Source organism: Podarcis muralis, chromosome 10, assembly GCF_964188315.1.
Source record: "Podarcis muralis chromosome 10, rPodMur119.hap1.1, whole genome shotgun sequence".
NCBI classification, from domain to species: Eukaryota; Metazoa; Chordata; class Lepidosauria; order Squamata; family Lacertidae; genus Podarcis; species Podarcis muralis.
Window position 1 is genome coordinate 38,723,515 of NC_135664.1, and position 576,716 is coordinate 39,300,230.

Sequence of the window (576,716 nt, forward strand, 5' to 3'; positions counted from 1 at the left end):
TGTATGGTTACTTGATTTGGCTCATAAGGTGAGGAATGGGTGCAAGGTAAAAGAGAAGGTTCTTTCTGAAACTTTGGGCAAGATTTCCTGAAAGGGCAAACTGCATCTTTCCAGTCTGTCCATAGCTGAAACTCATCAATGACATGGTTGATTTCACATGAATTTAAAGGATCAGAAATAACTTTTCTCAATGAAAATGCGGGTTTAAATAAATGTAGCAGCAGATCACCATAAAGAAATAAAGAAAACATAGGGATATTTAATGCAAATATACTGCTTTAAATCAACTCTCCTCACCTCCCAAGAATTATCTTTTAGTAACATGTACTTTGGAATATCATTTCCCATAATGAAAAAAGCTGCAGTGTGCATAATGCAAAATAGTCTGATATTCCTATGATACACAGAGAGATATAAACTAGGGTAAACCAAGTTCAAATCAAATGTACATGTGTTTCATGACTATTCATGAAATATTTCATGGAGTAAAGAGGTATTTTGTATTCAGCTGCTTCATGTAGAGTTCAAAACTCTATGATACATGGTTCAAGACTAGAGGAAAAGTATTCCCAATCTCATTTAAAATGCTTATGCCTTAAACCTTTGTATCTTTATGTGGATGTAGTGAAGTAGCAACCCAGAATCCAGTGCAGTTACAATGAAGGAATTCTTTTTTTAAATCAGTGAGGTTTAAAGTTAAACAACACTTCAATTTTTGTGTCAAGCTGAACCCAATGTACCTTACTTTCAAAAACAGTGTTTAGGGGAGCACCTAACAGCTCTCTCCCTTTTTAAAATCAGTTTTTACCTCCCTTTTTATCAGTATACAGTATTGCATTTTCCTACCAGAAGAAATGTCAAAAGTACATAAACCATTGTTTAAGGGCTTTACAGATATTGGGTACTATAATAGCCTAGTTGATAACATGGATACTTTGATATAAACTGTTCTCATCCCAGTGTCAGAAACAGAGCTTTCTCAACTTTTTAATTTTTTAAAATAAATTCTCTGTTACCAATTGTGCTGTTAAGTGTTAAGAAAGTTGTTTTAAGAAAAGTGGCATTTAGATCTACTTAAAACAGCAGGAGCTGTTTTCTTCAATGGCACAGCACTTCTCTTTTGCAAATGTTCTATTGCAATCCGCTGTTATTATAAAGCCAAGGGAACACTTGTGCAAATATTCCATATTTCAATTTGAGAACATTGCTTTCCTTGTACTTGATCATCTCAAGCACAATCTAGTGATAAGTACTTTTAAATCCCACTGGATTCCAATGGGAAGTGCAAGCACTTGCCAGAAAGCTTTCATTAAAACCAGTGCAGTGCCTTAAGTTTGACAGAATCATACCAGTGATATCCATAGACAGTCCATAGAACATTGAATGATTGCCATAGAACTCACTGAGCTTTTAATCTGAATACTCAGATTTACATATTTATAGTTAGAACTAGACAACAAATGAAGTGGAACACAGCAGGGTAGCAAATACTACTACCATTCATTCAAGTATGACATGAGGTTGAAGGTGACTCTAAGTTTCAAAATCTGATTGTGATTTCATGGAATTAAAACAGGATGCTTTTCATACAGATTATAGTAGCAGTTCTCAAGTGTAACTATCATTTTCAGTTGTCATTAGCATCATTATTCTAATGTGCACATCTCTGAGTTGTTTTCACTTATTCTGGAGATATACAGTGGTACCTCAGGTTACATACGCTTCAGGTTACAGACTCTGCTAGCCTAGAAATATTACCTTGGGTTAAGAACTTTGCTTCAGGATGAGAACAGAAATCGTGTGGCCGTGGCACGGCAGCAGCGGGAGGCCCCATTCGCTAAAGTGGTGCTTCAGGTTAAGAACAGTTTCAGGTCAAGAACGGACCTCCAGAATGGATTAAGTACGTAACCAGAGGTACCACTGTATGCACATAGTATTACTTTTGCCTAGATAGATATTTTCCCAGATCTTCCACAGTTCACCCATAATTTTTTTTGAAGGATTGTTTTTCCTTACAGGAAGATGCACACTAATACGATTTCTTAAATTCACTCACATGCCTATATACCCACATGTGAGAGCCAGTGGGGTGTAGTGGTTAAGAGTGGTAGACTTGTAATCTGGTGAACTGGGTTCACTTCCCCGCTCCTCCACATGCAGCTGCTGTGTGACCTTGGGCTAGTCACATTTCTCTGAAGTCTCTCAGCCTCACTCACCTCACAGAGTGTTTGTTGTGGGGGAGGAAGGGAAAGGAGATTGTTAGCCGCTTTTAGACTCGTTAGGTTACTGATAAAGCAGGATATCAAATCCAAACTCCTCCTCCTCCTCCTCCTCCTCCTCCTCCTCCTCCTCCTCCTCCTCCCTACCCCAATGTTCTTTGTTATTATACACCAAGTTGTCCAGATTCCTTCACTACAATATAACTGCCTACTTTGGGCAGCATTCTTTCAGCAATATCGTTTCTCATATGATTTGTATTGCAATCTAGCTCCATTAGAGATGATGAAAAAAATGTTGATTTTAAGCAGATGTGGCTTGCACCTATAAGTTGGCATCTGTCTGCCACTTATAATTTATACCACAGACCTATTAATAACACTATGCCGAAGATACTGTGTTCATTGTGTGAACTTAATACTGTAATAGATATGATCAACAGATTATTCTGTTTAAATTTTACTAGGTTAAATCGCTATAAGTATTATTGGGTGGTTCCAACCAAGTCATTAGTTTTAATAAGTCCATTTCATTGTTGTTGTCAGCTACTTGTGCCCTTGGAAAAACCCTGTGGCAACATAATACCCCTTAAGTATCTTCATGCATGTTTGTATATCTTGGCCCCCAATCCTAGTTATGACTTAAAACAGTTAATGATTAAATTCTATTGCCATCAATGGCACAGTGATCTTGATCTTATTCATATTTATTTAGAGAGAAGCCCCAGTACTTTCAATGAAACTCAATCTCAATAATTGTGCATAGGGTTGCAGCCTTAGCCACAGCAAACCATAGCTGCACTGGGGCCAAATGAACTTAGTTGCTCTTCTCCTTCCTCTCTTGGAATGCAATAAATTCCCCCCTGCAATTCAGTGTTGAAATAAATTACTTCTTATTCATGGATCTGTCCTCCAGACTTATCCTTCCCTTGGGGAAAAAGGGGGGAAAGAACTTCAAGACTTGCTAGCGTGCTAGTATAGCGGTCACCTATGTTAGCAGAAAACTCTAAACCCCATTGGAACCATAAATCTCTTACTGTTCTAGTCACGTGGAGCCATACATACAAACTCACTGAATATGGAATGTTTATTGTGAAAAGTGTCCTTTCTGCCAAAAAAAGGTTCAACGCTATTTGACCTCTTGGATTTAAATATTTTCAGGATGTGCCTCTGGGTAAATGTAGTAGGAACTTAAAATAATTAAGTCATTAAACCTACCCCCCCATCCCAAAGAATCAATGGGTTCTGAGCCCTAAAATGGTGGTGGAGCCCTAAAAAGTTGCAGTGGACCAATAATAAGCTGCTTTCATGACTGAGCTGCACTTTTCCAGAGAGAGAGAGACTGCATAAATCAGGGAATGTGTATTAAAGAACAAACCACTTGCCAAGCATTTATTTTAGCCAGTGCTTAACCCTAAAATCCCTTTAAAGGATATTCCTAAATCCTATGTGTTGAAACCAAAATGCTAGTGATTTATAATGAAATAGCAAACATGTGTTTCTGATTAACTCGCAGATTCAGAAGAGGAAATGAAAGCCTTAGAAGCTGATTTATTGACCAATATGTATACATCAAAGGTAATGTTTTTCCCCTTTTTGCCACAGAATGCATGAATTCTCAAACATATTTGTTTTAGCATACAATCATAAAACCACAGTTTTACAATATTCTATACAAGGTATTGTGCAAAAATTCTCTTCAATTTCAAAGACAGTAGAAAACCAAAATGTATGGGTGAAGGGATAGTGAAAAATTGATGTTTTCTCAGCTGAACTGTTGATACACGTACTGAACAGCCAGCATGGAATTATGGCCTGAGGTACATTTATTTGAGGAAGATATATTCTTGGGCAGAATATACCTGATGAAAGTTAAGGTAACATAAAATCAAATAATGATTTTGAAAAGGTGTGCAATTAGCATATCAAGCCAGTGAAAATCCATCCCAAGAACTGCTAGTTTTATCCATTTTTAGTGAACCACAAATTGACAGAAAAATTACTTCCATGGCATGAAATCAGTGAATGATGGTTCCTTCATTTTGAGGATATTGCATCCTTCATGTTTGGTCTCAAATGGATGGCCTCAGGATCCCACAGGTGACATATCAAAATGTGGAACATATGGTTTGACAGGCAGGTAGCCAAAGAAAGGGTACCCAAGTAATATCTCCTTAATGTAAGTGAATAGTTAATGCTTTGCCATCGAAAGATTTATTGCACGGGTTAAAAGCAGGATCTTTGAGACACAAATGGTTATCCCCCCACTCCAAAAGAAAACTCAATCTAAATTTTGGCAAGCTATAGTCAGTATTACCATTTTCCAAGTCTTTCACCTGAAATCCATATGATCAGGACCTTTGTCTTTGCTGGATCAGATGATTGCAGTCTTGTGGCCTTGGTAGAAATAGCATTTGTGCTGCTATTACTAATTGCTCTAAAAGAGTTCTCTAATATAATTGGGGGGAGGGGAGATTCTCTCACTCTCTCTCTCTCTCTCTCTCTCTCTCTCTCTCTCACACACACACACACACACACGAGCCACAGGGTTGTGTTTTGTTAGGATGATGCCTCAACAAAATACTTTTTCTTGGTTAAACTGGGTGATACCTTGGAGGAAAATTTAGACTACTCCTTACTGGAAGACATGATCAAAGGCATCAAAAGGCAATATACACTCTCACCTATGGCTAAAAGAGTCTTCACACTGAAGTGAAGCATAGAAGATGGGAGCCTGTGGTCCTCCAAATGTTTTTAGACTAGAACTCCCATCATGTCTTATTATTGGTGATGTTGGTTGTGATTGACATTAGTTGGAGGCCACAGGCTCCCCAGCTCAGTTATACATGGTTGCTGAGGCATTAGCAGCTGCCCTGAATTGCCAGGAAAAAAGTATAAAACAGAAAGAAAACATGAATATTTATATATGGGGAAGGGGAGACAACCAAAGAACCTTTCTGACACAAAAATGAGCAAATTGGTTTCAACAAAAAGAGATGCAAATGCAAACTGAAGTTGTGTGGACCCATAAAGACAAACAGATTTATTGTGGCATAAACTTCCATGGGCGGCTCTAGTCATTAAGCCTAGTCTTCAAGGTGACTCATGACTTTTTGTCTGCGTTTGCTACAGCAGACTAACTCAGCTAACCCCCTTTCGGATTTATAACAAAGGGAATTGCTGGCACTTTTTAATTTAGATATTTGAAAGTGGAACGACAAATACATCATTACTTCTGATGTACATGCTTTTTCCTTCCCTGGGCCACCACCGCCTACTGTCACCTCAAACAGGTTTTTGAAGGCCAAACTCTCCAAAGCCTGTTGAACATAAATGATGGTGGGCTGAACTCTGGCACTCTGGCGACTATGGATCTAACAATCTACCAACAGCTATCTGAAATAGCAATCATCTAATTCCCCACCCTCTTTTACTCTGATAAAATACGTGGATAGCACATCGGTAAAGCATACCAGAGGATGGCATTAATGAGGCAAACCTTTTCTTCTGGTTTGTGTGATATCCTTTGGGATGAATTATCATGGCTAGGTTCACAACCCATCCAATGGCCTCAAACTGAACAGCATAAAGGGATGAAGAGAAATAAACATGAAATAAAACTGAGTGCTACAAACCTCAGGACTGAGCAACAAAGTATCCAACTGCCATGCTGCCTCAATTTTGAACATTTAAAAAAAATAATTCAGAAATCTTAAATTTATTTCTGGCAGGGTGCATGCACTTTCGTGAATGCTTTATTTCTTTTTCTTTTTTTCTCTTTTTAAATTAGTGTTCTCCTGTGAGGAAACGATTCCCTGGAAAACCAAGGGTTTTTCTTTTGTTTTGAAAGCCAGATCTCTTGCATGCATCGTTCAGCAAATTGCTCCACAACTCTTGAAAACTTCACACCCTGATTCTCTTTAGGGCTTCTTCAGATGATGTGTTTATTGAGCATTCATCCCAGTTTGCTAGTGCAAAGCATATGCAGAGGTTAAATTATGGTCTCCCATTCAGAGCTTTCATCCTGCTTTGTGTGTGGGGTGTTCATATGTCATTTCATTACTCATTAATTCATCACACACTGTCCAGGGCAATTCATTTTTGTTCTCCTAACTTCAAAAAGTGGTTTGGTTATTATTAATATTTTTAAAAAAGGTTTTGTTGAGCAACATAGCCCATTCAATCCACTTCAATTGAGCAAGCCTAAATCTCTGAATCCTTCCCACAAAATAGTTACTTTCTGGAGGTACCATTATTTTTCATTCATTCATTTTCAAGGGGAGCCTGCTTGTCCCTCCAGATGTTGTTGGGCTCCAACTCCTATCAGCCATAGAAAGAAGGTCCAAGGATCAAGGACAATAGGAGTTCTAGACCAGTAATCTGGAGGGCAGTAAACCCATAAGAATAGCCTGCTGGAGCAAGACAATGATCCTGCAAGGCCTCTCCTCTTCCCAGAGGGGAGGGGTTGTGAGTGGGAGCAGCTTCCTGCAGCAGCAGGGAGGCGTATTTGGCTCCCTGTTTCTGATTTGCCCCGCTGCCGCAACGAAGCCCTTCAGCCGGCCAATAGGGCTGGCTGGTGGGTGGGGTTAGCTGCATTTAAGCAGCCGTGGCAGCGCTCTGTCCCCAATCTATTCCTGCTTGCATCTCCCGCCCTCCTTCCCTTTAGGTCAGTTTCCTCTGTGTATTGACCTTGCTATGGACTTCGGTTCGTTGCCTTGGTTGCCCAAAGGACCTGGTAGGACTTTTTTATCCATTTAGCAAATTGGCACCAGCCTCTTGGTTTTTCCGCCTACCTCATAGCAACTTGTCACAACTTTCTGGTATTTGTGGTTAGGCATTGGAATATGTGTACTGTGTTGGAGGATCTACCCCTCCTCTTTTGGGTATTCCATTAAAGGAATCCGGCGGTCGTGGATCCTGTCAGATGCCCTGCTGGTGGCTAGGGCCATGGCACAACCCCTGGTGACATCATGGGGAAGCTTCCAGTTGTATTTGCGTCAACAAGCTCCTCCCACTGGTTGTTAACCCTGAAATGACTCCCTGCTGAGTGGGGTGGAGTCATGTATTGCTGTTTTATCCAATGCCTAAGCCAATACTGCTCACATGATGTAACCAATAAAGATGTGGCCTTATTTTGCCCATTAACCAAAAAATAATGTGTCTTTGTTTCTTATTATAATCCTATGCGGGTGGCAGGTCTTCGACTCACAACCTGTCCTCACAGTGGCCAACCAGCTGCCTGTGGGAAACCAGTGAGCAAAATAAGACCACGGAAGCATGCTCCTGCCCCGTGGTTTCCAGCAACTGGTATCTGGAAGCATTGTTGCTGCCAGCTGTGGAGGTAGAGCAAGCAAGCATGGCTAGTAGCCACTGATAGTCCACGAATTTGTCTCGTTCTCTTTTAATGCCATCAAAGTTGGTGGCCATTGCTGCCTTCTGGGGAAGTGAGTTCAATACAGTGGTGCCTCGCAAGACGAAATTAATTCGTTCCTCAAGTTTTTTCTTCTTGCGAGTTTTTCGTCTTGCGAAGCACGGTTTCCCATAGGAATGCATTGAAAATCAATCAATGTGTTCCTATGGAAACCGACTTCAGACCAGGTCCGGGGACAGTCTGTCCCCCGACCTCTTCTGAAGGCTGGGGGGGGAGACAAAGGCTTTTCTTCCCACCCCCAGCATTTTAAAAAACCCCGGGACAGCGGAGGACTTCTCCGCTGTCCGGGCGATCTTAAAATGCTGGCGGGCGGCAGCGAAGCCTCCGCTGCCGCCCGCCAGCGTTTTAAAAAAACCCCGAACAGCGGAGGACTTCTCCGCTGTCCCGGGGCGATTTAAAAGCCCCCGGGAAGGCAGGCAGGGGGGAGCAAAGACTTTTGCCCCCCGCCGGCCTTCAGAAGAGGTCCTGGACCTCTTTTGAAGGCCGGCGGGGGGCGAAAGTCTTTGCTCCCCCCCCGCCTGCCTTCAAAAGCCGTCCGGGAAAGCAGAGAAATGAAGGCTGGCGGTGGGAGGAGGTCTCTCCGCCCCGCCACCAGCCTTCGGAGGAGGTCCGAGGACAGTGGGGAAGACGCGCTGCGCTTCCCCGCTGTCCCGGAGATTTCCCTATGGGCTTTCGTCTTGCGAAGGAAGCCCATAGGGAAATTCGTTTTGCGAAGCGCCTCCAAAACGGAAAACCCTTTCGTCTAGCGGGTTTTCCATCTTGCGAGGCGTTCGTCTTGCGGGGCACCACTGTAGTTTGACTAGATGCTGCATGAAGATGTAGTTGCTTTTATTTCTCCTGAATTTTCTAACATTCAAGTTCGTTGGATTTCCACACATTCTAGTGTTATGGAAGAGGGACAAAAGCTTTCCTCTAGTCACTTTCTCCATACCAAGCATAATTTTATAAACTTCGTTCATGTTGCCTCTTGCTTGCTTTTTTCTCTGAACTAAAAAGTCACAAATGCTGCACTCTTTCTTGACAGGGGATTCATTCATCCCCTTTGGTTACCATTTTGGTTACCCATCCTTGCTTTGGATCATCAAACTCAGCAGCTGTTGCCTTAAGAGTGCTTACCTGAGCATTCAGGGTTGTATCCAGCTAAGCAGATAGAGCAAGCCCACTGAAAGTAATGAATCCATTATCATCATATCCAAAAACTTCAATCTGTCAGTTCTGCATGGAACAAGCACCGGATACAAACCCCCTGCAAATCAGAGATGTATATGAGTACCTTAATAATTGTTCATGTTCATGCTCAATAAAAAAAATCATTTAGATGAAATCCTAAACAATCTTTCAGAAGACCGGGCTTTGCCACTTTTTTGTTTTGCTTCCTGGACCCATCTGTTATTGCATCCCGGTAATTAAGTTGTCAAACGATCCTGCAAGGCTTGGACAGGTTCAGTTCCAAAGTAACCTTGCTTCAAAATGTCTTTCTTAATTAATTAAAATTGTCACTTCATGGGTAAAAGAAATTCAGGGAGGTCTTGACTGCAATTTCAAAACAAAACTTTGATAAATTTAATATTGGTGGGATGAAAAGGCTCAGTTTGTAGGATGTGTAGATCACAGAGTGGGTGCAGTCAGGCTGTCAGAAGCCATGGATCATTTTAGAGGGGATCATTGTCTTAAAAGAGGCACTACTGGATCTTAGAAAGAATCCTGAATATGTGGATTTAATCACATGATGTATTTCAGTTTTCCATTGTGGATATTGTGATGACAAAAATAATAGATGAAATAAACACAAGCTTTTTGTGATACTATATAGAAAACACACTCATTTATGTCTGCTAAAGGTAAAGGTAAAGGTACCCCTGCCCGTACAGGCCAGTCTTGACAGACTCTAGGGTTGTGCGCCCATCTCACTCTATAGGCTGGGAGCCAGCGCTGTCCGCAGACACTTCCGGGTCACGTGGCCAGCGTGACGAAGCTACTCTGGTGAGCCAGACTCGCACACAGAAATGCCGTTTACCTTCCCGCTAGTAAGCGGTCCCTATTTATCTACTTGCACCCGGGGGTGCTTTCGAACTGCTAGGTTGGCAGGCGCTGGGACCGAACTACGGGAGCGCACCCCGCCACGGGGATTCGAACCGCCGACCATGCGATCGGCAAGTCCTAGGCGCTGAGGTTTTACCCACAGCGCCACCCGCGTCCCTTTTATGTCTGCTAGCAAGTTTCAATCCTTCATCCTACAAATGAAGGGACAAAGGAAGATGTGGGAAACCTGTGGTCCTCTAGAAGTTGTTGGATTCCAACTCCCGTCAGTCCTGGCCACCATGGCCCAAGGTCAGGGATAATGAGAGCTTAGCAGGATCCAGAGGGCCACATATACACCATCCCTAATTTATATGTACAAAGAAAAGAAATTCTGAATGTTAGAAGTAAGCTTTCCACTTTGAAAAATCTCTTAAGGCTCTCTTGAATTGTCACTTATCCAACAGCACAGATGTAACAAGGTTTATTTTAACTGGCAAAATAGCAGAAGTCTGGGGAAATGTTTTGCATTTGGAGCCAACAATTCAGTGTCTGTACATCCATGGTGGAAAATTGCTCGATAGAATGAAAGTAGAGAGAGAATTGTAACTTTTCCCCCAAACTAATTAACAAAATTAGTTACAAAGTGTTAATGAGCTGACAAAAAAAAACCTTCCCAGTGTAGTAAAAGTGAAGTGTTTTGATGTTAACACACTTTCCTCATTTGCATTCTTCAATGCAAGGAACATTGTTTAGGTAAGCAGTGAAGGTGAGACTGACTAAAACAGAAAAACTGGTGATCCGTAATCGAAATGTCATGCTCAAAGCGGGAGAGGTGGCTCATCTGTAAGTGATGGAACTTAGAAGTTCTCCAGATAAAATGCATCCAGTATTAAAACAGCCAAAGTTTACTTGAGTTACTTAAGGGATTCATCTCTATTTACAAAGCACAAAGACTTTGTAAATAATGTCCAAACCAACCTTAGAGCTATCAGGATCCGGGTAACATTTTTAAGAAGCATCAGCAGAAATGTAGATATTCAAGATATGATTAAAAGTTAAGGACACTGGATTGTAACCATTTCATTTCTACTCAAATTACACCTATGAAAATCTATATCCATTCACTTCAATAGGTTGACTCTGAGTATGACTGGCATTGAATACAACCATAAGCTCATATCACTCAAAGACTGAGCAATGACAGTTGGGAGTGGACAGCCCTAGGAGGTAGATATTTGATTAATTGCCCATGACTGGGTTGGGAAGATGAACCCTATAATTTTTTTTAATGTATGCTATCACTAGCATGCCATCATTTTGGCCCAGATGGTGAGCTTAACAAGCTGCCAGGATCTAGAGCTTTGTGAGTATCACTGTGACTCTCAGAATCAAGGGAAATGAAATTCTGATATGCTGAGAAGCATCTCTAACCTTGTGTCAGCTTGCAGCCTGGATGACAGCTGCTGAATCTGCGCTATATAGGCAGGGTGGATGGCAGAACAGAATAGCAGGCCAAACCTAATCCTCACAGTTAAACCTGCAGCCTCCTGTGACATATGAAGCACTTCTTAGCATACAGGAACAACAGCTAAATGGAAGCCTGAGAGCACATTCAAAAACCTTATTCTGTTATTCAAGTGGCACTATCTACTGATAACAGGCAAGAACATTTGACATGCTGTGCCTGTTGATCTTTCAGATAAACAAGGCAAAGCCTCCTCAGTGGAAAATGACCCTTCTAAATATCTGTGACCTCATCAGCAACATAAACAACCAGGAAGAGGATGTGGGTGATGTTGAAGAAGAAGACCTCCTGTCAAGAAGACAGTTTCCCTCTACTCTTGATGGCTCTAGTTTGGAAGCATTGTTGACGTTGTACCAGCTTCAGAAAGTTTGCCACAGCAGAACCTTTCAGCACTGGGAGGTAAGTCAAATCATGCTGGGAACCCAAGTTTTGCTTTACTTTGATCATATTACTATGAAAAAACATTTTTATTCATACAGTGCACAGATGAAATTATTTGTGTGTTTTTTAATGATAAACAACAACTGATGAACTCCTTTTACCGGTCCACAATAGAAAGTGTCCTTTCATATTGTATCACAGTGTGGTATGCTGGCCTGACAGCCACAGACAGAAAGTCTCTACAGAGGGTGGTGAATAAAGCACATGGTATCATGGGCTGTCCCCTGAGTCTGCTAGATGACATCGCAAGGGATTGTTGCCTTAGGAGAGTGAGAAAAATTCTCAGGGATGACTCACACCCCAGCCATCACCTCTTTAATCTTCTACCCTTGGGCAGGAGATATAGAAGTATAATCAGCCGTACCAACAGGCTAAAAAATAGCTTCTATCTGTGGACTGTTAGGCTGTTGAACGAAAAATAACATAGTGAAATTGACTTGTGAGGTGGTGTGTTGTTTGATAAGAGATTGAGTGCTTGGGGGTGGGGAGGGAGGCCCATTTAATTTCATTGTACACAGGCTGTACAATGACAATAAAGGTATTATTATTCTTTTCCAGTTAGCAAGGTATTGAATGAAGACCGCCCATAGTTTAACAGGTCTTCAGGCTGGTATTTTTATTCCTTGATTAGGAATGTCATAGATTTATTCCTAAATGATGAAGGAAATTGTATTGGACCCAGTCTTGCCCTTAAACCTCAGAGTCTGACTTCTGAAGCACAGTATGCTAAGTAATACTTTAAAAGACAAGGCATTAAAAAAGTATGAAGTCCCATCTCCTTGACTACTGCAAATCCCCAACTAGTTCCTATACATCTAGAAATAGATGGGAAGAGTTCAAAAGGAGAGGGAGTGCAGGTGACATCCAGTCGGCATACAATACTTTTCTGATCCTTAGGACACGAAGGGTATTATTTTATTATTATTCATTTCACTTCTATACAGCTTTCTATTTTTAAGGGGGGAGGGAATCTCAAAGCAGTTTACAAGACATTAAAACATCAAATAAAACAATCCAGAATAAAACATTCAAATATTGGAAGTAAGTCAGATATAAATTATACATTCGAAACAACACAATTAACAGGAAACTAAAATATTTTCTTAAATATTTCAAATGATTTCTCCAGTTGGAGTTGGGGGGGGGATCCCTAGTGGGTAATGGGAGTTGTTGGGGAAAGCTGGTGTAATTGTTCACTCATGTTGAAAATTCTATAGTAATTGATTAGCTCATATTACACGGTATTAACTTTAGGCAGCATAGATGATAGATAGATAGATGATAGATAGATAGATATGATTCAGATGTGCTCCTCTCACCAAAAATCCATAGGAAAACAATGATTCCATATTATCTTGTTATTGCCAACAGTTACTTCAGCAAGATGTTTATGACCCTGAAAATGCAAGCCAAGATAAAGATCTGATGAAGAGGAAAACTCCTTACATTCTGAAACGGCAACTGCACGTCAACAAAGCCCGACGACCATACATACTGAAGAGGAGTTCATATTACTGACTCAGCAGTTAAAGTAGTGTTTATTTAGTTTCTAAGTAACTGTGCTTTATGGTTACCTTATTTCAACCTTAAATCTTATTTGTGTGGAAAATAGATTATGGAAAGTGACTGTGTCTTTCTTGCCACTGTTGTTTCTTGGTTGTGATTTTTTCCTACTTAAAATTCATTGGAATAATACATTTGAAAATAAATCTAGTTTCTAAGCATTATGCATTGTACACCACTGAGAATTTTGAAGAGTTGGCAACATTGTTTACTCTGTGATACACAATCCTTTCAGCAAGTAGAAGAGCATAGTTGTATAAAGCCTTTCAAGGATATTTCATAATTCAAGCCATGTTGAATTATCCATAGTTATTACACAAGTAAATTGCAATATAAAACATTTTGACATTCATGATGATGAGTTATTCCATCAGTTACTATAGAATGCTTATTAATAAATTCATAACACCCAAATGCATTTTTATCGTCCATTCTAGCTCAAACTGATTCAGAAAATGAAGGGCAAAGCCCATAGAAATTATATACACCTTAAACCCCAGACAAATCAGGGGGATTGACAGCACAATCCTATGTTCAGAAGTAAATCCCATTCTATCCATTGGGGCTGGATGCAAAGGATTGGAGTCTTTATGACACAATTAAAGCTCCAATCCTTTACTCATTTTCTTGGGGGCAGAGACAGAAATAGCTGTCAATTTCAGTTCTATCCATTTCTCATTTTTTCCCCAATCTAAAATTCAGTTCTCCACATTTCTGCACCAATTTCCATTTTCTGTCTCTAAAAAAATCCTCATGAAATTTTATCAGCATTTTTTTGTATGAATGTCTCCTAACACAGAAATGTATGAATGCAGTTCTAACTAACGTACACAGTGTTGTAAGTAATTTATCCTAATATAATGCATTTTGTACGATATTTTCACAAATAGCCTCATCTTTAGGCACACTTTCCCCTAATATATACCTTAGAGAAATATTATTTGGTCAGAGAACTGCATCGCATAATTCAGATACATGCACATTTCAAAGGATAGCTGTGCTTTTGTTCTCATATTGTTTCAGAAAGTGTGGACTCTGATAGATTTGGCTTTCAATTAGAACTGAATTGAATTTTCTTCCCCAGCCCCACTTTGGAGTAAGTGCCATTGAACTCAGTGTGACTTACTTCTGCAATGACATGCCTTGGATTGTACTGTGAATTTATAAGGAGCACTTAACTGTCTTAGGATCACTATCTCCTATGCACTAGAACCCAATGGACACAGTTTGGAAATGAAATATTGTCAACTGGTTTGGAGAGCAAAAAGTATAGGGCTGGGCTTGATTTCTTAACTGGAAGCTACACTGATTGCTTTGATATGGAAATTGATAGGATAGGTTATAAAGTGCTTCAGGTGCTCCATTTTACTGAACTCGTATGGCTAGGATATGATAGGATATGATTTTAAGTTATAGAGAACTCTTCATCAGGCATGAAGTGAATATTCACTTCATGAAGTGAAAGAAGAGTGAAACTGGATGTGAAACTTCCTGCAAAGTGGGAAGAGTATAAAGGTTCACTAATGTGGGGGAACTCAAGGGCAAATCCTTACTCGGTCTTTAGGTATCGTGCAACCAGTTGCTATCATTCAGCTTAACCTACCCTCACAGAGGGTATAGAATACAAATTTCATACTGATAATGTATTTTTTTTAAATATAAAAACACATTTTAAGCAAATGAAAGGTGCTAAAATGTTTTCAAAAAGCTAATGAGACTCATACATTCACTAAAATTGGAATATACTTAGAATTCCTGAAAGCAGAACTATCACCAGACCATATGCCAAGATAAAGGAAGCACTTTTAATACCACACTGATCAATCAAAGCATCAGTATCGGACTGATAACAGCTCTGCATGTTCTCAGGCTGTGGTTCCTCTCACCATCTGCTGCCTTTCAAGTGGAGATACCAGCACTGGAACCTGGGAATTTCTTCATGAAAAACACATTATTTTCACCAAGCTATGAATGAGAGATGGGGAATCAATGGTCCTGCTAGACTACCACTCCCATCTTAACTGGCCATGTTGACTGGGGCTGATGAGAGCTGGAGCCCACCACCATCTGGAAGGTCACAGGTTCTCACTCCTTCCATGAGCCCTTCCCAGCTCAAAATACGATAAGACTTTTTGAACTGCAGGTCTTTGTATTTTGAATACCCTCCCTACAAATTTACCCCATCACTAGCCCTTATTAGTGCAGGTTCTGAAGGTTCCAAAAAGGTTGGAAAGCCAGTGAAACAATCTAGGCAGAAAACAAATGGCAGATAACGTAAAGGAAATCCCAGTGGCACAGGGAAGCAGCAAGTAGAAATGATGATGGATACAAGAGTGAATGGATGCTTGTGTTACATACATGCCCACTGAAAGTGAGAGATAAAATGAAGTCCATTGGGAATTGGACTGGAAAGAAGGAAGATGTAATATCACAATGCTACCAAAGCCTTCACAATTGGTCTGTGAGTTCCTTTCTTATTTCATGCTGGTAGGATATCATAAGCATAGGAGCTTTAACATTAGGATTGTCAAGAGACACTGCAATATTTATTTTATTTACAAAAAAGCATATGCCATTATTTCATAAATAAATATCAAATAATCAAAAATAATACATAAAACCATACAATACAACAATATAAAAGGTTAAGATAAGAAAGCAATTTACTATCGTGGAAATATGTATTTTTAGTTACCTGCTGAGGCATGGGAGAATAGAAGAGTTTTGAGCAGGCATGTAAAATACGAAATAGAAGGTACATGACATCTTAATGACTTACACCAATAAAACCAAGATTTTAGTTTGATATTGCGTGACCAGGCCATGACAGCCCCAGCCCCCAGGGATCATAAGAAAGGAATAAACACTCTGACGTGTTATGGAATTAAAATTAGGCCACAACTTTATTAAACTTCCGAATGTAGGAAGACCTTGGCTTAGGCTGTGGGCATGTATCCCTCCCAGTCCCCCAGCTGGGGGAACTGGGGCACATCAGGGTAAATTTAACAGAACCACCTTTACCATTGGGGCATTGTAAAGATCCCAAGATCTCCTGCAACAATTTTGCAATATTTTTTTTTTTGCAGATAAAGTCACTCAGATTTAGAAGGAGGTAGACACCACCATGGGAGCAGGCCCAGGATGGGAGAGTGCTAGAGCCCTGTCTGGTCGAGTTGCATGGAATCAATTTCAATCCGTTACCCCCGAGGATGTGGACAGGCTGCTTGGATGCATGAAACCAACTGTCTCCTTGATCCTTGCCCATCCTGGCTAATAAAAGCAAGCCAGGAAGAGCTGGGCGATGGGCCCTGCGGTTTGGTGAATGCTTCCCACTGTGAGGGAGTGTTCCCAGACCTGCTGAAAGAGGCGGTCATTAAACCGCTTCTTAAAAAAAAAAACTTTAGACCCAGCCAGTATTGCCCAGTCTCAAATCTTCCATTCTTGGGCAAGGTGATTGAGTGGGTGGTTGCTGAACAACTCCAGGCATGCCTGGAGGATGTGGACCATTTGGATCCCTTCCAATTCAGGCCTCATCATGGGACTGATGATCTCCGGCTGGCTAGGCACAAAAGTGAGAGCTATTTCCTAGTTTTGCTGGATCTCTCAGCGGCTTTTGATACAATCGACCATAACATCCTTCTGCACCGTCTAGAGGAGCTGGGAGCTGGGGGCACTGTTATACAGTGGTTCCGCTCCTTCCTCCTGGGCCATGTCCAGAAAGTGGTGGTGGAGGATGAGTGTTCAGACCCCTGGGCCCTCACTTGTGTGGTGCCTCAGGGTTCCGTCCTCTCCCTCATGATTTTTAACATCTACATGAAGCCACTGGGAGACATCATCAGGGAGTTTGGACTGAGTGTCCACCAATATGCGGATGATACCCAGCTCTACCTATCTTTTAAATCGGAACCAGTGAAGGCAGTAAAGTCCTGTGTGAGTGCCTAGAGGCAGTTGAAGGGTGGATGACGGCTAATGGATTGAGGTTGAATCCTGACAACACAAAAGTACTGTTCTATGCAGCCTACAGTATGTTTAAAACACCTTATCCCCCCATGACTCTTGCAAACTTCACAGAGCTACAATTCCTAGGACACTTAAGAAATTAATGTTCCTGGAATTCTTTTTTTTTGGGGGGGGGGGAGGTTGTGTGCTTTAAATAGTTTTAAATGTATGGTGTTGTATGCAGCCAGAATCAAAACAACTCCCTGGCTTGCCTCTGAGCTGCTTGCTTAGAATAAATTTACATCTCAGCAGGCAACAATTTAACACTGCACTTTCACTCTTCAGATTTTCATAGGGAAATTTACTCCCTCTGGTCAGAGTTCTACTATGCCTCAGTATCTTTTGCTGTAGTTCTATTCGTTTTCCCCCTCAGTAAATGATAGAGGACTTTACAGTTCTGTGAGCACATGTTGAAGCTCAAACCAAACCCTTACACTGAACAGAAAGCAGTGAGTAACCTCCCAGACCCATCCTCTATGGATCTCTAATCCTCTTAAAAGCTATCCAAGTTGGTGAATATCATCACATCTTGTACTAATGAATTTTGTAAGTTAATAATAGTGTGTGAATGTCACTTACTTTTGCCTGTCCTGAACCTACTATCCACCATTCTCTCTGAATTATAATAGAATGAGAGAGGGAGGTGAAAATGTTACCAAGTCAACTTTCACCATGAGATGCATCATTTGCAGAACAGAGCTGAGAGGAAGACAGACTGAAGATGCAATGCTATGGAATTTAAATCAACCACAACTTTACGTATTACAAAGCCCTAAAAAGCTATTATAAACAGTGTGTTACAGGGTAGGTGAGCTTATTTCATTTCCTTTGTGAATCGGCGTCTGTCACTTGATAACAGAAGACCCAAATTCTATCATTTAAATGTCACTCAGTTTTAAATGTTCTGTGACTACTTTAGAGGAATTTTCTACTTTCGACCAGAGTAATGTGGGGTGTGTGAATTGTTCTTACTTCTTCTGTCAGTCTAACTCTAAATAAAAACTCGACACTTAAGAGTGTTTATGTCAAAGCTGGCATGCATTCTGAAAACCTGGGTTGCCTATACGTACAGTGGTACCTCGGTTCAGGTTAAGAACAGTTTCAGGTTAAGAACGGACCTCCGGAACAAATTAAGTACTTAACCTGAGGTACCACTGTATATGTTTGGCTAGCCACTAGATTTTCAGTCCTTTCCCTTATGGGCTAAAGATTCCTTCCTGATTGGACTCCAGGTCTGATTGGATATACTTTCAATCAGAACTGGGGTCCAATCAGGAAGGACTGGTTAGCTGGGAGATCATAAAAGCCCACCTCAAGGAAAAGTGAATTTCACAAGCTCTAAAATTCTTCTTCAGCTATAATTAAAATTAAAACTGGAGATGAATTCCAGGTTTCCACCCACAAGTCCCCACTAGCTGGAATTACCTGGAAAAGCTTTCTTCTGCCCCCCTCCCCACATGCTTTCCTCTTCCATTGGCTTATTTTGCAAGTAGAAGGAGCCACAATAGAAGATGGAGAACAGAGAGGTGAGAAGGATTTCCTCTTTCCATCCCATTTGCTCCCTTATTGTGATGGGTTAGGCAAAGTGCATCAGGGTACAAAGCCCAGGAACTATGGAAGATGCTGTTCTCCTAAGGATTGCTGCAGTGTGGGACTCCCACTGCATGATAAAATAAATTATGACCCCTTGAGGTAAGATAAAATAAGCTAAGTGCAGAGCAAGGTCTCATGAGAATGAATTTCTTACCTAACTTCTGAAGATCCCAAGACTTTGGGTCAGAACTGAGTTAGACCATCTATCTCCATCATTGACAACACTGATTGACAACGGTTCTCCAGCGATCTGAACAGGGATATTCCCAGCTCTACCAGGAAATGCCAAGGGTGGGAACTTAGGAAACTTCCATATGCTTGGTTCATCTAGCTCAATATTGTCTACACTGACTGGCAGAGGCATTTCAGGGTTTCAGGCAGGGTTTTCGCACAGCCCTATCTGGAGGTGCCAGGGATTGATCTTTGGCAAGCAAAGTGAATACTCTACCACTGAGTTATGGCCCTTTCTCAAACTTTGAAGAACATATCTCCATTTCTAAATGAGCAGAGATGGGAAATGCAACTGATTTGTTTTAGCCGTGACAAAGACTCTCCTCCCTGGAAGAGAGGGGAGTGGTTGTGGGCGGGAGCCCGAGCTCCGCCCCTGGTCGGGGGCCTTAGCCCCCGCCCCTCCTCACCTGGGTGGCGCCCACGCCCACCGGAGGCAGCCAACCAGGTGTCTCCGGGGGGCGTGTTTAGCAGCTTAATGCTGCGGCTCCAGCTCCGCCTCCTCCTCAGTCGTCGTCGTCCTGCAGCGAGTCACCCACCCTCCACTCCCATTTAGCTCAGGGTCTAGGTTTTTTGGCCTTGCTATGGACCTTAGGTTGGTCGCCCCGGTTGTCTGGGGGGCCTGGTAGGAATTTTTCCATTTGGCATTAGGCTTTTTGGTTTTTTCGCCTACCTCGTAGCAATCGTCACAACTTTTGTGGTATTGGTGGGTAGGTTAGGCATTGGATTCATGTGTGTCAAGGGCTAGGTGTGGCCATCGCCTATGCTATCTACCGTGGGTTATTCCGTTAAAGGAATCTGGCGGTCGTGTATTCCGTCCGATGCCTGCTTGGCGGGAGGTCATGGCACGACCCTCGGTGACATCAGGGGTGAGCCTATAGTTGGATTGGCATCAACAGGCTCCACCTACTGTTGAATAAACCCACCTCCTATAGTCATCCAATGCCTAAGCCAATACCTTTTCACTGCTGTAATCAATAAAGTTGTGGCCTTTTCTTGCCCATCAACCTTATATCACGTGTCCTTGTGTGTTTATTTCACATAGCGGGGGTCGGGCCCTTGATCCACAAATCATTTTGCAGACAACGGGATTTAATCAACATCTTCTGTGGGCCATTCTGAGGACCAGTATAAGTGACGACACACCAGGCAGTAAAGCTCATCTGAACTATTTCCCTACAGAAAGCTATGCTTACTGTGCCCAGGAAAGTCCAATTTGTTCTCTTTTGTCCAGACGTGGTTCAGCTATGCTTGAGTGAGTCCTGTGAGTCAATGACTAAATTTCACCTTGTCATAAATATTCGTACCCATCAAAACCGTGGGACAGAATGAAAGATGAGCAAAAGAAAACAGCAAAATGTATCTAAATAGAGTTTTGTGCACTTCAAAGGCACGGCATAGCATCACTGCACATAACTATGAGAACTTTACCCCTCACAGAACTACTTTTCTGAGCACGCTACAGGTCCCATGATTCTTTGGAAAATCTGCTTTAAATGTGTTTTAAAGGTATGGCGTGTACACAGCAGTTACGTTCTTATGACATTGTACCTCATATTTTAGGGAACTTTAATCACTCAGGGCAGCAGTTCTTTGTAGAAATGAATATACTCAGTTTCATAGTGACGTAAATTGAATAACTAAGCATTAAAAAAAAAGCTTCCCCATTGATTACCAATAAAATTAAGTGAATATTCCATTTTGAGATGAAATTTTAGAGGCCAAAACAAAATGATTTATTTGTATTCATGTCTTTTTTATGTTATAGCATCATCTGGTGGATATTTCTAGGAACAACTATTTAACAAAATAAAACTGTTGTGGCTCCGAGGGGGAGAAGTGGTTGCATAAAAACGTAATAGGACTCCTGCTGGATGAGACCACAAGGCATATCAAGTTCAGCAGTCTGTTTTCATAGAGGCCAACCAGATGACAACCCAATCCTTGCAAGCAGCACCTGAACTGGAAACAGAAAGCACCATTTTGGAGGACTGACTGGTATGACTGGCAGTTCCTGGTATGACAAAAAGACTACCAAAAAACCTCTCTGCCTAAGTTAATGCAGATATGTTTATTTATTGCTGTACATGTGCAGTTGATGGTCATCCCCACATTTCCTTTTTGTGCAGTTGTCAGCCTGCCAGGTCTCTTGGGACAGTTTTTTTCAGTTATGGTGCATCTCACAAATGAATAGGGCATGTAAAGAAGGAAACTACAGTTGACCATAAACTACAGTTCAGTTTGTTTTAGTTTTATTTACTACAGTAAGGTAAATAAGATGGGCATTACTTAAGTCCACTAATTTTGGTAGGATATCATCAAATAAAATGCCATCTGCTGAACTTCCGGTGTTAACAATTTCTGTCAGTACCAATTAAAAACAAAGTAAGTACTCTTTGCGGGTGGCGCTGTGGGTAAAAGCCTCAGCGCCTAGGGCTTGCTGATCGAAAGGTCGGCGGTTCGAATCCCCGCGGCGGGGTGCGCTCCTGTTGTTCGGTCCCAGCGCCTGCCAACCTAGCAGTTCGAAAGCACCCCCGGGTGCAAGTAGATAAATAGGGACCGCTTACCAGCGGGAAGGTAAACAGCGTTCCGTGTGCTGCGCTGGCTCGCCAGATGCAGCTTCGTCACGCTGGCCACGTGACCCGGAAGTGTCTGCGGACAGCGCTGGCTCCCGGCCTATAGAGTGAGATGAGCGCACAACCCCAGAGTCTGGCAAGACTGGCCCGTACGGGCAGGGGTACCTTTACCTTTACCTTAAGTACTCCATTTTGATTGTTTAAATATTGTTTTCTAAATTAATTTATTAGATTTCTTCACCATAAGCTCCCAGGGCAGATTGCAACAATATAATATACAATTGTAAAAACAGAACAGTTACAATTAGGAAAAAAATCCAGTAAAACTATCCAGCTAGAACAGCACAGCACAGCTTCAAGAAAAGGGGTGCTTCCACAAAACAAGGGTCAGGGCAAAGAGGTGTAACTTCAGCATATGGTGAAAGCTATACAAAAAAGATGCTAGTCTAACCCCCATGGGGATGGAACTCCACAGGTTAGGAGCTGCCACAAGGAAAGCTTTGAACAGGCCACCATTCCCCACACTTTGAGAATGGTGGAGCTACAATGAGAGCTCCCTCTGCAGATCATAACCCACCAGATGGTCTGTAGACATCTAAGCAGCTTTGCAGTTATTTGGGAGACCTAAGTTGTTCAGGGCTTTAATCACTAATGTGAGAACTCTGAATTGGGTCTCCTAATGAACTAGCAATGGGTGCAGCTGTTTTAAAATGTGTGTGTGTGTGTGTGTGTGTGTGTGTGAGAGAGAGAGAGAGAGAGAGAGAGAGAGAGAGAGAGAGAGAGAGAGGGTGAGAGAGAGATGAGCTCTAAATGGAATTCTGGCCAGTAGTCTGGCTGCGGTATTTTGGACTAGTTGAATATTCTGAATCATCCTCAACAGCGGCCCCATACAGTTTTCAAGTTAGCAGAGCAGGAAGTAGAGTGGTCATTCATATCACAGATGGCATATATTTCGATCAATCCACACTATGGAAGCAAGCTAAGCAACCCTGGATGCTTGTGTTATGTACTCAGGGTTAACCTTTGTGCATTTTGCATTCAAGAACTGAAAAGCATAAAAAGAGCTTCAAAGCAGGAATTTGTGCTATGTCAATTCGGGGAATTCATGGCATTTGAAGTGTGTTGTGTAACTTAAGGCAGCCACATCAAAACATTAGGAAAGATCAGCAAGTAAAGTAAAAGAAAGGTCTGAACTATTTCTGCAGCAAGCAAGAATCCAAGTGGCCACTAGGTGCTACTCCTACTCCAAATATCCAGTGGAAAATACAAATACAAATCAAGAAGCAGCACTCTGTGAATATGAATTATATGTTCATTTGCAAACAAGCTATTTATTCATTTTGTTTTATACTGGCAATCACTACACCTTTCAGCAAATTCCCCATAATGGAAACAATTAAGTATAAAGAATAGTGTGATTTCTTAGGGTCACTTCTTGCTATCTTTGGGCAAATATCTGACGGCTTATTTACCTTTCTAGGCCTATATTTTTCTATTTACCTTTCTAGGCCTATATTTTTGTGAGCCTCCATTTCTGTAGACTTGTGGCAAATTAAAAATATAAGAGCCACGCTGCATCAGACCAAAGGGCCATCTATTTCAGCATCTTGTTCTCTCAGTGGCCAACCAAATGCATACCCATCAACTGCCCTGATTTGACCAGGACACCTCAGAATTATAGAAGCCATTCCAACTTCTGATTGGTTCCCAAGTGTGCTCAGTATACTGACAAAACTTTGGGAGTGGGGCCCTGAAAGATGTGCAACCTGATTTTCTTCTGCAGCATGTTGGAGGGTATGCAAATGTCAATGGGAAGCCTGCAAGCAGATTTTGAATGTAATAGCATCCTCCCCACTTGTGAATCTTAGCAACTGGTGTTCAGAGGAATATGTGCCATGTGAAGGTTTACTTTCCTTTTTTTGTCCTGTATCTTCCAACATTCAGCTTCAGTGGATGTCCTCAAGTTCTAGTGCTATGAGAGAGGAAGAAAACTTTCTGCTGGGAGATAATTGATACTGGCTGGTTCTTCATGCCAGAATAATGTGAAGACTGGTACTAACTGGTACAGTCACAGAAAGCTTAAGTCAAGGATGGGGAACGTGTAGCCCACCGGATATTGTCAGACTCCAACACTCAACTCGCTAAGCCAATATGATAATTGATAAGGGTTTATGTAAATTGTAGTTCAGGAAATCTAGAGGACCATAGGTTCCTTATCTATGGGATGATGGCTAATTATCCATGTTGGGGTGTGTGTGTAATTTCAGTCATTTCTCTCGACATGGTGTTTCTTACATACCCTTGGGTAGTTCCATCACACACACAAGAGTTATTTTTATTTGATCTTTAAAAATGGCATAGATTACTTTTCAAACAAAATGCTTCCCAACGTGATTTTACAAAATAGAACCATAATACAACTTTGAAATCAAGTTAGAAACAGACATTTCTTTATAGTGCAAAACTTTACAAAAACCAGCATGAACGAACATAACCATGCAAACAAACGAAACTAAAACAAAACCCAGATATAGCACAAAGTAGCCATTAAAAGCAGCAACTAAAATATAGATTTTGAAGGCCTGCTTAAAGGTGTTAATGGGTAGAGCATCCCCAGCTCCATGTAGAATTGAGTTCTTTTACTATGGAGTTACTGCCAGAACCACTAGAACTGAATAGCAATGAGCCTTGGGTCAAATTAGGGCATATATTTTCTTCCAGTGAAAGCTTAGCTTTTTAATACATTTGCATAAGGATTCTGTCTAAGGATTAGGATTAAGGATCTTAATTCCACATTTCCTAGATTCTCAGAAATGGAACTGATGTGTCATCATCATCATCATTATCATCATCCTAAGGCTGGTTCAAGCATCTTCCATTGCTCAGCACCGGATTTAGGGTGGTATGGCCACAGGGTGCCAAACTAAAGCGGTGCAAAATTGAGTAGATCCATAATTGAGAACATCCATTTGGAGGCACCAAAATTTGGACTTGGTCAGGGCACCATATTAGGAAAGATTGCCGAAGTCTGCCCCTCCATTGCTTAGGTTGTGACCCCATACATTGTGGGTTGGGAACCTCAGGTCCTAGAGCCAAGTCCAGGCTTCTCTATTTTACCCCCAGAATTCTCCCTAGACTACAGTCCTCACCAGCCCTGTTTACTGCCTCATCAAGTGCTTTTTGTCAGACAGGGGATTGGTATTTGAGCTGTCATGATGACTCCTGCTTTGATGTGAGTGAGGGTTGCAGAACCCTCTGACTTTTGTGTGCTAAAGGATAGCCTACTGAATGAAGGTGAGAGTTGCATCCATTGATCTGCCCATTTGTTGTTGCCTCTTTGACCTCACACACCTTTGCCTCTTGTCCTGCCCACCAACAGCATGAAGGTTTGCTGATGAGGGAATGTGGTCTTCAGATGAAAACATTTCCTCCACTCCTTCCATGCACTTAACTGTCAAGCACAGCAATGCATTCCTGTAGATACAATATTGGGGAAAGTGCCTTGATGTGATGATACGCATGATCACATCCAGATTATATTTTAGTGGTGTGTGTGTGCATATGTTCCCTTTAGATATTTTCAATCACTGGCATATATTGGAGTAGGCAATGGGAATACATGTTCGTATCCATGTGTACCGTGTGTCATGTTAATAGAGCCAGTGCTTTGCATTATTTCACAGACACCCAAAGAATCCGACCCTGTCTTTGTAATCTTTGAGATAAATGCTGATTTGTCTATGGCTCTCTGAACCTTTTTTTAAAAAATAACAGTCATGATCAAGAACAAAGAGGAAGAGGGGAAGACAATGACACCCCAAATCTATATGGAAACTGAAGACATAAATGAAGATGTAAATATTTTTCTTGCTCTTATCTGGTCTAAAGGAGAAATGGAACTGTGTTGGACTCTGATATCATGAAATGATAGTTTTAAAAAGGAGAGGTTGTGTGTGTGTGTGTGTGTGTGTGTAGACACTTTATCACCATGGAAGCTGCAGAATCACACGTTTCAAGACAGATCTCTGTGCCATATGGAAGGACGGCTCTGTTTCACAACAAACAGAAAACAAATAAACAGTTACTTAAGATGTCAAACAATTTTACTAATTGTTTTAGCTGTCCCTGCTGTTCCTTGTTTCACAGTTACAGTAAAGAATGGAAGATTAGCACATAGGTTAGGGAGGAGCAGCCATAGTTGTAGATATGTACTTTGCATGTAGATTCAGTCCCTATTACTTCTTCATTTACTGACAGACATATATCATCCATATTTTTTCAGCCCCTTTTCCTAAGACCTGGTCTAGATTTGCCATGCAATGAAGAAAATGTAAAAAGAACATAGAAGAGCTGCTGGATCAGGCCAAAGGCCCACCTTGTTCAGCATCCTGCTCTCACAATGAAAACGCAGATGCCTAAGGGAAGCTTCTGAACAGGATCTGAGTGCATCAGCACTCTTCCTCACTCATGCTCCTCAGAAACCAGTAATTCCGTGGCCTACACCTTCTTCTGTTGGAGGCAGCAAACAGCCATTGTGACTAGCAGCCATTGATAACTTAATTCCCCATGTATTTGTCTAATCCCCCCTCAGTAAAATACTGAGGTTCTAGAGTGAATTCTACAACAAGTTGGGATGCTGTTAAAAAGTTTCCCTGACCACCATTTTACTGCCACCACAATGTTCAATACCTTGCATCATTCCAAGGTACAGTAGTGGGTAGTGGGGCACTGGCCACCACCAAAAGAAGGAAACAAGCAGAGAATAATTGGCGAGAATTCTGCAAACTTTGTATTCTTCCAAGTCTTTAATTCTGGACATATTTTTATGTGCATTTTAGATCTTGACATTAATTCCCCGCCCCCATTCCTGGTTCTCAAGCTATTATCTACACTAATTTCATGCTGCTTGTTTGTTTTGGTGTTTTGTTTTGTTTTTTTAAAAAAAGCTGTGTTGTTTTACTTTATGCTGGGCTCTGAGTCTTTAAGGAATTTATGTTGTGATTGTTTTATTTAATTGCATTTGTGTGTTTCACTGCTAATTTGTAAACTGCCCAGGGTACCTTGGTTGTCTGGTCTAGAGATTTAAATCAATCAATGAGTGATTTATTTTTTTAAATTGCCTTGGCCAAGTCTTTGCCCATTAAGTCAAGACATGTGCCTTGGCATGTGGATGGATGCCAGAAAGAAAATAACAATGCTGGCGAAATTCAGCTATGTTCTGCAAGTGGTTTTACAAACTGAGATTCTATTTTTGTGAGATGTTGCTTTCGGACAACAAATAATACACCATTGATTATGCCCCACCATCTACATTGCATTTTCTTTGCACTGAAATGAGTGGGATGGGATAATGTAATGATAACATACTTTACACAATTTACATAATTATTTATGTAAATTATATAATTTCACCACAGCAGGCAGTGAGATGAATGGCAGAGATGAAGATGAACTGCAGAGTGGCAGAAACAGTATTGCATGTGTCGAATACAGGCAAACAGAAGAGTATGGTTTCTTAAGGCCCTACACACAAGTTGTACTCTCATTTTGTAGTAGAGCAAGGGTGCATACACATTGTATGCACAACTACTTCCTCAACTGAGCTGCCTTTTCTCCCCACTGGCTTGATGAGGAAAGCAACATTCACAGCTCTGAGTGACTCTTCACTTTCTGAACATAGCAGCTCTACTTGCCCAGGGCATGGCTTTGTAAAACTGAACACATTATGGTAATTGATAGAGGAAGCAAAGGTGAAGGCAAGTGCTGTCTGAGCAGCCATCTTTTTCTTAGAGGGGTTAATAGAATAATGGTGCTTCTGGCAGAAAGGAGCATTGCTCAGGCTTGCAATAGGTCAAAATAAAGGGTTCAGTTCTTCAAAGAATATATAGCTACCTGATCTAGTAGCCTGGCAACCATTTATTTTTAAGCCCCTGTCTACATGTGCATACATAGCTCTTTCTCATTCACGTTTCCTTACCTGATAATTTCCACATTTTATGTGATCATTCACACAATGTAAAAGTTACTTTGGAAAAGCTAGAAAAATTAGTGCTCATTTCAGTCTTATGTGCTTCTCCAAATTGCAAGCCCACGAACACAGCTTGCAAGTCCACGGACACAAAAAATCACAATAGGTTTTTTTCTGTTGTATTTTCATGCGACGAAATTGCTGATGAATATTTCAGCCAGTCTTCTGGCATAAATTGCTCTTTTGGTTTGTTGTTTTTATTTGGTGTATTAATTTGTATGCATTGCAACAACCAATAGTTTGAAAAAGCTGCCTTTGAATCGAGATTCAGTCATTTATGGAATATTAACAGAACAAATTTAAGAAGTAGTTCCATTGTTTCTAGAGTCTGCATCTTTGGAATTCTATCACATTTTATCTTATTGTACACCACTTTGAAGGGTTCTGGCTTTGATGTGGTTTATAAATCTTTAAAACAACAACAACCTGTACTTCCCCCAGCTGATAATTCTGTTAGCTGTCCTTTTAGTTGAAGGTGTAAATTAGAAATCATGTAAATGAATAAGTAAAATCTATTTGATGTCATTGTTAACCCTTCAAAACAGTGTATAAGATATTTTTGAAACTCTATCCAACAATAACCAATGTGGGCATTTTATGATCCAAAGGAAATATCTGTCTAGTAATAATAACAGTATTGCACTCAAGCATAGAATGGACAATGCTCTGATTTGTTTCGTACCATTTGCAAGCAGAACTTGTCCAGCTGGCAGCACCCTCCTTAATGCAAAATGTCATGCATATTTAACCCTATTTCCCCCCCATATTGGATCAATACTGCACCAGAATTTTTGACAACTGATATGAATTAATTTCAATAGACACAATAGTTGTCATACCCCTGTTTGTACTCAGAAGAAATGGACACTGCTTCAGCATTTGACGGGAAGCAGCAAATATAGAAAATTATAGCCAGCTTCCCAAATAACACAGTATATGATTTCCCACACAAGCTAATAAATAACTGCCATTTATGGTTTAAATGCATTGACAAAATTGTTTCAAGCATGGGACATTTAGTTCACTGTGTAACTGTAAACTCACTCAATTACACATGACTTTGATTAAATGGACATATTACATCTTGGTATGTTGTGTACTGCTTGTGCCAATGTGGGATGTGTTTGGAATATGTGGTGTGTACACACAGAGAGACTCATGTTGCATTTCTAAGACTATTTTCCTTTATTTTCCACACAAGCTTATAATATTTAGTCTTCTCTGATCAGGTTCCTTCATCACCAATACGGGCAATGAGACAAAAAAGAATGGCAGTATGTTTAAGAATTATGTCTAGCCATAAAATTAGCCAGTTACTATAGAAGGTAATTTTAAAAATAGGTAGCCTTTTATGTATATTTAGATGTGTGTTGATTTAAACTTAGTGGCTATTTTTTAATTTAGAGAAATTGCAGGGGCATTTGAACTTGAGCCTCTAGAAGGTATTTAAAATGCCTTGTTTGACCAGAGATTAGAGAGGTGGATGGTTGTGAAGGAATTTGAGAAATCAAACAGAGATTCTTCTCTTTGGGAAAGAGAAGCTTTCTGGAGTGCTGCAGTGCTACTCACTAGACCATTTATTTAGTGGGACATTGTGCTTTTAAAAGGCCTTTGCCAAACCACCCACAAAAGTTAGCAGGATTTATGAGAAGAAAGCTATGAGGTTCCTACCTCTTGGAGCCACGTGAATAATCTACCCTTGTGAAACAGCCTTACAGGTACATACAGTGCTGTGTTTGATTTCTTTTCCTGTTGGCATGTTTGCTCAGGACAGGCATTTTTCCCACTAAATGTTGTTGGGTTTTTTTACCAACTTTATGCAAATGACACCAACACATTTGCAAGCACAGATGACCACAACATTCCTGGGAGTATTGGTACAAGCATCTATTGTGCTTGCTTTAATGGGCTGAGGGTTGGGAAGCGAATCGAACTCAAAAAAGGAAATTTTCATCCAGAGAGGAACAAGCCAACCAGAAAATATATCTCCAGATTTGAAAATTGTTTATGCCATAAAGTTTACGGAGAATAATCTTTGCAGGGTGAATAGGTCTATTCAGATGTTACTTATTGAACAGAAATTGGTGAAGGGGTTGACATACTCACAGCAGTTATATTGTCTGGTCATCTCATGTAAAATAGCTAAACTGTGTGGTGTGCCCAGATTCTGATGGCATCCTGCAGCCCTGCTTTCTGCAGTTGAGCTATGGGTCATGTACATAGGTTGCAGTCAATAGCACAATGAAATGCAATGGGTCATAGCACAGAGGGAGAGCATGTGATTTGTATGCAGAAGGGTCCAGGATCAATCCCTGCCATCATTTCCCAGCCTTAGCCTTTGATCTCAAATCCCTGAGAGCCATTGCTAGGCATTGTGGACAATATAGAGCAAAGGGACCAGTGTCCTGACTTAATATATTGCAGCTCCAATGCTATCCTAAATTAGATAAAATATAGCTAGCTGCCTTTGTCTCCTGGGTTTTAAAATAAATGTTAAAATAAATCATTTTACTGCAGTTTCAGATAACCGGTCCTCAACCCACCACCCCAATAACTGCTGGTGTTTCAGTCAATAGGCAGTGATAATACGGGGGAACTGGTGTGTCTGAGAAGGCCAACAGGCAGTGGTCTCCTACACAACCTCTATTTATTGCACCAGTTAGATTTTTTTGCTTCCTTCCCCATGAGTAGCAGCCGATTGCAGAACCATTATTCGTTAGATCCCTTTTGACATGAGCTGCATCCTTTAGAACCAATACACAGAACATATATAAATGACATGAGTTGCTGGTTTTCTGTGTGATTGGGGCACAGATGCAAGTGAAGAAATAAGGTTTATGCCCGAGTTAGGTGCCCAAAAGATAAAAGGGATAATATACCAGGAATGTCTGGCTAATAATTAAATGGTTGTAGTCTTCAAACATCCAGACCCTTTCTGGTGCATCTTATTGAAGATTGGATTTTGTAAACTGGTGGTGTCCTTATGCTCAGTTCAGAGACTGTCCAGGACTAGCAAAGTGTAGCTGTAATAGTTTCTTCTCCCTGGTTCTGGGAAGCAGAATCACTATATTGTCATTTGTTCAGGTAGGACTACGCACATTTTGAGACGTATACCTGGATTTTACTCTAGCACATATTTTTCTAATCTGGCCTCATTGATATTTTGCCTTTTTGTTGTCTACTAGGGGTTTACTAGGGGTCTTAGTAGACGACAAGCTTAACATGAGTCAACAGTGGGATGCAGCAGCAAAAGAAATTAGTGCTCTTGGGGTCTCTTCCAACTCTTCAATTCTATGATTCTATGGACACATGGGCATATTGCAGAAATGTGTTAGAATGTGTGTAGGGCAGGGGTCAGAGCCTGCCACTGAGATGATGCCCTCAACCTTAAGTTCTATGAACACATGACACCCCAGTCCCCACCTTTAAGAGGGATTCATTCTTTTTTAATTCCTTCTGCCAGGGAAGGACCATTCGCACCCTCCCTTGGCAGTGTTCCAGGCACAGCCTGTGCACCTGCACTCACAGCTCAACTTGTGGAAATCCTGTACACGTTCTAGTTTCACCATAATAGAAACAAGGAAGACTTAACTTTCAAGTAATGAAGACAGTCTTCCATTCTGTCAGTTAAATCAATATTAGAATGGAAGTTATTTACTGTTGCTTCCATAGAGATTTATCACTGCTGCTGTCACAATTGACATCACTTGTCATGATGAAGACCACCTCCAGCACCGGGCTCAGAAATGCCAATTTCACAGTTCATGCACAGTGACAACTGCTTCAAGCTCAATAAAATGAAATATTGCTGCAGTTTGGTGTTTTGTTTTTTTTAAAAAAAATGTCGGATGTACTTATCTTTGAAAGATAACTCAAAAACAGTCGGGGAGAGGAATATGGACTAATTTTTAAAGTGTCTGCCATCCATACTATCCCAACGGCCGATTAACTTGAGCCAAATTTTCTCACACAGAACTTCTGTAAATGCAGGGTTTCTTTGGGGATGTCTTCATCTGTGCACTGGGAATGCATATGCAGAGCGGCTCAGCAAGCCAGGAGAAAGAGTTGAATGCCATCGCTAGATCAAGGGGGGGGGGGGAGAGAATGTTAAGGGCATCAGAAGAGGTGTTGTTAAAGGGATGCCCAGAGAGCCTGACCTCTCTGAGTCTTTTATGCACCAGCCTCAGATCTCTTCCCTCTTCTCTGCTTTTTTGGGAATTGAAAAATAATGTTTTACTTTGCTTTCAGGTCAGCTGGGCATGCTGCAGAAGTGCAGTGCCAGTGAGACTGCAGCCTCCACCCGCACCTTAATTTCCACAGAGGCACTCTACACATTTATGCAGATTTGTCCTATGAGCTGGTGCCTTTAATATCTAGCAATGCCCCTGAGCATGAAACAGAATGATGGAATGGGGAGAAATTCAATTCACTTTCCATTTAAAAGTGAACCTACCTAACTTACACTTTCTCTAACAATACACAATATACTTCTCCCAGTTTTGCAATGCAATATCCAGCAAAGTCATATGTACAATGATGCATATTTTTAAAAATGCTTTAAAATGCATATATTAGAGAAAGCAACATACATAACTCATCATACTGTATTAGGAAAAAAATGTTTTGTGAAAATGTGTATTAGGCAAAATAGCATACAAAAACTATATATTAGGAGAAATTTGTTGATGAATTTTCATGAGGTTATCATCACTATCATCATTGTCAAAGGTGAATATGTGGAGATCTGAATTTACGATTGGGAAAATGAGAATATGAAACCAAAATTGGCAGATTCACACATCCCTAGAGGAGAACACCAGCAAACAGTGAAGGGATTCAAATTCAAGGATGCAAGGCAGAGCTAGGCAAAGTCAAGATATGAGAGAGCAAGCAGGTTTGAGCCACATTCTGAAAGACTGTAGCTTATTAGAAGTTTCTTTTAATAGGGTTGCTGTGAGGCTGGAGCCAGGAATGGGAAACTCAAGAGGTCTCAGGTGAGCTTTCCAAATCTGTTAAAAGTAAATACACAAGATTGTAGCCAGAGATGTAGCAACAACATTTCATTTTTAGTACCAAAATACTAGATATTATGTCTCCTTGTTGTATGCCCTAGATCGTCCATGGAAAAGCACATGAATTTATATTGGGAGGAGGGTAAGAAACTACAAATGACATTTTTATGAAGGTAGTGTTGGAAAGTATAAATATGCTTCTTGTTTCTCATTTTCAATGAACCTTCTACAATTATCAAGATAAAAGCATTCCTAGTGGAATATAGAACCATCATAATTTGACAGCAACTGTACATTTTTTACACTATCAGCCTAGAACACTTATTCATTTCTTCAAATATAAATGAAAAATGAAGATGATGTTTAGTTGCAGTTTCTGTTATCTCTTGCTCCTGTTTATATTATTAATTTATTATCTGTGTATTATTGGCAGTATTAATGTACTGCTATGATAAGAAATAAAAAAAATCAAAAATCTGTAAAACAAAACAAAAACAAAACAAGGTACACTTTACATGCATTAAAAGTACAAGCGGTCAGGGGGGAGGGGACCCTCATGAGGGGAACCGCAATGAGGACCGAAGATTTAAAAGTAGTGTTTTAAAAGTGTGACTGTATTTTTCAACTGTATCTCCAAAGCAAAACTGTTATAGTGTGCAAGAGTTTTCTATCATGCTTTGCACCAGCATGTCCCACCCTGATGCACTCCATATATTTTTGAACTACAACTCCCACCATCCCCAGGCTCCATGGCCAATGGTCAGATATCTGTTTATTACTTAGAAAAGTATTGATGTACTGCCATCTCATGTAAAAAAACAAGGCAGTGTACAACAAAATGTACAAATACAATAAAACATAACGTACCATCAAAACAATACAAAAGAATCATTAACAAAATTTAACCTGACTTTTGGCATAAAATAGAGAATGTGCCTGCAAAAATCTCCCCTGGAAGAGCATTCCATAGCATGAGACAGGCAACACTAATTGCATGACCTGGTTGAGGACACTTGGGCCTCTGTAACAACTAAGAGTTCTCCTCCGGGTGTTCTCAGTGATCAAGCTGGAATATAAGGGCTGGACCTAAACTGTTAATATGAGAACCTTGAACCTGGATTGGTAGCCTGCTGGCAGCCAGTACAGGTGATTTAGAAAGGGGTTGTATGCTGTCTGCCATTTCTTCCTATCAGAAGTCTAACTGCTGCATTCTACCCTAGCTGGAGCTTCTGGAGGAGGTCCAAAGGTAGCCCCACACAGAGCACATTGCAGTAATCCAGTCTTGAGGTCAGCAGTGCACTGACTACCATGGCTAGGTTATCTCCATCCAGAGGACCCTGTAGCTGGCATGCCACGTGAAGCTGATAAGAAGGACGATGCACATTTTAGTCCAAGTCACCTGGAAGGCACCAGGTTGGGGACACCTGCTTTATTGGGCAGGGGTGTGCAAAGTTGACTTATTCATAATGATTAAATCAACCACAAAAATAACAAAAAGCTCACACCGGGGAAACAGCAGCGAATGACAGATTTCTAATTAAAAAAAAAACTGCAAAGGAAAAGCTGATCTGGATGGCTGGGGAAATGATTGGAAATATCTCACATGGTAACACAGCAAAGATATTGTATGAAAAAGAGCTCCTTGTCATAAACCCACCTACTGATAGGTCTTCCATTGACAAGAAGAGCAAAGGGGAAAAGACTCACTGAACTGAAATGGAGCTGTGCAATAGTAGTCTCTTTTGTTGTTCTTACTGGCTACAATGCATAGCACTACAGGGATCCTCTGTGTTCACAGAACTCAGTAGATCACTTTAGTAGTTCACTTTAGTAGCACACTTTACCATGACCCGGCCCCAAGGCTGGGATGGCCTTCTTTCCTACAGCTGTCCTTGGCTCCTCTTATATTGCAGCCCCCAATAACTTTGACTTAGTAGCTCTTAAGGTTGGAGCTCCATATGCACATCAAATCCTATAGGGAACCTATGGCCCTCCATCTGCATTGGCCATGCATGCTGGGGCTAATAGGAGTTGGAGTTCAGCAACATCTGGAGGGCAAAGGTTCTCCACATCTTCCTTGTAGGTTACAGAATTGTCTGCGTTTCTGCAGCTGTCACATATCTAAGCCTCCTCTGTGCTGAATATGAAGACCAAAAAGAACCCTAAAGTATAATACGATGGATAATGCAAAACAGAAAGGCTACTCCCGTAATTCAAACTAAATACTGGGGAATGAACCTAAAGGCAGATAAAATTGAATTGGTGCATCATTTCAATGTAATGAATCATGGTAGGACCATACATGGTGACTGAGATCAAGACTAGTTTACAGAACTTGAGGTGAACAGAATGAGCGTTACAGATTTATAGCAGAACATGTATTTTCATTTTAAATAAGTTGCAAAGGGTATCAACACTACTTTCATACAGTAGAGATTACCACCTTCATTAACAGGAGTTCTGTCACCAAAACTTTCTTCAAAACAAAACAAACCACCAACCACTGTACAAACACAAACCACCATTACATTTTTAATTTATATGTGGATACGATGGAGTCAAATTCTTTTGACAATATACTGGCACAGGCCTACAAAACCTTTAAATAATGAAACAGCACTTGCTTTGTTTAGTACATCAGATTTCCCCCCAGAGGGGAGATGAAAACAACAGAGAAGAGGATTTGGAGCTTGAGAGATGAACAAGAACTTGTTTGCACTTCCTAAAAAAATTCAAACATTCCATCAAACTAGTAGTTGTATATTGCCTGACTGAACTAGTAAAAACTAGATTGCTTTTGTTTGTTTTATGATTTCCCAGATTGACAATGTCTTTAGTAAAAATCAGGTTGGGTGGAGTCATTTAGGGAGTGGCACCATTTTTGGGATTCAAGCGATGGGGCCAGCTTCCCTTACAAGGAAGGGGGAAACCTACTGTGGTACATTTGCCTTATTGACTTGGGCTCTGTGAAGTCCATATGCTAATGCTCCGAATGATCAACCATTCCTTTTGGCTTTTGGTAACAAGTATTCTCATACAGTTAATATCAAAAAGAACTTTGTGCTCCACATTTGTAATTTCAAAGTTTCCGTTTTTAAACTCCCCTAGCCGCAAGAAAGTAGTACATTGCCTCCCTTTTTTGCCACCAACAATTTTCTCCCCAACTTCCAGAGCCCCATGATGCAAGATATCATTTTGCCGGTCTTCTGTCCCAGTGACAACTTTAATTCTGCTAATTTTAATAGGTTTTTCAAAGACGATCATATAGAAATCTCCAGTCGAGGGAGCTTTGCCCCAGAAGTACTCGTCGACACTACTATATGCCTTGCTTGCCTCGTAGTTTTCAAATACATTCATGTTAGTGTGCAGGTTGGCAGGTGGGTTATCAGGAAGGTCAAATGAATCCTCTTCAAAGTCGTCATCTTTCAATTTATTCTCAGCACCCTTGTAGGATGAATAATATCCCATATGCTGGAAGAGAGATGGTTTGAAACGTATCACATCCTTTTGAGCCAACAGCCCACGGAAATGTATCAGCAGCCAGTCACAAGGCATTTCCTGGTAGAACATCAGCAAGAAATGAGCCAGGCGAGGGAGATCATGGGAATGGTACAACTTCCCAATGTAGCCCAACTTTGAAAATTCTAACGTCACCCAGTATGTTCCTTCTCGTGAGGTTATGACTTTCTTAACAACAGTCAAGAAGTTTTTTGCACACCGAACATCATCTTCTAGCATCACATAATAATCAGAAAGGTTAGCACAAAAGTTAAGCAAGAAAGCATAATCTACATTTTGCTTGGAACGAAATTTCACTCGGTCCTCTGGGTCATTATAATTTCTCTTAAGGCCATCCAATACAGGATAGTATTCTTCAGGCGTATGGATCACCATTAATCTCCCAGCAATCACATGATGGGCAAATTTCTGTGATATATCCTGAACCATCCCATCACACCAGGATGAATCAAACTCTGCCAGGTGGACCACTACTGCAATTTCCTTCAGCTCTTCATAACTTGACTGCTCAAAGATGGACTTGATTGTCTCCAGCAAATAATTCCCCTTTTTCCTTTTGACAGAGGACAGTCCAATAGTAAGATATCCTGAAAAGGAGAAGCAAAGTAATAATAATAAATAGAGACTACAAATATTGTCAGAACATGGGAACATAAAGAAGAGCTTATTGGATCAGGCTGATAGCCCTTCTAGTCCAGCATTCTGTTTTCAAAGTGTCCCACCAGCTGCCTGTGGGAAACCTACAAGCAGGCCCCAAGCACAACAGCACCCTCTCCTCTTATGGTTTCCAACAGCTGGTATTCAGAATCATTACTTCCTCCAGCTGTGGAGACAGAGCATAGCTCTCATGACTGGTCTCACCTTTTATCTCTACAAGATAAAAGCAGAGTTGCTGTTTTATTCAAAATAAGTTACCTGAATCACAAAGGCCATGGGAAATATATGGCCAGCAGGCCTTTTGCCTTCCCCCCTTTTAGATAGCAGATCCCACCCCAATATCACATCATAAATGGCTTTTGAAACTACCTAGTTTTGTGTGTCTGGTGGGTGGGTGGGAGAGATTTTTTTTTACAAAGTAAAAGCTCTCCTGAATGCATATAATTGTGAAGATTTTTGATTGCTTTAAGGATAATATATATTGGCTAATCTTGATACCTTTTCTCCAGAAAGATGTATTGGGAGCACATAGAGGCTATTGCATTAAACATCAGTTGTTAACTGCAGGAAGTAGTGTGAGATGTGAACTAAAAAGCCAGGAGGCATGTGTACAAAGATGCTGGCAGGAAAACAATATATTTACAATATTAATGCTATACACTCTGTTTGGGGAATGGGAATTTTAAAGTTATGGCTCACAAACTGTTTACAATTCCATCCATTAGGGAATAAATGGCAAATTAATGTCTCCCCTCCCCCTTTTGTACTTAAAAAGGAAATAAAGCAAGGACTCTGATCCAGTCATACTCATGCATTTTAAATTGTATTGGTGTCAGTGGGAGAATTAAGCTCTGCTGAAGTCTTCACTGTTTAACTCAATGCTCCTGAAATATCTTGAACCATAGCTAGATAAATAGATTTAAAAAATAGCTTAAAAATAGATTTTGGGTTGGTCGGAGAAAATTGATCCATATTCATTTTGTATGGGTATTCAAAGACTAAAAAAACAGGCATTTTCTGAAACAACGTGTGAACCAGAACACAGCTATCCTTTGAAATTGTGCTGCTCTGAATTTTGCAATGCAGTTCTCACACCATGTAGTGTGTACAAAAATATAAATACAATGGTAAAGTGTGCATATAGATACATATATTAGTGAAAATAATGTACAAAAACACATCACATTAGGGAAAAAGCACTTTGCAAAAATGTGTATATTATGGAAACATGCATATAAAATGTGCATAGTAAGAGAAATTCACATCAAACAAATGTTGAATTAATTTCTCATGAGGTGTTTAAAAATAAATAAATCACAAACTGGTGTAGACATGTGGAGAACTGACCTAAAGGAAAAATGAGAAACTGAAATTGACATATTTGCTCATCACTAACGCCACCTAAGTATCAATTCTATGCCCTTCCTAAAACTGTGCCACAACTTAGGGGGTTATGAAGGCCTCTTCCTTTTCGTGTTCATGCACTCTGCACATATGACATACAAATTCTGTGGGAAAGTAAAGTTTATCAATTGAATACTGAGTTAAAGCTTCTTTCTCCCAACTCTACTAAGCAGCAACATCCAACTTGCAGTTTTTTCTCTGCTTGTTGCAATTAGGTCAGATAAAAATCTTGCTTTACTTAATGAAATCGAAATGTTCAGATACTTACTTTTTCTTAGCAAAGGTGTGCCAGCCAGATAGCGGTAGGAAACATTTATTGATCCTGAGAAATTGGACAGATCTTTAAATGTGTGAACGTATCGCTCAGAGTTTAATTGATGTGTGGCTGTTTCTCTGATTAACTGTTTGTCTCCATCCTAGCAGTTGGTAGAGAAACAGAAAAAAGCAAGACATTCACAATTCAGAAGCTAGTGTGAGGAATGGGGAGGGGTTTAGGGACGAAAACACATCCTTACACTGCAAATATATGTAGATTAGTCCCTATTAGCCTGGTTATAAGCATGTGCAGGTGGTTTCAGGTAGAATCAAGCATTATCATTTGCATCAAAAACAGTATACATCCAACTTGATAGGGGATAGAGAAATGTATTCAGATATGTGATTCTGAATCTGCACTGTCAATATGTGCATATATTACTTGCTAAACTGGAGGATTAATGTACAGGATGTGGATCAGGAACACAATGTATGTGTTTGGATAATCATATATTGGTTTATTAAACTGAAATATCAATACATTTTTTGTTATTTCAGACACTTTATTATTTTTTGGCAAACAATTTGGGAAGGCTTCCAATTAAGTACATTTCCCAATTTCTTCCAAATTCAGAAGCAATGATTAATAGCTTCAGAGCAAGTTGGGATGTTCAGTCAACCTCATAGCAGAGTTTAACATCCTGGCTTGTTGAAAAGTTGTTAACTATACTGTCCTCATGTGGATGAAATAGGAAACATTGGTTAATTAAAGGTTGGCTAAAACCAAGGAAGAATAAAGGGGCTGTGCTGAATACACAGTCAGAAGGTTAATTTGTATCTCTGCTTATCAAGCTGAGATATAAGATCATCCAAAAGTTAAGAAAAGATAACAATATTTTTTGGGGGGGAGGGGGGAGCAGAATTAAATTCCATTGACAGTCAGATAGATAGACAGCTTGTTAAACATTGATGTTGTTTAAGATGTCCGGGGAGATTAATAACTTTCCTATTTTTATTTGAATATAATGATATTATATATTAGAATTATTTTCCCATGGAACATGAGTTCTGCCCATGAAGTACAGATCCAAAACACACCTTTGAAACAAGAACACAATGTGTTTCCAGACTGTAGGAAAGCTACTGCTGTACGTTTCAGAACTACCTCCCATGCAAGTTGTCTTCTTCAATACACCTCAAAGCCATGCTTCATGTATGTATATTGTAGCCATCTCTCTCAAGAGATGTGAAAACCGCTTGGCTGTAGCATCTCAAAGGAGGTTCTGCATTGAAATGTTGATTTTCCTTCTTTTTTCCATGGCAACCTCAATGCACATTTTAGGCAGTGTTGGTTAAGGCAGACTACTAGACACATGGAATGCATTCTGAATAAGGCATGGAAACCCAAAAAGCTCTGTGTCTCTATTTGTTGTATAATACTTTTGAAAAAGCTTCAAAAGTCCTCTCTTTTTTTGGAGGGAACAGTGCTGGTTTCAGATTTTACATTGACTTTGGCAGCAGTGTTGCCTCTGCCCATTGAGAACCAGCCCTGCCATTAGGAAGACAGAAGTGACTGCATTAGCCAGCAGATTTTGGCTGTCATGAAATGGTAGCCAACATTGTTGTTGTTGCTACAGAGAGGGATATTCTGCCTCAGGTGCCAAAATAACCTAGCTGGCTTTGAATACTATGCTCCATGACTTGGGCACTATATGTTGTTATGTCTCAGGCAGGAACATGCCAACACTGTGCCCATTGGCTTTTCTCTCCCCCTAGGAATGAATCCATGCCACCTCCCAGAGGGAGAGGGCAAGGCATACAGAAAATACTTCTCCTTCACCTCAAACTTTTTATTTACTTAGAGAGGGTAGGTGAAAAGGTAGCAACACCAAGGAGGTGGAGCAACAGAAGACTCTAGGTTGAGGGGTCATTCCTGGACAATGTGCCTTGGCAATGACCCAACCGTGCCAACCCCTGACACCATCCCACATATAATCTTCCCTGGAATTCTTATCTTACCACTTCCCCCTTGGATAACTGAGCATCGTTATCATTGCTCCCACCACCTTGACATGAGTATTCAGAGGGCTAAGGATTTAACTGATCCATGGAATCTGTATAATTCTTTTTCTCATGAATTTGAATTTATGAGAAAGGAAGTTCTCAAAAATGTATGTAGCTTTCTCATTAGTCTTTCTTATTATGAGGGACACATAAAATATATCAGATAGTCCAGGAAGAAGAACAACAACAAAAGTGACAAGTTCCAACACCCTAATATATAGGATAAACTCAGATGTAACATGAAACCATGGTCTGTTTAGCTAAACTGTGGTTTGTTTTAACATTTGAGCTTCAGTCTACTCACAAGCTGTGGTTTGTTTGGCACTGACAATACAGGATCTGCAACCATGGTCTTAAGTTGTACCATATATATATTAAGAAAAACCACAAAGTGTCTCTAGATCATAGCTTGTCTGAAAGTTCAGACCATGATGTGTGAACTTAACTATGGTGAGTACAAAACATTACTTCTCATTATGTCTAATCTCAGACACTGAATGAACCATAAGATCTCGAAAGAACTAGACAAACAGAGCAGAGGCTCAGCAATGAGATGTGCCAAATTTGTTTTGAAAGATACAATGGAGGGAAAACACATTTTATTATAAAGAAGTCAAATAAAGCACAATACATCATGCCATCTGGGAAGTTCACAAAAAGATCTAAAGACAAGCAAAACAGAAACGCATAAACCACAATAAATAAAAAATCCCAGATATGCAACTGTGGGATTTTGAAGCAATTAGCAAACCAAAGGAGGCACCAGCCAGATTGACAGAAAATATGGTATAAGCCACATCACATCTAATCACAAGTTAGGGGTTGTTAATAAATAAAATCCCGCCTACAATCTTAATGCAGATGGTGCCACAAAAAGAAGCCATATATCAAAAGCTGAGCAGAATACAAATAATAAAAAGGACCAAATGTTGGGTTCTCTTACTTGGAAATGCCTTGCTGGCTGAAGCCTGAACAGCCATATACAAAAGTGAATCCTTTCTGTGGTGTTTTAATAGCAAGGAATTTTGTAATCAATTGGAAAAACAATTTATTTACTTTGCCCAGTTCTTCTAAGTTGGGAGAATCCTCCCTTCAAAGTCATCTTGGGTGGGCAAATGTGGAGGACAAACCACAGCCCATCCATTTCATACTGTCTCTTTTTTGTGGGTTTCCAGAAGCAGCTGGCTGGTTGCCATTGGAAAGAGAATAGATGGACCTTTGGTCAGAGCCAACATGGCCGTTTGTTCTCCCCCCAATAAAAACACACACACTTAGGAAGTGGCTGAAGGATTCTAAATGACTCCAGCTGAAGACAAACCAGAACTGTATGTTTGCAGCTTCAGCATCCAGTATCCTGAAACCTTCTACCCCTTTCCCATGGCCAACATTGCTAGGGCTTTGGGCAGATTCCATCTTTTTCTGAACTCAAGATGTGCAGCATGGCTGATGTTTCAGGGCTTCACATTTGCTCAATAAATCATGCAGAAATGAAGAGAAGGCTCCAACAGGCAATGCTATCATTGCTTTCAGACCCATCTCTTCAGCAAATAAGTAATTGTTCACTCTGTCTCACAGTCCACAGACAATTCAAGCTATCACACTTGTCCCTTTGGACAAGCTATCACACATTTTATGACTCATAGGAGAGGACAATGCCCACCCTCACATCCCTGTATTTATTTTTGTTATCCAATAGTTTTAAAGGGTAGTTTGTTCCATACACCAAACTTACCAAGACATAGCTATCTTCAATGTATAAGTTCATGAACAACAAGCAGATGACAAGGACTCCTAGGAAGGAAACTGCAGATCGCTTTCTCAAGCATCTCATTTTGTCCAGGTAATTCAGTGTGAATCTCATATGGAGAAAGGCATAGGGCATCTCCTAAGGGAGAAAAACATAGGGAAATTAGGTTTTCTGTAAACTCTTGTGGGAAACAATTGGTAAGGTGAAATTTTAAAAACACTACAAAACTTTTTGCTCCTCAGAATTTCTTACATCTCTTCGTGTCTTTATCAGCTGCTTCATGTCATTTAAGAAATCATAAACTGAATTTTATAGCTTAATTTTTACAAACATGGAAAAGCTTGACATATGAAGAAGTAATAATAATAATAATAATAATAATAATAATAATAATATCCAGTGTAAAGACATCACACCAATTTCTTACTGATCTCTCTCAAATATAGCTTGTGTCTAAAACACTATGCCATCGTTTTAAAAAAATGGCTGACACCTTACACATTACACAAGGTGGTTTTCAAGAAACGTGCACAATTCACTAGGTGTTCAGAGCTTTTGGCCACCCAAATGTTGTTGAAGTACCATTTGCATCACCACTGACTATTGCTTGTTAGGGCTGATAGGAATTGAATGATATTGCTAAATATCATAAAAGAATGAATGGATTGGACAAGGCTTGGCCAAAAACACTTCAAAATGCCATAAACCATAGCAGCAGAACATGCAATGAAAAGCCTGCAAAAATAGATAGGTTTGTAAAACTTTCTTTAAAATCAGAAGCTAGCTGCATATTTTTTGGAAGGGAATACCACAGGATAGAAGCCACCACTGCGAAGGTCTTACCAGTGGTAACAAAAATGCACAAACTTTCTTTTCTTGCTCCATCTGTGAAAGGAAGAACACGCAGGGCACAGACATTCCATGTTTGCCCCAGAGTAATAATAGCAAAATACTGCCAACATTTATGTTTCTCCAATCTGAAATTGTTTACTCATCTCTACAAAATTTAGTCAAATTGTATGGGCCTGAACCTAGACTGTGGCGTTGGGAATTGATCAGTGAATGTTTGAAAGCAGTTAGTAAAGAAAACAGTAAGAATGCAAACAAGGCATGACAAGTACAAATGGCAAGCAACTGAAGCAGAAGTTTTGCCTTAAGAATGTTTATGTTGTTGTTGTTGTTGTTTAGTCGTTTAGTCGTGTCCAACTCTTTGTGACCCCATGGACCAGAGCACGCCAGGCACTTCTGTCTTCCACTGCCTCCCACAGTTTGGTCAAACTCATGCTGGTAGCTTCGAGAACACTGTCCAACCATCTCGTCCTCTGTCGTCCCCTTCTCCTTGTGCCCTCCATCTTTCCCAACATCAGGGTCTTTTCCAGGGAGTCTTCTCTTCTCATGAGGTGACCAAAGTATTGGGAGCCTCAGCTTCACGATCTGTCCTTCCAGTGAGCACTCAGGGCTGATTTCCTTAAGAATGGATAGGTTTGATCTTCTTGCAGTCCATGGGACTCTCAAGAGTCTCCTCCAGCACCATAATTCAAAAGCATCAATTCTTCGGCGATCAGCCTTCTTTATGGTCCAGCTCTCACTTCCATACATCACTACTGGGAAAACCATAGCTTTTACTATACGGATCTTTGTTGGCAAAGAATGTTTATAGCTGGTGACAAAAATGCTAGTTGTTTTCTGCTTTTAAAATCCAGCTTTCATTGAACCCTCTCACATGGTTCTACCTGAAATAGGTCACTTTACCCTGCAGCGTAGCAGGGTGAGTCCCATAACAAGTTTGAAATTCCATGCGAGAGACCTGAATCTGTTCAGGGTGCTTCCAGATGAGAGATGCAATTGCTTCACCGAGATATCACAGGTGAGTCTTAAAACTGTATTTGGATTTCCCCTGGAAAGGGTAAATCTGAATAAAATTGGGGGCGGGAATAGGAAACGGCATTCTGATGACAACAATGTTGTGTGGACACTGCAAAAAAGAACCTTGTACACATGAAGAAGAAGACCGACCCAGAATTATCACCCACCTGGAGGCCTCATTTATATGTTCATATACAAAGCAGCCTTCAGAAATCTACAGATATTTATCGGGAGGTGGGAATGCAGCAAAAGATTTGTTTGGAAGAGCTACATCTGAAAAGAAAATTATCAGATACAACTGGAAAGTTCAGTGCTTAAATAAATAGATAAAATGCTGGAGCCATATCAAGGATGTGCTATACCAGCTGCACTGGCTCCCGGTGGAGTACAGGATCAGGTTTAAGGTGCTGGTTTTAACCTTTAAAGCCCTATATGGCCTAGGACCCTCGTACCTAAGGGGTCACCTCTCCTGGTATGTCCCACGGAGGACCTTATGGTCTTCAAAGAAAAACATCTTGGAGGTCCCAGGCCACAGAGAGGTTTGGCTGGCCTCAACTAGAGCCAGGGCTTTTTCGGCTGTGGCTCCGATCTGGTGGAATGCTCTGTCACAAGAGACTAGGGCCCTGCGGGACTTGACATCTTTCTGCAGGGCCTGTAAGACAGAGCTGTTTCACCAGGCCTTTGGCCAAGGCACAGCCTGACTCCCTCCTTTGGCAATCTTCACAGAACTCTAGCCCAATGGTTGCCATCAATTTGATTTGAATTAATTTTATAATGAAATGATTTTAGAATGTTGTATTATTTTATTGTTGTTAGCTGCCCTGAGCCCAGCTTCAGCTGGGGAGGGCGGGATATAAATAAATATTATTATTATTATTATTATTATTATTATTATTATTAGAAACAGCAATGTCATAGGTATGGCGCAGCATAATATTGCATGTGTCAAAAAACTTATTCGTACTTTTATAATCACTAGATGGCAGCATGGATGCATATTATCTTCTTTCCTAGCTCTGTTTGCCCTACTGCTTCTTTCAGTAGGCTATCTAAATGCATCACCTGTTTTTCTTTTTAGCACACTTAGAGCCAAATCTGACTTAACACTTTCCCTACATGGAGGAATCCATAGGAAAAGTTCATATCAGAATCCCAAACCCACATGGGTTTCTTTTTCTTTTTTCTTTTTATTTGCTGTTGCTGAGGAGGAAAACCTGAAATAATAAGATGAAAACTGTCTGTTTCTGCTCCTAAAGGCATGAGTCCCATATCAAGTAATGAGATGACTATGTATTAAACTGAAAAGTGAAACATGGGATAATTAACATTCCCTTTGAATTTTCTATTTTTTTAATTAAAAAAATTCACAAATTGCAACAAGGCAAAGAAAAGAAAAAGCCTCAGAGTAGAGGAAGGGTGTGTGGGTTGAGAAAAAATGGAAATGTTAATTTGCTCCTGCACTTGGGAATAATGGGACAAAGACAATGAGAATGAGTTAAACTAAGGAACACAAGTTAATTAATTAATTTGGACTGCAATGCTAAAGCTGTCCAAAGATGAAGAACAGTTTGATGTGGCCTAAGTGCATGTCTGGAAACATAATTTTGCTGTTAAGTTCATGCCAAAAGACAAATAAGCACAAGGCAACCCAGCCAGTTTCAAAATAACATGCACAATTAGAATGTCTCCTGGTGTTCTTGGCTTGGCCTTCTATTTTAAAAAGACTTGGCTAGTAAAGAGTTAGAGCTGGAAAACATAAACTCTACATGGCACTGACATGCACTATTCCCCCCGCCTCTATATGTGTTGCTCTGGATTGTATATCTTTACAATTTATGGCTCAATTGTTGCTCTGCCTCGCTGACACACTGGTGGTATTTAGGGGTTGACCATGTCAAAGCCCCATCCTCATCACTCAAGTAAGAGAGCAACTTTTCTGCTGGTTCTTCAGTACTTCACCAGTACTCAGCCACACTAGCACATCAGCAGTCTGGATTCCTTCAAAGCTCCTACATTAACAGTCCCTTTTCGTCACATATTTAGGACCATTAGTGTAGCTCTCTGTCATTTTATCCAGAATTAAAGGAAATGTGGCTATTCAAGGGAAATGTAGAGGGGTTTTTTTGGGGGGGGAGGTTCCCCAATGGAAACAGGGCCCGAGTTTTCAATCTCTTCCTACTTGTTCACCACATTAAACACAGTGGCATTCAAAGATGGGTCTGCCCATGATGTTGTCATGGAAACATTGCTTTCTTGTGGTGCCATGTGTGAGGTGTGTTTGTTTTTATCCCTGGGGAGCAGACCTGAATGGAGTCCTTGTTGGACCCAGTCAGACCCACCCGTTAGGAGGGAGCCCACCACAGGCCTGCCCACCCTTGACCCAATTGTGCAGGCAGGCTAAATTCAAGATATCCAACTGCAGCAAATGGGCTGTGGCGTCTTCCTATGGCAGGGATTCCTGTCTCTTCTGGCTGCTGTGGCTGTGGGCTGGCCTGGTCCCTCAAAGCCGCTCTTAGTGGTAATTTGCCATGCGCCACATGCATCTGGTGGTGGGGCTGAATCCAACAGTGGTCAGGGTGAAAGCAGGGATGCAGTGTGGGGGCTTCCATAGAGGCCATGGTCCTGAATTTTTGAAGGGGTGTGAAGCAGGCAGCCCCACACAGGTGCCCCCAACATTGTCCAGCATTCCTTTCCCAGGCATTGGAGGAACGAACGCTCACAAAGAGGGACACCAGGATGGGCCATGCTGGGAGTGCAGGCATGGGGGGGGGGTGCGGATCACACCCGCCAAGTACGGCGTCAGCTGGCCGGTCTCCCGCCTGCACCACAAGAGCAGCAACAGTGCCAGTAGCAGCAAGATCCAAGACAGTGGCTCTGTGGACAGCAGCAGTGCTGCTGCTATAGAGCCAGTCACACAGCCCCATCATGCTTGTCCTACAGTGCTTCACACATCTCTTACAGCAGGGGTCAGCAACCTTTTTCAACCGTGGGCTGGTCCACCATCCCTCAGACCATGTGGTGGGCCGGACTATATTTTTTTTGGGGGGGATGAACAAATTCCTATGCCCCACAAATAACTCAGAGATGCATTTTAAATAAAAGCACACATTCTACTCATGTAAAAACACGAGGCAGACCCCACAAATAACCCAGAGATGCATTTTTTTTAAAAAGGACACATTCTACTCATGTAAAAACACGCTGATTCCCAGACCGTCCACGGCTGGATTGAGAATGCGATTGGGCCGCATCCAGCCCATGGGCCTTAGGTTGCCTACCCCTGTCTTAGAGGCACTACCAGGAGGCAGCCCAACGCAGCCCAGTTCAGTGCCCACATCCACTGATTTGCCTCCTCTCTTCTCAGTGGCCTTGTGCTTCTGGATTCTAGTTGGAGGAGAGCATCGCTCTTGATTTTGTGAGGGGGTGCCAGAATGGGGGTGCCTGCAGTCAGCAGTGAGGGCTGGAATGCTGTGGCTGCCTCCTTCACTCTCTGCCCCCTGCTCCCCAGTGTGTGTGCACCCTCTGTTCAGAGGAAACAGGTACTTGGGCGGTGGGGGGGGGGGGAATCAAAGACATTGCTTTCCCTATCCCTTGCTGCTTCTGTCATTTCCCCCGCATCCACCGCATTCTAATTCCTATGTTAATCACATGGGCTACCCGAGCCAACCAATGATCAAATAGCGAATGAGATGGTGTTACAATGCTACACATCCATTCATCTTGGCCATGTGGTGATGTCAGTGAAGGCAAACAAAGTCCATTGAGGGTAAGAGCACTAGAAGCTGAAGACATCAATCTCATCCATGATTTCAGTCAAGTGGGTATCACACCGTAACTGAAGGCCATCACAAAGCTATGTGGTCAATTGTATTTGCCTGCATAACAACGCCCCTGAAGACAAACAACGCCAACTGAGAAAGAAACTGAGAAGAAGCTGGAACAATGCTGCAAACACTGTCACAGACACTGTGGGCTTTTGATGCAGCTCAATGTTTGTACAAAATAAAATAATTAATTTTGTCTTAGCCCTGCTTAATTGCCAGCATCAAAAATCCTAGCACTGCAGTCCTAATCATACTAATTTGGAAGTAACATTTTGCATTGATGGAAATTGCTCTGAGGTAAACATGGTTAGGATTGGGCTGTAAAACAAATATCGAGCATCATTTAGCTTTAATAAATGCTTATCAAAAGCAAGTGACATGTTCCACCTACGAAATCATTCAGAGACTGTTGCAAGACTTGTGAACTTGCTTACAGTACTTTGCAAATGCTTCTTCCTGAAATAGTATCAACCTATTGCACTTGTCAGCAGCTATGGTTGCCTTCCTTTGTGCTTGGCCAATTTATGTTTCTTCTTTTGCTCTTAAAAGACTGCACACGATGCCCTCAGGGTTATGTACTATCTCACCTTCACCAACTGACAACTCCAGACAGTGGGAGGATGCTTAAAAATACCCACCTGAGCAACACAATCCTTTACAAGGATAATAGGAAATGTATGTGAAGGTGTTCAATATTGTGCCATAGTTTTTCCATAATGCATGCATTTACAAATATAGGACCTAATTTTTCAGCTATTGTTGGCATTGAACTGGAAATTAAGATGAATTAAACTGTGGTCCATGGTCACATGTAGACTTCCAGTAAAATTACTCTTTGTCCTATGGAGAAAGCTTGATAATATTTATCAGCAAGGAGCAGAACATTTTTTACCAATATACAACAGACTGGAAAATGTCATCAAGTGGCTAAGAAGAAATGTATTGTGGGAATAATGCCAGAAAATGTAGGGATGAGTGGATTATTTCTGCCCCCAAATAGAAGCAGCACCAGGAGTTTCTTCTGTTAATGGAAGAAGAATTAAAAAGTGGACTCAGGGCAGACACCTTCCTAAAGTCCACATTCTCATTTACTTCAAAGTTCTCTACCCATTTTGAAATGTAATCTTTATTTGCAGACACCACTACACTTTGTCACTCTTTTAATTGCCTTTGCGCACATCTTTCATCTGACATTTTAATTGATTTGCCTTTCATTGATTGTCATGTGCATATGTCATCTTCTATTCCATCCTTATTTTAAGGGCACGGAGCATTTATAAAATCACCCCTAAGGAATGAGTCATGCCAAAAATGAATGATCACAACACCTGTCAACACTTCCCATAAATTAGCTTTAAAATTGCTCTACAACCTTTTCAAGAGCTAGCACTCAAATCCTGTGCTGGATGGGACTGCCACTTAACCCAGTTTTCCCATAACTGCAGACTATAGTTCCAGGCATGGAACTCTCCTTCAAAGAAAGAACAAAAATGTAGGATCCCAAACTCTGAGTGCATGCCACAAGGTGAGGTAACTGCCGTCAGTGGCAGGATCCACATGGGCAGCAGATCAAGCCTCCAGTAAATGTTTCACCTGCTGCTTCTGCAGCTGTCAGATGAGCCTACTTACTCCTTGGCATGCCCCTCATGCCACTTCTACAGCAGACTTGTGGAGGTAACGCTCCGCTTTGCAAAGGCAAACCTCGCACCAGACATGCAACAGTGTGTCAAGGAGCGTAACGCCTGCTTTCCCTGACCTTTTGCCTTCTTGGCTAGAAAACAGGGGTTTCCCCCTGACCTTTTGTCCTCTCACAATTTGTTTGTTAGACATATCGCTTGGCTGGAGCATGACGGGGGACGCAGAAGTAATTAAGTATCGGGGGGAACATTTGAGGGAAGCACCTGCTGACTCGTGTATTTGCTAATGCTGGAAATGTGCGTAGATGGAAATACATTAAGCTCAGGGCGTTTTCACTACTGTTTCCAATTGTTGACTTCTGCTAATAAAAGGAGCCTCTGCAGAGCTAGCCGGCAGCTTGCTTGGAGCACACTTGCCAGCATGCTCCTGCACAGCTCACCTGCATTCAACCTCCTGTCCTCTCCGTTATTCCTACACAGCCTCTTGGTGAATAGGAGGCGCTACTGGTCTTTTCCCAATCTTGTTCCTGATGTAGATCTTCACTCACACCTTCTTCCCAGGGGAGGGCAGGGTGGAGAACACCTTTCTTTTTTGTTCACCACATGTGCTGTAGTATTGGGCCGGCCCTGATCATTGTAGCTGTAGTGATTCATTCTAGCAGCTTCACATATTTATTTCTCTATAGTAAAGCTAAATTAAGCTGACATTTGGGGCAATGAAATCCATTTTACAATTATGCACTCCCTGCCCTTGCAGAAACCAAGCCAATCCTATTGTACTCCATCTGATTGCACAAGAGATGATCCAGTGTCATCTGTTCAACCAATATACTTAATAGTTATCAGTTTAATGAGTCCAGGGTAGAACCTATTATTTTTAAACAGACACCACCAAGATAAATTTGGTATGCATTACATCCATACAGAATTGAATATATTCCACATTAAACAAGTGTGCAAGAGAGTCAGCACTTTGAAAGCGATTTATATTCTATTATGTTGCTTTGAGTCCATGGAAACTCACTGCCAATTGGTTTTTCTTTGGAGAATAAACTAATTTTTAAATCTATGTATTAACCTAGAGCCAATTCCATGGACATCATTTTCTATCCACCCCTCCCTATTTCTTTTTGGAATGAATTCCTTTATTGATTAGGAAGCTTCTGTCGGGGTGTTCAATAAAAGGTCTTAATGAAAAACTTATTTTAGAAAAAGATTAATAATATAGCCAGTGGAAACCAATTTCTTCATGTTTAATCCCCTAATCTATTTTACATTATTTCCCAAGAGAGCCCTGTACTTCATGGATGCATGGTGCAAAGAATCAATTGTGCTGGAAAAAGAACATGGGACATAGTTAGATTTTTCAAAACCCACCAAGTTTCTACAAAAAAATATTTATAAAATACTTTCACAAACTTTGAACCAAGGGCCATTTGGGTGCTACATAACTGTGGTGCTTTTTCATGTTGTTGCATGAAGGACATTTCCTCCCACAGTCTCCCAGTGTGCTTTCTGGGGACTTCTCTGCATAGAAGGGAGTTGGAAAACCCTGGAGGATTCATGTGTATTTAGATGGATCAAGGGCTACAAAAACAAGCTGGCCCGAGACAGCTCTTACACCTGTGTCTTCAGAGTGTTCTGGAGCTGCCATCAGTTGCACAATTGGACAATGTGTGATTAGCAGCAGCCCATTTTGGCAGCACAGCATTCCCACAAATCTCAGCTTTAACATGGAGGTGCCAGTCAAGTTCTCACCAGATCTGAGACATGATTTCCAATGCATATGTCAAAATTTGCTTCCAAAAACCAAAAGTCATTCTCCACTTTTCATCCCTTTAGATGCTAATCACAGCAGAGTAGCACAACAATCTCCACTGCCCGATTTGTAAGTAGGCAGGGAACTGTGCACTCCCTGTACTGGCCTACAGAAAAGCTCTAAAAGGCAATCAATTTCAAAGGTTTGCATTGGTTTTTGGTTTTTTTTTGGTGTGTTTTTTGACAACAGGAGGCTGTTATACTGGAGAATACTTGCTTTAGTTTTATGGGTGAAGGGCCAAAGACAGAAGGGGTGTGGCAGGAGGGGAACAGCAGGGCTGGAAAGGGGAGGGGCAGAAAAGGGAAGCTGTGGTGGGTAGAGGGAGGGGGGTGCTCAATGTGTGACACAAAAGGCAACTTACTGACACTCTATTTCCCACTACCACCTGACACTCTGATCTACGATCTCATCTATTGGATTCTACTCTCCCAGACTACTGCAAAGCCATGGCAGCCAGAGGATTCAGGAAGTAAAAAATGAAATAAAAAGAATTAATAAGTCTCCAAATATAAAATGTTGCTTTCATTAGCAGGCTGCAGTCTTGGTTCACTGACCTGCGTTCAATAATGATTTTATTTTATTTTGCAGATTATGAAAGCAAAGGACTCTAAATGCATTCCATAGCTTGCCAAATGTAAACTCAACTAATTTATCACCACTGTCATCAAAGACAACAAGTCTCAGAATAATATGAAAAGTATAGGAGAAGCTGATCCCTGTTTACAGGTTTCCCATTGTAATTTCATATGATACAAAAAAATGGAAAGGGGGGAGGAAAGACAAGTATCATTAGGTCTATTTTAACAAGACTACATTACTATGTCCCATTACAGTGAGATGTTTTACATTCACACAGTGACGTTACTTGCTATACTTTAAGGTTTCAACCTGTTGTAGTGGATGTTCCATTTGTGTCATGGGTGATGTTATGTGCTTGCATTCATATCTATTCTCAAACTTGAGCTAACTTGAAATGAATCCTTAACATATCCTTTGGGAAAGAAAACCAGAGATTTTTGTATCATGCACTAGATTATCAGCTTTCTCCAAGCTGCTACCCTCCAGATGTTTTAGGATGGAACTCATTTTATCTTTGACCACCTCATCTAGAAATGATGAGAATTGTAGTCCTAAACAACTTTTTAAAAAAGGAATCTACAATGTGTGTATGTGATTAATTTAGTACTCTGCTGTGCTGAAATCTGTCCACCAATTTCTATCATGTTGTCATCTTCTGTGAAAGAAGTTTCCATGTTTCTGTCTCGTCCATAGAATACTTTATAATTTCTCAAGAATTTCAGTGAGTGCAGGGTTTTGTTTTTTGTTTTGCTTACCTTGTTATTGTGAGGTGGTTAAGTGTGGTGTATGTGTTTTTGTCCCAGTAAACATTTCTCTAGCACTCTGCAGCTTTCCTGGCTAACTAAGCTTCCTGATCTGAAAAAGCCCCATAGGAGGAGTTAGGTCATGATATTTTCCCCTGAGGTTTGACTGAAATGCAAGCACTCAGGAAGGTTTCAAAGAGTAGACCATTGGTGAGTCAATCTGAAAATTTAAAGGACACTCACAGACACCCCTCAAGCACCTCAGAGTTGAGGCAAGCACAACAAGACCCTGCTCTCCACCTATGCGAATTTTACCAAAGTTTTCTCCTCTCTTTGATAATTTTCAAATGCAATTATTTTTCCTCACAAATTGATAGAGAATGGTCAAAATAAATGCTGGATAATCTTTTAGCAGAGCAGCTTCAGTTTAATAATTATATTAAGCAGCGTTATTTTTCTAGAAAAAGAGATGTCAGAACTCACCACGAATACCTCCCTTGTTCTCTTATAATGGAAATAGTGTCCTCCTGAGAGGTGCTGGAACCGAGTTCTGGCTGAAAAGCAGCCCTGGTATTAAGTGCCTTGATAACTAAGAGAGAAAGGCAGTGTGTGTGTTTTTTTTTAAACAATAAACAGAAAAATAAATAAACCCAACCACATACCTATGAATCTTCCTGTGAGCCTGCCACGCCCAACACAAGGACTGAATGGTAATTGTCCTCTAGTGAAATGGTATCCTTGTGCATATAACTGGAAATACTGCACTCTCATACACAAACACCAAATCTGATTTGTCTCACATTATACCCAAGCCCGACAATATATTTCAGTGTCAGAGTACCATTAGAAAGATCCATAATTTTTCCATGAAAAACTTTTGTTTTTGCTTTAAACAGATTAATTATACATTGAGATAAAGTCTTTCATGTATAACTAAGAAATCTCACTCTTATCTAATGCTGTTTTAAAATCCAAAGTATCATTTCTTAGACACCCTTCACTGCACAGGGTTTTCCATATATATATCATCAGTTCTTAAGCTCTATGGGGATCAATGAAAACCATGTTCGAGATGTTTTAATTTGTACATAGCAGAACAGATTGGGATTTCATTTGCGGGAGTGTAATTGAGCTAATACCCATTTCCAATAAGGTGGAATATTAGATTTTCATCAGCGTGCCTCCATTTGGAAGGTGGCAAAAGAACCGTTTTCAAATAGGCATAGTTGCTGAGGAACATCCTTGTCCCTGAGCCTATTCACCCAGTGCATAAACCTCAAGGAGAAGGTATGCCAGCAGTTGTCAGCACATTGCAAATAATGGGACTAAACTGGAATTGTGCCCATATCCTAGGCAAATGTTCTACTGTTAGAGGAGGGAGATGAGGCAAGCATCTATACAAAACTGAATATATTGGAACAGCAGCTGCTGTCTTTCAGATGGCAGCAAGGATGAATGGGTTAAGAACATGAATTGAGCCATGTTTCTAATTCACATATGTTTCATTAGGTTTCATGCCTATTCATTTTTAATAGGCATAGTCACACAGCAAGCTGTTCTGTATTGTGATCAGACCATTGGTCCTTCTAATTCAGCACTGTTGACACCCACTGGTAGCAGTTCTCCAGAGTTTGGGCTTGGGACGTCCTAGGTGCAAAATATTTGCTCTAGCCCTGAGCTATGAACCTTTCAAAGTGAAAAGGTGGATGATTGTTTACATACACCCATGGTTGTTTTTCTGAGGAAAGATATTACAAGAGATTATTCTTTCGGGGCTTTTTCTTGCTGAAATCTTACACTGTAGCTTCACATAAAATCCATAGTAATAAATTATATTCCATTCCATACATATCAAAGAAGATGTGATACACATAAATATTTGTTCTTATCCACTGGAATGATAAGGTGCTATCTAACCCTTGGGCAAGTTTGCACTAAAGTCTTGAAATTCTACCTCCATTTTCAATCAAACTGTATAAATCATAAATCAAAGCTTATACATGAAGGTTAATTCGCGCTCTTTCAGATGGAGTTTTTCTGAGTCTGAACAAACACCACTGTCAGCAGCAATGCAAAAAAGAATGGCAAAGACTATTCAGAAAAAAAGATGTCCAAAATTAGCAGACAAATCCTGTAGTCTACAAAGTAAATGAAGGACTTGGCATTAAAAATATATATGAATCTATTGCAGATGGATCATAGATAATTTTTGTCTTCATATGCCTAGCGTCATTTTGTTACACATTTCATCCAAATAATTACTTACTAATGAATTAAAATGCACCATCTGCCTATTTTGCTATGGGATCCATCTTTGCAGCTAGCCTTGAAGGCAACAACATAAATGGCTCTATTAAGAGAGTCAATGTGATATAAGTTTGTGAAGGCAGCAAATGCAAGTGATCCAATTAGAACAAGTTGCAAACTTTAGGGACTACAATTTCTTTCCTTGCATGATGTAAGGAAAATGAGATGATGCTGATGCTGATGCTATCCCACCTTTCCTTAAAGGAGCTCAAGGTGACATCCCATGGCAATCCTCCTCCTCTTTGCAATGAGGTATGTGAAGCTGAGAGACTGTGACTGACCCAAGGAGGTCTAAACAAAAAAAATTCCTTCCAGTAGCACCTTAAAGACCAACTAAGTTAGTTCTTGGTATGAGCTTGGTATGAGCTTTCGTGTGCATGCACACTTCTTCAGATACACTGAAACAGAAGTTGCCAGATCCTTCTATATAGTGAGAAGGTTCTCACTATATAGAAGGATCTGGCAACTTCTGTTTCAGTGTATCTGAAGAAGTGTGCATGCACACGAAAGCTCATACCAAGAACTAACTTAGTTGGTCTTTAAGGTGCTACTGGAAGGAATTTTTTTTTTTTGTTTTGACTATGGCAGACCAACACGGCTACCTATCTGTACCAAGGAGGTCTAGTAAGCTTCATGGCTGTGTGGGGATTTGAACCCCAGTCTCCCAAGTGCTAGTCCAACCACTGCACCTGACTTACAATTGTTCTGATGCTGGGTAACTTGCAAGAACAAAAATCAAACATATTGCCATAGCCATGGAAATCAGGACCATCAACAGTAAATGTGTGACATTTGTTTGAGCAATAAATTCAAGACAGACTGTCATGCAAGTATACACCAGGATAGAACGGCACCTCCAAATTCAAAAAGAAAGGAGGGGAGAACTCAAGTAACATACAGCCTGAAAGTAGAGAATGGTGATGTAGGGACCAGAGCACCAGCTTTGATTTTATAACTACTTGTTCAAGGCAACAACTGGAATGAATATACCCAATAACATTTTCCATTTGCGATTTGTCTCTTGTTCTCAAATGTTTGAGCTGGAGCAGGTGCAATGCAGTTTCTATAGCTTTGGTGTGTTCATTGGGTAAGCATGCTTCTTTTGATTTCTTTTTTTTCCCCATTCTGGTTTTTCATCTGATTCTTCTGCTGTGGGGTTTTTAGATAGAAAGAGCATCTTGACTTTCAGTGCCTAAGTGCTGATCAAAAGGATGAAGAAAAAAGCCAAACCCATGCACTCCGCAGGTGTTCCTTCTTGCTCTCGCTTACCGATCAGTTTTAGTGACTTGGATGTGCAGAGCTGCCAATATTAAATGTAAAAGATATCACACCATGAGTACCATTAGCTTCCCAAGTTATATAGGATGCAATTATTGATTTCTAAGACTTATTTTAAGTCTTTTATCATGGGGCAAGGCACCTGCAGGAAAAGCTTGTCATTTTTATGAAGCTGCTCAGTGATTAGGTACTCCCTATTTACTGATGATTCTTTAGTACAACAGCATCTACAATGGCAGACAAGGTGTACCAAAATATTTCCATTGCAGTAAGAAATCCACCCCAAGGGCCTTTGTATCTGCTAGCATTTCCAGTTGCATAACCTGTTAATACTCGTGTGCATTATCCACATGTGCCCAGATTTATTTTAATCATGTTAATACATCACTGTGAACTGCTACTTTACAAACTAGGTAATTTGTTGCCTGAAGGCATTAGACTATATGCTGAAAACTTCATGTTTCAATAAGCAACACAGTTATTTCTCATTTGGAGTGTCTAGAGGAGAGTGAGAGAGATAGTTAGAAGGATGTGTTACCTGCAATGAGCCTCCCATGAATATTTCAAGTGATGTGATATTCATACTCATCTAGTGAATCAACCTCGTTATGGTCTTTGCAAATTCACAGAAAGGCACATAATTGGTCTGTAGTCCACTGCATAGCTTAACCCAATTATTTCACAAGGCGGGGGAATCTACCTTCAGTTATTCACAAAACTGTGACTTTCCCTTTGCTGGTGATAAACTGGATTATGAATTCTTTTAAATTTTAATTGTGGGGACAGTGAACAGTGAGTGAATGGATAAATGGGGTATGGATGGGATGAATAGGCTATCTTCTCTACCATTGACTACGCAGATTGCAGAGGATGAGTAAAGGAGTGGCTCCCTTTGTCTTCAGACAATTGGAATACGGCCCATATATGACCCCTAAATGATTATAGATTCCAACACCTCTGAATTCAATGAACTGAATTAGAAGGAATCCCAAACACTCTTCTTGAGTAATTTTGACTGGGCAAACACCATACATTTAAATCACATCTCCTCCCACAACCTATAAGCCTGGGAACTATGATTTACCCTTCACAGGGCTATAATTCTCAGCACCCTTAACAAACTACTTTTACTAGGATTCTTTGGCGCAGGAAATGTGCATTTAAATTTATTGTGCATATGAAGCCTACCACTCAAATACAATGCTAATAAGAAATGGTATTGGAATTGGCACAACATTTTCTTATAATGTGGTGGGGGGACAACACAAGATGAATTTAAAGATTCTCCCTTGGTAAAAGCATCCAGTACCTTTTGAGGAAAGCAAAACTAACTTCAGTAAGACTGGTGATAATTCTCAGGACATTTCTCATTCATATATTACAAGATAAGCAGAATTTGGGCTCAGCAATCTTTATATTCTTCTTATGTATGTTTTTTCTTAGAAAAAACACACCCAGTGAGTTCCCCTCCTTCTTTTTAATTCCCCTAAGCAATGCCATTCTGACATACAGTCTGCAAAGTGTTTTCCTTTGCCGGTATTCTTCTGTGGACCAAGAACATTACCTCAGAACTGGCCTTTAAAGGAAATGCTGCTCTTGGTTGCCCTGAACAGACAGACTATGTCAGTGCACATTAAAAGAGAACTAGTATTATATATTATGCCAGAGCTATGCAAACCAGCCATTATTCTTCCACTGAAAGCAGCCCTTGTGACCTCTGCTTCTGTGGAAGACACCTGCAACAGATAAATGCCTGCCCAGCAGAACTATCTGATTGGGAAGTTCATTGCGAATTCTCTTTTCCCTGCCAAGTTTTGGGGTGATAAAATGGTGTCAGTCTAATCACCAAGAGTAATATTATCATTCAGGGAAGGGTACAAATTAGTGAATGATCACCACCACCCCTGGCTTGTTTCAGAATTAAGCTCAGCAAATGGAGGTGTTTTGCCTGCCAATCATAAAACACTTCACTATCTTCAATGGCTGATTACAAAATTCAGACTCTTTGGTGCCCAGTTATAATCAACAGAGTGTGATTTCTGAATGAGTCCCTCACCCGTCAGTAAACTGTTGTCCCACATCGTGAAAATACGTGGCTAGATGGACACATAGTCGGACATTGGGTAAGGCAGCTCTCGTGGTTCCTGCCTTTGTTTTTGTTTAAAAAAATCATTTTAATAATTAGGGTAAAAACCAAACAGTTCTTAGGAAAGAAAGTGACACAGAGAAAACAAGTGGTTGTTGCCAGTATAATAAAGGAAAGGAAAAGAGTCATAATCTGGCTAAAACACTTGGGTAAGCCTGAAATAGAGGCTGGGGCAGATTGGTGTCTGGAATTAAGCCAAGGTGCATCAAAGGATTTTAATATGAATCTCTCCTAATTTGCTTGTATGCAATTTCCCCTAAATCCTGCGTTTTTACAAAACCATGTACCCACATTTAATGCATTTTTATCTTGTTTTTATGCACACTTTCCCCTAGTTTGTGCACTTTGAGGCACATGACTTTGCTGGAGAACTGAGTTATAACATTCAGAGCAGTGCGAATTTCAAAAGATGATTGTGCTTTGATTCAGGTATTGATTCAGAAGGTGTGAAGGAGGTAGATTTGCTTTTAAAAGTGAACTTAATACAAACTGGATGCCTTGAGCAATGGTTTGGATCAACATCCTTCACCAGAATTCTTTCCCCTCCCCTGGAATTTAGTGCCCCCTGTCAGTGGCAGACTTTGGGTTCTCAAATTTGAGCGGCACCCTGTGCGATGCTAAAATTCAGCGCCCGCCCCCCCCATGCCTCTTGCATTCCATTCTACATCATTGTTTTGGCACCCCCTGCAGCATGGTGCCCAGTCAAACTATACCAGTTGTGCCACCCTAAAGCTGCCTCTGCCTCTCCCTTTCTTTGAGATTGTGATACGCTCATTTCAAATAAACACCACTTTGCAAAGAAAAGCCCCTTCCGTGCTGTAGTCAAAGTTCTCTTTTGATTTGGTTTCAATAGCAGTTCTGTGACCAATCATATGTGAAAAATAGGTTACGACGAAGAAGCTCCAGGTCTGATGAAAGAAAGGTAAAGCCAGGGATACATGTAATTCTCAAAGCTTTCATTGTTAATATTTTATGGACCTCGCTGGTGTGCCCTGAAGTAGAAGTGCACACACACAGAGAGATCTTCCACTTAAGCATGCAAGGCAAAGTAATAGGTTTCATCTCTAGATGGGGGGAGGTGAAATTCAAAGTGCAACCAAGATGTCAGGTGTAAGAAACAAAACCATTTTCCTCCATCTTATTCGTGACAGGCCTTTCTTGTGAGGCTTGGCCTTCTCTGCACAACAGAGACATCGCTGGAATACAAAGCTTTACATAAAATGACCAATGGACTGAAATCTGATCCATACAATATCTGAGGTTTATTCACTCCCCATTTATAATTCCTCCTCATATTCCAGAAGTCTCCAATAATCAATGCTCATCTCTTAACCAAATACTGAAGAAGACAGTGATTAGCCCAAGCAATCTGTCCGCATTCTGGATGTATTTGCATGGTGGGAGGGTGGGAAGAATATCAAAGAAAAATCATTCTTTTCATCCATTCGCTGACCCATCTCAGTGATGCATAAGAAACATTTATTAGCCAAAAGTGAAAGATCTGTATCAGCTAAACAGCTTTAAATTAGTTATCTGAAATAGTAAGCGCTGAAATTAAAGAGGCTTTCCTCCCCATTACATGCTTCCATTAATGCATTTTTCTAAGAACACAGCTATGTTAAGTGTTTGGGTGGTCCCATTAAATGGAGACAAGTGTTAACTAAGCTTAAACAAAACACCACACACACACAGCCTTCATTCAGTGACCGATATCACTGAGACAGACAAACATAGTTTGGGCAAGAACTGGGTAAATAAGGTTTATGCCAAAAAGCCTTCTGCGTTGTAACTGGAGAATGAAATTAAGGACTCCAACAGTTATGTTCTTCTTTTTAAGTAAGATGGAAAATTTGCCATTAACTTTCACAAATATTTATGGTTCTGATGTAGACTTCCCATCATATTTTCATGATTCTTTTTGACATCTGCAGGTGCTGACTTATGACCATCTACTTATTGAGGGTGGTTTCAGTGTTATCCTAGATCCAGGGTTGGATTGAAACTGCCCTCTTTTCAGCAACATCACAAGCTCGGGAATCTTTGTTTGCTTATGTAACAGAACTACGGGTCATGGATATCTGGTGCCTTTCACACCTCTCCTTGTGATACTACACATTTGTCTCTTCTTACATCAAAACTGTTTTAGTTTGGATTATTATTATTTATATATTTATATATTCAGGTCTGTGCCCAGGGGATCCAGGGCACAGTCGCTCAATGGCTGCACTCGTTTCTCTCTGGACGGGGACAGAGGGTGGCACTTGGGGGGGGGGGGAACTGTCGTCATGCCACTCCTTGGTGTGTGGAGTGCCGCAGGGTGCGATATTCTCCCCGATGCTTTTCAACATCTTTATGCACCCCCTCGTCCAGCTTGTCCAGAGTTTTGGGTTGGGCTGCCATCAGTATGCGGATGACACCCAACTCTATCTGTTGGTGGATGGCCATCCTGACTCGGTCCGGGACACGCTGATCAGATATTTGGAAGCTGTGGCTGGATGGTTACGTGGGAGCTGGATGGTTACGTGGCTGGATGGTTAGGTGGCATTTTTTCATCTCCACCAAGCTAAGCAGTTGGCTCCTTACCTCTCTCGCCCTGACCTAGCCACTGTGATCCACACAATGGTCACCTCCAGACTGGATTATTGTAACTCGCTCTACGTGGGGCTGCCCTTGAGACTAACCCAGAAACTCCAGCGGGTGCAGAATGCTGCGGCGAGACTCCTTACGGGGTCCTCGCTGCGGGAGCACATTCACCCAGTGCTATACCAGCTGCACTGGCTCCCGGTGGAGTACAGGATCAGGTTTAAGGTGCTGGTTTTAACCTTTAAAGCCCTATACGGCTTAGGACCCTCGTACCTACGGGACTGCCTCTCCTGGTATGTCCCACGGAGGACCTTACGGTCTTCAAACAAAAACATCTTGGAGGTCCCGGGCCACAGAGAGGTTAGGCTGGCCTCAACCAGAGCCAGGGCTTTTTCGGCTGTGGCTCCGATCTGGTAGAACGCTCTGTCACAAGAGACTAGGGCCCAGTGGGACTTGACATCTTTCCGCAGGGCCTGCAAGACAGAGCTATTCCACCAGGCCTTTGGCCAGGGCAATCCTCACAGAACTCTAGCAAAATGGTTGCCATTAGTTTGAGTTGAACTGATTTTAGAATGTTGTATCATTTTACTGTTGTTAGCCGCTCTGAGCCCGGCTTTGGCTAGAGAGGGCGGGATATAAATAAAATTTTATTATTATTATTATTATTTTATTATTCCTCTGAGTGAATGCGGAAGGCCTTGCTTAGGCAAAATGTCTGTAGATTTCCCAGGGGAAGCTAAAATTATTTTGTTAAGATTCACATATTCCAAGAGGCTTTCCACATGTCTATGGTACAGGGATTGCAAGTGAAGTGAACAAATTTCTAGATTAGTGTATGTGTCCCATAAATATCATAACGCTTTATTGTTCCTTCCTTCCTTCCTTCCTTCCTTCCTTCCTTCCTTCCTTCCTTCCTTCCTTCCTGTAAAGCCCCCACCTTAGGTCACACCCCTCACTCACCTAGCTCCATGCTTTTGCCTGCTTGGAATGTGTATTTGAACTATAATAATAAGACTTGATTGCCTGAATAGATGGATGTGTGTAGAAACCTCTGGCTTCCCATGACTGGAATGCAGCCTAATATACAAAGGTAAAATTCGCATCTGTTGCTCTGTCCACTTTTCTTCCTGGCTCACCACTGGTCTAATGTCCCTGGAGGTTCACTCTGGTAAGCAGCAGTGATTTTGCTGCTAGGAGATCATGTATGGAGCTCTGCAGCACACCGCCATCCACTACCGGTGCCATGTAATTAGCTTGATTACCACGCAACAGACAATTTCCATGCAACAACGAACGTGAAATGGATGAATAATGGAATCAAGAACCTTCTGAGGGATTCTGTTCCACTGTTGAACAGCTCTTACTGTCAGAAAGTTCTTCCTGATGTTCACTTGGAATCTTCAGTGTGGTGTAGAGGTTAAGAGCGGTGGACTCGTAACCTGGTGAACTGGGTTCGCGTCTCTGCTCCTCCACATGCAGCTGCTGGGTGACGTTGGGCTAGTCACACTTCTTTGAAGTCTCTCAGCCCCACTCACCTCACAGAGTGTTTGTTGTGGGGGAGGAAGGGAAAGGAGATTGTTAGCCGCTTTGAGACTCCTTAGGGTAGTGATAAAGCAGGATATCAAATCCAAACTCTTCTTCTTTCTTGTAACTTGAATCCATTGGTTTAGGTGAGAAGTGATCAGCACGCAATGGATGAGAAGACAGGAGTTCTTTGTTCTTAAATAAGTTCTTCCATACTTAGGGTTTTGAAGGCCATCCAGCAAAAAAAAAAAAAAAAGTTTTCCGAAACAGATTTTTTAGCAGTGGAGGATCAGTCTGGTGTTGGCTAAGCAACCATTATTACTGGACAACCAGATCTATTTCAATAATTACAACACTAGGCAACAGAACAATAATCCCCCTAATAAAGATCAGCAAGCAGAAGTCCCTCTGTGATTTATCCATAAACACAGGCACTATTTGGTTTACAAGAAAATGAATTAAAATTGAATTAGAAGCAACTGATATAAAAATGCTTCTGTAGAATCTGAAAGCTATGGTCACTCATACATACTCAGACCCTGGGGATATTAACAAGGATATAAAAGGAGAGCCAGCAACTGGCACTTTAAATAATAAATGATGATAATAAAGAGAGAGAGCAGTGCCAAACTGCTAGGAAATGGGAGAAAGCATAATTGTATAATTTGAAGATGAATTAATGTTCACTAGACTGTTAGCATTCTAAGGCTGCTAGTCAGGGAGGTAAAGAGAAAAGATTCTGCAGATGTGCATTTTTGAGAGTTATATATTTGCCCAAATTTTGTGTCTGGTTTTGAGAGTGCTAAAAAAAAGCTATTTCCAGCATTTTCTTTTTTCTTTGTTAATAAAATTATTTCAAATGCTGCTCTTATATAGCACCACTTTCCTTCTCCTTCCATACCTTAAGTGCCTTTGGTTCTCACTGCTGTTTAGTCCAGCTGGCTCTGGCAAGCTCTGTGAAAGGCTGTGATTCTGGCTTTGCAGGGGTTTGGACTAGACAACCTTTTCGGTTTCTTCCAACTCTACAATTTTATGATTCTATTACTTTGTCCATGACATCACACTGCTGTCTCTGATGTGATGATGAAAGAGATTATTATCCCCCCTCACAAAAAAAAAAAAAAAAATCACAGGGATTACCTGGTTGGATGTAGAAACTGCTGCAATTTTGTCCATGATACCACACACTGTTGTCTCTGAGATGATGATGAAAAAGATTATCATCACCCAAATCACAGAGCTTGTCACAGGCAATCAGATAGGGATGCAGAAAAATATCAAGGGCAGCGAGGGCAAAGAAAAAGGCACATTCCTACCCTCACTTCCATAGCAGTGCCAGATTTCCACTGGAAGGGAGAAATACCATATTTTTTGCTCTATAACTCACTTTTTCCCTCCTAAAAAGTAAGGGGAAATGTGTGTGCGTCTTAAGGAGCGAATGCAGGCTGCACAGCTATTCCAGAAGCCAGAAAAAGCAAGAGGCATTGCTGCTTTCACTGCGCAGCGATCCCTCTTGCTGTTCTGGCTTTTGAGATTCAGAATATTATTTTTTTTTGTTTTCCTCCTCCAAAAACTAGGTGCGTCTTGTGGTCTGGTGCGTCTTATAGAGCGAAAAATACAGTATATATTCTGTTTCTTGCCTTGACGTTTATCCTGCAACTCTTGCAGCGAGCTTCATCAGCTTCACAAAAGAAGGAAATGAAATGGGCAAAAGAATAACCAGTGTTGAAAGGAGGAGAGAATACAGGTTTCAAAGGGGGGGGGGGAGAGTAACAAAAAAGAAATAGATTGTATCTGATGCTGCCCTTCAACTCATGACACAAAGTTTGATTCCAGCATGGACTCCGTAAATGGACAAGGGGGAAAGCATCTTTTGCCGATTCCTCCTTCCTTCTGAAGTTTCCTGCACAGGTAACACCCCAGATTTGCTCCAGAGAGTTGGCAGAGCAACCCTGCAGCAAAGACTTTCCAACAGATTTCTTTTACTCGTTTTAGAAATAGCTAGGATGATATCTAAAAGAGTGAGAAATTGCTATTGATGATTTGTTGGTTTAGGATACAGGCTATTTAAACCTTTCATTGCAGACTTTCTGATGGGGATCTCTAGTCCCTGTATCAGTTTTGCAAAGGATTCTGTGGGAGGCTGAGGAACCCTATTCTGGAATTTCATGATCTGCCCACCCCATTTCAGGAGCAAAATCTCCTGAGTTGTATTTCAGGGAGGAAGGGAATGGGAAAACATACCCACGCTAGAAAACGGGTTTGTGATTGGTCTTTTCAGAAACGTCTTCTGAAACAATCAGTTCCTTAATTGCTCTAAACTGGGAGAAAATCTATGTGAGTTTTATCCATAGAAAAATCTAACAACAAAGAAGACTAAAAGATCCTATTTTAATATCTATCTCCTCCAAAGTTCTTTAGCAATTATTCAGTTTATGACATTTATTATTAGGTGTTAGAATACTGTATAATTGATCTATAATTTAAATGAAGGAACATAATACAGAAAAAATGCATGTACTTATGAAATATGGGTAGTGTTCAAAAGAGAGGTTAACTTATTGCGTTTATGTGTAATTAAAATGAATTTTAATAAACTTCTGAAACAAGAGATTATAAATGGAATGAATGAAAGAAATTGTGAATAACTATGATAACAATATACCATTATTCTATTTGATAACTCATTTTGATTTAGTGCTGTGCCAACCCCCCACCCAACCTCTTCACATTTCTTCCAACAACTCCCCATCAATTAATGAGAAAAGAAATTGGATTCTAAAATTATCAAATAAGTGAGGAAAATTTCAGTGAAATTCATAATGGTGGGGTTCAGGGTCTTTGTCACATCTACCTTACTTTTGGTGACTGTGTTGTGGTTGGGATTTTTGTTTTGCTTTGCTGCTTTCATTTCTACAAATAATTTCTCCAGCGGTCTGCACTCTGCAGCCTTCTGGGGTGTATGTGCTTTTATTAAAGTCCCATTGAAAACATCCTTCTGTGGAATATAATCCTAGTGAGCAAGGATGAAACTAGCTATCTTTCTTTGTTTCCTGTCTTAAAGTTATCTTAACTAAAGATTTTCAGTCAAGCCTAACAATGCTACTTTAGTATGTGAAGCAGTTTAGGACCATGGAGTTCTGAATTTCTAGAGTAGGCTCAGTGATGACATTCCATCTTCTCCAGAGAGGGAGGAAGTAAAACTTTCTTTTCTTGTTTTTTCTTGTTTCTTTGTGCCATGTGAGCAAATGGACATGCCTGCTCTCCACTCCAAGCCCAGCTTCCATATTTAGAAACAAACTTTGTACTCAATAAGTTTTTACCTGTGTTAACTTTGCTGTAGCATTGGCTGACACATGAATGAGATTGCAGATTATGTAAGTAAAGCATTTTAACTTACTAAAGTGTGGGGTCTATTCACTGAGAAAGGGGTAGAGACATGGGAGCAATGGAGGAGCATATTGTAACTGTCTGAAATGGGATATTTTAAAGTCTAATAACCTATATTCCCCACACTTCACAAACAGTGCATATACTTGTGTATTTAAACTCTGCTGGGGGCTGTTTTGTTAGAGTGAGTCAAGTTCCTCACTTTTTAAACTCATACAGCCCACTGGTTCTTTTTTAGTTTCCTACACACAGGACTTCAGGATTAAATATACTTTCCCTATTTATTCCTAAAAAACTATTTGTCTGTGTGGCAACCATCCTTTAACTGGAGGTGCTCTTTAGCATTTTGCTGGTAACCAGATTATATTTGCTATCTTTACACAAAGTATTAGGTGCTCAGGATGTCTCCTTGATGCCTTCTAGGACACAACTGAGATAAGACTGGTACCAGGGTCAAAAAAATTCATAATGTGTTTCATGTTACATTATGCCAAAATCTATAGTAATAAACCAAAGGAAAACTCATCTATTCACACATCTATCCATGACATCCTGTTTTCATAGAAACCAACCTGATGGGGAGTTACATGTCCTTGCAGCAGAAAAAAATTACAGGCCTCAGGAGTTGTAGCTCAGTGGTAGCTCACATAGCACATGCTATCCATGAAGAATGTCCCAGGTTCAGTCTAACAGTATCTGGAGCATATCACATAGGCTACCCCAGTATGGACAGTGTTGAGCTAGATGCAACATGAAGGAGAATGGTAGGTATTGACACAAACAAAGTGAAAAGTCTGCATCAAAGCAAACAAAAAAATAGCAGAGATGAAGTTTCCCAGTATGTATTTTTATGTAGTTACCTATTCTGAAGGTACAGTCTTCTTACATTTACCTAAAACTGATGGTCCAAAATGACAGGCCATAAAAAAGTACATAGCTACAGGAACTGCTGATATTGTGAGGAGATTGTTTGCTATATCAGTGGCAAATCAGTGAGTGATGTGGTTCATCATTTTCCTCTAATACAGGGCTTAAGATGTTCTCACTTGCAAGATATGTGTATGGTGTCATGTTTTATGGAGTTTATCTAGCTGAAAAAGAGGGATGTGCCTACCTTAGATGACAAAGCAATATGGAGAAAGGCAAGGTTTTAAACATTTGTATTTTAGAAGTCTGAGATACACACAGGTTAAATTCTCTGGTATTTGGTGCAAGCTCAAGCTATATTATCATATCCTCCAGACATGGTTTTAAGGCATTGAAGAGGAGATGAGTTCAAAGTTGAGGTCACTTTTGAAAGCATTTTGAGTTCTACCAAACTGACTTCTCTTTTGACATCCTGGATGTCATCTTTTCCTGACCCACCTATTCCATCTGGCCTGGAAAAGGGGTAGAGCACCCAGATGCAAGTGTCCTGACATATGCTATATCTGCATGGGCAGAACTTAAGCCAAGTTTTAAAGTCCATTGTCCATCAGCATGCTTGGAAATACTTGGAGCCTGCCCGTCTGCTCTTAGGATGCAATGAACCAAATTGACAAAGGGATACATTTTATTCTGTCTTGTTTGCCTCCTCTTTCCTGCTTACCCTGGAGGATTTGTAATGACCATAGGATAATGTGCAGGTCTCCTTTTCATTAACTTCCACCCATCCCCTGCCCACCATGTGTCTCTATACCTTCAACTCAGGAGTTACTTCAGACATCTGATGAAGCACACTGTAGTTCATGAAAGTTATACCACTGTAAATGTATTAGACTTTAAAGGTGTTGCATGAGTCTTTCTTGTATGTAGGGAATATAGGTTTTGAGGAGACATTTGAAGGAAGATAAATTATGTTTAGATCGCCCCTTAACTGTAAGCCTATTAACAGCAGCCTGTGTGATTAGATTTCAATGGTGAGAACACTCAATATGTACAATTTGCACTCCAGCTGTGAAACATAAATATTATATATACATTTCATGTGGTGTTCTCTTGGCAAAATAATACAACAACTTTAGAAAGTGCTTCACATACTAGCAAGTGGCCTACAACAGCGTCTTGAGAACCCTGAACAGAACATAAGATCTGTTAGAAATTACCACTTATGTTGACTTGAAGTGGTTTGTGTGATTATGAAATGGCATTCAGAAATACAGCACATACAAATGGAGTGTGTGGGGGAGCATTTTGAAATGCCCTAGGCATGGCTTATGGGGAAAACTAAACTCAGGCCAAAGAGTTCACAGTAAGAGAAAGTGAAATGAACTACCAATGATGGTACAATTGGCTTGTATTTGGGGCGAGGGTGAGGGAGAAAAAAGTGATATTTGCTTTAGGAATGCTATGCGGCCTACTTGTGGGGCTATACGGTCATTTAAAAAGAAAACGCTTGCGTGATAATTCCACTGTAGGGGTTGCCCATTAATAAGCATTTGTTCTGATTTGTTGATGAGGCATTTTTATAAGAACGAGCATTCATCCTGCGTACATCCTGATTTGCTTGCAGGGTGACATCTTCCTATTATAGTCACTTGTTCATCCCACAACTTTCAACACATTTCCAAATCACAAAAGTCAGCTTCTTCTTTTTCAAGTGGGTGTGGTGTACTAGGAAAACTGAATGCTTCAATCCACTTCAGTTGTGCAAATTTCCCAGTATGCAATGGAATCTCTTGCACAAAATATGAACCATATGCATGCACATGATGTCTCCTTCCCCCAGAGGAATTTGGTGAACTGGTGTCCCCCTCCCAATTTCTCTGCCAGCAAATAGGATGGAGAATTTCAAAAGGCCATTTGCACACACTTGCCGCTAATTCTCATAGCTGTGTGAAACTTCTCATAGAAATAGAGAAGAATGGGGCTTTTCACATATAATTCCTTTTTTAAACATTCCTCTCCCCCCCCCCATTTGTTAAGGGTAAAAAACCCACAACCATATGCAACTTATTAAAAAAATTAAAGGAATAAAGACTTGCTTTAAAAGCATTTGATCTGGGAATCATTTGAAATCTCACTTTTTTCAGTGGTAATACTTTAGAAGAAAAATGCTATACGAAATGCATCTCAAAGAGATTTTTTTTTTTTTTTTGGTCCATGAAAACCAGCCTGTTGTAACGAACTACATAAGAAGAGGATAATAAATGGGCCAGAACATGAAGTCTGAATGCATAATTGTCTACACTTCATCTCAAGAACACTGTGATGGATTCTTTAACTATTTTTCTTCACTGTCACTTTGGGTATCAGTATTGCCATAAGAATCCTCGGGATACCTTGTGTCTCGTCTAAACATGAATGCAATCAAAGCAAAGCTGCTTCATTTAGGGAGGAAAAGATTGTTGTGAAAAATTGTCTAGCAGGCAGAAACGGTCTGCATTATTATGCCATCGGCTTTTAGAGTTATAGTTAAATAGTTTCAAATCATCTGTTTTTGCAAAAGTAGCAGTGTGTGTCCAGCTAAATATCCTTGTTACACAAGTGGCTACCCATGAAAACCCACAGATTGTTCAGTTTCTGTTAATTGGTTCTCGTGGGAAACTTGCAGATTCTAGCTTCGCACAATTAACTCAGGCTGGTGTCAATTTACTCTTGGCAGAAAGCCCAGGTCTGCTTGACCTAGAAACTACTCTGATTGGTTAACGACCAGCACTCTGCTCTGTTATCAAGGGACTGCTAGCTCAGTTTGATGTGAGGTGTTGTTAGGAGTAGAAGTGCTGTGTATGGTTTTGAGAGAGAGAGAAAGAGAGGGTTTATTTTACTTTTACTTGTATGCAGAAACTCTGCTGTTTTATTTTTCCTTTTAATAAATCCTGTAAATAATTATTCTGAGTCTAGCTGACTTGTCATTACTGCCGCAACTAGCTTCTTCGCTGTGCAGGAAAACTCTGCTACGTTTGGGCTAAAGCCAGTAGGGCTATGCCTGACACTTTAAAGTTCCATGAGGTTATGGGCATTGTGCTGCCAGCCTGAGTTGCGGTGGTGTCAGCATCAACGGCGTTGGTTCCAGTAGTTCCAGAGGTTGTTGTTTCTGGCTGGTTCCTGACCGTGGTGAGCTGGTGACGCAGCGGACACAAGGACAACAGCTGCAGCGTGTGAGTGCTGGGTGCTGTGGTTCCTGTTTTCTCTCTCGGTGGTCGTGAGTAGCTGGTTCCGGGTTCCAGGGACATCGCTCTCAAGATGGCCTCACAACCAGTTCAGATGGCTTTTGAGCGTCTGAACGACTCCAATTACTTGCTGTGGTCAGAACGCATGCAGGCAGTGCTGCAGAGGGATCGTCTCTGGCAAGTGGTGAGTAAGTTTCCTGTGAAGCCTGATGATGAAGACCTCGATAAAGACCAAAGAGCGAGGGCCACAATTGTCTTGGGGCTGGAAGATTCCCAGTTGCCGTATGTGAGGGGAATCAAGACAGCTAGAGGTGTGTGGCAAGCACTTAAAGAACTCCATGTGCGTGAGACAGCGGTTTCCAAGCTGTTCATTCGCAAGGCATTGTACAAGGCAATGTTACAGCCTGGGGTTACAATGCAGGAACACCTACACAGTTTACAGTTAAAGTTTGTTGCGCTACAGGAAAGAGACTGTGCGTTAGACCAGCAGGAGAAGGTGGCTATTATTTTGAGTTCTCTCCCGGAAAGCTGGGATAATTTAGTTTTGTCTCTAGAAGGCATGCAGGAGCATGATTTATCAGTCAGTTACGTTACTGGGCGTTTGATTGAAGAATGGCAGAAGAGGCAAGAAAGGTCGTTGGCTGCAGAGGCTTCTACAGGCGGGCAGTTTGGAAGGAGTTCTCATGCCGTGCCAGAGGTGAAGCAAAAGCAGCGTACTGGTGAGGAGTCAGCGTTTGCTGTTAGGCGTTGTTTCCGATGTGGGTCTTCAGCGCATCTAAAACGACAATGTCCGGAGTTGGTCAAGTCTCAGTTGCCGGTGCAGGAGCAGAGACGAGATCAGCAGCAGCAGCAGCGTAAAAAGAAGTTCTTCAAACAAAAACAGTCGGCTCAGCTGGTGACCGGCGAGGTCAAGAGTGCTGATGAGAAACAAGCGGTCTGGGTGGTCGATTCAGGAGCATCTCGCCACATCGTAAATTCAGATGAATTGTTTGTTTCCAAGAACTCAGCACAGCGCAGCCAGGTGGCTCTAGCAGACGGAAGTACTTCCGAAGTGATTTCGGGGGGTGCAGTTTTTGTTCCTTGTCTTCGTGAATGCCTGCAAAATGTACTTTGTGTGCCGTCATTAAGGAGCAATCTGATGTCTGTAGATTGTTTGCTAAAAGCTGGGTTTAAAGTGTATTTTGAAGGAGACAGTTGCATTATTAAGAAGGCTGGTGAGATTTTAGGCACTGCTAAGTCAGAGGGAGGCTTGTTTTGGCTTAAAGCAGGATCTCAAGTTGCAGCAGTAGTCAGTAAATCTCAGCCTGCAGTGAATAACAAAGCTATACATGACAACTGTGTGCACTTATTGCATAGGAAAATGGGGCATGCTTGCTGGAAAAGTGTACTAAAAATGTCTGAATTGGCTGATGGGGGTAATTTAAAGAGTTGTAACAAGTACCTTGATTGTAATGTGTGTAAAAAGGTTAAAACCCACAGAGTCTCTTACCCCAGAAGTGACAGAGTTAGTGAGTCACCGCTACAGCTGGTTCACATGGACGTAATTGGTCCATTTGCTGTAAGCAGGGGTGGATCGCGCTTTTCACTAACAATTGTGGATGACGCCACACGTTACTCCTGGGTTTTTCCCATGAAGAATAAGGGTGACGTGTTCACTAAGTTTAAAGGCTGGGTGGCATCTGTGGAAAGATTTCTGTCCATTAAACTTAAAAGGATTCAGACGGACAGAGGTGGCGAATTTATGTCAAATGCCTTTAAAGATTGGTTACAAAAGCGTGGCATTGGGCATAGAAAAACGAACGTTTTTTCCCCAGAGGAGAATGGCGTTGCAGAGCGGAAAAACAGATCTTTACAAGATATGATGTTTGCCATGCTTGAGGATGCTGATTTGCCCATGTCTTATTGGGGGGAGAGCATGCTCACCGCGTGTTATCTCCAAAACAGGCTCTTTCATCAAACAATAGGTACAACCCCATACTTTAAATTGTTTCAGAAAAAACCCAAAATTGACCATTTGCATGTGTTTGGATCAAAAGCCTGGGTATTAATTCCAAAACAAATGAGGAAGAAGGGAGATCCTAAGACCAAACAGTTAGTGTTTGTGGGTTACCAGGAGCTGGGAAAAGGTTTCCGCTTTGCTGAAGGGACAAATAGCATTGTGATCTCCAGGAATGCCAGTTTTTGTGAACATAGTGGCTGGGAGAGACTACATGCCAATACTGAGGTTTGGTTTGAACCTTCCCAGGAGCTTCATGACTCTGAAGGTAAACATAGAGAATCAGAGTCTGAGGGGGAGGAAAGTTCAGATAAGAGCTCTCAAGAAAGTGGAGTTAGCCAAAGACCAGTTGCTAAGCAACAAAAGAGAGGTCGTAGTTCTGAGGAGGAAAGTGGGTCAGAAGAAAAATTTTCTCCCAGAAGATCTAAAAGACAAAACAAAGGAGTGCCTCCGGTGCGTTTTCCCCCAGATACTGCAAATGTGTTTAGTGTAAGTGCAGAGCCCAAGAGTTTTCAGGAGGTGTTAAAGTTACCAAAAGAGGAGGCAGAGCTCTGGAAACAGGCAATGGAGGAAGAGATGTCCTCTCTGAATGAGCACAAGGTTTTTACACCAGTAGCAGCGCCTGAGGGGGCAAAGATTGTAGGCTGCAGGTGGGTGTACAAACTTAAACCTCTGGTGACAGGAGAGTACAAATACAAAGCTCGTTTAGTGGCTCAAGGATACTCTCAGAGGCCTGGAAAAGATTATGACGAGACTTTTTCCCCTACTGCTAAGGGGGACAGTGTAAGGCTGATTTTAACGCTTGGAGCAAAGAGAAAACTCCTGTTAAACCATTTTGATATTCAGACTGCATATTTACATGCATCAATATCAGAAGACCTGTATCTAGCTGAACCGCCTGGTTATGAGACAGGTTCCAATAGAGTGTTAAAATTAAACAAAGCTCTATATGGTCTCAAACAGGCTGCAAGATCTTGGAACAAATGTTTCCATGAGGCCTTAGTGTCATTTGGTTTCAAGCAGAGTACAGCTGACAATTGTGTTTATGTACGTGGTACAGGCAGTGATCAAGAGTTTTGTCTGATTTATGTAGATGATGTTTTGTATGCTTGCAAAACAGATAAACAAACTAAAAGGTTTGCCAAACAATTGTCCAGTAAGTTCAAAGTGAAAGACTTAGGCCCGGTTAGGACATATCTAGGGTTGGAAGTGTGCTGGGCCCAAGATGGCAGCTGCCTAATTAGTCAGCAGAACAAAGTTAAACAACTACTGACTACATACAGGATGCAGGATTGCAAAGGGGCAGTGGTGCCTATGGATCCAGGTTTCATAAAAACACTTCATATAGATGAGAGTCCTGAATTTGAACATCCTGATGTATATCATTCTGTAATTGGAAGTTTATTGTATCTAGCACAGTGGTCCAGACCTGATATTAGCTACGCAGTAGGCATATTAAGTAGATTGGTCTCAAAACCCACACTAAATGCCTGGAAAGGGGTAAAACAAGTTCTGAGATATCTCAAACAGACAATTGGCTATATGTTACAATTAAATTCTTCAGAGGATGAAATGTTGAGTTGCTACTGTGATAGTGACTGGGGAAATTTGCCAGATAGAAAATCTGTCACAGGACTAGTCATAATGGTCGGTGGAGCTTTAATCAGCTGGCGGTCACGCAAGCAAGACGTTGTAAGTGTGTCATCAACGGAATCAGAGTACGCCGCATTGAGTGAATTGTGCAACGAGGTGATTTATTTCAAGCATTTGTTAACAGATTTAAATGTAAATTGTGGAGAACCAGTACAAGTTTACATTGATAATCAAGCTTGTATAACCTTAAGTAAAACAGAGGGTTTCAAATCGCGTTCCAAACATATCTCTGTAAAATACCAAAATGTACGTTGCTGTGTACAAGACAATGTAATCACCTGTACTTATGTATCAAGTGAAGAAAATGTAGCAGATGTGTTAACTAAACCATTGGCAAAGATAAAGAACAAGCGAATGTGCAAGGGTTTAGGTTTGCTGGAAAAATGATCTCCTACATAGGTGTATTTGATGTTAATTGTTCAGCAGAATCTGTGAGGGGGTGTTCAGTTTCTGTTAATTGGTTCTCGTGGGAAACTTGCAGATTCTAGCTTCGCACAATTAACTCAGGCTGGTGTCAATTTACTCTTGGCAGAAAGCCCAGGTCTGCTTGACCTAGAAACTACTCTGATTGGTTAACGACCAGCACTCTGCTCTGTTATCAAGGGACTGCTAGCTCAGTTTGATGTGAGGTGTTGTTAGGAGTAGAAGTGCTGTGTATGGTTTTGAGAGAGAGAGAAAGAGAGGGTTTATTTTACTTTTACTTGTATGCAGAAACTCTGCTGTTTTATTTTTCCTTTTAATAAATCCTGTAAATAATTATTCTGAGTCTAGCTGACTTGTCATTACTGCCGCAACTAGCTTCTTCGCTGTGCAGGAAAACTCTGCTACGTTTGGGCTAAAGCCAGTAGGGCTATGCCTGACACTTTAAAGTTCCATGACAGATAACATTCCATTTCCTCCCTACTTCAAAGTCTGCAAGAACAGAATCCTGCAGCCTTCCAATGCCATCCTCCCCCATCTCACAAGTTTTGAAGAGTTACAGGAGAATCCCTTTGGAATCGGTGAAACTTTAACACAATAATATGTTCATCAAACTAATATGTTTTTGATGTCATGAATGAATGAGCAGACTAAGCAATTAATGTATCTTCCAAACTATACTGGCAAGGAGGGGCTGTGTTCTGTTTTGTTTTTTTGCTTTAGGATTCATTTATGTCTGCCCATACCCTTGGAACAATTCGTCAACAATATGTGAATCTTTTCAAACTATTCTCCTGACCATTCTGCATTTTTGCAGAATGCCATTGCCTGGCTTCTCTCGTATCACATTAAATGCAGGTATCCATGTGGGTAAGTAAACATTATGCTATTTGTAGTCAGCTGTCATTCATATTTCGTAACTCAGGAAAGCCCCATCTGCCCTATACTTTTAAAGCAGTATCTTACCACTATAAACAACCATATTTTCTCCCAAAGAATCATGGGAAATGTATGGACTGAGAGTTATTAGGAGACTCCCATATTCCTGTCATGCAGCTACAATTCCCACAGTTTCCTGAAAAAAGAGGTTGACTGTTCAACCACCTGGACAACTGTAGATTGTAGAAGTCTGGAACTCAACTCATCAAAGCATTCTCTTTTTGTTTGGTGTATATGTTCTTTCTTCTGACTTCCCTTGTCCTTCCCTATGCCCAAGTTAAATTTACTAAGAGTTGTAATCTGGCATTAGTCATATTCAGAGTAGATATATTGAAACTGATGATCCTAAGCTAGTAAAGTTAATTAATTTCAATGAGTCCAAGTACGATCAACACTGGATACAGCCCTGAGTCTCAAGAAATATCCTTGAAGTCTCTGTGCCATTATTTTTTTACCCTCATAGAGGAACACAGCTCTCCCTCTCCCAGTCCACATGCTGATGGGGAGGCTGAAGCATCTGCTGTAACACCACTTTCTTCCCTCCTGTGTTTACATCTAAAGAAGCCAGACTTGACACAGTTCAAAGGCTGGAGACAGCAGCCGCCAGACCCTCACTTTATGCTTTCTGAATGCGTTTTTCCTGTTGTTTTTGTGTATTGTGAGTGTGACTGGAAATGGGGTACATACATTTAAAATCTAATCTAAATCCAGGCATCATTATTTGTTTTCTCCTCCTCTACTTTTGTCTCTTTGCTTGCTCTGTCTCTATGAATGTCATTGGTTGACATGTTCTGATGTCACAAGGTACCTGGGATAACACAGTGTGTAGTTCCCCACTTATTTCTTTCATAGGGGACTACTGAATGCATAGAATGGCATGGGGAACCATCATAATTCTGTCCTAGCACATGTTCTTCTGGTTATGTGTGGAGGTTAAGTAGAAGGGCATTATAATGTTCCATTTTTGTAGAATTGTGTTTCACAACTTTTATGCTCTATTTCCGTATGCCCTTAAATGTATTATCCATTTTCACATTTCAGGATATGGTGAAATAAAATGTTTCTCTATTCAGGAATAGGAAACATGGCGTAGCCTTGACATCATGTCACAAACCAGTTTACGTTTTACATTTATATCTGTAATTTATCTGCTTCTATATATAGTTGGCCCCATCTAGCTTTTAAATTAATCTGCCTAATGAGAAGCTCAACACATTCTAAAGGTTGAATACCCTTTCACTAACTTATAAGGCTATTAATGGCAAAAATAATAATCTTTCAAAGGCCTTTACTAGAAGAGATGTACGGGAAGACATCATGCACTTGAAGCCCATTCAATGCACATTTAAAAGATGTGATTCTGTTGCCCGCCCCCAGACTGTAGTTTGTTCAGAGTGTTGAGAATTGTAGCTCTGTAAGGGGGAAACTAAGGGACGCGGGTGGCGCTGTGGGTAAAACCTCAGCGCCTAGGACTTGCCGATCGCATGGTTGGCGGTTCGAATCCCCACGGTGGGGTGCGCTCCCGTCGTTCAGTCCCAGCGCCTGCCAACCTAGCAGTTCGAAAGCACCCCCGGGTGCAAGTAGATAAATAGGGACCGCTTACCAGCGGGAAGGTAAACGGCGTTCCGTGTGCTGCACTGGCTCGCCAGATGCAGCTTGTCACGCTGGCCACGTGACCCGGAAGTGTCTGCGGACAGTGCTGGCTCCTGGCCTATAGAGTGAGATGAGCACACAACCCTAGAGTCTGGCAAGACTGGCCCGTACGGGCAGGGGTACCTTTACCTTTAAGGGGGAAACTGCAGTTCCCAGGATTCTTTAGGGAAAGTCATGTGTTTTGCATGTGCTTTGGATGTGTTGATCTGCCTGTAGTCTTATGTAGCCTATCTGATGAACACTCTACATCAGGGTTGGGAAATTGTCTTCAGCCTGAGGGCCACATTCCCTCTTGGACAACCTTTTAGGGGCCACATATCCATGCTGTGCTGTGCCGCAGCCAAAATTGGATGGAGCAACATATTTAAATGGTGCCTTTGTACAGTAGGCTAGTTTCGACACATACTTCCACACACCGCTGTATTCTTCATCCATACATTGTCAGAGTTTGACACATTCTAAACCAGGCAAAATCACCCAAGGAAGGTGAAAAACAGGGCAAGAGAGGGATGTGTTTGGAGAGGGATTGTGACCTGGGGAGAGACAATGGCCAGATAGTTCCCTGTTCTACATGAAAAGGTCTATATGGAACAAGCGTAGGAGAAATGAGAATGTGTTCCCATTGCCAAGGCAACCAGGGCACCCTAACATATTTGAATGAACATCCCACCAAAATGAATTCTATACAGGAGAAAAACATCAGATACATATTTGATTAGCAATCAAAGGCACATACCGCATTTTTTCCGCTGAGGTTTTTTTTTGGGGGGAATTGCCCAGACTTCTTGAGCCTTTTTTTGGGGGGGGGGGGGTGCCGAAAATCGCTTACCTGCAGGACCGCCACAGCCAATCGCATGCACATCAACAAAGCCACCAATTGTATGCCTGCTCGCCAAAAGCAAGCACCTGTCACCCACCTAATTGCCATGGCAGCCAGTAGCCAGTGGACCTTGCCGCACCTACCAATCACCCGCAAAAACGCCACTGACAATCTCCTGCTACCGGCAGCCACCAAACGCCCGTCCCACCTCTCCACTATCCATGTATAAGACGACCACCAATTTTAGTATTATTTTTTAAATAAAATAACCTTGTCTTATACACAGAAAAATATGGTATGTCATTGTTCTGCACTGCATGAAGTTCAGTGGGTTGCATATTGAGATGCATATCCCTGCATATCAGTTACCTTAGCAAGGTAACCCATTTCTGCTTCTTCCACAAGCAGTAGCATTTCAGATTGGGGAAATGATGGAGGTGGGAAGCTTATTTTTAAAAAAAATAAAAGGAAAGGAAAGAAATACTCTTCTAAAGCATGGAAGATGGCTTTCTCAAGTGATTTCATATGCCCCAAATGGCAAGGTGAAAACAGAACTTCACAACACTTTTAACACAGCACTAATCTGTAAGAAATAATTTGAAAAGTAAGGTGGGGTGGGTGAGACTTCAAATTTTGCACAGTGATAAATTGCAATATGCCATTCAATCCATTTCACTTCCAAGGTGCCTTTGTTTTCCTCTTACCAACACCAGATCTGGAAAAAGCACTTGTCAGAAATAAAGACATAGTTGTGATTCATGGAGATTTTACAGAATTCTTTTTATGTTCCAAAGAATATCCACAAAAGAATATTCCCCCTCGATCCAACTTCTTTCAGACAGGAGACTCCTTGATTAGGATAATTAGTAAATACTAGACAACTTCTCTTAGTTTTATCCTGAGATATTAACTAAAATTAGTCTCAGAAATAAAAGAATGACTGCATTAAAAAGCTGAAGTAATTGTGTATTCTTCCATTTAACTTCTTAGAATTCTTTCCTTCACACACGCACAAAGACTGCCGTAAGTTCTCCCTCCCTGCCACTCCAATTATTTTAGCACAATATTTTAATGAGGTTTGCTCTACTCCCAATTACAGACGTGTTGACTGTTGAATATTGTCAATCTAAGAGTGCAACAATAGTGCTTAACATTGGTATAGTGTTTTCAGGTGTTCTAAGTGTTTCACATCTGTTATCTAGGTGCGAGCCTTACAGTGACCCTGTCAGTATTATTACCCATCCTCCCCCAATAATAGAGACAAAGAGACGGAGTGATTGCTAAACCACTATAGGAGTTGCAGCTCCCTGGGGAGAATAAACCACTGAGCCTCTTGGGCTTGCCGATCAGAAGGTCGGCAGTTCGAATCCCCACGAGGGGGTGAGCTCCCGTTGCTCGGTCCCAGCTCCTGCCAACCTAGCAGTTCGAAAGCACGTCAAAGTGCAAGTAGATAAATAGGTACCACTCTGGTGGGAAGGTAAGTGGTGTTTCCATGTGCTGCTCTGGTTTCGGTGCTCTGTTGAACCAGAAGCGGCTTAGTCATGCTGGCCACATGACCCAGAAAAACTGTGGACAAACACTGGCTCCCTCGGCCTGTAAAGCGAGATGAGCCCCGCAACCCCAGAATCGTCTGCGACTGGACTTAACTGTCAGGGGTCCTTTACCTTTTTAAAAAAAACTAATAGCAGGACCTTTAACAGACTATAGTTCCCAGGATTCTTAGGGGGAACCCGTGTATCTTAAATATAATAGTGCTTTAAATGTATGGTTTGGATGTGGCTTGAGTCTGGGACAGAGTGGCTTGCCTAAGGCTACCCTAGCAAGCGGAAGACAGAAATGAAATTTCTACAGCCATTACGTTGCACATTTTTTTCCCATGTTGAAAGGGCTCTTCACTGTGTGGTGCCAGCTAATTAAAGGATGAATAAATTGCTAGGAAGGGACAGCATGTTTTGTGTGGGGAGGAATTATGCAAAACTTTTAACACCACCTTTTTAGCTCAGAACTAGAAAATACGCGGGTTGCGCTGTGGGTTAAAGCCTCAGCGCCTAGGGCTTGCCGATCGAAAGGTCGGCAGTTCGAATCCCCGCAGTGGGGTGCGCTCCTGTTTCTCGGTCCCAGCGCCTGCCAACCTAGCAGTTCGAAAGCACCTCCGGGTGCAAGTAGATAAATAGGGACCGCTTACTAGCGGGAAGGTAAACGGCGTTTCCGTGTGCGGCTCTGGCTCGCCAGAGCAGTGATGTCACGCTGGCCACGTGACCCGGAAGTGTCTCCGGACAGCGCTGGCCCCCGGCCTCTTGAGTGAGATGGGCGCACAACCCTAGAGTCTGTCAAGACTGGCCCATACGGGCAGGGGTACCTTTACCTTTACCTAGAAAATAAAAAATGAACAAGTAACATTCTAAAGCTTGCTTGTTGTGTGTTAGTGTGTGTATGTGGTGAGGTGTGTAGAGTGGGGAGAAAAACCTTCCATTGACTTACTTAATTACTTCTTAAGTGGTGACAAAGATAGCAGAATGGAAAGAGAAATTTAAAATGATTTCCACCTCATTTTCCCAAGATTAACAATGTCATAGCCATGAATGAAAAACAATTCAGTGGTAGACAACCCCTGAAATGCTCCTGAATACTTAAAAAGACAGAAAATCAATGCAGCCCATAACTATTGGCATAGACATGTAATGAAGTGTAAAACTTTGGTGTAACAACAAATTAAAACAGCATTCATGTCCAGGCTAATGAAGAACATAAAATGTATTTTTCTTTGTGCATGAGGAGGGGGGAGGATATTATCCTCTCTCCTGTTTTTCTTTTCTGCATTAAGTAAAGAGGAAAAACACTAAATCAAATATGTTAATGAGAAGTTAAGACTTATTATGATCCACAGAGCCTTAGCTCACCTGAGTATTGTCAGGTCAGTGCCACATTTTCAATGAATAACAAGCTTTTCAGGAAGAATTTAAGAATGAATATGAAGAATGCCACAGGCAGGTTAATTGGGTTTGCACCTTGAAGTATTTCTTCCAAATTGGTTATCCACCCATTTTTCTTGCCATTGATGCAGCACCAGGTTCTACGAGGAGGTGGAAAGCATCTTCAATACTGCCTGAGAGTAATGGGGGACAGTGCAAAGTGTTTCTGAAAATCAGGTTCAGACATTTTATAAAGACAGAACAGAATGAGTCATGTGTTTGTATGTAGTTTTACATTGTTGGAAAAAAATATTCTTATAAACTTAATATGCCGTATTTTATTTGGTATATACATTTGGGGAAAATATTTTTGCCATTTATTACTGTCATTTTATGTTCACATTTAAATTGAACTTCTGACTGTGCAGGTATTATTTCTTCTGGCAATGGTACAGAGCTGTTTTACTTGTTCTCCGCAGGCGCTTAGGATCTTTTTATAATCATTAGTCTGACTTGATGGAAGCTGTCCCACTATATTACCGAAACTAATGACCCCCAAACTGGGAAATTAGTGGCATTGTGTTTATCCTGTGTATATCGTCTGCCAGCTCAAAACTGACATGTGTTATGAGATACAGAGCAGGTAAAGCCAGACATTTGATTTTTGATTTGATTTGATTATTTAATGTTTATACCACTTGATATATTAAAAATATTTCTAAGCAGTATACAAAAACTTAAGCAATGACAGATAAACAAAATATTACAATGCAGTTTTTGCATTGACTGTTCCATTAATACAAAGCTACTGATATATTCACATGTAATTCATTTCCCTTCTGATGTCCACTTCCTCCAAGCATGCCAGCTTGCCCCCATGATTGAGGGAGGCCAGGGCCATGCGATGTGGGAAACACTAAATGGTGTTGTTCCTTTGGGGCAGCACTTTGGGGGTGAAATGGGGGTGTGGGTCAGCCCCCTTGTGCTAAAATTATGGTTTTAACAAAGATGGGGTTTTAACCTGGATGGATATTTTATTGGGTGGTGGGGTTGCTTTCCATTATTTTTTAATGTTATACGTTAATTTGGATTTTGTATCTGTTTTAATTATTTTTATTATGAGTTTGGTGCTTTTTACATTGTACTTTATGTTGTGGTATAGGGAAGTACAGTGGTACCTCGGGTTACAGACGCTTCAGGTTACAGACTCCACTAACCCAGAAATAGTAAAGGTAAAGGTACCCCTGCCCATACGGGCCAGTCTTGCCAGACTCTAGGGTTGTGCGCTCATCTCACTCTATAGGCCAGGAGCCAGCGCTGTCTGCAGACACTTCCGGGTCACGTGGCCAGCGTGACGAAGCTGCTCTGGCAAGCCAGAGCCGCACACGGAAACGCCGTTTACCTTCCCACTAGTAAGCAGTCCCTATTTATCTACTTGCTCCCGGGGGTGCTTTCGAACTGCTAGGTTGGCAGGCGCTGGGACCGAGCAACGGGAGCGCACCCTGCCGCGGGGATTCGAACCGCCGACCTTTCGATTGGCAAGCCCTAGGCGCTGAGGCTTTTACCCACACCTCGGATTAAAAACTTTGCCCCAGTATGAGAACAGAAATCACATGGTGGCAGCGGGATGCCCCATTAGCTAAAGTGGTACCTCAGGTTAAGAACAGTTTCAGGTTAAGAACGGACCTCCAGAATGAATTAAGTTCTTAACCCGAGGTAACACTGTATACAAATTCTGATGATGATGGTGATGATGATGATGATGATGATGACGACAAAATTATTGGAGTGTGAGCCTATTTTTTTCTGGTAGCATCCAAAGGTGATTGATAGCTTTGTCTCTTAAAAGGTATCTATTTCCATGAGCTACTTAGTTTTATTTGGAAGTTGGCTCTATGTAAATCAAAGAAAGTTGCTCCCAAGTAAATGTTACTGTATCTGGTTCTTCTCTCCCCAACAAGATACTGAATTGCATCCTTTTCTCCTATTACAGTGGTACCTCAGGTCACAAACACCTTGGGTTACAAACACTTCGGGTTACAGACTCCGCTAGCCCGGAAGTAGTACCTCGGGTTAATAACTTTGCCCCAGGATGAGAACATAAATCGTGTGGCGGGAGACCCCATTAGCTAAAGTGGTACCTCAGGTTAAGAATGGTTTCAGGTTAAGAACAGACCTCCAGAACGAATTAAGTTCATAACCAGAGGTACCACTGTACTATTATAATTCAGCAGACTTGGTTAGAATGTTTATTCTTTAGAATTGCAATTTCTCATTATTCTCATTAAGCTTTTAAACAATACAAGGCTGACTGTTCTGCTCATGTGTGTGTTACAGGTAGTTCAATAGAGGCAAGCTGCTGACAAATTAACAATGGGTGCCAACCAGCTATATTAAAATCCATTGGAGCTTTGCACACCCACACTGTCAAAGCTTATGTTTGGTAATACCAAGCTCACTTTTTTAAAAAATATAACTGGCTGGAAACAGCCGAGGAAAAGATTAACTTGGGATCAGATTTTTATGATAACAACAGATTGCCTTGCTGTCTTGTAGGACTGTAACCAGCATCCAAAGTATGCTGAAATCAATAAATGTCTCCCAATTTAATTCACTAAACTTGGATCACTAAACATTTCATGCTAATTTCTTTCTGGGAGACAGCAACACTGGAGATAATTGGAACACTCCTCTCTACTCTCAATCAATGGCAAAAAAACTAATAGATTATTCTACGTCTAATTGCCCCATAACCATAAGCACAAACTCATAAGCAGAAACTCTGACCAAAGAAAAGGCAGGGAAGACAACTTGATGAAAATGTGGGCAGTGAGAGAGAAGGGGAGAGAAAGTATGTGAAAAATATTTAGATCAACAGGAAGGTTTTTAAAAAATACTTCAGAAGAACGAGATCAGCTGAAGATACTGTTTAACTATTAGGTAACGTGAGAAAAGGAAGGATCATGAGATTGCATATGCTGAATAAAATCTCATCTCCCTCCATCCCAGTGCTTTTCCCCCCTAAAAAATTGTTTAGGGGTACTCTCATTTTGACTTAAGAGAATTACCATTTTATAGTTCAAATTAGGAAAAATAAATACAGTAAATGGACCAAAGTTCAAAGATTCACAAAATGTTTAGGGGTCTGCGTACCCCCAGAAAAAAGCACTGCTTAGTCCTATAGGGTACCTGCATTGGAAAGAGTTGCTTCTCTTTGTGTTACAATCAAGATAACTCAGACCCCAAATTTCAATAACACTGGATTATTATTGTTTGACACTTGCATGAAGTAGCTTGATTCTTATAATTTGGTATCGACTCAAATTCATAAAGGAAACTTACAACCAAATTTCATACTTTAAAACTATCATTCAAAGTGCATCCTTGAAAATAAATATTCAAAATACGAATTTAAAAATATTCAACAGAATCACTCTGTGTACATATGTGGGCCAAAATTTCATAAAAAACAATTTCCATTTTTATAATATTTCCTCAAACACAGCCCATTTACCATGGCATAAAATGTTTATTTCAGTCAAGGCACAGTAGGATGGCCAGAATGAATAAGATTACATGCACATTTTATGCAAAATAATGGTGCTGAAAGCCCTCCATTTCAATTCTGTGTTTGAGATAAAAATCCCATTACTATGTACAGTGGAATTCATATATCTTGTCTGAACATTCTGGCCTTAAACAACAACAAAAGCAACTACGAAGTCCAAGCCCCAAACACTGACTTGTCATTTTGTCAAAATATCAAGGATGACCATACTGTTATTCAAAAAATGAATCCCATTTTTGTAATAAATAATTCTACTCAAGAATTCAGATACAACAACAATCATAGCTCCATTCAAAATCATTTAGGAATTACATCCAATGCCATCACTGTTTGATAGATGTCACTAGGACAATTCAACATCTTGCCATTACATGACAGCATGTAATGATTCAGATCCCTCCGTAAAATCAAATAAATCGCTTTTGTCAAGAGCACAAAACCTTTCTCTCAGTACACAAACCTGTGTTTTCTCTATTCTGTTTTAAATAAAGTAAATCATTTACATTGTTTATTTTCATTGCACCTACAATGAAAGGGGCATGCAAAGCCAGAGCAAATCTACTATAATTAATTCAAAGTTCCAGACTATATTTGTATTCATAAATGTTCCATAAATGAAACATGTAAATAATACATTAGAGGGCATGTAAAGGAATCAACACAAATAGAAAATGATTTTGTTCAAAACCTTTATGAACTATGTTATTGAAACTCCCTGTGAAATAATTGAAAACAGAGCAAAAAGAGCGATGATCTTACATCTGTAGATGCTGATATAATTATAGCCATTGAAGTATAAAGTTATTTTAAATAGCTAATAGAACATCATAGTCAGCTAATTATAAAAAGATGCAATTTTCTTCATTAAAAAGCCATAGCATTTCCACAATAGGCGGCAATTAAATAAAAATAAAAATATTGCCAAAGAGTCTCCAATGCAAGAATTTGTTATGCTAGTAAATAAATGGTAAGGATATAGCAGTTCCACTAAACACAAAATGATGATAAATGTGCAGGGACAGTGCCAACGAATTGCATACAGATATGCTGCCATGCCTGGCACACGGCCAGCAGAACTGGAGCTTTCTACTAAACTCCAACATCTGAGCATTCAAACAACACATACAGATAGCTTATGGTACTGTGAGAATGGACAGTAAACCCTAGGAGCTGCTACCACCCCAAATGAGCATGCAACCATCTTCAGTGCAGTCTGTCCTACAGTGTGTTTGTACTGTGCCACCATCAAGAGTGGCTGGGGAAACTCAGCCAGATGGGCGGGGTATTAATAATAATAATAATAATAATAATAATAATAATAATAATAATAATAATAATAATAATAATTGTTGTTGTTGTTGTTGTTGTTGTTGTTGTTATTATTATTATTATTATTATTATTATTATTATTATTATTATTATCATCATCAACTCTTGCCCTCTCCATCCTGATATGCAGCAGTGACTGAGCTAGAGGGAGGTCAGGTGAGCAGCACAGACCCACCATGCTATCTGGTACTGGATGACTTGCCCAAGGCCATCTAAGTATAGCATGGATTAACTCCCTGGCTCCAGTACGAGATCTTGGTTGAGGCAGTGGCATACCAACCCCTGTCGGCGCCCTATAAAACTATAAAACTAAAAAAACTACTAATTAATAGTGGTTGATCTTCCTTCTGGGTCTCTGATCTCTTTCCCCATAACCCACATCTTCAACAAAATTTCTCACACTCACTGAAGCAAAATATATCAGCCATATGAATGAAAAAAATGTGGAGGTCCCGGAATACTGCAGTGAACTGGTATTCATCTATGCTTGGTGAATTGTGATTACTGCTACTCCCACATAACTCTTTTCAGATGATCAAGAAAATATTCGATGCGAGTTCCCTGCACAATCATTTAGAAGAGCGGAGACATCAGAAATAGAAAGAGATTTAAATTGGTTAGATAAGCTGATATGAATTATACATTTAGCTACTGTATGCTTTATTTCAGGTGGGTAAAATTAAATGTCTAAGGTTTAACTTCCTGAAAGGTTTTAATTAGAGCTGGTCAAATAATTCATGGAAGTTTAACCACCTAATAAGTTTTAGCCTTTGTTTTGTTTTTTTGCCAAGGGTTTTGTAGAAACCAATGCTGTTTTAATGATCATTTGAGCATGCATACTATTAAATTGTTCTAGCATGAAAAAAACAACCAGTTCACTCAGTCACCAAAGTTTTACTGTTAAGCCAGAACAGTGTCTCAAAGAGGCCCCTATGATTAAAACGATAATAATACATTAACAAATAGTTAGATAATTCTTATTTAAGAGTTACTGGAAACTAAGCTCTCTTGGCACTATGAACCAAGCTACATGCAGGAGAAAGTGAAAAGCAATCTGGCTATATGTACCAGGGTTTGCTCACTAAGAACTAACTGGACTATTTCCATGCAGTTGGATTGATCCAAAGTCATTGTTATCGTCACTACATTTTGCAGCATCGATAGGTGTTGGCATTCATACACATTCAACAAATTTATTTCAGCATACAATATCCATGGAAATCTTGGAAGAGGGCAGGTTGTGAATCCTTTTCCATATTCACTGAAACAATCATTAAAACAGATTCACATTGTCTTAACATCTGCTGCACGGACAATATTTAATAAAAGTGGGGGGAACTGTAGCTCTTTCTCTATACTTGTACTAAACTCCTCTTTTTCTTTCTCTGTATTTGTACCAAAAGTCTGAAGAACACTTCCTTTCAGAGCTTGTAAGCTGCTTCATCAACAGACGCCATTCCACTATCCTGTTGACTTACAATTCATCTACCAAGGGATTAATTTGCTTGACATAAAGTTTAGCTCTAGAGGCTAAATATTGGAGCCTTGATCTACTGAGGGAAGAAACAGACAAACCGAGGTTGTGGTGAACAAAGAAATCAATGAACAGTGCTGTAGAAAGATGCCATAATGAACCAGCTGGTTACAATAGCCTACAGCCTTAGCAGGCATCCTCAGTACTAACAGCATTAAACTCCACACAGAAGAAAATGAACTGAAGTCTATCCAACTGAATAGAATTCTTTGCAGGATTTCCATTTGGGCAGTGGGCGGGGGCTATGGTCAGAGAAAAACAAATTGGAAGTCACGATAAGCCATATATTGGATGCCTAGCCAGGATAAAATATCTCCCCCAAGCTGAATGGAATTATCCCAAAGAGGACTGGTGCTGGGTTGATACTGGGGTGCCTACCTATAGTGGGACGAACAAACAAACTGTCTTCACTGAAATCGTTGTGAGCTAATTCACTTCCAGAAACATTCTGCTGTAGGAAGTCATTTTACTCTGCCCAGAACTGTGAGCACACAGCTTCCGATTAAGGCCTGTAAAAGCAGAAACCGGGCTTGAAAATAAGTACATCTTCTGTAGTGTAAATCAGGCAGTTCCAGATGTTGAAACCTGCTGTCAATGCTTTCAGCTCCTCTTCCCATTATCATATACGAGCTGCATCTATGGCTTGCCCCTGATGCATCCATATTGTCGTTTATGGTACTGTTATGTACAGGCATCACAATGGGCTCAAAATGTAAATATGGTAGGCAATTAGAAGCAATCACAGCAGCTCAGGGTCTGGATCCAAACACATGTGCTATCCCCCCCCCCCACACACACACCAGGGAACAATTTCCAAGCATCAAAATAATATACTTTAAAACAGGAGTATTATATGTAAGTAATGTAAATGGGAACACATCATTTATGTTATTTATGTAATTCTGGAAGATCAGGGAATTTTGTCACATTAACTTGATAATGATTATGATTACATTTGTATTACATCTTTCCTCTGTTACATTTCTATCTCACTTTTCTTCCAAGAAGTTTCAGGTAATATGCATGGTTCTCTCCCTTTCTATTTTATCCTGTTATGTACATTAGGCTGACTGTTAGCTCAGAGTCACATAGTGAGCTTCATAGCTGAGTGGGGATTTGACCCTTGGTCTCCTAGGTCTTAGGTTCACCTCTTGAATGGTTATAGTACATTGGCTACCTTCAGGAACATGCTTTCCAGACCCTACCTAAGCCCTTGGCTAGTTTCCTCAGTATATGTAGACACCAAGCAAAATTTCAGTCCCAAGTAGTTTACAGATCTTCAGGCTGGAGATCTCAAAAATCCTCAAATGAGATGGGGTATTTTCATGTGGTGAGTCTGATGTGTGTAATATCTCCACATCTTGCCAATAAGGCCTCTCCTCCTTCCGGAGGGGAGGTGTTGTGGGCGGGAGATGATTCCCGCATCACACGCAAGGGCCATTACGCCCCCTGCCCCATCCACATGGCTGGCGCACCACGCCCCCGACCCCCCTGACATCCTTATCATTCAGCTGGGGGAGAATGACCTCATCAACAGAAAGAGTGTGGACTTGTTGTGGAACATGAAAAAGGACTTGGATGAGCTTGCTGCTTTATGTCCTGGAACAACTTTGTTCTGGTCCTCACTCCTAAAGAGAATGGTTTGGCGTGGTGCACATAACATTATGGCCATTGAGAAATTCAGGAAACTCTTGAATCGTGTGATCGCCCGCAAAGTGCGTTTTATGAATGGCCTAGTTATCTCTCATGATGGTATCCAGATAGGCGAGCAGGCCTTGTTCCGGGATGACGGGGTTCATCTTTCAGATCAGGGAAACAACATTTGGCTAGGTAACATCGCCAGCAGTATTAGGGATTGGATACAGCTGTGAGGGTATTGGCAGCGAGCCTCTTGGGCTCGGGTGGCGGTTAGGCATTGGAATGTGTTGTTGGTGTGTGGAAGGGCAAGGTGTGGCCATCGCCTACCCCTTCAAATTTGGGTATTCTGTTAAAGGAATCCGGCGGTCATGAATCCTGTCCGATGCCTGTGTGGCGGGGGGCCATGGCATGACCCTCGGTGACATCAGGGGAGAGCTTATAGTAGTATTAGCATCAACAGGCTCCCCCTACTGGTGGTTAACCCCTCTGCAGACTCACCCCTCTTCGAGTGGGTGGAGTCAAATCTTTCGTGGTCCAATGCCTAAGCCAATACCTTCTCACTTGCTGTAATCAATAAAGTTGTGGCCTTTTCTTGCCCATTAACCTTATATTCTGTGTCCACGTGTCTTTATTCCACCAAGCGGGGGTCGGGTCCTAGAACCACAAGCTCCCATTAAAAACATGGGTGAATCTATCCATGCATTCCTTAAGCCATCTGAATTAGTTAACCAAGTTTAAGGTCTTTTTTTAAAAGGGGAGGGGACAGCTGTGTAGCTGTGGAGATGCAGGGCATGCCAGCCAGCCAACGAGAAGATAGAGTATGTCCCTTGTTCAAAAAACCAGGTGGTGGGTTTCTCTTCAAGATGACATATCTGAAGCTAACACTTCTAGAATTTTAATCCCTTAGTTGACACTCTTATTCACTTCTGTGATTGGCAAGGCAACATCAACCTGTTTTTGTTTGTGTTATAAATGTCACCTCAATTAATGAACAGTTTATAAATTAAAGCAGAACACACATTGATATTTATTAAAGTAAACATGACATATGCTTTGATGTACTATTTCTCACCTTTTATTTCAGGTATCACAGAGATGGCAACATCATTTAAATATATTGGCTCTGGAGAATTTATGGTCTTGTCTTTCACTGACTTCCAAAGACATAAAGCAAAACAACAACAAAAACAGTGCAGCTCCTTTGAGTTATGAGAACAACAAATTTTCAACATATCAAGAATTCTACGATGACAGGACAGAATAACTTGTCTCCTTATCTAGAATTTATTACTCACAGTTTCATCCCTATACACAATGGAACCTCTGTGTCAGAAATATTCAGAGATGCTCCATAACACTATGAAATCTGAAATGCTGCTTAAAGCATATTTCTGCTTATCTTTCAGCATCTAAACATATGAAATAATGTGCCCCCAAAGTCACTCAATGCCTCATAAATGCATTCTGTCTTTATCACCATTTTTTCAGGGCAAAGGAAACCAAAAAAGATGAAAGACGTTGTCCTGGGAAACATTAGTAGTGTCGGACCTTTATTTCCTTCGCTGTATACCTATTTAGAAAGTACTGTCAGAGACACTTGTTTATTAACTTTCCCTCGTTCATCTGACCTCTGGTTAGTTGGATCACTGCTGCTTACTGGAAGGTAAAGGGACAGGACAAGGCAGCAACAAGGTTGGTGTGGTGCGAATACACCAGCAAAGTCAATCAGGTGCTCTTCCCAGTTTGTTTGCACTATGCCAACTTTGCCACTGCCTCGCCCCTCCCCCTCTACCTCCCAGTAAGTATCGGTAAATGACCTGCTAGAGATCAGTGAGTGATGCCGCCACACCACACCATCTTCTACTGTCTGAACACTATTCTGAAGAGCCACAAACAATAGTGTTGTTGCCTAATACCGGAGAAGAGGCTGCCAAGGGGGCGGGGGTTATGATAGAGCAAATTAGAGTTGCAAGCTTGGACATGCAAATCGCAGTGAGGGAGACTGCAGATTTGTACTAGGCATGTTCTAGAGGTTCAAAGCACTGTTAGATAATCTTAGGAATGACCCAAGAGGCCTGTGAAACTACATTTCCCATCATACTTCTTCAGAGCTTAATAAACACTACTGAAGAAGCCTTTCTCAGTATTGCCACAGCTTTCAAAAACATTTTAGTAGGAAAGGGTAAGGGAAAACTGTTGCATCAGAGGAAGCATCTGTTAAACCCAGAACTGAAGTAATGCTGAGCTGATCCCAAACTCCTGTTTGTGTATACAGTGGTACCTCTGGATATGAACGGGATCCGTTCTGGAGCCCCGTTCGCATCCAGAAGCAAACGTAACTAGTGAAGGCACGCCTGCGCCCGCACATGTCGCTTTTCGCTGCTTCTGCGCATGCGCGTGATGTCATTTTGAGCCTCTGCGCATGCGCGAGTGGCGAAACCCTGAAGTAACGCATTCCGTTACTTCTGGGTTGCCGCGGAGCACAACTTGAACACGCTCAACATGAAGCATATTCAACCCGAGGTATGACTGTACTCAGGTCATCATTAGCTAGGAAGCTCCAAACTAAGTCCAGACTCTGCAGTTCTGATTTTTAGCTGCATCACTAGCAAAAAAATAATAATAAATGGTGCTGTCTGTCTTGCATCACTTCCAATCTACCCAGCTCAAGCTACATGAATAACAAAAACTTCAGAGACTTCTGTGCCCACACAGAGTCTGTTGGAAATTTTCCAAAGCAGTTTTCAAATCAAATAATGTGTACCAAAATACATATACAAGGTAAAGTGTACATTAAAGTGCATATATTCTTGAAAATGGGATGAAAAAGTGCATTGTATTAGGGGAATTTTCATGAAAAAAACATATGCCTTTGACAAACTTCTGTGTATCAGGAGAAATTCACACAAAGGTGCTGATGGATTTTCATGAGGATGTTAAAAAAGATCTCAAAAATGCAGAAATGTGGAGAATTGAACATTCAAAACATAGAAAACCAGGGGGAAACAAAACAGGCAGATTTGCCCTTCCCTAGTCAAACCCCAATCCTCTAAGAATAGATGAGACAAATTCAGGGAAGAGAGTTCTACCAACAGGTATTCACTGTGATAGTTAATCAGGTACTTATATATATATGGGTCATGCACTTCATAGAATCATAGAATTGTAGTGTTGGAAGAGACCCTGAAGATTACCTAGTCCAACCCCCTGCAATGCAGGAATCTTCAGCTGTCCCATATGCAGATCGAACCTGTGACCTTGGCATTAATAGCACCACACTCTAACCACCTGAGCTACCCACTTCAAAATACCAAATGCTAGAGACAAAAGACAGGACCAAGTCATGACTGTAATACCATGTGTGAGAGCTTCCATGCTGATGGAAACACAATATTTTCTCCAGTGTTGATCAAATCACATCACAGCCTTCTGAATGACAGCTAAGGGGAACAACACAAAAGGTATTACCCCCCCCCCCCAATTCTGTACATTGCTTAGAATATAATGTGCGGGAGGGATCTAGTATCTGATATCACTAACCATGTGTATGATATAGTGGTGGTCGTAATGTATGTGTGTGTGACAGAATACGTTGATACAAACGTATGTATTATTTTCAGGTGGAAAGCTGTATTTCACATTGGGTGGTAGGAACAGTCTCCACCATCCCTGTTATATATAATTCCTGAAAATGCATTATTGTGTGTTCTGTTTGCTCATTACATTCAATATTCATATCTGAACGTGACTCACCTTGACAACCTAGCCATAAGGCTGTGAAAAATGTAGATCTGAATCAGGGCCATTTCATTTCCAGCTTTCCCACGGCTGCAGAAGATTTAACAGCTGCATTGAAATAAACTCACAGAGTAAAATGCCGAAGGCTTTAAAACAGCCCAGGGGAAGGAATAGGTAAGGTATCCCATATATTTGGTTTTCCAATAAGAACACTATACAAACACTGTTGAAATGTGAATGCCATTATTTTAGGTGCCTAAAGATGGATTCAAGCTGTGCACCTCTAAACCTCACCATGCCTAATAACTGAATCCACCCTCATTCTGAAATAACAATATTTTGCCTGAAGCAATTCCCGTGTTTATAACTCTGTAGCTCAAGCAAAATAGAATTTTGAAATGTTGTAGGGTCAAACTCTCTGAATGGTTCAGGATAGGTTGGAAACTGTCAGCAATATAATTCTGCAAGGTCATTTTTTTAAATCTTCATCTGCTCACATTCTTTGCACCAAACAAATATTCGGAGGGGTGGGAGCTGGTAGGCACTATCGAGCAATCAGGACATTCCTGAATTAAGTCCTGTTTGAATGAATTAAAATGCTTTCATTTAAAAACAACAGCAACAATTGTGATATATAGTGGTACCTTGGTTTAAGAACAGTCCTGGTTTAAGAACTCCACATACCCGGAAATAGTGTCCCAGTTTACAAACTTTACCTTGGTCTAAGAATGGAATCTGAATGGTGGAAGGGCACCGGTGGCAGAAGGGCTCATTAGGGAAAGCGTGCCTCGGTTTAAGAACGGTTTCGGTTTAAGAAGGGACTTCTGGAACGGATTAAGTTCATAAACTGAGCTACCACTGTATAAACACATAATCATTTTTAAAAATCCAAATTGCCATGTTTTTGACCATGTGAAAGACAGTGAGACGTGTTCAGCCATGCCACTGTTATATAGAATAATAGAAATTGAGAATTAGACGGGGTCCTGAGCATCATCTAGTCCAATCACCTAAATGACATATGGCCATTCTATGAGGAAGAGTCAATCACCTTCCAATAGAATCCATTCCATTGCTGAACAGGTCTTACCACCAGAAATTTCTTCCTTATGTTTAGTCACCCACACCCACAAACTCACAATCAAATTTCCAAACAGCTCAGACAAACAACCAACCTTAATTCAAAAGACACAAGCTCACTCTTTTCAGTCTCCACCACCAAGCCCTCGCAAACACCCCTGTTTGCAAGTCCTGGTCAAAATCTCCTGGTCATGGGCACCCAGATTTACAGAAGCATTCTGAAATGGATAATGCAGCATTTCATATAACATAAATAGTAGAATGATGTTCCAAGGGACTGAAATCAAAATACCAAATAATTCAGGAAAACCCCTACATATAATGAAACACATTGCATAAATGGTAAGGCACGTTTGTCAATGTGATTGATGCAAATTAGCTGGAAATTGCCCCAATAAAAAGTCGCAGGTGTATTCAGAAAAAGCAGCTTAGCAGAGTATGGAAAAATCAAAGTCGCCTTGATTGCTGACACAATGTAAACAAGATCCTCAAAGTAGTTTAGGACTCTGACACAATTTTGTTGCCACCTCACCTCCTCTGCCACCCTTCTACACTTCTCTGCTTGCTTTTCCTTCTTCCTATAAGATGTTTTGCACGGCTTGGTTGAAACCCAGCAACAAAGGGGTTTCTATCTGTGATAGTTTTTTTCTTACCTACATTGCCACTCATGTTCCTGATGTGGGCAAGCTAAGTGAACCATGCTGAGGAATGCTTTCTAGTACTGCCTCAAAGGTGGGCTTTGGAGAAATTCCTTGAAATACAGAAAGTTGGAGCGTTTCCTTGGCTGATCTGCTCCTCTGCTAATGTGGAGATACCTTGATTCTTGGGTCTACGTAGTTATTTGGGCAAGAGGGCTAGATCAGTCTCTCTTCTTATTTCCTAGCTTCCATAGCACTGATTGAAAAAGGTGGAATATGCTGGGAAAGGCTGATTCCCAGGGAAATGTCTTCTTAGGTTCAGCTGACATCCCATTCTAGATATCTGCTGTGAAGGTAAATACCTACCTTTCATTAAGCCTAGTGAATGATTTGAGGCCAGGGGCATTTTACTCCATAGTATTGTTAAAATTAAGCAAGTGTGACCTGATTGTGGTGTGGATGAGAAGTCATTGAGAACACCAATAAAGCTATGCTGAACTTTCCAAAGAAGCTTGGATTTCTACAGATTAAATAATAATGCTAATTAGGTAGGAACCTTTTGTTGCACGGAGAGTAGGCTATTATTGTCTATTAGTCTAAAACATATTTTTTGTACTAATGAAATAGCGTTCATGAATGAAAATATGAAAGAACATTTGGGGGCTTTTGATCATTTTCCAAGGAGGTTAGAACACTTTCATTATTGCTGGGTACAAAAATGTCCTCTGACTGTGCCTTCTCCAAATATCCTTTGGGTGTTTCTTCCAAAAAGCTATATTCATTTCAAATTGCTTTCTCCCCCCAGACCTTATCGCTTCCCCAACACTTTTTGCAGCATAAAACAACTCATTATATCACTAAAAGGTAATGCAATGTACAAGGTCACCTCTTAGTTGCATGCATATTTATGTGGGTGAACCAAACAACAAGAAACCTGATTTATGACAGGAAACTCTGAATACCACCTTCATTAATGGAATTTATTTAAAAGTGAAGAACCTCTGTTTTATTGAGATTTCTCACCCACCCAATTTTCAAAGTCCTTACGTTTCAAAATATTTTGAAGATCCAGCTAAATATCTTTTTTTTTTTTAAGTAGGACCACTAATGGAACTCCTCACAATAAGTGCAAACAAAAACAAAAGTTATTGAAGCACTTTTGGTGATCATCACGGAAAAATGAATGCCTCATTTGTGATGCACGTACAAGTAAACCTACAGATTAAAATTTAAATTCAAAATGTTACTCTTCATTGATAATGACATTTTGAATAGGATAATGGGGAGGAGGCAATATCTCACATTCCAATGTATTAGTTTGGTTCGGACATAAAGAGCATAATAAGACAATGATTGGCCCCTGTTTGGGGTTGCACACTCCCTCCTTCTCCTATGGAATACTAGTGAGGAGGGGTCTGGAAGCATCCACTTCCATTTCTGTTTAGCCACAGTTTGTCACATAATCTAAATCTGTGGTTTGTCTGAAACAATACGACTTTAAACCATAAGGTTATGAAACTGGCTGGTCTCAACAAACCATGGTTAAGTTTAAGTACCATTTTGACAGCATGATTGATGGGGGTTGATCGAAAGGGAGAGCTGCCAATCTTCTTATTGTGGCCACACAAGACGATGATGGGGATGGGGAAGAGTGTGAGCCCAGGAAAGGCATGACTCGTTCTCATAATGTTAACAAAATTTAGCGTTATGAGCAAACACAGTTGTTTCATACACATTCTTGCAGCAAGCTTTGAAATTGCCTTACTTTTGTAGAGGAGCTTAAAGACTAAGAGGAAAACCAAGTCAATGCATCAACTGATGTGGTTACTCAGACAATATCAGATAGATGATAGAATCACTGCACTATTAACTCTTGCAGAAAATATTTCTACTTGACTTTGTATGACTCCCCCCTGCGGCGATGCTCAATCCACTCTCTTTAAATTGCATTTCATTTTTTGATGAACAATGTCTGGCAGGGCCTAAAATGTGTGCTACTCAATCCTGTGGGGAAAATGATACACAAACTAAAATGAAATAAAATAACTCAAGTGAATACACACAGAGAGAAAACATCATATGTATGAAGCCCAGTTCCCTGTTCTCCATGACCTGGTCCAAGACTGACATCAGGAGTGAAGGGACCCTCAGCAAAAATGCTCTCCAGTGGCCTCCCTCTGATAGCGATGGACCCTTCTGTTTGGTGGGCTTGCCAGTGTCCATGAGTGTTGACAGCAAACATCACCACTGTGACAAGGTACCTGCAAGCTACCCACCATTATGATGCTTGCACAATGCCCTGATATAGCATTCCACTGGGTTATCAGCCAGTCATAGGGAAACCTATGGCTTCCAATATTAGCAGACATCAACTGCTAATAGCCCAGTCAATATACATGCCCCAGAAATTTTTGACAAAGCAAGAATCCTGAGCTGAAGTGGGACATTTTGGACAGAATCAAGGCTTGAATGCCTCTGGTCTGGCCATTGTGTAGAAATAAATCTTATTTAACACAAGAAATAGGTTTTTTAAGCTTTACTTGCAGAACTTGATTTTAAGTGTTACAAAAACAAGATAATTATATATTGCAAAAAAACAAGCAATTACTTTCAGCATTACATTTTTTCTCTCACACTGATCACAGTGTGAGGCTCTAACCATGTTTACTAAAATGTAGCTTCTCTGCTAAAAAATATAGATAACAGTGTCTATCTCATTCTCCTGCATGCTGGCAACTGACTACATGAAGCTCTGTGTTGCAAAGCAATCCCATTTTCATAGACGAATGCTGATAAGATACGAAAGTTTCAGCTCGCCTGTTGAGTCACAGACCTACCGTAATACCTGAGATCTAGTCACAAGGCTTAGGCACAAGGTTGTCTACCACACCCAGTGGAACAATACCGGCTATGTGCCTAAAACTTAAAAATAAAACATTTTATGTAAATTAAAAATTTAACTGGGATGTCAGACAGCAAATGGAGGGCAGGAGAAGGAGATGCATGGAGGCTGCCAGCAGGTGTCTCTCTCCCCCTCTCCCTGACTTCATGTTTAAATAGAGTTTAAAACCCTAGTTAAAGGCTGTGCATGGTCCCTAATTTGGTTCAGAGCCAAGATCTGAGCCACGTCAGCCCCAGATCATTCCAGGTCAGATCAGGATCTCTCTGAAGTGCCAGATCAGGCCCTGTATTGGATTAGAGGGGATTGCACAGTCTATACACACCTTCAAAGGCCTGACACAAAGTGTCAGCTTTCTGCTCCCACCATCTATCTTGTTTTCCGTGGTTCAGGTAGCAATAAGTGATGGGTTAAAGCTATCTCATTTAAATCAACTGCACCACTAGCCATAGTTAAAATTGGAATCCTCTCCTTCCATCTCAGGAGATTTGTATCCATATAGTATGAAATAAAGGCTATAATGGATATTTTAAAACAGTGCAGTTTATTTAATGTTTAGATCAGCAGATTATGGAGAAAGGGGTTCTGAGCACCTTTTACAACAACTGAAACATGCATATTCTCTTGGAAGCAACTTCCTCACATAGTGGCCCAATGCTGGCAGCCAGCCGCAGTTCCACTTTTTGGGTCAGGCCACCCCTGGCACATCCTGCAAACACCTCAGCACATGTGTGGCTGCTCCAGGCGGTGGTAGGAGACACCATTACCCTGGCTACAGGTGCACTTAGGAGTTTGCTTCTCATCTTGTGCGCATGAATCCAGAACAACAGTACATTGTAAAATTCCTGTTAAAATTAGTCTTGAGGAAGAGGAGTGTGTAGAGTTTCTGACCTGCAGTGGGGAGAATATAAGCCTCTTTGCTATGAACCCTGGCAATGTAAAGGTCAAGCATAATGCAAAGTTTGCAACACAAAAGCTCTGCTCCTTTGTTACATTCAAAATGCTATTTTGTGCCCATAAATTAATTTGAATTTGGGGCCTCAACATAGACAATCCTCACTTTGATTTTGCTTTGTTTCCTTTATCCACGTTCCAAACTTGAAGAGGAGTAGAAAATGATATGGTTGTCATCATTGGCTTTTCTAGTTTAATTAGTGTTTATAAATCCAGCTGAAAGCAGATAACAGATTATGGACAAAGCGGAAGCATCCGCCATCCAGCATGAATGAAAGCCATTGTTCATTTCCTCCTATTTCACCTACATTAATGAAACTGGTAATAGTTTTGGACCCCATGCCATTTTGTCATGTAGTTACAGCTTGTCCTTTCACAAAAGAAAATTAGAAAACTGCTGAGTATTATAGATATTAACGGTTGCTGGAACAGTATAATAAAAGGCTCCTTTTCTAAAGCGCTGCCAAGCTTTCATGTCATTATTCATGAATGAGTAATGTATTCAAAAGGAGAAGAGTGCTGATCTCCAAGGATGTGGAGCAGCAAGAAGGAAGGATGGAAAGAAAAATTCATGTAAAACACAAATGCTGGGGCTATGCATATTGAACGGTTTTTAGAATGAAGTGAAAATGAACCCTACTTACAGGGAAGGAAGGTGCCTTGCCAATCAGGGAAAAAGATTCCTGACATCCACAGAAATGTACAGGTAACTAGGCAGCCGGAGAAGGGGGAGGAATCACTAAAGCTTTGAGAATTTCCACAGAAAGAGGAGAGCTCCATCTACTCTTTCCTTCTGAGCAAAAGCTTAAGAACCCAGAGAAAGGTAAGGATGCCTATTCAGCTCTAGTGCCTAACCGTGCGCATTATTCCACAAGTTAAACAATGCTGTTTATTTATTCATTCAGTTGCTTACTTTGTTATTACTAGATGGATGCTCATCAGCATGTGTTTGCTGTGATGCTTACAAAAAGGAGTCAGATATAATACTGAATGACAAGATAATGAAATGCTTAAGTGTCACATGAAAATCTCCTTTCTGGTAGAGTAAATGCAATTTAATTAGCAGCCCAGTTTATGAGATCTAAAATACTTCAGGCCCTGTTGATTACAATGGCAGACTTTGAGCACAATTTGGTCCATGTTTCCTCAGAAGGCTACTGCTCTGTGTTCAGAAGTACTCACTCCTCAGTAGGGACAGCTAGGACTGTGGCCTCATTCACAAACGACTTAGCTCTGATTTATTTCAACTGGAGATGTGCAACGGGCCTGTTCTCAAGACATTTAGCTGCCTGAGGCTAAGGACAATATGGTGCCTCTTCAAATCCACGTAGAGAAACCAACTGAACTGGAAGCTGCAACTTACTTTGACACTGGTGACAGTTAGCATCCTTCGGAAAGCAGACTTGTTTAGGAGGTGCTGGGTAGGCTGTACATCACACACAGCTCTATCGTCCAACAGAAGGGATTGGCTCCTGGACTCAGGAGGAATGGCCTTTAGGTTTCTGCCACTACCCTGCCACACACAGAGATAGAACATCTGCCTGAGGCTATCAGGGGCAGCTGCCTCACTCTATCTAATGGTAGAGCTGGTCCTGATGGGGCAGCCTTATTCTCTGTGTGATTTTTCATAGCTCTGAATGATTATTCAGAACTAGGATCCCAACTTCTATTTTTCTGCCATGATTTAGTTGTCCAATATCTCCAGCCTTCCCCAATGTACCTCCTGCTAGGTTATAATTTTGAGGATGATCACTTGGCAGCCAAGGTTCCTCTTTTGCAATCTCTTCCTTTCAGGAGCCACCAGAAGAATGAATCACTACAATGGGTCTGGAAGACAACATTGAGCTGTGCATTACCTAGTAGTTTCCCAGATTCTTTGGTGGGGAAGGCAGGGATGTCATCATTCTGCAGACAGCTTCAAATGCAGTAAATAAGTGTTTCCTTTCTTCTCATCTTCAAAGAAGACATAGCTTGCTAGGTAGAACGGGCTGACAGCTGTAATCAATGGCGGGGAAAGTGGCATGCAATATTCCTTTGGGCAGCCATAAATTGCATGCTACCTTGATCGTAAAGAAGAAGTTGCAAACTCTTATAACAAGGGATACATAAAAATGAGATGTGAAACTGCAGAGATTTAGGGCCTTCCTAAAGGTTTTATTTGTCACCTAACTTCTGTCACACACACTGGAAGAGATGATGATAACATGTACATATATTGAATACAGCATGTGAATTATTTCCCAGATCCAAGGGAGTCCAAGTCACATCTGATGCTATATTCACAAAACAGCTGCAGGATGAAACTGCAGGTACTCTGTTGACTTCACTATATTAAACCAAGAAGCACTGCATTATTATTAATATCACTGAGCACCATGCATTTAAGGCCAAAATGAAATTAGGGTGGTTATGTATTACACATCACTGGAAGGCTGTCATTTGGATGATGTACCGTACAACACTAAGAGCTGCTGTTCCAATGAAGTATTGCACCAAATGCCATCACTCTGGTGATATATTTCAACCTAGCATAAGAACCAATGCGAAAATAGATCGTCAGAGCAATCCCTAAGGGTAATATATCCCCTCAGCCACTGCAATACACTTAGTGTTGGATTATCGCTTGCTTGGTGTGTATGCATTTACATCTGGAATATTTTCATGTATTCCTGCCAGGGACATTTATGGAGTGTTGTTTGTTATTGTTGTTGCATGTGTTTACTTGAACCGGAGATTTCTTTGCAGCTGCAGACTACTTGGGGAGAAATGTAGGTGGTCAATTACATTTATGTTTCCCCTCCTTATTTAAAGCAGGGGCACACACAGATTATTACTACAAACACATTATGCACTTAGGGCAGAACAGCATGGGCTTTATTTAAAGCATCTAAATGCACAGTTGATGAACCACTAACTCTCTCACAGACCACATTGCACCTTCTAAATCCTTTAGTGATACTTATGGCGAAGTTAGGTGGATCAGAGGCCCAGGGCACAATCCCATCACAATAAAGCATTTTAGAATCCCATCAGTTCAATGGGAGAGTTAAGCACAGAGCTTAAAATTGCTTCACATTGGCTGGATCATGCTCACTGAGAGTAGCAACACAGAGAAATTATGATGGCAGTTATGAAGACGTAAGTACAGTGAAAGGCTCGCGTGACTCTCTGGTATTATATACAGCAGTGGTGCATGTGCAGATTGGGCAGAGGTGCATGTGCAGATTGTGCAGGTGCCCTGGTAGGACCAACCCAGCACTCCCACCAGCAGATCCACACAGTCTCAATCCCACCACTGCCCCATCCTAGATCTGTCCACCTAAGCAGCACTCTTGCCAGTGTTGGAAGGCCAGTGCCACCCTACCCCATGCAACACTGCTGGGCATATGCTTTTATTCGTGCAATAATATTTTGAGATTTCATTGCCACTATGCACGGCAGCTATGAAGCGAAGGCTGGAGGTGGAGGAGTTGGGTTGGAAAACGAACCGGTTACCAGGCAAATTTAGCAGCCATGTCATCTTCCCTAACACAATCAACAGGAACTGCTGAGCATGGAGAGCAGTTTTATTTTGTTTCCAGCTGCTCTTGGCTAGTGCTTCTGTAGCATTAAGGGTGATTTGGGCAGAGTAAACAAAGAAACCACACTAGGCCATAATTAAGCAACTGTCTGGGTACACACATAATATTAAGCCATACTTAAGGTTAGTAAAGGGACGCGGGTGGCGCTGTGGGTTAAAGCCTCAGCGCCTAGGGCTTGCTGATCAAAAGGTCGGCAGTTCGAATCCCCGTGGCGGGGTGCGCTCCCGTTGCTCGGTCCCAGCGCCTGCCAACCAAGCATTTCGAAAGTACCCCGGGTGCAAGTAGATAAATAGGGACCGCTTACTAGCGGGAAGGTAAACGGCGTTCCGTGTGCTGCGCTGGCTCGCCAGATGCAGCTTGTCACGCTGGCCACGTGACCCGGAAGTGTCTGCGGACAGCGCTGGCCCCCGGCCTCTTAAGCGAGATGGGCGCACAACCCTAGAGTCTGTCAAGACTGGCCCGTACGGGCAGGGGTACCTTTACCTTTAAGGTTAGTAAGCTAACAACAAACAATGGCTTACTTTTAAACCATAGTTTAACTATGGCAAACCATAGTTAGCAAACCAAGCAACTTGTTAAGATATTGGTCAGTTTATGCTAAACTATAGTTTATTAATTAATATTTGTTTAAACTATGGTTTAACATTACATATGAACAAAGCCTTTGTTACATTGACCTGGTTTGCATAACATAGTAAGCTAAACAATGGTTTACTTGGACCATGTGAAAAATTCTCCTAGAGAGGAGTATTGCTCCTTCCTTGATCATCATCATCATCATCATCATATGCTCCCATGTCACACACTGCTAAGCCATGATTTAGCTTAGTGTGTCATCTAAACTGGGACTCGTGGTTAAGCTCACAAACTTAAAACTTCCCTCATGGCTAATGGGCAGGGATGGTAGAAGTTGTAGTTCAACATACAGAAGCCACCATCCTGGCTACCACTGGTGTAATCCTTATTTCAGTGCCTGTTCTCCGATTGTTGGATTCCACAAGTTAGTGTACAGGGCCAAGGAGGTGGTAGATGGGTGATCTTGCCTTTGGGACAAGGGATGGCATAAATGAGCTTTCATTCATTTCAGTGCTTCAATTTTCTATCAGTATTGTTTTGTAATGCAACATAATGAAAATGTAACGGAATGAAAGTCGCTTAAATCTCACAATATACAGTTGATATAGCAGCCAAACATTTTGTACACACTTCAAGCAGTCATATTATTAAAGTTAATGGCATCTGTAAGAGGAAGACAAACTCACCGGCTTGAGACTGTAATGAGATAAGCTTGCAGTCTGATCCAGTTGCATGCAAATGATCTCATCTGAATTAAATTTATGTCTGCATTTCAATAATACACTGAAAAGTATGGCAGTTCTCTTTTCACTTTCCTTTTCTAAGATTTCTATAGTTTCTTTCATTTCTACTCCTCAGAAAATAACCAGAAGGTCACAGATTACTCTGAATTTCCGGGATGTATCGGCTGTGAAGCTCTTATATTGGTTACAGAATATGAACTTCAGAATCCCAACATTAAAAAAAAAAGGTTTTAGATGGCTTGTGTCATTCTGCGAGTTGAATAAAATGGTTTTTGACTTAAACTGTAACCATGCATTTCTAAAGAATAATGAGATGCCAGGACCTCATATTTTGATGAAAAATGTATTAACGACCTTAATTACATTTTAATCCAACAATCCATTTAAATGCACATTTGAAATGGTGAGGTGATACTGCACAAGCCATGCTATGCAGAAGCTTGGGCTTTTTACTAAAGCTGGGCAGATAGCTTTGGTGTAGGTGGGGGCAAAAAGAAACCACCCAGTAAAATGAAGGGTGATAAATCTTGCAAGTTCCCATGGGAGGAAAGGGTTTGGATTCCATTGCATAAATGTTGTGGCAAGGTTCCCCCCCCCCCCTACTTCTAAAGTTTGATGGAAGACTCACATGTCCACAGAGGAACATCCCATCTCAAAACTGAAATACATCACCAATTGAGGTAGCCAATGTGATGCTATCCAGATGTTGTGGACTACAGTTCCTATCAGTCCCAGACAGTATGACCTATAGTCATGGGTGGTGGACCTTGTAGTCCACAACATCTGGATATCATCACATTGGCTACCCAGACATAAAGGTAAAGGTAAAGGTACCCCTGCCCGTACGGGCCAGTCTTGACAGACTCTAGGGTTGTGCGCTCATCTCACTCTATAGGCCAGGAGCCAGCGCTGTCCGCAGACACTTCCGGGTCACGTGGCCAGCGTGACAAGCTGCATCTGGCAAGCCAGCGCAGCACACGGAACGCCGTTTACCTTCCCCCTAGTAAGCGGTCCCTATTTATCTACTTGCACCCAAGGGTGCTTTCGAACTGCTAGGTTGGCAGGCGCTGGGACCGAGCGACGGGAGCGCACCCTGCCGCGGGGATTCGAACCGCCGACCTTTCGATCGGCAAGTCCTAGGCGCTGAGGCTTTAACCCACAGAGCCACCCGCGTCCCAGACATAGAATATATTAATTAAAAGCACACTGACCAAATTAGTGAATGTATATATTTGAATAACTACACTACTGCCTTAAAACCAACAAGAGGTACCGAAAGCAACAAGGAAAATTATGACAATAAATTATTCAGAGTTTGTGAGAAAGCTTGCCACTAATCTTTCAAAGTAAATAAATCAGTACACTGTTATATACCAATAACATATCAGAATAAATAATATGTCAAGGAAATGCAGAAAGAAGGATGTGTTGATTTAGCTGTCTTATCTATGCTGAGATATCACTTTTACTGATCTCACAGGAGAGCAAGAGAACAGAGGACAAAACAGCATACATAACAAGTGATATACATAGAAATGAAGATACTCCGAATGTCAGCAGAAAATTAAACATGGGGGAAATGCCAAATAAGGAAACAAGAAAGGTTACACTGAGGCTTTGCTTTATTATTATTATTAAAAAGTGCTAGTTATTGATAGCATAATGTTTTTATTTAATTAAACAATTACAAAAATTTATGAGGTTATTTAGCTTTCTTATGGTCCGTGAAGAGGAATAGATATTCTCAGAGGAGTAACAATTTATTGGGCTGATGTTTCTATTAAGCCTATTCTTCTCCGGCTTTATAAAGTTGGTAAAGTTTCATGGCTGGTGTGCTTGCATCTCCTGGTGACCAGTATCCTACCAGCAACTGAAATAGGCAAATGATCTCATATGGGGTACAGCCCTTGAAGATAACTATATCTTCAGCTTAACTTGGTGGGTAAATTCATTGGCAAGCTCTGATAATGGAAGAACAATTCTCAGCTAGCCTAGCTTGAGGATGCTGGCATGTCATCCATCCATGTTCCACTCACCAGAATACAATGTTTTCTAGAAGTATATCTAACTATCATGTGCATTTGAACACATTAGCCTGGGTCACTTATTGGGTCAGACAGGGATTATTATCTTATTTCTTCCACTTCCAAGCTAAAGAACAAGTAACACAAGTAACAGCTTGAGATTTCATGGCCTCCTTGGCAACCATGGGTCTCTCTCAGATGGTCATCGGTCCAACACACCAGGCAGGGCTCACTCTTGATGTGATATTTCCCCAAAGTAATACAAGGGGTGGACTGAAGATAGAGGGAGTGCAATGTACTCCCTTGTCATGGTCAGACCATTATCTGGTTGTTTGGATTGACAGTGGCAGTTTCCCTCTGTAAGGGTGGTGGGTCCAGATGGCTCACCCTGGGACATTGATGGAACCAGATGTGTTCCTGAATGCTGTGGGGGATTTTACAGTGGAGAAAGCTAGTGATCCTGTCACAACCCTGGTCTTGCTATGGAACGGTGAAATGATACGGGCAGTTGACATGATCACTCCTGAGCATCCTTTCTGGCATTATGAAGCCTGAGCAGCTTCTTGGGACCACTGAACTATGAAACAAGTTGGATGAAGACTGAAGTGCGAATGGTGCAAGTCTCGCTTTGAAGCTGACTGAGCACTGGTAAGAACACGTAATTGTGCCTATCTGTGGCAGTGCAGGCTGTGAAAAAAAGCTCACTTTGCAGCTCCCATTGCATTCTCTAATAGCCAACTGGAGAAGTTATCTCAGACTGTCTGAGGGTTACTGACTCCCTATGTGGGAGATGGACCTCTGAAGGCCCCAAAACCCCAATGCGACCATCTTGGCTAGACACTTTGAGGAGAAAATTGCTCAACTTCAGAGTGATCTTGAGTCTCCACTTGTTGCAGCTCTGGTTGAAGTACCCAGTGCTGCTATCAAGGATGTTCTGTGGGATCAGTTTTACCTTATGCAATCAGCTGATGTCAACAAGGTGCTGGTGGCAATGCATCTGACTGCATACCCCCTTGACCCCTGTCCCTCCTGGATTATCAAATCTATCAGAAGGGGGCTGACAGGTTGGGTACAGAGTGTGAAGAACACTTCGCTGCATGAGGGGATGATCCCTGTTGAATATAAGTCAAGTTTTTGCAAACTGAGGTTTTTTTTTGTTTTTTGTTTTTACAAGCAAGTGGTATATAGATTTTATGAAATAGATAAATAAATTCAGACATGTGACTTGCTTAAAACTAGCATTCCCATGTCAATTGATTTTTGTTCATCTCATAATCACTTATCAGCTCCTACCATGTAGAGCTCCCATTCATTGAGGCTACTGGAGACTGCATAGCCATTCCAATTGTGGTAGACATGCACCATGCAGTCCATGGGTAGGCAAACTAAGGCCCGGGGGGCAGATCCAGCCCAATTGCCTTTGAAATCTGGCCCGCAGACGGTCCGGAAATCAGCGTGTTTTTACATGAGTAGAATGTGTGCTTTTTTAAAAAAACACATCTCTGGGTTATTTATGGGGCATAGGAATTCGTTCGCCCCCCCCTTCAAAATATAGTCCGACGCCTCACAAGTTCTGAGGGACAGTGGATCGGCCCCTGCTGAAAAAGTTTGCTGACCCCTGTAACCAGGTTCTCCCAGAGATGCATCTCTGAGGGGCTGCTTTGTATCTTGCTGGTGACTATAACATGGGATTTCTTCCTCTGTCTTCTAAATGGAAAATGAAAGTTGTGACCATCTGCAAACCCCAAACTTAAACTTGCATTCTCCTTCCAGATCCCAAGGCCACAATCCTATATAATATACAAATATGCTCACTTTAGACAGAAAACTTAATTTATCTTTTGGGTTTTGGATTTGCAAGACTACCGGAAGCCAGATGTGGTTTTTTAACTGATACCAGCAAAGTTTGAAAGATATCTTAACCATACAGTTTTATGGCATCTGAATTCTGCTACAAAGGCATTTAGGTGGAACATTTGTGGTTGAAATGGAGTGCTCCCCCATTTTGCTAAACAGAAATCTACTAAAATTCCTGTTTGAAGAAGCTAGACTTTTTATATCACTTATCTAATTTATTCATTGGATTGATTTTTTTAAAGCTTTCTAGGTGTTTATTTGATCTGGCACAATGTTCAGATTGAAGCATGGCTGTTTATTTATCTTTCTGCTGTGCAAAATTTTCACCTTTACCTTTCAGCGAGAGATGGGAATGAAATCTGTAAAGAGCTGTCTGGGTTGGTTGTGCAATCCAATGTGAATGCCATTATAACAGGAAAGTTTAACAACATTGTCATTTAGAGTGCTTTGGCAGAGCTGCAATATTGTTCCAAGAACACATTTGCCTTTGGCGTGGCAATGAGAAAGACAAGGTAGCTCAGAACTAATATCTTTATCTGACAGCTCTTGGATAAAAGTCAGCAATAATACCAAGTAAACCAGGACATAACTGGGGAAGAAGAGGCAATAAGTAACCATTTATAAAATGATAATAATGGTTTTGCAGTTCATTTTATTCCAGGGGGAGACATGTGCAAATAAGTATTCATCCCATCCAAAACTTTCAAAAGAAAAGGTCATTAGAGTGGCTGCAAGGGCAATATTAGAAACATATTAAAATATAATGTAATCTCTACGGAGCTCTCTTTCTTTCTGGCTGAACTTTGCTAAATATTCAGACTGTGATCTAGCAACTGTGTTATGGGAACAGTTTGGGTGTTGGGGACAAAACAATGCCTGTTTTAAGGACCTTTTAGCATAATTAATGTTATGTACTGAGTTGAATAGGATCCAAACTGCAGCAGTCTGATTGGTCCTAGAACAATAGGATCCAAAAGGCAGCAGTCTGATTGGTCCTAGAACAATAGGATCCAAAAGGCAGCAGTCTGATTGGTCCTAGAACAATAGGATTCAGAATGCAGTAGTCTGATTGGTCCTAGAACAATGCAGCAGTATGATTGGTTGGCAGGAACTACCCAATCATGCTCCAGATAGAAGTGAATCCACAACCTGATTGGCTTACAGTAGAATTCCGGAATTAGCCAATCATGTGCAGCCCATTGTGTAAATAATGTATATAAAGCAGATACTTTGAGGGGACTTTCATTCATTCCTCCTCACCACTATGAGCTGAATAAAGAGCATGAAATCACTTTGCGACTCTGAGTATATTTCAATTAAAATGAGCAATTTGCTCAGCTGCTGTGGGCAGCAGCAGACTTTGACAATATGGCACCCCATGCGAGCCCAAATTTGTGTGTACAATCCCCCCATGATGGCCAAGCAGCTACACTGGTACAACAGGAGGCTGGCAGATTTTTTGCTCTCCCCGCCTCCTATCCTATCCTCTCCTTTATTCCTCTCCTTCTTCGCAGCCTGATTTTCCCTCCCAGGCAATACAACAGCAAAACCAACTAACAAAGAGGTGTCAGAGGGATTTCTCTGGATTCCCTCCCCCTTTCCTTCTTCCTTCCCCCCTTTCTAGCCAACTTTCTCAAACAGAAAGCAAACTTCAGTGCTTCAGAAATCCCCCCCTTTCCTCCCCTTCTTCTCCAAAAAGAAAAAAGAAAAGAAAGAAAAGCCATTGACTTAAAAAAATAAAATAAATCTGAAGATAAACCATTCCCCTTTAGCTTCCAGTCTGCAAACCTGCCTTATTGCTCTTGTGCATTATGCCCCAGGGGGTAGGGAGGTAGCTCCCACCATTCTCCTCCTCCTGAGCAAAGGAAACAAGGTTTGGTTTTGAGAGAAAGAGGACAGGAAGTGGAAGTGGTGGAAAGAGATGCACCTTGCTCACTTTTTGGATTTTCTAGACCTTCTCCCTGCCTCTTCCCTTTTAAGACAAATCTCACTGCGAACTGAAAGGTGGAGGATGAGGTTGTTGTTTGGTCGTGTCCGACTCTTCGTGACCCCATGGACCAGAGCACGCCAAGCACTCCTGTGTTCCACTGCCTCCCGCAGTTTGGTCAAACTCATGTTCATAGCTTCAAGAACACTGTCCAACCACCTGGAGCCTCAGCTTCAGGATCTGTCCTTCCAATGAGCACTAAGGGCTGATTTCATTTAGAATGGATAGGTCTGATCTTCTTGCGGTCCATGGGACTCTCAAGAGTCTCCTCCAGCGATCAGCTTTTTTTATGACTGCGGATGAGGAGTAGACTCTAAAATGCAGCTCCCTTTCTTGGCGCCACCTCAGCCCTGTATGGGGAACTGCCCTCACCACCTTAAATGTGGCTCTGCTGTGAGGTGAATCTACCAGTTTTGTTTCTCTCATTTTCCCAATCTTAAATTCTGCTTGCCACATTTCCAAGCAACTGGAAACTACTCTGACAAATGGTATATCTGTTCCCCAAACTGTGTTTGCTGAAATAATGCAAAGAAGGGTTCTTCTCATCATAAGTGACATTTCCGAGTGTGGGGGTTGGGGAGTAGAAAAACACAAAGTTTCCCTGACTCCATATTTACAATGCTAATGCAGAAGACGGAGGGTAGTATTTGCAGGCACCAAGAGGAGTGCTCAACCCATCCTCCACATGTTAATTTCCTCTGGTCACTTTTAGCTTACTTTTGCCCACTCAAGTCCAGTAGGAAGCCTGTCTGGGGAACAATAGCCTCAGGAGATGGTATGTGCTGGAGAGAAGTGGCAGGTGTGGGACACTTAAGCACCTTCTTATCTTGCCTAGGGATGGACAAAATTGTCAATTTCACTTTCTTTTGGTTTCCCGTTTTTCCAAACTTAAGTTCAGGGTTCTTGTTTTTTATATCCTTATGAAAATTCACAGTCTTTTCAGTGCATATTTCTCCTAGTATACGCTTTTGTTGGTTTTTCGTGCAGTCTTGGCTAGTTTGCACATTTTAGAAATCTGGTACGAATGATGAAGCCAATATTAATGGTCAAACCCTCATATTTATTAGTTAAAGCTAAATTTTGTTTTGACTGCTAAAGCAGGGGTTGTCAACAAAGGCAACATGGATGTCTGGTTGGCCACTGTGAGAACAGGATCCCTGATTGGATGAGCCATTGGGCTGATTCAGCAGGCCTATTTTAATGTTCATAATGAGGTGCCCATGGGCACAGAGGTGCCCTCAGAAGCCTTCCTTGGAGTCCACAGAGTACCCCCTGTTAGGGTTTATTCCCCATGTTGCAGTCATGGGATTGTTTTTATCACATGTTTTCATTCCACATTGTGGGAAGTAACGGAGACATGATGTTTTTATTACTGTGTTTCCGTGATGTAGGATTTTTGTCCTTCTGTTCTTTCTCTTTGCTGTCTGATGCTGAAGAGGAAGGAGCTGAGTTACAATGCTCCGAGTGTGTATATGTAAATAAACGTAGTTTAGCCAAATTGCTGCGCTACTGAGTCTGTATGCTGACTACCTATACTCTGCTTATCCTGAAGTGTGCTGATGCCTCTTAGGTATCAGTCGCTGTGATGTTCGGGCTGGAGAAAGATTTTGAATCTCCCGGCCAACCAGGAGGGAGAGAACATGCCAGTCGGGCATGTGTCTCTGCCGGACTCCTACTCATGTGTATTATTATAGCTAATAGGAAAAAAGCTGCCACCTGTGCTTCCCACATGGTTCCCACAAATGTGGTTGCCACAAATAGTGTTTCCTGTTTACAAATGTGCCCATGGGTTCTCAAAGGTTGACACTATGTTTTCTATTGGAATTGTAAATCTGAACTCACATTGTATTGAAAAAAGCACACAGAACCCTCTATTCCCCCCCCCCCCAAAAAATGAAATACACGGTCCATTTTGAAGATGTTTTCTTTAGCCCACGACACTTACATCCATACAAATCCTAAATTTCAGTATCGATACAAAGGATAGGTCTGATCACTACTGCCTGGTGGCATTCTAGCAGCTTGTACAGTGAATTGAAAATGCAGCAAACACACAGTGAGGTGAAAATCCAATCTTCTGAGTTGCACTGAAAAACAACAGATGGCACAAAATCAGTGACCCAATGTAGTAGCAACTGCCATCAAGCCAATTGTCACACTGTATTTATTTTCACTTTGCTAGGTGCCCTATTTCTATAGGTTTGGCAAATCCCTTTCCTTCATGGAAGTCATTTATTTAATTCTTGCCCTTACTGGAGCCAAGTTGATCCCTGACAAAAATGCACTTCTATAGAAAGCAAATCTGTACATCTGTCAGCCAAGTCTCTTGAAGCAGGTCTCAGAAGTGTATTAGGAATCAGATCCTCGCCACACCCATTGATTGGTTTTATGCCATCTCTGCTGTCAACTCCGTTTCATTTCATTGAATAATACACATCAGCGCTTTATAACCTCCAGCATGTGAACCACTGCTTGTCTTATGGAATCCTGCCCTTTGATTGTAATACAGATTTTCTGTATTACAAATGCCTAAATTAAACTACAAATGCCTAAATATCACCTATAAAACATTTTTCTGTGCTCAATTTATCCTTGACTGTTTCAGTATTCCCATCTGATGAGCTGCAAAATTTACAAAAGTGTTGAATATATATTCAAAATCCATTCACAGTCATTCAGAATAAAAGCTCCTTTTCTCCCACCCTCACCGATGCCTGAAAAGTGGGTCTGCATTATTATTTTTTTAGAACAAATGTGATAATACTGTTCGTCTGCTGTAGCCCACTTTTTCCAGTTTCAAACATAAATCAGTTCATTTATGTGCTATCAAGGTTACTCATATGGTATTCAGGTGACTGCTACTAGATATAAATATCACTATTAAAGTTTGAATGCTAAAGGAACGCATTTCAAAATGGGTCTTATTATAGCTATATTTTCTTTTTGAACACATTAAATGCTGATGCCATTTTAAACCTGCCTGAACTGCAAGATGCCTCAGGTCTGTTAACTGTAACACTACCACAGACTTTTCTAGCTGACATGTTTTCTCTCATGTACTGTGCAAGGAGTGGAAAGTGGAATTTGCATTCCACTGGAACCTTGGCGTTGCTTGATATAAATGAGAAACACAAGCGATAACCTGATAATCAGACATTACTTAAGCCCTCGACATGCATAAGCAGATTTGCATATGGCAAATAGTGACTCTACTTTTACAAACTTCTTAGGGGTGCCTTTTCAAACAATTCCAAGTAATGGCTATTAATGTTGCAATGGTCCATAAATTCTCAGCTTGTGTATTATGCTGCTCACAGAAATGGCGATGTCAGGGTGACTCCCTTATTGGAACAGCTGAACTTCTTTTAATTTAAATTTACATATCTTTAAGTGAATTAGCCTTATCAGTCTTCTATTTAGTATTAACTGACCAACACAATGCTGCACGGGTAGATTTTATATTTCCAAACCATTGAATGTTCTGCCCTGCAGCCCTTGATTTAACTGGAAACCTGCATAGCACCTTATGGAGCCTCTGCTGCAACATCTCCTTAGTCTGTGACCAGATACAGGACTGCTGTCTTTTTGCAGGTGTATTTACACCTGAAATCAGTGATGCAATAAAAGGGCTTATATTGAACTGCCCATACAATATCTCAGTTTATTAGTTGTTCTGTGATGCTTCCCCAGTGACATACTGCTATTGCTATCTGAAGGGGCCCCCATGAGTTCAGGTGAAACAAAAGGGGAGCAATTCTCACCTGTTCCCCAGTCAGCTGAGCAGTGCAAGAGGGAGCAGGGAGAGGACAGTTTTCAACCTAACCTCCCTCTCCCATGATTCAAATGAAAATCCCTCCCTGCTGGTATTAAGCTAAAGAAAAAACTTAATAGCAGCATGGGAGTCAATAACAATGGGAAACACTCCTCTGATGCTACCCATTGCCATTTCTTGTACTGCTCAACTGACTGGAGAGCAGGTCAGAATGGTGATAAGGGGATTGGACTGCAGGCAAAAAAGTCAATTTTTATCTGGAACCTCACATCGCTCCTTCCTGCTGCTATTCTAACTGGTGGGGGAAGATGTTGTGGGCCAAGTAAGATTAGGCAGTGGACAAAAAGCAGTCCAAGGGTTGCAGATACAATGCCTCTGAACAAGAGGTGAGGAAAAAAAGGGAGTGTTTCCTGGAGACCATGCATACCTGTTGGAGAATGTGTATATTGCCTGCCAGGTATATTGTGTTGTGTTGTGTTGTGTTGAACAAAATCTTTATACCACTTGATTGTAGTGAAACCTTTAAGTGGTGTACAAAATATGGTTGAGACACATTCCTCAAGCCCTGCTGAAGATTATGCATAAACGCTGAAGAAGGTGCAGAAATTAGCTGATATATACACATTCCCCAAGGCCTGCTATCCTCAAGAATACATACACACACACACACACACACACACACACACACACACACTCACAAATAATAAAAACATAAAACAAGACCTAAAGTTAGAAGCATGCTTCAAAGTTATAACATATCATAGTTAACATCTCAGTCTCCAGTCCTTCTTCCTTGGGAACTTGCACATAATGTGTTAAGCTTACACTATAAATATTAGTAGCACTGTACAATATATAAGTTAGTTTTGATGAGAATTTACTGTCGACAGTTTATTTAGGAGTGGCTTTTGCATATGCAGCCCATCAGTAAGGTAAAGATATTCATGTCATTAAATTCTTTGTTTATGGAAAAGCAGATGCTATCCCCTGTAGATCATTGAACTCTACAATGAAATATTCATGAAAAGGAAGGTGTTGTTTATTATTAATAATCCTGCTGCTTACTATGGAAATAAGGAGTACATTTCATTATACCATTCTGAAAGGCTTAACAACTTTCAGGGTGTCTTTCCCTTATAACTTTGCTTTTGTTAAAATTGTAATGAATAATCTGTGCCACAGGACCTGAATCTCAGTGTGGAAAAGTGTATTGTCTAATACGATGCAGTACATTATAAAACAAAATAGCATTTTGCACTGTAAAACATTGCAGCTGTGCTCAATTTTTTAGCATCAAAGTGGGAAATGCTAGGGGCATATAAATGGAAAACATTAGACGCCACAGCAGCTTTGCTACACTTACGACAGCAAAATACCCTTACTGTAGGGGTAGACAACATAATGCCATCTAAATGCTGTTGAACTACAACTTCCATCAACTCCAGACAGAATGGCCAATAGTCAGGGATGCTGGGTGTTGTAGTCTAAGAACATATGCAGGACATCACAAAGGTGGGACAATCCCCACCCACCCCCCAAATTGTGGTCTGGAGTTACAGGATATGCACTGACATGGCAACAAATCAGTATAATTGCCCCAAAACTTTTGCAGGCAGAAATAGTATTGAAAATGTTGTTGTACAGTATATGACTGCTCCAATAGCATTATGGGGGAAAATCATCATGAATATGCAATAAAAAGAACATCTGGAGAGGTCCCTGGTATGGATTAGAGCCTAAATATTTGACAAAAACAAGTGTTCATGTGTTACTCGTGTGCAGAGCATAAGTGTGTAGAGAAAGAGGAGTGGGACACCTTCTAGCAGGTGTCCCCAAGTCCTGAACGTCATTTGTAAAAATAATGAATGAAGGTAGCCAGGAGCTGTCTGCCTCTATCACCCTCCCTCTGGCTAGACTTTCCAGGTTGAGATGGTTTTCTTCTCCAGTCTCCCAGGAGAAACAAGGCAACCAATGTTCCAGGAGAGCCTTCCAACTGCTCTGAGTATATTCAGTTCTGCAGTGATGACTCCAACAGCGACTCTAAAGTGCTGGCAGTCACTGGGACATCAAAGGCAGGCTGGTAGTGAGTGAGACATGGTCTGGAATCAGGCTACCTGGCATAGGCTGAGCTCTGCCTTTGAAGGGCAAGTTTGAATGAATTGTGGAGGAAAGAGAGACATTTAACTCTCTGGTGAGTCTCTCCATACTACATCCATTGTGTGTTTCTAGCAACAAGAATAGCAAACTGGCTTTGTTTTTCCTTTCAGTCCCAGGCTGCACAAGGCAGAATTGGAGGTGAAGGCACAAGAAGCACATTGATGTTTGAGAGGGGTGGTTTTCTGGTTACCATTGTGACTACGCAGGGTCTTTTTTAAAAGAGAAAGAAAATAAATAAGTTCAATTTTAAGTTCCTGGTAAAAACAGCTTTAATGTAAAATGGCATGGTTTAATCATGAGTGTAGGGAGGGGATGAAGAGAGTTTATTCTCTTATTTATTTTTACAATTACCTTATTTTTTAAAGACCTCCTTCATAGGAGTCTTTTACCATATCCAATATGATAGGTATGGGTCCTTTCCACATTTGATTACACCATGGAACTACAACCTCATTGTGAAATACGGAAGAGGGGGATTGTCATTTTCCACGATAAATATGCAATTTCTGCCACTGATGGCTGGATGTTGCACTTGCTGTGTGATTCTGTTTCCCTCCCCCTTCAATGGGATTGTGTGGTAAACATGAAATTAGCATTCCTTGCATGCAAAAGCAAAACTACTTGAAAATGGAGAAACTATTTATTTAATAATCAAATATAATAGCTAAGCAACAGCATAAGAAATAGATCTCAAGCGGAGCTCAAATACCAAGAAATCAACAGCCTTGGAAATTTCATGCCTTGGAAATTAAGAGCTCGAGAAGCAATTTGAAGGAAATATCAGGTAAATTCAATCCTAAGTGAGGTTAGCACTTGAATTGTTCCAATCCCAGAGGATATTAATTGCCTTGCAAAGCCTAGTAAATTCATCATTAAAAGTTTGTTTGGGTCACACAGAGACACACACACACTCACAACAAGTCCAGTTACCATTTTTGGTGGCGGCGGCAGTTGTGGCCTGGCATGTCTATGGGGAGTGAGCAGATGGAGAACAACTCTTCCCACATGGCCAACAGATAACGTTTCTTCCGTTGGTCATGATGGTTGACTGGACATACCCAGGAATTGGCCAATCATAGGTGAACTAAGGGGTGGGTCATTATTCGGCAGACCTGGGTGAAGTCTACCATGGATGGGCTTCACTCAGGTCTGCCTTCTTTTTATTTGAACTGACTGTGCTCACGATATCATCAGATGTCCTGCCCTAATGTTTTGACACTACCGATGCAGTGGGAATGTTGGACAGTACATGCTCGGACCTTGCTGTGGAATTATTCAGTTACTGCATTTTGGGCCAAGGAGGAATTCACCTACAGACAAAATTGAGGTTTTGCCTTCCTCATAGCAGTTGTCACAACTTGCTGGTGGAAAAAGGGCATTGAATTGGATGCTTAGTCCAAGCACTGGGGGAAGACTGGTGCTCTACCCCTATTCCTCTCTCATGGGATCTGGGTACCTCAGAAAAGGAATCCAGGGGGACAGATTCTGTCTGAATGCCCAAACAGGGGTTAATGGGCCATAGAACATTCTGAATGGCCTCCTGGAAGATTGGTCCAATTTGGTGCACATCATGAGGTAATTCATAACCCAGAATTGACCCTGAAGGAATAATCTTTTCACCAATAAAGGTTGGATGATTCAGGATTCACACTCAATGTCTATGCCAAAGCCAACTGACACATGCAATCAATAAAAGTTGTGGCCGGTTTGATCCCGGTATGTTGCCCTGTCATTATTGGCTTCCACTCTCTACCCCAACAACATTAGACACACTTTGCCTGGACACTAACTAGTACTTCAGGAAGTAAACTATGATACTGTTTACCAGGTTTCCCCAACCTGGTAATGGTACTCTCCAGGTGTTTTGCACTACAACTCCCATGATCTCTGTCCATTGGTCATGCTGGCTGCAGCAGATAGGAGTTGTAATCCAAAACATGCAGAGGGCACCAGACTGGAGCAGGCTCCTGCTGAATACTGGCTTTGGTCTTACTACCAGAGTCCTGGGCACATCTTCACTGCAAATGTAACTTTGCTTTTTAAACTAGTTTAGCACCGTGGGTTTTAAACAGACAAACTATTTTGAACTAGACACCAGGAATCACACATAATTCCTTATTAAATCCCCAGGGATGCTTGGAGGAGTTTGTACTGGGTTAGACTGGTTGTGACTAATTTTATATTTGTGGTGTAGATGCGAATGTGTTATCCTAGGCAATATCCTACTTGGAAGGTATTCTGTTTCTTCTCATTCCTCTCTTTCTTCTCTTTCAATTCTCTTTGTGCTTGTTATGTACTGAGCTTGGATCCTAGAACAATAGGCAGGTAGGATCCTAGAAGGCAGCAACCTGATTGGTCTGCAGGAGCCGCCCAATCCGGCTCCAGGAGGAAGTGAATCAGCAACCTGATTGGCCTGTCAACACTCAACTTCGAGTATATTTCAGTGCTCCTCTAGGCTAAAGTTTAGATTCAATTCAAGCTATAATCAAGAACCAATGAGATGCAAATAGGAACATAGAAAGGTGCCTCAATCTGTTCCAACATTTATTCACGTTGCCTTCTGTCCCATTGCAGTTGGTCTATAAGTGGTGGCTCTCAAGTTTCAGTGGCACCCTGTGCAATGCTAAAATTTGGCGCCTCTGTTTCTACATCTTTGATACAGCGTCCCTGCAGTGCTAGTGACCAGTGTTGCTACCTTAAAACAGCCTCTGGGTTTATTTTGCACAGGTACCCCCCCCCCCCGTTTCATCATCTGCTGATGTAGAAATAGATGTACTTTTTCCCATTTATCATAGTACACAATAGACACAAACATCTCAGCTATCCATAGATATTTACAAATCAATTGCCTTCCTTGTCCTTTCAAAGTTAATGCATTTCTAGAAGTGTAGCCCTGTTAGTCTTTTGTACTAACAACAACAAAGAGTCTTGTGGCACTTTAAAGATAAAATTAATGAACTGGCTAATGGCCATCACAAAGGCATCTATGGCTGGAATTCTAACCATGTCTACTCACAAGTAAGTCCCATTCAGTTACATGGAGCTTACTTGCAGGTAAGCGGGGATAGGATTGCAGCCTCTCTCACGCATCTAACTGCATAAAGAGCTTTTTTATTGCAACACTTTATTTCACAAATGTGTATACTTTACCAAAAAAAATGGTCAGGTATGTGTGTCACGTTTAACACCCACCGCAAAACAGTTTGTGTATCTATTTACATACAATGTGTGTATGTTTAACAAAATGCTTCTGTTGTAGAGAACTAAGGTGAAAAGAATTCATAGCAAGAGTCTGAGCTGTGATGGGGGTCAAACAAAAATATAGAAGAAATTCTGCTTGGTAGTCCATGTTCAACAGATTCCTCTGACATGCTGAGATACAAGTGGTGTTCTTAAATATTAATTTTCATCAGCCAGGCTTGTAGGACTGTTTACGAGACGAGTAGATGAAAGGTTGAGCATCAGAAGCAGGAAGTAGCTGCCTACACCGTTTTTAGAGATTTGAAAGATGTAGTCTGAAGCGTCTTGAAAGATATATATTCCATGACTTAAGGGCAATTCACTTTTTATTTCAGTATAGATACGCAAAATAAATGAGGCTCTCTGCAAATGTGAACTGTGCACACAGACATCATATTTGGAATGCTCCTCTCAAAAATACTCTGAATTAGCAACTTGGAAAAATATGGACTTTGCTTATGAGTATTTAAATGAACATGCCCAATTGTATACGGAGGCATTCCTTCCACATTTGATCAAAGGTGTATATTTTTATTGTACTTGGGTAAAAGGTAAAGGGACCCCTGAGCATTAGGTCCAGTCAAGGACGACTCTGGGGTTGAGGCACTCATCTTGTTTTATTGGCCAAGGGAACTGGTGTACAGCTTCCAGGTTATGTGGCCAGCATGACTAAGCCGCTTCTGGCGAACCAGAGTAGCACACAGAAACGGCGTTTATCTTTCCGCTGGAGAGGTACCTACTTATCTACTTGCACTTCGTGCTTTCGAACTGCTAGGTTGGCAGGAGCAGAGACCGAGTAACAGGAGCTCACCCCATTGCGGGGATTTGAACCGCCAACCTTCTGATTGGCAAGCCCTAGGCTCTGTGGTTTAACCAACAGCACCACCTGGGTAGCCATTCCCAAATGCAATTGTAAAACAAATGTGAGTCTTTATACAGTGCCAGATTTAGGGCAGTCCAGGTGCTTTCATAGACCAAACAGTGCACGTGAGAGCATACACAGAACAGAAGGCAAGAAAGGGGAGAGCACTTCAACAAACTCTTTTCCAAAAGGAATTATTGTGAAAAGAAGAAATAGAGAGGGCTCCAAATTTTGCCCTCACTCAGGGCACCGTATTACCAAGCTCTGCCCCTGCTTTTACTTCAGTGCTGCAGCTGACAGACTTTTGGAATTGGATATTTCCAAATTCTTTCCAAATTGTAAAGTTCAGTGAATGGTCTTAGACAAAGCAGCAAATCTAAACTATCTGGAGAGATATGGTATCTCAGATCAAAGGCACACTTTGCAGGAAAGTTGCTGTTAATCAGCATTCATTTGCAGACTAAGATTATTGCAGATTTGGATTATTTAGTTTTCTGGCTGAATCTGCTAGTACCTTATGGTGGTAAAGGAATTCAGAAAAAATGGAAGAAAGTGTGGGAGAAAGCTCCATTTCATCAGCAAGATTTAAAGAGAATTGTTTTAAATTCATAGGCGATATCTGACTCCTCAGTCTCTGAATAGGATAACACATAGTACCAGTCCCAATCGTTGGACGTTGTGTGGAGGACTAGGTCATTTCACAGTGATTGAGGAGCTTTGGAAGAAGGTTTTCTATGAGCTCCAACTAATTATGGGGCAGCTGCTGTCACCAGATCCACTTCTGGCACTGTTGTCCATTTTAGATAATGGAGACAAAAAGGCACTTTATCAAAGTGCATTGGTTTCCTTTTATATTGCAACCTGCATAGTGGTATCCTGAAATGGGAAATTAGCAGAATAGCACCTAATTTGAGGAGTGGTCTTCTCAGATTTGGTTGGTGGCCCTAAATGGGGGGGGGGGGACCCTTGTCAATTAAGGGAACGGAAGACTCCAAGGAGGGAAAAAAAGTTTTATGTGAAATGGTTTTGTTTTATTAAATATGTTTCAGTCAAAGAGCATAATAGGCTCCCTCCATCAACTCATGTGGCTTTATGGAGTGATGTTATAGGTTGAATGAGTTAATTTTCCTTCTTCTCTTTATGCTTGGCTAGATGATTACTTCTGTGGCGGTTCCCTGATTGCTTCGCTAAGTGTTGATTTGTGCACGTGTTACGATTTTCTGTTGACTACTTGTTTTGCTCTTATGTTTGCTGTAACCAAATGCATATGCTTTGAGTTCTTGTTGCTTTTTTTGCTTGTTTTTCTTTGATAGGGAAAGATTAAAATAAATATAGTCCCTTTTAAAAAATCTACCAAGAATTCCAGTTCAAGTAGCTTAGTGTTTTACAAGGGATCAAGTTATTTCCCATCTGCATCACTTTCACATTTTTTCATTCCTAAGTCTATTCCTTTCCAGTTCTGCATCAATGTGTGTTACATCTGCATGAGAATTCACACTTAAATACTTATTTTAAAATATATTTTGTCACACAATATGCAGTTCTTAACATATTTATAAACACATTTTTGGGGTGAAGGCATCCTGAAATTCAGAAAAGTGTGAAAGTGTGAACCAGATCACTTCATACTGGTATTGGCAAAGGGTTTGTCAGGCAAACCTATGATTTACAATCCTTTAAATGTTGAATGAGAGAGTTTCCACGCAAATAGATATAACGGAAAACACTATTTAAACTGAGTTAGGCTTGTGGACTTTGGCAATGTTCCTAATTATTTCGATGAACTGGGATCTTGCCCTAACTTTGAACAATTCCTCCAGTAACTTATGCTCTCAAATGATTTAACGGCAACAATAAATAATAAGCAGCAGATGTGTCTGGGATTCAAAATTCATTACGCAATAAATCTGGGCAATAGAAATGTTTGTGTCCCCAAACTATCATGCACTAAGCTGTTTCTTGTTCGATACCTTCAAAACCCTTTTATTTAGCATAACAACAGACCAGACATGCAACAAACAGAATTATGCGGATGAACAGAGAAACCCGTTACAGAAAGCAATTAATCCTCAGCAAAAAGATTTCTTTTGAAACCACATAATGATAGTGTAGCTAGAAGTATTTTTAATAATTTTTGCTGGGTTCTGCTAGTTATGCTGAACTGACTCTCATCACACTGTTTTTCTGCTTTTTAAAAAAGATGCTTGATACATTGTCATTAGGGAACTGGATAGAAACTTGTCTTTTTGCTATGTGAAAGAGTAACCTGCTGTTCTAGACAATCACCTTTATTGTATTTCCTGTAGATGCTAATAAGCATGGAGTGAGAGTGAATAAAAGCAACACTTTGATACACAAAAAAGGGGGCAAATGCATCTCTGATAGTCCATATGGGGTAGGCAAGAGAAGAGCTATTCATGCTAATAATGACTAGAATATTATTAAATGGCTGAGTGATTTAACAAAAGATTCTGACTTGTGTAGCTTTCTAGGTGCAAACTGGCTGCTGTTATGTAAAGGTAAAGGTAAAAGGGAGTCCTGACCGTTAGGTCCAGTTGCGAACGACTCTGGGGTTGTGGCACTCATCTCGCTTTACTGGCTGAGGGAGCTGGCAAAAAGCTTCCGGGTCATGTGGCCAGCATGACTAAACTGCTTCCGGCGAACCAGAGCAGTGCACAGAAACACCGTTTACCTTCCCGCCAGAGCGATACCTATTTATTTACTTGCACTTTGATGTGCTTTCAAACTGCTATGTTGGCAGGAGCTGGGACCAAGCAACGGGAGCTCACCCCGTTGCAGGAATTCAAAGCCCTAGGCTCTGTGGTTTAGAATGCTGTTATGTACTTTGCCTAAATAAAAATCCCTCTTAATTTCTTGTCATTCTTTCATTTGTAGCTTGGGGAGATTTTCAGGAGACATTTTTTTCCATAGCCTTATTTTTGCACTAGTTGTTCATTCTGGGTTCCCCCAGCTGTTTTTGGACCCCAACTCCCACCATTCCTCACCATTGGCCAATAGTAGTAGTAGTAGTAGTAGTAGTAATTATACCGTGCCCATCTGGCTGGGTTTTCCTAGCCACTCTGGGCGATTCCCAACAGAATATTAAAAACACGATAAAACATCATGATAAAAAACACGACAAAACATCATGATAAAACTTCCCTAAACAGGGCTGCCTTAAGATGTCTTCTACAAAGTCAGCTGGAGACCCAAGGTTGAATAACACCGCACTAGAATGTTGGAACACATCACATTATATATACCTGTGTCATTCCCCCCTAAATTAGTGATACACGCACACACACTCTTGTATATCTTTGAATTATTTTGCTGAATTGAATGATACCTCTGTATGGTGCAGCCATCATCTTAGTGCCAGTTTCATCTTTAAAAATGCAGAAGACCTTCCTTTGCAGATTTAAGTAAAGGCACCAGTACACTGAACAAGAAGACCAATATTTTGTTGTAACACTCGACAGCAAAGTGTCATGGAACTGGTTGTGTGCTGGCCCTCGACCAAATAGATCTGGGTCCAAGTTCTGATTCAGCCATGAAATTCAATGGATAGCAGTGGAACAACAATAAATAAATATTCTTTTAAAGTAATTAAATAAATAAAAACTTCATGCAACACCAACTCCAATTCACTTTGCAAAGCTTGCACATTCCAGCTGGGAATTCATGGTAAACACAGCGAGCTACTCCTACTAATCCGTCATTTTCAGCCTTTGTTTGTTGCTATTCAGTGATGCAAACTCCAAACAGTAGCAATTTAATACATTTTCATCCAATTATACTCCCCTAATGTTTAACATTACACATCCCTAGCGTACTATGTAAAGTCTATCGCAAGCCCAATTTTAAAATGATGCCAGGCAAGCGAGAAGAGGAGGAGAAAATGGGGGGGGGGGGCCCTACCCATGCAGTATACCACATGCCGGCATTCTCATTTAAAGTTGGCTCCCAGCAACTACACCAGTGGGGTGTCTGCCTGAACCACAGATCTCTGGCGTGCTAATGCTGCAAGTGTTGGTGAAACAACAACATTAAATTAGTAGTGTGCTGAAGAATTCTCCTGCACTCTGTCCCCCCAACTACTGCCTGTCAATTAATGAGAGAGAAAAAATTGCATTCAAACATTATGAAAGGGGAGAGAAAATTATAATGGGGTTGTTGTTGTTGCAGCACTTCCTTTACTTTTAAGTTAGATGAGGACTGTTTGTGCGTGTCGTTCCTTTCATTCTATAAATCATCTCACCATTGGGCTACACCAGTGGTAACTGGTGAGGATGGGGCACCATTGCTGTGATGCTTCCCAGCCCAACAGGCTTTTGGCACTTACCAAGAAGGAGAAGGGAGGTGAAAGGTGCAAGGAGCTTGGTGCTGTGTAGCATGTTGTCGAGACAGGGAAAGCTATTCCTCCCCTGGTTGCAGAAAACAAGAAAGCAAGCTAGAGTCCTTTTTAATGAGTTTATACATTCATAACAGCGAGAGACAAAAGAATACATCAAGCCCTGACAATGTTGTTACTCCAACTGGTCTCCTCCTCCCTGCTCCCTAACAAGAGTACCTCCCTTTACGGTGGCTGCTCGTGGTCAATTGCCTCTGAATCCTTTGTCCCTGCACTCTTAATGAACAATGAGTCCAGTATACCAGAAGGAGCGTCTCCACCCCCATCATTCTGCCCGGACGCTGGGGTCCAGCGCCAAGGGCCTTCTGGTGGTTCCCTCACTGCGAGACGCTAAGTTACAGGGAACCAGGCAGAGGGCCTTCTCGGTGGTGGCACCCATACTGTGGAATGCCCTCCCATCAGATGTCAAAGAGAACAACAACTACCAGACTTTTAGAAGACATCTGAAGGCAGCCCTGTTAAGGGGAGCTTTTAATGTTTGACACACTATTGTATTTTAATATTTTGTTGGTAGCCACCCAGAGTGGCTGGGGAAACCCAGCCAGATGGGCGGGATATAAATAAATTATTATTATTATTATTATTATTATTATTATTATTATTATTATTGAAGAAGATGTGTCAGCTGGCTGCTCTGCTTCTGTCTCCCCTTCCCTTTCTGCTAACACTTCCCAACTCGCCTACCTCTGAGCTGTGATCTTCCTCAAACTCCTGAACCCCCTACTGTAATTCAATGCTGCATTCCTCTTCTCCTGCAGTGTCAGGAGAAGAGGGGAGGTGATCTCCACCATTCCTCCTACATCTTGCCCTCTTGAGTTCAATCCCTGACACATGTGGCAGGAGTGTCTGACCCACTGTTTTGGGAAGCCAGGAGAGCAACGGAGCCTGACCCCCAATGGCTTAACATCCACTGGACTCCATTATCTTCTGATAGTTGCCACCAAGAAATTCCCAAGGAGTCGATGGCAGAGGTCACCAGAGGTCAGTAGAGGTCACTTTGCCCCAAACCCCTCAAACCTAAAACACCCTGGTGTGGATGAATCCTTGCCAACAGGCAAAACTCATTTTTCATTTATTCTACAGAGTCCGTTTTAGCACAATATTTAACTTTGTGGGCTTCCCCCTTTCCGATTACTTTATTAGCATAACATTTCACTCCATCAGGACTACGATTTGGCATTTAAAAGTGTCAATAAAAAAACCCCTTTACATAAATACATTCCTTTTATTGTTTGACTGATAATTTACTGACTATCATAATATTTTGTAGCACAGCATAAATAACCATTAATACAACTACCAAGTTTATGGCAGAGTATGATTTTATACCCTGTGGTCAGGGTGATTGTTCCATGAAAGGGTTTTCTGTTGTCATCCTTGCCATTTTCGTTTTTTTTTAAAAAAACAAGACGATGTTCAAGTGAGCGTGCCTGTATTAGTAATGAGTTTGAATTTTCTAGGCATAAACTTCCAGCTCAAATTGAACAGGGAAAACAAGGCAAAAACCTGGGGCCATTTTGGAGGGTGGGGGGGTTCATATGCGGATAATTCATCAGGAGGCAGGTTTCCCATTTGTAGTGGGAAGCATCTTGCTCCCCTCTTTTAAATTTAAATTTAAATGTAGATGCTGAAGGATCTCCTCTTGATAGCTACTAATTGGTGGCTGCCATTTACCACTTCCTCACATACCCAGTTCCTTGTAACAGTAGTGCTAATTAAGAGCTCCTACAACATCTTTGACAGTGCCACCTAAATATTATTTAGGTTACTACACCCACCTATGTCACATGTGTCATTGTGGAGAGGCCTAATCCAACACTGATGTATCTGCAGGTGTACTTTAACTAAACCAAATGTCATCAACAAACTAATAATCTGTATTCCAAGTTTTGGTTTGTTTCGCTTGTGTTGTTGTTATGTTGTGTGAGTGTGTGTGTGTTGAGTTCTATATAGTTTTAATCTGATACTGTATATCTGCTGCAGATTCTTATGCCTTTTATATTGTTTTGTTGATGAACCTCTAAAGGATTTTTATCTGAAGAATTGCACAAACACATTGCGTGGACAGGCGGAGTCCCCAGATCCCGAGTGGTCCCCCCCCCCCGTCATGTGGAATAATGACTCTAGACAACGTGCTATGGGATTAAATTGGCCACAACTTTATTAAATTTCAAATGTGGGTAGACCTTGGCTCAGGCATTGGGCGTTCTCCCTCCCCAGTCCCCAGCCGGGGACCTAGGGAGCTTCAGGGTTATCCAGTGTGTGTGTGTGGGGGGGATGGGCTGGCTCTGGAGAACATATGTTCAAGCAGAGACAGCCGCCCCCGTTACGCCGCCGCCGCAGGGGAGAGCAATGACGACCTTTCGGCGTACAGTCAAAGCCTCCCTTCAGAAACCCCCTTTAACAGGGAACCCTGGTATCGCCGCCGCAAAGAGGAAGATGGACTAAAGGATTCTGCCCAAGGCCTGATACCGCCAAAGTTGTGAAGTTTTGCTACGGGAAAGGCGAAACCTGCCAATGCAGGGAAATTCCTTTCCGGCCCTTTAACAGCGACCTTATCATAGCAGCGCCCGCATACCTGTGGAGAAAGGTTAACCTGCAAAACCTATGAAGAAAAGTTAACCTGCAAAAGAAGACATTAACTGAGGGTGGGTAGGGTGGGAGAAGCTCTGGAGCCAAGTGAGGATTACCAGGTAAGATCCTCCCTCTATTGTGTGGGCAGGTAATCCCTCCCCCTACCTGGCCTGGTTTCCCTGGCAACGCTTCCCCCAGGTGGGATTGGACAACTCACTGAGGTAGGCGGTGACCTCCAGGTATCCCACCTGAGGGAAGGCAAAGCCTATGCTGATGGGGCCACTCCAGATCCAGGGCTGCACGCATCCACGCAAAGGGCGCCCCCCGTTTTAAGCGGGGAGCGGTCACTACTGATTGCATGGTAGGACAGCGGCTATACTCCATGCTCACCCACCCCAGACAACAAGGGAGTCACAGTGGTTCAGAGGTTAGTGTCCTGGACTAGTACCTGGGAAACCAGGGTTCAAATCCCCATGTAGTTATGAAGCGCACTGTGTGACCTTGGGCCAGTCACTACCTCTCAGCCTAACCTACCTCACAGGGTTGCTGTGGGGATTAAAGCAGCCGAGGGAGAACTAGGTATGCCACCTCAAGCTCCTTGGAGAGGTGGGAAATAAATGAAATAAATATGTAAAATGAAATAAACTTCATGGGCATTTGAATTTATGTTGGAATGAGTATAAATCTCTCAGTTGCTCCTCAATCTTCTTAAGATTTCACAGTGTTGAAAATGGCTTAGAAATATAGCCAATCTGCGGGGAAAGTGTGAATTGTCCTCTTGTTAAGTACCAACATTTGCTCCTGGAAAACTGAATTGGAGCAACAAACACAGCGCCGAGAGCGACACTTTCAAAGTGAAAAGATGAAAGGTTGGAGAAGAAAGTAAGTGGCAATCACAAACCAGACACAAATGAAATTGGACAGATAGAACTAGTGCGGATTGCAATTTGTAAATTATTGAGTGGGACTGGGAGCTTCGTGGATGAGAAGATGTTAGAAACAATTTAAATTAACTATGGTATTAAGATGTTGCTTTTTGTAACACTTTCAAAAAATCTGCTGGGTGCCCTGCCTCCAGTTCTATCTAGATCATTTGGAGCATTGCCTTTGACTTTGCTCACACTATTCCCCAAACTTTTCAAGGTAGGTTTTCCCATTCCAGTATATTCCAGATTCCAAACCATTCCTATTTCTTTCCTTTTGTTTGCATTTTTTAAAATTAGAAACTGTAAAGCAAGTAAAAGGTTCTGTGAAGTTACAGGGAACCAGGCAGTGGGCCTTTTCGGTACTGGTGCCCGCCCTGTGGAACGACCTCCCATAAGATGTCAAAGAAATAAACAACTACCAGACATTTAGGAGACATCTGAAGGCAGCCCTGTTTAGGGAAGCTTTTAATATCTGAAGGACTATTGTATTTTAATATTTTGTTGGAAGCGGCCCAGAGTGGCTGGGGAAACCCAGCCGGATGGGTGGGGTATAAATAATTTGTTGTTGTTGTTATTGTTGTTGCTGTTGCTGTTGTTGTTGTTGTTTTGACTGTACAGTTGCAACCTCTGAGAATTAAAAGTGTCCAAGTTCTATTCTTAATGCACAGAGTTAATATTTGATGTTAACACAGATGTTATAATTCAAAATGGAGTCACTACCACAAGTATTCCAAGTAATATGGCAACATCCACCTGCAGTAATAAAAAGAGTCTAAATGTCTGTTAAATGCTCCCTTCAAGATTCCCTCCCTGTTGGGGGTCCCTTTCTGCATCTATCAATTATGTGCAAAGTCCCCATGATGCATTTATTGTGTATACACTGGGGCTATGACTAGAGTGCACATTGTCATCTAGGATGGACCAAAATAACTGAACGGGGTGAATGAGAGAGAAAGAAATCACTATGCACCCAATACCACCTTAAGTTAACCGAAAACCACCAGAGCCCAGTTTATTTTGCTGATTTCATGCATTTCATAAGAAGCTTTTCACAGTAATGTGAAATGCAGTTTGCCACCACATTTGAAATGTCTAAGCATTGCTGAAGGCACCCATAGGAAGCTGAGCTGCTGGAGGAAAAAGACTGCTCATTGCATGCGAGTGATCTAAAGTGACTGACAAATCCTCATATATTATCAAATGCCTGAAGAAGTAGCTTAATATTTGCTAAAGGAAAGGGGGGGGGGCAAACCTAATTAAATAGTTTGTATTTGCTAGGAGCATGCTAGGCTATGAATATGGAAGTATATATAAAGTAATAATACTCTTGTTATATCTTTTCAGAAACACACAAAGACAACTCATAATCTGCTATTATTTTACTGGATTAACAAAAAAAAGTAAGGCTGCATACACATCATGTATTTAAGGCACATTCATGCCCTCCAAAGAATCGTGGGAACTGTTGTGGGTGCTGGGAACTGTAGATTTTTGATGAGTAAACTACAGTGCTTTAAATATATAGTGTATAGTGTATAGATGTTTTAAATATATAGTGTATACACAGCCTATGATTAGAATTTGAATGATTAGATGGACTCTTCCTATGGAACATCTGTTCATACATAATAACCAGGCCATCAAATATCAAAAATGCAAGCATTTCCTATTTTAGGCTGTGAAATGTCAAGACCCACACTCACATATGATGTGCATAGCTTGCAGGAGGAAACCTACCTGTGCTTATTTTTTCGAAACATGGTCATTGGCCAGTGTGCAATTGATTCTGGAACCAATCCTGGGGAAAAATTGAATGACTAACTCAATTCTGTTGGGTTACACCTGCAGACATTTGCATCTGTGCACACTGCGAGCAGCCATGTTAACACACTCACCAAACTTCAATACTCGGAATTCTTGGACAGCTGAAAAACTAAGGCTTGCAGGTTTCTATTAAAAAGGCAAAAATCCTAAACTACTCCCTGGGAAGCGGGATTGATTGTTGAACCACTCTGGAAACTAGCTCTGCGAAGGGAATAGGGGTCTCTTAACAACTCTTAGGGACACAGGTGGCGCTGTGGGGACGCGGGTGGCGCTGTGGGTTAAACCAGAGAGCCTGGGGCTTGCTGATCAGAAGGTCGGCGGTTCGAATCCCCGCGACGGGGTGAGCTCCCGTTGCTCGGTCCCTGCTCCTGCCAACCTAGCAGTTCGAAAGCATGTCAGAGTCCAAGTAGATAAATAGGGACCGCTCTGGCGGGAAGGTAAACGGCGTTTCCGTGCGCTGCTCCGGTTCGCCAGAAGCGGCTTAGTCATGCTGGCCACATGACCCGGAAGCTGAATGCCGGCTCCCTCGGCCAATAAAGCGAGATGAGCGCCGCAACCCCAGAGTCGGTCACGACTGGACCTAATGGTCAGGGGTCCCTTTATCTTTACCTAACAACTCTTAGCACCCTTTACAAACTATAGCTCCAAGAATTCTTTAGGTGAAACCATGACTAGCAAAAGCGATATCACTATGCTTTAAATGAATGGTGTGAATGGGATGCAATTGTAGGTGGAATTAGAGCCAATGACAAGCAGAGCCAACTAAATTCTAGTTTTGTCCCCATCTGCCTCCCTGCTGAGTTCTATAAGGGGCAACAATGAGACTAAGGAGAAGGAAACTGACAGGCAATGCCGCTCCCAGGACTGGCTGTGAGGAAGAAGGCAGGCAGGTAGGTAGGTGGAAGTGACTGAAGGTGGTCCTAATGGACCAGCCTTCATTGCAGATAGATTTGCTACTGCTTTGTGAGGATTATTTCCAGGCTGCTGCCAAATAATCCTTACTTGCAAAGGTACAAATCACATGGTAGAGCCAATTGTAAGTTTGTAAGGTAAAGGGTAAAGGGGACCCCTGATCATTAGGTCCAGTCGAGGACGACTCTGGGGTTGCGGCGCTCATCTCGCTTTATTGGCTGAGGGAGCCGGCGTACAGCTTCCGGGTTATGTGGCCAGCATGACTAAGCCGCTTCTGGCGAACCAGAGCAGCGCACGGAAATGCCGTTTACCTTCCCGCCGGAGCGGTAGCTATTTATCTACTTGCACTTTGACGTGCTTTCAAACTGCTAGGTTGGCAGGAGCAGTGACTGAGCAATGGGAGCTCATCCCGTCATGGGGATTCGAACCGCCGACCTTCTGATCAGCAAGCCCTAGGCTCTGTGGTTTAACCCACAGCGCCCCCCGCATACAGTCATTTCCTGGCATGGAACAACCACATGGAGGCAGCATCCAGAAGCATTCTATATTTGCTCAGTCAAGTCAGAATGTGCTGCTTATTCACACAGCTTATGTACAGATGATCTAAATCGACTTTTCCCATCGTCCTTAGAGTATTGTCTTTTTAAAAGTATTTATCTTATTTTTAGAATAGCTATGTATGCCCACTTTTTTGTTTGAAATCCACATGTAGCAAAATGTCAGAAGCCAAACTATGGCTGGCCATTTCTAATTCCCTACATCAAATTCATTTTATTTCTCTCCCCCTCATGGCCTCAGCGTTTTCACCAAAGATGTTGACCTATATTCTCCTCCCAGCACCAGCCCCCCCCTTATTTAGAGTAGACATCTACATGCGGCAAAAATAAAAATCCCAATTAATATCCTGGTTTTGCCTCAGTGGTAAAAAAAAGGCATCTCTTGAATGCAAATAAGCAGTGATAAATTGTCAAATATTCAAGAGGTGGAAAATAAGCTATAGAGCTGGGCAGGATTTTGTCATGTCTAGAGTACAAAAACGTCTCTCTCGGAGCTGCGAAATAGCAGGCTGTCACATACCACATGTACAATTAAAGTTGGTAATGTCCTCAAGCATTTATGTGTATCTGTTTCAAAGGCTTAAGCATAGATTTCTATTTAACTAGATGTATGGCTGTATTTCTCCATTGCATCCAGGCATAGGAAGTTGGATGTCCCAGTAAGAATGCGTATTGAAATCATTTAACAGCATGATGATGTGAAGAGATTGCAAATTCCAGCCATTTGGGGGAATGAAGTTTACGCAGCTCACTCAAGCACAGAGAGAGCTTTCTGGGGAAAGAAAAGCAGAAGTGAAAATGGGATGTGTTGCGATGTCTTGGTGTCAGAGGACAAAATAAATTGTGAGCCAATGTGTTTAAAATGCTCTTAGAAGAGAATACATTATCTCCCCATGGCCTGCCACTAAAAAAGGCCAAGCATATGTGAAACTTTGCAATGAATAAAAAGGCACCCGTACTTCTTTTTATAGCACGGGATGAAACTGCAAACAAATCAGATCCAAAAGCAATGCAGAAACTCTCACCACTGTGTCTAAATAGGAAATTGCTAACGAACTGAAAGCACAGGGAAAATCATAATAATGAATGTATCTTGACTAGGAGTATGTGTCTCTCCAATTCAGTTCATTATTTGGGACTGAATTAGATACGTTTAAAGCAAAGCTTTGTCCCCCCCCCCCCCATTCACTATAATGGGGAATCTAAAAATGTTGTTTCCCCTTTTTCAAAGTAGATGGCATTTACAGGCACACATGCCCATCCAGAGTGGATCCAAGCTGCCAAATTGTAGGCGGAGACATACAGGTGTTTTCATGCAGGGATGCCTTTAAAATCAATTTGTTTTAAAGCATCTTTATTTTCTGCCAGCATTAGATTCAGTTTACAGGCATGGCTGCATACGAAGCCTGCCATATTTCAGAATGATAGCTGTAGCGGTTCTCCCTGGTAAGAATGGAGTGGGGATGGAGGGAGGAAGAGTGTAAATTTCCAAGAAAGATTGGGATTGTGGGAGCAGGGATAATGCCATCTGCCAGCAAGGGGGACAAGATGGGTAATTGGCCTAATCCAGCAGGCTCTATTTAGTTTTTGTGTTGAGCTCAAAAATGTACATTTTAGGTGGAAATACACTGCAAAGCATACAAGAACATGTATTTAAGGGAGAAGAATGCATGTTAAATGGATACAGTGAGTCTGTTTTATCCCTTATATTCCCAGTAGGAATATAAGGGAAACCTGTGTTTTCAGGTAAGTTTCACCTCCCCAAAATATGAGAAGCCACAGAAACTCAGGGCTGGGCTTCCAGGGTTGCACCCCTGTTTCTATGGAAAAGTATCTCCATCAAGATACAACAGGTGTCTACACTTTGTACTTTCCAGAAACAAGAGAAAACATTTTTGATTCAACAATCTTTTCCAATTGGATGAAAAGATATTTTCCTTTGGTTTAAACCTGTCTTTAGTTGTTTTCTGTACAGTCGTACCTTAGTTCTTGAACAGAATGCTTTCTGGGAGTCCGTTCAACTTCCAGAACTGTTCAAAAATGAAGACTCAGCTTCCGATTGGCTGCAGGAGTGTCCTGCAGCCAATCAGAAGCTGCGGACGCCATGCTGGACATTCAGCTTCCGAAAATCATTCGAAAACTGGAACACTCACTTCTGGTTTTCGATCTATTGGGAGCCGAAGCGTATGAGTTCCAAGGCGTTCAGCAACCAAGGTATGGCTGTACTTTCTTAAGAAAAAAATCATATACATTGAGATGAATGTTAAAGGAAATTTATAACTTAATAAAATAAATACAAAATGTGTACAATTTAAAGGTGATCTTTCATACTTTTTAAAAAATATAATCCATAAAACACAGAACCGAGGCCATACTAATGGGTCATGGAACGGAAACTGATTCATATGTACTTATGGATTCTGGGTGCAGAGTGCCAGTTAAAAGGTCTTTAGAAAGAAAAATTAATTCCACAATATTTTTCCAAGCTTCCCACTGCGTTGCTTCACTCTGCCCTCACAACAGCAGAGCATGTTACTGTTTGTCACAGAGATGCCACAAAAGATTCAAAGAGAAAGAGAGAGAAATGACCTTGCAACAGGAGTTAATGCATTCATTTCAAACCTGAGAGTCAACACTTCACAACTGTGGTAATAGCAAGTGTCCAGTGGCTACCCACTCGTAAAAAAAAAAAAAAGTGTCAGAATAAGATCAAATGAACAGGAGGGAAAGGCAGCTTTGCAATAAAGGATTGCATTGGAGAGAACAAAGGCATAAAACATCAAGACTGGAGATGTGCAATTGTTCCTTTAAAAATCTTTGCTTTTCCTGATACAGAATATTAAATAGTGAAGTCTCAAATCATAAAATAAATCCAATTGCTATGGTAATAATAAAGAAGAATCCTATTCAAAATGCTGGACACAGAGCAGATGAAATTATACCTTTTGGGACCTAGCATTTGCTTAAAATGCTTCTGGAGTCATCTCTTATTCATCCAGAGCTGGTATTCAGAGCAAAACATAATAATAGATTTTGTTTTTAGGCTTGGGCTTACAGTTCTCTGGCTGGGTCTAGTGCTCTTACAATGGAGGTGGTGAGGATGCAGCATGGTAATTGGATTATAGATAATTAGGCTTTGTGCAGAGAAATGGTTGAAATTTCAATTCACTTTGATACCAGAAGAAAGATAGCCAGGAAAATGCAGGTAGCAAATGAAGATGTAATTAATCATCAGCAGAGAAGGCATTTCTCCATCTCTAACTCCAACCAGAACCAGATCTCAAAGAAACATTGTAAGGCAAAGAATGTAGAAGTGCAAAGTAGTCATTATATTAGCAGAACTGGGGATGAATTTGGAAAGCAAACTAGGTAGGGCAAGTGTCAAAGTGCTGACACTAGAAAATAATGCTTCATTTGTTGAAATTCCTTTGTTTGAGAACTACAATACATACCAAAATGCAGGCGTAAGCTACAGTTTATTTTTAAATGAAGAAAAACATGTAATTATTTTCCTCCCAGGGAATACTTAATTGGCTCTTGTTGATGTGTGTATCTGTGTGTTTTTAAAAACCAAGCAAACAGTACACAGTGACAAAATTTGCACAAATTAGCATTCTTCTTCCTTCTGAATTAAACATCAGACTTGCACTTACGTAAACCAAGGAAGATCTGCTAAATCAATGCAGACATCCTTCTTTAGATTGGGAAAACAGATGCACCAACATGTCAACGCTCCATTATGTTCATTCCCATACTGTTGTTTCATCAATTCTCATTTATTACTTCTTTAAAGGACAATTAATTCCAGTCTGTAGATTCGGGTTCACCACTATACTCTTTGCCTACAGCCTGAAACTTCATTCTTCCCTTTAAACCTTTATACCACTGAAACATTTATTTAAACCTTTCTGATCACAAGTGAAGGTGCATTTTTACAATTGTGAGATGTGAGTTGATCATTTCCAATTCAGCAATTCACAAATTAGACATAGAATGATCTCCCCACCACCACCAAATGGGTTGCTACAAGATACCTGGTGAGGTCAGAAGTGTTCTGGAGATACAAGCATAGATTTTACAATATTTTTGTTCACACTGAACGTTTATCTCCACCCCCCTTTGGCAGTATTCTCATTGCTCTGAGCAAAGCTATGCTATTTGCAATCCATTTAATATTGCCCCTCTCGAAAATGTTCTACTGCTATATATTAAATTCAGGGTGGCTTGAAACACTGCAGGATGCAACAATCACCACCTCCTGTTTGTGTTTCAACACTGCACCCAAATCAGGGAGAAGCATGCACGACTTTCCACTGATAAATATTTGAATTACCTATGTGGCTGCGTTTCATCACAGTAAAAATATATAGTCCCTCTTTTGGACAGTGCAAAAATTGCATACATTCTGAATTATGCACACATCCTGAAGTCACATTCAGGTAGGTTGCCACCACCCTAGAAACTTCCAGATATCTTTTCTTATTTTATGTTTGATCTGAAGTTCAGCTTATTTGTCTCCCCAGGGAATGCATGGTACATTAAACAGAGTTACAATGTGTGGGCAAGATAGTGGGTGATATCCAACTAAATCTCACTCAGGGCAGACTCAACGGCTCTACTCTGTGTATGCCTAATGCTGGATGTCATCCATTGTCCCATTTTCATTGTGTTTTGAAATGTAGATCTTCGGTTATGCATTGTATTCATGTGTGCTGCTCTCGGAGATGATAAAAGATTCCCTGAACCTCAGCTTGTCCCTTCCAGTTCTCCCAGTCATCAATAAGTAGAACCTTTCAGGTGCCACACCATTTCTGTGCTGATTCACAGCAGAAAGGATGACATTTTCTCAGACAGTAATCATAGGTTCTATCCAACAATAAAAAAAATAAGACAACCTAATGCTGGAAGGCTGGAGGAGCCGTTCTGCTGCAGAGTTCCCCCTTGAAATAGATGACACTTGATGAGATGGACTAACAGCAGATTCTGAGGGAACTCCAAATATTAGTTCACCTTGTAGTGAGACTAGCAAGCATTCATCTGTGGCATGGCTCAAACACAGCTTGACAGTATTGTAGATGTAGCTGCTGATTTGGATTTCATTACTTTGAGTGAGACAAAAAGAGGGAGCAGGGGGTGTATTTTTTTCCTTTAAAAAAATAATAATCTAAGTTTGGCATGGCAGGAAAACATGAGTCTGAATGTACAATTTACCATGAGCAAAAGAACGCACAAGGTCTGAACGAAACCTGGTAAACATTACAGTTAATTTATAGCCTGAAACAAAGGAACAGGTCTTTTAATTGATTGACAAAGAGAAGCTAAGGATAGGAAAAGTAAATGAAAACACTCTAGAAATGGACAGGTTTGTAATTGGAAATTGGAAAAGGTCACTCAGTGCGCTCTGCGTAATTTAGTTGAATGGAATCATTATTTTATAGAAATCTTTATTTGGAGCCCAAGTGTGGGCAGGACTAAGCCGAATAAAGGTGGACTCACATCTTGTTTACTCCTTGTAACGTGCTGCTTCTGAAGCCTAACAAGATAGCGACTGTAAAAGGTTTTTTTACAGGCAGGCATCATACCCAAGTGGAAATGGAAAACCCTCCACATTTCCAGTTAGGGCTAGCTACAGAGGTTGGCATAGTTGGGTATATACTGAGGTCCATGAAATAGCTGTGGTGGTGAGGAAACCACCAAGAGCTTCCTTGACCTACTGCTTCTCCTACTCCTACAACCTCACTATTGTCACCTGCTTGCAGTTAACCTTCCAGATGGAAGGGGGAAATCTATTGCAGCCACCTGGGCTGCACCAGTAACCTTACCATCTGGTTGGATCAGAGACCTCATCCTGGGACATGGAGTGCTCTCTGCATTATAGGAGGGAAAATGTGTGCACAGTGAAGGGATGGTAAACTATGGTCCACTCACTCTATTGCAGCATGGCCACCAGCATGTAAGGTCTAATGTAGGGGTAGGGAAGCTCAGGCTCAGGGGTCAAATGAAGCACCCTGGGCTCCTGTGTCATGGCCTCAGAACCACTCCCCTTCTTTCTAGTCCATACCCTACACTTGCCTCATTTCATGTCCTTCTCAAGTCCTGTGAACTGCATAGATCTCTGACTTTAGTTTGGCTAAAATGTAACCTACTATGCAGTCACATCCATTGTCCCACCCACTTTTTGTCTCTGGCCTCTCTCACTATTTCATGTTAGAAAATGCAGCCCTTGGGCTGAAAATTGTTCTTCATGCCTGGTGTAGTGCTAGAATCTTCGCATCCAGCAAGTGTTCAGGAAAATGCTCCTGCATAGATGCTGAGTCAATGACAGAGACCAGAGACCAGATTCCATATTCTATAAGCCACTCTGGAGTTTGGGCAGGGCAGTAGGATTCTATTTTCCTCTCTGCCCAAACACCACAAAGTGAAACCATCTAATTCCACTCATCCCTGCTTGTATAGTGTGTGGGTGCATTATTTGCCTCTGTGTGGTGGGTCGTGGGGATTCTAAGCAGAGAATGTGGGATGGATACACCAAGGCTACTAACCAGAAATGGGGATGTCTCAGGGCACAGGCTACAAAAGGGCCTCCCAAGTTTTATCAACTAAGGATACAAATTGACTGTCACTTGTGTAACATGCAAAATGCAAACAGAACAAAAGAGAGCAATAGAAAAACTGCCCAGTCCTACAAATCCTTGCTGAAAAGGGGACCATAAACCAGATGTTTGCATTCGCTGCATAATAGTTATATTAAAGAAATCCATACTCTAGCAATGTATAATATATACATTATATAATGTGCACTACAAAAACAAGGGGATAGAGCAAATTGTCTAAAACTATTTCATCATGTACTTTATACCTTTTATTCCCCCACCCACCCCAAAGCAATGTGATACTGGAATCCAGCTGAGAAAGTTAGCAGTGGAGAGCGATGTGGGAGGATAACACACCTTAAACACTGTGAAATCCGAAGTATGGTAAAATTCATAGTATCAAATCCTACCTGAATCCAAATCTAAAAGCGCAACGTTTTGCTAGAAAAGTAACAAGGAGTGAAATATAAAATCTAGTAACCTGTCATCAACTGTTAGAGGTGTCCTACTGATATTTAACAGTGTGCTAGACATTATAAAGAACTTTACCTGTGTTCCAGAGCTAAAAGGACAAACTTAAATTTGGTCTGTGGTTTGGACTGGGGAGGAATTTAACCCTCTGCCTCATCTTGGACCAGTTCCTCCAGAATGGCTAATTTCACCGATGACAACCGCACCCCAAGGAGACAACGTGGCTGCAGAAAGGGAGGCTCAGGCCAAATTGGGACTCTTAAGTCCCTCATCCTCCCCTCTGCCACGATGCCCTGATCCCAATGTGGAATACTCCTCCAGCTATTACTTAGGGAATAAAAACCAAGCACACAATGGCAAATCACATGCTTAATGAGACATCTCTGTGGCAGGGGAGTTCATTTTTTAAAGGGATGAGTTCCAGTTTCAGTTCATCCCCTCCAAAAAGGAACTAGCTTCAGTTCAAATCCCGCCCCCTCCAAGATATCTTTTAATTCCACTTCTGAGAAGCTGGAAGATCCCACAACAGTCCCAAGGCAGCCTGACATGCCTCATCTCAAGCATAGCTGCCCTCGGGCACCCACTAACCCTTGATAGCTGATCTTTCCTTTTGTCCCCTGGACCTCTTTTTTTTAATAAAAAAAATAATTTTTATTAAATTTCCACTTACCAAACCAATCATATCATATTAATTATTCCAAATTATATCAATACATATCACAAAGTCCAAATATTAAACCAAATTTTAATTTTTTTGTGGGAGGTACCCATGCTTCAAGTTTGGTAGGACCCCTGGACCTCAAGGGTAAAGGTGGCAGTGGACCTGGTGGGAAGCCCAGAGCCTGTGAAGGAGCACCCATTTGACTGAAAGAAGGCATTATCCTCAGAAGGTTCATCAAAATGAAGACTGTGCATGGGAGAAGGGGTGAGATCATTGTAGCAGAGAAGCAGGAAGAGGAGGAGCTGACAGTGAGCGATAAGCCTGTAAGTCTCACCTGGATCCTTGTTGGGTCAATGAAATATACTTGGAGTCGAGAGTGGATTTCATGCTCTTTATTCAGCTCATACTGGTGAGGAGGAATGGAAGTTACCCCACAATATCTGCTTTATATACATTATTTACACAATGGGCTGCACGTGATTGGCTAATTCCGGGATTCTCCTGTAGGCCAATCAGGTTGTGGATTCACTTCCACCTGGAGCTGGATTGGGTGGCTCCTGCGGACCAATCATACTGCTGCATTGTTATAGGACCAATCAGACTGCTGCATTTTGGATCCTATTGTTCTAGGACCAATCAGACTGCTGCATTTTGGATCCTATTCAACTCAGTACATAACAGTCAACAACCTGAGTACACCCTTGCTGAGCTTCCAATACCTCAGTAAGTGCTCCCCATGGACAAAGGGCAATGCATAAGCTCCAGGCCAGGAACTTGTGAAGGTCTGACCCCACAGGCTCTGGTCGTCCAGGAGATTCTTCCTGTGGTTCCTGTCAAAGAGCCTCAGGCACAGTGCTCTCCTGATCTCCAGCAGCTGGCTCAGAGTCCTGAACTTGATCTTGCTCTTTAGCTGGTGTCCCTGAGACCTCCAGCTCTGTGTCAGCATTGATGCTAGATTCAGGGATCACGACAGTTTGTCTAAGGACCACATTCCTTTGTGGGTAACCTTCCAGGGGCTGCATGAATGTGGTGGGTGGGGCTGGAGGGGAAAAGTGGACAGGGCAATTAGAGTGTCTCTTACACTTGTGCAGTAGGCTGCATTCTATCCATGCAAAATTCTGAGCTTTCTACCTTCTCTCTCTCACACACACATATTTCTCCAGGGTCTGAATCAATCCAGGGGAAGCATGTGGCCTGGGGATAGTCTTGCAGGCTTGACAGAGAGGACTAGTGGACCACATCCACCCTCTGGACCTGTTACTTCCCATCCCAAGTTTCTGCCAATAAACCCTTGCAAGATCTGGAGAACATCATCCTCCATTGTTGTTATGAGAAACACAAATACAATTCAATTTGCTCAGCGAATGGGAAGAGACATAGCAGGGGAGGAGGGAGTTAGTAATCTTCATTTAGAAGTCAGTTGCATTTAACTATAGAAGTATTGGGAGACAACTGTGCTGCTCCTTCAATATTCCTGAATGCCCAAGACTTCATGATGAAAATAAATTTCAGATTGCTGTGAGTCAATAAAAGGTATGTTCCTTTAGTGCTGGTGAAGCTTGCCTGACTGCTGGGGAAGAAATGCCTGCTCTTGCCTTCGAAGAGGTCTATAAACTTTGTCTTTCAGAAAATAAAAAGGCGTTCAATTTATGTATTACTGAAAAGTGACTCTGCCTGGACAGAGATGACTCTGGGGACTGTGTACCATCTCTTCCCCACCCTTGATAATAGCTGAACTAGCACTAGCTATTTGTGCTAGATACCAAGATAAATTGGTGGCTGGAGGTTATCTTTCTAATTTACTAGAGATTTCCTGATAGCCTTGCCGTTCTAGTATCTAGAATTACTGATCTAAATTGACAGATCAATCAGGCTACAGCAACATGCTCTCCTATATGTCTGACCAGCAATGGAACTGAGCTCTTTGCTGTCACCATGTTGCTAAGGCTGCTTTTCCAGGATAAGGTCACCATCAGGAGGAATCCATAGAGAAGGCCTGATCAATCCCTCCATGTGGAGCAAAAGAGGCTGCTTCCGACGAATCCATTAATGCAGAAATTCAAACTCAAAATATGAAAGCAGGCTATAATAAACATCTTCTACCCTTCTGTCAAATCCAATTAAATTAGAAGTGACACAGTAAATACAAGTGGTATACTATCACACTGTGCTGCAATGGCATTTCATGTAATAGATTTTTATCCTTTAGTACAGAAGGGGTGGGAATAAAAAAACCCCAAAACCCATAGATAGCACGTTGAGAAGTTTGATATTGCTTATGTTCTCAATACCACTAAATACAAAGTGCAGAGGAGGGCAACAAAGATCATCAAGGGTTAGGAAACCAGGCCTTATGAAGAACGGTTGAAGGAGCTGGGTATGTTTAGCCTGGAAAAGAGGAGACTGAGAGGAGATTTGATCGCCACCTTCAAATATCTTAAGGGCTGTCACATGGAAGAGGGAACAAGCTTGTTTTCTCCTCCTCTGGAGGGTAGGATTCAAACCAATGGCTTCAAATTACAAGAAAGTTGATTCCATCTAAACATCAGGAAGACCTTTCTGGCAGTATGAGCTATTTGACAGAGGAATGGTCTCCCTTGGGAGGTTGTGGACTCTCCTTCCATGGAGGTTTTTAAGCGTAGGTGGGATGGATGCTTTAGCTGAGATGCCTGCATTGCAGGAGGTTGGACTAGATGGCCCTTGGGGTCCTTTCCAAGTCTTTGATTCTATTACAGCCAATTTTATGGTTGTTGTTGTTGTTGTTGCAAATCTCTCTTTGGGACCATGACACTTCATACAGCAATCCTATACCATCTTACCTTCAGAGTTGGTATAATATTGTAAACTGATTGCTTGTCTCAGCATATATACTAAGAATGGGGAAGGAAACCCATCTACTTTTCTCACTGGACTTTTCTCAGTAGACCAAAAAATTCAATTTTCCTAGACTTGCTTGAGAATTAGAACACAACTATCGATTGCATTGCACATTTATCTGAATTCTGTGGTGCTGTTTTTGTTGTAAATGCTGTTCTAAAAAAAACCCCATTTTAAAAAGTCCATATAATGCATATTTTGGGAAAGGCATTGAAAAGCTTTGAAATGAATTTAATTGTTTGTGTTCTAGGGAAAGAGTGTGCACAAAATGTGTATAATTTACTTGCAGCTTTTTCAGAGAGTCTGCAAGACGTAGAATGGAATAGATCTATGTCTGAATACCAGCAAAACAGATATGGGAGAGACTTAGACTGGTCTGTTCATCCCTAATGCACATTTGATACCAACATATTATCATGCTTTCTGAAGCTGTTGTTGCTGTGATATGAACCCTCTTAATAATACAACTATATCAGATGATTTTGGGCACTAAACAGAGTATAAGCCTACATATAAAGCAGTGTAATATCTGTTTCAGGACGTGGACACACACTTACAGACACTATATCCTTTCATTCATGGTTATTTGTGCTCATGAGGCTATTGGGGCAGTGACATGTAATCCCACTTTCAGTGCTGTTTGTGCCTGCAGAGGTTTAGGGGAGGTCACACTGCTTCATAGAATCATAGCATTGCATGGCAAGGTCCCAAACCCTCCTGGGAAGTGGAATAAAGACACATGAAACAGTATTCTTGGTTAATGGGCAAAAAAGGGCCACAACTTTACTGGTTATGGAATGTGAGTGGTATTGGCTTAGACATTGGAAACCACATGACTATATCTGACTCCTGCCCATCTGCAGGAGTCTTGGAAGGGTTAACCACCAGTAGGGGGAGCCCTGCTGATGCACATCAACTAGGCACTCCCCCAGAGTCATCGCTAGGGGTTGTGCCATGGCCCTAGCCCCCCGTCTGGGGCTTTGGATGGAGACCACGACCCCCAGAGTCCTTTAACAGAATACCCTTGAATTAGGAAGGGTAGGTGATGGCCACTACCTCCCCTCCCCTTCAACCTAATACTACAATGCCTAACAGCCAAACCTTACAAAGTTGTGACAATTTGCTACAAGGTAGGCGAAAAACCAAATGGCCAGTGCCAATTTGCCAAGTGGGAAAATTCCTACAAGGCCCTTTGGACAACCAAGGCGACCAGCTAAGGTCCATAGCAAGGTCAAGAAATAAAAGAGCCTAACCTAAGGGAGGGGCAGGAGAACTGGCCAAGCAGGGAGAAAAACAGGGGCGAGTCCTTGGCCATGGGCAGTTTAAATAGCCCGCACCACACCCCGGACCATCCAAATTGGACGGCCTAAGGGTGGCGTGGCTGAGGACCATTCAGTGTGGTGTAGTGGTTAAGAGCAGTGGACTCGTAATCTGGTGAACCGGGTTCGCGTCTCCGCTCCTCCACATGCAGCAGCTGGGTGACCTTGGGCTAGTCACACTTCTCTGAAGTCTCTCAGCCCCACTCACCTCACAGAGTGTTTGTTGTGGGGGAGGAAGGGAAAGGAGATTGTTAGCCACTTTGAGACTTCTTAGGGTAGTGATAAAGCGGGATATCAAATCCAAACACCTCCTCTTCCTCCTCTTCTTCTTCTTCTTCAATGGCACAGGGGCGATCCCACCCTGCACAGGTGGGGAGGGCTTGCTCCCAGCCTGCAACGACATCTCCCTGGTAATGGGAAATGGCTTTGTAGAGTTGGAAGGGATTATGAGGGTCCCCTCGTCTAACTCCCTGCAATGCAAGGGTCATTTGCCCAATCTGGGACTCGAACCCACGACCCTGAAATTAAGAATCTCATGCTCCACCCACTGAGCTATCCCAGGTCCATTTCCCATCAGTGCAAAGCCCCTAACTTTCTGATGAGTTTACCCATAACTTTTTATATTACAAACATTCTGGTTTATTTTTGGCCCTCTTTTGTTGCACTTTAGCCCCTCTGGACAACAATCATGGGTAGAATTGTGGAAGCATCACGGAACAAACTAAAGCAGGATAAATCCACCACAAACACACTACTAGCGCACCAAGAACTTGTAACAGAATATATCTGCAATAAAACACCAGCTTTTTATTTGTGGGGGTGGGGGCATTCAGCGCAGTTTTTCCTAGACTAATAACTTAAAAGTCAGGGGGGGGGTGTGATATTCCAGCTTAGAAGTTTCACTTTGTTTTTATGCTCCAGAAATTTTATTACAATTTTCTGGCCAGTGACAGGCTCCTTAGAACTTCAGCCACAGGTGCAGTAAAACCTAACAATTCATGTAGCCAATATTTCTATTCTAAATTCATTATCCACATGCATTTTGCAGATGGAAGAGAAAGAGGTGATGATCCTTATTAGTCCAAAGGTTGGTTTCGCAGAATGAACAACCTTAAGGGGAGATCTGTTATGATTAAATGAATATTCAATTCCGCAGGAACCTAGAGAAGATTGAAAACCTCAAAGCTCTACCCATTAATTTCTCATGCAGGCCAGACTCATCTCCCAGTGGTAGCACATAAACTTTTCTTTCACATGGTCCCAGTTTCAATCTTTGACATGTCCAGCTAAAGAATCTCAGGTAGCAAAGCTTAGAGAAACATTCTGCCTGAGTTCTTGATTGACAGGAGAGCTGTGAGCTGGCTTGATGGCCAAAGGCTACTTCATATGGTTTGTATAGTAGCAGCTTCTAGGCTTTCTTACTAGGATTTCCAGAGTAGTGTGTTAGGAGAGCTGGAAAAAATGTTTTCAGATCTGGCAAGCAATGTGCCCCTTTGGTTTCAGATAGTACATGGGTAGACAAGTCTAAAATGCCCAGTACAGAAATTTTCATGGCCCTTTGGCGGTTATCGTAGCTCATTTACCAGAAGTAATGTATTTGCTTGGACAGGAGGAGTCCCCCAAACCCTGGGCGGCCCCCGTGTGAATAACGACTCAAGACAACGTGCTATGGGATTCAAATTGGCCACAATTTTATTATGTTTCAGATGTGGGTAAACCTTGGCTCAGGCACTGGCCGTTTATCCCTCCCAGTCTACCGCCATGGATCTAGGGGAACATCAGGGTATCCAGTGTGGGGGGTGGGGGTGGGCTGGCTCTGGAGAACATATGTTCAAACAGAGAGAGCCCGCCCTCGTTACGCCACTGTTGCAGGGGAGAGCAAAGACAACTTCTAGGCATACGGCCAAAGCCTCCCCTCAAAACAACCCTTTTAACGGGGAACCCTGGTATCGCCACCACAAAGAGGAATCCCATTTAGGGAAGATAAACTAAAGGATTCTACCCAAGGCCTGATGTGACGTTTTGCTACAGGAAAGGCAAACTTGCCAATGCAAGAGACACCACAGTCTCTGCTGTGCCTCATTTCCAAAAGAAAACATGAAATCTGGGTGAGAGCCTGGAATCTTGCACAGGTCAGAGATTGAGGGGCAAGTTATTATAACTTTGCATGTGTTGAACATTCAAAACACGAGTCATGCAGTTTTGCATGTCAACCTGAAACTTGAACTGGAAAGATAACTACTGCCTTGATGTCTTCAGAGATGCCCAAGTATGGTGATTTTTATGTTGAGCTGGAATATTTCATATATATTCATGTGTGTGTGTGTACACAGAGAGAGAGAGAGTTTTCTCCACAGTCCTTTTTCTCTTGGGATGTCATGTCCATGGAATAGGTATTCTAAACATGCAGATCCCCCATGTGCAAAATAAAAACAGGATTGCTGCATTGCCTTCTTCTAGCAGGAACAATTTTGTCACTAGAACACCAAAGGAATCTGCCCATAACATTCCACATGCACACATGTGTTGACCTCATGGAAACGGTCACAGTGATAGTCTCTCTGTTCTTCCAGCCTAGATAGTGACATCAAATAACTTCTCACGGGATTCTGCATGTCAGTATCTCCAGATCTATCCTAATGTTTTCAAGTGTAACATCTAAAACAAAGCACTCTTGTGACTAGCTGTGTATCTAACAGCACAATTCTGTGCATTCCTGCTGAGAAGTCTTATTATGCTCAATGGAACCTTACAGAATCAGTGGAGAGTATATCCCATTGAACTCAATGAGGCTTACTTCAGAGTAAACACGCACAGAATTGCACCACATCTCTCCTAAAAGTTTATTTCTCATACTTCCCTGTTTATCCTTTCACATGCCCATGCTGTACAGCTAAAGATTTTATCGGACACAGCAGTTGCATGCCATAATTATTATAAAAATATTTTTCAGCCTCAACAACCAGCATATAGAGAAAGCTGATTTCGATCTGCGGGAGTTGAATGTAAAATCTGCATGTCAGGTCATGAATTTTTTTTTTTTAATGTTTTAAAAGTGCTTTTCTGCCTTCATTCACTTTGGCCCTTTTTTTGCTAAGAAAAAATATAATTGTATTATTAATAATATTATTGGTACTGCTATAAGGCACATTTGGAAGGATTGTCCCTTGAGAGTTCTTGTGCATCACCAGAGATTAGCAAAGCCATTGTCAAGAAAACATGTACTAGTGGCTCACACTGGGGACATTCGTGACCTGCATATTGAACTGGCAAGACAAAACAATTAACCTGATGTTTTCTTTCATCATGTTGCCCTGCAATGAACAAACATTATTCCAAAATTAATATGCATTTATGTCTTTGAAATTTCAACAAAGTACACTATAATGAGGGAGACTGCTGTAGTCTTAGTTATATATCATTAGTCGTTTAAAATCTAATTACAGGAAAAGCTGCATGTCTGCAGGTTATTCATCTGCTACCTACACAGGGTAATGTTCCATCACTGTGATAGTGTGCTTTGTCTGCGGAGGGCTTGATTGTAATGATATACTGGGCAGAGATAATGGCTGTAAGAGAACATTCAAGGAAGAACTTTCCAGGTGCATTCCTTATCCAGAGTACAAAGGAACATAGGAAGTGGTGTTATACCTTCAGACTAATGCTCCACCTAGTCCAATATTGTCTATACTCTCTGGAAGCATGTCTCCAGGGGTTCAGTTAGGATATCTTTTCCGGCCTTACCTGGGCAAGCAAGTGGTTGAACCTGAAACCTTTAGCACACAGAACAGATGATCCACAATTAGAGCTCTTCCTCAGATGTACTACACACATGCCTGAGGGCTGAACTACTCTTCAGACTCCACCACATATAATTTGTGTTTTTGTTTGGGTGGGTGGATAAAAGTAGAGTGATGGCTACATTTTGTTGCAAGTCTCCATTCATTAATTCCTAACACTCTGCAGTGAACAACATATGGAGAAAAGACAAATGTTAAAGAAGCCTCAGATAGGATGCTGAGAGGACATATTGCCCACAATAAGGAGCCTCGAGATCATGTCATCAAAACAGGGGACTCAACTATGCTGAAATTTTACTAATAAGTCTAGCTGCACAGCTAAAGAGATGGGGTCACTCTTTCTTTGTTATTCGCATTGTGCTGTCATCACCCAATTGTACTTTCTTAGAGGAGATGGATTGGACTAGGAGAGAAAGTCAAGCCATCCATCACCCACGTATGTGAAATAAAAAGGTACACAGTAATTGCTTGCACCAGATCTGTTGTAAAAGATGTTTCTGAAGGTTTGACCTTTATCAGATGCTTGCCTGCTTCAGACACATTTCCTTTGGCTCTTCTCTTAATTTATGTGTGAAATGGAGCAAAGACAGAGCCACTGGATTATGAACAGGTCATCTCCTCCCTTCAGCGTTAGCAGGTGTATTTTTTCAGGGTCAAAACAATCAGTGGTGGCAAATGGATAAGCGTGCCACAGCTGAGGCGCTAGCCTGACTCACTAAAAAACCAACCTGCCTCTCAGCACGGACAAAAGTTTCCAGCAATCATATGGTTCTTTCCAGAATGCTCAAGTTGTGAAGCAAGAAAAATTACTTCAGAAAAGACAAAGTAGGGAGAGTATGAAAAACTCATCCACGTATGTGTCAGTTTTTCGCTTCCATGTGATTCTGCACTGTGTTCTATCTGCATGGGGTAGGAACAGAGGAGAAATTTGATTCAGTTCACATTTGAAGACAAACCTACCTAATTTGCACTTTCTGAAACAATACAAGAAACCAAAACACAACCATCACTTGAATTCACACTTCTTTGAATTTTGCAATGCAGGTTTCCAGCTACGCAATATGTAAAAAAAACGCACATCCTGAGGTAAGGTGGACAAGTGTAGGAGCAATTCACACTCCAATGCTGGCAATTGCTCATGAGACCTTGGGGAAAAATTAAATAAATCATAAACTAGTGTGGGAGGGGAACAAGGTTCAGAAAGGCTTAGAAGATGAACGAGGGCTTCCATAAATGTGGTTTGGAGGGCTACTAAGCTTGGAAGGGGTGGGATAGGAGTTGCTTGAAATCACCTATGCAAAGCTATTAGGCTCAGTGGGTGGCAGCTTGGCTCTCAAGACCACAAACCATCATGAGATATGTAGAAGGAACTGGGTAAAGCCTCTTCATCACGCCTGAAATCAGAGCCAGGCTGGGGTACCCTGAACCTTGTGAGAGTGGAGCAGCCAAAAAAGTAGCACCTATCATTTCAACATCAGGGTTATACCCACACTTGTGTTGGGAATGCAGAATTAAATTAAAGTTATCCCATGGCATAAAATTTAAACTAGGGTTGGCTCAGCTGTGGCAACTCTAGAGGATGCTGGACTGCAGCTCACATTGTCCTTGACCAGGCTTCCTCAACCTCGGCCCTCCAGATGTTTTGAGACTACAGTTCCCATCATCCCTGACCACTGGTCCTGCTAGCTAGGGATCATGGGAGTTGTAGGCCAAAAACATCTAGAAGGCCGAGGTTGAGGAAGCCTGTCCTTGACCTATGGCCATGTTGGCGGGGCCTGATGGGAGCTGGAGCCCCACAGTATTTGGAGGGCCACAAGTTAGCCACCCCTAAGGTAAACCAATTAACAAAGTTGTGATGCTTATTTAATCCATGGCTGGTGTCTTGCCCCTTTTATTTCTGGGACCATGGGTTATTCCCCTTTGATTCGTAAATATGCCATTACAGAAATCACATTTGGCATTTTTTGGAAAAGGAATAATGATGAGTATTTTGGGACACAAATCTCTTCTGTCAATGATTTATTGAGTTTAGTGTGAATAACAAAAGGCATCTCCACTATTCTGTATAATCTCCATATTTGTAGAACCGTCTACCATGAAATACAAACCATATCCCAAATTTTCATGAAATAGAGTATTTTATCACTTGTGGCTTATGGACACAATATTAAAGCACATCATCTAATGAAGGTATATTAAGTCAGTGTTCGAGTAAAGTAAGGTACAATTTAGGCAGGCAGTGAGTTCCATCTAATCTCATTCATGGAAATATATATATATCTACAGAACAGCGGCAGTTATAGTAATAACCAAAGTTCTTTTCAGTATCATCCTAAGATAGCAATGGCATTATCATGCAGTAATGTAAGATAATACTTTATCTTTATCATTGTCTGCTATGCAGACAGACAATCTGAAGGCAGCATCTAATGTCATTTTGTACTGGCTCTGTGAAAGAAAAAGAGCCAGATTCTCCATGCTTCATCATTAAGCAACAGAATTTTCTTCTAATAATATTTCATTTAATGCTTGGGGCAGAAGATAGTGGTGTAACAAAGAGTATACATATGCTGAATATCTTATTTTTTTAAAAAAATAAATAAATTCCTCAGTTATTTGTACTGAGATTTTCATGAAATGCATGGCACAATCAAGACGGTGATGAGTGCTTATTTTTGGTAAGAGAGAATTACCTGTATATGAGAGTTCAAGGAAGTAAATAGGTTATCCAAAATATCTGTTCCAAAACAGGCTTACTACAAAATAGTACAGAGAACCTGAAAGTATGAAATGTAAATGGGACTGCATATTCACTGATAACTAAGTTGGAATACAGAGGAAGTGTACATAAATTTCATTGCTCTGTGCCATGGATGGCCAACCTATGGCTCGCAGATGGCACCTGTTTTCTGTGCATCTCTTTGAGATCCAGGCTGGCCGACCATGATGAGTGACCTGGGATTTTCCAGGTTGTGCTTTGACTTTTGTCAACGCCAGATGGTATGGCCAATGGTCAGGGATGATAAGAACTATAGTGTAACAACATCTGGGTGGCCTCAGGCTCCCCATTCCTGTTCTGCACAGTATTCCCCAGCCAATTTAATTTACTTTTAAAAAAATATAAATTACTTTTAAAAAATTGCTTAGTTACAGAATACACTTTAGCTGTTCATCATCAGCAGATCCAAGGGAAGCAAACCATTTAAAAGTATAAAGCAAATAAAAATCCAATAAAAGCATGGGGACACAGAACCATTAAGAAATGAAAGTCATAAAGCAACAATTAAAAACATCTATACAAGATGCTGAAATGCTGGACAACCATAGAAGATGTTAACTGGCACCACATGAGCTTCTCTGAGGAGGATAGTCTAAATATGGGGGGGGGACCTGGTCACCACCTGCCTAAACATAAATAAGGGGTGAGGAACCTTCCAGATGTTCTTGGACTCCAACTCCAAGCAGTCCCAGCCAGCATGGTCAATGGTCAAGACTGGTAAGATTTAGAGTCCAGCAACCTCTTGAGGACCACAGGTTTCCCTCCCCGGTCTTAGATGGTAGTTGGGCTAGATAAACAAATCAGATGGAGATCCGAAAATTTCAGAAGATTTGTATGGTCAAATATTTATGATTGCTTGATAGTAGATTCTTCCATAGGGGGTAAGTATTATGCCCAACAGCATATCTTCTACTTGGGTTGCTCAACTGCATTAGCTTTTAACCCTCGTTGTTGTAGATTTGTGGAGAAGTCTGAAACAGTTGGCACTATTTCAGATGGCAACAATTATTGAAGTGCTAAGTTTGAATAATGCTGTTGAAGAAAAATGAAGAGGTGTGATTCTAATGTGCTTTTCGGCACACTCGACTCCTCTATATCCAACAGTTCGAGAACTGAGGATGAAGGCAGACCAACACTGTTGGATATACAAGAGTCAAGTGTGTTGAAATGATTTTTTTAAAGATATAGAAACCCTCAAATCAGGCCATAAATAGGCCCTGTCTCCAAATTCATTCTTCTCTCCCCTCCTAGACAGATGCTGGGAGAGAATGTAGAACAGAGTTCTGTAGAACAGTACGATTACTACACCCTCTCTCAGGGGAAATATAAAAGGACCATAGTGCCTTTGAAACAGCTGAATCCTCTGTCCTCTGTGAGAAGCACGCTTGCTATCATTATTGCTAGAAGTCAAGCTGATCTTCCAGAAAGATTCACAAAGCAGGTGTATGCCTCCTCCTTCTTCCCTGTCCTCCAGTTGTGATCTCACGGGCAGATGGTTCATATAGAGATAGTGGAAGACAAAGGGTGTCTTTTTTTGTCTCCCTTATTTACTCCAATACATCAGCTACTACATTCTCACACTTCCTTGACCACCTTTCTATTGTGAATGACAGACAATGTGTTGAACAGAAATACATGGTAAGAAAAAGAAATACACACCAGGAACAATTCTGTGGAAATGAAACACTTTTAAAGCCCACTGATTTCAATCAGAGAATTAGGCTTAAATCTCTTCTGCTGGGATTTGAAATGTGTTTCATTTCCACTGGATGGCACCTCATTGTGTTTCCCCCCCTTCTATTCTTAAAAACAAAATGTGGTTTTCACATGGATGTTTTGAAGACACCTCCCTTAAGAAGGGCTACCAGTTAGTTTAAAATTCCATCCAAGACATTGGGAAAGGGAGTATCCAGAAAGCTGCTTGAGGCACACCCAAAGTCTTGGGCATTCCCAACGCAATTGGATTTTTTACTACCACCATCCTTTTAAAAAGGAAATGATTTACCAATGTGATGTGAAGGCAGAGTCCTACTTGGGAACTCATTATGCACTTGGGACAATTTGTGCAGTTCTAAGGATCCTGGCTCACATTTCTTTGATCTGTAAGGGTTGAAAATACTTCCTGCGCTTTTTGTGTGTGTGCTTCCAGAATTTATTAAGCACTTCACTGTTCCGTGTCTTAATATAATATGTAGGTATTCATATTTTACTTATAGCTTCTGCAAATCAACAGGTTCACCATTCATAAATTCAATCTGTTCTTTGTAAAATAAAATTTAAAAAGCAGACATCAGACTATTAAATGATAACACATTTATTGCTGCCCGGAAGAACAAATTCTTTTACTAACAGACCCAGATCTAGTATTTCCATGCTGCCCCATTTATCTTGAAAGTTGTTAAAATGCACTTAAGATTCAATTAAGTTTCTCTGTTCAGTTATATTATCAAGCACAGTTTTCAAAGCTTGAATCAATCCTTTTCCATTCAGGCTTCTGATTGGGCATTAATATTAATTGATCTGCCACTGGTTCCCAGAACTTCAAGCATAAATGATGAATTTTTTATCGTATCCCAAGTCATTAATCTATCTTTCTTTTGCAGTAACCAACATCATATGTAATCAAGAGACTGAAACCAGCATCTGAAATATTAATGTGCTGACCCCTATCACTGAAGTGATGGGATTAACTCTTCATTTTGCTGATTATAGCAGAATGTTTTTCTCTAAGTGCTAAGTAAGGTAAGCTGTGGAACATAAACTTGCACCCTATCCTAAACAGCTTATTTAGAAGTCAGCCCCAATGTCTTAAAAGGACCTTGTTGCAATCAAATGAGAACATCACTGTAGCATGTATAGCTTCCTACTGGATTGTTTTTAAATGTGAAATTTGCCACATATTGGCAAATCTACCACAGAGAATCATAGTATTTGGACTAGAGGTGGCAAACTTGTGGACAATATTGGCAAAATAATTATTATGATATAACTGAAAGCACATTGCTACAACAGATTCCCAAACATGGTGCTATTATTCACTTTTTAATAATAATACTTTTCAAGAATTCAAAATTATAGAAAGATAAGCAGAGGGAATATATGTCTGTTCTGGGGAAAGTGGTGGAAAATATTGTCAAAGATAACTTTATCAAGTGTATGGAAGAACAAGCCTTGCTGACACAAAACCAGCAAGAGTAAGCCCCATCTCACTAACCTATTAGAGTTCTTTTGATAGTGTCAACAAGTATATAGATAGTGGTTATCCAGCTGACGTTCTGCACTTGGACTTTTAAATAGCTCTTTACATTACCAAAGAATCCCTAGTAAGTTAAGCAGCCATGGAATCAGAGAGGTCCTCTTGTGGATTGGGAAGCAGAGAGTAGGAATAAAAAGATAGTTCTTCCAATAGAGGTATGTAGAAAGTGGAGTCACCAAAGGATTGAAACTGGGACTTGTGCTTGTTAACTTGTTCATAACTAATCTGGAGTTAGGAGTGAGCAGTCAGGTAGCAAAGTTTGATCATACTAAATTGTTCTGGGCGATTAAAACAAAAAGGGATTGTGAAGAGCTCCCAAAGGACCTCTCCAAATAGAGTGAATGGCAAATTCATGGAAAATGTAATTCAGTGCAAACAAGTGCAAAATGATGTATGACAGGGGAAAATAACAACTTAATTTCACATATATAATAATGGGTCTGAACTGGCAGTGTGGGACCAGGAAATAGATTTTGGGGTGGTAGTGGATTGCTCAGGGAAGATATTGACACAGTGTACAGCAGCAGTGAAAAATGTGAATTCCATGCTAATGGTCCTTAGGAAAGTAACTGAAAATATAAATTGCAAATACCACAATGTCCTTATACAAATCTATGGTGTGACTTCACTTGGAATACTATGTATAGGTCAGGGCACTCCACCTGTAAAAGAATATTGTAAAGTTGGGGAAAGATTCAGAAAAGTGTAACCAAAATTATCAGGGGGATAGAAAAACTCCCAGGTTTTACCAGAGCTGCTCCAAAGCACCAGATCAGACCCCAAATTGGATCAGGGTGCCTAAGAATCATAGAATCTTAGAGTTGGAAGGGACCCAAGGGTCATCTAGCCCAACCCCCTGCAATGCAGGAATCTCCGCTAAAGCATCCATGACAGATGGCCATCAAACATCTCCTTAAAAATCTCCAAGGAAGGAGAGTCTACAACCTCTCGTGGGAGTCCTATTAGACAGCCCTATTAAATACATCTGGCAAAGGAGAGCTTACACCCTCCTGTGGTAGTCTGTTCCACTGTCAATTAAATTCTGCTTTTAGGATGTTTCTTATAAAGTTGTGGTGAAATCTCCTTTGATTCCCTTCGATTTCAACTCAATCCATTAAAAATAAAAATAAAAGATTCAATAAAAATGATCCTGTCCGAGCCTTTTCGCTCTTCTGTACTTGATTCAAATAAATATATAACTTTTAGGCGGCAACCCTACACACATCTGTACTGGAAGCGAGTCACATAGAGCTCAGGCATGTATAGGATTGCATATTACCCATGCCTATAAATACACACATACACACACACAATTAAGACACATAACAATTCATATTATTCACTCTTGTCACAGTGACAGACACATTTCTCATGAAAGGTTAAGGTGCTGTCAGCATAAGATTTTTTTTTAAAAAAATATATATATTTCCCCTTTCATTAAATATCATCTCCAAGCCCTGTGCTTCTGTTTTCAGTAGGTCAAAATAATGGCAGGTAAAGCATCCAGGAAAGAATGCACGGCTGTAGTTGCCACAAAATATTTATTATTATTGTGCTATTTCTGAGCTGTAGAAGCATACCATGAAAGAAAACAGCATGCATATACTGTATGGGGGAAAATCTGTTATAAAAAAGTAGCATTGAAATTATCATAATTGGTGCATCTGTTAAGATAAATGTTAATTAAACCTATTTATAGTCCTTAAAAGGGACGTGGGTGGTGCTGTGGGTTAAACAACAGAGCCTAGGACTTGCCGATCAGAAGGTCAGCGGTTCGAATCCCTGTGACGGAGTGAGCTCCCGTTGCTCCTGCCCACCTAGCAGTTCGAAAGCACGTCGAAGTGCAAGTAGATAAATAGGTACCGCCCCAGCAGGAAGGTAAATGGCGTTTCCGTGCGCTGCTCTGGTTCGCCAGAAGTGGCTTAGTCATGCTGGCCACATGACCCGGAAGCTGTACGCCGGCTCCCTTGGCCAATAAAGCGAGATGAGCGCTGCAACCCCATAGTCGGTCACGACTGGACCTAATGGTCAGAGGTACCTTTACCTATTGTCCTTAAAATGACAGCACCTCTGCTTTCCCCTCCTCTATACATACAGGGTTCCCCCCCCCCCTGTATATATACTGAGTTCTGCCATCCCTTTGGTGCATTCTGGGACCTCTTTGTAGTGGACCAGCAGCTGTATAGCAGCACAGTGCCCAGACCTATGTGTCGGGAGGCTTCTGGCTGCATGCTGCTCGTGGCTTTGTGTCTGACGTTTTGGGGCAGTGCATCTGAGCTGACATTGGAAGGGCCCAGTGTGCCTTTTTTCTCAGCCAAAATTGAAGGATTTCCCTTCCCCTCCAACTTGGCTCCCCCCCCCCATAGGGAGAGCCAGCTTAATGCATTTTGCTACTTGAGATAAATGAGAAGATGTGTTTTCTAAGCATGTAATCTATCCATGCAGTTAACCAATCCAACTGGTAGCTGAATTTTACAGCATTGCTGGTGACTGAATAGTATCCTGCACCACACTTGAAGATAGCAAGGTCTCTTTGGGGTCACAGAGCAGGCCAAATAGAACACAGTCTCCTTGTCACTACTGCCCACTGCTCATCGTCTTTGGCCCAAGGTGTCTACCTCACCCTGCCTAATGGTAGGGCCAGTCACATTCATGGGGTGTGCACACACCCATACCCACACACCCACCCAAATATATATGATAATCTTCATCGTAACTTCCATTATAAAGCATTGCCAACAGATTAAAACCACACGGCAAGTGACAAAAGGAAATATTCTGCCGATTTTAAATTCTTTTAAATTTTAAATTAAATTCTTTTAAATTTCTCTTTTAAATTTTATTCATCCAGTCTTTCATTAATCCAAAACTGTATTCCTCCAGTCTTAATTTTCTGTCTCTATGTCAGGCTGCATTCACACAGACATTCTGTTTTCCCAACAGTTCCCTAACAGTTAATTTGTGCATTATATTAGATCTTTCTATTAACTTTTTTTTAAAAAAAACAAAACACTTCCAGAAATTTAATGGAATATAGTGCAAGTTTAGCACACATTTCCATGTCACTGTATTCTGCTCTGGTCAGACCTCACCTGGAGTACTGTGTCCAGTTCTGGGCACCACAGTTCAAGAAGGACACTGACAAACTGGAACGTGTCCAGAGGAAGGGCAACCAAAATGGTCAAAGGCCTGGAAACGATGCCTTATGAGGAACGGCTAAGGGAGCTGGGCATGTTTAGCCTGGAGAAGAGGAGGTTAAGGGGTGATATGATAGCCATGTTCAAATATATAAAAGGATGTCATATAGAGGAGGGAGAAAGGTTGTTTTCTGCTGCTCCAGAGAAGCGGACACGGAGCAATGGATCCAAACTACAAGAAAGAAGATTCCACCTAAACATTAGGAAGAACTTCCTGACAGTAAGAGCTGTTCGACAGTGGAATTTGCTGCCAAGGAGTGTGGTGGAGTCTCCTTCTTTGGAGGTCTTTAAGCAGAGGCTTGACAACCATATGTCAGGAGTGCTCTGATGGTGTTTCCTGCTTGGCAGGGGGTTGGACTCGATGGCCCTTGTGGTCTATTCCAACTCTATGATTCTATGATTCTATGTTTTTGATTCTGGAAATAATCCTTTTGCTTTCCTGGAAACCTGGAAAACCATGGGAGTTTTGCTTAGACCTGGCCACAGGGTCCAAGTGTCCATATGCCTTTTTCTCTAGCTCACTGTTGCTGTCAGACTTGTGCCAAAAGAAAATGACCGCTGAAAAAGACAGTCAGCCTCAAAGTGAACAAGCACTCTGACCTAGTCATCCTTTGCATCACTCCTGTTCAAACCTGCAGGGTATGGAGATTCACCTTCCAGGAGCTTCTCCCTGCCCTACCATCTTGCTGGGGATGCTCTGCAAATAGCTCTTCTCTGCTGTTGAGCAGGGGGGATTATTGTAAGGGCAGCGCTGCTATCCCGATTTCTAACTTTCATGTCACACTGCAGGACCTACTAGTGTGAATGAAATTAAGCACAACATGGTACTGCAGTGTGAAAGGAATGTTAGAAAAGGGGACAGAAGCTCCAATCTTATAATCAGTAAAATGAACAGAATAAACCCCGTATATGAATGCAACCTCCACCTCTCTTTGGAACGCAAACGTTTTTAAGTAGATAGACCTCTTGAGAGTTAAAGAATAGTAAAATTACCAATAAAACACATCCATAGCACAATCCTAGCCATGTCTATTCAGAAGTAAGAAATCCTATTTATTTGTGAGGGTTCCCCCAGTAAGCAGTGTATTGTTGGAAGTAATTAGTTCCTATTATCTTTTCTTGTGGTATATGCGATTGGGATTGCTGCCTATAATTTTATATATATATATATATATATATATATATATATATATATATATATATATATATATATATATAAAGGTAAAGGTACCCCTGCCCGTTCGGGCCAGTCTTGCCAGACTCTAGGGTTGTGCGCTCATCTCACTCTATAGGCCGGGAGCCAGCGCTGTCCGCAGACACTTCCGGGTCACGTGGCCAGCGTGACAAAGCTGCATCTGGCGAGCCAGCGCAGCACACGGAACGCCGTTTACCTTCCCGCTGGTAAGCGGTCCCTATTTATCTACATGCACCCAGAGGTGCTTTTGAACTGCTAGGTTGGCAGGTGCTGGGACCAAACGACGGGAGCGCACCCCGCTGCGGGGATTCGAACCGCCGACCATGCAATCGGCAAGTCCTAGGCGCTGAGGTTTTACCCACAGCGCCACCTGCGTCCCATATATATGTGTGTGTGTATATATATATATATATATATATATATATTCTGAAAGGAAGCTAAGAGATGCTGCAGAGGCAGATATTATACCTTATATTGTGAATCCAAGAAAACTTGCCAACCTCAGCCTAATGATTCCAAACAGCTATAAGAATATCAAAAGCTATGATTATCACCAATTCCTTTAGTTAATGGATAATCTTCTCTAGTAGATAGAGAGTTTTATCAGCATATTTTCAAACAAATAATTATTTACACAATTTATTCATAACATCTACTGTGAAACCTACTTCATGAATCTCAAAGGCTCTTGATGCTTTCAGAAAGGAGGTCACGAAAGAACTCATGATACAATTATTTTACATGAGTCATACACAGTAAATAGTGAGAGGAATCATTAATTTAGGAGTTACATTGCAGAATTTGATTTGTTAAATGATGACATCTTCATGCTAAGCATTTTCTCAGTTTGCTTCCGAAAACCCTGACAGAAAATTCAATAGGCTTTCAGTCTACATATAGATGACAGGTAAGACTCAGAAATCAAACATATTTCTTTTAATATTGATTTATTCTTCATGGGAAACGTTTACACCCTGCCCTTCAAAATAAATTTCCAGGGCAGCTGAAAACACAATGTCAAAATACAACAAAGCAATTAAAGTCCATAAAACAATATTCTAATAGCAGCCAAGTCTATAAAAGAGCCAAGCTCAAGTGTTCTGATTGACCGATCTTCAAAAATCATGAAAATGTGGAGAGGAGGGGCTCCTTTGCAAGTTTACCAGAATCTGCCAAGTCTAAAAGATATAACTTCTTCCACCACATAGTGATAACCATTATTGTTTATCATAAATGACTCGTATGTTATGTGGCTGAAGGACACAATGAGAGATAGATAGGTCCTTTGAATCCTCTCTGTGGACCAATATTTTGGAGTTGTTTGCTGTCATTTTTCTATGAGTTTAACTGAGTGTGCCAATGTTTTCAAACTTTGAAAATATTAATCCATCTTTTAAATTCATCCTACCATCTAGTAACCCACTTTGCCAACATTTTCTTCCATGTTAGGACATGTAGAGATCCTTGCACCTTATTATTTTTGCTGCAAGGAGTTGGGGCACTAATCTGTCATGGGCAATAGAAAGGGGTTTAACTTCTACCCTTCCTATAACCACCTATGCAGAACCACCATTATAAAAAAATAGCAATTATTCCCAAATCATGCTAGGATGATGATGCAAGTTGGCAATCGGTCCCAATAGTATTTTTCTGTGGTATACCAGCATAGCCAAGTATAAAATATATGCACCATCAATTCCAATGCAACAGCCATTGGGGATCCATTGTATAGTTTGGCCTTTCACAACATCCATCAGTACCCAGGCCATGTGCAGGTGCAGATATTTTTTAACCCTTTCCTCCCTTACTGTGGTTCCAATGACCATCATCATCTGCTGCAATTTGCATTTCAATTGAAGCTACCACTGTTGTTGCTGTTTGCATTGCAATAGAAGCTACCACTGATGCAAGAGGGACAGGGTAAAAACACCACACACACACACACACTCCATAAACAATTACCTTTCACAAGGTGTATTTGGTTGTATTTATAAGTTAATTGTGTATTGATCAGTGCCCTGCCAAAAGATTCTCCAGGGTTTCCCTGCTCCATTACTATTTTCCATCAATTAATGAGGAAAATTATTTGCATTTGAAAATCATCATTTGGGGAGAGGTGGGGAAATGGTGAAATCCTGAAGGGTCACGTGAAGGATATTGGTTGCACTTACTTTGTTTGTGAGGGAGTGTTTGTGAGAGTCCATTCTCTCTACAAATTATCTCATCTCAGTGGTCCACAATCTGCAGCCTTCCCATGTGGACTTCAATTAGAGTCCAGATAAAAACATCACAATGGAATTCCTCCAGTTGAGCATTTCCCCCCCTGCTCTGAAAACACAGACAAACAAGGAGGCTACACACCACACAGCCACCTCATTGTGCTTGCTCAAAACCCACCAACCACCAACATTTTAGAAATCCTCCTGTGCCCTAAGAATGAGGCAGAAAAATTCCAAGGATTTAAAAGCACAGAACTGGCAGTGACTCTTATTTGGAGTGTTTTAGTTGTTCTGTATTCTCAGACATTGGTTCTTAGCAGGGATGCCAAGTTGAACAAAATAGTGTGGGCACCAGGTGAGCCCTGCCTTGCATAATCAATTACAAGAAGTGGAATGCACACATCGTTAGAATGGTAATGTCCATCAACTGAGGGGGGGGGGCTGGCCCCCTGAAATGTTGTATTGTGGGGGGCGAAGTGACTTGGTCCCTAGGAGTTGGCTCCTATGGTCCTTAGCATTTCCTGCTCCTCCTAACATTTCACTCTTTTGTTTGCCCTCCGCATCCTGATCCTGCCTGCACTTACCATAGGTGTGAAATCCGCCAACATTCTGGTTCCCAAGAGTTCTATGAATGTGAGAAGGAAATCCATCAATGCTAGAGAAGCACAACACACCTTTGATGGTGTACCTGGTCATGGCCCTTTTGTCATTAAATGCCAGCATAGGATTTTACAATAAGACAACCGTGGCTCTTCATGGATTCCGTGGAAACAGAGCAGGACAGATGCCAAAGCTTTGACTGTGTTATTTTATTCATTTCCACTTTTCAGGGAATTATTTATCTACAGGATGAGAACAGAAGGGAAAAAATACCATTGATCATCTCCTGTCTGCTAGCATTAGGTGGAACATCTAAAATATTTTGCACATTTCTTCTGTAGTTTATGACACCTGTTCAGAATTGTAAGTATACAGGAAGGGGTGGTGGTTACAAGCACATCTCACTCTGTGGAGAGATACAAGTAGCAACTATAGTAAAAGCCTCATAAAAGATGGACTCAACTTTCTAAGTGGCCTTAGTGAGTCAATATCCTTCAGCCTTCTCACGGCACCCTGTTTCACATGGATATCATAAAATATGAAATTCGAGGTTTGCAAAGGGGTTTAAGGTGTGCCTGATATTTTAAGACATGCAGTTTCTACTTGTAAAAGCTACAGCCTGGTTCTATGCATATTTACTCAGATAATAATCAGTGAGACTTACTCCTGATAAGTGTAAACAGGACTGCAGTCTCAATTTGAATAACCAACTGGGATATAAATCCCAATAGGATTGGGCAACACACGACTTAAAAGACTAGTACACTGACAGCATGGTCCAAAGCATGCTACCTTGGAAGTTGATCCCCATTAAGTTCAAGGGGGTTTACTCACTAGCAAGTTTACTTAGAGTTGCAGATTTAGAAACAGATGTGTGGGCATCATGGAACGATTATGACTTTATTTACCCAGGCAGGTACATTATGTGACCCATGAGAGCAGCAAAATAACCAGCTTGCACAACGGTGATGGGGTAAAATCAGGCCAATTCTTTCTTGACAACAGCAGGCAGGCAAGGGTTGGCATGGCAGTGGGTCCCAGGATCAGTTCATCATTCCATGAGCTCCATGTTGATGGAATGGATCTGCTGGGTTTGGATCGCTCCAAACCTGTACGATGGCAGTCGGTCAGTGTTGAACCTTGCTGTTGATGCAAGCTAAGCAAGTTCTCACTGGGGGACCAGGGTGCAGATTCCAACCAGGCAGATACCAAACCCACGCTTGGGTTTGTCGTAGTCAATTTTCCCCTCAAGTCCCTTATGGGAGCCCCCCTATACTATGTTTATCCTGCCCAGTGCCATTTCCACCCTCATACAAACAACGTTCTTCCTCCTAACAAAGGAAAGCCATAATTTCACTGAGGGAAAAGCAGAAAAAAAAAACCCCAACCAAGTGCCAATCAGGTTAAGAGAAAAAGATTCCTTTTAGGCCCTGTCAACCAGCAACCCAAAATTGCTCAGTGAATGCTGTAACTTAAGGGTGGGTGGGCGGGAAGCTCTCAAAGCAAAATGGCTCTGAGTTCTAGGGGAAGCAGCCTTATATAGGCTTTCCCCTATAGGACTCCCCAAGTCCTTTTCCCAAGGACTCATGGGACAGCTTTTTCCCATGAGCCCATCACACAGAGGAGATACTGGACAAACCCTTGCCCAGTACTTTGTTGTAATCTATGGGCCACAGAGCCACTGGACAAAGGTGTCCCGTGCTTATTGGGCATGGAACAGGACATATCACTTAATACTCAGATGGCTTCTAAACAGTTTTTAAACATAAATATCAATTGCAGTACACTGATAAAATGCAAAATAATTAAAAATATGCCGCCATTAAAATACACAATACAATAATCCCATTATAACATTAAAATATAAGTGTCCATGTTTAATATAAGCAATAAAACAATCAAAATAAAACAGCACAGCAATTAAAATGGGAGACTTGGGTCAAAAGATCAAGGGAATGAATGTGTAAACAGGTATGTCTTCAAACGCAGGTGGAATGCCAATACAGATGGGGCCTTTGGTATTTCAGCAGGGAGTGTGTTCCTTAACACTGGTGACACCAGTGAAAAATCCCATTTCCATATCATCACAAGCCAAAGCTGATGGAGGGCACTTCACATCACTGAGGCCACCTGAGCCTCAAGTGACAGCAATGGGCCTAGGAGTACCTGGATTGAGGGTGTGGACAAGGTGCTTTGATCAGTCAAGGTGACCACTTGTGTTCTGGACCTTTGTCCACCTTGACTGATAAAAACTAGCAAGGAGGGGACAGCTGGCTAGACCAGGAAGGTGATTAATGCCTCCTTGTGAGAGGGGGTGGTCCCTGCTTGCTTGAAGGCGGCAGTGGTAAACCCATTCCTCAAGAAACCCTCCCTGGATTTGAACATCTAAGTCATTAATGGCCAGTTGTCACGCTCCTCTTCTTGGGCAAGGTTCTTGAATGGGTGGTAGTGGACCAGATTCAGGAGTTCTTGGAGGAAATCAATTTTCATCTAGATCCTTTTCAGTGGGCCCTGTTTTGTTTATGTATCTTGTTTTTAGATTGTAAGCTTCCCTATGGTCTTCAGATGAAGGATAGTATATGAATTAAATAATAATAGAACAACATCTGTGGAAAAGATGTGGAAAAGGTGGATTTTGAGGAGGAATTTGAAAGAAGTGATATCACACATGTTTTTGGAGTGGGTTGGCAACAAGTTTAATTTCTCCCAGTCTGAAGAACTACACAATGTTTTAAAGTTTTAATATATTAATGACTAGCTGTTTTAATTGTGTGGTTTTCTTTTAACTGTTCACCACTCTCAGAAACCCTTGGGGTTGAAGAATTATAGATTCAAATGATTGTACATTGGAAGTTACCCCAAGGGTCATCTAGTCCAACCCTCTGCTGTGCAGAAATCACAGCTAAATAACCCCTGATGGATGGCCATCTAACCCATTTTAAAACCTCCAATGAATAGTAAAATGTTTGTTCTCTATTTATTCATCTCATAAAATTTATACACCGCTTGATTGTTCAAAAATCTCAAAGTGGTTTACAAAAGATAAAACAATAATATAAAAAAATCTTTAAAACGTACACAAGTTAAAATACTGAAACAGATTAAAATCACCTCAATTTTCTAAGTATTTGGCTTATCTAAACAGGACTGTTTTTTAGCAGGCATCAAAAAGAGCACAGTGAAGGCACCTGCTGGATCTCAATAGTATAGGAGTTCCAAAATGTAGGCACTAAACACTAAACAATTGAGTTCTTACCAATACAGAATTGGTATTATAAATATGCATGTGTGGAAGAATACAAAAATATACATTTGTAGTTGGCAGAAATTATTAGTTTAGCTTGACAATAAAAGATCCATCTATAGGGACTAAGTTTGGATGTGCAATGGTTGTCTCCATGAACCCATGCCCATTTAAAGCAAATGAGGATTACACTATTGCTTGCCATCTTCCAAGGTGTGTGTGTGGGTGGGTGGGTGTGTGTGTGGGTGGGTGTGGGTGTGTGTGTGTGTGAGAGAGAGAGAGAGAGAGAGAGAGAGAGAGAGATGAAGGGAGTAACCACCCACACAGAAAACCTGAGATTTGGGAATATGAAGAATCAATCACTGCACACCTAAATTCAATCTGCATTCCCATTTTCAGAGTCTTCTGTGTTTAAATAGTCATCCATAAGTGCCTTTGATTGTTTTTGCTATATAAAGAATGGGAAAAGTTGTTCAGTCACTGAAGTTTTTGTCCTAATCTAAGACTATCTACAATTTCATTCACTTACTATTTCATTCACACATGGCATTGTTTGGGCATGTATGCACCAAAAGAGCTAGATCAGAAGTGGTAAGTAATCAGAGTTACTGTTAAAGCACTTCTGAGATAGAAAAAGAAAAAAATGTAAGCAAGTACAGGATAGGCAAGAAACCCATACTATCTTTTAATAAACTCCTGAGCTGAAAGTCAGTACATCTCCTATATTACTGATACTTTAACACAAATCTGAGACATGAAGGCAGGTGATGAAATTACAAATAGTACAATAAGAATGAGTTTTATGAGTGCATGCTATCAGATATTATTGAAATTAGAAACAATAAAGACATATGTTAAGTGGTAAATAGTCAGTGGATTCCAATCATTCCCATCTAAATAACTGTCATCAGCTTTTATATTAACCTCAACCTGTTATTTAGTTCTTCTCATTATGCACATTATTTGACCACTTAAACTGGTTATTGGATTGTTCATACAGTAGCCCTTCAACTCCCTCAGTCAATTAAACCATTATTGTATCTGATTTGTCAGAGTCAGTGTCACCGCTAATCTCCTAAATCCACATCAGTTCCGGAGCTTTACATGTGCTTACTATCTTGCAAAAGAGGGAAGGCGTATAAGCAGGACCCCACAGAGAACAGCCACAGAGCTGAACAGCAGCTCTACTCTGCCCAAGATGGGCACAATTATACATTTTTATACTAGACCAAAAAAAAGTAATTATCTGAGAGAGAGAGAGCACGTGCAAACACACACACACACATACACAGAGAGAGAGTAGATCAATATTTTATTGCTGACATCAAGTTGTACAATCTGTGTGTTTCTCATTTCCTTATTCCACAACAAATGAAAATAAGTGCATACAACTTAATCTTGGAATCAGGATAATCTAAATATTAGCCTGTGCTGCTAATGCAGAAGTATACACCAGCACAAAACTATTCTGGAGCATTTTAAAAGTTTGATCTGATCTCAAATTCTCTGTCTTCCTGCACAAGTGGATAGTAGCAAAACCTTTTTTTTATGCCTCTTCCCCCTTCCCCTAAATGCTAAACGTCTATACATAAAAAGGAGAGAAGTACGGTAAATTATTGATCAGGGTTACAGCTTCGTCAATCCAGTGCTAAATCTTCAAACACCCACAGGCTGGCATTGCAATTTTATATCGTAAAGTAGAATTCCAGCCAGTCAGCCAGATAAGACACACACAAATACACACACCACACACGTGCTTTTCTCCCCCTTTAAATAACACCCTTCTTTACATAACAAAGGCTGCAGCTTACATATTAAAACAGCACAACCCCCTGGATTCTAAATACGGTTCCCTTCCCCGTACAGGTTTGATCCATCATCTCTTTTTCTGAAGAAAGAGGAAGTAAAACAAAAGACTCTCTTACCACAGGAGTAGAGAGAAAGCAATTCGTTCAGCTACATCCAACAGGCTTTGTGCATGCAGGCAGCATGAGTGATTCTTGGGCCTCACACAAAAGCAAAATAATTGGCTCTCATGAAGAGATGTAAACATCCATCATAATGGCACTAGTACTGAAGCTGAAAGCTACCTCAGCTGTTCTATGTACTCTGACTGGGGGATGATGTCACAAACATCAACTGGGTGTACTCTCATTGGCTTCTGTTACCTGGAATCATATCTTAACCCTAAACTGTCAGATGCACATTTCAGTGTGGATCTCTGTTCCTTGGGAGAGGGATAGGCAGCAATCTCCCATTCTGGGAGAGACAGAGTAGCTGGCAGGTGCACATTGATTAAAAATGGGAAGGAGAATGTGTAAAAAATAATATATATATATCTATATCTATATACCCAAACTAATTTGCCTAAATTATTAAATTAGAGCCCTAGGGAACTGCATTTTCATAATCTGTTTACTAAATGGCAGTAATAATCAAAATATTGTACAGAAAGGATATTAAAGGAAAGGTTAATGAATACAGCATCTGGAGGATTCAACCATAATGGGCTTACATTGTCTCCTATTGTGCCCAGGCTTTCTGATAGATATACGCTTGAAAAAAGGGGGAGGGTGTTTATTTTGTGATGTTTTACTTTGTTGAAGCAAGCTTTGGAGTTACATTGATTTTAAAGTTTTAAAAGATACATTGTGTGCCCAAATAATACATATATACTGATCTCTAAATAGGAAGTAGAAATTTGGGCATTCTGTAGTCAAATAGGAATGCAAGATAATGCTTTGATTATGATAATTTATACAGAGGAGCTAAATATGTTATAATACTGGCAATCAGACAAAAATGTGATTTTAAAGCCAATTATAAATGATTTGTATTTCTCTCTAAAAACTCTCAAAAATGCAATTTTCAACTACATTTGACATAATCATTGCAATACTTTAAAAAGTTATTAAGCTACAAAAACACACACACACTTAAATATTTTCCTTCTGTTGCCAAGGTCTCCCCCATTACATTTATCTGAATGGAATAAAGCCTGTGTTGAATAAAACATACAACACTCCAATCTATTTTTGAATTCAGAGTTTCTTTTTCAAAAGCTTACAACTATCCTTATTCTCTGGGAAGAAAAACCTTGAGCTGAACACAGCAAAGGTGGAAAATATTATAGGAGTTTGGGAATTAACTTGATAAACTACTCTGCCTTTGCCTTGTGGTCCTTTCACAAAGTTGTAAAGACTTGGGAGATTAAATTCTGGGGACTTAATAAACAGCAGCTCTGTGTGGAGATCCAGACACTGGCCTATTAGTCAAAATGTACTTTAGGCCAAAGTGAAAACCTCTGCTCATTTATTTCTGCCTCAAAACATAGGAGTTCAGATGGAAATGTATAGAGGGGGTGGAGAAGATCCATTGCCATGCAAAGTGACATAAGACTGAATTACAGATCAGAAAAATGAATTTGGACAATGGGAATGTCAACTTTAGTTTTTTTCATGATTAATGGTAAAGGTAAGGCCCAATAATTGCTAAGGAGATATGAGTCATGAATAGAAGAATTATTTATGAAGTAAAATCTGCTTAGGCATATAACATGTATAAATTATATTCCTCTGAAAATTTAATGCTATAAATAGCCAAGATCAAGCAGAGAGGCACTCTGATAGAAATCTGACTGTGTGGTTTAAGTCACTCAGCAACACCTTCTAAATTCCTAACCCTGATCCTAACCCTTAATGAAAGGAGGTTTAACATTTCCTGTTTGTAAGACTTCTATACAAGGCAATGTGTTTTCTCCTTTGAATAGCTAGTCTTCCCTAAGGTTGGGTGAGTATTCAGGTCACTCCACAATTAGGAGCGAATCCCCCCCCCCCCATCTAATGGATCATGCTTGGATCAGGACAGAGATATATGGATTATATCACATGACTACGAACCTTCCCAAGCATGATTTGCTACTACTTACAAATGTAAGAAGGCAAAAATTTCCATTCTATCCTGTATTCATCATATTCAATGTTGTTTCCATTCCCCTGCAGATCAACTCCCACCAAAAACTACATTATATCCTGGTTCCCACTAAAGGAAGAACTGGAACTGAATGGAAGACTCTTCCCAAATGCTTTTATGCTCAAGTCACTGCAATACATATGCAAAAACACAGTTCAAAAGCTCAGCAGGCAATACACTTCTCTACTCAAGGCATGGATAAACAAAGACACAGCAGGTGATATGACTACTCAAAGCTAGGACACATCTCCTGCAATCCTGTTATAAAGGAATGGGGCAGGCACAGCTTAACACGGCAAATGTTTCTGTTCCTTAGCAAGCAATCTAATACTCCACATTGTAGGCCGGACCTGAACCTGATCCTTCTGTCCATGCCTCTCTGTTGACCCAGGTAACTGAGAAGACATCTCTGTCTCTTAAGAGGTGGAGGATGGAGATGCAGTACCCCCTCTGAAGAGGCAGGGCTAGGCCCAGTGTCCCACACCTCTCTAGGCAGAGTGGGTGGAGAAAGAGGCCCAATGGAAACATCTGAGACTGACTGGCAGCTTTGGAGAGGGAAGGAGGGGCTGGTGGCTCATGTCATTGAGACTGGCAAGGTGTGAGAGCAGATGGAGTGGAGGGCACCCACCCAGAATCCTCAGCATCAGATACCCCTGGATCAGGCAGTGACCTCTCTAGCCCACTGGAGACATCTTCTGGGTCCTCTGCAATTCTCTCCCACTGGGCAACATCCTAACTCAGTCAGCCCATTATTTGTCTCAGGGTCTGATGTGGCAAAATTATGAAAGTTACATGAATTGGGTAAGTTATGTTGTCAATACACAATTCTCCATTCATTTTAATGCAAAGAAAACACAATAGAGAATGGGGACATAATCAATTGCATAACATTTGCGGAATGAAAGCAACAAGGCAGTAAATACCAATTGTATTTCTGCTAGATTGATTTCCATTCCAAACCATGGGACAAATATACAAACAGTGGCAATTTCCACTTCTGTTTTCTTGGAATTTGCTGATATCCCTACTCCTACTTACATTTCACACACACATATATGAATATTCATATATATATCCCTTTAATGTATGTTCTGATTGTTGTGATGGACCACCATGTCCTGGGTTCAAATGCCCATTTGGCCATAAATCCCACTTGGTGACTCCTTTCTCTCAGCCTGACGTAACTCACAGAGTTGTTTTGAGGATAAAAATGGGGATATATACATCATAATAAATAAAATGCATAATGATAAATTGTATGGCTATAATGATGGCTGCACCCAAACAGCTGCTCCAAGCAGCTAGAAAATTATTTTAAATAGGAAAAAAACATAGAAAGACAGAAAGCCTTTGGGCCACCTCCTAAATGGTTTATATTTATATTCCGTTCCCATACATTTTTGAAAGTGCATAGATTATTTTAAGCATTTGCCCTAAAAACATCTGCATGGATATTTGACAGAGTGAACTTACTTGTCTACTCCTGTGCAAGAGACACAAACCAGATTAAGACCATTTGGCCCACTGCTTTCATTAAGACCAGCATGCCAGGAGAGGAATTTGAAAGAGGTAATTGGGCACGTGCACAGGATGGCCAATCATCTGTCCTCTCCTGCCTCCCGCCCCCCAACAAAACAAACAAACAAAAAACCCTATTGACCATTTGGTTTCACGTTGCTTTCAGCTGCTTGCCAGAAAAAAATCTTTTTAAAAAAGCACACCACAATTCCTTAGGTGAATAACCTGAGCTCTGCCCCTAGATGCGCCAAAGTTGTTAGGTTCCGTCCCTAGACCTAGGGCCACTTTCAGCTTTTAGGGGTCTTATCTGGCCTTGGCAGTTCAAATTCTGTATGCAGGACCAGACAGCTTGGTCTAGCCATCATTTGAATTGCACAGTGCCCATAGTATCACATCACTCAAGAGTATTTTTGAAAATAAACATGGCAGCTACTGCTGGGAGCTTTAAAATGGGGAGGAAGCACTCAGCTGGTATTAGCAGTAGGTCCTGCCAAGCCATTGGGACCTTGACAACTGCTCAATAATGCCAGATACTTATGTCAGCCCTGTCTGGACCTATTTCCCAAACCTGTGCTGTCAGACACAACAAAAACTGTTCACCTGTGTCCATGGCTCCACTGCTGAACTGATTCTGGGCCCTGTCCCCTCAGGTGCCACTCAAAAGAACTGCAAGATCTTTCTTTGGGAAGTTGGCAACCTTGTTTATGAACACCAATGGCAATGAAAAAATGGCAGGGGTGATGAAGATCAACTCCAGGTGCCAGAAATGTGAGCCTAACACATATTGGAGATTTCCTTCTTCAAGGATGTGATTTTAACACCACTTCTCAATGCCGTGCAGTAACATGAATAAGAGGGCATCAGGAATTAAACTTTAGCAGCCTGAGTTCTTCCTGTTCTCTCTCTCTCTCTCTCTCTCTCTCCACCTCCTCCATTCATGCAAATTGCCTTCATCAAATAGTCTTTAACTGTAAGCAGTCTTGAATCTCATCAGGGAAAATGCAGGTTATAAATAAATACATAATAATAATAATAATAATAATAATAATAATAATAATAATAATAATGGTCTGCTTAGGGCTACTACAAAAGAGCCCTCCCAAGGAGAATGGCAAGCCTAATAATAATAATAGTAATAATAATAATAATAATAATAATCCCCCAAATCTCAAATCCAGGTACTCTTTCCTGCCCCACAAACATTTCATAATTCTATTTGAATTTTGAGAAGCACTGCAAACATTTCTGTCAATGTACTGTTCTCTGACCAACCTGGTCTCTGGAGACAATCCTAATAGAGAAATATAGCTATGGAAAAGATTCCCTTCTCATGCATCTCTAAACAGAAAAACCATGCAGCTTATCAGACTACCAGAAAGCCACCCCAACATGGAAGGCTCCTCCTTGAACCTTCTTGCCGTAAGTCTTCATCCCTTGTCCCATTTTTGGCCACCTTTGGTCAATGATGTGAGCAATGCATGGCACAAGGGAAAACTAAAATAAAAAGGCCTTGGGGGGGGGGGAGTTACAGCTTTAAATCACAAGCTTATACATCTTCTTGACATTAACAGCAATGACAATTTATGACCAACACAATGGAAATATTGATGGTTATAGAAAGAACTGGCTGGAACAAAGCTTAATGAAGCAGACATCTCATGATCATAATCAATGCACTGAGGAATCAACACGGCAAGTTTACATGGCCAACAAGGGAATTAGCAGCATTTCAGTTGCCTGAATTGAAGGGAACAAATGAAAATAATAATAAAAATAATGGGCTGCCAAAGCTCTATGTCTCCTCTATGCTGTAACTGCATACTAAAATTCAGAAATAGCTGCTAGCTATTTTCTTCAATTGACCGCTTGAGTGAAAAGCAAATGTAGAAACACTTAAAGTAGTTCAGAAAATTTTTAGCCCTATTATCTCAGGTTTTTTGGGTATTTTTTTAACGTTATAAAAATCAGAAGAACTTGATATATTGTATTAAACAAAATACAGTGCACATTCCTATTATACTTGTATAATGGGAAAGAGTTTTTTTGTTGTTCTTTTTTCAGATTAGGTTGTGCTGATGTGAGTCTACACAGTAACATAGTATATAAGAAAATCAAATGATTCCTTCCCCCATTCCTTGCCTGTGGCCAAATACACTACTTCTGCCTGGATAAAACATATAAAGAAATAATGTATCAAAATACGGGAAATGGTTTACAATGTATGGTATGGAAACATGGGCCATGATGCAATTAAAATACACACACACACACACACACACACACACACACACACCACACACAATTAAGCACTTGATTTCAAAGGGAAACTTAAGCAAGTGCTTAAAGCTAACCCATTGAAATCAATAGGGCTTAGGTTGCAATGTAAAATATACTTACTTGGGAGCAAGTCCCACTGAACACAGGGCTTGCTTCTGAGTAATCATGCATAAATTTGTTTTCTACGAAGTGTGTTGGTGTATTATGCCCTCAGTTTTTTAGGAGTGGATATGTCACAGGAGTTGAAACAATTTCTTTGCCTGACCCTTTATTCAGGTATACAAGTTTAACGACCAAAGCAATCCACAATAAAAGGATCTGGCTTACACCAATTAAATGAAAAGGTTCGTGGCGTCCTAAGTCAAGTGCAAATGTGAACATAATCATATCATGCTTCAGCAGAGTCACCACATGGCTCCTTATCTGCTCATTCACAAGATGGCACCTCTATTGACATGCTCATCCTGACCATTTAAAAACAAAACAACTGGATAATTTCAAAAAAAGTTCTTTAAAAGGATATGATTTCATATAGATGCATTTGTAGGCTCTTTTATATGTTATAATCATTTAAAGCTGCAGGGCTGTGAGGCCACAAGTCACTGAAATAAATGGATCAGATGTGCAGTCAGAAAATGTACACATTGCCTCTTCGAATGTCAATGGCAGCCCTCTCCAGTTCCCATCAGTCCTAGCCAACATGGTCAACTGTCAGGGATGCAGGTTTTCCTAACTTGGTTTGTGCAAATTAAATGCATCCCACTAGCCACAAACTTGGACCTCTCAGATAACTTTGCCCACATCTTTTTTTCCCCTGCATTCCCAGGCACAAAGCAAAAGCTGGGTGCTTATTGAACACATATGGCAGCTCATGAGTACTAACCATTATGGTGATTCTATGCCTCTACAGACAGAGGCAACATGGTTCAGAATATCAGTTTCTGGGAACCACAGGAGGCAAGAATGCTGCTGCGCTTAGGTCTTGCTCGCACACTTCACATGAGCGTCTATTAGGCCCAATGCCTCATGAATATGGTGGCAAATATCATTGTAGCCTTGGAAATTTAACTTTAGCATTGCTTGCCATCAGCACTTTTCAGCAGGTTTCTGCACTGAGACCACAGCAGAGTCTCCTTTAACTTGGTTTCTTTTAAAGCATCTAATCTTTTTTAAAAGTCATTACTATTAAAAGTCTGCCTTCTTGAAATTAGCATTTTCTTTCATTCTTTATATTTACGTGGCTGCAGTGTTTGATCCTATCAGAGAACTAGACTTCCCCGTTTCTAATTTGATTTCCCCTGCAGCAAGTCTTATTAATTTATTCTATATAATATACTGAACGACCCCGTGACTTTTCTCTCTCTCTAATGCATTTTGTGCTGTCTTCTTCAAAATATTCCAGCAGCTTTCACAGTTCAATGCTAGTTCATTTTATTCTGGAATCTCCTTCTCATTTTATTGCTCTATGGGCAACAGGAAGGACTATTTGAGGAGGGGGCTGCCAGTCAAAATAGACAATACTGGTATAGATTTACAAATAGTCTTTCTGGCATAAGGCCTTTGTTCCTAGTACACCAGTAAGGTGATGTCTCTATTATATGTTTTTAGTACATCAAAAATAGTTACCTGGAAAATGTCTGTGAAATTTCACACCACTGTGTTTTACATTATGATGATGTTTTACTAGAGACCTGCCCTGTTCACATTGCTCACCAATCTCACCTACCCCTTACCTCCGGTCAACCTACTCCTCCCTTTACACCTCACCCAAACCTGCCGTTCTCTCACAGTTGCTTCAAGCTCCAGAGCTCCTTCAAGCCACCTTCCCCTCACAGCAGGTTCGTCTTATGTTCTTCCATTCTTATGCTTTTTGGAAGTGTACCTTTTGGGTTTTATTGTATGCTATACGTTGAGCCTATAGCACAGGAGTGAGAACTCTCAGGCTGAGTTGGAGTGGAGGAATGTGGCCTACTAGGCCTCTTTAGCCAATCCTTGGGAATTTCTGAGGGCACACCCATCTCTAGTCCTGCTCCATGTCCTTCTCAAATGACTGAAATGTGTCCTTTAACTGTGATAATGCCTCTTGGTTGCCTTGATGGAATATGGAGAGATGTGGAGGGAGGGGGGGGGCTTTGGTTTTCGCATGGTGAAATGTATCCTACTGTAGAAAGGTAACAGTGACATCCATTGCTCTGCTCACTTTTGCCTTTGACACAAACCAGAACTTCCAGAAGTTTGCTTGAAGGGGAATACAGCCCTCAAACTGAAAAGGTCTCCTTATCTCTGATACAGAGAAAATATGTTATTGGGTGACTAATAAACACAGTGATTTTGCAGAGCAGCTGTACCTGTCAGATAACTGCTTGGGGCAACCACACCTTCCAAAACTGATTTGAAAGATTGAGAAAAATTGTAGGCACAGAGAGTCTAATTTGTAAGCAAGCATAATATCTGAGACTGAACAAAGCCAATATGAAAGTTTCTACTCCTTTTTACTATGGAATCTTCTTGAAGCCTATAGGATCTTCTGCAGTATATGTAATGCAACCAGTAATAGTAAAGGTAAAGGTACCCCTGCCTGTACGGGCCAGTCGTGTCCGACTCTAGGGTTGTGCGCCCATCTCACTTAAGAGGCCGGGGGCCAGCGCTGTCCGGAGACACTTCCGGGTTACATGGCCAGTGTGACAAAGCTGCTCTGGCGAGCCAGCACCAGCGCAGCACACAGAAACGCCGTTTACCTTCCCGCTATAAAGCGGTACCTATTATCTACTTGCACTTAGGGGTACTTTCGAACTGCTAAGTGGGCAGGAGCTGGGACCAAAAGACGGGAGCTCACCCCGCCATGGGGATTCGAACCGCCGACCATACGATCAGCAAGTCCTAGGCACTGAGGTTTTACCCACAGCGCCACCCGCGTCCCACAACCAGTAATAGTATGTGCACTTAATTACTACACCTATCTAGTCTGAATAATTTAGGTACAATGTGTTTTGCATGCTGTGACTGCTCTAATTGGTCACAGACATTGCTTATGCTCCCAAGCTCTTTCATGCAATCCTTTTCACTCTACATGCATTATTCAGCATCTGGTGGCAATAGTTGAAAGTCACTCATTATGCAAAAAAGATAGCAAACCCCAAATTTGGAAGGATTAAGCCGGAAACAGTTCCATGCTTTCTATGTAAAATAATCAAACGAGTCTCTGGTCACCCATAGAAACAGGATTCCTTCCCTTCCCTGCCCCACACTCTTCTGCTTACAGATCACTTGCACCCACCGACAAATTGTAAGTCCTATTAGCAAAGTCATTCTTTGCCTGCAGGTCCTTTTGGTGCCAAAATGGTTTGCAGAAATACAATAAAAATTAAGGGGGACCTAAATGGAAGTCACGGGCACTCAAAACACCTCATTGAGGACTGAGCATGCTCAGAGGACATAGAAAGTTGACTGGCTGTTGGAGGGAGAGCAAAATGGAAAACCAGGAAACATCCTGGATGAGGGCAAGGCTGGCTTAATGGAAAACTGAATAGGAGCACTGCACAGTATAATGTTCATTTTAGCCCCTGCTCGGCTAAAACATTTGAAGAATTTAAGAGGAATAAAAAATAGCATTGTTAAAGCCAATTTTATCTGGGCACATGTTTATAAAATTACCCTGTGTTTCTTCTAAAGCCTTCACCTTTCCTCTGTCATCATGATCTAGGTTCCAGAGGCAATGTAAGAGCAGAGGAAAAGAAAAAGGCTTCCCATCGTTGTTAGGAAGCTGAGGAGCGCCATTTTATTAGGTAGAGTGAGGTGGCTGCCTCAAGGAACGGGTACTGGGAGCAGGGACAGAGCAGTGGTGAGTTATGGCCTACCCTGAACGATCTGCCCTCAGATTTGGTGGAGGTTGCTGTCCAGTTGATAGTGCTGAAGTAACAGTCAACTTGCACCCTGGGTGGGAACTAGGAGAATTCATTCTCCTCAAGCCAGCCCTGGTAAGAAGAGATGTCAAACCTTGTTGTTGACAATAACTATGAGTCCTAATGGTTTCTATGCCAGCTAACAGTGAAGAGGGGGGTGTACCAAGGTGTAGAAACAGATATGGATAAGCTGTGTTCCTCCATATATTGTTGGACTACAGCTCCCATCAACCCGCACCAGCATAGCCAATGGACAGGGAAGATGGGATCTGTAGTCTAAACATCTGGAGGGCCACAGCATAGCCACTTTAAAGAACTCTTCAAAAGTGGTTTACCTGGAAAAGCGGCTTCACATGACAAATGTCTGCCAGCGACTGACACTTCCATTTGCACTTAGCAGTTCTAATGTGTTCTAGCTGTCCACCTCATCTGGAAAGCCAAACATGCTGAATGCTGCAAAATTGACTTTATTTTGTCAGAAACAAAGAGAGAGAGATGAGTTTTCCAATGAAAATAGGCCACCTCTTTCCCATTCTGCGGAATGCATTGATGTTGATCAGCGTTATTTCTTTGTTCCTTGCTAAAAAATGAACAACAAAATGTTTTATAGCTGCAATTCTAAATAGCTCACCCAAAAATAATAACATAGCCAAGAGCAGCTGACATACGTATGTATGATATCACTGAATTAATTGTAGTTTATATTGCCTGTGTTTGTTGCTGCGGGTTTTTTTTTTTTTTTTTGGTGGGTTTTATTTATATTTTTCCAAAGTCTGCTGTTCCATTCTATTTGACCTTAATTAGTATAATTGATAATAGCTTTAGAACTGCATGCCATTTTAATCATGTAGTTACATCTTTCCTGACAGAAGAAAAATGAAGAAGCAGCTGGGACCCATCTATTAATAGTTAGGCAACAGAAAGGTAGAGCAGCACAGCTCTTTGTGGAAAGGCTGGGTCTTCTACAGGATAAGTAATGAAGAACTAGTGTATTTTAAAGAGGGACACAGCGCTCTCTCCAAGGATATGAAGAACAACAGGAGTGAAGATCAATGTACAGTGGGAATTTGGTATCATTAGAGAGGTGTGTGGCTAGAAATTGGGACACCAAATCGGGAAGATAATTCATGCCACGACATTTTCATACCCCGCGGACTCAATGCATTGCACACACAGCAACTCGACAATTTTTAAGGTTTTGGAGAACCACGGGGATCAACCAACACATGATATTCAAAATCACATTCTTTCCTACAGTGATTTTTATACCGAAGCCCATAATTTATGCTTAACAAAGGAAGGTATTTTAGCAAGGTGCCTCTGTATAATTGAAAAAGAAAGAAAGAAAGCTATCAGCCGCATTCCTGGGTAGGGATTTATATGGAGAAATGAGTCTTTTGGTCTGTGATTCAGAGAAAGCCTGGCCCTAGGTGGGAGAAATAAAGTGGGAGAATTTCAGAGCAGGGAAGAAAAATGCCCCATTTGACTGTCCAGCATTTCCTTTAAGTGTTATCTTCTTGAAGGTTTCTCCGTTGACGCTAAAAGTTGCTCTCCCCGGGTTTCCAAGGATGTGGATCTTTTGCAACAAAGAGAACCTCTCGCTCACCAGGTGGGTTTTATCCATCTCTGACTGATCTAGCAAAAAGAATAGTCTGCCCATGGCACTTTTTCTCACACCATACTGGGAGAAAGAAAGATGTCAGTGTAAGTGCCAATTACAGATGAAATATTATGTCCCCCTGTGTTTCTCTATGACAGGATAGCTGAGGAGCCTGGTGCTTTCTGTTTTGTTTTTAGAAGTAATTGATCTAATTCATATGAAACAATATTTCTTAACCTGTGCTCTCAAATAAAGCCTGATCACATACTATCTATCTATCATCTATCTATCTATATGAAAAGACACTGTACCAAAAACCAATTGCTGCATTTTCTTTTTGCTGTGCTTTTTTGGGGGGTAGAGACTGGGAGCTATTTGATTCCTGATGCATGAGTTGAGACGACATCAATCATAGCCCTGGTCACACTGTGAAATATGGAGATGATTCAGGTACTTGATGTGAACATTCACCTCCATCCCTGCAAAGCCCTTGGTCACAGCTTTGGTATTCTGTAGAAATGAGGGCAAGGAATTAGGAAGGGAAATAGCCTGGATGCAAGTGAAGGAAAGATCAGCAATAGCCTGACCATCACCTCCTCTCAGTGCCATCTGGCAAAACTTGTTCTTTTGGGAGTTGAGGGGTGGAGTTTGATCGATTGTTTTCACACCATTGTTGCAATGTAGCCTTCTTGGGATGTGAAAGAGCCTTCAAAATCACATTATGTGATATGTTCGCAAGGTATCTTGAGGATAGAATAACTCCCGCCTGCTGTGACTTGGATATTATGTTTGGAGGACAACCTGTGGAGGTGCCCAGATATTAATCTGCCCTGTATTGATAATTAAGTAATTGGACATGCCTATGCTCAACTCCTGTCCTTCTTGGGTCATATCACTGAGAAGGAAGAGTCTGACTGGCTGGGCTCAGGTAGTGATAAATGGGAGAGAGAGAGAGTACTTAGTCTCCTATATAAGCACTACTATGGCCAGTAGGACCATGTGAGGTGGGGCAGAATTTCAGAAGCACCCTCACAACACCAGCATCATTGCTGCTTTCCTGTATGGACCTGAAACAGGGTGGTGGTGAGGTTAGGAATGCATGATTGCTGTCATGAAACCACCACCACCATTTCCAATGGATGCATCACCCTATCCCATAGCCCTTTCTTGTAAAGCAACAGTGATGCTAGTGTTGGGAGAATGCCTTTTCACCCCCAAAAGCCCTTGCTGGGTACGACTGCTTCTGAAGAAATGTACATTTGACCCAAAATATTATATATAATCCAGTTTCTAATATCCCCCTTTTGGCAATGTGTTTGAGGATGTGGATACAGCTGATTTTATGACTGTAGATTTGCTTTTGGTACAGAAGTGCCATCCTTAAGAATGATTTGTGCCAGGGCAGAGACAGGAATAGTGGCATCTTGTTTTTGCTCCTGGATCTCTCAGCAGCTTTCAGTCACCAGGCAAAAGCCTCCCCCCGCCCAACCTTTGGGGCTTCTTAACTTTTGCTGTTCTATTTTATTTTCATCCTGCTTTTATAGAGTTGCCATTTTTAGCTCATTTCAACGTAGTTATTTTATGGTGCTGGTACTATTTTATTGGAAGCCACCTTGATAATATACAGGAGCACATGGTATAAATTTAAGAGGTCGATAACAAATCCATACTAACACAGTTGGTTCTGGATATTCTTAAGGCAGCGGTTGTCAATCTTTTTGGGTATCATGGGTAACAGTCATAAAATAGCTGCCACTGAGGACATGTCATAACACAAAATTAGAGAGTACACTTCTTGCTTCATCCCCTATAGCAGTGTTCCCCAACCTTGGGCCTCCAGCTGTTTTTGGACTACAATTCCCATCATCCTTGACCACTGGTCTTGCTAACGAGGGGTGATGGGAGTTGTAGTCCAAAAACAGCTGGAGGCCCAAGGTTGGGGAACACTGCTCTATAGGACAACCTCATCCTTACCATGGGGAGTAAGCTATATCCTGCTGATCCCAATTCTGGAGTTTGCACAATGTTGATGTGTGTACACACACACACACACACACACACACACACACACACACACACACCAATGGTGTTGCTGTCTAACAAGGAACATATCTTAACAATACAAATTTTTATCTTATTTCACATGATAAAGGGAATCTCTTCAAATCCTGCTATTTCACTGGAATGAGAAATGACATTTGTATGTGTGAACTTCAGAAACAGCCGCTTCCTTCCTTTTGGACTCCTTCAGCAACAATCTCTCTCTATGGAAAGCTGCAAGATTCTTCATGCTCTAGATCTCACCCTGTCTAAATATATCAGAGATGAATGGATGCTTTTAAACTTTTGCTCTCACTTGAACCCATTTGTGCCTTAAAGGTTTGGAAACAGGCAACATTGGTAAACTACTCTGTTGTTGCATTCCATAAAGTGATGGTGGAAAGCAAATTAAGCAAAGTGCATAGTTAGCTTTGCAAAGTGCCTTTTCTTTTCTTTTCTTTTCTTTTCTTTTCTTTTCTGAGGGGGTGTTCAAGTATCAAGAGACAGCTCGCAGGTAAAGGTTCCCTGCCACAAAGAACGGGAAGTGAGATGGCAGCAGCAGAAACAGCATTTTAAAGATATCACCGTGTGATTACCAAAATGGCAATTTAATGTCCATAGGGAAAGCAATACAACTGAAAGGTGCAGAAAAAGTATGCAGTATATATAAATGTATCTACAGATGAAGTTGATTGCTCAACTCATAACTGAAGTGAGCCACCCCAGGGTGACAGGAAAGTTAACTACCAACATTCACACCTTTTTTTGAATTGGTCCAATATTCTGCACAACAGTTGGCTGGTTATTACAGATCAATATTTAACTGATTATCAAAAACAGCCATCCACCCCAAGTCCCAATTTCTTATTTCCATCCCTGCTTCCCATCACTGCTCTGTCTATTCCATGAGCTATATTCGATGCTAATCGTACTTAGATCAGACACATTAAAGTTAATGGAGAATAGTAACTTGGGTTCAATAATTTCAATGGGTCTACTCTAAGTAGGACTTAGTTGAACACCACCCTCTGCCTTCAAACTCATGTCCTCCAATTCCCCTGGTGCTTTCTTCCCACCTTGGCATTCCTCTTCCAAGGCACTCCAGTCTTCAGCTCTGATGTCTCCCAGGAAGTTACACAGTGCTTGTTTTTCAAACACCGTGTTAGGTCTGCCTCCACACTCACAGCACAATCTACCTGCTTCCTACACAATCTCTACCATGACTAAGCACATTCTGTGATGCTCCTTTCCCCATACAACTTGAATGTTTGTGTGTTTATTTATTAAACTTGGGGGAGCTCAAAGGCAATAATCACCTTTCCCCCCCTTCATGGATTATTTATTTATTTGCCATCTATAATGTTTAAAGTATTTGTATCAGCATGTGGATAGTGTCATTATATGCGGGGGGGGGGGGGGGAGTCAATTTGTTGTTTGCAGTTGTCAAACAAATGGAAGTCGGATAAATCCTTCCAGCACATCACCAAGTCTACCACCGATCTACCAACTGCCCACCCCTGGTTTTATCACCAGATGGCACTGGACTTAGGGCAGACCCACACCCTACATTAAAAAAAAAAAACATCCAATACACATTTAAAGCACATGGCTTCTCTCAAAGAACCCTGGGAGCTGTAGGGTACTAGGAATTGTGGCTCTGAGGGGAAACGTCACTTCCCAGAATTCTTTGGGGAAGATATGTAGCTTATATGTGCTTGTATGGTGTGAATCTGACTTTAGTTATATCTGGCTGCAGTGACAAATCCCCTGTTGCTGTTTTGTTCTTGTTAGAAAAATGCAATGTGGAGTTTCTCTACCTTCCTCTGAGTGTGGCCTCAGCCTTCCATGTCACTCGGCCTTTCACTTTTATAAATATCAAGAAAGATGTGGGGCTGCTCAAGTTAACTTCATAGAAATGGAATAATAAAGCAAATCTCCTCACTTCCCTCCACTATATCAGTTGTAGAGGAGGATAAAAAAGGTAAAGGTACCCCTGCCCATACGGGCCAGTCTTGACAGACTCTAGGGTTGTGCGCCCATCTCACTCAAGAGGCCAGGGGCCAGCGCTGTCCGGAGACACTTCCGGGTCACGTGGCCAGCGTGACAAAGTTGTATCTGGCGAGCCAGCGCAGCACACGGAAACACCGTTTACCTTCCCGCCAGTAAGCGGTCCCTATTTATCTACTTGCACCCGGGGGTGCTTTCAAACTGCTAGGTTGGCAGGTGCTGGGACCGAGCAACGGGAGCGCACCCCACCGCGGGGATTCGAACCGCAGACCTTTCAATCTGCAAGCCCTAGGCACTGAGGCTTTTACCCACAGCGCCACCCGCGTCCCTGTAGAGGAGGATAGCCGATCTTAATTGTGTTGCATGGTGGAAGTGTGGCTGACTTAGGACTAAAATCACGACCCATATTTCAGCTCCAAAAGATTGTGTCAGTGATATATCACTCATGCTATGAAGGGTAATTCAAATGGCTTACAATGTACATACAAGTGAGTTATATTTGTTTCCCCCAATAAACAGGCAATGTTTCAATGAAAACTACCTTGCATACACAACTTAAGGATTTCTGTCAATAAAATATGCCATTTAGAGGTCTTTATGGAGAGAAGAAGTGAAGAACTAGATGGGGAACCCAAAGTGGCTGGTTATGTAAGAATGGAAAAAAATTAAAATGCCAAAAATACTTCTTTGGATGAATAAGGAGATTTACATGGGTACATATGGGATACCACACAGCTACTCAAACCTTCCATAAAATCTGTTTCCAGTCCAATGACAACTAAGTGCTTCTTTTTTGGTGTCCTACAACAGACCAAGTGTAAGAAAGCTCCTTGATATTGTGCACCACTGCAGTCTAATTAATTGAAACCCTCCCAATTTTCAGACTGTCACAATATACAGTATATAGAAGACCAGGAACACACACACACACACACACACACACACACACAGAGAGAGAGAGAGAGAGAGAGAGAGCTTTTACATACTAGAATGCACTAGAGAAGAGCTAGCAACTCTTGATTGTTGCAATGAGTTTGATTATAATTAATCACAATTAAATCTGAACAAAGCAACGTATGCCAACATGGTTTTTGAGCAGAGATTTGACAAGTATAATGAATAAAAGGATGAGAGCTTGAAGAAAACAAAACAAAGTGGAGAAAAGAGAGCAGAGATTAATGCACCCAGAAATGCATCCCATATGAAAGGAAATATTTATCCTATTCACATATACTAAATATATTTATCCTATTCACGTATACTAAATATATGTGCAAAAGATTGGTTATATTCAGCTTTCCCCAGGGGCAAACTACACACATGCAAATATATGTAATGATGCTCAGACAGATTTTCTTTTTCAATGCATAGAAGCCTCAGGAGAGAGCAATTCCAAGCAAATGAGTAGGAATAAGCAAGTTCTTAACCTTCCTGGGTGCTATTATTTTCCCCATTCAAAATGGCTTCCCTAAGTTCAAACTTCATTGGGGGCGGGGAAGCATCTTAAGGGAGTAAGAATAGCCAGTAGGGAAATGGTTAACCTTACAAGGTGGCGGCGGCAATTATTTAGACAATATCTCTAAGCAGTGTACAAGGAACACGACACAGTGGAACCAAGAACGAGTTAAAACTCTAAAATCAGAATTCAATTGAAATGCTTGCTGCATTATTATTTTTTTAAGTCTTCAGTAGGCACTGGAAATTCAACAGGAAGGGGGCCTGTCTGATCTGCAGTGGGAATTCTATAAAATTAGACCCACAATACTGAAGCACAACTTCTTGGGGATACAAGCCATGCATCCGGGATATGTCTTATCCGTCAACAGTCCTGATTGGACTGGGACATCCTGGTATTACAGAAGCCATCCCAGCTTCTGATTGGATGTCCCATTTTTGGTGCTGAGCTCTTGTGCAAGTCAGGTGGTTTCTGTGAGAGCTGGGCACCAAAAGATACACTGAGCAGGAATTGCCAACGATTGAGGAGTGGCAGACGAAGATGATGGACTATGCAGAATTAGCCAAGCTGACCGGTAGACTCTGGAACCAAGATGACCAAAAGTTTCAAAGAGACTGGAGTAAATTTATTGGGTATATGAATAATTATTGTAAAAATGTGAAGACACTAGCAGGATTGAAATAAATCCTGCAACGAAACTTAAAACATTTTATAACTTTCTAGACCAAAGAGACAGAGTTGAGTATAATGACATAAAGGTCAGAAATGGAGGTTTTAAAGTGCTATATAAAGACTTGAAAACAAAAAAAACCATTTGAAGGGATGGAGGGAAGTCACGAGCTCGGCAGAGCAAAGAGTATTTTTATTTGCTATTGTAATGTTGGAAATATTGTGTTAAGAAATAAAAATTATATGTAAAAAAAAAAAATACACTGAGCAGGAACCCATGGAGGGAGAGGAGAGGGAACTGCTAGCAAGACAGGTCAGGTCACCCCTGCTGGACCCAGGCACCACACCTCCTCAGCCCAATGCTACCCCCATTGGAGAAGAATATGACGGTGAAGACAAGGAAAACAATGAGGACAGGGAAGAAAGGGAGGAGGAGAAGCTGGAGGTGCCGGTCTGGCGTTCTCTGAGGGAGCCAAGACAGGGGACCGGGGCAGGGAAGACCCAGCTGGCTCATACAGGAGTCCAACACCAAACAACATGCATCCCAATTTTAATTGGTGGAATGTTGGAAGGTATGACAAGTGATATGATACTATCAGCAAGTCCCTCCAAACCCTCAGACAGGGATATTAGGGATCAGGTAGCTCCTGAGGTATCCTGGACACAGGGGATTGCAAGTTAATACAATAATTTTCATTGTAGTCCTGTGCTGCCAGCAACGGCAGAGCTCAGTGGAAGGAGAAGCCAGCCAACCAGTTGAGACTCAGGGAGGTATTTGCCTGGAGGTGCAGTCCATATACAAGGTTCAGTCCAGTCCTAAGGTCAGGAGTATCTCAGCTCACATAGTCAGACGACCCAGGGGTCAAAAAAGCTGAAGGTCCAAGGTCATGAGAAACAAGAAGCAGCGGGGTCTAGACTGGAACGATGAATGTCATTTCCAGCAACTGACTAAGACTGGAAACCCTGCTTAAGAAAGCTGAAGCCAGATGGTTCTCATCAGGAGCAAGAAGGCTGATCAGCAGCAGATGGAGTCACCTTGCCTTCTGCTCCTTCAGGCTGCTGCTCAGCAGGTGAAGCCTACTCCTGGCCCATGACAAACCTGGACCCAATATTGTGATATTTGCCTGCTTCTTAAATGTCTGCTAAAGTGCACCAGTATGACTATGAGTGGCTATCTATAATTCTATGGGGCTTTTGCCTCACCCTGAGTTAGTGACTGCTATGGCCATCCCTCTATATATTGTTGCCATTCCTTTTTGGCTCTTTGTTTAGGGAAGTAGATAGTTAATGTATTCTCGCAATCTGAACAGTTTATTTATGCTGATAATGGTGCTGTTTCAAACAGGTCAATAAAACATGCACCACTCTCTTCAGAGTTATTCATTTTCTCTCGGGAAAATTGTCTCACTTGTTTTTAAAATGGCATTATTTTCAAACCCGTGAAGCCAATCTCTGGTGTGTAATTTCCTACCTTAAAATCAAGATTAATCATATATACGCACACTGCACTCAGCTCCCGCATTAGACAACACAGAGAATCAGATCAGAGGTTTGGCTACAGTTTATCACATATTAATAACAATAATAATAATAATAAATGTAAACCCTCACACAGACTGAACATTATGGAGCTAAATTTAGTATCTCGTATTACTGTGGACTATAGCAAGACTCTGGCTTTTGACTTATTTCTTTCTTTCAGTTGTATTCTAGGAACAAACAGCTGGTTCTTAGTCTGCAGTAAAGTACGTTATTTATTTATATATTAAAAGATGTTCCTATCAAAACACAGTAAAAGAGGCTGTGAATCCAGATTCTCTTTTGACTGTGGATGGGTACTCGGGTGGCTATGCATAGCAACAATGCAGTCACTGTTCCAACAGTTGATGTCCATCAGGATCTCATCTGAGGACCACTTGGGAGTAGTTTGCTGGTGTATCTTTATCTTGGCAGCATCAGCTGGTGACTGACCCAGACATAAGTTTAAGAAGATGATATAAAATTGGAAGGGGTAGCTTTCACTGGAGTCAGTCCACACACATCCACAAGTGCAGAGTGATCAAAAGTAGAGAAACCCAGATAGACACATTGGTGGGGGGGACTGAGTATTTGATTGATTCTCTTGTATCAGTCAGTCTCTTGGTTGTATTCAGTTTGCCAGGCACAGAAGCTGGCCCAACATGCTCCTAGAAATTTGGCTCACATCAACTTTGGCTATCATTCAGCACGAACTTATTTATATTTAAGTTGTTTTTCCTAAAGAAACTATGTTGAATTCTTTGCGGAAATCTATTATACTGAAGCTAAGATAATTTTTCATTATTATTTGACTTGATGGAGGAAAAACAATGAAGAGTCTATTATACATAGCCCCATCTTAACCTGGTTTAGATAGCATGCATGAATAAGCAAGCATGCAAAATTGATGGATTATCTGTTAACAGCTTCCCTGATGAACCAAAGAACCATATATAAGCACAAACATAAACACAAAGAAGATGGTTGTTGAAAAAAACAAAGAAGGCTCCATCACCAAACCAGGCATCCTATTCTGCAGCTCATTAAGGCATTCTGCAGCCATCTGTTTTTCTGGGTTTTCCCCTCCACACGGTTTTTTACAGACATGCAAGGTGGTAAATAAACTATGTTTTATTTCAACTTCTGCAAATTATAAAATTAGATTAGCTTTTATTTAAAGTTGAAAAGTGTGCAATTTCCGGGGGGGGGGGGGGGAGCATCCAGTTAAAAACCAAAGCTCCTCAGTAGGAAAGAAATTAAAGTGTGTCAGAACATAAGGTTCTGTTCTTGACAGAGTGGAAATAGAGGTGGAATGAATTCCTCCATTCAGGTTTGGAAGTAGATTTGGAAAACTAAACTATCCCATTGCCCCAAACTCAGAAAAAGAGGGACACTTCCTGAATCCTACACAGTGAAACAAAAATATATGGAGCTGAGAGATATTAGCTGAACCACGATGACAGCCACATCTTTAGTTGAATTTAAGTGAAAATAAATCCTCTCCAAAGATATGTACTGAAATCAAATGAATTTAATCTGGGGGATGTTCATGGTTTTCAATGCCTCGTTGCACATTCCAACTGCAACCTGAAAAACAGGAGGTCAACACCAGAGTACTTGTCAGCTGCAACAGGAATGCCTTGCAACGTCAAAATAAAATTGTAGCTTTTTTATGTCCGGTTGGCACAGCAGTCACTACTGCATCTTATCTCAAGCATTTCTTAGAAGCAGGCTTTTTGTCTGAGTGGGGAGATGGGTTTCGTTATGAATAGCCCTTAATTTATCATGAGCAGCCACACAAAAAAATATGTTTGCTGTATTATGCTTTCCAAAGAATTTCCTGATGCTTTTCACCGGAAATCAGAACATCTACCACAGCCTATTTCACAGCACTATGTTACTGTAGAAATAGGGTTGTGGTTCTTGTTCCCCCACCCACTTCTGAATTTATTCTATCATTCAGGCCTCCACAAATTAAAATTGAAGAATTTCCATATTTTATTTACCAGCTAATAATGAGCTGTGTGCATTCATGTTTAAGGAATAGACACAAAACTTCCTGCTGGATATTGCCTCCTCTTTGGGCTGTCTTTCAAAATCCAGACATTCAGCTTCCCAATCACAATCAATGGATTATATGTATGTTGCTGAACTCTGCATGCTCCCCAAATCTAGGCAAATCCATTTGCAAGACAATGTGTATGAATTTCCATGCATTTTTTAAATCACTACTGTGTGTGGCAATGGGATGAACTGAACTTTAAAAGGGGGAGAAATAGAAACTGAAATTGAATAATTTATCCTTCCCTCAAAATCCAGTACAGTGGTACCTCGGGTTACGAACTTCATTCTTTCTGGAGGTCCATTCTTAACCTGAAACTGTTCTTAACCTGAGGTACCACTTTAGCTAATGGGGCCTGCCGCTGCCACCGCCGCACAATTGCTGTTCTCATCCTGAGGTAAAGTTCTTCACCCGAGGTACTACTTCCGGGTTAGTGAAGTCTGTAACCCGAAGTGTTTGTAACCCAAGGTGTTTGTAATCTGAGGTAAAGGTAAAGGGACCCCTGACCATTAGGTCCAGTCGTGGCCGACTCTGGGGTTGCGGCGCTCATCTCGCTTTATTGGCCGAGGGAGCCGGCATACAGCTTCCGGGTCATGTGGCCAGCATGACTAAGCCGCTTCTGGCGAACCAGAGCAGCGCACGGAAACGCCATTTACCTTCCCGCCCTACCTATTTATCTACTTGCATTTTGACATGCTTTTAAACTGATAGGTGGGCAGGAGCTGAGACTGAGCAACAGGAGCGCACCCCATTGCGGGGATTCAAACCGCCAACCTTCTGATCGGCAAGCCTTAGGCTCTGTGGTTTAACCCACAATGCCACCCGTGTCCCCATGAGGTACCACTGTGGAAACTGTGATTCCCTACCTGAGTCTCTTCCTCCTTTCCCTCTACTTCCAAGTGCAGAAATCTTAGGTCTCTAGCTCCAGCATGTTCAGTTCGCTTTCCCCAAAGATGAAGGAGGCACAGGCGATCACGAAGTGGCAACAGCAGTAGTCAACCATGGAGCTAGTAGAGAGGGGCAGTACTGAGATGCTCTCAAGCAGTGCTTGATTTGCTAGCATGGATGGCAGTTCATATTTGAAGGTGGGATCAAAATGCTGCAAACACTCTCAAACCTCATTTTTCATTTTTTTTCAATCTCATGCATTTTTAAAAAAATCTCAGCCTGACTCTCCAGCCATACGAAATGTGATATCTACTGTATTTTCTGGTGTATAAGACTACTTTTTAACCCAGGAAAATCTTCTCAAAAGTCGGGGGTCGTCTTATACGCCGGCTACAGCAGCAGCTCCTGCAGCAACTCCCCACCAAAGGATAAAACGACAGCCAATTAAATCAGAGGACACCAAGCTCTCTAGATGAAGCAGAAATACGCTTGCAAATTGGCCCTAGAAGCCCCCAGCCACTGGGAAGTTGGCACTGGGAAAATTGGTCCCAGAAGCCCCCGGCCACTCGGATTTCTGAGCCAGACTGGAGACTGGTTTTTAAAATTTTTATTTGGTGTGCGTTGAAAGAGGGGTAGTCTTATATGGCGAGTATATCCCAAACTCTATATTTTAACTGGGAAATTTGGGGGGTTGTCTTATATGCCCAGTTGTCTTATACGCCGGAAAATATGGTAATAATAACAGGTTGCAAATCACTATATGGCTCCAAGGCAACTGTCTCAAGGCACCTGTGTTCTTTATATGCATTCCCTGTACTATATGTTCCTGTATACCACCAATGTTTTGTAATCAGTTAACCTTAGCAAATAGAGTATGTCGAGCAAGGAAGCATTACTGTTTAAATCACGTTGTATTACAGAGTACAAATAAAGATACAGGCCACATTGCATCTGTATCCCTAAATATGTGTAGACAAAGGGAAACCGAGAGTGCTCTCCAATGTTTCTTGTACTCAGAGTAGACCCATGGAAATTAATGGGCATGACTAACTGAGGGCAACTGATTTCAGTGTGTCTTCTCTGAGTAAAACTCAGTTGGATACAAATCTGACACTGCCAACTGATATTTATTCCACACAACTCTTAGCAATGACCTTCGCTCCAACTAGGTTCCAGCAGTCTGTTAAATGAAACTTCAAGGGAGAAAGGTACTCCTTCTTTAGAGTGCAACAAGCCATTATTCAGAGACTGTATGCAATCAAATAATTAACTGCAAATTGGGTAATTTGCATAAACTACTCTACCAGCTCAATAAATGAGCTCACTATACTGAATTGTGGCACCAACTTTCATTTAATGACTTTTTAAAACCACAGAAGCATGTAATGTACCCAATAAATTTTAATATGTTATTTTTGCTTAAAAGCAAGCAAACCAAAAGAAAAGCAATTAATTGATCCTGATTTTGATGGTATTGTATATAAGCACACTAAATATTTATTTAAAGTTGAGTACAAAGTATGTAAACTTGTCCTCTCTGTAGGCCACAGAAAATTTTGCTGCAATCAAACCTTTACCTACAGATCTCTATAAAACTTTTCAGTTTCCTTCCTTCTGAAATCTTCTTGTATGGATCTGTAAGGTGTTCATGCCTGCCACTCCACTCCACAAGACCATAGTTTAATGCTCTTGCATTGTGAGTGTGTGCAGAGTAAGCAGAAGTTTACACAGGGCCTGGTTACAGCGAGTGAAATAATAAGAAAAAGCCCCTATCTTTCACAAACAGTATAACACTTCTCTCTTCCCCATGCCTTTTGCCATCTATAGCTGTTAGACCCTTGGACTCAAAGCTATGGCCAGTAATCTCATTCTGCCAGCTGCTTTGGAGAAGAACCTTAAGAACTTCCCATTTCTTGCTCCAGCCAGCCTAATTTTGGTCCACTTCTCATGCACATGGTAAGACATAATGCCCACTGGTGGGATCCCATGTACCCACTGAGTGTGTGCCAATATCACACCTATGACTGTGTGGGTTTACTTTTCTACCTGATCATCACTCTTCATGAAAAACATAGGGTTGTATCCAGCCAAGTCATCCTCAAGGTAGACCCATTGACACCAATGGATTTAAGTCAGTGATGCCCATTGATTTCAATGGGCCTACTCTCATGATTATTGAGTAGACTTGGTGTGACATTCATACACACTCCTTGATGTTGTGGGATAGCATGCAGGGGAGCAGTTTCCATGCTGCTATGTCTGTCTGAGACCACATCCACACCATGCATTGACAGTGTTCTTATAGCACTTTAACCATCATGACTTCCTTCAAATAATCATGGGAACTGTAGCTTGTTATGGGTGCTAAGAGTTGCAGAATAGAGATGTTCCAACAACTCCCAGCACCAAACACCACACACTTTGGGATCAGGCACAACTGTTTAAGCAGTTTGATGTTGCTTTAAATGTATGGAGTGGAGTTGCCTCGTGTGTCTGTGTTTCTGTGTTAAAGTCTCAGAAGTCGTAACTTTGTGAGAATTATAGTTTTTAAAAACACACACACACACACACCAAGCCAAAAACATTGAGAAAATCTTCTCTGTTTGGTGCCATGCATCTTCTGAATGCCTCTCTATAAACACAAACAATCTGGAAACCCAGAGATGCATGCTATGAGCAGAGAATCTGGAAATGTATGATTTACCAGCCTCCTCTCAAATGGGTGCAGTTATGAAGCTAGTAAATAACTGCACTTTTCTGCTGGAGATCCTGGTTTGTAAAGCTGTCACCATTTGCACTTGGTTGATAGCACTGGGGAAATGACCGCTCACAGCACAACAAGAATGCAGATGGAATTGCTTTGACTATAGGTGCCTGGGGAGCTTGCTAAACATTTTATACAGCAGCCACATCCTGTCACTTTCCTCAACAGCCAGGAATAGCTGCTCTATCATATAGACCTCGCAGTGCCCATTTTTCAGGCTGCTCATCTCGGGTGTACTCAGGCAAGATGATGTGGTAAGGACAGACAGCTGGCTCCAAACCCCTTTCACAGGATAATCCTATCTAAACTACTTCTACATTACCTATGATCCACTGGGGAAAAGAAATAAAATATTTCATCTAGTCATAATCCTAGATTTTGGCATCTATCCCGATATATCAAAAGGTGGGCTTGTCAGCAGATTAAGGTTTATTTTAGCCATTTTAAAGAAAACTGGCCAAAGCTTTAGGAAGGGGCTATAGCTCAGTGACAGAGCTTTAGATTATTTATTTACTTACTGCAATTGTATCTAGGATTGCCACTTTTGTTCTGGCAAAATACAGAACGGGGTGGGGCAGGGGCGGTTGGGGTGATTTTTTCTTTCTTCCTCTGGTGCAGAAGTGATTTCAAAGCAATCAATAATCTATTGTAGCCTAACAGGATGGCTCTTCTACAATTTGTCACACATGCACACACATGTACACACACACATGGATTTGTAAATCTGTTTGTGCTTAAATACACACCCCCTTTCAAACACATGCATTTGGAGAGGATCCCTCACTTGGTGGGGGTGGGAGCTTAAGGCAACAAATATTGCTCTCCTTCTCCCCCAACACACACTGCTCTTGCTTCCACTTTATCCTCACAACAAAACTGTGAGGTAGGTTAGGATGTGACCCAAGATCAGTTTGTGATTGAGTGGGGATTTGAAACTTGGCCTCCCCTGTCCTAGCCCAAGAACCTTCCACTCAGCCCCCTCTGAAAGTTTTTCTAAGCCAGAAAGGACAAGGATCAAGCATAGGTGTACAGGTCTTAAAGGTAAAGGGACCCCTGACCATTAGGTCCAGTCGTGACCGACTCTGGGGTTGCAGTGCTCATCTCGCTTTATTGGCTGAGGGAGCCGGCGTACAGCTTCCGGGTCATGTGGCCAGCATGACTAAGCCGCTTCTGGCGAACCAGAGCAGCGCACGCAAATGCCGTTTACCTTCCCACCGGAGCGGTACCTATTTATCTACCTGCACTTTGACGTGCTTTCGAACTGTTCAGAGTGCTGGCTGGTGACTATTGAGACTGGTAGGGTGGAAGGCAGGAAGGCCAGCAGAAAGTGTCAATGTCAGGCAGAGCCAGCTACTGATAGTGTTGTTGCCATCCTCATCCCTGCTGATTTCTAGAAGGGGCAACATTGAGCCTATGGAGAAGGAAGCAGATAGGCAGTGCTACCCCCCTGGACTGGTCAAAAGTTTTTTTTTTTAAAAAAAGGGCAAGCAGGTAGGGGCTGGTGACAGTCAGCTGAGGATGGTGAGGCAATGCACCATTTGCCCTAATGAATCATCTGCAACTGCTTGTTCATTTATTTAAAACAGTACAGTAGAAATCAGTTACAGCACTTAGATCAGTAACCATAAAAGGACATCAGTGGTTCCCAACTGGTAGTCTGTGGACTCCAGGGGGACCACAAAACCCACCATAGAAATATCAAAATTTTCAAAAGTCGGGGGTCCATGGCTTGTTTTTGAAAAACAAGGGGTCCACAGTACTTACCTAATGGGGAACCACTGCTTTAGATAATTTAGATCTGACTTTTTTGGATTTCTGTGGCTGGCGAAGAGGACAGCAAAATAAATATTTGTGTGTGGCTGTAAGCAGCAACATCATGAGATTAAAAAAAAATACTTGAGGTTTTTAGAGCAATCACAACATGGAAATATGTTCTATATGGATCAGTGCATAAGAAAACTAAAAAATCAATTTTAAATGACCCATGAATTTTCTCCTCCACTAAAGCTTGCTTGAACAGTAAATTGAAACCGTAAATATATTTCAATAGTCTCATTAACATCTCTTTGTCACTTACTTTCATCTATTGATGGTTAAAGTCAGTCAACTGTTAAATATTGCTAATTCATCTTCCTTTGATTAGTAGGCTGCATAAATAAATAGAGAAGTGGTCAATGGCTGGATAATTTTTACTAAATATGGCAGTGTATCAAAGTTCTATCATGTAAGATTATATAGAGCAAGTATCCATATTGATTATGGACCACTATGTTAGTTAATGTACCATAATTAATTTGGATGGGAGTGAAAATGTGATTACATTGTCAAACATGCAAAGAAAAACTCCCTCCCTGTTTGCTCATTTCTGCTGTCCTGCTAGAAAAGTAGAGAAAGCTAGGTGTCTAGTCTGAATTTTGGCTAATATGTTGCCCAGCCCATCTGATGCCAATGTACGCATACCCCTGTATGTCGCCATGTTATTTGTTGGACCAGTAGGCACATTTTGAATTTTGAAAGAGTGCTGTGAATGCCAGTTACAAAATGTCTGCTGTGGGAGCTAGGCATAATACAGTATTAGACAGTCATGGTGAAATTTCCCCCTTAATTGTATTTCAGTACTGGAAAACACTTACCCTATTGAGTTTCTGCCTGCCATACAGGTACTAAAGTATTAGACAGTCCCATTTCTCTGCAATGTCAACCCTCATTCAAAACCCAGGATGCCCTATTAAACATGAATAGACATACTTCTGATTAGATACAGTATGCCTACTATTGGCTATACAATAAATATCTGGTATTTAGTTCCTGAAGAGCAGGAGACATACCTAAACCTCTTTGGCAAAGTTTAAACATTTGCCTTTGTAACCAAGACTGGCAACTTAAAATGATGGAATACACAGAAATGGCGAAACTTACAGCAAGATTAAGAGATAAAGACAATAAAGACTTTTAAAAAGACTGGAATTTATTTATATTATATTTGCAGAAGCATTGTAAAGAATTATACTCAGTAGCAGGGTTTGAGTAAACACTTACAACCAAAACAATTGAATATTTAAAATATAGAAGCATGATAGGAAAATAAATAAGTAGAACATGTGATTTTAATGGTTTGATATAAAATTTGGAAGAAACTAGAGTATTTAGGTAGAAGAGTGTGAAGTTAAGATATATTAAAATATGCAGAATTGACAAAATAGTAAAAGAACCAGAAGGGGAGGCTGAGGGAAGCCGCGGGGTGGGGTAGAGGAAAAAAAGATTCATGTTTATCTCTTTCTTTGCAATCCATGTTGTTGGATTATGTTGTTTATAAAATTGTAAAATTCTATTAATTTTTTTTTATTTTTAAAAAACACATTTGTCTTTGTGGGGAGGGGAGATTCTGTAACATCCACCTGCACTTAGAATCATAGAATCATAGAGTTGGAATAGACCACAAGGGCCATCGAGTCCAACCCCCTGCCAAGCAGGAAACACCATCAGAGCACTCCTGACATATGGTTGTCAAGCCTCTGCTTAAAGACCTCCAAAGAAGGAGACTCCACCACACTCCTTGGCAGCAAATTCCACTGTCGAACAGCTCTTACTGTCAGGAAGTTCTTCCTAATGTTTAGGTGGAATCTTCTTTCTTGTAGTTTGGATCCATTGCTCCGTGTCCGCTTCTCTGGAGCAGCAGAAAACAACCTTTCTCCCTCCTCTATATGACATCCTTTTATATATTTGAACATGGCTATCATATCACTTGATATGTAGTATTATTTGTACACATAATTTATAGGGAGTACCTGATCTCAGACAAATCCACCACAGGAAAGATGCACCCTGGTTGTTGGGCAAACAGGAACAGCAAACTAAGGAGATTCCAAAGACTATGAAATAAAACCAAAGTAGGAAAAGGTACACTAAGGCAGGGGCAGCAGCTCATTAGCATCCCAAGGATTCCAATAGCCTAGTGTCCAAACAACTTACTTATCAGTGACAGCTCTGAATCCCCTCATGCGCTAAGTACACTGACAAGTAGGAACATTCACAGAAATTGCTAAAAGGGTACCTACACATTATGCTTCACAGCTTTCTTTCTGGAGGCCTATGGGTGAAAGAAAGAAAGGGAGGGAGGAAGGAAGGAAGTTCAGAGCCCCTGCCCAAATATGTCACTGAATGACAGGAACCAATAGGCACCAGCTTGGTGACTCCCAGCCCATAACCAGAGGAGGAAATGTAATTCCAAAGTGGAGCACACATGTTTTGCATTGAAAGTGTCCCATGTTCATCCCCTGCATCTCCAGTTAAAAGCACGAGGTTGCAGGTGATGGCCTCGGCCTCTGCTTAAGACCTTGGAGAGGCACTGCCAGTTCAATAGAGGCAGTGCCTTGGGCTCTATGGACAAACAGTCTGAAGTAGTATAAGGCAACTTTCTGTATTCCCCAACAAGAAGGAAGACAGATTGGTGCAATGTGGAATAGATCTATTTCAGAAGGGACGTTCACATAAAGTTGCACCTGTTCTGTTCAGACTGGAGCTGAAATGTAAGACACTTAAAAACAGCACTGAATCAATGACATATTGTTTCAAACATGAGAGTAAAATCTGACACCATGTACCAGCACCTTTTTGATGGACCTGCAAGGCCAAAACAATCTAATGAGCTTTTCATTTAACTATGGCTTGAAGCTTTCAAGAATGGTAACATTGGCTGTGTTTTGAATGTACAGTCTGTGTTAATATATAAAAAAGCATTTGACGCTCAATAAGCAAAACAAGACAACCTTGGACTGTTATTTTTATTAAGCTGGCAAAAGCATTTTCATGGTTACGGATGCCTCCCTGCCTTAAACCTTTCACAGCATAATCCTATCCATGTTTACCCATTTTTTGTAAGTTCCACTGTGTTCAGCAAGGAAGGACACCATCACTTCTCATTGCACACAAAAAGGCTGCTTTTCCCCATCACCAAAACCATTAACACTACTTTCCTACTTGACATTTGCTTCAGTGTATCTAACACAGTTTCTTCCCCTTTCTTCACCCCTCTGCACCTGAGGCAAAGGCCAATTGCCCTTGATCATCTCCTGTACCCATTCTGCTTCACTTGGTCCTCCTATGTCCCCAGCCAAACAGCTCTGAGATGGCTGGCCAGTGGGAGGGCTGTCCATAGTGGAAAAAATGATTCACAGGAACCTTTAAAAATGTGTTTGGCATCACGACTGAAAAGTTAACACTTACTATCTCCTGTGAAATGTAATGAAGGGTAACAAATCTTTCCCTTAGGTTTGAAGACACAGAAAGCTAGTATGTCATTGTGTGTGCAGGATTATGTGGACGCTGCACATGTATGAAATGGATGCAGAATGTAGCATGCTAGAATCCTCATCTTTTCTTTCTTTTCAAGTATGCTTCTTGCTCGATGGGCTTGAAAGTATGCAGGCAATGCTCACGAAATCTCAGAAGGTTGGTCATATAAGGCTGGAAACCTAAGTATGTCTATCAGTGTGCATTTGGTGGAATACCCATGCTCTAAATCACTCTTTGTCCCAGCAAACCACAGTATAATCCTGAGAATTGTGCAAAATAAGTAAAACTATGCAGATATATTTGGCTGCAGATAATGGGCCCTATGAAACAGAGCTGGAGGCCAAAAACACACAAATGACTGTGCCTGAAGAGTCATTCAAAATTCACTGAGCCCAATAAATCAGTTCCTATGCCCTGTAGGTTTCCTCTCTCCTTTTGTTCAGACTGGATCACATGACCGCAGGAGAGGAATCATAGCTCAGAGAGAGAGCATGTGCTTCACATTCAGAATGCCCCTGGTTTAATACCAGGCTGCTCTTGATAGAAAGATTTGGTAGCAGCTGATGTAAAAGGCTACCAAGGATCTTAGAGAGCTGCTCCCAGCTAGACTAGACACTACCAGACTCAATAGACAAATACTCTGGTCTGATCTAAGGCCGCTTCTTTTATTCCTAACTATTTGCAAGGAAAGTGGTGCTGTGGAAGACATTGCTCGGAAAAGGGTTTTAGAAATTAAGACCTAAAAATAAAAATAAAAAACTGTTCTTGCCCCAGATATGCGCCAATTGAGATTCTTCTAAATTTCTTCCTGTTTTTTGCTCTGAAGGACTAGAGATGGAGGGATGGAAATAACTATCCTCACAAACTTGTATTTGTGGAACTCATATACATCTCTTATTCCTGTCTGTACAATGGGAGTTGTAAGGAAAATAGTATTGCCTGTTCTTACATGATTGGTAATAAACTAGGTTGGGGAGGAGGGAGGGACCAGAAAGCCAAAAGCTATCAAGGCAGCTGTGGCCAACCAGCCCATCAGTGTCCAGCAGCTCAGCACACATCTCTCCACAATAATAGTGATTCATGCTATAAATCTGAGACTTTATGCTATTCCGCCCCATCTGTGCTTGTTGAATTCATCTGCTACCATGTGATAAGATTGTTTATCCTGGACCTTAAAAAGGGATTCGCCTGAAAAAGACAAACAGGCACATGCACATTGCAGGCCAGGGAGAAGTGTGAAAGCCTCAGAGGACCAAACAGTCAGCACAATAAACTTCAATCTAGCAAACAAGCATGTAAGCGGCTAATGAGATCTGGCTCTGACGCCCATTGCATTGAATTATATTCTGTATTATGGAACAAATATCTTCTGCCATAACTCCATTTGTTTCACTGTTTATACATGAAGATTTCATAAGCTTGCATTTAATGAATCTTCAGCAGTCTGACTAAAGACAATGTTCCAGCTGGATGGAAATCAGCAGATCTGTCTAATGAAAAGGCTCACATTTCAAACAATTTCTAACATGAAAGAGGATGGCTAAATATTTATGCTTTTGGATGAGGAGGATAGTGTGTTTTACATGGCTGCAGAGGCTACTGCAGTAGATAACGGAACTTGGAGAGATCACACATATTCATATCTTCCAAAAAGTGGCCTGATGGATTTGAAGCACCATACTTCTTAAACCCCAGGGGAAAGGAGAGTAGTCAATTAATCAGCCTTGTTGAATGTGGTGCTTTTAAATTGCTATGGGTTTAAACTATTAAATGTTAAAGTGCTGCTACCTCTGCATAAAAATCCCCACATTTGATGGATGTTGTTTATGAGTGAGCAGTGCAATCCTATGGGCCTGCTAAAACACTTACTGCATGCTCAGCCAAAGGCATCCCAGCAGCATACAGTGGTACCTCGGGTTAAGTACTTAATTCATTCTGGAAGTCCGTTCTTAACCTGAAACTATTCTTAACCTGAAGCACCACTTTAGCTAAGGGGGCCTCCTGCTGCCGCTGCGCCACAGGAACACAATTTCTGTTCTCATCCTGAAGCAAAGTTCTTAACCTGAAGCACTATTTCTGGGTTAGTGGAGTCTGTAACCTGAAGCATATGTAACCTGAAGTGTATGTAACACGAGGTACCACTGTACTGGTAGTAATGGCAGAATAATAAATACAACATCAAATAGTGCCCATTGATTACCACTTGCTTAAAACCACAATTTCTGAATACCAGTTGCTTGAAACCACAGGAAGGGAGTAGTAGAGGAATCAGGGCAAGGAAACAGCTATGCTTATCACGGCAGTCATTATCAATTGATTGTGTGAATTGACTGAAGTTTACCACACTGAATGAACACATGGCATGTTTGTCTTTGATTGCGAAAGAGTGCTACTTTAATTCCACTACAAAATGGCTTCTTCATCGCTCAAACAATTAATGTAGGGATTAAAATGTATTAGGAGTTCACATTATCCATGCATTAGTGTAATGAAAGCTGCCTTCATTGTTTAGATTATCCCTTGTGGCATTTTCAGTTGTTCAACAGTATGTCTTGTGTCAGCAACCCAGTAGCTAATTTTAGTAATCCAGATAGTTATTTCCAAGGGCTGTACATTACAATACACAATTCCCTGGCAGAAAACTCTATGATGATAGACAGCATACATCTATATATTTGAACTATTTGAAAAAGCATATGTAGGAAGTACTTTTTCAGCATATATCACATCATTACAAAATGTAACTTTATTTTATTATTTAGAACAGTTTTGTATATGGCATTTTATATATAGTTTATAGACATTATGTATTACTAATCAAGTTTGTGATCAATGTAAATAGATGTCTGCTATGAGACTATTAGTAATGTACTTCCAATAGATATTTTAATGGAAAGGTATTAAGAAACAACAAGGTCCACTCTCCCCGAAAAAGGGGCCAACCTGTTGCCTGTTGAGACTCAACCTGTATTGCCAGAAATAGAATCTACAATTCTTCCATGAAAAGTATGTAAGAACTATACTGACAGTGGAATCTTAACATCCGTGCTGTTCCTAAAGCAGTATATTGAAGGAAATTCACTGCTATTCCCTTCAAATCCATTCAGGGTGTTGCTGCAGTGAAGATATCCTTGACTTATGCCCTCTGAAATCTGTCTCTTTTTACTGCACTGGCTTCCCCATGACATTTCTAATGCTGGGTATGAAGCTGATTCATTGCTTCTAACAATAACTAAAGCTGATTTACCACCAAACTGCAACTCGTGTCATAAAACCATTACAGTGGTGGTGATGGAGACTTCCCAATTCTAGTTTCAGTAGTAAACTTGTGGCAGAGTACTGAGCACACACAGTCTCTGTCTCCTATTTTTCGCCAGGATTTTTTGACACATTGCTCTCGTGCAATGTAGCACGTACATTGGATTTCAAACCTGCAACTTAATCTACTGTGAATATTGCAACAAAACTGGTAATTTTTTAATTGAAAAAATCCAATAGTTTGAATATTCTAGCCACACTGACCTATCTGTCTTTGATAGCCAAGCTTAGACAACAAACTCAGAAATTGCTTCAAAGACTTATAATATCAGTCTGGTATACAGAAATGGCAGAAACAGCTGGAGTTTTTTTTGAATTTAGGCAGGGAGAACCTGTTTTCCTGTTTCTGTAGCTGAGTTCTGAAATAACCTTCATGGTGTGACTGTCACTGCCTGCAGTGTACACACAGGTTTCTGTTCATCAGTGTTCCTCTTTAGCCTAGCAGGAGGAAAAAAAAAAAGCATGATAAAAAGCTAACAAGGAAAGTTAGCCTGGGATTAAAAGTGCAAACTGAATGAAAGTTCAACTTGGTTGCTCGGGAAATATTAAAAGTGTGTGTGTGTGTGTGTGTGTGTGTGTGTGTAAGAGAGAGGGATGGAGGGAGAGAGAGAGAGGTGCAAATTCCATTCTCATAAAAGTTTAAGTTTTATTTCATTAGTAGAACTAATAAGGCTTCCCATCAGACAGGATGCTGTCCAGCTGACACCTTCACAGTGCCAAAAGCTAAGAGGTAGGGATGGACAGATAATTCCCTCTCACTTTTGCAATGATGTTCATTCCTGAATCCATTCCATCAGGTTTCTGCATTAATCTGCATTATATATATATATTTCTGAATGAGTATTTTAGACTGTTTTTTAAAAAATTATATTTATTTATTTAATACAATTTTTACACTACTTGATTGCAGACATAACCTCTAAGACATAACCTTAATCAAAAGCAGATTAACGCACACGCCAGGTGCCACATCTTCAGAGAGGATTGCCTAGACAAAATGTTTTTAGCAGGCAACATAAAGAGTACAGTGGTACGTTGGGTTACAGACGCTTCAGGTTACAGATGCTTCAGGTTACAGACTCTGCTAACCCAGAAATAGTACCTTGGGTTAAGAACTTTGCTTCAGGATGAGAACCACGGCGGCAGTGTGGCAGCAGTGGGAGGCCCCATTAGCTAAAGTGGTACCTCAGGTTAAGAATAGTTTCAGGTTAAGAACGGACCTCTAGAACGAATTAAGTTCTTAACTAGAGGTACCACTGTAAAGTGATGGCACCTGATGCCGATATTCCAAAGTGTGGGTGCTGCCACCCTAAAAGATAGTTTTATTATAGCTGCAGAACAAATACTGTGTGTCATGTGTAACAAATGCCAAGTTCCACTGACTGAAGGTGTCAGCTGGGCATATATGGGGTGAGGTGAACCCATAAGGAAGCCTACAAGTATATACTAATAGTATCACCTTGAACTTGGCCCAGTTTTTGTTTTAATGTTTGCTATTTCTAGTTTTGTCCTGTACCTCCCTTAGAGACACTAACAGTGTAAAAACCAACAAATAGTCATCATCACCTGCAATTTCTCTTCAGATCTGTAGAAATATTCGTACTTCAAAACACATTTGCCTCAGAACACACATTCCTAGCCATATTTTACATTGAAGCACAGATTCTAAACTATTTTATCCTAAAATATGCACCTGAAAGTGCATTTTGACCACAGAACTGCACCACAAAATTCTGAAAAGTGCAAAATCTGGAGGATAACCATGTTCTCACAGAGTTGCTTTTCAGTTGTGACCCCCCCCAGCTGTATGTGGAACACTCTTCCAGTTAGATCCTCTGAGTGTCTCTTTTCACACATTTTGGGTGCCAAGTAAAAGCTTACCCCTTTTCCCAGGCTTTTGCTGAACTAGAATAATGTTCTTTGTTGTTAGTTGTGCTGCCAATTATACTTTTAAAGATGTTGTAAGTCGCTTGGAGACCTTTTTTGTGTACCAAGCGACTGACAAGTTCAATTAATCATCATCAACAACAAGAAAAACAGCAGCAGCATTCACACATTAGTCCAGTGGAGGTGGACCAGGTCAGTTCCTGCTGGAATTCTCAAAGAACAAATTGCTCAAGCATCCCTAGTTAGAATGGTCTGGATGGTATAAGATTTGTAGGTCCCTGTGGCGTTTTCCCATTGATCCATATGCTTGGCTAAAACCATTCATCTTTTGTGCACAAGGCAGAAAATGTAAACCCATTGGCAAATGAGCATAAAGGTTTGAAGGACCTTGACACATAACAGCATGGCCAATTGGCAGTATCTGTGACAGCACAGAAAGGAAAAGCAGGGGATATGAATAGACCTTTCTAATTTTTAATAGAATTTTTATTCGTAAAGATAATAGAAAGAAAGAAAACAACAATAAAACATTGACAGATGTCATTGACTACAAAATATTCCATCAATCCTAATGGAAATATATAGCTCTATATATGTAGTCTCTATGTCCAAACTGACATTTAAATAAGACTGACGAATATAAGGGATGGGTCCAAAAGTTGAAATTTTCAGATCACTGAGTAGCAGAAAGTAGATAATTGTTCTTCCAGCCTTACAAAATAACTATATCTGCCTCTTAGAATCCACTTTTATTACCCATTTGTTAGTCCCAAGTAAGGTTGCCATATTTCAAAGAGTAGAAATCAGGACACCCAGAAAGTTGTTGAGCATTTTTTTGCAAAAATGCCTTTGAAATTCAAAAAAAATTCAGATGTATGGCCCTAATCCCAAGACCACATGGATATAATTTATGACCATTCACAAACACCAAGGATTTCTACAACACAATGCAAACAATAATTTCTGACTGAAGGAGAGTTCAGAATAGGTGGCTCCATCCAAATCCCTCTGGTTTCATTCCACTTTCTAGAACAGGTGTTAGATCCCTTGGTGTCTATGAATATAGGCACACTTTTCAGGAGGCTGTTGGTAAAGGAAACTTTTGAATGATTCATAAAAAGTTGACCTCCAAATCCATCCTGTTGAGAATATAAATTTTCTTGCTATATTTGAATGGGCACCATGAGACAGATTGGCTTGAGGTTTTTTATTTTAATCCTGTTCTTTTTGACAATGCTGCTTCACCCAATTTGTTGCCATAAGGATGAGTGAGGAATTTGATTTATGTACTTTCTGCTGCAAGCTGACCTGATCTGTACCTGTTGTCCTACTGTGCAACTTGGGACATAATTATCCAGGGTTGTATCCAACTAAACTATCCCCAGAATAGATGCATTAAAGTTAACGGGTATGAAGTAATTTAGGTCCATCAGTTTCACTGAATCTACTCAGAGCAGAACTTAGTTAGGGACAATCTCCAGATTTCACACATCTCCAAACATTGTGATTGATAAAGCCTTTGGCTCCACAAATATGCCAGGATGCATATAAAATATGTATGCTTAGCATTAAATATGTTTGAAATGTATATAGTGAGATAAACATGCATGTTGAAATGTGTGCTTTGTGACAAAATATTAATTTAAATAAAAATGTGGGCATTTAAAAATGTAAATTGATGTGGAAATGGCACAAAACAGACATTTGAATGAACATATGCGAAATTGACATAGTCTGGAAACAGACTGATCTATCCATCCCTACTTGCCAATCCCCAAATCTAATAAATATGGACATTTTGGAAACTATTCCTTCTCAAATAATTCACTTCCATACCATTTTGAATATAAAAAGAAATGCCCTGGGAAAGCAGCATTTGCAAACTTGGTGGCGAAATAAAGAGACAGACAAAGAGTCTGGGTTGAATTTAGACTGCTTTATTTAAGAATAAAATCCACACACAAAAAACCCTGCAGAGGGAAAACACTATTGGTGAGAGAGAACAAACCTAAATCTGAACAAACTGCAGCCTCTAGGGCAGGGGTCAGCAAGGTATATCTTGCCTGGGCCAAATCGGTCCAGTAGAGTTCCCTCCGTGGGCCGGATTGCATCCCCCACATGATTTTCGGTGTTTGCACATGCGCAGATGCAATTTCCAGCACCGCGGAAGCGAGTCCCCTCGCCACTCCGGTTTAGCACAGTGCTCAAGCAGGCAACTTGGTTCAGGGGTGGCTCATGGGGCCAGTCAAATGACCTCCACGGGCTGCTTCCGGCCCATGGGCCTTAGGTTGCTGACCCCTGCTCTAGAAAGTGCTTCCCATTCCCATGTCACACCATGAAGGTGAGTAGGAAGATATGTGCTGCTCCACTACCACCCTGAGGTCCCACAGCTTCAGGCCAATGACGTAATTCAGCCTCAAGAGCTGCTCTCCTACTCCAGAGCCCACAGAGTAAGCCTCAGGGCCAGCCCATCACCCAGAAAGGTGCCGAAATGGGGTCAGTGGGCTGAAACACAGATACGCCCTTGAACTGCCTAAAGTGACTGAATTGAAGACCAGATTGACCTAATTAACAGTACAGCTGACCATCTAATGCCCATTACCCAGCTATCCAGTATGGAACAGGCACAACAACAACCCACTAAGAGACCAGCCGGCCAAAAATTCCTATACAGTTATGAAGTGAAGGGAGGGAGGGTGCATGCTGCTGCCAGGAAAATAAGAGGTAGAAAGCCTGGAAGGAATTTGCACCTGTTTTGAGGTTTTGCCTTCCTCACAGCAAATGTCACAACTTTTGGCGAATAAGGCATTGAGGGGAATCCTAGTCCATTAATTGACTTTGGGTGAAGTGGTGAAAGGAGGTACCATTTCATGGTGCCCCATTGTTCGGGGGGGGGGGGGGGGCTAAGTGGAAGTCTCTGTCCAGAAGCCAAGTGTGGAGCAGACAGGCCATAGAGTTTCTAGCAGCAACCAAGGATGGGCCATGTTGGTGGACCTGCATCTTGACATGGCCCCAAATCCCAGGCACAAGCCTGCTTAAGCTTCAGCCCTTCCAGCAGGAGTCTGACAATGGATATACACCCAGTGCTGGAGCCAAAGTCTAACCTACACCTGCAGTCAAGAAAGTTGTGGCCAAATTTTGTCAAGTTTACTCTATCACAACCTTGCTGTTGTCTTCTCCCTCCTGGGTGAAGAGCACTGCAGATGGTTTCTAAGAGTTTTGCTTCAGAACAACTTCTACAGTAACAAGGTTTTACCTAATGGCCAATTGCATTCAATTCACTAGTTTTTTTGAGTTACATTAGCCTCTGTTAAAATGGTGAATTAATCAACATAGTCAGACTACAAGATAATTATATTCTACTATTCTTGCTATATGAAGATGTACCTGTTATATATTCCAGGTCAGGACTGGAAAGGGGAGGAGAAGAGATTTAGTAGTTATCCCTTTGTATGATTTTAATAACAATGCAAGTGAACAAATAGTATCCAGTCATCACAATTATTCTGGAATCAGTAGTACAACTCAAATCCATATATTTGCTTAATATATTATCATGCAGAGAAGATTCTGAATGTTAAAATATTCAATTTTTCCTGGTTTTCTTGAAAAATAACAAAGCCTGCCAGTTCTACCATCTTTAGTAACTCTAAAATATTACATGGTTATTGCTAATGTTGCAGTTGTGTTAATTTTTCAAATCTTACGTACCATTTCTTTGCTAATAACTTATATGTTTGACACCTATTTTCTTTCATTGTTTTGAGAAGCTAAAATAAACCAGGAGTAATCATATCAGAAAGCTTGGTGCACTATTGATTCCTTTGTTTGATTGAACAAGGATGTATTTCAGGTGACAGCTGGAAGCTTTAGTGTTAAAAACCTAAAATGAATTATGGCCCAATTGCTTACCATTTCACAGAGTTTACTAATACATCTGTGTCAAAGGCAACTTCTTATAAGAAAGTCGGGGAATTTCAGAGTCCACCGTATCACTTAGTACTTTGTGATTCTCCCAGGGCAATGGATATCTACTCAGAAATAAGTTCTACTGAGTTCAACAGAATTTTCTCCCAGATAACTGTATTTCAGATAGCAAAAGTATTTTCCCCATGTTAAATCTTACTGATGGGTATACAGATAATATGGTTAAACCAACCACATGGCATACAGTATACCACATATGAGCAAATATAGACCTTAAAAACTGGAGGGATGGTACAAGTCTGCCTGCTCTCTTGTCAATCACCTGCTTTTCAATGATATTGAGGCTGTAATTTTAGATGTTAGGAGTGAGATACCTTGTGGCCATCAATCCTGACCATTGGCCATGCTGGGTTGTGCTGATGGGAACTGCAGTCCAACTACATTTGGAGGATCAAAGTTTCCCCCTCTGATATTCACTAGGGTAGGCAAACTTTTTTTCCTCTCTGTTGAGAGCCACATTGTTGAGACGGGAGTATTCTCTGTTGGGGGCTGCATGGCCCTGATGAGTGGAGTCAAAGCCAATAATGGATAGAGTCAAAGAAAAAAAAATATTCTGGATTGGCAAATCCAGAATAAAAATCACCCTGTTATGATTTTTCACACCAGCTAACTCAGATTAAAATTCCCAGTCCCAGACATCTATTCAGAAGTAAACTTCACTGGGTTTGATGGGTTTACTGTCAAATAAACACAAAGAGGTTTGGGGTGTTTTTTTAAAGTACAACAGACAAATATTTCTACTGCTCTAGAAAGCAGTAGTTCCTTTGCACAGATATCCCTTCTTAATCACAAGGTACACACCAAGAAGAAACCTATTGATTTGTCCTCCAACACATGAGAGGGGACTTCCTTTTCCCCAAGCCTTGCAACCAGGAATTATTTTTAAGCAACCCATCAGTTTATTTTTATCAAATAAAATACTGCATCTTTTGATTGTTCTGAAACTGTGTAGTAGGAGGGGGAAACATTTCAAAGGAAGGCAGAAAAAATAGGCAGGGAACGAAGGGTACTCTGACAGGATGGAAGAATGGGACAACTTCAGAAGGCAAAGAAGCCACACAAAATCAGGTCGGGGGAGGGGACTGTGGCAATAGATATATTGGGACCCCGCTAATTGATTTATTGGTCCTCAATTAGCTTTTATGGCAGCCCGGTCCGGCGCGCTTCCCTCAGCTGCGCCACTCAGCTCCGTCGTCCGGTGGCTCCAGTCACACCTTAGCAGAGATAAACACAGCGGTGATAAACTGTCACGTCCTTCACTTAGCTTCCAGACAAACACACACAGAGTCCAGGTTTGTCCATTTTAGCTCTTTATTCCGACATTCCCCCAGGGATCTCCTGGGCTCCTTTCCGCCATTACAGGCTACGTCTTTCCCCCTCAACGACCAGAGGGGAAGAGAACAGAAACTCCTCCCAACTCCTCCCAGCTTCTAAAAGCTGACGTCAGAATTGAGGCATCATGGGAACTTCTTAACCAGTTAAGTTCCAAACCTGACACCCCCTCTATGCTGAAACCATTCTGACAAGTTCTTTCTGAGTTCAACACCTTCCCCTTTGCCTTGTGCCCCTTCCCGGCATCTTTCCCAGGCACCTGTTGAACCCCTTCAACACTCCCAGAATCACACTGTGCGACACTTTTCCACGCACCTGTGACCTGATACCCTACTGACCCATTAGAGCCAGCAGTTGTGTCTTCTCCGTCAGACTCTTCCCCCTCTGACTTGACACCCTGTTTGTGAGCTTTCTCCATTACCGGAGATGAAGCCTCACACCTGGACACTCCATTCACAACCCTTGGAGATGCCCAAACCTGCCCTGAACCCTGACCCTGGACTTGGTCCCCGTCACCGGGTTTTGAACCCTGATTCTGGACCTGATCCCCGTCACCGGGCTCAGCAACAGCCTCCCTTCTCCCTTGAGAAGACTTTGCACCCGTCACCTGGTGACGTATTCCCTTTTCCTTGAAAAATTCCTCCAGAGCAGACCCAGTAAACTGTGACCCTCGGTCGCTCTTGAACCCTTGCACCTTGGTGGAAAACTTTAGTTCCACCTCCGCAACCCAATCCTTGATCAGTTGCGCCGCCTCCCCCTGTGATTTGTGAGAGAGACACCAGCCAACCTGGCTGTGGCCATCTGTCAGCGATGGCACATACCTGGCCCCACCCAGACTCTCACACCTCATGGGTCCTGACAGCCCTCCCAAACCCGGGAAAACCATGTACCTTTGCACCTTTGCATGCCCTGCACCCTTGGGACCTCCCACATTTCCGGAGTTTGTACCCTTTTGTGCACCTGTGCAACTTTTGCACATCTTTGGGAACCTTAGCACACTGCCCCTGTGCTTTCCCAGCATTCCCACCACCCTCCAGAGGTGTCTCCAGAACAAAGAAATTATTCTTGCTCTTCATCATGTTGACCCGTTGTCGCCCCCCCTCTGAAAATGGAACAGGTGTCATTTTCAAAGCTTTTTTGAACCCCTGCGTCATTAGAGCAGATACAGATAAAAGACAACTATTCAGTCCCGGCACAACGTAGACCTCTTGCTCCTCCTGTAAAGGAGAGAAAAACACGTTAGCCACACCACAGACTGATTTTCTGTGCTCCGTCTGCGAACATAACAATCAATCCTTTTGAAACAGCCCTGCAGTTCCGCATTCCGCCTGCAGGCTTGCCTATCAGGTGCTGCCTGATAGCAGAATCCAAAACACCCAGCGTGTCACCGTGTCCTGGCTGGAGTTGTTCTTCACAGTTGCCATAGAAGCAACAAACGTCCCGCTGCCTCTGTCCTTGGCAGCGTCCGAAACCGCAACATCCTGCGTTGCTCTGAAGACTGGACTTATCTCAGAGTTCCCAGACAACTCTGCAGCACGTATCTCCCTCTGCAGCAGATGGCTGGCCTTGAAGCCTGTAGCTGTGTCCTGTTTCCCAGGCTTCGACTTGCGACGCAAACATCTCTTGGCAGCCTTTGGAAAAAGAGGCTTTTCTGTGCTTTTACTGCTCACCGCCCCCCCACTGCTCCCAGGGCTCCCAGGACGCTTTCCTGCACCCCCAGTGGTAGGTAAAGGGCTCCCAGCAGCTTGCCTCTCTCCAAGCTCCTCACGCAGACATTGAACTCCAGTGGAAAATCACTGCCTTGGGCTCCTCCCGCTGGCCTCCTTCTCCTTCTTCCGGAAAAGCACTCCTTGCCAGCTCCGCCCCCTCTGAACCTCCACTTCATTCCAGCACGTACAGTGGAAAACTTTTTAAACGTGCCTTTGGAAACCTTCGCCCCCCCCTCTGGGGCCCACAGCCCTTCCCAGCTGTGCACCGGCTCTCACGAAGGTGGGCAGCGCCATCTTGCCTTCCTGTTCTGAAGCAGCCATCTCCCGGCCCTTGCTGTCCGTCTCCAGCCTCACAAACTCCCTGGAGCGCTAGGCCAACGGCCTCTGGCTTCCTGGCACCCAGAACAGTAGACTTCAGCTCAGCAGCCAGGTTGCCCAACTTCTTAAAGTGAGCATGGAATGTCCTCCAAGACCTGGCAGCCTGCCATCTTCTTCCGTTCTCCCAAGGGGCCCCAAGCTGTACTTACAGATCACAAGCTCCTCTGGCACTCCCTTCCGTGGAGAAACGATTTTCCAGCTGCTCTTCAGCTCTCCGCAACACAGGCAACCACTTTGTGTCTTTCAGTCAGCCGCTTTTAGCTCCGCAGCTACTCCTTGCCTCTTAACACCAGGCAAAATAAAACCACCATCTCCTGCCGAACTTCAAACGCATTCCGGCAGCCTCCTCAGCGACAGTTTTACAAGCGGTGATTAGTACCCATAACCTGTGGCAATAGATATATTGGGACCCCGCTAATTGATTTATTGGTCCTCAATTAGCTTTTATGGCAGCCCGGTCCGGCGCGCTTCCCTCAGCTGCGCCACTCAGCTCCGTCGTCCGGTGGCTCCAGTCACACCTTAGCAGAGATAAACACAGCGGTGATAAACTGTCACGTCCTTCACTTAGCTTCCAGACAAACACACACAGAGTCCAGGTTTGTCCATTTTAGCTCTTTATTCCGACATTCCCCCAGGGATCTCCTGGGCTCCTTTCCGCCATTACAGGCTACGTCTTTCCCCCTCAACGACCAGAGGGGAAGAGAACAGAAACTCCTCCCAACTCCTCCCAGCTTCTAAAAGCTGACGTCAGAATTGAGGCATCATGGGAACTTCTTAACCAGTTAAGTTCCAAACCTGACAGGGACATCCACAGGTTGCCCACCTGTGCTCATTTTCAGTTTAATCTTATATATATTCCTACTTCTTCATCTCCCTTTGCTTCTTCTTAAGGTTCAGTGGATCTGGTCTAGCTTCTGTATTCATAAATAATTACCAGTTTGAGGGAACACCCTAGGGCTATTTTCCTCTATCAGAATTGGCAGGCATTGGGCTCCATTTGCAAATCACAGACAAGTTTCTCATGCAGTGAATTTCAGGTCATGCTGCCTTGCTCGCCTCATCACTCAAGTTGGAGTTTTGGCAAAGCAAAGTAGCAGCTTGCCTTCTGCAAACGAGCTCAATTTAAGAATGTCTATGAATATGAATGAGTAAGTACACCACCGGTATGGGCTATTTAAATAAGAATTAACAGGAGTAGTGTTCTCTTATGAGGTCATGGTATCCAATTATATGGCAATCTCAGTACCACTGGATTTCTCTTCGTTCACATCTATATTCAGCTAAAATACTGTATAGTTAACTCATAGATAAGTTCTCCTTCCCTGTCAGGTTATTAGAAGAAAGATTGTTTGACTGTTTTAAGGCTTCACTAATGCTTATTTATTTATTAAATTTGTATACCGCCCTTCACAGTACAATCCTCTCTCTGTCTCCTAGGAGTTAAGTCATGAGGAGTTTGGTGGGATTTCACTCCCTTGGAAAGTGAAGTAGGCAGTCTGAGGTTTGCAATTGTATTTGCATGTACTCAGGAGCAAGACTGCTTGAATCCAATAGGGTATACTTCTGCATAGACATGCATATGCTTGCCTATACTTTGCATAACATTTAATGAATGTGGTTCATCTCCAGGGGTATCGCCATTTCATGAAGACATATCAGTGGCTATGAGTCATGATGACTGAAAGAAAGGAGATTCTGATGAAACTTTCAGACAGTAAGAGCTGTTTGACAGTTGAATCTCCCTCAGGAGGTGGTGAATTCTCCTTGGAGATTTTTAAGCAGATGTTGGATGGCCACCAGTCAGTTGTTGGGTGGCCATCAGTCAGTGTAGTTGAGATTTCTGCATTGCAGGGAGTTTGACTCAATGACCCCGAGGATGGATTCTATAATCTACAGTGCCAGAGGCGGCATGCCTCTGAGATGGTGTATACACTATACTTCAAACCCCACAAAAATCCTGGGAACTGTAGTATATCAAGGGTGCTTGGTAAATTACAGTTCCCAATATTCGTTTTTAAAAACCCAACAGTTTAAAACAATCGCAGAAATAAGGTGGGTCCTATCAATATGCAACTCAAGTGTCAGAAGCCAGGGAAAAGAGATGTGTCCTCAGCATTCAGCAGAAGCTGTATAATTGAAGATGCCAGGCACTTCGGAAGGGAAGGAGTTCCACAGCCTAGGGATTGCCACAGAGAATGTGCTCTTCTAGGCCACTCTCCCTGAGCTTCTGAGGACAACACCCAATAAGGCCTTTTGTTCCAATCTTAAAACTTGAGAGTTTCTATAGGGAAGGAGGAAGTCCATACCCTCCAACATGTCACAGGAGACAACCAGGACACAGGTCTTTCGGAATGTGCTCCCATGCGAGTCACGTGACCTGTGCGAGATTGTGACCCTAATGTCTTTCAGGGCCGCAGCACCCAAAACATCCCAGTTTAATCAGGGCAGTTGAGGAGTATAGAAGCCTTGCAGGTATTTGGGACTTTGGTAGCTTAGGGTTGAAAACACCAGTGTCAGCACATTGAATTGGATCCAGGAACAAGCTGACCCCCCTGCAGATGTTAGTCATCACCTAACGTTTAGGAGTGGGAAGTAACAGTTTTACAAGAAAATTTCTATACACCTGTACTGTCTTATGGTAAGAGCTCAAACTTGTTGCTTTTCAGATGTTGACCTTTCTGGAAACAATCCAATTACTCTTTTTTAACACAGAGCCAACTGTTTGTTTGAAACTTTTTCCAGCATGCATTCGATAAAAGAAACTTTTTTTATGAAACAACTCATATGAGCCACAGTTATTTCTACTAAAGTCAATGGCAAATTGCTTCAAGATTGTTATGCATATGGGTTGCACTGACAGAACATGTATATTGGCATTCCAGAGCCACATCAGAATCCTTCATTCCAGAGCATTCTTTGGGCTACAATGTGCACATGGAACTCCATCTCCCCTTTCACAAGGTTCACATCATTCATTTCAATTAAAGGAGCAGATAAGAACACACAAAAGGAATGCATTCACAAATCCTCTTCTTTCATGAAATGAATGGAGCAGCTGTAAGAATCAGGAAGGAGCTTCCCCACCCAGAAAAAAATAGCTGGATCAGTGTTAATGCCAAGGAATTGAATAGCATTTTTGATCATGTGTGCTATTTGTTTTGCTTTAATTATGGGGATAGAATTCCTTTTTTCTCTCTTCAACCTGGCAGTCAAATGAATACAAAAAGTATAAAGAAACTAGTTAAACTGCAGGTGCAAACCATGAGAGGATCCATATCACATTGTTTTTGTTAATTTGATACCAATGTGTGCATACACACACACACACACACACACACACCTCCTTTTATATAGAAAGTGATATTTGAAGAAATCTCCCTCTTAAGAAGTGTTAGATTGCCAATTAAACATTGTGAAATGTACTTACTGCATTGGATACCACTGTTCATTAGACAGTCTCACAAGGTTTTAAGGTCACTGTCTAATTTACAGATTACAAACTGTGAAGCATCTCCTCTTTTAAATGTTGTGAATTCTGCATGATTGATCTCACCCTACTTCCATGTCCTCCTTAAACTGGTGCTCTGTATCCTTAAAAACTGCATTTTTTTACTTTGAATACTGAGCAGTCTTGTCACTAACATTGGTCCAGTTCCTTAAAATACCTGGCTCCCTCTTGCACTCCATCACAGCATGACTGTGGTAGAACAATGTCATGTCATGTGAAATGTTTTCCACTTTGTTTCCATTTTGTTTTCTTGGTTAAAAAGCCTGCCTTGTGGCAGGCAAGTGATTGTGCAACGCAGACCAGATGTGGGAAGTAGAAATCAGAGGCCAGATTGTGGATCCTCCCTTTTGGGTTGCATCCAACATCTTTCTAGACAGGCAGATTCATACGGGGTCATGTTGTTCTTAAAGTCCCCTAAGTTCCAGTCATTGTTGGAGCTTGCCTGGTGGGCTGTCTCCTCTTAAATAGGGCTTGGGAGCCAATAAGATCTAAGTCTAAGACCTCCTTCTATTGTGCCTGTTCTGTCTTCCTTTCATTTACGTTCCTTATCTGACTTCAGTTTTAACCTGTTTTGTTTGTGTTTTACTTTGTTCAGACTCATTTTTGATCCATAGTTATTTTATCCCTGGCTTTAAATCCCCAAACACACAAGACATTATATCAGCTTGTTTGTTTTATAGTAAATTTAATTCCATGTTCTGACATGGTAAAGAGTATCCACTCCTGTTTGCTTAAAGAGGGACTTCTTTTTAAACTTAGTTTTATACTAGATTATCTTCATGTATTGTCTGTATGTATAACTTTATAATTCTAATACAACTATTCCACTGAATATGATAAATTTCTCCATATATACATAATAGATTGTTCCCCCTTAAACATATTTAGAAAATTAAGAAAGTGTTTATCTTTCAGTAGAAAATGATCATAATAGATTTTCACCTAGACTTCTTTTTTAGTATTTTAAATGCTACTATGCAATTTAAATTCCAGTATCCCACAGCCCAGAGTCAGCTAAAACTGTGGGTGGCAGTCAGCCCATTAATCACATTTTAGGAAATGCAAATAGAAATCTTATTACCATTTGGTAAAGTGAATAATCTATCTTTAAACACCACCACCAAAGGTGCAAGTAAAGGAAGCTGAATATAATTATTATTATTTCATTCCTTTCTTTCTTTTTCTTTTAAAAGGCCTGGCACACTCATATCCACCAGCCACTCATTCTGCTTTGCAAGACATCGCATAAGTGCTACGCAGCACAAAAAATAGCTTATCTACATTATATTTTAAAAGTTATCTGCTTTTTCCAGGAAAAGGCAAGAGCAACATCGCTAATTAGATTGGGGATTCAGCTGCCAAGATCGCAAACAGGAGTGCTTCTGAACCGAGTGTGCTCTATCCAGTGGCATGGCTCGACTGACCCCCCAAATGTGACCTGTTCCCAGTGGAAAGCAATTTAATGCTTCAGCACACAGCAAGTGGGTATATACGAATGCAAAAAAGAATATACAGATAAATTAGCAAAGGTGCATGCGAATAGGACAGCTTCAAGCCTGCTTATCTGGGGTCATGCAAGCTTGCCCCACCTCCATTTAAAATATAAAGCCAAAGGGCAGCCTGCCTCAGGAAGTTCCCATCAAGCAAACAGCCTCCATTGTCCATTAGCAGAGAAGTCTCCCTATTATTTAAGGGAATGTGACAGCAATAAAGGCAAAGTGAAAGCTATCTGCTGGTAGGGAATTCATCAGCGCTTTATGAACCTTTGTGCCTTCTGGATTTTTTTGCTGGCTTTTTCTGTCTTCCACTTCGGCTGTCTGACAGTTCAGATACCCGAGGGTTATAGTCATGGCAAAGTTCAAGAACGTAACAGCAGGGCTTTACAAAAGGCACATTCGGAGTGGGGGGAACTGTCAAACATTAGCAAATATACCGAGAGGCAAATAATGAAGCCTGTGATTTCAGCAATCTTATCTCCCTAGCACAGGGGCTGCTGGTGTTTGCTGGATAGCATAGTAAAATGTTCGGAGCAGTTTGAATGTGTTTAGATTAGCTACCACCAGAACGCCACACTAAAATATTAAGGCAGGGACCTATGCCACCCAAATGGATGGGAGGTTTCTGCAGTACATAGGAGATAATCCACATTATTCTCTATCTAAAAAAGAGGAGAGAAAAGATTGGGCTAGATATCATCTCTATGCAATGTACGGGCACAACAGGAAGAAGAACTGCTGTAATGCCTGGACAGGAGCCTTTCCCAGCCTTACCAAGAGAAGCCAGGAATTAAAGCTGCAACACACGTGTTCTAACACTGAGCTACTACTCTTCTCATAGGACTGAGTGGGTGATCCTGTGATGTGCTAGAAAGGGACCATGAAAGTCATCTAGTCCAAACCCCTGCAATGAAGGAATCTTTTGCCCAGCATAGGGCCTGAACCCTCAAGCTTGAGATCAAGAGTCACATGCTCTATCAACAGAGCTGTCACGTGAACACTGAAATCATTTAATGTTCTTTGTTAGGTGGTGTCAGTACATGAAAGAGGAGATGTGCTGGTTATCATTAATGACAAAGCACTTACATAACTACACCCAATGTAACATACTCAAGAGCTGCTTCATCAAGCTGATTTTCCAATCCATTAAGAACATTGCCACATTAAGCATTAAGCCAACAGAGGGATCCCCCCCCCCCAAGCCTAACTGTGTTGCTGTGATCCTCACCTCCCCAGGCTTGTGTGATCTTACAGGAGAATGCATCTGGGGGAGGAAGGTTAAGACACACCTCTTTTCTCTATCATTTATCGCTTGGGTGTATATTTTTTAGGACCAACAACAACAACTCGTGGTTTTCAAGGCTGCACTTTCCAGGAAAACCGCCCACTATCCTAACGGTAGGATAGGCTTCCTTGACAATGATTGTAAAGTTCACAACACAGATCTCTGTTAAACCCAGGGCTTTCTTTTCTAAAAAAAAATTGTTTAGGGGTACTCTCATTTTCCTACACATATTGAAATACTGCCCCTCAACTTAGATTCACAAAATATTTAGGAATATGCGTACCCCTGCATCCCCCCCGAAAAAAGCACTGATTAAACCAAAAACTGATCAAAAACAGATGATATTTCTGAAATGCTGAAAAGCTAGATTTTGATATAATTTCTGAGATTTTTATTTACTATCTCTGTAACACCTTCCTAGAGAGGGTGGTCACCTAGCTGTTGACATTTCCCTCCCACTATTCCCTGGCATGACACTAGCTCCAGGGCATTGTGGAGGATGCAAAATGGCGATCATGCTGAAAAGATAGTAGCTGCGGTGACATGCCGTGGTAAGGGGTGACCTTATGAAATAAGACAGAAACTGTGCTGCTGCTGATGTTCAGACTGACCTCCAAGAAACCGTTGGAAAATCTATCTACCCACTGGAGAAATTGGGTGAAATGATCCCTTCAATTCCTCTGCTCGCAAATAGTGTGGAGAATTTCAAGAGGTCATTTGATCACTGCTCTTGAATGATAGCATTCTAAAATCTTCACAGAATTACATGGTGAGGGGGGAGCTCTAGTTCCAAGGTTTTCTGAACTCCATTCTGCCTCCTTATTGTGGGGTCTATCATGAAGCAAAGTGGATTGTCTCCATAAACCAATTGATATTGATTCTTGAAACAGTAAATTGAGAAGCAGACGTTTCAGCCTATGATCACAATTTTCTCTCCAGAAATGGCTTCTCTTGGCTTTCTCATGATGGTTATGTATGTCTCCAACTGCTGAACCTTGAGCACAGATGTAATGAATAAGGAATAACAATGCTTCTCAGTGCTAGTTCAGTAACACCAAGGGGGAAATATGTGTGCAACAAATTTTAGCTCCATACTGCAGTCATTGAAAACAATCACTTTGACTATTTAGAGTCCACATAGCAAGGTATGGAAATCAGGAAGACGGGTACAATAGGTTCATTTAGACTATTTTATATTGTTGCCACCTACCCTGGAACATTAAGGTGAAAGGTGGGTAAAACAACAATAGTTTTTGTTGACCACTTTGCCTCAGCCTGGTGCCCTTCAGATGTTCTGGATACAATTCCCATCAGCCCCAGTCTAGAAGGAACAAGGTTGGAGAAGGCTGCTATTGACAGTTGTTTATCATGTCATCCTTGGTGAAGTTCTGGCTAATTTCAAGCTATTCCCTTTCCTGTGGTTTTCTTGTTCATTGCACAGTGATATTAGACTATTAAACTGTTGACAAAATTGGAATATATGGCAAAATGCATTTTCTCACATCTCTGCCTTCTGAAAGGTTGAAGCTCTATGAGCACATTCTCTTGAAAGTAAGTTCTTATCTGCATAGCTGTCAAGTGTCTCTTATTTGAAGGGACAGTCCCTTATTCCAGCACCATGTCCCGCTGCTGTCCCTTATTGATGGATGTCCCTTAAATGTCCCTTAAATGATGTCCCTTAAATTTCAAAGGAAGCAGCTCCTCTCCCTCCCTCCCTGCCTGCTGGCCAGGGAAGAGGGAGGCTCCAACTGTGTTGCTTGGCTGTGTTGCTCACCCAATAAGAAGTCTAAGAATGACTGGGGGGTGGAGCTTGCATGCCTTGTGTGTGGCTAGTTAATGCAAGCTGAGGGGTTTTTTGAATGCTGGACCCCATTTTGTTGCACGTGCTGCTGCAAATTTTGCAGTGCAAAGCCAGGTCGGGGAGCCATCTTAAGTTGAGGCTGCATAGGCCTTGTGGTGCATGTGATTCAGATTCTATTCAGTTGAACCTCTGGTTACAAAGTTGGTTGGACAGTGTTCTCGAAGCTACCAGCATGAGTTTGACCAGACTGCAGGAGGACAGGAAGACTGGAGTGCCTGGAACAGGTGAGGCTGCAGGTCCCTTATTTTGGCTGCTGGTCCCTTATTTTCAAATCTGTAAGTTGACAGCTATGAGTATCTGTCTGTCTGTCTGTCTGATTCTCTATGTGGTTGGGGTGTCCATACTTTAGGCTTAGTGTTACTATTCCTCTATGCATGCAAGCATAACAATCCAATATGTGCTCATTGGGAATGGGACAGGAAAGAGCAAGCCCAATTCTGCCACAGTGCTCTTGAACATCTGCATAGGGCTACCATCATAAGCCAGCATGCCTTCAAAATTGTGCTGGAAATATTTGTAGATTAATATAGTTTGTGTTAATTTCACGCTTCAGGTGGCAGTATATTGGGGTCAAGGAGAAGAGTAAGTGGCAATGGATTTGCAATAATGAGAAGGAAAGACATGGGCCAGAGGAAATAGGTTGCATAGGAGAAAGGAAAGTAGGGATGGCAGAAGGTGAGGAAAATGACTGGGAGAGAAATGTGTTAGGGAAAGAAATAAGTACGCTTTCCTTGCACCACTCTACCAGTCTACGTACCTGAATACTAATCCTTCCCATTCATATATATGGCTTTATGTTTGACTGACGCTTTATGTATGTTGAGAGGAAAAATGTCTTCAGAGAAATATCAGTTTCATTGTGGCTCTCATTCTGAATTAACACCTTTGCTAACCTGGTGCCCTCCATCATTCCCAGCCGGTAATAGCCACAACTAGTGAATTTTTATTCTAGTTAAGCAACTATTAGTGTGCCACTGCCAGAAATAGGTATATTAATAGACATATTAAGCTATCATTACTATTCATTATTTGATTTATTAAAAAATTATATACTACCAATCATTAAAAACATGAAAGCAATTTACAACAATATCTATATATAATTAAAACACGTAAAAATTAAATTATAGATCATTAGCTAACTAAAGTTTTCAGCAGTTGTGGTTTTCTTTTAGGATATTGGAAACCATTAAGAGATTATCTTTGAAATCTGAAGTGCTATATACATTATCCAAATAATGGATAACATATTACACAGAGATTTCAATGGAAAGGACACTTCAGTTGTCATACGTGGGCATTTCTTCTTGTGAATACCTATAGGATCAAAGAATTTGACCATATTTCTTTCTTCTTCTTCTAAATGTCACTCAACAAAGAGCAAAGCCTGGATTTTGACAATGCTTATAAGAAAATCAAGCATATTCTATAATGAACAGGTCTAACCAATATCATTTTAAAGTTTATGCTTCCACAGACATCAAACACAGTGCTTTATAATAATAATAATGGACAAAGATTAATGTCTATTCACAAGCCACTTTTTAAATAATTGCTAGCTACATCCAAATGAATAAGACACGACTATATCTACAAATAATGGCAAATTAATGAACAATCATTTCCAAGGGGATTGAAAAAGAAGGCTGTAAAATCTTTTCTCTGAACTGTTAAAGATTATTTCTGATGCTGTGAATAACTTGAACAGACACAAGCCAATAATTCACAGTGATAATTTCACCCTTCTAGGAGATATCGTATAAGTTTGTGGGTCAAATTAAATGGCCACATGCTGCTAAGTCCTTCTCGTTTGATAGAGAATAGCTGTTTTTTATTATTATGATAACAATAATACATGACAAATCTTTATTAACAGATTAAGTCTTCACTGCAATGTTATTAATCATAATGATTTAGCTTGGTAGTCATGCAAATGAAATATTACATTCATGCCGCTTATTTTCAATTATTGTATAAGGAGATTAATTTCAGTTTAGCACTGCTGGGTAAATGGTTTATATATGTGCATAAAAACAAACGAAGGCATTGGTGATTTGAACTGGGAGATGTTGTGGAAGCCTCTTTTATAAATACAAATAGACCTTTTATAAATACAAATAGACCTTGAGTCCATGAATAATTATTTTGAATTTATCAAATTGTTTCCTTAAATATCTGTGGGTAGGCAAATATGTTTCTAGGAGTGAAGCAACCCATAATCTTGTTCTACATCACTTTAACAGAATTCCTGGCAACCCAATGAGCTAAAATACGCTAGGGAGAAAAATAGAGTAAAATTATAGACATCACGAAGTAAGCTACCGTTTCAAAAGAACCACAAGTTTTCAACAGCATACAGTATCTTTTAGTCATCACCTTCCATGCTTCCCTCTCTTGCTCCTTTGAGTCAGATGTAATCTAGGAAGATTCCTCCCTCCTCCCCTACAAAGACATTCAGCCTGTCTTCTGCATTCTTGATGGAAAGCAATGACCTTTGAGAAAGCCTGTGTCTTTTTGTTGAGTGCCGGTGCTGCTAATGAGGAAGGGAATGCAACAGTCCAAGCAACACTAGACTCTTCCATGCACTACCCACCCAAAATAAGTAATCCACAACCTTGGAATGGCTGAAAGGAAAAGAAAGGTGCGGATTCACTCACCTTATCTAAGGATAGCACTCTTGCATTTTCGAAGCTTCGCAAACGCAACCCTTGCTGTTGGCAATGCAAAATGTCCCCATTGTTTACATGATATGGATAACAAACAGTTTCCAGATACAATGAGAAAACGTTACCTTGCTAAAGGGAATCTTAATTCCTTCTAGTGCTAAATCCAAGGAAATTCAGGGTAGAACATCAGTGGTAAATAACAAACCATAACTGCAAAAACACTTACACTAGATATACTCCAGAACTTGCACCGTTGTTGTCACTACTACAATCCATGCTGCACTGCAATTTAAGGGATTGTCACTGCCACTGCTTTTGTACACACTTGATGAGGATGGTGACGATGGCGACATAGCTGAGCTATAACCAAATTCATGATAATATTTTTTCTGTCTTTCGCTCACACAGAAATTTGACCCGTTTGCAGATTTTTAGCTGAATATCCTCCACCAATTATTTTAAAATGGTGGCCAGGCTGCCAGTACAGTTGTTGCCACTGTTGTGGAGGGGCCTGTGTTGTAAACTTAGGGTAAAAGAAAGAAGCTGTGTGATTGCTGCTGTTTGACTTCTTAGAAACTGTTGAAGAATTTCCCCCGTTTCTGGAGAAAAGCGATGAAGTGGTATTCCCCACTGCCACCCATCTTAACTTGTCTGTCCACAACGAGGGTGGAGAATTTCAAGAAGCCACTTGTGACCAGCTCTGTGCAGTCATGAGAAATTTGGGACCAATGCCCAAAATATTATGATATCACTGATGTGTAGCAAATCAGTGATCATGCAGGTGCTACACAATGATGAAATGTCACATTGTTGTCAAACAATTTGTGTGCCTGATAGCAAGCCCCACTTTTAAATGAACAGTGGAGAAAGTAAGTGGAAAATGGAAATCAAATGAATAATAAAAAAGTGGCTGAGTAGTTTTTACCTATTATAACTAGGGCTGAGATGACAGTTAGTTACTCCATTCAATTCAGTAAGCTCCTTGCTTGATCAGAACTGTGATCTATTGAGTCCAGCATGTTCCTTTGAAACAAGCATTTACATTCTTCGGAGACATGCAGAAAAATGAAGTACAGCGATCCTCTAAATGGCAGAAAGGGAAATAATTTTCCAATTGCAGCTATAACCAAGAAAAGATAAGGATTTCTCTCTCTCCATCTTCTGTTCCACTACTGCCCCGTACTTTAATATTTCATATTTCTTTTTATCTTGAAATAACTGTGTAGATGTTAGACCCATTTACTTTTCTATATAAGGATTTTCTACACAGTAAAGATCAGGATACTATTATGATCCTTAGAAAAAGCATCCTTCTAGCAGATTTCTACTGAATTGCATTCTCCGCATCAAGAGGGAAAGAAACAGAAAGGGCAGATGTGCACGGAAGAAAGCTACTAAATCAACATGACCTTTTTATTTCCTGGTCCTAGTGGTAGGTCAGTCTCTAGAGAGTCAATCAAATGAGGTTCTGTTCATCTTGTAATGAGATGTGAACCCTCAGCTACCATTCTATCATTATCAGCCCAACTTGGCTACAAAGTGAAAACATCTTACAAATGTCAACCATTCTTTCCCACGAGACAGAAGGGGGCAGCCACATTACTATAATTAGTACTTCTTTAAATAAATTAAAGGGGAGGGTCTTCCTCAGGCTAAACACCTAGAGAATATATAGGGAAGCCCAATATGTTTTGATAAGGCAAGTGATTTTTTCCCCAGAGGGTTTTTGAACATACTCGTATATTTAGTCTGTAGAGCAACCTTCCTCCAAGCTAGTCTCCCTAAATGTTTTTAGACTCCCATCAGCCCAAAATAGCATGGACAATGTTTGAGAATGATGGAGTTGTAGTCCAGAAATACCTCGAGGGCACAAGGTTAGGAAGGGCAGCACTAGAAAGTGAAAAATGCAAGCTTGAATCAAATGAAGTGCTTCCAGGTCAGTTGGGAAAAAATGAGGAATTTTGAGAAGGTGTGTGTGTGGGGGGGGGGAGTTTTGATAGTATAGAAGCATTTCTTGAGGAGAAGAGGATATATCTATAGCTATGAATTTAAGGAATGTGGCAGTTTTCTACCAATCTACACAAGCAATAAAGAGGGCTTCTATGCTTTAGAACAGGCATAGGCCAACTCAGCCCTCCAGATGTTTTGGGACTACAACTCCCATCATCCCTGAGCACTGGTCCTTTTAGCTAGGGATGATGGGAGTTGTAGTCCCAAAACATCTGGAGGGCCGAGTTTGCCTATGCCTGCTTTAGAATGTACAGAGATGGCTTCTTGTTTTGAACACAGAGAAATCCAGAGGGGAAGAGTTCCTTCATTTTATTAGAATCCTTCTCAATCTTGCAGCTGTGCAACGCAATGCATAGGAATGTTAGTAATATTATGCAGATGTACTTACAAGGAAAAAAGGGATGCAGGTGGCGCTGTGGGTTAAAGCCTCAGCACCTAGGACTTGCCGATCGAAAGGTCGGCGGTTCAAATCCCTGCGGCGGGGTGCGCTCCTGTCATTCGGTCCCAGCGCCTGCCAACCTAGCAGTTCAAAAGCACCTTCGGGTGCAAGTAGATAAATAGGGACCGCTTACTAGCGGGAAGGTAAACGGTGTTCCGTGTGCTGCGCTGGCTTGCCAGAGCAGCGATGTCACGCTGGCCACGTGACCCGGAAGTGTCTGCGGACAGCACTGGCTCCCGGCCTATAGAGTGAGATGAGCGCACAACCCTAGAGTCTGGCAAGACTGGCCCGTACGGGCAGGGGTACCTTTACCTTTACCTTACTTACAAGGAAAGGAAATCTATATTTCTATCTATCTAAACACAATGTGCTTTTCAACTAGTAAAACCTATGGGATAAAGAGGCTTCATTTTAGGACATATTATATCATTTGCTCACCAATTACAGTACCTCTGCCTTTCAGTTCTTTTAGAACAGGCAGCAATCATAATTAATGGTTTTTACACATTTCCTGCTCCATTGCAAAAAGGGGGGGCTATTAAGAGTGGGAGAAAATTTTGATTGTGTTTGCATTTTAATGCAAAAAACAATATTATTTACACTTCTCAAGCCAATGCACAAACCAAAACACAGCTGTCCATCAAAATTCACACTGATGCAGATCTCCAAGGAGAGAGTAAGTACAAAATATTGATATGTACGAAATATGCCCCAATGTGGGTATGTTCGGGGAATGCAAAACATATATGCTGGTGAAAGCACATACAAAAAGTAATTATATTAGGGGAAAATTGTTAGCAAACGTGTATATTAGTCAAAATGCATACAAAAATATATATTCCTGTGAATAAATTTGCACCCAAAGGCTGATTAATTTTCAAGTGAAATTGACATATTTATCCATCCTTAGCCTGTATCTTCTATAGCATAAAGTGCATGGTAGAGGAATGCATAAATGAAGGGGGGGCTTGGAGGGATGACACAAAACATATACGAAGTGTTATGATCTGATGACGAGGAGGAGAGGGACAAGCAAAATAGACTGTGGCTTAGGAAGAGAAGAGGAATCGTACTGTGAAAAGTTCATGTTCCATGAATAGGTGTTCAGAAGGGGGAAACTATGCTAGCTTTTCATTCTGTCCATCTGTTAGCAAAACAGAAGACCTTGCAAGGTCTGAACCTTGAAATCCTAGAAAAGTAAATAGTCAGGAAGGTGTTCATTGAACTTTTCAAATTATATGCTCATAGATTACCATTTTATGACAATGATGATGTGGCCATCTTCACTTCTCTCTTGTTGCTGCAGTGTGTGCATTTTACCACACATCTCCAACAGGTGTGTGGTAACATAGCGATCTTAAATAATAATAATAATAATAATAATAATGCACATTTGTGTTGTACTTGGAACATATATAAGAAGTGCAACAGACCAGAAACAGACCCATCTCTCCATCCCTTCTTGGAGGACCTGATTATTGTCATTGTCTCAAGATTTCAGGGGTAAACTGAGCTTAAAGAGAAACTATTATTCTAGCTCTGGGTCTTCCAAAGAATTTTGTAATTAGGATTGATTCAGTTTGCATTTAAATATGAACTTGTCTAATTCACACATTCCTAAACAATATGCAAATCAAAACACAGCCATTTTTCCTAAGTTGCACTTTTCTGAATTTTGCAATGCAGTTCTCCTGTCAAGTAATATGTAAAAAAAGAAGAAGGATATACTAGGGTAAAACATACATGTACATACATATATTAGAGGAGAATAACATGCAAAATACATTATACAAAATGGTAATTGCTTTGCCAGAATGTCTAGGTCTGGAAAAATTCACACAAAACGCCGATGAACTTACATGATACTTAAAAACAAGAACACCAAAGTGATGTGGAAATGTGGATAAACTGAATTTAAGATTGGAGAAATGAGAAACTGAGAGAAACAAAAAATAACAGATCCTTATATGTAATAAATACTTCCAGAATTGAACGCAGGAACATCTTGGATTTTCTGTTGCTCTCACAACGCAATAAACATATGGTATTATTTAATTATTGCCCCCAAACTGATGGAAATAGATCAATGGAAATGTTAGACCAAGGCAGATGTTGGGATCATGATTATTCCTAAAAGAGAGGGAAAGAGAGAGAGAGTGCCAAACATAGAAATAAGTGGAGCTACTTTACTTTGAGACTAGTTCTGTCTAAAGTTTCAAATGCCTTTAAAAAATGAAATAATATTAGCTACAATTCAGCAGATTCTCATCAGGTGTCATCACTCATTATTATTCCTATAATTAACAAATCTCACCTCCAACTGTGTGCTTCTCAACCAAAACATAAATAAAACATTTTTAAAGCATCATGCCCTTCTGTCATCTCAACATGTTGCTCAGTGTTCCAAACTTCACAATTAAAAACCGATGATTTGCTCAGCTTTTCATATAGCAAAAAGTTAAAGTACAGATTTGTTTACCCTAGTTTTGACAGCAGGTAACCAAACTTCCAGATCTTCAAATTCTCTCTAGAATGCCATTTTTGCAGTTGTCATACAGGTGCCCTTTGAATTAAACCTTTGGAACAAACGCACCAGCCACAATTCTCAGAACTATAAGCACAGCAAAATGAAAAAAAGAGAAAAAGTAAAGGAAGTGGTATGCTCAGCAGTTTCAGAGTGACCATTTCAGAAGGAGCAGAGACATTTCAGATGGAGCGAAAGAGGAAAAATAACTTTTGGGCTTCAGTTCAGGTGTCTCCAATCACCACCAGTTCATCCACATGGTTCTGAGCAGAACTTCTTATAACACCACTCACTAACTATGCAAAAGAAGAAAGGGACACTGGACTGCTCAAATGCTCTCAACTTATCCTAACTCAGAATCTGACAATTAAACAAGGGATTTAAAGAAGCAGTGTTTAGATGTAGTCTCCAGTAGGGCTAAATTTATATTTAAAAAATGTATTTCCATTAGAGTTATCCATCTGTGCTAGAGCTACTGCAGAAATTGAGCTACTAAATATTTCTCTTATTTTGTGAAGTAGCTAAATATTATTCTAATATCTCCAGGCCTTTCATAGACAAAATATATATGCACATACTTCCCTCTCTTATTCAGCATGATGCTTGAATTATAGCACAATACAAACAAGGACTTAAAATGAACACATTTGCAGGTCAACGAATAAATACACTAGGCAAAAGCATTTTCCAGCCAAATCATCTTCTGATGGATATAAAAATTGTTAAATGGCTGTAGTGTTCCAGCACATGAGAATAAACATGCATGTTGAAAATGATCTTATATTTGCCTTCATCTTACATGTGTCCACATTGTAAACTTTCCAATGTTTAATTGAGTGCTTAAATACTGATTAAGTTTTGCTTCTGCTGCAGGTGAATATATTTCAAATAAACAGTTTATCATTGTTGTAGCATCCAGCAGGCTTCCTGGGTCACACACAGAGGCTTTTCGGAAAGACCAATGTGGGAGAATATTAATATTTAGCTCGCCTGTTCTCTTATAAGTTTCCAGAATTTTAATGTGCAATGATTGGGGTGCATTAATTATAGCAACAACTTTTTTAAAAAAAAACAAAACCCAAATATTTTGGGAATATATATATATATATAATGTTGTGTTTTCTTTATTATTAACTTGAGATGGGTAGTTTGAAGAATACAATCATGCATTTACCTTTCAATATGACTGCAGTCCAGTTAATAAATGTGTAGCAGGAGGAAAGGGTGGGGTTCTTGCCAGTGTTCAATAATGCCACAAGCACAAGGTTGACAAGTTTTTTGTGAGGTTTTTTCCCTTCCCCTTTTTGGTTACCGTGAAGTCAAGCATCAAATATATGGTAAGCAGATACCCAATGGTCACAGGAGAGTTGACAGCTTGAATTACTTAGTTATAATGAAGATAAATAGTGTTCCAGACACAGACATTTATTGCACCCTGAAGAAAAATTGACAATGAGCTTGTTGCCAGGCAACCCCTGTTCAGCATATAAGACATATACGTCCTGTGACTTGATAGCTATCAATGCTTAAGAAAGGGGCTTGGCATAGTCTGTGTGCTTATGTTGCAAGAATTTGGCTGAGGACAAATATTTGCATGTACCGTGAACATAGCAGAATGCTACAATTTTGCTCCTAAGCAAAATTAATGAAGTTAAATTATATATATATATATATATATATATATATATATATATATATATAAAATCCATACTAAAGAACCTTTCTACTACTAAAAGCATTTTTAAAAGCAGCTAATTTTGAAAAGAATACATTGTTTGGGAAGGGAATTTATATTGTTGAGGATATTTTTAATGCACTGCTACAGCATTTAAAAAACAGAATTGTTGCCACAATGATTGCAGAGAGTGAAAGAAATGAGTAATTTAAAAGGAAAAACTGGATAGAGGTCTATGTGCAATCAGGAGTCCAAACTCCCTTCCCCTCAAAATCATGGTGAAGATCATTTTATTTTATTATCAGTAACAGTTAAAAGTAGCTTACACTCTGTTCTTACATGGACTGTTTTTAGCAGGGATGCCAGCAGGATTTTCTTTGCCCCATTGATACAAATCAGCATCAAATTTGCATTTACTTTCTGTCTTATGTAATGCCATTTTCAGGTGGGTTGGAGGACCCAAAAGCAAATTAAAGCCGCAAACAAGTAATTTGATGTTGGACAGATAGAAGGTCAACAGGTGAAGTTTTCTCCATAATCACATCCACAAAGGTGTAACCTGTTGCGTCTCTTCCTAGCACACAGATGTGAAAGGCACAAGTGCTCTGATCTCTCTCAATTCCAACCCTAAACCATTCAAAGACCTCAAATTCCACGAGTTCTTACCCATTTATATTACTAATTATATAGTAATTATTAATTATATAATAATTATATTACTATAGGTGTTTCATCAATTGACCTCAGGTTGGCAATAGAACATTCACTTCAAGACCAGGCTTGGTATCTCAGGTGGTGCTGATGCTTATGTGTAGATAAATGTAAATTTAAATTGTTATAAGGTAAGCAGTATATTCTAAGAGCACTTGTGGTGGTTATTTATTTAGATATTATAATAACCACATCAATGTTATGAGCACAAATCAAAGATTCACCCTTTTCCTTTTTTGACCAAAAAGGATTTGAGCCTTGGACATGGATATACTTACTTAACCAGCAATATTTTCCTAAAATAACAACAAGCATACAAGAAGTCACCAAAAAAACGAGTAACAATCGTGGATTGTACCCAGCGGGTCATGTAGTCCAACCCCCTCCAATGCAGGAATGGTGTTGTCATACACTACCCTTTTTACACCCCCCCAACCAAAAATATTAATATAATAACACTGGACTACTTTGCAGGGCTGAAGTAGCCCACACTTTCTCTAAGTGGTTTGAGCCATACTCTCCCCACTGTAATACTAAAGATTTTCATTTTTGCATTTACAATGGCAGGATATTTTAGTATGTTTCCATACTCTCATGATGATGATGATGATGATGATGATGATGATGATGATGATTTTAATGAAATTAAGCTGGAGTTAGAAAGTTAATGAATTGTATTTGCTCCTACCTTTTTCCTTCTGGGTGGACACGCCTTTGCTCAGCCAATGGTATAAGAAGCCCTCCCTCAGATATTCACTTCTGGTCCTGTGGGCTCAGCCAAAGTCTGTTCAGACTTGGTCTGCAGAAACCTGGCCTCTGGTTAGCCTGGTTGCAGCTCTTGCTGCAGGGCCACTCGTTGCTGGAACTGGTAGTTAGGAAGCCATCAGGAATGGCATTAACCCCAGCAGTTCCCCATAGTGGTTGAATAACTGGATCTGGAAAGCTGTCATTTTGATCATTCCTTAATGGGGGAATATAAAATCAAGGAAGTTAGGGAAGGGAGAGTTTATTGCTCATGCCCCAAGCAGCAAAAGATGTAGAAGAATCTTGGGACAGCAATCATTGGACATAATCCAGAGATGCTCGAGCAAAGCAGATGGCCATATGATAATAATCAGCATGCATAGTCTTTGGATTCTTAAATGTCTGTCTCTTTATTAAAGTCATTCTTATCAAAGCTGTTTTGTGCAGCTCCACCTTTAATCTCTACCAGCAGCTTTCAAGCAGACATTTTCCTCTATAGCACATCACTGTCATTGGCTTCAGACTTCTAACCCAAGGCAAGTCTAGAGTTCCAGACCTGGCCTGGGTCCAATCTGAAACCCCTGGAGCTGCCATCAGCCTCATTTTGCAATGTACCATTTGGTGAAGTCAGCACAAGATAATCTCCACTTAACTGAATCTTACAAAAAGGCTGTTGGAGTGGAGATCCCTCCAACAGAGCTTTTTAAACCTGAAGCGCTAATTGCTTAGTAATGAAAAATTCAATCATGGGGCTATTAAGATGTTAAGTGCTAAGCAGATGGATAGAATCCAAGCTATTCTAGCAGAGACAGATAGAAAGTTTTGCTTGAATAATATATTGGACAACCTCCCTCCACAAAATCATCTTGTATCCAAATTTTGACATTTAAGAAAGAGGATTCTACGTTATTTCTGTTCTGCAAGTATAGACAAACATCTTTTCCAGGATTGAAGTCTGTCTTTAAGTAAGTCGTACCTGGAGTTTAAATCAATGGACTCAAGCTAGTCAAAGTATTGATTTCAATGGATCTACTTTGCATATGCATTTGTTGGATAAAACCCAACTGTTCTCCTCCTTGAAAGATGATTCATTCTCACCCCAGAGCTGCTTCACATACAGTAAAACACCTGCAGGGATGCCACAAGTATACATAGATTTTTGTGTTCTGTCTGAAACTTACCAGTGCATGATGCATCATGCACGGGGAGCTGGTCTGAGAATGCTGTAATTAGCAGAAAAGGTGGTGATGGACAAGTTGAAGTACAGTGCAATCAAATGCAATTAATAATAACCACACAATGTGTAACATTGATCCATATCTGAATTGCAAGTGTCACATGTTTGTTTTGTCCTTCACACATAACAGCAGTGTGTGGGGGAAGGTGAAAATACCCATAGGAAGAAAGATATGGGTTTTACAAAATCTCTCTTCATATGCCATGCCCCTCCAAATATCCCGAGCTTCTTTCACAGATATTTAAGAAGTTTGCAGCGGGGGCAGGGATCCTGAACATGAACGATATGGAATTTCTTGTTTGGAGTGGCTTCAACATTATAGCTGCCCTTCTTCCTCTGACCAGTGGATTGGACCAGAGGGTTCATCCTTTTGTGCCTGAACTCATAGGGCAACTGCCTAGCTTTTGCAGTAGAGTTCTTTGCCCTTGAAGGCACGTGATGTGACCCATGAGAGCAGCAAAATAGCCAGACTGTACAACAGTGGTAGGATAAAATCAGGCCAAATCTTTATTGACAGCAGCAGGCAGGGTAAGGGTTGGCATAACATTGAGGCCAGGATTAGTTCATCATGCCACAAGTCCCATGTTGATGGAATGGCTCCACCGGGTTTGGGCTTCTCTTACAATAGGCAAAGATGACTACTTTCATTTTCATTCTAGCAGGGAAAATAAGGAACTCCTATGATGAATGTGAGGTCAACCAGCTTCCATTAGTGAAAGTTTCTGCCAGAAGATGTCTGCTCAGTTTTAAATCTCATCAACTCGCACTAACAGCTGCACATTAGCATCACAGTGGAGACCAGCATGCTCTACACAGCGTTCTGATAGGTAAATATTAGCTTGAGTCTGCCAAAGTTTTAAAAGAATGGCCAAGTTTGCTGAAGTTTCTGACAGTTGGAGAAAACACTTCAGCTCCCTTCTCTCTTCAATGCCTCATGACAAAGATTTTTTCTTAACTTCTTCGATTTCTGCTGTAACATTCAGCCTAAATCCCCACTGAATAATCACCTGATGGTGTATCACAGGCAGTCAATTCATTCCCCATGACTTTCCTGGACTGAAAAATAACAGCACTTTGGGGAGACAGCTGCCATGTCTCCTCTGTTTTAAGAATCAAATTCTTCCTGACTTCTTTCTGGCAGGTTCTATAATAATATTTTATCAAATACTAAGGAGAGAGGGCTTTTTTTAAAGTGAACCATTCATCTTCTATTAAATCTCTGTAACCAGCTCTATCCAGTTTTCTTCTTTTTTCCATTATTTGTTGAAGCCGTCCTGCAATGTCTGTCCTTGAAAAGAAAACTCTGAAAGGAAGTAAACTCCAGTTCTAAATATATATATATATATATATATATGGTTGTTTGCATAATGTTTTGAGCTAATCAATAGTTCTATAATCCACAAACCATGTGGTGGCTCCAATATGTGATGAACCATCATGGAACAAGCACCAAAGATTGTCATCTAACAACAAGCAAACATTGTTTGGGGTGGGGGGAGCAACATTAACAGAGGAAGAGGAAGAAAGAATAAAAGTAAATGTGGCCTTAAAAGGAACAGCAAAAATCTGCAACCCTCTGGACAATGGAAATGAAACAAAAAATAATTGAATAAGGAACCTTGGAGATCTTAACTAAAAAATTATTCTACCCTCTGGACTTTCTGAGGTGCTCAGGGAAAACAATAATAGCCTGATCTTCCTCAGATTACTTTTTTCCTTCAACTGTACATCTTCCTCTCTGCACTGCACCACAGAATGGATAGATGATGGCTTTCAGAGTTTGACACTGGCTAGAAAGATTAGCAGTATTGTTGACATTGACAAATTAGATATATTAAACCTTTGCCACAGGGAGTCCCACAATGGTGGGATGAATCAAAGGAAGGCACCACATTTACAAGTCTGTTGAAAAAAGAAAGACTGGCTTTGTATGTGCTCACATACTCATAAACATTGGTGGCATCATCACTATCCTGTAGAAGTACAAAGGTTTGTGTCTAGTTCTGGCAGAATGCTGACTGACTTGTGTTGATGTAGCTTCAGAATGTTGTACCTTATTCATGGTAAATTCAGGAGCACTCTGAATTTGGGCATGTGGGTCTTATGGGTAATGAATATGTGAAGGCAATCTTTGGAACATATCTGGACAGACTGGTCCCCTATATGCTGATGTGCATGATGACCATGTGCCTTCAGGTCAAAGTGCAGACTGCATCAATCCAAAGGGTTTGGATTACTTGCAAATGGATATATCCCATGGGGATAAGAAGCATGGTCAATCAGGGTTCATTTCCTTGTGAATGGAGTACTAAGTACATACAGCTATACATGTATATCCCATACTTCAGACTGATGCTGATCATAAGCTGGCTAGAAAGCCATGGCTGACACATCAACATCTGGGGGATGACAGCCTGTCGTGAATTGAAGTTTCTAAATGTCTTTTATTTCAAAACATGCATTTCCAAATCCATTTCCTCTCATAATGCCCATTTTTATAATGCACATTGGTATGTTCTTTGAGCTGAAAACAATGTCAGATATGGGAACAGTAAAAGCTTACAAATACTAAGATCCAATCTGCTTATTAGTTTGAGAAGTGGGTGTCAGGTAAGTTTGTATCTGAACTCAAAAAAATCAAATTCTTCAGGCATCCCAAATTTGACCTTTATAGGTTACAAGTGGCAGGTTCAATGAAGGTTGAAGGAAGGGAAACATTAGAGAGTTCCCCGATGCATCTAAATAGTGAAGGGAGGATTGGTCAAACCAGCAAACCCATGGCTTACCAGCTTGGTTGGTGCTTGGTTAGGGAGACTTTATCAAAAGGGATAGGGAGACCTGTGGCCCTCTAGATGTTGTTGGACTCCCATCAGCTACAAGCTGGATGGCCAGGGGAGATAGGAGTTGTCATCCAAAATATCCAGATGGCCACAGGTTTCTCGCCTTTGCACTACAGTCTAACTTAGCCCATGGCTAATGGATTGACATTACTGACAAACCAGATTGCCCTGACAAACTTTTAAGTGCGGGGGTAGTGAAAAAAAAGAAAGAAACCCTGATGCATAGAGTCAGGTTGTAGTCATCCACACACACAGGCAGGAGAAGATGCTAGCTTTCACCTTGGTAGCACACATATCTAAACTTTGTTAAGGTTTCTGGCTTTAACTAAGTAAGACTGCTGCTGATTAGACATTTAGTAATAATGTCTCCTAGCTCAATAGGGAAGGACAGTAGCTCAGCATCTGCTGTGCATACAAAAGGTACAAGGTTCAATACCTTGTGTCTCCAGGTGGGGCTGGTAGTTTCTTGCCTGAAACCACTGCCAGACAGTGTTGAGAATAGGGACCTGGATGTGCCAATGGTCTGACTTGAAGGCAGCTTCCTAGGTTCTCAATCTTTTTTTGTGTGTCTCATGTCTCTGTTTTGGAAGGGACAAATGTGACAAGGATTGCTGTCCTTTTTTGGATGAGGGGATGTGAAGTTAAAAACAAAAACAAAAAAAAACTGTACCCGTAGTGCAAATATAGACATTCAACAGGAGACCAGATGGATTACTTTCCCCCACAAATAAAAAATATAAAAGAGCAAAAGAATCTCATATCGGCTCTGGTCTCAGTAATACAGTTACCCACACTGCAGTGGGAAATAAATATGAAAATACACATTTCAAAAGGCTACAAGTAATTTCTCTTCCTCTTCTTCTCCTCTGCTTCACATCATAATCCTATTAAGGAATTTCCATGACAAAATCCACCACCCTAACTGTAACAGAAGAAAATTATTTTCATATCAGAGGGGAATTAGGGGCTTCAGAATTTAGTTAAATGAGACAGATCTGCAGGGAGGGAGACTTGGCTAATCTCCAGGTCCTGCACAAAACCTGGCTCTCTTTAGAAGTGTGGAAAACATTCATCCCAGGAGCACTTGCATGTTAAAACAATGTTACGGCATTAGGGCCATTCATGCTGCATTTCATTAACATTGCATAGGTTGATACACCTATGTCTTTGACTACACCAATGCTTGCAAAGTGACAAACTTGTAGACCTTCATACACATTGTCTGTCATGAAGTTTCTCACTATGCATTTCCAGTCCAGAGAAGACAGAATCGGAATTGATGGTCTAGAAATTTTCTCGGGGGAATCTAGTTTATCCCCCATTCTTCTAGAGCTGCCACTGAATTTTGCCCAATGCGAAAGTCAAGGTGATTTGGGAGGAAGGGGTTCTGCTAAAACCTCTGTAAGGATTTCAATGAAAGTGAAAATGCATAGGATTTCAAGGTCAGTACCACATTCATGCTTCAAATCCAATTGCAGTAGGTGTGCCAGCTTATCCCACAGCATAATTCATTCTTAAACAGTCATGTAGACACACCCTGAAATGATTATTTGGCCAGGGTTTTCAGGTAGAAGTATAACCATAACAAAGAAGGACATTAACAAATGCCTATGCAAACTATGCAGCAAACTATGGCAAGTTCTTAAAGAAATGGGAGTGCCTGATCACCTCATCTGTCTCCTGAGAAATCTCTATGTGGGACAAGAAGCTACAGTTAGAACTGGATATGGAACAACTTATTGGTTCAAAATTGGGAAAGGAGTACAGCTAGGCTGTATATTGTCTCCCTGCTTATTTAACTTATATGCAGAATTCATCATGGGAAAGGCTGAGCTGGATGAATCCCAAGCCTGAATTAAGATCGCTGGAAGCAATATCAACAACCTCAGATATGCAGATGACACAACCTTGATGGCAGAAAGCGAGGAGGAATTAAAGAACCTATGAATGAGGGTGAAAGAGGGGAGCACAAAATATGGTCTGAAGCTCAACATCAAAAAAACGAAGATCATGGCCACTGGGCCCATCACCTCCTGGCAAATAGAAGGGGAAGAAATGGAGGTAGTGAGAGATTTTACTTTCTTGGGCTCCATGATCACTGCAGATGGTGATAGCAGTCACGAAATTAAAAGACGCCTGCTTCTTGGGAGAAAGGCGATGGCAAACCTAGACAGCATCTTAAAAAGCAGAGACACCCCCCCCCCCCGATTTTCTTCCTGCAACCACCATGGGTTGTTGAAGGAGGTGAAAGGACTAGAGCTGTTTCCTAGTTCTGCTGGATCTCTCAGTGGCCTTTGACACCATCGACCATAACATCCTTCTGGACCGTCTAGAGGGGCTGGGAGCTGGGGGCACTGTTATACGGTGGTTCCACTCCTTCCTCCTGGGCCGTGTTCAGAAAGTGGTGGTGGGGGATGAGTGTTCAGACCCCTGGGCTCTCACTTGTGGGGTGCCTCAGGGTTCTGTCCTCTCCCCCATGCTTTTTAATATCTATATGAAGCCGCTGGGAGAGATCATCAGGGGGTTTGGGCTGGGTGTTCATCAGTATGCAGATGACACACAGCTCTACCTCTCCTTTAAATCAGAACTAGTGAAGGCGGTGAAGGTCCTGTGAGTGCCTGGAGGCTGTTGGAGGATGGATGGCGGCTAACAGATTGAGGTTGAATCCTGACAAGACAGAAGTACTGTTTTGGGGGGACAGGGGGCGGGCGGGCGTGGGGGATTCCCTGGTCCTGAATGGGGTAACTGTGCCCCTGAAGGACCAGGTGCGCAGCCTGGGAGTCATTTTGGACTCACAGCTGTCCATGGAGGCACAGCTGTCCATGGAGACACAGGTCCAGGGCAGCTGTCTACCAGCTCCACCTGGTACGCAGGCTAAGACCCTACCTGCCCGCGGACTGTCTTGCCAGAGTGGTGCATGCTCTAGTTATCTCCCGCTTGGACTACTGCAACACACTCTACGTGGGGTTACCTTTGAAGATGACCCGGAAACTGCAATTAATCCAGAATGCGGCAGCTAGACTGATGACTGGGAGTGGCCCCCGGGACCACATAACACTGGTTCTGAGAGATCTGCATTGGCTCCCAGTACGTTTCCGAGCACAATTCAAAGCCCTAAACGGCCTCGGTCCAGTATACCTGAAGGAGCGTCTCCACCCCCATCATTCAGCCCGGACACTGAGATCCAGCGCTGAGGGCCTTCTGGCGGTTCCCTCATTGCGAGAAGTAAGGTTACAGGGAACCAGGCAGAGGGCCTTCTCGGTAGTGGCGCCTGCCCTGTGGAATGCCCTCCCAGCAGATGTCAAAGCAATGAACAACTATTTTACTTTTAAAAGTCATCTGAAGGCCGCCCTCTTTAGGGAAGTTTTTAATGTTTGATGCTGTACCATTTTTAATATCCAGTTGGAAGCCGCCCAGAGTAGCTGGGGAAACCCAGCCAGATGGGCGGGGTATAAATAATATTATTATTATTATTATTATTATTATTATTATTATTATTATTATTATTATTATTAAACTTTGGTTAAAGTATGCATGCCCATTTTGCTTTCCCCTGGTTTCTCATTCTCCAAGAGTTCCACTCAACATATTTCCATACCACTTTGTAATCCTCCTCCTGCTCATCAAATTTCAAAGTGAGTATACACATTTTGCAAGTGATTTTAACTACGCAATGTGATTTTGTATGTTATTTTTCACTAATACATGCATTTTAATACTATTCACATATTTGTATGTGTCAGGGGCTCAGGAGCAGAGGCACAGGAAAGGGAGGAAATAGAGAGCGAGGGGGAGGAATCCGAAGGAAATGTTAGCGATGACAGCGGTCCGAGGTCTCTGAGTCTTTCCAGCGAATCGGAAGATTCACAGAAAGGGGCTCCCATGGTCAGAGCAAGGGGGGTGCCTAGGGGGACACCCCAGGAAGAAGGGGCCAGAGGGGACTCAGAGAGCAGCAGTTGGAAATCAGGACCAGCTTCCCCACCAGAGCGCAGTAGGGGGGAGGAGTCCCAGGTATCGGGAGCAGGAGGCTTACCGCCAGCGGGAGGAGAGGAGTCAGGATTGGCCACGCCTCCATCTGAGAGCGAAGAAACGGTCAAGAGGAAGGTTGGAGGCTGGGCGCGCGCGCCAAGTTCAAATGTACAGGAGGGCGGCGCAGTTGGCAGCCCGGATAGGGAGCCAGGTCCCAAAGCCCGCCGAAAGGAGGGGGAGGAGTCAGGGGGGTCAGCGTCAGAAGAGTCCAGAAAGGAGGAGACCCCGGGGGGCAGAAGGACCCAGAGGAGAAAGGAGAGACGGAAGAGGTGGAGTAAGGTTAGAGTCTTAAGCTGGTGTACAGGGGGTGGAGACTCAGATGGAGCTTCGCCGGTCTAAGGACTCAGACGTAGCGCTGCGCGCCACTGATGTCAAACCAACAATGAACCGCAATAAAGACTTTTGTTTATAAAGAGCAACTGGCGTTGGTCCTTTGTGAGCTGGGACCTGAGGCAGCCGCTGACAGTATGCATTTCTGTACACATTCTGTGTTTGGGGAGCTGTATCGCAATATTCAGAAAACTGTCAAGTCTGAAGGTTAACTGAATTTCAGTTCACAAACTGGGAAGTGAGAACTGGGTAGGTTCACATTAAAAGGCAAACCAAACGTCATTTCTGTCCAATTCCTAGGTTAGCTCTGTATTTTAAAAATGCAAATATGATAGTTTTTTGAATCAAGGGGACAATGTGAAAGAGCTGGGGGGGGGGGGGGAGTATATAGCAACCAGCCACAGTAACTGAAAATGACAGGCTTGTGAAGCAAACATAAATAATAAAGAGGCAGTGTTTAGAAATACAAATGACCTGTCCCCTGTTACACCTCTTTCATTTCAGCTTCAGTTACGATGTGACAGAGAAGACGACTAAAATCAGGGGAGGGTTGTGCGCGTGTGTGCATGTGTACATATTTAAACTGCTGCTGATCATAATCTCTTGGACCGCATGAATAACTAAAAATAAAAATAAAAATTGGGTTTTTCTCAACTGCACATCAATTTTGTAGACAGAAATCCCAAGAAACAGCAGAATCAAATGAAAAAGCCATGGTAAACAGCATAAAGCATACTGTGGCCTGGTTTTCACATCACGTGAAACCGTGGTTAATGTTCAACTCTGGTTTAATGCTAGTAAGCAGCGTACTGTTGCGTAACAGATAAGGCCCTGCTTTGCTGCTCCCTTGCCATGCCATACAAAGAGCCACAAACCTCAAGCCTTGGCTTGTTGCATTGGCCAGACCTAGGCTCGTGGTTTGTTTGTGGTTTCTTGCTCTTGGCATGGGGCCCTGCAGCAGGACTGTGGGCGGGGTAAATTGAGCACCAATCAGCAATCTGCTCATTCCTATTAAAACAGAATTAAAACATTAACAATGGTTTAGAATCATATGTGAATATAGTTAGTGTGGCAGATCCAAAGGAAAAAAACATTTTCCATGTGATTTTATTGGAAATTGAATGTTCTCAGCATTTGTTGGGAAATGACCCATTTCCATAACTTGTCAGGTCCTCCTCCTCCTCCTTTCTCAGATTTCATGGTTTATGGCAGTTTGGCTAAGGCAGTAATCCTATGCATGCCTACATAAGAAGACACTCAACTAAACACAGTGGGTCTTATTTCTGAATAAATCTGCATAGGCTTTTGCTGCATGTAATTTTGAACTACTTTTTTTTTCAGTGTTCCAGAATATTTCAGAGTTTGCAGGGTGGTTTGTCTCCTCTCTTTTCTGATTATATTTTAATTTTAAAAGTTAGCTTAAGATAAGGAAGAGTGTAGAAAGACATAATAGAAATATATTTGCAATGTTTTCAAAATGCGCAGGAGAAAACCATGTGCAGGAGAATTTTCCTGACTCCTTTCTCTGTTGTTTGGTTTGTGAAAAGTAAATGGTCTCTTTTTGGGGAAAGTAAGTAATGCTCTGGCTACATCTCTCTCTCTCTCTCTCTCTCTCTCTCTCTCTCTCTCTGCATTACATTACCTCCCTAGAGAAGCTAGACTGTCTCCCTCGTTGTCCTTCTGCTGGCAAGTGAAGAGATTTTTACTCCAACAGACTTTTGGGAACTGACTGCTTTTAATGAAAGGACTGGTTGTCATTATAATTATTTGTATGGGTTTCATAGATTTTATTTGTGTTTTACTTCTATCAAAGTTTAATTGCTTTTTTATGTTGTTTTTTTCTATGTTTTTAATGGTTCTCATTTTTATATGTAAGGTGCCTTGAGTCACATCCGGTAAAAAGGTGGGGTATTATTATTATTATTATTATTATTATTATTATTATTATTATTAATGCAACCCTCTCCCAGGACAACAATATGTGTGATTAGTTGTAGGTCATTTAAAAGTGATACGAAGCACTATATGACTTGCAAATCATCAAGGTGTGTAATATAAACACTAATAATTAAAACATCATATTCTGACATATGCATGTGTAGCTATATTTTACTTTGATCTATGAAGAAATAATCCAATCTATTTAAATTGAAATGATTACTGAAAATTTCAGTGAAGAATTCCTGTTAGATCAAACTCGATGTAAGGCTGCATTGAGTTCTGACAGTGCTACAGGGGGAATATGTCTATGAAGTGAGGGCAACTCCTTGGCAGATAGTTATGATTAGCAAGAAGAAGATCTACTCAATAGCTAGGAAGTTCTATAAGGTCAGTAGAAAATGAGTGTTATTTTTCAAACACTTGTCACTCACTGAAAAGACTTTGCACTTCACCTACATTTATTGTTAGCATACTGAGGATTCAAATGCTGCCTGCATTTACACATGGAGCTGTAAATGAGTTGCCTGAGATTACCATGAGGCCAGAAAGAAAGTACTTCTTTACCTGGTGCAGAGTTAAATTATGGGATTTCTTCCCACAAGATGTAGCGATGGCTGTCAAAAGAGAATTAGACACATTCATGGGATAATACCTCTCCTTCTTCCAGAGGGGAGGGGTTGTGAGCGGGAGTCGGCTCCCGCGTCAGCAGGGAGGCATATCTGGCCCCCTACATCAGCCTTCTCCTAGCTGCCATGCCAAGCTTTTCAGCCAGCCAGTAGGGCTGACTTGGGGGCAGGGTTTAGCCACCTTTAAGCGGCCGTGGCAGTGCTGGGGCACCATTCGGGTTCCAGTTTCAGAGGATCTCCCTCCCTCCCTTTAGGTATCTTTTATGCTTTTGGCCTTGCTATGGACTTTGGTTGGTTGCCTTGGTTGCCCAGGGGGCCTGGTAGGAATTTTATCCATTTGGCAAATTGGCACCAGCCTCTTGGTTTTCGCCTACCTCATAGCAAATCGTCACAACTTTAGGATATTGGCGGTTAGGCATTGGAATATGTGTTGTGTGTTGGAGAGCAGGTTGTTTGGGTATTCTGTTAAAGGAATCCGGGGGTCATGGATCCTGACCAATGCCCTGCTGGTGGCTAGGGCCATGGCACAACCCCTGGTGATGTCAGGGGAAGCTTCCAGTTGTATTTGCATCAACAAGCTCCTCCCACTGGCTGTTAACCCTCAAATGAATCCCCGCTGAGGGGGGTGGAGTCATGTATAGATTGTTTGATCCAATGCCTAAGCCAACACCACTCACATGCTGTAACCAATAAAGCTGTGGCCTTATTTAGCCCATTAACCTAAAATACATGAGTCCTTGTGTCTTATTTATCCCTATGCGGGTGGCGGGTCCTCGACTCACAAAAGGCTACTGGTGATTACTAGCCTCAATGGCTATGTTTTACCTCCACTGTCCGGGGCACCACCAAAGCCTGCAAGCTGGACATGAGTGCAACATCACTCCATCATCCTGCAATTCCCAGCAACTCATATTCAGAGGCATGGTGCCTCTAACAGTGGAGGTAGAACATAGATATCATGACTAGTAGCTTTCAGTAGCCTTGTCCACTGTGAATTTGTCTAATCCTCTTTAAAGCCATCCAAGTTGGTGGCTCCCACTGCTTCCTGTGGGAGTGAGTTCATTAGTTTAACAGGACAATTACACAAATTCACAGAGAATAAGCCTCTAGTCTGCCTCCATTGCCAGAGGCATTTTGCTTCTGAATTTTCAGGCAGGCAGGGTGTTTTTCTAATCATGTCCGACTTGCAGGTTTTCTACAGGCATCTGCTCAGCCACTGTTAGAACAGGATGCTGGACTAGATGGGACATTGGTTTCATTCAACATGCTCTTATGTTCCTATGGATGTTTAGCTCATTGACAAAGCCAAAAGACACAGCACGTGGCCATTTCACATATTTTGGTGCCCATATTTTGGTGTCCACCAGGGGTAAGAAATGTGGAGGCCTTCACATTATTTAATTAACTAATTGCTGTTATGATTGTTATTCATTAAATTTCTGTACCATCCTTCATCCGAGGGTCAAAGGGTGGTCTACAATATAAAAACACAAAAATACATAACATGGTAGCAAACAAAAACTACATCGAATATTTGTAAGACTGAATCATGTGTTTGTTACTATTATTAATGTTTTGTTCACTAGAACTGGTCTCAATGAGTCTCTGTTGCCATTTCACAGGAGACCAATAGGTTTGACCTGGCTGAGGTCTACGTGTCACCACTCTGATAAGGTAAGAACAACATTTTCTTGTTTCCTTCAACAACTGCCCCCACTCTACTTCTCATAGTCCTTTAATTTTTTTATATTAACTTTCTTCCCAAAGAAGCCCACATGTGTTAGAGTGTGTGAGAGACAGCAACACTGGAATTAAAGCTAAGAAGGGAAAGGGTTCTAGGCAACCTCTCAAAAAGTATGTGTTTGTGTCTTAAGATAGACCTCACCAAAATTAGAATCATAGAATTGTAGAATTGGAAGGGACCCTGATGGCCATCAAGTACAACCCCCTGCAATGCATTTGTACTCAAGTTGCATTTACTCAATAATAATAATAATAATAATAATAATAATAATAATAATAATAATCTGGTATATAAAGCCTTGTGTACTCCCTTTGAACTGATAACAAAAATGTTCTTGCCAAGATGTTTGCTGTTCACATTCTTGAAAGGATGGGTTGGTTTCATTCCCACTCTTACTTCCTTTAAACTTGAGTAAAAATGAGGGAATGTTTTTGACAGGAAGTTAAAATTATTCCTGGCTAATTGCTGCCCATACAATTTTGGGTCACGCTCAGGAGAATATAGCTGTCTCTATATTTTGAACACTTAAGTTCCTTTCAATCATAGTTAGTGAGACTTTTGCCTAGGCTTCAAAGGCAAAGAAAATAGTATGTTAATTTATTCTATAACAGAGACTTCTGGACAGAGTTTTCAGACTCCAGAGGCTATAGCTGGTGATGAAGCTGTCAGAAATCGCTACACTTTCTCCACCCCCTGAAGGATATATGATGTCTCTGGTAAAATCAAAAACATATTGCTGCCACTGAAACCTTGTTAAGATTGCAAAGAATTCATAGGTATTCTTTTCCCCACAGCAAGTGGTAACTATGAAATTATTTTATTTAAAATAAGTCTGAAGATACAAAGCATAATCTAGATTCTCAGCTATTTATTTCTTCACTTCACTTATTAAAAAGATTTATACTTTGCCTTTTGATTAAAATCTTCAGAGTGGCTTACAAATTTTCTAAAAACAACACACATTTAAGCCACATTAAAACACACACATAAAAAATAGTGCTATAAGAGTAAAATGCTAAATAGCAAAACCAATGGAAGCAATTAAAAAAAGAAAAAGCATCCCAAAGGATTTCAGAAGAGTGATGCCTCGTCTGATGCCTAAAAGTGCAGTAAACCTCTCTATGGAGGGAATTTCACAACCTTGTTGCCACCATGGAGAAAGTCCTGCTCCCACAGCCAGCCTCCATGTGTCAGATAGTGTTAGATGGAGAGGGGCCTCCAAGGAGGTTCTTAATGTATGAGTATATTTGGACAGAAGCAGTTGGTTCTTAAGGTATCCTGCTCTCAGATTGTTTAGCACTGTGCCTTTTCAAACATCAATTACAATGGTGGCACTCGCAAGGGCACTAGGTTTCCCAAGCATGACCAATCAGCTGTTTGTTAGTATGTTCAAAGCACTGTGCCTTTGCCTGAAGTGGTTTGATTTCAAACCACACAGGCAAAGATAAACTGGGTCACCTGAAATCATTGTGACATCAGGTGGATAACAGGTGATTCCTACCTGCTTGATAAAGTTGGCCTGCAATTTAGTGTTTTGAAGGTCAACACACCAGTACTTTAAATTGGTCCCCCAAACCATCTGGGAACCGATGAAGTATATTCAGTTTTATGTGCACAAGAGAGCTTGTTGCATTCAAGTCTGGCAGCTGCATCATATGGAGCCTTCTCAGATGCACACCCAAGAAGAGTACATTGCAGCAGCTTAATCACAAAGAAGAGGATCACATATTTGACCAGCTGGATATCAAAAGATCAAATATTTGACCAGCTACATAGATACAAGGACACATAGAATCAGAAACATGACACTCTTGGGGTCTTCTCTCCCCAGTCCATTGGTTCAGGGAACACCACAGAATACAGGAGAACTACCTGTCTGCAGACCAGAGGATTCGTCCTTTAAGAGACTCTAGATCTCTCAAGCCTTTTGGAGCAAGCGACTCACTGGCAGCTGTCCAAGGTACTGCAGCTACCTAGCTGCCTTTTTTCTGTGGGCTTCTCTGCATGGCCAGAACAAGACAAGATTTGAGCACACACACAGTCTGGACAGTTCTTCCACAAGTTTGGGAAAGTGAAGCCCAGCTGGTCTGGACAGCACCCTTGTAAATTGAGTGTGTGGCTTTGAATGTGCCCCAGGACACTCTTTTTATTGTGCAGGAGTTATTCATATGAAGGGTTGATCTGCTAAATGTAGAAAGTTTGAAGATCATGGTACTAGAAAAAACACGTACATCCGCACTGAATGCAGCATTGCACCCTAATATACAGCTGTATTTAAATCATTTACATCTTTCTTTTTATGGCTATAACAGGGAAATCTGTTCTTTCTCATTTACAATTAGGAACCAGAGCAGATGGCAAAAAGCTCAGTTTAAACTAATACAGGCTTTAAAATAACCACATTTTCTGCATTTTCCAACGTAACAGACATTTAGTTCTCTATAAAAGCAGTTTGTGCTACAGTGAAATGCATTAGCAGATGCATATGGTTTCGTATGACTTTACAAAACCATAAAATTCACTCTCTTTTTCTTCTTGCAGGTTTTCTCAAGCCCATATGCACACACATATCAAGTAAATGGATTCAATGACTGGTGGGTTATGAATATCTGGGATGTTTTGTAAATCTGGTAATACATAAAAGATGTGTAGACTAAAGAAAAGGAAACAGGATTTCAGAATTTTTCCATGGGTGTTATGGACAACGGAACATTGTTGTTGTTTAGTCATTTAGTTGTGTCCAACTCTTCAGGACCCCATGGACCAGAGCACACCTGTCTCCCACTGCCTCCAACAGCTTGGTCAAACTCATGTTTGTAGCTTTGAGAACACTGTCCAACCATCTCGTCCTCTGTCGTCCCCTTCTCCTTGTGCCCTCAATCTTTCCCAGCATCAGGGTCTTTTCCAGGGGGTCTTCTCTTCTCATGAGGTAGGCAAAATATTGGAGCCTCAGCTTCAGGATCTGTCCTTCCAGTGAGCACTCAGGGCTGATTTCCGTAAGAATGGAGAGGTTTGATCTTCTTGCAGTCCATGGGACTATCAAGAGTCTCCTCCAGCACCATAATTCAAAAGCATCAATTCTTCGGCGATCAGCCTTCTTTATGGTCCAGCTCTCACTTCCATACATCACTACTGGGAACATTAAAAGGTAAAGGTAAAGGTACCCCTGCCCGTACGGGCCAGTCTTGCCAGACTCTGGGGTTGTGCGCCCATCTCACTCAAGAGGCCGGGGGCCAGCGCTGTCCGGAGACATTTCCGGGTCACGTGGCCAGCATGACGAAGCTGCTTCGGCGAGCCAGAGCCGCACACAGAAACACCGTTTACCTTCCTGCTAGTAAGCGGTCCCTATTTATCTACTTGCACCCGGGGGTGCTTTCGAACTGCTAGGTTGGCAGGCGCTGGGACCGAGCAGCGGGAGCGCACCCCACCACGGGGATTCGAACCGCCGACCTTTCGATCAGCAAGCCCTAGGCGCTGAGGCTTTTACCCACAGCGCCACCCGCGTCCCACAGGGAACATTAATTTACTCTAATTCTTGGTAATGTAACAAAATATTGAAAGAAAGTTTAGCTGCTGTAGATATAGAACTATTTGGTGAAAATGAAGTATAAAAATAAAGCTTGGAACTTGAGAGCAGAGTGGTCAGGGTAAACTTTACATGGATAGTTTACAGGAAAGGAAATTATGATTCAAATTGCATTATGGAGACATATTGACAGAGCACCCATCCACCAACATCACTACATGTGTTACAACGTAGGGAACTTTATTGTTCCATGTCAGACCAATGGTCCATCTATTTCAGTAATGTCAACACTACTGGCAGAGGCTCTGTATAGTCTCAGACAAGGTGCCACCATTTGCAGATTAAACCTCCATCATTTCCAGATTAATAGTGTTAAATTTAATGTGAAGACCTATTTTAGAAAAAGCGCCTTGGAATAGTATGACATCAAACACAGATATAAGGATGGATGAATTAGTCTATTTCTGATCCTTGCCAAATTCATTTGTGTTTATTAAGAAGCCCATCTTGTCCCATTTCTACAAATAATATGTGACTTTGAAATACTTAAAGGTAAAGGTAAAGGTACCCCTGCCCGTACGGGCCAGTCGTGTCCGACTCTAGGGTTGTGCGCCCATCTCACTCTAGAGGCCGGGGGCCAGCGCTGTCTGGAGACACTTCCGGGTCACATGGCCAGCATGACAAAGCTGCTCTGGCGAGCCAGCACCAGCGCAGCACACGGAAACACCGTTTACCTTCCTGCTATAACGCGGTACCTATTTATCTACTTGCACTTAAGAGTGCTTTCGAACTGATAGGTGGGCAGGAGCTGGGACCGAAAGACGGGAGCTCACCCCGCCACGGGGATTCGAACTGCCAACCATGTGATCGGCAAGCCCTAGGCACTGAGGTTTTACCCACAGCGCCACCCGCTTATGTTATCACAAAAAGCCTATTTAAATTTTGATATGTTGTTTGAGCTGAGAACTGTATTGCAAAATTCAAAGAAGTGCAAAATCAAAATGACAGCTGCATTCCAATCCATGCATTAGTCTAAGAGGTGTGATTTACATCAGTTCACTTAAAAATGCAGACCAGATGAAATTCTCCTACATCCCTATACAAGTAGAACACCTTTGACACATTAAAACTGATTAGTCTAGGCTATCTTTGCTTCTCTCCCCCAGTTTCATATTTCAGCATAAATCTTATACACCCCAAATTCCCTCCCCTTCCCACCTCCACAATTATTTCTCAATTCACTGGTGAGTACAGGGCAATAATTAAATCTGTTTCTTTGGTAAATGGAAATAGGGCAGGGAGATGAAGCCATTCCCCTATTGGTTAGAATTAATTAAGTGCCTAAGTTTACAGATACATGCACATTTATCCAGGGAGACTAAATTGATTTCCTTGTTGCATGAAAAGACAAAGGATGGCATGGAGGATGAATCCACTGATTGCCCAGATTAGCTCGTGTCGAAACGTTTATTGTTTTATATTAAAGAGAATTCTTAGATCACAGCTGTTAAGAGAAGGGTCTGACTGCACTAAATCCTGGGGATTTGCATATTTGAGCACAATGTACTCCATATGACAAAAACAAACTTTCTAAGGGAAGTGGCACAGTCATGTTCTTTTAAATGCTAAACTAATAGTTTTGTGAATTCCAAATTCCCAGCCTGAACACACAGCCCAAGAGTAAATGTGTTCCTCTGTGCTACTCAATATATGCATATTTGTAACAAAAGGGAATCTTTGAGCTAGAGGAAAGTCACTCAGTTCAACAGTGTTAAACCTCAAATGTAATCAAGACAAAACCCTACTAAGAAAAGTTAAGTTAAGAAATACAAATGTCAATTATTTTCAATATGATGTTTAAATGTTGTATTTAAGATTTGGATTTAAGGGTAATAATAATAATAACAAAATGCAATACCAGAGCATAATTAGGAAAACCATTAGTTGAGGAGGAAGTAAGTCTCAGGCCAAGATGGCCAAGTGGTCTTTATATATCACAGGTAAGATGGATGTTTTGTCAAAAAAATATTTATAAAATTCAATAAAAAAAGAAATGCAAATGCTACACAAATAGACAGCAAATATGTCTGATTACTATAGTATATAGCTGAAGGAGGAGGAGGAGGAGGAGGAGGAGGAGGAGGAGGAGGAGGGGGCAGGAATGTGCACACAAGTCCCACACCCAATAGAAGGAGGCATATGGGCTGGTCTTCAGTTCAGTTCATTGGATGATGAAGAGGTGAAGGTTTTTTTAAAAAAAGTCTATTCAACTGAATGTGCTTAGAAACTCTAAGAACATGTCTAGAAACTCTCCCTGTGATCAAAAACACTGGTAAAAAAGGGATCCCACTTGCACTGAAGGTTTCTAATTGTGCTGCATGTGCCTTTCAAATCTTCATGCTAATCTCACCAAAAATGAACACCAGGGCCAGTATACCTGGTCACATGTCCAGTCCAGTTTGTACCAAATCATTTGAAAAGCTCTCTTTGTCCTTCCAGCTCCTAGTCATTCTAGTCATGCATCCAATATTTCTCGCCCTCTATTTTTGCACGGAAAAACAATTTCGATAAATATCAGCAGACACAGGGAGCCGAATAAAACATCTTACACTGATTCTGTAACACCTATTCTCTAGAGAAATGGCAAAGAGGAGCAAAATATTGCTCAGAGTTGTAACAAAATAAAAGAAGAAAACAAGTTCTGGCTAAGTAGTTAAAGAAAGTTCTAATAAAATTACAGAGCAGCCCTAACCCTTGTTGGGCAGCATCAGGGTGCAATGGAGTGGCATAACCATCAGCACATCTGCAGCCCCACCATCTGTCAGTCATACAATCCAGAGGGAAGTGGGGAGAAGGCAACCGCCTGTTGTCTACTTCACCAGGGGCTGATGAAGCAAAGGCAGATTTAAGGGAGCACAGTTGGTTTGATGTCACTGAGCCTCAGGGGCACCTCAACTATGATTTAGAATGGAGCACAAGAGTGGGGGCGGACCAAATTTTGGCATTGCTCAAGGCAGCACTGAAATTTGAGACCCCATCACACAAAGCACCACTGAAATTTAGACTCTGGATACTATTAAGTGACAATAGTGGGGCAAGATTGGGTTGGATCCTCTTCCTCCTACCCCCAAAATAGCTTGTTCTGGGGCTTTCCATGGGCTACCACCAGGGAGTATCCCATTGGTGGTACCTCTGCCTAGGAACAAATTCAGTGGGTAGAATGGAGGCCTTTGCTCCAGAATAGGGATATTGACATCACTCCATAGGCAGAGGCCAGTGGAGCTGAGCTGTTTTGGGCTGGGCAGATACCCCCATTCCATTCAAAACCACCCCCTCTGGTGCATCAGGTTGGGGGTCTGGCTTGCATCCTAAAATGAAGAAGCACCGGTATTGCTATTGCAAATATTCGTTGCAGGGCTTAGACATGTTGGCCAGATCAAATGCCTTTAAAATGAGGAAGCTGCACAGTACCTCAGAAGAAAAGAGTAATAGCACTAGTTGACTGCACAATTCACACTTTATTTAAATGTACAAATTAATGCTTGCATTTGCTTTTCTCACTTTTTCAGCAATTTTATCTAGGTCACAGCATCACCAAAGCCCGTCTCAGAGTTTGAAATAATTTGGTGGCTTGAGTAGCCAAACAATGTTAACCACAACATCCTTTGGTTAAAAAACCATCATCCTAACCATCAATAATCCAATCTAAACTGGAGGCAAGACAGACAGCAACAAGTTAGCATTTTTCAAAGCTTCCTACATCACCTTGCTCATTGTCAGAGGTTCACACCATTGAAAAGCATCAGTAAGCACAAGTTCCATGCAGAAGATCTGTACTGGAGGCTCTTAGTAAAACAGAATACCAGCCCACGCCCTCCTGAGGTGTCCCTGAAGTGGCTTTGCATCTGTGGATCAACAGTCTCTCCTAGCAGAGCCTAATCCAATGAAGTCAGCTGCTGCTGCATTGCAGGGTCTGGACTTGACAACCCTTTGAGTACCTTCCTACTGAACAATTATATGATTCTAAGTCTGGAACATCTCATTTTACGACAATGTAGGGTGAGTATGACATTAGTCACATTCAGAATAGACACATCAGAATCAATGGATTTAAGTCACTTAATGGGTCTCTGCTGAGTACGACTTCCATATACCTTGTGGCTATAACAACAGACCAGCTTTTTTTTCTCCCCTGCCCCAACTTTTTTGCTTAACATCTAGCTGGAAGAGTTCAGCTGGAGTTCAGCTGGAACATTCAGAAATGGAAGAGTTCTGAAGAGCCCATGAATCTTCTTCATTGTTTTGTGACATTTGATTGGTCCTAATAATGTTATTGCATAAATGTAGATTTTGAAACCATCTCTGCTTGCAGGTTCCATTAAAAGATTCACAAGGAAACATTTAATATCAGTGTATTTTTCTGTGCTGGAGCAAATGCATCCCAGTGGTTAACTATGAAATGCGCATGTGAGACCTTTGAACAAAGGCTGCACTATATATTTTCTATTAAAAAAAAACCCCATTTGATGTGCAGATTGTTTGACAAGCAATTTTGAAAACATATGGCTGCAGGAGTAAATTAATGCAAGCAAGGTCAATCTTGGCATAATTCTGGTTTGAGAATGTGTATTTTCATACATCTGCAAGAAAATCCTGAAATGAATGAAGTTCAGTTTGCTTGATGATTATGTTTGTAGTACACCACAATCACCCAATATGCAAAGGGCTTCAGCACACCTTGGTTGTCAACAAAATAAAATACAAGCAGCACCGTATGGACTTGCCTTCCTTAATCTGCATAAGAGCTTGGCTGCCTGAATACATTTATTGTCGCATCTAATGTGTTGGGGAGGTGTCATGTCTGTGGGAGACAAAGCTACAGATCCTTGTTTATAACTGGCCCAGGAAACAGGACCATTTCCATTGATTTGTAATGCTTTGTGTCTCTGGCCCAAACAGCATCCAGGCAACCTAGTAGTTTTAGAATGCAATCGGCTGGCAGTTTAAAATTACAGTTCATGGTTCCCTTTACATATCTAGCAACTCTTTTCTCAGCAGTCCAATCCTTCTCAGTGGGAGAGCTAACTTTCCTGCTTAGGATTACCACTACATCTGCTATGTCAAGTCTGGTTGTTATGGTAAGGTACAGGAGTTTTCCAATGGCTGACCTGTAGTGGTTATTGTCTCGCAAGAGATCAGACTCATATTTACTCTTTAGAAAGTCAGTCACCATTGATGCAACTACTTCCTTGGCTTCTTTCAGCCCTAGGCTTTGTCTTCCACAGAGTCGGAGCACATAGCTGGTCTGGATTGACCAAACAACTATGGACTGTGGGTTGTGTGGGCAGAAAGCTATATGATTGATAAAGGACAATTAAAGCTGTTTTAAATTATCTCAAAGTTCCATACAAGAACCAAACACGTTGGGGTGAAATAACACAATTAGAGTGAGAAGGTTTGGTGTATTGTGAAAACAAAGAAATTACAGCTGATACTCTGAACAAGCCACTACCAAGAGAACCTTCGAGTCAAGATGGGACTTTGGATGGTTCAATAATTGTGCATGCAATATTTATATTTGCCTTCAAAGGAGTCTGTGGAATACCCAGCCTTTTATAACCAACATGCTTAAGTCTAATTAATGCATGACAAGTTTAAGACCATTGAGTAAGCTTTCCTAGAAGGCTTAGCTCCCTTTGGGGCCGACTAGGTAATCAAGGCTTTGTTCCCATCAGTTTACCAGAGAAGCTCAGCGTGTGAAGAGATCTGAGCAGGTTGCTGCAGCTCAGACTGCATGGCTCTAACAAGCCTCCCTTGAGTTGGAACTAAGCTATGTTTTACTGTCTCTGCATCTTTTCTGACTGATGTATGGGAAAGCACATGAACCTGACCTTTGAAGAGTTTGTAAGTAAACAAAATTTAACTTACCAAACCTGTGGTCTTCTTATGCTGGGGATGGAGGGAAGTTTTTGAACTCACAAGGTGAGCTAAGCCTTGCAGGACAGCTTACTCTATGGTCATAACCCCATAATTAATTAATTAGACTTAAGCATGTTGGTTATATGATGCTGGTTTCCCCAGAATTTTAAATGCCACAGTTATGTAAAACAACCTCATTGGTTAGTTGTAGTTAAATTAGGTAAGATAAAATAATAGAACAAGCAAAATGTTACCAATTCAAACATTTTCCTTAAGTGTGTGTTAAGGAGCAGGAGAGACATTTTTTTGAATTTTTCCATGCACTTAGAAAATAAGACAAAAACAAAAAGCTTCTGGCGGTTAACCCCCCCCCCCCAAGGAAGATGTATCTGCTTTCTACTTGCTGTGAGATTTTTTTAAAAATGATCTTTCATATACAGCCTTAATGATACAGCCTATTTACTAGTTCAGGACTCTTAACACCTCATTAGTCTTCCAGGTGTAAGCTGCCTCTTACATTTATCCTCAGTAAAATTCAGTACAAAGAATAATAATATCAGATTTCCATATCTACCAATCACAGATTGGCTGTGAACAGATTTGCTGTGAACAGTCATTTTTAATGTCTCTCTGATGTACATTTTCATTCCAGGTCATTCTGAGGGGATTAGGATTTAAGCCTGTAGAGCAATTTCATACCATTAGTATGAAATTATTAGGACTAAAACACTTTGGACGCAATTAGGTGTTCTTTCCTTCCAAGCAGAAATTATTAACTAGAGATCTGAAATGTAGCACCCCTCAATGTGATTATATAATTTAATATTCACTCTGTGAATCTGTAATGATTTTTCATCAGTTAATGCATAGGAAGCAATAATCAGCTCCTCCTTCTAGTAGAAACTAAGCAGTGAAAGAATCAAGTTATTCAATTTGTACAATTACAACTGTTCCCTCTATCATCTATTGTAGAGAATTCTGAGTATTAGACTTAGATGTAGCATTGCTATTTTCTTCTAAACTGACATAAAGCACTGAATTGGATGCGGGGACACAAGTCTGCTGAAAACTAATGTGGGATAGGGGAGAAATTTGATTCTCATTTAAAGCCAAATTTATCAAATTCACACTTTCAAAACCAATAACCCTAACCCTAACCCTAACCCTAACCCTAACCCTACCCTACCCTACCCTACCCTACCCTACCCTGCCCTAACCCTAACCCTAACCCTAACCAAAACCCTAACCCAAACACAGCTGTCCTTAAAATTCTGCTCTAATTCAAATTTTGTGCTGCAGCTTTGTGTGTTTTCAAAAATGCACATTTTAGGGGGGAAATGTGAATAAAAAAAGAAATATAGTAATGAAAATCACATACAAAACACATCAAATTAGGAGAAATTGCTTGCAAAAATGTGTGCTTGTGAAAAAAAAGTGTTTATCAGAAGAAATTCATACTAAAATGCTCTAGAATTTTCACAAGGATTAAATAATAATAATCCAATTCCTGCAGAAACCTGGAGAACTGAATTAAATCTTGGGAAAATGAGAAACAGAGAGAAATGATACTGACAGATATTTCCACCTCTAACCCCCTTCCATACACACACTTCAACCTCTTACACACATAGGCTTAGTCTGTCACTCATTTTGTTCTGTGTTTTAATGAGTAGCATTTTCCATTCCACAGAGAAGATGGAAAAAGACACCGTGCGGAATCTGTCTTTGGAATCTGCAGAGAACTGAGAAAATAAAAACAACACAGGTGGGATAGTATTTTTTTTATCCCTGTCTGTGTCCTACAGTTTACAAAGGAATAGTTCCAACTATAGTTTTCAGAAAGGCAGTTGGTTTCCTTTAGATTATTTTATGTGTGCATGTGCATGTATGTGTTTCGTGAGCTATATTTATCATGCATGCAAATAGGCATGTGTGTTAATTTTCCTTGGCCTGAAATGGCCATCACTTGATGCAAAATGTGAAGGAAAATGTTGGCAAGTTATCATAGGGTGAATTAGTGAGGGTTGTGCTTATTCTGCCTTTTTTAAAAAAATGCACTCTCACTCTCTTTTGCTGTCCCCTGTCAGGAGGAAGATGGCAGCCAGCGTCATGTAGGAACATTCATTCTCTACAAAAGAGAAGGGAAGAGAGAACGTATGCACGTACAGATCTAGATCTAGCAGCAAAGAAAATCTAATTCTATTTTAGGCTGCATCAATGGAAGTATAGTGTCCAGGTCAAGGGAAGTAATAGTACCACTATATTCTGCCTTGGTCAGACCACACCTGGAATACCGTGTTCAGTTCTGGGTGCCACAATTTAAGAAGGATATTAACATGTTGCAACGTGGCAGAAGAGGGCAACCAAGATGATCAAGGGTCTGGAAACCAAGCCTTATGAGGAACAGTTGAGGGTATGTTTAGCTTGGAAAAGAGGAGACTGAAACAAGATATAATAGCCACCTTCAAATATCCAAAGGGCTGTCACATGAAGGATAGAGTAAGCTTGTTTTCTTCTGCTCCAGAGGGCAGGACACAAACCAATGGCTTCAAGATACAAGAAAGGAGATGATGACTAAACATCAAGAAGAACTTTCTGACCATAAGAGCTGTTCAACAGTGGAACACGCTCCCTCAGAAGGTGGTGGACTCTCCTTCCTTGGAGGTTTTTAAGCAGGGGTTGGATGTCCATACGTCATGAATGCTTTAGCTGAGATTCCAACATTGCAGGGAGTTAGACTAAATGACCCCAGGGTCCCTTTCAACTCTACAACTCTATGATTTTTTTGATTCTATGCTTCTTATAAAATCTGCAAGAAGACTATATTAATAATACAGACACTTCAAATGTATTCACAACCTGATATTTACAGGAAAATACTCATTTTTATTTCAACTTTTATTAAATCCCAAAGGCAAACTGCAAAAGAATAAGCAATTTACTCTGAAACTGCAATAGTTCTGTACTGTGCTTTAATCAGTCAGCAGAGAAAGAAAACAGTTAATTAACAAGTGTTATTCCAGGACCTGTGGTAGTATCATTAATAATGTTGATACACAAAGTACTAAATGATACAGAAAGCTATTGATTAGTGATACATAAGTCAATGAAGGAAATCTCTAGATTCACTGGGGCTATTTGCTTTCCCAATACAAAGTGTTCCTAAGTCCATTAAGTGTTGCATAGCAAAATTGCTCTTCTGTAGAAATAAAGGTGACATGAATAGTTTACTTTAATGTGAACAGAGGTGAAGAAGAGTGCAATGAAATCAAAGCAGCTCACATGTGATAAGATGCAAATATTGTTTTCTTCAAGAAGCAACCAATGGGAATTTAGACTAAAGAGAAGGCTTTTTTTACATAAAGAAGTTTGGATCTCCCTCATTCCGTGCTGCATTGAGAAGCAGAGCTCTAAAAAATGTTATATAATGTATGTAATCCAAGCTATAAGAACTTGGAAACTGGACATTATTTAATTCTTAAAACTGACGCCAGATTAACTACATACTTCCCGGAAGAAGAAGAAGTAGCAGCAATAGCTAGAAGTCAGCTCTTCCCTTCACAGCAACAGAATGAATCATTTAGTAGGGCCAGAGCAACAGCAACCATAAAACATTGCAAAACCAGGCACCATTTTTTTATATTAGTACACTTCACATTTAAAGAGACAGAAAAACTCTCCCACATTGATCACTTGGCTGGTTGTATTCAGTGATACACAAGGATGTGTGAAGCAGCTCTAAATGAAGACTGGACTTTGGCCATTGACCCAAGGCATGCTCAGGCATTTGCCTGAACATGCTAGTGCTCCATCCTTGAACAGGAGGCAGGGGCATACATGCAAGCCAACACCTTTGTGCATGTTGCCCCACCTGCTTTGCCTCCAACTTTCTCTGTATTGAATGAGAAAGGTCTGCAATGGGGTTTTCACTTGTTTCTGCTTGAACACAAATAGAACCTTATGACGGACTGTGGACCCAGATAAAACAGAGGACCCAACTGTGCAAGACATTCTACTTATGTTCATTCTACTTTAAAAAGTAAATTTTCTGCTCTCTGTCCACAAACTATTACCACTTACTCATTCATTAATGCATGTACTTAAGGAATTCAGCGTTTGAGTCTGACTCACTGCAAAATTATATCCCTGAAGATCTTGCTGCACGGAGTACAGTGTAAGGATACTTAACTATATATTACGAAGATACTTCTTGTGATATGCCTGGTACTTACATTGGTTTTCTAGATATAGCTTACCAGCACCCCAAAGACAAAGACAAAACTCAAAGGCTCAAAGTATTTTGATAGCAAAGAGGTTTAAAGAGACATCTACACACAAAACTTCAGGTCATAGCGGGATGGGAAAACATAAAAATCCTGGAGTAGGTAATGAGGTAGATTCAAACACCCTGATGCTTTGAAACCGCCGTCAGATCGCACGAACACCTTAGCAAAAAAACAACTGTTTGAGATATGAAGCCCAAGGGTGTCATCACTATTGACAGCTCCCAAAATTTCTAGAACAAAGTAAAAAATAATTTGAGAAGAAAATAACATGTCAGTTCCTATGAAGGGCAAGCCAGTGCTTAGCAATGAAATATGAGGCGGTGGAGAGAAACTTTGCAAAGCACAACTGATCTTGGTGTTCAGCCAGAAAGAAACTGATAAAAGGGCTGGGGGGGGGGGCTTACCACTTCCTGCAATCTTTAAGTCAGATTTCAAATTTATCAGTATGTTTTAAAGATAATATATATACTTTTCACTCTATCAATGTTTACTTGTTTTTAAATGATTGATTTCCCCTCTATGTTTTTAGCTGTATCTGCAAGCTACCTTGAGTCCCTGTCTGGGGGAAAGTGGGTGTAAATAAATATAAAATGATAATAGTAACCCCCCAATAAAAACAAAGATAAAATTACTAAAATACAATGATATATGCTATCATCTATCCAGTTTGATGCATAGACATCAGTCTGATGTGAGAAGTAATAAATGGGTTTATACTAGCAGTCCAACATGTTTTGATCTACTTCTTCAGAGCTCAAGGAGTTTGTAACACACATAGACGCCAGCTTCTTTAGGTCCAGACAATTCTCCCCCCCCATGTTTTTTAAGGGGCCAGGCCCCCTCAGTGTTCAGAGAACTCTTTGCGATATTGCAAGGAAGACATTGTCAGGACATTGTATCGGACCCCCATAATCATATTGAGAAGTTGACCCCTCGGGTAACACATGATTTGACACTTGACATTAGCCACTTGGCTGATCTACGTAGACGAGAGGGTAAGCTGACCTGCAATGGCTACAATGCAGAGTAGTGCATAGCTGACAGAAATGTCTACAAAACTGAGAACTTTAGACTGATGCATTTTTTGGTGGTATTTAAGATGGATTTTATATTTATACACATTTTAGGAGTACTTTACATATATTCTTTGCTTTTACCCAGTTCTGCAAAAGAGGTCTAAGTTGAAGTATGGAAGTTGGGATTTACATACATACGGTGCTTTTTTTCAAAAAAAAAAAAAAAGTTTAGGAGTACTCTCATTTTCCTACTCATATTGAAATACTGCCCCTCAATGGGGCCAAACTTAGAGTCACAAAATGTTTAGGCATATGCATACCCCTGTGTACCCCCAGAAAAAAGCACTGCAGATGATAGATAGATAGATAGATAGATGATAGATAGATAGATGATAGATAGAGATAGATAGATGATAGACTTATTAGTAGAACTGTGCACCAAAATGCTGTGGAATTATGGAAGTATGGTCACCATGCGTATCAGTTTCCAATGCATGTGTGATGTGTGTGAACCCTTTTACGGCTGTGTAAACACATTCAAAGCACATTCAAAGCAACCCATAACAAACTACAATGCCCAGAATTCTTTGATGGAGGGGGATGTGCTTCGAATACACTTTATAGGTATAGAGAGTATGCAACCTATCATGGGTTGGAATTTTAAAATCACTAGTACCCTTATCTCTCACCTTCTGCTATAAAAATAGATGAGTATTCCTTCTGAAAATGAAACAAGAGTAAGCTGCAGAATAAATTAGGTAAAACCTGAAGACATGTTATGTTTAATTTTTACATGAATCTGATGAATGTCAATTCAATGGTAAACATGACTTACACAGAAATCACGAAGATGAAGTCAGCGGTGATATAACAGGATTAATGTTTGATATACTGTATTAAAGTCTTTTCTCAGAGTATACTGCTATGAAATAAACATATCAATCTTCCAATTCCAAACTGTTTCCCCCTTCTTCTCTCACATAAATGAGATTTTTTTCTGACCAGATGCTAAGTGCAACAGAATGAATGCTTCCAACACAGCGAGCTAGACTCTCAGAAACTCTCCCACCTTTCAGATCTCTACAAATATCTTAAAGTCACAACCGTCCACAATATTAATCAGTAAATTATTTGAAAGTCTACTACATAACTGATCTGCTAGCAAATAGTACTCAAATTTCCACATAACAGTAAGTGTAATTCAAAGCGATTCCTACACACATTTGACAAAAATTCTGCTTGCATTTTTGGCCCAGAGGTAGAAATCCCACAAGCATGTCTCCCTGGGAGCAAATATCCGTACACTGCTGCTCCACTCATGTATCAGATTTCCATGTGCACAGTGGAATTGGCTCTTCCTCTCCTCTTCCCTCTAATCCTTCTCCACCTCCCTCAGCTCTGGGGGCTTGGAGTCCTCCAGAGCAGATTATGGGGTATGCACAGGGGTAGGAGAGGCACCAGAAGTCCCATTGCATAAGCAGAGTTGTTGGATACAACCCCTTGTTATTTGTTATAAGCAAGTTTCCATCCTTCCACATTTATTTTGCGTAGGCTCTGATTCTAGGTGGATTGAGAGAAGAACTGTGCTAATGGTCATTTTTTAAATTACTATTTTGTGGTTTCTCAGCAAGCTGGAAGGCTGAGAAAGACTGGGAATTTAATGGAATGTCTCAACCCTTTAAGGGACGCGGGTGGCACTGTGGGTTAAACCACAAAGCCTAGGACTTGCTGATCAGAAGGTCAGCGGTTCGAATCCCCGCGACGGGGTGAGCTCCCGTTGCTCGGTCCCTGCTCCTGCCAACCTAGCAGTTCGAAAGCACATCAAAGTGCAAGTAGATAAATAGGTACCTCTCCGTCGGGAAGGTAAACGGCGTTTCCATGTGCTCCTCTGGTTCACCAGAAGTGGCTTAGTCATGCTGGCCACATGACCTGGAAGCTGTACGCCGGCTCCCTTGGCCAATAAAGCGAGATGAACGCCGCAACCCCAGAGTTGGTCACGACTGGACCTAATGGTCAGGGGTCCCTTTACCTTTACCTCAACCCTTTGCATCAGCCTTTGCCAACCTGTTCCCCACCCCCTGATGTTTTGCACAGCAACTCCTAGTAGTCCCACCCAACATGGTTGTATTGCCTGATGCGAGCTGCCATTCATAACCTCTGGATGGCAACAGGTATATCTCTCTCTCTCTAGGCATCTTCACTAATTCATATTTCTCATTTGGCATAATAGTTTGACTATGGCCTCAATCTGGAGAGGAAAACTTTAGTCCCATCTAATACTGCGTGGGCAGTGTTTTTATGAAACAGCGATAGAACTAACTGTTCTGAAACACTTGAAGCAATTAATTACAACCATTCAGAACTGTAAATGCATACTTCCTTGTAATTGCTTTTAAATTATTTAATTTGGCCCATACATTATTTATGAGGCATTGCCAATACAAAATCCTTCTGGGGGGGAAATGTTTAAAGAGTCTAGGAAATCAGTTTTATAAAAGCACATTATGCATGTAGATGTAGGCAACATGAACACAGTTCATATACTGCACTTTTATTTTTTTATTTTTTAAAGAAACCCTAAATTAAATTTCTAAAAAGCAGGCATTCATTTGTAAATTTATTTATTATTATTTTTGCATAATAAGTTCATTCAATTTGTGCCTAATAGCGGGGATTTGGGGAAGAAACCCTCAATAAGTGGTCAAGAAGAGAGTGGTGAAGTGGAAAGCTAACTGTGTTAAAAGATCTTACACAAGCTGTCAGTTTGAGTTGGGAAACTTCTAAGTTAGACAAGCACATGGGACTGTCTCTCCCATGGCAGCGTTCAGGCCTGCATACCAATCCCTGGAACATTAAAAACACACACCCTTTGCTCGGTTCTGTTTGAGATGACATTTGTGTCCAGGACATGGGGGGGGGGGAGCGAAAAATTAACTTAAACTAATTTACTCCGTGAATCTGCAAATCTTGTTATAGATTTTCAGCTATCAAATAACTTTTCACAATACATGACTGGCAGATCTGTATTTTGAGCTAGAAAATTGTTAACTTTTTAGCATCTCTGGAACCAACTGGCAGTAGATCAAATCATTATCTCTCCAAAACTCTGAAACAACAAGCACACTTCCATATCTCATCCTGTGTCCCTGAAACAATAAGCACTCTCCAGCTGGACCAAGGGTCCCACCAACAGCCAGGTCATCACCAGATACTGAAAGGAACGCAATGTACAAGTAGATCAACATCTTCAGTAGGACCGAGGAGTGGAATTGAGGCAATAGCATCAGCATTGCTGTTGAGTTTTCTCCCCAAATGAACCTTCTCTACCATAAGCATCAGATCTCAGCTATACCATCTGCCTGCAATAGAGGGGGAAGGTCCCAGTGCTGTTGTGTACAAAAGCACTCGGCATTTTAAGCACCAAAGTATCACACAGGCCACGCTTTGTCAAACCCTATTGTTAACAATCCATTTTTGTGTTATGGTGCGAGTACCATGTGGTGCCATATAAACAGACTCAGACCCTGAGCCAGATTGGTCTTGCAATCCCCCAAGTTTCTCTGTCCAAGTTTTGAGAAGCTTGATGCTGATTCTCAAAATGCTCTGTTTGCCTGACTGCAGATCACCTGGTTCTCAACTAGCAACACCAATTGTCTTATGTGAATTAAACTTCAGCTTTCTCACCTACACCCATGCCATAGCTGACCTCAGATGTTAGTTCAGGACCTTCACTGTTGTCCTGGGCTCTGATAAATGGACAGATAAAGTTGAGTATTGCCCGCATACTGGGGACAACGCATCCCAAATCCCCCAGCTGTCTCACCCAAGAATTTAATGTAACCAGATCCACCAGAGCCAACTCAGTTGGAAATCCTTCCTAAAGAGTCTTGCCATGCCCCTTAGTGAGGCATCAAATACCACCAGCACCAAGTGAGCACAATGTGCTTCTCAAATTGGTCACAGTGGCCCAGTGGTTTTTCCTCTAACTTAGCTGTAGGCTAAGATGTAAACAGTCTCTCACCAAAGAGAATACAGTGGATGACACTGTACACATACATGGCAGTGGAAAACTAAGAATATGAGCTAATAATAAATAACGTGAACTTTGCCTATGGTACATTCTTAGTGGAGAGAATGCCATTTGATGCTTCCAAGGTAACAGAGCTCACAATCCCTTCATTCTGTTCAGCATCAGACAATTCTGATGTGTATAGTTTTTGAAAGACACAACACTGCAGTTTATCAGATGGTTATGGAGTTAGGGGCTTGGCCACTGTGATACGAAGCATGAATCTGTGCTATCAAAAGGATGGATTGCCATATATGACAACCTTGGCATGAATTTAATGGTGGGAATCATAAGCAGGCGCTCCTCATCATAAACAGATAATCCTGCTGAATTTTTCACACTGACAGCTGAATCCATTGTGTGTTTTCTAGAAACACACAGCAGCATGTGTGCATTTCCAGTGCTATCAGTTCAATAACCCTGCATTTGTTTTCCTAATCCAAATAAATTATGTTGCAATGCTTGATGGTAAATTAACTTCTATGCACTAAAGGGTATTTTCTCTCTCTTCTGTATCAATTTAAATATTGCCACAAAGAAAGAATACATAGTTTTCCCTTTATACCAAACATCATAAATCATATATGGGTGAGTATTAAAATCAACCAATGTAAGAGTGCAAAATAAAACTGAACTAAATGGAAGGTAAGTCATCAGCAGCCAGGCTGGAACTGTGGACAGTATCTAAGCAGGTAGGTAGCTGAGTTGGTCTGACGCAGTCGAAATAATAATAATAAAAAAAAATATTCAGTAGCACCTTAGAGACCAGCTAAGTTTGTTCTGGAAGTGTGCATGCACACAAGAGCTTATACCCAAAACAAACTTTGTTGGTCTCTATGGTGCTACTGGACAATTATATATTTTTTGATTTTTATTTCGAGTATCTAAGCAGTTCTGCTAGGACAAGGAATTTTAGCTGTGCAATGGAACTTCCCCATCCTTTTCTCTCCTTGTGTATACCTTCCAACATTCCTCAGGTGAAAATAGGGACATTTCTCACTCCCCCACCCTCAACTGACCTTCCTTGACCCCCCATGTTTGTCCCCTACCACCTGCAGAGCATTTTCTATCAGAAGAAGGGCAAGTTCTGTCACCACTACACCAACGGGACACAGCACGCACACCTTCCACTTTCCTGAGAATCCTTATTTTATTTTACTTTATTTTTTGGTAGATTTACAAAAAGGAAAAAAAATTACACACATATAAATAAATGTTAGAAAGGCACAAGATCAGACACAGACAGCCAAAACATTAAAATAATAATAATAATAATAATAATAATAATAATAATAATAATAATAATAATAGGGACTCCTTGTGCTCTGCTCTGTTCCCCCTTTCTTCCCTCCCAGGGTGGCCCTGCCCTCTGTCTGCCCCTCAGAGCCAGCATATCACATGAGGCTGAGCTTTGGTGGCTTTAGTCTCTCCTCCTTGCCTGCTCTCCAGCAGTCACTACAAGCGGCCCAAGGGAAGATGCTGGAAGAAACAGCCACGGAGAGGCCATGGGATCCTCTCTTGCAGGCACAATTACCACCACCACCACCGCTTGTGACAAGTGCTGGCTCATTCTCCTCCCCAACGTCAACAACAGAGGCACTTGCAGGGAAAATAGGGACATTCCGGGGAAGGTGGCTCATCAAGAGTGAACTTTGGCCTTTCCAATTTCAGCAGCACCTTGTGTGAGGGCAAAATTTGGTGTGCCCCCACCTCACAGCTTCCATTCTGCTCTATTCATTATGCCATAGCTGTGATGCACCATGGCACCACCTAGGCTTGCTGCCCAATGTGGAGGAACTGGTCACACTAAATTCACCAGTGTGGTGTAGTGGTTAAGAGCAGTAGTCTCGTAATCTGGGGAACCGGGTTCGCGTCTCCGCTCCTCCACATGCAGCTGCTGGGTGACCTTGGGCTAGTCACACTTCTTTGAAGTCTCTCAGCCCCACTCACTTCACAGAGTGTTTGCTGTGGGGGAGGAAGGGAAAGGAGAATGTTAGCCGCTTTGAGACTCCTTCGAGTAGTGATAAAGCAGGATATCAAATCTTCTTCTTCTTCTCTGGTTTCATAAATCTACCTTTGGGCATTCTCAGTGTCTGACTACAGACTGCTGCATGGAGTGCACACCTTTTTGGCCCTTAAGCCTGATCACGCTGCCACAGCACGTTCTCAATGCACCGGGATGGTACCCCTCACGAGGTACCACCTCACAGAAGTTCTTTGAATATGCAGCTTCTCTCGGGGTTTGTCCTTGGGATATTGGGGCCCACTTACTTAGTGTCAAGGCACCTGCAAGCAACTCCCACGGCCAGTTGTCCAGGAACGTACAAAGACAAGGAAAGGTTCCTTACCATCCACTTTTTATTTGGTATTTACAGAGACAGACTTTGGAACACAGCCTCTTGGACAATGGCGTTGTCCTGAGTGACTCTCCACCCCTCTTCTTTCCCACTTCCTCATTTGTCATCAGCATCATCTCCTCTACACGTGCTGCTACATGCCCTCTGTCTTCGAGTTCTTTGCTCTCTGGCTTCTGGGAGGGAGCGGGGTCTGGAGTCTTTTGAAAGACACTGTATCCATCAGCTGTTGTCCCCCTGGTGCTTCCTCTTTCTCCTCCTCCTCTCCCACTATTTCCCAACTTTTCACCTCATCTGCCTCTGAGCTGTGACCGCCCTCAAACCCCTGTTGTAATTCTGAACTGTCTTCCTCTTCTCTGGAAGGGTCAGGCTGGGGAGGTGTTCTCCACCATTCTTCCTCTGCCCAGTCCCTGACACTTAGGATATAGGCAGTGACATTCATGGCAGAATGAGCTCTGCCAACCTTTCAGATCTAGGCCACTAGCAGAAGGGAGTCCTCAGCTTGTCAAGGATACATCTACCCTCATCTGGTTAATCACTGCTTGATCTACTTTAAAACTTTCAGTTCTCTTAAATGCTTGTGCTGCAGTAGCTGATAATAAACTTGACAGAATACCCACATGCCTATGTGACTAAATATAGATAGGGCCATGGTATGTGGTTTAATCCATAAAATAGTCAGTATTTTGGCACTTCAGCAATCCATTTTCATTGGGAACTAATTTGCAGAAACAACATGTATCTATGAGCTGTGTATATAATTTTTTTCAGATCCAATTGTTTGTTAAACAGCTCGCTGACTGATGTTTAGTTAGATGAATTAGCAATTTAATAAGTAAAGTTGTAATGGTTTTTGAACAAATGGGCCGCACAGCTTTTGATCCGTTTTCTTAAAACAGGATGAATGACAGGATGCATTTGTTTTACAAAACAGGCACTCTTGGCTAGTGATCCCAACCACATTTATTTGTGTGAGAAGTCCATGACAGGATAGATGAATGAACCACTTGACTTCCAGTCTATGTCACTTTTGTATAACAAGCAATAATCCAAGTTCTGGGAAACATTTTCATTGGTTATACAGATAGGAATAATTACCGTTGTGAAGAAGAAGAGTTTGGATTTGATATCCCTCTTTATCACTACCCGAAGGAGTCTCAAAGCGGCTAACATTCTCCTTTCCCTTCCTCCCCCACAACAAACACTCTGTGAGGTGAGTGGGGCTGAGAGACTTCAGAGAAGTGTGACTGGCCCAAGGTCACCCAGCAGCTGCATGTGGAGGAGTGGAGACGCGAACCCAGTTCACCAGATTATGAGTCCACCGCCCTTAACCACTACTCCTTTTCTCCCCTTTCTGTTTCTTTTTTCCTGCTTTTATATCCAGATCATAGAATCTTAGAACCATAGAACTGCAGAGTTGGAAGAGACTACAAGAGTCATTTGGTTCAACCACCTGCAATGCAAGAATCTTTTGCCCAAAGTGGGACTCAAACCCAGAGCCCTGAGATTAAGAGTCTCATGCTCTACCAACAGGGCTATCACAAATCTTCCTTTTTTAAAAAATACATTTGTTTCTCCTTGTGATACACTTTGACATTGATCCATAAGTATCATATTTCTGTCAGGTAATATGTATAATGTACAATATGCAACGTTGTGCATTCCAAGTTATGTCATGATGGGAGACAGACAAATTAGCATGTTTCTGGACTACCTGGGTTTCACACATGCAGTCATAAATCTGTTGCATCCTGTTTCCGTGGTAAGCTGCAGATTTATTTTTAAAAAAGAAATTCAGATAAAAATTTCTGATTTAAGTATTATTTAAATACATATTTATCACACTTCCTATGAAAGTACATGACAGCACTGGAGCTGGCTTGGCACCTTTCTGCCCACTGAATGACCTGTTTAGGGGCTTTTTGCAGGATGACACAGATTGAGTTTGGCAGGACTGAGGAGAGGGACACCTTGTCCTAATCCAATGCCCCCTGCAGTCCAGTGCAAATCGCACTTATCTTAGAGCCAGCCTCATGGAATAGGATTTACTTCTAAGTAGACATGGTTAGATTTGTACTGTTGTCCTGGGAGGTGTGGATTCAGTTCGTATTGGAATTTCTCAAGTGTCCCTGGCCCAATACAGCCAGCATCACTTAGAGCAGGTTCATAAAATATCATAGGAGCCAACTCCAGAGGGCATGGGCAACCGCAATAATATAATTGTGGGGGCTGGCACCCACAAAATCAATGAGAAAAGCCAACAGGCGGCAGCACTGCCTCCGAGAGAGAAATAGTTCAGCTCCACCCTCCACAGCCAGCCAGCAAGGCATACCTTTCTGCGAGGAGGAGCTTGGACACAGAGGCAATGACGGTGCCCCTCCCCACAGAAAAGGGTGCCTCCCTGGCTGGCTGCAGAGAGGAGTAGGAAGAAGAGGTGCTGACCTAAGCAACATGGACGTGCGACATCACACACATACCTGCATGTCACACGTGCTACATACAGGTGTGGGCGTGTGATGTTGCATGTCCATCTTGCGGTGGCGGGCACCCACAATCCTGAGGGCGAGCTGGCACTCCTGTATGATATACTCCCCATGTCAAGACAACCAAAAGTGCTTACACATGATGACATATGTGTAAGGGCACATCGTCAGAAGTCCCTTAGTACTCTACCAAAGAATCATAGAATTGTAGCGTTGGAAGGGACCAAAAGGGTTATATAGTCTAACCCATGCAATGCAGGAATCATAGCTAAATGATCACTGGCGGATGTCCACCCAACCTCTGTTAAAAAACCTCCATCGCCGGCTCCTCATCCTTCCCTGCCTGCCCCCAGGGGTCACCCAGCCCCAGAGCCCAGCCTGGCCTTGTCGCATCTTCAGAAGAGGCCGGCAACCACAGAGGCTCTGCACACACCAGGTAGAGGGCTCCGTCTGCCTTCTTTACACTCCTGAGGGTGCATTCCTGAGGTTGGGCTGCCCTTCCGCCAGGCTACACTTCGGCCAGCCAGCACTTACTTGCTCATCGCTCAGTGTGCCAAACACTCCAAATGGCAGTGGGAGTCACCCAGGCCCACAGTAAGCAAGTGTAGATGGAGGGAGGTGGAAATGGGGCAACCCCAATGCAGTCTGGCCTGGTGCTCCTCTCCGTGGGCATCTGGGAGGATTCACCCAACAAAGGCAGTGTTGGCTGGCCAGGCTCCCCCATGCACAGGTGGGCAGGCAGTGCAGCTTGGCTCTGGTGGTGGGGAGTCACTCTGCTGACATTGGTGACTTGCCTGCCCTGGGCACCGGCAACCCATGCTATGCCACTGACCCATAGGATCAATATATGAGGACCAGTACCTCATTTTTCACACCAAAAAAGCACTGCCTAAATGTTGCAGTTTCTGGGTGGTACTGCATTTTCATTGCATTTCTATTTAGGGGTGCATGGACTCCAAGAAAAATGTTGTAGTCTTTTCAAACTCTTTTTTATCTCCTTCACCTTATCAAATGACTTTTCTGAACTGGAACCTCCACAGTTGCTTTAGCATTTTGCTTTAGGCACAATCAAACAGTAGCAATATGTGCTGCTTGGTTCAGCTTAGAAGAAATGCCACAAAGGGAGACTTTCCTGCCATTTTTTCCTATCCTTAGTAGATAACCGTTAGAAAGAGTTTTAAGACCTGGTCTTCGGTGGGCTGCCTTTGTGTCCTTCTGTGTCTTGAGACCAACAAATTGGAAATGATTGCTAGAATCAAGCCATGTAATTAGACAGCATAACATCTAATATACTCCTTTTGTCAGTGCGCCAGAGAGAAATTTTCTGTAAATGACACATTACACCATAAAAAACCCACTTTCAACAGGCCTGTTAATGATGATAAATAAAGAACTTGTGGAAAATCAAGCAATTAATCCATTGGAAGCTTTCCACTGGAGTCACTAATAAGGCATCAGGAAATGCGAACACATACATAAACAAACCCTTTGTGAATAAACTGTTTTAGATTACTACAGGGTTTTTTGGGGAATAAGCACCCCTAACCTCAGCAGTAATGTCTTTTATGCCATTGAAATAAATCAAATTATTCATTTAAGAAAGATGATGTGCAAAGCAAGTTCTTTTTATTAGAAAGTATTAGTTACACAGATGTATAATTTTATTTTGTGGACAAATCAGATAAGGCAGCTACATTATGTTTTTGTTTATTAACCATCAAATAATGCATTACAGGCATAATGCACTGCTGGTAATAAATGCTGAAATTTAGAATGTAGGAGGATATTATTGAGTAATTCAAACTGAGGCTATGTTAAGTAGGACACTCTGTGAAATAAAGAACAGAAGGTCCTGGCATGATAGTAGGCATAATATTGGATCCATTAGCACGGTAAATGTCCTTCGGGGGTTTGGCAGTCTGTCACTTTGGCAGGTGCAATCATTATTTAACAAAATGTCCCAACATTTCTTACATTTCCCAGATCTGTGTTTTGCACATGCACTCCCTTTCTACAGAGTAGTCCATTAACTGCCATAGTGCATGATTTCAGCATAATGCTAAGTTCCAGGCTGTACGGAGCTGAGAGTCTGCACGGAATTGTTGGAAGAAGATGGGCCAAAAGTGAAGATACTAGTGGAACTAAAGGATCTGTAGGGAGAGATAGAGGGAGATGGAGAGATGGAGGGAGAAAATTGCAAGTGTTTAATGAATTGTGGTGAGGGTAATGGTGGGGGTTATATGTATTTATTGTAAAGTGGGTAATGTCCTGATTGAAATGTCATTTCCTCATATAAGGAACATCCACAAGTATAAGAAAGATGATAATTTGCCATTATGTAATCTGTCATTTCCCCAGGCAGAAGGTTGAAAGGAAAAAAGAGAGAAGTGGTCATAAATAAGTTCAAACCCAATACAAATATGTTTGACTGGTTTAGACCTGGTAGGTGTATGGATTCTTTACTTTCTTTACTTTAATCTGTTTCTTCCTGTTTTAGCCAAGTAATATGGATCTATCATAGATGTGATGCTAAGATCTTTGGAGAAGGGCCTGGGGAAGGTACATGATGTTTTTGAATTCTGCATACACTACTATGTTTGTATTTTGTATGTTTTTTGTGTTTGATCTGAAACTCAATAAACATTAGAGAAAGAGAGAGAGATTGGAAAAGAGTGCCACAAATGTCTATGCTTTAAGACAGACCTATGAGCTTCTATATGTTGGTGGACTCCAACAGCTTTCACCCCAAGACAACATGGCCAATGGTCAGGTATGATGAGAGTTGGAATCCAGAAACATTTGGAGGCTCATAGGCCCCTCATCCCTGTTCTAATACATTTACAGCCCAATCTTTTAATGACTATCCTCACATTAAACATCATATCAAATAAGAACATTCACAGGAAACATCCACTAAAGCCAGCTAAAAGATAACAAATACTTCTAAAAGCCCATTAGAAAAGGAAAGAATTCAGGAATTGTGCAAAAAACACCCATTAAGGCAACTGGGCTTATAGAGAGTTCCAGAGTTGAAGTACTACCACACATACAAAAAGTGTGTGCTACTACTCTTTCTTTCCTGCCCAAATTTGACAAATATACGGCTTCATTGGCTATGCAAAAGCCTTTGACTGTGTCGACCACAGCAAACTATGGCAAGTTCTTAAAGAAATGGTGCCTCATCACCTCATCTGTCTCCTGAGAAATCTCTATGTGGGAGAAGAAGCTACAGTTAGAACTGGATATGGAACAACTGATTGGTTCAAAATTGGGAAAGGAGTACGACAAGGCTGTATATTGTCTCCCTGCTTATTTAACATATACAGAATTCATCATGTGAAAGGCTGGGCTGGATGAATCCCAAGCCGGAATTAAGATTTCCGGAAGAAATAGCAACAACCTCAGATATGCAGATGACACAACTTTGATGGCAGAAAGTGAGGCAGAATTAAAGAACCTTTTAATGATGGTGAAAGAGGAGAGTGCAAAATATGGTCTGAAGCTCAACATCAAAAAAACGAAGATCATGGCCACTGGGCCCATCTCCTCCTGGCAAATAGAAGGAGAAGAGATGGAGGCAGTGGGAGATTTTACTTTCTTGGGCTCCATGATCACTGCAGATGGTGACAGCAGTCACAAAATTAAAAGATGCCTGCTTCTTGGGAGAAAAGCAATGACAAACCTAGACAGTGTCTTAAAAAGCAGTGACATCACCTTGCCAACAAAGGTCTGTATAGTTAAAGCTATGGTTTTCCCAGTAGTGATGTATGCAAGTGAGAGCTGGACCATTAAAAAGGCTGATTGCCGAAGAATTGATGCTTTTGAATTATGGTGCTGGAGGAGACTCTTGAGAGTCCCATGGACTGCAAGAAGATCAAACCTATCCATTCTGAAGGAAATCAGCCCTGAGTGCTCACTGGAAGGACAGATCGTGAAGTTGAGGCTCCAATACTTTGGCTACCTCATGAGAAGAGAAGACTCCCTGGAAAAGACCCTGATGTTGGGAAAGATTGAGGGCACAAGGAGAAGGGGATGACAGAGGACGAGATGGTTGGACAGTGTTTTTGAAGCTACCAGCATGAGTTTGACCAAACTGCGGGAAGCAGTGGAAGACAGAAGTGCCTGGTGTGCTCTGGTCCATGGGGTCCCAAAGAGTCGGACACAACTAAATGACTAAACAACAACAGGCTTGTCTCAAGCCATACTGCTAATTAATGAGCCACACCTGGCACTCTCAAATGTTCCAGAAATACCAATAAATATATTGCCATTGTTATCTGAATTTCACATCAGCTCCTGAGTGTTTTGGACACCCTGGACATCGGAAACTGCCTTATACCAGGTCAGAAATATAAAATGGAAGTCAGACTTAATTACTGAGTCCCAACTAGCATTCTCAAAATCTCTGGAGATGCAAATAAACTCTGCCATAAATATGGCATATGTTGTTTAAAGTTTCCTTCACTATACTTCTGTAAAGTCCTTCCCACTCTCTATTGCCTCTCTTGCAACCTGATCCAATGAGTCTCACCTTATTTAAACTGGATCTTTTTTAGACATATACCGTATGCAAGACACCCCCAAGCCTTTTAATAAGCAAAAAATTGGGTTGTTCCAGCATTGTTAGATATAAGATCTGTAAGTGGGGAAAGACTTTCCTTACACTGCTGCACCTAAAGCTCATTGGACTCCCAAACCACAATCCTAATCTAGTTGGATTTTACAAGTGACACTGAAATTCAGTGGAATTTACTGCCATGGAAATGTAGAAGGCGTTACTATTTTTCAAACAGCCTTTTCTATTTTTCCCCATTCCCAATTTTCCATCAATATAATACCTAAAAATTCAAACCTTGTTTCACAGAGACACCCTCATCAAGGGCATATATTGTATTCTCAGAAGTTTGAAGTTCTTTTTTTCCCTGAGCATTTAAGTAGGCAGAAAGAAATATTTCTCTGAGATGAATAAGTGAACAGGGAGCCAACTCAGAAAATAATGAATTATCAACCATATAGATTTGTCACTGCAGTAAGGAATAATGGATGCTGCATGCACAATTACAAGTATGTATGAGAGACTGAAAAACCAGCCTGCTTCTTGTTAATTTCATATTTGCAGATTTATTAGGGAGGTAAAGATTTATTCAAGTAAATCCTTCTAATGACAGCAGACACTAGACATAAAAAAAATACAGTCGGGAGACAGTAACCATGACAGACACAAAGAGAAACTAGAACAAAGCTTTGTGCAAGAGGAACAGAAGTAGCGAGGGGAAGAATACACACACACACACACACACACACACACACACACACACACACACTGCATTGTGCTATACATCATACAAAAAATGAACAAATGCCTTTCCTTTAGGAAAGCTCAATTTACATGTTGAAAAACAAATTCTCCCTGCATCATTAAACCTTAGCATAGTTTGGGATAAATTCTGTTTACTCCATTTCACACACAATTCTACCTCCCCCCCCTCTCTCCCCCCCCCCTCCTCCGCCCCAAGCCATTGAGGCGGACTTTTTTAATAGTTGTTTGAAACAATCCTGGGATAGATGAAAAGGCTGAATGGTTACAGTATAAGCACTTGAGAGTTTAACTGATTTCAGTGGGAAAGATTCAAGCACTTGCTGCAGTCTCTTGGGACTTAATGACTGCCTCACTTTGACTGAATTATGCCCAACATTACAATACAGCATCTTTCCCTGTTTGCGACTGAAGCCTGCGTAGGAGCTACTGCCGACTCGCTGCAGGAATGCTATTGAATACGTGAAGTCCTGAACAAAGATGGGTTGCAGAACATGGAAAGCAGCCAATAACGAGAAGCGGGGAGTGTTAATCCTATATCAAAATGTGAAATCCTTAACTTTGGGAGCTAAAGGAAAGATAAAGGTCACATCTATACCAGTTTAGCTCTCAAGGAGTCACAATTCTCTAAACTTTTAACACATTACAGTTTTCAGGATTGCTTGGGAGAAGCCATGTGCTTTAAATGTGTCATGTGGGTGGTGTTTAAACCAGAGTTCCTGTAACCTAGAGTGTTGTCCCAACACTGATACTGAAGGGTACTGTACCACCACAGGGCAATGCACATTTAAGGTTGTGCTTCACCGCAGAATATCAGCTCTCAATTGCCCTATTTCTGAGGGGTCCACTCTGATGAAGTCGGTAGGTTTCCTGTTACTTCTGACGATGGAGCAGTAAAATGAAGGCAGGAAGCTGAAAGGCTGAGTACCTGGGGAAGAATCGTGGGAGTGAGGCGGAAGGTGGACATGAACTCTACTTCTGGCACAGGTCTAGAGATACTTTGAGTTTCCTAAAGCTCATCTCAATTTCACGCTGAAAATAACTGGGTTTTTCAGGGGGGTGGAATGGGAGAATGGGAGATATTAGAAGGGCACTTGTTGCTCCTCAAATGCATTCATAGCCTATGCTGATACACTTATTAAAAGGGGATGGGAATGGACGTGTGTTTTGGGACTGGGAGTTACTCTTCTGTGAGCGGAAAATAGCAATTTTGATCAAATTTTTATCTGAGCTGGATAAGTGTGTGAGGGCTTCAAGCACTAACCTTTGAGGCTACAAAGTTCGTTTCCAAGCTGGGATTGGATGAACGTCAATGGGATCTCTACATGGAAATAACCCCCTGAGTTCACCCCTAATTGCCTGTCTGCCTGCCAAGTTTTGCAACTGCAAGTGCTCAAGAGCCTTACCCTGGCATTGGGTAAGAAATATTTGCCTTAGTGGCTGTTTCCCAAGTTGGTTGAAGGAGAGGGTTTTTGTTTGATGTCTCAGGGCTCCTCTTCTGATGCAAACGTGCCTGAGTCTAGGTCATGGCAGAGTCACCTGAACACAGCAAAAAAAAATTAGACATGCCCAATGGAAGTCAAGGACCAGACTTGAACTCTGATGTCAGAGGATGGGGAAGACTGTGGGGTAGCAGCCATGTGTGGAGATAGCCCCAGAAATGCCTGTCTTATTGGAGACTCCCACAGGAAGGAGACCCCAAGACATCCTCATCATTTGCTTTGTTCAAGGTGGCAACGCTGACCCTGCACCTTGGAAACCTCCTTGGTGTAGGAAGGCACTAAGCTGTACAATCCAACAGGCAGAAAAGTAGAAGGCTTCCAAGCCCCCAAAGGGCCAACAGCTTCTGTCACAGGGGTTGGAGCTAGAATAACCCTTTAGCTACAGAACAATTAAAAGCCAGCTCTTGCTATTGTGATTTCTAGCTTGCTGCTCTGAGTGCCCTGGCTTGTATCCAAATCTTATGCCCTGTGGGTGAGCTTCATGCTCCAGCACCGGGGGGGGGGGTGGGGGTGGAGAGAAGGTGGGGACAGGGCTTGAGTGCATCCTGGGGGCATGCCACCTGCAGGGGTGGGGCACCCAGTGCAGGCAGGGGGGCAGCCACAATGGCACCCCACCAGGATCGCACTGCTGGGGGTGGTACGCTCCCCATGCACTCCTCTTCTTCCACCAGTGCTTACCCCTTCCTTGACTTTCATATGTGTCATCTAACTACACAGAGAGGTAATCATTTGTTGACTACAACCACACAATGAGTTGAAAAGGGATATGGAGAAAATGCATATGAAACAAACACCCTGATTTTCTTTAAAGAGCATTTTGCACCATGTCCAAAGCTTGCAAAGTGCTTCAGGTGTGACCTGTCCTTTCATAAGCCCATATCACGTCCAAAGTAGCTAGCATCCATATTTGTGAAAGAGACTTTTGAATAATGAGATTTTCTTGTGTTGGAGGATATCAATCATTTGTTGTGAGTCAACCCTGAGTATAAGAAAAATATTCCTATTTGTCTAAAGAAAAAAAGAAGCATTGTACCTCTCTCACCCCAAAATGTGCATGACTCACTTGAGAGCGCTAGATTTCCTACTGATATTGACCTTGAAATGCATCAACTCTCATTTCACCATGCTCTAGCCATTTCAGCTCTCAAATAAAAGACATCTTAGTATTAAAGGCCTCAAGAAACAAAATGTATTAACTAGATCACTTTAATGCTGCCTTAGTAAAGTTGTAACCTCTGTGATCCCCATTATAGAAGAGAATGTATTCTACTTGCTCTTGAATGTACATGGTCAAAACACTTATATCCCAACTATTTCTATGCTATTGAATTGCTACATTACTTGCTGTGTGTTAGGAAAACAGCTTACTTTGTTAAGTCTGACATGCTTTGAGTATGAATGCAAACATTCTACAGGGCAATACTCTTTACGTCATTCTTGCATAAGGCAGTGCATCTTGCGCTTTCTTAGACTAAGCAAAGAAAAATTGTATCAGGAAAGTTGTCCCCCAAGAAGGGCTTTCATTTCATATCTGTATCAAATGTGTTTACAATGTTACAACAATTCACTTTCTCGGTATTATTCTTCCTTTTAAATCAAGGCTGGGAGACCTGTAGACCTCCAGATGTTGCAGTCCTCCACAACTTCAACCAGCATGGCAAATGGCTAGGGATATTGGGAGTTGTAGACCAACAATATCTGGAGAAGTACAGGTTTCTCATTCCTATTCTGGTTGTTCCAAATTACTAAAGCTACAATCCTGTACCCATATAACTGGGAGTAACCCCAACCAAACTCAATGGGACTTACCTCTGAGCAGAAATGTATGGGATAGTGCTTTATAAAGGTAAAGGGACCCCTGACCATTAGGTCCAGTCGCAGACGACTCTGGGGTTGTGGCGCTCATCTCGCTTTATTGGCCGAGGAAGCCGGCATACAGCTTCCAGGACACGTTGCCAGCATGACTAAGTTGATTCTGGTGAACCAGAGCAGCGCACGGAAACGCCGTTCACCTTCCCACCACAGCTGTACCTATTTATCTATTTGCACTTTGAGGTGCTTTTGAACTGCTAGGTTGGCAGGAGCTGGGACCGAGCAAGGGGAGTTCACCCTGTTGCAGGGATTCGAACCGCTGACCTTCTGATCAGCAAGCCCTAGGCTCTGTGGTTTAACCCACAGCGCCACCCGTGCTTTATAGTAGTTCTAAATTACTCCGTTCCTTGTTTTTGATCAACACTTAACTTCCCTTCCTGTGAAGTTAACCCATGAATCCAGACTATAGAGTCTGTAGTATTCTTTCAATAGTTATATAAGCAAGACAGGACTGTCTCACACAAAAGTTACGGTGAATTTGTTATTGTATCTCACATCTGTACAAATGTATTTATTTATTACATTTATATTCCCTCTTTCTTCCAAATAGCTTAGGGTGGCTTCTTCCCCTCCTTATTTTCTTCCCACAACAACCCTGTGAGGCAGTGTAGGCTGACAGATACTTATTGGCCCAAGGTTCAGCACTCCAGCCATTTCAACACATTGGCTCCTTAATTAAATAGCCCACTTACATAACAAATGACACAAGAAGGATTTAGATAGGTACATAATTTAAAGTTAGGAAACTGACCTGTGCAAAAAACAGCTTAAATTCTAAGTTTCTAAAATAATTTGATGCAATTTGATGCAATCCAGCCAAAAGATGTGGGACGTGGGTGGCGCTGTGGGTAAAACCTCAGTGCCTAGGACTTGCCGATCGCATGTTCAGCGGTTCGAATCCCCACGGCGGGGTGCACTCCTGTCGTTCGGTCCCAGCGCCTGCCAACCTAGCAGTTTGAAAGCACCCCTAAGTGCAAGTAGATAAATAGGGACCGCTTACCAGCAGGAAGGTAAACGGCGTTCCATGTGCTGCGCTGGCTCGCCAGATGCAGCTTGTCACGGTGGCCACGTGACCCGGAAGTGTCTGCGGACAGCGCTGGCCCCCGGCCTATAGAGTGAGATGAGCACACAACCCTAGAGTCTGGCAAGGGGTACCTTTACCCTTTACCTTAGCCAAAAGATAAATATTTTTGAGTCCCGTTAATTAAAGTTAGAGTCTCCTGTTAAAATATATCAAAGTTCTAAGACCTTAATTATAACAGGGTTGAATTTTACACCAGAGCTCTGGAACACTAGAATTCACTGATATACGATGAAGCTGATTGATGAAAGATTCAGGACAGACAAAATAAAGTTATTCTTTGCATAGCGTATAGTTAAACTATAGATTCCGCTCCCACAGGAGGTACCCCCTACTTGGATTGCATATCAGCTTTTTGTGTAGATAGTGGGTAATAGGTTGTTAAAATATCTGTGGGGTAAAACTTATATTTTAGAACATTCTTTTGGGTCTCATATGTCAACTTTCCCTGCCTCCATAGACCAACATGTTTTTAAAAAGGCTTAATATTTTCATTGGCTCCTATGCTCCAGTGAAGATGACAGACTTTGTGGGAGGAAAATCTTAACGCTTTAAGAAAGCAGATGACTGAATTCTGCAGAGAGATGAATTCTACATCACTCCAAGTTCCCCTGTTTATTTTTTGTCAATGGCATTTTTAAAAAAGTTTGTGGTGACATAGTTGTTAAATAAACACATGCCTCTCTCCTCCAATAGGAATTGGTTGTGTTACCATTTAAAATCCAATGCACAGAACCTTTAATCCTTCGTGTATCACTTTGTGTAAGAGTCTGCATGTCAACAAGATTTATCTCTTAATACACACTTAGACAATAGGTGTTCTTTTGATTAATCTTGTGGCTAATTGTGTACTGAATGTACAGCAGCAAATTCCATCCAATTATTTTCTCAAGGATAATGACTAAATATACAGTACTTACAGATAACTGAACCTTTTAAATAATGCCTCAGCTTAAGCTCATAAATAATAGTTTACTCTGGTAATGGCACTGAAATCTATGGTGCTGATATACTGATCCTCTTAGTCAACAGAGAATTCTGTGCCGGCTGCTACACACAGTGTTCTCTTCCACTGAACACACAATTGCTTCATTGATTGACAGTACTTGTCATCTGTTGGGACACAGGGAGTGGAATGCTCAGCTTTCATCCATTCAAACAGGTGATGAACAAAGCTACAACATCAGTCATCTGCTTGGGCAGTGTACACATAATGCAAGAGTACAACCTTACTGACACGTGATGTGAGCTTTTTCTGCACGCACAAAGGAAAATCAAGAAGAAGAAGACGTGCAGAAATATGACCCATTGTAACTTACTGTTCATAAATTACCAAAGATCTGAGGTAAGAAGCTAGCCTTTAAAACCTCATATGAAGGATAAGAACTTAAGGACAGTTCAAATGGACCATGTGATCAAGCATCCTATTTCCCATTGTCAAAGCCAACAAGCGGGACAGGAAGGCAATAGCTATATCCTGATTATATACTCTCCAGCAACGGGTACTTTTACCCATTTTACATCTGATGAAATTGTTTTGTAGTATTTAGAATTTGTATGTATGATTTTATCATTTTAGAGTTTGTTAAATTAGTTTTAATCAACCTTAGAGCTTGTGCTTCTATGTTTTATTCTGTTTAATATGTAAACCACTTCAATGGCTTTAAGTTAGGAAGAGGTTTAAACATTTGTTTATTATTCTTATGATTATGAAGAAGATCCTGAAAAAATATCCAAGGGTGATTTGGATTTTTCTTTGAAAGAAAACCACAGATACAAATAAAAGGAAAAACTTTGGGTCCATGTGCATCACTAGAATTTACTATAATATGAAAGGGCAAAAGAAATAATAAAGAGGTCTTATTTGCTTCCCCATCAGTTTTATAGCACTTTACTATTTCTTAATCTCTTTCCCTACTATTGGTCATATTATTGCCTTTCATCAAACATATATACCAACAAGAAATCATTTTTTGTATTTATGAATAACTGCCTGCAAGAAAATGTCTTTCTATATTCTGCTATATTCCTGAGCTGCCTTGTGGGACACCTTTGGGAGAAAAAAGGTTAAGGAGTAAACCCTACACAAATCCAGAGTAGAATCCACAGTGGATGGTCCCTTGCACCTCCTTCTGGCAACTCCTGCAGTCAACATGGTGCCAAATGTATTGCTCTGCTTTCCTTTGGATCACATCAGTGAAGCCAAGAGGGGGTTCTTGCCATCTGGGCAGCCCAGGACCTCTATATACATTGCTCAGACTTGCGCCCCAGAGAGGACTCTACACGACTTGACTTCATCCCCAAAGATGCACTTCATTTTCTCTTGAGACAGATGGATGCCAACAGCAGCAATCTGAGCTCAAGTTATAACCTTAAGCAAAGCAATGAGAAACTCTTGAGAGGAAAGAATGAAGAACCCAGTGGATTATGTACCTATCAGACCTTTGTTACAAATATACATTCCCAGGAAATGAGTTCGCCATACAGCAGCATTCAAGCTATCAAAACATCAACAGAAGAGAGAGTGAATGAAATATTCAATGGCTTTCCTCAATAAGAAAGGTAATAAAGAAAGCTATTGCTGGCAGCCACCCATTTGAAAAGGTAATATGGCTGTTTGCAAGCTGAGCAGTGCTTTTTTCTCCCTTCATTGAGCAACGTTCCCTGCCGTTGAGTAACTGAACTTAATTTCTCAACGTCAACATCTCTGCTAATCCCACACCCGCTTTCAAAGCCAGCTCTGTTTAGCTTTACGTGCTGAATGTTTTACTTTCAAGGCAATAGGTGAAACAGGAAGATTTCTCTCATGCCTCTCTACTTCAAAAGGGAAAATTACAAAATGACTATTCTGCTACTTATTTAAGTGGGAAATTGGCCTTTTATGTTCATCAATCCAACTTGCATACATAAAGCAGGAGTGAATGGTCTGTTTTCAAACTGCTTTACTTTTACCTTTGCTCTATACACAAGTTCCAAGACTTTTTAAAAAATACACTCACTGATCCCCTTGACTCCTGCAATCTTCTTTTTTATCTCTGCCTACTAGTAATTTTAAGGGACGCGGGTGGCGCTGTGGGTAAAACCTCAGCGCCTAGGACTTGCCGATCGCATGGTCGGCGGTTCGAATCCCCACGGCGGGGTGCGCTCCCGTCGTTCGGTCCCAGCGCCTGCCAACGTAGCAGTTCGAAAGCACCCCCGGGTGCAAGTAGATAAATAGGGACCGCTTACCAGTGGGAAGGTAAACGGCGTTGCGTGTGCTGCTCTGGTGCCGGTTCGCCGGAGCAGCTTCGTCACGCTGGCCACGTGACCCGGAAGTGTCTGCGGACAGCGCTGGCTCCCGGCCTCTAGAGTGAGATGAGCGCACAACCCTAGAGTCTGTCAAGACTGGCCCGTACGGGCAGGGGTACCTTTACCTTTACCTTACTAGTAATTTTGCCTCAGCAAATCTGTTAAACTTGGTCATTTTAAGTGATCCTCAATGAGACACTGACTATTCCCCCCATTTATTTTATTTATGTCCTTATTACGGTTGTATCCAGTGCTGGCTTTGCCTTTTCAGAAATCGCTTTCACTCATAAAACTTTGGCCTCAAATTGTTGCTGCCATACCTCCTCACTTAAACCCTTTGTCTTCTCAGCCATTCCTGAGAATCACTGGCTAAAATGTGGTGCCCCAATTTATGCTAACAGAACCTTCTTGCATGAAGCAACTTCACCACTAGAAATATCAGTATCTCCATGACAAGGCACCCTTAACAAACAACAGTTCCTATAATTATTTGGGAGAAGCCATGACTGTTTCACGTGGCACAGTGCTTTAAATGTATGGTGTGAATATGGCCTTAGAGAGTTCATGAGAGAGGCAATATATGAACCAGGAACTTCCATGATTCATAGCTCTGTTCTATGATACACCATCTCATAACAACAACGCACCAATTTAGGCAAAATAATGTAGTGCAATGGTCTCTAGATACAAAGATTATTCTTTTAAACATCTTTATCCATCACAGAGTAGGCAGTCAATATACCCCAAGAACCATCTCTCCCCACATAAACTAAGCCCATTCATCACCTCAGGCCCTTCTCTGCAAGCCCCCATGGAAGGAGTGATACATTGAGGCCTTTTCAATGGTGGCTCCCCACTTATGGAATTATCTCCTCAAGGAGGCACATCTGGAATCATCACTATCTTCGTTTAGGTGTCAGGCAAAAACATTTCTTTCTACTGAGGCTTTCAGCATTTAATTTGGAGAGCTTTAGGTATCTGTGGTCTCTTTTCAGTGGGTGGACTGTGTTAGATGTTATTTTTTTCATTTTGTTTTAGTTTTATACTGGTTTTAATCTTTGTAGTATTTTGTAAGTTGCTTTGGGTTACATTTTGTTAAAAAAAAGACTAATAACTGCAATAAACGATCATAGTCAAGGTTGGGGATGATCTATAAAAAGGTTCATTTGGGCTCCAGAGCTTGTCAGCTTGGAGCTGTTCAAGGTCCCACGCTGTTGCTCTGGTCCGACACTACCTGCTCTTCTGATTGAGTGGTTGATTTAGAGCTGCTGCTATCTTGCACCTCTCTCCCAGATTGGAAGGTTCAACTCATGATCCATGCCAGTTGGAGTTGATGGGCATCTCAGACAACATCGGGAGGGTCTCAGATTCTATATCTCTGGATTAATTGATCCAGAATATGTAATATGATGACGCATCAAGATCCCACCATGAACATGGTAACAATATGAAAGGCACATTACAAAACCTCTAACTATAGCACTAGCAGAACCATAAGTTTAGGGTTAGTGGAATGTTCAGTGTAAAATGTTCATCTTAAGGAAATGGATTCTAAATCCAAATTAATTTTAGTTTATCGTAACAAATTCTTTCCAGCTTCACACCTGAAGCAGATGGAAGGCGACTGCATCAGTAAATCAGTCCCTTCAAATTACTGTGGTTTATGAAGCTCATCTGCATTTTAATCAGACATAAAGGGTTTATTCTTGGAAAACCTCAAGAATGCCAGTTTTTGCCACCTGGAAATACATGGGAGAATTCATAGTAAATCAAATAAAATATGTTGCACATTTTAATTTTGCATATATTTCTCTCTTGAGACTACAGTGTTACGTAGTTACAGGTATCAATATTTTTTACTAGCAATGATATATTAGAACTCAGATAAGAAGCTGATTTTTTTGCCATAAGCCCATTTAATTGGAGATTTAGGACTTTTTCAACAGTGTTACAAAAGCGCAATGATTTTAAAAATCCAAATATAGTTGTGAACCTTCAAACAACTTCTGTAATCTGAGCGTGGGTCAACCAGTTTCCACTTAGAGAGAGAACTGATGTATTCCAATTAGGATTCCCTTTATTATTATGTTATTTTATATCATAAATGCAGCAAAGAAAGGCAAGAAAGTTGCATTTATAATAGTTTGGTTTCAATCAGCTTGGTCAAATTAAATGAGTGAATTCGTGAGTATCCATTATGTGCTATGAAATCCCCTTGTAAGTGCACAGAATTCCTTGTGCTTTTGGAGGGAAGAAGAACCTTGTCAATCAACTAATTTAAACTCAGAAAAGAAAATAGTAGGAGTAGCTAACATGAAATGCCATACTGTGGTTCCCATTAGCTCCAGTCAGCATGGATAATGGCAAGGGATGATGAGAGTTTTCCACCAACACCTGAAGGACTGCACATTGGATAGCTTGCATTACAGACTCTGATCCAAATGCTCAAGTGCCCAGCTCCCAAAACTAACTATTCCATGTATCCTTTTCCTCAGTTTTATTTGTTGCTTCAAACAGTTCCTTACAACCAAATGCCATCTGAATATTAGGCATTATACACTCTCCACAACCATATTTCAGATCTCTTTCCATCATATGACTGCATCATCATCAACTTTTCTACTTTGCTGTTCAGGTCACATGAAATCAGTTGGATAACTTCATTCTCTTTCCACCCACCTGACAATTTCCCAAAGATGAAAAAATGTGTGTACTTGCCTATAATATATTTTTTTCCAAAGCTACCATACTCCTTGACCACATGCATTTAGTTTTCAGAATATGTCACTTTTTTAATACTTTACTGTTATTTCATTTAATTATCATAACATACCCTAATTGTTCGTGTTGGCTGGTGTTTATTTAATATCTTACTTTTTTGCTCTTGCTGTTTTCAACCATGGTGGTAGAGCTGAAACTCCATACCAGTATTGCATTTAGGATTCCAAGCCTCCATGGTTTTCTTGAAGTCTGGAGAGAAAGAAAAAATCATAATATATACCTCTTCAACTTATTACCACTAGTACTATTTCATTTATTATGAGCTGGATCCAACACTGCCCGTCTACGATCAATATGAGTTCACTGCAGACTTTCATGAATGAAAGTAGGGTGGGGACCATTTTTAGCCAAGCAAACTCCCACATTGTTTCACAGCATCCTCCAACCCTCTAGAGCAGCTGGGCCAGCCCTATCATTAAGCAGAGATGGACGCAGCAAAGTGATGAGAGGCACCAGCTTAGGAACCCCCAAGGGAACCCCCAGGGGAAGAAGGCTCAGAGCCGGTGGATTGGTTGTGGGACTACAATGAGTGGTCAGAGGCAGAAGATTGGGAGGAGGATGTGTCAGAAGCTGAAGAGGCAACAGGGTTTAGTGAGCAGGAAGAGACTGTGGAGGAGCACAGTTCTGACTCAAGGCAGAATAGGGGGACCAAGGGGCTGAGTAGAAGCAGGCTGCTGAAGACACCATGGAATCCCCCTCTCCTGCTGTGACCAGCTCCCATCCCCCCTGGTCTCCCAGAACACAGAGACAAATAAAAAGAACAAAGACAAGACAAAAGAGCCTTAGGCTGCTGGTGAATAATAATAATAATAAACATAATAAATAAACCTTTATTGTCACTACACCACCTGTGTGCAGTGAAATTAAATGACCCCCCCATATACACTCAGTCTTCTTCACGCTCTGTGTGCTTGTCAAAAGTCAATTACACCACTTTTTATTTTCCATTCAGCAGCCCAATAGCCCACGGATAAAAACGGTTCTTTAACCTGTTGGTGTGGCTGACTATACTTCTGTATCTCCTGCCCAAATATAGGAGATTAAAGAAGTGCTGGCCAGGGTGTGAGTCGTCCCTAAGAATTTTCCTCACTCTCCTGAGGCAGCAGTCTCCCGCAATGTCATCTAGCAAACTCTGAGGACAGCCCATGATGTCATGTGCTGTATTTGCCACCCTCTGTAGGGACTTCCTGTCTGTGACTGTCAAACCAGCATACCACACTGACACTTTCTATAGTGGCCCTGTAGAAGGAGATCATCAATTTTTGTTTGACATTATTTTTTCGCAAGACCCTGAGGAAATAAAGTCTCTGTTGGGCCTTCATAACCACCTGGGTTGTATTGATTTTCCAAGTGAGGTCTTCACTAAGGTAAACTCCCAGAAATTTAAAGGAAGAGACTCTCTCCACACACACACCCCTGATGTACAACGGGGCTAGTTCCTCTCTCTACCTCCGAAAGTCCAAACCATCTCCTTTGTCTTGCTGATATTTAGGTTCAAGTTGTTCTCTAGGCACCATGTGGACACTTTTTGAACCTCCTCCCTATACGCTGATTCATGTCCACCTGTAATTAGACCGATTATGGTGATATCATCTGCAAATGTAATAATTGTGGTGTATGGATCAGGTGAAATGCAGTCATATGTATGCAGCAAGTACAGGCAGGGACTCAGCATGCATCCCTGAAGGAACTAGGGGAGGAGCCTTAGAAAGCAGTTGGAAGAGGGGAGGGAACTTCAGTCCTTGCAACTGAACTGCCTCATTGGGGCAAGACCTACTGGGAAGAGTTGCTGTGATCACTAGGCCTGCACTGTTTGGGTTTCTTTGAATAAAGAGTTAACTTCACTGACACTGAGTGTTTTATTGATGACTTACTCCTGATTCCGGCTCCTGATAGTCCTGGGTTGTCAATCCAGTACTTTCTTGAAATATTCAGTAACATCACTGAATTTTAGTGAAGGAAGTGAAATGGGCTAATAGAATAAAGTTAGCACTGACAGTGTGACACAACTCACAACGGGCATCTTGTCCATCAGTATAGGAAAATGACCACACCTCCAGGTATGTTAAAGCATGGGGAACTAGGCAGCATTGAGCAGCAAAATGGCCTGACTCAATAATTGTTGTTTGCCCTCCTGCTTCATTATGGAACCTTTTATAGCTGCTTAATTCAGGTACTTAGTTGTGAATGCTGCTAATCGAAGTAATCATGGAAAATTAGAGCTTTTTCACAAGGCAAGAACAACGTCTGCATTTATAGTCACATAAAATAGCAATAATTTCATTATGTGCTTTGTCACTTTCGCCCTCATACAGTTCTTTCTACCCTTCTATATGCTGTATGCATAGGGGTGGGGGAGAGACTTTGTGGATGCCATAAGCATTTGCTGAAGGTTTGCTTGACACACAATCCAACCATCTGCCATGCTGCAAGTGTTGACATGTCCCCAGCTGTCACTGGAAACCTGACTCCAATCTTCAGGATTGTTAAAGCATGTGAAGAAGAAAAGCATTCTTATTGCTTGACAGTGACCTCTTGGTAAGAAACTCAGTGAAGTTCAAGCCTAGATAGATAGACAGACAGATGGATATTATGGCCATTAGATGATTGCAAGGATGATTGCAAGGGCAACTAGCGGAGGCTGCTGAGCAGAAATGACTCACCACACCACTTTATCACAGAAGATTCCATAAACCAAAATAAACTACACTTTTCTCCACAACCAGGGAGATTGCTTAGTGTGGTGAGATCTTTGCATGCAGTAGCTTGCAACTAAAGGTAAAGGGACCCCTGACCATTAGGTCCCGTTGTGGACGACTCTGGGGTTGTGGTGCTCATCTCGCTTTACTGGCCGAGGGAGCTGGCGTACAGCTTCCGGGTCATGTGGCCAGCATGACTAAGCCGCTTCTGGCGAACCAGAGCAGTGCACGGAAATGCCATTTACCTTCCTGCTGGAGCGGTACCTATTTATTTACTTGCACTTTGACGTGCTTTCGAACTGCTAGGTTGGCAGGAGCAGGGACAGAGCAACGGGAGCTTGCCCCATCGCGGGGATTCGAACCACCGACTTTCTGATCCGCAAGTCCTAGGCTCTGTGGTTTAACCCACAGTGCCACCCTCGTCCCATAGCAACTAGACTTGGGCAAATATGGCAATTTTGGTTTCTCAGTTTGTCTTCCCGCCCCCCATCTTCACATTTCCACTTCAGTCTGCACAAATAATATATAATGCAACTGTTAATGAAATCAGTGGCCATTTGGAGGCCGATTGCCAACCACCTGTTTAAAAAATGTATGGACATATTGACTAATTATTAACATTGCCCAGTCAACATTTCCTCAACTTAGAAAACAACAACCACTGAATAAATATTCATGTCATCAGTGTAAAAGAGAGAGAAAAAGTCACTAATTATGCATATGCATCTGTGCTGAAGAAATACTCAACACTGCCAAGAGACTTCAAATTGTGGATACGTTTGGGATCTGAATAGCCTTGCATTGCAAATAATAATTTCAGAGAGAGTTGTAGTTCTTTCATTGCTTTTAATATCATGTATGTCCAGGAAAACAAACGTTACACTTTTATTTTTAAGCAAACAGAAATGCATCATGAGGAAAACAAATTATATTTGTGCCAGATATTTAGATTCCTTCCTTCTGGCATAAATGGTTCAAATTGTACATTTCTTAATGTTCATGATACAATCTCCCAGGAATGTGAAAGACTCCTTGGTAGTGAGTTACTGTTCTTTCTGTCCTTTCACAAGGTAGGTAGTAGCAAAGAAATTTGGTAGTTTGGGATGTAAATACAAGGATGGACAAAGCAGGAAAGTATTGCTGGGTTAGAAGTATTGCTGGGTTACAGCCCTGAGGGACAGTAAGAAACTACTCTTTTGCTTTTGGGGATTTGAGGCAAGATCAGTCCTTTGCTGCATATTGTGGAAGTAATTTTTGTCCCAATGTGCCCTGCTTGAATATTTCCAACACACATATTACAAAGACACTTTTGGGTAAATAAATGCATATAGAAAGTGGAACAGAATAATGCCAGCAGCCACCACCTCCAACTCCTGTTTAGGCTCTCTACACATGATCGGGAACACTGCTTTTTATTAGTGAAGCAACCCAAACTTGTAACTGGTCAGTCTCAAGGACGAATCTGATGTCCAGATGAATACAAAGCTTTGGTGTCTCTCTAGTGAACTGAAATATTCTTGTAATTCTAACCAAGTTTGATTATGAGTTAATTCATTGTTTGTACACATGAATGTTGAGCATGCATCTTTGTTGATATTCAGATATTGATTGCTGCCGACTCTTGACTGAGGTATTAATTGGCATGATTTCTTCACCACAAGATGCCAGGGAGGATTACAACAACATAATACACAGTTATAAAAACCGATAAAACCATTACAATTATGAAACAAGAAAAGTCATTCACTTGGAGCAGGACAGTATTCAGCAAAAGAGGTGAGTCCCACAAAACGAAATACAGTAGCTGTCAAAGGTCAATGTAAAGACGTGTGCCTTCATAATATGGTGAAAGGTAAACAATAAAGCACATAGGAAAAGCTAGACACATCTCTGTGGGGAGGGTGCTCCACAATTTAGGAGGTGCCACAGATAAAGCTCTCTCCTGGGCTGCCATGTTGCACACGTCTGAGGGTCATGGAACTATCAAGAGAGCCCCCTCAGTAGATCATAACATCTGATAAGGTTAGCAGGAATGAAAGCAGTCTTTCAAACATTTTGGACCCAAGTCATTTAGGCCTTCAAAATACTAAACCAGACCCACCAGGTGTCCCTATTTTCCAGGGACATCCCTGATTTAGAAAAGCTGTCCCAGTTTCTGATTTAATCCCAGAATTCCCTGCTTTTCCTTAGGAAAATGGGGAAAAAAATAAGGATGACATGTTTTTGGATAATATGTTTTGTTTAAATCTTCAATAAAAATTATACAAAAAAGAAAAAGGTAGCCCCACACAGAGCACATTGCAGTAGTCCAGTCAGAAACTCACCACAGCATGGAGTACAGTGGCCAAGTCATCACTGTCCAAGGACCACAGCTGGTGACCCAGCCATAGCTGGGAATGGGCACTCAGCCTCTGAGACTACCTGAGCCTCCAAAGACCATGCTTGATTCAGGAACACCTCTGAGCTGCAAATCTGTTTCTTCCAGAACAGTGTCAAGCTAAATACCATTCCTGTTCTCAAAAGCTGCTCCAACTGTTTTTACAAGCCTCCTCACAACTTGCACAAGTGGAAGAATAAAATAAACAAACTGGTGGTGTAATGAATTTTGGCAGGGAGAAATCTCTCTGGTTCACTGTGAAATCCTCACCTGTGTACCTGCACTATATCCTTATAGTATAAATTGAAAATGTATCCGACAGGGGAAGATTCAGCTGGTAAGTTTATAGATATATTGGAAAGAGCAGGTAGGAGGTGCTTTGTCTAAAAGGAAATATGTTTTCACTCATTCCTCTTGCAAAAAATCAATGCAGCTCACACCTGACATTTCCTACTCTTCTATTCAGCCACAAGTAACTCTGAGCCCATATTTATTTATTCAACTGTTAGAATGCTTTTGCACTTATTGTTGGCATCCATCTGTCTCAAGAGACAATGGAGTGTGCCTCATGGAGTGAAGTCAAACTGCTGGAAAATCAGAGCACTTGCTGTGGCTGCAGAGACTGGTAACTTGTAACTGCTGGCTCCCATATTCTTTTTGCTACGTTAGCTGCACCAAAGTGACCTTTCCAGGGTACAAGCCTGGTACAGTGGTAGCTCGGGTTACAGACGCTTCAGGTTACAGACTCCGCTAACCCAGAAATAGTACCTCGGGTTAAGAACTTTGCTTCAGGATGAGATGAGAAATTGCCTGGGGCAGCGGGAGGCCCCATTAGCTAAAGTGGTCCCCAGGTTAAGAACAGTTTCAGGTTAAGAACAGACCTCCAGAACGAATTAAGTTCTTGACCTGAGGTCCTACTGTATAGAGGTCCTGGGTTGTCCAGACATTATGACCTGTCTCTCAGCCTCACTGATGTGGTCCAAAGGAAAGCACACTTGGTTGCAGAGTTGCCAGAAGGAGATGTACAAGTTGCCATTCAGCCATCTTAGGGACTTTATTCCAGATTTGTGTAGTATTTACTCCTTAGTCAGGGAGAGAGACTCCATTCTGGGCTTCATGCATTTCAGCTGCAACCAGCAAAGCAGTTGTCCATGATTAACAGATAGGGAACAAACTCTACTATTTACCTGCAGCAAACAGATGTTTTGTGTGTGTTTATGAAACCCAGCAGGCCAGGATTTACTAGATGTGCACATTGGCCCAAATTACAAAGTGAATAGGGATGATTCAGGTGAGGTTTTCAAAAGTCAAAGTCAGATTGCATTGTTATCAAGGTTTATCAAGTTATTTCATGGAATCCGGAAAGTCCTGAGGACCTCTGTAAACTTGGGTATCCACACAAAATGTGTTGGCATTTAAAATAAAGCAACCACTCCGTTGTTGTTGCTGCTGCTGTTGCTTTATTGCTATTGTGGTTGTTGTTGAAGTAAAACCAAGCTAACTAGGAAAGTTACCCTGAACTCAAGAGGAGTGGAGAGAACCTTGATTTCATGACTAATAGGTCTAGGTTTAATCACATTGAATTATTTTCCTAGGCCACAATTAAAGTGATTTGTAATAACTAGTAGTCTTTTGTTTTCAAATGGTTGCGTTTTTCTGCAAGTTCTGCCTGGGAATGCAAGGTGTTCCAAAGAGCAGTGGACTACTGACATTCATCCCAACTGCTTTCTGATTCTTAACAAATAAAATCAATACTACAGTCAATTTGTCTTCATTCTACTGGCTCCCCCACCCTTTCCTTAGCCTTCCTCAGTTTGCATTTGTTTGGTTACTAGTTTGGCTACCAGTTTGCAAACTTTTAGGAGAGCTCAGTTCAAAGCAGCAACAACAAGAATTTCCTTATATATGTATTTGCAACATTTGGAAGTAGCTTGGTCTGTTTAGGATCGACTCTGTATGATTCCAATTCTGTCCATCCTATGCATTTCCAATTTTCCAAACTGATTGTTGTAGGCTGGAAGCATAGGAGAGGAAACATGATTTCTATTTTTGATGGTAAAGCCTGGGCATGCAGGAGAACCACAGCCCCTCTCATTTTGAGGTTGCATCTCCCCAGAAGGGGCAACTTTGTCTGTAAATTTCATCCAGTTATAGCCAAAAATCAAAAAGTCAGAGAAAGTTTCTCTTGATTTTTTTAAAAAAATCATATTTAAGGGTGCCCCATACAAAAACTTCTGGATTGATCTGCTTACAACTCATCATGCTGAATCCATTTAGCAGATCTGATTCACACCTCAATGACAAACTGAATCTGAAAGACACAGGGTGGATCCAAATTAGATTGAGTTCGTACTACAGTGATACCTCAGGTTAAGTACTTAATTCGTTCCGGAGGTCCGTACTTAACCTGAAACTGTTCTTAACCTGAAGCACCACTTTAGCTAATGGTGCCTCCTGCTGCTGCTGCACTGCCGGAGCTCAATTTCTGTTCTCATCCTGAAGGAAAGTTCTTAACCTGAAGCACTATTTCTGGGTTAGCGGAGTCTGTAACCTGAAGCATATGTAACCTGAGGTACCACTGTATAAGAAGTTGAAATGTTTCGGTCCAGACTTTTTATTATTATGCATTCTCTGTTAGACTTATCTGTCAGACTGATACATCTCATCATTCTCTGGTCAAAGTGTCCCATTCATGAGCCTGGTGATGATCCTTTCAAAGCAGATATGTTATGTTATCCCATCTTCTTTTTTTCATTCAAATGACCAAAGAGTTATACATCTTAAGTGTGCACTTAATTATATGTCATTTTACTTTCCGCATGAAGCCTACTTCCTTGAAGTTCGAAAACATCTTAGTCCAATTAAAAGGTATAATTTCACTAGCTCTGTGCCTGCATTCTGTGGAACCAACATGACTACAAAGACTGTGACCTAAATTTATCCTGCAGCAATATGTAAATTTTATAATTCATATGGATGAGCTTGGGGGAAATAAAGCCAACATTAATAACTTGAGAGGGAGTCACACAGATGGGCCATGGATGTGTTTATGCTTTGAATATGTGATTTCCACTTTGGACTGTTTCTGTCTTTCGTTGTCTCCAGCTGGGTTAGCCACAACACTTTTAAAAAGAATACACACATATGGATTGAGTTCTCTCCCCTTCCCTCCCTGCTCTCTCACACTTGCTCACCTCAAAAAGCACATCCCATGAAATTATAATCTGAGCCATCCTTAGCTTAATCAGTCTTTAAAAACATCTGATATGACACAAACCTCACCAAAGTAAGCAGATGCAACTGTTTACCAATTAGCGTTAGGATTGACTCTGTCTTTATTTTTAGTAAAGAAAGAAAAAGGTTATCTACTGGGCAAGTCACTTGAGATTTTGAATGAATGAAGGAAAATATTCTGATGCACTGTAGTAAGAGTGATGCTTTAATAAGATCTACAAGCAGAAAACAAATTCCTTCTTTGTATGTTGCCATGCTTTCTTGGTATTAATGTCCTGGGGAGTAATGCAGCACTGTAAATATTATACATAAGCGTGATGTATCATTTATTTATTTATGCACAGCACTGTAAATTTTATTCATTTCTTAGTTCAGATGGCCATTAAACTATGGCAATAGCCATATTTTTAAGCAAATGTTCTTGTGTCTGTTGCTTATAGCTCTGCTCTGTGTGTGTTTGTGTGACGTTTCCCTCCAATGTTATTTAAAACATTACTGCTTTTTTAATCACTGGGCACCCATGGGATTCCTCCTCAAGATTAGACCCCAAGTGAAGCTCTTCTAAGGAAAGTGGAATGTCTCTACCCTTTTCTTCTTGCATCCACATTCCCAGGTCCAACATTGCCTGGGCCAACAGGACTAGTACAGTCAAACTGAAAAGCTGCTGATAAAGTTAGATAAAAGCAAATGAATGCACATGGGAGAAGAGCTGTGTTAGTCTATTGCAGACAAAAGCAAATGGTCTTAAAGGACTCTGTGGGTACTCTCTCTCTCTCTCTCTCTCTCAAACACACACACACACACACACACACACACACGCCAATTTATTAGAATCATTATGACTTCCACCCTCTGCATTGTTTCCTGGAGGTAAGCTCGATTGAACTTGTTTCTGGTTGCATGGATTCAACTTGTAAAACATATTGAGCGTTTACAAAAGATCATGAGCCACGCAAAATACAATATTGCCAAAAAAAGGTACCGTTTAAACTGCAAGCAATCTTGTAAAAACATTGTGCCATTTAAACTGCTAGCATGAAGTACTAGCCCCATCAAAAAGAAGTATCAAGCTTCTGTTTGATTGTTTCCCCAATCTCTGATTTACTCTGTATCAACAAACTTGAGAGCCTTATTATCACTTCATTCACTTGACAGAACAAGGAGGATCTCGCAGTCATGCTAATACTCCAGCTCTGGGTGAGCTACACTCCCCAGTGTTTTCTGCTCATTACATCAACGTATTTGATTAATAATATTAGTCCCTGCCATTTGTTTCTCTCATTTTAGCTCAGGCTGTAAGGAAGTCCCCAAAAGACCTAATTTCCAGAAAAGTTCAAATGCCAGCAAAAACTTCAGACTTTAATGATACTTAGAGAAAAGACACTGATTTAATACCACTGTACTTTCTAGTGTGCACAAGGGAGCTCTCAGAAGTCTTTCATGTGGAGTGCTACCGTGCTTCCAGAGGATTTAGAGATAGTATTAAGCCCTCTGAGGTTTGTGCAATGAGTGACTTCTCTTTACTATTCATTAACATACTCTAAAAGACAAGCCCTCTCATTCTGGGGGTTCTGCACTAAGTCAAAAATAAAGGGGACAAGAAAAAGAAGACAGATCGAAGGCAAGCATTCTTGTCGTTGTTGTGGACGGGTGGTGAGACATTTGGAGACATGTGGCAGTTTCAATACGTATTCAGTGCACAACTGTGTCTCTTGAATTGCAATCTGTTGGTTGCTCTCCAATAACTTTTCACCACTTTGTGCAGGATATTTGGGGTGGGGAAGAAACAGCATAGGGCTGTAGGACTGTGTTAGGATATCTGATTTGCATGCAGGTACAATCCCCAGAGTCTCCAGGGTAGAGCTGGAAATGTCTTCTTCCTGAAACCCAAGAGAGCTGCAGCCAGTCAGTGCACATAGGACTAAGCAAGATGGAGCAAAAGGTTTGACTTAGAATCAAATAATTGGACAGTTGAAAGGGACCCCAGGGTCATCTAGTCAAGGCCTTTGCAATGGAGGAATCACAGCTAAAGAATCCCAGACTCTCCCAGACCATCCAACCTCTGTTTAAAAATCTCCAGTGAAGGAGGTGGTATCGGGCAACTTCCTAAATTCCTTTGTAATATATGTCTCTACCTTCTTCTCTTCTTCCTCTTCCACCATTATAATTACTTCACTCATATACCTGTGCATTTCTAAGCACAATTCAAATTGTTGGTGTTGACTTTTAAAGCCCTAAACGGCCTCGGCCCAGTATACTTGAAGGAGTGTCTCCACCTCCATCGTTCTGCCCGGACACTGAGGTCCAGCTCCGAGGACCTTCTGGCAGTTCCCTCACTGTGAGATGTGAGGTTACAGGGAACCAGGCAGAGGGCCTTCTCGGTGGTGGTGCCCACCCTGTGGAACGCCCTCCCATCAGATGTCAAGGAAATAAACAACTATTTGACCTTTAGAAGACATCTGAAGGCAGCCCTGTTTAGGGAAGTTTTTAATGTTTGATGTTTTATTCTGTTTTTAATCTGTTGGGATTCCCCAGACTAACTTGGGAAACCCAGCCAGATGGGTGGGCTATAAATAATGTGTTGTTGTTGTTGTTGTTGTTGTTGTTGTTGTTGTATTACTAAAATAGGCCACCATTTCTTAGGAACTCAAAAATGTAGAATTCATTGCAATTGATATATTAAAGCAATAAATGCACATACATATACATATGAGAGAGAGAGAGAGGGAGAAACAGAGCAAGCAAACACTATTGAGTCTTGAGGGCCAGGAGGAACAAATAAGCTTTCAACAAATGTCAAAAGCACATCACCATTTGTGCTCAACTTATTTCAGAAGAGGGACGATTCTGTAAGGTGGGTGCCACAACAGAGAGTGCCCTCGCCCTAATTAATACAAGATAAGGACATAGGAAGTAATCTAGGTGCACGGGGGGGGGGGCAGGAATTTCCAACCCAGTGAAAGGAATCAGTGTATCTCATTAAAGGCCTCCAGGGGGAAATGATTCTGTCAGGATGCCCAGACAAGGACTGATGGGCCACAGAACCCCAAAATGGTGCTTTGAGCATGGCAGTCACCCTGGTTTGATGTATGTCATGGGAAAATCCATACCCTTGGTTAACCCAGCCTAATAATCAGCCAGCAAATGGGTTGGTTGATTCAGGATACACACCCAATACATGCGCCAAAACCTGCTAACATCTGTAATCAATAAAGTTGTGGCTTGTTTAAATCCCAAGCAGCTCTCCTGTATTTATAACAACCTTGCCCTGCCTTGGCTCCACCACCGCGCTTGGACACACAATGATTCGAGGCACTCTGAAGGCACATGGGCAGATTAGCATTTATATTATAATAACTATGCAAGAGCGAAGGGATGCTGAATTAAACAAGGCTTCACTAATTAATTTTGGGGAGAATACTTTAGATTTTAAAGGTCCTAATGAGCTTCTTAAATCAAGCACTTTAATTATACAGGTTAATTAATATTGCTCCAGTGCTCTAAAAATACAGAGCACTTCATAAGGTCTACGAAACCATCCTAATTAGTCACAGAAAAACATTTGATTCTGGGACACAGAGCAAAAAGATATTGTTGTTGACATTTTAGGATCCCTTTATCTCGTTCTGCTACTTATTTGTACTAGCCGAGCATAATTGATACAGGCCCACAAAATGAGGCCATCTCTGAGGAATATTACAAGAGTGCCAGCTGCCCTGGAACTTTGAGAAAAGCACCTTTTGCACACGCACCTGTCAAATAACTTGCCTTGTGCAACCTGCACACCACGTTTGAGAAGTACAGTAAGGAATACAGATAAGATGGGCCTCGTCATTATTATTATTCACATGAATGAGAACAGAACACAGAGAGAAGTTTGTTCATGACCTGTTTTACAAGAATGTGAAGCTTGCAGGGAAAGCAGGCAGCATCTAGTCAAAGCAAAGCCATGTTCACACCATACATTCAAAGCATTAAGGTACCGCTTTAAACAGTCATGGCTTCCCCCAAATAATCCTGGGAACAGTAGTTCATTAAGAATGCTGAGAGTTTTTAATAGACCCCAATTCCCCTCACAGAGCTACGATGGTCAGAGGATGAATGGATTATTAAACTACTTAGAAATTGTAATTCTGGGAGGGGAACATGAGCCATACACTTTTCAGCTTTTAAGTGGAAGTAACCAGAAAGTACTTCAGTGCCAGGCTAATAGTACTTCACTACCATCAGATAAATTTCCACAGATTTTAAGCACTTCCCAAGGAAGAGAGCAAAATGGGTGCTGCGGATAGATAGTTAATTGAGTTAAGAAGGGTGCACCTCTCGACCTGTTTACCTCACAAAAGAAAAGACTGACTACTACTTCAGTACATTAGGAAATATGAACATTAGGAATCTATCGCCATGCACTGCAGCCTCCACAATCCCAGCCATTTTAAAAGCGGGGGTGTTCATTTAATTCTAAAAGTTCAGAATGCAACAACCTTTTAGGTTATTGGGGTCTGCCCTCCCAGAAAATACGAAGACTTTTCCTGTAATTTCAACACACATGAACCCTATTCTTGTTTCACAGAGGATACCAGTTTTTAAAAAATAATAATAATAAAATGCAGTACTCCCAGTGAAAACAGCTGTCATTATTGAGCTGTGACAGAAAACAAGATGGCAGCTACTGCTGTACACTAAAATCCCTAATGGGTGCACCATTCTTCCTAAGCCCCAGGCTGTCAAGTCTATTCACATCAATGGCTCTTTCAAAAAGTTTTTTCACCAGGATAACAATAAATAACCTTGATGACTTATAGAACTGAGTTTACAGAGCTTTTTGTTCTGTTCTGTTTTCCACATATATCTTTTCAAATATAAATAGACCAAAGCAAAAATCTGCACACATTTTTAATTCATTGAGAGAAAATGAGTTGGCTTACTGAAATCTATAACCAGTCTTAATGAAAGAATGAGAAACAATAGGTCTATAGAAGCAAAAGGGGGAGACACTAGGAGGGAATCAATCAAAAGCAGTCCTCCTTGGAATAGCAGTAATGCTTCAAGGACACAAATGGCGCACTGGAAAATGCTTCTACTTATACCAACTCCCTGAACAGTAACAGCAACACAATAAATATTTCATGTACCAAAAGACATTATCCTCAACGAATAAACTAAGGTTAAGTTTCTTCATCCTGTTCCGTAAGGCGAAACAGTTCTCTGAGCACAATAAATTCAACTCTAACACTGAATCAACAACCACCGCAATGTTCTCCCTACCAAACAGGATCTTTTTATTATGATCACAGAATTCTAAAGCACACAAAAAATCAAAAGCCCATCTGGCAGAATGCAAGATCATCTGCCCATTATGAATCTGTGTGTTCCGGGTTCTGAATTCCCATGAAGCAGAAACAACATGCAGAACCAATCAAGAAGAGAGAAAGAGTGCAGAACAACTAATGTATATACCAATTAACAGCAGAGAGATTACTTTGTCTAAGAATGGGCATACCAACCAGAGTTGGTAGTGAGCACTCCATACAACACAGGTCATTTCAGCCTCTAAAAACTAATATGGATCTAGGAGTACAACCCAATTATTGGACCCAAGATTGGACCCAGACAAGAGACCCACCCACTCATAGGGTCTCTTGCCTGGTCAGAATTCAGTGTCCATTATTAGGTCTCATCAAGCCCATTTCTGCTTCCAGGGACTGGTTCAGGAAATGCAATGCTGTTACTGACTCAGATGTTACAGAGAAACACAGCCAACTATCATCCACTTATTGGTGATGCTTCACTCCAAATCTCCTAAATGACATCTCCCAGCAACTGCAGATAGATGCTAATAATAATAATAATAATAATAATAATAATAATAATAATAATAATTTATTATTTATACCCCGCCCATCTGGCTGAGTTTCCCCAGCCACTCTGGGCGGCTCCCAATCAGTGTTAAAAACAGTACAGCGTTACATATTAAAAACTTCCCTGAACAGGGCTGCCTTAAGATGTCTTCTGAATGTCAGGTAATTATTTATCTCTTTGTCATCTGATGGGAGGGCGTTCCACAGGGCGGGCGCCACTACCGAGAAGGCCCTCTGTCTGGTTCCCTGTAGCCTCACTTCTCGCAATGAGGGAACCGCCAGAAGGCCCTCGGTGCTGGATCTCAGTGTCCGGGCTGAATGATGGGGGTGGAGACGCTCCTTAAGGTATACAGGACCGAGGCCGTTTAGGGCTTTAAAGGTCAGCACCAACACTTTGAATCGTGCTCGGAAACGTACTGGGAGCCAATGCAGATCTCTCAGAACCGGTGTTATGTGGTCCCGGCAGCCACTCCCAGTCACCAGTCTAGCTGCCGCATTCTGGATTAATTGCAGTTTCCGGGTCACCTTCAAAGGTAGCCCCACGTAGAGCGCATTGCACTAGTCCAAGCGTGAGATAAGTAGAGCATGCACCACTCTGGCGAGACAGTTCGCGGGCAGGTAGGGTCTTAGCCTGCATACCAGGTGGAGCTGGTAGACAGCTGCCCTGGACACAGAGTTAACCTGTGCCTCCATGGACAGCTGTGAGTCCAAAATGACTCCCAGGCTGCGCACCTGGTCCTTCAGGGGCACAGTTACCCCACTCAAGACCAGGGAATCCCCCACACCAACCCGCTCCCTGTCCCCCAAAAACAGTACTTCTGTCTTGTCAGGATTCAACCTCAATCTGCTAGCCGCCAGGATTCAACCTCAATCTGCTAGCCGCTAAATAGTGTTGAGGAAAATATAGTGACTGTCAGGTAGCCAAGGCACAATTACTCAATGCTATTCTCTGGAACAATCCCCACATGCAAGAATCAAGCCACTGAATAAAGTGTCACCAACCCTCAAACCAAGGAAATCATACATGAGAATACTGTGGCCAGTGGTATTAAAAGCTGCTGAGAGAGCCAACAGGATTAAGAGGGTTGCACTGCCCCTGGCTCTCTTCCAGAGAAGATCATTCATCAGGGCATCCAAGGTCTATTCGTTCCCCAGACTATACTTGTATGTGTATATACAAATAATTCTTGAAGCGCAAATCAAATTCTAGAAGCCTTTGGTTGAGGGTGGCAGATAGGCTAATCTAGACTCAAGGCTCTTGTGATTAAAATTATGCAGGACACAGATGTTGTTGTGCTTTGCCACTATTGGATAAGAGGTTTGGCTGAAGTGTCTATAAAGGATGTATTATGAAGTCCAAATGTCCTTGGAGAGAAAGTTTATCAAACTACCATTCTGCCCACTTTCAGAATAAAGGCCAATCCCCAGAAGTAATGTTGTGTTCTGAGCCTCACTTGTCCACAACTGGCTGTTCTAAATGATGCCCAAGTCCCAGCTTTTCCATTTGATGAAGAAAAGGCTAGTCATTAGTACCTGGTTTCTACTGGATTAGAAAGATATTTTGCATTGGATTAGTCACTCCATCGATGCCATTGTATTCCACAAAGGAAAGTTTAATGATTTCATGCTCTTGTGTTCTAAGCATTGAGCCACTGGATTTCTGCCAAGCAAATGTTAAGTCTGTGCTGTGTAATAATTATTTTTAATCTAAGCTTTAGTTTGTGCAGCTGTCATTAATCAGCACCGTCTTCTTGCCTATTCGCTTTGGCATTTGAGGCCCAGTAACCATATTCGTTCAACTAGCTTAAATGCTGCACAAACCCTAGGGTGTATTGTTTATCTGTTAACTATGCTCAATATAGATTTAAGTTTTGAGCTTCAAAGAAATGACATGCATTTTCTCCATAAAAAACTTATTCCATGCTCTTGGTACCCGCCTGCCATTTCCATTGTGATTAGAATGAAAAAGCTCAGAAAAAAGGTTGGTCTTTCAAAGCTCCGTCTGGGTATACATAAGGGACTTGTCAAGAAAGCAAGCTCATTATTCCATCCAAAAATGAACATAACCAGTTTAGAGTGAAACTGAGAAAAGGCAATTCGACTAACACGCTAATCAATAAAAAGCACTAGTTTCACAACATCAGATTTTAATTTGCTTCCAACAAACAAACACTAGCAAAATATTCCAAATCTTGTTTTGCTTTAAAAAAAGGAAGAAAGAAAAGCCTTTGTAACTCATCTATTTAAGACTGAGCAGTATATCCATAACAAGAGCTTCTAGACATATCGATTGCCATCTGAGAAGAGAAAAATTAAAACTAAAGTTACTCAGACATAGGGCAATTTACTGGTCAAGTATGGCAGTGAATGTGACAAATATATTTCTCCATAAGGAGGGAGAATTGTCAAAACTACAGTGTTCGGTTAGTTACAATATGTTTTTAAAATCCTATTTATGCCTTTACTCCTAAAATGCAAGAAAGACAATTAGACTGACCTTTGTGAAAGCAGAGAAAGAACTATTGGGTCTAGGTGACATACGTGTAAGACTTTTGCTTTAGTCCATAAACACATTCCAAAAACACAGCTCTGCACATGCCATCAAAGTCACACATCGAGTGTGCAAAGCAGCACAGAGCTGCTTTAAAACCATTTAAAATATGCATGTAGGTTTGTAGCAATGGACATAGCCCATGCTATATTGTTGAGCTATACACTATCCAAGGATAAAGATCTTCACTTAAAAGGTTTGTTGGAAAAAGAAGGTATTCAATATATGCTGAAAATATAATATCATGCCCATCTGATATGGGAGTTCCAAGAGATAGGTGCTTCCACCCAGACCCAGTTCTGATCAAAAAAGTGCCTTGCTGAGAGAATACAATAACATTCTTACATAAAGAAGACCCTAAAGACCCAATTATGACATTATGTGGAACAGACTTCCTGGTAAGACTGTATCTTCAGTAGGCTTTCTTATGCAGAAGTCAGTTGGGTCAATAAGGGGTGATCTTTTAGGGAACCTAGTCCCAAGACAGATTTGTATACCAGAACCAACAACTTTGAACTTTGTTCATCAGCTAATTGGCATACAAAGCAATTATTTCATCAACAGCATAAGGTGGAGGCAGAAGTCTTTCCCAGCTAACAGTCAAACCATTTTGCATGAACTGCGGTTTCTGGGTGAACATCAAGGGCTATATACCTGATAATTGTGTCTGTTCTTCATGTAATGCCCACAATCCATTCTGTTGTTCCATTGATGTGATTTTCTAAGTTAATACAGTGTCATCCAGATTTGTTGTGTTTTAACAGTATGGTGGTTTTGTTCAAACTATGCTCTGTATGCTGAGTCCAATGCTTTGGTGTTTCAGAAATAAAGGACATGCACACTCACTATTTAAAAAGGTGTGGGAAATAATTTTGTGAAACTAGGGACATTTAAGTACAGAATCTTTTAAAACTGAACACACCTGCAACATCTGTTTCAGTATAAGGGATGGTTTAAGACGGAGTTTCTTTATGAGAATTACTGATGATTGATTCCTCAGGTGTCCAGGTCTTGTCCAAAAGCTTCAGCTACTGCTGAATGCTGAGGCTAGCCTGGTGATGGGAACAGACTACCACTCAAACACGACACCAGTGTTAAAGACCCACAGAGTATTTCCCATCCATATGTCCATAAGTGGAAACAACTTAGTCCCATAACCAGAAGGACCACCTAACCCTGTGCTCCCCCAAGTAAATCACCAATATCATCTGGGGGAGCACTAGTCACGTCAGTGAGGATTGTGCCTTCAGTGTAGGGACCCAACTCTGTGGATTTCCCTCCTGCTAGAAAACAGGTAGGCTAAAGTAGTTTTATTTCAGGAGCTTGTTGCACCATGAATGCTAAGCTTTACTCTACAATATGACATTGCCAGTGTGGTATAGCGGTTAGAGTGCTGGACTAGGACCAGGTAGGACCAAGTCCTACTCAAATCCCTACTCAGAAATGAAGCTGACTGGATGACCTTGGACCAGTCTTTAAACTATCATTCAGCTGTCAATCTATCATCATGGTGTTGTGAGGATAAAACAAAAACAAGAAGAAAATGAGGAAGAAGGAACCACTCCAAGCTCTTTGGTGGGATAAAAATATTTTTTAAATGGCTCATCTCATTTACCTGAATGAACATTGAAGCTCTGAGCAGATTTCCCATACACATAACTGCTGCACAGGGACTTGCTAGTCTCATAATTGTGTTCCTTAAAATATCATATATTGAATGAGCTTTCTTAAAATGATAATGTTATCTTTCTTAACTTGCTTTTCCTTCTTTAATTTAAGGTATATCTGCAGGAAAATTGGATGATTCATTCTGAAGAATTTGGATTTGACTATCATTAAAATCACTATTTTCTCTGACACCTACACAGTTTTTCTGCAACCGTAAGACTATTAATGCAAAGAATTATGGTTTAATGAACAGGATTAGAAGCCCATTAGAAAAAATCATTACCAAGATGTCTGTTTAAATTTTTTTCATTCAAAACACATTACTTATTGCATCCTTTCCTACATTCAGACTGAGCTGTGAGTTCCTAAGCAGCAGAAATGCTATTGAAATGACTTTTAAATGCCTTCAATGGGTCCAGTATGATATATGGGAAAGTAAAAATAGCAAAAGTATTCTAGATCCTATTGAAGCCTTTAATTATCATTTGGAATAAGGAGAAAGCAACATCTCTAGACATTTAGACAAAGTATTGTGGCTTACTGGGTTAATTAAGAAATTTTTGCAAACACTTTGATGAAGAACTACTGTACTCCATTCTTCTGCTGTTCTTGATGACTATTGTTATTGAAATAATTATTATTTATAGGTTTTTATATCTTTCCAATCTTCAAATCAAGATTTCAGGGTGGCTAACATCTGCATATATTTCTGAAAGGTTTTTCTTTTTTGGTTCACTATGCATTTGGATGTTTTATAAACAATTTTTTCACGATGGTTCCTAAGATCAGGGAACAATTTTTCATCTACTTTGGAATATAGTTGGGCACCATTTTGAAACAAGATGCTGAAATGAACCTTTCACAACTGCACAAAGCTTAACCAAATTTTGTGTGATGGTTCCTGAGATCAAGGAGCAGGATTTTTGTAGGTGTTTGGATTTAGTTGGGGGCATTATGAACTAAGATCTTGGACTGACCCTTTCAAAACTGCACTATTTTAACCACTGTTTTCCAAACCACTGGTTTTGGGTTCTTCTTAGAATTCCCCAGCAATGCCAGGTATGAGGATCCAAGTATATAATAGAAAGCCATATTGTAAATTAACCATAATTATATAAAACTATAATTAAAATCACAGAACCACAGTCTAATTTTAACAGAGCTCAGCAGTGTCAATATCCATAATAGCAACTCACTAAAATCCAATTTCCTTCACAATCCTGGAAAATAAAACTGTGTTTAACTGCCACTTAAATATTTCTATTGTGGGGTCAGCCAGGTGTCTTAAGGGAGGGACCTGTCTATTTCAAGGACTCAAATTCTGTTACCTTACTTCCTGCACCATCATGATAGTTTTCCAGAAGATGGAGCTGCCTTTTCTGAGATCCATAAATTGATACTCAGGAGTGCTATGAGTCACAATAAATCTATCATAGCCCATTGACATACCTAGACTGACTTGGCAGTTTGGCAGCAGGTGACATAACCAACAAGTTGGGTTTCATCCTAACTCTAGATTGCGTCTCAAGTTTCTGCACCTTCTGCTGCCCCCATTACCAAGGAATAACCTGACATAACACAATATATTGGGTCAAAAAAGACTCAACTTTATTGATTACAGATGTTTGGCATAGGCACTGGATAGAATCATTGGCTTCTAGCCCATATGTCAGAAGTATTCCCTGAGCCAACCCAACAGCAGGGGAATCCTGTGACTTACATCAAATAGAAACGCTCCTGGTGGGATGTTGTCTTGAGGAGCTCTAGACCCTGCCTAGGTATCTGGACAGAAGCAACTCCTCCCAGATCCCTTTAACGGGATACCCTTTCTCTCAGAGGGGCAGGCAGAGGCTACAACCTCCCCTCCAACCAAGACTAAGACTTACCCAATGCTTAAAGCACCAAAAGTTGCTATGAGGTAAGCAAAGCCACCAGACTAGATCCAATTGGCCCAGTGGGAAAATTCCTACCCAGCCCTGAATACAGTGGCCAACGATGTCCATACCAAGGTCAAGAGCAACCAATAGCAGCCATTATTCAAAAGCAATGAACTGGGCACTGAGGATAGGGCAAAGCACTTTATATCTACCAGGAGCAGACCCAAAGGAAGCCTGCATGCTCTGTTGGGTCTGCCCCCTGGAAACGGCCAGCCTCCAAGCCTGCCCATGATTGGCCAGTTTAGCAGACAGGTTTGGATCCTAAACTCTGGCCAGCAATGCAAGCAGTTATACCTCCCACTGACCAAGCAGCCACAGGATCAATGCTGGACTGCATTGGAGGGAAGCAGCTCTGGCATGCAAAGCTGCCGCACCACTGATGGTAAGTGGACTTTGCCTGGCTCTTCTGACTAAGCATCACATCCCAAGAGTACTTCACCTGTAGCTCAGGTGACTAGTCTACTTGGTTATAACCCACTCTCTGCTTCAAAGATCATGCCTTGGTTGCACCTTCAGACTGTCAGCCCTGCTAGTTACGTGTGCTCTTTACATTCTTCAGTTATTTTCTGCTCCATATTCAAAGCACAGCACTGGAACATACACTACTGAAATAAACAGGGCTTGCACAAGCAGAGCAGTTGAGGATCAGGAAGCACATGATTAAAAGATTTTCAGTTACATCCGGCATTGCTGTAAACCCAGGCAATCCCCAGCAGTATCCAGCTCAGCAAAAAATATGTAATATTTTATGACACTCTAAAAGCATCAACTTCGTATCAGTCTACAGACTACATGAACATCTCCCTGGTTAAAAAAAAAAAATCAAGCTATTAAATCAATGAGTAAGCACTGCCTCTATATTTTATAAATAATCCAATATAGAGTTTCCTGACATTTATGGACATTTACAAATTAAGCGTGTACTTTACTTGGAAGATTGAAGATCTAATCCTCAGAGTGCTTAGCCAAGATTGAACTGCTTATTTTATACGCATGAAAGGATTCCTTTTTCTACAAACCTTGGATGCTCCACATCTTTATACATGATGTGGAAGCACAAAAATATTGGTGGCTTGGGTACCCTCAGTCCATACTGCTGAGGTTTCAAGAAAGGGAAAAGTGAATGCATTTACTTGAATTGGTAAAATGTACACATATCCTGTGAGAGAGAGGTGTGAGCTCCCTAATTCCATGAGCCTCATAAGTGTGGGAAGATGACACATAAATCACCACTTTTGCATTGCATGCAAATCAGTTCAGTTTTAGGGGGAAGCTAAAATGTGAGGAAATGTTCACCACAGAGCAGACAAAGGGTGACAATTTCAGGACAACTGGAGTCCCCTGTTGAGACCATAGATGATTGAGAATTTAAATGTGAAAGGCTTTAGCACAGTTTACATGGATATTTTAATCTGGAATTCACAGATTCAACCCATAACCCAGAGTGCTATCTTGGCACATTAAGAAGTTAGTGAGGAGTTGAGTGAATCCAAAGACAATTCCTTGTGTTGGGGAAGGAGTAGGTTTTATCATGTTTTACCTTCCTTCTTGTTAATTTTAAATTCTACCCAGACAGGAGTGACCCATTTCAATGAAGTTCTTGTTTTCTTACATTGCCTATCAGTGGAGTCATTAGAGACAGACAACTCAAGTTCAGTTGCTGTTTTTCCTATCCTGGCTGTTGACTGTGATCCAGGAAATCCTTATTTCACAGGCTTAATAGTTCTCTTCCCAACTGCTGGAATACATAACAAGTCTGCCTTGCCAATGTCTGTAGGAGAAAGGAAGACCAACAGAGGCTGAAGACTGGTGACAAAGGTTAAATGAGAGATTAGAGAGTGTTCACTGTGCTTTGATCTTGCCTGCAATCCTGGAGAGCCAGCTACATCGGTGAATCAGAGATGCTCATTTAATCTCTTTGGTCTTGTGTCGCCACACTGGCTCCATTACTTGCTACTGCTGTCTCTTCCTTCACTGGGGAAAACTAACAGACAGCACAGCCACCAGGTGGTTTGCTTTCCCTAGCCAAAGGTGAGGCAGTTGGCAGCAGAAGAAAAAGGAAATGATAGAGCGAACAATGTAGCCCACTAAGAAGAGAAGACTGAAAAGCTAGTGTTCATTTCGCTGCTGGTATGTCTGAAGGAACTTGGAGGCGGAAAAGTCTTGTTCGTACTTGGTTTGCAGAACTCTGACTTCTTCTAAATGGGGTATTCATTGTACGTGGCAGTGTATATGAGGGAAGAGAAGTCTGCTGATTTATTTATGAGTGGCACATAAGTTCATTTCAATCACATTTAGTTTATTCACTGAGTTCCATTCTGAAGGAATGAATTCATTCTGATCATTTCGTCTGTGGCTGAGAAAATTGAACTCTAACAGATTGCAGTCCCAGAAGAAATTGCTTGGCGTTAAAGAGTTTCAAGTAATTGTTAAACTCCCACATGCTTCAGGGGAGAAAGCATGTCCCTGATTAGAAAAGCAAGCTGGAAAAAGTAGACAGCAGACTTGTAGTTAATAGGTATGATGCATCCGAGTGTAGAATACACTGACCCAATAAGACATTTCCATTCTGAATAACTAGCATATTAACTGATATTGACTCTATTCATAATCACCATTAGGCATCTGGATGCAGAGCTTTCAGTTCTTTGGATTGCTCTTAAAATGATAAAGATGTTCTTTTTTAAAAAGCACACACACAAATGAATATGAACAAATGCCTGAGAAACTTACTTCCATTGACTCATCATTGCTCACTGAATTATGCACTTCAGTCAAGTCAACAGCAAATTAAATAGGGTGGTTTACTGACAAATCCTACAGCTAGGAAATTAATATGTGACAATTACAAGGACATGTTAATGGCTTTGGTTCATCAGGGAAATTTATGACAGAATCCAGGGAGAACAAATAAACTTCTCATTTATGAATTTATTTTGCCCCTGCACCATACACACACAACTCCCAAGGTGGATTAAACTGAAACAATAGGTGCTACATTTACAAAACAGGATTCCCAGTGTTATACAAACAAGTAGTCAATGGATGATTTGGAAACAGTGTTAACATGTCCTCTTTTTTGGGTTTTTGTACATCCTATTTATGGTTGCAAAGGCCAGAAACTTGGCTGAATGCATCTTGGAACAATATTTCATGTTATTTATCAAAATATTTCAAGACCTCCCATTCAAAATATCAGACTAGTATACAACTAAATTTTAAGAAGAGATAAAATACAATTAAGAACTATTTCCCTTTCCCTTTCCTTGTCTCTCCCAAATGAAACTTTATATCAAAATTTAGGTTGTAAGCTCCGTTGGAAGAGACCAGTTATTTTTCTTTCTATTATACTATATTAAACAAAATGTGTACACTGCTTACTCAAGCAAAAGACCTATCGGTGGTTTATAAAAGGCAATCTAAGATATCCATTGCAATACCAATAAAAGCAAACATTAAAAACAAGTTAAAATATAAAATTAAACCAGTAATTTTAAATTAACCATACTTACTAAAGATCATGGCCTAAAACTGCTTGCTGAAATTACATGCCTGGGCAGATTTGTTGAAACAAAAAGTATCTAGCAGCAGCTGAAAATAATATAGTAACAATACCTGCCTACTATTCATCAGTAGGTGCAGTTCTGCAGATCTAAATAGTTGAGTGGGCACATATTAGGTCAGTTGTTAGAAGATCTTTATTTTCCCTCAGAGAGCTACAATTTCCAGAGTTCCATGTTAAGAGGGATTGATTGTTAAACCACTCAGAACTGCAGCTCAGTGAGGGCAATAGGGGTCTCTTAAGAACTTTTAACACCCTTAAAAGACTACAGTTCCCAGAATTCTTTGGAGGAAGCCATGAATGTTTAAAGTGATATGATACTGCTTCACATGAGTAGGGCAAATGTGGCCTTGCTGATCAACGCTGAGGCCAGGGATTGCCTAAAATACAGAGTTCTGTATTATGGACATCCTAGCAATGCCTGATGGGTGCTAACAACAAGCCCCACTAAGACTGGTTACATTAAGAAGCTTTCAGTCAAAAACTCCATATTGCAGATTACTTGGATGGCTGTACTTCATGGCGAGTAAGACTATGGGCAGCTACTAGCCACAATGGTTATGTTCAACCTCCACTGTCAGAGGCAATTGGCCTCTGAATATGAGTTGCTAGGAATTGCAAGGGGCAGAGTGCTATTGCTCGCATGCCCTTCTTCAGTGCTGCTCACAGGCCGATTGTTAGCCACTGTGAGAGAGAACGGGATTCTGGACTAAATGGGCGATTGGCCTGACCAAGAACTATTTTCTGATGTTCTTACCTTCTTATGTTGCTGCCCAAAGAAGGGATTATTGCTATTGTTGATCAGCAATCTTCCATCTGGATTGAGTTCAAGCCAGGTTGCAAAGAAAGGAAGGCAGGAATAGGGAGCACGATTAGAGTTTGCTTCCGATTCTTTCCTTTGAATTGGGATTGCTTGATGTCACGGTGTGGCCTGCCTGCCAAAATGGCCTACCGGTGAGTTCAGGATGCAGTCCACTGACCTAGTCCTGTTCTTCATTCCTGGTCTACAGAACAGTATTTTCCCCATGGTGCAACTACTATTAATGGAAAACTTTACTTTCCAGTCATGATTAAGGCTGCTAACAACACTTACTAGGGAGTAAGCTCCATTGAACATAACAGGACTTACTTTCAAGTAATCATGCACATGACTGCAATAGACGATGACATATGAAGCCAGTTTGAGAAATCTAACAGGAATTGATTTATATTCCCTGCTTAACCTTTGCTTTGTAAAGTTCCAGAACACTTTCATTGTAATCCCAACAAAACCCCTCATTACAGAAGGCTATGAACAATGCCAAATGCCTTCACACCTGTCAGTCAACCCTTTCATACACAATCAGAGATCAGCATTGGAAAGGTTACGATCTGATCTTGAAAATGGTTTCTCTTTGCCATTTAAGCTGCTACAGGTATATTGACTTCAGCACAGATTTTGAGACTTCAATTAAAATAGCCTTATAGCATTTTGACAATCCACTTCTGGCACCTTCTGTGCTGGGTGTTGTATATAACCAGCCTTAAAGGGCTAGGCAAGTTATTTAAATGGATGAGGCATATTGATATTGTAATCTGTGGGGGGGGGGGGGAGAGAATAAAATTCTTTATGAAAATAATGGTAGTTGTCAAAGCCCCGTTTGTCAATGCTACCAGTACTATCTAGATATCTATTTCTATATCTATGTCCACATACACACACACACACACACACACACACACACATTCAGTTCAAACTGGTTTTATAACTAGAAATCTTAAGGCAGGACGTTTTTAATGTTTTGTTTTATTTTATTATATGTGCTGGAAGCCTCCTAGGGTGGCTGGAGAAACCCTGCTAGATGGGTGGGATATTATTGTTATTATTATTATTATTATTATTATTATTATTATTATTATTAGGCTGCTGCAGTTCTAAACCAATTTAACAGAGCAGGGTGGAGAACCTTTTTAGAGGTGAAGGTCATGTTCCCTTCTGGGCAACCTTTTCAGAACCACATGGCAGTGCCCCTGATCCAACAGACTCCTATTCTGTTATTTTGTTCTTAATAGGACTAATGGGCTTTGGGGCAGCAAGTAACCCCTGAGAGATGCTAGTAGACCATTTCCTTGGAGCATGTTGTGGCCTATCATCACATTGAGAAGGTCCCTCCTCCACTTTCCTCTTCTTCAGAGAATGGGGTAAGAGGGCAGTGTAGTGAGCTGATCCCTATTTGCATCAGCTCGAAATAGGCCAAGCAGTTTCTCAATTTTAAGCAGTTAGGCTAATTTCCAAGGTGGAACTTGTCAATCACTCATCCTAATCATGTTTATTCAGCATTTTTGTGCAGCATTTCTCCTGGTATGTATGTTTTTGTATGCAAATCTGCTAATATATGCATTTTGGCGAGCCATTTCCATTAATGTAATGCAGTTTGTATGTTATTTTCACAAATATGCGCAACTTTATGCACCTTTCTCCAAATATGTGCGATTTTGCACAAAAATTTCATCGCAAAATTCAGAGAAGTGTGGATTTCAAAGCTGTGTTTCAGTTTTGTGAATTGTTTCTGTAAGTGCAAATTAGATAGATTTGCAATGAAATGTGAACATAAATAAATTTCCCCTCCCATTCCTAGCATAGCACACCTGTGAATTAGCACATCGCGTGGTGACAGAGGATGCATTCATAGTATAATACACCTGCTTATGCTGATTTTTGAGTATATTTTTGAGTACAGGCTATGTTCATGCAGCCACTTCTTAACACAGTAATGTATCAGATCAACACACAGACTGCTCTAACAGCCACCATGCAGGCAAACCACCCAGTCCAGAGCAATTCAAACCTTTTCCCTTCCAAACATACCACAGCAAGCAATATAGGCCTAATTTATTCATTGTACTGAAACCAAAAAGCAGATTATTTATTCACAAGATACCACACAAAATTTATTAGCACAGCTGTTGCTGCTTGCACAAAGAATTACAAATGAACATGATGGGCAATAAATTTAAATTAAAAATGATTGGTAATGCAAATTTTAATGACTGCAGATATAGGGCTATGTAAAGTCATGACATTGTTTTCTGTCTCTACTCTGGAGTGAGCTTGGTGTGTCACCAAATGCCCTTATGTACAAAAATAGCATTAAGCCATGACTTGCATATTTATCACTGATATACTTGGTCTAGGAACATTTGTATTCTTGATGACACTTCTGAACCTAGCTTTCGGAGTGCTAAGATAAGTGTTGGCCCTCTTCCATTCCAAAAACAGGTGACAAAATTTCCTTAATTTTACTTGCATGTGTGTGCACATATGTTGATAGCATATGTATTTCTGACAGATTAAATGAAGGGTTGCTAAACATCTTTCAGGCTAGGGGGAACATTCATGTTTAGCCAGCACACCAACAGTCACATGCTGCTTGCACTATGTGAAAACTCACCACATATACAGCACACACAAAGCTACACATGCACACTATACGTACCTACACGCAATGTGCACGTGCACACACAACACTCATTTGCATATGCAGGCACACGGCAATCTCTCCTTCTGACAAACACACATATACACAGAGAACAAATTCTCTCACACACATAAAAAGCACACTCTCTTTGTCTCTCTCTGACACCACACACAGTCTCACACACAGTCTCTCTCTCATTCATGCATATTCATGCAGTCACACAACTCTTTCCTCTCCCCCTTTCTTGTTCACGTATATAAATACATATGCAGATACACAGCACACATAAATGCATTCACACATGTACAGCGGAACACACTAAAGGTAAAGGTAAAGGGACCCCTGACCATTAGGTCCAGTCGTGACCGACTTTGGGGTTGCAGCGCTCATCTCACTTTATTGGTCGAGGGATCCGGCGTACAGCTTCCGGGTCATGTGGCCAGCATGACTAAGCCACTTCTGGCAAACCACAGCAGCACACAGAAACGCTGTTTACCTTCCCACCAGAGCGGTACCTATTTATCTACTTGCACTTTGACGTGTTTTCAAACTGCTAGGTTGGCAGGAGCAGGGACCGAGCAATGGGAACTCACCCTGCCGTGGGGATTCAAACTGTCGAACTTCTGATCGGCAAGTCCTAGGCTCTGTGGTTTAACCCACAGTGCCACCCGTGTCCCTTGAGGAACACACTACCCCGATCTAATGCAATAGATTAAAAACAGCCCATCACAGGACTGATCTACATTGCGAGGTTTCAACATCTCATCTTGTTGGGAACATCATCTCATCACAGCGCTGCCCTGAGTGGAGAGGCTGAAACTCCTCCACTCAGTGCTGTGGTGGAAAAATCTCAATGCTGACAAGGTGTCTGATTTTCCTTAGGCTGGCCAACCACTTGTAGTTGCTTGGTGGGTCAGATCTGCCCTGCAAGCTACAGGTTCACCCTCCCATCACGTCTTTCCCAAATAATCCTGGGAACTGTAGTTTGTAGTTTGGTGCCAGGAGTTGTTAGGAACCTCCTATTTCCTCACAGAACTACGATTCTCAGAATGGTTTAACAATCCCTCTTCTCGAGAACTCTGAAAATTGTAACTCTGTGAGGGAAAAGGGGTTTTCCAACAACTCTCAACCCCCTTATCGAACTTCCATTTCTAAATTCTTTGGGGGAAGCCATGACAGTTTAAAGTGGTATGATGATGCTTTAAATCAGTGTTTCCCAACCTTGTGCCTCCAGCTGTTTTTGGACTACAATTCCCATCATCCCTTGCCACTGGTCTTGCTAGTCAGGGATGATGGGAGTTGTAGTTCAAAAACAGCTGGAGGCACAAGGTTGGGAAACACTGCTTTAAATCATTAGTGCAGATGAGGCTTGTGTCTGGTTTTTATTGGGCTTTCTGGATTCTGATTCATTTGAAGAAAGGTTATGTGACAATGAATGTTCCTCCTGATTTGTTTGTGCAGAAGGCCCATATGCCTTCTTGTTAATTTTCATTCACCTCATACATTCCATTGCATTTCCCAGTCACTTTCCTGGCGACAAAAGTCAGTTGCTTTCTTATTGTGGATTTTTTGCACTAGAATGACACAGCATTTTAATCCACTTTAAGTGTGCAAACCTGAACTTCCCAATAAGTGCTTCAATAACTTCCACAAAGTACTGACCGTGTAAAGGCAACCTTAGATACAGCTTTAAAATGCTTTTATTTATACAGGCCTACCCTGCCAAATGGGACGCGGGTGGCGCTGTGGGTAAAAGCCTCAGTGCCTAGGGCTTGCCGATCGAAAGGTCGGCGGTTCGAATCCCCGCGGCGGGGTGCGCTCCCGCCGTTCGGTCCCAGCGCCTGCCAACCTAGCAGTTCGAAAGCACCCCCGGGTGCAAGTAGATAAATAGGGACCGCTTACTAGCGGGAAGGTAAACGGCGTTTCCGTGTGCGGCTCTGGCTCTCCAGAGCAGCGATGTCACGCTGGCCACGTGACCCGGAAGTGTCTCTGGACAGCGCTGGCCCCCGGCCTCTTGAGTGAGATGGGCGCACAACCCTAGAGTCTGTCAAGACTGGCCCGTACGGGCAGGGGTACCTTTACCTTTACCTTTACCCTGCCAAATGGGCCAGTTTTATGTTCTTCTGATCTTTGCCTTTCTATGTTTTCACCTTTGATTTTATGCTGATTTTATGTAAAAACTGCTGTGAGGTTTCATTATTATTATTATTATTATTATTATTATTATTATTATTATTATTTCTCAGTAAGTATGCAAATATATAAATAAATAAGCACTTGAAAATTCCAATAAGTGTTTTCAAAGTAAGTTCACAATTGTTATTATCATAGATCAGCAAGCATATGTATAATTGAAAGATGTAAAGTTATGATGTAAAGATATACTTATGAGTAATAAAGGAAAACTAATTAAAAAAGAAAGAAAGAAAATTCCAATAAGTGGAATCAGAGCAGATAGTATTAGAATATAAAGACATACAACCATAACGGCACTAAAAATTTGACTCACATGTTCCTTCTCATAGATTGCTACTATTAAGATTTGAGTAGCCCACAAAAGGGAAGGAAATTTTACTCTCTCTCTCTCTCTCTCTCTCTCTCTCTCTCTCTCTCTCTCTCTCTTTCTCTCTCTCTGTGTGTGTGTGTGTAAAAGCAAAGTGAAAACTTGGTTACACACATATGCACTGCACACACATTTCCCCAGTGGCGCTTCATGGATTAGCATTTCCATATTTCCTATACCTAAAAACACATAATTTGTTTATTTTCATTTCCCAGAAAGTTGACTGCCTATTTATTCTGAGAAAGGGGAAGAACTTTGATATAACCAGTTTCATCTTATTTGCAATAAGTTGTTAAACACTGGGCTTTTCGCTAGATTACCTTTTACATGTAACCAGAGCATGAGAGGAATATTCAAGTCCCTGTATTAAATGAAAGCCCTTTGATCAACTGCCACCTAATTTTTGTTTTTCACCTGACAATATGTTCCACCAGCTGTCTGACATTTCTACTTAAAAGAGCTCAGCCAAATTCATTAGCATCGAGAAGCCTTTAAGAATTTATACCCCTTCCTGCAAGCACCTCCCTCTGAATGCCAATTGATTACTGATAATTTCTCAAAGAGTCTCCCCCCCCTTTCCTAAGGCATTTATTCTTATTGCTATTTCACTGCCCATGATCTTCTCTCATATATATATATATATGGGGTAGCAGATACAGCAGCACAGAGACCTTGAAAAATCAGAATTCCAGCCAGAAACCTGGATTATGAATGAAGGGAAAGCACTCCTAAGGTCTTGCTTTCAGGCTTCCCATAGGCATCTGGTTGGCCCCAGAGTGTTTGGGCCTTTGGCCTGATCCAGGCAGGGCTCTTAAGGAAGATGGGAAGTGACTTGCACAACTACCCATCCCCCTTGCAACCTCCTCTTCCTCAGGGCCATAAATCTTTCTCAGGGCCATAAAGCACCATAGCTCAGTGGTAGAACATATTCTTCTTATGAAGAACATCTCAGATTCCATCACTGACATTGTCAGGTCAGGCTGGAAATGTCCCCTGCCTAAGACCTTGCTGAACCACTACTAGTCAATGCAGATAATGCAGAGCTAGATGGACCAGTGGCCTGGCTCAATGAAAACAGCTTTTTTGTGTTCCTAACAACATCTGGAAGGTTCCACATTGGCTAATCTTAATTGTATCACCATTATTTCTTATTTGTATCCACTGCTGAGGACAAAGTCAAAGGAGCCCAGAGTTGCAACCACATCCTTGATGCAGGAGGTCACCTTAACTGTTTCTCTTTTCACTAAAATAATTTGAGAGATGCACAGCTGTCATGCAGGGCCAATGCCAAGATGCCCAAGCATAATTTAGATGTCATTTTCTCTATGCATAGCCGTGATAGGATTAAGACAAAGCAGATTATTCAACTCTGATATGAGTTTGGAAATTCGAGTGATTTATGGTGTGTGAGCTCTCCTTGGATGAATAGCATTAATTACCTAACTTAATAAAAACCACAGTACTCTATGGGTCAGTTCCTGTGGCAAGAATCACTGTGGTGTTGAAACGAGTATTACAAGGAAACAAAGGCAAAGTCGTTGACAAGTATGTATGTCAGCTGCAATTTACAATGATAGATGTGAGCATTAAGAAACCAAATTTTGTGATTAAGGAAGCACAAGCCCTTACTCAGCAGAAGACAGTTGAAACCATTTGGGTCCACAGAATATAGCAACTTATTGAAAAAGCAATGCCGCGTGATTAATTTTTAAGCAGATTTTCCTAGGACTGCATTTTATGACATTCAACTGCATAAGGAGTTGTGCTGAAAATCTGGGGTCACTGCATTACAAATTTAAGGTCAGGTTTCTAGTTCTCTTGAGACCCAAGTTTGTTATTAAAACTCCAGCTTTGCTACACTACTTGGCCTCAGAGCTAGAGCATGCCACACAATTACTATGTGTATTCATTTCATAGCCAAAGAAAGAGCTACAGTGCATTCGTAAACAATGAGGAATAGGATGGCAAGAGGGAAAAGCTGATAGGGCTCCTGTATCTCTATTAGTTCAGGATAAGAGGACATTCCAGCAGGTGTAGCTTGCATGGCAACTTCTACACAACCATTAAAGATGTAGGAGGGCTCCTCTTTTATGTATCTGGCCACTCCACAGGATTAAGAATTTTAACCTTACAAACACCGGCGGCATGCCCTAATCAGAAATCTTGTGGGTTGGGAAGGAGATACACAAAATTCATGCACCTCTGTGTTTTGTTCCATCCCAGATGTCTGATGTTATTCTTTTACTTGTTATACCTATGATGCATTTGGATGAGCTGTAATTCTTACACAGCTGCAACCTCACCCAGTTCAGCACTGTGGAACAGAGCTACTACTGGTGATGAATAAGGGCCTCTAGTCCCACTGCATCAGAGACCAGCTTGCCATGTCCTTACCTTGCAGCGATACTGTCAGTAGTTCCACAGGCACACCATTTCCCAACAAAACATCTCTATGGTGTGGGGGGGGAACTATCCCTGTTGAACTTCTGGCTTCCATGCAGGTGTTAAACTAGGCACAGCTGCCCTGGATGATACAGCTAGATAGAAGAGGATTCAATGGGTATTTCTTCCAAAATATTAGCTGTTGCCCTTTATCATCAAACTTCTTGGTGTGGGCAGAAAGAAGAAACCTCCAGAAAAGTGGCTGGGTGCCAGAGAAGAAGTTCTAGAAACCATCCCCAAGTTGAAGTTATAAGTTGAATGTAGATAAAATTGTTGGAGGGGGATTTCCAGCCGGTGGCAGAGGACAGAGTGACTCCAGGAGACATAGGTGTAAAAACCCAAACTAAAACGAAGACTTTATTACTAAGCAAATAAACACAAACTCTGGTGGATGTTATTCCAGCAGGCAGGCGACAAAACTCAGCTTTTTTCCTTTATAGCAACGGTCATATAGCAATGGCCCTCACTTGTGGGGTGCCTCAGGGCTCTGTCCTCTCCCCCATGCTTTTCAACATTTACATGCAGCCACTGGGAGAGATCATCAGGAGGTTTGGGCTGGGTGTTCATCAGTATGCGGATGATACCCAGCTCTACCTCTCTTTTAAATCAGAACCAGTGAAGGCGGTGAAGGTCCTGTGTGAGTGCCTGGAGGCGGTTGGAGGATGGATGGCGGCTAACAGATTGAGGTTGAATCCCGACAAGACAGAAGTACTGTTTTTGGGGGACAGGAGGCGGGCAGGTGTGGAGGATTCCCTGGTCCTGAATGGGGTAACTGTGCCCCTGAAGGACCAGGTGCGCAGCCTGGGAGTCATTTTGGACTCACAGCTGTCCATGGAGGCACAGGTCAAATCTGTATCCAGGGCAGCTGTTTACCAGCTCCATCTGGTACGTAGGCTGAGACCCTATCTGCCTGCGGACTGTCTCGCCAGAGTGGTACATGCTCTGGTTATCTCCCGCTTGGACTACTGCAATGCGCTCTACGTGGGGCTACCTTTGAAGGTGACCCGGAAACTACAACTAATCCAGAATGCGGCAGCTAGGCTGGTGACTGGGTGCGGCCGCCGAGACCATATAACACCAGTCTTGAAAGACCTACATTGGCTCCCAGTAAGTTTCCGAGCACAATTCAAAGTGTTGGTGCTGACCTTTAAAGCCCTAAACGGCCTTGGTCCAGTATATCTGAAGGAGCGTCTCCACCCCCATCGTTCTGCCCGGACACTGAGGTCCAGCTCCGAGGGCCTTCTGGCGGTTCCCTCACTACGAGAGGTCAAGTTACAGGGAACCAGGCAGAGGGCCTTTTCGGTAGTGGCACCCGCCCTGTGGAACGCCCTCCCATCAGATGTCAAAGCGATAAACAACTACCTGACATTCAGAAGACATCTGAAGGCAGCCCTGTTCAGGGAAGTTTTTAATATGTGACATTTTAGTGTATTTTTTTATCTTTGTTGGAAGCCGCCCAGAGTGGCTGGGGAAACCCAGCCAGATGGGCGGGGTACAAATAATAAATTATTATTATTATTATTATTATCATCTGCAGCCAATTAATCCCAGAAACTTCTTAAAGGTATACACACATGTTTCTGTGCCGAATGTCCTCTAACAAAAATGCTGTGTTTGAATGCATTATAAAGTGCTGTAATGAGAGGTTTACCTTTAGGCAAAAAGGTTCCACTCTGGCAAAAGTGTCAGAGAAGGCTGGTGGTTTTCCCCCCACTAGAGTGAGAGAAGCTACCTGATGACTCACCTCAGGAAACACAAGCTGCAGAGCTCTCAGCAGGAAGCTGAAACTTGAGAAGCCTGTATTTGTTTGTTGGGGATGGCTAGTAGTAGTAGCCACAGTGAAGTTCTGCAATTATAAATAAGCTTAGGATCTCCCTCTGGGAACAGAGGAAAGTTTCAAGAGTGTTCTGCAGTAAAGCTGTGAAGCGCATTCTTGTGGTGGAGAGCATCCATTTCTACACAGGATTCAGATCAGGGATTCAAATGGACAACTCTAAAAGCCCATTGCCCTCAACATGTCAGGCAAGGGGCTCAGTTTCTGGATCAAGCTCTCAGCCAATTCTCACACCTTCAGTTCAGTACTTCAGTTCCATTCAATCAAGTTGAGAAGGAATAGGGTACTAGTGGCCCTCCAGAAGTTGCTGGGCTAAAGCTCTCATCATCCCCAACTATTGGCCATGATGGCTGGGGCTGGTGGGAATTGGAGTCCTAGAACATCTGGAGGACCACAGGTTCCCCATCCCTGAGTTAGAGCCAGAGCAGTGAGAATTTGCTCATTACTGTTTTCATCCTTCAAAAAATATACAAACGGGTATTTAATGCTGTAGTGAACAGTAGAATACCTATGTATGGATGCATTCCCATAACTGTGAAATATGTCCAGGTTGGACTCGCAATTAATCATTTTTCAGAAAGTGTTCCTACGTGACATTTTAGTGGGATTATAGAAAACCTGTGACACATTAATACGTTTCCCCCCCTCCAAAATCGTTAGCACAAAAGGTAAAATGGCAACACACCATTGATTTTTCATTTTCTAAGGTTAGCACAACCTCAGATTCTTCTTGAAGCCAAGAGCAAGATGCAGCTATTCAAGCATCCAATGTAAAACAAAAGACTTATTTACAGGCACAGCAATTTAACAAGCTGGGGGACCTGTTTGCTGTGCAGATTTCAGATGAAATTAATTCTTTGTGTGACAGCATAGATTGAAAAAAGCAACAATAATTAGCAGCATTTTGTTCATGACTGACACTCAAAAAACAGAGACAGGTACCTTACGAAGTGATTGTTTTTGGAGAGATATAAGAATAAAAACCTGGAGTGAGGGAAACATGGAATTTTTAGCTTTAGAGAAAATGCCTTTTAAATGAAAAATAAACTCAGAGGGTGGAATCCATTTGGTTCTCTCATACTCATGGAATACTTTTTGATTCCTCTGCTAATGGAAGGAATCAAAAGACATGGAATTTGCCTTTTTCACGGCTGACAAACACTGGGTCTATTTTTATACTGTATCAAGATATCCACTACTACAACACTAAGGTCTGAGTAAGAAACTGAGAGAAACCAACATTTGCAGATTTATTTTACTCTCCTGTTTCTGCCTTACTCTCTCTCATAGTGCCCAAAGTTAATCAGGTCCTTAAAGGCTATTTTTAAAAGAGCAACATAATCTCAGCACACATGCAATTCTTGTCTGAATTGGGCTAAAGTTTCAGAAGGCATTGCATCTTCAGCTTAAATTTTTAAGAGATAGCAGAGTTAAGTTTTTTGTTTTTTTAAAACATATGTTAAGGGATTATCAGTGACAGTGAACTCCAATCTAGAAAACGCCTTTCTGAGCTGAGAATGGCATCATATGGTGTTGACTCATATTTGCTTCAAGGGAGTTGATTAACTTTTCAATAAAAATCTCAGTCGTGCAAGAAAGTAGGAATTACAATTTGAGCTATTTTTTCTCCTAATAAATATAGTATTGGTAATATGCACTTCCGTACTCAAGAAGGATGGAGAGAAGCAGATAATACAAAGTAATAAATTAGCATAACAAAGACTGAAGCTGAAGGGGGGAATCAACTTATGAGAAATCTGACTAGGGGCAAAATAATACGGGATTCAAAATAGTAATATCAAATTCAAAATGCAACATTTCATCAGACAATTTTTATGCACTCGTTTCCTTTTCATATGCCAAAATATCATCCAAAGCAGAAAGTATATGCAAGTCATGCAATGATATCTTCCATACTTCATTGCGTACCTGTACTGGCATCAAATGGGGAAAACCAAAAGGGTATCGTTCTGTTCCCTGCATGCGGAGGATAGTGTAAAGAAACTTCTAAATTGTAGCTATAGAATCATGTGGAGACCCACACTATCAGAACCCAAGGCTCTATGCCCATTCATTACCCATGCAGCATTCCTGACCCACTCACCTGTCTAGAACCAGGAGTAAGCAGCACAGCTGGTGGGATTTTGGCCACTCACTGCTTTACAGGGGGGAACGATGCGATGACACTGGGAGCCAAACAAACTGGTTGCCGGAGAGACAAGGGAGTATGCTGAACTACCCAATCATTCCCTTACCTTAAAGAGAAGAAACCTGTGGCCTACCAGTTGCTTTACAACTCCTCTCATTTTTGACCATTGGACATGCTGGCTAGGGCTCATGGGAATTGTAGTAGGGCCACTGTTTCTCCTTTGAGAGCCAGTGTGGTGTAGTGGTTAAGAGCGGTAGTCTCGTAATCTGGGGAACCGGGTTCGCGTCTCCGCTCCTCCACATGCAGCTGCTGGGTGACCTTGGGCCAGTCCAGTGGCGTAGCGTGGGGGGTGCAGGGGAGGCCGGCCGCACCGGGCGCAACATCTGGGGTTAGGGCAAATCCATAGGTTAGGGGGCGCAAATCCGCGGGTTAGGGGGCGCAAATCCATGGGTTAGGGGGCCCAAATTACTTGCCTTGCCCCGGGTGCTGACAACCCACGCTACGCCACTGGGCCAGTCACACTTCTTTGAAGTCTCTCAGCCCCACTCACCTCACAGAGTGTTTGTTGTGGGGGAGGAAGGGAAAGGAGATTGTTAGCCGCTTTGAGACTCCTTAAAGGGAGTGAAAGGCGGGATATCAAATCCAAACTCTTCTTCTTCTTCTTCTTTCATGCTGCACTTCATTCATCACACATCAATGGTAGCTTCCTGAAAGTGAAACTAAATACTTCCTTGGGCACCAGACCACTGGCCATTCATACTATAGTTGCCAACAATTTTGCATAAGCAAGATTCAGGGTGAACGAAGAGTCCCACACAAGGCAAAGCAGCCAAGGAACTGTGGCTGGCAACATAATGGGGGTAGCAGGAAGGGAGAAACACTAAAGTGGGATGTCGTCAAGCTGTCATCATCAATTTCTCATCTGCACTGGATGAAAATTTGCATGTTTTAGCCAAAAGTGAAAAGATTGTTGGCTGTCACTAGATTTCACTGACAAATTTAAGAGGATACTGCTCAGGGGAAACACCAATAGGTTTAGAGGAATGAATTAGCTATGGCTGTAGAAGTGGCAGGTTGGTTTTCTTGGGGGGGGGGGGTTGGTGTTTTCAGAGTTGAACTAATCCCCAATCATCCATGAAGCTCACTTTATATCACTGCCCTATTTAAAGAGGGATTATTACTAAGTGTACAAATCTCAGTGTGTCTGCTCAGAAGTAAATCCCATTGAATCCAATGGCACTTACTCCCAGATGAGTTAGGTTAGTACTTCAGCTTTATTCACTAAAAAAAAAATCCATTGAGAAATAATTATTTAAAAATCTGGAAGTCAGTTAGTGATGTGATATAATTTTAAAAGTTAATTACTCACTCATCTAGTGTTATTTCATTGCATATTTTTTTTAAAAAGCCAATAAATTAAAGTCATTCTAGAATCACAGAAGAGATCTGACATATTTTCCACTCCTTGTTAGAAACTGGAGTTCAACCTATGGAGATGTCACAGAGCAAAAGTGTCATTTTTAAAACGAATTTCATCATCATGATACTATATTTAAAAAAAAAAAAACCCCTATGACAACCTTATCAAAGGGCCAATAAAAAATAAAATAGAGAATTGTTTCATTTTATTTTGATATAACATTTCAATATTGCCTTTCAACTATAAAAAGGGCCTCCCAGGCATTTTGCCACAATAAAACATCAACACAATTAAACAGAGCATTCAAATGCAAAATTTAATCAACAAAACCTAGCAATATAACAGCAAAGGGCAGTAGAGATGGGCCCAGTCTAACCAACAGGATCACAAAGGTGCAGTGGTCTGGGGTCACAGGAGGTCAAAGACCTGCTACTATTTTTGAGGCATATATCTCCAGCCAAATCAGCATGAAAGGGGACATTCTTAGCAACTGATAAGCCTTCTCACACTTTGTATTGATTGATTCAGAGTGAAATAAGGAGAGTCCACCACTGAGGATTGGCTCTTAGGGTCACTCTGGTGAAGGTGCGTGGGAAGAACACGAAGATGTTATTTTTCTGTATGCTACAAAGCTAACCATTTAGGGACACTGAAAAGACAACGTGCTTCAGTTTCAAGAGAAGGGTGTGCAAGTTCTGTTACATACATGTGAACTTCAAGGAAAGCACAATCTAAGCCACTATGAAAGAAGATATATGGAGTACTCCAAATGTTGTATAAGATTATTGCATAATTTTTTAAGGTTGTATAAAGCTTAGGTGGTGACAGGGCATGACATTGAGACCTGGCATTGAATTCATTTTTGTGTTGTGGTGGGATACAAAACAAGGTCATGGAAGCTGACTGCAATTCACAAGCAAATTCACATGGGAAGTGACTATCCTTCAATTATCTTCAGCCCAAGCCGTTTAGGCTTCTACAGGCAATAGAACTGGAAAGTGGAGTCAACTGGAAGACATGGAATAGGTATTCATTCTGTAGAAAGGGGAGGATACAAGTCAAGATTTGCTTTTAGATTGAATAGGTGTTCCCATAATTTTTTGTAATCTTGTGTATCTAGGGCATAGGCTGCGTGGAGAATCATCTTTAAATAGCACTATTGTCTAGCAGACACAAAATAAAGTAATTTAACTCAGAGGACAAAATGAACTCCCATCCCCCTTTCAACAAATTCTCATGCAAAATTTCAGTTAACTAGCAATGTTATAATACGTCCAATTAAAACTGACCTCAGCTCTTCTTCATAGTAAATTAAATATCTAGATAAAACTGAAGTTGCATGTGAGGATACTTGAAAATAAAAAAGGAACAACGAGAGATCACAAGACAATAAGAGAGTGGGATTCAAAAGCATCTGGAAGTGCAAATGAAGGAGAGGTTTAAATAAAAATGAAGAGGAAGCACACTGAGGTTCATCAAAGGGGAAAAAAGAGTGTTGCGAAAGCAACTGAAATTATTGTGATGAGTCAAACACCCACCTGCCCAATCTCAATTTGGAATTGAGCTCTGCTATTTGGGCTAAATGGTTAGGAGATAGTGTGGCTATTTCTGAGCCCAAGATAGACTTCTTTTCTGATCCTGTTATACTTCTGATGGTGTTGTTGGAAGCAAAAAGGGGTACCACTCCCCTCCATTTAGTCTCTTGCCCCCTAACTTCTTAAGTCTCCAATGTCTTAAGCCCAAGATAGCTAATAGGCTGCCTCTTTCACCACAAACAACTCTCAGTTGAAAGAGAGCCCCCTTGGTAGCTCCACCACACTTGGAATTTTTGTGGTCCAGGGGAGTGCATTCTCTGGGTCAGTCTTATAGCTGTGGAAATCCCTCCCAGCAGTGGCAGACCTTGGGGTCACAAATTTCAATGGTGCCCTGTGTGTCGCCAAAATTCAGTGCCCCCCCGCCTCTTGCCTTTCTTTCTACATCATAGTTGTGGTGCCCCCTGTAGCACCCACAAGGTTTCGCACCCAGTGTGACCAAACTGGTCATTCTCCACTAAATCTGCCTCTGGTATATGACACATTCACTATATAGATTTTGTCATATCTTAAAGAAATATCTCTGTACCCTGGATGTTGACACCTGGTGCATATATACATAGCTAGACATATAGAAGTAGAAATTCTACAGAACTGATTATCAGTGAGGCCAATGTCACTACATAAAAGTGAAGCCTGGTAAGAACCAAGTTTAACAGGAAGACAACACTGACTGTTAAGAGTGGGGGGGAAACAACTCCAGATAAGGCGCAAGAGTGGCCCTGCACTTACAGCAAAAATCTTGGGTTGAATAAGTGTTTTCAAGGATTGTGGTTGGATGAAGAGATGGTGAGGTGCTGGGGTGGCAGAAGGTGGTTGACTAGAGAATAAACAGCCAAAATAATGTGTGTGTGTTTTTTTTCCTATACGGTACACTAGGAATTCTCTCATATACTCTGACCACTAATGCATTTCTGATCAAAGTCTGACCAATTGGGAATCTGGTTTGATTCTCTGTATTGAACCCCCAATGGGAATTTTCTCCCACAATGTATAGATATTGATATATCTTAGGACCCACCCTAACTGTGTGATTGTAAATTGTTTTAATTGGTTTTAAGATTGTATTTTCACATTGAAACTCCAGCGGGTGCAAAATGCTGCGGCGAGACTCCTTACGGGGTCCTCACTGCGAGATCACATTCACCCGGTGCTATACCAGCTGCATTGGCTCGCGGTAGAGTACAGGATCAGGTTTAAGATGCTGGTTTTAACCTTTAAAGCCCTATACGGCCTAGGACCCTCATACCTACAGGACAGCCTCTCCTGGTATGTCCCACAGAGGAACTTACGGTCTTCAAATAAAAACATCTTGAAGGTCCCAGGCCACAGAGAGGTTAGGCTGTCCTCAACCAGAGCCAGGGCTTTTTCGGCTGTAGCTCCAATCTGGTGGAATGCTCTGTCACAAGAGACTAGGGCCCTGCGGGATTTGACATCTTTCCGCAGGGCCTGCAAGACAGAACTGTTCCACCAGGCCTTTGGCCAAGGCACAGCCTGACTCCCTCCTTTGGCAATCCTCACAGAACTCTAGCCCAATTGGCTGCCATTAATCTGATTTGAATTAATTTTATAATGAAATGATTTTAGAATGTTGTATCATTTTATTGTTGATAGCAGCTCTGAGCCCGGCTTTGGCTGGGGAGGGCAGGATATAAATAAAATTTTATTATTATTTTATTATTGTTGTAACCCATCCTAGGACCTGATAATGAAGGGGGGGTAAGAAATCCAAAAAATCAGCACCAGCATCATCCCTGTCAAAGCAGTGGGTTCTCCTCTACTTCCTTTACCTAGTTGTAGCAAGGTCAAAGGTGACAAATAGTTCACAGCAGATATTAACAAAATGATCACCAAACGGTGGGGATTTGTGTGGTGGCCTAGAGATAGCAGAGTGTTTGCAGAATGAGCCAAGCTAAATGTTGGTGAGGGTGCTCTCACTTCCACAAGACCTTGGATGCCATTCAATGACAAACAGTAGCTCTGCTGGTAGTCACATCTCTTCCCATTTTCATTTTGATTCCTATGCTTCTTGTTCTTTACAGCATCTTCCACCCCTTTCCCTGGTTGGAAGTACTGTACATTTATTGCTAGGGATGGGAATAGTGTAGGGCTGATGCCGCCACAAAAGTACTCATAGCTCTTTAAAGCAGAAAGAAGCCATGTTTTCTCACTGTGCAATTCCTAGTGAGACAGGGCAGTTGGAGGCTGATTTCCAGGTGAAAGGTAGGTGAAACTTCTTTCAGGTTTCCAGCAACACGTCTCTTTGATCACTCTTGCAGACGGATTTGAGAGGAGCAGGCAGACAGATTCACAAATAGAAGAAAAACACATGCTTGAGATTGAACACACACATCCATCACACAAGCTATTCCATTTGAAAGGTACAGAACAGATGGGATGGGCAAGAAAGCCAATGATAGGAAAGGTTGTGAAAATCTCTACTGTGGACATAGAGATAACAGAAAGATCCAGTATCTGTTAGGCCTAGTGGTTAGGCCTGTCTCCAGCCAGACAGGAGTCAGTCAACTGGAAAAGGTCCAAAGCAAGGCTGTAAAAATATTCTCCCTAGGCTAAAGAAACCTTCTGACATTTTGGCCTTAGGAGCTATTGTGCTTCAATACCTGTGGAAACCTCTAAGAAGGCAGCATTCACAAAACAGAATTGACCAGACTTCATTTAAGATCTCTTCAATTTCAAGAGGCAGACATCTTCACCAACAGTTAGCAATGTCTTCTATACACATGCTAAAGTAGTCCTCCTACACCAGCATGGGATGATGATTTGATGACAGTAAACCAGTGGCCTTGTCTAGAGTCAGCAGTCACTTACCACTGAAACAGAGAAGGTTGAACATGAAGCAGGTGCCCCTGTGTCACTTCTAACACTTGGCCCCTTGGCCTCTTTCCACCTACTCTCCATCCATTTTACTTCTTACAGCACCAAGTGACAAAGGACCTTTCAAACCTCATAGCTAACCCAAAATTAAATTTTTGTGGCTGCAGAGGCAGGGAGGGAGAAGACAGCCTTGCCATGAAAGCTGCCACATATATTTAATGGAAGGAAAAGCTACGATCCGCACATGCCTCACTGCCTATCACAATTACACTACCTTCCAGGTGGCAAAATTTGGCAGAAGGTGGGGAGGGACATCTTAGATGCCCAGCCATGAGAAGCTGCACTGGAATAGTCACAGATTGTGTACATATATCCTATACCCTAAAGAATTCCCTCCTTTGTTCCTGCTATTTTATTCACAATGCAAGAAAAGAACCAGATTATTAGTAGTAGCATTTATGAAAAACAGTTCTATAGCACTTCCCACACCAAATCTCAAGGCAGCATACATTATTAAGCGTATAATTATTTTTAAAATGCACATCAACACATTCAAATACAGGAAGAAAATGTTAACCATTAAATATGTTAGCATTTGCCTTAATATATTCCTAATTGTTCAGTAATATATTTCCATCACAAGTTGGCTCCATGACAGTACCTGTCAATGCTAGGGAAATATGCCAATTGTAAGATTGGGCATGGAAGGGGTCATCTTAATTTACCACGTGACCTACAAATAGGGCTTTGAAACTCTCCAATTAATGTTCTCTATTCTACCCAATTATGAATTGTGGACTGATTCATCAACGTGTTAATTTACAGAATCTGTGACCGTAAGAAGACTGCTTGGCAATTGGATAATTCAACCACTTAATGAGTTCAATACTTTTCATGGAAAACTGCTTCTTAACTCCCAAACTGGAAAGGTTGATGAGTCTATGATTCATATTGTTACTACATGCTGCACTCGTTAGAGAAGTGGATATTAATTATATATAAACTTAAGTGGAGGGGGAGCAATGTGTGGGAGGAACAGGAGTTTATAGACAACTCGGCATTAATAAAGATTTAGAGCAGTGCTCTCTTCTGTATAAATCCACTGCTATTTTCTATTAATTAACATAATTGATAACAATTATAAAGATATCTGGCATTTTAATCATGCAAATACATCTTCCACTGTCAGAGCAGAAAATTAAAAACAGCCAGGAGTCTTTTATTTGCAGTGCGAGCTGGAGAGGAAATTAAAACAGCACCAGTAATGAATGAGTGATATATTCACTTTAAAAGAAATCATAGATTAAGTTCATAAGGCTAAGGACAGGACACCAGGAAGCTTTGTAATGAACATAAGAGGTAAATGATGCTGCCACTCTAGGAATACTAGAATGAATTGCAGGGGGCAGGGAAGAGCATAGAGGCAGTTCACATCGTTCTGACGTCCTGGGTACTTCTCATCACTTTTAAATATTACAGGATGATAAGTCCAGCATTGAGAGATGAGCAGATTATCCTTATGCCAAATGTCTATTGCTGTCATATACTTCAGGGTACAGTAATGGTTTATTACAACGTAATTGGGGTGCTTCAGGAATTCTCTTCATCTGGGTTTATCCTAGGATTGCAGTCCTATGCCCACTTAGCTGGAAACTTAGATCAGAGCAGATATGCATAGGATGGTATGGTAAATTACCTAGTGCCTTGAGAGCCACTGTGGTGCAGTGGTTAGAGTGTTGGACTAGGACCTGGGAGACCAGCATTCAAATCTCCACTCAGACTTAAAGCTCACAGGGTGACCCTGGACTCACATGGTTGTTGTTGGTCTTAAATGAAGACCAGCGGAACCATGCTGATCACCACCTTGTGCTTCTTGAAGAAAAAGGTTGGATATGAATGCAGTAAAATAAAATAAAAACAAAGACCTGGGGGCAGAGGGGGGCAGTGTGTGTGTGTGTGTGTGTGTGTGTGTGTGTGAAAATACAGAAGTAAAGATTAAACAAGCAATTTAAGACCTGCAGACAGGATGAAATAAATCCAAGAGATGAGATGGGGGCCATTGATAGTTCCAGTGAAGTATTAAATCTGCAGAAGGCTGAAATGAAGCAATTTGGGCCCTGTACACGAGAACAGAGCCAGTGAATGCTGCTTTCAGAAGTTAACAAGCAGGTGCTTGGGCGAAAGTTACTTAAGGGACGTGAGGGTACGGGGGATAAGACAGCGGCTGCGGCAGTCATAAAAGGAATGATAAAGTTCTTAAGGGGAAACAGTTGATCAAAGGAAGCACCTGGGCTGTCAGATAAACCACTGATGAGGTGCTAAACAAACAGTTCAGTTGGTTAAAGGAGCTGTAAAATGCGAAGGAGTCTTGTTCCTATGCAACCACATGGAGAGGGCGCAAAGCTCCCAAAGTAAACGGATGGACTAAATAACCCAGTATCTCTTCCACATCAAATGCAGAGCCCCCGAGAGTTCTGTAAGCATACTCTAACACTATAAAGCTTTCTTAAGGATCTCCAGTATTTCCCTTTCATCACACTGTAGGGATTTGACAAGCCATCGATTAGACCAGCTACAAACTACAGACTTTACTTATGATTTCCCTGCGGTTAACTTAAGATAGAAATTATCTATCCAGGCTAAAAACAAAAACAAAAACTTCAACTCTTGGCATGGTGCAAATTGTTACTGGAATGACCGTAGGCAAAGATGGGCCAATATATTTTGATGTTTGAGGTGGAACAGCAAATAGTGCACACCAGTGGCGTAGCGTGGGGGTGCAGGGGGGGCCGGCCGCACCGGGCGCAACATCTGGGGGTTAGGTTAGGGTTAGGGGGCGCAAATCCACGGGTTAGGGGGTGCAAATTACTTGCCTTGCCCCGGGTGCTGACAACCCACGCTACGCCACTGGTGCACACTCATATACACACAAGGCAATCAGTGCCCGTGATCATGCACAGAGCTGGTTTTGAAGGATCTTTTCATTCCAGATCAGTTGGTAGAGGAAACACCATCCACATTACTGTCCTCCCTGCCTATGCCTCCTCTTCCTACAGGACAGGGGTGAGGAACCTCATACCCATGGGCTGAATGCAGTACCAAGACCTCTTTATTTGACCCTCAGGACTCTTGGTAGATCATTGCCAGGCTACAGCATTCACTGACCCTGCTCCACACCTCCTGTAGTGCTTTTGCCTGGCTGGAATGTGCCCTCAAACTATGATACAGTACTATTGCTAAAATGGAGGATGTAGAGGTATGTGCATGTAGTGGAACTCCTGAACTTTTGAATGGTTGAAATACAGTACAGCCTATGCACGATCTATTACTTCACCCACACTTGGCATGGGACTTACTTACTTCTGAATAAAGCTGCTTAGAGTCAGGATGAAAGTGACTGAAAAAAGTTCTGGAGAAGAACTTCTGCCTGTTTCCGAAAGGGACTCATCTCCCCTTCCTCCCCAGCCTCCATTCATTATTAAAAAGGTAAAGGTACCCCTGCCCGTACGGGCCAGTCTTGACAGACTCTGGGGTTGTGCGCCCATCTCACTCAAGAGGCCGGGGGCCAGCGCTGTCCGGAGACACTTCCGGGTCACGTGGCCAGCGTGACAAAGCTGCATCTGGCGAGCCAGAGCCGCACACGGAAACGCCGTTTACCTTCCCGCCAGTAAGCGGTCCCTATTTATCTACTTGCACCCAGGGGTGCTTTCGAACTGCTAGGTTGGCAGGCGCTGGGACCGAGCAGCGGGAGCGCACCCCGCCACGGGGATTCGAACCGCCGACCTTTCGATCGGCAAGCCCTAGGTGCTGAGGCTTTTACCCACAGCGCCACCCGCGTCCCTCCATTCATTATTAGGAGAAGTTAAATGCAGTCTCAGAAGAGCCCCACAGATGTGCACTAGAACACTTTGTGCATAACTAAAGAGCTACATACAAATAGTTTAGTTTAATAAATAATGTCCAGCAAATTTATCCAAAAAAGGCTCCTGCATAATTTAAGCTTGCTTGAGGGAAGGTTGAGTTTGTGCGCTGGCAATGCGCATTCTTGTTTTTCCCAGACTCCTTACATCACAGTGTGAACCGCAAAATGAAATATGACATGTGTTAATGTTGCATGCTTGTCTATTTAAACTCTCTTGCTCCTGAAATGTAGAACTTGGCATTAAACCTGCCTCTTTTTGTGAGTAGAAAAGCCCCTTTTGGTGTAGTGGGATCTCCAGAATTTCTTTACTAAATATAATGTATCAAAATGAACCTGCTCTGATTGATATTTTGTTTTTTCCTGCCTGCAAGTGTCCCTGCACTGGCAAAACAACAACAACAACAACCTGATACTTTATTTCACACTGTAATAGGGAGAGAAGAGAATCTAGTGAATCATGAACTAACTCTGAGGAATTGCATCAGTTTCACTTCACTTCATTATTTTATTTTTGTTAATTAATAGCACATACTACCAACTCTTCACCAGTTGGTGCTGCCAGGGTGGGTTACACACATAAAATGCCATTGATAAAAAAGTCCAAGAGATAAAGCCGCAGTTAATATTTATTTATTAATTATTTCAGTTTATTGAATTTATATAGGACCCTTCATCCAAGGATCACTGGGCAGCTTACAGTATTAAAAACATGAAATTACATGGCATAATAGCAAACCAGACAATATCCTCCCACAATTTAAAAGGCCATAGCTTGTTTAATTAGAATCGTAGTGCTTGCAAGAGACATTGGAGCCCATCTAAATTGTATTTTAAGCTGTATTTTAAATTGGTTTCTCTCCCCCCCCCCAGCTCTGACTGGGGAAGGTGAGGTATAAATACAAATTATTATCATCATCATCATCATCATCATCATCATCATCTAGCCCAATCACCTCCCCCCGGTGCAGGATCTGCACCATAGAATCACATCCTCCCTTCCATTTTCACCGTTATGTTTAACACAATGGCTGTGCCATGTTTAATACTATCCACAGTTCAGATTAAAAGTCGCTTAGGTTATTTTTTTTTTATTAAAAAAATAATACATATAGACTTTAAAAGTTAAAACCATGAATTGAGAATTAGGAATGACTTCCAATGATTCAGCCACTTGCCATGCAGTCCTAGGCATGCCTACTCAGAAGTAAAAACCCATTGACTCCACTTGGACTTAACGCCCAGGTCAGCGCTCCTTACACCCATATGAATATTGAACTGTTATAAACTCGAGCTGAAATCCTGTTAAGGTTTTTTTAAAATAAATAAATAAATAGACAGATGAAGCCCGCAGTATGTTCTATAGTCAATTTCTGCTTTATTGATTCCATTTTGTACGAAAAGGTATAAGGAGCTTAACCCTGCAGTACTGACCTTAACTGAACAAAGCATGCATTCCAGCAGTTTGCCAAGTACAGTACCCGGAAAAGCATAGCTGTAATATAAACAGAGCAGAACTCATAAAGATGGAGAAATACTTTCTTGCTAGAGCAAGGACAACTATGATGTTGCTTCCAGTTTTATTTTGGCAGTGTTTTTCAAGCACCCGCATTCCACATTGGTTTCTATTCTTTGCATAATGCATAGAAACCTCAAACTATAGCAGCCATGGTGATAGTGGTCAATAACCAACTTGGATGATTTGAAAAGTGGATAAGAGAAATTTGTGGAGGGAAAGGCTATCAGAGGGTACTGGTCATGATGGATGTGCTCTCCCTCCATTGCCCAGAGTCCCTGAAAACTAATTGTGGGAGTCTCAGGTGAGGAGAGTTCTGTTGTGTTTAGGTAATTCTTGCTGATGTCCCGTAAGCAACTGGTTGGTATTGCAATAATAGGATAGTGTCTAGATGGGCCTTTGGCCTAATCCGGCATGGCTCTTATGTTTTCACATAGGAAAAAGGCTTCGACTGTGAGTATCACCAGTTCCCTGAATTAAATCAACTGAAACAGCAGCAAAATGGCCACATTAAGAGCCCCAAATTAGTAACTCCCCGGTTGCATTACTATTGATAAGAGAGATTATCAATACAACTCTCTTAACCTAACATACTGTATTTACTGCATGGCTGCTAAACTCATTTTTGTTGTGGGGCGGGGGTTCTCTTCGATGAAATATTTCTGCTTGCATCGGCTGAGATAATTACAAAGACAGCTTCTAAATTGCTTTTGTCATCCTGCCAGCAACAGATTTGTACTTAAATGGTACACTTTACTACTGTACAGGCTTATTATACCAGGGAAGCTAACGAGAATATATTTGATTCTCTCTCTCTCTCTTTCCCTTTTGGGGAAAAAGCAATTTATTCCCCAAATGGGCAGGGAATACATCCTCATGAGACTATAATCATGCTATTTTCATTTTTTTCTTCTTTTAAAAAGAAATATTGATAACATCATTACTGTTACTTTATGGATTTCTTGGTTACATGTATCAGTTTAAATCCATTGACACTTTGTTCTCCTGTCTTTTGAAGTATTTTTCTAACTATTCCAGGACCCATTATTTTGTGAGTCAAGGAACTGAACCCGCGTGGTGGTAAATAAGAGACAAGGACGCAAGAATTTTAGGTTAATGGGCTGAAAAAGGCCACAACTTTTATTGGTTACAGCATGTGAGTGGTATTGGCTTAGGCATTGGATCAAACAATCTATACATGACTCCACCCCGCTCAGCGGGGAGTCATTCGAGGGTTAACAGCCAGTGGGAGAAGCTTGTTGATGCAAATACAACTGGAAGCTTCCCCTGATGTCACCGGGGGTCGTGCCATGGCCCTAGCCACCAACAGGACAGGATCCATGACCGCCAGATTCCTTTAACGGAATACCCTACAAGGGGCGGGGTAGGTGATGGCCAAACCCCGCCCACCAATGCACAACCCATATTCCAATGCCTAACCGCCACCCGAGCCGAAGAGGCACACCGCCAAATACCCTCACAGCTGCAACCAATTCCTGATACCGTCTATGATGTCTGATAACCACTATCAGATAAGTGAATGCCATCATCTCTGAACAGGGATGCCACGCTGAACCTGATGTCAGCATGCTTGATCACCTGACTATTCATAAAACGCATCTTGCAGGCCATCAACCTGGGAGAGAACATTTGTACCTTGTTTTAAACTAAGTATGTGTTATGATGGACAGACATTTCCTGAATATCATAAAGTTGGACCAACAATATATTTTGCATGCAACCCCAATCTCTGAGTGGTGCAAAACTCCGGCGGTCCCAGGAGTTTACCCAGAGTTTGAATTCCTTGGAGTGAGGGACAGCAGAGACCGTGATGTCTTTATGACAAATAGTTTATTTACACATATGTATAACCTGAGCCTTTGGTGGAGGGGACTCACAGCATTAACACCCCAGAAGGTTTTGCTTCTCTCATAGCCACAGACTTGGATTCCAGCCCAAATCAAGCATGTCTCTCCCTCTGTCTCTCTGCCTGCTTCTAGTCCAGCTCTTAGACACTCAACTCTGGTTTTGTCTTTCTCACTACTGGCCAGGTGAGGGCTGGGAGCCACCCATTGTTCTCTGGCACAAAGCCACTTCCTCTATGACCTATACTTAGGGGCCATTAACACACCAAGAAGCTGGCCTGGCTGAATCCTTGCTGGATCCAGGAATTAAATGGGATTCAAGCATACAGCCTACCCTGTTTGAAAGAATCCTCTTTTTTGATAGCCTGTACCAAGTCCAGTTTAAACATAAAGGAGCACAAAATGGGAGAGCAACTGGAGTCTTGATGTTGCTCATCAATGCTTACCACCTGGACAGCTGACCAAGCAGGCAGACAGGCCATCTGGTTACAGTATTCCCCACTGCTGTTTTTCTATTTAAATGATAGTAATTATGGCTAAATTAGCATCCATGCAGCTAAATTAGCATAAACAAATCTTTGTGCTTTTTGTCCTCTTTTCTAGTGACTTATTTCCTAGACCACTAGTAGTCTAAGTAGAGATGGCTCCCATACTTGAATAGCTTTTAAAAGAGAATTAGACAAAATCATGGAGAATAAAGCTATTGGTGGCTATTAGCCCGTTGCTGGGTATTTTTCATTTCCAAGCCATCAGGCTACTGGAAACTGTGCCCAGTACCACTGAAGATATTGCAGGGGAAATACAATGGTGCCTCGGGTTACAGGTGCTTCAGGTTACAGACTCCGCTAACCCAGAAATCGTACCTCGAGTTAAGAACTTTGCTTCAGGATGAGAACAGAAATCGCGCAGCGGCAACAGGAGGCCCCATTAGCTAAAGTGGTCCTCGGGTTAAGAACAGTTTCAGGTCAAGAACAGACCTCCAGAACGAATTAAGTTCTTAACCCGAGGTACCACAGTATATTCAAAATTGCTCCTATTAAATAGTTTGTCTTCCCATCAAATTCTAGAAGGCATAGATTACTTAGCTACTTCTTAACAACACACACGTACTCTTGATCAAGCACTCAAACTCCAATATGGATGGAGCCAAGAGTGCATATTCTCACAAAGTGAACGGGCCTTGTTAATTGGCTCATAGAAGATCAAAACAGCAGCACTTACTTTTGGTTTAGAAGTGGCCCCGAGTTATTTTCTTTGCAGTTTTGTTGTAAGAATGTAGCAAGAACATGCTGGATTAGGCCAAAGGGTGACAATTTCAGAACTACAGCATGTTTGGTATTATTTGGCCAGCATGGTCTAATCCTTTGGGGTCATGCAGCTGCTGTTTGGTGCAGAAAGAAGAGTGCTTTCAACATTTTAAGGCTCTAATGACTGCTTACAATGTTTCAGGTTTTCTGCAAAGATATTTATTTTTTGGTTGGTTTTTTTCCCCCCAAAAAAATCTCATTCTTCACACCTAGTCAACCCTGACCAGACTACTGCTAAGTAGATAGAAATTTATCCAAGTGGATCGCTGTACCTTGTTAATCAGGATAGAAGTGTAAAAAAGCTATATATGCAGCACATACAAGGCATTTTTCCCTATAGCCCTTTGAATTCAATTGCTGTGACCCGAGCAGGTAAACTTGTATAAAGATGGAATAAAAGAATCCACAACATAAAGCATTAAGGGAAGGGAAGAAGAAGAAGAAGAAGAAGAAGAAGAAGAAGAAGAAGAAGAAGAAGAAGAAGAAGAAGAGTTTGGATTTGATATCCCGCCTTTCACTCCCTTTAAGGAGTCTCAAAGCGGCTAACATTCTCCTTCCCCTTCCTCCCCCACAACAAACACTCTGTGAGGTGAGTGGGGCTGAGAGACTTCAAAGAAGTTTGACTGGCCCAAGGTCACCCAGCAGCTGCATGTGGAGGAGCGGAGACGCGAACCCGGTTCCCCAGATTACGTGACTACCGCTCTTAACCACTACACCACACTGGGAAGTACAAGTATAGATTTCATTCCTTCTGCTTATTTGAAATGGGGAATGTGGCATGAAAATAATTTCCCAGTTTTACTCCGTATACCTGTGTTCCTCTCATCAGAGTACAATAACATTTAATCTATGCTTTCACGTCTTTAAATAACAAGGTGTCAAGAGCCATATTGAGACTGTTGTAGCACCTCTGAGACTTAATATTTTTAGTTTGCCCAGGAGGTCAAAGGCAAACCTATGCCGGCTGATGGAATGGCATGCATGATCACATGGATTTAGTTTCCCTAGACATAAACCAAGTTAAGAAAAGGTAATGAAAGAGGTAAATGGCAATAGAACACAGTTTCATTTTAAGCAGTTTTTGTTTTACTGATTCTTCTTCTCCCAACGGTTTTGTCTACCTTTGGTTTCTCCCTAATGCCTGAGAATTGGTTGCTCACAAAAATTTCATCAACAAGGGGAAGACGTACTGAAAGAGAGAATATCACGAATAACGCAGAACAGATATTTTGGAGGGGACAGCAGTTAAAACTTGTAGGGTTTGAAGACCCCCCCCCCTCTCTCTCTCTCTCACACACACACACACACACACACACGGCAGATTTAGGGCAGTGTGAGTGGTGCAGTTGCACTCGGTGCACAGCCAAGGAGGTTGCCTTCTCAAAGCTTGGTACGTGCTTGATCAACTTTGGGAAGGAGACCTGGCAGAGTTCTTGAGCCTTCCCACCTGCTTCCCAAAGTCCAGTAATTACTTGCCCAGCTTTGGGACGGAGGCAGAGGGACTCTAGGATCCTGTCAGAGCCTCACGCCTTCTTCCCAAAGCCTGGGCTTAAGCCGGCACTGTGAGGGCATCAAATATTGGCCTCACACAGGGTAGCATATTACCAAGGTCCGGCTCTGAGCACACATATATTCTAGGGCTCTCACACATAATTCACCCTCATGCCTCAAATCAATGTTATGTGGTGAGCCTGAGAAGCTCCAGAGGGCAGGGTATTCAGAATTACCTCATGAAAAGCTTAGATTAGATCCAGGGCTGCCATTTTGATCTTCATCTGCAGACCATAGGAATAGTGCAAATTTAGGCTATTGAATTCTGTCCAACAAGTGTGAGAGATGGCCAACAACTTGGATGACATAGACGAATAGACAAATTTAGGGAGAATAAGGCTATTGAGGGCTAATAGCCACAATGGCTATCCATGTTCTGCCTCCACTGTTGAAGGCTGCAAAGCTCTGAATACCAGTTGCTGTAAATTACAAATGAGGAGTAATGTTACAGATTTCCTCTAGGTATCTAATTGGCCACTCTTAGAATACAATACTGGACTAGCTGGGATTTTGCTCTGATCCAGCAGGCACTTGTTACATTCTTATGACAAAACTGTAGAGAAAAGTACTTGGGATAAGTGTTAGCATGCTTGTTTTCATCTTCTGTGGGCCAATTAATAAAGGTCATTCAGTTTATGAGAATATGGGTTCTTGATCATGTAAGCCTCGTGTGAGAGCCACAAACTCCTCATTTACATAGTTAGTAGTTTGCTAGGAACACACCAATCTAGGCCATTTTGCCCCCCCCCCCTCCACTAGTGTGTGGGGAAAACAAATGGCAATGGCTGATTTGGTATTATGTCCAAACCAAGAATCATGGTTTGTTTTGCTTCAAACAAACCACCGTCTGTAGACAAAGTTTGTTGTTTGAGTGAAACAAGCCACAGCCCTTGATATAGGTATAACTCTAAGCCAGGGAGTGCGGTTTGTTACTCCCATGTGTTAGCAGAGAGGAGCACAGTGGTCCAGAACAAGGATTAATTATGGTTTACTGAGGTGGTGGAACTGGATCAGTGCAGGAGACAGTGGTTTGAAAAAATGTTTATGGACCTAAAGAGAAGAGCTGAAAATTTCGAGCTCGAAAGACTCATCTTTGCACACTAGTTATTGTAAATTGTTTCAGAAAGCATGCTATTATGCTGCATCTTACAGTCATATTATGTTTGAGTGGCAAGAAGCACACCCAGGAACTGTATAATTCAGTTTCCATACCTATACATGTTCTTGCTTCACATTCCAGCAAAATGGGAGAAAGAAACATTTGTCTTCCAGGAGTACACATATGAGCTTTCCCTAATATGTCTCCTGGAAGATACGGGAAATGTGCTTTATTTGTTAGGAAGTTTATCACAATCTTGTTAATGTGGAACAAATGGACCATGATGCAAAAAGTTGCAGGTAATGGACATCTTTCAAAGCAACCGACGCTGAAAAAGAAAATGACAAACATACAGCCTGATCCCATTTAGGCTGGCACCCAATTTCTGTTTTATGCATTTTAAAATGTTCTCCACTTCCAGTTCATTGGCAGTGTCTCAAAATTTCTGATGATACCAATATATCTGATGTGGCAGAAGGAACCATTTTTGAGAGCAATCTGCGTATTGTGGCTTGAAGGAGGCACAGCTAAATCATCCCTTCTTCAGCTTATTTATATGGATGTTTATCTTTACCTTATCCAAGCTCTGAGTGCCAGGAGCTCTTATTCATGTCTGCAATGGAGTAGGGGGGTCAAGGGCACATTGCCCACCCAGCAGCATTGGCAACAGGCAACCAATTTGTCTGCTCACCTCCAGGCCAATCAGGAAGCGGCTGGGAAGGAGGAAGCAGTGTTTGACCCAAGGGGAAATTTCTTCCCTCTATGCTATCAAAACTCCAGAAATATGAAGTCAAACGTTACCAACAACTGAGATGCAGAGCACAATTAAGTCTATTTGCACATTCCTAATAGCCTTAGGATTTCTTACCATAAATTCAGAATAGATCCAGTTCTACTCTAAAAAGGCGACTGTTGCAGCTGGCCCCAGTACAGTTTGGCAGGTAAAGGACATGGGTGGCACTGTGGTCTAAACCACTGAGCCTCCTAGGCTTGCCAATCGGAAGGTTGGCCGTTTGAATCCCCGCAACGGAGTGAGCTCCCATTGCTCTGTCTCAGCTCCTGCCAGCCTAGCAGTTCGAAAGCACACCAGTGCAAGTAGATAAATAGGTGCTGCTGCAGCGGGAAGGTAAACAGGATTTCCATGTGCTCTGGCTTCCATCAGCGTGTTCCATTGTGCCAGAAGCAGTTTAGTCATGCTGGCCACATGACCTGGAAAGCTGTCTGTGGACAAATGCCAGCTCCCTCGGCCTGAAAGCGAGTTGAGCACCGCAACCCCATAGTCTCCTTTGACTGGACTTAACCGTCCAGGGGCCCTTTGCCTTTTTTTTTACCTTACAGTTTGGCAGCATACCTAGTTATGAGATAGTGATCCCCCCCCCCAGTTGTTGACCAGGTTGGTGAAACTAAAACTTGTTTCTGTTCCTATTGCAGACACTCTCATCAGTGTTTTTGTCTCTGCAACTCACTGCTGTAGCCTGGGTCAAAAGACAATTGACTAATTTGGTGCTGGGCAGGGGACACATTTCAACGCTATGATTCCTCCCTGCAGAAAGATGGAATAACAGGGAAAGCTACACCTGCTAATTTCTGTCTGTCATGAAGATAAATGGAAGCAAAATTTCAGTTATAGAAGGAAAGTTGCACTTCTACCAGTATCCCACACTCTATTAAATGATGGGGTTGCATAGCCTGGACATTAGATGAAGGCAAAGGACTATGTGAGTTTTTGAGGGGGACTTCCTAACATAATTTACAGTACAACAAAATGCAAACAAAATGCACACAGTGTTATTTTAGAGGAAAGTACATTGAATAATCACAACAAATTTCTGAGTTTTTAAAGAAATCCTAATGGATTACCATTTTTAAAGAAATCCTAATAGATTACAGACATGGAATGAAAATTGGCTGATAGGTCCATCCTTATAGTGCACACTTCTGTACATCAGCTCTGATAATACACACACAAACACACACACAAGGCAGGCGAGAGAATGTTTTCTGAGATTAAATAGCACCCAGACATTAGCAGGAATCTTATCTAGGCTGTGGCAGTCTGTATTCAGAACATTTGTTTGACAGTTTTGTATATATGGAAAAGAAAACCCTCATGAATGCAATGCAATTGTATCTAAATATACATCAGCAGAAGTACCAAAATTGTGTTTTGAAATGAGTCAGAGCTGCAAATGAACACAAACTGTAGACATAATTGCACATTTTAAGGCTCCCCTATAAAGTTAATTAACTGTTATGAGGTAACAAAAACAGTCTTCCATATATAGATTTATTCTAAATTGCAACAATCTTGAAGCTTTGCTTTTCAAGGCAACTCTTCATTTTATCTTTATTGGAATGGTTTTCAGGTAAAATGCTGTGATGTTAGTTTTGCAAAATAGGAGTTCCAGAAACTCTTGTAAACATTTAATGAGATACTAAAGATAGCTTAAGAACGATATTATCAGTCACAAATAATAGTCTTAATGACTTACTGTCTATTAAAATGGTAACAATGGCTGCTTTAAAATAATGAACAGCTGAGTAATGGCATAAAATGTGATAAATGCTACCGTACTAATGATGACACCATTTATACAAGGCCTTGTAATGGATTTCCACTCTGTGGTGTTCAGTAATAAAAAGAGAGTCAACTGCACTTCACAAAATCATAAGCCTAGCAAAACACTGTTTAACAAAAAGGCAGATGTACAATACATACTCACGTATTTTGTATGTTCACAGTTATTAAACTGCTTCATAGTAGAGTACTTTAATATAATACTTGTCAAGAAACTGCTAATGTTCTCGCTAGCTAAATACGCTAACTGTCAACCAATCACTAACATTGGCTGGAAGTGTTAAATGAACCTTCTCTTTTTTTCTGGTTGGGGTATCCCTAATACTCTATTGACCTTTGCTGAACAGCATTTATTTCCTGAGCTATGAAAGGATACATCACAATTCATATCTAATGGTGTTATATCAGTGTTACTGACTTTAACTGAACTACTTTGGATCAAATGGGAAGTCTCCTGTAGGCTATGTGAACTTTCCTGTCTTAAACTGGTATTCCATGTATAATAATTACCTACTTCCCTGTAGGTAAATCTTCAAGTGCTACTGGAGGCTCATCTTTGTCATTTGTAGTGATAGGGGGGGAATCTGGTAAAAGAAAATCCTCATGTGGAATCACCTGATCTGCATCATCCCAACCAGAGTTATCTTCTTGGGAACCATACATTGCTGAATCCCCTAGTGACTATGTGAAAAGGTCAGGTAGCTGCCTCCCGGACTTCTCTTGCTTGTCTCTTAAAAAAAGCAATCACAGCTGCCTATGAGCAGTTAGCTAATATGTGGGTCTCCTATTGCTGTCCTCATGGGGGGCAGGGATGAAAATATAGCAAATATCCTTGGAAGAATCACAACCTGAAAGCATGGTTGTCAGTTCTGGAGAGAGTTGTTAAGAAAAGAAAAGAAAAACCATGGCCGACTCCGTGGCGCTCTTGGGATGAAGTGGCAGGAGGAGAAGAGAGGATTATTTTTCACATGTGTGAAGTCAGGAGCTTTGTGTGCTGTCATAATTACCTTTCAAATGTAGTAAAATAAGATAGAAGGGAAGGTCTTGGACAACCTCCAAACCGTGTGCATTTTTTTTTAAGTTCATTGTTTTGTTTTCAAAATTCTTCCTATAATATGTGCATGGAACCAGGACAGTGTGAAACCAGGACCAGCTGGAATTTGGACCTGTGCCCATGCCTAGTCATCTCTCCCTAAGCTGGAAGGAGAAGAAAACACCATGATTTACTGTATCTGAGTATACATTTGGGATCCTGTACCCTGAGTTATCCCCACACACATGTCACCTAATCAATAAACTGCTATATACATTTTTGTGCTTTCATCCTGATAGTGATGCCTCCTTGGAGCTAAATAAAACACCCTGGGAAAATGATTGAAGAGTACTGTAAAAATTCTTACAACAAATAACATAACAAATATATGTGCTTTGCATTGTCTGCTTCCTCAAAGAGTGGGAAGTTTCAGAAGAGTTTTAAAGCAATGCCTAAGGCTTACATGTTAAAATCCATGTGTTGGTTGTTGTTTTTTAAACAAATATGCAGGTAGAAAAGACTGCAAGCAAATGAGCATATGGACAGGTTCTTCAAATCCCCAAAGTAACATTATTCCCAAAGTGACAGGCAACGCCCTTGTTGTTCTAATTCAGCTTTTGCTAGCAGCTCCAAAAGAAAAAAGAATATATATATATTTGTCTATTTCTCAGGTCAGAACCAAAAGTAGCAATAGCAGCAGAGTATTGTCCTCCACTCCACCAATGGCTTGCTTAGGGAGTGCAGGGCAGACCATGCAGCACACACAACTCTGTCCTCTAAAACTTCACCACCACAACTTCCTTCCTCCCAGTAGCCCTTCTCCTCAAGTGATGGCCTCACTCTGCCTAATGGTCAGCGTAGTTATCACCAACTTATGAATTCATTGTTCACTGCCAGGTTGCAGAAAAATCCTAAGAAATCATATTAACAGTAATGAAAAAGTGCAATGATGTCTCTCTGTCTGCATGGAGTGCTACTCAGTTGACCGACTTAAGGGACTACATAAGCAACAAAGGGACTAACAACTTTATTGTGGCATATGTTATGCTTATATTCACTTAAACATAGCTACCCCTCTGGGAAAGATGCTACAACTCTTTTTATATTTGATAGAGAAAACTTTTGTTTTTACACTGTTGCTTCTGCTGCTCACAGGCAACGGTGAGGGAAAGGCAGAGAAGAGTCTTGATGCCATGAGGAGGCAGGGATGGATGGATCAAAGTAGACAAGAAACCCTAGCCCTAATGCATTCTGGAGCCATTCACCATATGTGGCATGAGTTGATTAGATGGCTCAGCTGGTTAGAGCATCGTGCTGATAACACCAAGGTAGCAGGTGTGATCCCCATATGGGACAGGTACGTATTCCTGCATTGCAGGGAGTTGGACTAGATGATCCTCAGGGTCCCTTCCAACTCTACAATTCTATGATTCTATGATTATGATCTGTAGAGCAGCGTTCTCCAACCTTTTTTGGTAAGCGCAGACCTCCATATGTTTTGGGGCTACAGCGCCTTGGTCATCCCTAACTATTGGCCATGCTGGCAAAGGCTGGTGGGAGTTGTAGTCCAATAACAGATCGAGGGCACCATGTTGTAGCAGCAAAGGATGAAGTTCTGCCTGCAGTAGCTTTGCTATATATAAACACTTATGCATCATTTAATTTTATTGTGGGAATGCAGAAAGGAAGCCTGAAGACAAGGAGGAAAAAATGATCCCGTTTCCTCCAAGACTATTTCTTTTTCACTTTCCCAAGAACAGCTGGGTAATCAGCTGCTGGCTAGGGAGTCCTACAGCTCTATTTATTACAGCCCTTTGTCCACCACTAGTGAAAATAAATGGCCACGCTTCACTACTAAGGGTACTTCTGCAGAACAAGGTAGAATAGGGTGGAACGTTTTGAAGTTTCTTCCCATTGGCTCTAAGGTGGGAAGCAATCGGAAAAAGAGCACAGATATTCAGCAGTGAAAAGGAAAATACAGTGCTACACCTTAAAAAGATATTATTTTCTTAATACGACAAGATTTCTGCCCTACCCCATTTTACAAATCTTTCCTTTTTTTCCCTGAAAAGCATTCTGCTTAGCATTGCAGATGATAAAATACTTATAAAATTACAAGTAAGGTTGCCAACTTTAACTATTCTAAGCGGTAGATTAATCTGCTAATGCTTCTTTAAGTGGGGACCCATTTAAAATAACAAGTGCACCATGAATTGTGAACTGTGCAGCACATGCAAGAAAAATAATAAATATACAGTGGAAATAGAGTGCTGAAAGTTTGAATGAAACCTATTTCCTCCCTATAATCTCATTGCCCACTCCCCTGTGCATGAAAATCGGGGGCACCCATAAATGGAGGGGGGGGAAACCACACACAGGGGTATAATACATTTAAATACTCATTATACATAAACTCCTTTAAATAATGTTTTTCTCCCTTCACAAATGTTTGGCAATAGACATATCTGAAAAGGCGAAATAAGCTGATGTTCCCACCCCACCTGCTGAACTGAGTTGATGTTTCAGATGCAAAATTAGATTTTTTAAAAAGTTTGGGATGCAAATGATAAAATATGCTCACGATACTGACGAAGGTGGCTTTCAAAAACAACAGCGTTGTGGCATGTTGATACCATTTGTCACTATTTCCCATGGTTTTATTCGATTGGCCATTATGTAGATGTGTAATGTATCGGGGGCTACTGAGATTACTGTATCTGAAAGCTCAGCATGGCTCTCAGCTTTATATTATTTCATATACCTGTGGCTCAGCAAAGTAATTTCTGCAGAGATTGCTTGAAATAACATACAATGCAATCTCCTATGGCTTTATCTGGAGGGTATTTTTCCCCAGCTTATATAGACCCCATAAAAATGAAGTAAAGTTACCATATTGCCTTTCATGCTTTGACTTGCTTCTCAGCATGCAATGCAAAACATCTTCCTTTGCTCCTTCATATAAAAGTACAGTAAATACTTTTGTGGTCCTCTCCCCACCTCTTTTTTGGTACGTCATGATGTAAGGATTAGCTTATACAGACCCGGCTTGTTTATTAATTCTTATGGCTGTGCACCCATTTGCACTATCCATCTAAAGCAGTATCATACCACTTTAAAAGTCATGGCTCTCCCAAAAGGCTCCTGGGAACTGTAGTTTCCTATGGGTGCTGAGAGTTTTGTTGGAAAACCCCTCTCAGAGCCACAGTTTTCAGTAGCCAAAACAAACTACAGTTCCCAGGATTCTTTAGGGGATGCCATGACTTTTTAAAGTGGTATGATACTGTGGTAAATGTTGTGACTATAGAAGAGTCAGGATCACAAACACACACACACACACACACACACAGTTTCTGGCATATTTATCCCTTTTATCCAATTTCATGCTAGTGAACACTTCTCTGTCAGCGACAGCATTTGTCAAATTGCTTTAGTTAGAGTTATATCAACCTTAACAACTTACAGAGGCATCTTATTTTTAGATATCCTACATGAAACCATCTTCTTGAGTATTTTGACCTCTTTATATTTGTATGTGGGTGAGTGGATTTGTGTCTCAATGTGCCTAAAATAGTTTCTCAGGTGTGAGATCCTGTTATTTTCTCTGTTTCCTTAACTTTAGTTTTCAGTTTCTAAAAAGACATAATAAGCAATCTCCATATCCCTCCACCCACCCCCCAGGAACTTTCCATGCATATACAATGTAAGTAATAAAGTCAAACATTAAGGAAGTTTGTATAATAGTTTAGAGCTGATTATATTGGCAACTTTTCATCTTAACAGATAGTTACAGAGCAGATGCAGACTGAAGGCAGTGTGAGCAGTTCTACTGCACTCGGCACTGAGCCCAGGGCATGGATAGGCAAACTAAGGCCCAGGGGCCGGATCTGGCTCAATCGCCTTCTAAATCCGACCCGTGGACGGTCCAGGAATCAGTATGTATTTACATGAGTAGAATGTGTCCTTTTATTTAAAATGCATATCTGGGTTATTTGTGGGGCATAGGAATTTGTTCATTTCCCCCCAAAAAATATAGTCTGGCCCCCCACAAAGTCTGAGGGGCAGTGGACTGGCCCCCTGCTGAAAAAGTTTGCTTACCCCTGGCCTAGGGGGATGCTGTGGGGCGTCACAATTATGATGTCATGAATTGAGCAGAAGAGAAGGTGAGATATGGGGGTTGCCGATTTTGGCCTTGCACTGAGTGCTGCTGAAATTTGAAAGAGCAAAGTTCTCCCCTGCCCAGACTAAGCCATTGGTAGCTGATGTACTGAATAAGCATGTGCCATCCAGTTTCAAAATCATTTTTGGCCCTTGTGTTCCTTGGTGCTCATAGAGCTCCTATTATTGACCACGTCTTTTGTTCTGCAGTTTTCCTCAAGACAACCTTTTCAGGTGCTTAAAGCTTGCATTCTACTTCACCAAAAACATTTTACATGTAAAATATATACGAATATGTCTCCTTTGCAGACAAGTATTTTCTGTTACCTGCAATTCAGTGATGTTCTTCAGCAAACATTAACATGTTCATATGGGGAAGGAGGTTTTTTATTGTTGGTTGTATCCATAAATACTGATAACCTTTGTTCACCTCTACATTTTAATTAAAGAGCCATACTATTTGTGAGATTGGAAACACTAAACCCTTTTGAATGTATTGGAATGGCTGGTTCTAATTGTTCTCTTATCAGTTATTTAACGGGCACAGATTTTGATGCATATATAAAGACTGTAAATCGGTGGTGAGATTTCAGCTACTTTATTATTAATTTTATTAATCTCCTTCTGCATGGGTCTCAGGACAATTTAGTTTTAAAATAGGGTTATAATAGTTTTAAAATGGTTTTAAACAGTACCCCCCCCCAACAGCTGTGTTTTTTTAAAAACAATATAACATGAATACATAAAACAGAGAACATTTGATCCCACTGGAAAAGCTTGTCCAAACAAAATTCCAAAAACAATTGAGAAGTGCAAATAGTGGGTGCCTGTTGTATAACAGTAATAATGCTGTTCCACAGAACAAGGACAGCTCTACTCCAAGCTATCATGAAATGGACTTCTGATATTTCAGGGATAAACCCTCATGCAAAATACAGTGGCCTGCTAGGTATTTACAGGATAAGTAACTTGGACCTAAACTGTATCGAGGCTTATACTGAAAGTGGTCCAGTATACAAGGTTGTTTTCTTTGCAACTAAGATGTCCTTTAATGCCTAATGCCATCAGCTATATTGGGGTGAAATAAATATTTTAGGCACCTTTTAGATTTCATGCCTGGAGGCTACAGCTATCTAGGTAAGCTGCATGGATCCATGTTCAACATTTTATATTAGTCTCTCCATATAAAGTTATTCCAGTGACAGTCATAAAGAAATGTTTCCCCATATTTTGTATAGCTTTAGTTATGGAAGGGTAGGCAAAACTAATTTGTGCATCATCATCACCATCATCATCATTATTATTATTAAAAATTAATAATGTGCATTTATTGCTTCTATTTTTATCAAATTTTCTTGTTGGCTTTAAAAGCCATTTGAAAACAAAATAAAATCCTAGTCCTGTTAGAATTGAGAATGAGAATCTATCAATCAGATAGTTATTATTTGTAGCCAATGACCATTGTGATGTAAGTATAAAAATCCAGACAACCCAATCAAAGAGTAAATCAAACACATAAATTTCCAGAACTGCAAGTTTTTAGAATTTAAAATGGCGTGGAACTGAGCAAGGGAGGGTGGACTTGAGTCAGCTGGGGCTGTTCCTAGAGGATGTGCATTTTTTTGCTCTCTCACAGGTAGTATAAGCACATGCCAAAGGGTGAAAACCAAATGACTAAGGTTGTGTTACTGAGATCTGCAGGTCCAAAATGGAGAAGAACTACATAACTGACTCTCTTTCTTAATTGTTTCCAGAAGGGTAGCTGTAGCTGTCTCTTGCAGCAGAAACAAGGAATGTGTCTTGCGGCACATTAACGACAAACAAGCTTTTTTTATTGTGGCATATGCTTTCATGAACTCAAGCCCATTTCATCAGATGCGTTTTTCATGCTGCCCAACATGAAGTGACACTGTAATATAAAAGGGTGTGCCTTGGCAGAGCCTCTGAAGCTAACAATTTATTGATTTGTTTCTTTGGAAGAATATTTATGCACTGCCAACATAAAAAAGCCATGGCAATGTGCAGTAAAATAAATAAACCACCATAATTTAATAAAATCATTAAAAATGGAACAAATTGTCAATGCTGAATTAAACTGGGGTGTTTATATATATATATATATAAAACACTTGGTGAAACATAAACACTTTCAGCACACAACAAAAGGTTTTAGTGTTCAGTACATACTGTAATTTTAATAATGGATTTGTGGTGTTGCTTTTGAAAAGATTTAAGGTGCATTTGTTTCTGAGACCAAATCCCAAATAGTGCTGGACTTCATCGCCTTCTCCCTAAATCTAAACAGAGAAGAATTGATTCTTCTATTGTTTCTCCAACACTCTGCTTCTAGATTAACATTCCTGTCAATAATTGCTTTCCAGTATTTGATTCAAACACTGCAGGGTTGACCGTGGCTACAGATCAAGTTGCTACAAGCTCACCTGAGATATCAAAACCTACATCTGAATCAGATCATGAAGCTACACATCCACCTGAGCCATCTAAATCAGCTCTGACAAACCCAGTTTCTAATGGGGCGGATGGGAGCATTTCAGCTGTTCTTTAGAAGCTGGGGCTGTGTTGGGCAAGGGCAGTACAGCTCAATGGTAGAGCATCTTCTTGTGAGCTAGCATGGTAGTAGATATTGAACTAGAGAGAATATCAATCAGTTTAAACTGTTTCATTGAATTTTTGGGAGAATTGATGGGGAGCGACATGTCCACCATGCTAAGGTTCTTTGAAGAAGAATGGGTTAAAAATGTAAGAGATAAATGCATTTAATTAATTATGAGATATATTAAACCAGAATTACACTGTGTTCTGTTCTAAAGCATAATCCTGTAATGTAGAAGAAGAAGAAGAAGAAGAGTTTGGATTTGATATCCCGCCTTTCACTCCCTTTAAGGAGTCTCAAAGCGGCTAACAATCTCCTTTCCCTTCCTCCCCCACAACACACACTCTGTGAAGTGAGTGGGGCTGAGAGACTTCAAAGAAGTGTGACTAGCCCAAGGTCACCCAGCAGCTGCATGTGGAGGAGCGGGGACGCGAACCCGGTTCACCAGATTACGAGACTACCGCTCTTAACCACTACACCACACTGGTATTCTTATTATGTGAATTTAACGAAGCATGAATGGATGAAAAACAAAGAAATTGTTGCCTGCCACTCATAAGGAGACAGACATAACTATGCCCCTTCACATGTTTAGGGACTTCACAAACATACTTCTGGGACCTGGCTGCATGGAGACAATAGCAGGTGAAAAGATGCAGAGGTGGTTAAGACACCTTCCTCTTATTTGCTGCTTCTTCCCTGAAAATGCCTTTCCCAAAGCTACATAAAATGTAGTTATATGTGTCACCTGACACTGGGCACATCTTTTAAATAAGATTAACACATTCAAGGCTTTCTTCAAAGACATTTTGTTCCAAAAAGTCCATCCCCCATAACCAGGTCACTGCACGTTGCATCTCCAAACCGCAAAACACTTAAATCTAGTGACATGACTGCCTTCACTCAGGAGCTTAGCTAGTACTTTCTCTAGTAATTTATTATCAATTTCTGTTTTCATTGCTCCCCTCCCCCCCCAAAAAAAACAAACTTTTTTGGGGCAATCCTTAACACACCTAAAGGAGACCATATATCATGTAACTTTATTATGGGGTGTATTTTATCTTATTTAGTTATAAAATTTATAAACTGCAAGCACTCTCCAAGCATTGTGCAGATAAAATAAGAGACAAAACATAATTAAAATCAATTAAAAACATACATAAAATCATCATTGTTAAAAAGAAGAATATACACACACAAAAAAGTATATTTGAGCAAACATGTTTAGGATTGAACTGCACAGCTTTTTCCCCCTCTAATTTTGGGCATACCAATATACCTTTGGGTGTCCTAGGAAACATATGCTACATATCTCCAGTGATTACCATATTGTTACAGAAAGGTCACTCAAATCCATTTCTTAAGGCCACTGCAGATATATCTCTTTTGTGCTTGGTTTCATAGTATCTTCTTGACCTTCTTTTAATACCTGTTTTGAGCTTCTAAAATGCAGCACTGAGATGTGTATTTATGCAGTAATGCTCTCATGTGGAAAATTAAAGGAGCTAGATGTGGTATGTACTGTCTGATAAATGTATCATTCTAAAGAATTTTTGTACCCCTTCCTTATCTGTTAGAGCAGATGTGACAGCAACTGTTGGATCAACCTTAGTCTGTTGTTTATTTACCCAAATGGCTATCATTTTCCTTTATTCAGTTTCAGCAATGCTGTTCTGGTTTCTCCCCTCCCCACAATGTTCTCTGAAGCCTTTAGTTATGTTGCTCACTTGTGAATTTCTAGATTAAGATGCCATCTATGAAAACCTGGATGTCTTCTCCCTTGGTAGCAGTAATGTACTTTGAAAAATCTGCAGTGTAAATCATAACCAAAATGTGGGCTTTTTAAACACACACATAGACCACTATGTCCTACACAGATAGCACCTTGGGGAGAACTCCAAGGTAGCGTCAAGTGTGCAAAAAATAGTAATAATACTGGATCACAGTGAATTCTCCATATGTTCCAATAGAAGTATCTTCCTTTGTTTAATTAGTGGTGAAGACTAGGGATGGACAAATCTGTCAATTTCAGATTTTCTCAGTTTCTTATTTTTCCAATCCTAAATTCAGTTCATTGCATTTCATTATCATTTAAGTTCTTGCAAATGTTTGTTAGTGTTTTAGCACCTGTTTCTTCTGATGTGAATTTATTTGCAAGCAATTTTTGCCTAACAATATGCATTCTGAGAGCAACTTTCCTTAATATAATGAATTTTTGTCTGCTATCTCCCCCAGTGTAGGAGTTCATTTTGCACACAATTGCACTTTTGTAGATATATTTTGGCTGGAGAACTGCTTTGCAAAATTCAGAGAAGTGAGAATTTTGAAAGATTGCTTTGTTTCAGTTTGCATATTGTTTTCAAAAGTGCAGATTAGGTTTGTGTTGACATACAAACTGAGCCAAATTTCTCCTCCTTCTCTTATGAGAACATAAATGTAGTTTAGACCCTATCCCTCAATTTCTACTAAAAACCATATGCATTCTATTGGCCTGCTACTCTTTCTATATATATTTTAAAATGATATTTTTGAGAACCTCAATTATTTACATGTATCAAACAGAAATACCAGTAAACAAATAAAACTCTGGACCGAAGGAAAGGCCCAGCAGCTAACAACGGCATGACAGCAAAAGTTTCATAGCATTATTTCTTGTTCTGCTGTTTCTATTATTACTAAGCACAGAGAGCCTCTTATAATTTCTTTTTTTTAAAATGCAAAAGCCATAGTTTTAGATATGTGATATGGAGTAGCTAGGTTCCAATACCTCTGTTGTATATTCTGTAGGCAGCTTCCTTAACAACATCAGAGAATAAGCTCCCTCTTGGTTTGTTCTGCCCTCTAGCATATACAATTTATTTTAATGAGACCCAGAGCATGGCAGGTTCTCCATCTTAGCACTGCCACTATTTGCTCAGGCAATGCAATTCTTTCTTGTTTGTTGTTGACTTTTATATCTAGCTCACAAATCACCCTTGTGAGTTGAGGTCACCATTGTAAGACCTTCATTTTATTTGACTACCTTCCATTTCTCTCCCCCCCCCCCTTTTTTTTTAGTCTCTCTATCATACAAACAGGGACCACATTGACTCAAGAACCAATACCCATTTCCCCCAACTTGATAGTCCCGTTATGTGCTGCTTCAGTGTATGCAGATTGCAGGATCTTCTTCTACCAAGCTGTTACTTCTGTCCCTTTCTTTTTATGCTTTGGCTATTCCATTCTAGCTACAGAATGAGGCCATGCACCTTAAAAAGTGTGACTTGCTTTGTGATTCCAAATCCGATTGCTGCAACAACTTCTACATCTTCCAGAATTTTTCCAACATTACAACTCTGTAAAGGGAGGAAATCTGCATCTCTATAAGCCTTTTTCTAGCTTTAGATACTTATAGACACTGATATCCAACTAAGTTTGTTCTGGGTATAAGCTTTTGTGTGCATGCACACTTCTTCAGATACTTCAGATACTTCAGGTATCTGAAGAAGTGTGCATGCACACAAAAGCTTATACCCAGAACAAACTTAGTTGATCTCTAAGGTGCTAACGGACAATGTTTTAATGTTTTATTTCGACTGCATTAGACCAACATGGCTACCTACCTGAATCTTGTATTTTTAAACAAATGATTATAAAAAAAGTAATAGTGACAGGTATGGGCAAGCTATTTTGCCTGTTTCATTTTCCCATTAGTCTCCCAAATAGTTGTTGATATTCAATGCTAACTATATTCCAAGTCTTGTGACCTTTTTCTTAAACAAAACAAAACTCCATTGGTTCTGGAGTATGATTCTGTTGGATCTCACTTATTAAATTTAACACTGGTTTAAATTTTATAAAGGAAATATATCAGTTTATGAAGATATGCACGTAATATTGCACTGACTTACTACAGACAACTGAATCGAAGACACGAAAGCAGCAGTGCATCCTTAAAAATGAATCACTTTTATCATCATATATTTCCTTTATGTCTTTCACCTCAATAATTTGTTATGAAGGCAAAACACTACTATAGCATCAGAATAAAAATGGAAATATTTCCAAAAGTTTTTAACAAAAAGCCCAAGAGTCAGTATACAATGAAAATTATTCAATGCCTGAAAGTAAGTAATCCACACTTTTGATGTTCATAGCCATGATTCTTTTGAGAATCTTGGTTACTTAATAGTAAATAAATTACGAGGATAATTACGAAGAGAGTTCTGATTATAATATTCAAATCCTTGCTTGGTATAAGCAGCTGGTATCTGATAATGGAATTATTTGCCAACATATTCACATTTAATTATAAGGAATCATAATAAAAGTCACTGTGATAGAAAAACAGATACATACTACCATGAAAATTTTCTTTCCCTTGAGAAGGAAGGGTTTCAAAGTTTGGAGATTCTAGAGAATGAACCTTGACCCTTTTGCACAAAAGCTACGTGTTTGACCATCACTGACATATGGCATCTCCCCAAGCATTATTCTCTGTACTTTACAAATAAAATCATACTGTGACAGAAGTGGCACATCTGTGATCTGAAAACCATCGCAGATTTCACTTGAGGTTTCATGGACTCAAGACCAAAAACAAAATAAAAACATCTTTATATCCTGAATCCAAATAACATCAGTAGAAGGAGGACACAAATCAAACACTCAGTGGGACATGTGTTACACCTTTCACACAACTGCACCACCTTAAGATGCATGTCAGATTTGACAGTATCCGCAGCTTAACATCGCCTAGGGAATCTTATCCCTGATACGTTCCTTCTGTCAGTATTGTCCACTCTGGTGGTTAACAAACAACTCTCCAGGGTCTTAGACAAGGTTTGACACATCATCTGCTCCTTTTAACTGAGAATACAAGGAATTGGACCTGACTTTCGCATGCCAGACCAGAGATACTTTACACTATGAAAGCATTTTCAAAGAAAAGTAATTACCTGCTTGTATTTTGAGAAAGTTAAAACCTTTCAAAGTTAGTTGAGTACGGCCATGCTAGTGTAGGAGGTGATTTGAGGACAACCTGTCAGATTAGATTTTCTGAAATACTCCAAATGCCAAACCTTCAAGAAGTGCCTTATAAATCAATAAGAAGTTCAGTTTTTTAAAATGTTGTTAAATATTTTGAAAAAGAGGAGATGCCTCTCACAAAAGATAAAAAAGGAAAAGTTGAGTGAGGTTTCCTAAAGACAGGTCCTCTAAGATGGGTTAGTCAACCTCATTTTGCCACAATTCCCCCAATCTCAGTGGAAGTGGACATGTTTTGGAGAATGAGTGGATAAGCTGTGGATCACTAGATGCCAATGTACTACAACTCCCATCATCCTTGACCATTGGCCAAGCAAGTTAACTGGTGCTGATGGGATCTGGAGTCCAACAACACCCGTAGGGCCACAGGCTAGCACCCCAGCTCCCAATTTAGAAGTCGTAGCACCTGAGGGGAAATCAGTTCCCTTTATCTCTACTTCACGTCTCTTTTCCATCTAAAGTCTCTAGTTGTAAAAGAAGTTTCAAAAGTATGACATGCCAAAGCCCAGCACATGATCTTCCTTATCATAATTACTTCTGAAATGTTAAATATTCACCAAAGGAAGGTGATTTAAGATGTCCACTTAATGCTTCTGGCTCTTCCATCTTCTCTCTTATTATTCTTACGCCTGACAAACGTGATTTGCCATGTCTTTTCCATGAACTGACAATATCAGTTCTATAAACAAATTAGACAGCACAGCTAACATGTGTCAACTTGTAGCTAGTCGATTCATCCCACCAGTGGTGTCAGAAACTCCAGATATGACCTATTTAGTCATATATTTTAAGAGGCGTGCCAACAATGTGTTGGAAGAAAAGGAGCTTTAGTATGATCTGTAAGCATGAAATATCATGCTGGAAAACAGAAAAAGGACATCTGTGCATCATTTCAACTATCAGGTTTCCCTCCCGGGTTCCTTTCCTACATCTCCTTAGAATATATGTGTCTCACTGCTGACACACACACGCTGAAGCCAGCAATGTTACATCAAGAATAATTTCATGATACACCAATCTCAGCCTGAATGCAATTGCTGTCATTTCCAGCAAGCACAACCTTGAAACAGTTTGAATGCTGACTTCTCTGCAACACAGTAAAATGATCCCTATTTCTTTCCTTTTTTAAAAAAAAGGGGGGGATCTACCCAAAACACCACATGCTTAAAAGTCTTCTTAAATCACACAGAACTTTGTTATTACTATTATTTTACTACTCCTGTATATTTTTAATGCATTCATGTCCTTGGCTGCATAGTAAACTTTTATCGGGATGCTTCTGAAATTAGGAAGACAACGCCAGTCACGTTTATCATAGTTGATGAAATGTCTTGATATTAAATGACTTGTAATACCTCAGAGCATACCGAACCACTGAAAATAATTCATGTACTTGCGAAACTTTTCCGAGCTTCTCGGAAGCATTCTACCATTTTGTTCAACCCACCAGTATCAACAGTCATAGATGGGTATCTGCTTCCCCCAAAACAGTTTTGTCAGTCTCAGTGCTATGATTCATTGCAGAAAAATTATCAGGGCAGCCAATGTGAACTTATACTAATACAGCTTGCAGGTGTGTGTGTGTGTGTGTGTGTGTGTGTGTGTGTGTGTTTGCTGACAGAGCATTTTAAGGTACGGTAGGAGATACAGACCAATAGTAAGCAGTTCAGAGTATTTTACCTGCAACCATGCTGCAATAAAGTGCCATCATCATTCAATCAATAGAGGTTACTTACTTAACATTAGCTTGAACATATTTGGATTGCCAGCCTATTAGATCATTTTCTGATAAACAGCATAGTTAATGAATGGAGAGAGTAACTACCTACCTTCAGGAAGAACCTGCCCAATAACAATAATCCATCAAGAAAACTGACAATATCCTCTGATCTATTGCCTGCAAAGCAGGGACTTGATGGAGAGTTTCATTCCTTCTGCTCAGTACTCCAGGAGAAAATCAGTGCAATTTGAATATTTCTCAGGCTGTGACACCTCTCCAAGATTCCTCCTTGCGTTCTGTTTCCCAGAGGACGGCAGCCTGGTGTTCCAGTGTGCATACAGCAGTGAAGATAAATAGAAAAAGGCTTGAGATAAATTAGGGATGGCTAAGTTAAAATTGTCTCTGCTCCTGACTCTCTCATCTGCAGTCTGAAAGTCTGTTTTGCTGTGAAAAAGCTAGATGGCAGGCTGCCTCAGCGAGTTCTTCTTAAGCTACAGAGAGCATTTCAATGAAGAAAAATTTTCCCCATTATCTAAGCTAATGTGACTGAAGCTAAGTCTAGTTTTTAAAAAGTGTCTGCTGGCATGAAATTCATTTTACTGTTGCTTTCTTTCAAGCTACAGGTCAGAAAACATGTTATTGGGCTATATATTTCTATCTAAATAGAGCACTTCAACTTTTCAAGGTACAGAAATGGTATTAGGATCTTTTTACAGCTTTGTTCAATAGCTTAAAAGGTAGTCAATTTCCACTTTTGCACCTGAGTGTGTCTTTCATGCTCTTCAGTCTTTTAACCTAAGCTTTATTTCCCGCCACACAAGCACACTTTACTATGTCTCTACAAATATAACAATCCAGAAATTAGGGTAATGGCTCATTATAGAACACTTATTTTAGGGGAGGGGCTATGCTTTCGAAACAAAAACAAAGGAATCCCAACCACACGTACAAAGAAATAAGTGTTATTGAGAACCTGCCATTATTTTTTACATGAAGCATTGATACCTAAAATTGCTCCTGTGGCCTGGAGGGGAAGGTTGGGTGGCAGTCCTGAGAGCTAACCAGAAACCCAGGCAGCTGGTTGGGAATTTCCAGTCCTGGGGCATGGATGTCCAGATCCAATAGCTCCTCATGGTCACTGGTGATGTGGAGATTCTCAGGGACCATTGTCCAGTTCAGGCTGAATCCTGACACACATATTCCCATTACAGACAGTTGGCTTCCATGAGGTGGAAGCAGTAAATAATGACTGAGGGGGCAGAGCTATTGTATTCAGCCCCAATTCCTCCTCATGTGCTAATTCACTTTAAATAAAGCTTGACGAGGACTTTAGTGATGAAATATATGTGCATGCTTAATGTTTAATAAGTCGCTTTCCTGTCCTATCTTAGGCTTCATAAACACCATATATTTAAAGTATCCCCCTAATAATCCTGCAAACTGTAGTTTACCCTTCACAGGGCTATAATTTCTAGCACCCATGCCAATCTACCTGTTCCCATGATTCTTTGGGAAGGTGCTTTATATGTGCTTTAAATGCAGTGCTTTTTTTTTCTTTAAAAAAAGTTTAGGGGTACTGTCATTTTCACTTAAGAACATCACCATTTCATAGTTCAAATCAGGAAAAATAAATATGGCAAATGGACAAAAGGCCACCATCAGGGGTAGCAATGGAACTGATGATTCGCTGTGCTAGAGAAGTAACTAAAATTTTTATTTTTTTTTAGTTTCTTCTCCCATTAGGTTCACAAAATGTTTAGGGGTATGCGTACCTCTGCGTCCCACCCCAGAAAGAAAACACTGTTTAAATGTATGGTTATATGTAGCCTCACATCTCTGGGTATCCCCCACTCTCAGTCTCTCATTGTCTGACTGTCTCAGTCATCCATGTTTTAGCTGCCTAGTAGCTTGAAGAAAAGCCATTGTGCTGTTGAAAGCGTGGTGTTTCAGCCTTGCATTATTCAGGCCTAGTTGCTTGAGGGCCTGCAAGTCATTAGGGCTAAACAAAATGAAGTTCAGTTATGTTCTCTCAACAATACATAATAAAATATATATGGAATGGCTGAATTAATCTTCACTATGGAAGCAAAGCCTCTCCTTCTGGGGGTTTTCTCTATCTCTTTACTTATTCACAGCATTTCTATATCACCCATTAGCAAAAAAACAAAACAAAAAACAAAAGTTCTCTGAGCAGCTCAGAAATAGTTTTCATGGAACCAACATAACTGATAAGAATAATGACTTCAGTCAAGTCAAGTGGAAGTACATTGAACTCTACACATTTCAAATATAAAAATAAATCTGAATGGTCCTTACATTTCAAAGATCAGCACTGGAAGGTAGATAGGCATCTTCAGTTCTTTGCATCGCATCGTGATGCTGAAACATTAAGTAAAGATAAAGGTCAGCAGGGGAAAGTTTCGCTCAATTAACATTTCTATTTCCTTCTTATGCCTGAAGGGCTCTCCAACTTCCAACAATCAACAAAGATACAGGAGACCATGCATGAAGTACTGTTGTTATCTAACATCTCTTCATTTCCCCATAGACCAAACATGCAAGGAAGATTAACAGTATAGTCCTTATAGGGGTTTACCTGGAAACACCATAGACATTTAAGTCCTTCTGAATTGAGTGGGGCTGATGTCCCAAGTACCTGTGTTCGAGACTGCAGCCTTAATCTTGGCTGTATGCTTTCTCCCTTCCATTTAAGTTTAGTCCTAATAATAGCACCCATTTTTGCTTTTCTTAAAAAAAAAAACAGCTCAATGTAAATGAAATGTTTAGCTGACAAATGTAATCCTGGCTTCCATTTAATTGTATTTTTCTGCATCTTATTTTTTGATGTTTTGTCGAGATTTTGATTTGCTGAATGATGTGTAAAGATCAGAACAGCAAGGTAAGAACAGTAATAATAACAAAAATAATTTCATCTATGACAATGGCATATCTAGACAAATAGAGAGGGAGGACATTTTAAATACAACCATGCTAGAATCAGTGATGTAGATAGAGAATCATTAGTGGCTCTTTATTTTTTAGTGTACAGTGGTACCTTGGGTTACATACGCTTCAGGTTACAGACTCCGCTAACCCAGAAATATTACCTCGGGTTAAGAACTTTGCTTCAGGATGAGAACAGAAATCGCGCAGCGGCGGCACGGCAGCAGCAGGAGGCCCCACTAGCTAAAGTGGTGCTTCAGGTTAAGAACAGTTTAAGGTTAAGAACAGACCTCCAGAACGAATTAAGTTCTTAACCTGAGGTACCACTGTATTCTGCTTTTCTTTGTAAAACTTCAATTACAAATTAGCTTACAATTAAAACCTGGATCTACACTACACCTTAAACCTGGATCTACACTTCAAAGAGGGCACCTTGTGACTGCTTCTGTATTGTAATCCACCCTAAATTCATGTATAGCAGAGGATTCTAACAAAATGGATGACAGTGAAACCATTGATGAAATTCCAGTTTCATAAATCTACCCCCTTCAGTTTTCATAGAAATGCATTGAATCTTCAGTGCACTCTTTTAAGGACAACTACTCATAATAATAATAATAATAATAATAATAATAATAATAATAATCAGTTCCAGATGAAAGAGCTTCAATGTACAGCTAAGAATCCCCCCTCCTGGAAAAAAATGACCTGCATTTGCATTTATTGTGCCCCCTTTCAGCTATTTTCATTGAAGGAAAAGATCACACACAGACACAATGCGCACGAGAGGTACGTGCATGCCAAATGCACAGAGAGATGTGAATTGGGGTGACAGTACAGGAAGCAGAATTTGCTTTGTACTCTTCAATGCTCCTCCTACAAAATGACAATATTTGATTCCCTCCCACTTGCAGTTTTCATGCCCAGCACTGTCATTACAGCTAAATAAATACACTGCAGCATTTAACAGCAATCTGGTCCAACAGTAAATTGCTACCTAGTACATTACTAATATTTTCATAAAATAAGATAAAAAGCACAGAATAGTGTTGCCTTAGAAGTTTGTGCTGAACAATTGTGATAACGTGGGTGGGAAACTGTATTTTGCGACAATGCCTGCCAGTCCCAACCCCTGACCAGCACTCATGGAAGCTACACTAGAAGGTGGGGTGGCAGGAAAAAAAATGCCCCTCTGCTATGTCATGTGATGGCAGCAAGGCTCACACGGGATCCAAAAGAACCTGCGCTGACCCACCCACCCCTCTCTCCTGAAATGCCCTGTTTCATGGGTTTCTGCCCATTTGTTACTGGCAAGGATGCCACTGGAGGTAGCTTCCACCTTTCTGCCACTTGGAGAGGTGCAATGGGACATTCCTCACCAGTAGGATGTCCTCACTGTCTGATGGTAGAGCTTGCTCCCCTACCAGTGGAGGTCAAAAACCTCTTGCTTCATCCAAGAAGCTGATCAGGGATTTGGGTTGCTCCATCAGAGAATTTAGCTATGATCTGCTGAAGATGTCCAATATACACAGATTCAACCATGTAAAATGGGAGAGTATTTGAATGGAAGACTGGCATGGTGCTAATTGAGAGCAGCAAAAGAGAACATCTATAAAGTGACATGAATTCTACTCATATTGATCCAAAGTAGCACTCCAACATATAATTAGCAGAGTAAAAAACTGAAACATGTTGCAGGATTCCCAAAAATAGACTGGGGCAATTGTATTTCATCCAGCAGAGTTTAGTACAGTGGTACCTCGGGTTAAGTACTTAATTCGTTCCGGAGGTCCGTTCTTAACCTGAAACTGTTCTTAACCTGAAGCACCACTTTGGCTAATGGGGCCTCCTGCTGCCGCTGCACCGCTGGAGCACAATTTCTGTTCTCATCCTGAAGCAAAGTTCTTAAACCGAGGTAATATTTCTGGGTTAGCAGAGTCTGTAACCTGAAGCATATGTAACCTGAAGTGTATGTAACCCAAGGTACCAAGGTGCTACTGAAGGTAAATGAGCATAATGGTCATAAATCCAACATATTCAGGATTGGCACTGTCCATAAGAAATCCAGTTGCAACAGACTTAACTTAAAAAGGTAAAGATAAAGAACCCCTGACCGTTAAGTCCAGTTGCGGACGACTTGGGGGTTGCGGCGCTCATCTTGCTTTACAGGCCGAGGGAGCCGGCATTTGTCCACAGTTTTTCCAGGTCATGTGGCCAGCATAACTAAGCCACCGAAACAAGAGCAGCGCATGGAAACGCCTTTTACCTTCCCGCCGGAGTGGTACCTATTTATCTACTTGCACTTTGGGGGGGGGGCATTGCGTGCTTTCGAACTGCTAGGTTGGCAGGAATGAGCATATTGTAACTTAAGGGTTTAGTCTTATTGTAAATTTAACTCTAATCATACCCCCCCACAACAGAAGGAAATGAAAGAAAGGTGAAACCCAGGCTCCTTCTGGCCTGTTATTGTACTCAGCATGACCCTGAGTGAAAGCGATAACAGTACCAGTTCAAACCAGCTGTTCAGCTTCTCTGAAGGAATAACCCAAACATCAGGAACCTTCTGCCTGTTTCTAGGCGGAATAGAAGCTTGCATGTCAGCTAGAAACTTCCAGCTTGCATTGGCTTGTATCACGCAGAGAAGCTTCCAGAACCCTGTTGAATCAATTAGAATAGGAAAGATCTTTACACATCAGAGTGTAACCTTGGGATGATGCTTAAAGGCCAATAGGGAACAAATTTGGTGGTCTGTGGTTTGGTTGTTGTTGTGGATTTGGGGGGGGGGGGGTCAACAACATTGGTACCTAAATAGGGACAGAGTTAGGTTATCCTTAAATAAATATGTGTTAAAAGATCAGCTGGAAGTGCGGGGTGGGGAGAAATCACCATGGATCCAAATTTACTTAGCAAACAACAAGCTTGTTTTAGCACTCCCTGACTGTTATGGCTGCTGTGAATTAAATTCACACAGGATTTTCATTCTTCCAGTTGAAAATAAAATTGCTTCTTTCGGTGACAAATTGAGTGTATGTCTATAAAACAAAAGAAACCCCACTATATATTGTATATACATTCAAGTGTAAGTGAAATAAAGACCATAGCAGGCAATTGGCATATTTTTTAAAAATCAACCTTTTAAAAAAAGCCACCAGAAATGTCAAAGTAATGTGGCACTAGCTTGGTTTGAAACCATGAGAAACAAAGTCAACAGAGACTTTATAGAAGCAGTTTTCACTTCCTGAAGAGAAGCCTCATCATCTGATTTAATGATGCTGTCACAATAGCAAATAAAAAGGGTCACCAGTTACATTAGCACCATTAAATACCATAGACAGTTTATTTTTCCTAGTGGAAGAAGGGTCTCATAACAGCACAACAGGTGTGTTTTTTTAAGGTGTTGTTTTTGTTAGTAACTCTCAATAAACAGCAGCTCATTGGCTCAACTGTCATCTCCTTCATTCTACACGTATTTTAGATACTACAGCAATATGTAGAATTTTGGGCTATGGTCTTGGGGACCAAGGTCCATGCTCACCAGCCCTGAAGCTCGTGGAGAGCTCTTGAACTAGTCAGTCTCTCAATCTAACCTACCCACTGTGTTGTTGTGAAGATTAAAGGGAGAACCAGGTATACCACCTTGAGCTCCATGGAGGAAATGTGGGATATAAATCAATAATAGTAACCACCACCACCATCACAATTTGAATGGCTTCAATACCAGGAAAACCATTTGGTTTTCCCATGGCAAGGCCAACCATCACAATAGTGATGGATATGCAGAAATCCCCAGGTATCAAACCTGAACAGTTTTGGCCTACTGGAACTGAACCATAACATTGCATATGCTTCAATCGAGGGTTGGATTGCTGTGCTGGCCCTGTCATTAGATGGCTGCCCAGGCAGCTGATTTAGGGTGTCAAGAAGGGCCAGCAAATTACTGAGTTATTTAATGTATTATAATTGTAGTTTTTTGAGCAAGGAGGTAGAGAGATGCTTGTGGGGTTCTTACCTTTGGGTAACAATGTAATATGGCTTTTCTTGGGCACAATGCCTCTGGACAGAGATGGGATGGCATTTGCTTCTCTGCCTCAGGCAGAAAACAGCTTTAACCAACCCTATCTCTGAAGCAGAAGAAGGAAAGGCAGAAGCAGCAGCCCCCAATATGCCATTGCAGTCACCCATCAGGGTAACGATATAGAAAACGAGGGGGGAAATAAGGAGTTTGCATGTGGGCACTGTGCATCTTGACTTGGTGGGAGGACATCAGGAAGCAAAATGTCTGGAGCTTGCCATAATCTTAGGGACAAAGGCACATGAACAAATGGTTTGTGTGAGCCGGATAGGGTACCTGTTGTGTGTCACCCCTCCCATTCCCAGGAAGGTTTAAACAAAGGAATGGGAACCTGATGGACTCCTGGTGCTGTTAGACTACAACCCCCATTTGTCCTGACCATTGAGCAAGCTGGCTAAGGCTATCCAAGTCTAACAATATCTGGAAGGACACAGGTTCACCATCCCTAGTGCAGAAGGTTATGAGTATCAGGAATGTGCATCAGCCATCTCATCTATGATGTCATTTGTGTGGCTCCAACTGCATACAAATGACATCATAGGTGAGGCCCAGGCCCACTCCCTGTGAAGGGCAAGCTCACCGTGTCTGAATTGAGCCATAGTTCCAAAGCCATCAGTGTTCTGGGTGTGCTCCTGAGGTGCAGAACCATCTTATTTTTTTTATTTCACTTTATAGCTTTCGTTATTCTAAAATATATCAACCCACATTGTGAAGGAAATTGTTCTCTGCAAATTTCTAATGCATTTTATAGTTAGGGTAATTCTCCCCACCCCCAAATACTGCATTGCTAGGTAGCAATGACATGCTTTGTGTGTGAGGACCATATATCAATTTCGTCCCTCAAGTGTAGTTATATCTGATTTATCAGCGCCTTCAAAGTTGCTAATTCCTCTGCAAGCTGCATCACCCTCCTCACTCAAAATCTATTTATTTTATAATATGTTTGCCGACAACACCCTGAGAACAGTCTGCTAGTAAAACCCACCCACGCACACACAAACACAAAGCGGGAAGATTTAATGTGCCCTCAAGGATTCCTGTTGTCTGATGGACAGTAGCAATTAATAGTTAGGGCTAAATAATCTAATGGTGCCAAGGAAATAAGTGCCTAGTGAAATCATATTTATTTATCTTTCCTGCTAACATCAAAACCATTAAGATGAAAGGTTCAAAATACAAGTGCTCTTTACTGATATGAGCTTAGGAGAATCAACACTTGAATGTTGGAATCTAATTATTAGGCATTTTTAGCCACAAAAAACCAGACATCGCCACAGCATGCTATGTTATATGCAATACAGTAGGCAAGAGAAATGGCACTTAAGGCTTTGCAGATTTAATTTCATTTTATGCACACAAATTTGGGAAGCAATAAGGTTTGTGAAATATTCCATGCGGCTAGATGAAATTCTGGTATAACATTATCCATTCTGCATGCTTACCCAAACCCTTCTGTCAGGGGGGGAAATTGCCTCAGGGTCGCACAAGGCTAGCGGGCCCAAAATATTGATTCAGCCATCTTCGGCAGATGAAAATGCTATTTTGACTGAACGTGTGAGAGTCAAAGCTTCTTACTTTTGAGTCACTGGTGTGTAGCCTACTGTACATGGATGAGAGTTACACCCATTGCTCTGCCCACTTTTCCTTTCGGCTCCACTACTAGCAGATGCCCCATGAAATGTTTCCTGTGATGATCTGTGGCCCTTGAGCTGAAATAGGTTCCCCACTCCTGGTTTCAAAATTTAAAAAACAACAAGGCAGCTTTTCTTGTCTCTGGATCCATTTGCTGCGTTAATATAAGATGGGCTACACCTGTCTTGCCAGTTGTACATTTGAAAAGGATCTATGGGTCATAACAAGCTTGACATGAGCCAACAGTGTGATGCAGCAGCAAAAAAGCTAATGCTGTTCAAGGCTGCATCAATAGAAGCATAGTGTCCAGATCAAGGGAAGTGATAGTACTGCTGTATTCTGCCTTGATCAGACCACACCTGGAATACTATGTCCAGTTCTGGGTGCCACAATTTAAGAATGATACTGATAAGTTGGAATATGTGCAGAGGATGTAGGGGCCAAGGTCCCTTTGCCTCCCCAAAAAATAAATATTTGAGGGGGACGGGCCTCACCAAAGTTGATGTGCATTGCCATTAAAATGGGGGGGGGGGTGATCAATTATACAGGGTGGGGCTTACCTGCCACCCAATATTTTATTTGAGTTGGCAACCCTGGCTAAAAAAAGTGACCAAGATGATGAAAGGAATGTTTGATAGAAGGGATGTTTGAATGAGCTGGGTATGTTTAACCTGGAAAAGAGGAGACCAAGAGGAGATATGATAGGGGTCTTTTCCTATTCTACAATCGTATTATTCTATGATTCACACAGGAGAGAAGCTATACAGGAGCTCTGAGTGTTGAAACAATTCAATCAGAAGGGAAACCTTAGAATACATGAGAGAACAGAGAGAACATTGGGGGTCAGAAGGAAGAGGGGGAAGAAAAGCACATATGATAGAAAGTATGTATGACTACCTACTTTCTTCGTTGACTAAACAGTGATGTATAAGATGCACTTGGAAGTAGAACAAGTAAAGGTCTGTCATTAGATCTGTCACAATGTCATTAGATCTGTCACAATGTCTTATGCGAGTTAAAGTGCATAAACAAAATAACAGGAAAATATCATGTACTTTGCTATGTGATTGAAGGTGTTCTCTGATTTTACGCTATTTTGTAAACCGCCTTGGGAGACCCTTCTTGCCACAACAGATTGCCTAATTAAATTTAATCAAATTTAAAATAGCAGGTGGTATGTAGGGACTAGTCTGATGCAAATTGTAATCCTTAATGAGTGGTAAATAAGTGGGATTTCGGGGCAATTCAAAAGAGCTCTGGCTGTCCCTTTCTCTTTTCTAACTGTATTTCCACAATGAATGCAGAAGCTACAGTCCATTTCCCATCTCAGGTGTTGAGGCCAATGGCCAACATAATAATGAATATCAAAATTACTCCTTTATTGGAAGATCTGCAGTCTGGATGGTTAAAGATGGCTTAATAATTTTCTGAGCCAGATAGATATGCTCCTATTTCCTCATTTGGGGGAAAGTCACTTAACCTTAGTTGATTATGGTGTGGAAGTCTATTTTCATAGTTGCAAGGCTTTAAGTCCATTAATACTGCTTTAATGAATATAAATAACTAGAATTACATTAGAAGTAAATTATTTGCTTCCCTTGTGTAGAAAGCAGGATGATATTTTGGTAATCAAATATGTTGCGAAAGCCCCAGTTTGTCATCCAATGGCTTCTTGTTGCATTACTGGAGGGGCAGAGCTACTACATCTGTATTGCTGCAGTTCGGCGGAGCGAGCCCTACAGTGAGGCAGAATGAAGCAGCTTCCTCAGGCAGCAGATGCTCTGGGGAGGGTAGGAGGCAAAGGCAGGTAACAGAAGATGTAGCATACCCCGCACTCAGTGGTAGAGGAGGCTGTTACATTGCCAGCAATGAAGTACTATTCAGTTGCAACTCATAGAATCCTAGAACTGTAGAGTTGAAAGGGACTCAAAGGGTCACCAAGTCCAAACTGCTGCAATGCACTCAGCTTTTTTGTATGTGGACTGGGCAGGAAGCACCACTTTCACCTTGAAAATGAAGTTCTTAAATTGCTCTACTGGACAAAAGGGTGGTGACCAAACAGGATTCAAGAGACTAAAATCTGGCTAGGCAAATTTGTTTTAAATACATCAGCAGTGTTTGCATTTCATTATATGAAAGATAGAAGCAAATGAGCACCAAAAAGAAATCAACAGCACATTACAAATGAAGGCCACCCTTGCAGTCATCCCCAAAGATGTCAAAGGATGTTCACCTAAGCACGTTGTTCCTTGTTCAATTTCCCATCTCCTCCTTTCAAATGTGGCTCATTTAACCTAGGGTTCATCCATACTTCCACTTTTCCCATACCTTGAAAGCAGCTTGGACCCTGCTTTCTTGGACCCAGAAAGAAGGGTCTGAGCTGCTTTCTGCTTCTCCCATCTGGTTCTTTCCAGGTGTAATTAGACTGTAACTCACATCAGCCCTGACTCTTAGCTCAGCTTGATAGGAGCTGGAACCTAACACTCTCTGGAGATCACCATGCTGGATAACCCTGCAGTACTGAGTAGACAGAGGGAAGCAGGGAAACCACTATCCACGAGGCCAGTGTGCTGATGGATGAAAAATGTTTGCAACCAATTTGACCAGCACTATAGCCAAAAGTGGGGACGCGGGTGGCGCTGTGGGTAAAACCTCAGCGCCTAGGGCTTGCCTATCGTCAGGTTGGCGGTTCGAATCCCCGCGGCGGGGTGCGCTCCTGCTGCTCGGTCCAAGCGCCTGCCAACCTAGCAGTTCAAAAGCACCCCCGGGTGCAAGTAGATAAATAGGGACCGCTTACCAGCGGGAAGGTAAACGGCGTTCCGTGTGCTGCGCTGGCTCGCCAGATGCAGCTTGTCACGCTGGCCACGTGACCCGGAAGTGTCTGCGGACAGCTCTGGCTCCCGGCCTCTAGAGTGAGATGAGTGCACAACCCTAGAGTCTGGCAAGACTGGCCCGTACGGGCAGGGGTACCTTTACCTTTACCTTTATAGCCAAAGGTGGAGGACTGGATGCTAAAATGGAAAGAGGGGGGGCAGAGTTTGGTAGCCACAGATGCCCTGCCCTCTGCAACACTGGCTGTGAAGCCCTTGGCTTTCTTTAAATCACTCTTTATAAAGAGAGTTGCTGGATCTCCCAGTTTATTAAAATATCCCAGTTACTTTTGTTATTTCGGGGTTTGGATTTAGGCATATACGTGCACAAAATAGATTTGGCTGTGGCCTTTTATTAAGAGGGACGAAATCTAGGAAATTACTTTTGCATTGGCCTTTCAAAACAGTCATCTGCTCTCTGCTGTGTAGAAGTTGGAGAATTTTGTGTTCAAATGAAAACTGGGTAATTGAGATAAGTGGTCTCAATTACTCAGCTTTCATTTTGAACACAAAACACCTTACTGAGATAAAAGGCCTTCCTAGATTATCATTTTTAATGTTCTCTTTTAAATTATACACCAGATAGCCTGGCCAAGCAGCAGTAGCCCAATATCCTGTCTCTATAATGCATGAGGAGATTTCTGTCTCTTTTGGGGGGCTGTGGCTTAATGAATTTGCTTTACACAGAAAGAGGGGCACTCAAGATAGCAGACAGTGAAACAGGAATGAGTCTTAGGAATATAGGAAATGGTCCTATACCAAATAAGACAATGGGTCTATCTGGCTCAGAACGGTTTACACTAGTCTTTCTCAACCTTGGTTCCCCAGTTATAATAATAATAACATTGCTGTTGTTGTTGTTGTTGTTGTTGTTGTTGTTTATATCCCACCGATCTGGTTGGGTTTCCCCAGCCACTCTGGGTGGCTTACAACATATATAAAAAAACAAAACATTAAAAACAATATCTCCTATACATGCAACAAACTAATAAATCACTAGAAACCAGTAACAGTAGTAATAACAATAATAAACAGTTTACACTTATACCCAAATTAAAGTTATGGCCAGCCCCAACTAACAGTTAACCAACACCAACCCAATAAAAACAAAACAGAGGAAACCAAAATTAGAACTGTTTAAAACATTTTTTAAAAATTTAGTCAGTTGCCTCAACCCAAGTGTTGTTCCAGCAATGTCCCAGTGGCCTCCCAGGAGCCTCTTTTAGCTGCTGAGGGTGAGTGTGGGCCCCGGCCCCCTAGACCAGGTAGAAATGGGCCTTGCAGCAGAGAGCGGTCTTCTCTCCAGCCCTCACAGCAGTTATTGTTGGACTACAATTCCCATCTCTCCTAGCCAGCATGCCGGTGGTCTGGGATTATAGGGGTTGTGGTTCAAGAACATCTGGAGACCAAAGCTTGAGAAAAGCTGGTCTACACCGATCTCATACCCTCCAACATTTATCAGATGAAAATGGGGAGTTTTCTCACTCCCACACCCAACTGACCCTCCTGGACCACCCATCCCCCCCCCCCCTGATCCTTGCAGAGCACTTCTTATCAGAAGAAGGGCAAATGCCATCACTACTACACCAAAAGGACATGGCATGCATGCCACCCACCGTCTAGAGAAAACCTCTTAATCCCGATTTTATTTTATTCTTTGGTAGATTGACAAAAAGAAAAAAACACACCAACAAATAAATTTCGGAAAGAGTCAAGATTAGAAGTGAATACACAAAGTATTTTTTTTATTAAAAATAAATAAATAAAGACTTCTTGCACTCTGCTCTGCTCCCCATTTCTTCCTGCCCCTCAAAACCGGCATGTCCCACAGGCCTGGGCCTTGGTAGTGGCAGCTTCTCCTCTTCCTCACCCCACTCTCCAGCAACCATTAAGGGCTGCTAAAGGGAGGAGACCAGCAGCAGTGGTCTTGGAGAGGCCATGAGAGGTAACAGAATCCTACCTCACTGTCACTCAGGACAAGAGCAGACTCATCCTCTTCCCTGAGATCAGTGGCAGCAGCACTGGTAGGGAAAATAAGGACATTCCGGCATCAATCAGAAACCAGGATGACTTTCATAATTCCAGGACTGTCCCTGGAAAATCAGGACACTTGGACGGTACATGATCTTCAGTGGGTCTCCAGGGTAACAGAAAGGGGTGTTGCCCAGTTTATGTGCATACAGTGGTACCCCGCAAGACGAATGCCTCGCGAGACGAAAAACTCGCAAAACGAAAGGTTTTTTCGTTTTCGAGTTGCCTCGCAAGACGAATTTCCCTATGGGCTTGCTTCGCAAAACGAAGCTTGCCCCGGGGACAGCGGGTCTTCTCTTTTGAAGCAAGGGGCGGCGGGGAGATCGCTTCTCCCCACCGCCCCTTGCTTCAAAAGAGGTCTGCCCCCGGACCTCTTTTGAAGCAAGGGGCTGCGGGGAGATCGCTTCTCCCGGTGCTCCGAAGCCGGGCGGGGGGGCGGGAACACCTGCCCCAGCCACCCCGCTTCGGAACGCTGCTCCGAAGCGGGGTGGGGGGGGCGGGAACACCTGCCCCAGCCGCCGGGCTTCGTAGCGCTGCTGCAAAGCCGGGCGGGGGGCGGGAACACCTGCCCCAGCCACCCCGCTTCGGAACGCTGCTCTGAAGCGGGGTGGGGGGGCGGGAACACCTGCCCCAGCCGCCGGGCTTCGTAGCGCTGCTGCGAAGCCGGGCGGGGGGCGGGAACACCTGCCCCAGCCACCCCGCTTCGGAACGCTGCTCCGAAGCGGGGTGGGGGGGCGGGAACACCTGCCCCAGCCGCCGGGCTTCGTAGCGCTGCTGCAAAGCCGGGCGGGGGGCGGGAACACCTGCCCCAGCCACCCCGCTTCGGAACGCTGCTCCGAAGCGGGGTGGGGGGGGCGGGAACACCTGCCCCAGCCGCCGGGCTTCGGAGCGCTGCTGCGAAGCCGGGTGGGGGGCGGGAACACCTGCCCCAGCCGCCGGGCTTCGTAGCGCTGCTGCGAAGCCGGGCGGGGGGGGGGCGGGAACACCTTCTGAAGGCGGGCGGGGGGCGAAAGTCTTTGTCCCCCCTGCCTGCCTTCCCAGGGGCTTTTAAATCGCCCCGGACAGCGGAGAAGTCCTCCGCTGTCCCGGGGCGATTTTAAAATGCCGCCCGCCAGCATTTTAAGATCGCCCGGACAGCGGAGAAGTCCTCCGCTGTCCCAGGGTTTTTTAAAATGCTGGGGGTGGGAAGAAAAGCCCTTGTCCCCCCCCCCCAGCCTTCAGAAGAGGTCCGGGGACAGTCTGTCCCCGGACCTGGTCTGAAGGCGGTTTCCCTAGGAACGCATTAATTGATTTTCAATGCATTCCTATGGGAAACCGTGCATCGCAAGACGAAAAAACCGCAAGACGAAGAGACTTGCGGAACGAATTAATTTCGTCTTGCGAGGCACCACTGTACCTGCATTTCTTGGTTTATAAAAAGCCTTTGATCAATCATTCTGGGAATCGAATCTTCTGCATGCCTACATTAAGCTAGGTCCCTCCCCCATAAACCCATACTGTTTTTTCACAAGTTTCAAAAACAAAAAAATCCCCACTTGACACAGATTAACTTACCCAGGCATTCAATTAACGTAAAACTAGCATGATTATTTTGAAGTGTGAGCCATGCTCAGAACATGATTTTTTCTTCTTTTTTTGGCAAGCCTGCAAACACTCCGTGCATTTTTTCATTTTTATTTTTTTGCCTATCTACCTGGCTCAGTGCTTGCTGGGTTTCTGTGGTAATTAGAATGTGAGGATTTGAACCTGAACCTGTTGCCAGCTTCTGCACATTCCTTGACTTAGTATAAACCTCCACAATGCATATGGCAGAACAAAATATGCTATGGAATAAAGCTGGAAAGGAAAACGGGAGAAAAGCTGCAGAGTGACGGGTGTATCAGAAAGGAAACAAGCAGCAGAGGAAAGCCCTGTAAAATGGAATACCGCAGCACAAGGGAGCACTTTTTTATATACCAGAGAAGATAATCAGCAAGGCAGCACAGAGCCACACTTTATCACCAGACACAGGCAGTACGGCAAGAAAAGATAGGGTTTCCATGCCAGATAGAGGCAGCACAGCGCGTTTGGCAGCACAGAAGAGCACTTTTTATAACAATGCAAACAAGCAGTGTGGCAGCCCACAAGATACCAGTGGGAGCTGATTAAATAACTCTGGGCTTCTTTCTGTCTTTCCCCCCTTCTTCTTTGTCTTTTAAAAAACATGTCTTTCTAAAAGTTGAGCATTTATAAAGGTTAAACTTTTTCCTCACATTCACCTTTTCAAAATGTCAATGGAGTTGGCTAGACTCAGAAAGCAAGTGGCCAAGAGATGCCACACATTCAGATATGTCCTTGGTAGCACTGGCCGAGGATACTTTAAATGCTGTCTAGAGGTGTAATTTTGACATAGAGCACCGACTTTGAGTGCAGAAAGCCCCAGGCATCTCAAGATACAGCTGGGAGATACTCAGGATAGATGATAGATAGATGATAGATAGATAGATAGATAGATAGATAGATAGATGATAGATAGATAGATAGATAGATAGATAGATAGATAGATAGATGATAGATAGATAGAGATATAGAGAGATAGATAGATAGATAGATAGATAGATAGATAGATATAGTTTGGTCATGTCTGTACAGAATATTTTTATCTGCAATCTTCTAACCTGCTCAGAAAATAATACACTTTCTCCCCAAAATATTCAGAAAACTTATGACTCAGTTTTATGCTATTAAGCTGGATCAAAATTGAACTGTAGGCATTCAGTGAAGAAAATTGGTATGTACAGTTCGATGTAGCCTCACTGATTAGTGACATATTCAAATATGACAATCAAACATTGCTGAAGGTTGTATAAAAGAGGCTGTACTCTAAAGTGAAATAAGCAATTCTGTACAAAATTGGCACATATTAAAATGTATGACATGAAAATGATGTTCAGAAATGGAGTGAATATATATATATATATATATCCTGTTTGCAAACTGCAAACCAATAATGGATTTCAAGCACCAGGTTTCAAATATTTTGTTGAATTGCAACGCCTCCTCTCTCCCTACCAACTTTTATTCAGCCCTACCAGGTGTATATAAGTATCAATGCTTTTTCTCTCTCCCCCCCCCCCACCACTTTTCAAGAGACAAAAAAAGGTTTTGAAAATATGGTGCAATTCCAAGTAATGTTGCTGGTGGTAAATTTAGATCAGCAGTGCATTCCTATTCATATTATTTTGAAGTAATCCGCATAGTGCAATGAAACCTAAGGTAAAGGGACCCCTGACCATTAGGTCCAGTCATGGACGACTCTGGGGTTGTGGCGCTCATCTCGCTTTATTGGCCGAGGGAGCCGGCGTACAGCTTTCGGGTCATGTGGCCAGCATGACTAAGCCGCTTCTGGCGAACCAGAGCAGCGCATGGAAACGCCATTTACCTTCCCGCCGGAGTGGTACCTATTTATCTACTTGCACTTTGACGTGCTTTCAAACTGCTAGGTTGGCAGGAGCTGGGACCGAGCAATGGGAGCTCACCCCGTTGAGGGGATTCGAACCGCCGACCTTGAGATCAGCAAATCCTAGGCTCTGTGGTTTAACCCACAGCGCCACCCGCGAAACCTACTCCCTGGTAAATGTGTATAGTAGGTTTGGGGAACCTTTGACCTTCCAGAAGTTGCTGAACTACAGTTCCCATCATCCCTGGCCATTGAACATGTTTGCTGGGGCTGATGGCAGTTGTAGTTCAGCAACATCTAGAGGGCCAAAGTTCCCTGGTGTATAATATTGCAGTCATAACCCCTCTTGCCTGGGAGTACTCCCTATTGAATTCAGTAGGGCTAACTTATAAAAGCCATGATTAGGATGAGGTAAACCTATGTTTAATTTTGCTGATTTAATTATTTCAATATTAAGAAAATCATTTTTATATACATATGGATACTATGATAATTCTTACCTTTGCAGGCATGGTTTCTTAAAACAATCTGCATACACTTCACCATTTGATGAACCAGAGTGCTTAGAGTAGGCTCTGGCTGTAGCAAATTTGAGAATCTTTATTTCAGGATTTTGTAGGTTCAAGCCCACAAAAGGTACCTGCATTGCAGGAGATTGAACTAGATGACCCTTGTGGTCCCTTCCAACTCCACAGTTCTAACAAACATGTATTTGTTTTGGCATCTGAAAGATGGCTATAAAGTCAATAGGTCTGACAAGAAAACCCAATATACAAATTGGGCTTTGTGGTGATAGGCAATGTAACTTGCTTTTACATGACGGTTGCCTCAGGCTGCATTGTTAACCAGATGATTAACAGCGCAATTGTAAGCATGTCTGCTCAGAAAGAAGTTTCACCCGGTTGAATGGAGCTTTCTCCCAGGACTTGTATAGGATTGCTGCCTTACTTCTCATTTCAGGAAGTTCAAAGCTTGCACTGGTAGGAGGAGCAAAAGAGCTCTTGAGACATTTTAAAAAGTGGGTCTTCCAGCACTAATCTGACTAGCAACTAAACAGGGAGCTGCTATAACACATTCTCCTTTCCTTTTTCATTTTGAATTATCCTGCGGCTAAACATGTTCAGTTGCAATGCTCTTCATGTCCAACCAATTTGCTAAAACACCAAGGAGTAGCAGACTCTTCTGCTGTCTCCAGCCATTTCGCCTGGGTCTTTTTAATTAACAGCTATTAGCCCCAACAGAGTTCCAGGCATTGTGCACAACATAACACAACTGTATTGTAGCACTGTACAGAGAGTGTTTCGTTTGTATGCCTACCTTCAGCAAACCAACCGCCAATTAAGGCTGCAATTCTATTCCTACTTACCTGCAAGGAAGCCCCACTGAACTCGACAGGCCTTACTTCTGTTCTGAATCAATGGCTATAGTTTTGTGCTGTTCAGTTCCTTCCTTGGACTTTCAGGTGTATCATAGCTGAAAGTGAAGTCAAGAAAATAGGATGCATTATTGATATTTCTAACCCGCCCCCCCCCCCCGGATCAGTTCACAATGCAAAACAAATAAATGAAAATGTACAATTGTTACTACATGCTGAATGTGTAGCATGTCCTTGTGTGGTTTCTGGCAAACAAACTCACACTATGATTATTTCTCTGCCTTGTGAAACCATTGTGATTTGGAGGTCTGCCTTGATCACTTGATATAACTGTAATACAGCTAAAAGTTAGTCAACACAATGTAGTAGTTAGGTAAAGGTAAAGGGACCCCTGACCATTAGGTCCGGTTGTGGCCGACTCTGGGGTTGTGGCGCTCATCTCGCTTTATTGGCCGAGGGAGCTGGCGTACAGCTTCTGGGTCATGTGGCCAGCATGACTAAGCCGCTTCTGGTGAACCAGAGCAGCGCACAGAAACACCGTTTACCTTCCCGCCGGAACGGTACCTATTTATCTACTTGCACTTTGATGTGCTTTCGAACTGCTAGGTTGGCAGGAGCAGGGACCGAGCAACAGGAGCTCACCCCGTCGTGGGGATTCGAACCGCCAACCTTCTGATCAGCAAGTCCTAGGCTCTGTGGTTTAATCCACAGTGCTACCCGTGTCCCTGTCAATGTAGTAGTTAGAGTACTGTAATTGCCTAAGGCCAGGGAGACTTGAGCTCAAATACCTCTTCAGCTATGCAGCTCACTGGGTGACCTACAGCCAGTCAACATCACTTAGTGTAACCTACCTAACAGGGTTGTTGTGAAGATGACACCAAACTAAGGGCCAGATCCAAGTTGTTCTGAGCTCTTGGGAGAAAGGGCAGGATGTAAATGCAAAACAAACAAACAGAAAACCCTGGAATGCACTCTCCTAAAAGTGCTGCACAGTCCTAACTACATTTACTCAGAGGTGTGGTCAATGCCACTCACTCCTTTGTAAGCATGCATCAGATTGCAGCTGTCCAGAATACTCTGAAATGTGACTGTCTAGCACCTTGGAAACCTGACAATATACATTCCACACGTCAGTTTTCTTCTAGAGGTGGTCATCATCAAAAGCGGATGAAACAAAACTCTCACCACCATTCACCCAGCCCAGTTCTTAATTTTCAGCCTCAGCCAGTCAAGTATATAAGCCTCGATTTGGAACAGTTTGCCTGGGCATATTATCTGTTTCAAGGAACACAGATACTTTGAGAATCTGGGTACAGTATATCTTTCAATTTGGCCAAAGTGATGTTATTTCCACTTAATAGGCATATGCATGTATCCACCAAGGCTGTCCCCCCCCCCCCCCCCGTCCTTTAAATCCCTGCTTTGTCACCCTAATAGAACCGACTTCTCCTTTGTTCACCACCAGGAATATTAAAAAGCTTTATCGGAGCTTCAGTTAAAGCTTGCATATAAAACATATTGTAGTTATATAAAACAGTATTTTTCTTTGGAGCTTGCAAAATTAATTGAAATCTGAATGTGCTGCCTTTCACTTCACCCTATGTCATTATCCCACCAATACAATAATCATTGCATTAGCATTCAGCCGGTAATTACTTAGAACCTACAAGGTCATGTGGTGTGATGGTAGATATGTCCAGTGGCATTAAGTTGCACATTAATCCTGCTAATTTATTTGCAGAGGGAACTGAATAAATGCTCCTCCAGCTGGATTCTAGATCTGTAAAGAAGAGAAGAAGAAAATAACTTACTGTACTGCTAGCTGATCCATAGCTATTTTAGATTATACTGCCCCCGTTAATAAGGCACATAACCAGAACTGTCAATAATGCAAGACATAAATGACACAATTTAGATTTGAATGCAAATACAACTAGCATTCCTATGTTCTCATTTGCATTTTCAAATAAATAAATTTAAAAGGCACTAACTGTATCTATGGAAATACAGGGGTAATAAACATGCTTGATTTCTAAGATCAAGTGACAAGTCTATGGCTTCTGGGGCTTAGCCTCCATTTTGGGATACCCTGGGTTTGATGGATTGGTTCCAAAATTACAGCACTATCCTAACTGTGGACTCAGCTAAATTAGTAAAGAAATAGCAATTTGAAGGCGCTATAAACATGCAACATCAGATGGCGCCAGAGAGCAGGAAATTTTAAAACATGATTTTCCATAGAGGGTTTTTTTATTTTGTTATAACTATCTAATTTCTGACTTATTTACAGTGTTATTTCCCCTGTGCCTAGACCCACCCTGTGTCTACTCAGAAGTAAGTCATATTGAATTTCTTAGGGTTAGGATTGCAGTCTAACTCGTGCTTAATGCAGATCTAATGAGATCTATGCAACTCACATTAATCCACATTTGTCTCATTTATTTCATTGGTTCTGAATTAAGTAAGGATCCATCTAAGTATACCAGTCCAATTGTTCAACTGTCCCTCACAATCCTCATTTATTTCTTTTCTATAATCCCTTTCTGAGATGCTTAATCAGTTAACATAACCAAGAGACAATTGAAAACTCAAGTGCCCCAAAGTTTTAAAAAGGCTGAGTCTTAACTAGTACACATCACATATTGATGTGAATTGACAAATTATATGTTTTCTGCACAAGGTAGATGAGAATCCACAAGGCAGTTGAAATGTTCCCACCTTTGCACAGGGGGCAGAGCAGTGTGCCTAACTGAAATGGGGAATGTTTTTCATGAATGTGTTTGCCATTTGCCAAGCACTCTACCTGTTCAGTGATTTGTGTACCTCATTGTGAAAAGGTGAAAAACTGTTCATAAAGGTGAGGTGTCAAGAAGAAAGGGGGATAGGATCCTCACTGCTGAGGCAAACCGATTAACACTTCTTCCTCAAATTCAGTTGTATGTGGCTGAATACTTAGAACAGTGAAGCAGAATTATTTGAAAAGCAGTGCTGAAAAAGAGCACCATACAGGAGCTGTGAACAGGTAAAAGAAACAATGCAAACAGCCACACACTAAGCATCATGCTAATCCAGAACAATATTTACAATAGATTGGATTATTGAGTTTCTCATTTTTCCAGTCTTCAGTTCAGTCATCCACATTGCCACACCTGTTTGTGAATTTCTGTTTAGATTCCTCATGAAAATTCAAGTACACATTTGTATGCAATGTCGCTTTATCTACAAAGAAATTTCCCCATATATAATGCATTCTCGTATGTTATTTTGAAGAAGGCATTATATATGGAGAAATTTCGCTTCTCTGCCTTTTGGATAAGATCAAGTGTATGTTGTTTTCATTAATAATGATTTTATGTGTACACTTTACCCCAGTGTATACATTTATGTACACATTATGTGGCTGAAGAAATAAAATGTAGAGAAGGTTGGATTTCGAAGGAAGACTGTGCTTCACTTCAAGTACGGTTTCAGAAGGTGCAAGTGCAGAAAGCTCGCCTTTAAATGTGAACTTAATTGAATCTCTCTCCCCACTCTCTTCTCTTCAAATACTAGAAAATCAAGCTCTTGGAACTTATTTATTTCTATAGTCCACAACAGTGGCTGGTGACTTGGTTAAATATTTTCTTTGTGCTTTGCTGTCCTGCCCCCTGCTCATTATGGTAATAAATAAATAAATAAATAAACACACACACACACACACACACACACACACACAAAGTTTTTTCAACAGTGCATCCCCCAAAAGTACATAATTATAAGGTGCAAAGAATTTGAATTCAAATTACCCATGAGTCCAAATGCTTGGCTTGTTATAATTACTTTCAAATTATTTCTGTCAAATATATGTTATAGTTGACTTAGTCATTCTTTTTTTTTTAAGGGAAACCAAGGAAGTCTTTATTTAGAATTGTTAATAAGGAGAGATAATACATTCTTTCCTCCTTTGAAAAACAAGGAAGTTTTTTAGAAGAAATAAAATCAGCATATGAAGTACATTCAGTATTCTGGAAGATAAATTTGCAAGTTAAAGGCTGGAATTCTAGCACACCAAATGTATCTGACTTTTTTTTTTAAAAAAAGACTATGACCTCAATACATAAAATTTGAGATTTCATGCTTGTGATGTTTTCGTATGAAATCTTGGGAAGCATTCAACACATTTCCACCACCAGCAGCTGATGTTAGACGTATCTACAGTGATTGGCATCTGACAGTGATGTGTTAAATAATATTTGCACCCATTCTTGTAGCAGTTCGATTTTACTGCCAGTTCATAACAGGAGTCCTCAAGCATTTTTAAAGAAGTCCAGCAGCTGCAGGAATTAAATGTTGATTCTCACATGGAGTTGATGTTTCATAATGTGCATACTGAGCATACAGCTGAACATGTGAACTACCTCCCCTGAAACATTGTGTGCTAGATGCTAGGTGGAACTTTTGCATTAGCTGTCATGGTTAATCTGTGATGCGATTGCTCTGCATGTGAAAGTCTTCATTACTTCTTGTTGAAGTGGCAGCTGAATGATGAACATGTATGTGGAAACTCAACAGTTTCCATTGGTTACCAGTTTGTTTCTGAGCCCAATTCAAGATGCTTAGCCCCAAAGACCTAAAAGACCACCTCTTTCCCTACAGAGCCTCTTGGGTGTTAAGATGAGATGATGGTTGTTCCACCACCATCAAAAGCTCAGGTGAGTGTGTACCAGGAGAGGCCACAGGGGTCTCCTAACAATTCTCAGCACCCTTAACAAAGCCAGAATTTGAGGGTGGGGGTGAGTCATTGAGGCATCTGATCAAGGCCTGTATTTTAAAATGAGCTTAAAGATATATTTGCAAATGTTTGTATGTTTCATGCCAGGCAGAAACCAGCTGGCTAAGTACTTTGGCAGTTGTTTATCTTTCTGCTCTCCTGAACAAGGGCCCCCCTGATTTATAGCAGTAGCAGGAGACAAATTTCTCAAAGTTGTAAAAGGAAATTACAGGCTGGGAGCAAATGTTACACTGACCCTACATATTACAGAATACAATCAAGCTGCAAAAACACTAATTAAGAGTTGCTAAATAGTAAGATTTATTGTTTAACAGAAAATAATACCATGTGCCTCCCATCAGACTCTAGCCATATTTTCCTAAGGTTTAAGGTATACTGAGAGAGTTAAAGGGCAATAAATTTTGGGAAGAGCTAATGGGAAAAGCAGCTGGCTGGGAAAGGAGGGTGTAAACTGAAGAGGCTTCTTTTGAAGCTGTTTTAACTGAGTTCCTTTTTTACTTTGCAAAGGCCTTTTCTTCTAAAAAGCTATCTATGTTATGTATGAGATTTGTTGGCTTAATGTAATTATGCAAAGGACTTAGAAAGTAAGAAATGTTAGATTCTTATGTTAGATTCTTATTTCATTGATGGTGTGTGAGAATGTGAACCCAAGATCTCTGTTTAGATAGAATTTAATACCATGAGCCATTTGTTTTAGCCATTTGTTTTGGAATGCAGGGGCAACAGGGGCAAAAGGTGATCTGGTAATTAAGGTGCCTTGTCAGGCAAATGTAAGATATATGGCTACTTGTCTGCCATTTATGGATAGAAGGAAATATAGCTCTTTGTCTCCCATAAAATGTAATAGGAAATGGGTGTATCTTTTATGATTGGTTCTAGCAAACAGCCAATAGGAATTTCAACCAGGCTGATTGGACAGAGGCAGCCAAAGGAGTAGCAAGGGGGCTGGGCTGAGGAAATATAAGTGCTGGCCATCAGGGCAGGAGGAAGCAGAGCTTTGGTAACCATATACCACTGTGCCTATCATTTATTTGTCTGACAAATAAATTATTATTTTAATTTCTCTATTGCTGCGTTGAATATTTCATTCCAGCTAAGCATTAACCATGAGCAGGGTGCTACATCATGACTGTTTAAAGTGGAATAGTAGTAGTAGTAGTAGTAGTAGTAATAATAATAATAATAATAATAATAATAATAATAATATATTTATACCCTGCCCATCTGGCTGGTTTTCCCCAGCCACCCTGGGTGGCTTCCAACAAAAGATTAAAAATACATTAAAACATCAGCCATTATAATCTTCCCTAAACGGGACTGCCTTCAAATGTCTTCTAAACGTCATAGAGCTTTAAAGGCATGGTGTGAATGTGGCCTTAGCATACCTTCCAACATGTTGCAGCCAAAAAACCAGGAAGCCTGTCTTCTGGGGCCGCACTCCTATGTGAGTCATGTAACTCAGGAATGGGGAGATTGAATCCATTTGCCCCCAGCAGCCCCTGCCCTTGCCCAGCAGCCCCTGCCCCAAAGCCCTAAACCGCCTCGGTCCAGTATACCTGAAGGAACATCTCCACGCCCAGACACTGAGGTCCAGCACCGAGGGCCTTCTGGCGGTTCCCTCACTGCGAGAAGCCAAGTTACAGGGGGGCCAGGCAGAGGGCATTCTCAGTAGTGGCACCCGCCCTGTGGAATGCCCTCCCACCAGATGTCAAAGAGCAGAACAACTACCAGATTTTTAGAAGACATCTGAAGGCAGCCCTCTTTAGGGAAGCTTTTAATGTTTAACAGACTACTGTATTTTAATACTTTGTTGGAAGCCGCCCAGAGTGGCTGGGGAAACCCAGCCTGATGGGTGGGGTATAAATAAGAAATTCTATTCTATTCTATGATCAGAAAATGTCTGCCTGAGGGAATAGTGCAGAAATCAGCTCAGCAGTTAGAAAATAGAATCTACCGTACTTGCCTCAGCAGTCCGACACCCAAAAAGTACCCTGGAAGCAGAAAGTGTCTTCAAAGCCCCCCCCCCCCCCCACTCCTGTGTTGGCGTCACTTGAGATGGGCCAATGTGAATCATCAGAACTTTGCAAAGAGTCAGCAGTCTGGAAAAATTGGGAAGTGAAGCTAACTTTAGGTTCGACTAATCTTGAAACCTGCTTGTCTCCCAGAAAGAGGAACCATTGGGGCAGAACTCTTGAAAAGTGCTTGCTTGCAATTTTGTAATCAGGCCTTTGCACATGCTCTTGTACCCGTGTCTGGAAGTTGTTTGTGACATGGTATAAAAGCGAGCCCCAAATAGCAATCGGGGCTCAGCCTTTGAGAATGATCTTGCTGATGCCAGCTGCAGCTTAATAAACCAGACCTTCCTCAGGAAGAACCCTTGTCTGTCTTTATTGACTAGGATAACCTGCAACATAACCTGCATGAGAGCATGGTCTCCCAAAACACCCATTTTCAGGCACTCCAATCTCACATGGTTTTGGGTGCTGTGCTCTCACATGGATATCCAAAACAGGATGTCCCAAAATGGAACAATTGTGGGTATTCACCTTAGAGCACCTGTCCCCAGCAGAGATTTGCTAGGCAAACTGATATAAACAAAAGACAGCAATATCTTAGATACTAGTGCAGTGTTTCGCAACCTTTTTTGGGCAAAGGCACACTTGTTTCATGAAAAAAATCTCGAGGCACACCACCATGCCAGATGGGGAAAGGTCACTTTTTACTTATGTAAAAAAAAAATAAAAAAATAGTAACAGCATAGAAGGTAATGGTTAGGCTAGCATCCCTCTTCCAAATATGCTAGGTTTTTATTTGCAGGGACTGTTCTACATGGGAAAGCATTCAGCACTGTCATTCTCCCATCTGCCATCTGAATTGGTACTATTCTGGGTCAACTTACTCTGCTGCATGTGTAGATGAAAATGGCACCAAGTGTGGGGGAGGGGGCAGAACAGGTTTCAGATACAGGATATTAAGCATACACGTACTTCAGATTGAACTGGTTGCTTGCTTTGCAAGTTTTCATTTCCCAAATGACTGCCTTGGCAAGCGCAATACCTACCAGGCTCAACGCCGGTCTCGCGCTGCCGCTTCCCGCGCTCTCAAGGACCCGGGAGGAGGAAGGCGTGAAGGGAATCCCGAAGGCGCGAAAACCTCGCGCATGTGCAGGCCTTCCGCCTGTGACAGCCCAGTAGGCCGGCCGAAGCGAGCGGCGATGGGATGTGGGAGGGAGCTCGCTCACCGCCCCGCGTGTGCCTATGTGGGGCACGTTACAGCCCCATGACGTCAGCGCCACGCAGGCAGCCAGGCAGGCAGACGGCGAGAGCCCCGCGCTGGGCGGCCTCTCCTCGCCGCCGCCGCCCCGCCTCTCGCCGCCCGACTCGCCTGCCTCCCTCCAGGCAACATCTCGCGGCACACCAGGCAACGTCTCGCGGCACACTAGTGTTCCGCGGAACACCGGTTGGGAAACACTGTACTAGTGGATGCAATGATATTTGGCGCATCAATGGAAAGCCCAATCCTCAGGATTTTCCTGTGGGGCTCACTCCCTATCTAGTGTATTTAGGATATTGAGCTGAACAGCACAAGGCTACATGTGGTCACTCAGAAATAAGTTCCATTGTGTTCTGTAGGTACATAGGGTTGCTTTTTAACAGGGGCGCTGCTGCAGAAGAGCGGCTTGACCTGAAGTGTGTAGCACTCAACCAATATATGGCTTTAAGAACAAAGGAGAACAGCAATTTGCATAAAAATAGCATATGCCCATTTATTTTATATTCGCTAAATCCAAATTTAGACATAATTTCTGTAATTGAAATAGAAATGCAATTCAGCTCATCACTGTGGGGAAGACTGTGACCTGGGGACCCTGCTCCCCCCTGCAGTGCTGCTCCAATCACCTGAGGCTGAATTTGTTTTCTTTTCTCTCTTTTTTTATAATGGGAATAAATAAGCACAGGTTTCGTGCACATACGCATGTCAGGTTTGTCTGAAGTACTTCTGGAAAAGGGAGCATTTGGGGCAGTATTATTCATTAAGTGTGCCCTGTGTATCTTGTAGGTAGAGGGCATGAGCCCTTCACAGCTTCCCCCCTCCCCATCTGAACATATTCACACACACACCCTTTGGCTGTTGTGCTGTTAGTACCAATAGGGAAGGTCTGTGTTTCTAATGAAGAATCAGCTGTTTTGCTTGCGATGCTAGTGTTAAATGAAATTATATAGTTCATAGAAGCAGCTGTGAGATCCAGGAGGAGGATGCTTCTGCCCTGACCTTTGTCAATGTGTGCTATCTGCCAAGAGAGGAGAAAGACATCCACTCACTCCTAGGCTCCTCCTCCTCTTCCTTTCATCTCCATCCTCCCATTGTGCTGCCACCGATTAAGAAAGAGACAAAGCCATCCATCCACCATGAGCATTGTCCACCTTAAAAGGATGCAGAAAGAGGAGGAAGCCACACAGCAAAAATAGAAAACCCATAGTGGTTGAACGCACACTCCCATTTCCTCTGTGTTCTCCCATACATACAACATTAGCGTCAACCCACACCTGCCCTGTATCTTCTTGTGACATATTGCTCTTTGATGCCTTTCCATATATATATATATATATATATATATATATATATATATATATATGGTTTAATAGTTACAGAATAAAGAAAGAAAAACAAAAAAATAAAAAGTTCACAATACATCAAAAATAAAAACAACACAGCAAAACAACGAAAGAAACAAAAACATTTTAAAACACATCCAGTATCTCTATATCTCTACCTTTCATTTACTTATATCGTCAACCTCCTCACACCTCCCTTTTTTGTATTCTTGTTCAATTAGCTATTTCAGCAAATCCTTTCCATCTTTCTTAATTTTTTGTTCTATAATTTATCTTATCACAATCTAACCTTAAATTTCCACTTTGACCCATTAACAACCTATTTTTACTTACCGTATTTTTCGCTCTATAAGACGCACCAGACCACAAGACGCACCTAGTTTTTGGAGACGGAAAACAAGAAAAAAAAATATCCTGAATCTCAGAAGCCAGAACAGCAAGAGGGATCGCTGCGCAGTGAAAGCAGCAATCACTCTTGCTGTTCTGGCTTCTGGGATAGCTGTGCAGCCTGCATTCGCTCCATAAGACGCACACACATTTCCCCTTACTTTTTAGGAGGGAAAAAGTGAGTCTTATAGAGCAAAAAATACGGTAATTCTTTATAATATTTCTGCTAGAGCCATATAACTTCATTCCAGCATCCTTCTAACATTCATTAATTTTACAATATTTCTGTAAATAAACTTTAAATTTTTTCCACTCTTCTTCCACCGACTCTTCTCCCTGGTCACGGATTCTGCCAGTCATTTCCGCCTTTGATGCCTTTCCTCCAAAGTGTAGCTTCAATCTCTACTGAAAACTGATCATTGGGTAAAGGCATCCCTGCCCCATCTCTCCTCACTGGTGTGGGCTTACCTCAGGAGACCTATCTAGACACAGAAAGCCACACTGATGTAAACAACAATGTGCAAATACAGTCTGAAATGTATTTATAGCCAAGGAGAGGGAGTGGAGGTTGTGTGACATTCTGCCACAGGCGCCACAATAAATTGACCAGCTTTTTAATTGACAAATATTTACTGGGGTGGGGTGGGGTGGGGTGGGGAGACACTCCTGTTTGCCTCAGGTGTATTGGGTTGGTCCTGCCAGATGATTTTTGTGCCCTTCAGAATGTAAGGTTTGGAAGAAGTACTGCTACCACAGAGACCTGGTTAGATGTGATTAACAGCTTAAGAAGATACCTGCTGGATCAGGCCAGTGTCCCACCTACAGTTCTCACAATGGCCAACCACACGCCCATTTGAAACCTTCAAGGAGGACCTGATTGCAACAGCACTCTGTCCTCCTGCATTCCCCAGTACTCTGGCACTGCAGATACACTAGACACATCATGGTTAGTAGCCACCATTAGCCTTATTGTGCATTAATTTGTCTAATTCTCTTTTAAAGCCTTCCAAGTTGGTGGTCATCACATATAACAGATGTTTGTTAGCAATTCCACATCAGTTTTTGATAGAATTGAATTTGTCGTAGTTGTACCTCTTTGTACCACCATCAACACATTCTTTTCCTCCTTTAAAGCCTTTGAACAGCTTTGCAGATGCACAGTCTATTTATATTTATGATGGCTACAGGGCTGGCAATAGCATAGTTAAGCAAGAGATGTATTTCTTATATAACCTGCTGTAGCATTATGGTTGGCATCTAGTAATTTATTCATATCTGACTGTCAAGAGCCTGCTGGTATCCTGTTTATATGTGCACATAAATTCTTAATAGAGGGCCTTGTAAAAAATAAATATTTTAATATAACTAGCTTTTTCCTTAAATGCAAGTATTTCAGATGCATTTTAATGTTAAAATACCATAGCGATTTAAGCCACATAAGAACAAAACAAGATACAAATTGATCTATACTCAAAATACACTGTGCTCCAAAAACCATCCCTGTTGCCTTAACACATCAAATTTTATATGCTTCTCTATCTTCAGACAAATTTTTTTGTGTGGGTTAGGCCTGTCTAAGGCTCATTCCATTTCACTATGGTATTCAAAGCAGCATTGTTTATTTCTGAGTAAAGGCCATTTCTATATTTGGTTATCATGAATATGCCCAAGCATAATAGGATATCAAAACAGGGGGAATGCATTTATAGCTCCAAATAACATAGGACTACACTGTATCATGCAATAAGAGTTTCCTTAGCAGTTTTGTTTGAAACATCTCATTTGTTCCTCAACCTAATTAAGTGAGATGAATCATTTATCATCATTGATTGTATCAACAATGTTTTCAAAATGATGGAATACTAAGACAAAAACAGCTTGGGGACCATGCATCATCATCACGGGATTGTGTTAGAACATTTTTTTTAAAAATGAATAAAAGAATAGCAACAATTAACTATTATTTTGCTATGTTTTGTACTAGGTCACCACTTAACCCCCACTCCAAAGAAAAGCATATAGTCTTGCAAACCACTTCTAAGTACCATATCAGTGGGAGAGAGAGAGAGAGAGAGAGAGAGAGAGAGAGAGAGAGAGAGAGAGAGATTGTGTCTACCCTACAGACTAATCTACAACAAGAACTAATACTTAGGAAACCATTAACATATTTTTTGGTGATGTGTGTGTGTGTGTGTGTGTGTGTGTGTGTGTGTGGTTTTATAAACAAGAATAATGTTATACAAACAAGTATACCAAGTTTTCTCATGTCATTTTTATATCACAAAAATAGCATAATAAATGTGGAAGAATATCTACAACTTACGTTTCATTATAAGTGGTCAGTGTACTGGTTCTTGGTTCATGAATTGGTTTAAACAGTTAAGAAGAAAGTAATAAATAAAAAATAAAAAGGGGGGGTGAGGGAATGGTGAGGGGGTTCAGGTGGTTATGTTTCTATTCTTCTGCTTAGTGGGGGCGGGGGGAGTTTGTGTCAGCGTTACTCGTATGGGTTCTCTTACTATTCCCTTGTTTGGTGGTGAGAGAGGTTGGGGGTACTATGAACATAGCTGAAGGGGAAATGCGTTAAAATGAAATCCACCATGAGTCAGGACAAAACTGCCTTAAGAGGTCATCCCAAAATGAGAAGATGTGTAGCGATAATCATATCTAACAGGCAGGATGTAAATGCAATAAAATAAAATAATAATAGAAAACATATTTCAAGCACACATCTCATTTTAGGTTTGCGTTTAATATTCTTATGCTTAATTGTGCATGTTACTGATACTTTGAAGATTTTGATTGAATTATCCTCAAGGCAGCTTACAACCAGTTGCAATAAAACAATACAAATGAAAGCGCCACACATACAAGATGCAACAGGAGTGCCAGATTGACTTTGCCATTGTGTTTACATCACACTGACTCAGATGCTGGAAAACCTGTGTATTATTTCCACCCACCCAGGGAGACGCTTCTGCTGACAGTTCCCTTCCCTTCAGCCAATACTGTTCAGGACAATTATTATTATTATTATTATTATTATTATTATTATTATTATTATTATTATTATTATTTGTTTATACCTAACCCATCTGGCTGGGTTTCCCCAGCCACTCTGGGTGGATCCCAACAGAATATTAAAAAACACAATAAAACATAAAACTTCCCTAAACAGGGTTGCCTTCAGATGTCTTCTAAAAGTCAGATAGTTGTTTATTTCCTTGGCATCTGATGGGAGGGTGTTCCACAGGGTGGGCACCACTAAAGAGAAGGCCCTCTGCCTGGTTCCCTGCAACCTCACTTCTCATAGTGAGGGAACCACCAGAAGGCCTTCAGCGCTGGACCTCAGTGTCTGGGCTGAACGACAGACAACTAGCACTGGGCTAAGGTATTGGGGGGGGGGGGTTGGACATGGACCGTGGAAGCCATCTCCCTGAAGCTGCTTGTTTTCTGGCTGATGGGATAGGACCAAGCTTGCCTTCCCTTTGCTGTTACGTCATTTGACAGGGAGAAAGACACTCATCAAGTAACACAGCCAGGATAGAACTTCAGTATAATTTCTTCAATGGATATTGGAAAACTAGCACTGAAGGCACATTTGTGATAATTCACAATGTGAATTCAACCCTTACAGGCACATGTCTGGCTTCACTGCATAGAAAGTTTATAGGTAAAGCGTAAAGGACCCCTGGATGGTTACGTCCAGTCAAAGGCGACTCTGGGGTTGCAGCACTCATCTTGCTTTCAGGCCGAGGGAGCTGATGTTTGTCCACAGGCAGCTTTCCGGGTCATGTGGCCAGCATGACTAAACCGCTTCTGGTGCAACGGAACATCATGATGGAAAGCAGAGCTCACGGAAACACTCTTTACCTTCCCGCCACAGCGATAACTATTTATCTACTTGCACTGGTATGCTTTCAAACTGCTAGGTTGGCAGGAGCTGGGACAGAGCAATGGGAGCTCACCCCATCGTGGGGATTTGAACCACCAATCTTCTGATCGGCAAGCCCAAGAGACTCAGTGGTTTAGACCACAGCACCACCCGTGTGTGTGTGTCTTGGGAGAGTTATGTTAGCCTGAACATTTCTGATTTTGCATGCATGCTTTCTGGGACTGCATGGCTTGTTTTTTAATGAGTCTTAATAATGCTTACTTCTGAGCAAATCTGTTTGAGACAGAGATACTGTGTATTTCTTCCTCCATCCACTTTGAGTGTTGCTGGTTTCAGTGTCAAGTGACAGCCAAGAATGCACATCCTTGATCAAGAATGCATGAAGTGGAACCTGCAAAGGTTTTGTAGTGTGAAATATTCTTGCTCACTCTGCCTGCTTGCCAGCCAGCTCTGCCTTCCATGAGGGAACATTCTTCCATTCCCCTGCTGACCTGGCTTCATCTCTCCTCAATAGTAAATCAGATGTCTATGGACTCTGGGCATGCTCAGTCTTCAGCGGAGGGGAGGTTCTGGAGTTCTTCCTCCCCTTAGGCTTTCATAAAAAATACCTTTTAGGCTTTTGCAAAGCATGGTATTCCACAAAGCCTACTGATACCTCCTTTTTGTGCATGGAGAGTGCCATCTTAGCTACACGCAGAATGTTAGCATTAGTATAGCCTTTAATATTTTGCTTCACCTGCCAACCTAGCAGTTTGAAAGCACACCAGTGCAAGTAGATAAATAGGTACTGCTCCGGCGGGAAGGTAAACGGCGTTTCCGTGCACTGCTCTGGTTTGCCAGAAGCGGCTTAGTCATGCTGGCCACATGACCCGGAAGCTGTACACCGGCTCCCTTGGCCAGTAAAGCAAGATGAGCGCCGCAATCCCAGAGTCGGCCACGACTGGACCTAATGGTCAGGTGTCCCTTTACCTTTACCTAATATTTTGCTTGCTTGTACCACAGTCAATATCCATATATTTTCACATGATCATTGTCAAATATTCAATATATCAGTTGCAGATAACCTGTTTAGAGTTACACACAAACACCCTCCCACCTTACTTTCAATTCAGAAATGCAAAGGTATGTTAAGCTCTGCAAGAAATCCAGGCAACTTCCACCATAATGCTTTAGGTGGATATATTACATTTCCACATGGCAATGTACCTCTGCAGGGAGCTCCCTATAATGGCAGTGCTTGAAAGGTTAATGGCATTCATCGCTCTACTAATCTATCCTTTGAACCACTGATTAGCATTGAAATTGATTTGGAGCTACTTGTGGCTGAAATGACATTAATCTAGACTTTGCAGTGGAAAACTCATGTTACTAGGTGATGACACATTGTTTTCTTCATTTTTCCAGTAGAACATATGAAATTGGGAATATTACCCCCCCCCCAAAAAAAAAATAATCAATTTCATTTGCACCTTAAAGTTTCAGCAACATATCAACTCCCTTGCTGGAAATATATACATCTGAAAATGAAAATGAATTTAACACTCTATTTTACAATGGTAAACAATGGTAAGTTTATAGGCTTGATATCCCCAAAGCTTGACCCTCTGTGATATGTTTTGCCATCAGGATGCGACTTAATCACCTACCAAAGTGCAAAGTCATAGGGGAGGGCATAATCATGCACAATGACCAAATATGCCAGGATCTGTGTTCAGGGTCAGATGCCAAAATTGAGAATCACATTTCAAAACATCCTGAACATCACCTCTATATCTGCATATGGTGATTAGATGGATTTGTTGTATCATTTAATCAAGTGTATTTGAACTTTTCAGAAGATCAGTAAAAATGGTAAGTGGGCTTTCATGGGACCTCATTGGCCATTACAAATGTTTTTACTGAGGAACCCCTGAAAAGCTACTAAAGAAACATGGGGTTTCCTGGACCACTGTGTTGCATTTTTTGACATTTAATTAAACGTAGGAACAAAATAGATGTTTGTCAAACATGAGCAGAAGAGCAAAAGTTATTCTGAACCATTTATGCAGAAAGAATGTACATCGGCCTTAAAATATAAATATGATTCTTTGAATGCTTTGCTATTTTCAGGAGTATAGAAGGTTAAAATAATGGCAAGGTGTTATTTTTATGGCAACGTTTAAAATAAATGCAATTCTTAAATGTAATAAAAAGATCCAAGCACTCTTGTCCATGTGTCATAAAACATGGAAGAAGACTACATAAAACAGTCAAACATAAGCATTCTGAGCATGATTTCTGAAAAGTACAGATTTTTTTAGTCTCAACAACAATTGTGCTTTGAAGAATAAGGAGCACAAGATGACAAGAATTAAAAGCACTCTGCTATTAAATGGAAGAAAGAATTGCTGGTAGTCCAAATTCTAGGTACAATGTGGCAGAGGTAGGCAAATAAAAGTATGCAATTTACTGTGTGTGACATGTTATAAATATGGAAGCAGGGAAGGGGATAATTGTAATCTAGCAACAAACCCTTTGCATTATCCACCAGAGGATAATGCATAAGAAAAGGAAAAGGAAAAGATGGAATTAAATATGGTCGCAGATTAGCTTGGACTTTAGAGCCCATGAAAGAATGGCTTTGACCTTTCATAAGGGAGGGTAATAATGGAGGAATATTGTTGTCCTGATAAGCAGCTCTACCACCAAAAGATGAAACAGATTCAAAATGGGGGCAACCTTTGAAGTCAGCACCATTGATGGCATTTACTGTGGAAGGGCCACGGCTCAATGGCAGTCAGTGCAGGTAGGAGTGAACTAGTCGGAGCACTGACTCAGGAGAATGCAGCTGTCCCTATGACTGTGCACTAATTGTTCATCCTTCATGCAATGAATGAAGAGCATCAGGTCCCTTCTTAACTTCTGACTGCAGCATTTACTAAAGGGTGGTGGGAACATTGGCGGGGGAACGGGAGTGCGGAGGGAGCAGACCGCCCACGGCACTACTATTCCAGTAGAGTGCCATCACGGTGGGCCCCCCGGACACGCGCCATGCCCCCACCTGCTCTCCGCCCCCAGTAATGGAGCATGCCACTGGGTGGGAAAGACTGGAAGATGACCATACAGCTTGGATGTCATAGGCCACAACATCATTTTCGAGCATAGCTTCCAAAGAGTGCCAGGACAAGGCAGATGTTGCTGACTTGATGTTGATGAAGTGTTCTTGTCAGCAGTCAGCAACATCTTGGCCACTGGGTAATCCTAAGAGAGAGGATTTCCAGAGGGTTAACTGTGCTAAATCTATGTTAAAGTAAAAGCAACAGAGTCTTGTGGCATCTTAAAGCCTAACAGCTCTATTGTGGTAGAAGCCTAGAGTGGCGACCTATAACTCCCATCACCCCAACCATTTGCCATGCTGGCTGGGGTGGATGGGAATTGTAGTCCTACAGCATATGAAGAGCAGCACATTAGCTATCTGGGCATAAGCTTTCACAGACTAGGATCATCAGATTCAGGTTTTTAAACCCTAGTTATCTTTTAAGGTGCTGCAAGACTCGCTGCTGTTTCTGCTGAGTGGAAGGGGTGGCTGGTACCTGATTACATGTGTCAATCCTGAAATCTTTAGACCATCCTGTGAGCTCTTCAAGGTGACCGACTACTGTTATTCTCTTACCAGAAGGTGCTAGAAGCTTTCTAACAATTGAGTATGGCAAGTTAAAATCATTACTTCCCACACCCCCCATATTATAGAAGAGAGATCTAAGGCTCAGAAAGAATGGTTTGCCAAGGCAAAATTCAAGCCAAGGATTTCCTAATTTTCAGTTCAGTCTCTTGAACCACCAGAATTTATTCAGATACCTATTTATTGTGCGGTGTGTCTGTCTGTCTTCATCAGCAGCAGTTTTGAAAGTAGATAAAATATGCCATTTAGTAATCCTATATGTATTTTTTTACCTTTTCCAGGTGAGATCCCTTCCTTGGCAAGGCCACATAGAATGGACCAGGAAGATCATTTCATAGTGGTTCTGAAGTTATTTGCCCAATGACAATTGAAGGTGACTGATATACTCATCCTAAAGTAAAAATTAGACAAGAGAGAACAATTATACCCAAAGTCTTGTCATGTCAGCTAATAGAACACCTGTTTCTCTAGATGTGAAAAAGAAACTACGATCCTTGAGGGGGAAAGAGAGAAAAGATCACAGCATGAAAATATATTCTGCAGTTCCAACAACACATTTTAATTGCCTCTGATTCCTGTTAAGTTGTGATATTTTAAAAGCTTAAAAATTAAGCTTCAAGTGCATGACCACAAAGTATAATTTGACATTTTTGGTCCTCTGTCAGGTTTGTCAAATATCGGTAAAGGGCATTGTTTTCCTCCTTGCCCCATCCTCACCGAACTCCTCCCCCCCCCCTTTGCAGCTGATGATGCATTGAAATTTGATAACAAAAGAATGACCTGGTTCTGTGTAAGTGGCTAAGAGGTGATATCCCAGGAGTTTGATGGAAAGGGAATGAAAATTAGGCAGATGTTTTCCATTATCACCCACAGTTGAGGTGCTGCCGCAGAATTACTTTATCACCAGTCAATAGCTGAAGCAGTAATTAGGCACGGCTTGCTTCTGATTATAAAGAAGATGAAATCCACTCTTGTTGGCAATATTAATTTTAGTTATTACAGCTGCAAACTATTAGTTGAAAAACAGCACTGATCTTATATATGCATGCATATACTTTGGTTTTGCTAAAAGGGGTTTCACCTCATAGAATCATAGAGTTGGAAGGGACAAGGGTTATCTAGTCCAACCCCCTACAAAACAGGAGTCACAATAGAAGAATCCCTGATGGATGGTCATCCCACCTCTGTTTAAAACCTCTAATGAAGGAGAGTCTACCACCTTCCAAGGGATTCTGTTCCACTCTCAAACAGCTCTTACCATCAGCAAGTTCTTCCTAATAGTTAGTCAGAATCTCATTTCTTGTCATTTGACTCCATTGGTTTGGGTCCTGCCCTCTGCAGCAGGAGAAAACAAGCTTGCTCTATCATCCATTTCAGATATTTGAAGACGGCTATCCTATCACCTCTCAGGATAAACACACCACCTCCCTCAACCATTCCTCATAAGGCTCAGAGTTCTGAGGCTTTGTCTAATTGGTCGCCTGCCTCTGCGCACGTTCCAGCTTGTCAATATCCTTCCTAAACTGGGGTGCCCAGAACCAGACACAGGACTCCAGGATGTGCTCCCAGAGTGCACAAGCCACTTCCTGCAGGGTGTGATCCCACACTGCAGGGCGCGCACACAGGAATAATGCAGGTGCGAAGAGGTTGTGTGGATATTTCCGAAGTATTTGGCAAATATCTGTGACAATGGCAGGAGCTGAGAGTGTGGAACCAGCTAACAAGATCAGCCCTGTTCTTGTGGCAGCATGAAGCCCATGAGGGATGTTGCTGTATACAATGGCAGCACACAGAAACAGCTTTCCGCAAAGCTCAGAGCACATGAGAAAGTCCAGGGGCTCAACAAAAAAACAACCACAACCCTGAAAATACTCATTCAAATTTGTTTCCTTCAGTGCTACTTATCTGATGACTTTCGTCTATTTCATTTATTTTTATTTTGCAAGATTTATATACTGCTCTCTCTCTCTCTCTCTCTCTATATATATATATATATGCAGTTCACATAATAATATAAAATAGTCATTAAATATAATGATAAAAACAGGGTTTAGAAACAACAGACAATAAAATGACTGAAACATAGCTAAAATCAAATGTTTTCGAAGTAAATATACACAATAAAATTTCACGTCTGCTGCGTAATATTAATTATGAAGATGCTGCGTAATATTAATAGGTGGGAAGTTCCATAAAACAGCCGCTACCACACTAAAATATTGATTTCCCACATGTGCAGATTGTGCATTATGTGATGTTTGTAAAAGATGGCTTCTGTGCACTAGAGGAATAATTTCTTCATTATCTCAGTATAGGGCAATGGGTAGTGCAAGCTGATGCCCATTGGTGTTAGTTGTGCAGAACTCAAGGCAGACAACAGGCAGGTGGAGTCACTATATCCCCCCCCCCCCCCAATGATCAGTGCATTCAACAACAGCCTGCGATGCTGGAATTAAACAGGTGAAGTAAAGGGTATTTAGAGGAACAAGATGTTTTAAAAGACTGAGTGACTGAGGAAGTATAATAGCATGGGAGATAGGAAGAATGGAATAGCAGTGACCTTCACTGCACACAGGAGTGGCCAACTCTGGCCACAGGTACACTGTGGTGAAGTGGTTAGGGTAGCTGACTAGACATGGGTTCAAATGCCCACTCATTTACAAAGCTCACTGCTTGACCCAATCCCCAAGTATAACCAGGGCTTTTTTTTCCAGCTGGAACTTGCTGGAACTCAGTTGCGGCACCTCTCAGCCATTGCCATTCTTGGAGAACAACGGAGGCGTTCGTGGTGAGTTCCGGCACCTCTTTTTCTAGAAAAACAGCATTGAGTGTCACCTGCTTCCTAGAGTCATTGTGAAGAAAAAGGGGGAGAGCCCTGGATTGCTACCCTCCTCTTTGGAGAAAGAGCGGGATAAAAAAAGTAAGTATATGTGGAAGGGAGAATGAAGGAAAGAGAACACAAAGGGAGGCTTTTCCATTCCACACATTACTTTGCAAAATAACAGCGTCAAATGCTTGTTATTGCAATGCTGAATTAAATAATGGCGTGCAGTATTAGTGCCAGGGTCTTCAGCAATACAAACAAAATTGTTTAACTACCTCATCGATCCACAATATTGTATTCCTAAAACATAAGATATGTAACTCCTGCACTTTCTTTTCCTCAATAAAATAAATAGGCCTTTTGTGTAGTGGGCTGTGGCAGAGGCTGTCAAAGAGTGTGGCTGGTGAGAAAGAAATAAAATAGATTTTTCCAGCTTAGGGCTGTTTCATTATTCCAGACAACACTTCATATTGATCCCCCTCTATTTATTTCTAATTTTGTTGCCTCTGATTGAGCTGAGCTCTAAATCTTCTGATGGCTTACATGCTGTAAGGATGCAGCATTGCTACATGAAGTGCAAGGTAGCAATGTTCTCATTTTAAGCTCTAATTTAGTCTGATTTGCAGCAAATTAAGGTGTCTGAAGGAGCATTTTAGCACAGAGGCCATTGCTTTATTATATGACTGCTATTACTTGAATAGCAAACACTACACCAATTACTGGGCTGCCTTCATTTTGCAGCCATCAGTGCCTCTTGGCATTTTCCCCAATACAAAAATCAAATCTGAAACATTCAGTAGCATTCTCAAAACTATTCAGAGCAATTAGACATAGCTATATAAAATTTTTGGCATTAAAACCAGCAGAAAGAATAGGATTTAGAAAATTGGAATCAGTTGAGAACAAGTGCTGTATCTCCACACACATACAGCAGTATCTGCATTGCCCTCCACAAGTTGGAGGTATACGTTCTACAGCAGAGAGCCTTTTTACTATTTCGTATCACCTTCAATACATTGTCCAAACTTTTCCAAGGTTCTAACTACATGAGTAGAGCAGACTCCCCACTTCAGATACTATCCCTCCAACTTGTGGAAGGTGATGGAGCTGGTGTACCTGTCCTTGGTCTCTCTCTTTGTGGGGTTTAAAATGCACATCAAGTGCTAACATGCATGCTGTTTCTGGGAACCAGATAGCTGTTAATATCTATTTTACATAAAAGATGTACGTGAATCTTAATCTAGTTAAGAAAATTATGTTGATTGATTGATTGACTGATGCTTCTGACGTTCCTGTTTTTATCACCTTGCACATGCAACTTTATCAGTGGAATTATGCAAGACATGCAAACATGCAAATATATAATATTTCTGATGTTATTTAAAATAATGTTCATTGACTCAGCTACTGGAAGGACATGAATACCTTAGTTTTCAAGGGAGGGACTCACTGGCATAGATATTTATACTTAGTTAATATTTCTAGGTGGGCTTGATCACTTCAGACCAGTTTGTGTTAGGCTGGCCACCTTATCACTCAAACACTGTACACCCCATAAAATCCAGTTGGGGAGCTTTTTGGGGTGAAGACATTGTGGGCAGAGAAAGAATTAAGCTCACACTCCTTTTGCTCTAAATTGTCTCTCTCCAAAATTGCTTTTCAGTTTTTAAAAAAGCAGGAGTATCGTTAACACAATTGACATATACCAGCGCCTTCATTTTTTTGCTAACGCACAAAAGGTCGTTGAGGAACATAACAAATTTCCACCTAGTTCATAGTTTTGTTCTCAACTGCATTTTAGGAACAAAAGTGAACTACCATTAAGACTGAAGAAAATGCAAAGTTCTCAATTTGTTTACTTCAGATTTCTAACTTTTGCATTTAGGCTCAAAGTAAGCTGAAATATTTTAGGGTAGTGGCACTGAAAAACATGGGCATTATTCAGTACAGCAGAACCTAAGTTAGCATCCAAATGCAAAAGTTGAAATCTAGCACATTCACATGCCCTTAAATCCCATTGAAATCAATTATTTTAATGTGTGGTCATGTTGTTTTGTTTTGGCTTTGTTCTCCTCATCAAAGCCCAAACGTGTTTAGCTATGGAGTGCTTGTAACTGCCGCTAAGTGTTTATGCTGATTCCCCGAATCCCGTTATGTATTCGGCAGAAACAGATGGAATTTGCTTTTCTTGCCATTATTTTGACCTGAGAACAACATTTCAAGAAGCCCTTGAGAGAGTGAGAGAGAAAATATTGAAAAGCTGGACAAACATTCTAACAATGTGAACAACAGAATAGCCCAAGTCCACCTTGACACAATGAAAAATCGCAACTGCTGTGTTGCATGTTAATGCTTCCTTATATGCTACATTTTTTCAGAGTTTCCTAAATCAGGGCATGCCAACTTCTGAAAACTTGAGGACCATGAGCACTGGCACCCAGTGGCTTGGCTTGGACTATGGCTTTTTGATGCACAGCAAATCACCTGAGAAGGCATTTGTGAGAAGTTCCTCCCCTTACTAACTGCCCTCAGAACTCAATGAAGCACCAGGTCGGTTTACTTTCTCCCTCACGTAGCTGACAGGGACTAACCTCTAACTATAAGCTTCCACGGAAGAAGATTCCCAAAGCCCACTCATGCTATCATCCCTGAAGGACTTAAGTCCTACACCCTACTTTGTTCACGTATTATTTGATTAATTTATGAATTCACATAAATCTCAAAGCAGTTTACATAAACTAAAAACATACACTATGTACAGTACTAAAAATGTCAACCAAAATACTAAAAAAAACACTTAACCACCTTTGGGGGATGTGGAGCAGACTGGGGAAGGGGGGGAGAGAGAGAAAACATAAGGAGGAAAGTCTACTCCCATGGTATTGAATTTCAGCCTATATGCGTACATAGATATAGGATTTTCCAGTTTAGAGCTGAAAGTTTTGTTTTCCCTGTTTTTTAGTCAATTCCACTTTTCACACTTGCTTGGCTAAGCACCGGAGTGTTCATGAGAATTAAGCTTTCCAACTTAAGACTCTGTTTACCTGTACAATCACTCATTTGTACAACCAAATCACAGTTCCTTACACATTTGGGTGACAGCTGCAAATTCTGCCTGATTGCTCTTTGCCCTCTGCCTTGGTATAGAAAGCTGTATCAGTAGAATGTAGCAAGCATTAACTACATTCCCATCACATACTCTCACTAGGCATGTTTCTTTGCTCTGTGTATTGGTCTTGACAATGTAAGCAACAGTTCCTTTTCTACAGAGGAAAAACAAGTTAACAACCTCATGTATTGAAAAATGTCACTGTCGGAGCTTTTCATTGTAACAATTATAAGGTCAAAGGTTTAGTGAACACTCAGATACTTCTAAATTTGGCTGTCCCATAATCCAGATCTAAACAAGCGCCAAAATGCACATGTAAATTAACACATTACTCTATTGTGGTGGTGGGTGGAAAATGCAGGGGGAAACCATACCCCTCCAGGACAGGTTCAAGATATTTTGTTGTCTGAAGAAGCAAATGACCACCTCCTCCAAGGCAAAGAGGAATAGTACCCAAGGCTAGTCAAGTTATTTGGGTACCTGAGGCAGAAAATCCCAGAAGCACCTCTCTACTTCCCTGCCCACAGAAATACAATAATTATAAATTAAAGAGGAATGTGCTGCCATTTCATTAGAGCTCAACATGGATGGCGTGGGGGGGGGGATAAATCCCCTCATTTGCTGGACTCCTATCATTAACATGAAACAACTAGGAATTCTAGGAATGTACTTTGCCCCTTCTGTGCCCATTGCCCCATAAATAGACAAGTGGCATTCATAAGTCTGATATATAGCCTTAGCAGAAAAGCTTGCATGCAATGAGTGTGTTATGAAAGGACAGTCTAAAACTGATGCTATTTTTTTTTTAAAAAAGGAAAAGCTTCATTGATTTTCCAAACAAGTCCAAAAATGACAGAAAACATCCTGCTGCATATAAAATGCTCTGGTTTAATGTATAACACATGCGACTTTACACATCTGAGAGGCACTGAACAAACACACAGACCTCCACTATCATCATATAGGATCATTGAGTCAATAAATTAAAGATGTCAAACAAGACCTGCTTAAGAGCATCAAACATAAAGTACTTTATAGGAGAAGTGGAAATTGTGGCATTAAAACATGTGAGGGTTTTATTTGTTTTAATATATTGCATGTCTAATTGAAAATAAAAAGTAAAAAGAGGCAGGAAGAGGAAAGAACTTCTTCTTAGTAGGCAGAGTGCAATAACCTCAGATTTATTGTTTAATGTGGTACCAAAGTGAATCTAATGTGTAAATATTGCCTAAAAGAAATGTTACTTAAGTGGGATTCTTCCATTGACAACTACCTGAAATATTTCAGTCCCTAGCTATGTATAGTGTTCTCAATCCCTTTGCTTTATCAGCAAATCCACACACTGCTAGGAGAGGAAGATTTGCTTGCTATTTGATTTATTTCGAACAATTATAAACCACTTAATAAAAAGCAGAACAAGTCCTCTAAGTGGTGTGCATAAAACAATTACCAGAAGTACACAGGTAAGAACAGAAAATACTAAAAGCAGGCACACATAGCTAAATGAATAGGCTTCCTAAAAACAAAGTTTAAAAGTTTATAGCAGGTTCTAAAATGGCGTAACAGTGCCTGCCTAATGTTAAAATGTAGGGTGTTCCAAATCGTTGGTGCTGCTAGGCTGAAAGACTGACTTCCAACAGATGTGGCATGAACATTATATGACACCTGTAAAAGTGCATATTTCCACCGAGTCTCTGCTTTCTTTAGCCTTTGTGCTCTTATTGCATTGTTATTCAAGACCATCATCCATTCCGTGTTCATGTCCTTCCAGAAGACATACTCTGTCCCCTTGGGGGGGGGGGGAAATGACATAAACCTTAAATTTCCCCTTGGTAAACATCATCATAAACCTCATATCTAAGCCAGCTATCACTTTCCAAACACAAAGGATTATTCCGAGCTAAAAATGTCAGGCACTGGCAGGCAAAGTAGGTAGTTTTATACTACATTTCTCAGCAATCTTTTTTTGCGTTCATTTTTGAACTTGTAGATTTCACTGTTGATTTTTTTTTATTAAACACTTTTATTACAAAAAGAAAGACAATAGAAACTACATTTGATTGTACAAGATGCAAGAGCCGTGGGTGGTATTCAACAACATAATTGTGCAAGAGCAAGGATTAAATGCTACTGCAATGGGACTTTCCCCTATCTTCCCACACATGCACCCTGCACCTTCCCTGGGTCTGTTCCAAAGATTTGTGATTCTGCTCTAAAAGTTCATCCTCATTCATTGTCAGCATTTTAGTGCACAGTTCTCCTAGGGGCTGCATGCGTCCACGCAAAGGGCGCCCCCCGTTTTAAGCGGGGAGCGGTCATTGTCAGCATTTTAGTGCACAGTTCTCCTAGCAAACACATTTTTTGTATCCCCTTTTCTTAACATACTCATTTTCCCCCAAAGCAGTTTTGTCTGATATAATAACATTTTGCATGTTATTTTCACTTATCTATGCATTCTATGAACATTATATCCTAGTATATGCTTTTGCAAATTTCAGAAAAGTGTGACTTCTGAAGGCTGGCTACATTTCAGTTTCTGTTTTGTTTCGGAAAGTGCAGATTTGGGGAATTCACCTTTAAGTTTGAACTGAATGAATTTCTTCTCAGTCGAGATTCCAGATTAACACTGTGAGCTGCCACCGACTGACTTCCCAAACAGATGTCCCTGGCTCTGTCCGAGGAACTGTTTTCTTTTAGAAGCCTCTGCATATCTCAAAGCAGATTATACACCACTGTGCTACCATTACATGTCCAGCCTTCCAACATATACATGACAACCTGCTCCAAACCCCAAAACATTATTTTATCAATAATAATATTTTTTTTAAAAAAAAAAACTTCAGCCCACAAACACATAATAGCTGGTAGGCTTGTTGCAAGCCTCATGCTTTCTACTCAAATTCCGCTTTGATAGGATTAAAGAAGAAATTAGCTGACTAATTTAAGGATGTAATGTGCCCTTTGAAACTCCCTTTTCCCATTAAAAGAGAAGATGCTGTTGAAAATTTCATTGGAGAAATCTGTCTCCAATGTCTTTTTCATTTTCAAATTAATTAGTTAGTGTATCATGAATAAAATTTGTTATACTTTATGTGCCTCAGTGGTTCATAGATTAAAACCTTGATTCCACAATTCTTGTTCAGTGCACAGAGTGCATAAGGTTGATAATGTCCCTTGTGAGGGCTAATGGAAATAGTGCAGAGCTGAAAACCCAAACAAAGCAAGCACAACGCAGTATTCTACACTAAGCCTGGGGGACCTGTGGCCCTGTAGCTGATGTCGGATTCAAACTCCCATCAGCCCCTGAAAGTACAGCCAGTGGCCAGGAATACTGGGAGTTATAGTCCTACAGCAGGTAAAGGGCCACAGCCACTGAAAAGTAAGACGAACCTTCACTCAACAGCCGTGTGACATGTGATTCTATCTGACGACAAGAGAAAGCTCTCTTTTGCTTCCCATTCACCTTCCCATTCTGCTCGTCAGGACACAGAACCCAAGAAGCCCCATTGTACTGGGCCATCTTTCTCTGTGCATCTAGTGATCATTGTCTACTTTCCAGTTTCTCAGCACGTATTTGCTATCTGATCCTTAAAACACCCATACATTTCTCCCAAGCTGTGTCACATGATCCCCCCTCCCAACCCTTTTGCCATGTACAAGCATCTTTCTTTTTTTCCAAGCCATGAAGCTGTCTCGAGTCTCCAACAGATCAGTCCTGCCTCGGGGCCTTATTATTTCATGACCAGACAAAGCTCTGATTCTAAAGGACATGACTCTGTCGGTCCTCTGCGTACGAGTACAGAAAGAAGCAAGGTATTATGAAGCCTTTCCCCCTAGGTGCATTATTACAAAGTTACAGTAAATACAAAGTTACAATAAATACAACCTTAAATCCTGCAATGCCCTTGTGAGAGCAGAGAGGGAGGAGAGAGAATGGAAGAATAAGGCAATACCTCCAGGCCTATAGCCTTGAACTTTAATAGAATTATTTTTGAGGAGGAACATAGGAGTCAGGATCAAAATCCCATTTACACCACTGCTTTAGACTGGATTTTTATGCTTTCCAAGAAAGGACTCTATTGAGCACTGTAGGGCTTCTGTATACTCAAGTGTCTTGCACACAACCTGATCAAACTTTTAGTGCTCAAATAAAACAATTCAACATAGCAATTGTACATTATCTAGCTGTCGGGGGGGGGGCATGTTCTATTTCTGGGGCTGTTAAGCAGGGCTGGCCCAGCCATAAGGCAAGGTGAGGTGACTGCCTCAGGTGGCAAGATCCACAGAGGCAGCAGATCCACCTCCAAGGAATGCTTTGTCTGTTGCTGCTGCTACCATTCTAGTAGTGATGGCTGCAGCATAGAATCATAGAATTGTAGAGTTGGATGAGACAACAAGGGTCATCTAGTCCAACTCTCTGCAATGCAGGATTCTTTTGCCCAACTCAGAGTTTGAATCCATGACACTGAGATTAAGAGTCTTATGGTCTACCACCTGAACCATCTGTTCTTCCATACTCCTTGCAATCTAGATCTGTCACCTCCTCAACATTGCCCTATGTCACCTCTACAGCAGCCTCTCAGTGAATAGGAGGTGCTGCTGGTCTCCTCCTAGGGAGGAAATAACAAAGGCTGCCTCTGGAGTCTCCTGGGCTCTTAATCCACCCAGCATGATTCAGAACGGGTCCATAGCTCCTTGCCATGATAGACTTTGATTCCCACGTCAACCACCGGATAAGGCTGATTCGATTCCACTCCCTCGTTCCCAATCTAGATTTTCACTCCCCTCTTATTCATGATGTAGAACTTTACTCTCTCCCTTGTTCCTGATGTAGATCTTCACTCACCCCTTCTTCCAGGATGGGGTGACGAGCCCCATCTTGTGGTTTGCCTCAGGTGCCAAAACGTTTTGGGCTAGCACTGCTATTACGGGATGGGAAAAGGAGCATGATACATGTGGAAAACTCCGGATACTGCTTTATTGCTATTTTGGATGTTGGAATTGTTCCATATCATTTCCCCTTTCGAGCATCCATCAGGATTCAAAACCAGCAGCAAAGACTGATGGTGGGACCCTGATGGGATGCGTTAAGAGTCAGCACAACTACACAATCGCAAACAGCAATTCAATGTCTCTAAATGTGCTTGTATATGGAAGATTGTGGTGTTGGGCTGTTCACAACAGCTTCCCTCACCATCATACCCAGGGATGAAACACCACTACAGAACAGAACCTGAAAACAATCTCTGCAAAATATCAAGAGTTGAATTTTTGTTATTGTCCTAATAACAAAAAGGAGGGATGGAGCCGAATACCAAACTTTACATTCCAAACATGAAATACTTGCTTATGACAACAAAATGCCTTTTAAAGAATCTATCTTCTTGGATGTTTTATTTGGCAGCACTGGAGAAGTAGAAAATAATGGTGATATATTTCTAAGGTATGCTATTAAAGATCTTTATTTACTTTATTTAGACGGATACCATTCTTTCCTCAACATATGTAAGGGAGGGGAGGTGAAATTGCTAGGATAAGAAGCATTATAGCATCTGCACACTTATAAGGAACTGCTTCCAAATTAAAAGATCAGTTCCATGTCACACCTTGTGCTTGTAGGGATCTTGAGCACTAACTTTTGGCATGTGACACTCTGTAAATATTTAGGGAGGGGTGTCTCAGTTTTTTAACCAATCCTAGAGAGAGGGAGTGCACACATATGTAATCTTGAGGGCAGTATGCCTGCGTAAAATATTGGCCCTAGCTCTTAGGTTTGGGAAGTCACTCCAGATCTGGACCAGATTGGTCTATGCCAGCCTACATAGACTTTTAAAAAGGAGATGCCACATGATTAGCAGTTTAAATTGTCAGACTGCAGACTGAATTTTGTTCAGCTTTGTGCTGTGAATTGCATTTCTGTCTGCTATATGTCTCATTCACAAAAGGTTTCAGTATTTGGAGCTGATGGCAGTATGGGGTTGCTTCCACTCCATTAGGGAAAGGGTCATAGCTCAGTGGTGCAGCAACTGATATGCATGCCAAACGCCCCAGGTTCAGTCCCCAGCATTGTCAAGGTAGGGCTGGGAAAGATGCCTGAAACCCTGGAGAGCTGCTGCCAGTCTGAGCAGGCAATACTGAGCTAGATGGACCAATGAACTAGATGGACCAGTGGTCTGACTTGGTATAGGGCAAGTTCCTATATTCTTAATACAGAAAGAGATGGAACAAGTGCCCATGTCAACCCCTCCGTTATAGGCTGAGGCTGCATATAAGGTACCCCTGCCCGTACGGGCCAGTCTTGACAGACTCTAGGGTTGTGCGCCCATCTCACTCAAGAGGCCAGTGGCCAGCGCTGTCCGGAGACACTTCCGGGTCACGTGGCCAGCGTGACGAAGCTGCCTGGCGAGCCAGAGCCGCACACGGAAACGCCGTTTACCTTCCCGCTAGTAAGCGGTCCCTATTTATCTACTTGTACCCAGGACTGCTTTCGAACTGCTAGGTTGGCAGGCGCTGGGACCGAACAACGGGAGCGCACCCTGCCGCGGGGATTCGAACTGCCGACCTTTTGATCGGCAAGCCCTAGGCGCTGAGGCTTTTACCCGCGTCCCCAAGGCTGCATATATGTGTAAACAAACCATATATCATAAAGACATGGCAGTCTCCACATTCTCATTTCCTAAAGGAAACTTGGACCCTGGGTAAACAACTGAACCTGTGATGGTCTGGGAATCCGATTCAGAGGCTGAACCTGAGGAATCCCAGCCTGCACAGGAGTCCCCGCCTCCAGAACCAGCTGAGCCGGGGCAGGGGCTTGAATCTGAAGGGCCTTCACCTGTGCCGGATCCTCAGGAGCAGACACCAGCTGAATCTGCTCTGGCTCCAGAGGTGATCGAGGACCCATTGCCTGCAGGTGCACCTCTCCCAGCCCTGTCAGGGGAAGGTGAGGTTGCCTCTGGGTCCAGTAACCCTCTAGTCTCTCTGGAGCTGCAGAGGCTCAGGGCAGAGAGGCGGAGGGAACTAAGTTCTCACAGGAGGAGTGCTCGCCTTAAGGCCAGGAGAGGTGAGTCACCTGTGGGCCGGGACCGCACTATGCCTCAGAGGAGATAAAGGCCAGTCAGCCCAGTCCCAGGTTGCAGGAGCAACATCGTTGGTAACCTGTTCCTACCAGCACCCTGTCCTGCTCTTCCAGAGTTCCTGACCATGCCCAGCTCCTTGCCTTGGACCCCACTTTGTTCTTGACGGACAGCCTCCATACCCTCGACCTAGGACCGGACTCAGACCACGCCGCACGGTAACCCCTGGAATCTCACACTGCTCTGAGATTGGGGTGGGGTAGATTTTATTAAAGTGGAACCAAGCTGATGTGTTTAAAAAAAAAAACTTTTTATCCAAAAAAGTCACACCACCCTGCCTCCCCATATATATTTGAGAACCATGTCCAGAGACTTTTTAATCAGGCAATGAACCCACATATATCGAAAGCTTTCCAGACAATGGAGAAGAGATGAGAAACATCTTTCAATTTTAGCCTCAGGGCTGTCATCTATTTAAAGCCGCCTAATGTAGAAAAAGTCCTGAGTAAGCAAGACAAAATATACTGGTTTTAATCTCCAAGACACCTTTAAGGCTATATAAAAGGATTATGGCTTTTACGAGCTTCTTTTAATACTGTATCAATATTGATCTTATCGTGTAATTACATAAGATTCTTCAGCCAGCCTTACCAGGGTAAGGCTGTTGTAACTATTTCAGAGTATGATTTTTGGGTGTGGGTGTGTTCATGCTCTCTTACCAGAAATTATAATTGTAAACGGAACTCTGTGTTCCTCTCCCCCCCCCCCCCGCTATGGAGATTTTCACAGCCCCCAAGTCATAAGCACAAAGAAAATACTATTTATATTCTTCTGTATGGAATGAAGGCCAGAGTTGAAAATAAAACTGTCTCCTTACATTCTGCCACAATGTTTCTCTAAGAGTTTAAAATATAGATGTAGAAAAATGACTATACATTTTACTTCTCCATTTGTGTTTGTGAAATTATGTCACACAACGATGTGTGTGAGAGAGTCTGCATTCACACAGCAGTTTATTCCATTTCCCTGGCATTTCTCTAAACTGTTAATTTCCGCATTATAGTCGAGCTTTCATGTGACATAAAAGCCACTTCTAGAAATATAATGGAATAAAGCACATGTTTAGCACGTTCCTGTTTTATTTAATTAAAAATAAATAAATATGTTTTCAGCCCCCTTAACCTGGAAAATGTGGGAGTGAAGTGACAAAATTTGGGGTTGTATACCAGCATACAGTTCTTTCCAGATGTTTTCATGGGGGACCAGAAATACACATGTGCAAAAATGGTGAAGGTAGCAGAAATGGTGAGTAGCAATGTTGTTAAATGATGCTCATTGTTGTGTCACACTCTGCCCGCTGGTGTGAGTGAATGAAATTTAGTGCATATAGCGGTATGTTTTGGCTCATCACTAGCTGTGATTTTTCTGACCGGTCACAACGGCACAGGCAGTTGTTGCCGCTGGTTGCACAACAACATTTAATACAGGCTACTATAATGTTCAAAGGGAAATGTGAGTTGCAGAGATTTGAAAGCTTTGGGTGCACACATTTTCTGAGCCTAAACTGTACAAATCCCGCTTTGGGTATTACAGCCAAGTGCAGGAGAGCAGCTAAGCTAGCTTTCAGAAAGGTGGGTTGCTGTTGCTGACCAAGAGAGATAGTGAGAGGGTAGAGATGTTGCAGTGGTCAGTGTGGTACAGATGCACTAGCAGAGCCCAATTCCTGCTGGTGTATTTGCACCACAATGACCTCCCTGCTGCCCTTACCTTCTCCCTCCCAGTAAGCATCAGGAACTCATCTTCCAGGAAGCTAATGTGGTGTCTCCACTCCATTTAGAAGATGCTCACCCAGAATGGCCAAACTACTACTCCTTTTTTTTTTTTTAAAGGATTTGGTGTAAGGGTTTTTGTTTTTGTTTGTAAGTGTGGGGAAGCAAAATGTGTACTGAAAACATTTTCCTTTAGCAAGTTTTAATAACAGATCTTCAAACTGCCTTCTGAAAGCCTGAGGTTTCCTTGTTTGTGTGGCATTCTTTTTCTTTTTTCCTTTTCTAAAAGGCATGCTCATCATTATGCATATCATGAGGATTATGGTCAACTAGAAAATCCTTGACAGGTATGCCTTGTAAAATCTATATGCATGAATTTAGTGACAGAGATAGTAATGAGAGGAGAAATATGGGGGGATTATGTTATGGTGTCTTCACCCTCTTCCCTCTGATTAATGTAAGAACAAAACTTGAACTCAGTGTAGTTTATATATATTTTTAAATAGCATTATAATATATTTATGGCATTCTGCTTGATTACTGATGTTATCATATACCATATACCCCACCCAGTATACCCTGATGGATAAGCAGATGGGGGGGATGCTATACGTAGATGCGACATCAGAGAAGTAATAAAACATATATAAATATTGAATGTACACTCAGCTACCTCCCCCAAAATAAAACACTTTTCATTTTCTACAAAAATGTTCTCTTGTGTCAAATCCATCCTTTCTTCCCACAAGGTCAAATGTTACTATTTCCCAGGCCTGCTATCTGATCTAACCTTGAAAATATATACTGCAGGAGAAGCAACTCTCTTGCCTTTCCCCTCTCTCTCTTTACAGAAAAATCCTTTGTCATTACTACGGTAGAAGACCGAGCATTTATTGGTAGTGACCTACATTGCTTTGTTCAGAAACAAAAACTTTCAATATTGAAAGCATAAATGGATACCATTCCAACAATAAAGAAAAGTGGGAGGCATTTGAAGAAACCAGTGTGGCTGCATAAGGAGCTTAAAGATGAGTTGAGATTTAAGAAGGGCAACTGTAAGGAAAAGAAGAAAGGGGAAATCATATACACAAGTATAAACAAGTAGCCAACAGTTATAGGGAGAAGGTCAAGTGGACCAAAGCTGAGAATGAGCTCAGGCTTGCAAGAGAGGTAAAGAGCAATAAAAGAAGGTTTCTTCAGCTATGTTCGAAGCAAGAGGTAGAACAAGCAAGTCCTCTGACTGGAGAAAATGGAGAAATGCTATGGGGTGACAGAGAGAAAGTGGAGCTGCTCAACCTCTACTTTGTCTTCACCCAGAAGGAAAGCAGTGCCCAGCTTGGTGACAACAGAATCAACGATGCAAGGTGGGAGCTGTAGCCCAAGACATGAAAAGAGGTGGAAGAAGAAGAAGAAGAAGAAGAAGAAGAAGAAGAAGAAGAAGAAGAGCAGTTTGGATTTGATATCCTGCTTTATCACTACCCCCTTGCTAATGTAAGCAAACATTAAAGGAATTCAAATCTCCAGGGCCTGATTAGTTGCACCCAAAGGTACTAAAGGAGTTTGTGGGTGTAATCTCAAAGCCCCTGTCTATAAACTTTCAGAATTATTGGAGAACAGGTGGCATCCATGTGAAGTGGAGGTAGGCAAACATTGTCCCCATCTTTTAAAAGGGGGGGGGGGAGAAGATTGAGGTAACTGCCGACAAAGCGTGTTCTCCCTAACAGAGAGCACGTGTTGCGGTTGGGGGAACAGGCCACTGTGTCATGACTAGGCAGATTTGGTGGAACCCAAGCCTTTAAAGGGTTAATTGGGTTGCTGGGGATTTTTGATGGTTGCCAATTCGGAGGAGGGGTCAGAGGCTTTAAATATAGGGGCCAGATGATGAGACGTCCTCTTGGCCGTTTTGCACCGGATCACCCGCCCCCCTCCCTTTTATAGGGTGTTTTTTTGGTTCACTTGACCTTGCTATGCCTGTCATGGGGTCGTTCGCCTTGGAACGGGGGCCTGGTAGGAATTTTGCCATTTGGCTGATTGGCTGGTGCCATTTGGTTTTTGCCTACTGCGTAGCAAATCGTCACAACTTGTAAGGTTGGCGGTTAGGCATTGGTTAAATTGGTGCTTGGAGGGGTAAGTGCCTATCCCTCCAAATGATGCGGAAAGGGAATTCCATTAAAGGAATCCAGGGGCTTGCCATTCTTTTCGTCCTTGTCCGTGGAGCTGGACTTGGGCCGTGCAAGCCCCACAGGAATATGAGGGTGAGAAGTGTGGGTCTGATTCCCAGCTTCATTTCTCACCCAATACTTGTTTCCCACGCTGGCTTCCGTTGGTGTCCGGAAGTGCCAGCTCTGTCCTTGGGGGGCAAGGACAGATAGTCATAACCAATGCCTAAGCAACCACTCACATTTTTTGTATTTGAATAAAGTTGTGGCCAAAAATTATGCCAAAAACCTTAAACAAAAATTGAAGTGTGAAGTGTGAATTATTGGGGGGTGGCACTGTGGGACTCAACACGCAAGTGAGCTTGGCATGAATACCAGGAAAGGTCCTAGAATAGATAATTCAACAGTCAGTCTGTGAGCACTTTTCTATTATTCTAACATGCAAAGGAGGTTATAAATTTAAAGTATGAGTACAGGGAAGGGGTAGCTATCCTCCAGATCTGATCCAGCTCCCCATGCATCCTCATGGCGATACAAATTGCCCTCCTGCCAATAATTAGATTGTTCATTCAAGCAGCAATAATCTCCCTTCCTTGTCTGCATATACATCATACATTGAAAGCACATTGAAAGCACACACACACACACACACACACACACACCAGAATCCTGTAGTTCTGCCATGAGAAAGCTGTAATTTCTGATTCCTTTAACAAACTACAGTTTCTGGGAATCTTTGTGGAGTTCTTGAAATTAGGGTGCATGGTGGTCACACCCGCTGCTGGTGTACAGCCTCCCCCACTTCCCAAGAGCTGGGCAATGGTGAATGCATCTCTCAGGCATCCCAGACCAGCTAGTCCTTTCATAGCCATTTCACTAAGTGTGAATTCCAGGGTGGCTTTGTAAGAACTGACAGAAAACTCAGCAGTCCACTCATTGGGCTGGGGTGCCTTCAATCTGCATTTGGGGAATTTCATAGTTTGTTATAACCCCACATCAAAATCTCTCCACATGTGCAAAGCCACATGCCCAAGAGCTTACTGCTGCAACCAAGCAAACAGGAATAGCTGAACCTTTACCCTCTTTGAGTGTGCTGGAAATGTTAAAGCAGTCACTTTTAAGTGATGCTTCCTCCTAACATCTGAGGTGATGCACAGACCCTTCTGAATCATCTCTTGATATGTGCTTTTTTCAGACTGCAAACAGAAATAAATTATAAACTAGGACCTTCAAAGAATATGACATGAGAAAGCAGCCTTTGGAAGACTTGGTCTTGTTCCTCAGAAGGCAATTGCTATTTTCACAGGAGCAGAACTGGAGAATGGAGGGTAAACCTAAGGAAGGGATGGGGAATCTATGACCCTCCAGATGTTGTTGGACTCCAGCTCCCATTAGCTACAGACAGTATGGGCCAATGAACAGGAGCAATGACAGATGTATTCCATGAACATCTGGGAGGTGCCAGGTTCCCCATCCCTGATTTCAACCATAGGTTAGCAACCCATGTCTCAGTGCCTATCTCCCTGACATTTATCCTCCTTCCATTTTTCTTGTTGTATTGTAAGTATTCTTATGGAAACACACACAAACAGGAAAAACCCAGTGGTGTAAATGAAAAAAGGAGTGAGAGGTGTGTCTCAGAGATTCTGGAAAACATACATGTTTGTTAATATTAATTATTATTATTATTATTATTATTAATTATTATTTATACCCCGCCCATCTGGCTGGGTTTCCCCAGCCACTCTGGGCGGCTTCCAACTGAATATTAAAAACAGTACAGCATCAAACATTAAAAACTTCCCTAAAGAGGGCTGCCTTCAGATGACTTTTAAAAGTAAAATAGTTGTTTATTGCTTTGACATCTGCTGGGAGGGCGTTCCACAGGGCAGGCGCCACTACTGAGAAGGCCCTCTGCCTGGTTCCCTGTAACCTTACTTCTCACAATGAGGGAACCGCCAGAAGGCCCTCGGCGCTGGATCTCAGTGTCCGGGCTGAACGATGGGGGTGGAGTTACAGATAGGTAGCTGTGTTGGTCTGCCATAGTCAAAACAAAAAAAAATTCCTTCCAGTAGCACCTTAAAGACCAACTAAGTTAGTTCTTGGTATGAGCTTTCGTGTGCATGCACACTTCTTCAGATACAGTATCAGATGTGTATCTGAAGATACACTTCTTCAGATGTGTATCTGAAGAAGTGTGCATGCACACGAAAGCTCATACCAAGAACTAACTTAGATGGGGGTGGAGACGCTCCTTCAGGTATACTGGACCGAGGCCATTTAGGGCTTTAAAGGTCAGCACCAACACTTTGAATTGTGCTTGGAAATGTACTGGGAGCCAATGCAGATCTCTCAGAACCGGTGTTATGTGGTCCCGGCAGCCACTCCCAGTCACCAGTCTAGCTGCCGCATTCTGGATTAGTTGTAGTTTCTGGGTCACCTTCAAAGGTAGCCCCCCCGTAGAGCGTGTTGCAGTAGTCCAAGTGTGAGATAACTAGAGCATGCACCACTCTGGCGAGACAGTTCGCGGGCAGGTAGGGTCTTAGCCTGCGTACCAGGTGGAGCTGGTAGACAGCTGCCCTGGACACAGAGTTAACCTGCGCCTCCATGGACAGCTGTGAGTCCAAAATGACTCCCAGGCTGCGCACCTGGTCCTTCAGGGGCACAGTTACCCCATTCAGGACCAGGGAATCCCCCACACCCGCCCGCCCCCTGTCCCCCAAAAACAGTACTTCTGTCTTGTCAGGATTCAACCTCAATCTGTTAGCCGCCATCCATCCTCCAACCACCTCCAGGCACTCACACAGGACCTTCACTGCCTTCACTGGTTCCGATTTAAAGGAGAGGTAAAGCTGGGTGTCATCTGCATGTTACAGTGGAGTGTGGTGAGATTTTTCATAGGGGAACAGTTAGGCGCCAGCTCGCAATGGTGATTTGGAGAGGGGGGCCTTGCACATTTGATGTCATGCATTTGAGCACCGCACCTATCTCCCTAAGCTGGGAAGAAGCTTCTCAATCTTTGGGAGGGAGGCAGCGAGGGAACATTTAGGGGACTAGTCCACTGACTGCATGCCACTGGAACACACAGCCTACAGTCCTGAACCTCCCTACTCACGTTGTCCTATTAGCATTCCAACAAGCCTCTTTTAAAAACATCACCCAAAAGGCATATTTAGCATTAAGCAATGATAAATAGAAAAGATGCATTTATTTCAGTTGATTAATTTGAAAGCATAATTAGCTGAAGCATAAAATGCAAAAGGCCTTTCAAAGTCCTCAGACTCCTGATTGATTTTGAAAGCCTCCCTCTGCTTATTGTTGTAATGTAAAACACCTAGGAAATGTTCTGATATTACATTAGTTGAGTTAGGAAAATTCAAAATACAATTTAGTTGCCACTATGCCAGCATTCATTTCAGTGGAGATGGAATGTCTGCTTTACTGAACAAATAGCTGCTTACTTAGCCAGCTATTAATATGGTATGAAGTGATCTACTCAACAAAGGGCTGCTCCATCTGCTACTTACACCAGAATCTATATGTTCTTGGTTCACTGAACTGTCTTTGTTCAGTGCAGACTTGTCACTTTCACTTTCAATAACTATAGGCATCTTTCATGGAAGAAAGATGTGCCAGAAAATGAACAACAATATGAGATTTTCCTGTTTTTTTATTTTATTTTATTTTGCTACTCGTTTTGGACAACTGAGAGAGTGTGTTGGAGAGGAATGTGATGTTTGCTTCATTTACAAATATATACTAGAGCACAGGTACCAATGGAAGCACTTGTATAAAGAAGCAGAATCACTACCCCATAACAGAGGGAGGTCCTAAAGCCCAAGAACATGCTTCTTTTAACCAACTAACTGTGATCCTTCTATGAAGATGAAAAGTGGGTGGAGAAGGGATTTGAGGCCCTGCTTCATGGAATTTGCCCAGCTGATGAAGATCTTATTCAAACATAGAAATTCCTCACCAGAGTACAAACCATTAGCTTCCTGGGCTGTATTCAAAAGTTTGAATGGAGCATATTAGTGAAGAAAAATCAACCAATCATCCTGATGAGTACCACAGCATCTATTGAATGTCTACTCACAAGTAACAGATAGGTAGCCGTGTTGGTCTGCCATAGTCCAAACAAACAAAATTCCTTCCAGTAGCACCTTAAAGACCAACTAAGTTAGTTCTTGGTATGAGCTTTCGTGTGCATGCAGGTATCTGAAGAAGTGTGCATGCACACGAAAGCTCATACCAAGACCAACTTAGTTGGTCTTTAAGGGTTTTTGTTTTTACTCACAAGTAAGTGCAACTTAGTTCAATGGGGCAAGACTGAATCCTCAATCTGCTTAAAATGGGAATAATAGCACTATGTTGTTGTTGTTGCTGCTGTTGTTGCTGTACCTTAGTGGAAGAAGTAAATGGTTTGTTGTACTGGAATAATGTTCCACAAATGGGTGAAAAATACAAAAATACTTACTAGAAGCAACCCAGAAGAGAAACTTCAAAAGCTTTCCTATGTATTTTCCTCTGCAAATTGCAAAGATGCTAATCTACAGTTCATCAGTTTTGCCATGCTGGCTCTCTACAGGAAACATAAAAGCACCAGTGAAAAGGTTCTGCCCTTTCTTATTAGTTTTACAACTCAGATCATCCTATGTCTGACTGGCCAGGTTTATCAAAGTAAAAAAGCTGAAATAATTCATGCACAGAGTTATCTGTCTAACCTGGGTCCACATCCAAGCACTGAATTTGAATTCTGCATGGTGGAAGCCAATATACCCCTTTGTTGTATTATCTGCAGTTTACAACCAATCATATGCAGTTTATTCGGAAATAAATTCCACTGCATTGAGTGAGATTACACCCAGATAAATGTGCATGGGATTGCAGGTTTAGAGCCTTTAGATAAGGAAAAGCTATACAGCACTTCCTGATAAAAAGACTTACATGGGTACTTTCTTGGACTCTTCCTGTTTTTCTGTAGATTGTCTAGAAATCCTTTCATTTTAATACTATTCTGAATTCTTAATCTCAAACGGTTGGATTTCAAAATACTTCCATTTATTACTAAGCAACTCCCTCTCCCCCCCTTCCTCCATGAGGTTCTATTTCAGCAGTGATTAATAACATTTCTGCAAGTATAATCTTGTAATGCATATAAGACAAGGCTCTAAACACACTCCCATTTCTTCTGCATTCAAGGCGTTCCTGCTACTGGTTTGGTAAGAGGTGTATATTGCAAATATTAATATTGTGCAGTCTGAAGTGACTGGAAGCCTAAGAACTGGCTCCTTTTGGAAGAAAACATTGTCCAGACCCATGGAAATATTATTTTAAGCTTATTTGCAGAACTTCTTCAAAAAAAAACCCCCATAAAAACCAATAAATGAAACATCCAAACAGTTCCATATCCAGCACGGGCTCAGCATCTTCTCAGAAACAACTTGAAACATGGTTGAGATCATACAGTAACTCTGTCTCTCCCCCATTCCAGCTTCCATTTTCCCTGGAGCTGTTTTCCTGGAGAGCTTCATTTACATCCTCACTCCATGGAGTTTGGAACCAAAGAAACAAATGCAACTCTCTTCAAAATAGCAATTTGCAATTCAATACCTTTGTCATCTGATCTAAGGTTAAAACACTCATTTGCTAGATGCTAAATGACAAGAATCAGTTAATTAAGTAAAGGTAAAGGTACCCCTGCCCGTACGGGCCAGTCTTGACAGACTCTGGGGTTGTGCACCCATCTCACTCAAGAGGCCGGGGGCCAGCGCTGTCCGAAGACACTTCCGGGTCACGTGGCCAGCGTGACAAAGCTGCATCTGGCGAGCCAGCGCAGCACACGGAAACGCCGTTTACCTTCCCACTGGTAAGCAGTCCCTATTTATCTACTTGCACCTGGGGGTGCTTTCGAACTGCTAGGTTGGCAGGCGCTGGGACCGAGCAGCGGGAGCGCACCCCGCCGCGGGGATTCGAACCGCCGACCTTTCGATCGGCAAGCCCTAGGCGCTGAGGCTTTTACCCACAGCGCCACCCACGTCCCACTAATCAGTTAATTACCAACTACTTAAAGCTCAGAGAGAGCTCTTTTTGCTGTTTTTAGCTTCAGTAGAATCTTCCCATGTTAAACCTTTTCACCAGTACACAGACAATCCCATTTCAGTGTGGATTAAATCAATTATACTTATGATGTTAGCTACAATACACATCTATCCTTTTTACGTGTTTTCCCCCAAACCAGCTTCAATGTGAAATGAAAAACAACAACTTACCTGTGTTTTGAACCAGTAATGTGTACGCAGCCCTAGCCTGGCACTATTCTTACTGAAGGCAACGTCAAAAGCATGCTTGAATGGAATTCATTCCTTTTGGAAGAAAAGTACAGTATAAATGGAAGTTTTATCCATTACACTGTAAGATTTCACCTGAAAATGTGTAGGCATCTGTCTCATGATGACATAATCTTTGCTCTGACACTCATGTTCAAGGTAAATGCTGTTTTAATATTTATTGCTGCTGCACCAGTGATTATTACTGTCTTCAGGCATTACAATTAATGGTTAAATAAACACATGTGTGGAAGATGGCGATAGTTTGCCCCTCCATCACCCTTTTGACTTGGGGAAAGTGACTGTCTGCAGAGCCTTCTGTGCTCATGCTTTTTCCAAGTCTCTAAAATGTGTGAAGGGAGCCTCTGTTAATATGGAAGGCTGTCATCTATTGGAGAAAGCCCATAGATGGCAGAGCAACTGCTTTGCATAAAAGAGGTCCTAGATTCAAACTCTGGCATTCCCACATGATACTGGCAAGTCATTGTAGACATTACTGAACTAGGTGGAACAATGATCTGACTTGGTATAAGGCAGTTCCCAGGTTTCTCCATGAGTTCTTCTATGAATTGAAGGTGACTGGGGTGGTGATCTCTGCATTCAATTAATTTCTAATTTAATGCTTGTAGAGGGCTCCATGCATGACTCTTTCACTTTGAGCTGTACTGACATGAATGGCTAATGCATGAACAAGCAGTGTCTGGGCAAGAACAATGGCTCTATCTGAGAGTCACTGGATTGCATGGCCAGATTTTGACCCAATGTAGGGAAGATGGAAGCAGAGAAATGAAGGCACAGAGATTGGGATGGTGCCTAGAGAATCACCATTCTGCTTCTTCTCCACATATTAGCCTTTTGTGCAGGGAACTAACACTTAGGGAGGCTAAAGTTTGGGCTAAATTTTGAAGAAGAAGAAATGAATTGCTATCTTTGAAATCCCTCACCTCCAGCAACAACATTTTCAGGCCCTGCATTTAAATATCTGCCCACAGCTCTTTCTGTTATTGTTATGATGCTCAAGGTGAAGTTGAATGTTCTCGTCTAGTAAAAGATAGCTTATTGCTAATAGGCATTCATTTTCCTGTCACTTTCCTCTGCAAGACTAAGCAATTAAAATATCCTTTATTTTCCATTCTGTGAATATTTCCCCTACAAGTCATTAGGGAGTTCATTATGGACTCCTTTACAAGATCTAGTGACATTTTCTTGATGCTGCTTATATTAGTGAGGATCTTGAAAAGTGCTGGCTGGTAATTATGAACCTACCGATATGACCCATGGATGGGTTCAGCATGTGAATTGCTACTAACATTATTAGCACTTTTAAAAAATCGGAGTTGCTAACCTCTGTTTTGTGCAATAGCAATTTTGTACTTTGATTCAGAGATCATCCCCTCCGCATGCAAGGGAAAGCCAGCCATAAACTGAACACTTTCCTCCATTCCCAGGGTTGCCAACTTTGCTTATTAGCCTTTGCTCCTAAACATTTAACAGCTGCTTCATCTGCAGATATTAACAGGGCTGAGCTATAGCTCCCTACAGTGAGAAGCTCCACCTGCTGGTCAGTGATAATTCCAGGCACTCTCCTATTGCTTAAGTGGGGGTTGCTAGTTAATGTGAACCAATCCCGAGTAATCTCCTTAAACGAAGATTGTTGTTAATAGAGCTGTTATCCCATGCAATGTATTTGACCCCATTTGGACTAGTCTGGAGGAAGCCATCAGTGTGCTTAATTTCTGATTAATGTCACATAATATGTAGCCACCCACAAAGAGAAATGAGCAGAAGTATTTAGATAGGAGATTTGCTGAAATGTGAGGATTATAAGGGAGGAGGGGGGAAATCCAGTTTTATAGTCATTAACTTCTCTGTGAGACTAATCTCAACTTCAATGAGACTTCAGTAGGTCTATCAATAGGTCTGTTCAGTTGGATATTAAGTGGCTAAGATTATAGTCTTGGGCAAATTGACTATTCCCATGCTTAAAATAAGCAAGCGCTTGACAATCACTATGTACTGCATTTGTGTTATGGTTGGGAAGCCCAACAATCAAGTGAAGGAGCAAATCATTAATTTGCAAGTACTAGGATCTGCAATCTGGATGCCATGATTCAAAAAATTAGTTTGCATGTAGTAGCAGTCATTTATAATTGTTTCAGTCATAAGCAATAATAAAATTAGTGACAATGTAAAACCCAGCATTTTTAAAGCATCCATCAGGGACTCATGTAGTTGGCCCATTAAAGTATTAATTTAATGGCACACATTCTTGAATTCAAGCTAGCAAATGACAAGTCTGCTAAATCTTCCTATGATGAAGCTATATCAGGGAATGGAAATCTTCAACCTATTCTACAAACATAATGCAGGGAAGAATTCAGAGAGAGGAAGAGTCATATTGCCATGATACATTAAAAAGAAAAATGCAAAAGGTTCTGAACTTGTCTTAGCTGGTATATGAATATTCAAAAATCCAAATTAGTTCTCTCTCTCTCTCTCTCTCTCTCTCTCACACACACACACACACACACACACACACATCATACGTGTGTGTGTGTGTGTGTGTGTGTGTGTGTGTGTGTATGCATTGGAATGGGCAACCTCTGGCTCTTGAGATATTGTTGGACCCTAGCGCTCATCCATTCTTAAGGAAATCAGCCCTGAGTGCTCACTGGAAGGACAGATCCTGAAGCTGAGACTCCAATACTTTGGTCATCTCATGAGAAGAGAAGAATCCCTGGAAAAGACCCTGACGTTGGGAAAGATGGAGGGCACAAGGAGAAGGGGACGACAGAGGACGAGATGGTTGGATAGTGTTCTTGCCATTAAATTTTTATTCAAAGTTTAAAAAGAACAAACAAATATATACTTAAACACATTTACACAAATTATTCTCCATTCCCTGTGCTATACAAACACAAAATAGAACATAGAAATCATAATAAAGAAAATTATAATATTTTAGGCTCTATCGAACCTTTGACTTCCCTTCACCCTTTTCGGTAAGTATCAAATAACGAAGAGTCACGAAGAGTCGGACACGACTAAACGACTAAACAACAACAACAAGCGCTCATCAGTCACAGGCAGTATAGTCAGTGGTGGGAGCTGATGGGAGTTATAGTCCAACAGCATTCAAGCATCACATATTTGTCATCTCTGATATAACCTATTTAGCTTACACTTTAAGAATATTTATTTAGTTATTTAGAAATATTATAGCTTGCCTTTCATCTGTACTAATACCAGGGTGGGCTACAACATAGTACAAATCCCCCACCCTCAGAAATGTTTTACATTTCACTCACTTCCTAGCAACATCCCAAGAGCATTACTCCAGTGTGTGCAAATAACAATCAGTTAATTAGTTTTGTTGTGGTGGTTTTAAAAAAATAGTGCTAGCAGAGCAAACCCACATATTTTCCCCAAAAAACTACACATTCGTCACTCCTATGGATCTGTTAAAGCTGTAGTGATTCAAGTAGCAGTGTGTCCTAATGCCAGCTTTCTATTTGATTCTTATTTAGTATATTTTTAAAAATGCTGGGGACTAATGAGAACACAAAAGCCACAAATCTCATATCAGTTGCTTGCTGCATTTAACCAAAAGGAAAAAAGAATTAGGAAAAAGGAAGAACTTACTATTTAAGAACTAATGAGATGTGATGTGTTGTGTTCATTTCTTATTTATTGTGTGTAGGAAAACTACCATTTCAAAATCTCTAAGTGCACAGCCAGATAACTCAGCTTTCCCTATTGCCTGCAATAACTTTCAGTCTGTCCTTGCTGCTGGCTGTACTTTCCTTCTAAGCATCTTTGAAAACCCATTTGATATCTTCCCTGGCCCTGCAGCCATCTATTTTAGCTGGTTTCTTTCTAGAGAAAACTCTCGCTTTCTCCAGCTGGTTCCAAACATTCTCCCACTGCTGTTTATCATTTTCTCTTTCTCATTGACTCTGATCAGGATTAAAACTGTCAAATCTTAAGTGGGGATGGAGCAGACAGAGCCAAAATGACAGCCATTTTACAGCTAATTTCTTGAACACAGTCGGTATCATTCGGGGGAAATTAGGCATACGTTAAGGGACATCTTGCACATTACACACAGGCAAACCCAGGTTGTTAGCAAACCTGTTTTCCCCTTCCAGAGCTACCATCCCAGAGTGGTGGTATCAACCAATCCATCTTCATGAGGATCTTTGCACTCAGCCTTCGCCAACCTGTCCAGATGTGTTGGACTCCAGTATGCTTCAGCCACATCAGCATGGACAATGGCAGGGGTGTTGAAAGCTGGAGATCAGAATGTCTGGAGGCCACCAGATTGGCAAAGTCTGATTTAGCTGAAGGGTGCAGAATGCACTCAAAAGAGGAAGATATCGGTTGGGAGTTGTTTCAGGAGTTGCTAACCTTTTTGGACCAGTGGACACATTTAGAATTTTGAGAAAGTACCATGTGTGCCAGTCATAAAATGGCTACTGTGAGCCTGTAGTACAATACCAAATGGCTGGTGTGAGGGCCTGGGGTAATACAAAATGTGAGGGTGTAGGTATAGCATAACACAAAATTATTTATGTGAGGGCGTGGAGTAACACAAAATGGTGGCTGTGGCATAATGGCTTTAATGTAGAGGCTGAACCAGTGCCAACAAGAACTGAGCAGTAAAGTGTTGAGCATATAGAAGGTACTACAGTCATAGTCGTCATCGTCATCATCTTAAAGTCTATGAAATCGAGCACTAGATGTTTATGTGATTAAATGTAAGCTGCACAAACCCAGTGGAAAGGAGTTCCCTGTCCTGATCCATAGCGTTGGTCCACCACCAAGGGAAGGAGATGGTCTAAGCAAGATCATGATCAGCAGGCCTAGGTTTCTGGAATAGATGGCAAGGCATTGGTTCAGCACCATGGCTAGCAATCCTGCATCTGATGCAGAAAATCATCCTGGTAAGATATTGAAGCAATGGGCAGAATTTCATAGTTTGTGCTAGGCAGTCAAGATGAAAGCCTTACACTCTGAGTAGTGCATGTGGCCAGTTGAAGGGCTGGTGCCTGTTCTGCTGCCACAAGGCATTACAAGCCACAGTGGGACATCTCCACCATTCTTCCCTGATCCTCTGAGTTGTCTGTGGACCAGTAACTGGAGTTTGGTATCTCTTTGGGGTTCAGAGGACAAGCTGCAGGCTCCACTGCCTGGTACACTTCCCTCACTTTGCCTACTAGTAGGGCTGCCCCTGACTCTAAAAAGCTGGGAGGGATGCAAACAAACTTTATTCATATGGGTGCACATTTTTATTTCTAATGATACGTGTTGCATTCATTGAGACAAGAAAGTCACTTCAGAGAACTGTCCCTGCTCAAAACAGTTGCAGATCTAAAAGAGCCATTACTGAAGGCTGGGCAAGCTTCTTGCTTGAATAGCTTGGCTGAGCAAGAAAGCAAGATTGGTGACCTTTCTGCAGCTTTCACACTGTGGATAATTTCTGCTGAATAGGTCTAAAAGTAATCAGGATCCGAAGGTCTACAGCAGGGGCATCTGATCTCATTTCATCATTACAGCACAAGGAGTGAATCGTACAAAGATTATTCTTTGATTTTAATTTAAATGGATTTTACTGGTAAATTGGATTTTGTTATGCTTCATAAGAATATATTTCATAAAGCAAGCTGAATTGCCCACCTTTACAAATAGATATGGATCAGAGGAGAAACTTCATTTCATGCAACCTTTGAAATATCCATACAGAAATGTAAAATTTACTCTAGCAAATCATCTGTGGTTCTAATGCCTTTGGAGTTATTATTATCTAAGCAAATGGAACAGCTCACTGTTTCATATTTTATTTTCCAAGAGCCCCACTGTGTCTAGTATCAAGTAATATATAAACCTATATAATCTAACATTAAGTAAATGTATAATAAAAGTCTGTTTATGTCTCTAGATTTTAAATCTTGTTTACACTTCAATTTATTTATATTTATATTTCAATTTAAACATATCGTCCAAGTGGCAAACAGAAGAAATAATGCTGTTATTGTTGATGTTTTAGTGGATTTGGATGTATTTTTTATATTGTTGAAACTTTATCATACGAGGACTTTACAGTAAAGGGTAGGTTATAAATATTATTGCTGCTGTTGTTGTCATTGTTATCACCACTATAGTAAAACCCATTAAATAACTATCAATATGTTCTATACCTCTAACCCTTTTACCATCCTTGCAAACTTGTTAAAGCAGGATCCAATCCTGCTTTATCTTAAAGGTTTGGCATACCAAGTTGCACGCCACCCCCAATCTCTACTGAGCAGTGGCAAGTTTTCAGGGGGTTCCAGGCACTCACCCAGCCACGTGTCTCCATTGGAAAAATCAAGGCACAACTGAGTCCTGAGTCTATTTGAAATATGATTTATTCACACATATTTACACCTGGAGTCTGCAGTGGAGGGTGTGCAGAACATTATACCCCAAGAGTGTTTATCGTTTAGTCTCTCATAACTTCAGCAAGTGGCAGCCAGTCATGGTATCTGATACAGCCTCCTCTAACCAGCACCACATGGAGCTGCCTACTTTCCTCCTCCCCATTCCCAGAGCAAAAACCACTGCATAAAAGAACATATTTTTGACAAGGAAAAGTAGTCTTTTTTTATTTCAAACTTTACAGAGACAGGCTATAGAACCTAGGCTCTTGGATAATGGCGTTGTCCTGTGTGAATCTCCACCCCCCCTTCTTTCCCACTTCCTCATTCATCGTCGTCATCATCACCTCCTCTACGGATGCCGCTAAGTGCCCTCTGTCTTTGAGCTCTTTGCTCTCCTACTTTTAAGGCTCGACAGGTTCTGGGAGATGGTTGGTCTGGAATGCTTTCTAGTGACAACGTGTCAGCCAGCTGCTACTCCAGCTCTGCCTGATCCTCCTCTCCCATTATTTCCCAAATTCCCCCCTCATCTGCTTCTGAGGTGTGACCTCCCACAAACCACTGCTGTAAATCTATACTGTCTTTCTCTTCCTCTTCCTCTTCCCTGGAAGGGTTAGGATGGGGAGGCAGTCTCTACCACTACTACTCCTCTGCCCAGCCCCTGACAAGTCCAAACTCTCTCTGAGGTACCCAGCTTCCCTTTGAGGTTTGGGATTCATCCCAAACCACTGAACAACCCTAGTATGTATTACAACCGAAGTCACTAGAATTTTCTCTTAGTCTTATATAGTAGGGATAAACCCAAGAGGTAGTGGAAGTGTGCAAAGTATTCTGATTGGTTTATTGATTGAGATACATGGATGTGTCCAGATTTAATAAGATGGTAGAAGTCATTAAAATGTTCCCCCACTATTGAATAGAAAAAAATATCAGGCCCCCTGTCAATAGATGGTGCAGTCACAATATACCTTCTATGTATTCCGTTCCCAATCCTAGTCTCTGGGGCTGGCTAGCCCTCTTACAAATTCCATACATATTATAGACATTTCCATTTGTGCAACGTGTCATTAAAGATAGCCAAGATATCTGCTTGTTTAGCTGGCCTCTTTAAGATGGCATTTAATCTCCTTCTCCACTCTTCCCTGGGCGAAGGGAGAATTTGAAACATATTGAAAATATAAGGCCAATAGACAGTTGCAAATTTTATTAATGCTCATTAATTTATAGAGCATCCTTCTCCATCCTGTAAGCATACTAATGTTCACTGTACATATGTTTATAGAATGGAAATTATGTGGGTTAAATGAAAAGGGGCTAATAAAATATTGGTTTCTCCCTTTTTTATATAAAAAAATCACTTTCATTTGCAAATAAATATTTGTCTACTCCTAATATGGAAAATGTGTTTCTTTCCTTTTTGAGAGCATATAGTTCTATGTTTGTGGTCAACAGGAAATATTTTGAACTCTTGTTGCCAAGCAACTGCAAGAGAAAGAAATTATATTCCTACCACACAGTTAGCAGAATACAGGTTTCTAAAGTGTCTATAAAATGAAATAAGTTACAGTGCAGCTTCTAGTAATGTAATGCGACAAAAAGAAAAGTTTTATGACTAATTAATAAGGGATGTAAGTTGGAATTTAATTTTTTGCATGAAGGTTCAGAGGAAAAAAGAAAATCCTTCAAATGCAAACAGCCATGTCATTAAACCTTTGGAAAAGTAATCTAAAATCATTATTGCTGATAGATTGTTGTTCATCCTTCTTGCTCTGCAGTAATTTTGAAATAAATATGGTTGTCTTCAGGAAACGCCTGTTCTTAAGCACAGTGAGTGAAATCTTTATTCACTTGCAGACAATTATCTGGATACAGAAGCATTTGAACACTCAGGTGTTCCAGCACACATGCAGAATCTCTTATATGGAATCAAGCCAATGCCAAGCATATATAGGTCTCAGGGAAACCCACTGAACAAGTTAGTTGTTACTAACAAGTTAATTGCTTTCAATGGGAATGTCGCAAGTAACTCTAGATCAATTGGAACTGGCTCTGTGGCTGTAAAGAGCATCTTCATTTACTTCAGTGGAAGGGGCAGTTTTGTGTCAGAGTAACCATGGAACTTTAAATCAGATCATATTATATGAAATGTTTTGTTTTCATGTGTAGAAACGCATCGTTACTATAATCAGTGGGTCATAACAACTGTTATATAAATGGGTTGCATCCAGAGAAGCCCGGTGCCAAAAGATGACGTATTCTGCAAATGGATGCTCCTTATGTGATAATCTAGCAATGTGCTTCTTTTAGCATTAGGCATTGCTCAATCTCTTAGTTTTGCAAAATGTACCAATGAGTGCTAGAACAATGTATCATGTAACCGTTTGCAGACATCTAGCACAAGACAATGGGCAACAATGAGTTGTCTGTGTTGTATGCAGTCATCTGCTAGCTCTTGCACAACAGTGCACAGAACAACACCACTGTTGGATTCCCCCTGCCCAGCGTACAACTGGATACTGAATGAATTTATTAATACGGTCACAGACCAGTGTCACAACTGGATACTGCCCAGTGTATGCAAAGGCAATACTGAATATTGTTGTGTATTGTTCTGCATTGTAAAGCCACTCTGCTTTATTATATATGATTATTTGATTAGTTCTAGATAGGCTGTGCTCTTTGACTTTAGAATTCCCCCTTATTTCTTTAGCACACATTAAACAACTGCTCTGGAAGTGCAGCTGTGTTCCTTGACATTCCATTTATAAATAGACAGCAGGTCTTTGATTAGAATCAAAATGGAATGAGCTCATGGATAAGACTGAATAGTTTTACCACTCTAAGTGTGGTTAACAAAAGCAATACAATGAATGTATATATTAAGAGGTGGCTCTACTATGAAATTAATGAAGTTTAAGCTTCAGGGCACCTAATCCCGGGGGGGGGGGGCAGAAGTGATTCCAGTGCACATTGCTTAAAACATTTGGGTCTAGCAGAGCCAATTTGAGAGGCAGAACTCAAATTGATTGATTTTGGGTTGTATAGATTTCAACAACCCCAGTCCGTAGCACAGATGATGTAAAGGTGTGGTGATCTGTCGTGGAACAACCCCATTGAGAAAGCTGACAGTGGTTACCCACACCTCGCTGCTGGTTTCAAAGGGGACCCCGTGACATTTCAAGCTTCAGGGCTCCCCAAAATGTAGGTCCACTACTGTATATACAGTATGCTGTATATATCAATTCAGTTAATCAAAGTCTGCAATGTTGATAAATAAAAGAACATTCTCTGTGCTAGAAACCCTTCAATGTGAGAACGCATTTTGGAGTTTTATGTAAACTCAGACAAGTTATGAAGGCTTGTAGAAACAACCAGAGCTTCATGCCATGCATCTACATTGCATTGTTTCAGAGATGAGGAACTTCTGACTCTTTGAATGTTTTGGGGCTCCAGCTATCTTTAGTTCTAGTCAGTGTGGTCAATGGTCAGTGATGATGGGAGTTCCATGACATATGGAGGGTCATAGTTTCTCCATCCCTGGTCTATTTCAACTCATTATTTCAGATCCAGCAGTTCTTTAGTTCACATGTGGATTCTTGTATGCAGATATCCCACCAGTTCCAAAGCTGTTCTGTTAAATCAGAGCTCCTTTCAAGAGGCATCTCCTTTACAAATCCTTTTCAATAGCTTTTAATTATGGTACCTGCACTCCTTCTTCCAGCTAACTTGTACAGTAATTAAAAGCTACTTTCGGAGTCTTTGCAAAGGATCTGAACTCTTCCAAAGAGTTATAAATTAACCCCTGAGCTTTCGCTAATCATCTAATTGTCAACAGAAGAAACAAAAGTGAAGAGGTTGAAAGGAAATTTCTGATATTCCAATCCACAGCCTCAATTGTGGGTAATTTGGCTAAAATCCAAGTACTCAGTTGATGATGAAAAGCCGGAGTGAGAGGAGATTGGTCCATAATAATGGTAGTCTAGTGCTCCAGGAAGTTAGGGTTAAGTCTGATTGAATACTAACTTCATCACATTTGCTGGAAATAATATAGAATGATAGTAAGCAATATAGCCACATTGAAAAACAATTGCACATAAATGAAATGGAACAATTTCTTTCTGAAGAGTCTATTAAAGGAATGGACACTTGACTTGTACATGCAGCAGGTAAAAGCAGAAGGCAGAAATATTCACTACATGCTATCTTTTGACACAAGGCTCACATAAACCCCCCTATTCATTCTCCTGACAGTAAGTGAGATAGCTTTCAAACCCACAGAATAGTCAGAAAAGTGTGATTCATATTTAGTGTAAACAAACCTTTCTTCCTAGCACTTATGTTGTGCCATAAATGTTGCCAGAAGGCAGGGCCCTCATGGTATTCACAGTGCAAAAACTGTTAAAAAGGTTCATTGTGAACACTGTATTTTGGCAGATATTGAGCCTTACATGCTGAGAGGACAATTCAATTCAAACAGCTGTTCTTTTAAGACGAGTGAAGCTGTGTGCTCTTTCTGCACACACGACACGCCCAACAACATTGCCTCTTTAACCGTGATCAGATTTTTATTCTGATGGTATGATCATGGTGGTTTGCAGCCAAATAAAGTTTTGGTTTGGAGCAAGGAAAAAGCCAAATTAAAAAAAAAAAAGTACAGATCTCAGATATGTATAAATTGAAAATTATTTAAATGTATATGAATTTTGTCCAAGAAATTAATTTTATTTCTTCTTTAGTTCAGTTTTAAAAGGTTTACTGATGCTAGTATGTGTTCTTGGCATTTGGTTCTTGATTTTCTAGGTTGCATCAAGAAACTCATTGCATGAGTGGAAAAACTCATAACTTCTGCTCATGCAAAGGAACTTCCCCTTGTAAAATATCTCCCACATCTACTCTACCGGCTCCTCCAATTCCCCAGAGCACATCTGAGGGGTGGGGACCATGCAGGGAGAGGAAGGGGAAGAGAAGTTCTGTTGTGCAAGTGGAAGTCATTCTGTTCACATAAGGATTGCATTAGATTCAACCCTCTGTCCGGAAAATGTGCAATCACAAATGTCTGTATCTAGCATCCTTTGTCTAACATCTAATAGGTCAATTAATGTTCATGATCTTCTTCTACCCATTGTGAGTTTCTAGCCTTGAATCTTGCAATGGCTTCCTGCTCATAGGGGTGGACTAACATTTCACCAGCTTTGAATGGATAATAATAATAATAATAATAATAATAATAATAATAATAATAGATGTATTTGGAACTATAGTCACAAAATGTTCCTAGTGAGTCTCAAAGATAAAACATATCTTTGTCAATCCACTTTTGTACAGAAAAAGGAAAGATTTTTCTTTTTAAGAAAAAATGAAAAGAAGTTAAAATTCTGTTCATTAAAATACAACAGCAGGACATCAATTGAGAATCAAGAGGATTTTTTCTCATACAAATGAAGCAATGTTGAACTTCTATGACATTCTGTCAAGCTGATCATTAAGGGTTCTATTCATCTAAAATTCCTGGCTCCCTGGGTGTCTGGTCTGGGAGTTTCTCAATTTAGCATGCTGGAGCTGCATCAAAGTTTAAACTTTAAAAAGTCTCTGGGGTCAGAAAGAGCTCTCCTAAGACATTGTCAAAAATGGAAAGGGTGGGTGAAGGTGTATATACGCTTACATTATTACTCTTAAAAGGCTGCTCAAGCAAACCTTTTAACTGAGGACCCATAAACCCACAAGAGATCTCCGTTGGAAAGTGGATCAGGTGTTAAGGCTGTCACTGTTTGTCAGGGCTGAGATAAGGGCAGCACTCTGAGGTGAGCTGAAAGCCAAGAACTAAGAGTTGTGGGACAAAGCCAATAGTCAGGACCAAATAGCAAGTGAGGACAAGATTGAAGAACAAGCCAGGAAGCAGGACTGAAGAACAAGCCAGTAGTCTGGACCAAATCGTAATGGAAATTGAGGTGGTATACTGGCATAAATTTCTTTTCTGCTGTTATCATGTAGGAATCATGGGAAACAGAAGCACACATGTGCAGAAAGAGTAGGAGAGTAGAGACATTGTGCAATGATATTTGTAGTGTCACACCATGCTTATTGAGCACCTCATGCCAGTGTATTGCTCAAAAAGCCACGGTTCCATAACACAACAGGTAATGATGTATGAAAGGAACATTTAAAAACAGAGAGGAAGCTCTAGTGTTATAATCTGGGAAATTAACACAATATTCCCCACATCTGCATCTAGCCATTGGCTATTTGTTGAGGGCATTAAATGATGAAACCAAACTACAGGAATAGTCACTGGGTCCAAACACCTATTATTTCATGTTAATTTTGCTTCTGATCACCTCTGCAGCTATCAATGCAGGAGTATATTTTATTTTCCCTTTCATACCCCCATGTTATGTGGGGCCAGGGACTTGGAGGAGGACTTGTTTGTGTACTCTCTAAGGACTGTGAATTACACCCCACCCTCTTTGCAGAATAGAAAAAAAACAGAATAAATGTTTGGAAATAGGTAAACATTATGTGAATACTTTTCAAACTTCATGATTTGAAGAAGGAACACTATTTAGCTTTTTGGGGGGAGGGGGGAGAAACATTATTTGGACTGCCTGGTGACAGAGGTGAGTACTGAAATGCCTAGTGCCTTGTTATTCCCCTCAGTCATGCAATAGGACCCATAATGAAGCCCATATTTTTTCCTTCTCAAGACAGAGCAACAAATTTTTATCTCTGCTGCCCCCCACCCCACCCCCTGAGTCAATGTGAACAGTACCCAAGTCTGCCTCTTGAGACAGAAAATCAATTTCTCCAGCAGTAAATATACAGCAAGAGCAAATTAATTAAGTAACAATTTGCGGCCCTCTCAGAAACACAAAATAAATTGCTGGTTATGGTTGCCTCACTCTACCTAACAGTAGGGCTGGCTCTGCTACTACCTCTTTGTCAGCCTTCCTAGTTTTCTTTAACCATTCCTCAAGAGAACATTCTATTAACTAACAAAATTATCCCTACAAATGTGGAAACAAAAAACAAAAAAAATGAAGCCTAGGTACAACAGAAATTAACAATAAAAATGTGCATCTTCTCTTTTTTTAGTTGGCACGACTACCCCCAGACTCATTCAAAAACAAATCCAAGGAAACTTTTCTTCATTCTGTCACTGTGAGTGAAGAATGCAACCTCCTACAAAATGAGGTAATTTGTGCTTAATTTAGTTGTGTACACATTTATCAACATGGCAGTCTTTGGTGTGCAAGGCGAGACTGCATGACGTGTGTGCTTTGTTTTGCAAAGCTAGAGGCCATTGCCACAAAATTGAATTAGCTTCTAATTTACGCTTGTCAATAAGACCAGTGATGCATAATAGTAATTAATATAGAGACTCCTCCTCATTATCACAAAACAAATAAACTTCCTATCAGACAAATAAAAATGTTATTATTTTTTCCCTTTAATTACTCTGGGTTCCATGGTGATGGTATAAGAAAATATCAGTGGTAAATCATGTTGAGCAATAACCATTCAAATTTTTTTTAAGTGAACAATTGTATCTTAGTATTTCTATCAGTGGACTAGTCAATGATCCACATTTAATCCTTAACAGATAATCATGCAGAGCTGGAGTCAAGAGTTTCTGGAGGACACAATATAAGCTATCCCTGTTATGAACATTTATTTAGGAGCAAGTCCAATGGTACTCAATGGAGTTTATTTCAGAGGAGACATACATAGGATTGCACTGTTGTTTTTGTGGTGATGATGATGATGATGATGATGATGATGATGATGATGATGACGACAATGATGATAATGATGATGGGGGGGGGATGTTAGGAGAGTGGTAGTATGTCTGGTGGGGAACACATTGTGGCTCCGAGAAGATGTCAGCATGCAGCAATAGCCACACCCTAGAAAACGACTTTGACTGGCTGGCTGAACCAGGTAAGGGTAGCCAAAGGGTCTCAAATCCTCAGTGAGTTAGGGCCTTCAGCTGCATGCAAAGACAGGCTCTGGATCAATCATATTTTAGTCTGCCAATTGATTTTTCCTGGCACATCCCCAGTCTGCCATTCTCTCTCTCTCTCTGTGTGTGTCTCTCTCTGTGTGGGTGGGTGGGTGTGTATGTATGTGTGTCTCACACACACACTTTTCAGCCTTACCAGTGCTGGAAAACTTCCATCAGTATGACAAGGGCCCCAGATACTTTCTAGCAGTGGGAATTGAGAATCCAACACCAGGTCATTGTTGTATCTTTGTCCTCAAAGAAAGACACTTGTAGCTTCTGGGACACCTCTTTAGGGATCACATGAATTTTCTTCTTAACAGGGTTTTAGTCACATTTCCAGGCGCATTTAAGTCTGTGTCACATTCCCAGATGTATTTAATACTTTCCTGATGAAGATTTATTGGTCTTAATGCACACAATTAATGCAATGCAAAAGAGCCTGATGCTTGCATCTTCTTACACTGCATTTGGTGGGGGGGAGGGAAAATGTGCTGTAACACAGCATTCATATTATTCCATCCTGTTATTTATGATCCTGCAGCCTACATAAATAATGCATATGGAAAAAGATATGTCCAAATGATCTAAATAACAGGAGATAAAAACACGATATAGTGTCATACAGCTTATCACCTGACACATATGAAAACACTCTAGCAAAAGAACAATGTTTACGTGGAAAATTCCTTCTGTTATAAACACTTTTAATTTTCTGTTCTCAAATTGCTTTAAGACTATCAAGATTCAGTTGTAGAAGATGAGCTATCCCCTTCATTTTTTTAAAAAAAAGGAAAGAAAAATAGCTTGTCTTGTCCTAAAACCTGTGTGTGTGTGTTGCTTGAAGCTGCTAAAGCTTTGCGTTGTATTTTATTCTGAAGAAAGATACTCTCCAGTCATACTAATGTTCATGGACCAAAAAGCACAAAAGGTCAAGGATAAAACACAGGTAATTGCTCATTTACAGGTAGGAGCAAGTGAAAGTATAATTATATTTCCTCATCCTTGTGTGCAGCTAACGGGGCTATTCTGTATATTTATAGAATGAAGATTCACAGAATAATTTACATGATAAGGTCTTGCACTACTGGAGAAGTTATTAAAGAACCTCATAAACTTCCCCTCTGAAAGATATATGGAGCAGTCTATCTTTGATAAAGAGTTGCTGGGATTGAATTATCTGCATGCATTCTAGATCCTTGATCTTTGGACAACCTGCTAGTTGTAATGTGCAGCTAATATTTCTTCCAACTCACTCCACACTGCAAGTTGTTAAATTGGAGACATATTGCCTACTGACAGGTTTTGAATAGCTTGTAAAAATTATACAAATCCTTGTACAAATCTTTGGGAAATTATGTCGTGGAGAAAGCAGAACTATTGACTGTGCCAGTTCTATAGATTTATGAAATAGCAGATTTGATCTTTAGACTCTTAATCAAAGCAGGTGGGGGGTGGGGGGAAGGTGCCCTTTAATCATATGATATTTCAAATTCAGCCCTTCACAGCTACTGAAAGGGATATGATTGGTGCATATTAATTGCTTCTCTGCTAATTTCCAGACCTTGAACTCATTTGTATGATAAAATGTGTAATAATTTGAAATTTCTTTCAGATGGATTACAAAAATGTAAATGAAGAACAGCATAGGAGAACGGATAAAAATTGCAGCTTTAGACTTCTACATTTCAAATTTATGATAATTTTTTTATGTTGGCGTTAAATACATAATCATATACATTTGGAAAGTGCTAAAATATACATCATTATGAAAAGCAACATAAAACATGACAAATGTGTAGCATATTGTGCCTGGTTGTTTATAAAATAAGCCTGTGAAAATACTAATTGAAATCTAGCAGATGAAACAGCATGTTCTAAATTATGTTCAGTTGTTGGAAGGGGCTTGTTCTTGGAGATGGTATTTGCTGGAATATTGGAGCTTTTTGATATTTCAAAATGAACCTGCTTTTGATTCAGACTATGCTAGGTTTGAGACCAGTGCTTGGATCAGCTATCTGTTAGGGTTGGGGGATCATATTTATAAAGTTCCTCTTGTGGGGAAGAAAAACTAAACCCATAAAACCTTAGAAATGTAGAGGTGGACTGAGCCCTTGAAACCAATCCAATACCCTGCACTAGAGAGAACTGAGGCATCCCAAACAGAATATAGCATTAGCCAGCCATTCTGGGATATTAGCCAGCAATCCCTATAGCTATAACTAGTGATGTACCACAGGGAGAGCACAAGGGAGCTGGGATCTAGGACTTCATTGCATGAGAAATGATTCCATGGACCTGGTGGACCCTCCTTGCTTTGGTGAGTGAATGAGGTGATAATGAGGCTTTAATGTTTGTTTGTGACAGATTAGCATAGGGGAAGTCAGAGGAAATGCAAAACAAATCAGGAAGAGGCTAGCTCCTTCTTTGCTTTTCCTTGATGGAGTTCCTGAGTTAGCAGTTTAAATGGAAACATTCCTTTCCAAGATTGTTTTCCTTCCTAGTCAAAAGCTTAAAGTTTGCTTTTCAGCTGGCTGAAGTTGCTCTTTTCTGGGCAGTGTAAGAATTAGAACTATGAAATCAGAAGCAAGCACCTCAAAGTTCAATGAACTAAACTCACTGGAAACTACATGGGATTGGAGTGATGTTGATCCTAATAAGCTGGGTGTTTTGTATGTGTATGCCTGTAGCAACAGGTTAACACAGCTGTTTGTATTTTTGGAATTCCACAAGTGGTGAGCCACCACAGAAAAAGTCCATTCTTGCCACCCTCCAGACCTCTCGCAGAGGAGACACAGAAAATATGGGAAGAGGCAGTCCTTAAGGTATAGTAGCCCTGAGGCATTTAAGGCTTCATAGGCCCAGTACTTTCATAGGCCAGTGCAATAGGGTCAGGATCAGTGTAGTATGCTCAAACCATCTTGCCCCAGTGAGCAACCTAGCTGTGAAATTCTGCCAACTTCAGCTGAAGTTTCTAAACTGTCTTGAGAGGTAGCCCTCTCATATAACATGTTGCAGTAATCTAACCTAGACGTTACCAGGGCATAGACAAGAGAAGTTGGACTATCCCTGTCCCAACTGGGTCCCAGCTGGGCCACCAGCTGAAGCTGATGGGAGGTGCTCTGCTCCACTGAAACCACCTGAGGCTCAAGTGACAGCAATGGAACCAGAAGTATCTCCAAGCTGCGTACCTGCTCCTTCAGAGGGAGTGTAAGCCCATCAAGAGCTGTGCGTCATCAGCATATTGCTGACAATGTACTCCAAAAGTCTGGTGAGCCCACTCAGCAGTTTCATGTGGATGTTAAACAGCATGGAGGATAAGATTGAACCCTGAAGAACCCCATGTTGAAGGCTCAATGGGACCGAAGAACACTCTTACTACATGTGGAGGGTCCGCATGAGGTGAGGTGGGGCAGCCAGGGACAAAGAGCTGCTTAGGGAAATCCCAGGGCTTTGTGGGAACCAGGTGTTTGTCTGATTCCAACATCTGACTACCACACACTTTAATTGCTTTTGAGTCTCCTTCCATTTTCCAGAGTGCTTTGCCCTTGGTGTGCAAAACCTGTTGCTCAGTTCTTTGGATCCTGGAACATGACATGGGTGAAGTAATGTTACATATTAGAAAGGGAATTGCTCATGACTGAGCCTCAGAGTATGCCTTCAGGGAGATTTTTCAGGAGCTTTGATACATTGATTGAGCATATTAGTTCCTGGTGAACCACAGAGCAACCGTATCTATCTTTACTCTAATCTCCCAGCTGATGCAGAATGGGAGAATTGTAAGTGACACTGACCACACAAAGAAATATCCAACTCACTGTCAGTCATCTCTCTCTCTCTCTCTCCTTCCTTCCTTCCTTCCTTCCTTCCTTCCTTCCTTCCTTCCTTCCTTCCTTTTTTTTGAGTTACTGCTTCTCATACTTCTTTTCAGCACTGAAGTAACCAAGCAACAGCAGGAGTCCTAGTCAGCATTTCAAGTATGCCTAGATAAGGCTGTCATGACATTTACTTTTTATTTTCCTAGTCAAGTTCCACCTTCTTCTCAGGTCATCACCCAGGCCAGAAGAGACTCTTCAGTTGGTTGGCTTCCGTACAGAATTGTGAGGATTGCATGAGAGGGCTGATGGGAAAGTTTGTTTTATTTTCATTTATTTTCATTTTGTTGCCCTGACAACTGTGGATGGCACCACAGAGATAAAATAAACCAGACTCGACAAGGCAGCAAATACAAAAACATCATTAAACTATAAACACTTATTTCTTTTCACATTTATTTTTGGCCCTGTTCTACCTTGCCCTTTCTTAATTTGATGGATACTGTACAAAATATTATGACTTTAAAAATAATTAAGCTGCATTTGGTGTTGTTAGATGTTTTTAAAGTATTAATATTTTGTCTTTTATGCTGAGTTATCTATTTTTAGTAGAAAAAAATATATTTTGAGAGAGAGTGTGTGAGATAGAACAAAGACCAATTCAGTCAACTGCAATGGGATAGTTGATGCAGGAGCAGGGAACTGAGATACTGTAGCTCCCACCAGCCCTCTCCTGACCTCCATATATGAATCCAGCAATTTTGTAGAGAACCTGAAATAAAACTGCACACACACACATGCACGCAAAATCCTGCAAAATGTACAGTCCCCAGTTGAATGGAGAAAGCCTGTGCTCAGATAGTTTCACATGCAAAGCTTCTGTAGGGGAGACAGATCAATGTGCAGAGGTCAGACATAAGACCCACAGTTGCTATCTCACCTTTCCCCCTGCAGTTATTCTGTATCCCTTGGGTTGCAGCAAATCCCTTGGGTTGTAGCCATACTCAGAGTAAACCAATTGAAATTAATGGATGTGTCTATTTAGGTCAATTAATTTCAGAGGGTCTGCTCTCAGGATCTTAGTTGAATACAGCCCCTTGTTTTGGTCAATTGGACAGGAAGCTAGAAAAAAAAAGCAATGTACACCATTTTCAATTAATATTTCATTTCCCCCCTTTCTATAGTTATTCTAAACCCGTGAGTTGAATTTACTCCTACTGCTAAGCAGGGGTGGACATCTGAGCAGTTTTAGATGCCGGTAAGCCCCTACACCAATTGCTATGGATAAAATATGGAAAGAATTATATTATGAAAAATATCATGAGTACACTATTAGACAAACAGATAATACGACAGTAAAATAGCATTTTTCATCTCACCATGACCTTGGTGTTCACTGTGTACATAGATTTCAACTTGCATCAGCACTTAAGCAGCTCCATCTTGTAGGAAATGCAAAATTGATATCACTGCAAAGATCTTTAACCTAATAATAATGTATTTCCTTAAACAAATGTTATTTCTAAGACCAAAAAAGAAATAGCATTTCACTATATTGGTATATTCAAATCAGAATATTTCCCTATTTACAGAGGAGGAAATAAAATATTCTGAGGAAAGCAAAAAATAAAAATAAATGGAGAAGTATGTTACAACCTCTGGAGATAAGGCTTTGGTTTTATTTTTTATTTTTAGGATACAATTCTTCCCTTATTAGGGGTTTGAGGGGGATGGCATAAATTTGCTGCTCTGCCAGCAGAGACAGAAGTACATAATACAAAACTGCTTTAATATGGCCATGTATATATTGCCAACAGGTTACGTCAAAACCAAAGTTGTGTCATTTGGAAAGAACTGCCTTTAACACAAACAATGGGCCAATGATAGGCCAAGTTCAGCCTGAGATTTCTGTTCAATGACTATAAGAAGAGTCCTGGTGAATCACACCAAAGTCTTGTCTAGTTCAATATTCTGCTCTCACAGTTTCCAACCAGATGCAGAGAAGAAGCTTGCAACCATAGAATCATAGAGTTGGAATAGACCACAAGGGCCATCGAGTCCAACCCCCTGCCAAGCAGGAAACACCATCAGAGCACTCCTGACATATGGTTGTCAAGCCTCTGCTTAAAGACCTCCAAAGAAGGAGACTCCACCACACTCCTTGGCAGCAAATTCCACTGTCGAACAGCTCTTACTGTCAGGAAGTTCTTCCTAATGTTTAGGTGGAATCTTCTTTCTTGTAGTTTGGATCCATTGCTCCGTGTCCGCTTCTCTGGAGCAGCAGAAAACAACCTTTCTCCCTCCTCTATATGACATCCTTTTATATATTTGAACATGGCTATCATATCACCCCTTAACCTCCTCTTCTCCAGGCTAAACATGCCCAGTTCCCTTAGCCGTTCCTCATAAGGCATCGTTTCCAGGCCTTTGACCATTTTGGTTGCCCTCCTCTGGACACGTTCCAGTTTGGCAGTGTCCTTCTTGAACCAGGGCATGAACACAACAGCACTGCTCTATGATCCCCAGCAACCAGCATTCAAAGTCATACTATCCCTGCAACTGAAGCCACCATGAGTTTTAGCCACTAAAAGTGCCTCACTGTGAATTTGTCTAATGACCTTTAAAAGCCTTCCCAGTTGGTGGTCATCATTATATCTTCTGCTAGTGAATTTCACAGTTTAATTATGCACTGTGTGAAGAAAACTGTGCGGCGCGTGAATAACTTGTTGGAAAAAATCAAGTATCACCAGTAAGATTTACAACAATCTGAGCAATACAGACTGTCCTTAAATTGTCATGATTGAAAGGAGGTGACATGCTGCCAGTTAAAGTATTTGTAGGTCAAATTACCTTTCAATTTCTACATGGTGCAGAAATCTGGTGAATTCATACACCATACTTTCTAAGAGGGATACGTAGAGTCCCTTGTGCCCTTGGCAAGGAGCTGTATCTGTGCCTCTCCACAAATCACTTTACTGCAATAGCCACATTATAAATTATTATATTTTATGCAACCCAAATATTCAAAGCATCCGGAGTGAGGGAAATGCAAGGGGAGAGAACAAAGAAATTCACATGTGACATAGTACAAGGAGGATGGGCAGTTCTCCTCCATTTGATCTCTCTGCGACAGTGGCACTGGGCCACCACACACTTATACATTATACAATCCATAGTCACCAGCAGTCTACCTTCATACCACATTGCCATTCCCCTGCCTCCCCTCAGCTCCTAGCTCTTATATAAACTCACAACCTTACCCAGATAACTTGAGGCAGATTTCTGGGTTGACTTTCCCAACCCCTTTGGATCTGTGCCGCTGCTAGGTGCCAGTTTTGCCAACCCTTGGTACAGATCTGCACTTTTTTGAGGCCTTACAACAGAGGCAGATTTGGGGGAGTGTGACAGGTTCCTTTGCACTGGTTGCCGACACCTGAGGGTGCTGCAGAGCTTCACAGAGATTAACATAGTGAATGGAGCAGAACAGAAAGCAAGAAGCCCCCCTGAGAAGCACCAAATTTTAGCCTTGCACAAGGCACCTCTGAAATGTTAAAGACCAACGTCCATCACTGCTTACAGAACTGGTTCCTTAAAACCTTGCCTGTGGTATGACAACTGTGATGTTGACAGTCAAGGTAAGCATAGTCCTTTTTGTAGGTTTCCTTCCACTTATTCAATGAGCAATGCCCATTGGACCCATCCACAATGGGAGCATCCTTGCTGGCTTTTACCCCTTGACCTCTGACTTCCAGGAGATCTTTAAGTCTCTTCATTAATCCTCTTCACAGATGGGTAGTAGCAGAGGAGAAACCTGTGCATGTAGACCTCTATGCAAGTCTGCCCGCAGTTGATTGACTCACATGGATTCCCTTCAGTTTTTGCCTCTAGATGAAGAAAGGAAGAATGGAGAAGGTAGGCAGACAGCAATTCACTTCTGTGCAGGTTCATATTTTCACATTATGATTCACAGCCTCTATCACCTCTTATTTGAATGAAATTAATTTGCAAAAGCTGGTGATTGAATTTAGATAATTAAATCACTCAGTAATTAAATCAGCTTAATAACATTAATTATGCAAGAAGCATATCAGTTTTTATAGTTTCTAAAAAAAAAAGAATCTTGAGGGTTTAATTGAAAAAAGGTGATTCAATTACACTGATACTGAATGTTTCGCTCATATTTTCAGTAATTATTCCAGCATACTAGAAGCTGGTTGGAAAATGGAGAATAAGAATTGATCCATGGAAATGTCATTTTGTTCTATTGTCCTTGTAGTTGTTGTTAAATGTTGCTGACTAACATTAATGTTGTTAGGGGTGTCCAGCGAAGATAGATAATTTATTCCTCCCTATCCTTCTGACTTAGAATAAACTCTCCTAAATCTTGCCAGCTATTACAAGAAATTCCTAAATCTGCTTGCTTAAGATAAGTATCACACATGTCATTTCTGTACTTACATTGTTCTTTTAAAATACCCCCTTTATCCCTGTTCCCTCTGGTATTGTTAATTATGTACTATAATTGTCAACTTTAATCACAACTGAAATGTTTAATCTGTGTTAATTGCATTTAATTAATTTTTGTAACTTTTTCAAAAGAAAGTGTTGCAAAAGTATGAAGACGTTGCCAAATCACATCTTTCAACCTTTCAAAGGAGCTTTTTTTTAATAAAAAAAAGATTATTTGCAAGTGTATGGAATTATTAAAATCACAGGAAAATAAATATTGATATGTAGATTTAATTAACACTGTGCAAATGCAAATAAATAATGAGCATTATTTTCCAATCTCTTTGTAAGCCTGGAGGAGATCCCTAGGAAAGCATGTACTATAATGTTCAAAGCTAGGCAAATTAAATAGTTCAGAGGGACTAGTAACAGGGTCTAGCTCAATAGTCTTCAGTCTTTTCAAGCTGAGATCAACTTTTAACCCCAACATGCATTTAGAAGCCCATTTCTTAATATGTGTTTATCATATATTCACATTGTGGCAGTTCTCCTCTCGTGTTCCAGTAGTGGGTTCTGACCCACCATTTGAAGTCCATTTGTGTAGTTCCCATTACTATAATCAGCACCACTCACCTTGCCTCTTTGCTCATGACAAATACAAAGGATAGGGATGTGTCCTGCTTTACAGAGGACAGTCCTCTGTTTGAAGGTTCATTCCAGGTAATGATGAAGAACCATGAGAAGGTAGGGTGAACAGGACCCTTGTAGTTGCTCATTAGCACTTGGACAGCAGACTGAATAGATCCATAGGTCACCTCACCAGAATTTTGCATTTCTATTTAAATTATGGAAATAATTGTTAAAAAAATGCCTAAACTTGACTTAACGTTTATGCATATCTGTGCGCTTTTGTGCGTGTATGTGATGCATTTCTTCATTTTTGGTGGTCTGTAAGCAGCCACCCAGGGACGCGGGTGGAGCTGTGGGTAAAAGCCTCAGCGCCTAGGGCTTGCCGATCGAAAGGTCGGCGGTTCGAATCCCCGCGGCGGGGTGCGCTCCCGTTGCTCGGTCCCAGCGCCTGCCAACCTAGCAGTTCGAAAGCACCCCCGGGTGCAAGTAGATAAATAGGGACCGCTTACTAGCGGGAAGGTAAACGGCGTTTCCATGTGCGGCTCTGGCTCACCAGATGCAGCTTGTCACGCTGGCCACGTGACCCGGAAGTGTCTCCAGACAGCGCTGGCCCCTGGCCTCTTAAGTGAGATGGGTGCACAACCCTAGAGTCTGTCAAGACTGGCCCGTACGGGCAGGGGAACCTTTACCTTTAAGCAGCCACCCTACAAACAAACAATTTTGAGGATGTGAAATTTACACCTATGAACGGGCTCATGAAACCTCATCTGGCATTCCTGACACTTTCCTTAAAACAATGCAAAAAAAAAAAAATCTACTGAAGGGATGACACCCTGAAATAATGTAATATATTGGGCTGGCCTGGTTCCCCAAGGCTACACTTCCTTGTATACATTTCTGTGAGCTCTCCCATCTCACATTGTTTCTAGAAGTCAGTCATCTCCAGTAGTGCGCCTAGAAACAATGTATTCTAACTGTGGTCATACATGCATGAGGTAAGCAAGTGGAAATAAAGCAGAAAGTATAATACCATTAAATAAATCTATGGTGCAGCTATATTTAGAACAATGTGAGGAGCTCTTTCCACTCTCCATCTCAAATGCTATATTGTTGAGGAGGATGACAGAGTGATTGAGAGGGTGGAAGGTCTTTATGAAGAAAGGATTAAGAAGTCGAGGCTCTTTAGAGGAAGGGAAAAGCTGACAGAGGAGATATGATAGAGATTTATAAAACAATGAGTGCTGTGGACAAGGTGAATAGAGAAGAAATTATTCTGTCTGTCCAAACAGTGAAAGCAATGGGCTGCACTTTCAGGACAAAGCAAAAGAAGTCCTTTTCCACTTCTCATATAACTAACTTGTTGAATTAACAGCAACCTGTTGAATTAATAGATGCCAGTGCAATTTCAGGCTCAGATCATAATGGGAGTGGGTTTTGAGTTCTCTGTCATAGCCACCCCATTATGAATGTTGGTATTATTGCAATGCTCTCCTTTCCCCCAGGTGACCTGCACTAAATAAATAAATGCCCCTGCTTCCAAACTTTACACCTAAGTCTTGACCAGCTTCCTTCTGGCTGTGTGTTGTCAAATGTCTGATAAGGCTGTTTTCAGAGATTTTTTGTGCAGTGGTGGTGATGGGGTAATAACCATGATGGACCCAGCTGAAAACTCATGCGAAGATTGGTTAAATCCAAGAAGATGGAGGTGCTGTGGGTGGGGAGATCCCCAGCTCTGTCAGATGGCTGTGGAATTCCATTCTATTGGACCTGCAGCAAATTCCTACATTGTGGGCTTTTGGGAAGGCCCTGAAGACCTACTGTATCTTTTTGCATTGGCCTTCAAAATGTGATGTCTTTTAGCTGAAGTAAGACTTAGTAGAATTATGTTTTGTTCTGGCTCTTCCAAAAAGTTGTAATTGTACAATGTTGTACAATTGTTCATTTAGCGTTTGGAATAAGTGGTTACCCAGAAAATTTTTACTTTTTTATTTTAATTGAAAAATCCAATTCTTAGAAAATGTGGCGTTAGCTTGGTGCCAAAACTTTGCAAGGTTGTGCAGCATTATGTAGGTTAACAACAGTATACATGGTAGGTATCTCCAGAGTGGGCAAGATTTGCACAAATTGTGAGTTCAGTTTAAATTTATAGTAAAGTCAGAGCTTCATGATAAATTTAGTTTTGGGGTGCTTTTCATAACTATGTAAGCCAGAAAGCAGAATTCCATATACAGTCATACCTCGGGTTACGAACGCTGCGGGTTGCACGTTTTTGGGTTGCGGACCGCGCCAAACCCGGAAGTACCGGAACGGGTTACTTCCGGGTTTTGGCGCTCCCACAGAAGCACAAAATGACATCACGCACATGCATAAAAGTGCCGAATCGTGTCACGCGTGTACGCAGATGCAGCACTTCAGGCTGCGAACGCTGCGGGTTACGAACATGCCTCCCACGTGGATCACGTTCGCAACCTGAGGCATGACTGTACTTTCTAGATGAAGGATAAGAAACCATAGAAATGGGGAACCTGAGGCCCTGCAGTTCTTGTTGTACTCCAATTTCCAACAACCCCAACTGGCATGGTTGATGGTCAAGAAAGATGGGAGTCGTAGTCCAGCAGCTCCTGAAAGGCCACACTTCCCTAGCCTGTTAGATGAAGCTGACTCACATATTTAAGTTCAAATAAACATGAGGGACGTGGGTGGTGCTGTGGGTTAAGCCACAGAGCCTAGGACTTGCTGATCAGAAGGTCGGCGGTTCGAATCCCCACAACGGGGTGAGCTCCTGTTGCTCGGTCCCTGCTCCGGCCAACCTAGCAGTTCGAAAGCACGTCAAAGTGCAAGTAGATAAATAGCGGGAAGGTAAACGGTGTTTCCGTGTGCTGCTCTGGTTTGCCAGAAGCGGCTTAGTCATGTTGGCCACATGACCCGGAAGCTGTACGCCGGCTCCCTCAGCTAATAAAGCGAGATGAGCGCCGCAACCCCAGAGTCGTTCACGACTGGACCTAATGGTCAGGGGTCCCTTTACCTTTTTAAACATGTTTGCTGGGAAAGCTCCGTTGGTAGAGCCTGAGATTCTTAATCTCAGGGTTGTGGCTTGTGAGCCCCACCTTGGGCAAATTATTCCTGCATTGCAGGGGATTGGACTGGAAAACCCTCACTCTACACTTTGATAAATCTATGTTTGATTGATTAGGTAACTTGAAACTTATTTCTAATTGGTATTCACATTGGGGCTGTGATCCAGACCTTGCCTCTCTTTACACATACCAAGCAAGGAGTGTGTGGGGATGAAATGCCAGGCCAAAAAGCCACTGCTCTCCCACCATCAGTCGGCATTGGGACTTATGCTCCCACAGCCCCTTTCTGCTAATGATCTACATGCCTGCCTTAGGCAGTTCCTTAGCTAGCTGGTGGTTCCTTTTCCTGGGAAGTCTTTCCTTTCCAGGCTTCCCCCATGACACACCAGACGTTTCTGTCTTCCTGGCTTCCACCACTGCCTTCAATGCAGAAAGAAGGGGGACTTGAAGTATGCCTAATTATTTTTATGGCTAATACCCTGGGAAATGAGGGGATGGAAATTCTGGGTAAGAGGACTCACTCGGCAGTAGCTTAAAATTTCCTGTGGTTTTACATGCAAACTGTCAGCTCTTCCACTGAGCTACATTCCGTCCCCTATGATGATTCTCCCTGCCATTCTCAAGCAGTTTAGGCAATTGGCATTAGATTTTCCCCTCGCCCTCCTTCATTATTCAGAGACCTTTTTTATAGTCCATTTTGTTTTCCAACTTATTCGAACAAAATCACATTATAAATAAAATAAATGTTTCCAATCATTCTTTTGGCAATTGTCTGTGCTTGTTATGCAGCTCTGAGCTTAGTAGGGAATATCAAATCTCCTCAAGGAGGTTTAAGTGAATTTTGATTAAATAGAAGAACCAAACAAAGTCTAATTACAGACAGCTTTTATAAAAAAAAAAGTTGTAGTATCATCCAAGAATCCAAAGCTTGCTTCATTTAATTGCCTTTAAATTATTTGTGCTATCCTATTGCTATAGGGATTTATATGCCTGGCTCTAAATTAAAAAGTAATTAAAACAGTTATCTAGTAGCAGCATGTCACATTGTATTGCAGAGAATGCAGAGAATGCAAAATAAAATAGATAGGGCACAATTCCAAAGAAAGAGGATACAGAGAGAAAGATTTCAGTATTTTTCTACGAATGGAATCTGAAGTTTTTGAGAATTGACTCTAAACCCAGGAAGTTGAAGCCCTTCTTTACATAGAGATTCTCTGCTTGCAGAGGGAGTGGACCACAGCTGCTGTTCCTACTGCCCTTATTGCATGTCCTACCAGCCCTATCCCCTCAACATTTGTTTGTTGAGACAAATATGCAGTGGGGGGCCCTGCTTACCTCTCTCTTTGTATGTGCATAAGGTTCAGGACATTTGCATGATCAGGAATCCAAGTCTGACATCATTTAGGCTATCAGGTGTGGGGTTGGTAAAATGCAGCTCAACTATATGCATGTAATAATAATAATAATAATAATAATAATAATAATAATTCATTTTATTTGTATCCCGCCCTCCCCAGCCAAAGCCGGGCTCAGAGCGGCTAACAACAAGTAAAAATAGCACAGTGTACATAAAATAGCATAGTCAATTAATTAAAATACATTCTAAAATCAATTCAGAATCCAATTAATGGCAACCATTGGGTTAGAGTTCTATGAGGATTGCAGAAGGAGAGATGGGGTCAGACTGTGCCTTGGCCAAAGGCCTGGTGGAACAGCTCCATCTTGCAGGCCCTGTGGAAAGATGTCTTGTGCCAGAGCATTCCACCAGATCGGGGACATGGCCGAAAAAGCCCTGGCTCTGGTTGAGGCCAGCCTAACCTCCCTGTGGCCCGGGATCTCCAAGATGTTTTTGTTTGAAGACTATAAGGTCCTCCATGGGACATACCAGGAGAGGCAGCCCCGTAGGTATAGGTGCACATATACATAGTAAGGACCCCATGGGTATCTGTGCATGTTATGCAAACACTTAAGCTCCTCTATGTGTTGTCCACACCGGCTGTGTATATGGGAAGCTTCTCAAGATTCAGTGTAGGTAAGGGATGCTTTTTAAAAAATATTGAATTTATATACCGCCCTATACCCGGGGGTCTCAAAGAATAAAATCAAGATATAAAACCACAAAATACATAATAAAAATAAAAACAACAACCCAATACCCCCCCAAAAAACCACATTTTAAAAGGGCATAGTTTCTAAATCAGATCAACCAAAGACCTGGTTAAAAAGGAACATTTTTGCCTGGTGCCTAAAGGTATATAATGAAGGCACCATGCGAACTTCCCTGGGGAGAGCATTCCACAGACGGGGAGCCACTGCAAAGAAGGTCTGTTCTTGTGTTGTCACCCTCTTGACCTTTCAAGGAGGAGGCACACAAAGAAGGACCTCAGAAGATGTTCTCAGGCAGTCCATGAAGTCCATGAAGTCCTGAGCCGTTTAAGGCTTTATAGGTCAAAAGCAGCACTTTGAATTAGGCCCAGAAACTAATTGGTAGCCAGTGCAGTTGAACCAGATCGGTGTAATACGCTCAAACTGTCTTGCTTTTTAAGATGTATGGGGCAGCATATGCGTCTCCATAAATGCACTGAACACTTGGCCAGGTCTTTTGTACCTGGCTATTGTGTACTCGAGGTTTGCTTGAAAATAAGCGGGTGAAACTATGGTGGTTGAGCTCAGAAAGGTCCATCGCTCAGTGTAAAGAACATTAATTACATGCGAAAGGCCTGAAGCTCAATTCTCAGCATCTCCAGGTTGGGCTGAGAGAAGCTCTTGTTGAAAACTGAAGCCCTGGAGAGCTGCTGCCAGTAGATATAGTCCAGGCATAGGCAAACTCGGGCCTCCAGATGTTTTTTGGGACTACAACTCCCATGAGCCCTAGCTAACAGGACCAGTGACCAGGGATGATGGGAACTGTAGTCCCAAAACATCTGGAGGGCCGAGTTTGCCTGTGTCTGATATAGTCAGTACTGAACTAGACAGACCAGTGGCCTAGCTTCATAAAACACAGCTTTCTGTGTCTGGCCAAAGTTTATTGAAATCTTCCATAGGACTTTTAATTGCAGCATTTTCTACTGTAATGAAGCAGCAGAGCTAACACAAGTTAGGTTTTGCTTTTGCATCAAATTTTGATTTTCTGGTAACTTCAGATTCCCTCGAAATTAAGATTTAGTGGATTGAAATATGCCTGATTACCCTTGAACTAGTCTATAGTGTGACAGTAAAATGATCTTTTTATATATCTGTAGTTCTCATATTATAATTCCAGTGATATGAAAAAGGAACACATTTGCTAATATGACCTTGCCTTTGTTAGCTGTAAAACAATTATATCAACGCCGGCCAGTTTTGTGGGAACAATAAAGTAAAATAATTGCACGCAAAGGCAATTCAATTATTTAATGTTTAGACTCTTACCCTTTATTAAGGAAAAGGTCATTAGTACACCACATTCAGATCGTAGTTAAGCACATTTTTATTCATAGGTTCCACTTGGATGGAGAACAGACAGCAGTGCTCAGACTCATGACAGAGCCTCTCCTTAACAGAATTGTCAGCTTCTTTTTGTCTCTTTTAACAGTTAGGTAGCAGGCAAAAATTCAGCAGGTAATGGTTCCTGGCATAGTGGCTGCAAAGAGTCCACCGGCTGGATTTCTACCTGTGAAGTACAGCTTAGAGAGGCCCAGAGGCCCAGCCCAAAAAAGCAAAAAGGAGACCCTGAATCACAGCAAGTAAAATGAGCAAAAACAACAACAATCAGCTTTGAGTATCATCATCTCACATCCTTGGGGTAGTTTTCCGGGGAACTCTTTCAATGGATGCTACTGGTCCTTGGCTTTGGCATTCAATTGTGACAATGCACAATTAGTCAGACCAAGAAAATTGATTACGCAACAAAACCAGTGGTGCAACAAAGAGGGAGCACTTTAATTATTTACTGATTACACTTATATCCCGACATTCATCTCAAGAGCCCAAGGCGGTGTGCATGGATACAGTCAACCCCCCCCCCCCCATTGACGTGGGCGTCATGATTCTAGGCACCACACATGTCAGTGGGATGCGCAGAATTTGCCCTGCCCTATTCTGCACCCTACAAGAATGTCCTTGTTACTGAGACTTTTCCAATAAAGAAGATGAAAGAACATTAAACATTAAAAGCTTACTCCTCCCACAAAAATAATAACCCCATGAAATAACTGCCATGTTTCATGTCTTCCATGTGTTCTTGTACAAGTTAAGTAAGCAAAAGCATTTGCTGACAAACTGTGCATGCCATTAAAGCAAAGCCAGTTGTCGATTGTGGTTTTTTTAAAAAAATGTATTATAACAATAATGAATAAATTGTAGTACCTGTAGTCACTTATCATTTTTGATGCTTCACTGGTTCGAAATTGGGATTTTGTTTCTTCTATGTTACATTTGATACCGCTTTTTGATTACTTGCTGGTTTGTCCTAGTTCCAGGACTTCTAAGAACTTATTCTATGGATTGCTGCATTGTTTAGCTGTGTACTGGCATGACCTTATTACCGGTACCTCATGGCAAACAGATCAAAATACAACTGCCTGCCAAGTGAAGTTCAAATGGGCTGGCTCATGGTCAACTGGCCCACACACTAATTTCAAAGTTTTAAATTACTAATTTACATTTATATTAAATTTAATTATATCTCTCTATCATAGGAAATTTCCTAGCTTCCTATTCCCCTCTTTAAAATGATGATGAGTGAAAGGGAATTTGTGTTTGATACAGTAGATTAATCCAATAAAGCCTACTTAATATGAAATTCTGGCTTTCTAGTTACTCATGTGGACTAATTAAATCCACCTTTATAAAAATGTAATAATGCCTTAAAGCATAGCCAGATTTCTCATTGTTTAATTCTGACATTACCCTGGTGGCATGGCAGCGGAACATGACATCCCTCCCCCAAATGAACCAATATAGGACGTAAGACAATTAACTTGCCTTTATTAAATTGCTTTAGTTACCGCTATGGCTATGATAATATACTATGAATGATAGTATATTATAGCAATTGACCAGCAATATCACATTTGAAAATCATAACACCGGTTAACTGCAGAAACACTTGAGTTTCTAGCTGTTATTTTCTACTGGAAATGGGGTGGGGGTGGCTCTCACCCCCTAACTCTCAGCTATGGGAAATTACCTCCTTTAGATGTTTATATTAAGACATCTTCCTTAGATTTCAAATATACAAAAACTACAAACTGGTATATGTGCAATCAGAAGATGTGCCCAGAAAGAGAAACAGAGCAGGAAAGAGGATGAAATAATGTAACTGAACTATGAACATAGGTAAAGCAAGGTGCTGAAAAATAGTTATAGTTTATGCCAAATATTTGTATAATAAAATTATACTGCAGCCATTATATCATTCTAGGAACAATCTATATAACCTTAATCACTGCACACATCTCATTAGGCACATCTCACATATGCAGCCTGATTTGAGATATATAATCTTCCCCAATCTGTGGCCATACAGACATTTTAGACTGCAACTTCCATCATCCCAGACTGATGGCATTACTGGCCGGGGCTGATGAGAGTTGTAGTCCAAAATATTTGGAGGGCAGCAGGTTGGCGAAGGCTGCCATGTTGGCTTGGTCCTACTGTTGTTCAAATAAAAGCTGATAGGATTTCAGTCTCAGAATCACAGAGCTGGAGGGGCGAGGTTTTCCAGCTTGACTTTGTACTGCTTGAAGGACATTTTCTATTTCATTGCATAAACATTGCTGTGCATCACCCAGATATTTTATGTTATGGAGGTATATAATTTTTAAAATATGAATAAAAATGTAATAATCCAGGAAGTCCAGAGCTAGAACATCTTCAACAGATAACTGTCCAAGCCCTGTCTGAAGATGTCTTGTGAGGGACACTCCATCCTATCCACACACCTGGGTATAATTCAACTGGACTTACCTCTGAGTAGTGAGACATAGCAGGAGTGAGGGCCACCTTTTTGCCCCTGAAGGCCTTGATCTTCCGGTGCTGGGTGAGTGTCACATGCCAGTGACAGAGCTGATGTTGGTGGTGGGCATGGCCATGAAGACACACTCAGTTGACACTCACATATTCAGTTTTCCTTCTTAGTTTGTCCCCCAAGTGATTCCCAGCATTAACATCTTCCCCAGTGTTAGCTTTCCCCATCCCAGTGGTCCTGATCATACTAAGATCACTGTTCCAAAACTGCTGTTATCAACTCAGAGACAGCAACTCAGAGAACAATTTCAGTTGTATCAGTTAAAAGCTTTCCCACCATAGTGATTATTATGTAGCCCAACGCATCAACTTGCTAATAGCAGAAGAGGAAAACCATCTTGCCTGACTGCTAGTTGACAGCTGAACAGCTGGATGGAGGGGAAAGTGAAAGGGCTCCTCAGGGGTCGACACAGGGAGTGGCCAATGGCTGTTTGTGGCCCCTGGGCCACAGGGTTTTCTTCTGGTGATGCAAAGGGCTACATTTGAGTTCAGGTTGTATTGGCACAACAGTTTGTTCCACTTCCTCGATGTTTCTCTAAACTTTTAGTTCCTGCATTATATTTGAGCTTTCACACAACTTCCAGAAAACAAATGGAATATAGCTCAAGTTTAGTGTTTAGTGTCCACGTTACTTGATTCCAGAAAAAAATATGTTGGCGGTCCCCTTAACCCAGAAAATCACAGGAGTAAAGTGATTTGATTTGGGGCAATATACTGACACATAGTGTCCCCTCACTGTTTTCATGGAGAAAGCACGGGGAAACATGCAAAAAGGATGGAGGAACAGAGGCATTATCACTGGTGTGATGGAAAATTACACTCTTCAAAAAGCCACAGTTCCACAACACGATGGGCACTGTAGTGTGAAAATGGGAAGTACTAGCACCAGGGAAACTAATGCAATATTCCCCTAAGTATCAAACTGCTCCTGCCATTAAGACATTTCTCTTCCTGCTCAACAGAACTCTATCGACCTGCAATTTAAGCCCATTATACCTTGGCCTTGGCCTTTGGGCAGCACAGAACAAGAGCTCGCCCTTTTCTTCGTGACAGCCTTTCTGCACAACAGCCATCAACAATTTAATCAATATACTTGTTTACTGTTAGGAAGAAAAGTAACTTGTCACCTGCACATTTGAAAATATTAAGAGCTATGAATAAGTGGCCGTGTGCTACAGGTTTGTGAGAAATAACTGTTCAGACCGTTGAGCTGAAAAATTCCATTTAGGACACCGCATAGCCTTCTTTCTTCTCTAATTATAATTCTCTGTAGGTATGAGTTCTAATAGATTCAAGCATTCAAGTCTTTCTCCGTTCAGCTACAGGCAATGTATAACAGCAAGAATGATCCCCCCCCCCTTTAAATATATTCTGTAGACAAAGTTGACATAATAGGCTACATAAATGGAATTGATTTTTTAAAAAACTATTTTAGTCTCCAAGAGCGTGAGACCCATTTAATTGTTTTACTTGTTGAAAGGGGCAAAAGTCCTAGCTATTAAAGTGGTCACATGAGGACTAGATCTGATATAAAATCAAATAGTGTAGTGTGTTATTAGTACATTGATTTTTCTACCAGTGCACAGGTAATATAAAGCTTCGTGCTCAATATTAAAATTTTAAGGAAGAATATAGTATCATATGGTAGCTGAGTAATGTTTGCTCTACTTAATAAAGCCATAATTGGGGGGGGGGGGGGAGGAAAACATCCCAGGAATGCTATAGCTTATGCCTCAATGTGAAAACTAACATAAGAGCAAGTGTTAAGAGGAATGCAGTGTCTGCGCATTTCTGGGCCATGTTCTATAAGATAATCCAGAAGACTTGCTGGCACAAACTTGCAGCACTTTTGCTGTTTTCAGGTGGGATTCAGTCACATAACCCCAAACCCAGGTGGTGCAATTAAAGATGGAGCTCTTCCCCAACAAACCCACTTCTCCTCAGATCAGACTTTATGCAATAAGGAAAGAGATGGGGAAACAGACTAAAAGTGTCGGGCACCATTCACTCGATTCAACATCATCCAATCTCACTGCAAACAAATCAGAATGGATGCTCAACAAATATCCAGTTTTCTAACCTCCACGCAAACAAGTCGAGGAAAATATTCAATCAGGCTGTCTGGAGGTGATCTTGGTGTCTTCATCTTGCTTTTGTCCTTACGCTCCCCACAAAGGGAACAACAACAGATGCTGAGAATGGAAGAAGAGTCTGCTAAATCAGGCCAGTGGCCCATCTAAGTCCTGCATCCTGTGTTTACAGGGCCAACCAGCTGTGTGGCAAACTGGCAAGCTGGACCTGAGCACAAGAGAAATCTCTCCTCCTGCAGCTGCCAACAAATGTTACTCAGAAGCATTACTGCCTCCAGCTGTGGAAGCAGAGCACAGCCATCATGACTGGTGGCCATTGTTGTTGTTGTTTAGTTGTTTAGTTGTGTCCGACTCTTTGTGACCCCATGGACCAGAGCACGCCAGGCACTCCTGTCTTCCACTGCCTTCCACAGTATGGTCAAACTCATGCTGGTAGCTTCGCGAACACCATCCAAACATCTCGTCCTCTGTCGTCCCCTTCTCCTTGTGCCCTCCATCTTTCCCAACATCAGGGTCTTTTCCAGGGAGTCTTCTCTTCTCATGAGGTGGCCAAAGTATTGGAGCCTCAGCTTCACGATCTGTCCTTCCAGTCAGTACTCAGGGCTGATTTCCTTAAGAATGGAGAGGTTTGATCTTCTTGCAGTCCATGGGACTCTCAAGAGTATTCTCCAGCACCATAATTCAAAAGCATCAATTCTTTGGCGATCAGCCTTCTTTATGGTCCAGCTCTCACTTCCGTACATCACTACTGGGAAAACCATAGCTTTTACTATACAGACCTTTGTTGGCAAGGTGATGTCTCTACTTTTTAAGATGCTGTCTAGGTTTGTCATTGCTTTTCTCCCATTAATACCATGAATTTTTCCAATCCCTTTTACATGGTGGTCATCACTGCCTCCTGTGGGAGCAAGTTCCATAGTTGAATTACATACTTGTGAAGAAGTATTTTCTTTTTTCCATCAAGAATCTTCCAGCATTCAGCTTCATTGATTGTCCATGAGTTCTATGAGAGAGGGAGAAAACTTTTCCCTATCCATTTTCTCCAAGTCATATATAATGTTGTACACTTCTATCATGTCACCTCTGACTCACCTTTTCTCTATAGTAGAAAGACCCCAATGCTGCAACCTCTCTTCTTTGGGGAGTTGATCTATTCCCTTGATCATTTTGGTTGCCCTTTTGTGAACTTTTCCAAGTCTACAATATCCTTTTGAGTTGAGGCCTGAGGCTGTTCTCTAGCTGCCTTAAAGGAGGCAGTAATATGGCCACTCCTGAAGAACTGTTTCATTGTATACACATAATGAAATATACATAGTGTTTGTGTAGTTGTCATAACATAAAGTCGATCTTAAAAATATCTCTCAGTTTCCCAACACAGTTCTAGACCTCTTCCAAGTCTTCTTTATGATGGCGTCTCAGCTGAACCTTCTTATCTTGGACATAAACGTTGTAAGTGCTTGAAGCTAGGAAGCTTATTATCTTGACCCTGTAGGGAAGACAAAAAAATAAGCCCATACAAATTGGCTTTACACTACTTACAGCCTGAACCATGAAATATGGTTAAAAAACACACTGACTAACCAGCGTGTTTCAACTTGAAAGTAGAACACTCAGTGTTCTCCTGTCTCTATTTCTGTACACATACTAGTTTCTGAAAACACGAATGAATTTAAATATGCCCCTTGAGGAAGCCATGGGAGGAAAACTTGTGAAGTTCTCATTCTTTGAGAGATCTCTTCGTGAATTTATAGGAAATTATACATTAGATGTGGTTCAAACTCTCTCCCCTATTTGATGGAACCCTTGGTCACTTTTAGATCCCAGTAGTGATGTATGGAAGTGAGAGCTGGACCATAAAGAAGGCTGATCGCCGAAGAATTGATGCTTTTGAATTATGGTGCTGGAGGAGACGCTTGAGAAGATCAAACGTATCCATTCTTAAGGAAATCAGCCCTGAGTGCTCACTGGAAGGACAGATCGTGAAGCTGAGGCTCCAATACTTTGGCCACCTCATGAGAAGAGAAGACTCCCTGGAAAAGACCCTGATGTTGGGAAAGATGGAGGGCACAAGGAGAAGGGGACGGCAGAGGACGAGATGGTTGGATGGTGTTCTCAAAGCTACCAGCATGAGTTTGACCAAACTGCGGGAGGGAGTGGAAGACAGAAGTGCCTGGCGTGCTCTGGTCCATGGGGTCACAAAGAGTCGGACACGACTAAACGACTAAACAACAACAACAACAGGGTAGTTATCAATACTTTGCGGTAAGAATATATGCAATGCAGACAAAACTCAGCTAGATGGGCCAGTGGTATGACTCAGTATAAGACAGTGTCTTATGTTCCTCTATTTTTGGCATGTTTCTCAATTGCTGATAGAAAGCTTTCATCCTTACAGTTTGTACACCCGGAGATTTTGTTCAGAAGATATGCTGAATATATGTAGGGAGAGGGCCTCTGATGCATGTTTCATCTAGATGTAGGTCTGCAAAATGCTATGAAGCTGATCATGTTTCAGAATTGTCCCCCTGATTGTGACTGTTACCCTGTAGGTGGCCTTGTTGATCTGTGGAACAGAGCTTGCAGGGAGCTCTATAAATGCAAGGAAAAAAATATAAAATGCCAGTCACTCAGCATGTACATTGGAGATAATTAATGAAGTGTTTACAAAAACAGTGCTCTAAGTATAGAGATAACATCAGATATTGCTGTAACAGCACATTTATGTCTTATCTTTGCTGTCTTTTGCCTGTTGTATATCTCTATATATTTCTTATGGCACTCTAAAATTAATCCCGGACACATAATTTTAAAGGAGAAGGGACTTCTAAGAAAGGGATTATAGGTAATTAGAGATATAACATTTTACAAGATCTCCGAATCCTAACTAAAGCCTTCTTGGCTAACTTCCTTAATGTTATGCTATATTATTTATTTCTCTCCCGTTTACAGCTAATTAATGGCTTATTCATCTGAGATTTGTTTAACCTCGACCCCAATTAATGTTCATCTTTTCATTCAAAAGCATTGCTATTTATTTGGCCCTGGCTTTCAAGTAGGTGAGCGTTCTTGCTCCCTTTGAAGCCTAGTCTTTCCATTTAAACAACAGATTAAGTTTTATTAAAATTGCCATAAATATTGCAGCCATCTCCATGGCACCAAAGCATTTGGTTATGCTCGCTGAGGTCTGAAATAATATGTCAACTCACACTGTAAACTGTTGAATAAAAATGCATTACACCAAGGGTTGCTATCTCAGGAAAATGGATGGGCCTGGCAAACAGGAATGTCTGTAGCCTTCTTATCTTTTTGTAGCTTCTCTACTCTTCTCCATTTGATATTTTATATATATATATATATATATATATATATATATATATATATATATATATATATATATATTGATGCAGTTTTATAGTACAATTTCAGACCAGATAATTTACTAAGCAGCATTCGCTTCACCTAATTAAGAGGACATCAGAGTGCTCCACAAATCTGGGAGGGGGGGGGAATGCTACACAAATCAATTGCTTTATTAGTCTACTAAAACTAATTAGAAAATGATAAATAACACCAATTTCACTGAATAATAAACGCCTTACATTGGTCAATAGAGAGAGTATTAAAACTTTAAATATGAAACTGCTATTGACATCTCTGCATTAACTTATTATGGAACAAGCAACAAGATAGCGGCTCATTAGAAAGGCAGTTAACTTGAAAAAAAAAATTCTTGCAGAAGGAGGGGAAAATCTATGGTTGGAATATAACTGTGCCCATCTGTTTGCAGAGGGGCACTTGATCTAATGCAGGGCTTTGCTAACAGAAGACAAGAAGAGAGGATTTCTGCCTCTTTCCCCTGCAGTCCCCCCCCCCCAAAAAAAAAGGTGACATGAGGGCTTTGAGGACATTAAGTGAAAAGCCCATCTCCTCCTCTCAGTCAAAGACTCTTCTATAAATGCAACTGCATACAGAAATTGAGGGCAACCATATGGCATGGCATTGGACTCACAAGGTATTATCAGTGTTTTACATCACTTCTGCAGAAATCTAAATAATAATAATTAGCATTCTTTGTCATTAATTGTCATTGCTATTATTATTTAGCAATCTTATATTTTGCCCAAAGGAATCGGGGGCAGCAAACACACACAAAAATGAAAACAATAGAATTAAAAAAAACATTTATGAAAAATTAAAACATCTAAAACAATTAAAACATCTAAAAGCATTTTAAAACGAAAACGTAAGTTTTCCAGGAGGAATAGCTTTCAGCTATCGAATGCCTGGATAAGTAGAAATGTTTTTAAATTCCTCCTCAACATCAGTAGTGATCCACTAATGGAATCCACAATTCTCCATGACAGGGTGGTACAGTGGTTACACAAGTGGTCATCAACAACTTGAGGATCTTGGGCACATGTGGAAATCTAAGAGACTGTTGTGGGGGACCACATTCACGACAGCCATGAATGTATGCATTTCCATGCGACACACTCACACTCTCCATCTCGTAGTAGAAACCACTAACTCATGGCCCAACACTGAGGCCCCACTCAGAAAACACCCCTCCACACACTGACCACCCCCACCAGAAGAGTTGTAAGGAAGATAGTGGTCCTCCTTAAAACAGCTCAGTGATGTAGGCCATGTGGAGAGATAGGACTGTGACAATGCAATTTCTGTCAGATGCATGTCATGTGTTTAACCAGTCAAATATTCAAACCACTAGAGGAATCCACACCCCAAAACCACACATGTCCCCCACATTGTAAACCTCACCCCAGGAAACAAATGGAAAACAACAAGAAGTACCAATGAATGAAGAGTGGCAGATGAAGATGATGGACTTTGCAGAACTGGCAAAGCTGACAGGAAAAATCCGAAACCAGCATGATCAAGTATTCCAAAAAGACTGGAGTAAATTTATACAGTATCTGAAAGATTCTTGCAAGCATCACTAGCAGGTTTATCTGAAGACTTGTAATGAGAAGTTTTCTACCTTTCTATATTTATTTAAATTTTGAGTTATTTTGTAATGAGCATAATTGGAATTGGAAAACGTACAAAATGCAATGATATAAAGGTTAATTTTGAAAGCCATGAGGCGGGAGGGAAGGAAGTCAATAGGCTCTAAAGAGCCAGGGAGGTAAAGTGGATGATAATAATGATGTGAATGTATATTATTAAATGGAAAATAAATAAAAATTATATATAAAAAAGAACATGCAAATTTCAAAAACAAAAACAAAAAACCTCACCCTACTCTGCAAACACTGTAGAAGCCCTATGCCACACTGAAACCCACCCCACGCTGAATCCTCTCTGCCCCACATGGCATTTTGCCCACTACACACTGAAATTCCTTCTACACACTCCACCCCACAAATACAACCCCACCACAGAACTCCACAAACACTCCACCCCACAGTGAAACCCCAGAGCAGACACACACTGTGCCTCGCACCTATTCCCCCCAACCTTCACCCCACTTCACACCAAAACACATGCAAAACTCGCACTACACTGAAACCCACCCTCATGGGATCAACTGACGGGAGGATTCCTCTAGCAATATAATAAGGAAAGTAGATGCTTCGTTCAGAACCAGGACACCTTGGGGCATCTTTGCTTGTCCCAAGTGCTCAAGACTTTTGAGCCTGAGAGGCCAAAAGAAAGTTTGGAAGCATGAAGGATAAACCATAAGCAAGCACAATTTGTGGCACATTGCTGCATCTTAGGTTCCAGTTTCTCAGCTTTGTGGAGGCTGCACCAACATGAGATAGCCTTAAGCCTGATCGAAAACTGACAGGATTTTTTAAATCATTGAATAAATAAGCAAGACCCTTGCATCCAAATATGCCAGCCAGACTGCCATCCATATTTGCGAAAAAGATCAAGGCTTCAGCTTGGTACGACAGTCGGGAAGGACTCCTCCCCTTCATAATTTCTACAGTTAGCTTCAGGGCCACTGAACAATCTCCCCTGCTTTCATTCACTGCTTTATGACAAGCTGCCTCCTCTAATCTGCCTCAACCTGTACATTAATTAACTGAAAGTCACTGTGACAAGCTTGTCATTTCAGATTTCCGGGGAGCAGAGAGGGAGGTTCCCTGAGATGCATATATATATATAATCTCTCCACAGTTTTAAACCAATAATCTGCAACAAATCTATATGTCATCTATAATGAAAGAAAGGAACAAGCTGGAGAAGGGGGTTGATGAAGGTGGCGTACGTGTTCTCCCTCTCCTCATTTAATCCTCACAACAACCCAGTGAAGTTGGTTAGGCTGAGAAGCAGTAATTGGTTATCCAACAAGCTTCATGGCCCAATGAAGGTTTGAACCCTGGTCTCCTAGATCCTAGTCTAACACTCTAACCACTGCACCACACTAACTCTCAATTTACTTGGTGGTTTGGCTTCGTGGAAGTGCATTTATGGGCATGGCATATTATTGTTGCACTAGAAATGCTATAAGGTGAAAACTTTCTCCACAAGGAGACACATTTATAGTTGAAAATAGATTACTTCAGTGCTTTCTATTTGTCCCTGGAGTGGAGGCTGGGGGCACTGGAGATTGGAGAGAGGGATGCAACACCTTTCAATAATTGCTTTTACTCTGCCAAATAATTTCAAGGAAATAATTACAAATGACTACTTTCTTTTTTTTATGGTACTGATTTTATATCATTATATGTGCTCCAAAGCAAATGTGATGTGACTCCCAACGGATAAATCAGTAGCTAATTCAGAAATATCCTGATAAATTGACCCATTCAGTTTCATGGCAGCAGCTGGGCTACTTATTCAAACTCTGATATCAATCTGAAAGCCTCTATAAAGAGCAGGATAAGGCTAGCAAATGCCTCTCTGTTCAGTAGTCTTTGGATCAAGGTATTCAAGATTATTTCCTGAAAGCACAGTGCACAGATTTATTGCTGATTATTTATGTAGGGACGCGGGTGGCACTGTGGGTAAAACCTCAGTGCCTAGGACTTGCCGATCGTATGGTCGGCGGTTCGAATCCCCATGGCAGGGTGAGCTCCCGCCGTTCGGTCCCAGCTCCTGCCCACCTAGCAGTTCGAAAGCACCCCTAAATGCAAGTAGATAAATAGGTACCGCTTTATAGCGGGAAGGTAACGGCGTTTCCGTGTGTTGCGCTGGTGCTGGCTCGCCAGAGCAGCTTCATCACGCTGGCCATGTGACCCGGAAGTGTCTTCGGACAGCGCTGGCTCCCGGCCTCTTAAGCAAGATGAGTACTTGAAAACAGACACGCGTACATTCAACCTAGATTATAGCAACTGCACGGGATTCCTGTTCACTTATAATCACAGTTCAAGGTGTTGATTTTTTAACTGGTTTTAAATCCCCATATGGTCTAGGTCTGGCTAAGGAATGTCATTTTCAGTTCCTATACCACCCTGCCAAAGTTACTGAAACTACTAGGGTGTCCTGCTCCACATTCGGTTTCACAGGTGACCCCTGTGAGTCATCAGAGCAGCGTCTTTTTAGTTGTGGCCTTCTGAGCTTTGGGTGAAGGGTGGCATACACATTTAAAAAATAACAACAACAACAACAACAACATGTTCCACAAGACTATAGATCCTACCCTCCACACATTGGTGGAAGCTTTTTGGTTTGACTTCCAGAATGTGCCCTCATTTGGGGGTCAAACAACACTTTATATTAAATATGTGACCATCTTTTTAAAAATAAAAATGGAGAAATAAGACCACAGAAGAGGAAGGAGGAACTGAATAGTTTAGGCCGCACAGTCCTGGCAAAAAGAAATTAAAAAAAATTCACATCCTACAACCCCGAAACTGACAGATCCATCCTAGCTCCAGAAGTGTGATACCAGTACAGCACCTTCATAGAATCACAGAATTGCAGAGTTGGAAGGGACCACAAGGCCCATCTAGTCCAACCCCCTGAAATGCAGGAATCTCAACTAAAGCATCCCTGACAGGTGACCATCTAACCTTCTGCTAGAAACCTCGAAGGAAAGAGAGTCCACAACCTCCCGAGGGAGTCCGTTCCATTGTTGAGCAGCTCTTGCTGTCAAAATGTTCCTCCTGATGTTTAGCTGGAATCTCCTTTCTTGTAACTTGAAGCCATTGGTTCGAGTCCTACCTTCTGGAGCAGTTGAAAACAAGCTTGCTCTGTCTTCCACATGACAGCCCTATCGCATCTCCTCTCAGTCACCTCTTTTCCAGGCTAAACGTACCCATAGTGTTGTGGAGCATGTTTCTTTAAAAGTGAGACAAAGGCAGTTTTCCAATACAGGATTTTCCCTTCAACAGTGACGTTCCTTCTTAAATCTGATGCTAGGCCAGGTGTCAACAGCCGAAATTTGCTTTCCACATTTGAAACTGTGCACATATCATAATTCGATCTCTACATGCAGCTTTAAAATACAGTGCCTAAACCAGGAAGAAAAACAGCTTAGAAATGACATGTGCAGAATTATAACTAAGCACAGAACTGAGTAGGGAAGAAATGCTTCTCCTTTAAATCCACTGCTTTTCAGTTAGTAGCTACTTTTGACCTAGGTCCTCAGAAACCAGCTTCTTGCTGCTCTAGTTATGCATAATAAACCAAGTACTGAAATGAGTAATAACCACAAAATGTGCTCAAGCATGCCAGGAAAGAAATATTCCGGGGATTGCAGCCAGCAGCAGCAATATTTATATTTAATAAGTAAATAATAAACATGACATTAAATTGCAAAGATTACAAAGAATATAAACCATCCATGAAATTGTCAATTAACAGGATAGCCCCTTGGTTCTGATGAGATAAAAGAGAGGGGGAAGCCAAACAGCAGTTTAAACTGTAATACCCTCTAATTCATCCAATCTTTTCCCATGTGGATTTCTGTTTCAACCTTCTAGAAGTAGGGATCTTTTTATTTTTTTAAGTCAGTATTAAAATTGAGGATGGCTCCCACATGATACATTCCAGTTGCATTTCTTAATATTCATTTCCAAAGTAATTTGGAGAAATCAACAATAGCATAGGTTCAGCTGCTTTCATATCTGAGCAACTAGCCAAAGCCTAGAGCTGTACAGAAGTGTTGATACCCAATTTTAGCTGTCAGATATTTTAGTATAGGTGGCATCAAACTTTTTGTACTGGCAGGCAGATTTCAAATATTAAGGAAGCACTGTCCACTCCAATCACAAAGTGTCTGCTATGGGTGTATGGCATTACACAAAATGACTACCATAGGGAGGCATGGCATAACACAAAATTAGAGAGAGTGTTGTGGTCCTGATTGTACAGATCATAATATTGATTTAAACACACACAACACTTTGCTGATGGTTTCATAACTACATGTAATAACTACAGGGAGCATTCCATAGTCCCCAGAAAAATATACCACACGCACTCTCTGTCACACACAGAACACATAAACTCAGCACACACATATGGGCCACAGACAAACATGGAGCTCTCTCCCTTATACACTTCATATACACACAGCCACACACATCTCTCTCTCTCTCTCTCTCTCTCTCTCTCTCTCTCTCTCTCTCTCTCCAATTGCATCTCTCCTTCTCTCTCACAGAGAGGTGGGCAGTACTTTGATTTAGTACCACTGCCATAATCCGCCATCTCTCTCCTGAGTTAGGATTGCGCTCAGACTGACCTCGCAGACTGACAGCTCTCACCAGAGGAAAATGGTGAGCGGCATGAAACACATGTTTGCCAAACCACACCCACCAACGCCAACCTCCTCCTCACAGAAAAGGGGATGATGTTTGTACATATAGCACACATATGAAAATATTGAGTATCCATTCCAGATCTTCCATGAAAAACAGATTTTTTTTGAGGTATAAGAAAAAGTGGTTGTGGCTTTTGTTTTCTAAAAAGCACATTATTTTGGAATACTAGCTGAATAATGATGATGATGTTTGGCAGCATACCAACTCCCCACCCCCCCACCCCCAAAAAAAACCTACAACCCAGCAACTACACCACTATAAATGTTAAGTGCAGAAAGGGCCTATTTCTCAATGTCTATTTTAGGATGCAGCTGTTCTTTAAAGTGCTCATCACTGACCATCATCACTTACTGGCTCCTTTGCTACACAGCAATAGTTAACCAGGACAAACCCTTCCACAAAACATGAGTCTGCCAAGGACAGCTAATCTTGAATGAATGAATATATATATATATATATATATATATATATATATATATATATATGAGAGATTATTCACATACTTGGTTTTTTTCTGCTGCTGCTGCTGCTTACGGAACACAATAAATAAACCAATTATTCTCACTGTGCATAGCTAAGAAAGTCAAACAGTTTCTTCTAAACAATATACCCAAAAGGATTATATGGTACACATGTAAGAAACTCATTTAGGGGTGAGAGGTGGGCATTTGGGGTAGATAATACAATGTCTGCACATGGCAATACTTGTTCCACCACTTGCTCATCCATCAGGGCTGACAACATGATCTTATCAGTCACCATTATGTGAGACAACTCAGTGCTTAATATATCACGGGAGACTTGAGGTAGAGCCCATTTTTCAACAGCACTTTTCTCAGCCCCATCTACTTTTGACATAAACAATCTTCTTGAAGTTTCTCCACAAATATATGTATGAATTCAGCATGCAGTGATGTATTGCTATGTTTAGACATTTTGCTATTTCTTACGCCATTCAAATAGGTGCTTCAGTAATGAGGTCTGAATGAATATTAGGTGTAGGCTTAGAACTAACGTTCAGTCTTATACAATAATATTCTCTTCATCTCAATGAAATCCCCCTTTGCATAAGAAGTGTGTATTAGGAATTCATAGGTTTAATCATGGTTACCCAACTCACATCTCTCAAAGAGAATTTGCTTCCTTCTGCTCCTTCAGCTGTCTATATTTTATTCACAACAGATTTTCTTTCGTATCTCATTTTCCCAATAGTCTACTCTTCAGAAATCTGTCCCAGGGATAGTTTTTAGGACCACTACATGATCATTTTCATTTACTATCATTAGACCCTTTGAGACATGACTTTTGTGTGCGCACACTCGCCCCCCCCCCACACACTTACCTTTTATTGGTCTGTATAGTGAATTTAATTGCTATTCAGTGGCCTTGAAATAGAATTGAAATTCATCAATATATTTGTTATAGTCATTTTAACTTCTGAACAATTGTAAAACTAAGAACAGCTGAAGTTTCATTTGAAAAGTATATCATGCTTCAGTTAATTTTAATAACTATAATTCATAATAAATGCAATCCAGTGTGAGATTCTTAATAATGTAGATCCATGCTTTCTTGCCAAGGAATATTAATAAGATGAGACAGAGGCATGTGATCATATATTAAAAAGCATTGCTTTTCACTCATAAATACACATAATTTGTAATGAAAGTTTATTAGAAATTTGTAATCTTAGAATTAACATTAGATCAGACAACTTGGGGTGGGGGAAGGACCCTAAAGCCATCTGAGTATTTAAAAAAAGGCATAAGATGTTGAAATAAATGTGACTCTAAAACGTTTCTAATGCTTCTTTCTTGCATCAATTGAGAACTATGTGTTGCATGTCGAGGTCCCCAAGACACCCCAAATAAGAACACAATGACACTTGATTTTTGTTTAAGGTTTTTGGCATAATTTTGGCCACAACTTTATTAAAAATACAGGAATGTGAGTGGTTGCTTAGGCATTGGGAGCACTAACTGACCCCATACGGGGACAGCTCTGACATTCGCACCCCCCGCGAAGTCAGCAAGGGTAAGTCACCTTGGGGAGAGAGACGGGACTGGGAACCATGCCTCACCTCTCCCCAGAATGCTCCCAGGGGCTCTTGTGTGGCCCTAGCCCCTTGCCAGGGGGTTCGGACAAAAGCATGGCGAGCCCCTGGGTTCCTTTAACGGAAAACCCTTGCAGCAGCAGCATTGGAGGGGCAGGCCCAGCCAATCCTTACCCCTCCTCCAACCAATTTTTAACCAATGCCTAACCGCAACCTTACAAGTTGTGACGATTTGCTACGCAGTAGGCAAAAACCAAATGGCACCAGCCAATCAGCCAAATGGACAAATTCCTACCAGGCCCCTGCCCCAACGGCAGACAACCCCATGACAGGTATAGCAAGGTCAAGGCACAAGACCTAAAATAAGAGGGTGGGTGGGTGATCCGGTGCCCCCAGTGAAAGAGAAAGTGAAAAGCTGCGTGCACTGCTTAAAAAACCTCTGTTCCCTCCCCCAAATTAGCAACATCAAAATTACCCCAGCAACTCAAACTACCAATCCCTACCAGAGGCCAACCATCCCAACCTGCCTGGCAACAGAGGGGTGGCTTGGCTGGCCCCCACCGCAAGACGTGCTCTCTTTTAATGAGAACACACTTTATAATAATAATAATAATAATAATAATAATAATAATAATAATAATAATAATAAATATTATTTATATCCCGCCCTCCCCAGCCGAAGCCGGGCTCAGGGCAGCTAACAACACTAAAACAATGCAACATTATAAAAACATTATAAAAATTAATTAAAATACAAATTGATGGCAACCATAAACTAAAGTTTTGTAAAGATTGCCAAAGGAGGGAGTCAGGCTGCGCCCTGACCAAAGGCCTGGTGGAACAGCTCTGTCTTGCAGGCCCTGCGGAAAGATGTCAAGTCCTGCAGGGCCCTTGTCTCTTGCGACAGAGCGTTCCACCAGGTTGGAGCCGCAACCGAAAAAGCTCTGGCTCTAGTTGAGGCCAGCCTAACCTCTCTGTGGCCTGGGACCTTCAAGATGTTTTTATTTGAAGACCGTAAGTTCCTCTGTGGGGCATACCAGGAGAGGCGGTCCCGTAGGTACGAGGGTCCTAGGCCGTATAGGGCTTTGAAGGTTAAAACCAGCACCTTAAACCTGATCCTGTACTCCACCGGGAGCCAATGCAGCTGGTATAGCACCGGATGAATGTGATCTCGCAGCGAAGACCCCGTAAGGAGTCTCGCGGCATTCTGCACCCGCTGGAGTTTCTGGGTCAGTCTCAAGGGCAGCCCCACGTAGAGCGAGTTACAATAATCCAGTCTGGAGGTGACCGTCGCGTGGATCACAGTGGCTAGGTCAGGGTGAGAGAGGTAAGGAGCCAACTGCTTAGCTTGGCGGAGATGAAAAAATGCCGCCTTTGTTATAGCTGCAATCTGCGCCTCCATGGAGAGGGAGGTATCGAAGATTACACCCAAACTCTTAACGGACGGTGCTGGCACTAATTGCACCCCCGCAAGAGATGGGAGTTGCCCCCTCAATCTCATATCGTCCCGTCCCAGCCAGAGGACCTCTGTCTTCGAGGGATTTAACTTCAACCGGCTCCCACGTAACCATCCAGCCACAGCTTCCAAGCATCTGATCAGTGTGTCTGGGGCCAAGTCAGGATGGCCATCCATCAACAGATAGAGTTGGGTGTCATCAGCATACTGATGGCAGCCCAGCCCAAAACTCCGGACAAGCTGGGCAAGGGGGCGCATAAAGATGTTAAAAAGCATTGGGGAGAGTATCGCACCCTGGGGCACTCCACACACCAAGGAGTGGCGGGATGACAATTCCCCCCCAAGCACCACCCTCTGTCCCCGATCAGAGAGAAACGAGCGCAGCCATTGAAGGACTGTGCCCTGGATCCCCACGTCGGCAAGGCGGTGGTCCAGGAGTTCGTGATCGACCATGTCGAAGGCTGCTGACAGGTCTAGAAGAATCAGCAGCCCCGACCCGCCTCGATCCAGCTGCCTGCGGAGATCATCTGTTAGGGCGACCAGAGCCGTCTCAGTCCCATGACCAGCGCGGAAGCCGGATGGAATGGATCCAGAGCCGATGTTTCATCCAGAAACCTACCAAGCTGTTCCGCAACCGCTCTCTCAATCACCTTACCCAGGAATGGAAGGTTCGAAACCGGGCGGTAATTGGATAGATCTAAGGGATCTAATGATGTTTTCTTTAAAAGCGGGCGCACCACTGCCTCCTTCAGTTCCCCTGGGAATGTCCCGGTGCCAAGGGACAAATTGATGATATCCCCCAGGGGGGCCCGCACCTCGTCTGGACACGCTCTAATCAGCCAGGACGGGCACGTTTATCACTGTCCTACTTTCTTTTCCAAGATACCTAGCAACTATTCTCATGGCATGGAGGAGTCTTCAGTTGTACAAAGCATTTTATATGTTTGTATGAAGTGTGTGTTTTTATTTTAGCTTGCACGTGTTGTTTTGCTGCATGTTATGCAGCATGTGAAAAGAGCTCTTTGAGTTTTATGACTGAATGGGGGGGGGAGACTATTGGGAGGAGAAATGTTTGTCACAGCTAAAGAATTTTCAGAGTGCCACTGAGTCACAATTTACTTGCTTGAATAAACATCCCAAATGAATGCTGCATAAAAGGGAAGAAAAATATTACATTTGCTAAAATAAATACGTGTTAAAATGTGCGCAGCTACAGATGACTTTAACGCTTAGTAAAATAAATAGAGCTAAGACGGGGATAAATGTAAGACATTGAAAGGAGCACACAAGTGTTTTACAGAACATGATAAAATGAATACTGCACCATTTAAAACTGATTGACAGGTAATGAACTATAAAATCTATATTGAAATGGGAATGACAAAGAAGAGTGCATGGCTCCATCAATGTGATGCAGTTGAAAGATGGGAACTTTTCCTAAGACAACGGCTCATGAAAATTAAGCAAATTAAGGACTGATGAAAAATCTATGTGTGCTGATTGCATTAGCAAGTTGCTCAGAGACAAAATAACACGGCAGTTTAACGTGATTATTAAGCAGATGCTGCTGCTTATGTCTGCCTGCGTAGATGTGAGACGTCAGTGGGACAAAACGAGACGTCAGTAAGACAAATGGCACTCATGCAACTGGATCTTACTTAATTTTAATAACTCAGATGTTAAGTCTCTTTTGTTTAATGAGCAGCTTTTTAATTAGTTGGTGCACATTGGTTCCAATATATAGATTTGAAAATGAGTTTTGATCAGCAGTCATGATAGGCTCCAGACAGTATCACTTTCTAGTTCAAGCTAGGCAGCAACCACTATTTAATTCAAAATTAGCATATTCAATGCAGCTGAACTAATTGCTGGCGGGGGGGAATGTCTCACTGACTTTCTGCATTGTTTCAGAGCTACTCAGTGTCCTTTTGTTCTCCTGGTTACTGCTAATTCTTGGTTCAATGTGCTGTCACTGCCCTCCCCTTCATTGTCATTTATCCTGATGGGCTGTGGCAGCCCACATGCTTGTGTTTATGGGCATTCAAGATGTCATCATATCAGACATAACACTATTATAGGTAAAGGTAAAGGGACCCCTGACCATTAGGTCCAGTTGTGGACGACTCTGGGGTTGCGGCGCTCATCTCGCTTTATTGGCCAAGGGAGCCGGCGTACAGCTTCCGGGTCATGTGGCCAGCATGACTAAGCCGCTTCTGGTGAACCAGAGCAGCGCATGGAAATGCCGTTTACCTTCCCGCCGGAGCAGAATCTATTTATCTACTTGCACTTTGACGTGCTTTCGAACTGCTAGGTTGGCAGGAGCAGGGACCGAGCAATGGGAGCTCACCCCATCACGGGGATTCGAACTGCCAACCTTCTGATCAGCAAGTCCTAGGCTCTGTGGTTTAACCCACAGTGCCACCCATGTCCCGCAACACTATTATGACATCAACAAAAACACCTGAGTTGCCACATCCAATCAAAATGAGTAGCACTGAGGACAAATGTGGCTCAAGGGCAGTGAAGGCAAAGAAGAAGAATGAGATGAGAAGAAGCATTGTCATACCAGGGTGTGTGGAAAGAAGGGACACCAAAAAGGAGCAAAAATCTTTGTCGCAAGAGACAAAAATGGGAGGCACTTTCCAACGCTTCAGAAAAAGAACACAAAACTAGGTAAGTAGCTTTGGTCGAGTTTTGAGTGATCCAAGCAACTTGTCCACAGCCTCGATCCTTACTAACTGAAGCTCATCCAGCACAACAGGACTAGACAGTGCTGTGGACACCCCATGAGATTCATCTGCTGTAATTGTGGAGTCAAGATCCTAGTGGATGCAAGCAATTTTATCCTCAAAATGCTTTGCAAACAAGTCACAGCAAGCTACCATTGGTTACAGGCAGCGGTGTAGCTAGCCGTTCAGCTGCCTGGTGTGGGGGCGTGTCCTGCAGCCAGGAGCAGGGTGAGCCGCCCATGGGGATGGGGCGGTCCATGCCCATGGAGGCAGGACGATCCGCCCATGGGGGCAGGGCGAGCCTCTCCGCCGCCTCCCCCTCAGTTGTAGGGCGGTTGAGGGAGAGGCTGAGGGAGAGGCAGTAGGCAGTGTGGAACCTCCAGGTGCCCAAGCCACCATGTCACTCCTAAAAAGTTTCATGAGCCCATTTTTTAAAACAACAACAACAACAACTCATTTTGTCACCCCCCCCCCTCTCAGTGATGACACCTTGGGTTGGCCGCACCCCCCCACACCCCTTTCTCCACCACTGGTTACAGGCCAGACTGTAAGAAGTCCTGCACTACCCAGAAGCGTTGTGCCAGAAAGCACAATGAGGATGCAATGGAATTCATTGCCATTAGGTAGTCTTGATGGTGAGCCCTCACCAGTATTTGATTGCATTCAACTTAGGACCACCATGTGTAAGGCAGTCCATATTGAAAGTGTTGATTTTGGGGGGAATTTCCTAAAAAAAGCTCAAAACCTTAAATTTTGGAGATTAAAAATACGGCAACCCTAATTCAATGGGAATTTTCCTCCAGCTGTGTTTGAGCTGTCTCCCAGCTTGTTTCCTCATTCTAAGCTCTGGAGTATACCAGGGAGCCAAACGGGCTCCGAAAACTAAAACAATAATGTCTGCTATAACACTCACTTCCATATCCCACATGAAGAAGGAGGAGCCACATAACAATTACCTATTTCTTATTTGACACTTACTCAGAAGAATTATTAACTCAAGGGCAGATGTTACAGTGTCCAATTTTGTTAGCACGAGAGAGAAGAGAAAGGCTTGTTTTAACTCTCATCATATAGCAAGCTACTGAAAAATCTGAATTGCACCATTAACTGCATGAATTCCATTGTTTTGAGTAGGACTAAAATACATAACTTTCTGCTGATCGAACTCCACCAGTGCAGCACTCAAGGCAAAGAAAAACTTGTGCGATATCAGATTTCCAGTGTAGAAAATGTATCTTTTACAGTTTGTGTGTGTGTGTGTGCGCGCCACAACATATTTTAGCAAGAAAAAAAAATAGATATCCAGCTAATACCTCTCAATTTTATGAACAATGAAATATGTCTTCAGGAAGGTATCCATATTTCATTGCCTGCTGTTTCATTGTTCAAGTTCATTACATGCTCATTCATATCCAGTGTTCAAGTAATACTCTAATGTCATACTTAATAACACTGTATTCATAATTATGAGTGAAATGTTAAACCCAAAGGATCCCAGATAAAACTATTTCCTAAAGTAACAAGTCCTATTCATATGTTATGTTTAATGCATACTGTGGTGGGGGCGAAACTAGCTGGCTGCCGCCACTCCAGACCTCAATACAAAAGGGCAATGGTTCTTTAAGGATTCAGAACACATTGAACACACAAACAGGGTGAAGGATGAAGATGTTGTTAAATAGTTCAAAGAAAGCTACAAAGCACAGTCACTATCTGCTTTGGTCTTTGGTTGCTCTGGGCCTCAAAAGATGGTGATGGAGCTGTGCCTAGGTGCCTTAGATTTATATACCACCCTTCATCAAAAGATCTCAGCCTGGTTCACAAGATAAACGCACAAATAAATAGTTAAAACAGAAACAAGAAGACATTAACCCTCCCTCCCACAAACGCATTTCAAAGGCTGTAGAACCAGCCAAAGGCCTGGTTGAAGAGGAACGCTTTCACCTGGCACCTAAAAATATATAATGAAAGTGCCAAATAGACCTCTCTGAGGAGAGCATTCAGCAAACAGCGAGCCACTGCAGAAAAGGCTGGTTCTCATGGAGCAGGCACACAAAGAAGGGCACGGATGAGTCTGGGCCAGTTTATATTGGGAGAGGTGGTCCTTGATGTATTGTGACTAGTATACCCTTTGCATAAACCACATCTGGTCCATTCCAGTCCATGTGAAAGACTACTTCATATTGCTGGGGTTATATAAGCCACAGCTGGTTTTTGGGTGACAAACCAGTCTCCCACCCAAGTGAAAAACTAACTAATATGACGGATTCGCATTTACCGTAAGCGCATTTAACTTACCTGCTTTCAGCTTGATGCACTTGGCTGTAAAAAATATATAAAGTGGTAGGTTGTCGGGGGGGGGGGGAAGGTTGGCAATCCCACCCACCATTGCACTTATCTTGGGAGAGCATTTAGAGGTGCAGGAAGAGCATGAGCAGCCTTGGGGGAGTGCATGCGGCTTCTTACAGACTATTTTTCATTGTTTTGACTATACGTGATTTTGACTTTACACGCTATCCCTGGAATGTAACCCTGGCATGAGATGATAGTTGGTTGTACTTTGCTGGAAGTCAACATAAATAACTTCCAAGGCTAGAGTATACTCCTAGGAGCTCAGGATATGTGTATATTTCTCTTTCGTTTGCCCAAAAGCAGCAGTGGAGGACTTGGCATGTGGGGTGAGGTTAACATCCTTGCCCCACTACAGTCCATCAGCTGACAACATGGTGGGGCAGCACCACTCACCAGACGCTCCTTTGCCTCTAGTGCTGCTGCTGCTTACCAGGAGGTAGAGGAGAGAGGCAGGATTGGGAACATGGTGCAAATGCACCAGAAGGCACACTAGATTGGCTCTGCCAGTGTGTTTGCACTGTGCTGACTTCACCACTGCCACTTCTCTCCTTCTTTTCTATCTCGCAGTAAGCAGACCAGGTGAGCAATGGTACCCATCATGAAGCTCACTACTGCTACAGCCTCAGTCAAATTGATACTCCAAGCTATTATTAGCTGTATATTTCTTATGAAGGTACTTCCTTTCACATGCCTCACTGGAAGAAAGAACATTAGACATCAGAGGCAGAGCCGGCTGGGTCTTCTCCCCTTCCACATCTAGAAACCCATAAAAGAATATGTCTGTAAAACCCTCTGGTTTTTATTGAGTCTAACCTTTTTAAAATGCTGTAGAATCGTGCCTGTTCCCAGAATTATGTGTACTTTTTTCACAAAAGAAACTGTAATTAGATGGTTAAAAAGAAAATTGGAGGAGGAGGAGGTGCAATTGTTGAAAATTAAACTCTTGCTTTCCTTGAATCAACGCTGCTTTCATCAACTTTACCCTTTTATTGCTAGAAAAGGAACAGAATAGCATTAATTGAGTAGGAGATGCATTAAGGAAAGAAAATGGTAACTTATATTCCTTTAATTCAAAAAGGTTTATGAAGGTATTGATGAGTTTGGGAATGGGCTTTTGCAGTTAATGGACAGCTAAATGAAGGGCCCAGTTACTAACTGTCAGGAAATTCTGACCCAAATGCCAGCTATACTTAAATACCATGCCATTTATAATGCTAATGTAATTGCTAAATAGATGTATATATTTGAAGGAGAGGTGTAGGGAAAGGCTGAAGTTTACTGGCATGGAAGCTTGTGCACAGTGGTGTTGATGGCATGCCCTCCAACATTTTTGTCGGGATGTCAGGAAGGACGCACCTTCCCTTCCAGCTCTCTGTTGCTCATCAGCAGGGTCACATCAGAGTGCTGGGCCTTCAGCAATTTGGCATAACCCTGCTGATTCATGCCAGAGTGGACGTCTTTTGGTCCGGTGCTGTCGTGCAAAGACTCACAATGGAACAATGTGAGAGGGAATGGGACATCCAGGCTGCAGGATTGGCTTCTGTGATTCTGGGATGTCCCACTTAAAATGGGACAGTTGGGTGTGTATGTGACGGGGCATAAGGCAGGGTAGACAATGAAGAACATGGGTAGCCAGAGCCAGGGGTCACAACAGGTAGAACCACTACTCCCTGCTCTTTTTTTCTAATGATCTGTGCCTTTAATGATCGCTTGGCATGGTGGAATTAACTGGTGAAGGGAAGTACATTTAAATGATGTTTTAAAAGACTTCTGTTTGTGGCTGAGTGACTGACAGGTGATGAATTATAACAGCAGGGGAGATTGACTTATTTTGCCCGTAGGAGTGGCCACCATTGGTTTACTCTGAATGGGCATGCAGGGAATGAATGTGGAGTTGAGGATATGTGAAGCCCACAATATCTTCTCCAAAATACCAACACTTTTTACAAGGGCATGATGTACTCTAGTCAAGTTATTTTTCTTTTTCCTCTTTCTGTTATTTTAATTTTCTTTTTGTTACAAATATGTATAGGTACCTGTTTATGGAAAATTATATTAAAATATACATATACTCTAGACAAGGAACAGATCCTTCTTAATTCTAGTGCAGTTTCATAACTTATAGATTGTTATTTGTTTCTGCAACAAAGAGATACAGCTTGAGAGGAGAATGAAAAATGGGTTACAGATCCTTTCATGTAGCTCATAGCTAGTGTCACAAATGAGGCCATATTTTTCTGAAAGATGATCAATAATAATAGCAACCCGAAAGCACTGAAATACTAACTGTGATTTTAAAGAACACATTTAGAAACCGTTTGGGAATGTATACATTGTGACAAATTGTTTACTTCGTTCTAACAAGATTTCTCCCCAGGTGACGCAATTAGGAATGAATCTATAAAGTGAATTGATCAGTAAAAGGCCAGCTACTTAAAAAAAAAGTTACATATGGAAAATATTAGCAACAGGATGACAACATGTGTGTGCATGAAACCCTAGGGACATATCTAGAATCATGAAAGGAGGTACACCCAAGACTCAGAGATCTGTAGTACCACTAAAAATACAGATGTTTTATCTGTAGGGCATATGAAAAAAGAAAATGTTTTGCTTGCTCATCACACATTTCATAATACATACAGTAGTGGACTGCATCTGTGTATTTCTGTGGAATACTGTTCCACACCTGAGAATTTTGGCACAGATTTATTCTCCAGTTGAGATTATTCATAAATTAGAATTAAAACAAGTAAACTTTTGGTAGAAATTGCACCAAATCTGAGCTAACATAAGTCAAAATTTGAAAAGCCATATTGCCTACAAACTACTGTTGGCAGACTGAAGAGAATATTGATAAGTATTAGAGCACTCATGCTTCAAATACCTGAAGGGCTGTTACATGGGAGAGGTCAATAATTTACTTTCTGCTGCCCCAGAAAGCAAGACTGGATTGAACAGGTTTAGGTCAGAGGAGGATCAGCGAAAAGAAAGAAAGATTGCCAGGGGAATCTTACTTGGGCCTCATCTGCACATTTAAAGCAGTATCACATTTAAAGCAGTATCATAACACTTTAGCCTGTCACAGCTTCCCCCAAACAATCAGGGGAACTGTAGTCTGTTATGAGTGCTAAAAGTTTTTGGGAGACCCCTGTCCCCCTCTGAAAGCTACAATTTCCAGAACTTCCTGAGAAGAGGGACTGGTGGTTAAACCACGTGGAGAATTGCAGCTCTGTGAAGGGAATACTGTAGTTTTTTGCACTGAAGGAGAAACAGGAACTTGGATACATTTACTTAAGCAAGGAAGAGAGTATTGAAATATGCAGGAGGTTGCGCATATAATTGTGTGTATGCATATATATACCCAGACATTCACCTTTTGGGTCATGCAGTTTAAGGCACAAATTCCCAGCTGAGGATGACAAAAAGCAAAAAGGGCAGAGATGTTAAGAGCGTATCCTTTAGAGGATGCTACTGAATACACTAGATCCATATGGAGGACATTACTAAGAAACCTTTATTTGGGCTATTTATTTTAACAAGTATTCTTTGCTTTATGGAGGGAAATGATCTCTATTAGAGTTCCGCATATAATTTGCATTGTTTGTAGAACAGGAAAAAATGAAACATTTGACTGGAATACATTAACTCTGTAGAATCCTACTATCTTAACTTCACATTATACCTGCAATACACAAAGTCCCATGTTCACTAACACTTTTTTAATGGATAAATTGGGGGAAATGTTTTTTTATTAACATTCTTGAGCTGAATGGGTATATTATTATTGGTGGTTCATTTAATATTGGGATTAGGACTAACATTAGGGTTGTACTATTGAAATTATTGTGTATTTTACATTTTCCTGCACTTTCCCAAAACCCTTGATGGCATTTTTTGTTCTGACAAGCTTTCCCAGCTCGATGAATAGGACTCTGCCATGGCTGTCTACTTTGTATTTTGTTTAAATGTTCCTGCTGTTATTTTCGGTATTGTTTCTAACTATTCTTCATTGTTTAAATGTTAATCAGTATGTACAGCATTATGCTATGCAGGCTTGCTGTGTAGAACAGCTGTCATGTGAAGGAAGCTTCAAGTGGGAAATTGACTTTGGTAAGTTTAACATCCAAGTACACACGCAAGCGGGACGCGGGTGGCGCTGTGGGTAAAACCTCAGCGCCTAGGACTTGCCGATTGCATGGTCGGCGGTTTGAATCCCCGCGGCGGGGTGAGCTCCCATCATTCGGTCCCAGCTCCTGCCCACCTAGCAGTTCGAAAGCACCCTTAAATGCAAGTAGATAAATAGGTACCGCTTTATAGCGGGAAGGTAAACGGCATTTCCGTGTGCTGCTCTGGTGCCGGTCGCCGGAGCAGCTTTGTCACGCTGGCCACGTGACCCGGAAGTGTCTGCGGACAGCGCTGGCTCCCGGCCTCTAGAGTGAGATGAGCGCAGAACCCTAGAGTCTGTCAAGACTGGCCCGTACAGGCAGGGGTACCTTTACCTTTACACACGCAAGCAGGACTTTCTTTCAGCTGAAACTCACCGGAACTCAACACCTCTCAGGTGGGCACCATTGCCATTATAAGAGTACAAGGGAGGCATTCATGGTGAGTTACGCTACCTCTTTTTCTAGAAAAATAGTACTGTATGCAAACATCTGACTGATCCTATAGTTAAAAACAAAAAAGATCTTCTGTGGTACATGACAGGTAAAGGTAAAGGACCCGGGATGGTTAAGTCCAGTCAGTGGTGACTATGGGGTTGCAGTGCTCATCTCACTTTCAGGCTGAGGGAGCTGGTGTTTGTCCACAGACAGCTTTCCAGGTCATGTGGTCAGCATGAGTGAACCGCTTCTAGCGCAACAAAACACCGGACAGAAGCCAGAATGCATGGAAATGAGTTTACCTTTCTGCTGCAGTGGTACCTATTTATCTACTTGCACTGGTGTGCTTTCATACTGCTAGGTTGGCAGAAGCTGGGATAGAGCAACAGGAGCTCACTCCATCGTGCAGATTCGAACCGCCGACCTTCTGATTCGCAAGCCCAAGAGACTCAGTGGTTTAGACTACAGCGCCACCCGCTCACCATAATGACAATGAGAATGAGTGGCTGAATATGTACTTTTACCCAATGGACTTTGATTCAGCCGAACCGCTGTAGTTGCTGCCTCCTCAAATTTTCATAGAATTCAACATATCATTTTCTTCATGCAGATGACACAAAGCTCATTGAAACCAGTAAGAGTTGCACAAGCGTACTTCTGCGCTCTTTTGCAATTCCAGTATAGAATTTCCTACTGGAAGCCCTGAGAATCGCCACAGATATGGGACAAAGAAGTGAACCACTGTAGTTGCTGCTCCTCAAATTTTCATAGAATTCAACATATCATTTTCTTCATGCAGATGACACAAAGCTAAAGAGTCTTGATTATCTGCAGATGGGGCAATGTGTCAATGATGGAGCATGCACACACATAACACATGCAACATTCTTGGAAGAGGGTGTAGAGCCCACAAATGAATACTACACAAATATTTATCTGAAAAGATTAAACTTTTTAATTATCTTCCTCTCGTTGAAATAAACTATTTTTCACAGTTATTTGGTGCAACAATAAGTTCTGGCCATTAGAAAATAAATAAAACAAAGAAATTAAAGATTTCAAATTAGCACAGTGTCTTCTTGAAATGAAATATACTGCAATTTTTACATTGTTATGTCGGATAGCACCAATCGCTCTGAGGAGTTTGCATAAACGGATTATTCTCTTAGTATTTCCTTCAACTTTCTGCTGTTTACCTGTGTCTGTAGTGGCCTGTGGCTTCACCATTTTCAAAGGAAATCGACATCTGAGTGAGCTTACCCTACGTACTTAAGCCTAAGGAAAGAGCACAGCAAAATCATAATCTGTATATTGCAGTCCTGCTGTTCTTCAAGAAGTAGAACTCAATAGTCTTTTTCAAGGGCTTCCCCACCCCCCTGTGTGACAGAATGAGGAGACGCCATCTGACCCCAGAAAATTACAGGTTAACAACTCAGGCTTACACAAATACTTCAGGCTGGGGGCATAACAGCAGTTGCTTTATGAACAGGAGGAGGCAACACTTTCAGAAGAAGGCCAGGCTCTGAACTCCAGGCACTGCATTTGAAAATCGAAATTGGAGGACATGGGGGTTACCTTCCCTGATGTTTTTCTGAATCTTGTCCTTTTAAAATGGCATACGCTCCCCCCCCCCACAGGGAACTATGTTGAAAGAATGGGCAGTTGTGCTTCCTTACCGGCTTATACTTATTTTTTTAAAGCTGAAGGCTGACTTCAGTAGGACTTTGGTAGTAAAACTGTGACCACATTGCAGCTTGTATTGCCCTTTTTTAAAAAAACCATATTGCCCTTTTTTTAAAAAAAAAAAACCAAAGCGGACAAGCAGCATTTAATCTCTAATATATTCAGTGGTGGAAAAGTGTTCCTTTTTCTTTCTTATATATATTTCATTATTTATTAATTATGTAGTAGCAGTGAAAACGAGGGAAATTCAGAAAAGCCCTTGGTTTAAGAAGACAAGGTATTTTCACAATAATTGCCATTCTTAGAAAATAGATGCAATCAATAATCATATTCTCCTGGAAATAAACTTCCAGTAATACATGTTTAGCAGAATACACGTCACTCCAAAGAATATGGGTTATCTGTTATCTTCTCCAAACCTATTTAAAGGTGTAGAATGCCAAGAATATGCAGGATAGTTCAGTCGATAGAGCATGAGACCCTTAATCTCAGGGTCAAAGGTTCAAGCTGCATGCTGGGCGAAAAGATTCTCAGGGGGTTGGTCTAGATAGCCCTCCTGGTGCCTTCCAGTTCTATGATTCTATGCATTCAGGAATTCTAAAGTAAGAAAAAAAAACCAAAGTACAATGTAGTTCAATGTCAAGTCCAAAGTGAGACCCATCCATAAACAAAATAATAATAATGAAAATACTCTCACAAGTAGACAGCAGTTGAACTGTATCATATTTCAGTGTGGCTCAAAAAAAGGGAGGTTCCCAAATGTGAGCTAACAGAGGTCCTGTTTATTTGAAAGTTCTACATGAGTTTCTGCCTGGTGGTACTTATTCTCCAGAGTTGCCTTAAGACTGGATTAATCATACATATTCACACATAGAAAGAGACAGACAGACAGACACTCCTGTCCCCGCTGCTACTGTACCATGTTAGTAAAGCAAAATGTAGTTTATCTTAGAATCAAATAGTCCAGTGCAGAGCATCTGAAAGATCCTTGTCATTGTGCTTTACTGATTCACTGTGCCCATTGGAACATAACAGGAAGAGATCAGTATTTGCTAACAGGAGTCAGGGGAGCAGAAAGGCATTATTGTCTGCTGCTTCTCCTTTAACAGTGACGGCAAATTTGACTGTGATCCATTGAGAACACAAAGACATGATTGCTTCCCGAAACAGAAACAAAATCAGTGAGCACAATAAATAAGCTGTCTGACCGGCAGTCCAAAATTCAATTATTCTGAGTCTTGAAAAGGCTTTTGGAAAAATTGAGCTCTTTAGCCTGAAGCTCTCCAACTTTAAAGAGAAACACGTGGGTGTATTAAAAAATAAATAAACACACAATGAGAATTTTCAAGATTACAAAGGCATTGTTTCAATTAGAATACATGGAAGAAAACATATTTGCCAGGTGAAAGCCCGTTTGTGTTACCCCAGCAAAGATTGTTACTGGGTGACAAAGTTGTGATTATGGGATCAGAACCATTAAAAGCAACAACAACAACAATAACAACACAAGCAGTTAGGAGTATAGGACAGTGATAATATACGTAACTCATATCAGGGGGAGCAGAAGCAAGGTAAATCTAAAACTTTAATGAACGTTCTTAGTGACTGCTTGCAGCTGTTCAGGAATAACCAATGTGATAAACTCCAGGTGTTTGGGGGCTTCATCTCACATCAGCTTCAGCCAACATTGTCCAAAAGCAGTAGTGATGTATGGAAGTGAGAGCTGGACCATAAAGAAGGCTCATCGCCGAAGAATTGATGCTTTTGAATTATGGTGCTGGAGGAGACTCTTGAGAGTCCCATGGACTGCAAGAAAATCAAACCTATCCATTCTTAAGGCAATCAGCCCTGAGTGCTCACTGGAAGGACAGATCGTGAAGCTGAGGCTCCAGTACTTTGGCCACCTCATGAGAAGAGAAGACTCCCTGGAAAAGACCCTGAGGTTGGGAAAGATGGAGGGCACAAGGAGAAGGGAACGACAGAGGACAAGATGGTTGGACAGTGTTCATAAAGCTACCAGCATGAGTTTGACCAAACTGCAGGAGGCAGTGGAAGACAGGAGTGCCAGGCGTGCTCTGGTCCATGGGGTCACAAAGAGTCAGACATGACTAAATGACTAAACAACAACAAAGGCTGTTGGCCAGAAGTGGGGAACCTTGGGGTCCTCCAGAAGTTGCTAAACTCCAACTCCCATCAGCCCCAGCAAGCATGGGCAGTGTGTTTGAGATGCTGGGAGCTGTAGTTCAGCAACATCTGGAAGGCCAAAGTTCACCATGTCTTCTGCTAGGGACCTCTATGAAAAACTTTTTATGTTTTCTTCACCTTTTGAATTTTATCATTTACATAACACAAGAACTTCAATTACATAACACAAGAACTTCACGACCAGTTCTGATCAAGGTAAAGAAGACTGACATTCTCATACTGATTTCAGGTGACCAGCCAAATCCTTGGGTATAATTGCCTTAATTGTAATTCCTGTATTTTGCCCACAAATGCCATGGAAGATCTAAAGATTTGGTGGCAAATTACACCTTATGAACTAACCATTTTCACTACCACATTCCCAGAGGGAGGGGAAGCCATCAACACTGACATGCCTATGATGGTTAATTTGGTTGAATTATTCTGGTTGCAGATTCTATAGTTGTTATATTTTAATACATATAACCTGTTACCCGTCTACCTTGTCTCAAGCCTTCTTGAGCATGTTAGCAAAACCCCTTTGTTTTAGATAGTTTTGGTTTCATTCAAGATTGCGGAAGAAAAGGGGCGCCGACTCTTCTCTATGAACATCTTCCTAGCTTGGAGTTTTAAACCACTTTGCCTTTCTCTTGTTTTATTGTTCTAATGTAATGATAAATGCTTTCAAACTCATTTGAGGTTACTCGAATGAGCTACTCCTCGCAAAATATGCAACTAAATAAATGAATGAGATTCTTTACATTTTATTCTTCTAGCAATGCAGAAGAGAAAGTTGTTGAACTAGCAGTTTGTGATGCTGCTGACATGAGGGATATTATCTTTTCCCTTCAGATGGTCTGCATCCTTTGATAATAAATAAGGCTCCCATCTCTAAGAAATATGATGCCAAGGATGTAAGAAGATAAGTCAAATATTTATCATTTTACTTAGATTATCCTCTAATGGTCACGATAGGGTTTTTTCCCCCACACATCAGCTTTTTGTAGCTTTTTGAATGCATTTTCTCAGAAGAATTGAAAAACTGCTGGGAATGCAGTGAAACTTTTGAGGGAAAGTTTGACATTTATTTCACAGAGAAATAAATGTCCACTTATTTTGGAGAATCCACACAACACCCCCACACCAACTAGCAGTTCTATTGTAAGGAAAATCACAATCCTTTCACAGAGGGAATGGCTTCACTTCCTCCATGCTAATATAGGGGTCAGCAAACTTGTTCAGCAGGGGGCCATTTCACTGTCCCTCAGACCTTGTGGGGGGGCGGACTATATTTTGAAAAAAGAAAAGAAAAGAACGAATTCCTATGCCCCACAAATAACCCAGAGATGCATTTTAAATAAAAGCAAACATTCTACTTATGTAAAAACACCAGGCAGGCCTCACAAATAACCGAGAGATTTAAATAAAAGGACACATTCTACTCATGTAAAAACATGCTGATTCCTGGACCATCCACAGGCTGGATTTAGAAGGTGATTGGGTCGGATCTGGCCCCCGGGCCTTACTTTGCCTACCCATGTGCTAACACGTAAAACTAACCTTCTTTGGTCCCCTTTAGTGATTTTAGAACAACCTATGCCAGGACTTACATTCCCACTCAAAAGGCAAACGTGTGTCCCCAGGAGGTCTGTGAAAACCACTCAGAATACACTCTGGGGAAATGAACTTGATAGACCAGTTTACATCAGTTTTCAAAGTTTCTCATTTTTTTCAATCTTAGATTCAATTCTACACATTTCTGCAACAATTTGCAATTTAAATTTAAAAAGTCTCCTGAAAATTCACCAGCATCTTAGTGCAAATTTCTATGAAGAATCATGCCTTTCGAAGCAGTATTTATTAAAATACATAATTTTGTTAGTGGTTTTCCATAATATAATACTTTTTTGTGTGCTATTTTCACTCATATGTGCATCTTAATGCACACTTTACTGGAAAAACACATTTCTGTACACTCTGCTTGGCTGGAGAACTTCATTGCAAAATTCAGAGAAGTGCAATTTTCAAAGGGTGGCTGTTTTTCAGTTCACATATTGTGTCAAAAAGTGCAAATTTGGTAACTTTGCTTGTTAACTTAAAAATTCTCCCCATCCTTCACTGACAAACTATTATTATACACATGGTATGGGGATGGGAGAGGAATTTGGGAGGTGTGCATTCCAGAGAAGACTGACCTAATCTCCACCTCTGAGAACAATGTATTGTTGAGACTATGGCCCATTTCTGGAATCTACATCTCTCCATACTCCTCCACAAGGTGGTCTGAAAACTTAAGCATTTTCCCTCTTTCTTTAATAGGTACTAGAAATAACCTTGGGAGCTGCACAAAGGGCCAAAAAAGTCCCTGTGAGCCACCATTTTAATTATCTTTCCATGGATTGCAGCCAAGCAATGTCTCAGTGCTTCTAAAAAACACACCCTAGTGCTTCTCCAAAAAATACCATAGTGTGTAACTCAACCCTGATTATGGTATTTGTTCTTGGAGACACACATTGGACAAAGGGAACCCCTTCCGGTAATATGAAGTGGTCTTAGGGTTTTCGTTTTTCAGTAACTCAGCCTGTACAACCAGAATATGCCATAAAGTTCACAATCAAAAGTTACCCATAGGAGTGTCTGAAAGGAAAAACAAGCCGATTTGGTTGTTGGCTCTTTTACATGATACAGTAAATATAATTTCTTGTTAACACATTTTAAAAGAAGGATGTGTTTGGTGGTAAATGTTACACACACACACAAACACACACACACACTTAACACTTTTTGTGTTAAAAACATTTTCCCCCTATAATTTTGCTTGTGTTTCCATAGTAGTGATTAATAATTATGAGACATAGGGAATTGGCAGGCAAATATCTTCAAGGAACAGTATAGCTCATGCTGTACTCTTGAACATACAGCATTGAATCTTTCAGCATATCTTGTTTATATGTGCAAATATTCAGTTTTTATATTTACTGTCATTCTGTTCAAGTCATAATAACCCTTTAGAAACAAGGTCCTTTGGGCAATCAGTTTATTTGTTTCTTCAGCAAATCTACAATCTAGGTAGTTTGCCATGAGCACAGTGGCTGCACAACACTATCTCCCTGTGAACATGTACACATTTCAACATTAGTGTTTGACTTGTATTTTATGTTGTTCTACAAATGGGTTTCTTAGCTACCCTTAAATGTCTGGCACTAATGGTCCCACCGAATGAATTGCTGCGAGGGCAAAAAAGTTATGTACGGTTGAAAGCAAGGACGACTGCACAAATGCATCATTAAAATGTGTGGCTTTTTGCCATTCACCTCAAGCAGATCCAGAACATTCCATTGGCAAAGTCACAAATGTCAAAAAACAGTGCATGGGCAGCAACCAACATCACTATTTAAATCATGGAAACATGACACAGATTCCATATGTGGCTTAAAATGAGAAATGCAATGGTGACTGGACTGTAGGTGATGAGCAGAGGGGATTCTGCTGTGCATAGCCTAGAGTAGGGATGTCCAACAGGTCGATCGTGATTTACTGGTAGATCCCTGCAAGGTTTTGGTAGATCACGGTTGATCTCTGGCTCCCTTTAGCGTCGCTAAAACTGACTCCTGCCCTGCCCCCTCGCCTCGTCCTCCATTGTTATTTGATCTTTGGAAGGGAAGACGGAACTTTCTCTGTGCTGCTGTTTTCATCCATAGCGATCTTTTTGTGAGTGACTTTATCCCTTTGTCCCTTGCCTTTAACCCCCCCCAAAAAGTATTTTATTTTATTTTATTTTAATCCCTTAAAAAGTGGGTCTTTCCTCCTCCCCCCATAAAGCTCCACAACTTTGAGCTGAACCCCCCAAAACAGGGGTAGATCACTGCCAGTTTTTAATTCTGAAAGTAGATCACAGTCTCTTGAGAGTTGGCCACCCCTGTCCTAGAGAAATGTGAGTTATCGTGAACATCACTATCTGAATGAATGCCACATGGCATATATAGGATCTTGTGTATGTGTGACTATATAATTCTAAACCATTTGGCCCCATCTGCACTATGCACGTACAGCATGATGACAGGGTGGCCATTAAACAGCAAGCTGCTTAGCAGAGGAGGGAAGGCCCTTCATGGAGTGGTTTGGTAAACACAGCTGCCATGAAGTTTAACAGACAGGGGAGGCACTTCAGAAAACCCTCCCCCCTTTAAAAGGGGTTGGCAGTGGGAGTAAGCTGTGAGAGGTGGTATTGTGAGAGGGGAGGTGGTATTGTGAGCTGTGAGGGATGGTGAAAAGGAAGGAGGGTTGATCATGCGTAAATGGATCCCAGTCGTAGGAGAAGTGGGATTGGAGGGCAGGCAGGGTTGACAAGCGAAGTGAGCAGGGGCAGCCACCATTCATGTTCAGTCAGTTCATGGTTTGGTCAGTTTACTTTATTGCTGTGAAGAGGCTGAGTGTGGTGTGTTCTTTCTTTCTTTCTTTCTTTCTTTCTTTCTTTCTTTCTTTCTTTCCTGTGAGAGCCAGCATGGTGTAGTGGTTAAGAGCGGTAGACTTGTAATCTGGTGAACCAGGTTTGTGTCTCTGCTCCTCCACATGCAGCTGCTGGGTGACCTTGGGCTAGTCACACTTCTCTGAAGTCTCTCAGCCTCACTCACCTCACAGAGTGTTTGTTGTGGGGAAGGAAGGGAAAGGAGAATGTTAGCTGCTTTGACACTCCTTCAGGTAGTGATAAAGAGGGATATCAAATCCAAACTCCTCCTCCTCCTTCTAGTAACCATTTCTCTAGTACTCTGCGACCTTCCTGGCTGCCTCTGCTTCCTCATCTGAAAAAGCTCTTTAGGAGCTTTTTTACCTCATAAAATGAGCACCTGGGAAGGCTTCAGAGTGCAGATCCCTGCTGTTGATTTGTAGAATGAAAGAAAGGACAGATTGTGGAGTGTGACCCTGTAATTCTTGATGGAATGTATTAGAGCATCAAAACATTAAATTGTTTCAATATAGGTTGTGCATAAATCTTGGTGTCAATTCAAAACCCGTGAACAAGTCTTGCTTCACTGCAGAATATGCCACTCGAGGTACATTCCAGTAAGTTATATCTCAACAACTAATAAGGTTTGGATAATCAACTTTGCATCTTTCCCTCTTAAAAAATAGGCTTCCTTAGGCCAAACATGGAAAAAACAGTCATAAATATTTTAAGGCCGCCTCAAACTGCCTGAAACAGATTTTAATAAATTACTTTATATGCTGCAGCTCAAACATTAAGCTGCCACACTTATGATTAATAGAGGTGGAATGTAATTAAAGGAAAACATCTCTAAGAAAAGAGAGTTGTGCTCTGACAGTGGTATAATGGTGGCACTATAAATGGTACAAGGGTTTCACAAAAAGATAAGGGAAACGGTTTTATAAAAATGCAGTTCCTTGTACATCCTTCAACTGGTTACAATAATATCCGTACAAATGAATTTCAATAAGATGAAAGGAGGAGGACAAGGTGAGCATCATCATTACTTGATAAGAAAAATAGATTGCTCTTATGAGAACAATTTGCATTGGAAGACAGGAGACTGCAAAGCTCCTAACTATTGATGAATGCTGCCTTTTGTATCTTTTATGGAATATAATTAAATGGGGACAGAAGTGATTTCAGCATGCCCAGTAATCTGGGTATGCCTGCTGCGATTCTTGATATTTTTGTTTGCAACAGAGCCCTCTCCCCATGCTGTATAACAACCTAAAAGAGATTTTTTAAAAAAATATCCTTTATTAAATAATAATGATCATCATTTTCTCCTTCCCCCTCCCCTCATGACTGCACTGCAGAGAGCAGGGTGAACCTTCTGCACTGCAACAGGTGAGCAGAGAGTGCAACCCTGCTGTGTGCTACTTCACCAAGGTGTTCCCTGTAGAAACAGACACACACAGCCAAAGCACAGTGTGGGGCTGTTTGAAAGCCCTTTTGCAAACAGCCTCATGTTGCTCTTGCAAAGGCCACTGCCTACCTCTCCTGCTTGCCACTCTCCTGCTGCCCTCAGCCCTAGAGTTGTTGGTTTTTTAAAAAAACAACAACAACTGCAGTCTGTTCTCTCCCAACTTGGTATTTGTTACACCGTCTCCTAGCATTTAGAAATGCTTTCATTTTCCCACTGTTGAACAGTTAGCAACTTATCAAGTCTTAGTATCTACTAACATGCATTTATTGGTTTTTCCATGGAGTATGTCTAATCCTATTTAGACTAGTTCTCCTCAGAAAAAGAAAAGCCTCCCTCTGGACTTGTCCAAATCACTCTTGAGTTGCAGCCTGGAGAATCAGGCCTTGCACTACATTTTCTGTTCATTCATATCACCTCTTTTCTATTTCAGTCAGAATCAATCTTTCATTAATCCTTCTAAGACATCTAAATATTTGATCACCTGTATTTACAAGCTGTTTGCTGTTCAAGTTCTGTTCAAGTTATTAATAAAGTTCAGAATTTATTTACATGAAAGTATGAGCTGGATGAGGGACGCGGGTGGCGCTGTGGGTAAAAGCCTCAGCGCCTAGGGCTTGCCGATCGAAAGGTCGGCGGTTCGAATCCCTGCGGCGGGGTGCGCTCCCGTTGTTCGGTCCCAGCGCCTGCCTAGCAGTTCGAAAGCACTCCCGGGTGCAAGTAGATAAATAGGGACCGCTTACTAGCGGGAAGGTAAACGGTGTTTCCGTGTGCGGCTCTGGCTCGCCAGAGCAGCGATGTCACGCTGGCCACGTGACCCGGAAGTGTCTCCGGACAGCACTGGGCCCCGGCCTCTTGAGTGAGATGGGCGCACAACCCTAGAGTCTGTCAAGACTGGCCCGTACGGGCAGGGGTACCTTTACTTTTACATATGAGCTGGATGTGTGCTTAACACACTGCGTATACATGCAGATTAACATGTATTGATAATCACCTAGACTTGGCCAACTCTTTAGTTGTGCAAAGATCCATTCTCTGAATAAAAGGGAATGTTCTGAACTATCTCCTTAACAAAGGCAACTGGTAAACTGGTAAATTACTTAACAAAGTAAGCTGGATGTTGGGCATGATTAGTTATGTATTGAAAGAGCAACAACGACATCTAAAAGTAAGCATGGTGAACAGTATAAAACCAATGTATAACTTGCTAGAAGGAGGAAGGACAGGAAAGTGTACTTTTGCATGTGGATTGGACAAATAGGGCAGGATACACATGGGATGAAGGGAAGAAGGAAGCACTATAACTCTCCCATGGATACTTTAATGTTCAGATGAAAGGCAGTGTATAAATTTAATAAATAATAAAAATAACCTTACCGGGGAACAGGACTTTTTTTTAGCTGGAACTCACTAGAACCCAGTTCTGGCACCTCTCAAGTGGGTTCCAATAGCTCTTGGGGAGTGGGGTGCCATTGCTGTGCTGAGAACAAGGAAGGCATTCATGGTGAGTACTGGCACTTCTTTTTCTAGAAAAAGAGCACTGCCTGGGAGGATGCACCATTGAAGTCAATGCAGCTTACTTCTGAGTAGACATGCCTAAAATAGCACTAGTGAAGTGCCAGACATTGATGAGATTGCACCCTAGTGAAACAGACCCAGAGATTCTTTGGAGTACAGAGTATTAAAAGACTCCTTCAAATCATCTGTTTATTCAGTATTTGTCTTGATTTGCTTACACGAAGCTCACATGGTGGTTAAACTATATCTGGTCTTTGCTGAGCATTCATTCTGATTTATGTACAGGTTTACATACTTGTGTAAGTGTGTGGGATGAGACTCCCCTAAACCGAAGAAATTAACGAATGACAGGATCTAGCTAGTATCTGGAGTACTGAAGGGAAGATTCCTGGCCAGTATAGAAATACTGGCTAAGCTTCCTTTCCAAGCCAGGGCCTCACCTGAGATACAGGCATCAAGAGGACATAAGGTGTTGGTGACCCATCCAAGAGGACTTCTTGGGCCTGGGCAGACAGGGGTTGCCAAGGTGGTGGGGAAGGGGCAGGCAAAAATGTGCCTCTCGAAAACTAGACTTGGGATGGGAAATGGATGAGGAGGAGTTGCTTGGAGCAGAATTGTGCTGAGGAGAAGGAGAACAAAGGCCTGACCTCCATGAGTTGCTGGGCAGACCAGAACTCCATATGAGTGCTGGAGATCAGAACCATCTTGGCTGCTGTCTGGAGAGGCTACAACCTGAAGACTAGGAACCCTGATTGACTGCTGCTTTGAACCCAAGCTTGCTGAAGCAATGAGATACCCTATTGGGGTATAATGTTCTGCATCCCCTCCACTGCAGTTTTCCAGGTGTATACATTGTAAGGTAAGGTAAAGGTAAAGGACCCCTGGACTGTTAAGTCCAGTCAAATGCGACTATGGGGTTGAGGCACTCATCTCGCGTTCAGGCTGAGGGAGCCAGCGTTTGTCCACAGACAGTTTTCCATGTGGCCAGCATGACTAAACTGCTACTGGCGCATGGAGGACCGTGACAAGTGCCAGAGTGCACGGAAATGCTGTTTACCTTCCTGCCACAGCGGTACCTATTTATCTACTTGCGCTGGCATGCTTTCGAACTGCTAGGTTGGCAGGAGCTGGGACAGAGCAACGGGAGCTCACCCCATGGCGGGGATTCCCTGTTTACTGTAAGTGTAAAGTAAACCACATTTCTTAAAGACACTAGCCACCACTGAGCTTCAAACTTCCCAATGGAAACACAACCATGGGTAAGTCCTTGGAACCCCTGGAATCTAGAGCAGCTGTTCCTCCCATGCTTTTCAAAGCATTTCCCCATCATATACCCAAACACCAGAAGTCTGTGATTTTTTTAAAGTGGATTTGTTGTGCTAGGGCAACAGAGCCTTTTAATCTACTTTACCTGTCCAAACCTAACATTCCAGGATGGGCTTGAATCCCTCCTGCAAAAGACTGACAGACTGGAGCCACCCAGAGTCGTCATACTCCAGGGTTCCCCCCTCCACTTCCTTTCTATAAAACCATTTGCTACTTATAGTTAAGAGAAAGAAAGGGGAATAATTTTGCATTTCTTCATAATTACAACACTTTGTTCAGTTAAAATAACTGCTTTTTGTCCTCTGAAGGACGTCTTTCCACTATAATCTGCTTTTTGCACACTGAGATACTTTAAGCTTGCCAGAAAATGGATGCATTACTCTTCCTCTTTTCCTGACAGAAAACCATAGAATTGAAAAATTAAAAAGCTAAAGTGGTTGACTTAGATATATTCATATTGACAACAATTAGTTTTAGTATGTAATGAGTTTTAATTCCAAGCAGTACAAATGGCTTCCTGGAGTTTGCATACTGAAGCCTACATTTTATCTACTTTTACTGTCTTGTACTGTTCTGCATGTGGCATATAAATCAAATGGAAAAGGACAGGAAATGCTGCTTATCCACAACTTTGATAGCATTTCTCTCCCAGTACATGTGTCTCTGAACTTGCACACCCAGGTGTTCCACTATAAAAGCCACATGTTAACACCCCTTGAATGTGATATCTCACATGCACAACTTCTTCAGTCTGTAGGCCTATTGCTTTGGTCTATGCAAGTATGCAGTTCACACATGTGAGATGGTACTATTTAACAGACACATTTATCCTGCACGTATATTATGTGACAATCTGCTGTGCTGGATTAAGTTTGCATGTGTATCCTCAGCAGAAACTTGGTATAGTCAATTTTGACTGTACAGCACATCCATTTGAAGAATAGGTGGATGAAGCCCAAGTACTCCTCTTGTCACTTCAGTCTATTCTCAAGATTTTCCATCTGTAATTTGTAAGTCCACTCCATCCTTTTCCTGCATTAATCAGCAATTGATTGATTGATTGATTGATTTATCTATCCATCCATCCATACACACACTTACAAAATGCATATTTAAATATTATTTTATAATGAAATAGGCAATTAAATGTTGTTTATTTCAATATATGCCCTTCTGAATGTATTTTACCCTACAATATGCACTTTGGTACTTTTTTTGAGCTAAGAGCTACATTGCAGAAGTTGGAACTTCAAAGCATCATTACATTCCAAACCACACTTCATCGAGGAATCAGGTCAGTTTGCATTGGAATTCACAGAAATCAAATTCTTCAAGCATCTCCATCTATTCAGCTCTCTTTAAGGGTCATCATAGTTGGCTGTGCCAGTCATCTCTTTAATGAGTGGCTCTGCATAGATCTTTGCAGGCAGCACCATGTATACTGCTGAATGCAAGGATCTGTAAAGGTAAAGGACCCCTGAAAAGTTAAGTCCAGTCAAAGGCAACTATGGGGTACAATGCTCATCTCACTTCAGGCTGAGGGAGCCGACATTTGTCCACAGACAGCTTTCCGGCTCATGTGGCCAACATGACTAAACTGCTTCTGGCACAATGGGACACTGACAGAAGCCAGAGCACACAGAAACGCCATTTACCTTCCTGCCACAGTGGTACCTATTTATCTACTCACAGTGGTGTGCTTTTGAACTGCTAGGTTGACAAAAGCTGGGACAGAGCAATGGGAGCTCACCCCATCACGTGGATTCTAACCACCAAACCTCTGATCAGCAAGCTCACGAGAATCAGTGGTTTAGACCCTATATTCAAGGATCTGTAGATTAGTGCCAACACCACCTAATTTAGTCAGTGGAAAATTCCAATGTTGTGCTAATTATGAGAATAGGGAGCTGTTTGGGGATATGGAATAACTATGGTTGTCCACCAAGACCGCAAACTAAGAAAATAAGAAGTACCTACTGAATCAGGCCCATGGCCCATCTAGTCCACCATCTTGTTATCACAGTGACCAACCAGAAGCCTGTGGGAAATGTGGCCTTTAGGCACTTCTACTTCACCCCCAGGACTCTTCACAGACCATATGTTCTCCTTAGGCCACGCCCATCATTGGCCTTGCTCCACACCCTCCTCAAGTGCTTTTGCCTGGCTGGGATATATCATTGAACTGTAACAATACTGTACCTCTTATTTGCTTGGATGGAGGTTGGGGATGTGAATGTAGAAACCTCTTACTTTTGCCCAGCCGGAATGTATCCTACTGTACAGAGGTAGAGGAGACAATTGCTCCACCTACTTTTTGCTTCTAGCCCCACCCACCTCTGGCACGCAGCCTTTGGAGACCTGCATTCCCACAAGGCACTGAAGTCCACTGGCTTCCTTTTCATACTCAGAAAATAGTTCATTTGTAGTGGAGTTACAAAGACCCGGAGACTAGATGGCTTTGTTTGAATCATCCATAAAGGATGATATCTCGAGACAAGAACTGCCATCTGTCCTTTATTGTGTTTTAGCTTCTTTATTTGTCCCCCAAACAATTTCACAGAAAGCTGTTCTCAAATACCTTGACACCTAGTTCCCAGCAAGCACAATAGGAGGAGGCTTTTAGCCAAATGATTACCATATGCAGATTAAAAGGTTTGTTTTACGTTATTTACCATTTAGAATAATTATGAGCAGAGGTCCCTTGTGGCACTTGAATTAGTGAGAGAAATAAGCTGGCAAATGACATTTCACATGATCTATATGTGCAAATTATTAATACAGTGCTTATACAGGGAACTGGAAAAATTCTTAGGCTGTGTGATGGTACACACTTACCTAGGAGTAAAATCCAACTGAACTACTTCTGACTAGACATGGTGATGAGTGTACTGATGATGCTTATTGTTTGGGAAGAAAGAGTGATATACATCACTGGAACAGAGCTGAATGATCACTGTCTATTGTTTTCAGCATATGACACTTGAGGAAAATATATATAGTCACGTGGTTCTCAAGGATTCACATCCAATAAGAATGATGGCCAAATGATGCATCACACTCTACAATAAGAATTAGGAACCTGGAGAAGTACTCTTCCCTTTACAGCCCAAATACAGGTCTTATGTCCCATGTCAGTTCCCATACATCTGTCCCAGTATGTAATGTAAGGATTAAAATTCTGCATATTCATACAAATTTAATGTCTACAGAACTCTAAAAGCACAATGATTTTTCTGTTGTTTTTATAGAAAGGGGAATGTTGGGCTTGGAAATTGAAGAGTGTCTGTTTTCATCCACACAAAATCTGTGTCATCGACTGAGGGCTTCTAGAATGTAGCCATTAGCACTCAGAAATGGGGCTATAATTCAGCATACACTTTATTGAATCCTGTAGAAGCTGATGGACTTACCCTTGTATAGACATAAATTGGATTGCAGCCAAAGTTACTCATTTCATATTCAGTTAATACATTGAGGAGGCAAGGATGATTGACTTGCATTCTCTAATTCCTCACAAAAGGGATAACAAAGAAGGCATAATTTGTAGGACAAAGAGCAACACCCTGGGAATTATTTCAAAATATAAAATAGATTATGTCTGTATGATAAACATTTCAATGCAGCAAGATCTCTCTAACCTTGTAAATTCCCAAGTCCACTATGATGAACCATGTCCCAATGAATTTCTTTATTTAAAAGAGAAGTGGTAATTAAAATATGCAGTCAGAATGCATGCAGTAACTGTCAGCGTATAGTCTAGAAAGGTGGGCTCCTGGTCTTTAATCATCAAACATTATCAATTGGCATAATCCTGTCTGGGGCAAATGAGGTCGCTAAGTGCTTTGAGCATACTTAAGCAGCATTAATACAGCAGTCACAGCCACACAGGCACAAAAACCCCGCACACAATATCGTAAATCAAAAGGATGAAAATGCAGGAGAGTTTTTACCACCTTTCCATTAATATAAAAAGAGATTTTTACATTATAAAATTCCAAGAACTAATTTGCATAATTCAGAGAGCCTTCTGTCTGAAGTTCAGGGACTTCCAACCAATTAAAATAGTTCATAAAGTTTGTTTACCATCTTCCTCCCCAGCTATCAAAAATCTCTCTGGAAACCCTCTTCTAGTAGCTATATGTGCAAATTCCCAATTCTCATTAGTTATCAAGTTCATTCACTGTACTCAGAAGCAATTTGTTCTGCTTTAATTAAGGTGGTAAACATGCCCTCAAAGCTCAAGGAGGAATTCTTCAGGTCATTTGTTTTCCTTGCTTCTTTATAGAATTTGGAGAAAGCTCCCATTTCCTACACACACACACACACACACACACACACACACACACACACACACAGCGCCCGTAGCTTACATGGCTATAAAATAATTCAAGGCTTGGCCAGTTATAAGTTTCTACAGAGAATTTCATTCCCCAAGGCATAAAATATGGCTTTGAATTTAGAATGCAACTGAAGGCCTAGCTTGTTTTTAGAAGCCAGGTTCCATCAATTACTTTCTGTGTGACCCTGAGCAAGGGAGATGAGAACACACTGCGACAACTGAAGCTATTGGGAAATGTGGTGCAGCTTAACGTCTCTGATAATTGGGCCAGGGCTCCACAACTCTATTACTTATACTTCCCCCAGAATCAGGAGATAACTCACTTTCAGACGCTTATCAAAGGCACTACAAATTAAAGTGAGTAATGTTTACAACCTGTAATGTTTACAACCTGTAATGTAGTACTTTGATCAAAATTCTGTGGGAGCGGCAAGATTCAAACCAATGAGAAAAGGGGCGGAGATGCAAAACTCAGACCACTACAGAGCATCATTTCAGAACGGTGAGTGACTCAGAATATTCCAAATTTGTAGTCTGGGAATGAAGACTGAGGTTTTTAAATAGGTATCTACAATGCATTGGTGTTCTTTAGTGAAAAGGGTGTTAATTAACTATTTACGTATTTGAACAAATGTGCTGCATAGGAAGGTATGTCTTCTGTTTAGAAGTCAATAAAGTAAAGTAACATTTATATTATGTATTTAAAAGGTAAAGGGACTCCTGACCATTAAGTCCAGTTGTGAACGACTCTGCGGTTGCGGCGCTCATCTCTCTTTATTGGCCGAGGGAGCCAGCGTTTGTCCGCAGACAGTTTTTCTGGGTCTTGTGGCCAGCATGACTAAGCTGCTTCTGGCGAACCAAAAGCAGCACACGGAAACACCATTTACCTTCCCGCCAGAGTGGTACCTATTTATCTACTTGCACTTTGACGTGTTTTCGAACTGCTAGGTTGGCAGGATTAGAAGTCAATACATCACCACTATTTAATCAAGAGAGTTGACCTAGCTCTCTTCCACAAATCTTCTGTCCCAAGGTTCAGCAAAGGAAGGAAGGTGGCCTCATTTAGAAATGCTGTATCTCTCTGATATAGGTGTGGGGGAGATTCAGTTAAGATTTAAAGGGAAACCCACCTGATAGGCACTTACTGAAGCAACTGGAGAACCAAAAGAAAGCCATCCAAAATCCACTGTGATTTTATTTACTATTATTATTTTGGCAATGCGGTTCTCCAGCCAAGGGCACATTAAGGCCACTGTCCGCTAGGGTCCAAAGGGTGTGAAAACTCACAACACTAAATCATAAGGGTAGTCCATAGAACAACACTAGCCTAAGAACTCCAGTTTTCAGAAAAGGGGTAAAAAGGAAACAGTGTATATACAGTTCAACATTGCACAAATCTAGCTAGTGGGAGAGTCAACTTAGTTTTTAAAAGGGCAGGCTTATCTACAATTCTAAATGGACACTACCAGCAGACAATACTGATCACTGGTCCAAAAATATAAATCAGAGAAGATGCCACATAACCACTTGTCCTCTGTTGTGATTGTTTTTTCTTAATGAATATTGTCAAAGAGTTGTATTCAAGTAAGTTTTACATGGATCAGACCCACTGAAATCAATGGCCATGGCTAACTTAGGTCCATGAATTTCAGTAGGTATACTCTGACTGCAATTCAGTGATTCTAATGATAAAGTGGTGCTTAAGTGGAAATAAAGTGATTTTTTTAAAAGCATGGAAACACTTGAAATATATTTTATAGAAGTATTCTGGCATAAAGTCCTTCACAGATTTGACTATGTCAACAAGATCCTTTAAAACAAGCAAGCCTTAACATTGTATCAGGGAAAAGATTGCTCTCTTCACTGGTCACATTTCTCCATGACATGTAGACCAACTCTGATGAGATTGAAGGAAAAACAAAGAAAACGAGTCATCAAATGGAAGCCCATGTATTCAGATGAAAGATCAACCGCACAGAGAAACAAATAAATTTTTCACGGGTGGAGAAAAGTGACTGAAAGCTTTCAGAGAGATGTGCTTTTGCCAAATATGTGGATTCATTTGGATTCCTGGCAAGACTGGGCCATTCTTCCCCAAATTTTGATACACTGAAAGGGATCATGAAAGGGATGCAGAAGATTTAGTGACAGCTTACTCCAAATGCCTTCACATTCCTTCATCCTCTGAGCTCAACCATTTCATTCACTACTTAGATGCCACAGAGTGAAGTGATGGATCTGAGAATACTGCACATAGAAGACAATTCACAGTAAGGACCTACGTCAGAGACTTTTCCAGAATTGTACCATAGCTCTTTGCCTTTAACTTTGTCCATTTCAAATTCTGAAGGGAAAAGATCATTCACCAAGTAATTTTTTCATTAAAAATAAATCATGGTTACCACTGCTGCAGTCACGACTGCTATCATTATCTGGTCTTTTCTACAGAATTAGATATTACAAGAGAAATGTCTTTTGAAAATCTCATATCTGAATTTTCTGCCAAGAAAAGTAGAAAAAAGAAGATAGAACTTTACCTATTATATGGGAACTTCTACAATGGCAAGGTCATCACTGTGTGTAAATATTTTCTTTTAACTTTACCAATGTTCATATTAGATGGAACTCTGAACACAGGAAGCTGCCTCACACCGAGTCAGTTTGTCAGTCCACTTAGCTCAGTAATGTCTACACTGATTGGCTGTGGCTCTCCAAGATTTCAGACTAGGGACCTTCTCAGCCCTTCCTAGGGTTGCTGAGGATTGAAATTGACAGCTTCTGTGTGCAGAGCAGAGGGTCTACCTCAGAGCTTGAGAGCTCCCATAAAAAGAGGAGCCTATATGTGCATATTCCTGAAAAATAACATATAAAAATTCATTGTGTTAGGAAAAATTGTGTGCAAAAATGTGTATATTAAGATAAATGAACACCAAAAATGCATATAATTTTTTTAAAGAATCTGCAATCTGATGTACAATGTGAACATAAGATGGGGCAAAGTGAACATAAGATGGGGAAAATGAGAAACTAAGAGGAAGCCTTATTGAAAGATTCATCCATCCCAACCTTACAGACTAACAAATGTTGTTATGGAATAAAGCTCTGTGGACTAGAGCCCTAACCACAAAGGCTTATTGTCATAATAAGGCAGGGATGAACGATCTTTTTTTGGAGGGGTACAAAGAGCTTAAAGTTTAAGGTGCCTCAAGAATCTTTGAATCAAAGAAAACCATGAAAACTTTAACATTATGACATTCACATCATGGGCTAAACTGGCACTGAAAGTCACGTCTTTGAGCATGTTTTGAGTGCAGTGGGGGATTCATCAAGTTCTCACAGCATATTATTATATCTAGAGCTCAGAGCCATGCTCTGCTGCGCCTGCATCACAAAGCAGCATCAGGTTCATGGCTCTCAGCAGCAGTGCAAAGAGATAACTTACCTGCAAAATTCTGACAACAAACCCAGCCTCCACTTCAGCCCAGCACTTTGGTGCTCCAGCAGATGTTGGTGTAGTAGTTGCAGCATTGAACAGAAATGTATTTGAGAAAGGTCAGTGGGGCAATTGCCCAGGGCAGCAAATTTAAGGGGCTGGCATATGAAACATCAACACGAGGCCTGGACTTACAGCTTTCATTTAGGAAGAAGAGTAAGTTCATAAGTCTAAAGGTGAGCTGCTGCCACCTGCAATTTTTGTGAAATGATTTTGCTCACTTTGGCTGACCTAAGTCCTCACCGATGGTGAAATCAAAGCTGTGGGTTGAGGATGCAAGGACTCCTTCAACACCTCTCCCGTCTTCAGAAAGTCCATAGTGAAGGCAGAAGCAACAGTTTCTTCTCCTTCATGCAGTGCTTTTTCTCCTGACAAAACTGACTCAGTGCTGGCACCCTTTTTTACTGCCACCCCACCATCTCTTGTGAGGGAGTAGCTTTGCCCTCTACCTTTCAAAAGAGAGGAAGACTCCCATGGCTTCCTCTAGCTAGGAGGGGGGCATTGGCACTCATCGAATCCATGGCAGCCAGTGGGAGACAGGCAACTCTCTCCAGTGAAAGAATCCTTCTCCCTCCTTGTCCTCCACAGCTTTGACGCCAATAAGTGAGCTTTCCCCAATAAATAATACCCAGATGAATAAAACACAGAGTCATACCATTATTTGCCATTCCTACTCCCATGTGACTCATTCCTACTCCCATGTGATTCATCTGTGGCTAAAGCAAGCCATGGAATCTATTATCCCATGTCCATTCCCTCACTTCTAAATTAAATGACAGGGTGCCAAAACAGTCTGCCGCCTCAAGCACCATGAGGCATCATCTTTGAATCACAATAATCTATCTATGGCTAAGAGATTCGTTCTGTACCTGTATAAAATCCTCAAGGGGGGCGGTGTTAAATGGTCTAAGACAAGAGCTGCATCCTATATCTCACCTGCAGAGAATGACATCAGTGAAGCACAGCACTAAGTGTCTCATGGCCTCTTAGGAAGTTGTGTTAGGAAAGGAGAACCTGTGGCCCTCCAGATGTTGTTGGACTCCAACTCCCATCAGCCCCACCCAGAGTGACCAATGGTTGGGGATGATGGGAGTTTTGGCTAGCAACCTATGGAGGTCCACAGGTTCCCTATTCCTGACTTAGTTCCTCCTTTTCCCTCTTCAAATGCTTTAGCATTAACAGTTCCACTGTGCAAGAAACACCAGCTATTACTACGGAGGCTAGGGCTATTGTGCTAAGTCACCCAACTGTGTCAGTACTTTCTTCCACAATTCCCTCAGTCAGCATAATAGCTCGGCTTATGCTCTTATGTATTTTCAAGCATGACATGTTGCAAAAATTGGTCTTTGGTTTTCTGATATAAAACCAGGCCTTAGCTAGACTACTTGAAAGAAGTCTCCCCCAACTTTCTTCAGAACACAAAGCTTGAGTTTGATTATTTATTTCCCTTATATCATCTGTGGGTTCCCCCACCCCTTTTCTTTATCTAACTGCAATTTAGCTATACACATTTAATTGAACTGAAATGACTGGGCCTAATGTAACCATGGCTATAAACTAATTCCGAAAGCTCAATTAGGTATCATTTTAAGTATCTCTTTTCTAAAAAGAATACATATTTAACATTCACTCTTTACTTTTCAATTATTTTCAAGGAAAGAATTGTGTTAGTTATAATTAAAGAACACACAGAAGAGTGGCATTATCTCTGGACCAGCAGGAGTTTCCAGCAACAAATACAACCATGACCATTTTTGATGTGCACAAAGCTACTAATGGAAAAGCATCCTACTGTTTCAGCTATTTATTGCTAAAATCATGCACCATTGTGAATTCATCACTCATTCATTCATAAAATGAATAAACAGTTATATTGCCTCTTTCAAAATGTATGATAAAAACCGGATGATCAGATCTCCCACCTCAAAGATATTTCAGCAGCCTCTCGAGATACATGCTTAGTGCAAGGAGAAAGCAGTTATTCACACAGCAGGTTGATCCCCTGGCAACTGATTCTTCCCCTGATCTTTCTTATAGTGCATTCAAGAATCTCTTTCTCTACAACCACATAAGAGCTCTCTGCATGTAATTAGGACTTTTCTATAATATCTCTAAAGGTTTCACCCTGCAGATCACATAGCCTAGCTGCAGAACATAAATTTCTTTCCTGGGAGTGAGGAACTCTTTACACCATGTTGGGGAAAAATAGCCTCTGTCCACCTCCTGGATTTCTCATTGCACATCATTTATTGGCTTTATGAGATATTTTGCAAGTGAAAAATGCAACAAAAAGTTGCAGCATGGAGTTCTCCTTTGCAGTCCTCCAAACTTCTCCTGTCTTCTTCCAGGATACTCTCTTCCTTCCCCTCCATCCCAGCTTTTCATTTCCAGGGTTCCATTTCACCTCCTTCTTGTGCATGGATGGTGCTGTTTTGACTACATATGGGCTGGTCCTCCCATTAGGCAGAATGAGGCAGCTGCCTGGGACAGCACATGTTGGGACGGAGAATGGCAACAGAGTGCTACAGACCATGGTCTGACTTGTGCCCTGAGTCTAAGCTACCCTGTTGCCTTCAGGTGTACTGAAAGATGTTGTCCTATTGCCAATGTTGAAGGTTCAGCTGTCAGTCCATTAAGCTCCTGTATGTTGAATACAATCAACACTCTAAGAATGACAACTATTATAACATATAGCAGGGATGGTGAAACTGTGTGCCTCCAGATGTTGTTTGGTCCACACTCTCATTATCACTGACTGTTGGTCATGCTGGCTGAGGTCCATGGGAGTTGGAGTCTTACAACATCTCGACCAAGGGTTCTCCATCGGTGGTATATAAGGCAGAATTTATATTGAGGAAAATTGAAAGGGTTTCCTTTTTTAATAAATTAGTATGGATCAGTAACAAATTCTCTTGATTTTCCAGCAATCTACCTCCATTCCTGCCTTATCTACATACTCTGACTTTCTGATATCACATGTTCCACCTATGGAAATTCTCTTTATACCCCACACTTCATATTTTGTGAAGAAACTAAGGATGCCTCAAAGTGGACAAGCTCCTAGCTTAAAAAAAATAAGAACAGTCTAGCAATGCCTCTTAAGCCTGCCCCACAAAATTCCTATTTGGGAAATTTAAATATAAATAGGTCCTCAGTAAATCATCTCCTCAAGACATGTGATATCTAGGCATTCAACTTAAAATCATGGCCCTGGGTTTGTAATCTTTGGCATCAATTTTCACAAAGAGGAGCTAAACTACAATAGATGAATCCACCCTATCATAAGGCATTATGCTCAGATAGAAACCAATTACTCTTTCCTTGATAGAATATGAATTCCTATGATAGAATAGTGGTTCAAGTTCAATTTGCAGCTAGTGCTTTCAAATTCCTGAATGCTACTTGAAAATTCAGAAGCACTTTGAAGACTTATGAAAGTCACAAAGCCAGCAAAGAATATCTCTTGAGTTCAAGGACCTACATTTTTTATTTGGGAGTTATTATTTTTTTAAAAATGGATTTAACTCTGTGCTGATAGATGTTATTTTCTTGAGTCTTTTTTTTCTTTTTAGAAAGTAAAGTTGTGGGTGTGCTAATGCAGACTTCATTGGCAATATTGTATGAGCCCCTTCCCTCTTTTCCATGTATTAGTGTTAACAAAAACAAAGCAAAAATGACTTCTAATACAAAAGTATTGACATATTACATCCATCAAGTCTGTGTACACAAAGAATTAAGTTGTACCAATCAATAAGTGCACACTCTTTCACACAAACACTTGATATGCTTGTATCGGTGTTCAGTATAATATGTGAACAAGTCTACTGCCACCATTGGATACGATCCTCTGATTATGTGTTGCCAAACTTATTATATTGGGAATATCAGCAGAAGAGAGCACTTTCTTCGTCTTTCCCATACTGCTCATCACTGCTGATGGGGGGGGGGGGCAGAAAGAGGGTGAGGTTCCAGGAAAAATGACTTTGGCAATTCCACCCACCACTGAACCCAATGTGTTTGGCTTTAGACGTGACCCTCAAAACGTAACCCCTATGTAAGTTGCAGGCTTACTGTATATGATACATTACAGTCATCATGCATAATAGATTGCTGGTGGCTCTGATATTCACCCTATGATATTTAAACTCAATCACAGCTATATGCTTTTACAGCTGCTGCTATATACAGTTTTCCTATTCTTGTTTTGTATTATTCTTAACAGAATAGATCCATTCCCAGCCTTACATCAGATGAGTACTGGATTATGCCATTGATACTAGACATTTCTGAGGGAGCTGGCCATGCAATCTTATCCATGTAAGAAGTCCAAACAAAAACAAAGGTTGGGCTTGATGAGTGTTTGGCAAATCAGATGTAAACACCCCTAGTCCTAATCATGCTTAAAGGTAAAGGGTAAAGGGTACCCCTGACCATTAGGTCCAGTCGTGACCGACTCTGGGGTTGCGGCACTCATCTCGCTTTATTGGCCGAGGGAGCAGGTGTACACCTTCTGGTTCATGTGGCCAACATGACTAAGCCACTTCTGGCAAACCAGAGCAGTGCACGGAAATGCCGTTTACCTTCCCGCTAGAGCAGTACCTATTTGTCTACTTGCACTTTGACGTGCTTTCGAACTGCTAGGTTGGCAGGAGCAGGGACGGAGCAATGGGAGCTCACCCCGTCGCGGGGATTCGAACCGCTGACCTTCTGATTGGCAAGTCCTAGGCTCTGTGGTTTAACCCACAGCGCCACCCGCGTCCCTTGGAAGTAAATACTGCTTCTGGTAAATTCCACATGAGCATGCTTCCAATTGCACATAAGTAGAATAAAGAACCTTTTATGTCACTAGCAGTACAATCCTATGCGTGCTACTTGGAAGTTCCTTTGAGTTCAGTGTGACTTAGTCCCACGTAAGTTTGCCTAGAATTGCAGTTTAATGAGGTTTTATGCTGGGCATACACTAGCTGATGTCATGCTATTGTAGCTTCTGAAATTGCTGTGAATTTTGGAGGAGGATGAAGCCAAACACTCGCAGATGTTTTCTTTCTTGCAAACTTGCAGGGAGCGTTGAACCCTAGTATAAAGTGCTATGGTTAAAAAAGAAATATTTTTATAGAGCTTTGCTTGCAGAGTTTCAGTTAGTAATTATTAATCTCTACAAAGTCTTTCTTGTCTTTTTACCTTAGCACTTCATCGATGTAGTCAATTTTTTTTCAGGGGAAAAATAATCTACGGGAATTACATTTCCCTTCCCCTTGCACCCTATAAAACTCACAGTAGTATCAGAAACTAAAAAGGCAGAAGTGATGTCTCTTTCTACCTTACTGAAAGTGTAGCTAAATCCATTCAATCTCTGCTACAAATTAAAAAGCAGATGATAGAGTAAGAACTCCCTTTTGACTCTTCCCCTTAGCTATCTGCATTCTTGTTATGTAATGCATCCTGTTTGTATCAACTTTTATTGGTTCGTAACTGTCATGAATTATTTATTCATTCTAATTGCCTTTTTTTTTTTTTTTTTTTTTGGTCCCTTGATTTAAATGTGTTCTGCAACTGATGGGGAGATATTGAACTATTTAAATTAACTTGCTTTATAACACTGTGTTATGGATCAATATGATTTGTAAACCTTAAACGAACGTCCAACACAGACTCAGAATGCAGATGGGATAAAGCAGAGGTAAAACACAACAACAAAAATCTAGCACAGGTTCTGGCATGTTTAGGAATATTGTCTGGTATTATTGTCCAGCATTTAAACACACCTGTGTTCGGCATTGATCATTAAAACACAGCATGCTTAAGGTTTTGTTTTTTTTGGGGGGGGGGGGGTTTAAGCAAAATGAATTAGCAGGAAAATGCATATTGTGACCTGTGATTATTTCATGCAATAATAATAATAATAATAATAGGGCTATTTACACCACAAAAAGTAAAAATAAGGATAATATTGCATGATCCAGGAAATAACAAGATGGATTGATATAAGGGTTATTTTGGCAAAACACCAAGCCTTCCCCATACTGTGCTAGCATGGAGGCATGCGTCTCAATCAATTCTACCCCTCAAGAACACACTGTTTAGAGAGATAGCATGTCTCAGTGCAACTCAACAGTGTTTCACAAAATTGTTATGAGGTACAAAAACCAGTCGAAATGGGAGGTGGTCAAAGACAGAGCAAGAGAATGTCATTCAGCCACCATGGAGCCCATTATATATATCACAGTCTTATATGCCCGATACATTGCCAAAGCCTGTTATAGTGAGATTGCAACTAACAAGCAGCATACGGGATACAGCTGTCTCTGCCAATGTTATGCTTATTCTGTTGCAGCATCCATGGAAGCTGCTCTGCTTGTGGCTAGATAGATCAGGAGGAGAGAGGTGCCCAACACCAAGGAAACACAACCAATTAGTATCAAATCTAGCCAGCGTTACACTAAACTGTAGGAAAAGGGCATGCAGGACACTGTATCACACATGTCCTGGGGGAATGTCTCTTTGTAGCATTTGAAGTCTACTCTCTTATGTTATGGTAGACTCTGCGCAATAGCCTACCACCCTTTTCCCTCCACTTACCCAGGAGCATGCATCTGCTCTTATCCCAGCTGGAGAAGGCATCAGGTAATATTCACATCCACACCATTTAAGGCACCTGGCTTCCTCTGAAGACTCCCAGGAACTGTTCCCTGAAAATATATCTATGTACAGTGGTACCTTGGTTCTCAAACTTAATCCATGCCAGAAATCTGTTCCAAAACCAAAGAGTTCCATAGAAAGTATTGCAAAATGGATTAATCTGTTCCAGACTTTTAAAAACAACCCCTAAAACAGCAATTTAACATGAATTTTACTATCTAATGAGACCATTGATCCATAAATTGAAAGCAATAAACAACGTACTGCAGTTACACAATGAATCAATCAACTGGGTTCCACACAGTCACAAAAACAAAGAAAAAAAGAGTCACAAAAACTAAAACTCAAAATAAATAGCAAAAACAGGCAGACCTCAGCGGAACACTCAAATTGGAAGCTTAACACTCAAAACAGAAGCGTAACATTTAAAACGGAGCAGGTTCGGCTTCCAAAAAAAGTTCTCAACTTCCGGGTTTGCAGTGTTTGGGTTCCAAGTTGTTTGAGTACCAAGGCATTTGAGAACCAAGGTACCACTGTACATATTTATAGGGAGACATGATGTAATACTAACATGATACAGGGTCCCATCTCACTCTTCCACCTCTTGCATTGCTGGGTCTTTTTCTACTGCCATTCATAACACTTTTGAATGCTATTCATAAACATTTCTTCCCCCGCCTTTTACTTACGTCCGTACCCATTTGTTGTTGTTGTTGTTATTGTTGTGTGTGTCCTAAGAGATCAGATTGGGGATGCTCCTAAACACTGGATTGGGTTTTATTTGCATAGATCAGGCGAGAGCATATAGTTATAGAAGTCACTCTATCATTAGCCAAATAGGGATATTAGAATTATTTAATTGGGATTTTAAAGTTTCCTTACTGTGCAATTATGTCTGTGTCTACTCAGAAGTAAGTCCCATTGAGTTCCATGAGGCTTATTCCCAATTAATTGGGTATAGGATTGCAGCATTAATATATATTCTTTATATGTATATAAGGGACATGGGTGGCGCTGTGGGTTAAACCACAGAGCCTAGGGCTTGTCAATCAGAAGGTTGGTGGTTCGAATCCCTGCAACGGGGTGAGCTCCCATTGCTCTACCCCTGCTCCTGCCAACCTAGCAGTTTGAAAGCACAAAATGCAAGTAGATACATAGGTACCGCTCCGGTGGGAAGGTAAACGGTGTTTTCGTGTGCTGCTCTGGTTTGCCAGAAGCGGTTTAGTCATGCTGGCCACATGACCCAGAAGCCGTACGCCGGCTCCCTCAGCCAGTAAAGTGAGATGAGCACCGCAACCCCAGAGTCGTCCATGACTAGACCTAATGGTCAGGGGTCCCTTTACCTTTACCTTTACCTTATATGCATATAGATGTATACAATCAATCCTTGTTTTGCACTGGGGTTACTTTCCAGATCCACACCCCCACACACACACGCTGGTGGAACATGCATAACCCTACTCTGCCCTGCCTGTGGTCCTCCCCATTCTGCCCCTTTTCATGACATTTGGAGACTGTTTCCAAGTTTGGTGCCATGCACACATGCATAATGGTGCATCATTAGGACACTCCTAAATCAGTCGTTGCCTGTATATTAAAAATCTATTCTCTTTAAACAGTAGTGTGTGTATCCTTGTATGTTATATGCATGCAGGAAAAGTAAACAGTTTTTCTCTCTTACTAATGCTGTTCCTTTTTGGCCATTCCTGACAATAATCTACATTCCTGATAGCATCAGGATTAACTTTTCTAATTGTGCTTGGTTTGTGCCAACAGCTATCACTTTTAGCTCCTGTTACTTAATGGAAGAAAAAAATTCTGGTCACTAATCTGTTGGGGATCAGAAGGTTGGTGAAGGAAATTGAATTCAACATCAAAATAGATCTTCTGTGAAATTTAATTTTCCCCTCTAGGGGTTCCTTTGAAGCTTTGAGATTCTCTCTCCTCCTCCTTATTTCTTAGACTCACAGTGGGCTGACTTGGCTTCTGGATGTGGAAAGCTGGTTGTCTCAGATGAAGTGTATTCCCAGCTCTGAAAGACAAATGACCCCCTTCTGTTCAGCTACATAAATACTTCTGAAGACTTAAAAATTTAAGGCATGCTGAACCTGGATCTTTAGTTTCTCTAGAAATATAGCTGGTGCAATAGTAACAGAAGCCTGAACCAAAATTGTATTTTGTTTCTCTAAAGGAAATGGGCTCAGACAATTAATTAATTATCCCACACATGTTCTATGCAGTTATTTATTTTAGACTTTAATCTGATATTCCTTCAAGGATATCTCCATCTACTTATTTACGAGGGGACACAACACAATCCCTTCTTACCTGACTGATACCAAACCTGTAATGAAGGCCCTATAGCTCCCCCTGCTTTGTTACACATAAAGCCCATTCATCAGCTGAGCCACAAGCTCAGCATCTAGACCAGAAATATCAGGAAGAGAGCCTTCATAGCATGCACCAAATAACAGTTGGTAGAAACTGCATGGCTAAATGATGAACAGTGGTATCTCAGGTTAAGAACTTAATTCGTTCTGGAGGTCTGTTCTTAACCTGAAACTGTTCTTAACCTGAGGCACCACTTTAGCTAATGGGGCCTCCTGCTGCCACTGCACCGCCACTGCACGATTTCTGTTCTCATCCTGAAACAAAGTTTTTAACCCGAGGTAATATTTCTGGAGTGGGACGCGGGTGGCGCTGTGGGTTAAAGCCTCAGCGCCTAGGACTTGCCGATCGAAAGGTCGGCAGTTCGAATCCCCGCAGCGGGGTGCGCTCCCGTTGCTCGGTCCCAGCGCCTGCCAACCTAGCAGTTCAAAAGCACCCTGGGTGCAAGTAGATAAATAAGGACCGCTTACTAGCGGGAAGGTAAACGGTGTTCCGTGTGCTGCGCTGGCTCGCCAGATGCAGCTTGTCACGCTGGCCACGTGACCCGGAAGTGTCTGCGGACAGCGCTGGCCCCCGGCCTATAGAGTGAGATGGGCGCACAACCCTAGAGTCTGTCAAGACTGGCCCGTACGGGCAGGGGTACCTTTACCTTTACCTAATATTTCTGGGTTAGTGGAGTCTGTTAGTGGAGTGTCTGTTAGTTAGTGGAGTTAGTGGAGGTTACTGGAGCAGCTGGAGCGAAGAAAGAGGGAAATCCTCGGCCGCACTGGCCCTAAATAGCGCGGGCCACACCTCCCGGGCCAGCCGATTGGCTGGCAAGGGAGATGATGCATCCGAGGATTCCCCTAGTTTCACGGGGGCTTTGAGCCAGCCCCCGTGCATGTGGGGAGGGTGTGAAGCGTGCAACCCCACCTCCTCTCCAGCTCGGAAGTGGTTTAACCTGAAGCGTATGTAACCTGAAGCGTATGTAACCCGAGGTGCCACTGTATTGGCAAAGAAGTTGAGAATATGCAAAATAGTAGCTGTTATTTTGTGTCCAGAGACCAGACTGAGGATTACAGCTCTGAAGAGGAATGATTGGAAACCCCCCCCCCCTCTTCCTGCTTCTGACCAGGATCCTGAAGCTGCTCTGAAACAACGGAACAGTATAGATTTAGAGAATTGGTTTGCAGAGGGACATAGTTTGGAAAACAACAGCTGGGCAGAGCTGAGTGGGGAACAGCTAGGAGAAGCAGAACAGGAAGAGAGAGAGATAACTGACTCCCCTTCGCTAGAAAGTATCCAGCCTCTATCTCCAAGGGCAAGGAGAGCTGATAAGGTTGCTATGCAGAAGGCTCAGTGGTTGCGAGATCAGGTTTCAAGAAGGGGGAAGTGACAGAGATAACTTGGGGGTGGGGGAAGTAGGAGGGAAGCTTAACTGGGAGCACCTTTCCTCCGAGAATGGCTGCATTGTTCTTTTGCTCTGACCATTAAACACTCTTAAACTAGTAAGAGACTTGAATTGCTTTGTTCTGCTGATGCACAGCTAAAGGGGGGCAGAGAGAGAAGCCATTCTCCGAAGCCTGACATTTTGGAACCTGGGATATATCAGTCTTACTGAGCCTTTCTCTTCTCTATGTTAACCCCAAACTCGTTAATTCACCAAAACACCATATGGAAGCAGGAGCAACCTGGTGTTTGTATTACAGTTTTGGATAAATATAGCAAGAGAGAAAAAGATCCACTGGAGTGGGGGAGGGGGGGAGAGCTCCAGCGTGATGCAACTAGAGCACTAAGAATAGACAGCATCAAACACCTTTGCGGAATTAGCTCAACCCTATCTTAAAACCAATCTTGTTATGGGTTCATGCTGTTGTTTCTTTTTGGAGATTGTTCCCAAACTTTACATGCTAAGCAGTTTGAAATCTTCTTTTAATTCCTCATTGAAACTGATTAATCAACTTGAAGTTAGTAATCCCCAAAAGAATAATTTGTTTTGCATGCCAAAGGGGATGGCATTTTAAAATGCACCTTCTGTTTTTCTTCCTCTCCGACTCTGCTGGTTATCTGCAGAAGGCTTTCTTCAGATTCCAACATATTAAAATTTAACAACTCGAAATCTCAAGGGATTATCATTTATAATTTATAGGGAACACAGGCAATCTGACATATACTTCCCTTTCCCCTCTAGCTCTACTGTTGTATCCTTCCTCTCTTTACTGTTTTATAAAATATACAATTGTTTTCCATAGTAGTATTTTTTTTATTACCCAACAGATTTTTCCCCCTGTTACCTGCTGAAATATTTCAAGATTCTCATGTTGCATTCCCACACCTACTTATCTGGGAGTAAGCACCATGGAACTCAGCGGAACTTACTTCTGAGCAGATATGTATAGGATTATGTTGCACAAGTTGAAGTGGTAATATTTTTATCCCCACATATTAACGTTTCATTTTAGCTGATTGGATTAAGAGTTGTGTGGTGTTGCTACTTCTATTCTGTAAATGGGGATGGATATATTTAAAATATAGTGGGTGGAATTAAACACTGTGCAATTTGATTGTGTCATCAGTTTCTGCTTGACAAATGGAATGATCTACCCTTCTTCATATGCTGTTCTGGGGAGTTCTCCTGCCCCCCCCCCCCATTTGGATTGAAGGGCATGCAGGGGGAGAAAAGAAAGCCTCCTTGCATTAGTGGGACTCATTGCACTTACTTGCACTAGTGCACCTATGTAGTTGAATCCAGCTATTTGAATTTTAACATCACTGGTTTGGAATACATAAGTCAAAAGATGAAAACACCCGCCTTATCATACAGCAGTAAATTAGGCTGGTGTCACAGAAAGAAGCCTACGTGATTTTAAGTTTTCACTTATGGTACACAGAACAACTGGGGGAATGGATTTTCAACAGGGTAACAGTGGAGGGGGAAAGCACTGAACTAAACTATTTGTTCACACACAAACACACACACTACCATCTTGTAAAATATCAGGGCAATGCACAACATTACACATGCAATAAAACACAATTTAAAACAGTGCACAATAATCATGGGTCCCCTCAAAGAATCATGGGAACTGGAGTTTGTTAAGGGTGCTGAAAGTTGTTAGAAGACTTCTCACAGAGCAACAATACAGCGGTACCTTTTGGTTAAGAACTGAATTCGTTCTGGAGGTCCGTTCTTAACCTGAAACTGTTCTTAACCTGAGGTACCACTTTAGCTAATGGGGCCTCCCGCTGCCACCGTGTCGCTGCCACACAATTTCTGTTCTCATCCTGAAGCAAAGTTCTTAACCCGAGGTACTATTTCTGGGTTAGTGGTGTCTGTAACCTGAAGCGTCTGTAACCTGAAGCGTCTGTAAGCCGAGGTACCACTGTACTGCACTTCCCAAGGAGAAGCTATGATTGTTAAATGTGAGGTTGTGTGGATGGGACCTTAAGCCCACACCAAAAGGTGGGTCAAAATTACACACTCCACACCCTTGGCGCTCCCTGCCTGCCCCAGGGAGCACCTGCAATCATTCCTCATCCTTTGAACACTATCATATAGCCACTGAGAAGCCTACTCTGAATTTATATTTCAAGTTTTTGTTCTGAAAGTAAGCCTACAACAGTCATCCGAAGCAGTGTAGCCAGAGGCACAGTATATAATCGGCTGAGCTAGCAGCTTCAAGGCACAACTGAAACTGCCTCGGTATCTAATCTAATTGTATTCAAAAGATAATATTCAAGGGGCAGAGCAAGTAAAGATTCAATAAAAGCCCTGTCCGTTTTTTGTACATCAAAAATCCTTGTGCATGTCTGAAATTGATTATTCAATTGAGCAATCTCTGCAGCCCTGAATAGTCTTTCTGTAGTGTCAGCCAACCTTGAAACCTTTCTCTTTTTCAATTTGACTATTAAGCAAGTCCTGCAAGTTACATTTTAAAACACTGAATTTCATTTTCAGAAAGGGTTCCTCTATAGCTGAGTTACAAAGAAGTAAGCCACAAAGCCTCTCTGTTAGGCTGCTGCAATACTGCAGTTCTCCTTCCACAATGTGACAGCCTACCTGCCCGGGCCTTGGTGCTGTTGCTACTGCGGGGAACAGCTGCAACAACTCCTGTCCAGGACAATGTTCTAGTGGCTCCTTTGACACAGCACATAGCCATGCAGGCTTCAAGGACATGTAGGCTCTGTCTACCCAGGAAGTCTTCCCCTTCCCCATAACATCCATTTTATAAATAAAATAAAGAAACATTTGGCTATATAAGCTTGGAACTTCCCTCATCTTCGACTAATGGTTTTCTAACTTAATCTCTAATATGCATTTTGTTCTTATAAATATTACTATTAAATCACGATCTTAAATAAACAATTTGTAAATTGCATTTAGTGATAAATGATAATTTGAGCCTACAAAACTTCTTGTAGCCCTATTAGCGATGTCAATTGTTTACAGTTGTCTTTCAGATACAACATAAATTTATTCCAGTCTTTCAAGAAATTCTGGTCCTGCTGGTTCTGAATTTCCCCAGTCAAGTTCGCCAATTCGGCATAGTACATTAATTTCATCTGCCACTCTTCTTACGATGGTATCTCTTCTTGCTTCCATAGTTGAGCTAGCAAGCCATCTGAGCAAGGAATATATGAAGGTAGCAACTGGCGACAGACTGGTGCAACAACACCTTTCTTATGGTCCCTGGAAGCAGAATACTTCCTCCTAGACATCTGGTTGATTGTCACAAATGCTGGGACACATCCCTTGTTATGCATAGTGGTTTAACACTCTCTCTTCCTAAGGAACTCTGAGAATTGTAGCTCTTTGAGGGGAATAGGGGTCTTCCAACAGCTTTCAGCATGCTTAACAAACTACAGTTCCCAGGATTCTTTAAGGGAGGCGCTAACTGTTTAAGGTGGCATGATTTGGCTCAAAATGTATAGGGCAGATGGCACCTGATAAGTTTCTCACTGTGTGTATGTGTGTGTGTGTGTGTGTGCTTCTTTGTGAAATGAGACATCTTAACTTTCCTCAGTTACAATAAGCTTCACATAACTACATGTTTGTTTTAAAGGCGGGATCAATCCCCTCTTCTCCTTAATTCATCAAATTGTATTATATACACCCATTCCAGTTTTCCTTGATGAGCAAAGTTGGTGATCACTTTTTTCGGAGTACTTTCATTTGAGGAATTACAACAGCAATGAACTACAATTAGGCTTTGTACAATTAGCTTTCTATACAATTCTTTTCTTTTCCTTGTGCATATCCACAGCGTTCAACACTCCCTGGAAGAGAGAAGCAGCAGAACAAGAAAGCAGGTAACCCACACGCTTCACTTAGACAAGAGAAATGCCTTGGTATGTCTTAGTAAATATTTGGATGTTACAGTTTAATAATTTAGCTATAAAAGTGCCAGCTCAAAGCGAAAGTGCGTTGCGCAATATTGCACCGTACAAACAAAAGAGAATCCATCTTCATTTCCATCATACCAAATGAGCAATTAAACTTGGCTTATGCATGGCATACAACAGCTGCTTTGTTGCTTGAATGTGAGGCCGATTATTACATGGCAATAGCTTAGCCTAAGTTTAAATGAGAAATCAAATTGATTACCATATAATTGGAAATAAACAAGCAGTCTCATATAAAATCTCAACCTCACGCTAGCATTGTCTGTTCAGATAAGTAGAGCTCAAGCTGAGCTTTCCATTAATAAGCATAAATTGAATGTAGGAAGCTAAAAATTGCTCTGTCTCCTGGCTCTGAGTGATACGATTCAGCATATTTGATGCTCTGTCATTGTATATTGGCATTTAGGGCACCAAATTATCGATATGTGTTATGACAAAGCTATTTTTTGCCATCTCCTTCCAGTCTCAGATACGATCAGTCTGATGAACTTTGCATTTGTGATTGAAGACCTTCATCTACTGTTATAAAAAGGAAGGGCTTGATGGCTTAATGGAGAAAGTGCTGACCTTTTTTCTGGTCCTGCTCTAAGCACTTCACCGAACAATAGACATCCACAATGGATGAAAAGAACATCAAGTGCCATGCAATCAGCAGGTGCTATTCACTGGAAGCTGAAGACTAAGCTAACTCAAACAGTGAATTCCTCAGGTAGAAACTCACATTGCTGCACTGGGTTTTCCCCCTTTATTTTAGACCCTTAAGCATAACTCAGATGGCACTGAGTGGGACATGATGGCAAGGGTGGGATCAGAGGGTGGGACCCTGCTTTTACTCTCCCTACCGCTGATCATCTCATTGAGATTACTGAGTGAGCAAAACTTTTGAAGCATTGAAGAGCAGCAGTAGATGCAAGTTGAGGGGGGGGGTGTTGCATTCTTCTGAGTCAGACCATTGGTCCACTTAACTCAGTGTTGTCTATACAGTGGTACATCGGGTTACAGATGCTTCAGGTTACAGACGCTTCAGGATACAGACTACGCTAACCCAGAAATAGTACCTCATGTTAAGAACTTTGCTTCAGGGTGAGAACAGAAATCGTGCTCCGGCGGCGCGGCAGCAGCAGGAAGCCCCATTAGCTAAAGTGGTGCTTCAGGTTAAGAACAGTTTCAGGTTAAGAACGGACCTCCAGAACAAGTTAAGTTCTTAACCTGAGGTACCACTGTAGTGACTGGCAGCAGCTTTCCAGAGTTTCAGACTGGTGATATTCCAATGCAGGGCCTACATACGAGTGAGAATGAATGTGCTGCCCTCGACAATACTACAGGGGAGATTCCAGAAAACACCACTTGTTGAGAGACTGTGCCCCTTTGTGTCAAAGACAAACAGAATCAATCACACATGTTCTTTTGCACTGCCCCTGTTATCATAGCATTCAATCTAACAAGTTTATTGTTATTAGGGAATGGTTAGTGGGGGTTATTAGTAGGGAGCAGCATTCAGAAAGGTAGCCTTCCTTGTGTTTACTCAGGATGGGGATAAGATGGAGATAGTAGCCAGGTTTCTGCAACACACAATGAGGATTTGTGAATGCTATGCAACACTAGTTAAAATGTTAGGTGCAGGGATTATTTTGTGAGTGGTTCTTTTGTATTGAGCACTACTGCAATATTTGTCAAGCTCTGAGAGTCCTCCCCTCCCTTCGGCAACTCCACAAATAAGAATTAATGAGCAGTTGATAGATTGATAGTCTTTTTTTTAAAGCTTCATGTTGTGGTCACAAAATACACAGCTCTCCGAAAGGAGGGCAGTTGCCTACTCTGAATCTGCCTTCCTACTTCCCCAGCAAGGAGTGCGCCAATGAGAAGTTCCTCTCCCTCTTGGCTTTCTTTGTTCTCTGATACGTTTGGACCTCCGAGTCTGTGGGGAGGGGGGGTTTCCCCACACTCTCAATTGATGTGTCTCCCAACTGCACCCTCCCTTCTGGATCTCTTGTCATTATCTCGTAAGCTGGGTAACTCCTCCCTAATCTCTTCAGCTACTGTGTCTGTATCTGCCTGTCACTCTGCTTCTGTAAACACGGGAGATGGGGGGGGGGCAAATATTCCCCTTCCTCTTCTGAGAGAAGCTGATCCGTCTGCGACTGCATTCCCCAGTCCTCAGATCCAGACCATTCTCTGACAATATTGTACATATGCCAATAAAGGTTTGAGAGAATCTTTTTTTAAAAAATATTCTTTATTGATTAAAAAAATTGCATGTCTATGCAAACATTATGTACTATCTCTTAACAGGCAGAAAAAATAAAGTTATATAAAATAGAAAATTTATAAAGAAAGGAAAAAATAAAAAATAAAGAAGTAACAAAGATAAGAAACAAAGAAATTTTAAAAAGAGAAAGTTATTTACATAGTAAAAGTACTCATTGACACAATCCTTCCCATCCTTCTCATTATACTGTTTGATATATCATTCTTTTTTACACAGGTTTACATTATATAATATCATTTTTTTCTGCTTTGTATACATTCCTTTGATCTTTTTCTTTACAAATATCACTCAATTTCTGCTAATATGGAGTTATTTGTACAATAGAGTTTTACATAATTCTTAAATATTATCCATTCTCTAGCTGTTTTTTGTTTCGATATTCCTCTACCTGATCCCGTCAGTTGAGAGAATCTGATGATATTCCCAACCCAAGCTAGAAATGCTAAGGATTGCACTTGAAACCTTTTGCATGCAAAGCAGAGAAGGTCCCTGCTTCAGTTCCTGGCATCTCCAGGTAAAACTGGGAGAAAGCCCTGCCCTAGGGAACCATTGCCAGTCACCAATGGTCTGATTAATGTTCCTGAGTTATTAATCCTATTGGTGAGTTCCGCCAGTGCCCCTTTCTCGTAAACGGGGGATATTTATCTTGGCTGATGTGACATTCTCTTCAGCTGGATCAGTATAATGCCTGCATGGCACTTATTCCTGACTAAATGGAGCCTAAATGGCATTGGTCATGCTGCTATCCTAAGCGGAAAAGAAAGAAATTACCTCTGTCCTGTTTTAGGGGAAGGTGCTTTGAAAATGAAGATCTACTTTTCAGAGACAAAAATGCTGCAACTTAACTGACTAAGACTTGGTTTCATCATAACTTGCCACTGAGGGTGGAATACAGAACACCTATCAAACAAGGAAACAGAATCATCTCCCACTGTGCTACACAGGATAACAGAGCTCAGGTGTTTTATTTCATTCAACAAAGCAAGACTTTTGAAGCACAAACACCAGCCTAGACTGGAGAGTTTAAAATGGAATTTATTTCCTACAAATAGGAAATTCTCTTTTGGGTAAAGCAGAATAAACAAATGTCATTAATATTTCTTTGAGTCTGAGTGTGTGTGTGTGTGTGTGTGTGTGTGTGTGTGTGTGTGTGTGTGTGTTTTGTGTGTGAGAGAGAGAGGGAGAGAGAGGGAATGAGAATGAATTTGACAAAAACATTGTCTGTTGTCCTCTTAATGTGCTTATTTGTTTTATGAAGCAGTTTAAAAAACATTTTGGGCAAATTCAAATGTTTTTAATAGTTACAGTATATTCTACGGGGTGTGTGTCTAATACTTTTAAATGCTTTAAGAGTACTGTTTTCCCAGCCAGCAAAGGAAGCATCAAAGCTTCGATAAACCCCCTTGTTGTTGATAATTATGTGAATGTCTATGCTAAACTAACTTTGCAATTGTATAGAAAATCTGTATTAAGATATAAACATCAGAGTGGTGGTTCTAACATCTTGCAGGTGCTTTTATAAAGCAGCATTCATTTTAAAAGTAACAATAAATTACGGAAGCCATCTTTTTTATTTTTTTTATTTTACAAGGTTTATGGACAGCTATTTCCCCCCTTTTTAAAAATATATATAATGTTTTTCACCTATATCTATCTCCCTGTAGGCTGTGGCCCTGCTCATTCCTCTTGCCTGTGCGAATGTTGTGGATAGTAGGAGAGATATATTGATTAAATATTATCCTTCCTTACTCATGCTAGTGAGTCAGTAACAGAGTACATTCCCCAGTATATATAGCAGGAAGTTAGTTGGTAGAGTTTCATTTGAATCTCTTTACTTAAGTAATCCAAACTGGCTTTGTCCAGATTGGGTTTTGTTCCTTGTAAATTCTCCTTTTATCCCTCCTAAAAAGAATAAAGGCACAACAATCTTTTCTTAAAAGTAATAAGAAGTTTACTCACATTCAGTTCACAGTAGGTTCTCTGAAGGCAGGCTTTGGCTTGTAGTTACAAAAGAGAGTTTGAGTTCATCCCATATGGAAATGAGCCCATGTGCTGCTGTCTGACAGCCAACGGACAGCAAAATACATCAAGATGGAATAAAACGAAGAAGAAGGGGAAGGGAATATGGCTGTGTGACCAGTCCTTTTATGAGGTCTGACAGGGTCACACCCATCTACCTGTCGGAACTCCACTTGGCCAAGCCAATAAGGCCTCATCTTCCTCCGAGCCGAGCCTTTGAAATCGCCTCTGACGTGTTTAATGACCTGAGCCTTTGATAAGGCCTCAAGCACATTCTATCCAGCAGGGTTCCCAGCACAGGGAAGAGACGAGAGGTTTGGCTACATTGTAAAGTGTTTTATTTCTAAACTACGCAGAACAGAAAGGACATCCTCTCTCTATGAAAGCAGAGAGCAACTGAACAAAGGAACAAAGGAAACAGGAAACCGCTAACGTCACATCCTGTCTCCCCTCCCGTGAAACTGCAAGGTCTCTGGAATGTAAACAGAGTGCTGTGACTCCCAGCAGCTGCTCAGTGAGAAACAGAAACCAACACTACCTAGTCACATGCAGGGGGAGGTTGCTCCAGACAGGAGTAACATCCACCTGTGTGTCCACTCTGGGAAAACAGGAAGTGTTGTACTTGACTGCTTACGTTACATCTCACATTGCCAACTCACCACCACCACTACCCCCACATTTACCACCCAGTGTTTACCCTTTCCAACCCATGCAACTACTGAGCTCACTTTTCATCTTCCAAACCCCATTTCCAAAGCCACCACTCTCTTCTATTCTGCAGCCCCACTTTGCATCCCTGTTTTCCCCTTTGGCTCCAAACTTCTGAGGCAAAATGACCCTGAACTCCAGAGTGGAACCCTTCTAAAGGCTTCTAGCCTAAGGTTACCAGATTTTTTTTCAATGAATCCGGGGACACATTTGAACTTCAATTGATTTTGTATGGGGACTGATTTGTTAATCCGAGGACTGTCCCCGGGAAACGGGGACGTCTGGTAACCTTATTCTATCCCCTCCTGTGGCATCCCATGGGAGAGTTTTTTTCTGGGGGTCCCCACAGGAGCATGATCTGGGCAGGACCCTGCCCCCATTTGCGGCCACTTGGCCATGTGTCACCTGACAAAAGGGGTCCCAAGACAAGTGTGCCCTGGAACAAGGCTCATTTGAATGGAAAGTGGACTAGATTTTTAAAGTTACAGATGGGTAGCCGTGTTGGTCTGCCATAGTCAAAACAAAAAAAATTCCTTCCAGCAGCACCTTAAAGACCAACTAAGTTAGTTCTTGGTATGAGCTTTCGTGTGCATGCACACTTCTTCAGATACACACTTCTTCAGATACTTCTTCAGTGTATCTGAAGAAGTGTGCATGCACACGAAAGCTCATACCAAGAACTAACTTAGTTGGTCTTTAAGGTGCTGCTGGAAGGAATTTTTTTTGTTTAGATTTTTAAAGATATATATCAATAAATCGGTTAGTATAAACATAATTCACAGACCTGCACTCTAATGTGGTTGTGTTTGCTTGTTTAAAAAAGAAAAAGCTAACAAACAATTGCAAAAAAAAGATTTGGAAACTAGCCATACAGCAGCATTCTGCACATTGCATGGTGGTCCAACGTCAGCCTAAAGAGAGGAGATCTGGCTTCACTTGACTTCAGTGGCAGCTGGTGTCCATTGGGGTTGGTAGGGTATAAGGCAAGAGCCAACAGCAGGTTGACAGGCACAGTGACATCCAGTGAAAGGCAGAGCCAACTAATTCCACTTTATCCTCATCTTCCTCCCTGCTGGGTTCTATAAGGGCAATATTAAGATTCAGGAGAAGGAAGCTGAAAGTTCTGCACTGGATGCAAGTAAGAAGGCATGTGGGTGGGGGTTGTCTGGGAATAGACTGAGCTTGGTGGGACAGAGCCCAATTCACTCTAATGGACCAGCCTCTGCTGTTTTGCTCACCATGAAGAGGTCTCATAGGAGCATTGCTGAATCATGGACAGGCTACCAACAAGTTAGCTGTGCAATTATTTTCTCTCACACATGCTGCATTATTGCTGTTGTTTAGTCGTTTAGTCGTGTCTGACTCTTCGTGACCCCATGGACCAGAGCATGCCAGGCACTTCTGTCTTCCACTGCCTCCCGCAATTTAGTCAAACTCATGCTGGTAGCTTCGAGAAAACTATCCAACCATCTCGTCCTCTGTCGTCCCCTTCTCCTTGTGCCCTCCATCTTTCCCAACATCAGGGTCTTTTCCAGGGAGTCTTCTCTTCTCATGAGGTGGTCAAAGTATTGAAGCCTCAGCTTCACGATCTGTCCTTCCAGTGAGCACACAGAGCTGATTTCCTTCAGAATGGATAGGTTTGATCTTCTTGCAGTCCATGGGACTCTCAAGAGTCTCCTCCAGCACCATAATTCAAAAGCATCAATTCTTCGGCGATCAGCCTTCTTTATGGTCCAGCTTTCACTTCCATACATCACTACTGGGAAAACCATGGCTTTAACTATACGGACCTTTGTTGGTAAGGTGATGTCTCTGCTTTTTAAGATGCTGTCTAGGTTTGCCATACCTTTCTCCCAAGGAGCAGGCGTCTTTTAATTCCGTGGCTGCTGTCACCATCTGCAGTGATCATGGAGCCCAAGAAAGTAAAATCTCTCACTGCCTCCATTTCTTCCCCTTCTATTTGCCAGGAGGTGATGGGACCAGTGGCCATGATCTTTGTGCTCCATTATAGCAAGATCCAAATCATCTACTGAACCTTCTCCTTTAAAAACAAAACAAAACCAAAAACCAATACTTTCCAGTCAGTTCTCAGTCAGAAAGTTTCAAAGCAGGACCAAACTAACTACCGAGATTATAAGACATGGCCAGGTTTGGTCACAAAATTGACTTAAAATATAGGCGAAGCATCAGCTGCAACATGAAGTTCTGCTACAGACAAGTGAGATATGAGGCCCCCTTCCTTAATGCCAAGATACCAGTGTATCACTCAAAAAAAATTTATACATGTATCTCCCATATTTCATAGAACACAATTTTCAAGGAATGCTGACTTGCACATTGTAATGACTTAAATGGTCAGGGCAGAAAGGAAGACCACGATAACTGTCATTCTTTAAAATGATGCTAAAGTCCAACCATTCATCATAGGGCATGCAAAAAAAAGAAACCTTTGTGCTGAAACCAGCAGCTACATCAGCAAACCTTGCATTTACCCAGTCACTCATAATCACCTTTTCTTAAAGAAATGAAAGGAGCAAACAGAACATATATTTCCTTATTATTATTTTTACAAGCAACTAAATATTCATATAAATAGTTTTTGCCCTTTCCTTAGAAAATCAAGAGTGTTGCTGAACACCTAGATATTGGTATCTTCAGCAGCTTTACACATCTTGTCCAGAAAAATTGCTGAAGAATTTCATTTTTACATTGGCAACAAATATTATTCAATGATCCAGCCATTTTATATAAACATGAGGCAGATCTGAAGAGCTATTCTAAGCAGCAACTTAAAATGTAGGATCATAATTTTGTAGATTCCTGCCATGCACACATTGTCTGGGCAAATGTTGTCTGGCAACTTTCAGGTAAGGCCCTCTTCTCCTACTATTATGTAATATCCGACACTATGTTTGTAGTTCTCCTCTCCCTACATGCTGTCAAAATCTGCTCTGGGTGATACTCCAGCCTTTGAAAGCAGATTTTGAGGGTATGCAGGGAGCTCCAGGAGAGAGGAGAGGAGGGGGAAATTGCATTGCACAGAGTGCTTCTGCACTAGTGGAAAAACAGCATTGGATATGACTCCTAATGTGTGAAATTGGGATAAACTACATATGATGTTTATCACACACTTTGCCCTCCAGTGCAAGCATTTTCCACCGCAAATTGCCAACATGAGGTGTCCATGATCTGGATCAGAGCACTGGCATTAGGGCTGGGTTTGACCTCACTGACTTCTTCAATTTGATTTCACTTTTGTACTTTAAGTGAACCAACAACATAGGTTGTGTGCTCTCCAATAGCTTCAACATCGTTGTAACATGGTGGGGGTGATTTTTACTGCTTCCATCTGTGTTGTGAAATGTTCTCTTTGCTGAAATATAAGAGTCCTCCCCATCAGTATTGGCATTCGGCTGGCTCTTAAAGACCTACCTGTTTATACATGCATTCCCCTGGCTTCCTGATTTGTACTATGTTTTAATTTCTGTTTTAACTGTTTTAATTGTGCTGTTTTAATGGCCTTGTATTATTGTACATTTTAATTTGGGATATATATTTTAATGCATTGATGAGGTGTGTGTTTTGGCTTTATAATTAGAAATTAAGTGATATATAAATTAATAAATGATGGTGATGAGGGCCCTCATTGCATCCAACCAACTGTAAGTAGTGGTGGCATAAAATACATTGGGTTGGATCCCAGATTTGCTCCTACGGATGAGAATATCCACCAAGCAGAGTCCAACATCAGAGGACTTTCCCAGTGGCAGAGGTGGGGAGATGACTTTTGATGACTCCCCTCTTCCCCCTGCAGACCATACTTTTCCAGAGGGTTGGAGAACCCCTCTAAACAGTGTGGGAGTTGGCACTGGAGGCTGCAGGGAGAGGGAATCAGTGAAATTCCCTTGAGCAGCAGGATGGAAGGAAGCTTTCCATTCATGAAATATGAAATCTGGATCCAAGCTGTTAGTTATGCTATATTATCTCCATTCTCTTCCTATTGGGCAACAAGGGACAACGGACAACATGTCAAAATCAAAGTGAATCAGTTTAAAAATGGTTTGATCCATTTTCAAGCATTATTTTGGTTTTCGGTATCATTGTCAAAGCTTGAAAAGGAAATTAATGCATGTGTATTTGTGTGTGTGTGTGTGTGTGTGAGAGAGAGAGAGAGAGAGAGAGAGAGAGAGTAGTAACACTTAATTGCAGTACAGCAGCTTTATAAATGGGTGGTATCCACCATCAGTCATGCTGAGACTAGACCCACTGAAACAAGTGAACTTAAGTAACTTATATTCATCCATTTCAATGGATCAGCTGTGGGGATGACTTAGTAATATATGACCCCATGATATTGCATGAAAATCATCACCATCATCATTAGCATTAATTAACTAATTAAGTTGCACTGGGATGGAAAAACCTTCGTGATAGTTGAAAAAGGGAGGAGAATTTTACAAATCACAGTCTGAAAATTTGTAACCATCATTTGGTGCACAGCAAGGCTGAGCCAGTATGGCCAGGAAAATAACTATTAAAGTTAACAGCTCTGCACTGCAAAATCTGGCTAACCTACATTTCATTTCAAATGCAGCCATCAATTTAAATGTGCTGCAGCAGATTCAACAAATGGAAGTGAACCAAATGTTCATTACATGATGCTGGCATTGTATTACTTGCCTTCAGCCACATTTACGGGAATGAGCAAATTGCAGGTGTGGTCACAGGCTGCTTCCATGCCGACATCTTCTAACGGAAAGTTCTGCTGCTATGTTTGAAGACAGATTATGCATTGTGGTTTATTTCTTATGAGAACTGGATACCTGCATTCAGTATTATCTTCTGTAAATACTTTCTTTACTCTTAGGCGGGTCTTTCAATCATGGAAAAATTAAAAAGGTAAAGGTAAAGGTACCCCTGCCCGTACAGGCCAGTCTTGACAGACTCTAGGGTTGTGCGCTCATCTCACTCTATAGGCTGGGAGCCAGCGCTGTCCGCAGACACTTCCGGGTCACGTGGCCAGCGTGACGAAGCTGCATCTGGTGAGCCAGCGCAGCACACGGAACGCCGTTTACCTTCCCGCTAGTAAGCGGTCCCTATTTATCTACTTGCACCTGGGGGTGCTTTCGAACTGCTAGGTTGGCAGGCACTGGGACCGAACGACGGAAGCGCACCCCACCGCGGGGATTCGAACCGCCGACCATGCAATCGGCAAGTCCTAGGCAATGAGGTTTTACCCACAGCGCCACCCGCGTCCTGGATGGAAAAATTACCCCCCCAAAATAATAATAATAATAATACTTGATCCACTGCAGTTTGGATATAGAGCTACGTAGGATGAGATCCAACTTAACAGCTCAGGTGTCTGCTTGTACAACAGAGACTATTCTAGCTTTCCTCCACCTGCAGCCTCCCACACATACCCAAAGAAACATGCTCTGGCAGGTGAGGCAGAGCAGATTAGCAGCCAGAAGTCCCATGGTGAGTTGATTCCCATTCCTCATGCAAGTAGACATCATTTGAAGCTGCTCACACTTATTTTGAGCTATTCTAACTGAACATCATGCATTTAACTATTTCAGTACAGCCGCAGAATAGGAAAAGAGCAAAGAAGAAAATGATTCCATGTAGTCTAAAACACCTTTTAAAAATCTGCTACTTTACTGGCTTCTGCTTAAAAGATGTAAAATAGAGGCGGGAAATAATAATCACAGAATACGTTGATTTTTACTGTGATTTATACTCATTCTGCAACACACTGAACAGGTATGGTGTTGTGGCTAAGAGACTGAATTAGCAAGTGCCTGATTCCATTTTTACCTCTGCCATGAACCCACTACATGGCATTAGGCAAACCATTGCCTTCCAGCCTCAATCTACTCATCTATAATTCGGGTGGATAGTAAGATAATAAAGGTAAAGGTAAAGGTACCCCTGACTGTTAGGTCCAGTCACGGACGACTGGGGTTGTGGTGCTCATCTCGCTCTATAGGCCGAGGGAGCCAGCATTTGTCCACAGACAGCTTCCAGGTCATGTGGCCAGCATGACAAAGCCGCTTCTGGCGAACCAGAGCAGCACATGGAAACACTGTTTAGCTTCCCGCCAGAGTGGCACCTATTTATCTACTTGCACTTTGATGTGGGAGCGAACAATGGGAGCTCACCCCATCACAGGGATTTGAACCGCCGACCTTCTGATCGGCAAGCCCTAGGCTCTGTGGTTTAGACCACAGCACCACCTGCGTCCCTAGTAAGATAATAAGTTTATGTAAAAATCACTCCATAATGCATGTGAGGCACTTTGAACACTTGAAAGAGCCTAGGACCCTAAGGAACTGCCAGACACTGAGTCCATTGGTCCAGTTAGAAGTTGTGCAGAGGAGGGCAACTGAGATGATCAAGGGTCTGGAAACCAAGCCTTATGAGGAATGTTTGAAGGAGCTGGGTATGTTTAACCTGGAAAAGACTGAGAAGATATACAATAGCCACCTTCAGATATCTTAAGGGCTGTCACGTAAAAGATGGAACAAGCTTATTTTGTCCTGCTCTGGAGGGAAGGACTAAAATTACTGGCTTCAAGTTACAAGAAAGGAGATTTTGACTTAGCATCAGAAAGAACTTTCTAACAGTAGGAGCTGTTTGGGCAGTGGAATGGTCTCCCTTGGGAGGTTGTGAACTCTCCTTCCTTGGAGATTTTTAAGCGGAGGTTGGATGGCCATCTGCCATGGATGAGTTAGCTGAGATTCCTCTATTGTAGGGGGTTGAACTAGATGAGTCTTGGGGTTCCTTCCAACTTCATGATTCTATTATTATAATAGAATTATTATTATTATTATTATTATTATTATTATTATTATTATTTAGTTCAGTATTGTCCACGGTGATCAGCAGTGGTTCTCTAGAGTCTCCTAGAGATGCTGAGGACTTGAATAAGCACACAAGAAGAAAATGTGCATGAATTTCCTATGTCCATATTCCCATCTCCTTCGCCTGTGTTTCAAGGCTATCTTTCTGGAGCAGGGAACTCTCCTATACTTGTGAAGGGTCCTGCCTGGTTTTGTATGCAGGTAGGTAAAACAATCCATTCCTGTTAGAACTGGAAAGCTGAATTCAGTTTCCCAAACGTAAACATGGAGATGATCAAATTAGCTGAAATAGTTCCTAAAGCTAAATGGGCGAGGTGTATGTTTCACAGACACACACAGATCATCCTTGCCCTCTCCATTGTAGCACAATAGTGCAAAACCTCAGTCTGTTAGCAGGATTACTGCATGGCTGATATTCAGCCTTTCTAATAGATCACCTCTGCACATTCAAAATTCTGCTTACATTGTAGGTAAAAAGGGGAAGTAGTCAGTAGTCATAGTAAGGTATTGATGTTTGTAATCCATCTTCAGGTCATCGTTTCTCAACTAACTGCTTCAGAACAACCTCTTTTACTGGTTTTAAGAGAACCAATGTGTCACCAACTGCTTCCTTTTGGCACAGGTTTTGGTTTTTCCCCCCAACAGGTAATGGCTATAGAAAAAATGGGGCCCGAGGTAACATTGCTTCATTGCTAGCCAAAAGACAGAGGGTGGGAAGAAGGGAGAGGCAGCTCTCATTACATCTTTACTGTGTGAACCTGTTGTTACCTGGCATTTATTGCTGCCGAGAAACGGACTGGCCAGCTGCTCTGCAGGCTTTCTGCTCTTCTAACAGATGGCACAAATGTAGTCAGTCTATTGACAATGAATGCAGCCAGGCTTGCTCACAGGAAGGGAAGACTCCCCAGGTAACAAGGTCTAAATGGTCACACGTGCTGGAAATACACGACTGTGACAGCAGCACTGTGTTTCTGAGTTGGTCTAGGTTTTTAAAATGGAAAGGAGAAGAAGAAAGCACATCTCAACAAAATCAGCCTGGAGACTGACTCTCAAACAGTGAAAACACAAACAGTGTCTGCGTTCCCACTCTTGCCCTCTTCAAAGATGATATGCATACATCAGTTCTGCCCAAAGCTCTATAAAGGCATACCAACATTTGTGCATCAGTGTGCTAATTACTGTTGAGAAAGATCTCCAAAGGACATGATAGCCTGCCACGGAATAATTATCTCAGCATGTTTTTTTAAAGGAGAGGAGCTGTTTTAGTAGATACTGACAAAAAGAAGATGGGCTCATTTCAAGCTCATATAAAAGCTCATATAAAAATGTATTAAAAATGTATGAACAATCATAGTTCAACAGGGTAACCAGTTAAGTGAGCCTTCCACTAGCTGAATGATTGTGTGATGGCCAATATTTAAATAAATACCAAAAAAAAAAATTTTTAAAATAAACCAAACTCCTAATTTTATTTTGCATTTTGATGCAAAGAGCAAAACAGAGAACAGAGGGGTATCTATGAGAAGAAACAAAGAGGAGATCATTTGGCATATAGTTTGCCTCATATAAGGTTCAAATCAGTCTGAGAGAGACAATTTTCTAAAATCCAATGCAAACTGAAAACGCACAATAAAAATAAGTAAAGTAAGTAAGTTAATAAGTAATCCTATTAAAAACAGCACTAAAAACTTAAACACCATTTAAAAGCACAAAAATATGAAATAAATATTTTTTGTTAAGCATATGTCTGAAATTCTTATCCCAATAGTTAATTGTGATGTTTTGGAAGATAGGCCATTTTACGTGGAAGGTGTCGTGTTTGGGGCAGGTCCTCATCAGAGATTTCACTACTTCGCATTTTTTTAAAAAAAAACCCTGCTCCTTGAGAAATGATTATGTGAGAATCTTCTTCTAGTTGGCATCATTTCTGGGGCTATATCATGGAACACATGCATTAAGAGCCATGACCTATAACCATTGAAACAGAGATGTAGATATCTTACTACAAAAAAATCTGAATGGAAAGTACTGCACAGTGAAATTCCATGTGCGCCAGCGGCCACTGAATCTGGGCATCTCAAAAAGGACTTTCCAAGGCCTCATAGCAAGACAGTTCTGAAATTGCTCCAAAAGCAGTTGGTGATATGACATAGTGATTAACTTTGCAAATAAAAAAATGTCAGACATTTCACTCAGAAGGCAATCTCTCAGGCATGGCTGGAGTAGCATATACAGGATCCCAGCCAACATCAACTTGTGTAGAATCTTTAAATCAACAAGCTTAGGGTCAAACTTTGCATTTAACATGCAGGGAGGTTAATGATAATATTATGGTGGAATTGGCTTAATGTCCCACTCCTTTCTAGCCGATTTGGTTGAGGTAGAATATATACCTTTTCTAACAATTGCCTGCGTCTTCTCAGCAGAATCAGTATTTCATTTGGAGAATTTAAAATATAGGCAGAAAAAAATGCTCATATATTTGCAAAGGCAATTAAAAGAAACACCCTGCTCTGTTAAAGTGGAGAGTCAAGGTGTGATGTCAGTAAATTTTAAGGCATAAGCAAGAAAATATTGCTTATTGTTTTAAATGCATAAGCAAGAACATTCATAATTGAGCATCCCCTGTTCTTAGTGGCAACCACAAAATCCTTGATCCTCAGATTCTGTCTTTGAGTATCCCAGCAATTGGCAGTTCTACTTTTAGCTCATCTCTTATCTGTCAGCTTAATTTGCTTCACTATGAACTTATGTGAAAGAAAACCTCCTGTGGAGTTTGCGATTAGTTTTTATCTGGAAGCCCATGGTGCCCCTCCAGAATGGGTTTTGTGGGCATATTCTGCATCGGGTCATTACCACAAGCATAGTGCATTCATAGTGGATTTATACTGGACCATCCACACAGCATTCCACTCCATGTTTTTTCTGCAATATTTCCCCAATGCTACCAGATAATTGTCACCTAGAGGGGCACTCTTGTGCTGTAGTGCAACAAAGGCAGGATACCTGTCCTTCCACCCCACTCAAACAGTTGTGGTATGAAAAGTTTTGTGATTTCAGCAGGCATCTCTGAGACATGCACCAATTGGAAACTAAACAGTATGGCCACCCTAAACCTCTGCAGAGAGAAACAGTATTGAAAGCAGAAGCAAATGTGAAGTTGCAGAGTGCATTTGAAGTCACATCAGGAATGCAAACTGTATCAATTGCTTGTCATTTTCAGTCACTAAATCCTGACACTTCCATAATCCACAGGATTAAAATTCACCTGCCTGGTTAAGCAAGTTCAGTCAAGAAGATATCTCTTGCAAGCATTTTATACTTGCTGTCCACATATACTGATCCTGGATGTGTTCCTATCTGTGTCAAACAAGGACCTTGCTTGCCTAGAGTTCCCTCACACCAATTAATGTTCAGGATGTTCCTTTTATATCTGTCCAAAAAGAAATTGTGCCTGTCAAATCGATCTTCCAACCCTGGACTGACTTTGGCATGTCAGAGCATCAAGTCATACAATCACATTGTCTACTGCCTTGACAAGGATAGTGTTCCTATTAGAGTAGCCTGCATGCTGCTGCTAAATTAAAGTGAAGGTGGGCTATTTTATTTTTCTTTGGAAGCACTCAAAACAGGGCTAGAGATTTTGCTCTCTCAATACATTGGAAATTTTCTTTCAAACTTTTGGAGATAATTTTATTTTTTTGAGATGGCATAAAGCAAGTCATAGCCTAAGCAAAACAAAACAAAACAAATCTTGTTTAAAAGCATGAACATATTGTATAATATGAAAGTGCAGTCCTTAACTTCCCCTGGGAAGGTGTTCTACAAATATATAGGTGTCTCTTAGTAACAACAGTGAAAAGCCGACATACCATATTGCACTTTCAAAAAATGTTTTTCTGTAGAGTGTTACAGATTTCTCATCCATATTATTTTAATCCTCCCCAAAGTCTTTTCATAATCACAAGCAATCATTTTTTTCTATTTACCATTTTCAAATTATTCTTTAGGAGCGGCCATTTTTAATGTAGTTATATTTTATGACAACAAAACAACAGAAATGAAAATTGTGTATTTTACAGGGTAGTCAATCTGTGAAAAAGTGTGAAACAAAAATATAGGAAGTTGGTTGCAGACCTCCCCATGCCCTGTGGGTGAAGACATTAATCAGTGGTAGAGGGAACAAACTACACATGAGAACCTTCTGGTTTTACACCTCTGTTGCAAATGCTAAAGTATCTGTTTAATAACTGCCAGTTAAAATGAGTAGTTTGAAAGGTAAGAACCTTCCGCCCAAAAAAATCAAAATAAAAATCAATAGATTATGATACACTGATTTATCAAGATTTTTTTTTCTAATTCTTTCATGGTAGAAAGCATGAGGGAAAGAGAAGGAGGGAGGAAGAAAGCAAAGTCAGCCACAGAGTGTCAGTTTACCTTCCTCTCTTTTTCTCCCTGGAGGGAAATATTCAATTTATCTTTGAGGGTAAATGTTGATGCAACAAATAGTCATTATGTAACTCTGCTCAGCTCAGGAAAACCTGAAATGGATTTTCAGGATATTTGTCAAGTTATTCCTTCAAGCAGGACACTTGGTATTGATTTTTTAAAAGCTGACCCTGCTCAAAATACACTGAGCTCCACTGTAGAGTGAACATAGCAGCATGTGATATAATGTAAAATTACTTATTATTGCTTAAAACAATAATAAAATGATCAGTTTGACAGTAAAGAGTAATTGCATGCAAAAGGCACACTTCTAATAAACAAATACTATATTAGGATTAACAAAACCGTTTTGTATTTGTCTTCAGTGTGTTGACCTGATACTCTTTCCACAAGGGCCAACATTGATGCTGAAATCCAGAATCACCTGAGCTCTGCAAGTGCAGCTTTCTCCCGATTGAAGCGCAGAGTGTATGAGGACTGGGACATTCGCAGGGAAACCAAAATGCTTGTTTACAAAGCTATAGTACTCCCAACTTTACTGTATGCTTGTGAAACATGGACCACTTATAAACGCCATCTCCAACTCCTTGAAAGATTCCATCAACGGTGTCTCCAAAAAATTTTACACATCACTTGGGAAGACAGGCAAACTAATGGTAGTGTACTGGAAGAAGCAAAGATCACCAGTGTTGAAGCAATGATTCTTCAACATCAACTTCATTGGACTGGTCATGTTGTTCGGATGCCTGATTATCATCTTCCAAAGCAACTACTCTTTTCTGAACTTAAAAATGGAAAGTGTAATGCTGGTGGTCAACAAAAGAGGTTTAAAGACTATCTCATGGCAAATTTTTAAAAATGTGGTATAAACACCAACAATTGGGAAACCCTTGCCTGCAAGCACTTCAATTGGAGAACAGCCTTTACCAAAGGTGTCATGGGCTTTGAAGACACTCAAACTCAGGACACAAGGGAGAAAGGTGCTAAGAGGAAGGCATGCTTGGCAAATCCACACCTTGATCAACTCCCACCCAGAAACCAATTTCCCCACTGTGGAAGGATGTGTGGATCCAGAATTGGCCTCCACAGTCACTTATGGACTCATTGTTAAAACCGTGTTTATGGAAGACAATCATACTCAGTTACGAGTGATCGCCAAAGAAAAAGACTTAATTTACACTTTCCTTGAGGCTGGAGGATCTCAAACAATCTAAATGAATGGTTTCCTGCAATAAATGCTTTAAAAGTTACCTTGAGGGTAACTTAATACAAATGTGTATTTTGCTGCACAATCTACCATGAAGAAATTCCCTAACAGCTTTGGGACCCTGAACTCAACCCTCACCTAGCTTAATTAGGTAATGACCCCCTCCCACAGAATAAAATATTGTTCAGAAAGAAATAAAAACGTTCATAATGTTTTGGGCTAGGTCCTGGTTGCAGAACATAACCAATAACAGGATGGGTAATACTATGTCTTGCAATGGTTAAAAACAACTAGGTGAGAACTAGGCTAGGTGAGAATTGACTTCATAGTCCCAAATCTCTTATGGAATTGTAAAAACAAAAGGGGGCTACTAGTTCCTCAGTCCTACCCTGGAGTAAGAGTTCTCTTAATTTGAATTAGGTGCTCAAAAACAGAATGGGGGAAAGGCAAAACCTAAGAGGGCAACAGATAATACTTATCTGCCACAACAACCAGGTTCACCATAGCTAAAGAAGACTCACAGTTCCTCCTCTAATATCTTATACTCCTGCAAGATTAGAGTTTTGGAATACTAGGCATTATTATTATTATTATTATTATTATTATTATTATTATTATTAGCTACCAAAGCTTTGTTTGTAACTCCAATATTTTCTGACTGGAGGAACATAACGATATGGCAAGAGCCACAGAACTTTTTTCAGTTTGGGCACAATCCACCATTAGTATGGACAGGAAACTCCCACACTTACTTTCTAACAGCAACATTTGAGCAAAAGTGCAGATAATCAGCTACAAATTCACTCTTAAAAATGTTGGATCAATCAGCCACAATAACACTAAAAATGCCAAGTGTGGAAAGGCTCTAGCTAAGGAAGAGTCAACGGCAACTGGACTCTCAGCTAAGTTGATGGCTTTACAGTAACAGGCATGAATAAGCCACAAAGCTAATGCAAGAAAACCACTTACAGTGGTTTGTTTTCCTGCCCAAAGTTTGAACTGAAAATACAATCTGACATCATTAGCAAGCCAGTAGCTGATATGTGGCATCAGCTGAATGTAGATCTTCTGTATTTGTTAAAGTACAATAATCTATGCATCACGACTTTTCAGTGGTGACCTACTGGTTAAGGAGTGCTTCTCTGAAGAGTTTGTCTGATCTTTTCAGCACCAGGTAAAACACTCCCCCCCCCCCAAAGCTTTTGAAATATGAACTTTTGTATTCCCTGAATTTGACATCTATTGTATTGCTTTTAATGTATTTCTCTGGAAACTCCATAGCTCAGTGTTAGAGCATCTGCTTTGCATGCAGAACGTTCCAGAAGGTACCTGACCCCTCCAGGTAGGGCTAGGAAAGACCTCTGCCTGAAACCCTGGGTTGTAGACAATACTGACTTAGATGAACCAACTAAGTACAAGTGCTGCTTCCATTTTAATGTTGATTTTTCTGTGCAGCAATTTATTTACTATTTTTGGTTTCTTCCGCATCTATACTGTATTTTCATGTTTATTGTTGGCAACCCACCCAGAAAATACCAATACCAAATGGCATATAAATACTGTTAATAATAAAATGTGAAAATTCTGGAATGAGGTACATACTATAAATTAGTTGTTTTTTGGTTTGTGTCAAAGCACATGTTTTGAAAGAAATTATTTAAAAAAAAAGAAGATTGGGAGAGAGGAGATACAAATCAGCACAGGAACTAGTAATGCAGAACTATACCTCAAAGGTTTTATAAATTTGTATGTTTGCTCATGTAATAAACTGCACCATAATCAGGAGAGATTTGATTTATTGCCTGGTTTGACTAACATCACAATCCCATTTCCATCTCTGAGGGGATTTTCAGGCACAGAGTAACTAGCAAGCTACCAAGCAGTCTCATTAATGAAATGTGTTCTGTCACCAACGTCAGTTACTGCCTATTATAATCTTAGAGATGTCTGATCATTTTGACTGTATTTAATTTAATAACATGCTGTTTGTCAGTTTGATGGGACCCGCAATTACCAAACAGGTCCACTCAATCCTACTGCCTTAAAAAAAAGATGATTTCTTAATTAGAAAGTAACTTTGTCATTTATTAATGTCAAATAAATTTAAAGTGTTGGCATAGTCTTCTCCAAGGGCTCAAATTAACCAACAAATAGATAATTAATATAAAATGTCCTTTCCCTCCATTTCCCACCTTCAAGCTGGCTCCAGTGCCGAGAGGGTTTTTCCTTTCCAATTTTTGGGTGGGAGATTTTCCAAGTGTAAATCAAATGTTTCAAACTTCTGGACTTATCTCATACAAGCCCTAAGTAGTATATGTTATGAAGACTCAAAAAAGTAAATAAAAGTCACTTTCCACATCACTTCTGCATCCCCAGATACAGAACAACAAATACAGCTCTTCTAAAAGACATAATCAGGCCACCTCCAGATTGGTGTTTTACTGCATGTCTAATCCCCAACTTGTTCTTAAAACACTAATACAGTGTTCTTCAAGAGAAGAACAGAAATCGTGCTCTGGCAACAGCAGGAGGCCCTATTAGCTAAAGTGGTGCTTCAGGTTAAGAACAGTTTCAGGTTAAGAACGGACCTCCGGAACGAATTAAGTACTTAACCCGAGGTACCACTGTAGTGCATTTGTTGTGTATTTTGTAATGCTTTAGCTTGTTCTGTGATGCTTCCACAATTCTCCCACATTACAGTAGAACCTCTACTTATTACTGCCTCTACTTGGGCCTGATCCAAGTTGCGACCGCAGCAAACCTGGAAGTAAATACCGGGTTTGCCGCGATTCGTGCATGTGCAGAAGCGACTGCCACCATCTGCACATGCGCAGAAGCGTGCTGCCGCCAACTGCACCTATGCACAACGGTGCTTCTACCAGCGACTCGGATTGACTTATGGACAGACCCCCGGAACTGATTACATCCTTAAGTAGAGGTTCCACTGTAGAAGCACTGGGTTTCTTTCCAAACCCTATTTCCTGGTGCTGGTCTTAGTGCTTGTAAAGGTGAATGTCTGTTTCAGAAATCTATCAGTTAATTAAAGAATCAATTATAGGTGCTGAGGGGTGTATGCACATGCATACACATCATGGCCAAGCCTCTGGCCACCCCATCAAATTTCAACTTGTTTACTCTGCAACAGAAAACACAGCTTAGCAATTAACAGATTTATCATGACAGAAGCATAAATGGATTGGAGACAACTTCATTTGACTCAAGGTGATTTCCCACTTGTGGTTCGAGGACCCAATCCCCTCTTAGTGGAATAAGACACACGGACACAGTGTATAAGTTTAATGGGCAAGAAAAGGCCACAACTTTATTGATTACAGCAAGTGAGAAGGTATTGGCTTAGGCATTGGACCACAAAAGATTGACTCCACCCACTCGGAAGGGGGTGAGCCTAAAGAGGGGTTATTCAGCAGTAGGCGGAGCCTGTTGATGCTAATACAACTATAAGCTCACCCCTGATGTCACCGAGGGTCGTGCCATGGCCCCCCACCACACAGGCATCGGACAGGATCCACGACCGCCAGATTCCTTTAACGGAATACCCAAATTTGACTCGCGACGAGAAGGAGAAAAGTGAGGCAGAATGGCTGGCGTGGCGGTATCTTAAACCGCAAACCATGCCCCCTCCAAGCCGCCCGGTTAGGCGCTTACCTGTGGGCATGGTGCGCCGGCCAGGTGAGCAGGGCAGGGGGCATAACGCCCCCTGCGTGATGCTGAAATCGCGTCCCGCCCACAACACCTCCCCTCCAGAAGGAGGACAGGCCTTTCCACTGGTACTTTCCATGACCAATGAAATAGGCTCCCATAGGCATTGAGATCTTTGCATTTTATTGCTGCCACTATGAAACTGGCTTCTGCTAAAGTTATTGGCTTGGGGATGGCTAGATTTGTAGTAAGCTTCCCTCCTTTGGTCATCTGGAATCATTTGCTCTGTGCATGCTTTTCATTTGCGGCATGATGGTAATCAGCATTATGGCTGCCTGGCTATGGCTGCTGTGCATGCACAGGTAGTTCCTTGTTTTCACTGGTGAGGTGCTGGATGGTATTCCAGTAAGAAATACTCATATACTCTGCTTCACTTACTGTGCCATCCAGTTGTTAATTACTAATGGATCATTTTAATTAGGTCTCAAAATCAAAATTGTTACATAATCAAACTTGCAATATAAAACATGAAAATGGCTTGAAAATCAATAGTTTAAAGCTATTGTTGCACAGTTCTTTTTATATTCATTCCAATACTTGACATATTTTCCCTACGGGGTGCTTTTATTATCTCCCATAATTTAGGGCATTAAATTAATAGGGCATTGTAATTTATGCAACCAAATAAAAAGTGCTCCTCCTTTTCTACCACATTTCCCCTCTAAGTCTAGATTGAGATAAAAAAAAATGGAGATGGAATAAGTATTTTAAAAAAACCACAAAAACCCTGCAAAGTACTGAGAGAAGGGCCATAACTCAGTGGCAGAGAACTTCCTTTGCATGCAAAAGGTTCTAGATTCAACCTCTAGTACAGGCTTCCTCAATCTCGGCCCTCCAGATGTTTTTGGCCTACAACTCCCATGATCCTTAGCTAGCAAAACCAGTGGCCAGGGATGATGGGAATTGTAGTCTCACAACATCTGGAGGGTCAAGGTTGAGGAAGCCTGCTCTAGTATCTCCAGGTAGAGGTCGGAGAAGCCCTGGAGAGTTGCTACCAGTCAGTATCAGCAATATGGATCAGTGGTGTGACACAGTATAAAGCAGCGTCATATGTTTCTAAGCAGCTATTTCTGCTTTGTTTTAATTTATTGGAAGAGGGGCAGTCTTATACTGAGGGGGACCAGAACAGGCTGTATGAGTGAGTAGTCATCAGGCCACACTAACAGATTAAGGTATCTGCCAAACAGCAACATAACTCAGTTGCTGGAAACCCAGCCAGATGGGTGGGATATAATAATAAAATAATAATAATAATAATAATAATAATAATAATAATAATAATAATATCATATGCTACCACCAAGCAGCACAGTATAAACAAGCATCCATGCTATGGTGAAATTAAGCTAATAAACTCCAGCTTCAGAAGCAACATAAAAAGGCAGGTTTTCTTCAACAACAGGAATGGCCCAATATATTTCCTGCTTGAGATTCAGCACAAGATGGTGCATCCCTGCAATTCCATATACTAAAGTCAGATGTGTTGCAATGGCTCTGTTCCAGCTTGCAGAGTCATGCCCAGATAATAGCACTGGAGTACTGCTCTGTGGGCCTGTGGCAGTTACATTGCAGGGTCCCACCTTTTTCTCCAAGCAGCTCCAGGTGGTCCACATGATTCCCCTCCATCTCATTTAATCCCCACAGCAACCCTATGAGATAGGTTAGGCTTAGAGGCAGTGATTGGCCCAAGTTCACTCAATGATCTTCCTGGCTGAGTGGGGATTTGTCTCCCAGGTTCTAGTCCAACACTCTAACCACCACACCACACTGGTTCCACTCCACTGTACAAATGTTTAGCATCAGGATGTTGATGAGGTTAAAATGTGAAATGTGAAACTCACAGGCAACTGGTTGGAGATGTTGGCCATAAGCTAGCATGATGGGAAAGCAAATTTCCCAAGAAGCAAAATCAACAATTTTCAGAAAGTTATTGCTAGGAAGATCAATGTCTGTTAAAGGAATAGTTGCAGATACTGCATTAAATCCTACACATTTTTCTTTCCCCATTGTAATAAAGCATATTTGCTCTATGGGAAGCCCTCCCATCACTTTTCTTCAGTTTTCTCCATTCTTTTAATGTAGATCTTAACACAAATGAAATCTTATTGATTGGCATTTTTCCTTCAAGAGCTTGTATGATAAAAGCTTCTTCTGGTTGCAAAGGAAGAAAAGGTATCAGCTTATGGAAAAAGGGGGTTGTGCAAAGGTAATCCTGGAACCTGAAAACTTGTCAGGAGCCAGACAGAATGAGAGAAACAATGTTTGCTGACAGTAACAATCTCAGCAGCTGCAAGAAGATATAATTAGACTTGTGGGTTGTTGTTTTTCCCCTAGTGTCCATTGTGCTTTACATCAGGATGATTTTCTGGAGGCAGTCAATCATCTCCTCCCCAGGCTGCTGTCACAAAGAGGTCATCAGCAGCTGAGCTGACAACATTATTAAGGTGGAGATGTTTATTTGGTCCCTTTAAGTAAAATATTGCAACAGGATATGACCATTAGTATACATACACAGGCACCTTTTTCTGCCGTGTTGGTCTGCATTTGATGTCAACAAGGAATATATATATATATATATATATATATATATATATATATATATATATGCTTTCGTAGATTTTCACGGGTACAGGAATGCAGGTTTTGGTGTCCTCGGGTGTCTTCCCGTGTAAAAGTTGGGGTGTCTAGGCGACGTTTCGACGAGGTCTCACTCGTCATCTTCAGGCTGGTGTTTTCGGCTTCTTGTTACTGGAACAGAGCAGGATCTCAGTGTTTGAGTTCCTATAAATACTGTTGAAGGTGTGGTGTACAGCCTCCAATGTTTTGGGCAGAGAGGAGGTTCCCAGGCTAGTGTGCCTTTTCTTCTTTTGTTCCTTAATTACTTGAGGGATATCTTGAGTGATTTCTTGAGCGATATCCTGAATCCCACTTAGGTGGGTCATTAGGTGTGGATTAGTTTCTCAAGCCTTTGTGTCTTGAACTCTTGAACTTTGTGAAGAGTTTTTTTGAGAAGATGGCTGTACTGCATTTGGTTGTGCTCTGGCTTGGCTTCGTGTATAGGGGCGAGCTGTGGTTTTGTGGCCTGTGCCAGCCAGATCTGTGTAGGGATTGCAGGGGGGTGCAGCATCCGGAGGTGCCACCATGGTTTGGCTACTGGATGGTATCTGTAATTCATCTGTGGAGAGGGTCTGGGTTTGGGTCTGGTGTGGTTGATTGGTGATGGCGTTCTGTGTGCCTCTGGATCTGGTGTCAGATTTTGTGGGGAGGGCTAATTTCCAGATGTCTGGCAAGCGGGATGTGTCGTCACGCTTGTTCATGTTGTGAGGGTGTTTCTCTATCTCGATGGCTTCCATGATTATTCTCTTGTGGTGATGTTCCATGTTAAAGAGCAATTTGGAATCTGCAAAATTAATTTCGTGTCCTGTTTCTTTCATGTGTTGGAAAAGAGAGGAAGTTTTTTCTTCTTTTTTGACGGCATTCTTGTGTTCTGCGATACGTGCATTTATTCGTCTGTTTGTTTGTCCAATGTACGTGGCTGGGCAGACTTTGCAGGGTATTTCATAGACCCCTTGGTTTTCCAACTGGATTTTATCCTTGGGGTTTCTGAGGATATTGGCTATTTTTTGGTTGGTGCAAAAGGCTGTTTTGATATTGTGTTTATGGAGGATTTTGCTAATTTTATCTGTAGTGCCCTTGATATAAGGAAGGAGGGCCATGCCATTGTTTTCTTCTGTGTCTTGGTTTTTGGGGGGTGTTTCTTTTTGGATTAGCTTCGTAACCCTGTTTTGCTGGTATCCATTGGCAATTAACACATTTGAGAGATATCAAGGGCACTACAGATAAAATTAGCAAAATCCTCCATAAACACAATATCAAAACAGCCTTTTGCACCAACCAAAAAATAGCCAATATCCTCAGAAACCCCAAGGATAAAATCCAGTTGGAAAACCAAGGGGTCTATGAAATACCCTGCAAAGTCTGCCCAGCCACGTACATTGGACAAACAAACAGACGAATAAATGCACGTATCGCAGAACACAAGAATGCCGTCAAAAAAGAAGAAAAAACTTCCTCTCTTTTCCAACACATGAAAGAAACAGGACACGAAATTAATTTTGCAGATTCCAAATTGCTCTTTAACATGGAACATCACCACAAGAGAATAATCATGGAAGCCATCGAGATAGAGAAACACCCTCACAACATGAACAAGCGTGACGACACATCCCGCTTGCCAGACATCTGGAAATTAGCCCTCCCCACAAAATCTGACACCAGATCCAGAGGCACACAGAACGCCATCACCAATCAACCACACCAGACCCAAACCCAGACCCTCTCCACAGATGAATTACAGATACCATCCAGTAGCCAAACCATGGTGGCACCTCCGGATGCTGCACCCCCCTGCAATCCCTACACAGATCTGGCTGGCACAGGCCACAAAACCACAGCTCGCCCCTATACACGAAGCCAAGCCAGAGCACAACCAAATGCAGTACAGCCATCTTCTCAAAAAAACTCTTCACAAAGTTCAAGAGTTCAAGACACAAAGGCTTGAGAAACTAATCCACACCTAATGACCCACCTAAGTGGGATTCAGGATATCGCTCAAGAAATCACTCAAGATATCCCTCAAGTAATTAAGGAACAAAAGAAGAAAAGGCACACTAGCCTGGGAACCTCCTCTCTGCCCAAAACATTGGAGGCTGTACACCACACCTTCAACAGTATTTATAGGAACTCAAACACTGAGATCCTGCTCTGTTCCAGTAACAAGAAGCCGAAAACACCAGCCTGAAGATGACGAGTGAGACCTCGTCGAAACGTCGCCTAGACACCCCAACTTTTACACGGGAAGACACCCGAGGACACCAAAACCTGCATATATATATATATATATATATATAATGGGTTGGAAGGAACCCCAAGGCTCATCTAGTCCAGCCTCCTGAAATGCAGGAATCACAGCTAAAGAAACCCTAACAGATGGCCATCCAGCCTCTGATTAAAAACCTTCAATGAAGAAGAGTCCTCCAGCTACTTAGGGGAGTCTGTTCCACTGTCAAACAGCTCTTACCAACTTATTATTAATAAATTAATTTATAGACCACTTATTATATAAAAACTTGCTCCATCCTCCATGTGACAGCCCTCTAAATATTTGAAGGTGGCTATCATATCTCCTCTCTGTCACCTCTTTACTGTAAAATTGTAGAGCTGAAAGGGACTCTGAGTATCATCTAGTCCAACCCCCTGCAATGCGGAATATGCAGCTGCCCCATGTGGAGATCAAACCTGCAACCTTGGCATTATCAGCACCATGCTCTAAACAACTGAGCTATCCATCTTGTGCCAGGCTAAACACATCCGATTCCATCAACTGTTCCTTATAAGTCTTGATTTCCAGAATCTCTATCATCCTGGTCGCCGTCCTCTGCACATGGTCAAAATCCTTCTTAAACTGTGGTGCCTTGAACTGGACACAGTATTCCAGGTGTGGTCTGACCGAGGCTGAATAGAGTAGGACCGGTGCTATTTTTCTAGGAAAGAAAGGTGATGGAACTCGCCATGAACGCCTCCCTTGTTCTCTTATAATGGCAATGGCACTCACCTGAAAGGTGCCAGAACTAAAAACTAAAAAAAAACACCACTAAAAGCCCTTGGTGGGACTATTCCTTCCCTTGATCAGAACATTATACTTCTGTTTATGCTGTCTATAGTAGCATTTACCTCTTTTGCTGCTGCATCACCCACTTGACTCATGTTAAACTTGTGATTTACTAAGACCCCATGATCCTTTTCACATGTACTACTGGCTTTCCAGTCTTTCCTAGCCCTACCTGGACACACCAGCCATTGAACCCAAGACATTTTGCATGCAAACTGGGCTATGCATGGTTGTGGGCCTTCTCTTAAACCTATTCTGCATCTCTGATCTCAGGGTCTCTCTTTTGTGCTATCAATTCTTGACGAAGAATATGTTTTGCCTTCTGCATTTGCCCAGTCAAAATGACCCCCCCTTTTTTTCTTTCTTTTTGGTAAGCCAATGATTTAAGCTCTGTGATTATTCTCCATTAAACTGCTGCAGAAATGCCAGTCAGGCATTATGAGGTTTTCACTCCAGCTGTGCCGAACCACAAGTAGATATGAAGTAATTGACCTTGTTGTTCACTGAATTGTACAGTGCTTTGCTACCTACTGTTTGGTGCCACTCACTTCACTTCACGCGTCTTCGGAAGCCGCAACCTTTGTGGAGGATATTACTCTCCAACATTCCAAAAGCGGGGAAAGAGCTTTTGCAAAAGCAAAACATTAAATACTAGGAGTCCCTTATGCTGAAACACCGGGGGCAAGCAAACCTTGCAATATTAAAATGAAAGGTTCCAGATTATTCTCAGAAAAGAAAGTTGGGGGTAGGGAAAGCTGCTTTTTGTTCAGTATACAGAGATAGGAATAAAGCTTCAATACTTTCACTGGGAGATCAGTATCATATTAGAACCTACTGTGAGCTGAATCATCCATTTATGGAGAACCTCTGGGCTGTCAGGTGCACTGAAAAAAAATATACAGCTTATTCCTGAATGTGTTACCTTCAGCGGACGTATTTTACACTTGCTTCCACAAAATTAAGTACTGAAACTCTCAGGATCTCACAACAGCACAAACTGCTCTGTGCTCCCATGTTGATGCTTGGTGCAAAGGTTCATTCTGTGCAGAACTGCACACATGGAATAATAGCAGGATTGTAGTCCAAGAGTGTGCAGAAGCCCTTTTGAAAACCCTCTTTATGCATAATCACTGAACCCATGAGGGGGTAGAGGAGATTGCACCATCTGGCCACACCCCAACAGCAGAGGGACGCTCTGATCATGCCCACACACCCCATTAAATTGAATGCACGGCATAGAAGATTGCAAAGGCATCAAATACATGTCTACTCTAAAACACTGACAGAAAGTTTTCATGGGTGAATGTTCGGCTGCAATTAATATTAGCCCCACATGCATAAGCTCAAGTGTATCCAGTACAGAATGAGAATAATCCATTCACATGGAAGCTCCCTTTGTGCCTCATAGTTCTAGATAGGACTAATTATACAGAATGTCTGCACACAGGAAGTGTAAATATATGTTGGGGTCATGTTTTTCTTAAATTTCATTCATTTTCTCTTTCAGCGTTAAAAATGTAAGGAGGTGTGACATAATTTTCAATTTTTTGGAAGGGAGAATTTTTATAATTTTCAGGAAGGATGTGCCTTCCCATGGCTATGTGTTGGGGTGCCTGGGTTTTGTGGGTGCGAGGCACCTATCATTCTTAGAATTAGTAAAAGTTAGGATTAAGCAAGGTTTGATTGAACGAGGCCAAACATGGAAATTCCTACGTTTGGCTTATGCTAACAAGCCACACTAACCTAGCAGGGCTAGCTAAGTGCAAGCCATTAAGGAACCAAACAGAGCAATGGCCCATCAAGGATACCACCAAGACTGCAATACGAAGGCCTCTCCTCCAGCTTTGTGCTGGTGGGCAAAGACCAAAGTATTCTTGGGTTTCCGGGCTGATGACATTGTAAACGAACAGGAAAACCATTATGAGACATAACTATGATTCAATGAATATTTTTCTGGGTTAATCCTACCATGGAAAGAAGGAAGGAAGAAATGGGAGTGTGAGGTCAGAGCACATAGGCCCATGGTTCATACAAGGCAAGATGTGCATTTACAGTCATACTTTGGAAGTCGAACGGAATTCGTTCTGGAAGTCCGCTTGACTTCCAAAGCATTCGACTTCCAAATTGCGGCTTCTGATTGGCTGCAGGAAGCTCCTGCAGCCAATTGAAAGCTGCGGAAGCCCTGTCAGTCGTTCGGCTTCTGAAAGAACTTTTGAAAACCAGAACAGTCACTTCCAGGTTTTGATCATTCAGGAGCCAAAACGTCCAAGTTCCAGGGCGTTTGACAATGAAGATACGACTGTATTCATTGCTTGTTTGCTTGCTTGCTTGTTTATATACCATTTAAAATTTTTGGCCCAAAAATCCCCTGAGCTGTTTACAAAAACTATAAGATCAAAATATAGCAAATATGTTTATCCAAACTAGGCCATTTAATGAATTTGAAAGGAGTGGCTGCACAATAGGGTTTCAAAATGAACCAAGTCTTAAGGGTTAATTAAATAAAAACAGAGATATCTCAACAAAAGCTGTGCCAGAAGTAGCTGAGAAATGTCCATCAGGTTTATATATGAGGTGCTTATGTCCCTAGAGCTCCATAATCAATGTTTGAAGCAGCTTATTTACAGGACAATTGGTAGTGTCCTAGGTGTTAAACTATTATGAGGAGCAGGAAGGTCACCAGTGTGCATTAAATCCTATGTTGTCTATTTATTTGGCCCCTACATTTTAGTAGTGTTTTGTTTCTTTTCTTTTTTAAATTTGAGCAGTATTTTGGTGGAAGAACACCACAGCAACCAGTTACTATAACTGGAATAACTCTTGCTTTTAGAATAATTTATCTAGAGCCCAGTTAAGCTAAAGGACCATTTGAACTAATTCTGTTCCAATGAAGTCAATTAACTATACTGATTAAATCCAAGTACTTCACCTGAAACAATTGAGTTGGCCACCTACCTGGGGATTACTTTATTCCTCTTTCTTTCTTTCTTCATGTGTAAAAGATTTAGAAAGTCAGCAATTTGAAATTCTGAAAAGCCTGATATCACCATTATGTATATTTTTATAACCATTTCCTTCTCTACAATTTATTCCTTGAAACTTGAGAAGCCCTAAGACTGTATACATTTCTCTGCAAAGCCATGCAAAATAGCTTTAACTTGGATGGGTGTGATAGGATTCTAAACCCGGCAACTGGAGCAAGTTCTTGTAGTGGACTCTGTCCGCTGCAGTCCAAATAAGCATTGTTGTATGTTGTTATTTGTTCGTTAATATACTGCTTAATGACAAAATAGGTTTATTAGCAGTTTACAAAGTATGGTTTGAATTCAACTAAGTTCCACTTAGACAGGGGAGGAGGAAGGGGGTGTGGTAGGGGCAAGAGGGTGTCACCTCTGAGGGGTGATAAAATGCTGGGCGGCACTCCCCACAAGGCCTGCAGTGCGCCCGGGCCATGCGTCTCTCCTGGGAGAGTCGCGGTGGCTTGGGCACACGCAGGCTTTGAACCACCCCAAATGGCCCGCCCGCCGCCTCCCCCTCAACTGTAGGGCAGCTGAGTGGGAGGAGACAGGCAGACTCCTCAGAGGCCCCCCAGAGCGTGCTGCCCCAGCTGGCCCCACCCTACGGGTGGCTGGCCCTGCCCCTAGGCACCAGGCACGTGCGTGGCCCCAGGCTCCTGATTGGCTTGCTCCACCGCTGCACTTAGAGCAAACCTACTGAAATTAATGGGCATGAGCCAATTTCAATGGGACTACTTTAAGAGGGGCTAGTGTTGGACACAATGATGTAAAGCCATTATGTTGGTCTCTGTCTGTCTTGAGAGACAATTAAGTGTGCCTCTGAGCACTGGCGGAGGAACAGGGGGTCGGAGGGAGCGGACCAACCCCGGCACCATAATTTCAGTAGGGTGCCATCGCGGCGGCCCCCCCAACACACGCCACGCACCCCCGCACGACGGGCACCACGCCCCCAGATTGTGTGTCACGCAACTGCGGGCAGTGTACCACACCCTCGCAGGTGGTGTACCACGCCCCTAAGGATGTGCGCCATGCCCCCGCAGTTGGCGTGCCACAACCCTGGGGTGCGTGTCATGCCCCCCAGGGGTGCCAGCCATGCCCCCACTTGCTCTCCACCCCCGGTAGCAGAGCATGCAGCTTTGCCACTGCCTCTGAGCAGTGAAATCAATCAGTTGAATTAGTAGCACTGAAGTGACCTACCCAGGGCACATCTAGGCAGAGTGTACAGAGATCCTGGACTGCCCAGATGGCAAGACCCACCCACCCCACGCTCGGCAATTGGCATGCAGAAGCACACTCCCTCTGACTGGAAGCAGTGAAAAAGTGATTAAAACAGCTGGATAAAAAAGACCTGCAACACCATTGTGTTGAATATTGGCGTGCTAGCAACTACTGATGCAACCACATTGACCCACACTGCTGCACAGTCATGGACTCCTTGAGAGATGAAAAATTAACCAGTTTGTGAGGGAGAGCAGTTTTTAGGACTGAACCTCAGCTGCATCAAACCTTCTCCCCTCAATATCTCTTCAACGTCTCAGGGTATAATGCCTTGCTTTCTCTAACTATAGGAGAGTTCAGCTGACATGCTCAGCTGACAGAGCCACGTGACTGGACTTGTCTCATTCATTTCAATTGAAGTTTCACACATGCAATCAGGTTCTTAGAACTACTGTTAACTCCATCATCTTCAATCTTCATCATCACCATCCCACCTTTTTACCTACCCAAGGAGTAGAGCCAGTGTGGTGTAGTGGTTAAGAGTGGTGGACTCGTAATCTGGTGAATCGGGTTCGCATCCCTGCTTCTCCACATGCAGCTGCTGGGTGACCTTGGGCTAGTCACACTTCTCTGAAATCTTTCAACCTCACTCACCTCACAGAGTGTTTGTTGTGGGGGAGGAAGGGAAAGGAGAATGTTAGCCGCTTTGAGACTCCTTCAGGTTGTGATAAAGTGGGATATCAAATCCAAACTCTTCTTCTTCTTCTTCTTCTTAAGGTGGCTAACATTCAAAGTGCAATAAAACAAGCAACAATTAAGCATTAGAGTGAAGCAGCAGCAGAGCAGATAATTAAAGCAGCACCAGCTCAGAATACGGAAATTAATGGGAAAGCCACCCGAAAAAAATGTTCTTACTCTAATAAAACACTGAAATTTAAAACGAGCACAGATCCAACCTTGGAACTAAAAGCACCAAGCACGAAACACACACCAGCTTTAACTAGTTTCTAAATCCCCAAGTACATCCTAGGTGCATTCTTATACACACATTTGGTCACAGAGAGAGGCACATGCCAAAGGCACAGCCTCAGGCAACAGTGGCTGAAGGTGTGAGCAGCAGTGGGAAATTCAACAAGCTCTCATGTTCTGCCTAAATGGTCTGGTGTGGATGTGTCGGCCAAAGAAAAGAAATTAATGGATTTAAGTGCCCATATAAGTCTTTGCTTATTTAAATTATGCAGAATTCATGATGCGAAAGGCTGGACTGGATGACTCCCAAGCCGGAATTAAGATTGCTGGAAGAAATATCAACAACCTCAGATATGCAGATGACACAACTTTGATGGCAGAAAGTGAGGAGGAATTAAAGAACCTTTTAATGAGGGTGAAAGGGGAGAGCTCAAAATATGATCTGAAGCTCAAAATCAAAAAAGCTAAGATCATGGCCGATGGTCCCATCACCTCCTGGCAAATAGAAGGGGAAGAAATGGAGGCAGTGAGAGATTTTACTTTCTTGGGCTCCATGATCACTGCAGAGGGTGACAGCAGCCACGAAATTAAAAGACGCCTGCTCCTTGGGAGAAAAGCAATGACAAAACCTAGAGAGCATCTTAAAAAGCAGAGACATCACCTTGCCGACAAAGGTCCGTATAGTTAAAGCCATGGTTTTCCCAGTAGTGATGTATGGAAGTGAGAGCTGGACCATAAAGAAGGCTGATCGCCGAAGAATTGATGCTTTTGAATTATGGTGCTGGAGGAGACTCTTGAGAGTCCCATGGACTGCAAGAAGATCAAACCTATCCATTCTGAAGGAAATCAGCCCTGAGTGCTCACTGGAAGGACAGATCCTGAAGCTGAGGCTCCAATACTTTGGCCACCTCATGAGAAGAGAAGACTCCCTGGAAAAGACCCTGATGTTGGGAAAGATTGAGGGCACAAGGAGAAGGAGGCGACAGAGGACGAGATGGTTGGATAGTGTTCTCGAAGCTACAAACATGGGTTTGACCAAACTGCGGGAGGCAGCGGAAGACAGGAGTGCCTGGCGTGCTCTGGTCCATGGGGTCACGAAGAGTCGAGTGCCTAATGTTGCTAGCTGTGGGGTGTAAGAGGGGCATCCCCCCCCCTTGTTGAGAAACCTAAGTGCTGAGCTAAATCACAGTGGCTATAACATTATGCAGAATGTTTATGAAAAAAACGCTAGACCAACATAGAATTTCCTTTCCTCAAAAGTGGTTATTACGAATGCCACAAAAGGAACATTTAAATAATAATAATTAAAAAACCAAAACATGGAGAAATTAAGGAAAGTTCCAAGCATTTATTCACATACTGGGGCAGAACACTTTTGAAGACAAAGCTCAAGGGGCTTTATTGTGAATCTCAGCATTTCATTTGAATGCTAAAGGCAGTTGCTCATTTGTAGCCTTTGCAAATTTACATTTAAGGGTGTTATGAGAATACTTTGTCTTCTACTGTGCATTATGGAAACAAGAGTTTGAAATATGTCATTTCCCAGAAGGCTGGCGAAAGACAAAAGGCCCAGGAAGCCTAGCTCAGCTTTATCTTGCAGTTCCTCAAGGATGATTCAAGTGCAACTCTCTTAAAGGAGGGAATGCAGATGTTGTTATGCCAGTAATAAATTGAAAAGTTATGAGCTCAGCAAATAATCTGTGTTAAGTTAACCCCATGTGAATACGAAGGTTAAAATCAAGAATCAAACTGGGGCATAATGATGCAAAATAATAATTAGACTTTTATTTATAATTTATCCTTGACCTTCAATTCATTTAAAGAGAATAAGTAGGAAGAGGTAATGTGTACAAAACTGAACACATGTTGATCTTGGCATTTTAATGGCACACATAAGATGAATTGATTAGTAATGATTCAATGGCTTCAGAAGCTGCTGCTCTGCCATTTATTTGTTTCTTAGGATCACTGATTTCATTCACATGTGGGAGAAACAACCTGCATAGACTGTGATGAATGGAGAACATGGATATATTGACTACATGAATATATTATGTAGAATTTAAGCTTCAAGGTGAAAAATCTATAGTTAAGCCAAATGAGGTCCACTGAGCTACCAGAACCATAGACTTGTAGAGTTGGAAGGGAACAAAGGGGTCATCTAGTCCAACCCCCTGAAATGCAGGAAACTTCTGCCCAATGTGGGGCTCGAACTCACAACCCTGGGATTAAGAGTTTCATGCTCTTCCAACTGAGCTTGGTTCCTTTTCCCCTTCAGTTGGGATGGCTTACCTGTGGCCTTCCAGATCTAATGTAACTCGCTGACTATAGCCCATGTTTGTTCAGGCTGATGGGAAATGGAATCAAACAACACCTGGAGAACCACTGTTTTCTCATTCCTTTCCTACATGTACTGGTAAAAGGTAAAGGGACCCCTGACCATTAGGTCCAGTCATGGCCGACTCTGGGGTTACAGCGCTCATCTTTCTTTATTGGCCGGGGGAGCTGGCGTACAGCTTCTGGGTCATGTGGCCAGCATGATTAAGCCGCTTCTGGTGAACCAGAGCAGCGCATGGAAACACCGTTTACCTTCCCGCTGGAGCGGTACCTATTTATCTACTTACACTTTGACGAGCTTTCAAACTGCTAGGTTGGCAGGAGCAGGGACCGAGCGACATGAGCTCACCCCATCATGGGGATTTGAACCACCAACCTTCTGATTAGCAAGCTCTAGGCTCTGTGGTTTAACCCACAGCGCAACCTGCGTCCCTCCAACATGCATTGGTTACCAGTACTGGTAACTCATTCTTTACAATGGCTTCCCAATGTGTATCCATGCTGTAAACAGACTTGTATTCAACATTGACACAGGATGTTATGCACTATTTCCCTCTCCCATAAAGAAGAAGAGTTATGTGTGTAGTATCACACAGGTGACTTTTGGTGTGTGCAGGTTGGCATGGAATCCCCATCTAGAGTCATGGGGGGAGGGAATGTCCATTTTAGAATGGGATTCTTGTGTACACCCCTTTCAAATTCAGGGAAGCGGTGTGCATCAAAATCCCCTCCCCCAAGGGGCTTTAACTCCATTTTATCAGGGGTTTCTATGTAGCTTTGTGACCTGGAGGTACATGAATGTACTCAAGATTGCCATAACACAGAAAAATGCAACTTCAAAACACATGGCCAGAATCACAGCAATCTCTGCTGAATCCATAGCCTATTGTACATTGTTTTGGGGTCCAGACACAATTGCATAGAAAACAGCAGGTGCATTCCGGAGGTGTGTGTGAACTGGCCCTTAGCTTAGCTACTTCTACAATGGCAGTTCTTTATTCAACTCATTAAAAAAACTAATGAAGCCGACTAGTCTCTAAAATCCCATGTGCCCAATCTGTCAAATTCTCCCTACCCATATTAATAATGTTCTATAAATTCAAAGCCTGGCTTAGAAGTCAGATTTGATGGTTTATATGTAAAATAAGCAGATCAGTAATGTGGTAGCATTATCTCCTTGAAAATATTGCTGTTACTATGAACTTGTTAAAGAGCAACAGACGTGTTTTCTGGAAACTCTACAAAAGGTACAAATTAAAATGGCTCAAGGGTTAGTAGGTAAAAGCAGGTTTTTCTCTGAACATTTTACCATGCGATACATAAATCATTAGAGTAAATCCCATATTGCAAGTCCACTCAGGGAATGGTAGAAAGGTTAATGCTTTGAAAAGTGATGAATGGGGAAGAAATTCCTATTTACTTAGAAGGAAGAATTTGTATAATGATAGAAATTTTACACGTAACAGATTTATCAATGCCTCGGAGCTAAATTTTGCAAGGGATCTCAGTCATTAAAAAGAAGGAACATACTCCTGTTATTGGTTCATCATCTTCTTACATGTGCATCAACAGGAATGCAGGAAAATTCAGGTCTGCTTCTCCCATTCTCCCCCCCCCTTTTCTATTTTTGTATTTTTACCATCATAATTCTGTTCCCCCCGGTGGAATTTCTTTAGAATAAGACCCTAGATTGGAGGTAGGGAATCTTCTCCAGCCTAAGGGCAGCAGGCCCTTGTGAACTGTCTTCTGGGTACCACATGCTGCGGTGTGCAAGGCCAGAGGCAATAATTGTGACTCTTACATTTGTACAGTTGGCTACATCCCAGCCACATAAAAGCCAGAAGTTTCTACACACAAACATCTCCATCCAGGCAAGCAGGAGACATTGTCACAGTTTAAGGATACATCCCTGCCAGGAAATGGACCCAAGGAGGCCACAGAGCAGGGCCAAAGAGTGGTGCAGCATGGAACAAAGGGATGTGCTTTGGAGCAGATGTGCCTTGGGAGAGTCCCAAGGGCTGAATGATACTGAATCCTGGAGGGCTACAATTGGTCCCCATGCCTGAGTTCCCTGTCATGGATATTGGAGAACTTTAGCATTTGAAGGGACTTTTTTGAAGTCTTGAAGGTCTTGACTGCAGACCTTACAACATCAAGATGCATTTATGAAAACAGAGACTAAACAGAGCATGTCTATCTATGCGTACCTCAATGGGACATACTTCAAAGGTAAATTTTGATAGCAGTGTGGCCAAGGACACCTAACTGTGACTTCATAATGTCAAATCTGAGAACAAATCTGAGAGCTATTGACCCAGAGAGGTCCTCCTTACGAGAAAAACCACAGCCAAGAAAGGTTAAAGCAAAGGACAAGCACATCTGGCTTCACTCTGAAGCTTATCCCATTGCTAATTTTCATGAATCTGGTGATAAATATTTGGACACTCATTCCCAACAGTAAATATGGGCTTTCCACTTGAGGAAGCAAAAAATGCTGAATACCTATGAGATCCACATGATCAAGCAAGGAGATGGCAAACTGAAAAGGAAATCACAGAAAAATCATGTTTTAAGCATTACTTTCCTGACTGGCGACATTTTGAGATGAATTTTTAGTTTGCAGTTGTTCTCAGGGTTTTCAGAGGGTGAATGGATGAGTGCACTAGCAAGAGACGCGGATAAGCATGACATTTTCCTTCAGACATCATCAGCAATTTTTTTAACCGAATGGTAAACACAGTATCATAAATTAGGGAGGCATGAAACCTCTCCCTGTGAATTTTTCCATTTTGCCTACTATGCTCTCAGATAGCAACAAGAAGTCCATGGAGTGTCTCTGATATCTGTAGCTTTCTGGACAACTTCTAGACATGTAGGCTCTTGGTTCCTTTCCCATTGAAAATATAGTTGTAGAAACATTACAGCAGCATAGCGGCTAGATGTGGAATTCACATTTGAATGTGTATCAGAAGGGACATCCCAGCAGGAATAATGCTGGTCTGGCAGATGTTTGCACCCTGATGCACATTCTGATGCACAATTCCATGCTGCTTTCAACCTGTGCACTTTCTGCCCTTACTCTTTGCTCATTCAGTCACCAATTTTCTTTTCAGAATGGGAAGTAAATCAGATCACATTAGGCAGCAGGAAAAATCAGGATAATTTTCCACACCACTAGACTAGCAATATCCATGTCAACAATCGAAGCTGGCAGATTATGATAGAACCCCAAATATAAACTAAGAAATGCCATGCATGAATTACTGTCAGGGACCTCAAAAGCTGCATGTTCATAGAAAGCTTGTAACCTCATCTCTAGCTTCTTCTGTGTTCGTATTTTTGTACAAGTGTCAAGTCAAAGATTCCACCAGATGCCTGAAACTATTCATTCTTCTTTTATAAGACACCATACTACAGACCCACTCACATTTCGTTATGGAATTTTCAGCTTGCGTACTAGTACCTTTTGGTAAAAATACTATCAAAGAATGCCGTGTTTGCTTCATTGAGATGGAGTATTAATGGATGTCAGAGGTGGATGGGAAGCTCCTAAATGTGTGATTCAAATGGATTCTGAAGTAAAAATAAATAAATTATTCATTTAAGAAGCATTCTGATGAACAGTTAGCGGGGGTTATACTTTATGTCTCCTTAATAGCCTGCATGATGAAGCGGGGGCGGGGGGACCTTAATTAGAACTCATCTAGCTATGCATAAGTAACGCCAATTCAGCTTTTTTACTTGAGTATGTTTGGACTCCTCAGAACACACACACACAGTCAAAATCTTAATTTTATTACTACTCGTGTGTAGTAATGACAGTGGCTACAGCTTCTGCACCCAGTCGCATGTTACAGCTGGAGCCACCATCGTTTAATAGCTTTAACTAGAGAATTCCAGTTAGCATGTTGAGGAGTCCCTTCCCTCTCCACCTGCAAATTATCTATGCTATTTTACTGGTTATTTGCTTTTATTTTATGAGCTGCTAGTCCAGCAAACAAATACGACATTGTGTACATTGCTTGAGCAACACAAGTCACCCCAGGAACTTTTAGGGCTTTAGGGAGGGACGTGGGTGGTGCTGTGGTCTAAACCACTGAGCCTAGGGCTTGTTGATCAGAAGGTCAGTGGTTTGAATCCCTGTGATGGGGTGAGCTCCCATTGCTCAGTCCCAGCTCTTGCCCACCTAGCAGTTCGAAAGCATGTCAAAGTGCAAGTAGATAAATAGGTACTGCTCCGGTGGGAAGGGAAACGGTGTTTCCGTGCACTGCTCTGGTTTCACCAGAAGCAGCTTAGTCATGCTGGCCACATGACCCGGAAGCTGTCTGCAGACAAACGCCAGCTCCCTCAGCCAGTAAAGAGAGATGAGCACCGCAACCCCAGAGTCATCCGTGACTGGACCTAATGGTCAGGGGTCCCTTTATTGCTTAGCAGTAGAGCACACATGCTTCAAAGAACATAAGAACATAAAAAGAACCTGTTGGATCAAGCCAGTGGCACATCTGTTCTCACAGTGCTTGAACAGTTGTCCTTGAAGGGTTTTTCGCAGGCAGGAGAACTCTCCTCTCCTGGGGTTTCCAGCAACTGGTATTCAGAAGCATCCAGCTATGGAAGTAGAGCATAGCCATCACAGCTAGTAATCATCTATAGGCCTCTCCTCCATGCATTTGTCTAATCTTTTAAAGCCATCCAAGTTGTTTGCCATCACTGACTCCTATGCAGAACTTACCATGAAGTTGTTACAGTAAGTTGCCAGGCGACTCAGGGCAGCTCTGAACAGCCCTGAACAGATGCTGGTTTGACAACAGCCACATTCACTGCCCACAGAGGTGCTAAAAAGTATGGCAAGCTGTCATCCTAGCTGGTTTGGGGGTCACCCCTGGTTCTGGTGCAGGTCAAATAAATGTGCACCCACCTGCCTCGTTCTCTTAGATTCAGGCGGGTGGCTAGGGAAGCTTGGAAGGGCCCTCGTGCAAATACTTTGTATATGTCTGGCTGGAAAGCTAAAAGCCCGCCAGTGCTGCATGGGAGATTGATTGAAGAAAATGAAATATGAATTGGGCCCACGCCCTAGCTTGGCCAATCCCTGCTAGAAGGAGCTAGGTGGAGTCATAGATCTAAGGAAAGTGCAGACTCGCACATGCTGGCCAGCTTCTATTTTGACTTGAAATGTTTGCTTTGGGCTTCTCAGAAGTATGTAAAGGCATGAAGTGGGTGGAGGGAGCACCGGTCCACAATGGTGCCCACCTGAGAGGTGCTGGAACTGTGCTCTGGTGCGCTCCAGTTGAAAAAGAGCACTGCTCCTGTGGGAGTTCTATGTGCTGTATGAATAAGTACTTTTGTTTATTCATCCTGAATCTTACAACATTCAGCTTCATTGGATGTACATGAGTTCCAGTTCCTCTCCTGCCAATGTGATCAGATAGCAAATGTTGGGAGAGATCTCTGCCTGAGATCTTGGAGAACTGCTGCCAGTCAGAGTAGAAATCATAGGCTTGATGGGCAAATAGTTTGGCCTGGAATAAGGCGGCCTCTTGTGTTCGTTGTGTACACTGATACAGCACAATTCTAGCTGAACTAGAATGGCCTCGGTCCAGTATATCTGAAGGAGCATCTCCACCCCCATCATTCTACCCAGACACTGAGGTCCAGTGCCGAGGGCCTTCTGGAGGTTCCCTCACTGCAAGAAGCCAAGTTACAGGGAACCAAGCAGAGGGCCTTCTCGGTGTTGGCACCTGCCCTGTGGAACGCCCTCCCACCAGATGTCAAAGAGAAGAACAACTACCAGACTTTTAGACAACATCTGAAGGCAGCCCTGTTTAGGGAAGCTTTTAATGTTTGATGCATTACTGTATTTTAATATTGTGTTGGAAGCCACCCAGAGTGGCTGGGGAAACCCAGCCAGATGGGCGGGGTATAAATAATAATTTATTATTATTATTATTATTATTATTATTATTATTATTATTATTATTATTATTTAATTCACTCCCACAAGAGGCATTGACGGCCACCAACTTGGGTGCCTTTAGAAGAGGATTAGATAAATTAATGGAGGATATGGGTACCAGTGGCTGCTAGCCATGATGTCTATGCTCTGACTCCATGGACCTGCATTTGAGTCCTGCTTTCAGGCTTCCTGCAGACATCTGGTAAGAACCTCTGAAACAACCCCCATTTTCCCAGGGGAAAAAAAGGAAAGGTCCACATTTATAGAAAGCATAATGACTCCTTTTAGAAGTCATAATGTTTTCACTCTTTGTTTTCCTGCTGAATATCCCTGCATTTTATCAAAGCGACTTTATGAGTAAAAATGAGGAATGTCATCTAGATGAAAAGATCAAGCATAAAAGTGAAAATGAGGATGCCGACATTTTTCATGCATTAAAATTTACTGTGTTTATACATCCTCTTAAACATTAATATAGATTTTGCCAGCTTCCGCTCTGAGATCCAGCAGCATATTCATTAATAGTGGCAAGTGGCTGGCATGCCAGCCAATATAAAATAAATGGATGATACTGGCATAAAATAAAATGGCAACAAAAGGTAGGTAAGCCGGCATCTGTCCTTGAAGTCTGATTTGCTGCCACATAAAAATTATCCATAACAAATTTAAAGCACCATTGAAAAGAAGAAGAATATAAGCCAGGAACTAATAGCAATGAATGTGAAGTGTTTCTCTGAGTAAATGTGTCCAGTAAATGCTGCAGTATGGGGGAAAATATAGTAAATTAAAGCAAGGCTGTTTGCAAGGCAAAGTATATAGCTGTTCCAACAAATCCCCTCAAATGAATATCTATCATGAGTGCCTCCAAAGAGTTCTATGCATTCCCAAATGCAAAACATATCAATAACAATATGGAAAAGCAGAAAGGCAGTGGATGGTTGCCAGTACCTTGGTAATTAACTGTGCAGTCAGATCCATGTTTACACAAAAATAAGTCACACTGGAATTCATTTCAAAGAAAGTGTGCAAGGATTGCAGGACAAGTGGCAAATCAAATGCTGAATGAGCGTGTGGGTGGGATTTCCAAGAAAATGAAATGTAAATAGCCAGTATGGCCAATAGAAATAGCCACTCTGAGGTCCTACTCAGGGGCGATGGAAATTATAACCCAGCAGCATCTACCAGATGTCATCATTCTTGCTCATACAACTACACTACACTGTCTCCTTATACATATACCATATTCATTCACTCACTCAAAGAGGCACATTATTATGGGTACTCAGAAGTGTTCAAGCAAACCTTAATCAGCCTTGATTGAGTATATGCAAATTGTATAATATGCACTTAAAAAAAACCCTCTCTAGCAATAATTGCCAGTTGCCAGGTTTGAACCTACAATATGCTGGCTTCTGTATCTATATAAATTGTATTAATTCCACACATGTGCATGCCTTTCCTTACTCTGCAATAGTTCCCATATGCAAGGGGAAACTGTTTTGTTAAAAGCCATCTACAAGTTAGATCTGTATGAGAGAGAACCTTCTTGGCTGATCATGACTAGACTCTGGACCCATCATAACTTGCCTTAACCGAACAACTGTTTTTAAAAAGGAGAAACTTCTTTGGAATACTGTACAGAATCCAAAGAAGCTTTAAAAAAAAAACCACCCTCAGCTAAATAGTTCTGATTTTAAGTGATGTTCTGTACAGGTGTGAAATACAACTCTAATGGCTTTCCAAGCTGAATTTCATTAATATTGCAGTGAAACAATTTGTGACATTTAGTGTAACATGTATAATGCAGGATTTGAAAAGATGCCTGTCTCTCTTAGGTATGCAACTGTTTTATGTAATCTGGAAACCTGGTGGGAGGAAAGAAGCTGAAATAATTGTAGCTCATTTCCATAATGAATGCTGCCTCAGAGATAATTAAAAGCAAAAACATTTAAAACTTTGCCTACCCCAAATTAATTACTGTGATTCAAACATTCATAAGAAAGAAATGGTCAGTAGTAACTGGCTTTCCCTTGACCTTATTAATGTTGGCTTATCAGGAATAGATGCAGGTTACAATCCTGAATAAAGCAGTCATGACAAAAGAGGAGTTGGATACATGTAAATAGCTGGAATTACAGAGGTGAATGACATTAAATGACTGAAGCAAACACTTGAATTCTAGTCTAACTTATTGCTACAAAGGGGTGCTCAGTGGATTCAGACCAGGTTAGAACCATGGCAAGCTGCCATCTTAGATCTGCATCATCCATTGCCACAAGCGCCAGCTGGACGAATCTGTAAATTTTGGGTTCTCTTGGTTTCTCATTTTAAAACTATTTTCAGTTTGCCCCATTTCCAAATCTATGGCATCAACTCACAGGTGGATCCTCTTTCACACAAGGGAAAACCAAATGGACACTGAGATACTTTTCTTTTAAAAATCAGCTCTCTCCATCTTTTCTTTTTCTTTAGTAGATGGGGGGATTTTCCATTTAAGCATGGCATAACATCTAAAAAAAATTATTATGGCACAATGAGTCACTCTGAGGTCCAAGTTATTTTCTATCATGGTAGACACTACTTGGGCAAGTTGTAGCAGCAGTACCAAGACAAACAGTGCCCATTTGCTTGAAATAAGGTGGCTGATTAGCTGTCCAGTTTCACAGCCTAGACACCACAGAGCCAAGCTTATTTATACGCAGCTGAGTATAGATGGAACACCTAAAGGAATGTTCCTCTTTAAGGTCTTTGAACAGCTAATGTGTTATCAAATTATGTTGACTAAGAAGCCATATATCTATCCCGTCATTCACAATATGAACTGCAGATCTGGGTACAACAAAAAGCCAAGGGTGGAGTGCGGAGAAATAATCAAACAACAGATTTAAATGGTTGGAAGCAAGGTCACATTTCTTGGTTAACAATATCCCAGGAGGGTTTAGCTTGGCTTTGGGGAAGGATCAGCTTGTATACCACAGTTGCTGTGTGATGAGTAAGTCATCTGCCTCCAAGTCTGTGTGGCCCAAAGTATGGACCACTTTTAGGTAACCCTTGGAAACAACTGGGGATGCCCCCATCCAACTTGTCCTCCTCCAAGCTAGGGCATCTGGACTTGGGGCGACATTCCACATCCCTTAAGGGGATCCCTAGTAATGGGAAGCTGGAAGCTGATCTCCACTTTCCCAACTGGAGATCCTGCCCAATGGCAATTCCCACCCCAAAGCTGTATCTAATATATAAACAACCTCCTGAATGGAAAAGCTATCTGTGTTGTCTTATCATTACAGGGTTTCAGGTACAATTATTATCTGTCACCACAGAATACAATAACATATTTCCCAAGCTAACTTCTACAGTTTCAGAAAGGTCTTAGCAAAGCCATTGCCATGCCTTTGGTTGGTGTAGATGAGGCTGGGCTGGGATCAGGCTGCCCTGTCGAAAGAAAGAAAGAAAGAAAGAAAGAAAGAAAGAAAGAAAGAAAGAAAGAAAGAAAAAGAACAGAACAGAACCAAATGATTCAGCTTAAAGAAAAGTGGTAGACTTTAGATGAAAGGTCTTTTATTTCCCTTTTGACAGCATTGAGGATCAACCTCAAGGTCACAAATGGTTTGCATGAGAATTTTCTCCTTCGGATAATTTTACGAAAAACAGCAAAGCCACAATTTGTATATTTGGCGAGAATAAAACATGGCAATAAGGATGTTGTGTCGGGAGATTGTAAATCAGGCGTGGGGACTCTTTAGTCCACCAGATGTTGTTGAACCACAATTCTCATCACTGCTGGTCATTGGCCAGGCTTGCTGAGGATGGTGGGAGTTGTAACTCAGCAACATCTAGAGGACTAAAGATTCCCCACACCTGTTGTAACTTAAGATGCTGGACTAATTCAAATTAAAGTATTGAAACCATCCTGTAGACTTTTTTTAAAAAAGCAGGTAAAATAATCACCCCCAAATTACCCTAAGATGATGGGCTACTCTGGTGCATGATTCCTACTATAATACAGAAAAGAACCCCATTAGGACTGGCCTTCATTGCCGTTCATTATCTATCGTGCTACCCCTAGCAAGAGAATTGCATGAGTTCATATGAATGAGAGCACAGTTATTCTGCAGCAACTCCAACCCCATTAAAACTACTGAAGCTGCACCAGGTTTTAACAAAGGTCAATGGAAAAGCTCTCAGTAACTCCAAAGTGCTTTGGATCCAGCCTAGGTCTGTATCTAATTTGGCTCAGTTCATTTCAGGTCCAGGCATTTGTTAACACTGCAATTTATAATGCTTGCAGCTCCTGAAAATTCAGACCTTAATCAGTGGCTTTAGAGTCAAATCAAGTCAGAAAATGCAGGAGGGGGCTTGGGAGAATGAATGCTGATAAATATATATATATATATATATCTGATAGCTTGCAGGAAAACAATGTTATAGATTCCTCCATACAGGTTTTTTTCCTTCCTTCATTTCATACACATAAAAAAACCTTAATTCTGCATTGACACTGAATATATTTAATTTGTAAGAAATGAAGATACCGGGACTGAAAACAGATTAGTATAAGCTTTGTAGGCTGCTTCAGTGCTTCTGCAAATGAGCTACAAGGGTGGTGATTAATCTGGTGCACTTTAACTTTTAAATTTATTCTTAAAATTCAGCTCCTCTTACAAAAAAAAAGTTTCTTTCCTGTCACTTAAGACCCTTGAGAAAAGTTTTTCTTTTTTGAAAAACAAATTAACAGAGATTAGCATTTCCTTACCATTGTTAAGATAGGAGCCTATCTGCTTCTTTGTTCACGGTTTTTATGCCTTTGCACTGCAAGACAGATTCATTAGGAATAGCCTACAAAAAAAGGAAGTACCTCAGTAATATCAGTCGAATTCTAGGCTTATTTCAGACACTCACATGTCCTAGCACAAGGTTCAGAACCTGTGGCCCACTGTAATATATGATGTCAGGCACTGGAACAGGTAAAGGTGTGGCTGGGTCAAAGAGGGCTTACAGGCGCTACTGATCAGCAGGTCAGAGGGTCCGACACAATGGTTGGGTTCTCTTTGAATTGGAGGCTGCAGCAATGGAAGGGATGTGAAAGTTCTGCATTCTCTCCATCTAAGTGCAGGTTGCATATATATGTAAACAAACCATACATCATAAAGGCACCACAGTCCCCTCTGTCCCTCATGTTTTCCCAAAGGATACACAAACCCTGGTAAGTGCACCTGGAACCCCTGGAATCTTGCACCGCTCGGAGATTGGGATGGCTTGTAACAATATATACACCTGGGGGTGGCCCTACCATTAGGCAAAGTGAGGCCTAAAGTGTCAGAGTTGGGGGGGTCAGAAGCAGCCTCTTGGCTGTTCCTCCTAAGACCTCCAGTCATCCCCTCTGTTGGAAGACAGATCTGAGTGTGCTCTGCAGCCCGTCCTGGGCTACCTAAACCTGCATGCTATCCCATCACCAGAGTTGAAGTAGGATTCAACTGCCACTCTGTGCCTGGAATGGGAAGGGGACACAATCTTGTCCTTTGCTTCAGGGAGCAAAATATGTTAAGCCAACCCTGTGTATACACGCCACCTAATGTAATTCACAAATAAGGATTCCAAATAAGGACTACATTCAGATCAGCAAATCACTCCAGAATATATTGATCATGTGAGTCTACTTTGCAATATGGACCCAGCAAATGCCTCCTCTGTTCCCAATATAGTATTGCAACAATATTTCCTCAGTATATCTGCTATCTCAGACAAAACAAAAGGAAATCACATGCACCCTAAAATCTGTGTTCTTATATGGATCATTCTTATTAGGCGTTCACAACAATTAAAGCAGTTGCTCTGGCTTTCCTCCCCTTCTTTTCTTAATTGATGAGTCAAAGCGAAAGTTTCTGTAGAGAGCTTGATTTATTTTAGAGGGAGAATTCAAACCTGAGCATGTGTTGGGAAAATAAATCAAGTAAAGATTTCTTTGTGCTCATTATAAAACAAGAATAAACCTACAGAGGAGCAAAGTATTTTCCTTTCCTTTTTTTTTAAAAAAAGGGGGAATTACACTGTCAGGAATGGATTTTGCATTAAACTGTGCCTACATACACTATGCAACGTCTCAGTTGTGATCACAGCAAAACCTATTATACTGGCCATTATACAGCACCACTTTATTTTGCAGTATCTATTTCTGAATATAAGAAGGGTTTTTTCCCCCTTTGCTAACAAAGAGCAAACACTAACAGGGAGAACAATGTCCTAGTAAATGTCTCTCTCACAAAGTGTCATTCTCGGCTTCTTTTCTGTGAGCCTTTGTGGCACACAATGAATTATGGTAATCCTCAATGTTCATTTAATTCTTTCAACAGGAAAAAAAACCTTCTGAGGCCAACATTGATATTACCGCCTACACTTGCCACTCAGAAGTGTTTGCCCATTGAGTTGATAGAACGGTAATTCCCAGGCTAGTGTCCCATGTCATGTGCCAAGGAAATGTGAGACCAGAACATGCATCCACAGAGGAAGCCTTCTGCTGCAGCCTTTTTCAGACACCCCACCACCTACCACCACCAATGTACATGCCCCCAATGCTGGCTATGCTCCAGATTGTAATGTGAAAGTAGGCAAAGGATAAGATAATGCTCCCTCCCATTTTGTTTATAGAATCTGATTTGCTTACATCTGTTCTTAAATTTATTACCTACGTTTTATTGTGTTTTGTTGCTTGGGGTACTTTAAATAACTTTTAAATGTTTTAACTTAGCTTTTATTTTATTTTCAATGGTATTTTTTATCACAACAGAGTTTGCCAGGCAAACTCGGCCCTCCAGATGTTTTGGGACTACAACTCCCACCATCCCTAGTGATCAGGGATGATGGGAATTGTAGTCTCAAAACATCTGGAGGGCTGAGTTTGCCAATGCCTGGTGTTTGCCATCCTGAGCTCCTTTGGAAGGAATTTAATAAATCGATAAAATCAATGAAGATCCAGAGTCACTTCTGTCAGTGACTTGTCAGTTCAAGAGATCAGGGTATGGAAGGAGTGGATCTTACATTCCGGGGCAAAAAGGTTATCTTTATCCAAGCCTTTGGAAAATCAAGCATATGGACCAGACTTCAATGTTCAGGCAACTGCTTCAGAACTTCTTCAGTATCTCATTCTGTAGTAGGTGAACTGCTGCAGGACCCCTGGAGATCTCTTGAAGTGAAGCTATAACGAAATCATTAGTTTCCTTAACAGTATTTCTCTTTCCTTCATCTCATTTGAAAGACATGAAATCTATTCTTCTTTAGGCTTTCTACAATTTATTTTTTTTGCTAAAGGATTTAAAGAATTATGCGCTCAAATCAATACTCTCTTTTGAGCATCCTGCCAATAATGCATTCTTCTTTTATGAAGGAAGCGATCAAATCTGAACTCACAATGGAAAGACTCACCCAACCATCTTTGGGATTTCTTTCAGGTGGTTAGCTCAGTCTTAAAATGCTCATTGTTGCCATTATAGGCGGTAGATTTTTAAATCAAAGAGTCCTAACAGGTCACTATGAGACCATTGCAAATACTTGATCTCTATTCTCTTTCAAGTGTTACTAGCATAAGGGATAATGATAATAAAAAAAGATGGGAAACTAAGGAAGCTTGAGGATCTGCTTTTAAAAATACTAAATCTAGCCATTTTCTGGGCAAGTAGAGATATACAAGTTTTTCTCCATCATTAAAGGGTCACTTTATCAATAGTCCTAACCTGGGTAGGCTGGTTATTTCTTTTAGAATGGCAGATCTTTTCATCAATGGAAGAATTCCTTCCATCAGAGGAACATCCCTTCCTTCAGAAAAAGTGAATCTTTGATCAAACCCATTATCTTCTGTAGCTGCAGATATGGAAGGGATCAACCATGTGACCAGGTTCAAATGTGAGGCTCAGGAGTTGCATGCCCAGATGCGGTGTGCCCAATAGCCCTTTGATGCTGTATATGTAGAAACTGAAAGGACCACAGTACAATGTCACTTTGGTTCTAATTAGGCTACAACTTTTTTGATAATAGATGTAAGTAGGTTTTGGCTTAGGCATTGAGGATCTCCTGTATTAACCAGCCCGCCTGCTGGAAGATTTTCTGGGGGGTCAATCCTGATATAGGGTTGACCTATGACATGTATCAAACCATGACAGGATCACCACCTTGGGCAGTGCTATGGCCCTTAGCCTTCTCCTGGGCATATGGACAGAAGCACCTCGCCCTAGGATTCCTTTAACTGGATACCCCATTTCCTTGGAGGATAAGACTTTAACTGCCCCCTTCTGTCCTTGACTAAAGATGATGAAGAAGAGGAGTTTGGATTTGATATCCTGCTTTATCACTACCCGAAGGAGTCTCAAAGCGGCTAACAATCTCCTTTCCTTTCCTCCCCCACAACACTCTGTGAGGTGAGTGGGGCTGAGAGACTTCAAAGAAGTGTGACAAGCCCAAGGTCACCCAGCAGCTGCATGTGGAGGAGCGACGAAGCGAACCTGGTTCACCAGATTACAAGTCTACCACTCTTAACCACTACACCACAATGGCACTCTTACTCAATGCCTTATTTACCAAAGTTGTGATGATTACTATGAGGTGGGGGGTGGGATCCAGACAAGCCCAATTAGTCTGATTGAGAAATTCCTCCCTGGCCTTGAATACAGCAACTGATAGTTCCATAGCAAGGCCATATTAAGGACACTACCCCCTCTGTTGGGTGGGTACTAGCTAACAAGGGAGGGTGGGTGGAAAATCCAAAAGTCACTGCAATGCTGGGTGAGGAGGCAGGCCTAACTTAAGCCTGGGGAGCAGACCTGGGTGAAGACTCCAGCCTGAGTTGCAGTTAACTCTGCCCTGCCTCCAGGCCCGCCTGTGATTGGCCAATTTTCAGGTAAGCCAAATTCAAATCCCCTTGACCAGCAAAAGAGAACATGACATCTCCCACTGGCCATTGAGACTCCACCTGAGGAGCCCGACAATGGCAGCAGGGCAGCACCATGGCACAACTGTCACCTCACGAAGGATGGAGACAGGACATGCAACCCATTATCATGATTATCAAAGTTGATGTCATTAGCTCTGAGAATTCTAGGCCAGGGGTCAGTAAACTTTTTAAGCAGGAGGACAGTCCACTGTCCCTCAGACCTTGTGGGGGGGCTGGACTATATTTGGGGGGTGAACAAATTCCTCTGCCCCTCAAATAACCCAGAGATGCATTTTAAATAAAAGCAAACATTCTATGCATTTTAAATAAAAGGACACATTCTACTCATGTAAAAACACGCTGATTCCCAGACCGTCCGCGGGCCGGATTTAGAAGGCGATTGGGCCTGATCCAGGCCCCAGGCCTTAGTTTGCCTACCCATGTTCTAGGCTGTCTGTGAAGTGTTCCCCAAATTAACTTTAGCAAATAAGCTAATTCAAATACACTTTATTGAATGCATGCTCCCAGGCACTGTGTTCTTGCACCCTTCCTGACTTGAAGCAGACTTAGGTCAGACGTTCTCTGCTAAATTATTGCAGCTACAAACACCATGGGAACTGTACGCAAAAGCTCTCTGTAACCTCCAGAGTCCACCTGCAAAATGGGTCAGATCCCCTGGAACAGAACTAAACGTATCTAATCCTTAGGTTCAGTCTAATCCATTAAGATAAACCTCATTAGTACTAATCCCTTTTACTAATTACAAAAGTTCCTTAAAGCTTTAAGATTGCATTACAGATAGGAGGACATATTAATTATACCCATGTGACTCCATTTACCCACATGAAATCCACCAAATTGCTACTTTGGTCTAAAGCAAAAGATGATGAACCAAAATTAATAAGTATAAGAAGTCAGCTAAACTAAATAATCTTAAATTAACACTGCAGTTATATTGAGCATTGTTTCAACATTAATAAAAAGCAACAGTATTCTTGAATTCTGATAGCCATCGAGATTTAGATCACCTATAATTCTTGGGTGAGCTGAGAGTTTGTTTGGACTGTGGGTGAAAACCTGGAGGCTGAGAAGGAGAGTGTGTCAGAAGGAAAAGGAATTGGTATGAGTTTATATCTATTAGTAAATTTGTATTAATGTAGCATTTTTATATGTGACTATTTTTGTAATATTTTGTTTAAGTTATCTGATGTTGCTACCATTTTTTGTACACCACTTAGAGAATATATATTTTGTACACCGCTTTTTAATATATTAAGTGGTATAGAAATCAAATAATCAATCGCAGGCATTGAATTCTAGACCTTCTGGTACATCAAGCACTTTTCCAATGAATGGGTTGCATGGCAGATCAGCACTGAATGCCTTGCACTTCATTCTAGCCTTGCTGAAAAACCACATCATATACTTCTAATTTATGTTGCATTTATCATTCAGTCATTACAACTCTCTCATACAAATAAAATGTTAGATGTCTCTTGAAGGGGAGTGCGAATCATAGCACTGTCCTCCCAAAATAAAATTGATCTGTATTCATTTGTCTTCATAATTCATAGTAGTGATTGGGGGAGTTCTTCATTTTTATTTTTCACAGTGTGAGAACAAATGGCTCATTAATTTTAAGCACATCAGTCTGCAATCCATGTCAGATAGAATAATGACTGACATTATATAGAACACAATGGACTGAATGTACAAATATAATTTCCCTGCATTCATCCGTGTTTGCATAGGGAAAACTTTTAAGAACCAACTGATGAGAGAGGTGCGTAATTTAGCAGAGGCAGGAAGAATGTGTGATGGGTACAGATATGGGCAATTCTGGGTAGAGTGGATGTTTTGTAAAAAAGACATGGCTTGAAATGTCCAAGACATTAGCATCTAGCAGAATGCCCACCATGTAGGTAGATATGTAGGTAGATATGTAAACCCTTCTTACCTAACACAGAGAGCTCTGGAGATTCTATGGATGTCTGCATTCTCTGAATGACACAGCGCACAATTGCATCCCTGCAGGATGCCTGCCACTATAAGGACACTCCTGTGTCAGACAGACTCAAAGGTGGAGAGTAGCCTTTGCTTTCACCACAGCAATGTTAATGGCAGCCATTCGGTTGTGACATCATTGAGTACCAAGCCACCTGTTATCTACAGACTCCTAGACTGGAGTGCTGAACTTGCCCACACTGGTGAACGATGGAGCTGGTGGAGTGGAATGGGGTGCTGCAAATTTGCATGCATAGATAGATAAAGAGATCTGAGAATACATTGTACCATGTCTGATCTAACAGGAATGGTCCTGTTCAGGGTTCTAGCTAGCAAGCCATACGCTTTTCCACTTACTTCCTTTCCCACCTCCCCTTTCTCCAGCTGGGTTGTTCTCTCTCTACACCCCCTCCCCAATCTATTTCTGCATACCTGCATACCCCCCAAGCATGCTGATACTTTCTTCTCATTTCTCAACTGATATCAACAATATTGGCAAAAAGAGGGAAATTTTGGATGTATATGCTAGACCCTTTAACACTGCATAACGTCAGTCTGGAGGCAAGCCTTTCTGGACAGCCCATCATCAAAACTCTATAACTGCCAGGTTGGAAAGAGCATAATTTCATTTGTATCAGAGCAGCTCATGAAGGCAGAAGCAAAAACATTTTTCAACGTCAAAAAATACTCCATTTTGTTAATCATAGCCACATGTATATTATTTTCGTTACCACTCCAAGCTTGTGGGAAGTGTTGTTTGATATAACAAAGCTGTCATCCTATACCACCTGAAGTTGCTATTAGGGGAAGTGATGGGTTTGACCATATTCTTTGATTTGTATATATCCTTTATACTTTGGCCACCTCATGAGAAGAGAAGACTCCCTGGAAAAGACCCTGATGTTGGGAAAGATGGAGGGCACAAGGAGAAGGGGATGACAGAGGACGAGATGGTTGGATACTGTTCTCGAACCTACCAGCATGAGTTTGACCAAACTGTGGGAGGCAATGGAAAACAGGAGTGCCTGGCGTGCTCTGGTCCATGGGGTCACGAAGAGTCGGACACAACTAAATGACTAAACAACAACAACAACAAAATAGTGGGATGGCCAACTAACACAGCCAGATAATATATTCATGCAAGGGCTTATGACCTAATGCTCACTAGTGGTGAGAAAGAATTGCATGGAATGCACTATCTTATTAAATTAATTAAATCAGTCAGATGAACTTATCCAAAAGAAGCGGTAGGCTTTCCATTTCCAATGGTGCAGGGAGATCTTGGCCGAAATCTCGTATATAGTTAGACTGTTTAAATTCAGTTGAAGTCAATAGTAGTTAAGTGTCATCACTGTGCACAGGATGGTCATTCTTGAGGGCATTTCTATCATTCCGCTGCCACCAAATGAGCCTCTTAACTAACATAAGGCAAACCTTCCCCATTAATGCTTGATTGAGAGTTATATGCTTTCCAAAAGTTTTCTATGACAATGTCAATGTACATTTATTAGGAGTGGAGCTTTGGAAGTCGTTGAATGATCTTGCAAGTGTTTCAGACTTCAGCTCCAAGAAAAAAGTTGAGGGGTTGTCATACACTGAAATCCATTCTCAACATATTATGTCAATGACATTTCCGAAACTGCTGGAAATATAGCTATTTAGGTTGCCCTCCCACACCCACCCACTCCACTTAACCATTTTGTAGAATAACCATTCACAGGTTTGCATCATTTACGGGATGGAAAATACTCAGTGGCCCTGGAATAATTGTATGCTACTTCTAAGATAAAGGGAATGTTTCCTTAAGATAAATGTGACATCCTTGGTATTTTTCTACCATCAATATTTGCTGCCCAAGTGAAGAAAGAAACTTGAATAAGCATGTGAGAGGGAATGTAAATAAGAATATTGCATGCATTTTCTTAATATACTCAGAGATATCATCCATGAAGCTGCTTAGTTAGCAAAATTCTATCAGTTTCCTGCATAAAAATGGCATTAAAAAGCTATAAAGGCAGCTGTTTTCAGGAAACTGAGTCTTTATAGTCCCAAGCTGGAGATACTCTTGCACATCCCAGCATTAATAGTCATGTTTTGTTACTTAATTTAGAGCAAGCAACAACATAATGTAGTGTGACTAATGCAGCCTGACAGTAAAACATTGCCCGCCTCCCCAAAGTCCATCACCTGGAAAATGTGGAAATCAAAGCAATTTTCTAAAAACAAAGGTTAAAGAAATCAAACTTTCAAAAGGTGAACACAAGGAAAAATTTGCATTGAAAAATATTTATTCGATACTATCTTTGTTTTTAAGGATTTGCTCTAGTCACTTTGAAATCAATCGATGGCATCAGATTCAGTGCCCAAGCCAAGTATGATGGCAAAATACTAATTGTCTGAGTCATCAGTGATTTGTACCCAGACAGCAATGGTGCACAAATGTCCTAGACTGGAAGCAGCCTCCCCAGAGCTGCAAAACTTTGAGTCTGTGATGGTATTGTTCTCCATATATAAATAAAGAACAGCCAGAACACATCGACCTATATTAGCAAATCTTTGTAATGTGGTTTGTGAAGGAGCAAAATTCAGTGTAATGCTTCTACACGTAAGGATTTTCTCATGTAGGTCAGAGTGTTCTGAGTGCTTTAGATTAATATATTGAAAATAAGACCATCAAAGATTAATAGTTTTAGAGCTCTGGGGATGTTGCCTCCTACTCCACCAAGTGCCTGAGCTAATGTATCCCATAATTGATGGTGGAGTACAACATAGGCATCATATGTTTTTAATTTCTCATCACTTAGGAAAATTGGGATTATGCAACAATATTGTTTATAAAATAGGTAATTTAAGCCAGAATGTGACCTCGTCGTTTCAGACTATTTAAATTTTATATTCTCAGCATCTAAATATGCTTTATCTCTAATCCGACATATTCTGATACTATAAAATCCCATTCTTCTTACAAGGGGCATCAGAGTTTAAAGGGCCCCATGAGTAATTAAGACACTGCCAGAATTCTTTTGAAAGGTTATCCTTGTTAAACTACGACCTCCGGTATTATTTTCACCAAAACCGTTTTTAGAGCTTTACAAAATAAGATATAAAACTATGTACCATCATTTACAATATAACATCAAAAACAGGAGAAAACTTGTTGTAAGTTAAAAGTGGTGTATATCAGAGTGAGAAAATATAGACTGACGGCTGATTGATTGTTCTGAAACCTTGGCCTACCTGGCAGCAAGTCAGTATGACAAGTCCAAAGTTCAAAGTCCGAGGGCTAATCCACATAAGTAAAGTCCAAAGATCAGGAAACTCAGTCCAGAGTCAATCCAAGTAGCCAGGTCTGAAGTCCAGCAGTCAGGATACAGTCCAGAGTCAAACCTGAAGCACAGTCCTGTGGCGGTCCAGGAACATCCCAAGTCAAGGACCATCAACATGGTCAATGGAGCAAACACAACAGCCTAGCTCTGCATCCCTTTTGTAATTTGCATGCTGATAGCAGAATCTGGACTTGATGAGGCATGTGACCCTCACCTGTTCTCAGCCTACTCTAGCTGAGGAACCACACACCTCCTCCCAGAGCTAGCTAGTGAGCTGGGCTATGGGTCCTTGACTGCCTCAGCCTCCCAGAGCACCATTCCCACTGCTTCCTACATGTCAGAGGTTGCCATTCATGGATACAGGGGCCCCTCAGGCTCCAACGATGGGTCCTGCCACTCTGGTTCCTGCACACTGGCCCCATCTCCTCTCCATCCTCCATCACCATGTGAGTACTTCCTTCCCCATCCCCTGCTTGGCCCAGTCCTGCCTACATCCCTCGCTGGGATCATCTTCCTCTTCTTTCTCCTTCCCTTCATCCTGCCAGTTCCTGACACTGATTAAGAGACAGACAGACCATTCTAAATGAAGCTTCCAAATAATCATCAAGGGCAGACCCATGTATAATACATACATTACAATAATCCAGAAAGTCTTTTGCCAGAGCATGGGCCATTGTGGCCAGGCTATTTCTATAAAGGAACAGCCATAACTGGTGAACCAGGGCACACTGCAAAAAGGCATTCTTCACCACAGGTGCTACTTAATCAACAAAACTAGTTCCATCACATTAATGCATTGAATCCAGACTTGCCTTCCATGATCAGAAAAGCTTCTAGTGCAGGCATAGGCAAACTCGGCTCTTCAGGTGGTTTTTGTTCACAACTCCCATGATCCCTAGCTAACAGGACCAGTGGTCAGGGATGATGGAAATTGTAGTCCCAAAACATCTGGAGGGACGAGTTTGCCTGTTCCTGTTCTAGTGTCCATGGAATGCTTTTGAGCTAATGGAAAGAACCCATTGGTGGAGTAGGATTTCTACCTACCTACCCCTGCAGACCACCTTTAACACTGTTCCAGGATGTTGTCCATCTCCAGTGTGGCAGGTACTGCTGGGGGCTGAAGGGGTAGAGTGAAATCAGCAAAAGTTGCCCCCACCCTTCTGAGAGGATGCTTCCACCAATGGCAGCAAAGGCAAGATCCAATCCAATATAAATGCAGATGGAAGCCTTGCAGACTTTCCAGGTGGAAATGTGCTCACCAAATCACACAAAGAAAATAGCTCCTGCCTTGAGCATCACTTTTTAAGTTTAGACTTTTTCTCTGTTTAAGGTGAAAAATGAGATAAGCCGCATTGAAAGCAGGAGGTGAGAGTAGCACCCTTAATGTGCTCTGCTTTGTCTGTTGCTCAAACATGTTAATGTGATGCTTCCTGAAAATATGGAAATTAATTTCCTAAATGATCCTATTGCCTCTGCCAGAGCTGGAGTGGATAATTACTCTTTGGAGCCTTTCGTTTTTGTGAGATAATGCTAACAACTCTCTTGTGCAATATGATGTATCCGCACACTTCAGTCTCCCCCCCTTAAGTCAAGTACCTGACACATGGCCTACGATGTTGCAAATCTCATCCAGGTCATTATTCCCATTAAACACCTCAAAATGCCACCTGCCTTACCCAGGAGAAAAACTAGTGAAAGTTTCCCCTTGTAAATATCTGCAGCAGCAAGCTATATACAAAAAGAAAGAGATCACCTTTTACAAGATACTCAAGTAAAAGCTGTTATTTATTTTGTTGCTATCTTGGATCTTCACTGTAAGCACCAGGGACATCCAATAAAGATAGAGAACTGCAACGCAGAGTTGTCTGAGGCACATAAAACACCCAAAGGTGATAAATTTCATTGACTTACCTGGCGCATTGGCCTGGCTGGTGACTGCAAATCCTCTGTTGTTTATCAAATAAATAGCATGCCATTAGGCAAAAACATGCAAGCCAGCTCTGTAATTGCTCTTTTCTGCAGGTGGCATTGATATCTTATAGACAACCTTTCCCTCAGTACAGACCATGAGCTTAAAGAGGTGGAGATATTTGCAGTAACACAGGAGAAACAAGCAAGTCCATTTCTGTTTGATTAGATTAGTAACAGGACCAACTATCTGTATTCACCAAGTCTCTGAGCACAGAACTCAATACTTAGTTCTGACAGCAAAATTAGGGGTGGGGTGGAGGAATACCTCAGTCTTTACTATTTATTTTAAAAGGCAAAGTCACAAACTAGAAGAACATAACTTATATTTTCTTTGTTTTTGAAAACCATTAAGTACTGTTTTAGTATTTGTGTTCTACTCAGAAGTCCCACTGACTTCGTTGACTCCCACGTGTGTATAGCATTGAAACCTAATGAATGAGATGAAGGGTTGCATCCTACCACGAGACCCAAAAAGACTTTTACTCAAGCCTGGTAAATGTCACTGATCTAAAAGTGACTGTGAATTTAATCACCAATACTGCTTCATGTATATCTGCTTATTGGAAGCAAGCCACAGATCCAGTAGTTTTGGAATCTCACAGTGGTTTGGAACTGTTTGTTCAACTTGGCACATATCAGAAGAAGAAATATGTAACATGCACATAATTGTGTGGGCTTTCATACTGTTCCAGAATAACATATTTTATAATAGCATCCAACCATATATTATGTTTTCCTTATTATACTGGCTTTGCTTACATAGTTGATATTTTCTATTTATTTTATTTCTTTAATTGGGAAACATTACATTAAACTTGAATAGATGGCACACATTAAACTGTGCCTATATAACTAAAATCTAGTTCCAAGTTTGTAGTATCTTTCTTTTCTTTTCATTCTCCTGAGCATGGATGTTCCTTTTATATTCTAATGAATTGTTCACACTGCACATCACTCTGTAAAGGTCAATGTGACAAATAATTAAAACTGCAATTATGCACAATGCACATTATAATTAGCTTTTTCAAATAAATAAGAATGTGTCATAAAACACACACACACAAACACACACACACACACACACACATATATATATATGCAAATCAGAAATGGTCCAAGGGCTCCTTCTAATAATATTGTATGACCGAAAGACAATTAGAGTTCTTTTTTAAATTCCATTCATAAATACAGCACTTTTTAAAAAATCAAACCATTGATGATTATCTAATATGTTTGTGCAATACATTTGTAAATATATAGGAAGAGAGATCTCAGGAATAAAGATACAAATATCTTTACCCCAATTGCGTCACCATAACAACTGAGTTTGGAGAAATAGTTAATTAAGGAGTACCAGCAGGGAAATGCTGACCTCAGTTCACAGCTGGGAGTAGAAGACAGCAATAAGATGTAGCCATAGAAATATGTCACAAAACCCCACTAGCAAATAAGTAAGGTGCAGATGCCAGCAGTCATCAGAATTCCTAGGAACCAATGCAATTAAACAAGAGGCATCTCCCTAATAAATGTTGCCTTTATCAAACAGGTTTTGTTGTGTTTTTAACAGAGGAGCCCCATCCTTGGGGATATTGTCTACACTTTTCCCCATCCATCTCTGTCCAATGTTTCCCACTTCTCGAATTCATCTGCAGTCATCTAATGATGATCTGCTGAAATCCCCCTGTGGCTTGCAAGCAATTAAAAGAGAATTAGAACAAATAGGTTTTTAGGGCAAGCTCAGTCATCATGTCTCAGACTTAAAGCTGCCTTGGAGAGTATTTCTGATGCAGATGAGGCTTTTGTGGAGCTGGGTCAGGAGGACAGCCAGGGGAAGAAGGTGCTGCTAGCTGTCTGATGAAAAAGGAGTTCATGCCTGTCTCATCCTGTGGGTTCAAACTTCTCAAAGAACGAACTAGAACCCTCAACTCCATCACTTCTCCAGTCACCTAAGGCTGCTCGCACCCATCTGGCAGAGGATACAGAAGATGCTGATCTGATTTTTTTAAGCTAAACTTACAGCTGGGACTGAGGCTTTGGACACCTACTAGAGCTGGGCCACAACTGCCATCATCCGTGGCTATGCTGTCTGAGGTTTATGGCACTTAGAGCCCAACCACATCTAGGGGGCCACAGGTTCCCTGTTCCTGGTTTAGGTGTTTAACTGAGCTCTGCCCCTTCTTCACCCTGCTTCACCCACCCTTAGCTGTTTGGACACTTGATCTCCCTCCTCCTGGACTTGCATCAAAGGCCAATCTTCACAAGGCCCAGATGAGCAGCACCTGACAAGCATGCAACTTTGTTAGAACACAACATCATCATGTCCTACTGAACTACAAAGCAAACCTGTAAAGGGCGAAACAGTTGGCAAGCAGGAATGACAGGACAGCCATGTGTCCTACTTCACAGAGGCAGTCCTCTGTTGTGAAAGCATGCCATCCAAGAGTGAGTAAAAGCTAAGGAAGAAGAAAAAGGATGATCAGGGACCTTGAAATTGGCTATCAACCATGAACAGTACCAGGTCAGCAGATCAAGCAGGTCCACAAGACACCTGGTGCCTCTCCTGCTATGGCAGGATGCATTGAATTTATATTTAAATTATAGTAATTATTTATTAATTTGCATAAGCATTAACATATGCAGATGGATGTCCTCTGTTGTGATTATGCAAATGCTCTCTTCTTTTTCTATGGCAAATTGGTAACCATAAACAAGGATGCAATCTAATTTTAGAAAACGGGAGCATAAGAATTTTTTTTTGCAGGGGGGAACACGTATGATAGATAACTGAATGCATGTTTATTGTGATGCAAGTACTTTATACGCTATTCTGCACCCCCTGTGCTTTACAGTGGGGGTGGGGTATAACAGGCATTTGCTTATAGACGAGCAGCTTTATTATGGTTGTTTTTTAATTGCACTGGTGCTTGCTCCAAGAAAGAAGAAAAACAATGCAAAGGCTGTCATTGGCCTGGAAGCAAACCCATCTGGTGAAGTCATGAATGACTGAGTTTAACAGCAGTACCTACTGCTAATCAGTTTTGCAGCCAATTGAGAAAGCTAGTGAAAATTCATTGAAGAGACAAAAACCATCCTTAGCCTTTTGCAGAATGGTGGGCTGCTGAAGTTAAACATCAACCTTCCCACCACCACCCATCACCCCACTATGCAAGACACTCTATTCACCCAGCCCTTTGGGTGAGCCTCCTGGGCCTTGAAGTTCCACTGCCTATCAATAGTTTATTGGTCATTGTATGTTGTTTCATTACTCTGCCGTTTCATTATGCATCACATTTTTGTAAGCCACTCTGAGATTACTTTTAGTAATGAAGAACAGGCAAGAACCATAACAAAAAAAATTCCTTCCAGTAGCACCTTAAAGACCAATTAAGTTAGTTCTTGGTATGAGCTTTCGTGTGCATGCACACTTCTTCAGATACACAAGATACACATTCATAACATAGGCAAGAACCATGTTATGAATGAATGAATAGAATACCTATATGATGAAAGTAAAACAGAAATTGTTTGAGAGCCTAAGAAAAGAGAGAAAGAGATTCTTTATGATTTCAAGTACACTCTGTGTCAATTGTGTCAATGCGATGGTCACTGAGTTGGGAGGAGTTTCATGCTGTTGCACTCATGACCAGATTGTGAGCTTCTTGCATGTCAGCCACTGTGGGAACAGGATGCTAGACGGGATGAGCTATTGGCTTGATCCAGAAGGTTCATCTTATGTTCTTACGTTTTCACAGCCATAATGCATCTCTCTCTACTCTTTGTACTTAGTAAAGTTTTCTCCCTTTAAGCCCAGCATATGCTTACTAGAAAGCAAGGGACTGCTGGAACCAACATTGCAAAATACATTTAAACAGACAAACAGGAAACACAGTGCTCAAGTGATGGAAAGATAGTTGAATTGGCTGTGGGTAAATCTGAACCAGAATACATCTCCTGACTGTTCAGCTATAGAGCTTCAGTTCTTGGACTCTCAAGTCCCATCAACCCCATGAAGCATGGTCAGTGTTAGGGATTATGTGAGCTTTGTGCCTTCTTGATATGTTGACTGGCTGGTTTCTCCAAAATTGTGAAAGGATCCTCTGTTCTTTGCTCCCCACATTCACCTCCATTCTCCTGACAGAAGGTTTGCATGGAACCTGGGGAGAAGGCACCAGCAGCCTCACCAAACAGAGCCATTTGCTATTAAGAGCTTTAATGGGATGCTGCTTTCCCAATGCTACCGTTTCCAATGAGAGAGGGAAAGACTACCTGGACTCTCCTTCTCCCCTTCCCTCAGAATATCCCACTGCTCCTATTTCTGCCTTAATTATTATGAAGAGCAGCAATATTTTCTCTTACTCAAGTGAGGAAGTAGGAGAAGACTGCCAGGTCACTGACTGGCATGCTTATGCATCCAATCCCAGAAGAACATGCCAGCACTCAGACACCAGAGAGAGTGGCTGGCTACCTGGATTCCTTCTGCTACAGTCCAAGGGCTACATTATGTTCTGGAAAACCTTCTGAAGGCCAGTTTTATATATTAAAAATCGATTTGAAATCCAATGTGGGTACAGGGATCTTCAATGTGACTTTTTTTTAAATGAACATTCATCCTGACCAGATGGTGCTAGCTGTTTATTGGGTGTTCATTCTGTTTTGTTTGTGGGAAATGTGATATTGCATGAAAGGGCAATTTTCCAACACTTTCCTTCCATTTTGGGGAAGGAGGCATCCTGCACAAAACCTCTCAGCCATCTATAGTAAGGTAAAGGGACCGCTGACCATTAGGTCCAGTCGTGACCGACTCTGGGGTTGTGGCATTCATCTCACTTTATTGGCCAAGGGAGCCGGTGTACAGCTTCTGGGTCATGTGGCCAGCATGACTAAACTGCTTCTGGCGAACCAGAGCAGCGCACGGAAACGCCGTTTACCTTCCCGCCGGAGCAGTACCTATTTATCTACTTGCACTTTGACATGCTTTCGAACTGCTAGGTTGGCAGGAGCAGGGATCGAGCAACAGAAGCTCACCCCATTGCGGGGATTCGAACCGCTGACCTTCTGATTGGCAAGTCCTAGGCTCTGTGGTTTAACCCACAGCGTCACCCGCGTCCCGTAGCCATCTATAGTAGTGAAGCCTAAATTTGCCAGTATGTGTCTGAATCCCACTCAGAAAATAGCAACAGTCTGGAGACGCCCATGGACCGGGATAAAAACCTCCAACCTGAAAGTCTTGTTGAAAAGGAAGAGTCATTAGTATGTGCCCAATCTGTAACAGGTGGAAATGTAACAAAATGCTGAGCTGCTGCTAATGTTACCTACAAAATGTCTCATTAGTATGCAAGAGGAAGGTAAGTCTGCAACATCTCTGACTTTTCTGACTTACATTTGGGGAAGTCTGACTAGGGCTGGTGGAAGTTGAGTCTAAAAGACCAGGAGGGCACCAAGTTGGTGAAGGCTGCTCTATTCAATGCACAACTTCTCAGCCACCCATGGTGGGGAATGGAAGGCCATGAAGTGAAGCAACCAATTAAGATTCTGGAATTTCTGGTCCACTCCAAACGATGCAGCAGCTACTGGTGTGAATTCAAGACTCCTGCTGTCAAATGACAACTATATACCAGCTGGAAATCTTTCCACTTAAAGCAGAATTAGTGCTTCAAATGTTTCATACAGCATCTACTATGGGAAAGATGCTGGCTCTTACTGAAACTTTGGAACAGAATTTACTGAAATCAAGAAACAGTGCTTTTCATTTTAAAATCATTCAAATGCTTTCCAATTTAAAACACATTCCTTTCCCAGTAATTTTGAGCAGACAAAAGGCTGCAAAAGAAGGTGCTGAAATCATTATAATACTCAGGAGAGTAACCTATTTTAGAAGCAAGATGTCTGCTAGAATGCTTAATAGAAACTTAAAATAGTATTAAACTAGGAAAGTTTCCTGCTGCTATATAGTCTACTTCAGGGACCACCAACTGATGAAGCAGCAGCAGGAACAATCACAGCAAGACCAGCTGTCTGATCAACACACAATGTAAAGATGAAATGTAAGAGAAAAATTGTAAAGGAAGAGATTCACCACATCTTTTCAGCAATGCCCACGGCAGCTGCTACTCCAAATAGTTGCAGCCCTTCACCTAGTTTCAGTGATACCCACTGATGCATACATAGAACCTCTCAGGCACTGTTTTCTGAAATGTCAGCTTCCATTTTTTATATACCCAAAACATACCTGTAGCATGTTGGACAACTGTCCTGTTTGGTGACCTACAGGGATGTGTTCTGAAGATGTAGTTCACTGGGTCCATTACAGCTCATTTGTTTGAACTAGATGGTTTGAGCTGCAGTGGAAGGAAAATGGAGATGACCCTGCCTTGAGACAAGAATGAGGATTTGATTACTCTTGTTGTGTTCCTACCCTGACTGGGTATTAGAGTTCCTGAATGAGATGAATGTGATACTTGGTTCTCCTCACCAGCAATGTCCACAATCATGGGGCCACATTCTTCTGCTGTCATAATCACAGGAGGTGGTGGTTGTATCTGGTTCACAAGCGACATTCCAAATGTAAACATATCCCTGCAGGTGCTGGAAGTGTGTAATGTAGAGGGAAAGGTGACTACATGAACTGACCTCATAGCAATAATTCATCCAAAAGACCACTTTCTTGTTTGGATCCAGTGTGTTCTGCTTTTCCTTTAAAGGATCCTCTATTTAAAATAATTTGCATTCCTTTTATTTTTGCATATTTACTTTCATATCATATGGACCAGGGGCTAAAAAAAATGGCTAAGCACATGTTGGTCCTCATTGTGCATGCAGCTGGACTTTGGTGCATTGTTTTCCTTGTTATGTTGCAGGCATATGGCTCCACCATAAGATCTGGAGGAGAAATAAAGTCCTGGCATGAATGCACTTTCCCACTGCATGTATCATATATTTAAAATCTGGATCTGGGCCAATGTTATCAGCCTCAGGTCCTTATTATGGAACTATAGGAGGGGGGAACTAAATAAGCAAAATTTCACTTGGATGATCAGGGATAATAAATGGAAGTAATGGTGAACAGTTAAAGACCTTATTTGCTTTTTCTTTTCTTTTCTTTTTAGGCTCTCCCCTCTCCCCATAAATAAAAATAGATCAAAGCTGACACTCTGAGCCTTTGCAGGTACAGGTCTTTTCTGTATGATCTGTGCAAATTTCTTCACCTACAGCTTATATAAATGAAGGCTCCATTCACAATGCATGAGCAACACTTGGAGCCTGGATGTTAAATCTGTCAATACAATACTTTCTCCTCTTTTATATGCTGCTGGTGCCTAGTTCTCATTCTTCTGCTCAGGGCTTTATTGGTGCCTCATTGATAGGGGGAAGGACAGGTCAACCCTTCAGTGTCATTTGCCGGTCATATGACACTGCTCGTTTCAATAGACCAGTGATCTGTGAATATAAACTTGAATATTCTCCAAGTTCCAACCAAGCAAGAAATGATGGTGCTGGTTGTAAACTGTGGACTTCTAAAAAACCTTCAGCCACATCATGCACACTGAAAGAAGATGGCTTCCCCACAAAGAAACATCAGAACTGTAGTTTACCCCTCTAAAGGTAAAGGGATCCCTGACCATTAGGTCCAGTCGTGAATGACTCTGGGGTTGTGGCGCTCATCTCGCTTTATTGGCTGAGGGAGCCAGTGTACAGCTTCCGGGTCATGTGGTCAGCATGACTAAGCCGCTTCTGGCAAACCAGAGCAGCACACAGAAACACCGTTTACCTTCCCGCTGGAGCAGTACCTATTTATCTACTTGCACTTTGACGTGCTTTCGAACTGCTAGGTTGGCAGGAGCAGGGACCGAGAAACGGGAGCTCACCCTGTCGTGGGGATTCGAACTGCCGACCTTCTGATTGGCAAGTCCTAGGCTCTGTGGTTTAACCCACAGCGCCACCCGCGTCCCCGTTTACCCCTCTACAGAGCTACAATTCCTAGCACTCTTTACAAGTTACACTTCCCCACATTCTTTGAGGAAAGTCATGTGCTTTAAATGTATGGTATATACATTTTAAGTTGGGGGTTTGGGTAGGTATGCAGTCCCTTTATGGGTCCGTCATTTTCACCAAAGTCAGCTGAAAGAGTAGACTCTTTTTAAAAAAAATTCATTTCCTGCTCTGTGTCCCTCAAGAAATGCTGGCAAGGTGCAGCCATTGCTCCACAGCCTCTAATCATGCTGCTCTAGCAGCTTTCAGATTGCTTACCAGGATAATAGCAATAGAGAAAGCTCAGGTCTCAAATTTTATATATCCCTTGTGGCAGAGTGTTGTGCTATCAGCTGGTTTCCCACAATGTGTGTTCCATTAAGCTCTCCATATATAATGAGAGGTAGCAGGTTACTGTGATGGCTGAGTGACAGGAGAATGCGCTCAAGCTCTCACACATGCACACACTAACAATGTTAGCTCTGTGTCGTGTTAAATGTGATGTGATCTGATGGACTCTTTCTTGACTGAACAGCCCATTATGGTCGTTCCATTTACACTGTATCGATTAAGACTGTTTCTAAAATAGCTTTTCTCTCCTCTTCCCCCCCCCCCCGCCTCCCCCCGCAAGGCCTTGACGTTAACAAAAAATAATAGTTGGGAAATAGAATTAAGTGAGACACAAATGTTTAAGATCAATGTCCTTCACATTAAATTGCTCTTGGGGCTTACATTTCTTTAAAAGGAAATTAACATGTAAGAATGTCCGCCTGAAAAAAAGCACTGCTAAGTTAGAGATAACTGATAAATATATACAGACAAAGTCATTGTAAAGGAACAGCCAATGACTGTCTACAGCATGTCATGTTCAGGGCTTGGGAATACTGCAGGAGTGTCATCGCTCTTGTCCTTGCTGTTTGTTCTCTGATAGACAGATAGCATGTGCTTAAGGATGGTGACAGCTACAAGATTTTGCCTCCTACTCCTTGGACTTGGCTTGGGAAATGGAGCGTGATCCTGCCCCTGTGGGAGGGAGAGAGAGAGAGAGAGAGAGAGAGAGAGAGAGCGCTTCTTAGAATTGTCCCTCCTCATTTTTGTGGCTGTGTGGCTTGATTCCTATGACAAGCATCTTTTCCCCTTCACATTCTAAACTGCCTCTGGATTTGAAACTTTTGCATCAATGTATGGGCCTAAGAACTCCCTGACAACTGAAGAGAGCTAGTAAACATAGGAACACAGGAAGCTGCCTTATACTGCGTCAAACCACTGGCCCATCTAGCTCAGTATTCTCTGTGGTAACTGGTGGCGACTCTCTGGGGCTTTAGATGGGAGTCTCCCAGCCCTACCTAGAGACAATTGGGACTGAACTTGGGACCTTCTTCATAATTGATAGCATGGAGATGCTATCACGTATGTGGCAATTGCCAGGAGTAGGCCACGGCCTCATTTAGCTAAGGAAGGCTTAAAGAAAGGATGCAGAGCCTTTTTCAGCCTTTGGGGCATTTGACATCATGCAGCAGGGCTCTTATGTTATATAAAAGTAGAGGTGGGAAAACAATTAGTGAGAGGTCAAAGCAGGCAACTAAAACAAAATGGTCAAGGGCATTTGGTTTGTAGATTTTCTCCTCCAGTCATGGGATGATTGAACATTGTTAGGCAAATACCTATTTCCATCTCTAGATGTATTGGTGTACACAGGTTTCATTCCTGTTCATTACTTCCAGCAAGCAGACATAGGAGCAATGTTGAGATGCTACATTGTGTTATTTTGCACCAGGATTATATGTCTTGTGCCACTTGCATTGTCAAACTCTTAATGCTCTCCAAATTCATTTTAAAAATGAAGCACGTTTCTTTGTGGTATTGATGGACACTGTTTAGCCTCTCATTCTCTATGACTTGATAAGAATTCATAGTGAAACTGTAGCCCTTTTTGGCATCAAAACCATGCATGGCTCTTAGAGGTAAGTCATAGAACTTCAGTCAGAGGCCTGGAGAAAACCTATCCTCTGTCAAACCAGCAGTCCCTCCAAGCAATTTTTCAAAGACCTCCTCTCTCTGTAAAGTGTTCTCCTGCAGAGCTTAAAGAGCCATTCTGGAAAATAGTTTCCTACATTGCAAAGAACAAGTACAAAAAATAAGACCTCCTGCGGTTGCTATATTTGTTCATTAGTGTTGTGGCCACAAGCTATTTTTCTTCCTCTCAAAAACAACATGTCAATAATGGTTGAACATCCTCAATAATAACTTACTTCCTTCAGAAACAAATTAGATCTTGTCAATGTTTCACATGAAGGAATTTATCTACTTCATTTTTAAAAAAACTGGTTACTTTACAGATACAGTTACCTGGTCCAGTACAGATGATCATATATTGGTTCAATAAGTAATTTATGCATGAGGCCCTTACAAGCACATTTAGTTATTATTTTTTGTCTTCATGACTGGAAGCAATTAAAGCTGGAAACAGGGACAGGTGAATCTGTCAGTTTTGGTTTCTCCCAGTTTCTCATTTTTCCATCTCCAGTTCTCCACACCTCTGCAACAATTTGCAATTGAGGGAAAAATCGTTATGAGAATCCATCACCATTTTAGTGCAAATGGTTTATTTCTCCAAATAAACATATTTTATATGCAGTTTTGACATTTTTGCAAGCACTTTCCCTTAATTTAATGCAATCTAAATGTTATCTTCACTAATATATGCATTTTAAACACATTAGTTGGTGGGAGAACTGCATCGCCAATTCAGCAACGTGTGAATTTCAAAGGATAGCTTTGTTTCAGATTATATATTTGTTTGAAAAGTGAAAATTAGTAATTCCTCATTAAGATGCACACAAAATCAAATCTCTTCTTCAATTCCTAGCTGGAAATCTCCAACTAAGCATAGTAGTTAATAGGTCCATAATAAGTCACAATCTTAAACTTGGCTCCATGACTTAAGATCCTGGTTTGTTCCAAAGTTGGTAACAAAGTTTCCTGGTGAATTAGTGACATTCTGGTCTAATGGCACCACACTACAAAAGGAGCTTGTGCAAAACACCTGTGCATATCTTGGTGTTAGCTAGAAATAGAGTAAAGATTTGGTTAGCTCTTCAGAGCTCTGCTACAGGATTGGCAGTTTTGCTTAGGAATTTATTTGTTTCCACCGTTCTCTGTTTGTATATTTATAAGTAAAGCAAACATTGCAAAGCCACCTTGAGTCTCCAGTACATTTTCTTCGAAAGAAAACTAAACCCTTTAGCATTGCTCCTGGACCTCTCACAGAGAATCAATGATTATGTTGTGCCAGATGCCACAGATTTTCCACTCTAGCAAAATGTCAGTTGATTTTGTCCACAGGATGCTTTAAAAGTTTGCTGCTCCATTATCAGGTATCTTGATAATGCTGCATCTTTTTCTTGATTTCTACAGATTTCCATAAACTCTGCTCAGGAATGTAAGTCAATTTCTCTACAATAATGTTTAATCATAGTCTATATTTTCACCCTGGGCTCTGAAAATGTGGGAGGGAGATTTGTTTACAATCTCTGGACCTATATTCTCAGATATGGAAAATAATTAGTATCGATGGACACTGGAATTCCAGCATCTTTAATAACCTCATTCGAATTTCTCACACATACACAGAAAGCTTGTTACCCTAGGATAGATCTATTACCTGTTGGTGAGGAATTTCTGTTTCATTGTTAAGAGGTGAGAATGTGAAAGCCTTGCTGAAATGCAAAATGGAAGTCAGCCTTAATTACAGAGTCACAACTGGCACTCTCAACATCTCTGGAGATACAAACAAACTCTGCAGAGGCCCTGCCTTGTGGAGTTTGTGAAAGAAGATTAATGATCTGCTGAATTCTACAGATTTGGAGCAAGCCTGCCCATAGAAAATGTCAATAATGTTACCTGTTTATCTTGCACTATATAGCTCAGTGATTTAAGAAGCAACAACAAAACTATGTGAAAATTCCTGGGAAATGAATTTCAGGCTATAAGAGAGAAGATATTTCTCCAGTGTTATTTCAGCAAAGATAAGTTTATAATGTACTCTAGATTCCACCCCAGCCCCGGCAACTGATCTGTATAATGTTTCTTCATTTTTTGCTCAACTTCTGTATTGAGCAAACAAGGTCATATGGATACATATCAACTGTGGGTGATCTATAGCTTGGTCAAAGTTCAGAAAATGTACCTGACAGTATAGATAACAATTTTGTGGTTTGTTCTCTGATTGAAATGATTGCCTCTGGTTAGGAACAATACAAGTAAACTCTGTTTAAATCCTGGACAACTGAAACAATTTCAGTTCATTCATGCTCTCTCTTCCTTCCTTTTGATTAGTACCTACTTGAACAGTGGAAACCGACCTCAGAACCTTTAAGTAGCAAATATATTTAATGGCCATAAAGCAACATACACATATAAAAATCACCAGCAGGCATTGTAACCACATTGCAAGATTATTTGTTGGGCAACGATTGACTTCCAGCCCACCTGCCAGCAGTGAAACCAAGTGTAAATCCAGCAGGAGGGATTTCTCTGATGTACATCAAATAGGGGGACCCAGACAGGGATTGTTGTCTTGAGGAGTGCTATAGGACCCTGACCCTGCCTGGGCAATCTGGACACAAGCAACTCCTCCCAGATCCCTTTAACAGGATACCCTACCACTGGAGGGGCAGGCAGAGACCTCTTCTCTATCGAAGACTAATGTTTACCCAATGCTTAAAGTACCTAAATTGCTATGAGATAGGCAGTATCACCAGGCTGAAGCCAATTTGCCTGAAGGACAAATCCCTGCCCAGCCCTGAACATGGCAACCAACAATGACATAGCAAGGTCAAAAATACACGATACACATCTTAAACAAAAGAGTGTGGATGAGTGGGAGATCTGACCTGAAAAACCAGGTGCTGGGGGCAGGCCATCTTAAATACCCTAGGAGCAGACGCAAAAGAAGCCTACCTGTTTCATTAGGCTCATCCCCAATGGAAGTCCTGCCTCCAAGCCTGCCTGCCATTGGCCAACGTGCAGACAGGCTTGGATCCGGTTCCCAGTCGGTGAGGAGAGCATTTAGCTTCTCCCTCTGGCAAGGCAGTCCCAGCAACCTGAGACTGCATCAGATCTGGTAGAGGAGGCATCACTGGCCTGCAAAGCCACTGTACCTGGACAGAGTAAGCAGACCTGTAAGCAACAAAAAAGGGGGGTCTTCATCTTTTACATATAAAGAAGGTGAATAGAACAAGGAAGATGAAGAGCCCTCAGATCATCTTGTACTACTGTCAGTTCATTGGTAATCTGGCCACCCAAAGGTCTATCTCATCAGGCATGGCCTACGCTGACAGGCAGCGGCTCCCCAGGGTCTCGGACTCATATGCAGATATTGTTTCTGAAATCTGCAAGCTAGTCTCCTTTTAACTTGAGACACCGGGGACCAAATCTAGGATTTTCTGCATACAAGGCACCTGCTCCATCACTTAGCTATGGTCCCTGTAACAATACAGTCAGAAGATCAGGCAGGAGGTTAGTGACATGGAGGAAGGACACGGGTTGAGGGAACACAGACTCAACTAGGAAGTGGCTCAACACAAAGAGTAAAGAGAGAAGCAGGACAAGAAAAGGCATGTTTATTCTGTCAAAATCCAGACTTCAGTTTTGCGTAACTCTGAACTCTTCGTTAATAGCAAACACTTTCAGAAACCATCCCGATTCAGAATTCCCAGCCATAGCTATTCAAAAGTAATCCCCACTGAATCCAGTGAGACTTACTACCAGGTAAGTCACAGCCTGAAACGTGTGTTGTTTTAAAGCCGTTATGCCAATGGCTGTGGTGACACCTAGTGGTAAATACTGTGGCGTTTAAATATTGGAAAGTATGGTGTATATGAGAATTAAGTATTTCTGAACTCCATGCCAACATGCAAATAGGACTTCCCCAGACGATTTTCAAACTGCTTTGACTTGTTCACATGTGCCAGGGGATGTGAAAAGCCAAAAATCTTCTTATTCACATGTTAGCTTTCAGTGTGCATAGAACACAAAAGCATTCAGCCTGGATGTCCCCCGCCTGCAGTCTGAAATGGTACAATCCAGGACAGGCTGTAACACAGACGGTACTAGTCAGCACTTTTGGGTTGTCTCTAAAGATGCGTTTGTGCAACTTAAAGGCAGGTTGAAATGTGAGCTGGAAAATGGGCTGAGTCTGAGTATAGAGATGTTGTTAGGTAGCGCCCCCCAAGCATCAGGTCTTTTACATTGGGCCCCAATCTCCTGCAACCCCCACTTTTTAAAACCTTATATTTGCTTAAGGGGTGACTGGGCATGTTGCAAAGTACAATGCCAGTGAGACCATAGCCATTTATTTAACTTACTCTTCTCTCTCTCTCTCTTTCCACATTATAGGTGTTAATAGCTCACTCACCACCATGTAGTCTGAGGGTGGGTTATATACTGCTCAGTACAACTGAACCATATAATGGCTTCAACCCCAAAGACTTATCGGAAGAGGTGCATCTCTTTACCTAAAATATATGCACAGATGAGGTCAAATACCCATTGGAGATTCCACAATCTGAGGACCACCACAGAAAGGTCTTCTCATGCACTGCTGTCCCTCAAACTTGTCAATGTAAGCACCTTGAGTTGATCTCGGAAGCACACCCAGGGCACTGCATTCTGCACCACTTGGGGCTTCTGAACGACTGAACAGCCCCATGGAGCCACTCCAAGTATGCCATGATCCATGGTATCACAAGCTTCTGAAAAGTCTCCTGACAAAGGTAACATTTTGTGTCATGAGCCTGTGTTCTGAGTCTTTAAGGTAAGAAAGGGTACCTGCTTGAGCATATGGAAGTGGAATAGCTTCAGTGTGCAGACTCAGCTTTTCATTGCATTCAGACATCCTCTGAAGATGATTCAGAAACTGCAGCTAATGCAGAATGCAGCTGCTAAACTTGTCAACTAGAACAAGTAGGCATGCACATACATCACCAGTAATTTGTTTCTGTACCCAAATCAAAGTGCTGGTCTTAACCATTAAAGCCTTATACAGCTCAGAACTACCATACCTGATGGAGCAGCTCTGGACCCTGGGACCATCATTTGAGGCCCTTCTCTGTGTAGCAGGAACCCCCCACCACCACCACCCCAATCATTCTGCTTGTACAAACTTCATACACACACACACTCACACACTACATACGCCACATTTCTGTTATAAATTCATAGAAAATCAACCATACATCGGATTTGCACTGTTCCATTTTTATTTTACTCCATATGACAAGAACCAACAGAGGGGCGTGGCTTAGTCCTGGTCAGCCAGAATCCCTCCACCATCTCAGCACATCTCAGCACATCTGCAGGAGCCCTGCCCAGATGATCCCAGACAGAAGACCATCAAAATCACAAAGAACTTGCATATGGGAGTGGATTCAGCATGGACTGAAACAAAGAACAATGATCAGATCTTCCCTCAGGGGGCAGGAAACTGCAAACTCCCCTTTGTCTCCTGGAAGTGACTCATGGGGAGGGGGGAAAGGAGGAACCAGTCAGGTGACAAGACACTCAGGTTACCACCAACTCCTCCCTCAACCCCTCCTTTCTGTAATATATGCATGATGTTTCTGGGGGGTGGGCTTGACCTAGAGGAGGGGAATTTCAAAAGTTTTTATAAGACCTGGCACACTATTTTTCTGTGTCTTTCCTCTCTCCTGCAAATGAGGGGAACACCCTGATGCATCAGTTCAATAAAGGCCAAGCCTACAGGCTGCTGTTTTGCTCCAAGTTATCCTGGTTGGTGTCTTTGTTTTGTCCAAGGGAGCCCTCGGATTTTTCCGGTAACATCTGCATGCCACCTCCAAGGTGGACCCAGATGGTGGGAAGAAGAGAATGGCCTTCTCTCTAAAAGTCCCCAATTTGTGGAATGTTCTCTGCAGTAGAGCTATCTCTCACCAATGTTCTCATCATTTTGGTGCCTGGCAAACACATTTTCCCCCCTGAACATTTGGGCCACATCAGTAATATGATAATGCATTGCTAAATCTGTTCTTAATATGTTGATGTGATGTGATTTGATTTTTTACTTGGCTACAAATCACTCCAGGACTTTTTCTGTGGGGAGCAATGCATAAATTTAATAAACCTAACCCAAATAAATCTTAAAGGCTTTTGCTAGTCTGGACCTCGTACAGGCTTCTTCAGAACTGTTGCTGATGGTGTTTTAATATCATTATACTTGTGTTTTTTCCCTAATTGTCCATGACAATATTGGTGCTTGTTTCCTGTACTTAGTAAAATTCTTCCATCTAGCAAAATAGAATTTTAAAAAATCTATTACCAACCACTTATACTCTGGAGCCAGCAGAGAAATGACTTGTCTATAGCGTTTCTTATTTTATTTTTGCCAAGCATGATCTCTGCTGGAACTCTGGAGTGGTGGAAGTTGTTGAAATTCTATAGTTGTCCCTGATTGATATTTGTATGCAGGGACTGGAGCAGGAGCTTAAGCTGCAAATACAAATCCTTTCTTCTTCTTTTAAAAATCATCCCTTAAGTCAAAACAAAGAAAGAATTAATTCCTGTCTGTTGTGGTTCTCACACAAAACATTACAGCATTGCCGTTTGCAGGTAACTATAAAGTTGATTTACAGTTAGCAATCGTTAACACAAAGCATTGCTAAAGCCCACCAAGTTCTGAGATATTATAATCTTTCCCTTGTAAGATACAATGACTGTGCTAGTTCAGTCACGAAGAAAGGAGGGGGAGGGGGAGACTTTCCACTCCCAAGGCAACCTATTAGTTTAGATAAACATTCTACACTCTGAAGTGCTTATCACTTTTAAAGATAAAAGTTCTCCTCTCCTGAAGAGTCATACCGAAGAGTGGCCTTCCCTGTTTCCTTTTAACCTTGCCGCTCCATCTATTAGGCTCCACACTGCTTCAGGTGTGCTGTTTTTGCACCCTATTGCTCTGTCCTTTTGTTTTCTGATTCTCCATGACTGCAGGGATGCTGATGAGATTTCTCCATCTTACTGAAAAGGGAAAGTAAAGCAGACCTGATGAGTCTAATCTCTGTGACCAGGGTTAACCCACCTGGTACCACTGGATTCATCAGAGACTCATCAGTCACAGAAAAGCAAAATATGATCGAGATCAACAACTCAAAATAAGGATAACCATTTCATTGTACTGTTTTGGGAAGAAAGTGGTGGGATTAGTCATACTCTCCAGAAAGGTTGATGCCTGACAATGAGAAGAATGATTTCTGTGAAAGGAAGAGGTGAACAAAAGTCATAGGTGTGGGTGTTCTGCGTGGGGATGAATGACTATTCCAGAAAGTTGAGTGCATCTTTGGGGAAATTTACAGCTCATGAGGGGGAAAAATTCGCATTTGTTGTTGTTGGCAATTGTCTGACTCAAGAGACAATGGAGTGTGCCTCCAAGGTTGGAGTCAAACTACTGGAGAATCATAGCACCTGTTGTGACTGCAGAGACCAGTAACTTGTAACTGCTGTCTCATGAATTGTTTTTGCTGCGTTAGCAGCAGTGAAGTGACCTCTCTGGGGCACAAGCCTCAGTTTTGTATGGGCTGCCCAGACGACAAGACTCTCCTCTTGGCCTCACTGATTTGGTCTTAAAGAAAGCAGAGCAATATGTTTGGCAGCAGCTTGGCTACAGTAGTTGCTGGAAGGAGGCATACAAGACACCATCCAACCATCTTAGGGATGCCGCTCCAGATGTGGGTACAGTTTATGCCTTAGCCTTTTCTTCTCCTGAAAAGATGCTCACTGGGAGAACTTGGGCCACTCACTGTTTCTCATCCTTAATTTATCTCACAAGATAGTTGGGAGGATAAAATGGTCCATATAAGTCACCCTGAGGGAATTAGAGGAAAGGTAGTATAATGGATATCATAAAATAGGTAGGTAGGTAGACATACAGACTTGAAAAGATGCTTCAGATCTTGTTGCTGGACTTCAACTCCCATCATCCCTGACCACTGGTTGTGTTTGCTGGGGCTGATGAGAGTTTTAGTCCAACAATATCTGGAGAGCATCATGTTGTCTACCCCTGGTCTAGAACTACAAGTTTTAAACTTCAGTGATGAAATCCTATCAGATTTGTGTGTTTAAAGTCCTGTAAATCAAACACTTAACATCCCATTTAAATGGTTTCTTGTATAGGTGGTATTCCAGTTCAAGGAGAGAGAACAGTATTAGACTTCATGAACCACTGCAATCTTGGTACAGTAAAAGATTAAGAAGGAACGTAAGTCCTCCTCACTTCCTTTTTAAAATTTTCTGCTGAAGCTTGAGCTATACAACTTTTTCCCAGAATTCTCTTCATATTTCAAAAGCTTTCAGCTTCACATTTTACCTGAGACAACTCCTCTTCCATGGTTTATTACTCTAGGCTGCATTTTCAGATGGATGGGAAAAACTATGAGGAAATTGAGGCACATAACTGTACTCAGAAGCTGACAACTGGAAATTCTCTTCCTTGATCATTTTGCACTCATGTTAGATAGCTTTCTAATGTTTGTACCGGTATTTACAAACAATATTGGAGATGCAATAGATGTGTAAGTAGCAATATCTTTAGTAATATTCTAAACATTTCATTTTACCCCAAGCATATATGATAGTCTTTCTATCCTTAATCTATAAAACAACAAGCAAATAAATAAATAAATACATGGGCTCTGCCTTTATCATATCAGATCTGGCACCGTGCTTAAGTTCTTCATTATCCTTTCTGACTCTTGTAGGGTACAATTATTAAGATCCATTTAATCAGCTAAGAAAGGAAGCCAGAACTACACATTTAATACATTAGCATACTACTGGCTCCTGGAAAAGAATTGATACTCAGGAAATATCATACCTTTCCCTCTTTAATGTGCTTTTGGCAAAGCTCCCTGACTCTTCAAAAATTACACTTAGCATGAGATACTCCAGCCAGACTTGTCACTCGTACCAAAAAATTACAGACGCATTAGTACAGTTCACCCTCAATTATTCCAACTTACCCATTAGTGGAATGATTAATAACCCGGATATTTTAAATGGCATATAAAACCTTTCACAGTAACATTTTCATACAGTTTGCTAGAGACAGTAGCTGCTGGGTTGCTTTGAAAGATTTACACTTTGATCCTAAATACGGAAATGATTCTTCCTGAGTTTAATGGGACCAGTTTCCAAATGAATATGATAATATTCCAGGCTTAAGAAATAAGGTGACATCTTGTACTGCCGGGATGGGACTACAGCTCCCATGGTCATCCCTGACCATTGGGCATGCTGAATGGGACTGATAAGATTTGGAGTCCAACCACATTTGGAGGATGAGAAGTTCCTCATCCTTGCACTAAGGCCTATATGTCTTTTTGTCTGTTTTATTTTATCCTTACAAATTTCCATGACTGATGTTGGAATGATGGTGACATTGGAATGGAGAGAGAGTAGGATTCAGGTGATGGAGTGATCTGGGCCTGCTCTAACTGGAGTGTGCTCTTACCTCAAAGGACCATCACGGCCTAGGACCCTCATACCTACGGGACCGTCTCTCCCGGTATGCCCCACGGAGAGCCTCAAAGTCCATAAATAGTAACACCCTAGTGGTCCTGGGCCCTAAGGAAGTTAGATTGGCTTCAACCAGAGCCAGGGCCTTTTCAACTCTGGCTCCAGCCTGGTGGAACGCTCTGCCTCATGAGACCAGGGCCCTGCAGGATCTGATTTCTTTCCACAGGGCCTGTAAGACAGAGTTGTTCCGCCTGGCCTTTGGCTTGGAGCCAATTTGATTCCCTCTCCCTCTTTCTTTTTTCTTTTCCTTTCTCCTCCTGCGATGAGGCTACATTTTAATATTTTAATGTTTCAATATTTTAATGTTGTATTTTAATTTTGTTTTTAAGTTGTATTCATTCAATTTATTTTTATTATTGCTTGTTAGCCGCCCTGAGCCCGGCCTTGGCTGGGGAGGGCGGGGTATAAATAAAATTTATTATTATTATTATTATTATTATTAGAACATAGGAAGAGTCTACTGGATCATCTAGTCCAACATTCTGTTGGAATGGTTGCTATGTAAATAATAATAATAATAATAATAATAATAATAGAATTGAATTTATATACCACCCTATACCCAAAGGTCTCAGGGGAAGTTCACAGAATAGAATAAAACCACAAAAGATACAATCAAAATAAAAGAACAACAACCCAATAACCACCCGCCCACCCCCCAACCCACATTTTAAAGGGCATGGGATGTCAATCAAATCAACCAAAGTGGTCACCCTCACTGATCACTCACCTTGTCCACATCCTTGAGCCTTATCAAGTGAAACTCATCCAACACAACAAGACTAGACTGTGCTCTGGACACAGTACTTTCTTTTATCTGTCCTGAATCTTCTGACATTCAGCTTCCCTGGATATCCACAAGTTCTAGCATTAAGTGCTTGATGGGAAGGATTCCAGGAAAGAGAGGCAAGCAGGCAAATATGGCTGTAGAGTCTCCTCCAGATGGACTTCCCTCTCTGC

General features: G+C 41.4%; 2 protein-coding genes across 3 annotated transcripts in view; one reads left to right on the forward strand and one right to left on the reverse strand.

Moving 5' to 3' along the window:
* NTS (neurotensin) overlaps positions 1-13,362 on the forward strand; it is a 14,818-nt gene extending 1,456 nt beyond the window's left edge. Inside the window, exons 2-4 of the mRNA XM_028747481.2 lie at positions 3,733-3,794; positions 11,369-11,593; positions 13,007-13,362. Of these exons, the coding sequence (XP_028603314.1) occupies positions 3,733-3,794; positions 11,369-11,593; positions 13,007-13,153 (434 nt within the window). The 3' untranslated portion in view covers positions 13,154-13,362. The remainder of the gene's footprint in view (positions 1-3,732; positions 3,795-11,368; positions 11,594-13,006) is intronic.
* Positions 13,363-34,728: 21,366 nt separating this feature from the next.
* Positions 34,729-348,808, reverse strand: MGAT4C (MGAT4 family member C). Of its 2 annotated transcripts, XM_028747287.2 has the most exons (5): positions 348,465-348,808; positions 277,885-277,980; positions 42,266-42,418; positions 38,483-38,630; positions 34,729-36,740 (listed from the first exon to the last, which is right to left on the reverse strand). In XM_028747287.2, the coding sequence occupies exons 2-5, from the start codon at positions 277,909-277,911 to the stop codon at positions 35,584-35,586; spliced, it is 1,485 nt and encodes a 494-aa protein (XP_028603120.1). In that variant the 5' UTR covers positions 277,912-277,980; positions 348,465-348,808; the 3' UTR covers positions 34,729-35,583. The 2 variants fall into 2 exon arrangements, with proteins under 2 accessions (XP_028603120.1, XP_028603121.1); XM_028747288.2 differs by lacking the exons at positions 277,885-277,980; positions 348,465-348,808 and adding an exon at positions 163,978-164,130.
* Between the last annotated feature and the right edge of the window lie 227,908 nt (positions 348,809-576,716).

Bases quoted from the DNA above. Each gene is read 5' to 3' on its own strand.
- MGAT4C (XM_028747287.2), bottom strand. From the start codon at position 277,911: ATGGTTGAAAACAGCAAGAGCAAAAAA. The intron at 38,631-42,265 runs GTAAGTTTGGTG...ACCAACTGCTAG, and splicing joins TTGAAGATAGCTATGTCTTG to GATGGAGACAAACAGTTAAT. The intron at 36,741-38,482 runs GTAAGTATCTGA...TCTCCTTTTCAG, and splicing joins CACACCTTTGCTAAGAAAAA to GATATCTTACTATTGGACTG.